The sequence below is a fragment of the Anoplopoma fimbria genome, chromosome 6, assembly GCF_027596085.1.
Source record: "Anoplopoma fimbria isolate UVic2021 breed Golden Eagle Sablefish chromosome 6, Afim_UVic_2022, whole genome shotgun sequence".
In the NCBI taxonomy this organism is placed as follows: Eukaryota; Metazoa; Chordata; class Actinopteri; order Perciformes; family Anoplopomatidae; genus Anoplopoma; species Anoplopoma fimbria.
Genome location: NC_072454.1, coordinates 17,388,252 through 17,964,967, shown reverse-complemented (window position 1 = coordinate 17,964,967; position 576,716 = coordinate 17,388,252). Strand labels below are relative to the sequence as shown.

At 40.7% G+C, this 576,716-nt stretch overlaps 6 protein-coding genes across 9 annotated transcripts; 4 read left to right on the top strand and 2 right to left on the bottom strand.

Moving 5' to 3' along the window:
* The first annotated feature begins 39,017 nt into the window (after positions 1 to 39,017).
* btbd3b (BTB (POZ) domain containing 3b) lies at positions 39,018 to 44,022 on the top strand. The gene is made up of 4 exons (XM_054600539.1): positions 39,018 to 39,328; positions 40,307 to 40,397; positions 42,222 to 42,340; positions 42,990 to 44,022. The coding sequence occupies exons 1-4, from the start codon at positions 39,018 to 39,020 to the stop codon at positions 44,020 to 44,022; spliced, it is 1,554 nt and encodes a 517-aa protein (XP_054456514.1).
* A 52,386-nt stretch (positions 44,023 to 96,408) lies between these two features.
* On the top strand, positions 96,409 to 118,689 carry sptlc3 (serine palmitoyltransferase, long chain base subunit 3). Its single transcript, XM_054599929.1, has 12 exons — positions 96,409 to 96,637; positions 98,204 to 98,395; positions 99,646 to 99,800; positions 100,791 to 100,939; positions 105,468 to 105,592; positions 107,009 to 107,102; positions 109,252 to 109,357; positions 110,683 to 110,902; positions 113,173 to 113,299; positions 115,194 to 115,329; positions 116,773 to 116,902; positions 117,017 to 118,689. The coding sequence occupies exons 1-12, from the start codon at positions 96,539 to 96,541 to the stop codon at positions 117,128 to 117,130; spliced, it is 1,647 nt and encodes a 548-aa protein (XP_054455904.1). The 5' UTR covers positions 96,409 to 96,538; the 3' UTR covers positions 117,131 to 118,689.
* A 2,577-nt stretch (positions 118,690 to 121,266) lies between these two features.
* Positions 121,267 to 132,545, top strand: ism1 (isthmin 1). The gene is made up of 6 exons (XM_054600416.1): positions 121,267 to 122,194; positions 127,537 to 127,749; positions 128,609 to 128,876; positions 130,458 to 130,601; positions 130,700 to 130,789; positions 131,112 to 132,545. The coding sequence occupies exons 1-6, from the start codon at positions 122,057 to 122,059 to the stop codon at positions 131,627 to 131,629; spliced, it is 1,371 nt and encodes a 456-aa protein (XP_054456391.1). The 5' UTR covers positions 121,267 to 122,056; the 3' UTR covers positions 131,630 to 132,545.
* A 3,872-nt stretch (positions 132,546 to 136,417) lies between these two features.
* Positions 136,418 to 160,208, bottom strand: tasp1 (taspase, threonine aspartase, 1). The gene is made up of 14 exons (XM_054599924.1): positions 160,002 to 160,208; positions 158,407 to 158,608; positions 158,107 to 158,174; positions 156,567 to 156,635; positions 156,269 to 156,389; positions 155,538 to 155,622; positions 155,383 to 155,462; positions 155,121 to 155,227; positions 152,334 to 152,453; positions 150,728 to 150,806; positions 146,364 to 146,474; positions 144,579 to 144,686; positions 143,393 to 143,466; positions 136,418 to 137,773 (listed from the first exon to the last, which is right to left on the bottom strand). The coding sequence occupies exons 2-14, from the start codon at positions 158,567 to 158,569 to the stop codon at positions 137,681 to 137,683; spliced, it is 1,278 nt and encodes a 425-aa protein (XP_054455899.1). The 5' UTR covers positions 158,570 to 158,608; positions 160,002 to 160,208; the 3' UTR covers positions 136,418 to 137,680.
* An 8,062-nt stretch (positions 160,209 to 168,270) lies between these two features.
* Positions 168,271 to 557,367, top strand: macrod2 (mono-ADP ribosylhydrolase 2). Of its 4 annotated transcripts, none has more exons than XM_054599881.1 (18): positions 168,271 to 168,484; positions 173,363 to 173,464; positions 175,911 to 176,024; positions 282,165 to 282,194; positions 330,352 to 330,468; positions 438,571 to 438,692; positions 463,383 to 463,413; positions 474,515 to 474,588; positions 526,319 to 526,397; positions 531,943 to 531,981; positions 533,694 to 533,753; positions 538,426 to 538,464; positions 538,845 to 538,889; positions 540,625 to 540,771; positions 541,406 to 541,471; positions 554,356 to 554,394; positions 554,891 to 554,962; positions 556,160 to 557,367. In XM_054599881.1, exons 1-18 carry the CDS (start codon positions 168,448 to 168,450, stop codon positions 556,180 to 556,182), a joined length of 1,236 nt encoding a protein of 411 aa, XP_054455856.1. In that variant the 5' UTR covers positions 168,271 to 168,447; the 3' UTR covers positions 556,183 to 557,367. The 4 variants fall into 4 exon arrangements, with proteins under 4 accessions (XP_054455856.1, XP_054455855.1, XP_054455857.1 ...); XM_054599880.1 differs by having other exon boundaries at positions 541,403 to 541,471; XM_054599882.1 differs by lacking the exon at positions 533,694 to 533,753 and having other exon boundaries at positions 541,403 to 541,471.
* On the bottom strand, positions 235,769 to 240,597 carry flrt3 (fibronectin leucine rich transmembrane 3). The gene is made up of 2 exons (XM_054599879.1): positions 239,936 to 240,597; positions 235,769 to 238,943 (listed from the first exon to the last, which is right to left on the bottom strand). The coding sequence occupies exon 2, from the start codon at positions 238,899 to 238,901 to the stop codon at positions 236,949 to 236,951; it is 1,953 nt and encodes a 650-aa protein (XP_054455854.1). The 5' UTR covers positions 238,902 to 238,943; positions 239,936 to 240,597; the 3' UTR covers positions 235,769 to 236,948.
* Positions 557,368 to 576,716: the final 19,349 nt, after the last annotated feature.

Genomic DNA, 576,716 nt, shown 5'->3' with positions numbered 1-576,716 from the left:
CTCCAACAAGGGGCTGCAGGTATAGAGAGGTGGAGTAATTATTCCCATCACTCCACTGTCACTTCATGGGCGTTAAAAAAAAACACACGGATATCATCTTTGCATACAAGCTCTCAGTGTGGGTGGTGTGGCAAAAGGGTTTAAAGCTGATGCTGGATGACTTATCATGGAGCAGAGAACAGGACCGGGCCTGTGGAATGAAGGATATGTTATCTGATGCCATAGGGGTTGTATGAGCCAAGCTTCCGCCAGCCCATATTCCCACCGGATTTTATACATGCTGTAGGTCCCCAACAGATGACCCACATAGAAACTGAACACTGACTTGAAATAATATAATCACATGCACAATCGTGCATGGACACGAGCACCAATGCAAAGACAGGAACAGTATAATCACACACATGCAATTTACTTTTTTTGTTATTATCTGCATTACATAGAGTTTATGTCAAGATTTTATTTTGGCAGGGTGTTGCTGTCTTATTAGAGCACCTTTGAAACCAGAGCTGTATCCGCAATGATGCTGCTTTACATATCAAAGCCTGCTGATTAAGCCCGGCATTCATTTCAAGTGTTCACCTGACCCGGAGCATGAACTGTTCTATTTATTTCACTCCTCTCCTAAGCAACACATGTTGCAGATGAGTGTTTGTGTTGTGTGCAGATGCTGTGGCTTCTATCACGGGGCAGTATTATATCTCAGAGGTGCGGATGGTTGTTTATCTTCTGCAGTCTGCGGAGGTTTATCTGATCAAATTGCAGAATGGTGTGTTTAGAAGTATAGCCGGTGTATTGTTGGGAAGCCACTGCTATGGAAAGTGCGAATGCGGAAAAACAGCGGCCTCGTAGGCGCCCATGGAGAAAGAGCACTCAACGTCTTCCCCGCGGGCTGCTCTGCTGCTCATGTTTGCGCGGTAAGGAGGGGGATCCTCTGCAGCGGCAGGAAGAGAAGATTAATGGGGACTCTTGGCATCCACACTTGGATCAATGGGGATCAGGTGAGAGGGAGGCTATCCAGATAACGGTAGAGGATCTGGGGATAGTTAACACCGGCTTCAGCCTGTTCGAGGAGGGCCCCCTGACCTCGAGCACTGCCCGCTCAGCCAGCTCTGTGTCGGCCTGCCTGAGGGCCCTGAAAAAGAAACGACTGAGGCCTCTGTCTTCGCTCCCTATAGAGATCCAGGGAAAACTGGCCATCACTTCTACCAGTGGAGAAGATGATGAAGAAGAGGAGGACAACCCGCTGCTGTTTGAGAGTGGCACTGATATCACGCCAGCTCCTGGAAGCCTCTTGAAACCGCCTGTCATTAACCTTATCCCACCCACTCCATCTGACGTAGTTGACGACGATCAGTTTTTTGACATTAATTCAGAAGAAGGTTTGGCACATACATCTGGCAGTGATGGAAGCTTTGCTGCTGGTGACCAGGAGAGCTATGAGGAAAAGGTGGAGAGTGTGGAGGCAAAGGAGTCAATGTTGGAATTAACACTGGCTGAGAATAAGGTCGGTGCTGATGATGCAGCTGAGCCTGAAGAGAGCAAATGTGATAGGTCTGGAGAAGAAAGAGAGGATGTGACAACCAAAGAGGGGGACAAAGAGGAAGCAAAACCCAGGCTCTTACATTGCTCCTACCAGGTGGCTCCTCTCCCTAAGCATCCTCAGAAAAGTGAGTGTAACAGTGATGTCCGGTGCTGTTTCGTGGAAATCCACAAATAAAGGAAAACTTGTTTGCTTTCTTACTGGGAGATAGATTAGGCGATTAATGTGAGATTTAGTTTCTGCATGTTCAAAAGCGAGCGACTCCGTTATGTTTGGCCTAGCTTAGCGAAAAACACTGAAAGGAGCTTAAGCTTTATCATATGTGCCCTCCCACAACTCCATAGCTGCCCCGTTTACCGGTTGTTTTTTTAACGTTTGTGTGGAAATAAAAAACGAGACATTATGGTTAAAGCTGTGCCCAGTGACTGCATACAGTTACTAAAACATCTTAACCTAACTATTTACATTTGAACTAAACTCACTGAACAACATGCAGGGGATTATAATTAGATGACTAATTGATGACATATTATCATATTATTTAGACAAGACTGTTGCATGGTGTGCTTTCTTCTTTTTAAGGAGGCTAAGATAGGCTAAACACTCCTTGAACAAAAGGCTTTTGTTTCACAGAAGCTTTTTTACATTTTGATCTAAGTAGGACAGCTTAGGTGTAAATAATGAAATTAATGATGATCCGGTCCTCGTATAGTACATACTGGCTCACTGTCACACTGACATGGCTTACTGGGAAAAACAAATGAGCCATTGTAAATATTCATAACACCTGCGATTTTCCTATTATAACAAGTCATAATGTCTGCTTTGAAACAAGCCTAATTCTTGATTGAACACATAAAGATAAAGTTGACGCTGTTCTACTTATCTAACTTAAGATAAAAAAAAGAAATATATCAAGTATATTTCCATACTGTTGAAGTGTTTCTTTTAAAGGGAATTGTTTTTTTTTGGTTTTTCTTTCTATTTCATAGGCAGATTCAACACTGGGATAAATCTTTTGTCATTTACTGAGCACAACTTGGGTAAGTTTTTCTTGAAGTCAATTTGCTTGTATTTGTATTCAAACCTTTGTTTACATTCAGGGCAAACTCTAGGTAAGAGGTAAATGTCACCAGATGATGGTTCGCTCCATCCAGCTGTTGAGCTCATGTGTTGCCTCTTCGTTTTGATCTCAGCTCCCCATTCAGGTGAAATGGCAGTCATTATGTGACATGGCTACAGTACCTGGAACGCCTCCTTTGGGAGTTGCAGAAGTTCCCCTTTTGTTGGAATCCCTTTTTAGCCATTGTGTGTGTATTCCCAGTGTGTTGCGGGGCAGGCGGTTCCCAGGTTTTGGGTTCCTGTGACTCAGCATGCTCTCCTCCCTCACTAGTCTCTCAAAGAGCTTAATTTCTTTTCAAACCAGAGGAGGACAATAATACTGGAAACGATAAGCATCGCATTTGCCTATCCATTACATAAATGTGCTGAAAAGTTCTGACTCTAAAGCTTTGCTTTGTCATTAAACCCTGTGCGTGTCTGTGTGTTACTGATTGTCAAACTGTGTCACACACCAAACCTAGATTGCTTAGTGTGTTTATGTGTGTGCATGCAAGGATGCACTGTGTTTGTCTGTACTAACCAGTCAAGGGTGAGATAACGCACTCATGCTTTGACTTGTCCTGAATGAGCCAGTTCAGACTGGGAATGATGTCCATCTCTCTGTTACTGGTGATTTCACCCTTTATGGCAGCATCAGGCTGTGTCCCTAAGCCTGCCCGAAGTTTCCTGTCCTTCATGTTTTGATTGGGCTTTTCTTGGACGCAGTCTGTGTGAAGTCTGAACATGGCTGTGGTAGGGTGGGTGTACTGCTACACTCCATTAGCATTCTCAGACAACTCTGCATCTTGTGTCCTTTCTCCCATGCCTGGTGAAAATAAGTCACGGAGTGAGACTGGAAAGGAAATCTCACAGACACACTACTACATGTCATCACGTTGAGCCAAGACCCATGACTTTTCTCTCTTTGCTGTTCAAGTCAAGACAGTTGTGTTTTGAATGGAGAGTGTGCTGACTTTGCTTAGCAGTAAGGCAGACTCTATGATCCTCTACCGAGTCAGACTCACAAGCCAGCCAGGTGATAAAGAGAGTGCCAGCTCGCTGCCCCCCTCCCTGTACTCCACTGTCTCTCCAGGACCCAGACAAGATTCCACTGCTGACACACATAAACCAATTACACTGTCTTATCTGATTCTGACTCCATCTAAACTCCCGTCCATGTCAAACCAGCCTTTCAGAAACAAGCCCCTGAAATGAAAAACATGTGTTTAAGGAATTAGGCTGAATTTTTTTGTTGGGTAAACTATTTGAAAGGACTACTGTTTTAAACGGTAAAGGGGCTTGTTAGGCTTCAATCTGTGACGATACACAACTTAAAGTAGTTACAACTCAGAACCGCAAACATTCCAATATTTATCACATCACACCGTCGTGTTGCCTGAGAAAGCCAGGGCCTCGCTCGGATGCCATGTTCTCAGCCTCATTCGTCTTGCTTGTTATGATAGCATAAAAAAAGATATCTGCTCGCCGACCAAGTGACATTTGGAAAATGTAAGAATATGGGCTTTCTGTGGGAAAGAACTTGGGTTGTTTTCAGAGAAGTCGTCAACCAGACGGACGTTAGTGTGCATGACAGGTTGCCAAGCTTGTAGCTGTGTCCAGTATCAGGACCAGCTAATGCACTGTTAATAGACCCAGTGACCTGCACGCCATAAAAAGGCTGAGAAGGCCTAAAAACTCCAAGAATGGAGTGGCTTAAAAGTGGGAAAACAAGGACTTTATTAAAGATTTAGTCTCCAATACTGTGAGTCACTATGATAGGACTAACTGTGATTAATTCTTATTCATTTATTGACTTAATTTTAATATTGCTGTGCAGATGAACTGAACAACAGAGATGTGAACTGCTCCGACATGCTGAAAGCTGAACTCTGCCTGCGTCCTCGCGCTGCCAACATGGACTCATTTACTCAGAAAAGGGTATGAAGGCCATGCAATGACCTTTTTTTTTCTCCAAAAGCTTATCATATGATCTCTTCCATGCTATTAGACCCACACACACACCTTTAATGTGCCATAAATTTCGTGGAAGAAAGGTTCTTTATCTGATTGCTGTGTATTCCGACGTACGGACTGTGAATTGATTAGACTGGGCTGGATTATCAGTCTAATGTTAACTGAAACCTGTATTACGTGACAGAGGCCCATAACACGCTCCTGCAGTCTTGAGGACACACTGACCAGGAGCGCCACTTTCCACGCTTTAACCCAGACCACAGACCACCAGGAAGAGGAGGGGTCGCTACGACAACGACGCACAACCGTTGGTGAGTCTGGTTATATTATATAATAGACAAACAAGATTGCTCTAAATAACACGACTGATGTATGATTCAAAAATAACAAAAGTCTGTTTTTTTATGCCTTTCATGCAGCATCATATATGCCTCCGTCTAAGGATCAGAATGGAAACTTCCCTGAGAAGGTACTGTAAACCATAAAAGCAGGGCCTTCAGGGTGGCATCAGCACACAGCCCAGAGCTGCCACAATTACAGAATATGCTCTGTTTATATTTCCCAGCTCCCTTGATCTGTCAAAGCAATGACTCTGCAAATAGTCTTAGGAGATTCATCTTTGTGTCCAGGATTTGCCAAGCAAGATTGCTCGTATCCTTAGCAATCCATGTGTTAGCTGAAACACAAAACGGAACTTTTTTTTTTTTTTTTTTTTAAAGGCAAATTGCTCACGTCCTTCATTTACTATCTCCATACATACATTTTATTTTACTCTGGTACCCCATCAATTAAAATGGAAACATACACATTTAGAGTGATCAATAAAACATGTATCTAAAGCAGCCCTGCCTAAAACTAGAGGGCCCACACTTGGACCCAAAATTAGGAAAGAATGCTGAAAATAGGGATTTTTATGTGGTTTTGGTAAATAAGATAAAAAAAAACAAAAAAACATAAAGGTGAAATCGCTGAGACAAGGCAAACCTCTCACCTTAATGTACCTAATATCACTCAACAGTCACCTTGTAAAGCCTTTACTGGCAGCAGGGAACAATGAACACTAAACAGAAAATCTGTGACAAAGGCAACAATTACATAGAAACATGTGTTTAGGTAAACACTTCTTTGTCCTTTCTAAACATAAACATTTTGTTACAGTGAAAAACACAGAAATGCGTTTATTTGATGTCATATGTCGAAACACGGATATCCAACGCGGTCATAATGACTTTGAGTGAGTCAGCAACAGACAATTACAAAGTGCCTTGGAGTTTAACCATGTTTTGTCTTGCAGTCTTGCCTCCTACTCAATAGATTTTCACATGCAGCAGTTTGAGTCAGAATCATCTGTGTGCGTCATGAGCCTCGCTCTTTGATTTTGCAAACCTTTGATTATCTTTTGGATTGAGAAAATGAAAAAAAATGCACCTATTAACTGTATCGCATCTCAAAACAAAAGCTTAAAGAGTATGTTGTTTGTTTTTTTATAGAATAAAGGACATTATGCACAGGTTTTTATTTGTAGTGTGGTGTTAATAAAAGTAGTTTTCACATGTCACTTACTCGATGTAGGATGTGGAATAAGCAGCAGGAATGTAACCTCTCCTTCTCCTCAGGACGTGGACAGGCAAATGGCCAAATGTCTTGGGGAGCTGAACACCGATGAAGTCTGCCAGTGGTTTACCAGTATTGGAATGAAGAAATGTCTTCCTTTCATCAAAGGTAAAACACATTTTTCTGACAGTCTCCTCTCACAGCCCTTTGGTGACATAACAAAGGCAGACATTGCCAATTTGATTTATCTTTACTGAAGATAAAATCAAACGTTTTCTTTTTAATGAACGTCAATAACTTGAAAGCAAAAGGAGATGAGGTTAATGTAAGATTGAACATGACATCATTATTCCATAAATCATATTTCTGCAAAAATAATGAACTTGTCTTAACATCCTTCATATATCTTGTAGTTTATGCTTTGGGTTAAAATATTAGTTATTTCTTTCCTCAAAAAAAAAAGGTCTCTTACATTTAGGCCTTTCTTTATAGTCAAGTCCTAGGATTATCAATTTCTGATATTTATTTTCTTACATTGCTTTAGTAATGTAGTTAAGTAGCTAATATAAGGCTGTAAAACTTAATATATTTTTGTAAATATTAAGGGTTACATTGAATTTTTAGATTTGAAAGATGTAACTTGTATATCAGTAAATGGCCAATTTCTAAATTTTCCCTTGAAAAAATTAAATAGCATTCAGGTATGCAAAGACTTTTTCTCATGTTTGTCTTTTCCAAATTTTATTGTAAATTACAGTTTAGTGGCTGCATCATCTCTCAGATTTCTTGAAGTATGTAGGTGTATGACTAAAAGTTTCTGTTTCAGAAGTAAAACTGTGTGGAGCAGACATAGCGTCGGTGGATGTGAACACTCTGGACATCCTCCATATCGCCACGCTGGAGGAGAGGGAGCAGCTGCTGTCGGCCATTTATAACGAGCTGCACCCTTCCAGCACCATCACCCAGAGACTCGATTCTCTGCTTGGTACACTTTTATCATTACAACACGACAAATAAACATTCACCTGCACAGCTGGCAAATATAATGTTAACTGATGTTTCTTTTTTCTACAGAATCCTTAGGCCCTAACAACGTTGAGACATTCACTGCAACATTAGTGTCAATGAGCAAATCTAAGTCCTCTCCTCATGTGAGCTGCCTGACCATGAATCGGCGATCCCTCAAGATCAGGTGCAGCCTCTCATATATACAATAAAAACAAAAAAACAAAAAAATATCTTTATTTTAATCTCTTGGCCTTGTTCTCCCTAAAAGAAACAGCAGCCCAAACTACATGGCACAGAGGAATTCTCATCTGATAGAGATTACTATTAACGGTGAGTAACTGATTGTTATAAAGACAACATATGTACATTTACGGCGTATAAGCAGAGGTGAAAACTAAATATTCAATGATGTTGTGTTGCAGCATCAGAGCGGATAGTTCATCTCCGAACCCCGAAGGAAACAACAGTGGGAAAAATCATGGATTCTTGCATCAAAATGTTGGGAGTGACAGAAGATAAGAGCCTCTTCATACTGAGAGAAAAGCAAGGTGCACAGCTCTACACATGGTCTTTGTCTTTAAAAAAAACAAAACCACACGTATTCACTGTACATGTGCTTCGGTTTTAAGGTTCATCAGAGGATCTCCTACCAGATCAGCAGATTGGCAGCCTTCTGACATCGACATCAGACAACAGACAGTTGGAGCTGCACTTGTGTAAAACGGTAACACTGATCATTTATACACAAAGTCCTATGCTTTACCTGAGACATAACATTTAACAAGACATCTTTCTGTATGCTTTTGCATCAAAGGAGAGGTCATCAGGTCCCTTATCAGAAGTAAATCCAGTCGTCAACAGCTCTAATGAAAACAGCAACATCAACAAAAATGTCCAAGTGAACCAGCCAGCTAAAGAAGAGAGGATAAAAGAGCTCAACCAACAGGTGGACTCGCTCCAAAATGTCATCCTTCAGGTCGATATCTCTCTTCAAGTATATCTTTGAAAGTATGTAACAGAAAACTTTTGCTGTGGTGAATATCTTCATGTTGTGATCTTGAACTGGTCTTCTGAACACAAAAGGTCCAGGAGCTCCACCACGGCCTGGTGGCATTTTGCTCAGAGATAAAGAACATGGATGGAGAAGTGGATTTAGACAGGCTGAGCTCCGCTGAGCTGAAGCAGAGGCTGGAGTTGGTTAAAAGCCATCTGAACGACACGAGGGAGAGCCTGCAGACCCTCAGAGACAACATTAACAACTCCACTGCTCACAAGAAGAAGTAGGTGTATTGCCTCTGTTAATTAGTAACTTGTTCAATGTTGCAAAACACTTTTCTCCCATCTTTCTATAAAACATAAACAGCAGTTAGATTAGAGACTACAAAAGGCCCATTGATCTGAATGTACTGTAAAATTGACCATATGACGAAATGTCTTTTTGTTTGTGTTACCTGTTTGTGTTTGACTACCATCCACCAAAATATACTGTTTGTGATGTTACTGGAAACTAAAAAGTAGGAACAGTCATGAACAATTGAATACAAAGTTAATAGTAGCATAGAATCTTTTGAGACTTTCAGGGGACTTCGTTTTACCAAATCACATGACAGAAAAAAAATAGTAGTAGTCATAACTACAGGTCTCCAGAATGTCCATTTGTTATGTTTATTGACCTCTGGTGAAATTCACATAACCTTAACTTTATTTAAACCATGTGTGTATACATATAGCTGACCTTGATTGAAATGTGGTCTTTTGCCATTCAGACAGCTGGACGTTCGTCTCTTGGAAAAGATGAAACTGAACTGCCAAGTGTTTAAGGAGGAAATTTCCATGGTGCATCTCAACCGGCAGGTGGTTCACCTCCAAAATGCTTTGCAAGAAAGCTATGATAAGGTACTACTGAACAAAGATCACCAACACCTTTCATGGATCATTTGCACCACTGCAGAGTTTTAACCAACAAGCTGACAACCTGGAGCTCAGTCAATGGTGTTTAATCAATAGCATGTGAAACACAGTCACACCAATGTGTGGGAAAACTGTATGGTCTGAGTCAAAGTATGTTTTGATTGCTAAAAATAAACAATGAGAAACTGAGATTTGCACCAAAACGACAATATTATTGAATGAAGTATGTGTGGTATGAGATACTAAAATCAAGCTTCTGCTGAAAAAAAACATAAAGTCAAATTCTCCATTTTTGGACAATAATGCCATGGCCAAAGCTCTTTAACCATATCAGAACAACTTGTGCAAAATACACAGTATAACTAGCCTTTTCTTAGTTTAACTTTGAAAGGTGGTAACAGCTTCCTGAGGTGGTGGGTAATTTTATTTGACACTATTATGTCCCTCATCTTGGATCTTCTCTTCACTGTTCTCCTGAGTGACAACACAATGCTCCATTCAGTCTGCTCTGTTTCGTTAAGTTGTGCAGTTGAGAGTGGCTATACAAGGCTGCAGAAATTTCTTTGGATGAACATGCACTTTTTCTGAGAAAATGATGTTTAGCGCTGACATCCGAGAGCCTGTGACCATACCAACAATGGAATGTGTGTGACAAAAGCCACTGGGAGAGTGCAATGGAGAGCTGGGCCAGCATGTGTAAAACTATCTCCATCTATCCCCGGAGGAGCCTACTTCTTTTTTAATGTGGCTCTTTTATCCCGTCGGAGAAGCCCTAACGAGGTGCCATGAAAGGACACACGCGGCTTCGGCTTTGAAAGGTGCCCCGTGTCACGTTGCCGCCCTGGGGCCACGCTTTTTTAAGGTGCTGAGTTTGTGGGAAAAGCAGCAGCGCTAATGTTTATCATATGACCTAATCAGAGTTAACACACAGGTCAGAGCTGAGGAGCAGCCTGGGAACTGATGGAGCTGCTGCTCTAATAAGGAGCAGACCGCCCCGTGTTTGGTCTCGTAGGCTGCCCTGCATTACAGACAATGAGGAAATATTTCATCATTGGCAGTCTAATCTCCAGGATCTATTGCAACTGGAGAGCATCAATAAAGCTGCCGAGAGGAGGGGAGAAAGAGAAACAGAGGGCGAGAGTGAAGGGAGGAGGGGAAGGACAACAAATGGCGGAAATGATTTTAAATAAGCAGTTTAGCTTGGACAACTCAGAAACTTCAGACAGACTATTAAAAAGGGGAAATTGGAAGAATCACTGTTAAACAGACTCTTAAGGCTCACATATCTGTTGAGGATGGATTGAGTTCTGAGAAAAATGTGCCACCTCTTTGTCATGACATGCCCCTGAGTTAAAGAAATGGATATAGGATGCCTCCAGTTTTTCCTGTCATGATACCAGTTGTGGTTGATGAATGGTCAGATTGTCTCCCATTACTCTTTCCTCAATTTTCTACACCAAGGATGGTCGTGTTGAAGATGTCTGCTGTTGGATTGGCCAAGGTGTTCAGAATGACAGCACTGAATTTAGAACTACCAACACCCATCATTATGAATGAAATGCAATCTCTTACACTTAGCTTCTATGTTGTCTGAGCTGTCAGAGGATTCATTCATCATACTGTGTGAAACAAAGTTATTTTACAGATCATGTTGTAGCTTCCTATGATGGAGGCAAATTATTGTATGAAGGAAATTAGCAACTTAAAATATTTTTCTTTAGAGAAAAAATGATCTTAGGTGTGACCTTTGTGATCTCGAATTGTCCTGTTTGATTGCATACTAGCAGTCCATTGGTTGTGTCTGTTGTGTATATGGGATATGTGCGCTGTGTCTGGCCAAGGAAAGGTTAGGATTTGATCTGATGTTGTGGATAAACAAGAAAAATATGAAGTAAAAATTCCTTGGCCTCTTGGCATGTGTCCAACGTTGAGGCAAACGAAAAGGGAAAATGATGCACATTAGAGTGTGCCTCTCAAGGGGCTCCGGCTGCATGTCCGTGGATATATCCTGTCTGGCCCACTCGTCTGAGGAGAGAGAAGCCTTAGCTTTGACCCCTGACCCTGGCAAGGCGGCATCTACTGCTGCAAGGCATTCACATGCCGTTCAGGCGGAGGGGGGAGTATGCCAAGAGGCTGGATAAGGGGACATTGGAATTCAGTGGTCAGACTCACAAGTTATTTCTGATCCCTGCAAGCTACTTGTGCTGGTGTGAACTCTTCCAAAGCTAATCATTACATCTTGGTGGTCTTTTGGCTTTGATGTAGCCTCAGTCTTATCTCTTGGGGACACCCATGTAGTAGTATCTGTAATCTTTTTCCAGGAAATAATGTTACAATTTTATCTCAAGGAAATTATAGTTTTAATGTTTAAGAGGCATAGAAACACACCTTTAAAAGTTTAAAAGATTATATGACTCATTAAGGTCTTGCTTAAGAAAACAGTACAAGAGGTTGCACTGCAACTCTCTCTCTCTTTCTGCCAACTACAGCACTTTAAAGGAAAAGTTTGAAAATTAGAAAAGAATGATAAAGGCTGTAAACACGGGAATCAGAGGACCTGGCTCTGTCCAAAAGCAAAAGATCTGCCTACCTCAACCTTCAAAACTGATGAACATGTTAAATTATTTTGTATAATCCACACCAACATCTAAATCTCAGCAAGAAAATGAATTGATGTATTTCCCCAAATTTCGAACTATTTACTTTACTTAATATACTATTAAAAATACTACTTCTTGTGTCACACACTGCATATTTTGCATGACATTTGCATGACTCCAGCAAAAATGGGCTATGGCTTACAATCGGAACCCTTTGCATTTAAACATTCTGAGTCCTTGCATTTGTTAATGTATCTTTGCTGTTTCTACATTCAGGAGAAAGCTCGACAAAAAAGTTTGGCCATCGGTAGCCTGAGCCAGCTGGTGTCCCCGCAGTCTCCTGCCATGCTGCTGGTTGTACAAGAGAACCACAACCCCGATGGCCGTTATGGCTTTTCATGTCGCTACAGAGAAGACGGCGGACTACTGGTGGTCAAGGTGGACAACTCTCACCTCTGTGTGGATGACAGGTAAGACACAGGCACATACAAAAGAAACCAAGTAATTTATCCAGGCTTAATGACAAATACTTGGTAAGTGTTCACAGAGGCCACCTAGACAGTGAGAGTATTCAGTATGTCACTCATCCCAACCTTTTCTTTCATCGCTCTATTGTTCTGTGCTTGGTAGCTATGGAAACCCATCAGATACTGGCCCCAAAGCAGCAAACACTGTAACGTAATACTTGGATGCAGAAGAGAGTGAAAGAAGCAGATAAAATATCTTCAGAAAATTAAGCAATTACTGCATTACAAGGACATGCACATAAAACAGAGCACTCTCAAACTCGTGAGTATTCTCACACACACACACACACACACACACACACACACACACACACACACACACACACACACACACACACACACACACACACACACACACACACACACACACACACACACACACACACAGTGCAGTTGCCATTCCTATTTGAGACAATCCACCAAAATAAATAGAAATCTGCATGACAGTGCAGGAACCGTACCACCGAAGCTGAAGACAGTCTTTGAGCCTCAGGTCGTTATTGTAGCACCTTTGCCAACTTTACATAGTTTATCAAAAGATACAAAGTGTTGCTATTTCCCTGTCAGTGTGATCCTGTTGGCTATAAATAAAAACTAATGAGGGGAAATTTTGAATGAGCTCTGTGTAAAGGTGGTGTGTTCAATATTTCATGCACAGTGATTTAAGAATTCAGGCATTCACCTGCAGAGACAATACCGCCAAATAATTATTTGATATTTTGAAGTGGTTAAGAGAGCTTTTAACTACCTTCTTTATTTTATCAAACAATCTCATATGATGCTGGACGTTTTTTTTCTCACAATCACAATGTACATCTTTTGTTTGACTTGTTGTCTTTTTGGCATGTGTGTGTGTAATTAAACTTGCAGGCTGGTGGAGGTGAACGGTGTGTCGGTGGTCAACTCTACACAGGAAGAGCTGACTGACATCCTGCTGCAGGGACCCAGCGCTAAAATCGTTGTCCTTCGCCCGCCCACCCCCATCTCCCAGCAGCACCCCCTGGTCCTTCAGCGCATTGGCAACCCCGATCCTGTGCAAACGATCAACCCAGACCAGGGTGTGGTCACCATGGAAACCCTTCCGCAACGGAAGGTGATGGCCATCTGATGATACGACGAAGAGTTAAAAAGGCAACCACACAGACTGAGAGAAAAAGTGGTTATGAGGATGAAGCAAAGTGTTGATGATATCTATCTGTGGAATGACCCATACAGTGAAATGCCATGCCATCTTTTACATATGTGAAAATGTCTATGTGTGGAAATATTCTTTATAGATTTTTTCCAAAGGCCATTTAGTAAGAAACATCAAAAAGTAATATAGCTGTGTTGTCATTGGACATTTTCTGTAATAAGCCTCCCCACATGTACATAACTTTGTTCTTGGTAGATTACAGTTATGTATTATCCATATTGTTTCAATGTATGTGCAGCACATTGCTTATGAAAAAAATACATATCAACACAACAAACACAAAACACAGACCACATTTCTTCTTTCTATTTGGATCGCCTCTTGTTTTAGATGTTATTTGTGGTATGAGGGAAAATAAAAAGTGAAGGAAGAAACACAGAGGCAGATAGAGCTTTTTCTTTTTTTGACATCCAGCAGAGTCATTTCTGAGGGTATAACAATGGAAGCCTGATGAGGACAAGCACGCTTCACATTTTTTTGAAGCACAGATAGGATTGAAAATATGTGACATAGTGTAAAGACACATCCGAGAGCTTTGTATTTTGATTTCTTTTTGAAGATTAGACAATAGGATGGTCTGGAACAGTGTTCAGAGCAGAAGATCTTCTTAAAAAATGAGTCCCGTCTCTTTTTCTTTGTATGCTGTAATGTAATCCGCTGTGCTGTAGGAATAAACCCTTGGGCCCGGAAATGCCTCATTTCTCAGCCTTGTTCTCCCTCGTTAAGTGGCAGTGGATCATGCAAGTCTGACAGAGAGACAGCACAAACACTACCGAACCCTGACCCAGACCCCACGGGGTCCAAAGAGCCTGAGAGGAGAAGTGATGAGACCAGTTTGGCCCGTCAGATGATGAGAAAAGGTCACAGGTCAGACACCAAAACATTTGTGCATTAATGCTTTTGCAATCAAAGGCAAATGAGCTCCATGTAATCCTGATGATGAGAGAGTTGGTATTTTTCTGGTTGCCAAACAGACCCACAGGAAGGGAGGAGTATTATACTGGCAAGCTGGAGATTTGAGAGACTTAGTCGCAGACATGCAACATTGAAGATAACCATGGCACAACATGTTCAATTACTCACTGACACAGATTAATCATAACAACATCCCTCTGTAACAGTAGAGAGAAATTATCCAAAACCACAGAACAATGCAACAGAAAGGTGTAGACACACGTAGAGCTGAAGAGAGAGACAGAGGTAGAGACGGAGAGGGACCAAAAATGATGAGGATGCTGATCAAAATATCCATGCAGCAGGGACTGAGGTCAGTCGGTTCTGTTCTAACATTCAGCACCGAAAGACAAGGAGAGAAATTCATAGCTCTGTAAAGTAAAGCCACACAAGAGACAGAGGGCAGAGGAGAGAATGTGTCATGGCTGCCTCTATGGAAATAAATTAACACTGGAGAAAATGAGACAAAATTCTATAAACACTGCTGCTGGCAAGAGTAGAAAGACACCGTGGTATTCCCAGTGACCAACACACCCCAAAACACACTTGCAGGCTTTGATACTCTGGCTATAAACCACTGCAAGTTGTCAATCTAAGACGCAGAGTGAATCCATCGTGGGTGAGTAATTGAAGTGACACCATGAAACCTTCAAAACGTTTTCAAAGATGCCGTCAAGTCCAGAGGACGGATCGCAGGACCCAACACTCTACTGTACGCTAGTCAGGAACATCTGCAGTGAGTTTGAAGTGTACAGTGGCCTCCTCCTGTATTACCGAGGCGCCTCAGGTTGACCCAGGCTGTACCTGACACGTAGTGGCACAGAGCAGCCTCCACTGCATCTGGTTTGCCTTAGCAGCCCCGGTGAAGCTACATCCAGCACACACTGATAAGCTGTGAGGGTGAGCCCGGTGTGGCTGGATTCCTCTCTTTTGCCCAGCGAGCCTCAGCTTCTCACTCCTCGATCCCCCTTCCCCTCCCACCTCCTTCAACTCTCTAACCACCCCATGACATTTAAGGGTGCCTGGCATCCGTTTGAAGTGGGAGAGGGGGCATTAGCTCTGGTTTCCTGCCCAAATCCCACACAAGCCAATAAAATGCATGCAGGTCTGCAGCGAACCAAAGGAATTCCTGTCCACTAACTGTTAAACCAACAAGACTGGCATTGGCCTTATATTATACTGTACAGTATAAAGGATTGTTGCTTAATGCGGACACAATTGTATCTTCCTGTTTTTATCATAATCCCTTTGTGCGTTTGTGACTGTCTCCCTGCTCCATTAGACTCTTAATTACAGTTAATGAAGCAGTTAGTGAGATGTTAATTAGAAGACACTCATTATTAATAGATGCAAATCACTTTTCCATGTAGCTTTGTGCAGTAAACCCTTTTGCAGTTAGTACAGCCCTACACCTTCTAGCCTCTTATATTTCAGTAATCACTCAGCAGCAGCGAGAGCCAGGAAGGTCAGAGTCAAATCCCAGGGGCTTCTGATTTCATTTTGCTGAGGTGGAAATGGGACTTCTGCCTTTTCCTCTGGCAAATCTCACACTAAGTACTCGAGAAAGTCCCCGGAGATATTTACCCTCTCCTGATCAACATTGCTGTGTTATTTGACCTTTGTCCCTGGTATATTCTCACTGCATTCACTGCGTGTCTGCACAAGCAGGGGAAGTACTGCCATCTATTGGACGTCTCACAAACTTCACACCATTGCCTTGAAGTGGTGTACAGATGAGAATGCATCTCGGGGCTGATTATGAAGGGATTCTGATTAGATCTTATTATTCATACAGAGCAGGAGAGCTAAACAATTATCTTCCATGTCTGAATGAATACCCAAGGTTGGAAAAATCACACGCTACAAACTGTAATCAGTAATGTTAACTCGTGGCAGAATTATCTGATTAATGTGCTAAACACAATATCCAGGTTTCCAAAAACTGTAACTAGGATTTCTGCCTACCAAAGACTGATTTACATCCTTTACATCTTCCACTTTATTACATTAGGAAAAGTACAACGTTTTGGTCTGTACCTCAGGTACAGAGGAATCTGATTACTCTTAGTGAAGTAGATTATTGTGTGTCTAGCGTTCATATAAAACAGTTAAATATATATTTAATTGTAAAATGTGTGTTGGTTATCATTTAGAAACTGTATATATCGCTGTTTAAAAATGAGTAAATAGATTTTAACATATTAAATATTTAAGTGCAACCCCATCCTAGTATACAATGCATCATACAATCCATGAAATCTAACAAGCATTCACCAGTTTTAAAAATGCATTTATTGTATCTGATGTGTTTTATAGTAGTGAAACTCAAGAACAGTCAGACATTTCTTAATGAGATTGTTATTAATGTTATTAATATTATTATATTATATATTATATTAATTTCCCCCCCAACCCTGTAATACACAAGGTGGATATGTTTATTCAGCAGGTTATTTACTACATCACACAGTCGGATTAAAAATAAAGTAGGGAGAATGTACGTGATTGATGACTACACTTGGAGGTTAACGTGGGTTTAACTACCCCAAATGAATGTGTATAGGCTGGAGCTGACGTGGGGCTATACTTTTCAAAAGCGGCTGAGAGACATTTTAACACTCTCCACGCTGCTCAATTATAAGGCTAATGAAAAGGCCATTAGGATTAAGTCTAAGGTGTGCTTCGGATGAGATAAATATGTTGGTGAAATTGCTTTGCATAGCATTGCCAGCAGGCAGCGATTGAGAAAGGTCAGCATAAGGTATTAGTCATTTTCCAATCCATTCTCTGTGAAATATAGAGAACATAATGGCCCATGTCTCTGTCCAATAAAATGTTTAATTAAAGAAAGATGAAAATGGTGATTAGAAAAACCATTGTAGATCACAATAAGTGAAGAGTGGCAGGGATATTTTCAATTATGTGGTGGAAGCAAGGTGCAGACTACAAAGGAAGAAAAATTCATGAGAAGAAGAAGAAATCAAATGAGGAAGTGAGGTGGATAATACATCAAAAGAGTTTTAAGCCTGTGATGATCCCTGGCTTTGTCTTTTTTCATTTTTTGTAGTTGAGTTATTTGTATAGTAAAAAGAAAAATCTTCCCACACTCTGAACAACAAGTACTTCATTTATAAACCTCCGGGCAATTTCTGGCACTGGGAACTATTCTGGCATAACTTCTGTGCTGTGAGGAGTAGGCTTGTTTAGGAAGAAGGAGGCGGAGAGGCAGCGAAAGAGAAAGTCCACAAAGGAAAAAATAAACTGCCAAAATCATATTGTCTGTCGGAGTAAATACTGTATCAACATATTTCAGACTTTGGGCAAATAAATGGAAAAGTAGTTAAATGATGCATGTCTAAATTTTGACCTATTGCATGCACAAATACAGTAGATCTATTTCATTTGATGTATAACATTAATTATTTGGTACAGTATTCCTCTTAAGAAATCCTCTTTAATCCCACAGCTCATTTCCCCATGAACCTCCTGTGATTAAACTCTAGATGGCAGTAAAAGTCTCAGTATTCCAACGCTCCTAAAAGTCCCTCAGTGAAACCCAACACTTGCAGAAAAGGATCCTTCTCAAGCATTCACGTTTGAGAGACTGCCAGGCAAATCCTCAGCTCGGGCTGATTATTTGCTCCTCGATGGTTTGGAAAGTAGGCCAAGGCACCACTAATTCTGATTTGCAGAAAAAAGGTTTGACACAAACAACACAAGAACATGCAAATGCAGGATGTTCCATTTGATGCCATGTTTGTGGGAATCGTGAAAGGATGACTATGGCACATGCACTATAAGGGCTCTACACTGTCTTGCTCAGATTAATATATTTTAGCGACATTGCCATCTAATCGTCCAACATTACGTTACAATAAATGCTGTTTGTCTTCTGATTCAAGAACATATTCAGTTGCAAACATACAAGCCAAAGACTGTGGCTCCTATAACAGCAGTAGATAAGATATATTACATTACATTACAGTCATTTAGCAGACGCTTTTATCCAAAGCGACACACAATCAGTAGTATATTACATATCATTCACCCATTCACACACTGATGACAAGGTGCCACCATCAGACTCTAACTAACATTCATGCAACATCCAGTCCACACCGATGGCAAGCCTTCAGGAGCAACTTGGGGTTAAGTGTCTTGCCCAAGGACACATCGACTGCCGAAGCCGGGTATCGAACCACCGACCCTCTGATTGGAGAACTACCTTGCTCTCCACTACACCACAGCCGCCACATATATAATAAATTATCACGAAAGAAGTCTCTGGAGGGATACTTGTTGCTTCAACACAACATTGACATGAAAATATGACAGTTGTGATTTTATTATCAAGTTGTCTCAGACGTTGTCTCTATTATACACACAATGTGACATGTCCTCCTTATGTGATATTATATGTAGTCACGCTGACACAACACACACTAAAGCAAACAATATGTAGGAGCAGATTACATGTCATAGTAAGCATACCTATATACAATACATGCATGCCTATGCACTACACACTGATGCACAAACACACACACACACACACACACACACACACACACACACACACACACACACACACACACACACACACACACACACACACACACACACACACACACACACAAATAAAAGGGTTTATGGGGAGTGGTTGATGGAGAGTGAACAGGCCAGAGGAGATGGAAGAAGCACACCAGGGGGAATGATGAGAGGAAATGATGCGCATGATGAGTGCTGAATGCTTGGCCAGTGGGACAGACCTTGTCAGACTGTCTGCTAAAGGGGTGGAAGACAGAGAGAGAGATGACAAGAAAGAGAGATAAAGCTTGAGAGAGCAGGAGAAAAATGATGATCAATGTCAAAATACTATTACCCTCTGACAACCAAGGTTTTCCTTGTCTTGTTCGTCACGACCGCTGCACTTCTCTGCAAATGTGCTGCATCTCTGCCACGCGGCTACAGTCGACCAATAGATGATTACTAACTTGGAGGGGTTCACAGATAAAAAAGCGGGCCAAAAGCATGTTTTATTCAGCTCTTATTACATAAAATCTGTGTTGCAGTTCAGATTCCTCCTTCGCAAGAGTATTTCTGTAGCCCAGAAATGTCTAGGGCTCCCGGTGCTGTATTGAGCGTCGTTTGCTCCTCTTGTCTTCAAGCTTTTCATCTGCAGAGCGGGGCCCTCACACAGAAACAATGATGACCCAGTTCTGAGTTTGTCTCTGTCTTACAGCCAGTTCTCTTCTGTCCTAATCATAGTCCCTCAGCTCCAAGAGCTGCCGCGCTACCAAGACAGGGGAGAGAGACAGAGACAGAGAGAGAAAGAGAGAGGGGGGGAGGAGAAGACAAGGAGAGATAAAAAAGGAAAGAGCGAGGCGGAAAGAAAGTCAGCATGAGAGAGCGGAAAGAGACGGAGAGCTAATCTCCGAGGAGGACAAAGAGAAAAGGATGACAAAATATAAGGATGGATGAATAGATCTATTCACAGATAGAAATAAAAAGAGAGTGAGAGACAGAGAAGGTTAAACCACAGCACCTTCACCGATTCATTCCCTACAGAGAGCACATCTAAAGGCAGGATTGATTCCATGACAGGTTGTGGAAGAAGGCCTGATGTACCGCACTCCTTCATCTGCACAGATGTCTCTGGAGATACAGGAAATCAGGTCATCCTGCTCATCATCAGGTGTGACTATACATTTGCTAGCAGGGTTAAGGAGCCTTGTTGTGCTTATGTAATTTCTAACACGGGACCATTCTTTCCCAGTAGCAAACCTGGATATTACAACAAGCATATCCAGCTATGCACTCAGATTGATATTTTCTGATGGGCTGTGAAATTAAAAATAAAGATGTTGGAGTGACATAAAAGGTAAAAAGATTATAACCCAGTAAATCAACTGATTGGCTTTTCTTGGAAGCGTTTGTTACAACAAAAAAAAGCCCATCCGCAGCGATATAATTTTACAGTTTTGTATCTCGATAATTTGCTCAGATGGAACATATACTGTAGTAGGTTGTTGCTAATTTCACTGACATTAATGGGTTTATTTCAAAGACAACCTGTTCGGAGCAGAACAATGACAGAGATACATAGGAACACTGCATGAACATGCTATGATGTAATGTAATGTTTGGCAAGTGAAAAGATAAAATTCCCTCAACATGTATACATACACTACCAATTTCAAATTTGTGTCACAAACCTCTAGTGTCAACAATATCTTTTTGTCAGCAGTTTTAAGCTTAGTTTTTAGGTTTTAGGTTAGACATGTTGCATGTAGAGTGAGGATGGTTAAAGTCAAAGAGTGGATATCATAAATGAAAGGTCCAAACAATAAGATACTGTGTGTGTACAAGGCTGCACTGTACATGCATGCTGGGAAACCATGCAACATCTAGGAGAGGATTTCCAGGCTAACCAAGATAAAAATAAAGCATAACATTCTGTGAGTGCAGCTTCCTGTTGGTGCCACTCAGGTCTACAGTCAGTGATGCAAATGGACAGGAGAGTAAACACTAGACAAGTTTGTGCATCCAGCATGAAAACATCTTCCTCTCCCAGACACCCACATTACTGGGGTTAGTGCCAGCTGGAGACTGTAGGGATGGCTTTGACCTTGCCAGTCTCCCCATATCTGGCACGGTATCAAGTTAAAGGGGGATATAAGATGCTAAAATCTGTGTTTATTGGGGGAAAAAAAAAATATGAGCAACTCAATTTGAGAATGCAAGAAGTCCCCTTTCGCAGCCGTTCTATAGACATTCCATGTTAAGATAACAGACAGAATCGTTAAAGTACATGCGGACCATTGCCACACTGTATCCTGTGCGTCTAGGGGAAGGGATGTGTGAACGAGATGGAGCCGATGGTCAAGGGTGCCAAAGCCGGAGACGCACAGAGTTGGCTTTTTGCTGGCAACAAGCTGGTTTTGGGGGGAGGGGGGACTCCTTAGCTGGCAGTGTCTGCCTATCAGAGTAGAGGGACCCCATCTCAATGGCTCCTAAGCCGTCTGTATTATGCTAAGACATGTATCCTTGAGGGAGCATGGCTCGGAATTGAAAGTCACACAAGGACGGAGAATTAGCAGGGCCAACAAGAAGTTAGCAGCTCCGAGTACTGGATGACATACAGCGCTGCATCTGCAGCGCTGTATGTCATCCAGATCCAAACAGTTTGAATAGCTATGTTTATACGGGTTGATTGTGCTTCACCTTAATAACAAATCAATAATAAATGATACGTTTAGTAGTGATGTAGATAAAAGGGAAATTTACAACAACATATGATTGATAGCAATAAACATAGAATTGACAGTCTTTAGATGCACAGTTTGATAGGCTCATAAATATAGACATCTGTGCTATGTTTGTGTTTGTGTTATCAGGGACTTTAACTGCATGTGTTTCGATTCCCACACTGTGATATATATCTCTGGCATGAAGAGATGAATTACACCCTGAGCTCATTTCCTCCTCCTTCCCAACCTTTACACAAGGTGACCTTGGGTGTAACATGATTTACAACTGAATGACACGTTTGCTGTTCATGGGGCTGCCAAGCCGCATCAACAGTGCTAGAGCAGTGACACAATGCTTAGCCGCTCTGTAGGACTGAATGGTACAATTCAATGTCTTTGCCTCCATATGCCTTCCATCTGCTTTGCTGACACTGATCCTTTCTCTCTGCAATGAGACTGCAGACAGATATGGCATGTACTGGTGGATAAACAAAGCACAGATGTGATTTTGCCGTGATCAACAGCCTCCAACTCATCTTGCTGTAACTTGTGAGCTGTAAAATCACAGAACAGAATGACAGAATAAAGATGCAGTGCTGAAACAGGAACAGAAAGCTCCCTGATGATCCCTGGCTTTTGATTACCTCCACAATACCACAATACTCAGTGGTTGCGTCTTACAAGTGTAAGACGCAACCACTGAGCCCTGACTGGACCTCCTTGTCTTCTTCTGCGGTCTAAATCAATGACAGTATTGGCCGCTCCTCGTCACCCTGTCCCCATTCTCCACCAACCAGTGGCTGATGATGTTAAATATTGATTTGCATGTCCACCCATATCACCACGCCTGGGCTTTGCTGTCAAGTTCATTTAGAGGAAGCCGTTTTAATGGCCCTTTGATGCAAGCTTGTGGCAGTAGCCAGAGCGGAGGTGCAGAAGGAAGGGGGGGAAAGTCCCTCAGGGTAGAAAACCCAATGCACACAAGAGGGCAAAAAGCATAATGCTGAGTAGAGATTCTCATAATCTATCACCAGGTTTAGAGTCAACAATACACTGAATGCAGTGGAGTGAGAAGCTACACAATAACTATATTTAGGGTATAAACCTGCAGTTATTCATGCAAAGGGAATACGTTGCTTGCTGCATAAAATGAGCTTGTACACTATATTTCCCAATTAGTCATTTCAGCATGGATACACTCTTCTGCTTCATATAAGCAGCCAACAGCCTCGCCTGAATTTAGACACACAAACAAACAGAGATACACGCTTAAATGGATGCACAAAGACACATACACACAGAGGGTGAGAAACATTGGTTTATGAGCTGCTTCAGAGACAGGATGGCCTTTGCAGAAAAGATGAGGTTCAAGGTTACTCTCCCGGATCAGAGTGAGGGCCAGTGTTGCGTCCCTGTTTCAGTGGTCTATAGACAGATTTCTGGCTGAAAACTAATGCCACAAGAAACCATGTGAGAGATAACGAGGTGACCTTTTCATGAAAAGGATCTAAATGACAAATTGATGTTAACGCCCTGACTCAAAACCCCTTTTCTCTTCCTCCAAACAGCAAGGGCTTTTCCATTTTCACTTCTCTTAACAAGAATTACTCCTGCAGTCCAGGCTCCACAACTCAGCCTGTGAAAGTTACACACAAATCTGTTGCTGTTGATAGTTGATGGGTTTGTTTTCCACTTTCTCTCTCTCTCTCTCTCTCTGTGAATTTTAGAGGCTGCTTCAGTCAGACAGCGACAGTTCATCATGAAGCGAGAGAAACCAGTGGCCTTTATTCTCACTGCAATGGTCCCTGACATTGACTGAAAGGCAGAGTGAAGAAGGAAACCTACAGAGACAACAGAGGGGTTCAGAGCGGGTGGGGAGAGGAGCATAAAGAGAGGCAGAAGGTAGACAGACGTGGTGTAATGACAGAATGAAAGAGAAAATCCACATCACCGTCAGTAAGACAAAGACTCCGAAAACCACCTTGCGTCAATGTCCCGGCGCTAGAAGAATACACACATCCTCCCTAAACCCCTGCTTATTTATTTATTTGCATGGGAAATATAGGTCAGGCATTCATACAAAGCATACATTTTTAATAGTTTTTGCAGCTTTAATTAAAATGTCTGCAAGCCGCCCCTGTGAGCCAATCCGCCGCAGACGCCAAGTATGAATTAAACACAAACAGCACACACAATGCGCAGTGGTGCGGGGTGTCTTTTCAAAAGCCTGAAGTATTTAGAAATACAGCTGCTAATATGTCTGTGGCACGATTAAAAACGTCCTCTTCTCATAGTGCGTGCTATGATATTCAAGGTGAAGAGAGGACAGAAACCCCTGCTTCTGATTTACCATCCAACGTTGTACATGTTGCTTTTAGCATCAGTCTAAATGTAAAACTGCTATGCAGATAAATACCTACAAACCTTGCCAACAACCCAGCGATCACCTGAACAAAAAGACATAGGTACTTATCTAACAATTTTGGGACACAACCACAGATTGATCAGTCAGGCTCAATTTCTAGGAGGCATACGGGAGCCCAGGGGCTGTAACTGGCCTTTTCCCTCCCACCGCATGCTCTATCATTTACACTCTTCTATCTATGACTGAAGAGAAACGGAGAAAGGGCACTGCAGTACCAGTCATCACAACTGTGATAATATGAGTCGAACATGAATGCTCACTTAAATAGGCACCCTGAAACTGAAAAGCTAAAGATTATATATATACCCATATATATAGAATCCTGAGAGTCATGGGGACTTCTGAAGGCAAGGGGTCCGCTTACATTGTCTAGCTCATCCATAAAATATGCCAAGAAGCAAAATGCACAAACCAATTCATGTTGTAGCTCAGGCATCATATCAGCTAAAGTGCGTGCTGTCAGATCAACATTGCTGGGGTATTTTAGTGGAAAGAAAGGAGCAGGACTGATTTTGTGGTTCCACTGGTTCATTTTACATCCATTTAAATCTGATTAGACTTTGATCTGAACCCCTGTTTGAGAGCAAGGGGAAAATTGCCTTCACTTTTAAGCAAGGTTTCTTCTGGGATGCAACTGAGCAATAACTGTCTCTTAGATGATATAACAGGAGATAAAAACGAAGTGAGAGGGAAGATGTTAAGAACTATTTGATTTTTCATTAATTCATTTTCTCAGCTCAGCAGTTTGCCAAATGACACTGCACTTCAATTACCACCATTTTCCTTTTCCTTTAAATGTCTGCCAAATTAAACAGATTCCTGTTTGTTGCTCTTGATCTCAATGGACATGAATTGCATCTGTTTAAAACTTGTTTACTTCGCCGTCGATTTTCATTGATTATATCTAACTGCTAATAAAGGGATGAAAATGCTGTAATGTACAGTTTAAAGCCCAATATGAGATACAGTTTCAGTATGCATGTTATCAATTCAAAAGGTTCGCAAGCATCTTAATCCAGTGAGAGCAAAAATACTTATTTTAGACGAACTCCATCCGACTGAGGTAAAAATGCTCCAAAAGAAATGTAAGCTGTTAGTTATGCTTGATAAGAGACAGATAGACAGGTGGAGCTTTAGTATTATATCTTGAATGTATTAAATGAGCAAAATCAATAAGTCTGCCGGACCGGAAAAACACATTTTTTATTTCACGCTCTGTCAAAAACTAAAATTGCCAAGAGAACAGAATTTAACCACGGTTAAGTTAAGACATTAGAAATGGTTACTTCCTCTGTGCTCGCTACACAACAATTCTCTGTTTACAGCAGCCAGCTCGAGTCTTTGATGCACATAAAAGGACAAGTATGATTACAAAACATCAGAATTGCAATTGATTACTTAGGCATTGCAATTGTCTACAATAATAGGTTATGTTGCAGAGTCAGGAGGCGTTGACTGTCAATGAAGTGATGAAGACAATATCCATTAAATAGGACTGACCTACAGGAAAGAAAAATCATCCAATCCTCTGTATACGTGATCATTTTTGTTCTTTTTAGCCCCACTGGCTCTGAAATTATGCTGTTGACTAGTTGCTCCATCTTATCACAGCACAAACAGCAGGTCAAATTCCTCTTGTTTAACACTCAAGCTAAAGATATCCATATAACCAAATCCCATATTCCTATTAGCCTCAACTGTACTTCAAGCGTGAAGCTGACACACCATGCTAACGTGCTACTCTAAAGGCCAAGTTACGATGAAAATTCAAGTTCAAGTACAACTTGTAGAAGCTGTTCTGGTTATAGCAGTTCTGAATGGACAAACTCAAAGATGGGGTGAAAAGCTGTTCGTCACTGAGTCGAGGGAGATAACCAAGCACATTTTCAGACAGTCTCCTTGAAGAAATTCATAATGTTGCATGCAATTGTACACTCAAGATGTGACAGAAATAGTTGAAAGAAGAAAGATTAAGGGAGGAATTCAAACTCTTTCTCTGCTACGGACACCTAGACAAATGCTGCCTAAATGTTGGTCTCAGAAAGTTACAGGATTTTTTAGACGCAGGTAACAGTATTTATTTTTTTCAATTTTCTTTTGCCTAAAAGTATAAGAAGAAAAAAAGAAAAAGTTTTCTCCATTTTTCATAAACCCAACATTTTTCTTGTAGTATATTGAGGATTTATTACGGTGTCACTCTAACCCTAACCCTAACCAAGAGACATTAGTGAATGTATCCGTGTTTTAACATAGATGAGTCCACTGGCGACCAAACAACAGCGATGTCTGAATCATGTTCTCTTTAAAAAAATGTCCTCATATAAGAATGTGATAATAAGTAAATAGCATCGAGTTAGTACAAATTACATCTGCGGCTCCGACAGAGCGGCAGCATCTATCAGAGAACCAGGAGTCAGAAATAGCACTGACTGTCCTGGTTGAGCATCTAATTCACTAAAGTAGAATGATATGGTAAGGTAGGTTTTTGTTGTCATGCATTACCCCATCAGCATGGTGGGTGCCCAGTGCACGTAACATCCCAGCTGTTGTAAAGGTAAAATAAGATTTAGCCAGCTGGGTTCACAATTTATCGGGTTAGAGTATAATGTCATTATATCACACGTTAGTGGGAGCAGCTGGAGAGGAAACATCAGGAAAAGTGTAGCAAGAGATTGCACTGATGAGGCTCAACACAGATGTACTGTTGAGTCAAGCCTCTGATTAGGTTTGCTCTCAGTCTTAAAATTAGAACAGAGCGTCATCTCCTCAAAGTCTTTCACTTCTTTCATGTCCATGTGGAACTGGAAAAGTATCAAAAGTGAATGGGAGAAATGGTCTTGTTTCGTTTATCATAATTTTTAACTATAATATTAAATAGTAAATAGTAAGTAAACACATGCAATGTAAAATTTGGGATTCCTATTATGGAATATTGATGTCCATGTAGACTAGATACTGTATGTACAGTAGAAAGAGTCTGAAGAAAGTGTAAGTGCAGGGGATAACTGTAAAGGAGGCAATGGGATGCAAAGAAGAGTTGTAACATTGTAATTATTTTAATTTTTATCTTCGCCTTCAGTTTGTTAAAATACTAATATTAACATAATTTATATGTGTATGTTTATATTGATCATGTCATCGACTGATACACAGTATATCAGACACTCCTTTTGTGAAATAAGTTATTCAGTAATGCCACATGTTGTGGGTTGACCTGTATCTTATAAAGTATTCTTACACCTTAGTATTTCTTAGATTATAACTTTACATTCATAAACCATGATTACAGATCTCATTCTATGACATAACTAGAATAGACAATGATGTACTTTAATTGGTGATTTTGTGTGTGTGGCGGCAAGCGTGTCCCCATGTGTGACTGTGTGGGCATGTATGCCTATGTGTGTATATGTGTATTCGTCTCAGTGAGTGCTGCAGTAAAGCAGCAGAGCTGACAAGTGCACCATTGGCCCTTGGTGGCACATCAGGGACAGCTGGATGTTGTCAGGCAGCCATAACGCTGATGGAAATAGGCTGATTGCAGCTCCCCGGCCCCTCCCTCTTATAAATCAGCTTCACAGCACTCAGGGGTGGAATACAGCAGCGACAGGCTGCGCCACACCTACTGTACAGTACAAGAAACCCTGCAGCAACAGTATGTGCAAATGTTTGTTTTACTCTCCTTGCAGTTGGATGGGTGATACTGAATCAAGGCAGTTTTAGAGGTGTCATACATTTGCATTGAATTTTCTTTAAAGTGCTTTTGTGGTTGATGTGTTAGGCACTTTCTTAATTGTGGTCTTTTAAAAACAACAAACATTCATAACATATTATATAGCATAATATATGCTTATCTTTTTATATTTCATCCTGTGCTGTATGTGTACTGCAGATTAAATCACATCTTTTCTTTCTACGAGATGTACACCCTTTACACTGTGAAGCTTATCCTCAAGGATTTAATCTATGACATGAGAAATACAAATTATTGTTCCATCTTATAGTGTGACAAAGACTGTCTTATAATTATGTGCAGTCTCTTCTCTGGGCATGTCGGATGTGAGCTGCCAGGCATTCACACCACCCACATAGGCTGCACCACTGTCAGACTAATCTGAAATTAGAAAGCAAAACCGCAACACCAAAAGCAGTATCATTCAAATGAGTCAGCTTTGGCTCCTCTTTCAAAATAACATAAGATGTTAAAGGTCTGAATATATTGTTTGGAGCCACAGTTGCATATGATTTGATTGACATTAACACTTTTGAGAATATGAAGGTTTTTCAAACAAATATGATGCAAATCAACAGATATGGGTAAGATTGCACCCATTATGCATACTATATAAACAAGGCAGAAGGGTAATAAGCAATTTAGTTTATTGCAAACACACTACCAACCTATTTTGAAAGTCACATACTTTGAAGATCATAGATCTTAAGACCGTACAAAGCAAGAAATGATTTACCTCCTGGCAACATACAAAAATCTTCCCAGGCAGAGAAGGGGGTTATAATAAAACAAACAAACAAAAAAAATTATATATATATACAGTATACATACATATATGTATGTATATACAGTATACATACATATATATATACATATACAGTATATTCATACATATATACATACATATATACATATATACATACATATATATACATACATACATATATATACATACATACATATATATATATATACAGTATATTCATACATATATACATATATACATACATATATACATACATACATATATATATATATATATATATATATATATATATATACTGTAACACACTGTGGTGGTACTACTATAAAGAGCATGTGTAATTGTATTTGTGGGGTGATATTATAAAAGTACAAACTTAAATTAATTCAAGACAATGTATTAAAAAAAGTTTTTGAGAAGTAGGAGCATGAGATGGGGCCTTATCTCTGGGGACTGTGTCATGTTTTTTTTATTATACCAAGGTGATTATTTAAATGTATATGTGACAAACATTACGTGGTAGGACCATTTACATGTTTACTCCTACCTACTCCTTTTTACTCCTGTCTATTGTATTGTTCCTTGTTTTGTTTTCTTATTATTTGTTATATGTTTCAAATAAATCTATCAATCTAAACCAAAATTGCTTTTTATCTGGTGTACATAAATCTTTTTGCAGTCAGGACAATTAAAGAGTGTTTTAATGTGCATCAGTGCAGCCACACATACCTCAGTGAGATGCATACAACATGAGCAATAATAGATTAAAAAATATTTAACATTCTGTGCAAGGCAAAGAAGATGGGGAAAGATTGTTTGCATTTGTGTTGAACCACTATTTCACTTTCAATCACATCACAGAGAAAAATATCTTAATTAAAACAAGTCATAATCCACCATTCAATGCTGACCTTTAAACAAAGTTTACTCAAATGAACTGTGCTGAGAAATGACCTGATACCTTGGGGCTTGCGTCACTGAACAAAATGCATAGACTATTTCAGTTGGCAATCTAATTGGCACTGTGCATATGTTTGATTTGCATGCACGTAAAGGTTAGTCAATGGGTGTCCATAGTGATATCTCTGGTGGTTGGGCTTCTTGGGTCGGAAAACAATATGTAGATTGGGACAAAATGCCAGGAAATATGAGACACCAGAAAAACTACAAGTATTAGTCCAAATGTTTACATTTATCTGTAAAAGGGCCACTTGTGGCTGAGCAAATTGTTGTCTCTCAGATTTGCTGTTGACCTTAATATTTCCATAACCTTATCAAAAAGTTTTAATGCCTAAACCCAACCCGACTGTTCGACCATAGAGGTGGCATTTCAGAAAACACATGATCTCATATGTGACATTTCATATGAATCCCTTTTATAGCGATGACATGGGTTTTGTTAAAAGTTGTTGTCTGGCCAATAAGGACACCAGCGTAAAAAGCTCACATGCGTCATTTTGGGAGGCGATGACAAATGTTCTATTTCAGCAATTAATCCAAGGACTTGTTAGAAAACGTTCTCCATCTGGACAACTGGCCCTCGGGACTGTTTAAGTGGCTCTTATAACCTCAGTGTCTAATCCTCCTTGCCCTCCTCCAACAACTGTTTTGCTTACAGTAATTACACTTTCTACTCGGCCAAACACTGCCATTATCACTGACACCACAGGTTAACATAGTCTTTTATTATAGTGAATAAATTGGTAATAAAATTCATGAAACCTATTTGAACCAGTGTGGCTTTTCTCTCACCACTTATCCCATGTCATACCATGAAATTGTCACACACTGCATTGTTTTCAGGGGTACATAAGCCTCTTTGTCCCAAATAACTATTATTTTGTCTTTGCCAGGAGCAACAAACCAAAGGCTGGTTTAAAGATAACACCATGGTTGGCTAGATGGAAAGACAACAGCGAAACTTTACAATCTTCCACGGCAATCTCTGCATCAGGTTTAGCGCTTCAGTTGTTCAATCCTTGTGAATATAACACACTGGCCGGCTGCCAGAGAATATGTTTGATGACAAAATAGCCCACCACAAAACAAAACGAAAAGAATGTATTGAAAATATAGCCCAATAAAACAAAAACATTCTACATTAAGGTCAATCTTCATTATCAAAATCTATTGCTTCAAATAGATATGGAATTAAATGAGTTTAAAGGCGCCACCACATTATCCTGATTAGTGTCATTTTGTTTGTATTGCTGATAATAAAATAGGAAAAGGTCATTTATTGCCCCCGTGGGGCTGGGTGCGGCTTTAGAGAAATCATGAGAAATTAGCTGTGAGAAGGTTAAGCCATCCACTCCCATCCCAGCAGTAGGTAATTAGTGTAAATGAATAAATCTAGGTGGTCATGGAATACACTAGAATCAAATTGCTGTGGAAAATTTAAATGGTAATGCAGTGTCAGAGATTAAACTGAGGGAAGGAGAAGGGAGGAGGTCTGGGGTAGAAAAGGATTAAGAATCCGCTTTGAAGGGCTTTTCCCATGTGCTCCACAGAACCATATCTCACGTTTTGCTTTTCCACGGCTTTCTACGGGGACCGTTTTCACTCAGTTCAGAAAACCCAATCTCCTCTCTGACCTTCTCTTGCCCAGTGGTTTCTGTTGATTAACACTCACACACACACACACACACACACACACACACACACACACACACACACACACACACACACACACACACACACACACACACACACACACACACACACACACACACACACACACACACACAATTTCATGTTGCAATATGGAACATTGGGGTCCCCTGACAGCATCCACATGGCAACAACCTACAGCATTTGACCGCAATGCCACAGCGTCTTAATGGCAGCATCTTACTGTAAATCCTGGATCTAAAATACTGTATGTGACAAAGACTTTATAGTAATCTAGCGAACATCAAGCAAAATAACATGTAGATATCTGCCTTCTCTTGTTTATTGTATGTTCATATGTTACTGATTTGTCACTCTCTCTCCGTCTCTCTTTGTATAAATGCCATGGCTATGATCTAGACAGCTGAGCACATCATTACTGTTATCCCACTGCCATTCTCCTCCTATTTTATTAAGACAGTAAGGAGACGCACCCTCCTCCCTCGATGACAAAAGGACCCTCATTACAAAACTATTTCTATATCTCTTTTCCATCTCTCTCTCTCTCTCTCTCTCTCTCTCTCTCTGTTTTCTCCTGACTGTATATGCCTGGTCAGCACTCTGCTCCTCTGGGGCTCCTTTCGCACAGCTTGAACACATAAGGAGTCTGTTTAGATATACATATTCATCACAATCCAAGGCAGTACAAGTCCTATGGTAATATGCGGTTCGTAAATGTGTAAGCTGAAGATACATCAAGGTGTGTACCATGACTGGGATTCCTGTGTTAATGCACCAGTTCTTGCATCTGCATGGGCTGCTGACATGTTGCTGTAAATCACATCACAGGACAAACCATATGGTCAGCCTTTTTCTAGTATCCTTTGGACTCCTGCCAACACTGAAACAGCTTCGTCAACACCTTGCTTTCCATATTTTAGTTGTAGCGGGAGCATCATGCTGTTCTGCAGGAATAGGCAGCCATGAGGCTCTGAGAATATGCAGGCTTTTGCGCCTAAAGATCACCAAACAGACAATTTTATATGAAAAGCACCTTCTGTCTGCTTGATGTTCTGCTTATCAGTGAAATCATCTGCTGTGTTGTTTGGTTGGAAAAGAAACCTGCACCCTTTAAACCCTGTCACCAACTCAAACATTTAACATGTAATATTTTACACGACAACTGAGCTTGTGCTGGAGGTGAGTTTATCTGCATCAGATGATGGACTAGAAGTTTGTAAAACCTGAAGCTGAACCACTTGAGGTCCTGGATATTGGTGGCGGTGGGGAAGAGTATGTGTGCAAGTGTGGGCTTGTTTTACCTGTCTTGTGGGGACAAAAATCTGATTGCACAGTCACATTGCAGGGACTCATTATATTTAAGAGTGAAGACTTGGTTTAAGGTAAGGTTAAGATTAGATAGGTTAAGGTTTGGTTAAGGGTTAGGATTAGGCTGCTGGAGGTTATGGTTAGGGTTTGGGTAAGTCTCCGGGAAACTAATTTATGTCAATGTGATGTAACCAAAAGTGAAAACTCAACTGTGTGTGTGTGATAACAAGCATATGCAGATCTGGCATACAGTATGAGCGGGGAGGTTGTGATTGGTTTTAAGTGTTCCCATAAAAAAGACAAAAGCAAGCAGATTTGTTAAATGGTTTGATAGTAACTATAGAGACAGAGGGATTGCACTTATTGAAATATGATTAAGGAATTACCATAGAGAGAGGGAAGGGAGGTGAGGTGAATAATTTGCTTTAATTACAAGCCTAATGTGGAGTAAACTGCTTGAATCAAAGGCTATGTAGAACTTAAAGTTGTGTAGGAGGAGCATCAGATTGAGGATTGAACCCACTGGTGTCGTCATAATTGATTCACTACCTAATAATAATCTCAATAGCTCTTTTTCCATATTGCATCACAGCCAAATGAGGCTAAAATAGACACTAAACCTGGATTTCTGTCGGTAAAAATCATTCCCTGCTACTGCCACCGACTTTGAATTTGCTTTACTGAAAGCTGAATATTTTAAATCATGTCTCACCCTGAGTTTAAAAAGAACTGTGCGGCTCCCTGTAGCTGCCCCAGCACCCCATACTTCAGTAGCATCATGTCAACAGTACATCAAGCATTTCCACTGCAGAGCTCTGCTCCTGCCTCAGTGATCTATGCAAAGGACATAAACTGTGTCCAGACTGAATTAGTATTGCAGGACAATCAATGTTGGTTACGTTATTTAATGCATTCCAAGTCAGTGATTTTAATGAACAATATGGGCTCGTAAAGTAGTACTTTATTACTCTCATAAATTAGTGAAGAAATCTATCCTTCCAGTCAGATTCCAGTGAAGAGTAAGCCTGCTGCCAAAAGTGTTTGCAATTTATGAATTGAATGTTGATCTGGATGGTTGTAGAAAATTAGCAGAAATTTCAATTTAAGTGTAAACTTCTTAATTAGAGTAACAAATTGGTCATAATTGTTGGTGTTGTTATATTTTGCACTGCCACCCCTCAGAACATACTGCCTGCAAATAGCATTACTATTGTAAGTAGTACACTACTACATGCCAATGTCTGCAGCTTGCATTGGGGAAAACACTTTTTAATCCATTTCTTACACTTCTGATCTGGTGTTTTTCGTTTTATAAAAGGCTAAACATTATATTTGTTGTGAATTATCTACAGAATAGTGCTCTAACATAGCCTGAGTACAGTTCCTCTTAATCTGACCCTTTTAAGTTTCCCAGTCTTCAAAATAAATGTTGCAACCTTTCGGTATAATTGTGCAGTTCATTTCAATCACAAGATCACACAAAAATCCATTTGTACAGGCTTCAAGTAATGCGTTTGTCCGTCACTGGTGGTTTGGACCAATCAGCGTCCTGTGAGGAGCTACTGGCAGCTACAAGCGTGGTTAAGGTGTGTGTTACAGCACAGAAAGGCGGCTAAGTGTAGATGCTGCATAGCGTAGATGTTGCATAGCATCTACGCTAAACCAACGCTAATAGCATCAGTATCAGTTATATCACAACTGGAGAGTATTCTTTCATTGAAAGAAAAGCAAAGAACGGCACTGAAGGCTTATCTTGATGGAAAATATGTTTTAGCTCTTCTCCTGACTGACTTTGGCAAGAGTTTGATTTACCAACTGGCACTCTGGTGTCTTGGTGGAAGTTAGCTCGTGGTAGACAGATGGTTCAGCCAACCAAGTATTTATTGAAAGTGCTTGTCTTTTTCCAAACAGTTTCCAATGACGGCTTCTCAGCTGGTTCTGTGTAACAAACCATCTGGCGCGTCAGGTTAACCAAACCACGCTCAAACAAATAAACCACGGGGCAGAATATGCAATATGTCTGCAAAGACCACCACGTACTAAGCCCAAAACATTTAATCACACTGGAAATTATGGCTATCAATTTTTATATGACAGAAGAGAGAGGGATGATGAGTGAGCATTGGTAGAAAGTGTGTGGGAGTCAGCGTGTGAGTATGTGGTGGGCCGGGGTTATAAAGTCTTCTCTACACTGTCATTATTGTGTCCACGCACTCAGCAGGACACACACACACACACACATACAAAAGCGTGTTCTGCAAGATTAGAAATATCAGAGGGATAGATTGGAGAGTGTGCCTATTTTAAAATGGTTTTCTCTTGTGCATGTGATTCAGAGAAGTTTGTGGTCTTGCAGACCGCCTATAGTCTCTGGCTCCTCTGTGCTCTGTAGACAAGTGAAATTACCCCCATACATCTTGTGACTGTGACATATTGATTGTGAGCTGAAGGGGAGGCTATCATCTCGTCTACGGTGTTGTTGTCGTCTCTGGTCAGTTAGAGTGTGTTGGGCCATATGTTTCACAAGACAATTCAATTTTGAGTATTTAAACTCATTAAAATTCTCACAAAATCTGAGGCGATTGGCTGAATGTATGGTCTTTGTGAACAAGCTGATTAAAAAAATTAGGAAAGTCAGGAAGAGAGTTTTGGATACACTACAAGTTTCCGTTACAAAGACACACAATAACTTGCATATGGACACTTCCCACATACACACTCACATGAATACACACACAAACTTCACACTGTTCTTGTGCATGACTGCCCGGTTCTCTCCCAGACCCCGCTGACTAACAGTTCTCTTTTTCAGGAGTTCTAAGCCCTGTCTCTGGGCAGACGCCATTATTTCCGCCCCTTCCACCTGTCAGGTGCCCTTGCCCGCTTTAATGGTGGCGGCAGCGAGGGCAGCGGCTGTGGGGGTGGGGGGTTAACACTGGACGAGCTGCTGGATCCTGTCCCTACCTCCGTGTGCCAGGCCTGCATCACAGTTCATTTCACAGACTCCTCTCTACTCCGCTGTGCTCAGCCAAGCCTCTCAGCAGGTGTCTCTCTGCAGAAGAGTTCTGCCACCACACGCACTTACTGCCACGTCTCTGTGCTCAAACTCAGAATGGCAAGCAGTCACTTCCACACCACTACTAAAGACCTCAGTATTAAGTGGGCTTTGGAGAAATTTTCCTGATATCTTTCTACCAAATTCCCTTGGAGTTGTACATCTTGGGATCACTAACAGGGCTTTTAAACTGAAAAAGTACTGAGTACTTTCGTTTTTGCTTTAATTACAAATTCATGTCTTACAGGATTGTCAGCACAGGCCAGTCATTATATAGCAATCTGCTGCCTGAAAGCCACTGATGCATATTTTGTATTTTGATGAGAATATTCTATAGGTAATACAATTATAACATATATATCCAGTTATTTATCACTTTGCCATAACGCATCAAGCTTGAAATAAGATGTATAATCATTTTGGACAGGATACTTACTGCAGGGAAGCTTCTTGAGCTGGTTGAAAAATGATAAAATCAAGCATGTGCTGGTTGGAAAAATAGCAGAGATTAATTTAACAGACAGAGCAACTTTATTTACTCAAGTAATCTCATAATATTTGAGGAACCTGACTATTTCTACTGTTTCTACCTTAACTGGCTTGTATGTATTTCACACCGGCTGCAGTTACCTCTCAGAAGATGAAGGTGTGGGTATAACTACTTTGAAGATAAAGGATTGCAGTGAGTCCAGTCATCAAGAAGCAATCAACAAAGGCACAGCTGGACTTCTGCTGCTTTTAACTTTACCTTTTGACGTTAATACACAATGGAGGCTGGAGGACTGCCAGGCGCTGAAATACAAGGGAAAATAAAATGATCTGATATTTTAGCACATGTTCACAGTTTCAGTATTATTATCTCATAATCATAAAAGAATGACAGTTGAGATATGTTGAGCACTATATCAAAATGGTTAATATAAATGTATTTCATTTTTGTGCACACTTATGCCAGTGTTGCTGTCAATTTTTTCTATATTTTTTTAGCGTCAAGGATTAACTAAATAGTAAAGGTCTTTGTCAACCACAATGCTGATTGCCTTGCTACTACAGTCGGGCTAATGTTTTCCTTTTCCGCAAAAATGTGTGATTATGTGATGACAAAGTGCGAGACAAAGGTAATGTTGACGCTGTGACAACACCACCATTACTTCCCCCCCTCACTCATCACTCTGAATGTGTGAATAACACGATTACATTTTCTACTGATGAATGGAGAGAAAATGTAATTAAAGAAAGCAGAAAGCCATTTAGGGCGATATAGAACGACTTCCTATTTATCATATGGGCTGCTAGACAGGAATGATAGATAAATCATGTGTATTCTGTCACCAGTTATCAAGTTTACTTCTCTAACACTACAATTGTGTGGTAATTATGACCCTGGATTACAAGAAAATCACACACAAATCTAAATCTACATTTATTTTTCCTTCCTAGGTCAAAAGACGCAGGATATTATTAGAACTTTTCCTTGTTTTTATGTCTGTATTGTCTTTATACTATATTTGTCCTACTATTGCTTGTGGATATGGTTACCAAGGTAACCTCTCTAGTGGCCTGCAATTTGAGATTATGTTGCCCTGTAATATTGGCTCCATGTTACCATAGCAAATGTCGCTGTTCCCAGCACACACTGTATGAGAGAGCTTAGTGGGCTAACGCTCATCAGCGCGGCAACACTAAGACAGTTAATCAGGGTTTATGGACAATCAATAGTGTGACAGTGGTTCAATGAAGACAATTCATCCTGCTCTTTTTGTCGGATTTATTTTTACTCTAACAAATATAATGTGATCTAAAAAGGTAAAATTAACTACCATTAAAAGTAGTTATGGTGCTAGTGAAGACAAAACTATTAGAATTGTCAAAGCGCCATCAAAATAAAACAAATAAAACATCAAATTATTAAGAAACTGAACATGCCAGCATTTCATAACATTAAAACCACCACCACCAAAAAGCTAAATCATCCCAGCACTTTAAATAGAATACCCACTGTGCACAAGCCCAACTAGACAAGAAGAGCAAAGGAACTTAATGCATTATACATAGAGCAAAGAGTGCATTACATTTATATCCCCATGTACTCTCCTGAAGAGATGACTTAACAAGAAAGTTTAAGCACAAGCACATATCCTGGGTTAGGAATAGAGGCAGCAGGCTTTTCAAAAGAAAGTCGATGGTATTTCACAGCAATTCACATATTTAAAATGCATGAACTGGACATTAATTCAAATCTAAAATATTTAAAGGTACAAGAATATTAGCACACTGCAATATGCTACATGATAAAATTCTAGTGGTATAAGATAAGCTTGTGTATGACGTTTTATTTGACATGAACGTTTTGCCTATAAATCGTATGTGAACTTCTACCTATCTAAAAAGGTTCCTGTTTAGAGGTTATAAGTCCAATTACAACAGCAAAGACTAATGTATTGCAAAGTTGACTGTTTGTAGACATTAATGAAAAAGCTCATTAAAAAAATACGTATGACTGTCAGAGGATGCATGAATTAAGCAAATCCTGCCCTTAAAAAGAGCACATACATTTGCATTGCCCTTTTGAAATATAACATGGACTCTTTATTTACTGTAGCGCAAACTGAATGCTGCGGCTCCAGGTAAAGCGAACACAGGAAGCCAAACTGTAGATAAATATATCATTCTTATGAGGCATGGCTGTCACTTTAATTGAGACGTTCACTATTGCATATCTGAGTCTGTGCTGCACAAGGCTGCACTAGCCAATCATGAATGCTCTGCACTACCATTGGCTGAGCTAAGGAGAGAGCCGTGCACTGTGCTGTGAGGGGGCGGGGAGGGGGGGCTCTCCATCTCCTCTGCGCTCTCCCATTCAACCTCCGTAGTCAGCAGAACGAGTGGCTGAGCGGAGCTACACAGCATCCACGGCTGCAGCATCCTGCAGATGACTCTGCTCCCTGAAGGAGAGAGAGGGGCAAAGAGAGACAAGGGTAGATCCACAGATGGGGAGAGAGTCTGAAAGAAGAAGAGACGCACAGATGGAGTAAGAGTGAGAAATGAAAGGAATTGAGTAAGCGCCGCTGCCTGCCTGAGGACCACTGCAGCTGTACTAAATCTGGGGCTGTCAGGCCAGCCCTCAGCAAAGCAGTGAGTGAGAGAGGCAAGGGAGCCGACGAGAAAAAGAAGTGATTTAAAGAGCTGATCTCATCACTCTGGACAAGCAGGGATGGGAAACCCAAGAGCCTCTCAGTCAGCAGATCAAACTTCACACAGGAAAAGTGCCTTCGGATCACCAGTCTGATTCTCTTCAGATGAGTGAAAAAGAAGTTGACCTGTTAGTTACAGAAAGGTGAAACCTCATACAGGAACTGTGATTACTACTCCGCTGAGTGCGGCTCAAGTCTCTGCTGTCCCCCCCCCCCCCCCCCACACCTGCCCTTGTCCCGGTGAATGTCTTCTCTGCATGCAATCCCACTGCTCGGCAGTTGAACACACTCATGGTCGATGCCAAGGGAAGGAACATGAAATGTCTGACTTTCTTCTTGATGCTTCCCGAGTCAGTGAAAAGCAAGTCAAGTAAGAGCTCCAAGAAAGGGAATGCCAGTGGCAGCTCCAAGCTGCCTCCTGTCTGTTATGAGATAATCACTCTGAGGAGCAAGAAGAAGAAGAAGATGGCAGCGGATATTTTTCCCACCAAAAAGCCGGCGTCCACCACCACAGTGCAACAGTACCAGCAGCAGAACCTCAACAACAACAACACCATACAGAACTGCAATTGGCAAGGACTCTACTCCACTATAAGAGAAAGGTAGGTTGTCTCAATTTTAATTAAACATTTCTGTTTGAATGAAGTACAATAGATAAAACGTTCCACTGCATTTTAGTTTTCTGAACAGAACATGTTTTATTCATTCCAGTCCATTTTTAAATTTATAAAAATGTGTCACACTTGCTCTAAAACACTTGTAAGGTAATTGTTCTTGTTTACTTTATACTACATATTGTGTGTGTGTGTTTGTGTGTGAGTATGGGTGGGTGTTCCCTCTGCCCTGCCCTGACTCTGCTGTGGGGGGTATCTCTGTTTACACCCTCTCCACCTTCTACAGACTTTGCCGCTTTGACATAACAGAGGGCGGACAGGGACCGGGTGCGTTTGATATGCACAACAGGCAAAGGCTGCTCTGTACTAAAAGCAAAATATTTACCTTGGCCTATCAGTAAAAGACTGCAGCTGTCCAGAGCAAAATGTGTGCTTTCCGACCTGGCTTTGTTGTCTCTCCAGAGTTCATGGGGCTGTTTACCCACCCCTGTGACATGTTCCACTATTCAATAATATATGAACGCAGCTTTATTGTTGGTCCCATTCTTTCCCAGTGGGGATTCTCCATTCAGTTCATTGTCTTGTTCGCCTGTTCTGAAGTAGATATAAAGAATTTAAGTGTATTGTAGTGTACTATTTGAGACTTTTGAATCAATGAATTGTCTTAAGTCTTGCCTGAAACAGTTGGTATACTTTATACAATGATACAAATCTTGTTTTAAGGGTAGCAAAATAGAAAAATACACCTGTAATGTTCTTGACCAAACTTCTGCCAAAGACTAACTGGTTTATGTTTTATTACCCACATAAAATATATCTAAATGAGTTTATGTGCATTAATCTCACCCTTATATCCCAGAGTTATTCTTCTTCTCCTCTTATCTTGTCTTCTAAAACAAATGTACAGGGTGGATATGTAAAAATGTTCTCTTGTTTTTGTTGTCATTTCTCCTTTCCCTTTTTTAGAAATTCAGTAATGTTCAACAATGAGCTGATGGCAGATGTCCACTTTTTGGTGGGTCAGCTTGGAAGGACCCAGCGGCTGCCAGGACACAGAGTAAGAATTTCATCAACCAGTAAACTCACGGTAGCAAGGAGGACATTAGCAAACAAGCAATCAGCCCAGTGTTGTTTATATCATATCAGCATAAAAATAATCTTCCTCGTTGGCAGCAGTAATGGAAGTGAAATCCTTTGTGCTCCATGCTCACTTCCGCACCATGTGTCTTTTCTAGACAGTCCTCAATTATTTATGTAAATGAGGCAGACGGGTAGAAGCATGGACTGAGCGAAAGGAGGACGGGATATCCTCTTCAGCAGTCATCTCCCAGAGAATGGATCGCCTTTGTCTCCGCTTTAGCACAGCTTTTCAGACACAGCTCTGCAATTAATCAACTTTTCATCAAACACATCCCACAAGCACACAGTTACAATGATAAGGCATAGAGCAAGATGCATTCAACTCGGCATTTTATTTCTTAGAAACACAGTTGTACTCATTTACTTGATTAGCTTTTGAGTTTTGTATCGGTAGTACAATGAGTATACTATAAATAGCCATTATTATCATAATCAGGCCCATATTCATCCAGTTAATGCTTGTGACATGCTCCTTTGTTTAGTCCACACTCTCCTCATTGCTTTTTACAAGGTGCTCACATACAGTAAATGATTAAGGTTTATAGTTGCCTAGACCATGTGCCCCATCTAAAAGCACATCATTGTGTCTACTCTGTTTGAATATGATTATAACATTCATATTAAATCTAGTAAGTCATTTTGCAGCCATGAATTTGGCTCAGCTGATCGTTCTACATCCACGCTGTCAGATGAGCTCTGCATGGGTCATATTTTTTGTTCTTTATATGAGACCCACATGTATAATCTATGATTGCAAGCTGCAGTGCACTTCCTCAGAGCCTTTATAGAAAGCAGTTATGGAAGGACATTGAGGATGACTTAACTGCACTTTATGCTGAGACATTATACCAATGGGGTATAATGACGTTCACCGCAGCCATCTTTTATTGTGTCCATTTGGCAGGAACTCAGTTATTCATTATGATTTAATTTACAGAGTTATATCCCTACAAGATGGAGGATAACGCTAGCAGCTAAAAGCAGGAATTTATGTGAACATCTGTAAAATACAATGGGTCATGAAGTGGCACTAATCTTATTCTAATATGCAGTATTTATATACTCGTCCTTCAATGAAAAACAACAACAGCATTGTTTGAAAAAAACTTTATTTGCAAGGTTTATTTTAGATTGGGTTCACTGCAATTTTAGGAGAAAGTCTGTGTGCCTTTTTTGAGAAAATTTATACCACCCACAAACACACCTACACATACCAGCACAGACATGCACACACTAAAACATGAATGTACTTGGGTCTAATAAGAATTCATAGTCTTGTATACAGTGCTTTTCACTGGAATTATTAGTAGCATTGTGTTGCATCTGATTTCATCATAAGTTCAGACAAGTCATTAATTTCAGTAAATTGAACTTTTGCTGCACTCGGTTCAATTGTGTTATTCAGATTTCCTGTATTTTCAGGGGCAATCTTGTTCATTAGAAATCTGTCTCCCTGTCCTCAGGGGAAATAGTAACTGGCTGAGCTCTGCTCATTATGTGAGAAACTCAACAGGTTTAGTCTCTCCACTGATTAGAATGAGGCATTGTTCAATATCCATGAAGAGATTTGTGTTTTTATGAGTAACATGTGAACTAATAGGATTCAGTACAATTCACATTTCTCCTCTTACTGAATGTTACTACAGGTCATGTGGTTTTCAGTGTTATAACAGACGAGCTTCGGCATGTTTTCATCTGTCTTTTCACGCTGTCATTTTGTTTTTTCTTCTTCTTCCAACAGTATGTTTTGGCTGTGGGCAGCTCAGTGTTCCACGCCATGTTTTATGGTGAACTGGCTGAGAACAACGATGAAATCCATATTCCAGATGTGGAACCAGCGGCATTTCTGGCAATGCTAAAGTAAGGATTCTCATCTGTCTTAACTCTGAGACATAGAGTACTTCCTTCAACTAGCCCCCGTTCTTGTTTGTGTGTCCTATAATGTCCTTATTGCAAAAATAGCCTTATCTTTATGTGTCACTGCTATTTCAATTTGATGGTGGTGGGAAAAAAATCAAGGTTTGATGAAACTAGTCTATGCTTATCTCTGGCACATCTTGGACAAACCTTTTTTACACTTTCCCTGCTAGACAAATTAAATTAAGTGTTTCTTTCTCTATCTGAGTTATATAATCACTCCATCCTCCTTGCTGTTCCTCCATCATGTTTATGTCTGAGTTTTGTTTGCTGTGTCTTGCATGTGAGCTACAGTAGATAGGTAATGATGAAATAGGAGGAATACTATTTTGTTGGCCCGTTTGATTAGATTGCACAGTGATTTCACTTTATTTAGAATCCTATCTCATTGTTTTCCATTATGGATATGACCAGATAAAGCAATGCCACTGCTTACAATGCTTATATCAGTCTTATTCAACCATACATTTAACAAAATACTTCAAATGAAGTTATTTTTTGTTAAATTAAGTCCTCACAAAAATGTTCACATTTATGTGGTATTTGATCTCTTTTCTATAAAACTAAGAAAGTCCCTTTTTTTTTCCAACAGGTACATCTACTGTGATGAGATTGACCTGAGTGCTGACACAGTGTTGGCCACTCTTTATGCTGCCAAGAAGTACATTGTCCCTCATCTGGCACGTGCATGCGTCAACTTCCTGGAAACTAGCCTGAGTGCCAAGAATGCCTGTGTGTTACTCTCACAGAGCTGCCTGTTCGAGGAGCCAGAGCTGACACAGCGCTGCTGGGAAGTGATTGATGCCCAGGCAGAGCTGGCGTTACGCTCGGAGGGCTTCTGCGACATCGACACCCAGACCCTGGAGAGTATCCTACAGCGAGAGACACTCAATGCTAAAGAGATAGTGGTATTTGAGGCGGCGCTCAACTGGGCTGAGGCTGAGTGCCAGAGACAGGACCTCACCTTGTCGACTGACAATAGGCGTAAGGTTCTGGGCAAGGCCATGTACCTGATACGTATCCCTACAATGGCTCTTGATGATTTTGCCAATGGAGCAGCCCAGTCGGGCGTGTTGACGCTTAACGAGACCAATGACATCTTCCTGTGGTACACAGCAGCCAAGAAGCCTGAGCTGGAGTTTGTCAGCATGCCTAGGAAGGGCCTAACACCCCAGCGCTGCCACAGATTCCAGTCCTGTGCCTACCGGAGCAATCAGTGGCGCTATCGGGGCCGCTGTGACAGCATACAGTTTGCAGTGGATAAAAGAGTTTTCATCGCTGGGTTTGGACTGTATGGATCTAGCTGTGGCTCAGCAGAGTACAGTGCCAAGATTGAGTTGAAACGTCAAGGAGTACTGCTGGGACAAAACCTCAGCAAATACTTCTCTGATGGTTCCAGCAACACTTTCCCAGTATGGTTTGAGTATCCAGTCCAGATCGAGCCTGACACCTTCTACACGGCCAGCGTGGTTCTGGATGGGAATGAGCTCAGTTACTTTGGACAGGAAGGGATGACAGAGGTGCAGTGTGGGAAAGTGACATTTCAGTACCAGTGCTCCTCGGACAGCACTAATGGCACTGGGGTGCAGGGGGGACAGATTCCTGAGCTCATCTTCTACGCTTGACAACCCCTCGTGTCCACATTTGACTGACTTTCAGTGCACTTAAGGAAAATAGAAAAGTATCACTTTGTGCATAGTGTCACTTTCTGGTATTTATTTTTGTCACAATTGTGCAAAAAAATATATACTTTCAGACCTTTAATAGGGTCTTGTGTGGTTTTGGTCTCAGTAAAGGTCCACTTGAGTAGGACCATATAAATGTTTCAAGATGTTGGATCGTCCAAATACTTGGATGAACAAAAGTCCCAAAAGATTCAAAATATCTTGCACTTGATGTGCAAGTAAATATGCATATATGTAAATTCTGAAATGTATATGATGCCACAATTGTGGCCAACGTAGGTCACAAAGATATCTTATATGATGATTATGCTACAGTATGTTTATTATTTCTATGCTTGCATAGAATGCACATACAGTATATAGCAGCAATACTTCACATTCTATATTCTTCGGTGAGCATTTCATGCCATGACTTAGTCTGGAACATCAGCATTACAAAATAAGTGAAAGAAGGCTATTGGACACTCAATAGCAACAGAAAATTCAAATATTCCTTTGTGTTTGAGTGGTTTCAATTGAATCTGCAGCTTTTTGATACTTTCAATCTAGTAACAGGGCACTTAGAGAGGGTTTCAGGGGTCTTAGATTAGGGGGCACTAGATATAATGAAACACACAACCCATGCAACATCTGTCTCTGTAGCATGTTGACCTACACTCATCTCAGTCACTCCAGTGAGGTTTCATTTAGATCAGCTTCATTATGTTTACAGTGAAATTCTACTTAAATTGATCACTATTCACCACTACATTGCAGAGTGAATGATTTATTTGGTTTAATCTGTCTGCATCGCAGTACTTACAGCATTGGCAGAACTGTTCCATTTCAGCTTACACGTGTACTACTAATTGTCGGGGCGACTTGGTTTTGTTTACAGCAAAAAAGATCAATGATTGATTCTGTGTTAGAAACTGTTCACCTTATGGACTTTACTTCTCTTTGGTAAACACTCTGAACTGCTGAGCACTCCCTCGCAATGTGATCCCATACAGTATCAGTATTTGCATACTGTATTTGCTACAGAATTGCACTGATGTTGGTTTATAATCAAATTTTGTTCTTTTGCTTTACTCGTTCTTTTTAATGAGGCAGATTGTTTTGATTTACTGTGCTACGAATATTATTTTCTGGTGTAGGATAAAAATCCACAGGCTTGTCTGCTGACGACAATGGATGGGCAAACTGGTGTTCATGTCCTGTGTTTACGTGCTACAGTTCTGGGAGACCAACGAATGTGTATGACTGTCGATGATGCCAATAAACAAAACGAGTGGTACATATTTGTCGTTCCTCCCATCTGTAAAAAGTGATAACGCTACATACTTTGTCTGAAATTAGGAGATGGAGCCAGATGATGCCCTTCAGCCCTGCAGTGATTTACAACGCCAAGGAGAGCTGTCTGTTGATTGATGATCCCTGTCTTCATGCCACTTGTACACCCTCTTTTTTATCTATCAAACTGCAACTCTATTCTGCATCCCAGTGAACCACAGCATCATACCTCCCCCTTTTAATAAACATTTTAATAGGCTACAACTCTCAAGTATGGTGATTCACTTCTGAAAAACTCTGAAGACATTAACGTGATGGCAAACTCTATCTAAATATTGAATTTTTTACAGACTGCAGTCATAAAGAATGTCTCCTTGACATGGCCGTCATATTTTTCAAGAGATAGTGAGAGAATTATATTCCAATCTTGAATACCTAAAACAACTCAAATTTATATTCCAGCATATCAAACTCTTTGTCACACTCCATGCTCGTGTCTCTGTCTGCTGATAAAAACAAGGCTGGCATTCATGTTTTCTACTCTTCTCATATCTGTCTCATACCAAAGACTTCAGTTGTGTTGGAGATGACACATACATTTGCTCAAGCACTGACAAAACAATGGATTAACCAAAACACTCCATAGATTTTTTTAATTTACTTTTTCTGAGTGCTGATACAGTATGCTGCAAAACTCAAAAATAAAATAAGTCATTTACTGAATCTCGAGACGAATCATAGCTCTTCGTGAACTGGTAATCACTCCGGGGAGCTTACGGCAGGTACTTGATTACCAAGACACTCAATAACACTGAGACCAACTTTGACATCGGCAATGAGCATGAAGCCCTTGATGAATTGAGCTCAATATGTTGGGGGACTTGGTGCTTCAGTGCGATTTTTCATGATTGTGGCGCTAATGTTGTAAGCAAGATCATTAATTGCACGGGAGGCGGCGGGGGAACAGAATGTGCCAAGAGTCTGAAGCAGGACTGCTTTCAACAGGCACAGAGAGACACACATAGTTTCATTTTTAAAACATAACTGGTCTATGGCAACAAAATAACAATTCAGGTACAGTTTAGATACAGTGAGACACCCCAGGCAGGGGTTACTGTGTAATAAATATTTGCCATTTCTGAAACAAAAACAAAAGGCCATTCCTTGTTTCATTCCCCGGAAACCTTACCACTGAAGCCTATAGACCTAAACATTTTTGGTGTTGGTAACAGTCAGCTCAGAAGTCTACCAGCTCACTGGCAGAACTGTGATGGAAACAGCTCTGTTCTGCATGGAGAACAAAACAACAGTTGGATCAATAGCTTAACTTTAATCAATAGTTACATTGGCAGAAAACAAAGTTGTTTTTTGTTTTATGAGAGGTGACAATTATCATGGTAAGTCATTTTGATTTTATGAATGAAATGCAATTAAATCATATGGGGCTAAGAATAAAATGCATGGTTAGGCATCTTATTATAGTTAGTTTGTCAGTTATGGAAAAAATACGATAAATCATGTATAACTGATGAGGAAGTCAGTGTGGTGGTGATACAATATTTTTATCCAAATGCTAAAGTAAATGATAAATATATCCCACATTTTTTTAGAATTGCTCACTCACATTTACAGTGCTGACATCCTGTTGGATTCTACCGCTGAAGTTTTGATATATTTTGTATGAAAAACAAAGACAAGCTTTGGAATAAAGATATGGTTTAGCTGGGGAAGGGAAAAAGGGAAAACAGAGTTGTTGTTGGATATTGGGCACATATTGCCCAGGATAGTCTTATTGAGGGTTTAATTTCTGTTCAATACACATTAAGGATGAAAAGATTCAGTCTGACTTGGGGGAGGAGTGCCGATTACGACTGATCAAGATTCTTAATGCCCTCTAACAACAATTGTTCCAAGTGCAGAAAAGTCTTTGAAAAGGACCAAAAGGTCCTTCAGTATCTTAGGAGGGACTGTGTTTTTTCCTTACTCTGTGGTTATCACTCTGCACAAACAATCACATCACTGACTACCTGGCTTATTTAAGGTGTGGGGTTCAACAGGATAGAAATGTCTCCTTAATCCACCTAACTGAAAATACCCACCACTGAAGGAAAAGAAAACAGCGAGAGGAACCACATTCGGTTGTTTTATCAAACATCACTTTGCTCACTGCAGGCAATCGTATATCCACTCCTCAACATCCTGATAATTTCCATCCTAGTAAAATGTCATTGAATTAATAATGGCCAAAAGGGGAGGGAAACACAGCAGTGGGTTTTAATGAATTCATCAAAGAAAATGATTTAAAAATCTGTTTTTCAATTCAACAAATCTCAAAGGAAATCTCAAAGCCCTCTTCCCTTATCTCCCCTTAAACCACATGTTTCCTCTAAAGGTGTATATGTATCTATACAGTATTGTATAATGGTGCGTTCAAAGAGCAAAAGCTGTCCAGTAAGTGTAATGGGAGCATCTGGCAAGGGCTGCTGAAGGTTACAATGAATTGCTGTAATCCTGGCAGATGTAAGTGTATCTGAGCTTCACAATACCCTTATTGACCTCAGCCTACAGACAGCCAGTCAAGCAGGAACAAGGCAGGAGGTCAGAGGATGATGGAAAGAGGAAGACAGAGGTACTTGTGGTCTGACTAGTATTCAGGTAAAGCACTCAATCCCTTGATAATTATCACATAGATTATTAGTGGACAGTCTTAGTGGCAATTAATCACACGTGAAAATGGCAAAAGGTCACAAAGTTCAGATGCAAGGTGTTGGGGGGGAAGCAGGGAGAAGACAGGAGTTTGACTGATGATAGCCATCTTCACCTCTTTGTCATCCTCATCGAACCTGGCGGAGCTAAATACCTGCAAAATGTAGAGGATACTATACCAAATATCTCCCATCTCAGATTGGTTGCCTCCAGTCAGGTGCGGTTGGGATGCAGTGCAGGATGGAGCCTGTGATTGTGTGTCTCATTTATCTATTTATTTATTCATTGCTACGAGGCACAGCTAAATCGTTTCAACAGGCTGGGGCATTGAAAGGCCAGCTTTTATGTTAGATTAGCCTGTTTATAGCGATGTCGCTCAGCTCCAGATGGATCAATATGGCTGGGATTTTCTGGAGGTAAGAGCTCCGTGTATCAGGTGAATTATGATTGCTGAAAAGAGTGGGAAATGCGCTTTTGGTGGACAATGGGAGCTGCCAAGCCTATTCATAGCCGCCAGAAAAATACAAACAACATCGTGACAGAGTATCGGGCACACGCTGGAAGTAAATAATATTACCTTCCAATGGTGCAGAGGTAAATACCCTGTTTACATAATTGTGTGTTTGTCCTATGAAATACGATCCCAGAAGGTATATGAATGCCACACTCAAGAAAAAAGTAGTTCTTTCACGCGCTCTGAAAGCTGAATTTGTTGGTGATGCATTATGCTAATCAGGCTATTTATTCCCACAACTGTGGTCTCGTATACCTGTCACCCACAGACATTACGGCAAGGCTTGATCAAAACCTTGAGTGTTGGCAGCTTCCCACTGAGAGAGGTGATGAGGACTGAGCATGCTACTTTCTGTATGTACTCTACAGCCTCTATTCATACTGAAGCATGTCCTCTAAGGCAGCTCCGTGGCTTTGATAGTATGGAGTGAGAGGGCCCTTCTCTCCCCAGGGTCTGATATAATGAGGGTGAGCTTACTAAACATGATCTGCGGCTCTCTCAAATAAGATACTTGAAACAGCTCGAGCCTGAAACAGTACAACAAACAGCACTGATTCATTTGTACACATGCTCTCGCTCCCTCTCGCTCTCTCTGTGAGCAGTATGAGCCAGGGCTAATGTGTTTTAATGTGTTGTAGAGAGTGATACGGAGATGGAGAAAGAGTACAGCAGTCCAGCTTTGTGAACATTCACAGAACACAAACATAGAAAATCTGGCTTTTGCGGTTTGATTATTTCCTGTAAGCACAAAGAAAATGTGAAGTGACAGATTTTATGTGATTTGCATTTGTAAATATCAATAGAAATTTACTGTATTTACTGTAAGAATTACTTTAACTGTGCTATTTCTCATATTCAGTCTTTATCTACTATAGGATCTTATCACAGACAAATTTAACAATGCTACCGAGATAAATGCATTTCTTGTCCCTGAATACCCATTCACAAAGGTGAAAGCTGAATTCCCTTTTCTTTTCTCTATTTAACCTTAAAATGACCAAACATTTTCCAACACTGGCTCTTTCTGTCTGAATTATGGCAAGGAGTATAATAACTACAGTAACAACATCTACAGTGGAGTGATATTGCGCCCTGAGTTCTTTGAAATCCAACTGAGCTCTACCAGCCTCCTTTTGTGGCCTAATTTAGGAAGTGGGCCGCTATCTACTCTTCCTCTGCCCGTTTTTCATGTCCTGCTTACCACAGGGAAAAAACAGTCACTGCCTCTAAAAGTCCATGCAATTAGCATCGTTCAGAAAGGCATTACCTTGGCGACTCTATCCTAATGCATGCTTTAAAAGCTGGTGTCGCACAATTCATTATAACTTTAAAGCCGTTATTCTATGTTCAATCAAAGAGGGATTGAGAGTAATACGCCTGCACTCACAGAAGGCCCACATTTCCATAACCCTCTGCATAAACATTACGGCAGCTGTACGATGATGATGAATCTGATGTTGGTGAAGCAAAGAATCTTTTTTGATCCAACCATTAACTGAGATAATTAGCTACAGCTGTCTCAACTGTCAGAGAAGAAAGCTAGTTTCAAAGTTTCTTAGTGTCAGAAGTTATTTCTTTATGTTGTTTCAGATAAAGAAAAAATAACAGGCAAGGTAATGTCAAATGATTGCACTTTAGCCGTAAAATATAAGACAGACATCTTGTCTAATTGGCAGGTCAATGTTCTGAACCTTTACATCATATGGGAGATTTATAGGAGCTGCCATCATTGTTCATCTGACCTAACTAAAACTGTTTCTGCCTATGCTTCTTTGAGTCAGGCCCCAAACTATTCCCTCACTGCCCTCAATAATGGCCTCAATTTAAGCTTCACCGTGCCTTACCTTCCCCTTATTTTCGCTTCCCTTTGAGATACCAAAGCTTTTTCTCGCTCTGAGCTGCTGGAAATAATCGCAGGACATGAGATGAATAAAAGTGTTGTTTTTTTTGTGTGAAAGTTTTCCTAGTTTGACTTGGTGTGTTTTGTATTCGTGTGCAGGCAGTCTAGTTTTAACTTGACGTATTATTCATGTTTTGTGGTGAAGAAAACCAGGTGACAGCTCTGATAAATAAAGCTGCTTATACTGTAGTCCTATGAAAATACAGAAATTATGTATGAACGATAGATAAAGAGAGCATCAGACCTTTATTTGAAGCGCTCGTCCCAAACAGACACACCGTCTGCATGACTGTGAGTAATGTGTGTTTATAATGGCAGGAAATCGTAAATGTACACAGGCATGGGATAACAATTATATATTCATTCAGAGGAGGTGGAATATACGCTTCATGTGTGTTTTCACATGGCTGTAGAGGAGGAAGAACACTATATGTGATTGACCATGTGTGGGCAGATGTCATTTCAGTGTTTTTTCCGCTGATCCTGTGATGCTGTTATGTTTATCTAGTAGATAGTAGTAGTGGGATGAGAGGAAGAAAAATAACACATGTAATTATGTTTGTACACCACTACTTAAACGTGAGGTTTACATTTTGATAAAAGCTGGGATTGACATATTTGCTATGGACATTTAAGCTTTTAACCTTAAAGTGATTCACTTATTTCTGTAATATATTTGATGATCGCTTGAGAGCAGGAAAGGATTTATCCTTTGGATTCTCAGTCTGATAACTTGCAGACGATCTTGGCCACCCCAAGGCAACAAAGAGCAAAAAGAGAAATGTAATATCAACCAGTTGTGCATCTAATTCAGACTTTATTTATTTTGCTATAAATTATTATGTTGTCATCCAGACCAGTGCTAAAGCAAGCAGAGCCAGAACAAAACACTTGCAAGAATCCAATGCTACAATGCTGTGGCAGTTCTTGCAGAATTAGCATTTGTGAATAAAGGTGGAACAATAGAGTAGTTAAATAAAAATGCTCAAAATGTGCAGGGTCAGGAAATGTGCATCGATACCACAAGCAAGATATTATGTGCATAATTATTATGTTTCATCAAGTACCACTGGGTTCACTGAGAGCACATAGTCTGTAGTTTCTGCTCTCACTTACACATCCACAGAAAACAAGCAAACTGAATGAGTTTGAATAGAGGTTTGGCTGCTCTGAACAAGGTCCATTAGCATCTCTCTGCCCATATCTCTATTGCATAGAAGAGACGCATGAAATATCAAAAGGCCATGTACGTCAGCTCAACAAGATTGGAGTGGAGGGGATTTTCCTCCAGTGTGCAGTGCTGCACCTCCAGCAGCACTCATGACCACGGGGAGGAGGAGGGGCAGCTGGAATTCCATTTCTCAATGATGAAATTCTTTTCATCATGCCTCTTTTGCATAACAAAGGTGCATAAAATGCATTATATATGGCAAAGTGTAACAGAGAACCGCCACAAGAAGGCTGTCTTTCCAACGCGGTCTTCTATTTCCAGGAAAAAAATAGCAAAACCGCTTCTGCACAATATGAGCCATTGCCTTTGAGAGGTTAGAAATCTCACCACCCACCACCGCCTCAACATGACAAGTGTGCATGAGTCACTAACCATATGTTTTAATGTGATTAGAGTGCTCATGTAATTTCAAACACTAATTCATCCAATCAGTACAATATGCGAGGATTGCAGACGGTTTGCTTTTTCCTGTTCATACCTATTTGAATACGTTTGTTTAATTTGCGACATAATTTAAGTCTCATGAACCAATGACTTGTTTCTTTCGACCCCACACAGTTCAGTGAAGCACAAACCTATAGGTCTGATATATTTAATCAGAGGTCTATTATGCAGATAAAAGGGATGGGATGAAAAGAAGGCCCATTACAGCTGAGGATCCATGCCAGGTGTCACTCTAATTTAATCGAGCCACTAAAGACAAAGAGGCGGCCTGAGGGAAGCCTCTCAATAACAGGCCTGACTGCAGATGACAAGTGGCACAGCGACCTGTGATTGGAGGGACAGACAGGAGGCTTAAGGGCACCTCACCCAGCACAAATTATATGAATTGTGGATCACAAAGCTTAAAGATACAAAATGAGAAAGCGTTTGATTAAAAGTAAGTGACCTGCACTTGAAAAATGTAGCAAGTAAGACAATGTACATTTGTTATTCCCTCTGATATCAGTTCCTGCCAAGCCACAGCTTCTAAACAAAGAGAAGAGGCAGTTTGTTTTCTTGATAAACATTAGCGACGTGGGAGGTAGAGAATATGTGCTGGCTTCCCTCAGCTCTTGATAAAGGAGATTTTTCACTCACTCTGTGCCATACTGGATTTGGCTGAACGGCTGAACCAACTGTGATCAATAGATCCGATTTTCCTCTTTCTAGCTGTGTATCATGAGTATTTAGATCGAGCCGATGGCTGATAAGGTCTGTACACAGATACTACAGATACCCTGCACACAATAGTCTTGGTTAAAGCGACACACATTTTTTGTACCAAGGCCTAAATTACGAGGTTAGATTAAAGTTACATATCAAATTAGAACTACGTCACATTTGAAACTTTGAATTTACGTTTTGAAAGTACAAAGTAAAGTTTTTAAAATTTAAAAATGAGATTCAAATATTTGGAAATAAGATCTGAATGTCTGAGATAAAGTGACTTTACATTTTTGCGGTGTAATGTTATCGGTGTAACAAATCTGTGTCACCAAAGTTTTGCAGATATTTAACAAACTCCTTTCAGATATTCAACATTAACTTTTCAAAGAATCATATTTGCTCTCTGGGATTTCTGACAATTTTTGGAAGGAAACAATTTGAAACTTAGAAATTGGCAGCGTGGAAAGCCTCGGCAGAAGCTCATGGTTTCTCCACAAATCATGTGGCTTCTAATAGAATGTAAGCCAATCAGCTGACAGGAATCCATCTAAACGATGAACTCCCGGCCAGGCTGGTCTGGCGTTTTTGGCGTAGCCCTTTTTTTACCCCAGTGTCAACTTATTTCCCCTGTTAAACCACGTTCAGATATCCCAGAATGTAAAACTGAAAGAAAAGATTCAAAACAAAGCCTTCAGTTTTAAAACAATATTTTACACTTCCTTTCAACCTTTCAATTCTTATTTCTAAAGTTTGATATGTGACTGTAATCTAACCTCATACTCGATGAACATCGCAGCTAAATTTATTGAAGAAAGGTCGTCTGATCTTGAAAAATCACGGCGCACTAGTGGGAATGAATGTAGACACAGGCAGACGCATTACATAAATTATGCTTAAGCAGTGCTCTCTAGGTCATTCACATATTCAATACAGCACTTCAGGACCTCAAGAAGATTTGCAGGATTAGAAGTTGTAAACCAGGCCGGCTCGATATATTGATCCCCCCCTCACTGAGAGCTGCATTCAATTTCCCAACAATTAGATCCACCTGAAGGTTAATATGGTGCTTGTTAATCTGTTGTGTGTTGTGTTGTCTAAAACTAACTCTCTCTCTCTGTTTTCTTTGTCCCACCACATACGCTGGTGCCACTCTTCCAATCTGTTTGGCTGAAAGGGTCAAATCCCTGGCAGGGCGCTATCCATACTGGTTTCATTCACGTAATAAAGTAATAAGTAATGCTATGAATTTAATGTATTAGGAGCGGCTGTCTCTCACAACACTGCCAGGTAAGTACTCTAGATCATTTCAAGGCAACATTACTGGCTCACGTAAATTAGGTTGGGCTCCACTATGACCTTGTAACCACACTATCTCCTCCCAAGACCGCAGTATGTTTTTAATAGGTCTGCTTATTATACCCCGAAGCAATTTTGTTTCCATCCATCCCCGCTGGCTGATTGCATATTCTGAGGATGTTGCAGGACTTATGGCCATGCGAGAATGAAATTTCTCTCATGGGATCTGGGGGATATTTCTCTGGTGGGGCATACATTGGGTTTGGAGAACTAGAAATGACAGCAACATTACATGGTTGAAATGAAACCCCTATAATGTTATCCATTTTTATTCATAAGGTGCAATGACATGCCTCTCATTGGTTTCTGTGTGTGAATGCAGAGTGGTGGAGGGGATGTTGTAGCAATTCTCAGTTATAAATCATGGACAAATGAGAATTATGGGGTCAACCGAAATACAAAGTGATAGTGTATCCGTGTATGGGTAGCACACGGGGCTAGATACAAGGCTCACATGTGTTCATTTTATACTACAACAGCAACAGCCAGCCCAATGAATTCATACATCCTAATCTCTGCTGAAAGTGAGCGGCAGAGCGAGGAAGAGGCTGATACTGACCAACTAGGAAAGAGGAGATTAGCTTCAGAGGTTTCTGCTGCCGTCTGCTATTTTAGAGGGAAACTAATGGCAACTGTACAGGGAAACAATGACTCCAGATTCAGTAAAATAGCTGAAGCGGACAGAGGGGGGGTAAAAAGTCCTTCATTCAATCCCTTTCCAGGTGAAAATGGAAGATAATGGCTGTAGTTACTGTCACAAACGCTCTTCTCTATATTTCTTGCTCGAGATGCATTATTACCATTAAGTCCAAGCACTCCTAACTTTTCCATCAAAGCGCCCTTTTCCATCAAAGCTGATATTTTAAGCAGTCAGGACTATTAGAGTATAATAATTGGCTGTTTTAAAACTATATTTCTCTCTCCGGGCCCAGTGAAAGGGTTTCACGCGGCAGCTGTGCAGTCATCTAGAGCTTCCATGTTCGGGAAATAATGAAGAAATTAGGCCTGATGGAAAATACATTATAAAAGCTATCAATTGTTTGTTCTTAAAAGCCTCTGTTCTACATTTTCTGTGGTTGGGCTATTTCTACTCTCTCATTCTGCTCAATAATGCATCTTCAGCGGTCAACCATTTTGATCTGCTTACCTCATACAGAAGTGACAGTACTGCTTACTCATAAAGCTAGTATTCATAATGTATTGTATAACAACATTAACCTCTACTCCAATCAGTGTGAAAAGGTGACAGTAAATCCAAATCACCAGTCCACTCTCACTGCCAGATTTCCGTCATTTTCACCTTCACCATCCTCCATTCAGCACCGGCATATTGACACCTCAGCTATAGCTGATTCTGCAAAACTGAGAAATGAGATAAGAGTGTGAGGGTGGTTATATTATGTGTGTGTGTGTATGTGTGTGTGTGTGTGTGTGTGTGTGTGTGTGTGTGTGTGTGTGTGTGTGTGTGTGTGTGTGTGTGTGTGTGTAATCCCCAATGTGTGTATATTGTAGTGGATGTTACAAACTCAGATGTCTCTAATCATATAATATTTCAATAAGATTGAATTACTGCTTTGCCATTTAAAGGCCGCTGTCCTCATTGATGACTGATAATCCATGATGACTTCAATGACTCATACAACCAAGTGTAAATCCTGCATGAATGCATGACATCTATATGTTCTCTCGGGGCCACTGTTTCCCACCATATGCTACTTAAGTTGACGTCATACAGCCATTTTTTTAAGGAGCACAGTGCATGTGAGTGGTCCCCTCACTGTAGCATATACAGCATGTTTGTCCATGCGCATCAGGCCGGCAGTGAGAGTAAGGCTAATTAAAGGTGAGCTCTCCTACTGTCAATGAAATGTGAATACAGAAAGAAAATCCCTCACCTTCACATTTGCTCTACCCTGTAGAACTGCTAATTTAAACCATTGATTCAAACTCACACTGTTTTCAGGATCCTTCCATTTTCTCCTCCTCCTCCCCCTCCTATTTTCCCCCCCGGTGGTGGATGGAGAAGCAGTCGGGGGTACTGCCTCAATAATTGGAGAAACCGTCTGAAACATGCAGATGACGCAGGGTGAGACGGAGAAGAGCGAAAGTGGAAAAGGAAAAGGGACAAGATTCTTAATTATCCTCCCCCTTTTTTTTCCCCTCGTTCCTTCTTGGAGGCTCCTTCTACTTCTCATGCTGGCTTCGTCATAATTAGGCGCAGTGTACAGGGCTGAACAGGGATTGATGCTCACATAAAGGCCTGAGCGAGGAGGGGTTTCGGAGGAAAGCTGGGGCTTTGATGAGAGGGTTAAGAGCACTGTCAGCACACTCCTTCTTACACATGTAACAATGAAACACCCTGTCAGATGACACACAAGCTGACTTACAGGAAACTTGGACACACAATGTGTACGCCAACCTTGCAGCATGTGCAGAATACGGTCTTAAATATCAAATGCATTTTTGCATAAAAGAGACCTTAAGGTAATCAAAGGCCAGTGCAGTTCAGTGCATTTTCAAAATGGGGAAAAAGGAGAGGCAGCCCCAAATAGCATATAGACATCTGAAATATTACATGCAATGGAAGAGAGGCAATCTCAATGATGTGACATTCATTTCCTTTCAGGTGGTGGGATGAGGATGAGATAGGCTGTCTGCTTCTAAATATATCTAACAGTGTCAGAGTCACACAAAGTACATGGGGAGATATACTGTAGTCTATTGAATTTTTTTAATTACTCTATTATTATTATAAAACTGTTGCTATTTGCATAAACATACAGTATGATTTGAATAAATACCACAATGTGTCTCTTTGAGTGTGTTTTGCTGTTTGCGTATTTGTGAATGTTAAATTCAGGATGTACATTTTCAATACGATACTGCGTTGTTTTGTTTCATAAAAAAATAAATAAATGCAGTTCTGTTTTCGCTACAGATGTCACAATACTTTCCTGCCCTATTTGTATCATAAGTCTATTTCAAAGCCTCTCAGGCTACAGATGTTTTGACAGCCATATTATGGTTTATTTCTCTCCAGGCAATTTCATCTTTAACAAACACACACCTCTTTGCAAAAAAAAGCTAATTCTTGCCGAAAATGAGGAGAGCAAAAGCTGTGTGGAGCATTCTTCCCATGGTTAAGCCACCTACCGCAGCTAAAGGAGGCTCAGCGCTACCCCTCTTGCAGGGTGCCGGGCTGCTCTTATCGCCCCACCACGAGGCCTTGGAGGGGTAATAGGATTGTGACTCACAGAGAAAGTGCAATGCTCACCAAGCAGGGGAGGGCTGGGGCGCAAGTGTGAGAGGCTGCTGCTGCTGCTGTCCAGCATCATGAAAGCAGAGGAGCAGGCGGGGAGGATGTGTTCTCCTCGCTCCATAAATAACCCTGCTAAATTGCAGGCTTTGGAGGGTCAGTGGGACACTGGTCTGCCAGTGTATATCTGGAGGCCTGAATATAACCTGTAATCCTGCAGCCCAGAAAAACGAACAGCACAGCAGTTATGGCAAAATGTCTTTTCTGCAAAATGGAGGCCCGATCGGTTATGAGCTTGGAGAGAGAGAAAGAGAGGGACAGAAAAAGAAAGAAGCGTGAGTGAGAGAGTCGATGCAGTCTCTGTGATTTTTATAGTCAGTGTCTGAATAGTAGACTCCTTCCTTGACTGGATCAGTCCCAGCACAGCCTTCACTATGTACTCTATGAAGGAGGAAGATGAAAGCAGTAGTGGGTCAAAAATGGAAGGGGGGGGGGGGCTTTATTTGACTGACAACCGGATCACTTTGGTGTCAGATGCAGGCTGGGTGTGACTGTTAACATTCAGCGAGAACTCTTAGGGTTAAGCAAGCATTCAAAGATTATATTCTGACTTTAGAAGTTTCACTGATCCTCCGTGATGGTTTGAAATCAGAATCCGGGGGGCACTGAAGTGAAATGAAGATTTTTTTCGTTCGCCCCACTATAGTGGGTTCAGAGCTGAAGGCAAAAACGTTCCACTTGTCGGCATTTAGGTGAGTAGGTGTGTATTTTAGTTACATTGGCGCCCCGGTGCTCATGAAAAGGCAGTAAAAGGCACTGCAGGTGGTGGAAGACTGAGATGTCCGTGCTGGTTGTTTTGATAGAATATAAGTGGCCTGAGGCAGTGGGCAGCAGATGGAGGGCTGTAGAGAAGATTTAGGGTTATTATTGAGAGCAAGGCAAGGTGGACCACTCCTAGATGCACAAGGCATGGGCTTGATATCTGTTTCAGACTGGTGAGATAGGAGTCCTCCCCTCCAGAACTGATTACTTTATCTAGAGGACTACAAAGCATACAACAGAAGGCATAGAGCATGCTAAGAAATATACCTTACACTAAGATTAAAGGTGCAACACATTGAATTTGTATTACAATTATTAAAGTCCCAGTGAAGAGGAAGCTAGAGTGTTTTTCGAGGTGAAATTGAATATTTCAGCAGTTTACAGTCACAAGTGGGCGGGAAGTTTTACATGATACAGACTGGTAGAGGACTGTTGGCTCCACACACACCCCCTTGTTAGATCACGAGGAGGAGGACGAAGGAAAAATGAAAGGGAAACTTTGCCAATTTTCAACTGGCTCTGTGTCACTTCAGCACGGGCAGTACATGCAGATGAACGGCGCCAAGCGTCCCACCATCACTAGCGCCCAAACTGCCAACCGGCAAAACACTGCTAGTGGAGTTTGGGTCGGTGTGACTTACTAACGAGACATCTTTTGACTAATGCTAGAGGAGCAGTGAACTTTGTGCAAAAAATGTAATTGATTGCATTGAATTGAATTGAATTGCATTGAATTTGAATTGAATTGAATTGAATTTAATTGAATTTAGTTCAATTTAATTTAATTTAATTGAATTTAATTGAATTGAATTGAATTTAATTGAATTGAATTGAATTGAATTGAATTGAATTGTGATATCACCCATTGGTTTGTGGACTGCTGTTTTGAAGCCTTGAGTTCGGCGATTGCATTTAACAGGATGAGTCATTTAACGCCATCTTGGATTATGGCTGTCGTCGTTTTGTTTTTTGCAAACAATGAAAAGAAGTTACCATATTTGGAATGCAGAGGAGTGACGTAGTGACGCCGTTAACGGCTCCGGTAGGGGCAGCAACCTGTCATTTACAGTCAACCCGTTCTACAGCACACACCTGCTTTATGGTCCATTTGACCCTCTAGGAGAGATAAACAAACAATTAACACGGGGAAACAGGGTTAAAAATGAATTTCATAGTTGACAGTGTGATTGACCAGGTTTGCAGAGCTGCAGAAACAGCTGGAAGCCACAGCACTCTTGCTTTTTGACCACTGTTCTATACCTGCTGTGTTTCAGAGTCTGATTTCAGGAGGCACATCTAGGATTCATTGTTACAAGCAGAGGTCCCACCCATTCTGCTGAGAATGTTTATTTCCATCTTTAATTTCACTAAATCCAGAAGATCATATAACTGATGTTTAGATATGAATAGTTTAAGATATAAAGAATGGCTAAGTCAACAACTACACTCCATAAATATTATTTTGAAAGAGAATTCTCCATCCAAAATCTTTTTTTGTCTTATAATCAAAATTCTACCCCTCTGTAAATTTAAGATTTCATTGGCAATTACATTTGTAATGTGTATCACACCAACATGATGGAATTTCATTTTTCACCATTAGAAAGGCAACAGTATTATATCAACAAACCAGAGCTGTGCATCAAACTGTAATCAATTTAAAAATGCACATGCATGAAATTATGGAAGCATTCGTGATTGTCAGCAAGTGTAACGCGTATCACAACGGACGCGGCTTCTGTTTCCCCAGCGTTGCTGTATTCTAATTTATTTCTTGACAGGCTAGATTAGATAAAAGTTACAATGGTAGGAGATGGCTGTCAGGAATTGACAGGGTCTTTCTTCCAGCTGCCTTTTGGTGGATATCAGGGCATCTGATCTGGCTGAGAGCATGCCTGCCACACTGAGAGGGTCAAACGCCCTCACAATGCAACATAAACACGTTTTTGTTCTGTGGTGACACTGATTCACCACATATATAGTTGCTGTTAAGTGTATAAATGTATTAATGGGGAAAAAGCTTTTCCCTTCTGGGGATGATGGAAAAAATAAATAATACACAAAGAGCAAGCTGAATGGGAAATGTATTAGATATGAGGTAAACTGGGAGATGACAATCAATGTTACAATGGCATATTGGTAATAGTAGGAGAAACACCACTGTGTCTTGGTGACACTGATTCAGATGCAGCCTGAGAGCTCACAATGATACAATGTTATCTACTAACACACATGTAGCTGTGTGACTCGATCTTCAACACAATGCAAGCTGACAGACACGTCTTGTGTTTATTATATGCCATATAAAAAATCTACACTGCTACTGGTGGAATTTATAGATTATATATTTGGACCTTAAAAGCTGTCATGTGGTATCTTAAATAATATAGTTTAACTTCAATGTACCACATTATAAGTTTTACTGTATGAAATTTCCATTTGTAAATTATCTGTTCCAATTTTACCCATCTTGCAGGTGTTGACGGTCACTTGACAAGATATAGAATCTTTTTGTCATATAAGAATTCAGCTTTCTTTGCACAAATATTTAGCTTCTCTATTTTTATATATGGATAAATGAATGCATTCTTTCTTTTGAATGTGTCACACTTGTCACATGAAAGGCCGTTATCTCTTCCTCTTCTGAAGTTACTACTGTCTAATGTCTGAATGATCCACTGGCCTGATCCACGGGGTTACAGTATGACTTTGATCAATTAGATATTTCCTCTTCATGGTGATGTTTCTTTCTATACACTGCATCTTATATTCATTCTCCTCTTCCTCCTCCTGGTTTTCTTTTCCTGTCTGGCCTTCAGTTTCTCTTTTATCTCTTGTGTGCGAGGAGTAGACATACTGTACTTTGTCACTGAGTGAGCTTATGCTTCAAGACACACAATCCTGTTAGGAATTGGCACAGCTACGTGCATTTGATGCCAGTCAAAATATTACAGTCTGTTCACCGATATAATGAGCAATGGACATAATGCAGCCCATAATGAGGCTTGTTTATATGTCTACCTGGTGTAGTATGTATTGGAACAATGCCACATTGGTTAAGCATCCAAATCTGTTCACCCTGTTTTACAATTCATAGTGTCTGTGTGTGTGTGTGCGTGTGTGTGTGTGTGTGTGTGTGTGTGTGTGTGTGTGTGTGTGTGTGTGTGTGTGTGTGTGTGTGTGTGTGTGTGTGTGTGTGTGTGTGCACGCGCATGGTTGTTCCTGTTTGAACCTCAGCAGCAAGAGTGCTATCATGACAAAGTGATGGGCTTCACTAATATAAGCCAACAGTCTGATCAGGATTCAGCATGTGTTCTGCGTAGAGGAGACTGACGTCTGCTTGGGACCATCCATCAGAGCTAAATGGCAGATGGTCCTCTCTGTGGCCAGGCAGGAAGTGCACTAACACAATCGCTGCAGAAACACAGGGAGCACTCTACCTGCTGATAATCCACTTACGAACAGACAAAGCTGCTTTAATCTGCCCGCTCTTTCCGTGTGCAGCCCCTCGCCACACGACAAGGCCAGGCTTCCTGCTGGAGAATCACCATTGATCCAGTGCACACATGTACACAGGCTGAACACTGACAGGCCATGTTATAATGAATCCCTAATCACTCTTATACGTGACAGGATCACGGACAATGGATACAAAAATAAACAGAAAATCTGCTACTCAAGTATACCTTGCTGTTAAATTTAATATTTTTTTTCTGCTAATTCTTTGCATGCATCTGATTCTGATTCAAGCAAGTGAAGAAATTGGGTATGATACATATTGTGAACTAAACCCTGATTTAATTGTGCATGTGCTGAAGACTACTATTAGACCTAAATATTGAGAATCAGTTGAGGATTACATAAACACGCTTCCACCTATCATCAAAAAGGTTGTGAGTGGTGCTAGGAAGCTGGAGTTGCTTGTGCTCAAGTGGCACTGGCTTACATAATAAAAATAAATTTACTATTATTTAATCAGACTCTGATAACGATGTACAGAATGACTTAACATAACTCAAATAACCTTAGTTCAATTTGCTATAAATGTTGGAACTTGTACTGACAAACTGTACTGCATTATTGTTTGTACTATATTTTGGAGTTGTATTTATTAAAAGTTCTGTTTCAGAGAACCTCAGCAGTTGGAGATGAGATTACTGAATGCAAAGATTCACTTAATACAAGCAACCACAAGCCACTGTGTAATAATTTGAAAACACCTTTTATTGCAATAAATTATCTCTATCTCCTTTTGATAAAAATAAATGGGAAAATTCAGCACCAACACACCGCATGTATCAATGCACAAAACACATACACTCCACTGCCATTAAAAAACAGCCTACTGTACTGTGATGTGCAAATAGCAGTATAAACTACTCTTTTTGATGAGAAACTGAAATGAAGAAATACTGCAGCTTTATAGAAAACTTCTAAGCTGTCCTAGAAATATGATACATGTAAAAATGAAAAAGAATTGAGAAAGAGTATTTCTCTTGTGTTCTTCTGATTTAATACACTTTAATGAGTATAGATTCCTATTTGGGTCCAGGATGCTTATTAGATAAGCCGAACGTGGAGCTGGACTCAGAGGTGGATCAGGCCAGGACCTGGAAGTCCCGCAGGGAGTCATTAGATAAGAACATGAAGTTTGATTGAGATCTTTTGCCAGGCTGTTCCCACTGATTGGGCTTCATTAAACAGCACGGACTTATTGAGGCTGAGCAGGGGGATGTTATGTTTATCATTCTGGCATCCGAAAGGTCTGCTGCGCTGAAACTCTGCCCGGATCAAAAAGGATTTATAGGGAGGTTCCAGTGTTTCTCTATCCCGGGGTTCAGAGCCGTTCTTGCTTATGAACTCATCTGTTTAGCAGTTTGAATAACGAGTTGTCCTCTTTTCTCAAGGCGTGAGCACTGGAGCTCTACAGGGAGGAGGTGTCAGAGCGGAATAAGAGGGAGAGAAGGAATGAACAATTAGTGTGGAGTGGTGGAACAGTTCCACGGCGAGGCAGAGGCGAAGGGGGGGAGGGAGGGGAGCCATGAAAGAGGCCAGGTGCAATATCGCATCCTTCCTGTCAGAGAGCTTAAAAGGAGAGCAGAGGAAGAGCGTTTAGCTCCGAGGGACGCATGTGGAATGCTGACCACAGGTTTGAAGAATCGACTATTCAGAGTGCGTCTCTTCCATGTGCCCTATCGAGTCGGGGAGGTATCTGCCAAGTAAAAACTGCTGCCAACGGTTTCTGAGGTGCTTGGAATACCGACAAGGAAAATCAGGTCTGGAGGATGAGAGCTGACCTTGATCACAGTAACTGTGATCAAGCTATGCTGAGACTTCATGCTAGTCAAGAGAAGGATTTGCTAGAGTTTTATTTTACTGCTTGGTATCACATGAATTTTTATATGCTCCTTGTGAACAAGCATTTTTCAATCTTTCACATCTTTGAGGAAATTAATTGACATGACTTATTCACATCATGCATCTTTCTTCCATTCTGATCAGTCTGCAATGTTGCACTGTATTTCATAAAAATCAATACAAAATGAATTTCTTGTATGTCAGCAGAAATGCTACGAATGTTCTTTCATGTCACTAAATTCATCATGAACTGTAAGTGCCGCAATGTTCTACTACTGTACTTGTATTGCTCCCCATTCCTGCAAAGCTAAACATCCAGTTCAGTCTTCTATTCATACATGTGTATCCCCAAAGGGAAATCTTTTTATTTTTGCGTGTGTTTTATTCTCTATAATATGAATTGAATATGTGTGTTAAATATTCAAGTAAAAATTATAAAAAGTATTGCCTGATTAGCTATGAATATCATCTCTAAAACAATTAATAGATTGTGATATTTAAAAAGTGAAACAGAGAAAGATGAAATTGAAGGGTAAGTTAACAGAATACAATAGGTATGGATAAAAGGCTTTATACAGCTTTCCACATCCGGTGAGTCAGAGCGGATATTTTTAAATAGATATTACCTCAAATTGGCTCCAAATTGGGACAACTGTTAGCCTGATTTTCTTTAATTCTTCAGTTAGAGCTGTCCTTTGTTCATATAATGGAAAAGAATGGTGTGTCCTGTTTCTTATTAGAGGGTCCCTATGTTTATGGTTTTATGCATACATCAATTTGTTTGACATCATCTGACATTTTAGTATGGTATATAAATTCTAAATTTCCCATAAAATGTGTACTTCACTGGCAGACATGGTAAATCTCCTTTCCACTCTGCAATGCTGATTAGTCCAAGTAAAGGCTAAAACTTAATGGTCTTTTAATTTCAGATTGCTTGTCACTTTGATTGGCCTTAAGTGCTACCCAGTCTGCCTTCAGTGGTGATTACTATGGGAACTTGTCAGACTGGTTAATTGGTTCCCTTGGTAGACTTTTTCTTGAAAGGGCTTCCTGTTTCTCCCGAGGGCAGCAGGTGTTGAAGGAACAACACTGCAGCCTCTTGATGCTAGGGGAGCCGCTCCAATTACACTCATTAAGGCAATTCAAATATAAGGACACTTACATAATTATGTGCAATTAAAGAACTCAAACAAGTTTTGAGATTGGTTTAAAAAGACCAAGTCAAATTCCCTACCAAACTAGTGTTTTAATTGGTAAATATGGAAAATATTTTAACTTGTCCCTTGAATGACAAACAAGCCTTTTTGCTTTTATATCATCAATGTGCTTTAACATGTCTGTGTTTCTCTTCAGACAGAAACCGAAGGATGTCCTTGCTTGGTCCTCTTTGTGAAGCAGAGCAAAGTCCCTGCTGAGAATCCCTGGTGTTTGTCAATCATTGATTAGGAGGTCTCTTAACAACATGCACTAACATCTCAATTCTCTGGTGAGATGAGTGCCAGGTTCAATAGCCCCCCTCTGCTCTCATAGCTAGAGTGTCTTTTTGCCTGTCACAAGTATGCAAAGCCCTGTCTTTCAGTCTTCATTGACATTTTTGTTCCAAAGTCAATATCAGCCACTTATTCACTCAGTCACAAATAAAGAACAAGTTGAGGGGGTAAAAGGACACAATATTCTTTAAACAAAAAAAGCCTTTCTCTTCCCTTACAATCCAGGGTGAAAAATAGAAAATACTGGTACTTTCTACAAAAGAAATGTCATTTTTTCAAGGAGCTTGACAACTGCAGAAATAACAAAAACAGGCCGATTAGTGGTGCCAAGTGAGAAAGTGTTCTAACTCACATAGCTGCTTATCCAAAGACGAACTCTTTACCTCTATTGATCAGATTGGGGACCTGACAAGGTACAGGGCATGTTCTCTTATCAGACACGGACCCCTTATTGTATCTACTATTTATTTGATTTTGGACAACATATGTAATGTTTGAGCTCCTCTGGGCGGCCCTGGTTGTCCTTGGAGGACTTTCTCCTCACATTGTTTTACAAGCTCAACACACTAAAAAAGAATGGGTGCCAAATATACTCTAATACTCTAAGCAGGCCTTACAGACTAATGACCACATTGACTTGAGGTACCACAAAATCAAAAGCTGGCTTTTTTGACAGTTGGCTTCTGGTTTAGAGAAATCCGCATGGATTTACACCTTTAAGGGCACCTTTGTTTGAGAAAGTAGGACATAGTTTGAACATAATGAGTAGAAGAGCAGATGTGTAAAGCCCAATTATGCAGTTGTAGTGAGTGAGTACAAAGAGAGTGCACTTTGTTTCCTCTGCAGGTAGAGCAAATGCCTTTCAACAGCAAATGAACTGTCGCTCTGGTGTGTGCCTCAAGGGTGTGCAGTAAGTAGTAAGGACTTATGAGAATCGGTGACACATATGGTCCACTACTAAAGGGGAAAATCAATCTGCATTGTCAATCAAAAACAGTTTGTGTTTGTCTATACATTCCACTGTGAATGTCAGTATGTGATACTACTCAAATGCCATTTGCTGCTGGGTTTAAAGAGCAGCATTACATGAAAGGCAATTTTTTCTCAGCAGCAATTGAGGTGTCCGCAGATGTTCTTTAGGGCTCTATAATGGATAAATGACCGGGCAAATGCCGCCTGACTTAGGAACATGCTGCTCCCGGGTTCCAGAGTTAAAAGCCCAAAGTAAGATTAATCACTGCTGCTGAGGGGGATGATATTCTTTGTTTCTGGTAATTTATGGTCTCTTTACAGCCAAGACCCTGAACCAACATCACGCCTCTCACATACTGTATACCACTTATCATCGACAGCTTCTTAGGCACCTCTTTAGCAAATGTTCACAGAAACCAGGTGAATTTTACATAAACAAGATATTAGGGCTAATACAATGTTGCTTTCATGTAGATAAAAGGTGCTTGACACAGGTATTCTGCATCTTTATCTATCCGTCCACAGCATTGTTACTTTCTTCCATTCGGGAGTTAACTAGTGCAAGGTAGTACTGGTAAATGTTGAAGTAAGGAAGAAAGAACTAAAGCAGTGTATATGGAGCCAGCTTGGCATTTGGAGAGACACGTTCCAGTGAGGAGACCCAGCAGAGGATCAAAGTGAACAGCGACTCCTTTTAGCCAGGTCTGATCCTGGAACAGGATAGTCAAGCACAGCTCTCCCTGCAGTCTGAACATGGCTCATGGTATGGTGAATATTTCATGGCAGGCATCTCAGAGCTGACAGTAGTTCTGGCCACAGGGCAGCTCTGATAGACAGAAGAAAGTGTGTATGGAGGGGTGTTGGGGGGGCATTAGTATTCATAGAGATGAGTGTGTATCATGTATCGACACACATACGAACACCATATGAACCAAAGTTGACACATTCAGCTACCTAACATATTATACAGTCTCAGAGAAGTTACTCTCTTTTCTTTATAAGACAGCTGGAATGTTGAGCAGTGACTTACCTTTACACAAAAACTTTAAGAGCTTCCCTTGAAAACATTCCTCCTCTTGTGAGAGCAGAGCATACAGTGCAGTTTAATTGTTGCACAACACAAAGCTATGCCATATTCATCTGGTTAATAAGGTGCTCGGTTATGTACTATGTCATTGTCACCCACACATTTTCCTTTTTTTTTTAACAGAGAGCTTACATAACTGCACCGCATTAGGGCCAAACCATTAAATGCATTGTTGGTCTTCCGATAGTTTTAGAGGGCAGCTTTCAGCATCGGCAGCTCTGTGACAGCCTCTCAGGAGAGGCCGAATCATATAGTCTTATTATAGAGCAGACAAATCAAGTGTACCAAAACCCTCCCCTCCAGCCCTACTTTCTCAAGGTTATTTTTCAAAGATAGCTCATGTCTTGCTACAGTATGTGGGTTGGGCTTTAAGTAAGCCCTGCCACTAGAGACGTAGTGTAACCCTATGCAGTAGAAGTGAGGGGGCTTGAGAGGCCACAGAGAGACAGGGGTGTAACTAATTTAAACCCTTGGGAGGCCTGGATGGGCGCTGGCTTTTGTCCCGGCAGAATAAAGTCAGGCCACTTTAGTTCTGGGTGTGTTGTGCTTCACGCGCAGCTAAGGCGCAGTTGACTTGTGTGTCAGCATTATTGCACTTAAAGGTAATGAGATTCATGCTTTCTGCATCATAAAGTGTGACCGCCTTGAGAAACCCTTGAAACAATGGTGGCCCGTGTTCCCTCTTAGTAGCGCAAAAGAGACTTGCATCATATCAGGATCGCCACATTCCACAGTGAATTATGTTTACGGACTCCAGAGACGCATGTTCCGTCTGTCAGTGATATTGTAGCCGACCCACTGTATATCTCTCAATGGCGCTTACTAGCTCCTCTTCTGCTCGCAGGAAGGAGTACCACTTTTACAGCTCACTGAATTCAAAGAAATTATATTCTGAAAACACCCTGCCTACTCTGATAAGGATGTTCTTATTTACTCAATTCAGGAGCGTGCATCAGCAATATCTCTTAATAAAAACAGTTGCATTCTCTATTTATAGACATATTGCACTGTGGACATGAAAGTGAGCAGACTCCTGCAGCATTGTACAGTATCCCTTTAAGGTGGGAAGCTAGGCATCACTAACATTGATTTATTTTATTTTAAAGAGCAGTATAATGAGCTACCTTCAGTCAAGACCTGTCACCGTGCATTATTGTCTGACCATACCAAATGAAAGCTAAGCTGCCTTTCGGGCACTTTTAAATGCATCGGCTAGATGACTATATGCAGGCCGGCTGGAAAACGGACACATTGTGCAAAAGGCCTGCATTAGTTCATCTCTGCTCCTTCATTTCATGTGATCAACATCTAATGGTAATTCAGTTTTATTCGTTCCATACGTTCATGCATAAGGAGCTATTTTGAGAGAAAAAAGAGATAAAGGGTAAGACCTCAGGGTAAGGCGTATAAGGATGCCCCGTTACTAACAATATATCATCGGTGGGACTTGCCTGACTTTAGTCCTGTTGGAACATCTTTTCTCTGAACATGAAGTATTGCACTGCAGTGGCTTCAAAATGTTGAATGAAATTACTTGAGGCCGACATAAATGTGACCTAGAAAAAGTTGTTCGCATTTGCACTTCATTAAAGCAAGCGACATCGGCATGCCAAATCTGACTTTGTGAAAACAGGACTTGGTGCACCAGAGCTTACTTTTTGCAGGTATGTTTAAGAGAAAGAACTTCTCAGAAAGTTGTGAATACATCAAAACAGAATGTTCCAAAATGCGGAGGCAATAAGCATCCATTATATAACTCTTACATAAAGAAAAAAAACAAAGTATACAGCATCTAGATTACAGCAGGGCAGCCCTTCACATCGGCTGATCTTGCCTCAGGCTGAGATCAGGAGACATCCAGATGGCAAGTCTCTCTCTCTCTCTCTCTCTCTCTCTCCCTCTCCCTCTCCCTCTCCCTGTTTGAGTCATGACTGCTCATACTTAAGTCTCTCCATCAGAGTATATTCTTGTCTGTGCATATAATGCATTGCTTCCACAATCTTACATGTACTATTCTAAAACATAACAATACATACACATGATATGGTATGTTAAAAAGAATATGATACATATGGATCATATTTATATATGTTCCTAAACCGAGTGAATAATACAAAACTGAAAGTAGTAACATTGTAAGAAGACGTGCTTGAGATGCAACGTGTCTAATGGCAGCCTCCTGGTTGATAATGGTGTGTGTAGTACACTGGTGCTAGGCCTCGCAGCAGATGCGCTGGCCTCTTCCCGTGTACGCACTAAGCAGGAGTTAGGAATCGTCATCCAGGCAGGTAATTGGCTGCTGTTTACATTGCCGTTGGCATACCCCTCCTCTCCTGCTCGACACATCTGTAGTGTTCATTAGAGCTGAGGAGCTCTGTGCTACACTGTGTTATCAAATCTGCCCTCTCAGGCTGTTCACCTGGCAAGTTCCAATTTGAGCCACCGGATTGGTGTTCAGTGCTCAATTTCATCTTGGAAAAATCAAACATTTAAGTTAAATATACCTTAAGAGAATGTAGATGCATTTAAGACTTGAGATAGTGTGGGATTCAGACCTTCCTGAATGCACGATTTGTGAAAACGTACAAAAAAATGGAAAATAGGTTTACTGACGGAGATGTTGGATAGGCGGAGAAAAGCAGCTTGTAGAGGAAGGATTACCCCAGGTGCTCAAACGCCAGATGGAGAAACAGCTGAATCTAGACTAGGGAAATAGATTCGTCATCAGCTCCAGCCTCAAATTCTTCATTAAAAGCCTAACCAAAGTGAAACAAAGTAAGACACAATGGTAAATGTAAACGCTGACAACAGCTTGTGAAAGGACACATTCAAATTAAGTGTGGTTTAACGGCAGAGTGATTTGACTCTGAAATCCAAGGCTTAATAGATTAAATCACAGAATTATGTGCATGCCAACCTTTTTATTAATTACTGATTTCGGAACCTATTAATTATACAACCACAGTATATGCGTGTGCGGTAATACGAGGAGAAAGGGATGAGCGCTCTTCATTATCTTCATTATGGAAGTTAGAATAGTATTCAGCAAATGCATCCGTTAATGAATTAGAATATCATAAAACAATATCATAAGAGAAACCGTAACACCACATTCCCTCTCACTTCTATGAGAATGCAGATGACGATGCTTAAGATGTGATAGTAATTTGCTTATGAAGACAATAAGAGAGTTTTGTTTTAATCATATAACATTTGTATTCTAGCCAACTTCCCTGTTTGTAGTAGAAGACTCTGAGTACTATAGGGCTTTATTTGTAATAAGATATCACATGATGTCTTGACATATTTACTTCATACTTAGTATAGTTTATCCGAGCCACCCGTTCTAGTGCTGCTCACTGTGATTATTATTACCACAAAGAGGAAGCGTGAGGTATGTAATGCAAGAACTATTAAATATATTATGGATCATACAAGGTTACCTATGACTAAAGTAGGACACAAGAAAGAAATAAAACATATATGAGACGCAAAACAGATCTGTAACTATAAAGTCGTTACCACAGAGTTGGCAAAAAATTCTTTAACTGCTTTTTGGCTTAAATGGTGCACCATGTCATTTCGTTAAACCACTGATACATAACATATTGTTACAATCTACATATTGATGATCAAGTGATTAAGTGACTGGATGTATTTAGAGTTTATTTTGCACTAGCACTCGCAATCCTTTAACCCAGCCATTAACATGCATCTACATTTGGTCTGATTGATTCCACTGGATTACATTTACATCCAACAACAGAATATAAATATATTTATACATATTAAACTGAAAATTCTTCTTCCTACATCAAAACATTTGGTGCCGCACTCTTTCTTCGCTAATACGCGATCCTTTACAGATGACAATAACCACTTTGTCTTGTTTGCTTCCCCTATATACGAATATATATATACAGTCAGGTCCATAAATATTTGGACATTGACACAATTTTCATCATGTTGGCTCTTTACACAACCACAATGGGTTTGAAATGAAACAATCAAGATGTGCTTTGAGTGCAGACTTCCAGCTTCAATTTGAGGGTATTTACATCCAAATCAGGTAAACGGTGTAGGAATTACAAGACATTTTATATGTGGTCCCTCCATTTTGAAGGGACCAAAAGTAATTGGACAATTGGCTGATCAGCTGTTCCATGGCCAGGTGTGTGTTATTCCCTCATTATTTCATTAACAAGGAGCAGATACAAGGTCTAGAGTTCATTTCAAGTGTGGGATTTGCATTTGGAATCTGTTGCTGTCAATTCTCGATATGAAGTCCAAAGAGCTGTCGCTATCAGTGAAGCAAGCCATCATTAGGCTGAAGAATCAAAACAAACCCATCAGAGAGATAGCAAAAACATTAGGTGTGGCCAAATCCACTGTTTGGTACATTCTTAAAAAGAAAGAAAGCACTGGTGAGCTCAGCAACACCAAAAGACCCGGAAGACCAAGGAAAACATCTGTGGTTGATGACCGAAGAATTCATTACCAGGTGAAGAAAAACCCCTTCACAACAGTTGGCCATATCAAGAACACTCTCCAGGAGGTAGGCGTATGTGTGTCAAAGTCAACAATCAAGAGAAGACTTCACCAGAGTAAATACAGAGGGTTCACCACAAGATGTAAACCATTGGTGAGCCTCAAAAACAGGAAGACCAGATTAGAGTTTGCCAAAAAACATCTTAAAAAGCCTGTACAGTTCTGGAACAACATCCTATGGACAGATGAGACAAAGATCTACTTGTACCAGAATGATGGAAAGAGAAGAGTATGGAGAAGGGAAGGAACTGCTCATGATCCAAAGCACACCACCTCATCAGTGAAGCATGGTGGTGGTAGTGTTATGGCGTGAGCATGTATGGCTGCCAATGGAACTGGTTCCCTCGTATTTATTGATGATGTGACTGCTGACAAAAGCAGCAGGATGAATTCTGAAGTGTTTCGGGCAATATTATCTGCTCATATTCAGCCAAATGCTTCAAAACTCATTGGACGGCGCTTCACAATGCAGATGGACAATGACCCGAAGCATACTGCAAACGCAACCAAAGAGTTTATCAAGGCAAAGAAGTTGAATGTTCTGCAATGACCAAGTCAATCACCTGACCTGAATCCAATTGAGCATGCATTTCACTTGCTGAAGACCAAGCTGAAGGGAAACCGCCCAAGGAACAAGCAGGAACTGAAGACAGTTGCAGTAGAGGCCTGGCAGAGCATCACCAGGGATGAAACCCAGTGTCTGATGATGTCTATGGGTTCCAGACTTCAGGCTGTCATTGACCAAATATTAAAAGTGACAATTTGATTTATGATTATATTACTTTGTCCAACTACTTTTTGTCCCTTCAAAAGTGGGGACCATGTATATAATTTGTTGTAATTGCTACAGTGTTTACCTGATTTGGATGTAAATACCCTTAAATTAAAGCTGAAAGTCTGCAATCAAAGCACATCTTGATTGTGTCATTTCAAATCCATTGTGGTTGTGTACAGAGCCAAAATGATGAAAATTGTGTCAATGTCCAAATATTTATGGACCTGACTGTGTATATATATATATATATATATATATATATATATATATATATATATAGTATATCTAGCAATTTGCTACCTGGTGGGATCTCTGTATGTTTTGTATGTGTGATCTAATTATTAATGCATCTTCAATGCAGTTAAACCTGTAGCTTGAGTTTTGCCATTATTCATTTTACAAACTTACCACTCACTCATTACAAAATGTACACTGTGTAGTTTTACAATGAAAACACGGTTTCACTGTAAATAAATACATAATAAATAAGTACTGATACAGACATTTTAAATAAGACACTACGATGCCAACAAGGAACGTGCAATGGTGACTTGGCCAACAACACGTACACACATCTTTCCGGTCTCCTTTTACCTCTCTCTTATTTAAGTAAAATTATATTCAACAGGCCACTGGGAAATCATTTCACTTGTGGCCGTCAACAATGGACGGTAGTTACACATTACCTGCAAGGTGTGAGGTGGTACAGTCTGAGTGAGTGAGTGAGTGAGTGAGTGAGTGAGTGAGTGAGAGAGGGGGAAAGAGAAAATAACCTTCTGCAGGTACCATGTGGAGTTTTCATTATAAACAGCCACGGGTCTGTTCAAGTTTTTTATTATTTGTTTTACAAAAATGCATTTTGTTCATCTTCAAGGTCTAACACACATGTTGAATGCATTTCCTACCTCATAAAACAAAGCTTTTGTTTTTTAATTGCTCTAAGCCCTGCACTGTTTACATCAGCTTGCAGGCTCTTTTATTGCAGTATTGCTACTTTTAGAGCACATTACTTTCGCCAACCGTTAAAACCATCCATAGCTGGAAGAAATGTGCATTCTTGTAAACACAGACGTAGAAGACGTTTAAGAAACAATAAGTTGTCATACACTGCTCTATAGCCTCGGAACTCGTCCATATTAAATATGCATACAAAAAGGCAATTTAAAGGAAACACCAGAAATAAAAAATGTAGTAACACAATGGGCCTCATTCACAAACAGTGTGTATGCACAGAAATCTTTGCTTAAAACGTGCTTACAAATGTTTTAGGCACATATCCAGGTTCATCAATATTTTCTTACCTGAATGTTTGTACTTTGCATACTAATTAAGATCTGCCACAGACCATGCATATGTAAAAATGATGAAGACCCGGCTGTGTTAAAAAACACACACTTTTTGACTTAAAAAACTAGTTGGGGTGGGTATTAATTAATTAATTTCTTTACTGTAATATTTGGCACACACACTTTTTGACTTAAAGCATTGCAAATTAAAACCACATCCATTAAAAAAATATATTAATAGACAGATTTAAATCCTTTAATTTACCAATACATTGGCCAAAAATGTTAAATAACTAAAACAGGAACAAAGAGAACATCAGGATGCTTTCAACCTGCTTTGAAAATCACTATTCACTCAGCTTTATTTTAGCCCACGTTTAACTGGCATGTTTGGTAATACAGTATGCATGAGGGGAGAAATGATAATAAAAAATATCTGTGTGTTTCTACACTAAGATATTTTAGCACACACATATAGTTTCATTAAATGGTACCGTCAACCCCTACATGAAGTTAGAAATTATGTAATAATTGTTTGGTTATTTATTTCCTTATTCTTCACCTCTAGGCAAACATATCCTTATATAGAGAAATGGGCCGTGGCAGTATGCTGACTTTAGCGAGCAAGTGCCAGTCAATTTAGAATGATTCTGATTCCGTCCGGTGCGCATGTGTCATGAATCCTGCGTTATTTTGCGCACACATATATTTTGGGGCACAAAGTAAAAACATTTCCACGCACATATTAGTAATGAGGCCAAATATATTTTAGTAGAGCTCAAGAAACTTTTAGCATCTATCCCAGGGGGCATTGAAGCCATTTTGCCAACACTTTACTTTAATGTTGTTCTTTTCACCAATCTGTATCCGTTGCATCCAAACATATCCTACCAAAAGTCCACGGCTTCCCATTTCAACACCTTTCGAAGTTGGTCCGGTCAAAAAGATATTTCAGCCAATGTGATTCTTGTTTATCCTCCACCAAGGATAATTTAGCTGCAATTTTAAATCCCCTTCATGCTTAAAAGTAGCTAATTTGTGTTGCCTGACACCCAAACAGAAAACATAATTCTTGGGTTGAAAGAGTATTATTGTTTTCTTACAGATGTCTGTAAACATCTGTAATCCAGATTAGGTATAGCTAGTGAAGGTTCAAGTTTATGCCAACATGCTACAGTCATAACAAGATGCATCTGCCTATTTTCACCACATTACTAGATTTCTGGAACCACATTTCTTGCCATTTTGTAGACATAACAACTTATCCTATAACAAGTGTGCATGGGAGGGTTGCAGAGGAGACATTAAATACTGTCCCTGAAAGTCTGTCCAAGTCTGGCCCCATCACCGCGATGTCAGGGCCCAGACCGCCCCACTCCGGGAACTCTCACTCGTTCTATTGCATTCCTGATTGCCATGGGAGATTAGCTGACCTTAGGACCAGGGGGGAGCTAGTATTACTCACCTTGACCATGCCCTCTCTGCTCTGAAGGTTTCCAATCAGAACTGGCGCCAAGCTCCCATTCCCCAGCAACCACACTTGGAGGTCATTGTTCTCTGAAACATCTGCTTGTGACAAATAGCTGCTGGAGGGTTGGCCCACGGAGACAAGATGAGAGGGTCTGCATAACGGAGAGAGAGAGAGAGAGAGAGAAAAAAGGTACAGCTAGTGAACACAATAGGCCTGGAGAGTGGAGAGCCCCTAGGCAGAGGAACAGTCCTCCAGGCTGCCCTTGTGCAAAGCGCCACAAGAGAGGAAACATTGTCATAATGGTTGAATATCACACTGAGCAGTACTCGCAGAGAGACAAAGAAAAAAGTAAAACACTGGACGCAAATAAAGTTGTTTTCTTTTCAATTTCATAAAATCATTGAATAGCAGTTTTATTTTGGGAGATTTAGGCATTGAAGGTTTTTACTCAAAGCAAACAGGCCAATAATTTAAATAACATCAACTAGCATTGAATATCTTTGCTACCGTCCAACCCCCTGACTGTCTTTGATCATTAACGCATCACATGCTCACTCTCGAGAATTTCTGGACTAGTCCTTTCTGATTACCATCTTAGTGTATACCTTACCTTCAGTTCACCTCAAAACTTTCAGAAAACACGCTTGCAGAAGGAAGCAGAGAGAGAAAGACAGAGGCGGGGGAGAGAGAGAGAGAGAGGGTGATCATGTTTTAAACATGGCGGGTTTTGTTGCCTGTGTTTCGCTCTCAGCCATAATTAAATTCTTAATTAGCGAAATACATGAAGATGGAATTCAATTTAGAGACCTAACTCATTTGTCTATGAGTAAAGGAGAAAAGAGAGAGGAAGGAGGCAAACCCCAGCAGCGACAAATGAGCACACTGTTTTATCTTTTACTCGCTGTGTTAATACTGCTTCGGCAAATATATCTGTATCTACAATATCCCGATGAAGATCTCAGTGAACCATTGCCGCCTGTATCGCCTCCATCTACACTAGACCGGAGAGGGATGGAAGACAGACTGATGGGATGTCATTATTTATTACTTCTTTTACAAACTGAGGATATGACATTACAGTGCTGACTGGATGGACTGCTTAAGATGCACCAGGCCAAACTTCATAGATGGAGGACATAGTTTATAGGAAACTTCTGTATTTTTCAACCTGGACCCTATTTTACCAATGTCTTTGTGTCTAGGTGAGCAATGGAGACAAACATTTTTGAAATAGGTCCAGTAATGACCACGAAACGGGCTTCAATGTAATCCTTTGGTGCAATTGAACAGTCGATGTACGTCTCTTTTTTATAACCAAGTCTCACTCAAGGAGAAGTCTCATTCTGAAATCTGGAGAGCTGACTTGTTGCTGGAAGACAACGGTGGAAGCTTGAGTGAGAGTCGGAGTGAGGAGTGCCGGGAAGAGTTTATTGTGCTGGAGAACAGAAAGCGTAGCTTAGTTTTATCTTAAAGATTTTAACTGTCATGGCTGAATATTAAGCTGATTTTGACAATTTGGATGAGGCCTATCTCTCTTGCGACATTAGGAAAATAGGGCCCAGGTTAAAAAGTTTTACTTTTTAGTTAGCTTCATCAGAAAACTTTAGGCAAAAAAAACAAAATCATCACATCTACGCTGTCAAACACATTTCATGATCCAGATCATCTCCCTCCTTAACCCTCAGACTTAACCATGCCATGCTTGACCAGGAAACCATCAAGCTCTACCCACAGGCTGGCCTGTTCCCTTTAACTCATCGGAGTGGGAAATAGAGAATCCATTTCTGCTAAGGTCTTCAGTCATGCCTGGTCTCTCCCTGTGCCGGTCTAGCTGACCCCAGAACAGCTGTGACATAGCTGTGAGGCTCCGAGGAGGAGTGTGGATTTGGCGCAGCCCTTTGATGTGTCAGCCGTGCGTTGGCGGCACACCTCTGTGCAATATTGAACTGTGATGCAATGCTGATAGGTAAGGGCGAAGAACTGCTGGGGGCTAATTGAATATGCTCTGCCCTGCACGGTATTGCTTGGCTCTAGGTCCTCAATTCCCCCCCTTGAAATTGCAGATGTGTTGTGTGTTTATGTGGGTGGATGTTAGAGTGTGTGTGTGTTTGTGGGTGTTGGTGTGAGTGAGTGGTTTTGTGCGGCCACGTGCGATTCTACTACATTGAAGTGTATGTTTGCACGTTTCAGTTTAAGTGAGTTGAAGTTTAAGTGCATGAGCACATCAATAACTCTTCTTTTGACCTGCTTTTTTCAAAAATATAAACCGATACACACTAAAAACACAACAACAAAAAAAAGCATTTCTTTTTAAACTCCGGTCAGAATATCCGACTCCATGAACTGATGGTGAGCTAGAGGGTCAACTCCCAGGTGATAAAGTGAACAGAGATGCAAGCCGACAAATTTACTCATGGTCCGACCTTAGCGGGCAGCGCAGAGCTCTGCTGATCTGGAAGTAAGCAGCCGGCATCCTGGGAGAACGGAGGCCGACATGGCCGATAAAGTGGAGCTGAGAGTGAGGGGGATGATTGTGCAGTCAGATCAGCTCTGCGGAGGCGAGGGTTTAGAGGCTTTAATGTGTACGCAGCACATGTAATCCCCGAGCCCCAGGGTAGGACTGTGTGCCAGAAGGATTCTCAGCAGCGCTGCCATTCTGAAGAAGACCGAGGAAAGATATTTTATGAAAAACGTTGCTTATTTAATTCTAAGATTCACCAGTCTTCTTCTTAATTTCCCAAAAGTCCAAGAGAATCAGAGTTTTAATTTTTACTTTTAGCTGTATCATAAAATGGAGGCACAGTTTGTCTGCTTGCATCTCAACCAATGTTTGGGTTTGCTTTGGGTTTGCTTTGAAATCAGCAGTTTAAATGAGTGTGTGTGAAGATCCGGGTCTAACCACAGTATGCAGCTCTGCATGACAACCCCATTATCTAATAACTTATTGTATACTATTAAAAAAAACAGGGATAGTGGATTACCAATTCTTAATTTACTCGATAAAAACCGCACACTCCAGATCTCCAGAACAAGAGGATGAGGATATTGTGCTTATTGAAGTTTACTGCGTTCTGTCTCTACCCTTCCCTTCCCTTGGTTCACACCTCCCAGAGGGAGGGTGAGGAAACCACGCATCAGCACTGCCGCATTCTGCAGGAAAGAAGCATACGGAAAAAGGCTCTTTGCAGAATATAGCTGTTTCGTTAGACATGAGCCTGGTAAGAGTTAGTCATTATATTTTGCAGAATCTGAGACAACAAAATCTGTTACTACATGCCTTTGTTAAACTTGGTCTTAAGAAATATCAGCATTAGGATCAAGGTATAGCATCGATACCCATATCACAAATAAACATCACAACTTTGACCTTGAGTCAAACAGCCCACCCGGTCACCATCATTTTAACCTTGTTTTGTAGCATTAACTGGGATGTTTGAGAGAATTGTTTGAAACCGAAGGAATTTGACTTTTGTAAGTATGATTGCTAATTGGTCGAGTTGATCATTTCCCCTCAAAGTAGCATTCATTCTCTGCAGCTAATTTCATATCCTTGAATTAATTTCCTCCCTTTTCTGACTAAGCGGTTACTTCATGACATACTGCGATCATGCGAGCAATAGTCGATGCAACTCGTAATTTATGCAATCAGATACATGCATGAGCTACTAAGAGGATCTTGATCTTCTAAGAGGTCCTCAGAGGAAATCAATCTGGTGAGAATGTGAAAAAAGTGAACACTGAGAACGACTGATCTGATCAGATATAATAGACATGGGTTAATGTTGTCTTTTTATCTTAATAACTTCAGCATCCATAAGTCACCATGCAATGTTGAGGGAAAATTGGTTGAACATGTACTGTATTCCCACGTTGATATGCATGAACAAATGAACATTCAAATTAAATCAGATTATTAGATTAAAGGCAAAGCGTAATCAGGATTTTACGCATTAGTGGAGATTCTTAAAGGCGGCGTGTGATGTGTGTGCTCATTCACCTCAAAAGGAGATGAGGGGGGCTGTTTAGCCAATGGGAAAGAAATTACACCTCATAATGTCTTACAAGTGGCTATCTAAGCAAGGATAAAATTCAATTTCAAGCATCTCAGCGGCAGAAGCAAAACAGCCGTGGTTCAGGGCATTAATTGTCTCTCTGCTATTCAACAAATGATACTCATTTCAACAGAAGCTTTTATTTTCTAGAATGTATGTGTTTCATGTGAAGAACCTGTCATCCAGGAGTCTGCCTTGAGACAATATTATTCATGCCATCAGCTGTCTACTACATTGCTCTGAGCGCTTGCCTTGTGCGCCGCCAGCTTGACATGCTGCAGGGAGTCCACGATATCTCCCTCTGTTCGGAACCCGACTTTAACATGGGGAGCAGCTCCGTGCCGACATGCAGAGCAGATTGATGGCTTGTGTGCTACTTTTAAACACAATTTTCAGCTGGTTTGAGGGGGTTAATTATATCTAGGTCATTGATGAGATCTTAGGATGTGGGAACTGACACAAGCAGGGGGAAAAGCTGCATATAAGCAAGAACACAAACACTTTTTTAAAAATGCATTTGCATGTATGTGTGCCTGAGCTTAAACACACACACACAAACACACACACACACACACACACACACACACACACACACACACACACACACACACACACACACACACACACACACACACACACACACACACAAAAAGAAACAAACACACACTGAATCCACAAATACTACATGGAGAAGCCTCCAGAGCAACTAAGCCACTGGATGCCTGGAAACTGGGTCATCTAAAGCCTTAAATGCAGTCTTTTTTTTTTTTCAATTTCAAGTAATTCTTTTAATCTTCAACATCTTGCATTTGCATCCCTATTTGCGTTAGATACTGGAGAATATGTTGAGCAATGTTACAAGCAAAAACTGTCCCGGTTTACAGTCTGAGCAGAACTGGTGGCCGTGGCCCTAACAGCGTCGTCGTACATGTGTGACAGAACATTCTGACCTTGCAAAAATCTTACAAAATGTTGCCAGTAAAGGGTGCAGCTCAAGATCACAATGTACAGTACATCCAGTGGGGAAATAAAGAACACGTATTATGAGGCATAACACTACATCATCTTCCAATAACTACAAATAATCCTAAAAATAGTAATAATAATAATAGACAGAGGCAAAAAAGGGGAATTGCCGATCTTTTGATATGTTACTTCCTGCCATTTAGATAACCATTAGGACCTCTAAACACCTCAAACCGATCTTTCCACATGGTCGAACAGAACAATCAGAGGTGACTTCATGGTAAAACCCCTCGTGGCCTCTAAAATCTCACCCCCTCCATGGTCAGCTAATTAGGTCATTCCCAGTGGGGGTTGTTAATATCACGCTTGATACAGTCATGTTATGCTGGCTTAATATTCAATAAAAAAAATAATTCTGAACCCTTAAATCTACATGTGATAAGTATTCTTCTGCATTCATAAAAAAAGCTTTACATTGCACTGACTTCCTCCCTGTGGCATGTTGCCCTTTTGAGCAAACTGGATACATGAATGTGCTGTATGGTCTCTGCTGTATGACTAGCACTGTCCTCTTGGGATTCATATGTGGTCCTGTTGTTGCCACAGTACACAATAAAAACACATATTTTACATTTGACTTTGTGAGTTATTGCCATGTTCCTGCACTGATTTCGCTTTGATAAATCCAAGCACATTTCTCAAACCTGCCGCATGAATTCACATTCTGATTAATGAAGTGCTTTTTATGCTTATATGTTCACTTGGGCAATTTTTTAAGAAAGTCTCCTGACTTGCAGGCGAGTAATTTTTAGACATGAGAGTAATGAGTACAAAGATCTGTCCTAAAGGGTAGCAAGACACCACTGTTCTGGACTGTACCTGATCTAAATAGAAACCATTTATAAAACTTGCGCTGATGGGAAATGCTCTCACCCAACAAATTGTGTGAGCGGACCATGTCAAAATACATTCATCTTAGTGTTTCTGATGGTGGTTAAAGAAAGATTAAGTGTTAACTTAAGTACAGATCTTTTATTATGTAATCCTTTAAGCCATGTAATTATCTGATGTTTTAAGAAAAAGGTCAATCTGTGGTGCAGTTTGTCACAAGAACAAACATAATCAGAATTTAGGTCATTATTTTAGGAGATTAGTTAAAGCACAACCTGTTTATTTGTTATTCTGAGACAGCAAACATATAGCGAGGAGCTTCCTGTGCCTGGGGAGCTAATTACTAAAATACTAGAATTAGCCATTAGCCACATTGAGTGTGTTCTCATTATAAAGAACAGGCTCAGTATGCCAAGGAGCAAACTCTGTGAAAGTGCTCAACTGGCATGAACACAGAAGAAGGTTAATTGGGAGTGCAGACAAATCATTGTATTTCCTTTAACCACAGTTTGGTGGTTAAAACAAAACAAACTGTAAGCACGATTCAGCCATTAGAGAGGTACAGTAGTAAGCTCATTCTTCTCTCACAGAAACATTTAAGCGTTTAACTTCACAGCGACAGCGGCCGTTTCCCCATATACTGATCGCCACCTTCATCAGCTGGAACATCATTATGCAGATACTGTTCTGAACTCCTATCTGTGATTTTCAGACGCACCCTGGAGTGTTGCATTATTAGGCTGCGCTGATTTATTCTCATTGATGCTGTAGATCAATCTAAATGGGTTGTTTGGAATGATGCATGTTAGCGCTCTTTAATTGAGATGTTCAGCCCCTCCCTAGTGTCCCCCCCCCCCACGACATTTACTAGGGGGTCCCGATGAAAAGAGAATTTGTATATCAAACACTGGTTAAACCATTCTCCCGGGAAATACTTTTTTTTTCCAAAGAGCATAGTCATTTTCTCTGTTGTTTGTTTATTATTTTTCGCATCATGATTATTTGATTATTTTGAAATGAATGTGTCAGGAATGTTTACAGCACGAGTGTGGGTGACGGGAGGAGTTAGTGAGGGGTTGCTGTTTTGAAATATTCAATGAACAGTGTGATACACATGTTGGGAAGAGAGGTCCCTACTTCTAATGTTTAAGTAAGAATTTAAAATATACATCAGAATATCTAAAAGGACAGAATAAACACAGAAAGCATAAATTCTGCCAAACATCTGATAATGTCAAATAGCAAGCATGAATGTGGTCGGATTAGAGCAACATCAACAACAACGTCAATCTTTTATTTTACAGATGCCCCATCACATCACAACACACCCCTCTCTTCCCCCCATCACCACAACTAGCCTTCATAAATAATTAAAGATTTAATCTATGATATTTCCAAAAGGTCAGAGGCACAACAAAGAAAGATAAATGCCACTCCTTCCTCTGCAGGAGCACATTCAGTAATCACTCCACACTGGGTTTATGTTTTTCGCCAGAAAAGCGCCAACAGATATGATGATGTGTGTGGAGGGAGGTGGAGTGGAGGGCGAAGGGAAGCAGAGGTGGGAAGGCCGCCATAACCAAACAATGTTGAATCTGCCATTGTCGCAGAGACACCTCATGAATGTTTCATGCTTTTTGTCTGGAGCCGGGCAGTAGAGATGTGAAGGGGAGCCGCTGTGGCCCTGACACCTGAGCTGCTGTTCTCGCTGACATCCGGGAGAGGACACCGCCACTTAGCTGGCCACAGGTTTCTGGAGAGCGGGAGGCCACGTGCATTTTCATGCATAAACGTCTGCTTCATGCATTAAATGGATGTGGCCCTGATGGATTTCTTCTCCTGATGCATTATCAATGAGACCTGCTCTCTGCATCACAGCCCCGGCCCAGACAGAGAGGGCTCTATCATTTATTTCCCTCTTCGGCGCTTCTCCCTTCACTAAGAACCAATGGAAATTGAAAGAGATGCCTCAAGGCGCAGCGAGGCGTCATTCAAGTGGTTTAGGGTTTTGTATGTTTTGCACGTTTATAGTGAAAGGTGCAAATAGAAGGTAAAAACTATTTCTGCTTCTTCTAATCACTTGCATAATGTATATCATCAAGTACAACTGATTGAAGTTGCGTCCAACCTTTTCAAATGTCAAATCCTCTTTTTATTGTCTCCCTTTCTTTAGACTTTCTTTGTGCTTAAGTTGTAAAGTTGTCAAACTGAGTGACCATTGTTGGACTCACTGAATACAAAGGAGTTCTGAAGTAGAGAGTTTTAATTGAAATCATATTCATGTGCCGTCCTCTCTGTTAGTGCCACTGACTCATCTGCTTGTTCTCTCCCTCAGATTTCCACTCAGACTTGAAAGGTTTTATCTCGTCATGCCACCCTGAAAGTGAAATGTTAGACTTCACTGGAGCAAAAGTTTCTCAACACTTTGATGGTGCTGAAGGTAGCCTTAGTCTCTCACACTTCATGACACAGTTGACTAGTATTCTCTTTGTGCTGTCTCCTCCATAAAGCTGGAAGAGTGGGATGCTGTCAGACAGATATGAAAAAGCTGATTGTGTTTATCTTGCAAACAGAGAGTACTAAGACTTTGATTGGATTTGATGTTGTTTGTGCCTTTATAGTCAAACATGGCATCAACAAACCGAAGGAGGTTTTGTAACAGGGATATGATGTAGATCTTCTTCATAAATTATTTTTATAATACTCAGCATAACTGTCCGCCTACCAAACCAGCAAACCAACAACTTTTCTCACTATTTCATGTAAAATCTCACTTCACTCTCAAACCTAATTATCTTTCCCATCTTCTTTTAATATTATCCTTTCTGTCAGCAAACTGCTTCTTTCTTTTGTCTTCTTTTGTTCTTATTTTAAGGTGCTTCGTGACTAGAGAGTATATGTTGGTAGGTAAGAATTGCAAGGAGACAAGTGAGAGAAAAGTTGTCGGGTATGCATGCTGTGGGCCAGACTGTAAAGAAAACATTGTTGCAACGACACCTCATCAGCAGCGCATCCTGTTGTTACTGTTCTCTTTACAAAGCCAACCCGTCATTCCCGTCGTAGTCCTCACACACACTTTTTCACTCTGTTCTTGGTATTTGTCATTCTAGCCATCTATCTAGTGTTCTCGGGTGATATCCAATAGCATTAATTAATATAATATGTGTCACAGTGCCTGTTAGCCTCGCCTGCTCTCTGTGGGTCTGAGGGGTGTTTAATTGTCAGAGGTTGTGTCAGGTGTCCTCTGTTTGTAGCACCCACTACACTGTTTTTAACCTCCATTTTGCCTTTGAGTTGGTATGTTTCTGTCAGGCAGCAAACCCAGCTTGGCAGGCCCAAAACAGCCAGCATTTCCATTAAACATTCATGAACTGCAGTGCAGTGGCACCAATGCAGAAAGGTCACTCAAGAATGATCGGTTTAGTTGTGTATAGCCCCGCGCATCAACAGGCCTGTCTATAATGAATAAATACATTCCCTACAGACCTGCACCTGGTAGCCCGGTCATTTCATAATAGAAAAAAGAAAATCCCATTCTGCCCATTTTCTCTACTGCATATGGTATTGAAGCAAATGAAGCGGCACTGCAAAATATAAGCCACAAACTCCCATCCTACACCTGTGTTTTTGAATAAGGGTCATCGATTGTATCATAAAAAGGGGCAGTTCACCCAAAACACAACATAACGTACTTTTTGTGAAAGGGATATGTTTTTTTAGCGGGGCTAAACCTGCACAAATAAGAGAAAAAGAAAAAGTAAATCTCAAAGCCCACACAAAGGCTGAAATGCACCCCTTACTGTAATGCCAAGCAAATAGCGTCTCGGTGCTCCTGTGCTGTTTACAGATATTTAAATAAGGTAATACATACATTTGGTGCAAATTCTGCCCTTTGTATGCAAATAAGCCCCATTGCAAGTGTCAACCTCAGACTTTCCAGTAATCAAGATTTCTCCCGGTCACGTTTAAATTCCTTGCATGAAGTTTTAGAAATGCCTCTGCACCCCCTTAAGACCTTTAGCTCGCAGTCTGATGCGTTTTTGTTTTTTTTATATATTTGTAAATATTATATATTTCCTCTTGCTGTGTTCTTGGCATAAAGGCAAGACTTTGCTACATGGTTATTGCAATCAGACACACAAAAGGGTAAGTTGCACTCAGCTGCAAAACTTGATGGGCGTGTCTGCGCTGTAATATCAATAGCACAAATCTTGTGTGAATGGGAAAATTAGGCAGATGTCTGCTGCAAATGATGCACACTTGATGACGCTATCAGCGGCCCAAATCTGTGTTTTGTGGCAATCAAAGGGCTAAAAATATGCATTTGCAAATTTCAATATTGTTTTTGTCTTTCCAAATGAAATGACACAAACAGCAAAATAAGTTTCAGAACCTTGTGGAGAATAGTTTCTTCTTTCTAGTCAGAGCTTAGCAGCTTGCAGTCATGATTTGGTAAAAAGTCGTTCTCTATAAAAAGATGACAATGAAGTCTGTGGGTTACTTTGAGTAACCATGTCATCGTTTTTGAAAAGAGACATGCATAACGGCTTTTCTAATTTAATTATTTGGTGCTTTGAGCGCCAAAAAGAGCATATCACATTGGGAGGAAGTTCTAGTGATTATACCAGACTCCTCCAAGTCACATTGCTGAAGTGTGGAATTATGTTTAGCTGATGATGGTGAATGATGGTTACAGGCATTTAATGAACTGCCAGGACTTTTTACAGTGGATGGCCTACATGGAAAGGTCTCTGTGTGCACATCTCCCAACTATAGCTCTTTGTTGGTTCCTCCATTGCTCTCACTACCTCACCTGCAAGGCTCAGTGGGTTGAGTAACAATGTAAGCACAAATGTGCACCAGATACAAATGGTATTGTGCCAGAATCAGCCCTTTGGCTTTTGCATCTGCTTGAAAACCATCTGCTTAAGGGCAGTTTTCTTAAGTACACTGCAGTGGTGCTGTAAAGACAGTCTGAAGTTTAAATGGTTGTTCACTTTGCATAGTGTCATTGCAGCATTAACCTTATCATTTTATCTTTGCTAGTGGTTGGGGTGTTTTAAAGCACATAGATGTAACTCGGGCCATTAGAGAGTAATCACAGGGGATCTGATTTAATGGTGTGGGAAGTGCTGCTTGAAGGGCCAGCAAAACAAATCACATTACACCTCAATTAACACCAGGGAGGCCTCTGGAGTCCAGTTTCATTCTCAGCAATAGAACTCTCTGTCTCTTTCCATAACGCATGCAAATAACCTACATACTGTACATCTGATGAAATGAGAGCAAAAGCAAACAGAGTAGTGCTCATATGTGCTTGTATGATCGTGGCTTGAGCAAAGATAGGTGCAGTACAGAACTGCAGTGTCCCTCTCTGACCCCTACTCGTCTCACTTGGTTAATTATGAAATGCTGCATCTGGCTCAGAGTGCAGCGAGCTGATAAGTCCATCCTGTGGAGCAGCCGGTGTCCCCACCACAAGACAAGGACAGTCCCATCGGGTGCCCACTGTACAACTCAAGACCAATTACCCACCTGCTGCATGACTGCAGCTCAGGGTATGTCACTTCATGCTAATACCACTCCCATAATTGCTGTTGTTACTCCAGTTAGAGGGTTATGGAAATGAGATCCTAGCAGGTTTTAAAAGCCCCGCAAATTGGATTGTGTATCTGGTTGTTTTTTTTCGGATAGTTACATTCAAGAGCAGGAATTACTGAAAAGATACACTGCCAACTACTAGTGTTAAAGACGCCTTTAAAGGGACACTGAGATTTTGGCATATTTATCTAATTATTAATTATAAATAAATTGAGCTTAATTATACCTGTTGAAGCTTAGTTTTGCAGCTACAGTATCTGAAAGCAATATTTAATATGTGTGAGGGGAAAAAAGCAGCAAAAATCGTCAACTGTGTAAAATTAAATTGCCTTGTTATCAAATTTAGCCTTTTGATGTGACTGTAATCATCACCTGAAACAGCTACATTGTAATACTCAGGGAATGCTACAAAACAGTAAAGAAAGGACAGTAGGAAGAGCACTCACTATTTCATTACCTGCTTCGTTATCGCTGTCACTATCTGTTTTTCACACTGGTTAAGCAGGGTGTTGGGATTACGTGTCTTTCTGTCTTTTCACAGTCAATTCCAGAGGCTGCATCCCATTCTTTGCATGAAGGGTAATGAAAAAGAAAGGGACAAATCAAGGTCAGAGAGAAATTATAGATTCTAGAAAGCCAAGACCTGGACTCTATTATGACCATAATATAAATACATGATATTGCTATTATTGCTTGGGTGGTTCGCTATTGGACAGGTTGTGCAAAAGAAAAGAAAAAAAAACATTACAAGGCTTGGTCTCACAAGAGTTGCTCTCCGAAATTGCCTTGCAAATTAAATGTACAGATGTTCAATAATTAAAGTAGAAGCTTTGTGTTCAGTGGCACAGAGTAGAATCAATCTTATCAGTACAAGAGCTACGTCCAAAAAAAAGATGTTTTAAGTGGGAATGCATCCTTCATTCGGCTGCCCCCGACTCCAGTGACTAATCACCCAGCTCTATGCTTCAGCTGGCTTTTGCCTCCAAACATATTAGTGAAGATGATGTTGAGTGACAGGGACTTTTGCATCTCGCCCCAATTAGCGAGCCACCCTTGTTCCCTCTCAACATTTGCTATAGGAAGAGGGTTGACACATGAACATCAGTCACTCAACTCTCCTTCTCCCCTCCCTCTGCCTGCATGCAAGCCTTCCACGCTTGCCTCCAGACTCACAGGCCTGTTGCCACCAGTGTCACAGCCAACCTCCATCATTCTCAATGTCCCTTTTCTCCTTTTCAACTGCAGACTGAGACTCAGCACAACAAGTCCAACAACTTCTTTTTAATACTGGAAAATCTTTTTAATCATCGGGTTGTTTGCAGATGTTTTTGCTGGATTGATTAACTTTCTCTTACCATTGAATAGGTCATTTCTATGGTTTCCTGTTCTCCCAAAAACAGATTGAGAAAACCTAATTTTAGTGTGATGAAAATAATTAACATCAATGCATCAGTATTATTGCACAATATTTCAAAGCTTCAACCATAAAATATGTGTGTGGCAGTCTGGTGGATGCCCACGGGGATGATAACATGACCAGACACACTGCCGAAATGAAATTTCTCAGGTCTGAGCACAAGCAGGGTATTACTCAATAAAATGGTTGATTTTAGCACCTCAGCTTTTAGCAGCGAATTAAAGGCAAGATTGTGCAAAAGATCACTTAATGGTGTGAGCATGTTCTACTGTAGCTGTGACGGGAACCATTGTATACCACTGAGGAGTGATGCAGGCCTCCACATTCAGATTTCTCAGCTACTTGCCCAAACTAAATGCGACCTTGGACAACTTGGACAACTGCATGAGGTATTCCACTTGCCCCGGGCAAACAGGCAAGGGGGTCAAGCGGGCAAGCATGGAAGTGACAATGTTGAGCCGTGAGTGATGTGATCAGAGCGAGTTGAACGTTATCTTTTCTATTCATGTTGTAGTTGAAATTTAGAGCTGTACAGAAAACATATCTACCTATTTCAAACTTCAGACTTAATTGATACATTAATATTAACCAGTCCAATTCCTACGCTGTTTCTTTGAAGAACATGCCAGACATTTGAGAAATACTGTGTTAAATGCATCCATTTGTTTTATTGATCTTTCTTTCACAGGTTTAAAGTGAACCATTAACTTCCTTCTTTGCTCTTGGAGTTTCCTGTATTGACCTGCACTTGGCTGGACTTACAAAATGAGAGTACTACAGAGAGTGAAGTGAACTGTAGACATTGGAAAGCCCATAGATTAGCAGAAGCCTCAAAGAACACAGAGGCCTTTTATACATGCCTGTGTTAAATCCCCCCCAAAATCAGAATATACTTCTATAAGACTATGCTGCTTTTAAAGGAAATGAGAGGATGATGATGTGATCTGCATTTATCGAGGCCCATCCTACTGATAATACATTCAAATTAGCATGATGACTTGTTTGTAAGCTTTCACCTGTAGTTTGCACTAGCCATTGCATTTGCCCCCAATTTTAGGAAAATGTGTCAAAGAGTCACCACATGTTGCCTCCCACAGGCCTGGAATCAAACCTGCAGTGCAGTAACAAGGAGTCAAAGCTCTGCATGGCTTGTAAGGCTTATTAACATTCCTCTCCAACTCAAGCTGGAAGAATAACAAATATTGAATGTGACTTTTAGATACAGTAGCTGTGATATTCCCATCTGAGGACTGGCAGCGTGTTGTAAATGAGTGGAGCAGCAGTGTGTCGTAATGTGGATTGATACTCTCATAATAACTGTGCTTCACTAAGCAGGCTTTAGAAAAAAAAGCCCCTTCAGCTATCTGTCTTCCTCTTTTTATTTATTTTTTATTTAGTTTTAATGCAAATTTGATTGCATGGCAGAGCAACTCAAATCGTCAATGGTAGTGAATGACTACACATAATACCATTTACTGTGCATGCTTCATCATTGCTTCAGATGTTTGCATATTGTTTAAAGTGTTACTTTATTTGATATTTTAATCAAGGTTTACTGAACACACAATAACGGTGTGTTATAAAATGAAAAGCCATCTTCCAACCTGTTCCACTAAGAAAGTGTGATTATTTCATCCTTGTTTACTTTCAGAAGTCATGCATTGATTTAAAAAGCGTTTAATCTACTTTTGGACAACAACATCAAAATAAATGAATATTTCAAACAAAAAGGTACTGAGACAACCAGCTCCTTTTATCATCAGCCCCTCTCAGCCTGCAACAAAGCTCAATGAAACATTTTACATTTCAGTCAAATTCATGTCATTCAAGTATACCCTTTCAACATAAAGGAAGCACAATGCCCCAAACATCCTTTTAACAATTAATTGAAACGTATGCCACTTAAATTCAGAGGTGTTCTCCGTCTAATTCATGTCCTTTCAAGACCTTTTCAACATAAAGGAAACAGAAAGCTCAAAACATTCTTTTAACAATAAGTTTAAAACGTATGCATCTAAAATTCAACAATGATCTCAGTCAATGGGCCTTCTACATCAATACCAGTTCAAAAACATTTGTTAATACAAATAATGGGAAACAAATGGAATGTGAAACATCCACATACCCATCAGTGTTAATTTTGTAAGTGAAAACTACGAATTGTTCGTCAATGACCTTTCTTTCCATGTTTTGACTGGGTGATGACGGAAATCTGTGACTATATCAACATGCAATTATGTTGACAAAAAAGATAAGACTAAAATCTAGTTCAAAAAACAAAAACTTTACCACAATCTTTATTTCTGTTGACAAACAAAGAGGAGCAATAATATCATGGACTGTTTATCAATGCACCTGTGCAGCATCAGGAGGACTCAGAGTAAGTTACTTACTTATTTACTTAGGTAAATTAACAATAATACCCATCGATAACGGACATTGTTAATGCTCCAAGCTGTCTAATCTCCTTTGCTCTTGTTGCTTACTTTAAGAAGATGGTCTATGAATTATTCTATATTTGCTAATGAATCATTGATCAAACTCATTGTAATATATGTACAGTACCAAGTACAATGCTGAGTTGTAACTATCACCTTCCTCCACATATCTTTATTTATTTATTTACCATGACAGCCCAGCTCCTACAAAACTCCTTCCTTTTACAGCAGGAAACTGTCTGAGCCGCGTTTCCACAAGACAACATTTTCTCCACCCTATCCTGAACACGGAAAACTCCCATTTATCCTCCAGGACACATTTGCCCAGTGTGACAATGACTTCAGAGCAGCCCAGTGTGGAAGGAGAGACCATCCGTTAAAATCAGCCCATGAGTGTCCATATATCAACCAACCTGGAGAGGAGCTCGCTTCCAGGAGGCCCTGCCTTTTTTCCCGTCTGTCCAGCTTCCTATCTGGATGGCTGACGGACGACATCAAGGAGATTTAGTGCTCGAGTCTCAGTGGGGACAATCCCAGTATATAGTAAACTGTAATTACAGCTAGGTGGGAGGCTCGCTGGGAGTCTGGAGTCTTGCAGAGATTCGATGTGATGGGCCAATAGATTCCTGGGTGCCTGGGACATATGGTTGCCTCAGTTGTCAGAGCAGAAAAAGAACCACAGATTCGGGCAAATTTGACTTCAGAAGAGGCAATTTAGCTGTCTGCTTGGTGACACGTTTGTATTTAGAATGGAATTTTAAGACTTTGAGTTTACATTCTGAATTCTGTATGAGCTATCAACATTAATGACATTTCAGCAATGCCCATTTGACTTAGTAGTAATGTTTATAGACCTAGGAGTGGATGACACGGGGAAACTAAATGCAGGATTTACCCTAAGAAAACATTTCATCTAGCCCCTCAGTGACTCATTCACAATATCTGCAGGACTTAATTCGGGTCAACAAAGACATTTAAGTGCCAACCTGACCTACAGAGATACAGAAATTTACAGCTTGGACCACATGGCCTCTGGGGATGTCTGCAGCATCATCCATTTCCAAGTCGTCTTGCTTTATCTTTTTTTTTCCACCATCTTCCTGTTTCACCCGACAACTCTGTCATTCTCCTTCGCTCTCTTTCTGCTGCTCCCTCTTACGTTAACCTTTCAAGCCTTTCAGTCTCACTTTCTCCCACTCTCTCTATAAATATCTGTCTCTGAGTCTGTCTTTCCCCCACATCCCGCTTGCTTTTGAAGAGAACAGGGGAATCTTCCATCCCCTGTGGATGTCAACACCCACTCAAGGTTTAGGAGTACTGCAGCTGCAGGAGCTAACAGACCTGGGTTTCTCCTGTCATGCAGGACTAAATGAAGACATTTGTACAGTCCACATCAATAATAGCCCATGCTGTCAAAATAAACTAACTTATCTGCTACTAAAACGTAGGCAACGTGGGATGTTCTCTATAAGATTCTATTACATTGCGATGTTTCAGTCTGTCCTTTCTTCGCCAGAAATAATACAGCAAAACACAATTAAAGTTTTAGCTGAGTGAAACAACACATTCTATATTCCTATCCTCAAAAAAAGGGGGAAAAAACAATACAGCAGTTTCATGAATCAACCTTTTATGATTCTCTCATTTCTCTTGGCGATCCAAATGGATTGTGCGCTTTGCAGAACTATACATAGACGCGCTTTCAACTCTCCCTCTTGGCAGCCGACACAAACGAAAACCCAACCATAACACAGTTCATAATATCACGCCCCTCAAAATTTAAGGAATTTCAGCTTATTCTGCTTGTAAGTCTCACAAGATAAGTATGTCTGCAAAGGGCTTAAATATAAAATGTGAATGTAAGATAGCATTGTGGATACAAAATTCAATATTGCTCTTTTTAATGTGTTTTTCTTAATGCTGTCTGATGTGGATATTAAAATGAGGTCAGCCAGGCCTGACGAAGAAATTACATGATTTAATGGCACCCCAGGGGAAGTTTAAATATAGCCCTGCATTACAACTGGCCTCAACAGCACATTCCAACAGCACAGCATGGCATGAGTTCATCCAAAAACACTTGAATCCTGGATAGTGTTACAGAGCTACTACAGTGAGCCAGTACTTTATGTCACTGAAAACCTGTCAATCTGCTTACGTTCACATATTTGCCTTATAATCAAATATTTAATTATAGGGAAAACATGGGTGGGGTGTAGGAAGTGGCAATAGGGCTGTCATGCTGTCCCCTGCATTGCCACTAGGTGGAGGGACAACCCATATGTCTTGTGGGCTACTCATCAAAACCTTTATTGGTGTGAGCTTTCTGGACTCTACAATGTTTTTTATGAATTCACATAACTTTATTTTCAATTCAATAAACATCCAAACACAGAAATAAATTCATGATGCACATGAATTCCAGAGCAAAATTGTGAATTTAAGTCTATTAAAAACATGCAAGCAGATCAAATATGGATAGGTATTCATCATGTATTTAAGGAAAGCCCATTTCCGTGACATTCACATGAAAGCAGTGTAGATGGAGACGTCCCACTGGGCGCCACGGGCAGCTTATTCCCTATATACACCATTTCACCATTCATCTGTATTCAAGGTGGGAAATTTCTTTCATAGAGGCTTCAAAATAATTTCACCCATCACATCTTAAAAAGGAAAACTGCATCTAATGATCTTAAATGCAGAGAAGAGGAGTCAGGGTGAGACATACAAGGATCAGCGCTGTTAGGAAATTAAATCAACATCCAACAGGAAGCAAAGAAATGAAGTCCAATCTTCAGTCACATTGAAAAACATGAAAGTTGCACGCTGAGGTGTAAAATGGAGAATTTCCCTCTGGACGTGAGCCTAATTTTGTGATCACCCTTAAAGACTGATCAACTTTTGTTAAACTCACAATGACAGTATGTTCAGCAGCAAGATAAAGTATGACTAAAAGTTCAATGCTGGAAACTTAAAATCATAATTGTGTGAATGTGAAAAAAATGAATGGAAGAATTAACAATGAAAAACATTTGTTAAGCTAAAAGGAACAGTGCTATCCAGCTTGATATAGCTAATGAAGCCTGACAGATGTTAGTAACATCTGGTACCTCTGTTAGAAAGCAATCCTGTGGTGCAGGCAGGGGGCACCAGCTGATGGGACAGCTCCATTAAAGAAGAGGTGAGACCTGCAGATATCTTTAACCAAGACTGCGGTTTGCTTCCGTCCATGCAATCATTCTCTCTTTAACAGTTGGATGCAAGCTGACTACTCCGAATTCATAATGTGTAATGTTCTCTCTGCTTCACTCAAACTGCAATACCCACAATCTCCCAGCACTCTTCTGTCAGCCTTCCTAGCTTACCCTCATGCAAGTGTCAGCCTGGATTTTCCCCTTCCCTTCCTGACAAGGGTCTTGAGTTATTAGACAACAACCATCAACCCTCATCAGTTGGTATGAAGTATCATCCCACAGTGCCTGAGTGTTTTCAGCCGAAACATCACACAATGCATTCAAAGAAGGCCGGATTCTACTAGCTTTGCAATTCAAATAAAGATTTAAAAACTCTAAACACATGTCAGAGATAGCACATTTTCTGATTGGGGTGGGTGGGGAAAGGAGGAAATGATTCATGTCAAATGGTGAATGGTTGTGAAGAATAGAGCCTCAATCTGTACCTATAGTGATAAACGATTTGTCTTTAAATTACTTGGAGGTGGAGGATATTGGACAGGCTTTAAAATGTTCCATATGGCAGTTCTTCAATCCAATGTACACACACCAGCAGAATGGCACAGTAGAAAGTAAGTAGAGCGTGTGTAGCAGATACTGTCATCTCAAACATGTCCTAATCTCAGTGCATAATGTTCAGACATGCACTTGCATTCCAAACTCCAAGTTCACCTTAACATTATCACTTGGACTATATGCTTCACATATTCTCCTTGTGCACGCCCACCTAGGGAATAGCTCTCCAAAACAGTAACAGGTCAATGTCAATATGTAAGCTCACTGTCACAAAGCTCTGCATATTTCGATTTACTGTGTACCCCACAAACTAAGTGCACCACAAGACCAGTGAGTAGGCGTTGACCTTTAACTAACAGACAATCTCTTTGTGTTTGCCCAGAATCTCAACAATGCAGACGAACAGTAAATTGTCAACAGCCTGCAGGCAGAAGTAAGTTTACCAGGCTGTTTTGATTTGACCCATGCCAATAGCAGTGTGTCTGATTTATTACACTTCAGTAAATCATCATCCAGAGAGACTAACTACAGTGACTGCAAATTGTGGCATACCTTTCTGCTCTTAATGACTCTGTGCTCTGTTAAATTAATACCACAGTAGCTGTATCATTACTCTTAGCTGGATTGTTACACATTACTGCTTAGAGCTGTAACCTCAAACTAATCTACAAAAAGTTATATAAAATGTTCTTATTACTTACCGTACATTGAGGGCAGCAGTCCGGCACTGTGAGCAAGAGTTCAAGCCCCTATGAGAGTAGGCATCAACCTTCCCTGATAGTCCATGAGCCAGACGGAGACACTCTCAGCTCCAGGTGTAGCTGAACTGGCCCTCTGACCTGTGAATGCATAAAGGAAAGTTCTGTGTCAAGAGTGCCTAATTATATTACTATATATTACTACAAAGACAATTTTCAGAAAAAATTACCTCAAATTAGTTAAATAAAGAATTGAATTCATTAGTGTCTCAACTATGTAATCTGAATGCAAGTGCATATGTTTAAACAATACATAATGTGCCTGAGGATTGTTATTATTTTGTAGTCAGATTACTGTGTGCATTATACCATGCACACGGCTGATGATGCATTTTGGTGTGTACTGGTACTGTATCAACACTGGGCTGGCCATTCTCAATGATAAGATAAGTCTACAATATAATACATCTGCAAACAAATCATGAGTGCAACACGTTTTTCGACACTCTCCAACCATGTATTACTTAGTTGCCTGACCTAAAATTAGGGGAACAAATTCAAACTTTTATGCAAGTAAAAGTACACCTTTCTCAGCGTAAATCAGACGACATCAGAATCCAAAGCTAGCATAAAGTACGTTATGCAGGAAAATGGGCACTGCAGGTTCTATATTATAGTAAAGAATAGTATTAGTAGTTTTAACTATATTATATGTTTACTAGTTGTACTTGAACTCATCATATTTCATAAGATTTATACATAAATAAATATGCTGTATATATATATTTATATATAGTTTTAACTATATTAAATGTTTACTAGATGTACTTGAACTCATCATATTTCATAAGATTTTTACATAATTAAATATGCTGTATATATATAGTTTTAACTATATTATATGTTTACTAGTTGTACTTGAACTCATCATATTGCAAATTTCCCCGCTGTGGGACTAATAAAGGATTATCTTATCTTATCTTATATTTCATAAGATTTATACATAAATAAATATGCCGTGTATATATATATATATATATATATATATATATATATATATATATATATATATATATATATATATATATATAAAACTCAATATATATATATATAAAACTCAATATATATATATATATATATATATATATATATAAAAAAAAAAAACTCAATATATATATATATATATAAAACTCAATCTACTTTAAGTTTAGTTTCTTGATAAAAGGAGAAGAGAAAGTGTTGGCACATTTACAGGATATTGAAACAGTGCAATAACTGAAAGTGTGACTTTATTTGGAGAAGCGATCTTCAAACACAGCAACGATTCACATGAGGCTGAACCGAGGCAACAAAAGGAGGAAGTCACCTTTGTAGGTTCAGTGAAGCACACCTGACAGTCACACAGAGGAGACCGCCGCCGCCGCCGCCGCTCTGCATTAAGGAATATGGCAATAACTGCGGCAAACAGCAACGTACCGCAGCTGAGCCTAAATGGGCTGAAATGCGAAGAAATCAAGAGCAATGGCTATCACACCAGGAGAGAGGTACGACTTATTTACAACAATGTTTGTGTGAACCAACTTATTTCGCGCACCTGATTTAAGGTTCCTGCATGGACTTAGGTCTTTTTTTTTTGCCATTTTGTTGCAAATGTTTATTTAATCGTTGCTTTTTTTTTTTTTTTTTTTTTTTTTTTACCTGAAACTACCTCCGTGACGTAAGCACGATTTGTGACCCTAACTCTTATTCACCAATCACACATGCCTCAAGCAACATAACAGCCCCACATCATAACAAGAGTTACGAGGCATCAATGGGCGTGTGGTTATATGAATGCCTACTTATCTGAAGTTGTGCATACAGTTGCATTATAAACTAGCGTTTACTGTGGGATGATTTGCCTGCTGTTGTTCTTTTTTTTTTTTTCACAATGGATGTGTTAGTTTCTAGGCAGCACAGAGTAAACGGCAATAAATTAACCAAAGACCGCGCCCTGAAATTCTTCCCTTTTACAAAAGCAGGTTTTTTTGCTTTCGGCTCGGTGTGTGGGGTGCCGATACTGTTGGTTTCGTTTGAATTGTTGACTGTAACTTACATCATGATCCTTTGCGTGATTTTGGCGGGTTACTGATGTCTTTACAAATAGCTCACTTGGTTTGTAGGCTGCAAAGACAGTCGGTTCTCCTGAATTTCTGCAACGTTGTATTGTCATATTATAGTAACCTTATATTATATATTATAAGTTGTTAATGTTATATTTTATCATGCAGAACTAACTTTGATTAACAACGCAGTAGCTATACCACCACTTGTTATTGGTTCAGTTTGTACATTTTGTTAATACCTTTGACACAGAAGTGATGGATTTATGCAACATCGAGCCTGATGACAGTTGTTGACAGTTAGCGTCATGGCATCATTTAATTAGACGCTAACTAGACTAACCAAAGCAGTTACGTTCAACGACACCTAACCTACCTGTGCTTAAGGGTCTGACGTCAGCACATCCCCGAATGTTTCAGGAAAGTTCGTCCGTTCCACAGAGAACCATTCGATATGTTAAACCAAACAAAAATGGCAGCCGGAAGTTACATTTTTCCTTGGTGGTGGCAAAAAAAAAAAAGTTTTATCAAGACTGAGACTAATATTGTCATTAGTAAAAAGGCCTTCATATTTGCCATTTTGCTTATGTTTGTTATGTTTATATGGTGGTACCTGCTTCCCAAACACCTGCAACACTATAGGTATTTTCCCGATAATGTTTCTGACATTATTGAGTTACTTCCAACGATTTTAGCCAAAATTGGCTCCATCAAGTACAGCGGTATCTCTTATGTGGGTTTATATTGACAAAATTAGCGTGTCTACAAATTTACCCCTTAGTGTGCATGTAAAAATTCTTCCAGTTTGCTTGCTTCAGTGTTGAATAATATGTTACCGAAACTTCTGTGCACCAGTAGGCCAGTATCTGTCTCCTCTTAATTTACGTTAAATGGTGTGTTAATTGAAACCCTTGGTTTTGTAGTCAAGCAACTTCAATTTAAATAGTATTGTTCTCTTTTGTCTCTCCTGCAATGTATGAAAGCTTATGTGGGTCTCTTGTTGTATAGAAAAATGGCCCAGGGACTGGTGTCGCCTCCAGGCAGCACAGGCAGGAGTCCTTTGAACAGGCCCCAATGTATGTGGCTGTCATGACATACCTGGGCTTTGGCATTGTCACGCTGTTCGGCTACTTCAGAGATTTTCTCAGAGCTGTGGGCTTGGAGAAGTGCCACCTTGCCCAGGAAAGAGAGGAACAGAAGGTAGGTAAACCATGCAATCAGCACAAACATAGGCATATTGCAGGCATACACACATACTGCAGAGACACACATGCACCCCGACAGTTGGAATAGAAGAGCGGGCATGCCTTGGGTGTCAACACATTTTGTGTTCCCCTAATTATTTCATTTTTTTGCTCTTAAGCCCCCTCTCTCTGCCTCCTTCCTTCATGTTCCTTTGCACTATAATGTTGCCATGGGTGAGACAGGACACCACAGAGAATATCTGTTGAAGATCCTAATTAAATCTCAGAGGATTCAGGTTCTTTTTTTGTAACTGCTTTAGTTTCAAGATAAGGCCTGAGCCCTGCCACATAAGAGCCATTGTATTACCATAGATTTGATTTTTTTTTAAATCCAAAAATAACAGTTAAGAAAAGTTTGTAGTAGTAAATTATTTATTTTGTGTGACTCCTATTACATTTTTACCATAGGCAGAGACATCTGTATCTAAAAGGAATAAACAGGCATATCACTCCCTGTGTTTTACAACAATCATTTGCACTGTGAAATAAAGGGAAGAAGAGCTTTACTGTATGTTGGCTCTGTGGTTATTGTGGCTTCATTAGATCCGACATACAAAGGGGGATAATGAAAGCAAATGCTCAAATAAGATTGGTAAACATTAGCGGAGATTACTGCGTACAAACACATACTATTCGTGTAAAGGCTACAGCAGTGTAGATCTAACTCTCCTAAAGTAAAACCTGAAAAGATGGTTTGAATGTTTCTAAGGTAATTACAAATGTCAGCTGCTGTGATTTAGTACAAAGCTAAACATAATAAAATGAACACCTGTGTAGTCTTAAAGAGTGAGAGCGTCAAACACAAATCATTTACTGTATAGAAGAGCCTCTACTAACTTGACAAACTGCATTCAGAGGATGTGCAAGAAAATATATGGACACAAAACTAAAGGAAATTAATGATTCCCTGCTCAATTTCTATAACTTCAAGATCAACGTGGCAATGTTTAGTTTTTTCTTGTAGATGCTGAAGCCACTGAGTGAAAAGAAGCCACCTCTATATACTATAAAGAATAGGCAGAATCTTTTTACACGATTTTTAGGAAAAGAAAAAGACGAATTATTTGTTTTGTTTTTGTGCCTTGATAACTTTGAGTGTGTCAGAATTTGAGAAGCTACTTACTGTAACTTATTGTTGAACTGCTCCGTGACATCCTGGTCCTTGCTTACTGTGAAGCTGTTGAAAATGTTTTTCTTTGCTCTCAGGATTTCGTACCACTTTATCAAGATTTTGAGAACTTTTACACTCGAAACCTGTACATGAGGGTACGAGACAACTGGAACCGTCCCGTATGCAGCCTGCCAGGTCCCGTCTTTGACTTGATGGAGAGGGTGTCTGATGACTACAACTGGACATTCAGGTACTTTGATCCAGTCATTTATGATAAAACATACTGCAGATTAGACATACTGTCGTGTCATAATCATATATACATTTACTGCTTATAAACATCTTTCCAGCTTAAGACAGGCCAGCAAGTAGGAACACAACATCCCTGTTTTGTGGCTAAAAACTCAACAACCAAAATTGAATTGGCTTCATCAAGCTCCTGCTCTCTGAGTTAATAGGGAGAGATAGAAACTAAAGCACATGGGTGTATGTCATCAGCAAGGATATGTCAGCCCTGAATTTTTGGATCCAGTTAAGATGCCTCTGTGTTGCGCAGCAGGGTCAGGGAATATATTATGAATAGGAATATGAACAGAGCCGCAGGGAGGGGATATGACATTATGAATCAGGAAAGAGGGGTAGGCGTGGATTACATGTTTTAAGAGGTTTAACGTGACTGGAAAGAGTAGGAATGATGCAGTCAGCGAGTGATCCGGGAAAAGAGACATGAGGATGTTGGATATAGTTGTGTGCAGGTTTACATGGGAGAAGGTAATTTGATGAAATGGAGCAGTTCTCCTAAAATTATTTTAAAACCCAGATGCTGATGTACACTGAGGCTTTGCGCTCTTGACTCTGTGATTTGCCTTAGCTTGCCTAATTACAATAATATAATTATGACACTCGCACCTTCCACCTTTTCCCAGTTCATCCTATGCTGAGGTACAAGTGAACAGCATAATGACTTGTGAATATATGATTATATACTTAAAGATGTCCAAAGAAATATGATTAACAAATGCTGCTTACATACGCAGTCACTGCTGTTTACCTTATATAAGCAGTATTATAATTGCCCCTCAATGAACTGAACTTCAATGACAAGGAAACAAGTTTAGGATTAGCAGTTGTGTTTAATTGAAAGTTGTTTACTTTTCATACTTTGTAATTAATTCTCTGCCTATGTGTGGAAATGAAAGGAGAAAAGGCGAAGTGTTGCCTAATGTTAACATGCTTACAGGTTAACCGGGAGGACGATACACAATGCCATCAACATGGGCTCCTACAACTACCTCGGTTTTGCTGAGAACAACCCTGATTTCCTGAAAACGGTGGCAGACAAAACACGGCAGTATGGGGTTGGGGTTTGCAGCACACGGCAGGAAATGGGTGAGTTTGTGGTCAACGTGCAGTTGAACAGATGAAAACAAAACTTGTGGCACTTGTTCTCTTAAGCTAGTCTCAACAAGGGCATTCATTTTTATCTTATCTTTTATCTATCTAGCCAATTAAGATCCACCTCATAATTCAAGTTAAAAGAGCATATGGCGGTCGGTGTCTCTTTCACCTCACCTCGCAGTGCTTCACATTTCTTACATGTGCTTCTATTTTAAAAGTCTCTGGCAGACCCTAAAGACACTGACTCGGTTAAGTATCAAACTGGAAATGAAACTCCAATCGCCCTCATCACATATGCCATCATTTATTATCTCTCTCATGAGCTATACTGCCCGCATGTTTAATTATCTTTCACTGGCTGCAGTGTAATGTAAATTATTCAACCTTTTGTTGAATTATGTACCATTTGGGCACAAGCTCAGATCATTACATACTGGTCCACACTGAGGAGTGGGGGAAATTATAGCCACGCTGGTATGTAATAATATGAAACACCCTGGGCATTAGGCATGATGCAAAAAGAATATATGTGATGGAAGTGAAAAAAATTCCCCATAGGTGTGAAGGTGAGTGTGAATGGTTGTCAGCCCTGCGATAGTCTGGCGACTGGTCCAGAGTGTACCCTGCCTTTGCCCAATGTCAGCTGGGAGCTGGGATTGGCTCCCCCCCCCCCCCACGACCCTGAGCAGGATAAGCGGTTAAGATGATAGATGGATGGATGGAAGGATGGATGGATGTGGTAGAACAGCAAAGGATCAGAAAATGGCATCTGTGGCTTCAGATGAATCTTGAATGGTGTTTCATCCTCTAAACTTTTAGCCAGCTTCTAATGGTGTTTAAGTGCCTTTGTGCGCCAGGATCTCAGTTTGCGGTATAGCGAGGTTGTGGCAATTTAATCTGATGATCGGCAATCAGCTGTTTATTGTTCAAACTATGGACCATGGGTAAACATAATGGCGCTAACAGAACAGGCCACAAAGTTGACTTGAGAAAAAGTAGTTCCTTTTCTTACTGTCTATGATGTTCAGTTTATGATACTTCTGACATCACCGTGCTGTATATCTACTGAGAGCAGGCTAGCAGCAAGCTGACATACAAGCTGCCTCGTGTTTCATGATATCAGCAGTTTTAAAAGAGCAGAGAAAGCCAGAGGAATTTGAGGGCAAGTGATCGTTAGATATACGTTTTTTTGTCAGACTGCAAGTACCCCCCCACACACACACACACACACACACACACACACACACACACACACACACACACACACACACACACACACACACACACACTCTCCTCCACACCATCCATTATTCATTTATGTGATTTATTTATATGTTTATTTCTCTTTTAAAATGGGAGTGTTTTTCCCTTGGTTTGTAATCCGTGTTTCAGCTGGCTCACTGAGAGGGTTAAGGAACAACTGGAATGTATTTCTCCCATGTGACCTTATTAAGCATCAATTATTAAAGACCCGACTATCTCTATAGTAACAGTAACCCCATCACCAGTGTTTTAGTTCGTGCGCGGCAATTTGTATTATTGATACACAGGTTGTGTTTTTTTTTGTTTTTTTTTAAAGCACCGATTTTCAGAACAAAAATGATGATTTAAGACCAGAAACTAAAGGTTTTTCCTGTATTGGTCAATTTTGAGATTTTGGGCTAGCTTTCTAGCATAACATATCTTCTTTCAGACTAGGGGAAGGAAAATATCCAAAATACACATTTAGCTGTTTATTTCACTACTTTGACCATTTGCATCTAGATTTCTCCTAACTGTACAGCACACATTTACATTACAAGTTGTCTTAATGTAAGTTTTCAACTGGGGAAGTTTCATAATTATCTATATTCTGAAAGACTGTACAGCAGGGTTGGTTCATATATCATTAATAACCTGATTTACATGGCATGTTATTCCAAAAAACATGGCAAAAATTCAGATTTTTTTTTTAAGGCTGTTAACAGTATTTTCTCATTGATGAAGTGATTCAAAGTTAAAAAAATTCTCTCAGTTAAAACCTTTGTCTGTAATATCACAACAAAATGAAACAAGAATGATGGCTTTATCAAAACCTTAAGATTTCTGTTCTAGAAATGTATGCTAATTAGCACACATAAGATAGTGCATAATTTGCATATGTAGCATGGTGATATCTATTAGTAAAAGGGCTGACCCTATTGACCTGTAGTAACTCCCTGTAAATAATTCAATCGTTTCTGTGCTGCTCACATCCTCTTAAGATTTAAGTCCAAATGTGTTGGATTCAAGGTTCTTTTTCAAATGTTTCATCTCATCTCTCCTTATACATTATCTCATATGAAATAATTTTAGAAACTGTAGTTTAATTTTAGAGTTTTAGGTCAACTCCTAGAGGTTTTTTGAACACGATGTCAAGTCAAGTTAAATAATTCTGCCACAAGTACCATATACAGTACGTAAGTGCACAGATTATTGAATAAACATGTAAAAGTAGATACAAAGTGCACTGAAAGCACTCCCTCCCTATAAATAAACTGACATGTCAAACATTCATGGGTTTGTATTAATGGGTAGCTCGCTGGTCCAGCTTCTCTTGCAATCATTAACATACAGTATTTTAGATAATGATGTCAGGCATTTAAATGAATGACAAATTACCAAAACATACTGAATGTGCAGCTACCAACCACATAGTAGTACGTATTTCACCATACTCTGTACACTAAATTAATGTAATGACACTGTTTTATATGTACAAGAGTTGAAAACAAGCCATAAATGCTGTACTTGTCTGCTGAGACTCAAGTCGACCCTGGTGATAGAAATGATTAACCCATCCAGGCTAGTTTTTTTTCTTGTTGTAAAGCCTTTGAAGAGAAACGGTCACATGTTTACAATGAAAGAGAGGGATTTAGTTTTAAGTTTTGTAAGTACAATCTTTATTGTCTCTCCACAATAATGCTTTACAACCTTGGCAATTGTTTCATAGCTTGATGATTGGGATGGCAGAGAGGTGACTCTGGTCATTCAGGGGCAGGAGACCAAGCTTAATGAGATGCATATGACTCAAGCGCTAACTCAAGTCAACAAAGTGAGTGTGATCTAATGAGGACTCTCTCTCACCTGCAGAGTATCCAGACTTCGTGTAAAAATGTTCTATGTAGAGAGCAAATGCCGATGCAGTTTGATAAAAAATTCTGCACATGCCAGCTGGAGATGTGAGCCTGAGTGGTTGAGGAAATGTATGAATCGATTTGACTGGGATAAAGACAGAGCTGCTTCACTGTGTTATGGTTTTATACACATCACTCAATACACATTTTCCAGTCCTCCTGAGACATTGAGTGTATGAACTTTTAAATAATCGCTCCCGGTGGTGATTGTTATTGATTATGACGTCAATGAATAGGTAACCCATGTATATGAAATGAACACACTAGTATTTCCTTAAGAGGAATGCCTTAATGTCACATTATCTCAAAACCAGGCTTCATTTTTATTTACTTTGATGGTACTTTATTTCATCTTGTAGTGTTTTCTTGTACAACTAAATATAAATGTTTAATAGGGATGTTTTTACTGACAGTTTTTATCGTGTTTCTGCTGTGATGTTGGAAGTTTTACCTTTAAAGTACTGTTGCACTGTATCGTTAAACCTCTTGTTAACAGTTTTTAGTAACATTACTAATGAGTTGGTTGTATTATTAATGCAGTAAACATTACTCTATAGTATAACTAGTAACAACTTTAGTAAGTATAGTGTGTTTTGTATGTATGTATGTATGTATGTATGTATATGTATGTATATATATATATATGTATATATGTATATATATATATATATATATATATATGTATATATATATGTGTGTGTGTGTATATATATATATATATATATATATATATATATATATATATTATATATTAGTAGAAATGCCCAGAGCCAGCAGAAATAAAATACAGTGTATATGAACCTTTCACTGCCTACCTCTCTCCATGTAACTCAGAATTATAACAGTAATTCTTTTTTATCAGCAGGTCACAGGGGTGGTACTGAAAGCACTTGAAAATCCCATTTTTATTGCGCAAAATAGAAAAACACCATGTCAGCTGACAGATTACAATGTGATAAATTTTCTAAATGAATTCTGTTCCCCACCTGTCACATTGGGTTATAACCAACTGCCTCAGTCCCAAAATTGTGCTGCAGAACCATTTTAGATTTTGCAGGACTTGCCTTGATATTACCTGGGATGAAAAAAGGGTAGTTGAACTAAATTACAAATTTACCACACCTTGAGTCTTTATAAATCCTTTCAAATGCCCAGAGAGTTGCTTGCTGATGCTGTGTGTGCTGGTGGCCCAGGCTGTTTCATGTGGGTCTCTTGCTATTTATCACGAGGCATTCATCTCTGTCAAGGCTTGTGATTGGATGACAAAAAACAGAAAAGCCAAAGACCAAAGGGCTATGAGATAAACCAACAGGTACAGTGATCTTGTCAGGATGAGTTATTCCTCTGTGATTTGTGTCTTGTAGGTAACCTGAGCATCCACGAAGAACTGGAGCAACTTGTGGCCAAATTCCTCAGAGTGGAGTCCTCCATGACTTTTGGGATGGGTTTCGCCACCAACTCAATGAACATTCCAGCAATCGTTGGCAAGGTTTGTGATTAAACACATTAAATGTGACATACAGTATATAGGAAGTCCTACTATATATGGGTGTCATTTTCACAGCGCAGCAGAAATTAATTTCATTAGCCTAGCTTTTGTTCTTTCCTTGCATATGGCCTAAATTAATGCAGTCAACTAAACTCAGATGCGAACATCTCCTGACCCACCCCCATTAATTAAAATCATAATTAAACATTACAGTAGCCAGGAGGATAAGGCTCTGGGCACACATAGCTGCATTCAGTCACATAGACAAGGAAGGGCAGGCTTTGTTAAGAGCACTACTCAAGGGTTTGATTAACCATACTGTGGCCTGCCGGCACACCAGCCTAGCTCACACACACAGCCGTGGGTTACCAGGGGCAACACACAGCAGGAATGTCTGTGATTGGAACGGACAGGAAGAAGGGGAGGTCGGCTGTTTAAGTGATGAGAACGGGGTCGTTTATGCAGCTCAAGAGGTGCAGCAGCCCCTGAGCCCCTGAGGCTGCAGCCCCCACAGTCACCCTGCAGGGGCTGGGGGTCAACCCACACTGCCAACTCTCTCCTACGGGGACAGGCCGTGCCAGGACAGGCCTCGCTGTGCAGGCAGAGCTACATTAGAGTGACAGCTGCTGGTAGACCAGGGACCAGGCCAGCTGGACCCCAGGCCAAACCGAGGGTATCCGTCACTGAGATGGTGTCAGCATACCCTCTAAAGGAGTTCATTCAAACTAATGCAGTGAAATGCTCAGAGCTTCAGTGTTAAATATGCTAATGTTCTGGAGAGAATTTCGTTGAACAGCTGAATTAATTTGCATACTGATTTTTATGGAATATGAAGCACCATACTCTTCATTAGGAAAACTTTGATGTGTCTGTCGGCCGAAACTTCATCAAACATGAAATGCATTTCTAACATGCGCAGTACTTACAACTATTATCATACAGGACCTAGAGAAAGAGCATTATGATGGAGGTATGAATGGGAGGCGGGGCAAGAATGGGATGATACATGATTGGCCAGATGGATCCTTTTTAGAGCAACAACTATTATACAGCACATTGAACAAGGTCACAGAACAAAGCCACAAAACATATATTAAATACATAATTGAAAATAATTCAGTCTCGCAAAAAAAAACCCAGATAGAATTGTGTATGTTGGTAGCACACACTGGTAGGATTTTCATGTGTATGCGGTTATACTGATGATAGCATCTACAAGCTAATTATATTCTTCTAAGTATAGACCTCTGAAATGACATCTTACACTGTCTATGCAAATGTCATCATCTTGTGATGAGTTTGTAATTTTTTTTGATTTTAATAATAAAAGAACATGTGATTCAGCTGTGACACTGTAATTGAATCGCTTTCCTGGGAAAAATTTGAATGACATTTTTTCTCTGTGCTGATTTCCAGGGTGGTTTGATACTGAGCGATGAGCTCAATCACACATCCCTCATCTTAGGGGCCAGACTGTCAGGAGCAACAATCCGGGTGTACAAACACAACAGTAAGTCCAGGAACTCTTTTGTTTTGCCATGAGTCATAGTGCTCCTGCCTTACAACAACCCGATACACAGCTTTATTCAAGCCATAATGTGTTGTTCCAGTTTGCCAAGATGGTGCTTAACATTCAATGCTCCTGCCAAACAATCATTGTTTAAATAGCGTAATGATGTATCTTGCTGTAGATTATGTGTTGATGAAGTTTGAATTTCTGTTTGTGCAGCCACCACTGATCACATTATTTAGTTTTTCTTCTATTCACTCCAAACTGTTGCTGCTGTGAGAACACGTTACTTTCTGTGTGGTACAGGTTTTGCCTTAGGAAAGACCTACTTAACATTCTGTGTTTAGAGCACCAAATTTGAAAGCTCTGGGTTCAGTTCACAGTCACAACTTTGTTTCGTCAATGAGCAGCAGAGCAGCAAAATCTGTGTCAGAGTTTGTTTTCTATTAAAATGTCACCGTACTTAAACTAAATGCTCTCCATTTTCTGATCGAGCTACATGTTGTCAATAGATAAGATAAGGGAGAACTGTTTCATCAACATTCACCGTGCTTGCATTGGAAACATTCACTGCTCTTTCAGGAGACAGACAAATGAGCTAGTCCTGTGGCAGCAAATGTGTCCTGACAGGTACAAGCAGAGTCAGTTATGAGTCCTCAAAAGAAATCCCAGAGGCCTGTGTAAAGGCAAAGAGCCCTCGGGCACCTGAGTAGTTGACCCCTCCCTTCTTTTATACCGCCAGCACCAGACATTCATTCCCACTTTTATTAGTACAAGGCCGATGTTTACTAAGAGGGCTAGACCAATCAACTCAGCCACATCAACGGATAAGTTTAAAAAACAATAAAGATTCATTGTCGCAACCTCTGTCTTAAATATGAGAGAGCCTTTATTTATGGTATTGGAAGTGTGTCAGCAGTGTATGTTTAACATGGAAGGGTGGAATTGTATATCAGAGGGCACATTAACTGGTTTTTCCAGTCTAGCATTGTGAGGCGTGTGTGTTTGAAATTCTTCAAATACTCACAGATAAAGGACGCTCATTTTGAAGGTCGGCATTCTTATTCTTTCAAATAATCAAATTTTCACTGGAAGTTAGGCTTTGTTTATAACAGTGCAAAGAAAACATAATAACATTTTGAGGACATCCACAACTGTGTGCATGTTCCTCTTTGTCGAAGCAAAGACTCACCGTCTCCCTCAGCACAGTCTTACAGCTTATCTCAAATCAGTGCTTAACTGGGAAATAATCTTTTGCTCATTCTTGTCTGTGCACTCAACAAACCACTGTGGATTTCTCTTTCACTGTTTGGTTTCCTAATGGTTAATAATGGACGCACTGGTTGTGCTCTGTTGTGATTTTTCTCAGAAGAACATCTGCTGCCTCTTCACTAAACCTGTTTTTGTGCCGAGGGAGCTTTATCGATCATCTATGGCAGATAATTTAGCTGTGACAGGTTCACTAGCTGCTCAGCTGGAAATGTTTGGTTTGTGGTCATACTTTGCTGCTATATAAACCACAGCTATTCAACACTGCCATCTGCTGGCTTACAGCATAGGAGCATTAATAGTGTCACCTGTTATAAACTCTAAACACCAAAGGGAAGTTATTTTGCTGAAGCCAAAATTGCAATCCTAATTTTAAGCAACCATGCCGACGGCACCGAGGAGACCTTGGGCCAAACCCATATTTAGCTCAGTCGGTAAACCTGCCTGATGCAGACACCGCAGGTGTTCCTTTGCATCAGAATGCAGAGGTATTTGCTGTGCGTGGTTTGTGGAACGTGTTCCTTGCAGATAAAGCAGTGCTATGTGTACTCTGTGAACTGCCCTGCCCTGTGGGAATTGTTATTCTACGTGCTTTTAATTGTTTTCTTGCAAGCTATGATCTGATTTGTGCTACAATCTATACACTGGATCTGTTTTTTGCTTCGCTTAGTTGCATGTGATTGAATAGGACAAGCCTACACTACACTTACAAACATGATTGCGTGTTAAATAAAATGGTGTGTGTGTGTGTGTGTGTGTGTGTGTGTGTGTGTGTGTGTGTGTGTGTGTGTGTGTGTGTGTGTGTGTGTGTGTGTGTGTGTGTGTGTGTGTGTGTGTGTGTGTGTGTGTGTGTGTGTGTGTGTGTGTGTGTGTGTGTCAGACATGCACAGTCTGGAGAAGATGCTAAGAGAGGCAGTTTGCTCAGGGCAGCCACGGACCCACAGGCCCTGGAAGAAGATCCTCATCATGGTGGAAGGCATCTATAGGTCAGCTGTCATTGAAGAACACACACACACACACACTGGAATAGTCGCTCTCTCACAGATGCATATCGTTGGTTAGTTGAGCTATCGTACCAATCTTTGTAAGTGGAAGCTTTTAGGTGGTCTTAAGCAGAGTTTTGCACAGCCAGACTCGGGTTGAAATCTTAAACTGTAACCTGAGGAGAGCTTTAACTTTCAACCTGTGTTTAGCAGTCCCTGTAATGGTCTCTTTTTCAATTGCCTCCCTCACTACGGTTGAATAATAGAGTGTGTGTGTGTGTTTGTGTGTGTCTCTATGGTTGGGTAGCATTTCATTACTAGAAGAGAAGAGAAAGGTATCGTGTGTCTCTCCCGGCAGCGAGCTACCCTGAGTATTAGTGACCCTCTCCATCTGCTCATTAGCTCCAAATCAAGGCCAAATGGAGCCACAGAGATTGACTTGGCTACACCCCCAGCTCCAACTGTTTATCACGGACATGTTCTTTTTTCCTTTCATCCCTCTTTTTAGCCTCATTTCAGCCCTTCTGAACTAAAACACAGCATATTCATTGTGCTTTTAGTCATCATAGACATGTTTCTATTTCCTCAACACATTTACACGATCAGTCAGCTGTGACGCTTATTTAATTGTTTTATGACAGTACTTTTATCAAATGAAGAGCAATATCTGGAACATGGCCATCAGTTGGTATCAACATAACCAGTAGTTTCACAACAGCCCTGCTAATTTTAGAGACAACTTAATTGCGTGTAATCAGACTGTCTTTATCAGGCAATAATGCCCAATGTCAGGCTGAGACATTAAAGAAACCTTTCGGTACGGCCCTGCAAGAACTAATGCTCCATCTTTTGCCTCCCTGTAACATCAAAAGGCTCAGATAGAGAGTAAACATGCTTAGCTATATCCTGGCCCTGCCTTTGATGTCCACATAGGCCCTGGTGAAACCCTGTCTTGTGTCATTTCTCAGCCATAGCAAGGATAGCAGGTCTGGGATTGCTCTATTTTCTCCAGCCGTACACTCACCGATGCTGTCTGTTTGTAGCCTTAAAAGGCTTGCAGCAGAGGGGAGGAAGAGATGGGAGAGAGGTGGGAGTAAAGTGGGAGTAAAGTGAAAGAGTCCAGCAGAAAGATTCTTGGAACATTGTCAAATTATATAATATAAATTTATGTACAGATGCTCTGCAGGGGATGAAGTGAGGCCGGGGTCAGATTATTTTCCTTTTAAACCCAATCACTTTAAGAGTGTGGTTTATAATTGATGAAATGTGCACATGTTTTTTTCCTTTTGTAACCGTATGCTTTGCTTGTGTGGTTCACATGTCATTAGCATGGAGGGCTCAGTGGTGCGACTTCCTGAGATCGTCGCTCTGAAGAAGAAGTATAAAGCATATCTGTACCTGGACGAGGCCCACAGTATCGGAGCAGTGGGACCATCAGGGAGGGGCGTGACCGAGCTGTTCAATGTCAACCCAGCCGACGTGGACGTGATGATGGGCACCTTCACCAAGAGCTTTGGGGCTGCTGGAGGCTATATCGCAGGGAAAAAGGTAACTGTGAAGTTTTAGATTTTCAGTTTCATTTTTCCTGCTTTCATTTTATTGTTTGTAGTCAATATTCTTTCACTGCTTTGTCATTATGAATGCGATTTCATTTTTTTTTTTTTGTCTTTTAATCATTTAATACATGATGGTCACAGAATTTAATTCTATACTGATTTTCTTCCACACATTTATTATAAATAAAGGCCTACTAACACATTTTCACCTAGAGTTTTCAGGTTTTATTAGATAGCTGGCAGTATAGAGTGAATGAAAACGACATAATACAAAAAGACACACAGCATAGTTATCTATTCATCATATCTGTTTCCAGTCAGGCAGAAACTAGTCGGGTTGCTATGCAAATGTAATCCTCCTGGACCCAAACAGCGTCAAGATACATTTCAAAATATACAGCGTGTAGGTGGGATCAATATCACTGAAACAGCCTTAGGTAAAAATATTCTTATAAAATGAATTAACTGAGATGAATTTCTAATACTTTCCTGACATTGTTTAAACAACCAGGCAACCATTGTCTGTACAAAGTAACAATATTAACCCATTTGGTTCCATAGCAGGTGAAAGCACACCATGTATTTTAATATTATTTTACCCAGGTCTGATTCTAACCATACACACACTCCATCACACCCTCCCTCTCTCTCGTAGCTCTCATGTGTCCAACAAATGTTCCCCAGGCTGTGGCTTCGGGCCTTTGTAATTCCTTTTTACTCCATTAAAAAGTACACTTTAGTACATACTAATCAACATGGCAGTTGATTAGAAAGCAACAGAGGAAACGGCCATGTTGCTTGAATTAGGTATTCTGTCGCCTCATGTTGGCTCGGCCCTGCTCTGCCATAATAAGAAGGTAAAGCTGGCAGAGAGCCAGCCCCTTCTTGTGGCGTCCGTCGGAACTGCGCTCCAGATTTAACAGGATAACTTTTAACAAGCATGATGATGTTTGAAGTACGAACACTCTGGTTTGACAGCTGGCTGTAGTAAAGTCCTGAAAGAAGCGGGCAGGAAAAGAGAGAGAAAGCCTTCAGATTTTACGTATTTGTTGTTGCGGTGAAATCCCCCAAATCCTACATTAAGTGGAACGGGTTGACCGACAAAAGGCTCTGCAGATGTCTTCTGGAAAACAGTCATGTTATAGCTATTTTATGAGAGTCCCAAAAATAAATATCCCAATAAATACGCTCCAAGCTCCTTCTAATTCACTTCAACCTTGCATGGAGGAAGCTATTATTCATTAACCCTTTACACAAAAACTGGATTGCAGTGAGAGTAGGTTATTAAATACGTCCGTTGAAGTGTGTGTGCCCTGTTCTGGCACCACTCCTACTCCGTGACATGTGGACATGTATCACCACATCAGTATTGCGGCCACCTTGTGGCTGAGGAAACACCCTGAGCTGTCAGTCCACGCCGCAGACGTGAGATGGATTTCGGACATGTTCCCTTAACTGGTTTATCTTGGTCGCAGCGAAATCCTGCGGGGGCCCTAAAGCGGTGAAAATCCCCCGCCTTAAACGAAAGCAGATGTCAGGTTGTTTCAAGGTTCTTATCCTACGTTTGTGCATTTCCCCTTAAATCCCCTCCCCTCATGTGTGTGTGAAGCCATAGCCTCAGCCCCAGTGGGGACAGATGGCTGTGAGTGGAAATGGTGGCCAGACAGCATCTCCGGCTACGTGTCATCACCCCGCACCCGCTGGCCACCGCGCAGCCACTGAGCAGCGCCCCGTCAGCGCTCCAGGCTCCGCTCCCAACCTCAGACCACTTACACTCACTCGCTCCTAGGACCCATGACCGAATGGGTTTCCTGAAACCCTGCTCTTCTCTTGACAACCACTCGCAGAATTAATCTCCTGCTGACATTTAGGAGTAATGAGCATGGCGGTCCTCATTCTGGCTCATTTCAGCGACGGTTCCTTCTCAAATTAGTGAGCTGGCTGCCTCAGAGTGGAGAGCAGGAAAGGGTCCAGAGCAACTTTACAGTCAAGGCCAAGATAGTCATAACGTCAGAGAAATGACTTGAGGTATTTTAATTCATTCTCAGGTGTTGACTAAACATTAGCCCGCTCTTGTGGTGCTACAATAACAGTGCAGGGCCACACTTCTGTTTGAAAGAAGATCTGAAATGAACAGTTTATGTCAGTGAACACAAATACACTTAATGTTTTCTTAATGTTTTTCTAAATGTGTAAAACAAAATGTATTGTGAACGTACTGTATAGTATCTCTGCTGACTGTCTGTGTGTCCCGTGTTACAGGAGCTTGTGGACTACCTGCGCAGTCATTCTCACAGTGCAGTATACGCCTCGGCCATGTCCCCTCCTGTCACTGAGCAGATCATACGTGCCATGAAGTGCATCATGGGAAAAGACGGGAGCACAGAAGGTGAGTGTCTGAGCTCATTGTGGCTGCCCCCCCAACAGTGAAACATCACCCTCAATTTCAGTCTTATTATCCACATGCTCGTCAAACCTGATGTTCTTTACACAGACAAATATTATGTCTGGCTTATAAAATGTTTTACACCTTTTAATATAATTTTTTATGGAAACAATAGCAAACCAAAACCAGCAGACTGTACCGACGTTAACATTAGGAGTAAGTCCAGACCTGCAGGGAAAGACAAACAGCTGCTTGGTCAGAAAACGTGGTAGCAATTACGGGGGTCTGTAGTGGTAGAAAGGGGGGGGGGGGCATGCAGTCCCTGAGCACACGTGACCCTGACGTGGAGGAAATCATTTTCATATGTGTGTTGTGAGAAACACTGTACCTCTGAAAAGTTTCTGCTTAAATGGCATTAAACATTAGGGCAGGGGAGTAGTCAATACCAGACCAGTTGCAATACTGCCAGAGCAATGAGATATTGTAGTTGTAGTTCTGGTAGTATTTGTAATTGAAGGAAGTAGTGGGAATAGAGTTAGTACATGTAGTAGTTGAGATAGCAGTGGTAAGTACTAGTACATTCTGGCCAAATTTACAGAACTTTTAGGGTAAAGCCTGATATGGTATGAATGCAGCCTGAAAAAGTGCTCAATAAGACAAAAAATACACAACATGTCTGCCATAGGGTTTTGAAATGGGTTAATCACCCCAAGGACCAAAGCCTGTCTCTTATGCAGAGATGATTAACTTTCTCATCTGGCTCTGAACCAGACATGCTTTGCATCTGACGCAGCCCAGCGAAATACCTGTTGTGGAAAAATGAGTCTTGACCTGTCTTTTAGAGGGCAGGGAACACAGCAAACAGTGCAGTCCTATAAAACATTGGCTCCAACATCCATCACAACACAATAAAAACCCACTGTGACAAGAAACGTCACACACTCTTTATATGCCGGATCATTTTTTTATACCTCTTTCTCTCAGTCCTCCTCTGCCCCCCTCATCTTTCTCGTTGATGTTGAATTTCGCACTTTAAAGCAAACTGGAGCTCTGAAACGTGGAAAAAGCCCTGACAGACAGCTACATCTGCACATTCTCACCTACTCATATGATTTCTGAGTCTGTAAGCAGGTTTCTGACCTCCTTGCCCTCTATCTTAGCAGAGAGGAGCAATTTATAAAATGGGGCCTGTGCTTTTTGGCGGATGCCTGAATGTCATGTTTTTCCCTCCCTCTCTTTCTCTCTCTTTCTCTGCTGAGATAAGGGGGTTTAAAGTGCTCCCCTACATCCCCATGAAAGAACCGCCAATCTGTTCCCAGGTAATCAGAGGGAAACAAAGCTGTGTTCCAAGGCTGAGCTGTGCCAAACTCTGCTTCAGCCACGGAGCACCAGGCTCCCCAGTGATTCACATCATTTGGAAACACAGGGTGTTAGCAGGGCAGGCTGCCTCTGCTGTCTTTGATTTGTTTTCTAATACATTTATGTGAAATACAGGTGATACTTAAGCATTATTTGTATTCCGTTTCAGTCATGGCTGCGCTCCAGTGGCAGTCCACAGTCACTTATTTTGTGCAAAGTCCATCGCGTCCAATTTCCAAACCCTCATTTTGGTAGCGTGCAAGTGCGTACACCACACCGTCAGGCGGACAAAACTGAACCATCTGCTGCCGCAGCTGAGTTGTAATCATGAGCTAGTTCATAGCGTAGGCTGGAATGGCCCAGATGGAGGTGCAGGACTCAGGATGAGATGGCACTGCAGAGATCTCACACTACATTAGCTACTACTGACAAGTGATTCCCTCCCTGCAGGGGACAGGAGAAATATGTATTCAAAAAAAGCAGCGAGTTGGTGTTTTTTACTCATGCTTATCTGGTGGTGTGCTTGTTTTAATTGTAGGCATTAGACGGATCCGCCAACTGGCAGAGAACACCAGATACTTCAGGGCCAGGCTGAAGGAGATGGGCTTCATCATCTACGGCCATGATGACTCACCTGTGGTTCCAATCCTGCTCTACATGCCAGGCAAAGTGGTGTAAGTACATTTAAACTCTCACCAAAAACACCTGCCTCTTTTAAAGAGCAGGACTATCGGGGCGTTCATTGAGCATAGACTCATTTTATTATTTATTCAAGTATCAACTTTACTATCACTTGTCGTCACAATCAATTTCTCTAAGTTGTTTGGATGGCTGCCATGACACACACACACTGTTTGTGTAGACTGGCTTTCTGTAACCACTTTAGAGGAAACATCAGGTATTGATTAGGTACAACCCGCGGTTCTTTGACCCTCTCAGGTATAATCAATTGGGTATAAAGTGTCTTTCAATTCCAGTCACCACTAATATCCATGAAAAGGCCAACCCCACCCAGTAATGTTGCCATAATCAGCAGCTTCTGGTTTTACGTCTCTGAATTTTCATGGGCATTAATGATGATTGGGAAAAAAAAAGTACAATATCACAATTATCTTTTGAAGCAATTGGATAACAATTTCAATGTCATTGTTATTTGTTATTTCATAATTTTTCAGGGTTTTCCAACTTTCTGGAATTTTTCTCCTGTAACAAAACTGAAGTGCATTTCTTAGGTATTTCTTAACTGCATGACCGTAATGTATCTGTAGCTATTTTTCTATGTATCAAATTAACTTTTTTTTGGCTTATAACATATAATTGTTCTGGTGTTAGGTTGAGGTTCTACACAAGCATCCGTACAGAGCGCTGTTTTGCACACACATCATCTAAAATATACAAGACTGTCAACGTTGGCGGCGTCAGATTCACTTAACAATTTTCAAGCACATTGTATGGTTTGAATTCTCCAAACTGTCCACTATGCCACAAAATTAAGAGGTATTCACTGCTTGGACTTATTAAAGTAGAAGTCATCAGAGATATGCTGATTCTAGCCTTTCCAAATTGTTAGTTATGCGTTCTTTTTAATTGAATGATCCCACACATCCCAACTAGATAATTGAGGATTTGGAGAGGCTCGAAGAAGCATTCCTTATAACTTTAATTGTGATGAGATAAAGAGGTAAAAGCTTCCTCATGCTGAGGTGGCGTGTGGGGTCTTCAGAGTTTAAACCTTAAAAATGTTAGAAATGTAGGTCAGTTTTGTGTTGGCTATAGGCAACAATTAATGTCCATTTGTGCTCTGATTTTAGTTCTCTAGTTCTTTAGTTTGAGTAGCGTGTTGTCACAAAGTTTGGTCATTCTGAAAAGGCATAAGAAGAAGAGTCAATCTTAGCGCTATCTGTTTAGCACCGGTTATGAGAAATGTGACATTCAGAAAATTTGAATCCAGCAATTTGAATTAATAGAGATTTACTTGATGCAGAGAAATTCTCACTCAGAACCTTGTAATTGACCAAAAGAAATACTTTGGGTGTGATTTACTCTTTGTCTTTACAGTCATTTGTTAACGAGAATATAAATAAAGTGATATTTTCTCTCTTTTCATTTTTGACCAGGGCTTTTGCTCGAGAAATGCTGGAGAGGAAAATTGGTGTAGTGGTAGTCGGCTTTCCAGCCACGCCGATCACAGAGGCCCGAGCTCGCTTCTGTCTCTCTGCGTCGCACACCAGAGCCATGCTGAACCAGGTAACACACAAATTTACCCACATGGCATTGCTCTCTGAGGCTTTCGAAGCTAATTTTTTCCCCCTGATTCAAACATAACACACACACAACCTGAGACTGTTCCTTTGTCCTCAGGTGCTGCAAAACCTGAACGAGGTGGGAGACTTCCTCTGCCTGAAGTTCTCACGATTGAAATATTCCTCTTGTCCTGACCTCTGTGATGAGACAGACTTCGAGCTGGGCAGCTGAATTGACCCTTGACACCTTCATTTCAAAGTGTCAAAACGAAGTCTAAGTGTCCATGCCACAGCAGACCCATAAACACACAACGCAGAGTAACACCCATGTCTCAGGGCAGAGGAGGGGCCAAATGTTTAGCAGCTGCTTTTTATACGTTTTCTAAAACATTGCGATTCAACAGAACACTTAATTGTGCTTCTGAGAGACTCTATATGAACTATTTAAATGATTTCTTTCTGAATACATTTATATGTGAATACATACATGAAATTATTGCACAAGCATTGCTGGATTGGTCTCAAACTCCAGTACAGTGTAGAATATTTGTTTATATTGAGACAAATCCCTTTTATCAGTTCGGTTTAAAAGCTTGTCTACAGTTATTCTATTTACTTGTGTCTATATTTAGACGTTCAAAATTTTTTATGGAAGCATTTTTTGCTGCTGTGGTGATTATTAGAGAATGGTGCTGGAAGGAGTCCCATTTACTTCCCGAATATGAAGTAGTAGCTATAAGTAATGAAAAGGGCATTCGTAGTAATTTCACCACATGGTGTACTGCTGCATTGCTAAAATGTTGAGTCTGCTGAATTTGTTCTTTGTTTTTCAGTAAAAAAAAACAATACTGCACATGAAAATGTCCTGAATGTGTTTTTGAAATAGAAAGCTAGATTAATTATCCAGATGACAGGGATGTAAAATTCCCAAACCTTCCCCTTTGGATCTGTCTTTTCCTGACACAAGGTTATTTACACTACTCAAGGCTGAACTGATTAAGCGAAAGATGACGAAGATGCCTTTGTTGCGTTCCATAGTGAACTGTTTTGATAAAAACTTTCCTCGGTGTAAGACCACTTTCATCTCCACGGCAAATGATAACCTTCCTGTAAATAAAAGATCCCGCAGCAATTACTCAACTACTGAGTTTAATCTCAACAGCCCCCGCACAGACTAAAAAAGGTGTTATGGCTTGTTTTGTGGCGAGACTGCTCATATTCACTGAGTCCTAACAGCTTAATTGATGATGTTTTAAAGACCTGCTGTTCCCTTTCACACACACACTGCGTAACAGTTGTGAAGGTAAGCATGCAGAGTATGCAGCACCTGAGCCAACAGAAACCTAACCTAGCAATTAGCGCCAAACTCTAAATTCTCGTGGTATGGGGTAATCATTTGATTAACACAGGAAGGATTATGGATGCATGATAAATGTGTTTTTCAGACTGGGTCTAGTCGACACTTGTTTGCCCTCGGGTCGTTACCGTGTTTGTTTTTTTTCTTCCCCATTAACAACATAGTGAGATTTTTGCAAGTGGGAAAAAAAACATGCTGATGAACTGCAAACAAAGACGTAGTAGGAAAAGGAAAATTGAATTTAAAAGAAAACAAAAGGAGAAAACCATTGAAATGGTTATGGTAGATATTTTTGTTCTGTAAGCGTATATCCACATCTGGCTCCTATAGCCAGAAACAATAGAAAACAGTTTCGTTAATCCTCATATCTGTGATGTCATACTGTACCAATGCACTGGTCCATAAAGATCTTGAGGAGATGTGAAAAGGTGGCCTCAAATGCTTCATTGATGTCCTCAGGATGTCTGTTATTAATTTGTGTTTGCTTCCACCTTTAGTCTTAATGGGAACATTCTGAAATGCATTGTGGGTTCACAGCAGAAGGATGTGTGTAAAGAGAAACTCCAAAGCTTGAATTCATTCTCGGACATAAATCGTTTGTGCGTTACAGATGCTCAAATATTAAGCTCCACTGTGATTATGCAGAAAGGCAAACTCTAACTTGCTGACATTCACCAGCAACAGACGCACAGCAGGAATGATGCTTGTTAAAGGATTTTCAGGTTTGAGAATGAAATTATGTTTTTGTTTTTTTAAACTGCCTTTTGCTTTAGTCAGTATTAAGACTTAATATGTTAATGACTTCTGGAGGATACATTTCTTTAGTTCAACTGATGGAGCATTTATATAACCTTACCTGTGTGTGTGTGTGTGTGTGTGTGTGTAAAACTGCTATTTTTTGGGAACAGAAAGCACAAAATGATTGTTTGCAGACAAAAAAAAAGTTGTGGTCAAATATATTTTTATCTCTACAGACCCTTCATTATATAACAATCATGCTGGGAGACAACCCATCATTAACATTAACTGACTTCCTACTTCGGAGGTGTCGCTTTAAAGCTAAGTGACAGAGCATGATAACACACATTCACTGTCAGGGACGGAGGGAGGCACGTGTCACGTGTCACCAGACTTCCCTCCAGTCACTTCCAACTACTCTCCTGGCATTCAAAACATCTGTGCAGCCTGACTACTGGTGGCAAGGCCCCAGAGACCTGGCGGGCTCTTTTGAACTGCAGATCCAAATACACTGCACTTATTGGAATGGCTGCTATTCTGAAGGGGGATCCTCGGCTACGCCTTTGATGTCCACCACTGTGTCCAAAGCGGGCAAGCCATTCTCTCTGCTCTCTGTTTCCCATTTAGACAAGAGATTTTTCTATTCTGGAGAGGGATTTTTGAAGTGAAGCAGACAAAGAACAGATTAACGTGGTTTAGACAGCTACCCTGAGTAAGAAGGACTGTAACTGAAGATTGCAGTAAAGCTGTATACTGAGGACCACTTGTTAGCAGAGAGCATAATGAAGTAGGCCAGTCTGGTGTGTTTCAATAGAACAGACTCGGAGCAATACCATGTGTATTTACAGCTAATTCAGACATTTAATCTCATCGGATATTTGTGATAACAGTTGAGGAAATAGGGGTTTTAATGAAATATGAACTTGGTTATATTATTTATCAGAGGTTTTGAATTACTTCATCCTCATCACTATCTGCTGCCAGTTAGTCTTTTGGCAATCTTTAGAAGAATAAAGTAAGCTGCCACTCCAGATTTACTCACTGTCTTTTCTGGCACACTTGGGCATCAGATGGGCACATTGGAGTTCTATCTCAGCTGAAGTACGTTCAGGACCAGAGTTTACCAAATTCTCATTACTCCATGGACTCCTGACACACAGAGCTTTGAAATGAAACTAATGGTCACCCTTTGTGGGTTTTCTCTGGTTTGAAATCAACACATTTAAAACACTGACCCACTGAATACAGAATCTAGGATTTTTTCTTTTTTTTTTATTAGAAGTGTATTTATTTGGTAGTCTACTTTGGGCAATGCTTTGGCTCTGCCGCTGTTTCACTGTCAGGGAGCCATTTGGCCACAACAAGGATAAAGCATGCGCACAGCCAAATAACCAATATGTGTTAATATGTTTTTGACACCTACAAATACTCCATGACACTAATGAGATAGTGTTAGTCATCGTCAGTAAACATTAATGTTCTACTTGTGCCCAAACTGAATGTATCGACTTCAAAAGGTGACAAACGACATCAGATGCGCGGTCGTCTCCATGCCTCGGGCTCATGAACGGTCACACCACGCCGCCGCCGCAGCAGCCCCGCTCGGCGCATGGTTTGACACAGCGACCCGTCCTTTGAAGCGGACAATAAAACAGTCTCACATAGCTAATCACATTACGACACCGTTTGTCTCGCGTAGGTGGAGTGTTGCGGCACCTTCCGCTGGAGCGTTGTAATCAAAGGACGAGACCAGGCTGCCGCTGCGCTCCTATCAACAGGAGACGCAGACCTCCTGTAACGCGCCTCCGGGCCTCTTCCTCTCCGCGGCGACGCGCCTGTGTGCCCAGCGGCGCGCCCCCGGGGACCACCAGGAGACTTGGAGTGGTTCCAGGGAGTCCTCATTGTGCCTGGAAATGACTTTTTCTCTGTATTTTAAAGTGACTTAGAAAGAGTTCTCTCTGTGTAAATGGGGAGACCTCATGGAATCTGCATTGAGATATGGGGATTTTAAAGATAAATCGTGTCATGTTGGTCGTGTAACGCGCTCTCGAGGACTCACATGGTTATCATTGGCAATGGGAGAAGTAGCACAATACACTTTTGGGGTGTTTCACACCCGAACTTCCACAGTAGACCAGTGTGAGGAGGACTGGTTGAGAGGGACGAAAGAGTTAAGCAGGGGGAGGGCTTCTGCTCGGGGGCGTTTTGGTATAAAAGCCCCTCAAGAGCGCACAGCAAGAGCAGCGCGTGTTTCAGTAAGCCGCGGTCTGACACGGGTTTGACTGGTTTCCTCCAGAAGGACCTCACGCCAGCCCGGGTCTTCATTTCGGTGGTCTTACGATCTGCAGCGTTATGGATGAATACTGTTTTTGAGGGGGGGGACAGAACTCCATCGTGAAGTCTTAACTGGGAAGATACACTTTTTAACTACTACCTGTAATCTTTTTTTTCTTTTTTTCTTCCCCCCTCTAAAAGGTAGTCTCGTCGGAGAGCGCAGAATGTGGACAAAAACAAGCAATGCGTTAAGCGGCTGAAGTGGGAGTGAGGGGAGAGTGAAGTGTGAGGCTGAGGATGTGGCGGGGACACCACGGGGCAACTGGGCTGAGAGTGTCCTGAGAGTGTCCTGAGAGTGTCCTGAGCGGAGGTCTGAGGAGGGCAACGAGAGGAGAGAGCTCGTGCTGCGCTGGACCAGCGTTCAGCGCACCGCATGCGTCCGTAGATCGGCGCATTAACTCCCATCACATTTGGCTCAAAATCAAACTATATATGAAAAATCAGTGTGAGAATCAATCTTAATTTGGGACGCAGTTTCTAAAGAGCCCCCCCAAAAAAAAAAAAATCCAATTTCCATCACTTTTTCCCCCAAAAATTATTCGACTGTCCCACCTCCGATCCTTTTCCCCTTCATTTTTTTTTGCAACTCTGATTCCCGAAGTGGCTCCGAAGTGGTGTTGCGGCTCCTCGTCCCCGGCGGATCCGGAGATCGGAGTCTCTGCACCGGGAGGAGGCGGAGTCGGAGCTCCGGCGACACCGCAGGCTCCCAAGAGCGGCCGCGTCAAAAGGATGGTGCGACTGGCGGCGGAACTGCTGCTGCTCCTCGGACTCCTTCTCCTGACCTTGCACATCACGGTACTGCGGAGCAGCCCGCTGCCCCAGGGAAATGAAACTCTGAGCCTGGATCAGGACACGGCACTTACAGAGGTGAGTCAGGAGATCTGTAAGTGAGTAGGAGCAAGTAGTGCGTTCTTTTGGGGGGGGGCATGTGATGCAAAAGGGAATATCTAAGTTGTCTGGTCACAGATGGGTTTGTAATATAATGCTAATTTGAGCCGACGGCCCAGGTAAAATAAAACCTCAGTATCTAGGGAACCCTGCGCGTCCTCGGGGCTTGTTGACATACACACGGATGTGGTCTCCCTAGTGTCCCCGGGGAATAACAGGGAGCCAGTAGAGGGATGGAAGATGAGGCAGGGTCAGAGGTCAGCCCCCGCTGCACCAGACGCACCTCCCTATTGTCGGGGGTTTAAATGCTAGCTGCAGGCACTCCTCTGTCATCATGGGCTCATCACTGTCACCCAAGCCTTCAGTTGATGAGGTGGAGGGTCAGAGCTGAACCCCTGAAGGTGGAGAAGAGTCTGGCATCAAACTGACTTCTGCCCTCGGTGCCCTGCTCCAGATCAGGCATCAAACCCAACTCGTTCTATACTCACATGTGTGGGAAAGGACACATGGACAGGCAGAAGAAAATAAAACAATATAACGTTTTTTAAATCCTTTGACATTGATGTAGTCTGGTCAGAATGAAAAAAAAAAAATGTATGACACCTTTCTGGGTTGTGCTCCAGTTTAGAACATACCTCAACAAAGTTTCAACGAGGGAGACATTTGTCAACATGACACCACTTAAGACTGGTTTAACTGTTTAACTGCCCATTTTAACATCAGCGTAAAGCATGCAGAGTCTCACATCTCGACTGGAGGGTTAAGACAGGTCTGGGATCAACAGGCTTTTTCCGAGAGTGTTAAGCATCCATCAGCTGCTTTTTGATGTATATTTAGCATGCTACTGAAATACTTTCCTCGTGTCCCAGTGATAAATGGGTATTTATGCACACTGGAATGGTGTCCCTTCATAAATTCTTTATTAGGGCTTGGGGTACTTGAGTGGAAAGAATTTTTACTTGAACAGAGGATGGTGAGGGTAATTTCTCTTATCTCCACTATCACTGCCATCACTGTGGACCGGCCTGCGTACATGCAACAGCAGGCCTGTGTTCGGTTGGATATTAAGGCATGCAAAGCTGAAGAAATATTCCAGGAATTTATCGAATATTTGTCACACAGCCAAATGTTGGTTTGGAGGACCAGGAGAAAGTTTCTCCTGAGGAGTTGCAACAAAAATCCTAAAAACATGCCACCGGTTCCAACCCCAACATCCCTTTTGTCACTAGTCCAAATTTACATAGAGATTCTGGCTTGTGATGAAAGAGGCCAGCATTGCCAATCATGCCCCATGTTGAGAAAAGCACTGAGAATGTTTCTTTTTTTTTTTTTTTTGCTCATGAATGCTCCGGATATGCTTCACTGGTCCGCCACTGAAGACGGTGATGTCATCTTTCAGCCAGGCTTGTCACGGCCCAGGGGGTGTATTGTCAGTTCAAGGTGTCATATTTAAAATGCCATTCACAGAAACACAAATGACAGGATGCGGCTCCATGCACCTGTAGTGGAGAGACAAAATGCTTTGGTCCATGGCACATTATCACCACTGACCAAAGAACACAGAATCAACCACTGTGGCGATGTAAATTAGTGGGATATTATATTAAAAAAACAATATTGGCCAGTTAAGAACATGGTTTTCTACCCTTGAGCTTATTTTTGTGTTTTATTTTCAAGAAGTCATGCCTAAATGATTCATTTTGAGCTCCTTTATAGCAATTCTTCTAGGTTTCATCCTGTAAATAAACCTATAGGTAAGTCCAGTATGAGGACTGTGTGACGGGGGAAGGATAGTGTTCTCTTCCACCTACATAAGTGTGGTGCTGAACAGCATCTGGCACAATGTGCACTGCCTTCATTTCCTGCCAGCCTCCCTGGGGGAAGGACCCCTGAGTTGCTCCTAATTGAAAATAGAGTCATGCCCCTTTAAGCAGCCCTCACAAAGTGAAAAAAGGGGGAAGCGGGAAAAGACGAAGAGATACTGTGAGGAGGGTGGGGAGGGGGGGGTGGCTTGTGTGTGCAAGTGTTCATTCATGGCTTTTGAGAGTGGGGGGGTGACATCCTGGGAGGCCCCAGATGAACCAATGAATGGTGTGTCACTTTTGATCTCCAAATTAAACCACGATCCTCTCAAGGAAGATCTCAGATGAGTGATAGGAACTGTAAAGCAGCCTGCCATCAAAGGGGAACACTGCTAACATTTTTTTACATTTAAATGGGTTACTCCTGTGCACTGCTACAGCCTGGGACGTATTAAGAGAAAAATGGGAAAACAGCATGTTTTTCTCATTATGTTGCGTTAAAAAGCTCCACTGAGAGTCCCTCGGATAAGACAGAGAGAGGTGTTTAGGTCGACATTATCAGGGATTTACACAACTGATACACAACTGCAATTCTTTTCAGATGACTTATTCCCATGTTGTGCAATATTTTTATCTCTACTAATTCTCTTCAATCGCTCTGCTGAAAAATATTTAATAGGGACCGTGTAAAAAAAGAAATCTGTTATTAAGGCGTGTAAAATTTCATGGTTTGTCCTTCACACTGTTGAGCCCCCAGATGGAAATTTAAGATTCAGTGAAATCTCAGTGCTGATGGGGAAAAGCAGCTTAGATGTCCCTGTTTCTGTCCAACTCATGGACTGTTTTCAGCTATACAATCTCAGGATTTTCCTACTCACGATTCAGCTCAAGGATATAATGTTATATTTAAGGCTGCTGTATGTCAATGCTATGTACACATCCCAGTGGCATCTGTTGTCTAAGGTTCAATACTGTGCTAATTAAGTATTTTTTTTCTTCTGGAAAGATAAAGGTGGAAAAGCATTCCAGCATGTTCAAAATGACAGCTGATTGCAAATAATTTAAACATGAAACTAGCTGATAATATTAGTTGGTTACAGTAGTAGTGGTTTGGTAGAAAATGATTGCTACTAGTTTTATTTAAACATGCAGCACTTTTTTCAATATGTAGTATATGTTTTTGCTGAAAAACATCTAGCAGCAATTCTCCCATATTGAGCGTTTTCTAAACTACCAATATTTACCCATAAACCTCCTGACTCACCCCTACTGAGTGAAACATCATCACAAGTGTTGCCCTGGGATTAATCAGAATGCTTTTAAATTTGACGTTAAATAATCTAAATATGTGTCAGGATTAGATAATCTGCCTGCCATGTGTCATACATCATAATGTGATACAACAGAAGATTCAGATAGGATTAGAGCAGATAATGATGGATTAATCTGCATGCAAACACTGTGAGTGGGTTCTACCAGCCAACAGTTTGTGTATTATGAAGCATTTGTGGACGGCATCTGCTTTCTTTCTAGAACAATTCATGGAGAAAGTAGTAAATCATAACTCACTGACAGTTATTAGCTGTGTCTAAATCAGCAGCTAGAGACATTTCTGGATGAATTTCCTTGAATGGTTGTGAATGGAAAAAAACCTCAGTAGTACGATGGGAAAACAAAAGAACTTGTCTGTCTTCAGTGGCTATGAAATGTGTGGTAGTTTGGGATTTTCCGGTTGCAGATTTTTGTTTGTAGTATCAGTATCAGGAACAGAGCAACTTGTGTGGTCTGCAGTTAAATACTAATAACCATAAAAATATAATCTACGATGGAGGAGATTAAACACAGCTGTTTACGTTATTTACCTTTGCGTGTATGTATTAACATTGTCATTGAACCAGTGAGTGTTGTGTTGGGCCTGCTCCCCTCAGTGGAGCTCAATTACAGCCCCTGAGTGACTTCTGAAGGCTGGGAACTTGAAAGACTGGGTTATCACGTGGGCATCTCAAAGCCCAAGTACTTGTAATAGAAGCAAAGAGGGCCCTGTGATGTTCACATGAGGGTCCATGGTTGATGCACAAGCTATGCTGTTGAAGTGAGCTTTTTTCTGTGGTGAGATCTCAGCTATAATTGTTCGGTTATGGAAACTTTGTGGTTTTAATTGGAAACTGCTTTTTCCGAATTGTTTTTCCTCAAATTTTATGATTTTGAACATAAATTCTGATTAAAAACTCATCATCTTATCTCAAACCTCATTCATTTTTTATTTGGTGGCTACAGACAAACGGCACAGCCATCTTCACTCCCCCCTCAAAAATTTGGGCAACAGTATAATTATTATAATTATGGATGTACCTCAAATGTATTTATATGATGTGAAAGTGTTTTAATTCTTTGATATGCATCACATTAACTCAATGTGTGAATCTAGAAATCTCTCCATCTAGTGAATGAAGAAAAAAGAATGCTAAATTGAACGTGGGAGTCTTTGTTTACCCTCAGCAGTTGAATTTAAGTTACATGTACATTTATAATCCTTCCTCCCTTGCTGTGCAGCAGCATTTACAGTGTTTGGAGTGCACCTTGGCTGGACACAAACAGCTCCACTGGGGGCTTTTATGCCCTGCCACAATGTGGCTGAGCTGACACGTTGTCTGTGACTGGCCACCGCAACCGTGCAGCACTGCTGCCATATTCTCAGGTCTTAGCCCGGCCACAAAAACACTAGGGAGTAAGAAATGGGACGAGAAAAAAAGAAAACAAGCGACATGATTCATGGCTTTCTCTGATCTTATTTTCTGCCACCCCAGAATGCTTGATTGCCGACTACTTATGGCTGTCTGTCCAATTGAGATATAATTGTTCCTTCTATGCATACCTGACAGGGGACATATGTCCTCAACTGTCCTTTTGGGATGAATTTACAACCTCCCCCTGTCAGAGGACCAAATGTTTTCTGTCGTCAAGAAGGCAGATGTAATTATTTTGCAATGTTTGCTTAGGTTTCTCAGTATAGCACCACCGCAGGAAACCCATCAGTCTTACATGCTCTTTTCTCCCAGCCAGCATCAGGACATGCTAAAAATGTCCACATCGTATAACTACGATAAAGCAGCAGCGTACTTGGTTAAAAATGGAAAAAAATATACAGTCCTGCTGTGACATTGGCTCTGAATGCGAGCTCTAGACAGATCATATTTTGGTGGACGCAGACAGACGCACAGAACTCAGTGTTATGTTTGTCCCACTGCCCCAGTGGCTCCTTCTCTCTGGGCTCCGAAAAGTCGAGAGTCCACTGTCCATAGGATTTATGACGGAGGTCATGGCCACATGAACCTCTGTCAACATCAATCTAATGTTGCTGAGTGTGCAAACTCTATGGATGCCAAGTGACAGGGCCCTTAGTCTCAACATTCACACGAAATGTAATCAAATATTTTCTGTAAGCATTCTAATTATCTTATAGTGTGAATGCACAAACAGTAATAACTAAAATAATATGTTCCTTTCTCTCCTCTGCAGAACAATATAAATGCAAAAAGCAGCTCTGTCCAACTGGCTTCTGAAGACCGGAGGTCAGGTCCAGAGCACCGGTTGGCCCAGCGGCCTGCCACCCTCCCCTGGGCACAAGGCAGCAACGTCCACAGGGACGGCCCTGGAGCGTTCCTACTAGATCTGCACAACTTCCCCGACCTCTCTAAAGCCGACATCAATGGACAGAATCCCAACATACAGGTGACCAAGTGTGTCTGTGCACCTGCTAGGGCGCTTCGATGCTTTCACTCTCTCGTAAGACATGGCTACTCAACCACAGAGGACAGGAAGAGCAAACAGGAAGAAGGAGGATAGTTTGGTGCACATCACTACCCCCTTTTTTCTCCCGCTTCCTCCTTCCTTCTCCCCCTGTCCCCCTTTTCACACGTCCTGGCTCGTAGTGAGGCTTACGACGGACACTGAGGTCTCGCGTCCATCATAATGACAGCTGAAAGGCCCGACGCTAACCAGCAATGGCTTACTACTAACACGTGCAGGAAAACAGACGGCAGCTTATGTAAATGTGTGGCCAGCCCTTTGCCCTCAGTGGTGCAGATGGCCGAGCAAACCACTGCCATGTTTAAATCATTCTCCTGTCTAATCCAGCGAGGGGGGTCTTTCCATATCTGAGAGCATCACCGCTAAATCCGAGCACGAACAAAGTGTATTAACATCTCAAGATGTGGGAAGAGAGTCGGGCAACCAATTGAGCAAGGGCGTGAGGCTGTGGGGAGGAGGGGGGGAGGAGGAGAAGGGGGTGTCTTTGATCCTGGGATTCATCTGGCTTTCATGGTCTGGAGGAGGCTGAGTAGCCCTTTGAACTTTGTGTTTAGGTGCAGAGAGCCCAAGAGGTGGGAGGGTGACTACGGGGCAGGGGTGGTGGTCGTCCCCCCCCCATCTGGGAGGCACATGTGTTAGGACAGAAAAGGGGGAAGGGGGTAATATCGTGTGTGGGGGTATCAGAAAGTGTCACCCCCGAGGCCTCACGATCGACCCATTCTGTACCAAAATGCTATATACAATTTATCGACTTTAAATTGACTTCTGTTCTTTAATTCAGGTGACTATTGAGGTGGTGGATGGACTGGAGGGCCATGAGCCAGAGAAAGGCCTCCGCAAGGAGAGCAAACCCAACTGGGCCTCTCCCAACTGGAGAAACTGGTGGCCTCGATCGTCTTCACCTTCCTCCTCCTCCACCACTCATCAGACGGAGGAGAAAGAACGCAACTATGGGAGCAACAGCGAGGACAGCAACTTCCTCAGGCCGCCGGCAGACTGGGACAGGAGAGGAGGCACTGGGGGAGGAAGCAAGGCTCAATCTGAATATGGTGAGGAAGACAGGAGGGTGTGTTTGCAAGGAAATGATTGCACAATGCACGTGGCAGAATATTCAGCTGAGGCACATGGGCTCTCATTTGAGCGCTGGTCTCCAGCGTTTCCACAGATGGCCGTAGTCTGATGTGGAATCTGTAATTTGCAGATTGACTGATTTAAGCTGTCACCATAATAAGTGCATCCCAGGCGAGCCTTTTGGGAGCCCCAGATTGAAACCTTTAACACTTTTTTACGAGATGGATTCCTTTGTGGTGCGGCGCTAGCTACGTGACAAAGTTTTAACGCCTCGATACATCAAAGTTCAGCAGCAGGGACGGGGCCACGCCATCCTCGCAGCACTCTGCAAAAGCAAACCCCACTGATAAATCTGCCGTGGAAGATTTAACACTCACTGTCATACAGTGTGCGTCCGGCCCGTGTTGTAGCATGCCCAAACCAACATGGTCTAACAGGAATGCGTACGCTGTGAAAAATGTCATTTCATACACTTGCACTTACACTGCAGTGGTTAAGGAGGTGATTTTCCATTTTTTTGGTCAAATCATAGGCTCATGTTTAATGTTTCTGGCTTATCACTGCGGTCAGCTCTCAATTATCCGCTATTTCATACCACACAGTGGACAAGAAAACATTTTCTCATCATTTCTGTCCTGGTTTTTAACCTAATTATCATAACTGCGGACAGACAATGAGGTTGATCCATCACAGGCCAGTGGAGGATATCAGTCGTCTCATCTGCGGGCTTAAGGACGGTTATCATAAAGAGTTTTGTACGAGCTGCCAGCAGCTCTTGGGCCGTAGCAAGCTATGGCAGGGGGAGGAGAGCAGCGCTAGATTGCTATCCGGCCTGTATTCATACAAAATGCTCATAATGAGGGGCAGATGGCAGCGGGGGGTGTATAGGAAGGTTTGGACCCCGGCCAGAAATACTTCCATCCCAACATGCCCACATTAATTCTCCTCACTGATGGAGGACTGCTTTCAAGATGTGTGTGTGTGTGAGTGTTTGTGTGCGGTAGCGATGGTGGTGGTAGGGCCAAGTGTAACTGTTTCCATGTATACCCATTACACTGATCTGCTCTATGATAATTGGAGTTAAAGAGGATTTCTTGCCATTTCACTTCCTATTTCCAAACCAATGAATCACAGATAGAGCAGCTGAATGGTGTCCGGTGCCGCTAGGCCAGGGATACTCAGGCAGCTCCAAGAATTTCTATTTGCAAAAACCCTGCCGGATCCCCTGTAGCTTTGTTGGAATTAGCAAAACGCTTTCCCCGTTACTTCACTAACTGAACACACGTACTGTGTCCTATGACATGTACAACATAGCGTGTGTGCGTGTGCGTGTGTGTGTGTGTGTGTGTGTGTGTGTGTGTGTGTGTGTGTAGACAGGCCTGCGTGGTATCTGCTTTGAGGGCCGAAGTCAAAGAGAACTTTGAGCTCCCCCTCTTCCCCTTTCATGTCCTCCCCCCACTTATTATTAGTGAGGCATGCTAACAGGCCTGAGTAAGTTCAGCATGTGGCCTGCATCAGAGCTGAAGATCTCTCTCTCTCTCTCTTTCTCTCTGATCCAGACTATATGGACGGAGAAGGGGACTGGAGTAACTGGACAGCGTGCAGCGTCACCTGTGGAAATGGCAACCAGAAGAGAACCAGGTCGTGCGGTTACGCCTGTACAGCCACCGAGTCCAGAACTTGCGATATGCCCAACTGCCCAGGTAAAGTCTTGATTTTTGGATAACAGAGAGAAAACAATTCCACCAGCAGTCTTTTATCTTTGATCCACCTTTCACTGTGCATTCATCTCTCTCTGAAGGTATTGAAGATGCCTTCAAGACGGCAGCTACCGAAGTGAGCCTGTTAGCTGGAACAGATGAGTTCAATGCCACGGAGCTCTTTGGTGTCGGTAAGAATCTACTCTTGTCTTATCCCAGACTATCCCTCATTCAGATGATCATGAACTATCAAAAACAGCTCACCCATCTGGCAGCGCTGTCCCTGCACACACTTAGCATTCCTCATGCTCGGGCTGCGCTCCATTACTGGGCAGAGATGAAAATGTGCAGCAGGGCAGGAAGAGCACAGTGTGCAGCTGACCTGTCTCTCTTTGTCTCTCTGTTTGTAATTAAACACCTTTGAGTATGTTGAGTATTTCACCTACTCACCACTTCATCTTCTAACGTTATGGAAGGAAATGCAGCATTCAATGGTGTTTTCATTTCTTCCAGACACAGACAGCTGCGAGCGATGGATGAACTGCAAGAGCGACTTCTTGAAAAAGTACATGACCAAGGTGGCGAACGACCTTCCCAGCTGCCCTTGCTCTTACCCGACCGAGGTGGCGTACAGCACGGCAGACGTACACGACGCTCTCACGCGCAGGGATTTCCGCTGGAAGGACGCCAGCGGGCCAAAAGAGAAGCTGGAGATCTACAAGCCCACAGCCCGTTACTGCATCCGCTCCATGCTGACACTGGAGTCCACCACGCTGGCGGCGCAGCACTGCTGCTACGACGACAACATGAAGCTCATCACTCGAGGCAAAGGGGCCGGCACGCCCAACCTCATCAGCACGGAGTTCTCAGCCGACCTGCACTATAAGGTGGACATCCTGCCCTGGATCATCTGCAAAGGAGACTGGAGCCGCTACAACCAGGCAAGGCCGCCAAACAACGGGCTGACGTGTCCCGACAACCCTCAGGACGAGGACTACTACAAACAGTTTGAGGAAGCAAGGGAATTCTAGACGGCTGTAGCGTGAAAGGAAGAAAAAATATTCAGCTAAACCTCAAAAATGGTGCTGAAACCATTTTTTAAATTCTGTTTTAGATCAAGTAACACAAGAACTTTTAGGCTCTGAAGAACAAGACTTACTGCTCTTTTGAAGCAAGAGGAGTAGAAATCCAACAGAGTCAGGACATTTACTTGCTCGCAAGAAACTTTTCTTGACTTCACCAAAACAAGGCAAACAACTTTGCTGGGTTTTTTTATAAACATTTTTTTTTTTATAAAATATGCCTCTGTAAAAAATTATAAAAATTTGGCCAGTAATTGCGTCACCATTTATAACTTGTTCAGATCTTGTCACTAAAGGGAGAACTGAGTTAGTATTCTTAAAAAGGGAAATTTGTTATTCCAGGAATGTTCGTTTAGATTGTGTCCTTGTTCGTCTCCATAGATTGTTTATGTTTTGGTGAATCTGAGAGGCCTGTGGTAATAGAATAATGAGATCCTTCAGGAATGTGTTGGGACGGAGAACAGGGTTATCTAATTTTCTCCCGTTTCGTGATTCACAATATCCAGGTTCTCTTGTAAGCTTGTGACTTTATTTAGCATGCACATATTTTTTTGTTGTACCATAAATTTACAGCCGTGTCCCTTGTGTCTCTGTGGCAGATCTTTATCATCAAAAAAAGCCTGCATTATTTTTGTAAAGTATTTATTAAGTTGTAGCTGTGTCTGAGTCGGGTGGCTATGACTGTGGTTTCTGATTCACATGTGGCTGAATGCTAACTTGAGATTCCTCTCTAGCTCAAACTTTGGCATCAATGTGCATAATCGTGTCTCAAGTTAGGATTAAACCGTAATGGAGTGTAAAGAATGTGTGAATTCAACTGTATGGAAAGATTTTTTGAGATATAAATCTATAAATAAATTTAAAAAAAGGCCATGAATGTGTTGCTAGAAAAAAAAACAATCTTCCGTCAGCTGCTATTAGATTTCTCTCCTGCTATCGAGGGAAATTCATCTGCAAGAAAAAATCTGTCCTCCAACGGGCTTAAGCCAGTGCACAAGACTTCCATTAGTTCCATCCAGTGTGGCTGTCAGGCCAGGCCTTTTGATGGGATTGCGATATTTCTTCAGGGGGTGAGCAGGGTAAGGTTCCCTTCAATGCGACTCAAATTCTTTGTCTTTGGCATGCATCCTCACATTCCTGAGTAATTTCTCAGTGTACACACACACACACACCAACTCAATGCTGCCTGTCCGCGGCAAAGACCTCTGACCATTCCCTCTGCGCTGAGAGTGCTGCAGTCATTGTCACACAGAGAAAGCCATTCATGGTGCCCTCATTCCTGCAGTCTTGTGTGCGGCACAGCTGGCCGGGTGCGGGGCTTGTCTGTATAATACGGCAGGCCCCAGCACGTTCCACACCCCCGAGGCGCTACTTGCAAACCGCCTAGCTGCTTCACTATTCATACAAAATTCCTACTCACGCGTCCTTTGACCCATTTCTCCCAAACACAGCCTTTTATCAACAACCCGCCCTCAAGTTCGCTCCATAATCACACAGATACATTCTTTTAAAATGTAGATGAACGTCTCCCTCTGTACTGTCAGACTCATGGGGTGTAAAGCTGTCCTTTTAAGTCTTCTGTCCCTCTCTTCAGTGAAAGCAGGGGTCCAGGCTAAGATTACAGTAACCGGCATGAACGGTTATCTTGATGGACCGTCTGCTGAACAGGCCATGGAGATCAAAGTGAGGTGTCCGTCTGTATTTTTGAGAACATTAGGGCCCAGCTCAAATTGATGACATACCTCCACCACCACCCCCTGTATCTCTTCTTCTCCAGACAGGCTCCACGTGTCTTGAGAGCAGGCAATTACTTGCACAAGCTCCACACTTTTCATCTCTCGTTTCTTCTCCCCTTTCTCTGTAAACTCTTGAACGACTTGCGCTGGGATTCCTGTGCCAAGGCGTAGGTAGGACTACAGATTTAGAGTGCGATTGGTGTGAAAATGTACGAGGGCAGACATACTGCAGACCAGCGAATGCAGAGAAAAACATGCGTTGCCTGTTGGGCGTCAGCGAGGCCTAGCTTTCGTGTTACTATTTCCAGGACTCCACTCTGGCATGTTTCAAAGGATGCAAAGCACCATATTAGTGGTATATTGTCAAGGATCCGAAAGGGCTCATTAAGAATCTGCAAGATATGATTGTTGGTATTTTGCCTCTATTTTTGTTAAGAGAAGAACATTATTTCCCATGCAGCTACGCTGTTTTAAACCGAGTTTGACAGGGCTGGCTCTGGGATTTCTTAGCAGATCTACACACAAGAGCTAACTGTGGGAATAAGAAAAGCAAGAGGATTTAAAAACGAGAAGAAAGCAGCGGAAACTTGGACGGGTTCATGTTGTAATAAATGAAGAGAAAGCTCAGCTGTTTCTGTAGAAATATTTCACATTGAAACAAGTCCAGGTGGTTTTGTTGTCCATGCCGGAGCTCTCTGTAGGGCTTCTTGTAGGTACATAACCGCTGTGCATGGTGGTAATCAGGCATCTCTTTTGTTTTGTGGTGTGGTGCAGATGTGGCAGAGCCATTTTTAGGCTCCCTCCTTCACTTTCTTTCACTCACTCATTGCTACTTTCTTTGGGTGGTGTAGCACAATGCAGGAAGTGTCTAGGCCGCAATACCGCAGGGCCCTAACTGCACGGCAAGCCTAATTAAAAGGCTTGTTTCTTTGGTCTTTTAATCTGGAATAGCTGACCTGGACCGGGAGGTTGCTTATCTTGCGGCTCCATCCCTCCCTCTCCACCTTCTGCCCCCAATGTCCTACCGGGCAAAAAACAGGGGTGGGGTCGCTGGCATTCTGCCTGCCATAGGCTCACATCTTTGGCACAGCAGGTCAGGGGAGGAGTGGGTGGTGGTGGAGGGGAGGGGGGTAAGCTTGGGCCCGGGTGTGCAGCTGAACAAACAGGTCAAGTAGCTGTGGAGCATCTGAGAGGGCAGGGCGCCTTACTTAACCTCTGCTGCCAGGACATCGCCGAGATGCTGCAGGGATCTGCACTCACACCATCCATGGCCAAACGCTGACGGAGCACAGGACTCTAATCCACTTGGACACATAGTATCAACAAGCAAACAGCATCATCTTGTTAAATAGGCGTAGTGGCTTGATTGGCACCTGCTTCCGGCTCATGTCTTCTATGCCAGTTAAAACAAAGGCTAAAATAACAAAATAGCACAAACACAAAGCTGTCGGACAAATGGAGGAAAAATTGAATCTGCCTCGCAATAAAGGGTTATTATATTCAGTCATGCTTTTTATTGAGCCAAATGTATGACTAATGCACCAACGCATGTTTTATATGCTCACTTACAAGCAGGAGTCAGTGACAATCAGTTTCACTTGAATGCAAATGGCTGATCCTGATGTGCATAAAGGTGAGAGCTATCAGACTCCTCAGAGTCAGTTCTGGCTCGGTCCGACAAAGGCAACCCCCGTAACACTGTGTGGTTTTAACCCTGTGTGTGAGTGTTGTTGCTAGACACTGGCACAGTGGGGCTGTAATGTGTCGAGGGGGTTGGTGGCCCTCAGGTGGTGAGGGAGGGAGGGAGGCAGGGAGGGAGGAGGAGGGGGGAGGCATGAGCTTGGAAGCTGCGTGGCCGTGATTCACTGTGACAGCACTGCCTGGCATGTGAGGACAGCAGGCCAGGCGGGCAAGGCTGCTGCCTTTGATCTTTATTTGCTCCACCGTCTGTTTTGCATTTAAGAGCCTTGCTGAGTGCGAGGCATTGGATACACCTTGAATGGCTCGGGACCCCGTCCACTTTTTTTTTTTAAAGACCTGGGATCCTTTTTCAAAGCTAAGGGGATCCAGGACAGAGAGGGATGATGTTTGAAGGGGGAAGGTTTGGTGCCGAAGAGGCCAGAAGGGTCTCCCGGCAACACAGATTAGCCCTGATGAAAAAGAGAGGGCTCTATAATAACACGCGATCAAGCTAATGGAGGACGGTGTGAGTGTGGGTGAGGGGCAAGGTAACATAGATCTCCTGTTTTTAGATGGACCCTCAAGATCAACCCAGGGTCAGGAGGCTGTGGAACAAAAACAAACATGCACAGCCCCCCACCCCCCTCCAACCAACCTTGTGTTGATTCTCCTGACCCGTCAAATACATTTTGCACGTCAGTGATGTCGACGGACTGTGACATCTTACACCTGAGAGGCAAACCGGCTGGATACCATCAGTATGTGGACCTATCCCACAACCAGGCACGGCGCACTGACAGGGAGGCATCTCTCTCTTCAAACGCTGCACATATTTATCCTCTTGAACATCTCTATTGCACATTCCTCTCAGACACTACACTGGCCACGAGCCAGAGCCAACAGCTGGACTAACTCTTGCCCCAGAGACTGACACAATTGATATAAATAACGGCCCCCTCTCTAATAAGAGGCTCTGTGATGATTCAACTCAGGGAAAACGTATTTTGACAAATATGGGAGGATGGGAAATGTGGGTTATGTAATCCACACTGAAAAATAATAGTGGCTTGTGAATTGAACATGTTATGGGTTTGTGTGTGTGCATGTGAAAGGGATGCACAGCACACAAGAATTATTTTTCCACTCCAGTTACTCCAGCATGTAATTCATTCCCCAACTATACATTTTTGGCATGCCACAGTTCATGATCATGATGTTTATGCTGTCTGTTACAAACTGCTCTCCTCTTCGGAAAAAGTTGGAAGAGTGTGTGTCATGTCGTAGAGTTTAAAAAGACTAACGATAGGTCAGAAATGTAGCAACATAGATTTTATTTACTTTTTGAGCACTGTAAGGAGTTGTGCACATATGATCATTTCCATAGCTTATACCAGTTAATATTAGTTGCATTTTCAAGTAAAGAATAAACAAGCTCTATTATGGTTTTGTCGAGACAGGAATTCTTAGCAGTAACTGAGTGAAACAGCAAAACCAGAGGAACTGATTATCAAAACAGAAATGTAGACCCTTACTACTTTCAAGTACAATTCTCAACAGCACAAATTCATTGACTTGATACATAAATTAGCATTTAGCCGTCCTTTTTTTTTTTTTTTTTTTTTTTGCAAGAAAATACATGTCTCTGTCATTGTGACTATACAAATATAAATTGTTATTTTAAAATGATGACTAACAGTCACCCTTGGCGGTAGGGTCAAATGCTGCTACCTGAGCCCGTATGTATCAGCGTAGGTTTCTGCATCTTGATCGACTCTACGCCAGTCAGAGAACACAAAGTGGCTTACCGTAGATTTCTGCACATGCAATATCTATGTATTCACATTTTAAAACAATCAAAGCACACATTCTATGGCTGAAATGGTTATAAAATGCATCATGATCTAAGATGAACGTTATGCTACATTATATGGTATGCTATAGGATTAATAATGACGTGTGTGTACAATCACATTGAAGTTGATCTGTATGTGTTAACATTGTGAATTGCTTTTTATCATTACTGGTCAACTCTCACAGCTATAAATGCTTCACTCGTTAACAATTATCTTGATTAGCAGGCATTCCACAAGGTGCAATCTGACATCGTTTTTAAACTTGAAAAGTACTTTAAGAACAAAATAAGGTCCTGCATTTTAAATTCCTAAATGCTTGAAAAAAGCCACATCTGTTCAGCGATACAAAACAACATGAACATCCACCCTGTTTTCCTAAATCATAGCTTATATACAAAAGGAAAAAAAGAGTAGGAAAGGAAAAGAGTAATAAAGAAAAATTGGTGCATCAAGGCAATGGTGCATCAAGTCTAATCCAGGTGACACTGGAGAGCTTTTTGGGGGGGGGGCTGGGATTTATACAGAGTACATGCTGGAGGCAGACCGTGGCAAAGGGAAGTCCTGTAAGTGCACTAAGTAGAGCCTAACACCCCTCCTTCCTTCCTGGGCACCTGCTAAAACAGCTAAAGCTTATTACTTCACAAAGGTGGCGGGGATGTGAGGGCGGTGTGTTTGTGGGGTTTTGTCAGGGAGTATTGCAGAAGAAGCCCAGAAGGAGTTGCGAATGCGGATCACTCTGCTGCGCTCGTCAGGCGACACACACCTCCTTCGATGGCCAAGCACTGTCCAGGAACCGTCCCAGGTGGTAATCTGGAAATGTGTGTCTGCAGGTAACAAAAGAACACACACACACACACACACACACACACACACACACACACACACACACACACACACACACACACACACACACACACACACACACACACACACACACACACACACACACACACACACACACACACATAATCCAAGGAAATATACACATACAGAGGCAGGGTTACATGGGGAAAAGGAAACGCTAACAGGGTGTTGCTCTCTGGAATTTCTGTAAAATTTCTGATGAGGAGTTATAGCCACAGTGGTGTACAGTAGATTTGTTCCAACAGGTTCCAAAGACAAAATAAAATGCGGCCCAGGAAGTCAGTTTGAGAAAAGCGTCCAGACATGAGGCTTATCAGATGAACTGCACATTTATAAAAGAAGGATTTTAGAACTCTGAAAAGTAATCATGTCCACAATAATGACACAAATGTAATTGAAATACTATTGACACAGATGAGTGTGAAAAATAGTGTGTTCACATAGGAATACTACTGTTCATCATGACCGTGTGTGTCTATAGAGAGACAGAGTAAGTGGATAAAGGGAACAGACTGCTAGTGTTTTGTGTTTGAGCAGAGACGGAGAGGAGTTAGAGGAGGAGGAGAGGGGCAAACACAGCTGTGAAGGCAGGAGTGATACTTCAACTCGGGGGGGGATCAAAGGTGACTGACTCTCCCTCTGCCAATAATGGCTATCGTCCTCCTTCCTCTCTCTCTCTCTCTTTCTACAGAGGGCAACACTGGCCACAGCCTTGGGGGAAGAGTCCATCCACTTACTGACCAGGCCACTGAACTGGCCTGACATCACTCATCTCTACAGGACTTCCTTTTGTGTAGGTTTGGACTACGGCCCCCTGGCACCCCGAGGGCAACTGTCACTACAATGGGACAACAGCCAGACAGGGCCATGCACACATGGCAACACTCTCAGGGGGCTATTAAGCCTCCAGTAGCCCTTTCTGGGTCCGTCCTCTTCCCTTCATCTTCTACAGATGAGGTTAAAGAAAGGCCTTGTTTAAACTGTTTTGACTGAAGGTCCATAGCTGAGACATAATCAACCAACGGTGCCGTGTTTTGCTTTTGATGTTTGCATGTCAGAGGGAAAGAGCTTTGCAATGTTCTTTTAAATTCCAACCACATTGAATGCACAGCTGAAAATACACACTACTGGGCACAATTAGCATCCAGCTGCATGACTTCATATATTTTGCAAGAAAACTGTGTCTGACAATGACAACAATGTGCCCCAACCCTCACCCAAACACACAACCCTGAAGCATGTGCTAAGACCGTCATTTTTTATTTCAATCTGACAGAATGGCCAATTTGACTGTGTAAGCAGGACGAGTTAAAGGCTTATTAAACCAAACCAGCGAGTCATTACACCACCACAGTGCTAAGAGCATCGCCTGCCTTTCACAAGCTGCGGCGCTAATTCAAAAGTCTACGTTACAGGGAAAAGCAGTCGTTAGGATAGTAGTGCTTCACGCAACGGATCAAGTTAGGTCAGCATCAGACATGTAATGCTGTAGCCATATGTTGTGCCAACCGTTACTATCACTCTGATTTTTTATATGAATTATTAGTCTGCAGACATTCACATAAAGGATAGAATATTTTAATCTGTTGGTGATTCATTGACCATCAGCAATACAACACAGTACAGTACCAAAGTACTTAGACTGACCCCTTGTTGTGCTGGTCCAGGCAAACTTTTTGGCTGTTTCAATGGATGATGGTGGCCAAAGAGTTATATTACCGCTTCAATCACAAACATGATTTCAACAATAGAGCACCAATTAATACTGATTTGGGGATTGTCTGTTGGGTGACGTGATGTTTGTCTCTCCTTCACGATATGCCAAATCATAACTTTTCCATGTCCATGTTTACAAAAGCAGCGTAGACTAATTATAAAGTCAGTGCGGTTGAAAGAGGAGCAAAGGAATGAAAGCTGGGCTATGAAAGAAAAGAAAAAACGAAGACACGCAAACCTACAGTGAGCCTGTTGTCACGTTGATACCCAGCGACTGAAGTGACCACATGACAGGACAGCGGCTGGGTCAAAATATAACCCGAAAAACACAGCTCCATTGCATCTGTCGCAGAAAAACAACATTCTTTGGTGATATGAAAGTGTTTAGGAGCTCGAGAAGCAGCACATTAACACCAAAGCGTAGGTCTGAGGACCAATTTAGCTCTATGACTATGTCTGCTGGTTTTGTGTTGTGGTTTTCACATTCTTTTCTCTTGAAATAAAAAAAGGAATTAAAAAACAATCATATGCTATTTATTCTCCATGCGAGATGGACAGTAAAAAGAAAAATGTACCATAATAAAAGACATTTGTCGTGTAATATACAAAGCAGACGATAACCAGGAGGCCTGAATTGCATGCCATTCGATTTCCTCTGGCCTTGCACAATTCGAGCAGCAAAAGCTTTATAGTGGTAATGATGTCCAGGAGGAGGGAACTGAGCCATAGTGGTGCTGCTGTGGATCCTACACTTCTCTTTCATCTGTCCAATCATGACAAACAATAAAACAATAGTCCAACTGTTTTAGGAGTGCCGCCACTGGCCTGTCCATGTAGCTTTGTGTAGCTCTGTAAAAGATGGCTTGATGTTTCTGACGTGCTATCCAGCGCCAACACAGGTGAGCATTTGAATAAAACCAGATGCTCTCACTCTGCAGCACATTGGCTATTTTACAGTGTAATGTGAAAAGGATAAGGATACAGACTCGACTCAACTGTCCCAAAAACAACATCTGAGTGAAAAGTAAGAAAAACCTCAGGGGAACGGTCTGCGCTGTTTCTGAGAAAACCGGTCTGATATCCAACACATTTTGGTCTGAAAAGCAGAATTCTTCACTGCTCTCCTGGATTTATGAAACTGTTGCTTCTCAGAAAGAATACATACGTACACATCTCGGAATTAAAACGTGAAAGAGAAGTAGACTGACAGTCTAAATCCAGTTTGACCTCTGTCCTAAATACTCTACTCTGCTACTGTGTATCAGCTCTTTCATATTCTTATCACAGAAAAGCAGCAGAAGATGGACTCTGGCTGGTTAGAAACACCCAGTGGGATGCGAATAGGAATGGGAGGAATGTCTGTAACATAGCAGCTGAGACTGTGGATGGCTCCGGCTCTATATGCAAACTCTGAAACCCAGTGCAATGATTTTTTGCATGTGCTTGAAACAGGATGAATTATTCAAGCATTATATTAAAAGTGCAATGCCACAATGCAAGATGACAAAAAGGCTTGATGCATTTCAGGAGGGCTGGAGTTAACACTTAAGGTTATCCACACAATGCGCATCAAACGCTCAGTTTTCACGTCTGCCATCAAGGCCACGGACATAAGAGTGCCACCTCCTGGGCCTCCATGTCATACAGACAAACTTCTAGACTAGAGTTCACAGACAGCATACATCATGACTGGAGCCTGGTCGCATTAAGGTTCCCATCTCTGGCTTTTTGAACTTCACCAGTTTGGAGAGAAAACAGATGCTCTCCTATTGAATCCTCTGAAAGGAGGAGGATGTCTTGGCAGCGAGCGGGGGCCAGTTCTGGGTCCAGCTGGGGAAGCAACGGGTAAAATCTTGTTTTGCACCCACTGTGGAGGCGTGAGGAGAGAGACGGAACATCCAGTTTCTCTGGTATGCAGCCGATGAGAGCCGCGGAGGCACATGGGAGCTTCGTAGAGCAGTGTGAGGTCTGGTGGGGCAGCTGTGTTTTTGGGCTGCGCTCTCCAATATCACTGTGTCACCCATGCCCTGTCGATTTGGGAATTGGAGACCGTTTTTTCCCTGGAGATCCAGAAACAACTACTGACAGACAATATTCCTGCATCTGCACCAACTGAACACAATTGTATAAAAGAATACGCTGCATGGGTAACAGTTCTGACCGAGCAGCAACTTGAGCCACTGTGGAGGAGAGAAAATGTGTGGAACAGTGGTACAGGATTGAAATCTCATCCAGTTAGTATACTGGAAACCAAACACCTCTATTATCTAGTTGATATCAAAACATCACTTCTGCTTCACCAGTCCAAGGATGTCAAATTGAATCCCTTGCACCTGCAGTCTATACTTATTAACAGCACATACAGTAGACGCCACTGCACTATTATACTTCTTACTGTCAATCATAAACGAGAGACGTTGTGGAGAAATTGACGAAACCGCCAATAATATCACCCTCAGCTAATGCCTGCTAAACCTCTTTTAACTACACATACATTATGTAACACTGTACGCAAAACAAAAAACGTACAAACAAAAGTCACATTGGGTGTTGGTGAACAGTACACAGTTCACTGTGTTCCGCTCGCCTCTTTACGTTGGCACAGGCGTGAAAGGGGAGCTTGCATGCTTACATTCCACCACAGAGCCCAATACACAGAGGACATCTGACAAATATGCAGATTGATACGGATATGCCCGGTGGTGCATGACTTTCAGTAAACTTTATGGTACTTCAGGACCAGGTAGGGCCAGAGAGGGGGAGTGACGAGAGAGACAGACCAAGAGAGAGAGAGAGAGGGAAGGACGGTTGGGATGGTGGGGGCGTGGAGGCGGCACGGAGGGCAAACACTTTGAAATCTGAACCAGGCTCCAACAACAGTGCCCTCTCTTTATACAGAGTGACAGAGATACATTAGCCAAACAAATCAGTCTGAGCTGAGACTCCATTTAGAGCCAGGAGACCCGGGCATTAAGACCTTGTTGCTTAAAAAGCCACACTGACTGATTCAAGTCACTCAATTTATGTACTAAAGAGTTTTGGTAATGGTTTTTTTGAAAGTTTTGGTCCTGGAGGAGGATCACAGAGCCAACCTCAAACATACACGATGTTGTCATTTATTTTCCACACAATTGTAAATATAACTGAAGAGAGCTCTGTAGAGACTTAAATTCCCATACAAAAGCAAAGGTCACCAGCAGACTATATACCAAACAAACAGGTGCAAATAATCCTGCCTACAACCACGGGGACCAGGGGTTTGGCTCGGTTTGCCTTAAAGAGACATTTAAACCTTCATAGTTGAAGGAGGGAAGGCGGTGAGGGATTATGTAGTTGTTGCTCCATATATCTTTTCTGGAATTTTACTTTTGTGCAACATGCTACATGCTAGGTACATGTCAGTAGTATCTGGTGGTGAAACAAACGATAACGGTCCCGTTTTGTGTGATCTGATTTGCGGCTTTTAATGTTAGCTTAGTGCAGAAGAGTGTGTATATTGATTTTGGGCCCAGCTGTCTCCTTGAGTCCCCAAATTTCATCCCAGTTTAATGTTGTGAAAATACAAAAATGACAACTTAAATGTTTTCTTCATTTAAATATCAAATCAATAGTGTATCAGTCTCAGTGTTGATACTAGATAAGACAGGTGAGCTCATGCTCCTTGATGCAACAAAATGAGTCTCAGGAGGAATTGCAATTGTTAAACAAAAGACAACAATCTGGCTCAAAACACCTTATTTCATGCATTCAGAATGTATTTCTATAACGTTGTTAACGAGGTAAAGATGGTTATATCCTTATATGACCCAGGTGTACTTGGAACTGCAATGCATTTTCATTGTCCAGCTAATTGGGAAGCTCACCTTTGCTTTGCTATCTTGGGCGGACATGTAGCCAACACACATGCTCTCTGTGGTGTGACTCCATAAGAACTCCACTGTGAAAAACACAAAGACAGAAAAGGTTAATTATACACTGAACATGAGAACATTAATTAACATAAATATAAATATATATAGTTGTAACGATGTATATAAAAAAAACATGGGGACAGATCAAGGGTGTCGGGAGAAACAGACTGCTTATCTGCTAAATCCAATTTCACAAATTAAAAAGTTTGGTAGGTGACTCAGCGTGCCAAACTGCAGTCCACTCTGAGCAATGCTCATTATCATGGAACTGTATGACTTGCAGTTGTGACATAACTGCAGAAGAAGGTAGGACTTGGAGGTTGGAGAAGAAATAACAGCCCCCAAAGGATGTGGTTGACGTACCGTTTACTCTTGTAAATCAACACAGAGCCCTTTGCAGTCCAGAGTAATCTGAGGTAGTCCACTCTCTGCACAAGAGACAGGTCCATGAACGGCATCGAACAGCCCTGAACATAACTGAGTAAGTGGCACTTTGGAACATTTTATTATACATTACATAATGTATGATATAAATGACGCATAACTAGTCATTTGCAATCATGTTTAATTTGCCATCATAATGTCCTCCCCTCCTACGTTGGAGAAACATCTGCCTTTCTTTGTCAGTGAACTCGAACTCATCCACTGGTTTCTTTGGAGCTGATGGTACAACATCCATCATTTTGAAATGACCGGAAAGGGCAAAGGGCAACATTAAAACCCAGTAGTAAATCATACTGCCTAAACTTTGACCAGACCGCTCCTTAAATCAAATTAAATGATGATAGCTCTGTGAAAGAAGGATCCTTCTCAGAAGCTCCAGGTAGAGAAACCAGATCCGCCAATACAATCAGCCAAACTGGGCAGTATTTAGAAGGCCTCCACTTGAAGAAGATTAGCTGTTGATTCCATAGTGGGAGGTCTCTGTTTGAATCTGAGATGAAAGGTGTGAAACCAGAGCCTGATTGTGCGGGTTAAAACACAGACCACCCGCCAGGAAAGCCACAGTGCCTCCTCCCCCCTCCTCCCATTCATCTCTTGATGGATTTTTAAATATTAACAGCCAAATCTCTGCCTGCCATAAGCTGCGGCGTGGAGGGTTTGAGTGTGATCATATTTGAAATGATTAATGTCTTACCCAGTATACCCTGAATATTTGGAGATGGCTGAGCTTCCACACATCCGCAGCAGCGCAAGACAATTACTCCGCCCAAAACACGGTCCTCACTGGACAGAAAGGGCGAGCCTGTACACACAAAGAAAATACCAAAATTTAGATTGCCAAAGTTTTCCTCCCAAACACATCGAACCAAGGATAACACGTGAAAAAAGAAGACTAAACACAGCCCTTTTTAATCAAATTAAGGGGATCTTTGAGAACAAAAACAAAAAATTCCATTCATGTTGTTTTCCTTTCTGGCCAAGTTAAACAACTGAAAGCATTTATTTTGGTGTATTTATTATAAGTAGCTGACTGTTCAACAAAATGATTTCACTCTCTTTGTTCCGGGGCAGGTATTAGCACATAATAGGTTAATGACAGGTAGTGTAATTTGCCCCGCACTGTGTACTTCTGTACCATAATATTTAATTTGAAGAAAAACACTCTAGCTACATAACTCTCAAAGACCTTTGAGCTTATTTAAAAAAAATCACTTGTGTGGAATAAGAACCTCTCTTGCTTCCAGGCAAACTTGAATGAGGTGCTGTGTATACAAAACAAAACTTGGATTGGCTGATAAGTGAGGGGCAATAAAAGTTTCGTAAAGAACCAACTGAAAAGAGCTACGGCATGTCTTGAAATGTCTCAACACAGCAACAATATTTTTGTGTCTGCACGTTGTTGTTTCCTTGTTGCATTTCACACCGATTTTGGTCCCACGTCGTAATGTTCCCATCACTCTATAAAACACTTTTGAGTGGAGCTTGGACGGCATTCACACAAACCCCCCGGTATGTGTTGTACATTTTAAAAAGGCTCTTAAATGTATTCTGTTACACATTCCATAATAACTCGGACATCTTTGCACGTTAACATTTAAGCTTTTTTTAACCTTAACAACAAAAGAAGAAATGTAACTATTTTTGAGTGTGGACATTTGTGTGTGTGTGTGTGTGTGTGTGTGTGTGTGTGTGTGTGTGTGTGTGTGTGTGTGTGTGTGTGTGTGTGTGTGTGTGTGCAACGAGAGGTACTGTATAACACAAACAGATCTAAAAATACGGATGGTGTTGTCATTAAAGATAATCTATTTAGGGAACCTGACAAATGTATCATGGAAGTTGAGTGAGAGGCCTCCACATCACAGACACTGTCATCATTGCTCTTGCTAAGGCAGGATTTATGGAGCTTTGTTTGACTTAATGTGCATCTTGAAAGAAAACGGCAGAAGAATTAACTTCAAACTGGCTTCATCCAGCCCATCCAAATGTCTCGGTGTTACAGATGTCCATGACAAAACCCAAACTGAGACGGACTTTTAAAGGAGGCCAAAAACAAGGCAGAAACCACCACATGTTTCCACATGTCCTTTCTTCCTCTGCTCTGTCTTCTCTGAGCTATCCCAGTGGTCATTCACAGGCGCAGCAAACACACTTAACAAGACTTTCTAAGACTGACCACTTCTGAGAATATGGCAAAAAAAATGAAAAAAAATTCAACAAAACAATTATGTCTTCCAAAAATATCTCTGGCTGTCATCTAAGATGCTTGGAACATTTGAAGGCCCACATATCAAAAGCCGTCTCTTCTGTTTCTATTATTTCCAATGTTCCCAGTTGTTAGCTCATTCCTTATGTTATGCCACATCTGTTTGTTAGCTCAATCCTCTCTGTGCATAATTGCGTTTTGCGCAAACACGTTCTCGGCTAACACATCTGTGTGTTTGGAATGGAGCGGCGGTCGGGCTGCATGTGGTTGACTCACTGATGAACTTGTTTTGCATAGCCTCCAGCAGTGCTTGATGGGCATCCTCAGACTGCATGGCAGCAGAGCATTCCCGTGCCAGCATGGTGCGAATCAGATGCTCTCCACAGCCTGGCAAAAGACACAGACACAGACAGAACCTGGATCATTAACTTGCTTTCACTCATTTCCTTGTTGCAAGCATGACTGCCTTCAAGCTCCAGCAAGTTCACTTTGAGAGAGTTGTAGCACATGCAGTACACACCAATTACATCAAAGAATCCAAGGCACATTATAAAATAATTTAACTTTCAAACATTAGCTGTGTATGGTATTAATCATATACTTGATACTTTGCATCTTGAGGGTGAAGTGAATTTTGAGGAGATCAGTGTGTACGAGCATTTCCTGATTACCAATCGTGCTTTGAGTTGATTATGCTTTGATTTTCAATCATGTTAAGAAGATCATATTTTCCCAATAGATCTGGTTAATGTGTGTGTAATGTGGAATATATTGCAAACATTATGGATTCACTTTTCAGCTTGTAGAACAGATTTAGTGCTGCAGCAGTCATTGGGACGCGTCCTCAGCATCATGATCACTTTAATCTTTATTATTTCAGGTAGAGACGACAGCACTGCAAGTACGGCTGCTTTGCTCAAGGGCACACTGACCATAATTGCTGAGAGATTTAATGCAGTTTTTCCCTGCCCAGATCCCCTGCTGGTTTGGGAATTTGAAACGGCAAACACCCAGTATTAATTCCACTTCTGTGAACTCTCCCAGCTCAAGCTGCCTCGCGGCCTAACTGCAGTATGTGCATGCATACTTGCAACATGTATCACTATTAGGCATTTATGCATCAATTTTGTGTTTATAGGTTTTACATTTTACTATTGCTCCATGAGGTTTTCCCAATTAGGTTTTAAAAGCCAAACATCAAAATATCTATTTATTTAAATACGGTTAGTAAACAAGATGATAACACTATCAGACTATGTGGATTAGACCGCTGACTAACAGACGACAGTAAGACACGAAACAGTTGTAGGTAGCAATACGTGACTTCATGCAAACTGTAAAACTAACAATGTTAACTGTGAAGGCTGCGACACTCTTTTCTTAGAGTCCACAGAAACAAAAATGCAATATCAAAATTCTAATAAATCAGCATCACCTGAATCTATCTGATGCTCTTCAGTTATATGGCATTCCATGGACTATATAGAAACATCCAGGGAGAGAAACAAACCGTTTTGTGAAGTATTTCAGTAAACCAGGACCATAAAAAATGTGGTCAGCCTGTACAGATAACTCACCTTACCACTATCACTACCACTTCCAAGTTAAAACATAGCAGGTGAGCTTATTTTAAAATCTAAGATAATACTACTTACTGCTTAAAGGACTAGCTTTGATGCTATTATTTTGGTTTGCTACAGAAAGATATTGAATGCATGATGCATACTTATAGAGAAGACATGAAATCCAAAAGTGGAAACAAAACACATCTGGCAAAAGCTCCTGTGAAACCCCATAAAGACGGAAGAATACAGCCTTGTTGTTTCTGAAAACACAAAGGAAAGCCTCATAAAATATCAGGTAACTACAACAAAACTGAATGCAGGTCGGTAACTGTGGAGACCAGATGCCTGCAGCAATTTGAAGTTATTCTTTAACGAGAGCAGAACGTCAGATTGGCCAGGTACTGTGTCTTTTGTTTACCATAAAGCGCTCTGTCTCAGGGGAGCTGTGTATAATGGCAGCATGAAGACGACTGAACTGGAACTGCAGTAAAATGCCAACCAAAGCAGCCAACAGTTCGGAGACGCAGTGTGTGACAGCCAACAGCAGCGAGAGTAAACAGTGAAGTGCAAGAGCTGTTCTTTCATGGGCCACAGCAAAGCGAGGGCCAGATGAAGCAGTCAACGCATATTAAAACCAAGACCCACATGTGCCGCATGTTACAAAACAGACTGGAGTGGAAGGAGGGTGGGAGGGCAAAGTGGTGGTGAGGTGTAAGGGGAGAAAGAGTGACATATAGGGTGGAGGACTATTGCTCCATGAGTCCGGATGAAAATGACTGTTTTTGTGTTTCGTTTGATGGGAATGCCTTTCATGTTAGGAAATTAAAAACAGGTGTTCTACTGGAACACACATTATGTTCTCCATACCCATAAGGAAAGCTTTTTTTTTTTTTTTTTTTAAGTCACATCAAAGGCAAAGCCACAATATAGGAAGACAGGATGAGGTGGAAACAAACGCAGAGAGCAAACATCTACACTTCATCTACTTGGATAATTGATGAACAGCAGACTGTAACCAAGATAGCATCTCATACTGCTAGTTGAATGTTATAATACAGTATAGAGCCGTTCAAATGGGCCAGACTGTGTTTCACCTTTAAGCTGCATTACAAGTAGGTGACAGAGCTTTAATAGCAATCTCTCATCTTGTGTAAGCATATATACAAATGTATAGCACATAGTTATTAGAGTAGAAAGAGTAATAGAAACCTGAGGATGCAAATCTTTCTATGTTTTTTGTTTCAATGAAATGTCTCAGCGTATCACCAGGCTAATGCATTCATTTTTTTCTGGGCCTTGGCTCAGTATAAACCGTTTTTGGCTGCTAAACTACACTAAATCTCTCACTGATTGCTGGTTATAATATATTCAGACAAGCTTTAGCGGTGCAAAATGCTGGCTATCTCTGCCCTCCGAGTACATATGACTCAAGCTTCAGCCTGTCTGATCGAATCAGCTCGTCTGCACTGAGATGCATTAGGCTACAGATCCACATCAAAAGGTTTTAATGCTCCCCAGAAGCTATGTCGCGGACGTCTACACGCATCTTAAAGAAGTGGGCAAACATATCCTCTCTACCTCACATTCAAAGCCATACCGCTCACAGCCGGCAATGTAGCTTTCAGCTAAAAGAGGCATGCACTCTCAGGTTTGGGAAACACTAAAGCACGGGTGTACACGTTGCGTAAATATGTTCAAGAAGAATGCAACTTCTTTTTGAAATGGCAGATTGGTCCTGCAAGGGAAGGAGGTCTTTGTCCATTTGACTATCTGCATCAGTTTAATCCTTAAAGGGCCGGTTCCTCAGGGACGCCCTTACTACTCCTGTGTGTGCGGTCAGCGGAGGACAGGCCAAAGCAGGAAGGTGGCTGCCATTGTTTCTCGACATGCAGACTTGTAAAGGCTGCAGCACAATTCATAAGGCTCTTACTGCTAAGAAATGTGCATTTTAATTTGACAGGTTGTCTAGTGACACCACAAGGAAACATATTTTTCTCAGTTACCCCTTGTTGCTTTCTAGTCATAGTTCTTTTAAGTTTTTCTTTACCTTTAAAGAGTCTTTTTTCAGAGGTTTTCAGATATCTTATGATGAGATCACAATATAGTGGATGGTGAATGGAATTTCCATGTATGGAGCTCATAGCTTTCAAACTAATCATCCGAATCTAATACATTTAGTTTATGAGTTTTTCATTATTTATTAAAACTTTATTTAAGCAGGTTGTCTTTGTAAATGAGAATCAATTCTCATTTACAAAGACAACCTGCTTAAATTTACAAACATGGAGTTTAAAAAGTACTGTTTCAATTCCAATTTGAATCTAATTAGTAAGGCTCCTCATATTGGTAATATAGATGACCGTGTATAGCTCACATTAAAAATGAAAACCTGATACCATCAGTTTTTGATCCCTTTTGCATGTGATGCACTTAAACCTATTTTTCTAATATACCATCAAACAGAAATAATAGATATAAAACAAAAATGGCCAGCTGATTTTCCCATGAGCACATATGCATAATTATTACATGAAAATATTGACTTGGAAAAGATGAAAACATACTGCATATATTGATTTAACTGCCAGCTATAATACCACTCATTTGGACCAGAAAAGTAATCATCCCAATCTTGATAACTGAACTTGAAGTTTGCAAATGTATCATCTTTCTGCTGCACACTGAGCGATTCTCGCTTTCATATCCAGAACAGGTGTCCCATGTCAAATATCATGCAAATCCAAAGGGCTTTGCAATGCACCTGGCATGCAGCTGACTAACAGAGAGTGGAGAATGATGACTCAATCAGCTAAGGAAGTGACTGATGAGAGTCACTCAGCAGGAATGGTTGGAGGTCATCGGAAAGTATTATCAGAACTTTTGAAGCTTGACTCACCGGGCCTAAATAAGAGGCTCACATTAAATAAATATCTGTTTCTGGTTCCTATCATCTCCAAAACAAACAGTGGGCTGGTGGTAAACGTTAACGGCGGGAGGAAAAGTTACACACACACATGCACACAAACACACACACACAACTGCGAGGTAGGATGTAGAGAGCGAGCTGTGGTTTACCTGAGGTACTCACTGCTGTAGAGTAAGGGTTCATATTACAAGCATTTTCTGCCCAGCAGCCACATCCATAATGAGCGGCCTGAGAAGAGAGAGCAAAGGAGGACATTTTAGTTGCAAAGGAGTTTTGCCATTTCTGTTTTGGAATTACCAAAAAAGATAATTTATTCTCAAGTAATAACTTTCAGAGGCCCGCTCATAGCCAAATACAATATTTTAAAACCTACACTCCAGGCAGTGGAGGTCATTTTAGCCTAACTCACATTTCCACATCATTAACTACACTGGATCAACATGCTCACGACTCTATTGCTCTGAGCTTCAGCTTTTTTTTAACAGTGAGAGTGTTAATAGGTTGAGGTAGTAAATCCCACTGATTCATTCATTCTGTTCTGTTCCAATTGTTAAGTTGTTTATTTTTTTCCTGTGAAGCTGCTGTTCATGCAGACTCATAACTTTCTGTAGCCGCTACAAAGTGTTTAACTAGAATTTGTTGAGATTGCATGAACATAAAAAAAAATGGGGCACAAGACACGAGGATGATCAGAGCGAATTCTTCTGTAGTAAGTTGCCTCATTAATTTAGACTGTCTGCATTAAGAGGCTCTATTCAATACATCAAACAGCAGCGATGTCGGATTAACACAGCAAAGGTAGAAACAAAGGGAGGGGATCAGAAAGCTGCTTTCAGACTTTCAAAGCTGGATTGATTTGAGTTTTTTGGCCACATGGGGGCATAACAACTAATAACAAAACTCAGCCCTGGCTGACACATTATTTAGTTGTGGTGGTAAATGCATTGGCAAGATATTGCCCGTTTGCACATCCAGCAGACACCATCTTTTCATTAGCATTGAGTTTTTTGGCCACTTGAGGAGTCTGAAGGGCGATCTGCATAGGAAGCATTTTCAAACTCGCCCGTCTCACAGAACAGATTGATGCATTTGATTAAATGGATTGATACATTTAAATAAAATCCTGATTCCTCCCAAGGAGCCCTCCCAAAAACTATTTCTCTCTGGTAAATGTTCTGCTGTCAGTCAGCCTGGTGTAGAAAGTTTGGCTGGCTACTGTCCTCTCAGCTCCTCAGGAGCTGCTGCTGACAGACATACAGCTGGTTCTGAAGACGGATGCACACGAATGGAGGCGGAGTCAGAGCGGACTAGACGGACTGAACGTCATCGAAGCTTTTTTGGAGAAAATGACTGCCGAGTTGTAAAACACTGTGAGCTGTAAAAACCAAACAATGAGCTGAAAGTGGTTAAAATCCCTGTGAAGCCGCAGACCATAGTTCACCATGGGTTTCTTAGTCATTTTATTCAGCATTATTTATAAAAAACATTGATTAATGCCGTTTTGTTTTTCAGCAGCAAATCAATTTAAAACACAAACTGTATGTCATTACACATAAATAGAAATTCTACATTATTTGCTTAAATATTTAACAAAAAAAAGACACATTGAAATTATAATATGCCTCCTATAAAAGCTGTCTGAAATAAAAGACTGATTCAACCTTGAAAATTACATTTTATATATTAATTGTACAAGTAGAAGTTGTTAAGTAGGTGAAGACAAAGACAGAGGAAAAAAGAAGAGGGTCTGCGTACCTGGCCAACCCTGCCGGGATGTTTCATGGCCAGACCTCCACTGGACACCGCTGCAGCTACGTTCCCTTCCAGATCTACCACAACGGCCCCCACTGTGTCCAGGCACCCTGAGCCATTTTCCTACATCACAGTAAGGAGAAGAGTCACATGAGCAGAACCCCCCAAAATATATATATATATATATACAAATGCACATTTTCAAATGAGGGTTGTTCTCATATCAGGCAACATGAAGGAGGAGCACTCACATTCTGAAGAAAAGACATCATCTTTGACTAGGGACATTTTTGAAATGTTTTAAATATAATGCATTCATTTGCAAATCATTCTTTCTGGCCCTTCATATTTCATAAAAAATGTGCTGTTGTGATTTCAATCAGCTGTTTCCCTTCCCTGATTGCAGTTTGCTTTGGAAGCGACTTGTTTGTGAACCATCATGACTCAGACTGCATGATAAATAGTCCTACATCCTAAATGTTCAAAATGACATTATGATACATGACCAAGGCTCCATTCCCACCAGAAACTGAAGATCTTCAATGAACCCTGGACTGAAAGGCAGATAAAAAGCATTTCTCATCTGTCTTATGCTCTCGTAACTCAGCCTTGTCTCCGGGTTTTTCAGGCCGAAAAGAACCAGAGCCAAATATTTTTAAATGCTACAAAGACCCTCCTGTCATTCCTTATCAGTGTCTGTAAATGAAAAAAATCCACAGTAAATAACGACTGTAAAGCTTAAGGGCATATTTGAATCATATTGAAATGCGTTAGATCTACCTTAACAAAACTGCAACTATACACCATCATGATACAGGTGGCTGTATTAGCAAGGCATAAACATAATGTAAAGAGTTTATTGCTTGGCAAAAAGACAGAGGCATAAAAAGAACACTGTGTATGAAAATTAAAACCAGACTTGCTTCGATAATTCCTTTTTTGTTGAACCCAAAGGTCTCCAATAGCCATTCTTGATACAAAAAGAGGGTATTTCATGTTAATTAACTTTATATGTCACTTAATGTATATGTTAATATATATGCCAAAATCCTGTAAAATAACCTTAAAGCATGCATGTCACAGTCTGAGTATCAGGTATGCTCAAATAAGTGCAAGCTTAACTGAACCAAATGGTCACATATTAACCTTTAATAGGGTTAAGCAGTTTTGTGTAAACACGGAAGAGACAAATGAGAACAGTTTCAGGCAACACAAACTTTAAGCTCTCATTAGGCCAACCAGCCATTTGACACAAAAATCTATCATTTTCTCAAAGATCAGTTGCCAAAGTCAACAGCTTCCCATCTTAGTTGTTAGTCTTTCTTTTTGTGGATGTACCATTAGTATTAAGGAATCATTTGACACTGTATGAAAACAGGTCTAATGAAGCCTATTGGGTTGTGGCTGTTTACACGTTTTACTCCATTTAACAAAGTTCACTACCGAACCAGGATAATCTCTCCTTTCTTCCTCTCTGCTGCTGCCACTGCCAGTGACTTCAGAGCAGAAGGAGTCTACTTTCAACTGCTTTTTTACTCAGCTCATCATCAAGCCACTCTCCTGTTGTACTGCTCACGGCCCTGAAACCTTGCACCACCTCTTGTCAACACTTTTTATCGTTTCTTGGAACCTTCTGGGCAACCTGGTAATGCAATTTCCTTTAATGATTCAGTGAGAATGTGAGATCATAACTGGCCGAATATATCTTGATGACTTAGTTGTGGAGAGTCTTTAAAATCCTTTCTTGTATAAAATACATTATTCTACTTGATGTTTCCTGCCTTTTTCTAGATTCAGTTTGATGCCATATATTCCCATGCATAACTGCTGATTTGGAATCTTTGGAGTGGGCTGCCAGCATGATTAAACTGACTTAAGGACCAAACCAATTTAATTACTAATAGCATCCTATTAATCAAGTGACCAATTGGAGCCACATTTATATTGACTTTTGAGCGAGGCCTGTGTGATTTTCTACTGGGGAAAATTTGTGCTGTCCCCTCTTAACTTTGAGGGTCTTAAGTTACTTACAATACTAATATTGCAATTAATTTTATTTTATAAAGTTCTATCTAAATTATATATTATCTTATCATTTCATTAACTATTTCTACTGCTTTCTGTTTGTTCTGTTCTTTTTCACAAGCAGTGGCAAGTACGTTCAGTGTTCTCTCAACTGTAAGAGAAAAAATACACTCCTGTCATTTGTATTTTGATTTTTTGTGCAATTGTTCTGAGGAATAAAGTAAGTGTTGTAATCTAAGCAAAACAGCACTGTATAATCAAAGTGAGGTATCTACATTTTTTAACAGCTCATTTCAGAGCCACATACAGGCACAGTATCACTTTTCTGTCCACTTGGTCGTACTGCTTTTTACATGGTCATGGTTACCATGTTGAAATTCGATTTTTTAAAAAGTTCTATACACAAAATATTTCTGAGCCTTCGTTTTTAATGTTGCCCAATTACGGAGAGTTTCCGATTTCATTTGACAGACCAGAATATGTGGTGGCGACCAGATTTGGACCAAAGGCTGGTATTTGCCGACCACTGGTACAGAACATTTTGTTTAGTACATATGATGCCCCTGGTCAGATTGTTGGATCTGAACGCCTTGTAGCACCTGTGGGAAGAAGAATAAACAGGACCTTTTCTGTGCAAAATATTAGCATAAAAATTAGCAAGAAGTGGTGGGCGCATTCTGCCTCAAGTGATGCGGCTGAGAAAGTACAATACATTTCATGCATTTTAAAACAATTTCTTATTTCAACCGATAACACAGTACTCACATTCTCACTTGATTGTCGTCTTTTCTTGGCCTGATTATGTCCTGTGTCCATTTTTTCTGCCAGCTCCATCTTTCGCTTGTTCCTCTTGTACGCAGATAAACTAAACTCTGCGCGTGAAAAAAAATCTCAATCAAATGCATCCGTATGAATGCACCTCTGCTAAAGGTTGTTCTGAGCACTGTGTTTAGGTTCAGTTTTGCACCATCAAAAAAATGCATTTCTTAGGTGAAGCATATTTATAAATCTGTGGAGCAAAACTCACTGGTTGCCATTTTCTCTGAAGGGCACGGTGGTATGCCATGGCCGACTGCCCAATCGTGTGCTCCTCGCCCCACTAAAAAGCTGACAAAAGAATACAAATTAACATGTGGATGTAATCGGGTTAATACAACAGTAATTAATAACCATTATAATCACCAGGGTGGTATTCTGCCAGCTGATAGTTTCCCCTTCTGTGCTTCAATCAGTAGACGGTTTGCAACTAAGACTGGGTTCTTAATACCTGAAGGAAAGTCAGAATCATCACAGAGCTAGCAGTTCATTCTATGTACATTTATTACAGTGTGAACAAATCAAAATACTTTGCCAACACACACAGTAATACTCAAATCTGTGTTGACTTTCTGTGTATTGTTAATAATTGTTTTTTAAATTTTCACATGGAATGTATTAATTGATTTCACTGTTACGTATTGCACATGTTCCTTAATATGGCCATTGTTAAGAAAGCACACCTGTGAATACTGGGTGAATTTTAGCCTATATAAACCTTGTATAAAAACAGGGGTTGGCAGGTATACATTTTTTTTTTTTTTTTTTTTTTTTAAATCTAAGCCAACAAAGTTTCATTCAACATAAATATATTATATGGCTACTTTTTACATGATGCAGACGTAGTAAAGCAATTTTTTGTCTTTTGAACTGAACCTTGGGCTGTTGTTTGGAATAAATCACGAGTTTTAAGCTTTAATTAAAATCCTTCAATGAACTCTCTCTTAAGTATGCGGATGTGTAGATATTAAAATAATTTCTTGGTTATTTTGACAGATATCCCTTGACTCATTGTCATTACTTCCAGGTGACTCAACTTTAGTGCCACAACAACACAGCAATAAGACATGAATATCAATGCATGTGTAATAACTCACCACTAATAGCCCCTACGGCCCCATAATGCAGCGACTTCCCATCCATGATACTCGCATCACATTCAATTTCCCCTGACAAATTAAGGTTGGAGCCCATGCCCGCGTTGGTAAAAGGAGAGTCCTGAAAACAATTAAAAACATGTTGAGTCTAGAATAAAACTTTATTTCTAATGAACCATCCAATCTTGGCCTAAACATACATTTCTGTCACAGTTCGTATAGAGCCAGGTTGTTAATAAATACTGAGTTAATAATGGTTGACTTTTTAATAATCAAACCTGGATTAAAATCAACCAACCTCAAGTTCAACCAGTGCTGCGGCCACTGCTTCCACTGCAAGTGCCCCGGCTTTGAGTCGGTCCACAGCCTGGAAAATACATAGAGACAGCTTGTTGAAAGTGCAACAGCCCTACAGTGAAAACACATTGCTCATTTCAGCCTTCGTATAGTGCTTTTATTGCCTACCTTCATCTAGGTCAGTTAGTCAACACTATGATAAAACATGGACAGAAATTAATCATTTTAACTGTCTCGAATCTCTCAATAGTGCAAATTTTGTTTTTCTAGCCCCTTCATAATCACACTACCATGCATTTACTGGAATCTCTTCATATCCTGCTGACTAACAAACAGAAAAAAACGCTATGGAAAACACATCTCCTTTTGAGTCTCATCAAAGGCTCAAACTTGGAGATAAAACTAGGGAAAACACAAGCATTACAAATGAAATAAGGATCCTGGATTGAATTCAGTTTGTCTCGTGTGTTTGTGTGAAAGAGGACACAGAAAGCATGAAAGCAAAAGAGCACTTTTCGAATTGAACAAATTGACCTCGGTGCAAAGCACAACATCCAGCGGAAACTGGGCACAGCTCATCACCCATCTAACACCATTACTTTTGTAAATCAAGGGTCGAAGGCAGCCCTGCGAGGTTGTATTTCAGATGGAAGGAACAATGAATGAAACTAAATACAAAAACATTCCTGAGAAGAACCTGCTTTAGAGTGCCAAAAAACAAAGACTTCCACTCCAACACAAGATTATCTTAATACAGCCAAATGAAAACTGGAATGACTTCAAACAAGAACATTGAAGTGCTTCAGTGCTTCTGCCAAAACACAGATTGGAATCCCACTGAAAAACTATGGAATCCCAGCTGTTCACAGATGCTCCTCATCCAACCTGAGCAACCCTTTATATCACAATATCTTTCTGATCAAACTGATCAAACAAAGTTACTTAATATATATACGTTCTGAAAACATTAGATCCACTTATAGTACAACAGAACGAATTTTTGTGCAAAAAACATAGTAGAGGGAAATTCAGAGTATTTAGAAACGTATTTAGAAATTAAGTAAATAGTAAACTATTAGACTGACTAAATGGGTTGACTTCATTGTATCGATTACAGCACATGTATTCTATACTCATATCACATAAAGAAAACTAATATTTCAGGTTAATGCATGAGCCTCAGCAGATATATTCCGTACCAACAGGTTATCAGTTCATATTTTTCATATTATCAACTAGAATTACATACAAATATAATGTTGAAACACCATTCTTTTATTCTTTAAGGAAAGCCCTGAAATGCTCCTTTAATAGATGGTCAATGTCAATGTGATCTATTACTCTGCATTCATAAAGTATTTAACAGATTTATTTCTTTGAAGAGTCACATTTTCTAGACCGAAGTCTAGAATCTACATTTACAAACATTCCATTAAGTATAACACAGATTGTGTTACAAACAGTACAAGGTTATGTTTCTTTTTTGCACAAAAATGCATACAGTTTAGTTTGCTACAGTAATAGCTATGAAAAGAACTTACTCGCTGGCAGGCTCTTTTGCACACATGCTTGTATTCCTTGGCCTTAGATTCAGAATGGTATCCAGCTCCTGAAACCAGAAAAAGGAAAAAAATGCATTTGACCATTCATATAGTTCATATAGTGGTGCTAGTTGACCCCGCCAAACAGAAACTACCTTTGGAGATGTAATGTTTGGATGCATGATGGGTTTACCTACAACCATAATAATCATGTTTACTTATTATGAGGTGTAGCTTCATACAGTATTTATTTCTAATAAACTCCGGATTCTACTTGTCAGTTATTATGTACACACTTACCTGCATGCACTAAGACAAATCCACCAACACATTTGGGCTCTTGATTCTTGCTTGGTTCCTGTTTTAAGGACCAAGAGTTGGCCAGGGGAGAGGAGGGTTGCTGCTCCTCAGCAGATTTCATTAGACTTTCCATAACCCCTGCATAACCTGACAAGCCTATCATGGCCTATCAGACAGCGGTAAGAAAATCATTTTCATACACCTGTGACAGGAAAATTAACACAAACATTAGCAATCAGGGTTAGTACAGGACAAGGTGATTTTTTTTACATTTTTGATGGATATTACAGATGTGAAGTGCCTCATGCAAAGCAGCATGTTGTGCTCAGCTAAAGCGGGTAAAATAAGTATTGAACACATCACCATTTTTCTCAGTAAATATATTTCTAAAGGTGCTATTGACATGACATTTTCACCAGATGTCGGTAACAACCCAAGTAATCCATACATACAAAGAAAACCAAACAAATAAGTTCAGAAATTAAGTTATGTGTAATAAAATGGAATGACACAGGGAAAATTGAATGAACTCCCCACTGACGTCAGGACAGCAGAGTCGCTGCCCATCTTTCGGCGCAGGCTGAAAACTCACCTCTTCAAGAAGTACTACCCTGAGCCTTCCTCTTAGCACTTACTGTATTCGTATTAGTTTGTTTCTGCACTGTACTTTTGCTCTGGTTTATGCTTTTAGATGCTTGTTTAAGAAAGGAGATGCACTTATGACTTCTGGTGACTAGTAGTTCTCTTGAATACCTATGTTGAATACACTTATTGTAAGTCGCTTTGGAAAAAAGCGTCTGTTAATGACTAATGTAATGTAATGAAAAAGTATTGAACACGCTTACTGAAATTTATTTAAATTATTTACTGAAACCTATTTGTTTGGTTTTCTTTGTATGTGTGGATTACTTGGGTTGTTACCGACATCTGGTGAAAATGCCATGTCAATAGTACCTTTAGAAATACATTTACTGAGACAAATGGTGACGTGTTTAATACTTATTTTACCCGCTGTATGTACCACTGAGACTACTACTAAGGCACTGGCACACTTAGGGCACTGGACATGTTTTCACTGAGACCAACACTTCAGGTAAAGCTGATATCACTGACAGATGCTTTGTGGGGTTGAAGAAAGGAATCTGCACGCTCAATATTTACAGCACATACATCAATTACTTCAATGGTCTATTTACTCAAATCTTAACTTGGGTACAAACATTATGTGACTAACATCTAAATAAACCAATAGCTATCTAAAAATATGCTATTCACAGTGCAGATCCACAAGACTACAAATCAAAGCTGGCAGATAACGTAAAGCTACCACCCATCTCGTAAACCTATGTTGACGTTATCAACTTTTCAAATAGTTCCTGCTGTTTATCTATCGTTACGCACATCATTTTTAAGTCTGCGTTATTAAAAACAACATTATTCAGTTTATGTGACGTGTGTGTTTAGTGAGTAAAGAATGGCATTGCATTAAAAATGAAGTTAGTTCAACTCAAGGCAAGCTAACGATCCTGCGTTTTCGCTAGCTAGCTAGTTAGCTAGCAGCTCGCTAACACATCAACAAAACAATATCAACTTACGATTTTCGCTCCTCTCCTACCAGCGACAGGACTGCCTGCTAAGCACGACTTTGCCTGACATGTGTTTAAAACACTTGTCAGGCAGATGCTCTCATAAATCTAACTGAGATCAACTTTGCTGCAGCACACTCTCACTCCTCTGTGCTAACCGCAGCTAGCTACCAGCGCTTAGCTACACGAGTCCTTCCTGGTTCAGATACACGTTGCTAAGGAAGTGCGTTGGATGCAAACATTGACACACGTGGATAAAGCGGCACAAAATAACACTTGGATTTCGCTCCGTGCTTGCTTGAATCCAAAACATGAAGCAGACGTCCACAGTTGTGAAGTTAATTTTATGATACAACTGAAAATGATCATCAATGCATATCCTAAATAATTAGATTAAAAATGAAAGGTGTGTTGGCTTGTTTTTTTTTTTATGATTTGAAATGTTTATTATGTTTATTTCTTAATTTGTGAGAGTGAGCTATCATTTTCAGGGCATCTTCTGAGATCTCCACTGAGTTATCATGGGGTTATCATGTGATTCTCACACTTGAATTAGAAAATCATCCAGGATATGTTTTGATATGCTTGAATATTTACTACTTACCCCTCCTAGAATAAAGTCACACAGGTGTTTTGGATTTTATAGGCATATGTGTTAGTGGTGCTCACTGTATTGAAAAATCTATGAAAATCTTTATTTATTTATTTCTTTAAACCAGTTACACCTTTTTATGGCTTATGCACTGACATCGCCTGACAAATAGTCAGGAGCAATAAGTATGTAGTTCCAAAGTGGGGACTAGTCCAGCATGATATCCAGCTGTAATATGTTATAGGGTGGGTTCTGCGAGGTTTATATTAAAATTTGATTGGAAGAGGGGATATATGTAAATCCCTATAACTTCATCATTGTTGACACATTTGACAACACATAAAATACTACCATTATGGTCAATATGATTATACATGTGCAAAATATGTCAGTAACACTAGCTGACTGTACAGTAAATCTGTACACTTACTAATTTGCGGGAGAAGCCTGTGTTTAAAATAAATAACTATTTTAAAAATTGATTTTTATTATACTCACAATCAAGAAAAAAATGAATTTATTACAATTTACCTTATTACTCTGGTTGTCAGCGATTATGCCACATGGCCCAGTTTATGAAATCAAAAGTAGTTGCATTGATTCAATTCTGTGTAAATGTAAATGCACAGTTGGCAGTTATGCTATAACTGAACAAAACAATTCTTATATAGTTTAAAGTGATGCCAGCCGCTCAGCTTTACCTAACACACACACCATAGATCTTTTCCACAGCAGATGTTTTGTCTGGCAGAATATGCAGAGGTACAGTTAATTTCCTTAACAACAGCCAAGTTCCATTTAGATGTCCTGGGAGACGTTCAAGTGAGCCAATATTCATAATGCAAGACTCTGAGACTGACTTACCTAAATCGAATGCAGTTATCATTCATGTAAAAGTGACACTTGTTTTGTCAAAACGTCTGCAAACTATTGGCTATTGACAGTGAGGTAACTGGTACGGCCAGTCGATTTTTCCCTGTGTGACTTTGAATGTCAAGAAAAAATGATGAGAATAGAAACAAGCTCTTTGTCTTTGAGTCGGATGTGGTGGTTCTCTCTCTCTCTCTCTCACTCTCACTCTCACTCTCACTCTCACTCTCTCTCTCTCTCTCTCTCTCTCTCTCTCTCTCTCTCTCTCTCTCACTCTCACTCTCACTCACACACACACACACACACACACACACACACAGTTTCCTGTTATTTAACACTAACACATGGTCAAAGCGTTGTCTCCCACCAACCTCTATTGTAACACTGTTTTAAAAGAGGAAAAGTACACCTCAAAAGCAAAAAAAAAATGCCCTAGAAAGGCGTTGGCATCTGCTTGTCTCTTTTATGAGCCACACTTTCTGTGAGCCACATTCTGTTTAATCACTAAATCTCCCTGCACGAGTTTGTGTTATTACAGTTTCTGATCGGTTTGGCAATGAGAACCTTTAATCAGAGACCATGGTACGCTTAAGAGATATTTTAAGTACAAGTCTAGGTCCCACAACTGCAAATCAAGTGCACAATAATCATTTTGCGTTCTCCAGAACAACAGGGGGGAGGTAGGAAAAAGAAAAGGATGCACTTCTCCCAAGATATGGCCATTTTGAGAATTCTGTGCTGAGCCTGTCAGGCAATTGATAATTAAACCCTGAAGCAAAGCATTCAGTTCTTGGCTCAGTGAGAAGGATGACTCCGTATTGTTTTAGACACAAACGAATACACCGCCTTTGTGAAAACAATTAGCTTTTAAACTTTAGAAAAGTAGACATGCCATTTTTCTCTTTCAGCTTACCTCTGTCGTCGCATGAAATATGTTTATATCATTTTGGCCTGGCAAAAAGAGGTAAACCAAAGATAGTATGAGTATATGGACATATGCTAAGATTATTGCTCCCTCAGGAGGCTTGTTTTATGTTTAAGTCATAAAATCTGTTATCTACTTATTTAATATTCTTTCCTGTTTTTATTACTTTTATTACTTATTTATAATACTTGTTTTTTTACTATGTCTCTTGTTTGCATTATCTCTATGCTGCTGTAATCCTGTAAATTTCCCCGCTGCAGGACTAATAAAGGATTATTTTATTTGATCTTATCTTATAAAAACACTGAATATAGAGTAAACTAATGATCTTTCACTGATATCCTATGCTACACACTCAGGTAATCACATTTCCTATCTCTGAAACTGTAAGAAAAAGGCAGCATATTATTAGTCCCTACTGTACCATATAGTGCTATTCAAACATAATGCAACAAACTAAAACAAAAGTATTTATTCAGCTCATAATCCCATTTTAATTCAATACCAGACTAACAGCATGATCTGAAACAGGCACTTTTGTGTTTTCGGTCCAAGCAGAAGTCGTATGGGTGTAGAGAAACAAGCACATTCTTTGATAATAATGTGCAGCTTAATGTTGTTTTCTTTGGATCAAGTCAATGGAGATGAAAGAGTGCCGTTGAACAATTAATGGGGAGAGAGCTGGGACTAGGGTGCACAGTGCCTTTAGAGGGGTGGCATGCCATCAAACCTCTGTTTAAATTTATCTAGCTGTTGCCGATGGTGTGCAGAGGAAAACAGCCAGTCCAGTTTTAATAAATGTGTCATGACTACACAGACAGGATTTATTTGAGGCCTTTTTAGCTTCTTCATCTTGAGACAGATTCACATGCGCAAAGGCTTATTTGTTAGTAGCTATGAACTGAATCATAACCTTTACTACCAAATGTATCCACATTTTACTTTTTTTTAAGATAGTACAAGAAAAGACCTTCTTAAGACCTTACCTTTACACCTATAAGTTAGCAAGAACATGAAAAATAATTTCAGCTATGATGGGCAGATTGCTGTTGAAGCGTTGGGTTTTTTGTTGTCATGGCAGGGATAGAAGGTCAAAGCAGAAAAACAGAGGTCAGAATCCAATAATGCTGCAGCATTAAGAGTGAGCAATATAGTTTTGAGTTTCACTTCTTCTACGATATTCTGCTCTATCACCCCTAGCAAACATGTTGAAGGCTTAATTGGATGAGTAATGCTGCACTGTGAATATGTGCTCAGTCAGACGGAACACATGATATCTTGATTTGTCCTGAATAAAATATTAAAGAGATTTCTTCCTTTGTGTTTATGCTTTAGTTTTTTTGTTTGAATTAAAAAAGGGAAAAAAGCTAAATTAAAAACACTGCATATTCATATATTAACAGATTACGGTGCTTGGATCAGAGGGAACAGACTAACATTGTGTGAGAAGAATCATCCTGAAAAAATAAAACTGTTCATACATAGAAGCCATAACAGTTTGGATGACTTTAGTGCATATGTGCTTTGAACATCTGAACATGTTGAACATCTATCCACACTAAATCTATTCAACTTGGGTTCAGCCAGCGACCAGGATGGAATTCCTGCTGCTCTGAGCAGGCAGAAAGCAGGCACGCTCTAGTGTGAAAAGACATGCTGGATGGGGGCTTTATCAAATACAGTTAAATAAACAGAGGGAGCCGTAGCAACACATTCTGCCAAAGCTACAACCCACAGGAATCCTGCAAGAAAAGAATACTCACAGTGTGATGCTTTTTTTAATCCAACCCTGAACCCATTCTGAGGATGTAGACTAAACCAAGTACCAATCAGTAAACCACTATATTCACATTAGTGCATCACAATGCATCTCAGGACAAATTGCTCTTGCAGCCTGATTACAGACTAGAGGCGATTGTGACCTAAAAGAAAAAACATGCTAGTAATCATGAATGAAACAGGTGCCAAGGCCATAAATAAGAAGACCTGTAGGAGATAGCAGTATAGGACTATAAGCTCTATTCCTGAGATACAGGGCCGTAGACTATACAGCCTGAACACAGGAGAAGTTTTAGAAAGAAAGAAAGGTTCATACCTGGTCTGAGAGTTTTTCACACATTAAAGGAGCAGCCATGAGCAACGATGAAAGCTTCGTCAATTTAATAGAGTATAATGTGAAAAAAAATAATATAACCAAATGGTCCAACAAATTACTGTTAGAACTGAAAGAATTATTCAAGTCAAGTGTTTTCTTGTGTACTACAGAGTAGATACTGAACACATAAAACAAGTATAATGATGACGAGGTGTGTATCAGATTCATGGTAGACTGTTCACAAATGAGCTCGTAGGTTTTTTGGCTCCTTTCGTCAGAATAGCAAGCCGCTTCTCACATCTGTGGACCAGATGAGCATAATATAAGACAGGACACAATGGATGATAGGGGCAGACAACTGTTTGATTGAGAAGGTTGAAAAGGACCCACACAAACCACCAAACTATAGTGTTTTCATGTTCAAGGTTGGCATTCCGTCAAAGGCAGCACTTACAGGAAAGGTTCTCTGGCAGTGTTGTAGCGCTGCAAAGCGATTCCCATGGCCAATGTCTGTACATGAGAACTATTTTCCAAAGTATTTGGGGCTTTTTATTTTTATTTTGTGTGTGTGCAATTGGCTGAGGAATTGTTTCCTTTCCAGGAAATCACTTTTACAGAACCTATGGGCTTTAACATGCTCTCTATGGATTCACACTGTCAAACTTTATCTGATGCGTTCAGTTAGAGGCCCTTTCATTGTCATTGGCAAGATATGAAAAACAGTAAATAATTTGCCGCTGAAAGCTATATGGGCCAATTGATACATGGAAGTGGTTAGTCTGCAGCTATAGGATTGAGCTATGACTCTACTAAACAAATAATGCTTTTTTTTATCATCTGGCACTGACTGAGAACAGACATGATGATATAACCCAAACCAGATAGTCATAAAAAAAACCATAAAAGGACTTACAGATATTGACACAAGTACACGTATAAACAACAATTGCCATAATTATGATTCCTTTAGCCCCTGGGCTCACTTTAAGGTAATGGCAAATGTTTGCATTTCTCTGTAAATAATTGTCGTGCTTTCTGTAATTACATTGCTGCGATTATAATAAGTGGGATATGAAAAACATACGTATCAAGCCAACAAGGGATTTGACGATGCAATGTTCTTGCCAGTGACTTGTAGGTACAGCCACCGGCTTAATCGCCTTGTGCTGTAACCATGGTGATAACAATTGCCTACGCAGTCTTACACAAATAGATCCTTTGGAGTAAATGTTAGGAATATACAGATTCTGCCCTGCACAAGCAACTAGTCATTTGGAACAGCCAGCCAAGTTTGATCTCTTTGCTGCTCATCAGACATCATGTTGTCTGCATTACACAATGATCAAAAAACTACATATGGTGTCATTTTGAATTTTGTTATTTTAAATCACCCTAAAACAATGAGAAAAACTGTCGGGTCTACAGTTTCATTGTTTGTTGATTTCTGATTGGTGATCAAATTACAAAGAGACAAAAAAAGGCCATTTATCATGATAGATACCATAACACAACATCCAATAACACTTTAAGGCCCTCCACTCACTCACAGGTACTCTGGCTGATTGTACCTCTAGTCAGGTGGATAAAGCTTGAAATAACAGGATGTCACAAAACTCTATGGACCAATAAGAATAATAACAAGATAAGCATTCTCACCCTAACCAGTGCAACATTACAACAAACTTTGCATGTCAACACAAAGAGATTTAATCAGGAAACATAAGTGAAAACACCTGTGTGAGTGGACTATGGATGTCTAGAGGCTTTAGTCTCATAGTCTAGTTGAGCGTCTTTCAGCAAAGCACAATAGTTTAAAAAGCAGTTAGCCTAAACAGAAATGCTTAAGGAGTTCGCTTCCACTCAAGCCTAATATAAATAAATGACACTTTATTGAAAGGTCAAAAGAAAAGGTCAGAGGTCAGGGCCACACACTTTGCATTTAGCATCTTTCACAAAGCCAGCAGGGTCGGAGGCTTGCTGACGTAGTGTCCTTCTATGCTTTCCTCGGATGTCAGAGAGAACATATGAGACTATTTAGAGCAAGATTGTCTAATAGCAGGAATCCCCCATGCCTCAGTGAAATATCTGCCAATCTTTATAAGGTTAGTTTAAATCACAGACCTGTTTCAGTTTATTGTATGCAAGGCCAACTCTGACTTCCTTGACTAACTTAGGGCTTTTCTCTGTTTCCTAACGGCGTCACTTTGTGTGTACTGCTGCTTATAATGTTGCAAGATCGACATCTAGTGGTTTGGTTTGAATAGTACAGACGGAAAACAGCAATGGCCACTTCATTCAAATCTCACCTTTATATTTGAATATAGGGTAAAGGTAGACACTTGTATCTGCTATTCCCAGGGCTGTGGCTAGGGAAGTTCTGTAAATGTCCCAATGTGGTTTTTATATAGAACAGAAACTGACATAGTATTTTATATTTTGTAAATCCATATTAGATAGAGTGGAAACTAATCAAGGTATTACAAGGATAAAATATGAATTTATGTACCAGATATGAGAGCTGATACGTTGTCTTAATTTCCCCAAAATGGCAGCAGCTCAATGAGATAACGATCTTTAATTTGACTGTAATATGAAATGTCAGGTGGTAGAATTGTGAAATGTAATCTTTTGCAGTTTGTAATATCAGATTTAGATATAATTATCCAGAATGGAACAGGAACATAGCTTCTACCTATACTGCCAATTTACTGTTAATGTTATAAATGTATTTATAAAAACAAGAACTGCTGACAGGAAAACGTGATGTATTTCACTAAAATAAGCCTTCCTTTAAAAAATCTGGATCCAGATCAGAGTACAGCTTGGATGAAAGATATTTTCCATCCTCAGATAATGTCAGCGGTCTCAGGAGCAGATGGGTCTGGACCAGAGCAGAGCTAACGCACAACAGATGACAGACGGTGGTCTCTGGAACCAGCCTCTCTCATATGACAGCCTGACTTACTGGTCCGATCTGGTTTATCCTGTGAGATACTGTCCTCTGCTACAATCAAGAGCAGGTTACCATGCATCTGTTTCATTTTGTGTGTTAAGAGACATTTATTAAACCCACATGGTAATAGTTACCTCAGATAATATTGACCCAAATTATCATCAAAACTGTTGCTATGATATTAACAATTACAGAGCAATTATAGTCCAGGGTTACAGCAAGGCAAGTTTCAAGCATATCAGAAAAATCAACCTATCATGAAAATATGGACATATCATGCAAATAAACCCATGGTTCCATTAAAGTTTCTATAAACATTGTTTTTTAAACTATAAAACAAGTTTGAATGATAGGAACAGCCAGAGGTATAATATTCAGTTGGTTATTTGGTAGTTATTATACTATTGGACTACAAAACAAATATAGTCTACTACTATTACATAGCCTATCATGTCACTGTATGCACATGCACAGTTTTTCCTCTGCATTGGGATCAAATGTTAAGTCAAAGTACTGAAAAATACACTGTCGTAAACAAATAAACCTATTAAAAAACATGTATTTATATTTATTTATATTTCCACGAATGTTTTCTTGCTCAGTTTACTTGCAGTGAGTCATAGCAGACTCTACTTATTGCAGTTTGCATCGGAGCAGACCGGCGTTACCAGCCAAACACTTCACTCGGCAGTCTGTTGAGCCACCGGAAACAACCTACCTTGCCTCCCCTGCGCGTGGACCTTCTCTGATTGACTCAGCGGCTGGACCAATCACGGGCCCACTTCCGCGTGTTCCACAGCCAATCATTTAGCCGGCGCTCGTACACATTATTTACGGCGCACTCACGGTAGGTTGAGCCAGCTGAGGTCCATAGAAATTTGACAGCTTCACAGGTGAGACAACCGTCCAGAGGCTGTTTCACTTTACATCTCAGTTTTTTCCCCCGGAGCACCATTCACTGTGAGCCTGGGGTTGCCACAGTCAAAAAACAACCATTCGAAGTCAAACCATTCCGGCAGCATGAGCAAAAAGAAAAAGGACTGGAAGACTGAAAAAGGTAAGGCTTGTTTTTGGGGGGGCTATCATTATCTCTATGGCAGACAGCATGTATTCAACCATGCCAGGAGATTGGCAGACACTCCTCATGTCCTCCCCGTAACGCTGTGACAATAGGCAACTTCCTATCCGGGCTATTCGGTTACCCCATACGGTGACTGCACAGATGTTGGGAATCATGTTGCGCCTCTGTGTAGCTCCCGTAATGCATGTTTGACAATCGCAACAACACTGTTCAAACGGAGCCTCTTGTGTGAACATTAGCTTCCATTGAAGCCTCTCGCGGAAATGTTAGCCGTCTCCCAGTTCACCTGTTCGAGTACCTCTTAACTAAACAAACCCTGCCTTCCACCTGTGTGATACACCAGCAGTGGCTCCCTGAGTTGCAAACAACCTTCTCTGCTGTTGAACGTCCCTTCAGCAGAACAGCAGAGCCACCGGAGTAAAACAACGGAGCGGAGTGTCTAATAGTTCAAAACGGGGTTATTCACCTTTTCTTAGAGGATAAAAAAACCCCAAAACGACTAGTTCTCAAGTTGCGAATGATGCCAGGTATGACACTCGCCTATGAGGCTGCAAGTGCGTTCAGTTTCAGAGACATGCAGGCTACAGGCTAGACCTGTTGTGCTCAAAAAGGGCCGAGGAAGACGTGCTTAGCCAAGCTATATTCATAAGTTATTCATTTCATGTGTTTCCACAGTTTTTTTTATTTTTTATTTTACGATGGTGCACGTTGTCACTTGTAATGGCAGGTGCAGCACAGGTGCAATCAATCACATTAATTAGTGATGGCACCATTCCGTTTATGCCACCTTGTCCATCTATGTTACTGCGTGACTATGTACAACACAAGGTCCTTGCAACTAGTAAACACCAAATGGAATGGAGCCATCATTAGTGATATTCATTCCACATGTGGTCTTCCTGCTATGGCATATCAAGGTGTATACAGTACTGTGTGATCAAACTGTATTTCTCTTTGTATCACATTGACAGACACATTTTCAGCCCTGGTTTCTGTTCAGACCAGATATGACCTATAATTATAATAATAATAACAACAACAACAACAACAACTGACACAAGAATAGTTTGTAATCATTGCTGATATTGTTGGGGAGTTAATGATTTGAATTGTATGGTCTCTACCTTTTTCTTATGAAGTACTGCAGGTCAGTCAGTGTCACGCCATCACGCCTATTGACTCACGCCTCATTTTTTCAGCGTATGGGAAAGTCTTCACAATGGTCATTTAAATTCTCGCAGCACATGTAATAATTAATCTTAGCCAGACATTTCCAGTTTGAGCAGGTGGCAACATGGAGGGAACATCAAAGCAAATCAGATTTTATATTCTGAGCATACAAGCTCCAGCTCGAATTGCGTTAAGAGGAGATCAAGGCAAGTCAAAATGTGAAAGAAATTCAGAAACTTGAGGAATTTATTGTGATTCTTTTCTGAAACCGTGGTTTGACCTGGGGCTAGACTGTCAGCTGTGTGAAATCAAGTAACAATAAAGATAAATGATTGTAAATTGTGTTGGTAAAATCAACCTAACTTTCAAAAATGGCAAAAACGTTCCCGACATGAACTTTCGTAAACAAAAATAACAAAATAAGGAAAACATGAAACAGGAATATTAATGGTACTAAAATACCTCAGAAAATTAGATTTAATGTGACAGGCAGCCTCATCTTTTTGCATTTTGTTGTTAATAGATTCTTTGTTAGAAAAATCATATGCCACATATGCCACCAGTTAAAGTGCAACTCCAGTAACACAATCTTGTTACTCATATTAATAATATGATAAATAAGAATAAGGCACATTTTGAGCCCATCCTGTTTCCATGATATCTAAACTAAGCTTTGGGATTCTTCAAAGAGTATAAGTTCAGCAGAGTCACAAAGCTCTTAAGCGTGGTCCAGAGAGCTTTGCTGTGTTCAACCTCAGAACGGCCTTTTTATTCATTCATGTAGAATAAAAGCAGCCTTGGGAATGACAGGAGTGGGCAAGACAGAGAGAAAAGCATCACTGCAACACAGGGGATAGAATGGATATACCCCACTGCGGAAATACCTTTTAATTGTAGCCTGACGTACGGGAGGTCGTGCCAAAAGATTACCTAAGGATCCTTTATCCTTTTATGTGGTATTCTTATATGCAAAGCATCAAAGCCTAGTCCTCAACATTTTGTTGTAAAGAGCCAATTATTGTAAACTACCAGGATGCTTTTGTGTAGTGTCATATCAAATCCAGTTTTAGCATAAACGGTTTTATAAAGTGGATGTTTTAATTGACCAAAGTCCACACTGTGTGTACTGGAGTATTAATTTGGTGGATATTTCACAGTAAAGCACGTCATTAGGATGAAGCTTGTTTTCCAGAGCAGCCCAGTGTTTTCCGGGGAATACAGTAGCAAGTTGAGGCTCTCTGACAGTCAGTGAGATGAACATGAGGACGCAAGCTGTGAGGACCCAAGAGTGATACAGCAGTGCAAAGGTTAAGCAGCAGCAGCTGTGTGATGTTTCTAATGTCAGCCAGTCATGTTGGAATTTGTTGTAAAACCCACAAACGAATAACAAGAAGTACTCGCACTTCTTGCACACAGTAGCTTGGGTAACTAGTTGTACCTTAGGTTTTTTTTTTTTTGTGAAAAGGTAACACATTTCTCTTTACTGAGTACACTTTTTAAAAACTGTTCACACAGTTCTCTTTACCACCATGCAGCTCAGAATAACCGTTAATCTCACACTCACTAAACCCAAATGCACTAATGCATCCAAAACCCTTTATCTCAGAACCCTTGCACCAGAACAACAGGCAGCATTACAATATGCATCACTACTGTTCTTTGAAGTTCCTTTTTTGTTTGTGTCCCAATTAGAACTTTCTGCTTTCACTTTTATTATTATTATAATTTTTTTTTTTTTTTTTAATGAAGCAGAGTGTAGTTAATTTCAGTCGTTTTACTTGTACTTTATTTTTCACACCAAGTTTTGGTAATGGTTCAGTTTTAGGTAGTAAACAGTTAATGCATTTAAAAGATGAGGTCATTGAATGCTATTTTTGTCAAGATATGAAAAGTCATCCTCGGTTTATTCTACATTGACTGCTGTTGTGTTAACTGTGTGAAGAGATGTATCACTCAGTAGTAGAGAATTGTTGTTAACTGTTAGAAAAAAGACACTGTAAATGAAGTCATGACAGAATACGTTTCTCCATGTACAGCAGGTAACATTTTCTTATTTAAGTTTTATAGCAAACTATATGCCATTTTCACATGTCATAGCAGGGTAAACATATTTTGTTATTGGTAAAATGAATGATGGTCCGACTCTATATAGTGTGCAGCAGCCTCCGGTTCTGCTGAGTGAAGCCAATGCGAAAGTTTTTTTAAATCTTGCATTCTCTCTACTGCCAGGGGGCGACTCCTCTGGTTGCAAAAAGAAGTCTGATTGTATGGAAGTCTATGAGTAAATAATCCAACTACTCACTTGATTTATTACCTCATTCAACATTGTAAACATGTGTTTACGGTCTTAACTGCTAGTTTCAAGTCTTCTTCAATACTGCATGATGTTCATTTAATAAATTATGGCACATTTAGAGTGAAATGGACCATACAGCGGAGTATGCTTTAGGGCGGGCTTACCGTGATTGACAGGTTGCTGCCACCACCAGAGCAGTAGACGACGCCTCTACCTCACTGCTCCGCATTCCAAATATGGTAACGTCCACTCAACGATTGCAAAAAAGCCAAGATGGCCTTGGCCGTATTCCAAGATGGCGACGGCCAAATCCCCGGACTCAAGGCTTAAAAACAGCAGTCCACAAACCAATGAGTGATGTCCAGATGACTACGCCCACTTCTTATATACAGTCTATGGTCACAGCCTTTCCAGTGAGCCAGCATACACAATACCATGACCCTGGTCCACCTAAATGTAATAGTTCTATAAATAATGTTTACCCTGTTATGTTCATGTAAAATGGCTGCTATGAAAAGGGCCCGTAGATGATAAAGTCCCATAAGACTTACTTCAGGGGCAGAGCAGCACAGAGCTTGAGCAAGGTAGGACAAACAGTTCAGAGTGCAATGAAGCTTAGACAACAGGGAGCATAGTGCAGTGGTTCTCATCTGAGATCCATGGAGACACAGGAGTATGCACATTTTCATTCCAGCCAATCCACACAACAGCCAGTGTCACTAATTATCACCCCTGCAACCACAGATGAGGGAACAATGAGTGAAATCAAATGGCGGTGAGGTGTCAGTATTGTTTTGGGTCTCTGTGAACCATGGCTGAGAACCTGTGATGTATTGAGAGGGATAGACTGAGTACCTGTGTTCAAACATCTTGGATGGCAGTAAGACTCAGAATCCCTACCAGCTCCAGTGGTGCTTTTTTGTTGCTGATCATGCACTTTGACCATGCAAGCCAAGAGGGGATTTAATGCATCATGCAGGCTCACATTATTAATTATCCCTTTATTTAAGATCCCCATTTTTCATTGTGTCAGTTTCGAGAGGTTTGGAGTTTGAGCAGTGAGGAGTTGGAGATGACTGATGATGATGATGATGATGATGATGATGGCAGGACCAGGTGAGCAGTTGAGGATGAGTCTGGTCAGAGGCCAACCTCAGTTTGTGCAGGATCAGCAACTGTCTAATATCGTTCTTCAACTATGGGTAGACGCTGGAAAACAGTTTGTTAGGACGTTAAGAAAAGAAAAAACCCAAAGATATAAGTGAGTTTTTGCCTCACTGGAAATTAATGTTGTATTTCTTACCGAGTCTATTCCCCTCTCTAGCTCTTTTATTCTTCACTGGGACCAGCTTTATTCATGTTTAATGTACGGTGTCTTTCCTCCACAGAGAGACTGCTCCGTCTAGATCGGGAGGAGCGACGCAAGGAGTATCGACGTCAAGATTTTATATCTTTGGACAAGATCCCAACCTGGAGAGAGGAAAAGAGACGTAAGAGAGACTCGTCAGCGACACCCAACTCAATACATTCAGCAACTACAAGCTGACACATGATGCCACTGTTTACACAGCCCAGCTGATAAATTATTATTATTTATCCTCTCTTTTTAGTTGATATTCAAACCAAAACTATGATGAGGAACTTTTCTTGCTAGGCAAGATGAAAAACTGTAAGCGTCTTTCACGTGGTTTCTTGGGAAGTGACACTATATCAGGATAAAAGAGACCTAGTCCCCAGCCATCCATGTATCAGCACAAAGGGTTGGCTAACTTTTTAAATAATTGGGATTTGCTAATGTTAGAAAAATCTGAAATGTCTTTTTGTTCACTAAGCCTCTATTGCTTTCTAAATTTTGCAGCAAAAGATACATTTAAGCAAAGTGTCATTATGGGGGCATATAATAAAAAACACAATGACAAAAATCAATAAAGGAAACTTGGAAGAACATGCATCTTAATTGAAACTCTGTTAATGTGCTTGTCAGCCAACAGTAACAGAGCTTTATAACGGTCACAACCCCTGCTATAACAGTAAAGTAGGCTTTAGCATTGTTTCTCAAATGGGGGTATTAGTACCCCTAGGGGTACTTTGGAGTACTGCAGGGGGGTCCTTGAGTTGTTAAATGATGTTAATAAATATAATTAATGCACACCAGTAATTCCTAAAATGATTATACTATAATAAATTCAATAAAAATGTAAATGTAAGATTGTTAAACCAAATCTAATATTCTGTCAACTTCTGCAACAAACACAATCTATTTTTTATAATTGTGTTTGTACAGCGTGACCCCGGGAAGCCAATTTCCATAATGGGAAAAAATAAAATCAAGTAAATGGATTTGTGGGTTAAACCTGAAAACATAGAGAAAGAAGCAAAAAAGCAAGTGACAACAGAGCCAAAAGAGTACTGTCATGAACATTTGAAATGTAGCATTTAAGTGTTTTTCAGTGACAAGGTTCTGCTTTGTAAATCAAGCACTGATGGTGCAGCATATTGTACGCCCAAAGTTACCTCTTTAGGGTTTTTTTTTTTTTTTGTTGTACCGAAATTGTTTTGCGTTAAGGGTTATTTGGCTGAAAAATATTTCAAAGGGGGTGAATTATTGATAAAAAGTTTGAGAATCACTGCGTTAGTTTAGTGCTAAGTTTCAAAAGTAGTTAAATTATTCTTGCACTCTGAATCTAAGTCACATCTAATTATGCTACAAAGTTACTCTTATTAATAGTATGTTTTTAAGTAAAAAATATGTTTGAAATATAATGTTTCAATAAAAATATTGGTATAGCTTAAACAAAGGTAACATTAAAGTTACAAATAAGACTGTTGTATAAACTGAGACAGATGTGTGTGTGTGTATATATATATATATATATATATATATATATATATATATATAAAAAAACTGTTGGCTAGTTATGGATTATAAGTGCTGTGATGTGAATTTAATGCAGCAGAGAGGTCATGTATAGAAAAATGAGGTTGGATGACGATGCATGCAAGAAGCTAACGCAGTAGTTTTTGGTGGTGGCAATTTGTCACTGATGTAAGACCACAATTGATGTTTGGTTAAGTGAGGTACAATCTTAACTTGTTTAGTAGTGATAGAAATAGATAGACTAGATACATGTTATTGACCCAGAGGGGAAACTTGTCTTCAGTGTTACAGTGTGTTGCTTTACAAAAAATAATCACAAAAACAACATGAAACCATCTTAAAACGTAAGAGACAAATGCCATTGACTAATCGGCAGCTTAAAAAAGAACCTGTGCTTGATTATCTGCACACGTATGCTGTTTAATTAAGCGAGCTATAATAACTTTCTATGGCATTTTGGGAGGCTCTTAGCTGATGTATTCTTAAGAACCAGCGTGAAACAGAACTACTGATGCACAGCTCCTTCGTTATTAACATTTCTTTTCTCAACTCTGAAAGGAGGTATTCTCTACAAAATTGTCATTGCTAAACTTGCCTGGCTTTTTATCCTCAGAATATACCAGTTCATAGAAATTATCCCAGATTGCATCACACAATTTGAAAAGTTTTTATAATATGAAAGAAGGAAGGAATACAAATTAGAGTATGCTAATTCTTAAATAAAATTCACAATTTCCATGTCAAACACTATCTGGAGTATTGATATTACAGAACATACTTTATTTTCCCTTTTATTGTGTTTTTAAAATTATTTCTATTAAGTATTGCTCTATGGAAAACTTGGATAATGAATAAATGAAGTCTATTTTCCATCAACATCATCACATTTAACTGAAGATTTTGTCTTTTCAAGTATATTTGAGAACCATTCATGAATCTGCTTTGTGTATATATAAATTAACAAATATTGTGTGTATTCATTGAGAGAAATCTCAATATTTTTATGTTCTGTTACAAATGAGTGCAAGGAGTTGAAGTTGTCTTTTTCATTATTTCAGCCAATGACAAAGAGGAAGGGAATGAGCTGACAGGCGGAGGAGGGCTGAGTGATAAAGTGTCTCTCTACAAAGGAGACATAACCGTCTTGGAGGTGGATGCCATCGTCAATGCCGGTAAGGATCTGCCCTTTGACCTTTGGGAGCTGTTGGATGGTGTTTGCTGCTGGAAGGCACCTTGGCTATTAAATTGTCCTACGCTGCCCTCTACTGTTCAGCCTCAGAAAGTGCTGGTTCTGGAGGCATTGCACAAGTGATGAGTGAACGTTAAGTCTGCTCCCATTGATCTGACCTCCCATGAGCTGCATTACAGTGACTAGATTACATTCTGACCTTTTGTTGCCCAACTTGAAGTTGCAGTTGCAGCTCTTTCTCCTACATTGTGCAAGTGAAACACAAGGTTAATGACTGAATTCATTTTGATTTGGTTGGAAGTTATACTTATCTCATTTGTCATAAATGTGGCATGTGTGTGCTGTAAGGAGTAGCAACCACATATCAATTGTTTCAGGTAAGTAAATATTTGTTATAGTGACTCAAAGATGTAGAATTAGAGAGAGATAGAGCACACACATTTCTTTCTCAGAGATTTGTGCTGCTGTAATGTCATTTTCTGCATTCTGCCCACAACCTACACACAGTGTCAGAGGTGCTGAAAGATTGCTTTACCTGTTGCTGCTGCAGCTGATGCTCACAACCCTTTTGCAGCTATAGACCCATAGCTGTATAACAGCCGTATATCAAATGTGGTCTGCTTTGGCTTTCAGTAGTTGTGTTTCATCACTTTTCCTTCTTCATGCAGTATTTGCAAACGCGCGCATTACAGTCTACCAAGCAGTGTGCATCTCGTGTGAAATTACTACTCGCTAATTTATGCATCTATGCATCATTGTCTTGCTTTATCAACATTTTGACCTTTTACAAATTTGAGCAGGTTGTAGTTTGTACTGTATTTATTTTCATAATAACTGCCACATGTCTGTATGCTATTTCGATATATCTAAGCTCTGAGAAGATGGATATTAAGTCTGGATTTGTATTTCATTTATGTTAGAGTCACTGATACAGGTGTCATAGTATAATCTGACTATTATGATTGCATTTTGCTCCCAGTCTATGTTCTCTATAGTCAGTATCTTTAAACAAACAAAGGTTAAGACCGTTAATGCGGCAAGCAGGGATTGTATTAAGTGACTAGAAAAATAGGGCATATAAGAATGCAAATGAGGTGCAGGAGGGGGCATTGCACCTTTTTTTGTTTTAAACTGTTGAATACTTTTGTAGCAAAGGCAGGCAGTTTATTTCAGCAGTTAATGCTGCCAGACGTCCAGGCTCTGATTGAGCTGCGTGTTGGCCAGGAGGTAATTCATTCTGTTTAGCAGGCTGTCGGAGGCTCTGAAAGGTTGAAGGGATTGCTGAAGCCTTTTATAATTTGCAGAAGTTCTCAGCAGTTGCCCCACCGCTGCTCTATTCATACTGCAGGACCAGTTGTCTTTGTACAGGTGGTTGGACTGATAAGAACATGCAGTATAGTGGTGGATGCTGCCCAGTTTAAATTCACCATCTATTAGAGCTCTGCTCAACAATAGTAGTATGTTGTGAATGTCAATTCTTAATGTGAATAGAGTGTTCCAAACACTATTTTTTGGCTTTTACAGTATAACATTATAAATAATGGTAACAAACTACTTATTAGTTGAATAAGCTGGACATGCTCTGACTATGGTGGCTCTTGTCCAAATTTTAGTGCGTAACAAAGTTCTGAGCTGCATGTGAACAAACGGTGCGGATGTTGAGCAACAGCGTTTGATAAGATCTTTGGAAAGTTCAGCTTTTTGCCTGTCCTCTATTCACAGTTCCCAATCTGTAGCCTGCAGTACTTCCATTTTCTCATGCTGCTTTTCATTCAGGTTGGCACCAGTAGACCGCTGTCTGTGAAGTGTGGGACTTTTTGAGCACTGAGAAAGTATTAGCCTTAAGCTTAATGAACCGTCTCTCAGAATGTCTTTTTCTCTCGAGTTAAACAAGTACAGTGATGTTAGTTATGCAAATTGTAGGTAAATGTGAAGGTTACTGTGTAAATTGTGTGGAAACATTAAAGGAAGGAATACATTTACACTATTCAGATATTTAGACTACCTATTAAAACCCTTGTGTGTTCAGTGGACATGAACTGAAGTACAGCTGCTATAATCCTTTTTTTGTTCTTGCCATCGAACGAGGCAATTCAGCATAAGGATAAAATACTGGTATGCCAGATGAAATAGTCAAATTTTGGTCATTACCTATTATGATTTCTTATCTTTAAGTCTGCGTTAGCATCATGGGTTTCTAAATGAATTGACTGAAGTTATGGAAGCGAACAATGACTCCAAAATGTCAACTGTTCAGGAAGTAAGTAAAGCTGCATTGTTTCTAGCTTGTTTTCTGCTGACCTGTTTTAATTTCATCACATAACATTTTGAATTTATTTTATCAGCCAAAGGCACAACATTTGTGCAACAAGGGTTTCTCATGACAGAAGCAATATGTTGGCTGCAAAGGACAAATGTCTGTAATTTTAAGGGCCACAGGGCCACTTGGTGCTACTGTTATGCTGGCTGCCTATAGCTTTTAGGGGGTGTCAAGTTGCTTTATGTCCTCCATTAAAGTTTAATTATTAGGCTCATTGAGTTTTTAATTCTACCTTAATTCTGTTTGGCTGGAGGTTGAACAGAAGGTGCTTCAACTGTCACCTGGGTGAGAGCCTGGAGAGTGCAGGACAGGAGGGGCTGTACTGACAATCGGTAAACTGCAGGGGTGGAGGGCAGGACGGCCACATCATGACAAGGTGGCTGCAGCATCCAGCCCGAGCAGATGGCCCAACTCGGCCTGCTCCTTAGACTGAGCCTGCATGCTCCCTGTAACCCTCTACCTACTGTTTTTGAAAGTGACAGGGAGGCATGTTTACAGCACATCTTTCTGTGGTGTTTACTCCACACATTGTCTCGATGGCAATGTAGTTCCAGAGTCTTGTACAGGATGCCATTTCGTCTTTTAAATAAAAGCGCCAGTATGTTCAGCATGCAAGTGATGAAACTGTGTTGTTACGTTAATTTGGCAAATACCAAACAATTGCCCTGATTCTCTAGTAGCCCATGTCTTTGTGTTATATCTTTGGATTGCTATCAGACAATGATCGATGGAAAGAGGAGACTATCGCACTTAATCAAGGCATTTTTCCTAGAAAATTCTAGGGTTCACTTAAAGTTGAAGAGGTGCTCAAATTGCGTTTTTAAATTGAATGAATGTCATTACTGTTGCTTTTACATGGCAGAAACAAGTTTGTGTCTTCCGTTTCGCTCCTTGTCTTTATGCATGGAGTTCACATGAGTGTCACCCTCCCTCTCAGATCAGAATGAGGTCGAAAAGATAACGGTGCGAAGTGGAAAGGACTTTTCTTATCATGATGACTGTGGTAATTATGCACAGGGGTTGACTCCTAATCCATTACCCGCTGTAAACCTTTCCCATCTTTCTGTATTAGATCATTTTTTAAAGGAGCCAATTTAGTGTGCGTAGGGAATCTGGTTATGAATGCCATAAAGAACCTGAAGGGGTTGAGATGAGTGCGAGAAAGGCAATTGGTATTCAGTTCTATGGAGCCGCTCGTACTGCAGTCATCACAGGTTTGATGAGAGCAGTGACCCTCATAGGACAGAATACCATAATCCAGTGGAGATGGACTTTTATATGTTTTTTTTGATATGCAGTCCATTCAAACATTGTTTGCCTGTGGGGCTGCTTGGCACACAGGCAGCGTTGTTTGCTCTTCATTGATGCATAATGTACAGTACAGAAGGCTGCCAGGTGCGCTGGCCGGCCTGGTGAACAGAATACAATGTTATTCTGTTGTTTAGAGAAGGGTAACATATAGAGGGGCTACTGTTTTTTTTTTTGCTGTGTGGTTAATGTCAGTCATCATAAAATTCAAAATTAAATCAACCAATTGATGGACTTAGGCTTTCCTATGTTGTTCCAGATGAGAGTTGGAAGAAAACAAAATTGGCTTCTATATCACTTACTTAATTCTATTTAATTTGCACTTGAACTAAATTTTCTTTTCACAGTGTTAAATTATCGGTGTAAATGAAACCCCAACAAGACATGTAATCAGTTATTGGGTTATTTGAGGTAACATTTGAATAAGAATAGCAAATTAAAAATAATAAAGGGGGAAGGAAAAAGGAAAAAAGATAATTGATTTCTCCAATATTTTGTATTGAGTAAAAACAGCAGCTAAATGCAAGCAAAAAACAATAAAAAAACCCCCAAAAAACAGAGCTGCCTATTATTAGTAAAGAGATTCTTATTGAAGGAAGAACATGTTTTGCATCTCTAAGGGCTTACTTTTCTTTTATGAGCGAGTTGTGGTTCATCCTTCCCCACTTATTGGAAACCTCAATAGTCGTGGCAGCATGGCAACAGAGCAGGATAATGGTGTGTAATGTCCAGAGAATATTATATGCTTCTGTGAGACACGAGCCTTAATGGAGAGCACTGCCTTATTTATTAGGGAATGACTCTCTGAGTGCTCTGGTAATATTTTAGCCTATAAAGCACAAGGCTTTCCAGAATGAAAAGTAGCTGTGGCATTTTTATTATCTCCTGGTCTAAAGACGGACTCTAAAAAGACCGACTTTTTCACTGTCACTCTTCCTTACTGTAGGGTTCTTTTCAAAGGTCTAGTTGTAATATATGACATCATATTCTCCTTTTCTACTTTGTGAAAGGCGGCACTCTTATGTAAAAATTTATTTGCTGTCCAGATCCTTTTTTCCTGTCTAAAACGTTGTTGGGCCAATTCATTACTGTTATGGAAGGGGGACATTTTTTAGCAGTTTCAGAGCTGGTCGTCTCAACAATATACCCATTTAGACTAACACCAGACTGGCGTGACAAAGATGATGTCAAATTTTTTATTCACTTTTCAACGTTACTGTTCCTTTAGTGATTGATAAAGCCTATGGCTTTTGTTTTTTTGCTTCCTACTGTTCGGGAGTCTTGTCAGCATAGACTCTTCATTAGATTTTCTGTCAGGCCATGGATGTGCTGCACAACACACTCATCCCCTGGAGAGTCTGGCTCGACGGGTCTATCTGTCTCTCTGCAGACTCACACCCTGTGCCATAACCTCCCTGAGTGATGCGGCCATGCTCCCAGCAATTTGACTGCAATTCAGTGTCCCTCACTCTCTCTGTTCTCCCAACACTGCGGTGCCAGTTGCATATAGAAGTACACACACACATATATATATATATATATATATATATATATATATATATATAATTTACACACATACAGTACATTACAAACCATTGCAGAGGACTGGTTACTTCTTGAGCAAACTTGTGATTGTTGCACTGTTACACCAAGAATGAAAATCAATGCCCCTGGCTGAGGGAGCTTGCTGCTCTGTTGAACGGTGAAATGACTCCGGTGAGTGGGTTGCATTGGGTCCTGCGCTAAAAGGTCCAGTTAATCGTATCAGCACTGGGAGAGATACAGCACAAGGCCGGGTTTTTCCCTTCCATCAGGGTGTAAAAGTGAACTGAGGTGACAAACCGGCCGACGAGCTTCCTCTCCTTCCGACTCCGGCCTGATTTTTCTCCCCTCCTAGTGTCCAGCTTGTGAACAGCCTTGCAGCCTGCCTCAGTGTTTGGTCAACGTCAGTGTTGTTTACCTAATCTCTGTAGCCTACGAGCTGCCAACATGGCCAGGTAGAAACTATTTTTCACGAGGTGTGGCTAATGGAAAGTAATCATCTGTGCTGTCAGTGTGGATCGGGCTGGCACTTAGAGAAATGTCTCCCTTTGCTTAAACTGCTAATGGTCTATGACCATATTGTATTGTTTGGGAGAATGAGCTTCCCCCGTTATTCCCAGTCACACATTTTGTGACCCAACCCGCACCACCTTCTCCATCTCTTTCACAAACACTCATAAACAACTGCAGTGGTGTTCAGGCCATGACACTGACTTTATGTCTTTGGAGACAGTTGCCAGTGCTCATAAAGGGGGACATTCAAGACAGGTCCTCACTTGTCTCCCCTTGTGGAGAGAGAACTTAAGTAATCATTGTCAAGGTCAGAAAGTCTCTGTTTGCATCCCTGTTTTTCTTCCTAGCCTCTTATTATCCCACCTCCCTCTCCCGAAACAAACATTTCAGAACACGCCAGATCTCATCCATCAGGCCTGTGAGTAATTGTGAGGGTTTTCAAACAGGAACACGGGGAAAGAGTCTCTCACCGCCTTCTGTTCCTCTCTTCCTTTCGCCTCACACAAGTTGAGGATTTTGGCAAAGGTAATTACTGTAGAGGGTCATGTATAGGACATGGTGAGGAAAACAAATAAATACAAGCATTGTTTTTATTTAGTGAGGAAAATTTAACCCCATATGTATTTTTGTGTTTGAAGAATTGCCTTAAAAAAAAAAAAAGCCTTCTTAGTTGATACTTTGAGATGGTGGTTTTAAAATGACTCACGTCCTGCCCCTATGCCTACAGTATAAGATGACCTGCCTCTGCATGTCTGTAAGTGTGTGCTACGAGTACGATCCTCTAAAGCAGATGAATATATTTTGTAGCAGTATAAAGCAGGTAAAGCATTGATTTAAGCTCACGTATCTGATGGCCTATAGGGGGCACTGTGGCTCTACCTAAGTATAGCTGACGTTTCTGATGGCAGAGTAAGTTTGAGAAGCGAGATGACGGAGCTTGTGCTGCATTTCAGATGGATAAATCCCCCTTTTTCTTCTTCCCCTTCACATATGTTTCTCTAGAACTGTTTGAGGTGACAACTGAAATTCCAAGGCATCTTTCAGATTTTAATCATCTGCATCTCCAATAACCCAGAAAAATGTCCAATATTGTGCTGTTTTTTTGGATATTGAAACATATATTTGGGACAAAATAAAACAGATGCCGATCTTGGAGCTCAGTCAAGGTTTCAGATGTTACACTACATTAACATAGAGAAAGTGAGAGTGTGGCTGTTCACTTCTTTTTATGCTGTGGTGGAGATGTGAAGATACAACGTAGCTGCTGTGGAGTTGCATGCACTGAAGATGGAATGAGTTATACTAGCTCTTAACTGGCAGAGTGAAGCACGGGTGAAAGGAGAGTGTTGCAGAAATCAACTGCTCACTGTTTCTCTGAACAATCCCCAGGCAGTGTGCTCTGCACGGTCGTCAGCAGGCGATTCACTGGTCCTCACAATACCTCTTTTGGAACACCAGTTCATTCTCCCTGTTTCTGTTCTCCCCATGTTTTCCTCAGTTTTGGATTTAGTAAATCTCTACCTGCAAATGCTGTAAACCTTTGTTGAAACAAACAAATGCAAGACATGTACACTGAGAGCCCAGGAAAGTGTGCACCTTAGCAGAAATACTGATGAGCTACTTGGTTACAGGCCTGCAGTGGCAATGCTTTTTCAGTAATGGTTTCATATGTGTAATGGCCAGGTGATGGTAATGGTGCAGGTAATGAGCAACATAATGTCACAAGTAAGTAAAGGAATATTAAGCACACATTTTGACGAGGGTTTTTTACTTTGAAGAATGTAGGCCTAAAAGCTCCATTTGATAATTTTCTGCTTCAGCTAAGCAGTCCTCATTTCTTCAGAGGGGATGCAGTGGTTAAAAAAACATTCATGCTATCCATGATATGTAGTTGTGTTGAAGCAGAAATAAAATATTCCAATGCAGCGTTACTGTGACTAAGTCTCTGTCTAAATTCTACCCAGAACATCATCGTTTAATGGAGATATAAGAAATTGTGTTCTCCCTACCATTTCCCTGTTAGTTAACAGAAAAAAATCCTCCATATAAGAGAGCCTCCAAGCAACTCAAATGAAATACTGTGATGTTTGCTGAGTAGCTTTGAATGAGAATGCAATTCCTATAACCCAGGGCAGTTCATTCAATATTTGTGAGCATGTCCAAGTTTCTCTCAAAGCTGAGGAACCAGGGGCCGTGTTCATAAAAGTAGCTCTCAACTGGCCATTTTGAATGCATTTTAAAGTAACTGGAAATGTTACAGTCCCAGATTCCTTTTTAACTTTTAATACGAGGAGAGAACCGTCAGACATTTAATCATAAGTCCTACTAAGGGGAAGGTTTACCTCTAACTAAGAAATAAATTAAAGGGAGTAAACACCAAGCAAAGATGCCATTTTACCCCTAAACTACAAAATATTTCTCTTTAAACAAATCTTTAAGAGTTAGCCTGAAGAACTCAAGCATGTACTTAACATTTCAGCAGCGTTTGTATCAACAATCATGATGTTCAGAAACCTGCAGTTGATGTGGTTAATTGGAAAGAATCATGTTAATGTTAGTATTTAATCTCTCAAACAAATGATCTCATCCGTCTCAGAAATCAATAAAATATTTGGTTAGCAATAACGCATCTTTTCTGCTGTTTTTTTTTTAGACTAAATTAAAGAGTTTAGTTCCATGTTTAACCAAAGTATTTCTCTTTTGTGTTTCAGTTTTTGTTTATACTGTAATGCATAATTGTTTAAAGATGCACATAGATAGGGCTGTCACCTGCAGGCTGACTCGTATCAATTCCTACTTTTCCTGCTTGTCATATGCAGATATGCTGCAAATGCTTAGTTGTTAAACAGCTGCAGGTATTAACTAAATTTTCATTTACAGAATCAGAAAAAGGGTAAATAGAACCCTTTTCATAACCAGTACTAGAACTGCTTTCACTGGGACGTTTTTATTGGATTCATTTAAAAAAAAAAAAAAAAAAAAAAAAAAAAAAAAAAAAAAAAGTATTCTTGTGTGTAAAGATATCTCTTTTTATTTTGCAGTAGGTCTTTTTTATGTACTGTTCTAATCTTACATGGTAATCCATGTCATATCCTTTATAAAATATATTGAACATATATATCCAAATGCCTACTGAAATACATTTTATTTGAGTTAGCTATGTATAAAAAAAATAGATAACAATTTAATAACATTAAGTTGGACAAAAAATATAATTATTATTATAAGAGTCATTTTTGTATTTGTATTTTTTGTTAGAAACGAGAGAAAAAGTAAAATGTTGTGTTGTCCTGGAAAAGTGTATCACCATTTACCTTTTTCCCAAATGAGCCACTAGTCTGTTAATCAGAGTTCCCCAAAAATGATATCAATTCCATCTGAAAGGGCTAAGTTATATTCAGGATCATATTAATGTTAAAATGGTGGTTTATGGACTAAATCATTTCAGATAGGCAGCTCTTGGTAATGTTGTGGAAACGCTGTAAAAACACTTTGTACTCGCGTCACATGTTATCACATGCAGGTTGGTTAAGTAGAAATTGTGAATAATGTAAGTTTCATTATACTTCAAATGTAAATATTAGTTACTGCTTACCGATAACTGTATTCTATTATTCTATCATCAATTGGTCATCATTTCTAAGCAAGTAATAGATGTTATCATAGATAAGTTATAGCCATTGAGGTAGACTGCACGTCACGTAATCAGACTGCCACAGATGGGAACATACACTAACATGTTCCATTCACTGAAAAGTGAGGGGGGATCTCTATTACTTTTTTTGACCCTCTTTAAAGATCTACCTTGTAGCAATTTTTTACAGGACCTTAGAATAAATATTTACCTCGTTGTAGGTGTCAGCTTGATATAATACATTGTCAGACAGGCATCAGCGATCTGTTAAAATGTGAAGCCCATTGTGCTGAAGAGGTCTAAAGACTTAGTTTTTAGACTGGTATTACCCAAATTATGTTTGATAGCAGCACTAGCAGTGCGGAACCAGAAGACACACACATTATCCTAAAAAATCACCTTAAGGTACCATCAGAGAGACCTTTTCCATCTGCTATAATTAACCTGGTTGTTATCAGCAGCAGCCGTTCCTAGATCACAAGGAAAACATGCTGCTGTACATGTATATGGAAGCTAAAGGATTCTTAATCTTATGTCATATAAAGTTCCACATAACTGGCAGGGATTAAGAGAATAATCTCTGTGTCAGAGGAATTGCAATAGCATTACCAACTCTAAAACACAAAGTTACGTTTTGTGGTTTAGGAGGACTGGAATAATGCAGTGTGTCATTGTGATGATGTTTTAATTGAACATGTCCTATCTATTGCACAGTAATAATGAAAATACACTGAACTCCAGCAATCAGCAGCAGCTCTCAGGGGCTACGTGACTGCACAGTTGTTGCCTTCGTGAATGGTAATGAAGCCCTGACTGGACATCCCGATGAAATGGATTTCCCTTCTGTTGACACAAGTGATTGTGTGGTTACTGTAGGGCTTAGGGAATGTGGACTCATTATAGCCAAAGTCCTCCGTTCAGCGGAATGGTAATAGAAACGAGGATAGGTTCTCTTTGCTATGATGAACGATGAGCTTTATGTGAAACGCCTGGGAGATATGAGTCTATTAGGCATGATGGAGTTATTATTTTGAAAGTTCTTACAGCTTAAAAGTCAATGTTTGATGTAACTAGCCTTCAAACAAGTACTAATGAACTCTATAATTTTTCCAAAAGCAGAACCCATTCCAGCTCACTTGAGCAGTGTTTGTTGCAGATTTAGTTAGCTGAAGGTACTGTATACTGAGAGATTTTATTCCTTCAGTTGATCACTTAAGACAGTTATTACGGTAATAAGGCTTTGCATACTGAGAATATGCAGTCAGATGCTGGACATTTCATACTGTGTAACAAACTCCCTAGAAGAGCAAAGCAATTTTAGGTTGACCCAAGAAGTTGGATTTTATTTCCACAACAGAGTTCAGCAATTGAAGGAATTTTTGATGAGAGGAGAACCAGAGGAGACCGAGAAGAGAAAGCTCGAGTGGCGGAGAGTGAGGAGGTGTCTTGCAGCCGGGTTCACAGGGTTGCTTATATAGAGTAGTTCTAGACAAGCTGATGATTTGTTGTGATGTACAGGGGGAGAGCAGCGAGACCTGACTTGGAGGTAGTGTGTGACCTCAAACAAACTACATTTGTTTAACCTCGCTCAGCTGTGGAGCTATAATGGGATGATAGCTTCAGCAATTAGCATGATGAAATGGACAAATAAGTGACTTTAATGCAACCCGCTCAAGTAAGGGGCCGCAATTTGGTTGGCCTTTGATGCTTCGGTTGGCTATGGAGACAATTTAATCTCTTTAATAGAATCTCAGCCCTCCCCCATGCACAAACAAAGAAGATTAAGGTTCCCTATTAGGCGAGGACTTCACAGTCTTCGTGTTGGAGAAGAATTCCCAAAACTGTGGGTGGCATTATTTATTTTAGTTTATTTATTTTAGTTTATTTGCACAATTGGAAAAAATATAAAAACATAACCTAGATAAATAATATTACAGTGCAGGAAGAGGCAGAACGCCCGCTGGGCTTATTTGAAGCCTCCACCTATATAATATAAACAATTTCACAATACTATAACGATTATGTTGTTTTTGTCTGTTGTGTGGCAAGAAACTCGCTCAACACAGGACCAAAGCATTATTTCTGTTCAATTGTACTTATCTTGCTTTATTCAATGTATTTAACCAGGGTTAAGAGCTTGGATTTCTTTTAATAAGGGAAAACTAACAGGACAACAATGGCACATCATGTGTTTGTATACAACTTATTGGTATGAAACTGGAGACGGATTTATGGGTAGAATGGAAGCTAGATGGAGTGAAAGATGAAATACATAAAACATACACTATATGTGCACTCTGATAAAATAATGCATAATTACCTTGTTGGCAGTACAGTAAAATCTCCATGTACTAAAAGCCATATCTAGGTTACTGAATCATTGTGTTCAACGTGAAAGTGGAGCTAATTATATCTGAAGTGGCTAAATAGTCCCCTTCTTAGCAGCTTCCACACAGTCCTCTCTTTGATACGAGCACTAAGGAAGCGATCCGTCATCCTCCTGCCATTTGCAGGTGTCGATTAATTTGTAAGAACAACATTTGCTGTGGATGAATATGGAAGAGGAAAAGGTATAGTAAAGGAGACATTCTTGTTTTTGTCATGGGTTGTGCCACTTGGACAAATGTGAAGACAAGGTGCAGAGACACTGTATATTTATAGGTATACTTTGAAAAGCAGCCAGGTGAGGGGAAAAGAATGGGAAGGAAGCGAGATTGGAGGAAGTTATGACAGGCAGGAGGCTCTGGGGAGGATGTTGTGTACTCTCAACAGATTTAATTTCCCACGTTCCCTGGATAATAAGGCACCACATGGCCATCCTCCAGCCGCCACAATCCCCCAGGGGCTGTGCTGCGTTGTTGATGAAACGCATCACATTACAGTTGATATAGGTGCATTTATCAAGACGTAGTGTGTATCTGGACAAGTGGTGGAAAAGACGGAACAAGGTAGCTCCATACTGTACGACCATATATATATTGCTAATTAAAGGAAAATACATTTTGCTCTCATTGCTCAAAAACATTGATTATATGGTGTGTTGATATGATCAGGTTACACGTAAGTATATCTGCAGGTTAATAAAGACAGAAGGGAGTAGTGATCATTCCATCAGATCCGATACTCGTAGCTTTAACAACTCACTTTAAAGCCCACCACAAAAATTAACTGTTGGCATTTTACGACGCTCCCAATCTCCTAATTTTTCCTACTCCACTTGCACTCTCTTTCACAGTTTTCCTTTTCTAGCACAACAGTGGAGGGCAGAGTTATGCCTGTTATCAGAAAACCATTCAGTCACGGCTAAAAAAACATTGTTGTCAACCCTAAAACAAGATGAGGTTATTTTAGCATTAAACGTCACAATATATATATATATATATATATATATATATATATATATATATATATACTGTATATATATTGCCTCTTGAGTTAACAGTGTGGTTGGACATTCGCTCTAATAAGCGTCCTTGTTTGTCTCGGCTGTTTTTAAGTTTGACTTCATTGTTTAGGTCATTATAGACAACTGTAGGGGAGTTGCAGGATTGAGAGGGTGACGAATGGGCTCCTTGATAAGAGGATGGACTTAATTATAGACATTGCATTCAGTGTTTGTATGAACACAGTTTTTGGACAGCGACATTTTTGCATGCAAGACTTTAGTGTGTGTACAGTATACCTAATTCTAATTTTGGATAGATACAACGACATTCAGTTATCACTGGCACTCCTTCCACTCTCATAGCTGTTGGTTAGGGCATAGCCATTTAATTAGTCCTAAAAGTCATCAATGCACCCACAATCCACTCTTCACCAAAATGTAGTTCCTCTAAGACTACAAAAACAACTTATCACACTTTATGCCTGGGAGAATATATCATAACCCTTAGAGCACAATTTGATGTATTTATGGCAAAAAGCAATTACTTCACCTCACTTTTTAAATATGATATTTTAATACTGACTGTAGCCTCCGTTAATCTCACTAATTGTCATCTCAATGTACTTTCTAAATAACTCATGAATTGCAAATTCAAATACAGCAGCTGGGATAACATGGGGCAAAGCATCCTACCTTGTGTTTAGCAAAATCACTTCTTAGAGTTCACCATCTGATGTAAGGCATTACACATAGTTACAGAGCAGGTAAACATATTCAGGAGGGTATATCAAACTTGACTGCCCTCCATGCTTCAATATTTGTCTCTCCTGAGGTGGTTCCTCTCTTGCACAAAGAGAACTACTGAAAGTTTCTTCAACACAGACAGTAATATTAGTGTGTGTGTGTTAGTGAGAACAGCGAAGTGCCAGAATCATCATATGGGTTACTGAAGTTATTGAGTCATCACATTTCTAGAGTGCTGTTTTGCTTCTTGCTGTAGGCAATTGTGTAGCCGAATGCTTAAGCACTAAGTTTTCATTTTACGATCCTGATGCATCCAACAGAATAGCACAGCGAAGGTGCTAATTCGGCTCTATTATTGTTGTATTTGATAGAATTATATTCAATATCATGTCCACTAATGCATGAAAACGGGTGTAGACAAAACGCTACAAATACTTCTCAGTATAATGCAATGCAATACAACAGCACAACTAACTATACGGCTGAAAAAAAACAAGCATAGAGATGATTCAGCACGGCTCTGACACAGAACAAAAATTGACCATTAAAATGTTCACAAACGTTTCATTTTGTGGCTGTTATATTGCCCTGTATTGTGTTGTTTAGATCTATTGAACTACTGCAGTAACTTACTGTATATCCCACAGCTTTGTTGACTTACGCATACATTGTCTAAAATCTAAGTGAACCAATAAATCACTCAATATTTAATTTCCCCTGCAGAATTGGCGGGGTGACATGCACTTAGAAACGTGTGATAATTGTTTCTGTAAGTGTGTTTGACATTACACAGTGACATGAGCTAACAGGGTAAAGTCCTAAAAAATTGCTGCACAGTGATTTCCATTTAGAAGACAACTCAATTAACTGTGGGCCAATTAATGCTGCCTGTGCAGCTGAATTAAATGAAGAGAGATGTCAGCGCAGGCCAGCAGGATGGAAGGCGAAGCAGAAGGTCAGGCCGTATTTTCATTGATGATTTTGTCCTGCGTGATGCTTAATCCATTCATCATTTCTATGTGTTGAAAGGGGAATCCAAAAAGGAGCAAGTTATGACTTTAGAAAGATAAAGTGAGGTCAAAATGTCTCTAATGCGGAAAGATAATTTTAGCTTTGATTAATCCTGTCTCTAAATAGGCCATGCCACAACCAGCCCCTCACTTTTGGGGTGCATTCGGAACAGATGGGCTATGATATGTATAAATCCACATTGACTCTGAAAGGCACACATGTGACTTGTTGCAAGCAAAGGGGCAGACGGTACTTAACTTCCAAATAGAGCTGACTGACAGCAGCAGGAATGGGAATAATACATAACTTATGAACTTTGAGCTTTGTTCTAATAATAAATTGTGACCTATCTTGATACTGAAGCTATGGCTGTGAAGAAGCAAGATTCCAAAGTTTGCCTGAGGAAGCTGCTAGCTTAAAGAAAGAGAAAACACTCTGAGATTTCTTTTGGGATTTGGAAATATGAAGAACCCAAGAAGTTGATTTTATGTCTTAGGAAACCACAACTTTAAGGCATTTTACTGATCTTGTAAATTATTGATCAGAAAAAAAGCTTGATGTAAGAAGCTCGGTTTGACTGACTGGGGGGGGCTATTCCCCAAATGAGAGGACTTAATCTATGTTTACCATGAAAATAGACCTGAAGTGGCCGAAACACAACAGTCAGAGCTAGGAGGCAAGTTGAGTCTGTCAGCTGGCAGAAGATTGATGTGATTCAAAGCAATGAGTAAAATCCACTGTCTCTTTGCTAAAAGTCAATAAAGCCTAGATTCGAAATGTGAAACAAAGATAGGGTTGTGGGATGCTGTCATTCAGGGCAGAGATGAGCAGGGAGCCATTGTTGAACAGATATGGCGCTGCTTGCTGTTAGCCATAATGAGGACAAATTAATTCAAGCTTTTTATTCTAACATTTCTCCTGAAGAAGCAAGCTATAAACAAACAAGCAAACTGTGTCCAACAGAGAGAGGGGCAAAATGATGTTTACCCACACTCAAAACAATTTGGCATCCCAAAATGAAGTTTTTTTGTTGTTGTTGTTTTGTTAGACTCATGCAAGTTGGCATCAAATCGTCAATCATTTGTTTAGAGGAGCTCTCTCAAGCTGTGCAAACACACCCATTGCCACTTTGTTGCAGTGACCAGGGAGATCTTGTGTTTGTCCCAAAAATCCATGCGTGTATGTTTCAGGTTTGGAAGTGTTATGAAGCCAAGTAAAGCAGCATGGCATGAGGAGTGCACCGCCTCCCCCTGAGAGCTTCATTATGGTAAACTAGGTTTAGGCTTTCACTCTAAACACCAGCTGGCGTCTCAATCATAACCGTCTGCTGTGGTATGTCAACATATTTAGATGTTAACACTTTCTTTTTTTTTATGACTAAGACTAAGACTGGCTAAGACTAAAAAATGCCTGGTAGAGGGTATGAAATCCAATCGGCTTTACAGTTGTTGTTTTTTGAATCAGCATCTTGAATGATTGTCGTTTTGTATAGTGCTGTATCATTCCATTATTTAGCTTTCCGACAATCTGTTAGAAGTAGACAATGTACACGCAACACACGCAAGGATGAGTGATTGTTTATTTCTCTACAACTTAGGCTAATGAATTACTATTGAATTTCCAATATGACAATACTGTTGACAATGTTGACAATATTACTGATGTTGTTAATACCTGAGTCTTCTCAATTACTTCTGCATTGTGAAGGCAATTATCTTATGTCATCGAAAGCGAGGCGTAGCACAATCCCATTCCAGTTGATGTCCCTCATTTATTCATGGTGTTTCTGTCAGTTAAGGTCAGACAGACCTCTGCTTGTGCCGCTGTCTAACAGCAGCCTGTTCATCATGAAATAGACAGTGGTGAGAGGAGTCATCTGATCTTGGTGAGATTCTGCTAAATTTCAGTAATGAAAAATGAATAGTACACAAAAGAAGTCTTGTATTTTGGGTGGTTTTTCAACAAATAATGGGTCATTTGTTGAAAAACCACCCAATGACTGACTCCATGTCCAAAAAGACCATGAGCAACGCAGCTCTTTGACTTTTGACAGACAGCCTGTTTCCATTTATTTCTATCGCTTCCTTTTGAAGCGCTGCGAGGCCGAAGAACGACTGATTTGTGAAGTTAAAATGAGGAATTATCTATACGAAACTTTCTCATCTCATAACATAAACCTTAATCAGTAGGCCACTGGCAGGAAGGAGATCGCCCGAAAGTTTACTACATGCGGTTGGCTATATTGTATGTCATTTCCATAAAAAGTATCTCTCTGCGGCCAAGTTCTTCTTAAACAATTGATTTTTGGAAGTGAATAGAGTCAGAAATTTAGAAGAATCTGGCCGCAGAGAGAATACATGAATCGATTTCTTTCCAAAACCCATTTTTGCTACCATTAGAGATAGTTTGATTTTTCTTTTTTTTTTGTTTGCACCAAACAGGACATTTTTTAAGAGTTAAGGCAGTGTTTCATATTTAAGTAGCTTGTTGGAATTTTGTTTTCCCTTTTGATCCCTTCTTCCAAACCTTTCCTCTGTGAAGAATATACATGTACTTCATTCATAGTAGGGTGTGAGGAGGGTGCTGTTACATGTGCACACATCGTTTTTCAGGCTCATTCCCTGATTCCCGCATCCAGAGAATTGATGGAGAGTTCTTGAAAACCTTGGAGCTTCGAGGTTAATCATCATAAAAGACAACAGCCCTGTGCTTTATGCTGCCAAATGGTGCATGGGAGAATGCACCAGTCCTGCCTGCATTCTTTTGCTGCGTGTTTCCTTTAATTCCTTGCCTCTCCCCTGCCAAATCATTTTTGAAAAATCACCTTTGTGGGTTAAAAGTTATGCTAAAATCCAAACGAAGGAATATATTGACATCTCACACCAACAGTCAGAGAGGCCAAGAAGCACACATGCCCATACAATGTTTTGCACGTAGGCAAACATTCGGGTCAGGACTGGGCTTCATTAGGGAAATGCACTCAATTGCAATTAGCGGTAAGCATATTCTTCCGTGCACTTACCCTTTGATTGCATTGTTATTGCACAAAGGCAAGATAGATGGCTGTATATTTGACGCTGGGTACTTTTTCAATTAGCCACAGACCCAGAAAACTTTGCTATGTGTCCCACGGGCACGCTACGTAAAGCAGACAACCTGAATAGAGCAAAGTTAGGTTTGAATTAATTAACAATTAACCTAACTAAGAGCACATTGGATGTTACAAATGAAGATTGGATAGTACAAATGGTGTTGTTTTTTTTTTGTGTGTGATTTCCCCTAGTTTCTTTAGTATCAAATTCAACAACTCACTACATAACCAGCCTTCAGGCCTGAATAATTTAATATACAGGCTGTCCTTCAAGAGACTGCAGCGTGGGGGTAAATCTGACAGTTTTTGAGAAATGTGACATAATTATTTAATCTTCCAGAGCATGGATTGCAAAAAGCCCTCGATATACAGCATTTTCAGCAGTGCCAGTGCTAATAAAACCATTTGTTGGAGTAGTGGTGGAGTGACAGGAGATTTTACTCATTCATTTGTACAATCATGACTGTGAGGCAGTGTCCCAGTCAGGGCCACATCGAGAGAGGCCAGGGGGCGGAAGATGAATACCTGATAGCTGCACTCCCCAGACATTACTAAATGAGCAAACTGGCAGTTTACAGCTACCCCACAACGTAACCTGCATGTTTTATAGATGAGAAGAATCTGACTAACTGTCAGAGAATGAAAGCACCTCTCCGGATGGTACCATAATGGCCTCTCAGTAAAATGAGAGTGGGCTTTATGGGTGTTTATCATTGCACATTTCACCAACTTTCTTTTACAGCCCAAAAGGAGATGGCAACAAAGCTTGAGAGAACGTTGAAGCTTTTATTTCATTAGCCAATATGTTGGATTGATCAGAGGGCATGAGGAATGTTCCGGTGCTTTATTATTCAGGCAGCAATTAAAGCGAGAGCACCACGGTAAAAAGATCTAGTAAATACATACCGGTGTCTACTGAATGCTCTATTCCCCACAGGACTTTTAATGTTATGCTTGTTTCATGTGCTGTTTACGTGTTCATGATGGGGAGCCTTGATGCCCTTCTATTTATATTGTGTTTAGCAACCCTGTCACTCTTCACTTGACTTTACTTTGCATTTATGAGCAGTAATATTCGTGTGCGGTGTGCAGGGAGTTGTGAGTAGAATTGCTTTTTAAATGGTGATATGCAAATAAAAGGGTTTTTAGACTTTATTAAAATATGGCCAGAGTTTTACTGTCGGTAATTGAAATCTTTTAATTTGACTATTTGCATGTCAAATATGCAGATGTTGTCCCTGAGCTGTTTGCTTGTCAGAATGAAAAAAAAAACCCGAACTTGCATCAAACCTTGGGACGTATCTCTGAAAGGCTCTGTCAATCCAAATGAATGGAGTTCTTTTATGGTTAGCTGCTTCTTATGACAGGCTGTTACACAAAGAATTGTGTTACAAAAACATGATATACTAATTAAGTCAATTAATGAAATGTGGGCTCTTAAGGTTTTCAAGATGTAATGGAAATGAAAAAGAACTCTTCATAATCTTTTCATATTAAACCATAGAGCTTTACCTTCACACATTCTCTGGCCCTTTCTGTTTTCGAAACAATGCATGGAGGACACCAGAGGAAACAGTTGACTTGGTCACAAGTTTCTGGTGAAATCACAAGGTTCCACTACATTTTTCTCCTTACCACTGGGAGGTCATCAGGAGCTCATATGCCTGAGAAGTGCTGAATTAGCTCTGAGTGGACAAAGATGGAGACTCGCAAGGAATTAGCAAGCAGGTAGAACAAAAGGGCTTACTTGGAAGCTAACGGGGCTCATCAGTTTTCTCAATGAGTTGGCTGCTAGGAGACAGCGACTGAAACGACTTTGGCAAAGAGGTTTTATTACAGTGACTTGGAATGGATGACCAATAAGGTGGAGTCTTTATATTTCCTATATTATAGGACTCTGGTGCAGTAAAAGCATAAGTAATTAGTTTGATGGTATTATTCCAGCAAAGCAGCAAACCTTTTACAGGTGAAGTCTTCTCATTGCTAATGTCATAAGCAAAAGTGTCTTTTATCTTAGGGCTTCACTCTGGATTGTTTGGCTGCTTTCTTTCTTTCTTTTTTTTCTTGAAACTCACTGTTTTTTATAAATGACCAACCTTGTAGGTAATTCAGTTCAGCATATTCTAATGGCAGTGTTGCGTGTGAAGCCTGAGATTAGGATCAGTCCTTAACTGTTGTGCCAGAGTCAGGTGTGAGAGGGCAGGTGTCACACGCCTGCGATACCGACCAGGCACCGGTGGGAGAAAGACGAGAGCGGCTGGCCCTCTTACTGCCTTACTAATGCCTCAAGCCATCAAGCAAACATGAACCCCCGGCCCTCCCCATCACAGTAACTCAATAGCTCTCTCCACACCACCCCTCAATGTCTCAACACCTTTCCAAGGTTGAAAAATGCCTCACACCAGTTAGCTCCCCAGGATGTTGACCCGGCAGTGCAGGTCATCACTCTGAGACAAAGAGATTCTTATCGGCCCAGTCGCCCTCTCCTCACCCACCTCCATCCCCTGCCCCTCACACGGTGAGCGATGACTTCTCTGAAACTTAATATCAGTGATATCATCAAGGTGCTTCCCTACCCCTCCCTGAGGATTGAGAGGGCTGTTGTGAAAAAATACTACTAGGCACTTGGCTGACGGAGGGCGCCTCCAGGGAGCGTTGGTCAGTTTGGTGCCATTAAGCGATGTGTAATACAAGACTGAGACAGGCAGACCGAGAGGGAGATGGAGAGAGAGAGAGAGAGAAAGATGGATAATTGTGAATGAAGAGGTTAATGCTCCATAACTCATTTTCCTCTTTTCTCCCCCCAGTAATTCAACAGCATAGAAAAATTATAAGCTGCCCTCCTGCTCAATCCATTATGTTTCTCATCGAAACTGTTTTACATTTTAAGTCAAATGCTGGGTTCTCCCATTCTCTTTTTAAAGCAAAAAAAAAAAGTGATAGAGATATGCATGTTTCATATGGAGTTTCCCAAAGTGAACTCCTGCTGTATTTTACAAAAACAAAACGTATATCCCTTATTGGTGGCTATTTTTCTCACTTTATTTGAAATGGGTACTGTAATGAGGATCTGTGCCGTGTTCCTGTACAACAAAGTTGTCTGAATCTAAGCATGAAATATTACCATGGAAATCATATTGTGCTGATCACAAAACCCAGCAGTAATTGGGCTGAAGTGTTTACACGCCTCAGTATACTAGATAATTACCCAGCTTTTATATTCAATGATCTTAACTGGGTTATTATAATCAAGGCATGATGGTTTGCATACGTGAGCATCCTTAATGTTTTAGGAACTCTGCAGTGCATGTGAATGTAGCCACCAAGACTACAAATGAATTGCATATTTACAAGAATTTTGCCCCATTGTTGCCAATCAGACAAAATCATTACAGTTGAATTGTTGCTGTGCATGACCAAGAAGAATATATGTGTAGATATAGAACATCTTTAGATTATGGTAGAGAAAAAACAGAAATGTAGAAATTTTTGCAAATTTATTAAAAAAGAAAAACTGAAATATCACATGGTCATAAGTATTCAGACCCTTGCTCAGTATTGAGTCCGACAAGTAGAGTTTTTTTTTTTTTTTTTGTTCTACTAGAAATGGACTGGTAAAATGGGACAATCCTTAGTCCTTGTGGTACTCTTACTTTCTTATGCATGTGTAGTGAAGCAAAATGCAGTTTGCCATTTAATTGAATAAAAAGATGTGCAGGTTACCTGCTATTGACAGCCACATATTTCTGTATCTGTTTCTTTTAACAGCAAATAAATGTACTTTAATCTTCTTGCAATGAAATTGCAGTTTACTCCTTTAATAATGTATATGATGTAATTGTGTTAATAAAAGGATAATATGCAACAATATTTGTACTCTGAGGCATCCGTCGGCCTCCCACTGTGCAATACATCTACACAATATGCATATTTATACCCCCCCCCCCAGAGTGTATTCATCAAGTTTTCATGAGGGGTGAATTCATTTGATCCCTGAATGCTTCACCATTACAACTTGTATTGTGGCTGTCAACATGCATCCAAAGCCTGGACCGAGGAGATCTAAGACCCAGGCAACCTCAATACAAACCACTGAGACCTCTTCTCAGATATTTAGATTGTATTATTTTGTTTTACTCTATCAGTCGAAGTATGAGATTCCCATTTGTTCTGGTATCATGTACAACATATTTAAGATTTGACAATACAGTCCTGAGATCGTCAACTAGAGTCTCATCTGAACCTCAGAATATTTTTTTTTTTTTTTTTTTTTTTTTTTTTTTTTTAATCTCTGTTCACAACCACTCAATTAATCCACTGTCTTCTATTGAATCAGCCAAACTCACAGATTGTCTGCCCAATACCCACTCTGCTTATCAACTAATCACAACAGAGTGCTGTAATCGAATAATCAATGAGCCATTTGGACAGAGTCAATATTCCACCTTCCAAAGCTGCCTTAGGTTTCCATTTATCAGTCTGATCCGACACTTATGTCAATAGAACATCCTTTCATACAATCCAACCTAATAACATGTTCCCTTTGCTTTAATCTAGCTGTCTGCTAAACAGTTACTTGTCATTATGTGACCAATTTGGGCTTTGCCTGGAAAACGGACTGTGTGTAAAAATTGACAGACCTTCCTGTTTGGCTAGCATTTACCCCTGAGGATCAGTGTAATGCATTGTGGATGAGCAGCAGAATGAGCATTTACATTTTTGGCATTTAGCTGTCACACTTATCTAGAATGACATAAAATGAGGAAACGGCATACGCTCCAACTACCAACAGTGTGTGCAGTGCAGTGGTCTGGAGCGAGCAATGGTCAAAGTCACAGCCCACAAACTATAGATCTAACATAAATATCGGCGTTGCAATATTCATGTAATAGTTCATGGGGGAATACATAAAAGCAGGACAGAAAAGTGATGTTATTTTCATTTATCTGTACGGGTGGAGAGAAAAGCACAGGACATCAAACACACGGCTGTTATTTGTCCCTTGGTTGTAGACAGTTTTGAAATTGAGGGTGAAAATGAAGGCTCCCCGTCTCTTACAGCTAGCCTCAGCTGTCTTTTTTTTGCATGGCAGGTCCTGACACTGGGGTGCTCCCACTCCCTCATAATGAACACGGCTGTCTGCTTTGGTCTCGGGCCAGAGGTGGTGTGGAGTGGATGGGGAGCCGGTTTCATTAGCAGGGGTGAATAGCCAAATTTCAGGTCTCTGATGGACTGTGACATGGTAGGCCATGTTTTCCAGGGGACTGAACTCTGTGGAACTAAGCCGCTGTCAGTCCAGATGGGGTCTGGCCACAGCAGATTACCACTCCTTCACTAGACTATTGGCTCTGAAAAAATATTCAGAAAGTAATACAGTGTAATCCTTCACTTCACCATGGCATTTGCCATTCATGGAACACAATCCCTTTGGCACCTGTCACCAGTTCACAAATAATAGCACCATTGTACAGAATGCTGCTTTACAGATGGATGTGGTTTTTCTGTTGAGGTATAAAATGGCTGAAAAACAGGGAGCGGCAATGACTAATACCATTTTTAATATATTTTATGGCAACAAAAGCCTTTTCAGTTTCAGGACAGGAAAAGTATTAATGGAAGGCGTAAGAGTAGGACACACTCAAACTTCTTTCCTTTACTCATCTTCCCATTGTTGGTAACATATACAGGCATGATAATAATAAAAGATCAGCCTTGGAAATATGACCCAAATGGGCTAATTACAACCAGCACACAGTCCTATTTAAAGAATAGCAAAACATGTAAAATAAAGTTGGGATTTTATCTAAGGGTTGACCCATATGTACAACCTGTACATACGTAGAGTTTTTCTTGGAGGTCACAGAAAACACTTTACATGGGGGTCTAAAGCACTACTTAATCAGCCAATTTCAGTTTGTTGTACAGTTTAAAAGGCATAATAATAATAATAATAATAATAATAATAATAATCCTGCTAATCCTGCCTTACACATGGAGCTAGCTATCTTTGTGACTGTAATCCTGCATTCAAATACCATAATGTTAAAAAAAACATATTCTTTTAAGTTTCTTCACCCACTGGACTGCCCTCAGGTTGAGTAGCTCACCGGAGAAACTCCCACTACTCCAGATGGCCAATCCACCCCTATTCAGTACATAGTGAAACAGGAATTTTGAGACATATGGCTAACCTCTAGTAAATGCACTAAGCAAAGATTTAAGCAAGAGCTGGACATGCCTCATTGTTCCCTGAGTGAACCCTCTTGTTTGGTTTTCTTCCAGTCACCAAACACATCCAGACAGTGGAGGACTGTCTGAGGTTAAGCTCTTCAAAACAGATGGCTGAAATCTGCTCAACTCTTGGGGTTAAATACCTTCTTTATTTCCTCAGGTACCCTAAGTGGTATTTGTGTTTTACAGAAAGCCAGTGACACTGGGGTCAAACTGTAGATTGGTTGTATGTTTGCTTTACTTTGCTGCTTCAAGTTAATCTCTGATTGTACCTCCACGCCTGGTTCCCTGAGCCATATGGTCATGGAAAAGCATCTGAACTAAATCCACTGAAATAAGTGTGAGGATTCCTTTTACCCTGAGTAAATACCACCCATAGTCTTGAGAGTAGAAAGCACTGACCACATCTACAGGGAGTTGTGGGAAATCATCTCTTCTTTACAGAGGAAGGGAGCCATGGAAGGGCGAGCAGCTCAGAGGGCCAGAATGGTAACCCGTTAAAGGGGTTAGAGCACAAGGGAGGAGGGAAGTCACAGAGGGCGTAGATGGACTTTTACACAGCCTGGGCGTAAAGAAAAGAACCTGGAGGATTTCAAAGAAGCTCCTCCACATTGAGCGGTTCAGTGCCTCTCACTGCATCTCCTTGTCATTCACACAGCAGAGCAGCTCGACGGACAGCTGGGCTGCGGCTCAACCAGTAGCCGGGTGATGAGATGGGCTGTGAAAAGCGACGGGCTGAATCCGAGTCATGGTTCAGCACGGAGAAGAAAGGGAAGATGAGTAGAAGAGTCAGAGGATTTGTCAGAGTGACTATTAAGGCCAATTGAACCTTTAGTTTGTCAATAACCATGATTACTGGCTGGACCCTCAAGCGTGTGAAATGACAGGGCCGTGACCTGCTCAGACTCCCTGTCCATCATGAGAGGCATCACAAGGAAAGACACAACAGTGCACATTCAAAAATCCTTTCTTGACTTCCTGTTAGTCAGTGAATTTTACGTTTTAAAGCAATCTATAACCATATTAATTCAATTATTCCCTTTTTTTATTTAACCCGGGTACGTTCTCTGAGCATCAATGCTCTTTTATGCAAAACCCTGCTCCACTCTCAAACAATAGCACACATTGACACCTGGAAGCAGCAAAGTAAAACCACTGTTAGTTGGCCACAGAGGAGTTTGGGAGTCAAGTGAACAATAGTGGTGAGTCTTGCCCAGATTTATCCCTCCAGTCGGGGGTCAAACCAGTTACCATTTGGGCACAAGCCTGCTTTTCTAACCTGTAGGCCAACTGTGGATTTGTATCTCAGTGTCCTGGAAAGACTGTATGCTGTTTGTAGCTGCAATCTTGCTCAACAGAGTCATCATCATATGTTCCTATGATTTGTGTTTTGTGTGTATGCATGCTTGTTGATGCGCATTTTTTTGTTCGTGGTACTCCTCTGTCACAGCTTGTCCATCAATTATGTCAGTTGGGTTCAGTGGGAAGTGTGTGCGATTTGGATGATGCTAATGCTTATCCCCCTGATCAAAGCAGACCCGATGCAGGAGAGCAATCTGTCATGGAGCATACATCATGTTCAATGTGGTCCTGACAAATGTCAGACTAGCAGAGCATGAGTGGGAGAAGTAAAAGGTTGTCAGGAAAGGTCCCAGCCCGGTGAATTAAATAAATGTTTCATGAATTTTAAACAGCTTGCTGTTTGTCCGCCTGCAGTTTTAAAAGACCAAAGGTTTAGGAAAAAAAAGAAGCAGAGTACACACTGATAGAAGGAATCTGCATATATTTGCATTAATTTTGCGACGCGTTAATTTGCCTCCTTCTCTCAGAAGTGCATTTACACTGTCCGTGTCTCTTTTGCTTCTTTCTCCACCGTGCCTTTATGTTAGAATTAAATTGTCTTTCTAGCACGTCATTTTCTTCCCTTAATCTCAGATCTTTTAATGTGTTTAGAAAATGAAATCCCTCTGCTCTGTTTTTTATTTGTCTGTTTTCTCTTTCAGTCTAGCTAAAATCCTAGTTTGGTCACGGAAGAGGTAAACCGTTCTAGTGCTAATTCATTTAGTTTTGTCCTATTCTGTCTGTCTTTTTAATTGCTTCATTTGTTACATTTATAATATCAGATTTAGCTCTTAACGGAAATTCACTGAAATTGGATTCAATTGATAATTGCGAAAGCTTGTTATCGGCTTGAATCTGTAATATGAAACAATGATGATTTAGTTAAAGAGCGAATGTTCAGTGTTACAGCCAAACAAACTGGTGACTCACATGACAAAGAAACAGATGCTAGTGAACATTACGCTTTGTGCTCATACCCATAGCCTCCTCCATCTTGCTTATCCTACCTCTTTAAATGCAGAGAAATAATTTCCCCATTGTGGGACTAATAAAGGATTGATTATTATTATTATTATTACCTTTTTTTTTTTTTTTACTGCAAGTTGCTTCTAAGGAGCTTTCCAGCTCACCTTTAATGAGGAATTCAAGTTCTGTGACCCAGTTTAGTTTGAAGAATTCCCTGTCTTTAGACTGCTGTTTCCCATAATTCCGAGTCTCTCTTTTTGGATATTTAGTTTAACCATTAATTAACTTTATTTATTGTTGGAAGCTTATTTGATCATTTATATTTTTGGTAAAAATACTTTATTAACTTTGACCTGGTGTGTAGGGAGACCAGGGCTTATATCAGCAAGTGTTTGCTTAAGTGTCTCCAAATAAGACATCTTTTACTTTGGGTTCAGTCAGAACCGGAATGAACACTAATAGCTAAACTTAATAAATACATTAAAAGAACAACTAAACATAATCATATATGGAAAGTAGTAAATAGTTTTGATGCTGCCAGTGCCCAGCGCTCCAGGCATCTTTTTTTTTGTTCCCTGGTAGTCAGATGGATGGGCCTGACTGTGATGGCAGCAGGGAGGCGCCGAAATATGTTTTATCCTGTATTCATCCTTTAACTTCAATGGAGGTCGACACAGAGTTTATTCTGATTGCTCCTTGATTATAAGAGCTGCAGCAGGTGCACATGAGAGCGTTCATTTTCTGCCTACATGAGTCTCCCCGTGAACTGTTTTAATCAGTAATAGCTGTATTTACATGCACAGGTAATTCTGATCTTTAGTCGGTCGCATGCTTTCTGGTCTACACTGTTCTGACATCAGCAGGACTATATCTTATGAATTGTTGGATTCTGTTGGGTTTGAAATGTTTTCAAGGGTTTGAAGCCCCAAATATGTAATTGGATGGTAGAAGACAATTTGCTGCTACACCTGGACAAAACATTCAAAATCAATGATGACATTTTTGGACATTGCACACCTAGCACTAATACACATCAGATGGAAAATTTCAGAAATGTTCTTTTTGGAATACACTTTAATCATGAGAAACGGTAGCACTACAAAGTGTGACTGAGTTTCACAAATGACAGAAGTGATGCAGCAAAATGTAATCGTGGCACGAATCTGCAACTAATTTACTGCAGTGGAGGAGAACAGTGAAACATGATAAAGTATGTCCTGGAGTATGGTGTCAGAGGTGCAGCTTTTTTATGTCCCCGGTCGTAGTCTTAATGTGGCAGAAACATTCATGTGCATGGCATCCTTGAATTGACATTTTGCCCTTTGCTAAGTTCGTTCATAAGATAAAATAGAACATTAATTCAGCTTTTATAGTGAAATAAAATTGAAACTAAAATTGCTTTATATGAGCCGAGGTTGGTTTTCATACAGAATCTAATGTCCATCTCTTGCCAACGGACAAAGGATAAGTCTGAGCCGGCCACATTGAACCCTGACACATCTTACTCTTATTGGGTAATGGCTCGAGACAGGCCTTATTGACCTGCCTGACTGAAGTAGCTCCAGTAGGTTTTCATTACAAACCTTCCAGCTTACTAAAAGGTCTTTTATATTAGCTGCGACTCCATCTCTATTTGAGAGACATTCTCGTAATAACTATTTGAGGGGAAATAACATAGTTTTATTGAACCACGGGTTAATTCAATAGCCCAGTGTTGACAGAACCTGTAAATCCTGTGTCTGCTGATGACCTCAGTCTGAATATGTTCTAAAGCCCGTCTGAAGTATTAATGCTGTAGAAGCACATGAAGCACTTTTTGTTGGTCTTTTGACCACATAAATTCTTTTGTACATTACACATTATTAGATCGACTCCGCTTGTGTCTCAGTTCTCAAATGAATACCTGGAAAACTAGTAAGGACTTAATACGTTTCAATTCAGCTACTGCTCAGAGAGATGTGATGAAATATGACGTGATACATTACAACATGATTTAGTTAAAGGCTTCTCTGGCGTCCCAAGAAACATTCACTAACATGCTGTTTCTCAAATGATTCAACTGTTGGACTGGATCGCTCGGGAGCCACTGCATCACACAGAGATCAACATTACTGTCTGGGCCGGCTGAGTTCAATGCCCAGCTGTTACAAAAAAAAAAAAAAAAAACGGCCAAATAGTGAGCAAACTAATTTACTATTACTGTCTGTTCATCTTGTTGTGAATTACTCAGTGGAAAGCCAACAACCTTGGACAACACCACTCGTGCTGTAGTTTGTGATTTGTGTTGCCATTGGGACTTCTGAGAAAAGAACGTATTTGATTCCTTTTTTAAATGAATTCATACAGCAAAGAAATATAACTGCCTGAGTATTTGATTATGTTTACAACAAATTTGCCTCTTCCACATTGAATTTTGTTTAATACCATTTTCTATTTAGTTTGCATCGTTTCTAGTGTTTATTGGTCAATTTGTAATGATCAGACGAATGTAAAAAGTATATTTACACTCCAATGTTTATGTTGATCCTAAAGTAGATTCTAAAATTGTTATTTTGCAGAGCGGTAGACTGTTTCTTCAGTTCAAGGAGATGCCAAATATGAAAGTAAAATAAAGAGGATACACGGATACACGTGGGAGTACATGCATGAGTCTGGCTGTTTGTAAGAGAGACTGCCAAATATAGTGGGGGGGGGGGTTACAACCTAACGCACAGTGCAATAATTTCTTCTAGTGCTGGTAAGGTTATGTGTGATTTCACTTTTAATCATTTCTGACATTACTTTTCCCGTCGAGTGCATTACTCCACGATAATGTGGAATAGTTCAGCAGTGAAGCAGCCACAGTCACATAAAGTACTGAAAGGAGGAAGTCTTGTCATATGAGCAGGCACATTTCTATGACCATCTCAATGAAAATACCGCTTTAAAGGTGCAATGTGTACGATGTGGCCACATGCTCGAAACAAATAGGGTCAGCATTTCACCTCTACTACTAGGTCCGTACAATTTCAATTTAAAGTCATCAGTTAAAAAAGATCAACCTAGTACCAGACCCATCGGTTGGTTCATCAATTTGAACTTGTGTTGTTGTATGCTAATCGTTTAAATCACAATTAAATTGAAATTGGGTAAAAATGAAAGGGTCTCAAGTACCACAATAATATCATTTATTTATTTTCAAATGACCTGTGTAGTGACATTTTTGGTTTAAATTATTTGTATCATGCTGCATGTATCAGTGAATAAGACCATTTAAACATATGCTCAATTTGTAGAACTAAAATAGAATCTTAAGACAATGACCTACTTAAACCAAATGTTTAAAATCTATAAAGCTAGGAAGATTGTAGACATCTGAGAGTACTCTTCGCATGAGTTACAGCAGCACTCGCACCGTTATGGGTCACAACCTTCAGCAGAGTATGAAAAGATTGGAAACGGCAGTCAGTGAGTTTTTCTCTGGAAGACCTGGTACAACAGGAGACAGTGTTTTAAGGCACATTTGGTAATACAGGAGAGACAGCAGGTGTTAATGAGACAGAAATGTGTCTTGTCTCTTGTGTCTCTCGGCACCGTAATTGTAGGAGGCCTTTTGTTGACGATCCCTGGAGAGAAATTTCAGGCACTCTCTGACGCCTGGGCAGTCTGATCCTATTTCCAGACACCATGCTTACATCAGCGGCAATCAGCAGGTAGAACGCTACCACATACCCCCTTCACTCTTCTGCTCTTTTGTCTGAAAGGTTTGATATGCTACGCAGAGCAATGACAATAGCCTGCTGTTAAAATACAACCGTTAACAGAAGGTTTACACCATCCGGCATCATTAGTTTTATTCTTGTGCATATTTGGCACATGTTAAATTCAGAATTCTCAGGTAATAATACGTATGTATCTCCCTGTCCCACTATTGTTCTTTCCTAAAGCTAATATTTACCATATACATGTGTCAATAATGACAGAAACAAAAACATTGTTACAAAACAAATGCCTAGCTTAAGTAAAAAAATGAGAAAACATATAACGAATAACTTTAAGTATACTTGAAGATACAGTCTTTCTGATTTAAATTTGGAGCAGCCAGCCTATGTAGTTGCTAGGTATGGCTTTAATATTAAAAAAGAAACTGTACATTGCCTCAAACATGGAAACATTTTATTTTTTATTTCTGCTTATTTCTGTTTCTGTTTCTGTAATTATATATGTTACTATTGATGATCCTGTTTCCCATGATTATGCCTCTTTGTCTATTTCAGATTGGTTTGATAGGAAAAGTTAGAAATGTTACTCAGTTGCAGGACTGCATGACTGTGAGTTAGATGACAGTTTTTCTCATTTTCTCCCCAAGCTGCCACATTTGATTTGTCAGAATACTCATGAAAAAACCCCAACTCAAAACACTCTTTCGCTCACGTTATGTAAAGCTTATATAATAGAGGAGGCTTTTCTGAGTAGGTGGCTCTGCTCTGGGATAGGGAACAATTTAAATGTCCCTCCTCATGACTCTGCCAAATCCCTCCATTAATCATGAACCCCCCCTTCTATGAAATATTAAAACTGAATGTAGTTGTGAGTGTTGGAGCAGAACTACCCGGCTCTCCCTGGGCCCTCTCCTTTTGTTATCTGGTGCTTACTAGGCAGAGACGTCCGAGATGGTCCAAGACAAATGGACCAAGAGGGAGGCCAAGTAATCAGCCATGAATTCCAGGTTTGAAAGAGTGAGCTCTAATTAAATTTGACTTGGCCTGATAAGAAGTTTAAGTCCAAGGTTAGCATGAAAAATGAATGGAGTAAAAATAAAAACGTAATTTCTTTGCTAAGCCAAAGGCGAATTTGAATAGTGTGAAGGAACATTTTTCTTCTTTTCCTATTACATATTTTCAACAGTGATAATAATATCTGTAATGAACTAGATTATTATACATAGATTGTTAATAAAACGCTTTCTTACGGCCATGTGTACACCTGCATAGTCCTGGTAAGCCAGGAAACGAATGGCTGGGCTCTGTTATTAGCAACACAATGTGCTGTATGTCATGAGAAAATGCATTTCTCAGATGGGCTGTCTTGAAAAAATATATGGCTTCTTTCTTTCCGCGCAGCGATGAGTCAGTTAGAACTGTAATGAAGTTATTTTTCCACAGAGTGAGAAATGGGAGAAAGAAAGGGAAATCAATAGTGATATCTTGAAGCTAGAGTCTGCCATCTAATCTCTCAGTGGTACTGGAAGTGCTTCATTTGGCCTTTTTGATGCTTCCCCACCCACATGCTGCTCACAAAAACACCTACTCCCAAGTGTTTCTTATAAGTAAACATGCATAAATGGACCTCATACAAGCTTGAAATATCAGCAGTAGGAATTCAGGGAAGTGCAGATGAGTTTTAAGTGGAAGTCATGTAAGTACTCAGCACAGGCTGCATGCTGAAATATGAATATATATTTTTTTCTCCTCTGTTAATCATATTTTATTTAGTTGTTACGGTTCCACTTTATCCATTTTGGGTACCCAGCTGCTAATTTACTTATGTTTGTATTATAACTAGACATTCAGGACAAGCATGTATAGAAGTTTGACGACCGTAGTAAATGATCTGGCCCCAAACATGTATAGGTCTTGTGTGCTGTGTGTTGATTAACCCCTTCCCATACTTAACAACTGCACAGCTCTGGTTACAGCGCTGCCTTAGCTGAGGAATGTAAATCAGGAGTAATGGATGAGGGCCCATAAAAGCACCTGCACATGTGATGTTAATGCTCTGCTTCACATGATCCAGCATCTGAAAGGGTGAATCTAAAGGCCATGAATAAATCACACGCTCTCCGGCAAGGAGATCTTTTGCTTTTCATGTTTGCTGGCCTTTTTTTCATTGCAAGAAAGGCCAGAGTTGGCTCTCACACAAACTGTAAAGTGGAACCACAATCTTGGTGTGAGTGTCTGGGTTGAGATGAGGCAGGCAGCCAGCGCCGCTGATTTGAAGTAACATGACGAAAGACTAGCGCTTCTTCTCTAAATCTTTGTGGCAAGGGTGGCTGTGGTGTTGGAAGACATCAACCAGCACATCATAATCAGAAAACTCTCTGATAGGCTCTGGAAAAACACATCCACAATTCTCAGCCCGTTTCCACTCAGGCTCTCTTGACTCCAAACTATGTAGTGCAGCAATGCATCAAGCACAAATAGCACAAATAACAACCATAATACTGCTTATGACAACTATAAGACCACAGAACAAGTCATGTATCGTCTGATAAGAGAAGTAAAGGTATGGTATGGTGTCACAAGGGTTTTGAATCCTAATTTTCTGGTACACTGACATAGGACAGTGGTTTTTACCCCTGTTGTGTGTCATGACCGTCTGTGGAAAGTTGTGCCTTGCACATTAGTGACGTTTGGGTTTAAATAGAAAAAATGTTCATAGGTCATAGGTTCAGTTTTAAGCTCAAGATTCAAGATATTTATTTATATACAGCCTTTAGTACAAGGCTGGTAGGTAAGTGGTAAGGGCCAGAGAAACACCCAAAGGCAACCTAATGTAAGAAATTAAACATATTTCATTGCCTCTACTACTCTTAATCGAACTGTCCTAATATATCTGCAAGCATGGCTTTTACTCCACCTCCTGGCTTTTTCTCGTGGTCATAATTCATCCTCAGTTAAACCCTTCCAACTGCCACAACAGTTTGGGATGTGCTTTCCTCTCAGGAAATACTCCTCCACACAGAAACTGGGAGACACAAACAGGAAATGTCATAGAAAACACAGCTTTTTTTTCAAAAGAGCCAAAAGGCACCACTGATAATAAATAAATATATATATATATATATATATATATATATAGATAGATAGATAGATAGATAGATAGATATATATATATCTATATCGATAGATATATTTAACATTGTATTTTACATCCTATAGTTATGGTATAAAATACAGCTTGACAAAGTAACAGTGGCTGTAAACAAAGGGGCGGGGTGTAGCGAAGGGCCAAATGTAAAATATTAATTTACATTCACACAGTGGCAGTTGGTTACCACTCAATCATCAGAGAGAGAGCAACACAAGTGAATGCTATTAACCGACGCAGGATTACTCAGCTCAGAGAGGTCGTACTCCAATCGCAACAAAGGGAGCCTCCTCATTACTGATCAGGTCCACAAGCTGTCAGCTACATATTGCATTTCGGGGGTTATCAGGCTCGGACTAAAATATTTGCTTTTAATCCAGTGACCATTTATTTTCTTAAACACTCCTAAGGGAAATGTTATAATGTTTAACAGATTATTCAGTGCAATGGGGCTTCTGTTATTCAAACACAGCCCAATTTAATTCTGTTACAATGCAGAAATGAAAAGAAACGGAGTAAAGTGGGTGAAGCAATCTGCTTCAACGCTTTACTCTGGCAGTCACTGTCCATGGCAACTTATTAACTTATTTAGAGGAGGAGAGGCTGTCAGATTTTTTCTGTACCTGTCCCATAGGCTTGTCGTATCCCTCTAATCATCACTGAGCCTGCCCTTTCTCTCAAATTCACAGGCCTTGTTTTCAAATCTAAGAGACGTTTCAGTGGCAGTGAAGCTCTTGCCTTCTCTGTATGTCAAGGTGACGTAGTAATGAACCAAGCAGTAGAAGTGAATGGAGTGTAGAGCTGAACACTGCACATAACTATTTGCTGGTCCTCAGTTAAAACTCTCTGCCCAAGGGGAGCTTTCAGACAGTGAAGTGAAGTTCTCTCTTCTCATCCTCCCTCCCTCCTTCCCTCCTTCTCCCTGGCTCTCTGTCGTCTACTGCTTCATCCACTCTTCCTCCCTGGTCTCTTGCTATCACAAAGTCCATAGATTCAGGTCAGAGTCTGCCTTTAGCAGCTATTAAAGTAAGGTTCAGCAGATAAAGGCCTCCAAGGATCGCCATCCATCAGGGAAGGTAAAAGTGGGAACAGTCAGTTTGGGGCTGTCGTTAGAAAAGACGGTGTTGGCGATCAGGAAAAATAGAATTGTTCATTTTAAATGGTTTGACCCCCAGAGTTTCAATACTTCAAGCTCTAAATCCCACATTCCTCCTACCAACTCCAACCCAGTGGACTATGCGTTTGAATGTCATTATGGTCCAATCCACTGAGCTCCACACCCCTATCTCTCAGGGCCGATGTGCCTTAGCCGGGGTTCTTCAGGACTTTGCTTCTCTACCAATGGGGCCCAGGTGACTCCCTCTTCTTTTCCTTCAGGCCACATGTTAACTCAGCTTCTCTATCTGACTAAACTCAATTTCCTCCTCCACTGCCTCGAATTGCATCATCAGAATAGGGCGCAGGAGAGCCAGAGCGTATTCCCAATGGCCACATTTGCATACACGCCACTGTACAAAATCCCACTCTGAGTTTCAGAGAGAGAGGGGCCTGTACCTCGGCTTCTTTCTTTCTTTCCACTTAGCCGTCCTTTGCCTTTTCTTCTTAATTTCCCACGTCCACACATTTATCTCATGGGTAGCAGATTGTGCTTTAACTTGCCAATACAGGACCACGTTGCAATGCCCACCATAACAGGAAGGAGACCGGCAAGCAAACAGCAAAACAGGATGTAAGCCAATATGAGTAAACAGTTTTTTTGCAGGTGCCGCATTACACTGAGACTGTCTGCTGGCCACTTGCCTGGGAAAGCACCAATTAACAGCTGCTTTGTGTGTGCCTCAAAGTGGCCGAAATCAACAGGCCTTTTATGGGACAAAAGAAGGCCGGGTCATTACCAAAAAGCACCCTCATACACTTACATTGATTCTCTTAACCACAGTGTTTATAAGTCTGATCTGCACACACTCTGGTGCTGATCTGACAGCCAAACCAACGACTCAATTGAAATGGATCATTACAGTTAAGTCTGTTTCGATATGACGAACGGGCATGAGATGACCAACATTTGACTGACAGCTTTTCTGTTGCTAATGCCTTGTAAAGTCATTTGCACTTGATTGTTGTTCTGATCCTCTCACCTTTCCTGCATGTGTCTAATGTAATTTCAAAAGGATGGCTTTCCAAGAGGCAAGGATGCATCCTTTGAGGCAAAATACAATTTGATAGAGCATAAAGGGTGATGTGATTTCCGCTAAGGAGCTATCAATTTTTTTTTTTCATCTCTTTGGATTCCTGGTAGTGCTGAGCTCTCGGTCAATGGGAGAAGCGGAGATCCCCTAATAAATGTGCTTACATTGCATTTGTGACAGAGAAGAGTGTCCGTGGGAAGCGCTGAGTGTCCGGATGAGCACATGAGTGATGTTTGTAGCCCTTGGTGTTAGACCTCACAGAGTGAATGCATATCTGTATGCCGAAGTAGAGAGAAGGGGGTAGTGACAGGATATGGAGATGGTAGCAACGGGATCAGTCTTTCACTAACTCTCAGACACACAAACACACAATGCTTGCTGCATGGGTGGCAGTCCTAGGCGCACTAGTATTTTTACAGCTGGACCCACATCCCTTGGTTTCCATAGATGCTTCAAAGCACTCTTCAAAGCCTCCATTGAGGACGCAATTGCTTGTTTCACTGAAGGGGACTTTAATTTTTTGCCCAAGCCAACCTACGAACACACACACGTACTGCCAAAGCTGAATGTGTGTTAGTTTCACTGTTAATTGCTAAATATGGATTGTGACCATACAAAAAGTCTATTGCCTTTTTAAATGGAAGTGTGCACGAGTCTCATATGCGAAACAAATGCTATATTGATATAGAAACTGGCTATAGGCTATTTTATTAAGTTACATTTCAAATTGCTTGGCAATGCAACTCGCAAAGGACACATTTGAGCTTAAACTTGCTCATTGATTCCCCTGAATAATTATGCTGCATCAGGCTCTCTGTGCTTCCTGATATCTGACTGTGGGTGTATACCTGGATGTGGCCTGTTGTATTTAACAAACTCCCAGGCTTTCTCACTCAATGGGATTTGAGTGCAGGCAGGGGAGACTCAGATATGAGCTCATAAGAGATTAAAGTTTAGTATATTTGATTGTTTTCTCTTGTGTGGTGGGGCTTTTACAATGGCTCCGGCCAGACGAGTTCAGTCTGAATTAGCCTTAGCAGGAGGGAGAGAAGGGGCGCTGAGAGGGGCCGCAGCTAATCCCAGGATATTGAGCAGGATTCCTAGGATGAGGCTGCGCTCCTTTGCTTTCCCAAGTGTGACGATGGGGAGTGTGGTGGGGTGGCGGGGGAGAGATGAAGGGAGGAGGGTGGTTTTGGGGTCTCTTTCTCTCCTCGGTCCCCATTGTGAGGAGAGTTTTCACAGTTTAGGGGCACAGTGTCTTGGATTCTCTGTCCACTGAAGTGAGTCTTTTTTTTGGGGGGGGAAAACGGCCATGCAGGACCGGCCTCAGAGGATTAGGCATACTGGGATAATCAGGATCAGTTCACAGTGTCCTCGAAGGGGGTCTTAGTCTATGTCCAACAGAGTAGGAGAAGGGAAGCCACTGTCCTGTGTAGTTGCTGGCTTCGCCCACATCCCCCTCACACCCTAATGACATCTGCTTCCCGCTTCTCTTCTTCACTGTGTCCAACACAGAATCAGATTTAGCATGAAATCAAATTGGGTTTGGCGTTGCTGTTAATATTAGTCCTGTCTTTCATTGAATCAGATCAAACGATATGGTAAGATATATTAAAGATGGATCATTTTTCATATTTATATGCCACCTGAATTGAAATATAATTTTCCTTAAATAACTAGAGGATTTGTTTCCCTTTTTTGTTTAGAAAATACTATGATTACTATGTTGTGTATTTAGGACAATAAAGCTTTGAAGTTTAGAGTTGGACATCCTGTCCTCTCCTCTGATTGTAATTACATGTGTTATCTCTGGAACTTTTGTGTGACTTCGTTCTTTGGAAACAAAAGAAGTTGCAGGAGTAGAGGATGCCATTTTGTTGGCAGCCACATCTGCTTTTCATATTTATCCGTACCTTTTTTATATCCTCTGTGACAAATTCTACCCAAACAAAAGCCCGGGAAATGGGTGGAACTGAACCAGACAGTCGCTCTGGGTGTACAATAAAGGGGACGCTGACGCAAACGGATACCCAGGTGGTGCAACCATTCTCCCTTCATGTAGCACACGCATCTAGAAATAAAGCAGGAAAATACACCTATTTTAGCACCATGTATAGCACCATTGTTCTTTGTTTTAACCTGAACCTTAGACACACCCTATGCATAAACTTGGCCAAAAAACTCCCAATTTCACCGTCTCTCTGTTACATTCTATTAACAGTTTTGTTTTCTCCGAGATAGGCAGCAGGCTCTGTTCTCCTTTAATCTGACATCCTCAATAACATCTACAGTAAGACCCTCCGCAAACGTTGCTTGCCTTGTTCTGTTACTAAGATACGGGTGCTAACAACCGCAACTATGCGGGCTAGCTGGTGTGCGTCTCCAGCACGCGCACAGAGAGAGCAGTTCGCTGCACAAAGGCCCAACAAATAAGTGCTTTCATATCTGCCCTCCCCCTTCCTCTTTGGGACAGTTGAAGGGGTGAATGGAAAGCAGGGTTGAGGGTGTGGGGGGTCACTGGGTAGTATAGGGAAACCAGTGTAAGGGACATTGTGTTGTTGTCTGTGTTCATCTTCTCTTTTCGGTTTGCATGTCTGTCATGATGAAATCAAGTTGTCTGTTTTGCATATTCATATTCAGTGATAATTGTTCGAAACTCAGGGAATTAATATCTTCCTACTTAATTGTGTTGTTTCCTTGTGAGGGTGACACCACTCACAATATGTGTGTGAATTATTCTGATGGCAGGTTTTTGTTAATGAAAGAAATGAAACAATCCCAAGGAACACTGATGCATTGAGGAATTTTAAACTCTTTCTCTGAGTGCCTCAGTAGCGGCTGCACTACTTGTTGGTAATGTCAGTTTGTGCTGCCTACTGTGCCAAAATGTCGCAACAGCACATCTTGTGGTGTAATTTCATAGCCGTGCAGCTATCCTTCGGGGCAGGTGTAACAATATAAGCAGAAATGGCAGAGTGCTATTAGTCTTATGCTCTTCTGGCAGGCACTTTGTCTCAATAGACCCCACTGCAGTCAGACAGTGTAGTTTATGCAGCATTGAGAAAAGGGTTGGTGCTCCCCTAACACAAAACATCTATTCTATTCCCTCTGCTCACACGACCAGACCCACTTACTGGATGCTGTCAGACTCAGAGCATTGCCTTTCTTAAATGCAGTACTTTTTCATACTTTTGCATAATTTTGTGATAAACAACACTGCCAAGGTCATTAAAGTAAAACATTACATGTAGAATGTATTACTTCTCTCTAACTGTAATAAATTGAATTGCATTTACTATGTATCCTTTTGGAAAAGTGCTTGTTTCCTTACTTTTAGTTACACACTAGAACTCATAAAATGCTGTTGTTCCAGCTTGTAGCACATTCAAAATAATGACACCTTCCTGCACCCTTCAATTGTTATCGCTCCCGTCTCTGCCTTTTCTTGTCCTTTTCATCTGCTTGCCTCTCATGTCTCGTATGCATCCTCTGTGCTCTCTCAGTCGTTTGTTCATGTGTAAACAGGAATAAGGTGAAAGGAAAGCAGGGCTACAACACAATGTTGATAGCAAATAACATGAGTAATGATACAAATTCAAATCTATAGAGCAAGTAATGGGGCCTTGATGTTAGTTGGTCTGTTACTGTAATGTGAAACTGAAATTCTTACAGTAATGCCTTTCATTATTCCACTCCAGAAAAGTAATGCAATTACATGTTCTGCTTTGTGTCATGTTACCTCCCTACACTGATAGTAACTCTCATCACCAACATAAACATAAATCTTATCCCTTCTTCACTCCCCCAGGATGAGATTTCATATTTTTACCACATATTCCCCCCATAAAATATTTAATTTCATTAATCTGTGTGGTGTAGTCCTCCTCCGTTGGTGACTACACACTGTAGGTAGCACCATTATAATGCTACATTTCATCTAATAAAAGCAGTGTTGGTTTGAGATTCCCATTCTTTCTCCCCCAGTGGAAATAACACACAGGTTTAGCTTCAGTGTTGGTTGGTCCGTGATGCCCAGCTGCTGCACTGCCGCTTTATTAATGGGTTTCAGGAGCTCATCTGAGCGTTCCGATAATGGAACAATGGAGGACCTCGCTTTGACAATCCTTCATCTCTGAGATGCTACAATTGATCACCAATTCAATTGCTAACTGTAGAAAATTGAATTTCTAGCCCTAACATTGTTCGTTAACCACGGTGCCGATGAGATGGCCATCCAGATTAATGATAATGGGAGGCTGAGATGGCTTCTGAGACGGCCTGTGAATTTGATTAGCTCCAGACGGCTGTGGAGACAAAGAGCAGCCAGTCAGACTCTTATGTGGAAGTACTTAATGAAAACCCTGCAAAGAAGGTAATTGGGAAATGTTTGTCTGGCTGCACGATTCTCAACTTACAGTACAGTCTTTAAACCTATCTCTCTTCAATCTCGCTCGCATTCCCTGTTGCTTTTACACACACACACACACACACACACACACACACACACACACACACACACACACACACACACACACACACACACACACACACACACACACACACACACACACACACATTCATTACCTCTAATAACGTTATCTTGTGTGTTGGAAGTAAAGATGCCACGTTAAAAACTTTACAACGTAAGCAAAATGCTTTTTTTTTTGGAATCCCTGTTGTAGTTGATAAGTTATGTTTTCATACCCAGTGACCAGATTGATGGATCTTTTAAAAACTCAGCTTGGTCTTTCAAGCTTCTTAAATATGGGCTGTTTATCAATTGTCATGTTTGTTTATATGTGTGATGGTGATATTGTCAGTCAAAGTATTGATATTGAGTAGGGAGGGTCAATTGATTTTTTTGTTTTGTTTTTTTATGGCTGAGAATAATACCGATTTGTTTCTAAACAATATTCATATTCGGAGCTTTCTTGAACTGTGTGTTTTTCTACATTTTCTTCACTCAAGTTTTTTCTCCATAATGTAAGACTAGGGAGAGCAGCAAGTCTTTTTGGAGAAGCTTCAAACGTTTGGAATTTGAAATAATTGATTCAGCATAAAATAATAACAAAACATTTTCTGACATTTGACTAATTGATTAAATTACTTATCGTGTCAGCTCTAATTGTAGAAGAATTGGAGCTGCAGTTAGCTGTGATGTTGATTGAGTGTATTTCTTCATCTTAAATTCTTTGCATGTTTTATTGCACTGGTCACTCATGTAAAACTTAATTATTTCAATTCATAATTCATTTTATTCAACCCTTTTCAGGAGATTGGATTTAGAAACAAAAAGCACTTTAGATTATTTTTTTTCTATAAGGTTTTGTGAAGCTGGACACATCTTTGGTCTTTACTCCTTAGCTGCAGTTTAAAATAAAAAAGTACCATTTAGTGTATTTGTTTAGTTTTAATACAGTCATTGTTTTCTTTGCTGTTAAAGTGTTTTTTAAGGATGCACTAGACTGGTAGAGCAATAGAGGCAGATGATACATGTTTCCTTAATATTCGTTTTTGTTATTCCAACTGTCAGGTCAAAATAATAACTTTACACAGACATATCTAGGATACAAATATACACACAAGCATGCATACACATACACATACACACTGTGGTTAATCCATTACCTTAAACTCTGTATGCTTGATTATACAAATTCAATATAGCCATAATATACCTAAAAGGCTGAACAATTTGTTGTGAAGTCCCACTTAAAAGAAGCCAGGTCTACGTCATTGACTAGTTGCACATTTTAAAATTGTATTAGCATTTTTTGAGATGAGTTAGTCACGTCCACGACAGACTCCCGCTGTCTCCTTGACAGTCCTACTCATGTGTCTCAGCACTCACTGTTCTTCCCTGGTGTCAGCAAGGTTAGTCAAATTCTGCCAATTAGGCAGTGGTAGAAATGTCTCGTATTCCCTTCCCGTCTCATCAAAATGAGACCGACTCATTTAGACTATTGAATAAAAGGATGGTGTTTAATTTGGTCATTTCTTTCACTGTGTTTGACAGGGTAGAACAGATATCCCCAGTGTTTTGATGTGATCTCATTTCATGGTTTTATTTGGGGGTTGAGGCTATGACATGCTTTTTCTTCATCTTCAAGACGCAATCAAACATCTACACTCTTCATTAAGTACATCTATACCGATACCCTGTGCACAGTGATGACATTAACCATACTGCAGTAGAGATAAACAAGTCACAGCTATGGCTGTTACATGCTTCTTTATCCCTTGATTATAACTAGACGGGAGATTCTCCAGATTGGAGATTAATTGTCTTGTTTAATTACACCTTAGTTATGAGAGGGGGGTAGGTAGTGAAATCCCTGTTGCTGAATCTGTATAACGTATGCATGCACCCTCAATGTCACAGCGAGCATTTCCAAGGATGCCGTCCTCCTAAATTTGCACTTAATGGACGGACGAGGCTGCAGTCAGCATCTCTGAGGAACACGCACGTGTTGGAAGCAGCATGCAAGTTTGTGTTTGTTTGCATGACTGCAGTGCTCATTTTGTGTGCTGATGCTGCAAATACACTGCAGAGAGAGATGAAGGGGGTTTGAGGAGGAGGGGTGCAGCTGTTGGAAGGGACCCCCCCATAGGTATGAATGCCTATAAATAAATGGGCTTTTACTGAGTGAGGTTCACTCACCTTGGGCACTGATTGGACACGCTGTACACCATTGCCGTTCTCTTTGTTAAATCTCCTTGCAGTTCCTCTGTCACAGGCTGCACGCCAGCTGTGGTCTGACCATCAACCAGAACCAGGGCATGTGTAACCTTGTAGATTCTGAGAAAAATTGTCTTGGCGATAAGTGTTCAACTACTTTTTTAATAAGGCATAATTCATGTTCATTAGCATCTTTCCTAAGCTTGTGAATAGCATTGTAGCCAGAAATTGATTAGAAACCTGTTACATTTTGGGTGGAAAAGGCAGCCAAGGTTAATTTACTGGATGAGGAGGCCGTTATAACCCTCCCTGTAGCGCATCTCTTCATTGGCCTATTTTAAATCCCTCATGAAAACAGGAGTTAATTAGGAACACCAACAGAAAAGAAATCCAAGGCAAGACAGCAGCTTTTATTTTAGATTGAAAAAGCACAAATGCGTCTGCGTCCACACTCAATTACTTGCCAACACATTTTTGTAAGTGCCTGCCTTGGACAGTGTGTTTCCATGCTAATTCATTTGCAGGGGGCAATATTATCAAAAAGTAAACACAAGCTAGAAGCTCTTTGTGGGGTTAAACCTGCATCGTATTAACAAAGAGCAAATTTGAAACGGCAATTAGTCTATGAAAGGGAGCTTGTTAATGAAGTGTGTGAACATAATGAAAGAAGAGAGCATGCAGCCTTCCCTGCTGGAGAAAGGTTTGTGCCTCTATGGTGCAGACCAGAAGTGTCTTTCCTCTCACTGTGCTCTGGGTCCTGGTCCTCAGGACCTGCCTTCTTGTTAGACCTCTGTGCTGCATTAAAACACCATAGTTTCAAACATGCCACAGTGTCCAATTACTGTCAACTTAATATTGATAATATGGCTTCATTATTAGATGATGTGTTTTTTTGAGCTTCTGGTTTTGAACTGCATTTCAGTTGTATAAAGGCCCATGATAGCCATAGTCATGCTTGCATTGCCAGTTATTTTATTTACACTTCATAAAGGGCATGCACATCTGTGTTTGGATGTGATGGAATAGATGGCATAAGGACAATGCAACTGGTTGGATGGATTGCCATTCATTGCAACTTTCATGCCTTTGTGTCCCTTAACTTTTTGTCTGCATCCAAACTTTAGTTTGTCCATTACTATTTGTACATTACTGTACATTGTGATAAGTGCTAATATTGCAATAATTATAATGCTACACACTAAGTAAGATGGTGGCCATGGTAAACAGTATACCCTCTAAACAGCAGCATCATTGTGACCAAGTCTGCATGCTGACATTAGTAATAGCTCAAGGCTAACAGAACAGCTATAACGGTCCTGTTTAGTATCTAAAATGTGACAGAAACTTTACCCGTGACTGTCTGACTCTGTATAAACTCAAACAGCTGTCGCCTGCTTTTGACATGCTCCTGCACACATCACTACATCGGTCTTCACATATTCACATTCAATGCATGATGCGAAGGACTATTTAACCTCTTTCATTCCCATGAGTTCATTATGCACATTATAGCATACAAAAAATTGTTATTAGGTAAAACTGGAATTTTCAGGACTATGAAAGGGTTTGTAATTACCAAATCTTGTGAATAATACCAGCACCATAAATGAATTACCTAATGGTCCTTGTAAATATGAAAGTGCTGTGCCTGTCGCAATGAAACACTGCATGAGGATAACTGCAGTAACACCGCTGCTCTCTACGTGATGTCTCCTTTCAATACCTGGGCTGCTGATATAAAATTGTAAAGTGTACAAAGCTGTCAGAGGAAAACAAAACAAAATCATTACAACTATTGGTAAGACCCAGGGGATATTCAGATTTAGAGCTGCATATAAATGGTGGCCTTGTGAATAATGTGTCTTTGCTGTCACCTAGAGACACTCATTTAGTGACTAAGAAAGGGAAACAAGACCATTTTAGAGATAAGATTTTTTAGTGTTTTCCTAATGGCATGATAGGTCCTAAAGTAAGCATGTTTACAAAATATTATTTTCTAGTTCATCCGAAAACCTATTCCCCTTCTTCATTATTAAACAGGCCCTATTATGCTAATTTCCAGGTGCATATTTTTATCTCAAGTTACAGTTACAACATGTGTTAATGCTCATAATCCTCCTTGTTTTTCTCATCCTGGCTGTCCTGCAGCACCTCTTCTCCCCCTCTCTCTGAAACACTCTGTTTTAGCACTTGCTCCTCCCTCCAGAAAGCAAAGTCTGCTCTGATTGGTCAGCTAGCCCGCGGTGTTGTGATTGGTAAATGTTTCACATTTCAAAAAACTCTTCCTCCGGAGCTTCGGCCCCGTCTCTCTCTTTTGTTGTTTGAGTGCGGGCAAAACTAGCTGGAGAGTTTTACGTCACTTCCGTTACATTGTGACCTCATAGCGTTACGGAAGTGAAGGAGAGAATTCAATCGAGCCGTTTCAGGCAGCTCAGGAGCAGTGTGTCTGAGGGGGAGGGTATCTCCTTTTAGGCGTGGACTTCAGGTGTTACACTCTACGGACCTTTTATATGTAAAAAAATAAATATATATATATATATATATATATATAAATATATATATATATATATATATATATATATATATATATATATATAACACACTAAAGAAGAGGGGAAAAAGTGGAAAAGCATAATAGGGCCACTTTAAGTTGTTACATTCACTGTTTAAAATGAATGCTCACCGTCAAAACTTTGCACATTTGACTCCACCACACTGTCTGAAGTCGAAGCGATTGATTTTAATTGCCCTTGACTTGGAGAAGAAGCTGAACACTGAAGTATTGAATTATCATCCCTCATTTCAAACAATATAGAGACACTGGGTGTAGTTTTCATTAGTAATGTGGTTGATTAAGGCCAGGTGCCGCAGGCAAAATGGAGGATTATAGTTAAACTTGTCCAAGAGTTTTGCACATTTCATTAATTTGACTTCAAACACAATGGTTCAGGTTATTTCTATGAAATAAGATATAATTATAGTATTGTGACACATAAAAACATCAACTCCTCTCTAAGTGTTGTAATAGAATATATGTACATTATACTTGTGTTACAGAATTATCAAATTAATGCACTATTAGAATGACAATACAATTGTATTGTATTTGCTAAAGTATAACACATTGAACATTTCAAAACTTTTATAAGTTAATTAAAGAAAACGTAGATAACAGAATACCTGTGACTTTGCTGCTCAGGGACTGTAGAGAACTCTTTTCTCTTAGATCTTACTCTGTGTGTAATGATTATAGGATCCGCTTTAGAAATAAAAAAACAACAAAAAATCACAAATTTATAAGAAGCATCCAGGAAAAATAATCTGAAGTGTTGAAAAACTCCTTGACATTTGAGATATTAACTTATGATGTAAAATAGGAAGTGTCTGTAATATACACCTGATAGAAGCCGAGCCACCATCTTTTTTCATGTGCATTTGCCAGCAGGCCCAAATATGTCAAATTAACAGATGTCAGTACAAGCCATTCTTGCCCATTCCCATATTCCCCTGATGATAGAATTGTGCTTTATTGGTATTTTACAAGATGTTCCACATCTCCCTGCCAAAATGTCTTTTGGATTTTATCCATTTTAAAGATTTTTTGTCAAAATTTGGCAACTTATAGCTACGAGCGTAGTTTCTTTGCCAGGGAGAGTTTGATGTGCGTAGCCACGGACTATGGACTTTGCCTTTTTATTGCTGTAGATATGGCATCATACACTGATGTGAAAATAATACTTTTAGACGAGTAATACTCTTGTTTAGTTGAAGAGATGATTAAGGGGGTGTGAGTCCATCAAAGGGCCCTTTTAAGGACGAGGTTTCATCTTGAGAGATTGACAGCGTCTCTACTTATGTATTTGTTAGAACAGCTAAAAATATAGACACGCCATTCCCACACACTGAAATGTAATGCACAGTTTTAGCGGGGAAACCTGTAAAAGCTTGCTCTTGATCCCTTTTTTCCCTACCCTCTCCAGCTGGCCTTGATGCTCTAGCTGAGGCCGGGCACACTCTCACCCTGGTTTTCCGTGCTGGCAGTGACTTTTTGCCTCTTTCAGTAGAACACACTAACAAACTATGGCTTCTCAGGGTCAAGGCTTCTGGGGTTTCACTTGCATCTTGGCCCACCTCCTCGTCAACCCCTTTGCAAACTAAAATAGACTCTATAATTCATCCCAGCCAAATCAGCAAGATTGTAAATACAGAACAAAAGTTGCTTGTTCTACATATATCGGAGGGCCTCTTCAGTAATAGAGCTTTCTTAAAACTGATCCGGCAGCAGGCCTGACCCCGGCTGTTACTCTACACTTCATGTTCTGAAGAAACGGTACAGGGCAGTGCGCCATCGTCTCTGTGCTGGCCTTATCTCACATTGGCAGACTCCGGGTCTCCCCATAGTCTGGTGTCCGTCAGAGCTTGTGTGGCCCGGGCCGCTCCTCTCTCATCTGCACGGCCATCTCCTCCTTCAGTCCGCCTCAAACTAATTGACTTTAATTTGTCTTTTTTGCCCTCCTACAATGAAGTGTACCTTCAGAATTCATTGGTCGTATAAGTGTCAATTAAAAAGGCATCACCCAATAAAATCTGCGAACAACTGATGTTAATTAATATCCAAGGTTTATGGTGTGTGGTACAGGTCCCGGCATGGCTCTTAGCACTTGATAACCATTTGGCCATCCAGTTTTGAGTGCCATTCTGGAGGCTGAGACTAATGAAGCTTGTCGGCTAAAATGAAGCCAGACTGTGAAATGGCCTCATCAGGTACATTATCTTAACACAATCGGAGCATTAGCACCTTCATTTGGACACAGTCTCACTTACATTTTTTTAATGAATTCAAAATCACAGGACACATAATTAATAATGATAATATAAATATCGGCTAATGACATTTGCATAAAACATCACCAGAAAAGGTAATGTGGGCTGATTACCATGTGTAAAATCAAACATGGATTTCCACACAGCCATTTAATTATTTCTCTGTTTGGTTAGTGTCCTACATGTCAGAATGCTGATGTCATATTTCCTGATACTCGTGTTTAGGTGCTGCAAAACCTGGTGCTATAACACTACCAAATGCTACCTCATTGTTGCCTCTGGCTACAGTTTCTGAAATGAAGTCAAAATAATGTTTTTACATTTACATTTTGAACTGATCCAGTATTACAATAACCGTAGCTCTTCAAAATCACAAATTAAAAACTAAACTCTTTATGCAACACTTCAAAAGCAATTCATAATGTTGTAAGAAGCATAATGTACATGTAGAAAAATAGACCTACTGGGAATAAAGTTAAAATTTGTGAATAAAAATATAATGTATAGAATTACCGCCAACACTAATTGTACTCTAAGGTGGAAGGGCTTTACGAAGAAGTAATTTACAGAATTCAATCTCCTGCTCGTATTGAAGAACTTTGAAATTACTTGGCAATGTGATGCATTTGCATCTAACCAAAGTGCAGTATTCATTGCAACAGCCTGTTTTTAAAGTTTACATTGGCAACACAGCCTTGGAATACTATACTAATATTAACCCACTTAAACAATTTTCTTAAAATAAAAAAAACACACTTAATGTTAGTCACACATATACGTCATGCGCTCTTGTACGTTCACAATAAATACCAGTGCACTTTAGGGAGAGGCTGCTCATACAGCAATGCACCTCCAACATTTACACTGAGGACGGCTCATAGACATCAACCTCACCAGCAGTTTTATTAAGATTATACATGAAGAAAATGTCCACAAACACTGTAGCCTTAAGGAAGTTTAGTTGCCAATATCTTGAGTTAGTGTGGTTTGACAGTTTTTTTTTTATTATTATTTTTCCAGTTTTAAAAGGACATTTTTAGTCTATTTGTGATATGAATATATTGCCAATCTGTAAAATGTATGCATGTTGCATTAATAATTGACACAATGTGACTTTGCTGCAGCTTTTGTAAATATTTCTACTTTGATTGGACTACTGAGTTTGCACAAGCAGTATTTATAAGGTTTGAAAATGGCAAACCGTATAGTTTTTAGTGGTACTGAGGTCTTCGTTTCTGAAATCCTAATCCTCCGGTCAGCCTCATGAGGTCACTATTTGGAAGAAAGCTAGCCTGTACCCTCTTCACCAACTAACAGTAGCAGTCAAGTAACACCTGTGATGTTTGCCACCTGGCCTCTGGGAAAAATCCACTATGTAGTGCTGATGAACTGGGGATATCTCCGTTCAGGTGCAGGATTCCATGTGACATCCAACAGTAAATACTAAATACAAAAAGATTTTGCTTCATCGTTGTCACTGAATTACTCTGCACTATAGAAATATCACTTCAACAGTGCATACGGCAGCATTAATTATATGTTTCATTGTACTTGGATTATTATGATGAATTATGAATCGGTCACTGAGTGTATAATGAATAAGTCCATTCATGAAGCACAATGTCATCCACAGAAACCAGGTCAACCATTTCTCTTAGCTCAGAGGTCTCTTCATTTTCTAGTAAAAGTTGATCTCAGCAGCTTCTGGAATAGGTCATAACGTAGAGGAATAATGGAGGGATAAAAGAGGGAAGTCTTGGCTAGGAAGTTGCCATTTAGGAGAACTCCTAGTGGTAAGATAAACCCCAGGAGTTTAATGAATAGTCAGCTTAACATTTTGAAGTGTGCATGCCTGGAGGGTGAAGCTAAAATGACCATCACAAGGTACATGTGGTCTTGTTTCCATTATCCCCTGATTTAATGTATCACACTTTGCTTCTTGAGCACGTCACCACATGTGTTTTTCACACGTTTGTATTGGTGCTTTATTGCCTTTTTGTTTTCCCTCACTGGAGCCTATGTTTGCAATAGTATCCAAAATGTTCTTTCCCGTTTGTGGCGGTTTACGTGTCTGTTCGCCTCCGTTAACATCTTGTCATCCTCTCACCCCAGCTGAGTGTGTGCTCAGATGTGTGTTGTCACACAAACACGCCCACACAAAACACAAACACGCATCCCTCGGTAGGCTGTGCTTAATCTCTTTCCTTTAAAGGCAGAGTCATGCGGGGAGGCTGTGCATGGTTGTAAAGCTAAACTGCCCCCACTGTTATACACAAATTTACTTCTATCAATTGTTGTTGGTTTCCTTTCTTTCTTAGTGTGCAGAGTTTACAGTCCAGTGCAGGGACTGTAAACACACTCCGCTAAAGATGGTTTCCTTAAGAAACACTACTCTGTATGATTTTGATTTGAAAAGATAGAGGGAGTGTGTTAATGATGTTCAACATGACAAACAAAGTGGCAAGTGTTAATGACCAGCTTGCCTGGTAGCTGCAGCATTCTGTCATTATAACCATTAGTGGACAAATGTGTAGCTGTTAGAAATATCAAGTTAACTGATAATGCAATGTCCTAATAACAAAATTGGTAACCTTTTCAAAACCTCTTTGAAAAGCCTGGTATAATTAATTTACTTTCTGCTTATTGGCTGACTGAGTTGCATGTTGTTAAGGTTCTTTTTTTTAAAAATGCAATTGTATTATGTGGCTGTTTCTATGCCAATGAGACAAACTCGTCTTAATTAATTCTATGTGAACCACCAATATAGGCCTGGAGTTTAATTTTTAAGAAATAATCACAATTTAATTTTCAATTACAATTGGACAAATCACAATCAGTTTTCCTCACTTTACATATTTTTGTGCGGTTGATGGTCTGTCATTGTGTTTGCCTTCGTTTCCGTCACTGACAATTATTTGTTTTAATTTTCTGGTCTTCTTTCTATCGATCTTTTGCTCTGTTCTTCCCTAACTTAAAGTACCGCCATGATCGTGTGCTGGTAGTATAAAAGAAGCTCTCTGAATGTATAGTAAACTCAATCACGCACTTGAGCCTCAACAAAAGAGGCCTTGACTACAGACATTCCTCTGTGTCTCTCATTTCACAACAGCTAAGTGAGAAACCTTTGCTTCTTTTCAACAGCCTGTGCGATCTGCTATAAAACCGGCTAATTGCTGTCTCTTAAATGACAGGCAACCAATGAGGCCCATTGTCTTGGTTGAGTATCCAGTCAATACTTCAGCCATTTGTTCTGCAGATTGGCAGTCTCTAGCAATGTTGCCTCGTGCCCTATAATATTGATGTATTTTTCTTTTTTGTTATAATGACTGGCCTTATTGCACATGACCCGTGTATATTTCAATCTACGCCTGAAAGACAGACGGACTGCAGCCTTGGGGGCTGGAGGGACAGATGTTATACATTTGAGTACCCAATGTGCTGAAAAGAAAAAGCGCAATGGCATTGATTCACTCTATTTTAATAATGCTGCTGATGGGCAGAGAATCCACAGGAAAATAATGCATATTATTGTCCATAGTTCCTTATAGTCCATAGTCTTGGGCTGCATGTTGACCTCACGCTGTGAGTTTCTCTGACTAGTGTGATAATTTGCAATTTATCATTTCTTCATGCTGAGATATTTGTCACCAAGACAAATCATTCTGCATTTATTGCATTTATCGATTAAAGCGATTCTCATTTTAACTCTGAAATACAATTCCTACTTTTGGACATGGTCACACTGTTCACCTTCACAGTGTTTAGTATTCTGGCTGGACATGATTAAGAATGGACGAGCCGGCCCACATTGAGTTTCACCGCCAACGTGTGCAGTCACCCAACGCATGGTCCACACACAGGGCACGAAACAATGGCCGGCAAATTAAAGGTTTCAATTAATCACCCTCAAGGAAGATTTACGTTTCTCAAGGATTTCCTTAGTTGATCTAAATGCATGGCCAACTTTATATTCAAATCACACTTTGTCTGAAATGTGAGCTCAAATGGTCATTGAAATGACAAATTTCACAAAGCAAAGAAACCCATGGTGATAATACATCTTCTACGCTCTGTCAAATGCACATTAAAGCCGCTAAAATTAACTGCACCCCAGGAAAAGACCAGGAGTCAGAGAAATGAGAACGCAATCTAAGCAAACCGCCAACCAGTACATTTTTACCCTGTGATAGAAGAGGCTCAAACATAAGTAAATGTTTGGTTCTATTGTACTCATTAAAAATTCATAACATTTACCAGAGTCAACTGAGGCCGTGTGTTGTTACGTTTTTGGCCACTCGCGTCGTATCTGTGGTGACAGACGGTAGCTTTGTGTGGTTAGGGAGTTGACGGGTGACCCCAGAAGGAGCACCTGTCCAAGAGCGGACCTCCTGCTCACTGTGTTATGCCTTTTGGTGGGTTTGGCATTAACCCCACTGTCGCGTTCCTCTCTCCTCACTGCCCTCTCACCCCTGCCCTAAGACATACATAACCTGCCAGATCCACTCTGTCATCACAGGATTAATTAAAAGGCTACACGGCAAAGGCACTGGTTCCCCTTGGGGCTGTGGTATATGCATGAACGACATGCACACGTGTGAGCTCCCGCACCCGACACAGTCACGTCTGACAAAGTGCCAGGTTGTTGTGTTTAGTCACCTCAGGGGACATATAACCAAATGATCACCTCTAGTGATGGATGGACAGTTTCTCACCTCTGCAGCCCCCTTTTTTTTTTTTTTTTTTTTTTTTTTTTGAACGTGCTGTACAATATTTCTCTGGCCATATTTGTAATGTGGGACAATTATTTAGGCCTGACTTAGTGAATTTGCCCAAAACCATGACCATCTGGCTCACGCTGATGATTTGCATTTGCATACTTTTTCTTTTGCAGTGACAAATATGTCGTCAGAAGTTCCAAATGATCTAATGTCATTGTTGTTTGATTCATGCCTCTCTCACAAGGCACGCTATTCATTTGAAGGGATTCATATAAATGGAGAAGAAAAGGGGGTTACTTATTTATCCCTGCCCCCAGTGATGCTCTGGCAAAGAGACAATAGAGGTGAGGGATGCTAAATGAATTCTGTTGTCCTGTGTGCTATCCCTGGCTATCAACATGATTTGATTAGTGACCTGGTAACCATGAATGTGCGGGACCTCTTCATTCAAGTCCATTGGGGATCCTGGGGCGAGAGTCCATGTTACAGGGCTCGGCCCCCTTCCATTGCGACCCTGCCCTTGTGTCACGCATGCACACAACCAGGCGACTGGGTGATTGATGACCAAGCTCGTGGTGCCATTGACAACTTCTGGTGACTCTACACAAAAGCCATCACCCTTGTCACATTAGCACCAATCTGGTAACATTTGGCCGTATGCTGCTGGCCCGAAACAACAGGAATATGTGGTAGACAGATGTATGTATACAGAGTATGTCTGCCTCAAGCTCAGCATTGTCCCTTGTGAAAAAAAATGAAAAAACCCCCTCATTATTTCAGTTTTTCTTGTATTTTTCTTCGCCGCGCTAGGCTGTTGCTTGGCCCCTGCACCACACACAGTAGAATCTCACTATATTACCATCATCGGCTCAGCATGCATTTCCTGGCATCTCCTGATTTCATTAGCGCACTACTTCCATCAAAGTATGTCTTCTCCGTCAGTTGTGTCTCTAGCTAATAATAATCCAGCATAATTAGATAATGAAGAATGGGCCTGCCAGCATTCCCAGCAGTGTTTTCTGAAAATGGAAACTTCCCTCTTCTGCCTAAGTTTTTGTTTAAATGAAATGTCTGCATATTAAAATAGATGAATAATTAGTAGCCTTGAAGCTCCTGGTTGTATTAAATTTCCATCCGACTCCTGAAGAGCTTTAATTTGTGAGGTGCGCACAATCTCTGGTTTATTAGATGGTAAAGGGAACAATCTTACAAGTGGGGGGGAAAAAGTGGATATCATTTATTGAGTGTGATTATTTTGCCCCGATGATACAGATGCCAAACTTAGATCAGGTACATGCACATGTCTATTTTCCGAACTTCCGCGTTGCGTTCACATTTACCTGACCTACAGGAAGAGTGAGGCGTGAATTAATAAGCCCCATCGCTGTCTTCCTCGTCTACAGTATCCTGCTCTCACCATAGCTATCACCTTTAATAAGAATTGTTGTTAATGACATCTGTGGCTGGGGTGTAACCTTTAGCACTCCAACCTACTTGCTGAATGTCTCACTCTCACAACACTGAGAACGTTGGGACATTTTTATTTTACATCTCATCCTTGATATAAACGCATTCAAGTAAAATCCACAAGAAGTGCAGGAATAAGTGCTAGAATCTGACAGCGCTGCATACGGCCGACGCATACAGCCGTCTGCTGTCTGTCTGTAAAGAGAATGTAATTATAAACATAACCAAGACAACCAAGCTCTGGTTGCCAAAGGATCATGTGCTGCTGCAAAGTTTCGTGCACAATAATTGTGTATATTTCAGTACTGTATGATTCCCCTTATATTGCTCATCACCCTGAAGCTACATCTCCACAAACCATTTTGACAGCTTGTTTGTTAGGAGGTGAAAACACGTTTAAATATATTGAACACACTCGTTGAAATAACTTGAGAAAGAAGGAAACTATTAGATCTGTATTTCTATTTTATTTCATGGGCGTTTATATGGGCTTATAATTAAATATTGAATTTCCATGTTTGCATGGCTTCATTGAAGACTTATTTAACATAAAGTTTATGCCATGGATAAATTTAGGGCAGCAACTATTGATTATTGTGATTATTAAAAACTTCCCAGCAACCAAGGCAACATCCTCAAACTGCTTATTTTTGTTTGAGCAACTGTCCAAAACAAGATTTGATAGAAAAGAATGAAAAGCAACAGCAGAGAATATTTGACTTTTTTCATTGATAAATGACTTAAATTATCAATCCTTTCTCAAAAATGTTGACTTCCCATTACAGTACTAGATTAGTCGTGTTCAGTATATTGTTCGCAACAAAGGGATTACCAAGCATCCCAAGAAATAAGTGGAAAGTTAGATATAGTCGAGTTGCCAGATGTTAGTTTAAGCTGCGTGAGTGTCATAGTGTCTATAAACACGCACATCACCATGTTAACTTGAGCAGGTTTTAAGCAGTGGCAAGCTTGGGATTACAGTGGCTTAGATCCTTTGACCTCTCCCTCCCACCAGGCCAGTGTAGCCCTCGATTGAAATAGATTGAGCAGACTTTTATTCAAAAACAAAAGACATTTCTCCTCATCCTTCTTCTTCCTTCACCCACCCATCCCTCCCCCCCTGCCCTTTCCTTCCTTTTTGATTCCCAAATTCCTTTAAATGAAAAATGAGTCTCTCTCTCTCTCTTTCTTGGTATTTTTTCCTCAACAGACGGTCCCATTTTGCCACCCCCTCTATGGGGAGGAAATGAGTTGTGGGAGCAGATTCCTCTCACACAGAGATCTCAGTAATCGTGTGGCTGCGTGTCACCAGCACACCACAGTGACAGCAGCTTTTAATTAATCCCACATCCCACCACCCTGCCCATTGGTGGCTTCTCCCTCAAACTTTTTCCTCTTAACTTTTTTTCTTTTCACTGCATGTGTTTGGATGGTGCGGTGGGAGGGGGGGGGGGTATTTCTCTGACTGCAGTCTCTCAAACCGCTGCAGCGTTGTGTGCATAACTTGTATAGTAACAGGAGGACACTGCTGTCACTTTTCCACACAACTGAAAGCGGGAGACAGCCCACTAACTGCGTTCACGTGTTTAAACGCTGCCATGTCAGCTCCACCAACTCTCTCTCAAAGAGTTGCTGGAGCTGACTGGAACTGTGCGAGTACACTAATTCCACATGAAATGTTAATAACCCTTTTGTGGTGTTTTGGCCTACGCCGGGTCAGGAGATGTTACCCCTTTTGCTGCACTGCAGTGATCTCATGTCAAGGTGCTTGAGGACAGCGAAATAATGACGCCTTGAAGTGTCTGCGTTCTCCTTCTGGTGCCCTGATGAATGATGACAGGTTGTATTTACGATCCTAAAAGATGCTGACACTGCCTAATTCTGCACCTCTTGGAGAAGTACCAAAACAATGCCACCCTTGAGCTGTGTGTTCGCCACGGGCGGAGCTGTGGAGGAGCTCCTGTGTGAGTGAACGCGGGCGCATGACGAACTTCTCTGGAGAGATGGACCGAGCTCTGGCCTACGTCAGACCTGCTGAGGTAGAGTTCTGCCCTGCTTGGTCTTCATCTTTAAACCATCTCGGGAGAAGAAAGTCAGGCGTATGAGCAGGAGAATCGGAGCCTCAGAGTCTAATTGATATCATTTATATTGACCTTCTTGTTCCATCAATGTCATTACTGATTAGCTGTCTTTGCGAGGGTGCTGCATTTTCGGTGTTTCCCCCCCCAGAAAGTGAACAAGACCGCTGCAGACAAACGCTGCAGATACAAACCTCGGCCTGCAGTTCCGTACGACTTGGCTGTAGCAAGCATTGGGTTAGCAAAGTGGACCAAACTTGCATGCGATTAGGCTGTCAACATCTGAAAATAATGAGCTGCAGACCGATGCACATTGGCATGCAAATATAGTACTGACATTTAAAGCTGGCTTAACATAAATGAGATAAGAGAATGGATCGAAGAGGAGCCTTGGCCTCCCTGCTGCAGATCTACTGGGGGTAATGGACAAGTCGGACCCCTCAGAACCTTTAGGAATTAAATAATTATTCCCCTGCATCAGACTTCATGGACAAATGGGACTGAGGGTCGATTAAGTTCTAAGGGGGACGTGGTGTTGATCTCATAAAGGGCATCAGGAGATGTATGGCCTCTTACAAGATCATTTAAACCACTTAATGGAGGACAGGAATTAATGGCTGCCATAGAGCAGAGTCAATTATATGGATATTTTCATAACGTATTGTGTATAATTCATAGTGTAATGACACAGACACCAATCAGCCCCTCTGCTTTTGTTTTGTTATAGCCTGTTTTAAATGAGACTATTGACTCTGTATTTTGGGCTACAGAATAAGTGGCTGTCTTCATACAGCGATATAGATGTGTTGTCACTGTCTGCCATGGTGGGGGGGGCGCAGTCTCGATGGCTGCGGCTCCTGTTAATTTGTATTAATGTCAGATAATTTAGAGTTGCGATGGATGTATGGCCACGCCTTGTGCTCTCAGGCAAAAAATTGGATTCATTAAGAAGACGGAGGAGCCGGTGAGGTTTTTTGGCCCCGTGGTTTCAGGTCACTGAGTAATGTGAGGAGATGGAGAGGGTCTTGGCCCGGAGGATGAGGGGGGAGAGCCAGTCAGAGACAGAGTGGTGGGGACAACACCCCCACACTGGAGCACATCACTCACACTGAAACGTCTCTCCCCGGACTCGGTGCTTTTAGCTGCCCCTCTCTTTTACAGCCGGAACAGACTGCGCTTGTGACTGAAAGCAACGAAGTCACAAGGCAGTCTTGGGACAACTGTGAAAAAAAGGGGGGGGGCTGGAATGCTGGTTATTCTTCTTGTGTGTATATGTATTTGTGTTAATTAGATGTGTGAACAATGTGCACAGGGCAAGTAGTCCTAACCACTATAACATTCATGATTACAGATAGACAGAGCACACTCAGTCAAGCAGACATTTGCAGGGGTTAGCATGAGCCTCTCATTGTCAAATGTAATCACGAATGAGTGATGAAGATGGCTTCAATATCCAAAAACACTCTGTCGCCTCAGGCTGTCAGCTCCCACCTCCTTTTGTTCATTACAAAATGTCCACAATCAGTTGGAAGTCTTTTGAGATTTCTTTGAGACTACCTCTCCAATCTGCCATACCAATCATGGACTCTGATTAGCATGCACCTCTGTGAACACACCTCGACATTCAAAGCATGTTTGCATTCATAACGGCACATTTGAATGAGAAATGGGATTTGATTCAGAAGTATGTGAACGAACCATAAGCACTGTGGCAGAGGATATATGTAAAGAGCGAATGCTTCACATCGGAGCATCAGCAGTCACATATTTTTTTCATCATTTATACACACGAACACACACACAGTATAAGCAAATTTAACTCATTGGCAAGAGTGCAGACTTTGTGGGAGGCCCCGAGCCTTGGTTTGGCTTCTGACCTCAGCACCACTCTGCTCAGCATTTAGAGGCCATTAAATCATAGCTCTGTTTGATGTGCAAGCTGTGTGCAACAGGATTTGAGGGAGAGGGAACAGCAAGCACCCCTTTTATTTTTGTTTTGAGTGTGCAGTTGTTTTTGGCATTTTAGACTATGTGTTGAAGAAGCAGTTTGTTTTCTGTTTTTTGTTCTCATTCAGGGTTCTCATTCTGTGGTAAACTCTTTTTAGAACAAAACGAGTCTACTTTTTCTCCAAATTATGACCATTAAGTAATATTACACAATAATATTGAACTTTAAGCACTCCACAACACATTGCTGGTGATTTGTTTTTCCTTTGTGTCAAATCCGAACAGGCTCTCTAATTTTGTACAGTTTTTTTTAAGGCGCAATTGCTGAGCATGCCTAATCATGTTGATACACCAAATCAAAAGAGCTCAAATTGGTCCTCTTTGTATCAACTCATTGGCTTAACCTTATGCTGTGAGCTTTTGTATGGTTCTGAGGACAATTAAGCCATTACCTAAACAGCTGAGTTTTTCTTCGTAGTGTTTTTGCCCATCATTTCTGGCGTCCCTGTTTAGAATGGCCTGTAATGAATGCCAGGTGGTTTCTCCTGAGCTAAGCATCCTTTTTGCTCGACAGGTTGCCTATCAGAGTCCCTGATGACTGGCTATGTTTTGCGGGCACTGATATGCATCCATTTTTCATCTCTTGTGCTCCTTGAACTGAGTGTGACCTTAACTCACTGACCTCTAATCAGTTATATGGTCAAAAGGCCTGTTCTTTTTTTTGATCATGCTAATGGTGTTGACAGAGAAGAACCATGCTCGGCTATTGGAAACGTTGAGGTCATCCAGGGGCTCTTTGATATATGCATCTATAGGAATGCAAATGTGACTGGCTGACTGACCAGTACATTACAATAGGCTGGGGGCAGACAGTGCAGCTGCCACCATTAGTTTTAATCTCTGGGTTACAAAAAGACAAACATAATTAGGTTCTGAGTGTGTCACACAGGAGACAAATGCATGTGACATCTTGTGTTGTTTAAAGACTTGTCTGACCTCAGTGGGAACATGAGAGTGATTAAAGAATTGTTTAAAGGGACAGATGGGTCAAGGGTCATTAGTGATAAGTGAGGTCACACGGGGTCGTCAGCAGTCTGGTTCATCAATTTTGCCTAATACTTTGGTCAGCCAAACTGCACAAAGCTGCTCTGGTTAATGTATTATTTTTAGTGAAAGTCTCAACAATAGCATTCTTCTTTCACCATTAGGCTAAACTGTCATTTATCACACAGGTGAGTGAAAATGTGAGAGCGGTTTGCTCATTGTCCGAGCCTTAAAGGGGTCTGCGTACTTCAGTCACTACAAAACCATGTGAGTAATTAACTATATCCCAGAAGCTCATCAATAACATAAACAAATGCAGTTTTAGCTGAAGAACTTGCAGTGACCTCATCGGTACAATATGTTTGTAGTCTTTCTGGCTCAAAAATAACACTTTAAACGCTTAAAGAGGTTCTCTCATTCAGCAAGAAGCTGATGCTGTGAAGGTCGTTCATAGCAGTGATAAAACCATACATCTTTTTGTTTAGTAATTTACTTAAAAACCGATCATAGTACATTGTGTTTATTTAATGTGTCTATAGAATACCACCAATAAAAGTGTGATAAATGTTACCTCTGAAGAAGATGAAACTTTCACTTCAGACTAATAAAAGAAAAATTGCCAGCATTCCAAGGTTTTATCATTAAGTTTTCTTTTTACTTTACTCAGATACAATAGGACTAAGGCTGAATTTTCCAAGAACAGAAAAACTATTGACAGCGTTCATATGGAAACAATTACTATTCAGTATTCTAAAAGTAGACTGTCTGTTTACTTTAATTCCAAGTTAATGCGATATATATTTAGTGTAAAGGGCAGGCTTGGTGTATACTTAAGGTTTGGATAGCCTGTGCAGCTTTTAGCGGCTCCTCTTACTGTAATTAAAGTTTTCCCTGTGTTAAGAGCTTGTGGGTGTGTGAATGTGGGTATGCGATATATTTTGTGATACATACTGAATACTTATGCTTTTGTGTGGGAGTGTCAGTGCTAGAGTCTAGTGAGTATAATCTGAAATGCATTAACTTCATGCTTGCTTTCACAAGATGGTCTGTTGGATGCATTTGTAAAATGGGCTAATAAGCTATTTTACTGCTTTTGCATGTGTACCTTTTCATAGGCCCTTGCCGGGGTGAACTGCAACCATGTCATTAAGTGTTCTGCCGGGAGCCCGGAGCAGTGTATATATACTTTGTCCTCTGCAGGGACGGGCATCCCCATCAGGGTCTGCATGTACCACCCTCCATATGGTGCCTCGTCATTAGTTTTCCGTTGCCCCGGTGCCTGGGAGGTTCATCAAACCCTAGAGTCCAATCTCTCCACAGCCTATTTCTACTCTACTGTGACATTTCTCTCTCTGGCCAATCGGATAAGTCACACATGGCTTCACCACATGAAAGAACAACAGCAGCCTCAAGCAGATGTTGCTCTGCAGACTGCCCGTGGAGTGGAAAACTGGGTTTCAAGAACAGTATTTCCGTTATTGTTAACGGGTTCACAATGTCTTGGAAGGAGAGATGTGGTTTGAAGGCTATGAACTGAAGACCTCACAGTTCAGATTATTGAGAAAGATAAAAATAAAGTGAGATTTTTTAGATTGTGCACCTAGACAGTATTTTGAGACATGAATGAATAAAACATGTCTCCTGTAGCCTTCTTTCTTACTCCAGGGCAGTTCACATTAATACAAAGACATAATTCTCTTGAGTAGAAAAAAATAAATTGAGCAATCACAGCAAAGCATGATGGGATAATAGTGATTTAACAGGACAGTTAAAAAAAAACAACAAAGTAGTATTTTGATTGGGGTTTGTTGTACTCAAGGTAAGGAAGAGCAAAGGTGTTTTTGTCCACTTTTATTCTGTAATATGACCAATATTTTCTCATATTCAAGTGTGTATGAAAAAAAGTCACTGGTTTCTTAAAAAGCTAAATACAATAAGCATTGGATCAAGGCACATACAAGACTGGCCAAAGGGCATACAATGCACTTTGGTTTTCAATTGTTAAGAACAGTTAACTTCAAATTGTGGAAACATAACAATGTGTTCATTTGGAAAATAATACAAAATAATACTCATAACAAGGAGCTGCTGACACTGTGGTAATTCTAATGAAAGCTATCGTGTTTTGTCTTTTCGGCCTGGTGACTAGAATGACGTATGGTACATGGTACTAAAGAATGCCGCCATTGTCGTTTGGCCGTTGTTGACTTGTACAAATAGAGATAGTGGGGGGTCCTCTGTGTCAGCCTGTCCAGTCTACTTGTTCTGAGGAGCAGAGAGCTCCTTAAGGTCGGTGTGCTTTATCTGCCCTGTGCTGTGGTCTACAATCCTATCAGAAACACTGGAACCCTGCTTGGGTTGCTTTGCTGTGTTTCCTCTTCTTGCAAAAATAGAAAGAAAAATCACACATAACAAAGCAGAGAAATAAAGCATGGCACCTCATCTTTAGTTACTCGTACTCCAACCAGGTTAATACTAGAGTAAGACTCTTGGTCCGCATTATGTCGAGACAACTACTGACTGCTCATTCTTTTTGAGGGCCACATGCCTGCTTTGCGAATTAGTCGATCAGCTGTGCCTTGGTTTACGTCATGTCATTTTTTTGCCTTTTTGTTTTTCAGACAGCCACAAAGTTAAAAGAATGACCTGTGCTTATACTACAAGGTTTTCTAAGGTCTGATTGTTCAACACAGCAATGAAAACCCACTTTCACAGTTGACAAGTCATCATATCTCAGTAGAACACAGAGTTTCTTTTAGTTGGTCGATAACCTTAAGCAAAGGAAATACAGTACAAATTACTACAAATTCCTAAAATATAGAATTGCAGTTAGTTACAATACCCACTGATGGTTCAGTGATGGCCTGCAACTGGAACGTTCTTCGTCCTCGTAAAATGTCCTTAAATATAAATTATATGGCAAATGTACAGAACATTGCTTCCTTAGTCTTATAGATCCAGTGTTTTGTAAAAGTCTTGCCACTCTGTTTATGTCACACACTCATCACGAATGGCCATGCGCAACATCATGAATGGGAATGGTCTGAATCTGGTATTCCACTGTCTCTGTAGCTCCTGTTGCTGATACTGTTCTCGTTTTGTGGGCTTTTGTATAAAGTCAGGCCATTGGGTGGGAAAATTGTGTGTATCACAAATTCCTCCTTGGACACGGGCAGGTGATTTATAGGTATCATTTGAAAAGAAGTCTCTCGTATTTCGAGGATGGAGGTGTCCTTCTTTGTGCCAGCCTCAGCATAGTCATCCTTTCTCCGACGGCCTTTGTTGTAGGTGCAGTTTCTGGAAAAAAGTGAACCGTTCCTGTGGACATACCAACACACCAGTGCCAACATGATTATTGCCAAAAGAGCCACAGCCCCTCCAATAATAGCAGCCAAAGGCAGACTGGAATTCTTGTAAGGCTCTTTCTCCTGCTCTCTGTTTAAAGTTGTAGTCGGGTTGTATGATTTGTGAGAACCAGTCTCTGTCTCGATGCAAACAGGGGTCTCATCTGACAGGTAAATGTTGCTGGTCTCCATGGGAACCATGCATATCCTATAGGAAGACTCTGGCTCCAGTGCCGTGAGCAGGTACTCCTTCCTCTCCCCCTGCACAATGGTCTCAGTGATGGAGCCAAAGGCAGGGCTGTGTCCCAGCTTCAGCCAGCTGAGCCGCAGGGCAGTCATGGGCTGTGAAACCCTCCATGATATGTGTATTGCATCTGCACTACTTGACTTCACACTGATGGTGATGATCTTTCTGCCCGAAGAGGTGGTAGTGCTGTGGTAATTCTTACCAATGTCAGGCCCTTTTACTACAGGCCTTTTAGTCACAAACGAGGGCCACTGGGGCTGTGTGGGGCGTAAAGGGTTGGAGACTGTGCTTGTCTCGTACGTGGAGATGAGTTCTGAATCCGAGCAGTCAAACATGTCTGTAGTAAGGTCTTTAATTGCCATGCCTTTGACCTTATCAGGACCCTGGCACATGAAGCCACGTACATTCACCTTAGACGGCAACGACCGCAGCCAGTCACGCACCCATTTCATCCCGCACGTGCATTGCCATGGGTTGTTGCGTAGCAGGAGCTGTGTGAGGTTGTCCAGATCTTCAAACACACCCTGTGGGAGGCTGCTCAGATTGTTGCCAGACAGGTCCAGGCGATACAGCTGCCTAAGGAAGGCAAAAGCCCCAGGCGGGACCCGATTAATGTGATTATCTTGTAGCTGCAGCTTCTCCAAACTGTTGCCTGGCAAGTTGGCTGGCGGCGATGTCAAGGAGTTCCTCACTAGCGAGAGCTCAGTCAGGTTGATCAGGTTGATGAGAGCCATCTCTCCAATCCCACGGTTGTTGAGCAGGTTACCATCCAGGATTAGTCGCTTCAGGTTGATGAGATCTTGCAGCGACTGCTCTGAAATGGAGGAGATGCGGTTGTCATCAAAGCGCAGCTCCTCAATGCTCATGGGTAGGCCTGAAGGGATCGTACTCAGGTGGTTTCTGGAGAGAAAAAGCAGTCTGAGGTGGCTGCTGTCCCTAAAGGCCCCCTCCTCTATGCTGACTGCTGATACCGAGTTATCATCCAGGTGAAGTTCCTCAATGTAGGGAATTTGAGCTAAAGAGGAATGGGTAATCATCCGAACGTTGTTCTCCTGAAGGTGGAGCTCTTTCAGCCCGAGAGGAAGGTTAGTGGGGAACTCATCCAGGTTGTTACAGTAAAGGTAGATCTTCTCCACATTTGTCAGCCTGCTGAGCTCTGCAGGAATGCCTGAACTCTTGATGCGATTGTTTTGCAGAAAGAGCACTGTAGCATCCAGTGGCAGACCAGTAGGAATGGAAGTCAGGCCACGGTCATTACAGTAGATGAAGGTCCCATCACAGCGGCAGGCTGAGGGACATGAGGCGGAGGTCACCAGGGGGTTAGCAAGTCCCAACAGCAGCCCAACCCTGATGAGGAAGAGGATAAAGGCCTTGCATTGACGCACCATCTTGAAGCTGTGTTGCCTGGCAGTCTAATCACTCAAGGGCCCCTGGGGAGAAGACACAAGGGTACATTTAATGCACAAGGCCTTTAAAGGGGAGCCAAATTCCTGTTCTCATAATTGCTGGGTTTTTGAAATGCTGCCTGCAGCACTTTCTAGATTAAATAACTGCTGAAAGAATCAGTTTGAAATCCTCCTATTAAATGTATATGAATTGATCATTAGGACTACCAGACAGTAAAAATAAGAGCGAGACAGTTTTTTTTCCCCCTACAATATACTGTTTGCTTCAAAGCTAACTTAACATCATCTGTAGCCTTCAAGGATTAAAAGTTTAAAAAAGTAACCTGCATTAGAAAGAGAACTTCTTTTTAAAAAATGTCCAACTTCTGAGCTTTGTGAATTTAATTGAATTGTGTCTCGGCTCTTTGGCCCTGACTTGTAAAAATATAATAGCATCCCTGAGTTGTTTTACACATGTTCTGTATCTCAAGGCTGCCTTTCATCGCTACAGACAGAGAGTGAACAAAGTAAGGCTTTGTTGATGAACTGTTGTGGAACTGACATACTCTTTAAGTCCTGTTAGATCATTTTCCGCCATCATCCTTTCCGCCATTCGAATTCTGCGGTCTAACTGGGCCTATACAAGGGAGGGAATGAATATCTCTCCTCACAGAAAAGAGGTTTGATAAAAGTCTTTAGCACGTCTAGATCCAAGAGGGTCAGGTTTTCTGAGGTGTCTAGATGAAATTTGTAAGCTTCATTTATCCTTCCACAGAAAATGTGGTAGGTTTCAAAGTATCTAATAAAGATTCAATTTCACAATTCATAAAATTGATATTAACATAAGCAGAATGTGCCAACTGATTGTCTCTCTTTTTTCCCTATTGATGTTTTAGTTCCCTTTTTAATTAGGCTAATACTGATTTATTGGTTTAATTATGCCTTCCTGCCATGACCTCTCTTCTTTCACATCTCATTAAAAATTGTGGTGTGTTCAGTGAAGTGGTAAAAAGCAAAGGCATACGTATTCGTCATACCTGATTTAGACCACGTGGTTAATCCGTTCCAGCCACCAAAAATCCAATCAAGATTTCCTCTTGAAATCGTTCTTATCCTTTCTGAAAGGAAAAAGTTTGTCCGAGGGGGTTTTCCGGTGATGTCCTGACCTGGTCAGTGTTTGCTGAGCTGATCCTTGTTTGGACGATGACCTCCTCTGTGTAGTCAGAGGCTCATGCTTTCAATGCCTTTACCATGGCAGATAAGCCTGTAGAAAAAAGCATCCCCTCTCACTGACAAAACATGCACTCGCAGGTATTGTTAAAAATCCTAATGGGTGTTGAGCTCAACAGCCATAACTGCAAATTAGATTTTTGGGGTGTTGTAGTGTTCCGTGTGTACGACGAAGGCTCCTTTCTGCAATCAAGCCCGGCAGGCATGATGAGTTGACACAAAGCTGGTCTGAGCCATGCCAATCCCCTGTGCCACAGGCTCAATGCTGGGCCTGTTCACTCGTGTACTCCAGGTCTTCAGGTAACCCAGAATCCTCTGCTCCCTTGTCGAGCCTGTATACACATTAATCCAGGGCTTGGGTCCCTTTTCCCGAAGCAGATAGCCAATGTTCTCCTTTCCTTTATGGAGCAAAATGGGGCAAGGTGCTTATCCTTCTGGGCCCAGTCTCCCTCACGCATCTGCAGCTTGACTCATAAATGCCCTCCTCACACCTGTGATGGTATCTGAAAAATAACCAGAGACAAACAGAGTTAGTGCCCACATTCAGTAAGTACAAAAATAATGTTTGGATTATCTCACAAAAAGGCAGTATATCAAAAAAACATTTGTTTTGCATGTTTGTGTTATTCATACCCTGCTTTCTCTTCAATATTTTCCCCATTTAATCTTGTAGAAATTGTAAACTACATCACTCTCTACGCCCCTGTGCACACGCCAGGATTTTAGTACAAAACCTTAAGTGAACTATATGTTGATACTGAGAAAATCTAATTAAGTTTAGGAATGCGTTTGATACTCCAACCTCCCTTACACTGTGAATTGTTATTTAGAAATACCCTTTCTTCCCGCCTATCATTTAGCCTGTTGACCTTTTACAGCCCGTTACTCTAACACACCACATTTCTTTTCTATGGTGATACAAGAAAGAATGCCTATGCATACGAAAGACAGCAGTGATCCAGACCCCAACACAATGGCTGAGGGTTGAGTCCGTGTGCCCTTCTCAGTCCAGTTTACTGCTTGGCTGAGCGTTTGGCGTTTTACAAGAGAACTAGTCCTGTGCGAGTTTAGAAACAAGGCTGCTACGGACAGGAAAAATGGATCCAGTCGGTTCTTAATGAATTTCTTGCATTGTTAAAAAGCACCAATGACAAATGAGGCCGATTGGTATTTTGTATGGAGAAGAGGATGGCTGCTGCATCCATCCCTGTCACTCCCAGATCTCTCTCTCTGTGACCCCGTACCCCCACCCCATCCTCTCTGAATGCTGTTTCTGTGTGTAAAAATAGAATTGCCTTTCCCAAAGAAAATGTTATGTTTCCTCTTACAACACAATAGCTTTGTGCACTTATATGTGACCATTCAAGTGACCTGCTGGCTGCCAGTGTTTGCTGTAAAACATGTGAAGGTAAATTAGGAACAAGGGGCCCAGCCATTTAACAGTTGTAGCCCATGACAAGGAGAAGATTAGGGAACTGAGAGGCTTGAAACTCGATTACAACTCCTGAGATGCTGTCTAATAATAACGCCCCCCCTTCCTTCTGTTCAATCTAAACACGGCCCCCTTGTCCACTATTACATTAGTTGAAGATTAGAGTCTGGGGAAAAAGCACCAGATGTGACCTCCACTAACTTCTGGAATAAAAGAGTCTGATGAGGGGTAAAAAAAAAAAAAAAGATAAAAATCAGTAATAGAGTTTTTAGAAAATGGCGAGATGATGGAGGGATATGTGCTGTCTGTCTGTAGGAATGAACATTTATTGCAGCTCTTAGTCAAGCTATTTCAAGTTGAAATGGCCCTTTTCACCTCATCTTGTAAAGTTCGCTCTGAATAATGTTAAGTATGTAGTCTCGATTTGAATCCTTGAATTCTTAGCATTACAAATTAGAGCATTGCCGTCTCCTCACGAACCCAGCAAGATCTATCTGCATTTGAAATGATCGTCTTTTAGGTTTCCGGTGAGACAGGGTCCTCTGCATATAAAGCCACATATATGATACGGCGCAACATTTCCACTTAGTCTAACTTTCTTTGGCCACTACAACTCTATTACCTGCTGAGATAACAGAATGTCCAGTACAAGGGACAAGTGCATGGTTCTTCTTTTATGACCACTGATGCAAATAGTCATAAAGAACAAAAACATAACGTATCGTAGGCCTCGGTGTGATCTTGAATTGTGGGGGATTTATCAGGCGACTGCTTTGAACTCATCATGCTTGCTTTTTACGAGGAGCATAGTCAGGCCTAGATACTTGACTGTTTTTTTTTTGCTCCCTTTTCTTTTTCCACGCTCATCGGATTTCAGGAGAGTGGCCCCTCTCTATTGTTCGCTGCAAGGCAAGCATGTGGACCTAGTAGCCTCAACAAAAACATTTTATTCAGGCAATTACAAAATGCCTCTACTTCATACACTCCATTTTGCAAACCTTTTCTTTTTCATTTAGTAATAACGTAAACACACAAGTGTACTCAACCGCACACCCACACAAGCTATGTTCATGCTCACACAATAATTTTTAGGGCCATGGAGGCCGGGTTAAACATTTTTAGTGATGGATGTCTTTCTCCATCGCTCTAATAAGCTCCGCCGGCCGACAGGGGATTTCTGTAGCAGTCACAGTGGCTTCTGCTTCATTTAATCTGAACTGGCAAAGTTCAATTGAGCGTCCTGGTAAAATTGTGTGTGTGTACAGCGAGTTACCTTTCAGTGGAGAGCGTGGGAGGCTTGCACAAAGCTGGACACTGATAGCCATTGTGAGCTCAACATGCATAAATGCACTTTAGTCTGCAATAACAGAGCCCAAGACTTTGTGCCCCCTAGTCATACACTGCACAAGAAAGGCTTTGCAAAACCTCAAATAGAAACAATTTCTTGCCTGTCAAAAGCATTGCGGATTATAATGACTTTTAGTAATATACATAAAAAATATGACATAGGCTTCATTTAAGGGGGGGGGAGCTGTAGAAGAAGCATTGGCTGACTGTTTAAATATTCATGAGCCCTGAAATTAATTTTGAACCACAGTAGAACTCTCCATTGGGAAATCAATGTTGTTTGTATCTGCTGTTGATTATTTATTCTAATTCATAATATAGTTTTGAAATATGATTGATGGCACGCAATATTGTTATTGTGGGTTATATTTCAGTTTTTTTTCATATCTTGTCTCGAAAATGTTTTTTTGATTTTCGGCAGTTAGCAAGTTATCACTAGAAAACCATAAATTCCTAATGGTCATATGATCATGAAAATAAATGTACTTATTATGGTTAAGGACAGTCGAAGCTGGCCTGGTACGAAAGCAAAATGTAGTGTTCATTTGTATTTTGTTGTATTTACCTTTTTTTTGTATTTCACGATGTTCTGCTCTTAAACTAGGTGCATTTTTTGACATTTTCCATGTGCCATGTGAAGCCTTGTGTCCTCTATTGATTCCCTTATTAGTAAGTTGTATGTCACAACACCAGGCAGCGGCCTGCTGTGGTACCGACACACAATGGAACATTCATGGTCACATCTGAATTCACAGGGACACAGGATACGTTTCAACCGAAGGGAAAATGGGCCGAAATCTCTTCTGGTTTCACAGATTTGGTATGAGGCCTCCTGGCGCTGCCTTTAGATGGGCTGACCAGATGATATTTTTGCTGGCCCATTAAGAGCATAGAGAGGCCTTGGACAGACGGGGGTCTCTCTTTTGTAACAGCCTGAAAGGAGAGATCTGTAGCAGCTGCAGTGGTTTTTCCCCACATGGGGGTGGTAGGCACTGCAAGATGAAATGTGTGTGTGTCTGGATGTGACAAGCAAACACCACAACATAGAATACTCATGTTAAGCTGCTCAAGGGAGCCCATCTCGGCACAGGCCCGACACCTACCTACAATACAGAGATTTGTTAACCTCCCTACGGGCCAATGTACAGTTTTTCCTGAGAAGCAGCCCTCGCAAAGGTTTTTTTTCCTGCAGCATTTATGCGTTACACATTTACTTTTAGTAACCGATATGAAATGATTTGACTTTTAAAGCTTGGAATAGATGTTCAAAGGAGACTGCCTAGTGGCTAAATAAATGATGAAAAGTACTGAATTAGGCCTCCCTGTAGCACAGTGTCGAATTCGAAAATATGTCTTGATAGTCATGAAAGTCCTGTTATTACTTTTCCTCCCCAACACAGTCATTCATATTTTATGCTTTAACTCTGCTGGCAATCGAAGATTCTGTCTGTAGTGACCTGGTTAGTTGTTAATCTGCTTTGTGAATTCCCTGTGAAAGCAATTGACTGGGGACGTTTGCCCCAGGCAGTCATCAGTGAAGACAATTGGTTCTGTCCTCATGACTGCTATGTTTAACAGGCTATTTATTTATTTTTTGGTCTCTCTAACACACCGGAACAACAAAGAGCCATCATTACATTGCTTGACAATTTGAAGTCAAGTTTGCATCTACAATTTGATTTACTGAAATCAGGCTGCAGCATATGTATAAATTGTTGTTTAAAGCCTGGCTGACCCTTATCGTTGCATGAAGATAAATGGCATCCAGCTTAAATACAGTGCAGTAGAACTGAGGGCGCCCACTTTCTTGCATTAATCCAATGGGATAAATAGCAGGTTTGTATAGAGAGAGAGCAATTTGATTGATTAGCAGCATAGATTGACGTTAGATAGTCAGTCGGCCACATGAGCAGGAGGTGTTATCCGACTTATTAGCAGGCTCCTCCGACAGTCCCATATTTGTTGAGGCACTGCTGATGTAACGTTACAGTATGTGCGTTAAATGAGCCGCTGCTTGTGTGCGAACTGGTGCCTATGCAACTTAAAAAATGCTTTTGTTTTGTGCATTATCAGGGGAGGGGGGGCTTTTTTTTCTCCTTTTTTTTTAATGACTGCGCCCATACATTCTTACAACGTATGATGGTTCGTATTATCTGCAGACAAGCTTGCATTTGGCCACAGTTTAAAAAAATAATATATATATATATATATATGTATTCAATGGACCAGGGGCATGAATAGAGCTGGCCCAGACAGCGACGATGGAGACGCATTTAGCGGAGTTTCTCCAGCTGCCCCTTCATGGAACTCCGCGGGATCCGCACTGCAATTTCGGCTGCACACCGGGGTGTCTCCGACCGGGGCTGCGACGCCGAGGCTGAAATCACACAGACCCCACCACCACCACCACCACCACCTCTAATCCTCAAGTTTGCGTATTCGCCACCGTTTACTTTCCCCACTGGTTGAGGGGGAATCAAAAAGCTGAAATAAAGAAGGGGAAGCTTCTAGACGGCCCTGTTGCTCTCCGGTGCTTCTCTCACACGTTGGGACCAGTGTGTCTACTGAGGCGGACTGCGAATGTGACCGAGAAGCAAATTTAAGCGTGTCGCAACGACAAAATGCGTCTCTACAGTGGAAGGTTGGGGGGAGAAAACACCCCCCCAAAAAACGGAGATGTTGCGTTTGTGGTCTGTTTTAAATTAAAAAAAAAAACAGAAAACCGGACAGGGGTGAAGCAGCAAGTTGCAGGCACGAGAGGGGACTTGAGATGACGAGATGGATGAATAATGCTTTTTAATCTGCCAAGCTGAGCAGAATGACCTGCAGTGCGTTAACTAACAGGGATCAGTTCGGTTGCGATTTATTTTCTGACTATATCTTAAGGCGTTAATACGCCTATAACACAACCCCATCAGAGAAACCATCGATTTATTGCCTTGGAAAGGGGGGGGGGAGAAAAATAGATCAACTAATAAAGATACAAGCAACTCCTGAGGATCCCGCATGACTTTAAATTCCTTTTGCCAGAAAGAAGATCCAAAAAGATGAAAAGGATGCATTCCCAACAGGACTGTACCAGCAAAAAACGCACTTACCTCTATAATCAAACCAAAAAAAAAAAAAAAAAAAGGAAAGTAACAGGTATCCTCTTAAATTGGGGGCTCACAACGGGGGAAAAAATAATCCAATCCAGGCTATGAGGATTTAAAATTCAGATCCCAAAAAGATCTTCTGGCTCACAAGGCTAGAGCTATTTGGAGTTTATCTGTAGCAGCACTGCTATGTTTACTGGTGCCCCTCACACACACATACACACACACACACACACACACACAATCTGTACGCTGTGCAGGGACGAAGGTGCACGGGCAGATCTCAATACAAATGTGGAGTTGTGTTTGCCTCTAGCTTCAATAGAGCACTGATGTCATATGGAGGAGGGGTCTCTCTCTCTTTCTCCCTCTCTCCCTCCCTCCCTCTCTCTCTCTCTCTCTCTCTCTCTCTCTCTCTCTCTCTCTCTCTCTCTCTCTCTCTCTCTGTGCAAAGGAAACATGCAGTGTGTGTTGGATACACTAGGGGGAGTGGAGGAAAGCAGAAGGGCACTCGCATCCTTTTCAGATGTGTGCACTTTAAGAGGAGTGAATAGTCACTGGCTGGAAAGCCATGCTCACTGACAGAGAAAATGTACAGTATGTGTGTCCATGTTAGTGAGAATTAGAGACACACACACACACACACACACACACACACACACACACACACACACACACACACACACACACACACACACACACACACATCCTTTTACTTGTGGTTTGTTTGAAGCTGCATGTGGTTTTGTGAGCTGTAGTTAAATGATAATTTGCATATTTGTTTGAGATGTGTCAGGATAATTCATGATTAGGTTTTGTTTTTTTTGGCACCAGGGGCTTCATTACTGATGTTATGATTTGTCAATTATCTCTGTTGCAGGTGTTCTTTTTTTATCTAGACGGCGTAAATGTCTTCTCAAACGCAATAAAGAGATGTTTCACAATTGTAAACCAAAATGATTTTGTCATTGTGTAAAAAATTCTAATCTACCACACTAATTAGAAACTTTGCCTCTCTATGTGTGAAGAACACACCAGACTTTTTTTTGTTGTGTTGGTTTTTTTTTAAACGTCGACAGGTAATGAATATTTGATGATGTTGTCACAGTGAACCAGAATAATTTATAACAAGAATTTATAATTGTGCTGATTCCTATTATATGTTCCTCTGTGTGTAGCTGCATTTGCGTATGTGTACATGCGGCATGCACATGTGTGTGTCAGTGTTATGGGATGGACATGTGAGTCGTTTACGACATACCTGAACCACACTGACAGTTTACCCTCTTCGGTTTCATGTTTAAATGAGGCCAAACAGTGGGTTTGCTCCCTTCAAGGCCCAAAGCAGCAGTGAGTCACCCTGTTAGTCAAAGGGTTGTACAGCAGAGCTGACCCAGCCAACACTCTCTCCTGCCCTGCGTCATCTCCAGTGTCCCCCCCTCCGGCTACCTGGCAAGGCGGACACCACGGCCCAGTGCATTAAGCTGCAGTGGAGCCGCTCTGTTTATGTTGTTGAATATCAACGTCCTGTCGTACCTTTGGGTCAATGATCACAACTCTGTGCAGCTGTCTAATTAACATGGAGACTCCTCTCTTGCGTGTCATTCACCAAATACTACTTTTTTATTAATGAACTCAAACCTATTATGCTTTTCAGCTGTGTGGAATGCCTGGAGGGTCTGCATTCATTTTCAGTAAACAAGTATATTTCCGACGGAGTTGTTGTTTACTGATTCTGGGGATACTAAAATATCTAGCTGAAATGTATCCGGCTCTCTGTTTGTCAAGAGAGAGCAGCTGCCTTGTTATAATTAATGACAGTTAGACAAGCTAAAGAACAAATGTTGTCAGTGAACAAGCATTAGAGACCCAATAATATTTTACTGACATGTGAATCGGGGGAAAAAGCCTGACTTGGAAACATTCTGCCATGATCCCAGTTCACACAAAGTAATAATTGAACAAAATGACATTCATGGATGTAACTTTCTCACATACAAACAACAGCACAGCTACCGTCCCCATTTAGACTGTTTTAGTACTCTGTTCTCCCATTGTGTGCTCATGAGTTGATGTGGACCTCCACTCCTACCAATAGTTATTGCCTCATTAGGTTGGTGCACACTACACAAGAGTGCAGTCTAAGTGTCTGACCACCGCTGACATCTCATGCCCAGTTATTTGCCAGGAGCGAGCGTGTTCCAACTCCAGCCTCAACACATCGGCACACGGTTAAACCATGATTGCCATCTTAACTGGAGTGCCTAATTGAAAAGACACTTAAGCTTGGAGCATCTGCCAAAACTACTTAGACCTCCAGTGGAGTTTTTTTTCCCCCAGATTTGTTTGCTTTCCAGCTGGAGTGGCTCTCACAGTAGTTGGAAACACAATGGGATTTCTGGACAAATATGACTTGTCTGCCTGTATGCCGTTCATTTGGAGGCAAATCTGTTTCTATTGATCTATCTAACCTGCTAATGTTCCTCAAAGTCTCCACATCGGCTTAATTTTTCTGCTGGCTTGTTAATGAGCTTAACTGTATCATATTAGTCCAGGTGTTGTACGCCAAAGGTGAGAAAAGGTCAGTCTCGGACATCCTGACTTGATCCTTGTCTTCCCTCCAGGGGGGCCGAGCAGAGCAACCTACGCCTGACCTCACCATGCCTTCCTCTCCTAAATCGACTGCAGACACATCTGTCAGCGGCTGCTGATTGACCCTCTCTCAGACGTACAAAGAGCCCCACTGGAGAACGACGGTGTTGGGTTTCTGTTATCTCAAGACCAGGGGAAAATCTGTTGCCCTGTTCATCTTTTGTTTGAGGGGGTTGGGTGCTCTCCTTTCCCAAGGATGAACTCTGGTCTGTCTGGCCAATTTCACTGTGTTTAGACAACACACAGGTTGTTTCCTACTGTGTTGTGTGCATTTGCAAATATAGCCAAATATATCAAGCCACTTGATTTTGCTAAGTGCTGGCTAAAGTGCCTTTTGGCTCTGGTGGCAAGGAAACAACTGTTGAGTGCGCACTAGGTCTTGTTCTATATCAGTCTGTCCTGATCCCAGTGGTTGTCTCTCACGACAGACATTCGGGCGGATAATTGATTTTCTTTTTTACTCTTTCTGTGGTCAATAGATGGGGCTTGCAGTTGGCAAGCTGTGGTGACCTACTTTTTGGACGCAGACCCAGGTCTAAGCCTGGTGTTATGGATATTATTATATTTCCCTCAATTTTCCCTTTATCTGTCACTTTAGCTTAGTGCATGTTCACTGAAAAGCTTGTGTGAAATACAATAGGCCCCAACACTGCTCAGGGGCTCACAGGGGAAAAGTGGAGGCTGATTTCCCCTCATGTCTCCTTCCTTGCTCTGACTGGAATTCATTATTGATATACTTTCCGTGTTCTTAACCAATGCCAAATAAAGGGGAACATTTAAAAGGCTGCTGCCAAAACCCCCGCTTTGTTTTTCATTTACCTTCTGCTTTATTTGCATATTCATCCTCTACAGGCAATCAGCAGAGATCTTTGCTGCGGGCCTTTCATCTACGCTCTGCCATCCTGACAGGCAGCTTTTCAGTATCACAACAGTTTAACTAGAATTTGTGGATGAGAGGTGATGTTGGTTATGCTAGAAAATTCACATTTTTGATTTGCAAAGGGTGTAATGTGTGAGACAGTGATAGAAAGAGGGTTTATGGGGGGGGGGGGAGGTATAATTCAGTGAATGAAGACGGATGTAGGATTTCATTAGTGTGGTTTTGTAGAGATGTAAATGTAGGCATCATGGAATTTTTTCCAAAATGGTTGGCATTGAAAGGTGGAGCTTGTTGGATTTTTATGCATATGAATGCGGATGTCAGTTACATGAAGCATAGAATGGTTGCCATGCAGGAAAGTACTATTCTTTTCTAATGCAGATGCCAGATGTTGAGGGATAGGTCGACCCCTTCATCTCTTGGGACGAGGATGCAGAAAAAGACAAGAGCCAACAACAACTGAGACTAAAGGGGCCGACATCCTGCTGCTTAGGCAAGTCCTGGGGAATCGGCCACTAGCCATTTGGGCCTTGTGTTTGTGGAAGAATGACAAGTCATGCGAATAGCCCCATCGGCTGTTTTTCCCCCTCGTCTTTTGTTTTCTTTGGTTGTTTTTGTGGTTGCTGTTGTGTTGTCTGCTGAGACAGAGGAACTGAGGGATAAGCAAGTTCCATAAAAAAAGGTAGAGGGGGGTAGGAGCTGACTTGTCAACCCTCAGAACCTCCCATAGGTTAATGACCCCAAGCACAATGCTCTGTGATCAGATTAGATAGAGCACCCCTCCTCTCCCGACTGCACTAATCAGCACAATAAAGGAGGTAAAAGATAGAATTACCATACAGTGTTTTCACAGCGCAGCATACATCTCCAATGTAGCTAATTGAAGCCCTTCTTTCTTGCTTTGTAACTGGTTTACTGCTCCTGCACTAAATCTGTAATTAACCAACTTAGCATCTTTTCTCCAGCCTAAAGTGAAATGGTAGCATTTATCCATACAATGGACCCTATATTCTTGTGTAATCGCCGACAGAGCCTTGGAGACAAACATACAGCTTTCGTATCCCTCAAACTCAGCAGCACATTCCTTCAGTATTCTTGTTAGTTTATTGCTTCAGTCTTTTGAGATTACGAGTCCGAATGTCTTATGAAAGGGTCAGTGAGGGTTGAGAGCTGCAAGGAGAGGAAGTCGGGGCTAATGTTATCTAGTGAGACAAACCAAGTTTTGCTCTAGATAAGATAAGATAGATTGTACAAGACTTCAGGGACTTTAGTGGCCCTGTTGATGGGAACACATACAGGAAGTACGGCTCTTAGGCAACAGCATTTTGGGTAAAGAGAAGTGGGATGTCACACGCAGCTGCCATCATCATGATCAAAGTGTTCACTTATCTGTGCCAAACACTAACTCGGTCTTTGTTTTTCTCTGTGATCTGGGTGATTTTGTTTACTCCCAGGAGTCGTATCTAAAAATTACCCTTTTTTAATGATTTTCTCAACTTCTTTTTTTTTTTTTTTTTTTTTTTCCACTGCTGAAGACAAAGACTAACTATTACGAAAATACAAAAGCAACTGTAGATGTTTATATGTTCATGCGGTTCAGAGCCAACTCTGTAACGTCGGTGCTCTCCACTCTGAGCCGATGCTTCAATCACTTGCTTAAAATATATTCTCATTATCCAGTTCCACACTTGCATATGGTTGTCTAGAGTGATATAATTCAGTTTGCATCATTATATTGTGATCTGTCAAAGCTGGGTAAAGTTATGTTGACATTTTGTCATTGTGGTGGAGAGAAGCGTCTTCGGGAACCGAAGTCACTTAATTGGCACTAAACTCCACCAGAAGGTGTTACCAGGTAACACCTCCAACCACCCCAACAACAAGGAGGTGTCTGCGCCTCACCGTCTGACACCAGTTCTTCGGCACTCATCCTGAGCGGTTTGGATATCAGATGTCTTATTCCTCTGCAGCCAGGGGCCACATTCAAAGGAAGCCTATAGAAAGTGATGACGGGGGAATAAAAGCACCGGTTGAGTCAAGGGGACGTTTATGACCCTACTGAAAGAAGCGTTCCTAGACTACCCGCCCACCTATTAGTGCAGGAGTGTATGGTGCTTGCGGTGGAACTGTGAAGGACATGTTTTAGGTTAAACTTGGAGTAACTGGAGTAGACCCTCTTTATCCCACTCTGTTGCTTGGGTGTTTCTGAGGTTAACCTCCAGCTGGAAGAGGTGTATGTGTGTGGCGGTGTGCATTACATTGGCAGTGATGGGGATGAGGCGTGGGAGGATTTCAAGTTTAAGTGTCTTGGACATTGACATGCTCTTTATCTAAATGGGCATCAAATCAGTGAAACTCTGGACATACCGATTTTTTTGTTGTTGTCTATATCTTAAGTACAAAACAATTTCTCTAAGTTACTGCTATGCAAATGGGTTCCTTCAAAAATAATGAATCTTATGATGAGTTATATATTATTTCATTATTGTTCAAAAAGATTTGCTTTAACACCTTAGAGTACAATGTGACACAAACAACATACCAGTCCGTTCTAAAAAGACAAAGAAAAGTTCACCAAAACCCTTTTGACGAGAGAAGTGGAGGGAAACCTTAGGAAAGGATCAGACAAGGGCCTACTCTCCTCCAGGGCTGATAGGAGCTTGTTGCACAGCATGACAAAAAGCAGATTGTCGATATAAGTGAAACATGACAAAAGAGTGTGCTTGTATAGATATGCCTATAATATTTATCTGCCTACCTGTATCAGATGGTGAGTATCACCATAAAGAAAATTGTATTGCGTTTAGAGATCAGGATATTATTGAAATTCTTCGGTCTTTGAAGTACGTCTGTGCTAACAGAGAGGAAAAAGATTGCTGGTGTATTTAAACGTTAGGTTTCCGTGCCAAGGAGCAAAGCTTTTCTTGCAGATCATAGCCTTAAAACATACTTTTCCATGCTCCAATTTTCTCAAATGAACAATAGGGACAAAGCTGTGGCATTTCACAGGCCGGTAAGAACTCCTTTAAGTTGACCCATCAAAGGCAACCAAAGGTAGAGCAAGTCAACCAGCAAATCGCTGACTGAGGAGATGGGTAGATGTGTTGGGTAAATAGAGGTAGTGCCATTATAACCAACATCAATCACACAGGCAATAACGGAGATGTGAATGTATACGCAGCGATAGGGAGAAACACTCTGGGCTGGAGCTGCCAGACTTTGGCAGCTGCTGATGCTCTCTCGGTGAGGGTGTGAAAATGGCTGCGATTTGAAATGGAAATGGTCCCTTTCTGTGGCGGCTGTTATTGGCGAACAGTCCTTCTGTTGATTGAACCGTAGCGGCTCGCATCAACTTTGTGCATAACATTGCAATAGGCTCTCAAAAAAAGCATTCTTCTCTTTGTAAAGGTCACTGTTATGTGGAAAATGCCAGCATTCCCTATTTGGGAGCATTCATCACTGTGACTGTATCATTTGCAAAAGCTATTCGTTTCATACCCTTTTAAGCAGTTTACAATCCACATTTCCACATTTTATGATCATGTGTACAGCTTATAATGCATTTCTTCACAGGCTAGGGTTCTGCACACAATCTTTTATATTCTTGTATATACTGTACAGCTGCAAACCTAAGTACATTCTTTGAATCACAGCTTCTAACCTGCAACACAGATGCAGATTTGTTTGTATCCACTGTAGTGCTCCAACTATGTCCCTTTATTGTTCTTGTGTATTGTTTTGCATTTAATTATCTGTCCTTTTTATCTTAAACTTTCTCTTTGCTGCTCCAGCTACCCAGTTTCCCACTGTGATCATTAGTTTCCTCAGCATGATCATCATCGGCGTCGTTTATCTTATTCATGCCTATCACCTGAGTATCTGCCATGGGGAAGACCTTGAATATAAGCAGATATGTTCTCCACATGGATTGCTTTTTACACTGTTTTATGTGTTGCATTACCAAGTTTTGAGCAGGAATTTCCTTTGCATAGTTTGTAAAAGTTTAGCCAAAATTCTGCCAAACACATTAAAGTTCTGTGTGCGCTGCAGCAGCAACCGCCCACGGCTCTCTCAGGATAGGGAAACCCCAATAGAGACTCCATTTAACCCCTAAGGATTAGTGCTCATGCCTACTTTAGCACTAGTAAAAGGGAAAACATCTCAGCACATTGAGTCAATAGGGATTCAGTCCCACTCTACTGACTTCCCACACAAAAATGGACCAAGGAAAAAAAATAAAAGTGAAGCTGTAGCTCTGACTTTAATAGGGCTAGATGTTTGCCTACTTTACCATTTGCCCTTCTGCTGCCTTCACACTACATTACCAGACCGAAAATACAAGGCTGTAATCTCAACAATATATTCAAAGCAGGTACCTCTAGCTTCCCTTGTATATTTTGTTATCAGTTTGTCCTTTCAAAACGGAAGGAAGATTTCTAATTGTGTCTTTTGGTGGTGTTTTCTTTATGAGCTTGTCTTTTGTCTCCTCTCTCTGTGTCTCATAATTCACATTCTCCTGGCATGTCTTTTACACATTTTACTCCATGTTGAGTATATTTCTGTCTTGCCGGTGGAGGTCGGTTGGAGAGGAGCGAGTCCTGTACGATGTCATAGGGGTTGCCTCTCTCACAGGGGTCCCTGGCAGAGTCAAGGCTCTGTCTGTTGACTTTAGTCCTTGGTTGACATTCCCTTGTGTTTGTCTAGGCTTTCATCACGGCTCCGTTCAAACAAGCGCCAGCAACTGATAAAACACATGCTCTCACTAACTCACAGTCAAGCACACACACACACACACACACACACACACACACACACACACACACACACACACACACACACACACACACACATAGTGACACATGGTCAGACTTCGATTTGACTTCATAGCAACAGGTGATGCCCCAAAATGGAGTCGTAGCTATAGAAGCTGTATTGTGTATTTCTTGTAAAAATGTCTTTTAAGTTTGAGTGCATCAACAGCTGTGCTTGATGTGGTATGATATCTATCTCCAGCAATGTCCCCTCCTGTCAGAATACAGTAGCTATATGTTTCTGCTTGTGAGGTTGATACTGTGAAATACTGGAGTTAAATATCAGAAGACTGGTTATGTCTTTCATTCTCAAGGAGGAGAAAAAAAACAGCTGTGTTTTTACAAACGGCCAGGTTACTGTGCCTTGTACATTTCTTTCTGTCTGAGCTGAGGAGCTGGAGCCAGCCAACAGGAATGTATCTGCCAGTCAAGCAGGACGACCTGTCTTCTCCTGGTGTGGATTGCCGTCTGCTCTCTTGTGTGGATGGCTTCCCAGCCAGCCAAATTTCACGCTTGCACCGGCGCCTCAGAAGTGCTCTAGGAGGAGCAGAGGAACGCGGGGTGTCGGGGGCCGGCAGCGGAAGTGGTGTGTGCTGAGAGTGTCGTCACAGGCGCAGAGAGGCAGAGTGTTATCGTCCCAATGTGGAAAAGCAACGGTTTTGAAAACCAGGTGCGACCAACACCTGCGTGTGTTTATTCCACCTTGCTTAATTGCAGTTCAGTATCCTCCAAATGAATATTCTCTGTCTTGTGTCTTCCGTTTCTGTGCGGGTGTGTCTGTGTGTATGTGTGGGTGGCAGCCGATGGGCTCAATTGGGAATTATTCAGCATTCCCTGGAGAAAGACTCTTTTCCCTGCTCTCTGTTTATCAACAAACTCACTTCCCAGTTAGCTGTACCGACTCAGCAGCCCATGACTAAACTCCTGATCTATTGTAGGAATAGACTCTGTGTGAATATGACTGCATGTTTTTCTCTTTGCTCTCTTGTTAAAACACCAGTGTTATCTCAGACTGTATTGAGTAAGTAATTAATGCCTGGCATAAGCGAGTTACGGGTGCATAGTCAAAAGGCTTTCACTGGTGTTTGCTGTGCCAGCAGGAGACTCTTATTCCAGAAGAATATTATTTCATACGCAGCGGCGCATGTGCATACAGAAACAGTTATTTTCTGTCACCAGATCTGTCAGCGGGGGTTGGCGTGGATCACTCATCATTCATCAGATCTGAAGCTGAATGTGTCAGTAGTGATAGAGTATTCATTTCCCTTTTTCTGTTGTGTAACAGGGCTCTGCGTGATATGCAGTCATCTACTGTTTTATAATTGGGGCTAAGGCTGCTGAACTCCTGCCTGGTTCTTCTGAACGCAGTGACATGGAAGCCTCTACAGAGGCTCAGTGTGTGATTTTTCACATAGTCTGACAGGCATTTGAGGCTTCTCACATATCCAGCCGGCAGTTTACCTGAGCCACGCTTTGTGTCTGTTTTTGTCAGTGTGAGACGTGTGTATGACTGTGGGGACACAAGTGTCAAGCATCAGTTTACGCCGAATAAGGTCTGCTAGGTGTTTTGCTCACGATGCCAGTTAAGTACAACAAATGAAAAGTTTTTCTGCAAAGGCTCCCCAGCGACATAGGGTTATCAAGTCACAGAAGTTCTTCGATTCTTTTCATGCGACCGGTCTTCCCCTCCACCCTCCACCTCTGACTGCTGCCGCAACCACCCACATCACATGGCCAGCTGACCCCCACCTTGTTTAACAAACTATCTGCCTTTGTTCCTTCAGTCGTGTTTCCATAGCGACCGTGCTGAGTCACCCCAGAGAGCATGGACATGAGGGCCTCAGAAGGCCTGGCCTCGTCCATGGTTTCACAATATTCTTGAAACATGGCATTAAGATGCTGAGGATGGAACGCATCAAAGCCTTGTAGCACAGTGTACCAGTACCAATCACTCTGAGATATCCTTGTGCTTTTGATTGCTGCCTGGAGACCAATATGATGGTCAGCTCTGTTGTGAGAGAAAGAATAGCCAAAGTTAGTTGTCTTTATGTTTCACCCAGTGAGCAATTGCCAAGCTGTCTGCTTAGAAATTAGGCTACTGTTTTTTCAAAGTCAGGATTTCTTTGGTCATTTGAATGGTTCCTAATGGAATATAAAGACATCACAGTATAAATTTAGAGCCCCACTGGCTCATCTATTTACCCATTACCAGTGGGTTCTTTCAGTCACATTGAAACACACAGCAGTCTGGGTTTCTCCTGAGTGGGAGCTCCCACTGCAAAAAGAGTGTTAGCTGAGACAGAGGACCTGTCAGGGGAGCACAGCGTTGCTGTTAAGGCCCGGGATACACCCCCAAAACGGACATGAACACGGACAGCAGATGCACACTCTGTTCTGGTTATACCACTTCGGGATTCTGCATAGGGGGACGTGCAAACCCGTGTTCAGTCGGTGAGTACGGATTTGTGCAGATTTTTGCAGGCACAGGCAAGTGACAAACTGTATATCATGCCAACCCTCTCGACTATGTGGATAGAGTACAATTTGAGCTTAATGCCCTTTTTGAGCCGTGCGCTTCTCTCTGTAAAAAGGCTGGTCATTTTGCAGTACATGCCTGCTTCGTGTTTGAAAAAGACCTTGAACGTTTTTTGTAAAAGTCATGCCAGCAGTGCGACTTGCAAGGACCTTCCACTTCAACACAGTTCAATCCAGAATTGTATGCAGTCACATTAATGAAAAGGCTGCAGCATGTCACACAGTTAAATGCACATAGTAAGAGTTATATTAAAAAGGCCATTTTGCCTTGCTCTGTGAAAAAGTTCTCATTTGTTCTCATTTAGAAATAAAATCAGTTTAATAAACCATGAAATTCACTATATGAGCTGTGGATGAGAAGTTCTTCTCGCATCAGGGGAATGTTTAAAAATGTTTTTTTCCCTTTGTGGTGCACTGTAAAACATCTCACATTAATCATTATCCAAGTCCCCCTACATTTCCAACTCCTGTTCATGCCAGCTAGGCCTTGAGGTCCTTTCTTACAGTATGTTAGCAAATTTAGAAATCTGCCCAGAGCATAAACTATGCTTAGATATCAAAACTAATAAATGATGGGTGAGATCAGAAAAGGCGAGTTCACTCTCACGTGGTAGATGCCAAACATAATGTAAGCACTGCGGCACTTTAACACCAAGCTATGTTGCAAATTCCATGTCTGAAAACTGCTAAGTGGGCTAAAGTTAGCCTGGATTTGGATCCTTTCCGTGGCCAGTTAATCATCATTCATCCTACACTGTTCCGGTTGAATTATAAATTAGGCTACCATTTCTTTTATGTGTAAGGCAACATCAGGCTTGGCTTTAACAATGCTTTCCTAACTTTGTAAAACAAGTGTAACAAATAAAAACATAGATATAGACCAATATATCCGTATCGTTGCATATCCACATATCAGTTATATCATATCTCAGTTTAAGAGTTTTCTGTAAGTTATTTATAACTTTGTTAATTATTGATGTGAAAGACAAACCCCAAGCCGAATATGTCCTCCACTGCTTTCAAATGCACTAAATCAGTTGGCAGTTTGAAGACTTTTGCAATAGGAAACTGGTTTTGGATAAAAAAAAAAAATCTGAGACATACAGCCTAACTATTCTGACAGACCATTTAGTGTTCAACAGTGTTCACAATTTTACACATTTGATTGTGTTGGTTGTCTGCTTTAATTCCACCGGGTTTCACATGAAAATTGCAAGAGACAGTTTTCTCATTAGCTTTGTTGGAGTTTGTGCACCACTAAACTGTTTGTTTGTGGCGCTCCTGCAGGTGTGTCTTTGGCTTTGCGGTGGCCATGGTGAGATTGGCTGTGTGACTGTAATTACTAATTTAGCTAAAGTGCGGGGAAAACAAACAGAGCAGGAAAAGCTGGAATGATCAGACGGGAGCTCTCTCCAGCTGCCTCCAGCTCTAATCTGCTCAGGTAATTCTCCTCAAACCCATTGATTCCATGCAAGCGATTGAGTTTCAATGCATCTCTGATGAGATGGGGGGAGAAAAAGACAACCTACCTGAGCACTCAGAAGGATTGGCAAGCAGATGCTCGGTCAAAGTGACAGGTGATAAGTGCTTTGGCAAGCTTTAAGTGAAATCTTTATGCATTTCTTGGTGTTATGTAGCCGTGCTGTCACTGCCCGTCTCTCACACGGACCCTCTCGTTTGCAAGGGCCTCTCACAGCATTTTCCCAGCTACAGAGGAAGCAGCCTTTACAGACTGATAAAGCACCTGTGACCTTTCAAATGAAGTGTTCTGTTCTTTTAAGTGACACTTCACATGGTGGTGTATAGAGACATGAAATAAGCAACTCCACTACCCCTGCTACAGCATCTACCCTACTGGCCCTACATGCTTATTTCTTGTTGAAATGGATTCGAATTTCTACTTCTTGGGCAAAGATAGTAATTCCAATCAGCCGAGTAGCATGTCAGTGCAGTCGGATTCAAAGTCCCTGTGTTGGTGTTAAAGTTGAATATAAGGGGCAATGTGCTGTTGATACTATTCAGCTAATAATAGCTTCATGTGACTTGTCCTTATGTACAGTAGCAACTACTTTTCTACCCTTAGTTCACACACTATTCCTCAGAAAGCAACAATCTTAATTTGCAGGTGCCCTGGCTTGTATTGAGCAGTATAAGGGGCAAATGCAGTACTTTATCATTGCAGCGGAACAGCTTTACTGCTTGTGCATACACTATACAGCATCTTTCACACTCTACTTCGGGATTATGTGAAGAACCGACTGCCTTCTATTGTAACTGCTGTCTCCTGTTTTTTATTAGAATGCAGAGCACCTGCCAAATGTTACACCTCGTGTGGAAAAGTGGTCAGTTAAGATAACACTCTCTCTGGAAACCCTCGCCCAACAACACACATTCACTTATTGGCACCCCAGCTTTAATCTTTGAAGATGAATGCGCTGTAGTTGGTGCACTCCAACAGCCACACATCTAATAAACAACACTCTGCCTTTCTTCTATGACCGTTACTATTCCTTTTATCTGTGCTTTCTGTGGTTGTGGTAATAGTGAAGTGTTTCAAATAACACCACTTTCAGAAGGCTCATTTTGCCATACTTAATCACCTCTCTCGATGTATTTGCCGTGGCACCAGCAGGCTCTGCAGCACATGCAGAGCAGCTTAAGATGCTTTGGCCCCGTATTTAGCCTGTTATGTATAGTAATGTGAAGCCCCCTTAATTGGAGTCCAGGGGAGGATCTCTGGGAGCGCTCTCTAAGTACTGCCCCACAATTGTCTTCAGGTCAGAGGTCAGCTTGGAGATTTGCATGAGGTTCCATGCAAGAAAGAGCGTCTAAGCCGAGCATTTCATTTAAATCGGCAGCCGAAGCAGTTGGAATGTGGTGCAATATCTCTTCATTCCCCACACGAAATGGCCTCAGCCACCTTCATTTATTTCCCTCCTCACTTTATCTCACTGCTCGCATTTTGTTTCATCTGTGTGGATCAGGAGCAGTCCCCCCTTTCAAGTGGAGAAACCCCATCACCGATCACATCACAACAAATATCTGCAAAATGTACAACTCGAGGCGCTGTCTCAGCAACTGAAATAAATGGCAATCAGTAAACTGCGGTCTTACGTGCAATGGTAGTGCATTAGTGATGGGGCGTGATCAGAACCAGAGAGCTGTTGCCCGCAGCAGTAGCTAAGCCTATTGTCTCTAAAGACAAAGCAGGGTTGGAGCAGGCGACTGGGTGACTATTCTAACTCCTTTCACCTCAGCCCACAAAGTTTAATTTTCTTGAATCAACGGTCTAATCCCCCTTTTCCCAGTCCACCTCTCGCTAAGTCAGCCATCAGGCCTTCTCTTTATTCCCGGAGACACTTGCGCTTGCTTAGCATCATTAGCTGAGGCTCAGTCCTACCCCGTCTTTAGCCCCCTATGAAGTCCCTGTTGCTCTTTTTAGGAACGGTCACCATTTCCAATAGCATTAAGTCCTTGGCCGTTGGACTGTAAAACTCTAATACCAGCGTCTTAAGGGGTTTTTAATCCTCTAGAGCAAAGACCCATAAAACATGGTGATGAGGCAGCCCATGCATGCATCCCACACAATTGCTTACATCTACAGTAGCAGCAGCATTATTAAGAAGGAATAAAAACCTGTCTTTTACGTGTTGCAAATAAGAATTCCATTGGCCACGCAGTTTCTTTTTGTTGGTTAAGTTTCTTTTAGGTTAAAAAACACACTCAGGTCTATTTAGAGTTAATACATGAGCCAGGATACATGAACATTATCGTTAAATTGCTTTTTTTTTTTTTAAATAAAAGGCAGTGGGAAATTGTATTTTTTCTTATTGTTATACGTTCTTTGTAGCTTTGAGCAAATTAAGTTATGATAACGTGAATGCAGAAGGAGAACTTCAATGTTGAGCAGTGGTCATGATTTTTGAGGAAATGTTATCACATGAGTCTCCATTCATCCAGGGTATTTGTTTTAAGAGTTCTTTTGGGGAAAATAAAATCACTGGCAGTGTATCAGGTTGCATGGAAATTATGATTACCATGAAATTTAGTCTGAAGGAAAATTCAAATGCAATGTTTGAATAGAAAAAGCCAACACTCTTTCACACGGTCGTGGTCTGTTCTCGATTTGTCTATGTGGCTGTAATGTTCTTCACAGCAGAAAGGCAGGAGCTCTCAGAGGGCATTAATGCTAAACAGAAATTGGATTTAACAGGACCACATAGATGTTCTTTCAGGACGATTAGAGCTGCAGCCAGGCATGCTGTCCTTCTACACTGTTTAGTGTGAGAATAAGCCACCCAGAACCTTCACATTCACGCTCACTTCCTCCACCAGTGTTTTTAGAATACCTTTTCTTCCTTTATTAAGGATGCGGGGTCATTAGGGAGCATGTTGCTATCAGAATGAAAGTGGAAATGAAAAGTGCAGCATGGAAGACACAATAGCTCCTCAGAGTTTAGAGCTGCTTCTCTTGAATTCAGTGATCAGATTTAGGCACTTTGCTAAGTGATACCCAGAATAGTTCAGCTGAGAGTGGTTAAGAGACATGTTTTAGTTTTTGATGTAACAAAGTAGCTACTCTTTTGTTAATGGTTACCATTATGTCTTTTGGTTTATTCTTCATATTTTGCATTGTTCTGGGAGCTTTTTTCAGTGAAATCTGTATAGAGGCTAGTTTATGCATTTACAGTATCAGTCTTTACTGGTGCAAGTAGCTTTGATTTCAGTACTGTGGTTAGGAACGCCAGTATTATACAGTGAAGGTGGTGCGCTTACAGGGAGCTGAGCTGTAAATAGCCCGCTCATATCGGAGGTGGAACAAACGTCCTGCTGTACTAATTCACAATCTGGCCTAAAGCATTATTTATGTAATGTAATCATTTGATAAACAAGGACACGAAGTATGTGTTCGGGTGACTACAAAGCTACCCAAATAATTAAAATAATACAGCAGAAGTTATTTAGTAGTTAGCTGGTCATTCTGAAAAGTCATAGGAATTTTTTTTAAATGTGTGTGAGATCTTGCAAGGGATTTATCAAAAGACAGGAAATTATCCAGCATGTAGCCCAGTTTTGATTGAAGGACATTTTTAATATTCCATTCCTTTTAATCATGAGAGGAAGCTAGTGAGTCAGTAATATGTCTGATGTGTTATCATTGCGTACATGAGTTGTGAAAAAGCTTATGTACAGTACTTTATGACATTTAAGCTTTTAAATTCATGTACATCTTTTGCACAAGCACAACTCACATGTGCACTGTTTAGTATCATATTGTACTGTTTTGCCACATCATATCCTATATCCATCCAAGCCATTCATCTGGAAGCAATAGGAAACGCAATGCGACTGCAACTGTTTACCAAAGAGCTGATATGTTTATCTCCGGCTCCATGTTATCACTGCCATCTAAATGGAACCATCTGCATATAGAAATACTGCTTACAACAGCACTATTGCTGGCACAACAAAGTTCATAGATTGTACATTACTACAATTTGCCATAACAAATATGTCATTAAGCATACACAAAGCTGCTGCAGACTGCTTGTTCAAAATTGTGTAGATGTTTCTTACTGCCAGCATAACCACCTTTCTACAACAAAGACATGGCATGAAATAAACAATCACACTTCAATCAATGTGCATTTAGGAGGTGAGGTGAGGTCCAATTTCAAAAATGTCTAGAACAGTAAAGTGACAATGATATGATTCAGTAGTTAAGTTTTTTTTAGTTTTTTTTTAAAAGCACCTCTAAGGTCCATCTTACTTTGTGCTTGCGATGGAAAACCATTTATGTGCTTGATTTTACCCTGCATTTCAAGCACAAAATCAGCTCTGTCTCCAAATAGACCTTGAGCAAGCATTTTAAATATTCACCCTGATGTAGCCAGAAAAGGGGAACATGAAGCAGAGTGAAAATACCTCCAATGTTGCCCCACTTTGTCAAAAATCAGAGGCAATTAATCCCAGAGGAAATAAATGAGTTTATTCTGCCAAATATACTCAAGTGGGACTTGAAAGATGACACATGGAGATGATGAGTAGGGTAAACAGGGAAGCTGGTGGCTTGTACACAGTTCTTAATTAGAAAAGGCATTTTGAGCAGAAGGCATCTCACAAGTTGAACTCACGATGTAACAACATATCAAACAAGTGTCATGACTCCTTTTGTTTTTGATCTCATAATGACCACCTTATAGGTGCACAACCAAAAAGGAAATATACATGAACACAACATCTGATTTTAGCTTGAAGACGAAGCAGCATTCCAGCCATTTTCAGTTCCAATCCAGAACTCATTGAACTACTAGAGTGGTAGCATTTCAACTGCTATATTGACGTTGTAGTACCGAGATCAGGGAACATCATACATTTGTGTTGGTACAAAAAGACTGGATTTTCTCAAGAAAAGTGAAATAGCTTCTGTTGTAATGAACCTTACAGACTGGGATCCGAAATGTGAAAAAAATGTTTCTGTCCTGGCCCCTCAGTGGTGGAATGAACTCCCCACTGACGTCAGGACAGCAGAGTCGCTGCCCATCTTTCGGCGCAGGCTGAAAACTCACCTCTTCAAGAAGTACTACCCGGAGCCTTCCTCGTAGCACTTATTGCATTCGTATTAGTTGTTGCACTTACTGTATTCGTATCAGTTCGCTGCACTTATTGTATTCGTATTAGTTTATTGCACTTATCCTATTCGTAGTAGTTTGTAGCACCTATTGTATTCGTATTAGTTTGTTGCAATTATTGTTTTAGTAGTAATTTGCCTCTGCACTATACTTTTGCTCTGGTTTATGCTTTAAGATGCTTGTTTAAGAAAGGAGATGCACTTATGACTTCTGGTGACTAGTAGTTCTCTTGAATACCTATGTTGAATACACTTCCTGTAAGTCGCTTTGGATAAAAGCGTCTGCTAAATGACTGTAATGTAATGTAAATGAATGAACACACAATTTACTTACTCAAATAAGTGGATTTAGTTACTTTAAAAAAAAAATTCTGACACAACCTTATCCATACTTAAATGCTTTACAATAATGTGATAACACTGCATCACATGGTTGTTTCAGTGCTGTTTTCTCTGCGTTCGCTAGGAAACTAATGCATACTGTTAACCTGTGCCCTGCTGAGGGCACAACAGAGATTATGAAAAACTGTAAAATACTTTGCTGTAATCTTACAATGTAAACCATATAGCTCTGACCCTTAGTTCTCTGCCAAATGTGTTGGCGTCATATTGTATGCTTGTAAACCATGACACGTCTGTGATCATACCAACTCTACAGGGCCCTTGTTTACACGTAAATTGTCATTCAATTACTACCCGTGTTAATGAGCACAATTTACCAATCCGAGGAAATGTTTAGCAGAGAGATAATGATCTGCTGGTATTCAGGATTCTTGTGTTTCTACACACTGTAATTATTGACTTAGTGTCAGTTGCAGCCATTCCTACAAGATGAGCAAATGTATTTACCTTCTCATAAATACGGCATGCCATACATTGCCTACATATTTGAAAGCTATGAGATGTTGTGAGTATTGATTCGTACGAGTGCAGTCCATAAAAAATGGCACATATTGGTAACACTACATTTTAAGCACTACATTTTAGACATTACATAACTGTATATAAGTGTGTATACATTTTTCAACTCCTTCCACCTCCAAAATGATTAACTTGGTTTTATTGGTTTTATTTCTTCCAAAGTTTATTATAAATGCTACATTTTGGTTAACTTTTTTTTTGTTATATAGGCCATGAATTGGACCCAAACATGGAAATTGCAGCTTTGTGTACATGATAAACTTGATTACCAATACTTCCTCCCTAATCTGGGCTACCTGAGAACAGCTGAGTATGCACGCTGGCCAGCTGCTTTCTGCTATTGTTTTTTGATGAGTCGGTGCATGTGTGCAACCAAGATAAATCAGGCCCATACATTTGATAATCATCTCTACCCTTGAATTACAGGCACCTGTGAAGAAAATAATTTATAGTTATGTTTAGCATGTATAGCAAACTCGAACTGCACAGTGTGAACAGAAGAGCCTTGGTAGTTCTTGCACACACAAGGAGCTGATAAAGGAGGGATTTATTTTCAGGTCAACTGAAACTTGTTTTAATGATTCTCGGTATTGCAGCTGTTTCATCTACCCAAGGAAATCTTATAAAATCAATTAAATGGAAAGAATGCAGCCCAAACCCAGACGTTGTAAACATTCCGGGCTCAGCAACTATACGCACAAGTTTTCAAGCCATTTCATAGTAGAATGCACAAAAGTCTGAACATCATTCGAGAAAAACATGATAGCTGCCAAGAAAAACCTTTTTTTGAATCTAAATGTTCTTCAGTTGTCTTCATCATTCTGAAGCCATAACACAACAAATGTTGAGGATGACATCTTTTTATTCCTGCCACTTAAAAGTAGGCAAAAAGGGACATTACTAATCTTGAAAGCTATTTTTGTTGTACTTTTTTGTCTATTTTTCCCAGTAATGGAACTTTTGCTCCATTAATTTCATTAACTCCTACATAAAGCCTTCTATATTAGCAGATTTCTAATATATTAACATCAGATAAAAAAGACTCACAAAGGCAACATTGCAGGATACTTGATTATAAAATGACCTCATCGAGACATGACATAATCAGTGTTTAGACGGGAGTGATGGACATGCATGGGCGTACTTCCTGTTGCAGGCCACTGAACTATGGAATTATCTGATCAGATTTGCTGAAGTGAACATCCTTCTGCTGTCGTCCTAAACAAATAACTGTCATTTTGTTTTTTACTGGACCTCCTGTTCTCTCACTTGGCAGCCCATTTCCTGGCTGCATGCACTGCTGTTTCCTGTTCCTTGAATCACAGCGAACAGAGGAGTGTTTCTGTTGGACCGACAGAAGAGAGATCTGAAGGAAGCTACAGGCTACCGGTTTTGAGAACTTAACAATGAAAGTCAATCCATAGCTGAGTCATTTCAATAGCTTTGGGAATTGCACACACACACACACACACACACACACACACACACACACACACACACACACACACACACACACACACACACTAGTAAGTTGGGCTTCCTGAGTCATTTCAATAGCTTTGGGAATTGCACACACACACACACACACACACACACACACACACACACACACACACACACACACACACACACACACACACACACACACACACACACACTAGTAAGTTGGGCTTCCTGTTTGGTCCACAAAGTGTGTCTACCCTACCTGGCTTCAGCATTTTAATAACGTCAGCACCTATTATTTACATGTAATAATAAATTCTTATTAATCACCATACTGTATGTTATTACCAACCAAAGCTATCAAAACATTCTGTAATATTCAAATTCAACCAGCCTTCACTGTGATTCAAACAATGAAACTTTTCAATCCAGATATGTTTATTATTGCTGCTGAATAACTGCACTTTGATTTAATGTTTTGATGTTGGACAGATATTGATCTTTTCTGATCCTTTTGCCCCTCCTGTGGTTTAAGAGATACGCTTTCACAATTTTAGTTTGATACCTAGTTTATCACATACATTTCAATGAGGACCTATTAACGGGAAAATCAATCAAATGTAACCTAAGAAATAGTCTTGTTGACCTCAAACGAAGTTGAATAAACATTTAAAGTCAAAGTTGTCCTCCTTGACTTGAGCGAAAACAATACGAGTGTCTGTCGGTTGCGTGAGTCGGGGACAGAGTGCTACAACGCTCCAGATGGGCAGGGTTGTGTCTGCTGTTAGCCGGCTCCGAGGCATGAGGCCTCGCGTGGAGCCCAAACAGATGCTGCTCTTTAAATGAGACTTCTGACATTAACAGCGGTTAGTGCACTCCTGTGAGGCCTCCCTTTACAGCTGTTCTGAGGCCATTTCGTCTTTTAATTGGGATGGGAGAGATCATAGATTACATTAGTGAAGCAGGACACACTTTTTTTTTAAGGTTCTCTGGGCTGCTAGCTTGAATGTAGCCACCTGCTTAATAAGCCTCCCATACGGAGCACTGGCCCTCACAGAGCAGCCCAACTATTAGCGCGGAGCAACGACTGTACGAGAGGGTTTTGCAGGGAGGGCCTGTCTATTAGCTCCTTATGTGCCTGCATGTCCCAAAGAGCAGAATGTGTGTTTGTTTTAAATACTCATTGAAATCAATTCCCCTCAATCAATCAATTTCCTCCATATTTCTGTTTCAAAATATCAACCTAAAGAGAAAATACATAAATGCGTATCATTTTTCTCAAAGGTAGTACGCCGCCTGTCTAGACTGTGTGGCTGTAACCAATACCTGCTGTCTGGCCAGCAGTGACACATTATATATTTGCAGGAGACAATCCCAGTATTTATGTATGAGTTAAATATGCCCAGGAGACATCGCTGGAGATTACATATCTGCAACCGGAGTTCTCGAAAAGATTGACATACAGCTGTTAACTCGATTTAAACCTGATTAGGGGCCAAATTGAAGAATGAATGCTCCCTCTCTTTGAGCAAGGGGGGGGAGGAGAGGCAAAGAGGGGTATTGACAGGGTATCGGTGCTCCCCGAGCAGGCCACACCAGTCTGTTTTTATTCCTCGCAGTCTTCGGAGAGAGGGGTCAGACTTTGTAACTATAACATACCATACTGTGGCGCGAATGTTTCTTCTCTCTTTTAGATTAGAATAAATAAATAAAAAAACATGCCTGGATATCCAATCCTGTCAATCAAGACGGTCTCTTCTCCCTGTCCTCTTTCACATGGCTCCAGTCCACACACGTGCTTGCCCCCACCTAATAGACATGCTAACACAACAGAGCACGCTGACCAGAGGGCAGTGAATCTGACCCGGTCCTTTCATTTAAGCACAGAGTTCCTGGAGAGGTTAATCCTGCACTACTTGCATTGCTCTTGAGTTTCCACCTGTCCTGTCTTTGGTCTGGTTCTACTTGAGTTAGTGCTCTGTCTCTCCCCCTCTCTCTCTCTCTCTCTTTCTCAGCTCTGTCTGAGGCACTGACACAGCTAACCACAAAACAATAATTTGTTACAGCCCTAATGGTGGATGTATAACACTTTATCACACGGCATCGATTGAGCTACTATGTGCAGCTCGGTGGGCCTGCGTTGTGTTTTAGCAATGCTTCCTCATCCTGCATCAGATCTCATTAAAGATGGAAGTGAAGATTAAACCACATCCTCTTTTGCACAGTGCAGCACTGGGCAGGAGGCATCCACTTCCCTTGTATTACTCATGAATAAGTTTAAACAAGCAGTTCCTGCAGTGGCAAACATAAAGCTTGTTTGCCACACCAATGAAGGGTTTATTTCATCAAACAAGCTGAGAGATGCTCTGAACACCAATACTAGGAATTTACTGGTGCAGCATAGGAACATAGTGGATTTTGAAGAGAGACATAGTATGAATTGTAGTGTGATATACGGTTGTGGTGGGAATTATATAAATAATGCTTTCGAAAGCTTTTTCTCCTACATTTTGCGACACATCTCTCAATCATCTGGGACTAATTAAGATTCTCTGATGCCTGTTTTTATAAAAATAAAAAAAACGCATTCAATGTCAAATGAGTCTGGAGTTGTGGTTTTTTTTTTTTGCTTTCTGTGAAGCCAATTAAATGCTTTGGAGGCTTGAAACTGAAGTCCAGCTTCATAAATGATGAACACTCCGAGAGCTAGCGCTGGTCCTTTACTGGTGGTTTCTCAGTAATTAGAACTTCCATTAATGATCACAAAGTCCCTCTGCTTTGAAGTAGTGCTTTAAAACAGAGAGTGTCATATTCTTTCAGCGTATTCAGGGAGAAGGCTCAAAGACGCTAATCTAATGCCAAATCTGAATTTAACAGTGTGACGGTTATTATGCTGTAAAGAGATGACTCCGTCTTGGCATTTAATTAAAAAAGATTGAAAGCATTCGGCTCTGCTTTGAGTAATCTTATCGTGCTTTGTCCATATTCTGTGGTTTCCGTTTGTAACCAAAATTCTTCATGTACAATGTGAAATCCATGCTTAGTAATTGCATCCTTGATCGAACCTTCATCTTAACTCTTTTCCAGATGTTTAACTGGTGGCAACGAGGCTGTGAGACAAATCGAAACCCACTGATGTACACCAGTTTAGTCAGTCAGTCTACCTGTGCAGCTGCCGATTCCACTTAGGTCATTCATCCATCTCACCTCCCTCACTGAATTGAATTTTAATCATGTATGCTTTTAGCCATCTGTGGCTTCAGTTCTCTCTCTCTTCTCAACAATGCACTCACATTTACTATTTGGAGACAGGAGCCCTTTTTGCTCGCCGACTGGACTGCCTCATGGTTGAAGTAACCTTGGAATACAGATCGATCTCTGCTTCTAATAGAGGTCACAGAGACATTTCCATTCTTTACCTTTCCCAAAAAGTTTTTTTTTTTCCCGCAACTAAATTAGATTGTATTTGCCAAGCATGTGGCTGACTGACCTGTGAGATCTTTCAAGCAATTTGTCATGTTTTGTCTCAAGGCCCCCTGAGCTGGTAAACATACAAAAGGCGGAGTGAGAAGTGCTCTGCTGTTTGTTTGTCGGGACTCGGGACCTGTCCCCACTCATAGTCCCTGATTGGTCGGTGACAGGACAGACTGGCTGAGGTTAATTCTGGGAAAAAGGACAGCGCTGTGGCAACCAATGCATTTCAAATGATGTGTCCTTGGGATGCAAGGTTACTGCGGAGTCTGTCTCCTCTTGCTAGAAACAGCCTAACTATAGGTATTATTGAATGGGCCTGCCAACGAAAAAGGTCTTGTTGACTTGTGCAGAGTGTGTGGTTACACAGAAGGTCTGCCTGCCCTCTGACATTATTGTTTGGATGAATTTTCCAAAGCTCATTTCTTTGTAGGGACTGAACTTATTAAGTAGCCTCTGCAACAGCTTTCATGTTCCCTAAAACAGCTTTCGTGGCCCCTAGTTTTAGGGACAGCTGGATGACTTGGTGATCTAAAAACACTGAGGATCAAACTGCTTCTTCAGCCACATTGGATATTGGGAAATGGTGGGAAGAGAGGTGCAGTAACTGCTAGCATGACCGATTTTGGATATTATGATTGTGGCCATATTACCTATATAGTATCACAAAAGATGGTGGGTGGTGAGTCCTCGCTTTACCTTGTAAGTTGTGTGAGAGAGAAAGACTTTGCACAGTGTATTTTGTTCTCGGAGAGTTCTTCTCAGCAAAACACATGAATGTATCCAGTTTCTCTCCTTTCTTTTTTTGGCTTCCAAATCTCAATTGCAAACAAATCCTGTTCAGCTCTTTCAGCTGTTATTTTATCACGTCTTGTTTGATTTTATGCAATATTCCTTTGCAGGCTGTCTGGAGCTTTTTATTTCATCCTTCTTTGTATCTGCTGCTTTTTTAGGCAAGATTCTGTTTTTTATTTCTTCATTCCCAGGCTCCTGCCTGCTGGAGAGTTTTGTTAGCCTAATGTGAGGGTGGATTTGTATTCTACATTGAGATCTTGCGTTTTTAGGGAAATCAAGGCCATTCAAATTGAGTGTTAATGTGGGGTCATTCGTGTGTTAGGAATAGGAAATACAAAAAGAGAAGTGAGTTAAATGAATCTTCCCGTCCTCCCCGTGTTTTTCTTCTCCTTTTAACATTCAGCTCTTCAGTCAGCCTCACAGTCTTGTTTTTTTGCCCCTCAAAAACCCCTTCATTTTCTTCAGCATGTGTAAAAGACACAGATGAATTGGCTCTCTAGACTTGACAGGCCCCTCACAATGTAACTACTGTGCTGGCGTGACTTAGTGTTTGATTGGTGTTTTGGAGCTGCCAGAGTGAAGCAGCTATCTGTTCAGCGCCCCACCTCCTATTGTAGAGGCTCTAACACAGGAACACTAAAGCCGACGGTGTTGTGTAAAACTGGCCTGGGTTGGCTAGAAAGACCGCAGGGCTGGCCTCTCGTTGTTACCCACATTCTCAGGCATTAGTGCTATTTGAGAAGAACACTTTGGAGGCTTGTACTGCACCTTACTGAGAAAAAAAAAGCTCCTGTCATCTGATGGTGCTGGCAGCCACACCTAAACCTTCCTGGTGGGAAAGCCGGTAGCTGTCAGGTTTTTTTTTTTTTTTTTTTTTATAAACCAGCAGGAAACCCTAAAGTCAAACTAATGCTGGTTCTTTTATTTTCCAAACAATGGTTAATATCCATCCTTTGTCATCTGTACAGTCGGTGGGAGAAAATCTTATGTAAATCTCGGCTTTAGCACAGAACCCAACATCAAGATGGCTACAGTGCGTGTGTGTTGGGGTTCAGCAATGAAATAAAGAGCTTGGAGGCAAGCCAATTAACCGCTGCAATTAAGCAGTACTGCAAAGTTCAGCAGGAGGAGGGCAATATCATTTAGAGAGATATAACCATTGTCAATCTATTCTCCTCGATAAGTATCCCCAAGATAACTATTTCAGTCTCTTAGCCTGCAACATGTCTGTCAATTATTGAGTTTGATTTGGCTGATGGGACCCATTCTGCTGTGCATGTTAGATGAACACTTTCTGATACAAAAACTGATGCAAGCCTTATATGTTCTTAGGCAAAATGCTACCTATTTATTGTAGACATACTTAATTTTTCCAATGAAAATGTCCCTGTCATGCTTAGTTTTTCAACCGTAGAGGATTCTGATGAGTACTGGATTATTTCGGTTGTTCTTGCAAATGTGAATAAAGGGAGACTTTACATTATTCTGCGGCAAATAATATTCTGATGAGTTAGAGTGGTGCTATTAAGCAAAACGGTGTGTCCTCTGGTTAAATATCAATATAAGTTATACAGAGGAAGGGATTATGTAGCTGAGGGAGATTCTAAAGCAGGAGTAGTGTCTGCGAGGCAGGGTGTTTTCAGACAAGAGGGGGGGTGCAGTGCTGGGAACCTGATTTGAGAGGAGCGATGGATCGTATCAATGAAGTTGACATAAAGAAATGAGTATCAAAGCAGAACACTAAGAAACACTGTGCTCAATACTGGGCAACGGAATGGAAAAAAACAAACCAAAAAAGACAGAGGATTTAACTCTTCTCTGCTCTTCTTCTTCTTCCCAATTCACACTTTTATTCAAGCTCAGATTTAGTTGGTGACACTGCCAAGAGAAAAAAACTCTCTGAATTTATCTGATTGTACAATTCTCAGTGTCAGCACTGTGTTTTACTGTTTCATAGACTGCCTTTTTAAAAGCTCCTTGAATAAGCAATTGAAACTTGTGGTCTTTTAGTTTAGTTATATACAAAAGGCTGCAGACGCCAGTGAGCAAGAAATTATCTGTTGGGATTCTATTTGAATGTGTTTGTTGAGGGGGAAAAAACCCAGATGCTTGTTTTGAAGATGCACTGAGGAGAACATTGTGTGATCCATAGGCGCTTCAAAGAAAGAATCTCAGAGCAATATAACGTTATTATTGTTGTAGGCCGTGACATTTCTGTATCTAAACTAATTCCACCGTTTTTCAAAAGGCAGGAACTGTGAGGTATTTATGTGTGTGAAAAACCCTTGTTAGCTGTTAGCGCCATAGTATTTACAATATCTAACAGGGAGACAGCAGAGTGGGATATCAAGACACAGTTGTCAGTCCAGTCTCTTCTTTTTTGAACTATGATTATAGGGTGGGAAAATAATAGCACTATCAGCTCCTACTTGCATTCAAGAAAAAGTTTGTAGAACTGCAGTTTCTGTTGCAGTGTTCTTCTCTTAAAATCGTGGCCTGTGATCGGGTGTGTCGAGCTGCCACAGTGGAAGACATTGTCTTTGAGGTGCAAAGCGTTTTTTTTTTTTTAAATTTACATTACAAAGCATGGGAAATAAATAACCGTCTCAAAGAAAATACCTCCCATTATGATCAAACCTTTACAACTCGCTATTAATGTTAATACACGTATGATTATTTATGAGATCATCTCTCATCCAAAAAGGATTGTCTTATCTTAGTAGGCGTTTTCATCACTTACTTCAGTAGACTGAGCTGATGTGTCTTCATTTAGACTCTGTTACACTTGATTTAGGAGCGTACGTTGCTACAATTGCTGTGTATTTAGGCAAAAGGAAGATCTGTCTGATAGATGTGCAGTAAAACCTTACCATATCCACCACTATATCATTTTATTATTTAGTATATATTCAGTTCTCTGTCGCATACTTTAGAATTGCCATGTGTAATAGTAGGTCACAGAGTCTGTTTGTCTCCCATTAATGTTCTACAAAAATAAATGTACAAACGAGCTTTCAAAGTACAACCATTTTGATAAACTGCCTCTTTTACTGAACACACAGCCCATCTTGGCCTCAATGCTCAACGAGCAGAGCGCAAGATGCCGTTTTCTTTCTTCTTCTTTTCACCATGGTAACACGAATGATATGGCCTATCTCTTCTGGACTTATGATTGAGTTGCTCCAGCCTGATTGCAGTTGGGGCTCGAGGGAGATGATTCTCTGTGACAGAAACAGAGTACTTCAGGAGCCATGGCTCACTTCACACATCACCTCAACACTTACACCGCTGTGATCAAATAGACGCTGGTAGGAATGGATCCTCTTAAGTGCTGGTTAAGTGCATTTTGCTAAGGAAGTAAGAGAAGTTAAAATACATTTAGTATTAAAAAAAGACAATGCACTCTTCCTTAATGCAATGTCCTGCACTTAAGCTATATGGAGTCTAATTCTGATTCTATATACCCTGACCTGGCTGCCAAGGGCAAGGCCCTCATTTTCTATTTTTCTGCAAAGAGAAAGCAGTGATATGTAAGTAAGTTGATTCAGAAACCACACTTCAGTAGCCGAGAATCTCCAATTTAATGCTGTCCTGGCTCTTCCGTGTGGAGGAATCTCAGCCATGTTATTTTGGATATAGTGAGGGGAACTGTCTGGCTGCCTGGCGGGTACCTAGCTGTGGGTAGTGGACTGTGAAGGCCCTGAGGGGGTCTTTACCATACCAACAGGCCTGATTGCCAGTAAGGAAGAGGCTGCTTTAACGCAAGGCCAATAAATCCAGAAATGGGACTGGATAAATCCATAATATGCAGCTTCTGGCCCAAATCCTGCCAGAGCTCCGCTGTGACACCGGGCCCGGTGAAGTTTGCAGATAAACTATTTCATCTCAACCAGAAAATGATGGTGCCTCTTCAGAGTTTGCACACGTGCACAGGGTTTGTGAATATCAGTTGAAATATCTTGCTGTGTTAACTGCATATTAAAACTACATCTTGTCCAGTAAATCTTTTCAGCATGCATTAGTCATCTGCACTTGCATATACTGTACATGTCTCATGTGCTAATAGTGTTTCGTAGGATTGCCTCAGGCTTGTGAGCAATGAGGTGTTCTACGATGTCAAGACATAAATTAATATATGTCAGAATATTCCCACTATAACCATTTATATGTGTCATTAACTAGTTTAATTTGAGTATATATGAGGATAATTGTGTGACATTGCCATATCCACTAAACTTTAATTAATATTATGTTTAATTAGTCATTGCTCTCAACAGCCAGGCTGCAAAATGTTTGCAAAATAGCATAGAAATGCATAATTGAATGTGTTGTTTCTCTGAGACTGTGCTTGTGGTTTCTCACAAACCACAGACATGTTTTTGATGTTTTGCCTACCACATTGCATTTGTGATTAAAATAGCAGGAACGGATCGAAACAACTTCATCTAATCAACCCTGCTCCCTCCGCTGCCCTCCTTGCATTGTGGCTTCAGAGCCCTTGCAGTGAGTCTTTCTCGTTCATGTTAATTGGCTGTGTCTTTGGTGTTGAAAACAATTATTAAGTAACACTTCAATCGTTAGAAAGTTGTTTTCTGTGTCTGACTTTGGTGGCATTGACTTTCCCTTGGTGTCAACTTCAGAAGAAATACAAACTTGCACTTTGCAGAGCCCACCTACAGCTTTATTTTCTTGTAATTTCTCCAAGCTCCCTTCTTAGGATTGGGGGTTGAGCAGATGCAGGTAGATGTATATTTATGAGGGAGGATGTGTATTTCAGGGAGAAGCAGTGTTGTGAAAGGTGACCTTGTTAGATAAAAGGAGGGCTCGGAAGCCAAATGATGAAAGAGAATGGGATCATCCTGGGCTCATTAATGTGGATTTGAAGGTCAGGTAATTATAACAATAGACGTGTGGGCTGGCTTTGGCATCTGGTATTGTTGCTTTGTTATGAAGGTGACAAGTCTGCGGAGGAAAGGGATTAATCACTGTGACACCACCCTGTTGTCACATTGATGCATTCAGACATCATAACACTACTGCTATGGTTCTAAGAAGATGCTGCAAAAACAACATCATTTCAGCCATCAACAGCATATGACAAGTGCTGTTAAGAATATGAATAGGTTTAAGGAGCAACCTACGGTCGCCTGATACAGTAATGAGTATTTCAAAATAAATCCAACCTAAAATGCTATTCACATCATTGTTGTTGCAGTTAAGCCTTCTTTGTGTGTTTGACACACAAACAAGTCTCTTCCAAAGCTAGTGACGCTGTCACGAGTCAAACGCTGCTTCACACATGGCTGAGGTTAGTATGGTGTCACAAGGTTACCAAGGAATCCCACAGCAAAAGACTGCATATTTGAGCCAGATGAGCTTTTAATAGCTTGACTGAAAATACTGCAGAGAAGCCAAAAGTTCAACTCATCATCTGACTTAATGGGAATTTTGTTTGTGCTGAACGCTGAGTATCAGTACACATGAGAAATGAGACCTGCTTGATGATGTTACCGACACGTAATCAACTTAACATAACAACCCAATGAATGGCAAACAAGGTCTGCAACTCTGCAACAAGGTCCTCTTAAAATTTTACAACGCAGGATAACCTTGTAACTTACTGTAAGCTGGTGTGGAAGACTGGGGATATAAAGCTGGCAGTAAACTCTAAATTCAATTTAATTTGGTGTTGTGTTTCACAGCAGATGCTGGCCACATTTCTTTTTAAAACAAGAGGCTAACGCAGATTCAAACTAGCACAATTCTATGCAATTAAACTATAATATGCAAACATCAGAGTTGAACAGCGGCAGGTTTTTGCTGCAAACCTACCTTTCACCTTGGCAGCTAAATTATGTTCGGAGTAGACTATAAGATTTATGCTTTCACACTTTGTCGAAATTAATTTGAATCAATGTTTCACTTATTGCTTGTAACATTTAAGTAAAATACTTTGTGATGTAATTCTCTGACACATTGCACAGTAGAACCTTGTGTACTGTACTTGTTTCAGCCACAGTTGCATCATTTTAACTGTGTGTGTGTGTGTGTGTGTGTGTGTGTGTGTGTGTGTGTGTGTGTGTGTGTGTGTGTGTGTGTGTGTGTGTGTGTGTGTGTGTGTGTGTGTGTGTGTGTGTGTGTGTGTGTGTGTGTGTGTGTGTGTGTGTGTGTGTGTGTGTGTGATCATGCCACCTCTACCACATGTTTGTCTGGCTCACTCAGGCTCCTCAGGGACCACTAGAAGCTATAAAGAACAAAAAAATGCCAACCAGTATCATCAGAGCAGGCAGCGTGTGTGGTGAAGCATGCATTTCTGATGTTGCCACAAATAGGAAATGCCACTGTTGCCTCTCTCTCATCCCACAACTTGTGGCTCGTTTGAGATTTATTTCTATTTTTGAGAACTTCAGCAGCTACTAAAAGGAAAAAAGGGCCCCATCATTAAAGGTTAGAAATGCTTCAGTGTAACACAGAGCGCCACAGATATGACATGAGTTGCTCGAGATATTAAATCCTAGCCTGAATATTTGAGTTGGGTTGTAGTACGTAGTGCATGCACGTGTGTGTGTGTGTGTGTGTGTGTGTGTGTGTGTGTGTGTGTGTGTGTGTGTGTGTGTGTGTGTGTGTGTGTGTGTGTGTGTGTGTGTGTGTGTGTGTGTGTGTGTGTGTGTGTGTGTGTGTGTGTGTGTGTGTGTGTGTGTGTGTATACACAGGCTCAGTAGCTCGGCTTGTTAGGAACGCTGGCGAAGTGGAAAAGTGTCTGTGTGTGCAGCAGCACATTATTCCACTCAAAAGAATTCACTCCACTGACTCTGTGAACATCGCCATTCATAGCTGACATGTTGAGCATCAGAACACTGTGAAGAGGAATGTCTAATGACCATCTAAGTGTCAACCAAGTCTACAAATGATCATCTCTTTGTGTCTCCCATTTGCAGTGCATTGTGTTGTGGATGCTAATTTGTGCCCGTCAAATTAGCTGTGTATATGATTTCTAATTAAAGCAGGAGAATAGAGAACAAAAATATGTGACTCCCCTTTGATGAGAGTAGCTCTATGGACCTAGTTTGCGGCAGTTTGTGTGTTTGGGTTTTCTAAAATGAGAAATCTTTCTTTGTGGACCGGTAAGACACTCTTCAAAAGGCAGTGAGTGATACTGAAATCTGCAGATATGAAGCAGCATGCTGTTGCTATAGAGCATAGCAAAGATCGGCCCTAACACGGTTAATTTGACTTTTGTATTTACTGAAAGTCCTGCTATGTGCAGGCACAGATATGCTGGTAGCATTATATTGCAGTGGCTGCCCTGGTTGCTTTGAAAAATTGCACCAAGATTTTTTGGACCCATCTATCTGCAACAGAGCAGGCAACCTGAACCATAAAGATTTTTTATTAGTTTCTGTACCCCACCTTTTATTCCAGAGTCACAGCAGAGTACACTATTAACCTCTGAGCTTATTGAGAAGCGTGCGAGAGGATAAGGAGAGTGTGTATGATGGAGAATATTTAAAGGGTTCAGTTAAGGTGGCAGAGACCAGAAGGTAAACAGTGAATCTTTTTACTGCCCTGAGGTTTTGTGGCTAAGCACTAGCACTTCCCATTTAACTGCATGATCTAGGGCTCTGCTGACGACACCAAACACACAACCCAGATCCATGCCCCACTGCCCTCTGCACACACAGGACTCGCGCACTGAAGTGCACATGATCCGTTTTTATGAACGCTCTGCAAATATATGGACACACTGAGACAAGAGGGTGGTTTCACAACCCCTTTTCACTTTGTTTGTGTCTGTGCTGGCTTCCTGACGCAGTGCCACAATCCATAAACTGTGCCTGTGCTCTCTGGATAGAATACCGTTATCAATATTTTTCTTGCTGTCAAAATTCACAGCAGCGCCTCCACTGCATTGCCAGTGGCTGAGGGATAAATGAGGTTGCAGTGTGGGGTTAGGAGTTCAAAGGGCAGACAGGAAGTGGGTCCTCCCACAGTGACAGTTCAGGAATATGTTTGATGGGAGAGCCTAATGCCGTGGACCAGCAGTTCCTAATGACCTGCCATCTCCAGGCAGTCTGGGGAGCCCTTCCACTGAGATTTATGGCCCATGTTGTGGTTACTACTGGGACGACTCCCAGCAGCACTCCTGACAAACAGAAAGTCACAGCCTACCACTCTGGCTTCACTCTTTCTTCTCATTAACTGGGACTTCACAAATCTTCAAGGCTTTTCTTAACTACTACAATAAATATTCAGGTCCTCTGAAATATTAAAGCTCAAAGATTACTACAGTATTTTGTCCAACTTGATTGGATCCTTCAAGTTGTTTGAAGTCCCTGACGCAATGTCGCCCAATATCCGGCCATCGATGATCGTCTGGGGCTCTAATTCTTTCGATGTTTCCCGCACCACTGGCATAAGTTTGCACTTATCTTTGGCTTTTTGGCCAAGTGAGCATGTTGACTACATTTCCAATATACAAGTATTTTTCAGAATGGAATGCCATGGCCACCTGGATTGAAGTTAAGCGATGCGAAAATGGTAGGCACATGCTGCTTTGTGACAGGTATTTATTATAACAACTTGTATATCTGCAGTCCTTTCTCTTTCAGTTTCTGTTTTTGAACAGCATCTGACATTCAATTACACAGACCACCACCACCTATTGGTATGAAGAGTGATTTCCTCTCACGCAGGCGCAGAAGTTATGTGCTAGGTGGCCGTTGGCTAAAGTATTTGCGGTGCGTTCAAGTGCATCCCTTCGCCAAGACCCAGGCTTGAGGCGTCGCAGGGGATGTGGTCTGTTCTGTCCTTGAAGGAAAAATTGATGAATTGATTCATGGAATTCCCAAGGGGGTAGGCACTGGCAGACATGGAAGAGAGGATGGCAAAGTCAAAAACCCATTAAACATACATTCAAAGAGACAACTCCACGTGTATGCACTCAGCCACTGTAGAAGGAACCGATAATGGTCTTCTGATAATACTAATTGTTGGCTCTCTTACTGCTTCCCTAAAGGCAGAAATGTGTTGATCCACCACAAGATATCCAGACTGAGCCAAGGGCAGGCTCAAACAGCAAGGAGAGCTAGTTTATAATTAATACACACTCTATAAAATATGCATTATGGGGTGGATGTGGCCAAATATGGATTTCTGTTTTGATTTTCGCTCAGGGTAATTGAAGCACTTCTCAGGCAAGTCGCACTGAACAAGGTACAAGCTAATAGCCTTTGCTGCCGAGAGTGTTAGGGCTGCTCGGTGTGCTGCTGCAGGTTAGCTTCTCTACCAGCTGCTTCTTATTTGTCTCCTGCTTGAAGACGGATTGTCAAAGCAAGTCCCCAACCATTTGGGGATTTTAATGTCTCCCTTGATATGCATCGCTGTGGGCTGAGCTCGCCGCCTCTGTAGGTTACAGGTATTTTGTGTGCTTAAGCAGCACAGTGTGCTTTAAGATAAACTGCCAAAACACGTTTTGTGACATTCTGATCGTAAAAAGAGAGGATGCAGGGAGAGGGGAAATGAAAAGTCATAAAGCAGCGTTTTTACCCCTCCCTACTTCCATATTTATCAAACCCACCGCAGAGATGAGATGCCTGTCGAACGCTCTTCATCTCCCAGTGGGCTATTGCCGTGATCACACCAAGTCACATGCGGTTAGAAGGCATCTAACACCTCAAGCCCCAGACTGCCCCGTTCACCACTTCCACTACCCCACTTCACACACACACACACACACACACACACACACACACACACACACACACACACACACACACACACACACACACACACACACACACACACACACACACACACACACACAGAGAGTTGTGTCAGACTGATTAGCAACCACATCTCCAATCTCTGATTAGGTGTGGAGTAAATGAAGCGCCCCCCTCAGGTATGCATTTCCATAATGTCAGGTAATTAAACCCCAGTGTTTTAATAGCCCAGAAATAGGAAGACTCCCCAGGAGACTAGACAATGATGATAGACTTTGCTGAAGACCAAGCATACTATGAGCTTGCCTTGAACCAGCTCTGGAACTATTCTTTCCATTGTACTGATTATAAATAAATAAGCAACAACAAGCTTAAAACTGCTACGAACATACTTCATACTGCACGTTTTCGAACCATTTACCTTTTATAATTACGGTGATTAAGCCTTTCCTTTTTTTCTTTTACTACATTTGTCCATGTCTTTAAAATATGACCAGAAGCTGTGCTGTTTATGGAAATGCTTTTTGAGTTGCGTGCTTGTTGTTGTTGATAGCTGATAGATTTCAGAGCTAAACAAAAGCTGGCAGAGCACAAGTGTCTTTTTCATCACAGAAAAACCTGGAGAGGTGCTATTGTAAACATGACAGTGGATTGTTAGTACATCCCTGTCTGAGTTGCTGTTTCTTGTGTGTGTATGTTATGCTCATACTGTGCACGCACACAAACACACAACAAAAAGCCCTTTGATGGAACAAATTCTGCAGTGGGAGAGCTTTCTTTGTCCCTGTGCCCACTCATATGTGTGGTGCTCAAATGAGAACAATGCCAAGCCATGATGGTGCCACAGAAAGGTGTGGAAACTGAGTGAACTCCAGAAGTCCCCTTCATATTCGTAATCAGGCAACAAAAAAAAACAGCGTTAGGACTGTGCCGCTGTCACTGGAGAGCACTCCCTTCTCACGCTTGTTCATTATCTGTTGCTTGTGCGCCAAAATGTTTTCTAGAAAATAATAAGCTTTTAATGGGGTAGTGTTCACTGCTAATGATAGCCAATGCTGAAGCTGGAACTGAAGATCATTAAAGGCATGTTGCAGTGTATGCTTCTTCCAATGCCCGCTGGATGAACTACACTTCAAACACATAGGCTACCTACTTTCAGTAACACCAAAATTAACAGATGTACTTTAAATCCCCTCTAATCTTTCTCCTCTCATGTGCAAGGGATGTCTCAAACTGACAGATTTTAATGATGCTATCTCCACGAATATAGCTGACGTTACCTTCTTTTGAACCAGTAAGCTACGGTTAATGTCGGAGATACGCATTGACAACACAGGGCTAAGTAATACTATGAGTGAGTGTAAACTAAACTGTCTTAAAGCTGACAACAGAATAACAGTGAGCGAGGCTTTACTCTGAAAGATGTTCTACATAGCTATGTTGCAAATTAGATGAAAGCTTCAATCTTTAAGACCTCAAGTCTTGCACTGAAGCGCTACTCTCAGCTTATGTCCAACGTTTTGTGTGACAAGTTCCAATAAAGACACGACCCCTAAAAGCCATATGAAATCTGGATTTTTCTGTTGAGCAGCAGTAGAATCAACTGTCTCAAACATCAGGCCACTGTAAATTGCTTTTAATGAACAAAATTGTTTAATTCATCGAAACTTCTGTCATGTTTCCAACGAAGAAATCTGCCAAGTCGAGTGTATTGGAATTAGCTGCGGACTGAATCGCACGTTTGTTGCCAAATTTAGTATTCAAAGAAAAACACTGCCACACACACAATGATCACTTCTCTCTGTTGGAGATGTGATAAACAAACTATTGGATTAGATCCGTGTTACCTTTGGGTGTCTGTTGTTGGAAGCAACTGTAAAAATGATAACTCTTGTATTGCCGGGTACAGCTATTCAAAAGTGTGATTGCAGGTTTATCTGAGAATGCGCTATAAAAAATATGTATCATTATCATTCACGGCTCCTTCAGGCTCCTCTTGACACTTTATACCAACCAATTTTCTTTTGAGTGCTGTGAAAATATACGGAAGATTTCAAGATCATTCTATTCTGTTGTCAATCTCAAGAAATCTGTCAGTCGTATGTCTGTTTATTAGATATGTGCATGACACATTTGATAATTGAACAAGAGTTTCAGATCAAAAAGTTTTATATTTGAAAAATCTAATAGATGCAGTTAAACAATCCAAACGTTCCTGTCCAAATGTTGCTGACTGTGTAGAATGATCCATATTTGCTTGCTCTCTGAAGTTAACTGAGTCATTTTTTTCTCTCTTTTCAGCAAACTCCAGTCTTCTGGGAGGAGGGGGCGGTGAGTGAACACCTTTTGTTTTTTCTTTTTTATCATATCATTACTTGTTCCCAAGGTATTAAAGCCATTAAAGTTGCTCTCATCGGATCTCATATGGCACATCTGTATTCTTCTGCGGGTTCATGGCATACTTAAGTGTCTGTTTCCCTTCAAGTGTCCTTGTTAAATGTGGCTGAATGTGAGATCCAAAACATTAGAGCGCAGTGCAGCCTTGCACTGAGGGATGGTCATTACTTTAGCGGCCTGCCGAAGAACATTATCATCAAAGCAATGGAGGAAATCTGAGGCAGTCGACCGTGGTCTGGGAATAATGGGTTGGGAACTCCAGTAGGATGCGACTGCCCAATCCAACTGTTCTTCTTTTCTCAAATTTGTCTATTACGGTGACATGATTGAAATAATCATTCTTCACCGCAGTAAGATGAGATTCGGCTAAAATGCACCCAGTTAGACGTGGAATGTTAATTTTTCCTCTGAAGGGGAATTCTTGATGAAATGCTGGAATACGTGTGACAATGAAATAAGGTCACTGCTTCAACTCTGTCTGTTTATCCATTTGTGTTGGGTGTCACTTTGAATCTGTCACAGTTTCCTGACCAGCTGTACAAGGCCATCCCAACCGGGAAATTAGACATTAGTACATATAATGTAGTTTGTAAACTATCTGATCTAGCTATATATATGACATGTTCTTATGTAGTGTGTGTCGTGGGTCTCTATCACAATTACAATTACTTTCAGTAATGCAAATATTAAAACAAACAAATAAGACTTTCACTCATTTTTTTTTTTACTCTTGGGCCAAATATTCCATGTTTTCCACAATGCCTATGCATTCGTCCTGTATATTAGGACTTTCTGCTATCATGGAACTCAAACATATATTATGATATGGATGACATTCACATGTCTTACCGTACATCATATTAACTGTCAAAATTTTCCTCCAAATACCATAGTCCTACTACAGAAATGTGTTTTACTAAAAAACAGCTCAAAATCATTCACTTCTTTCTCTTTTTTAATAATAACAATTTCAACACCTGGCATGAAATATGAGTCATCAGAAGCGAGGGATGTGCATAAAGCAACACCAAACACGCAGCTTAGTTAACTGCTCAGTTCCCATGCCATCCCCTAGAGAGTACACAGAGCCTGAAATCTTACTCACATCTAATCGTGCAGCCTGGAGTGGCCCTCATCTCGTCTGTTCCACGGTTAAGATCGCAAACTTTCCAGTCGTTGTTGCATAACATTGCGGCATGCCAATCTGTATCAGCGACATGGAGAGACCCTCAGCGAGCAGCCTTCGAAAAAAACGTCTGTGATTGAGATCAGAGGTCACAAACTCGCGTCTCCATAACTAATCCAAGCCCTCGGGAGGACGGCATACTGTCCTCCTGATTGGTGTCTGTCTCTGCTGCAGTCGACTCTCACTATTCATTTGCCACGCACAGAGAAATGCAAGAAGCAATTTACTCTGCTATTATGTTTTCGTTATTGTTATTTGGTGGCAAATCGCCTTTCCATAGTTCTGAAAATCTCAGCCTGGTTGATTGATCCAGGTCATTCTTCAACTAGTAATGGGCATTAGGGTGTTACAAATTGCTCCGCTACAACACAACAGCAGCAAAATGAAGTCGATTTTTGGGGCTGTCAACACTGGAACGTGAGATCGTACGTGTCATTTAATTTCGTACTTTGCGAGAAAACATTTCGGTTGATTGTGACCTGCAGCTGTGCTTATTAACTCCAGAGGAATTCTAATTGTAGCTAGTGCCATTTTTTGAGAGCAAAGCCTCCTTTCATTGTTAATTGACTTCCAGCGATGCTATTCCTGCCAAGTTACTGGCACAAGATACAAGGTCAATTCACTGTTAAATGATAACACTTACTTTTTCTAGTGCTTATAATGACCACGACAAGTCCATGTTGCTTCATTATTTGTGCATTCTTTAAGCTTGGTTTTGTTATTTTGGCCATGCTAAAAAAAGAGAGGAAGCGATTATAACCAGTGAGAGATTACCGTTATCTATCTATCTAGCTGAAAATGATACTTTTCCTCCCAAAACAAAGCTCTACACTTTTTGTCTTTTATCTGCACAGGGCCAAAAGGGGGCTTTATCTTCCAGTGTCCTTATCACTAGACGATGGCTGCTAAACCTGCAAAACTGTTCTCTCTCTTCTAACCCTGGCCCTCCCACTACCCCTATCTGTGGTTTGGCATGTGAAGACCTCCTGCCTTGGTGGCGGTGAGGATAGATGTGAAGAGGAGATGTGCTCTCATATAGGGCTTGCCTTATCTCCCAGCTGTCCTCTCAGGGCTCTGCAGAGGGGCAGCTTCACAACAGGATGATCCATCATGTTGGCCTCACACACCTGAGCCATGTTTAGTTTGCGCCGTTCTGGAGGCGGGCCTCCTGCCAGTATGTGAAAGCTGGACTTACTCTTTACTTTATGAAAGAAAAGTTATTTTACAACCAACCAAACTCTTTTTAAGTTCCTGGCTTAACACGTTTTTGAGGAATTTCAGTTTTTCCTCCTATATGTGTAGTTATCTTTTGGGAGAAAAGTTTCACCTCTCTATATATCTTATCATTAATTCAAGTGTGATGGTTACAGTAGAGCAGACAATGTAGTTATTTTTAATGGTGATAGTGTTGTTTGCGTGCAGCCTGAGCATGGTGGAAATAAGGGAACATAAACCTGCGTGAGATCTGTACCCAAAAACGGATTATTATATTCCTTCCAATAGTTAAAGAGACAGAAAAAAGTCTAGAGAATATTCTCATGCCCTGATGCTCCATTAAATCCTTAGAAATCACTGATGGGAATTCTCTCTGGGTTGTATGTCTTCAGCATTATGTACACAATGGGGTTAACCAAAATAGCGCCGTTATCTACGTGAGACACATTGGTCTCACTGGGATTCCATACGTACATAGAGGGAAATAACAATGATCTCTGATAATAGCGCGGTAAATGAGGCCTCTGTGAATAGAGGCTAATTATGAATAGTACCAGGTTGCTCGTGTGATGTGTGTCACAGCATGGCTGGAAGCTGGCACAGTCCCAAGAGAATAGACCTAATGTAAACATCATGTTGTCTATCTCTCCAGCCCCCACCCCCCCAACCCAATTTGTCGCCTTCTCACACATCCCACTGACACACGCACAAACACACACACACACACACACACACACACACACACACACACACACACACACACACACACACACACACACACACACACACACACACAAACACAAGGATGCAGGCGCTAACTGAGCCGGGTAATGATACCATGAAGCCCCGTGTAGCCAGAGAGAGGGAGCTCCACTTGCCTTTGATGTCTCCATCCAGCAGGGGAATGGGCTGATTAGCATTCTAACCAGAATCGTTGGCCATTTAGCAAAACGCTTTAACTAGACCACCCAAACAAATTGTTCTTCTCAGGTTGGGCCCTCTCTTTCTGCTCAAGTCAAGCAGCGGGGCACATGCACGGCTGTTTAGTGCGCCCTGACTCTGGCTAATTTGGCCACGGGGTGCTAACGCTTACTGAACTCACCAGCCTCTGTCATTGGTTGCATAACATAGGCTGAAGTGCCGTGTGCCCACAGCTCTTCGCCCTCATACGTTTGCTAAACATGTGGTGTGAGTCATAGCAAGTGCCCAACACATTCTAATGTATGAGATTAATTATGCTCGCTGTGATTGTGTCTGGCCACGGCGGTGCTCATACGGTTCTTCGCACTCCTCTGCAACTAAAGACGGCCTCGTATGCAGAGTCGCAATGACCTGACGAGGCAATGCTAAGTGGCTCTGCTGAGAAAAGGATGTGAATACAAAGGCCTGTAAACTACTAATGGAATTAACAGAAGGAGTGTAATGTCCAAGCTCTGGCCTCCTGAGTGAAATGTGAGAACTATTCGCTTTTAGTACAGTTTTCTGACCACAGAAGCAAAGTACCAATATAATAATAAACCAGCAATGCGATTTCAGCAGGACAAAAAATGCAGTACTGGCTCCTCCAAAAGTGTGCTCCAGCATGCTTTAAAAAAGAAAAGAAAAAGAGAAGAAAATGTAGCCAGTTTGGGACATGTTTGGATAATCCTTTATCAAGATTCCTAAGTGCTTCGGCGTGCTTATCTCTATCTGCATTCGTTATGCAAAGAGCTCTGTTTTCTTTTCCTGTCACCTCCAGGTGAACCATTATCCTCAGTCTGGGTCCTGCCCCAAGCTTGTTTACTGAGCAGATTGGAGAGGACAGGGGCTTGGTGTTCTGTGCCGGGGGAGGGGTACAGGTCGAGATATAGGATGGTGTTGTGTGATGGCTCGGGTTAGATAGCCTTATGTCCCCATCACAACCAGGTCGGCTCCCTGGAAGCCCTAGAACGCCCCTTTATGATTAATCACTCAAAGATGACATATTATTCTCATTCCTCATAGATTGCACACTATGCCTGACTGATGGTCCCCAGTTCACAGATGGTAGTACCAACCATTAGCATAACTTATGACAGAGATATGGTATTTCCCCATGGAGTAGCCTAAATAATGTAAAATGATAAATGGAATGCAGAGACTCCTCAGTCAGCGCGGCACCCTTGGGATTCACTTATCTCCTCATATTTAGCGGGCAGTTAGTTACACCCTGATCTAGGTCCACCTTCTGTTTGTGCTGTAATGATCCATGTGCTTTTTAAAGTGTGTTAGAGACGGCGCTGATATAAATGTGGGTCTTTCCTTCTCTGCGGGATTGGTCCTGCCTTATAGGAACTATTTAAGAGGTAAACTCGGAGCATAAAGAAGTTTGTATTCTCTTCCTCTGTCTGTGTGATTTTAGCAGCAGTCTATTTACCTCTCATTTCTGTAGGACAGGCCTGCATTTGTACTCTTCATGCTTTCTTTATTTCATAGGGCTATCTAAACATGTGAGTGCCCTCTTGCATTAGCTTGGGCCACTGACATTTAAATCATGAACATAAAAAAGACACTTAATTTGAATGGGCCTCGCTCTTCATAAGCAGAGAAGACATTTTGTAAATTGCACGTACTTATTAAAATGATAAAACAACTTTACGCTATACACATCCCAAGGGTGATGCACTTCTAGTTATGCTTTAACACTGCACTGAATGCTACCACGAAAGTGTTGCCTTGCCTTTATTCAGTTCTAACCCATTATATTGTCTGTATAATATGCCGGAAAAACTCAGTGTAACTCCTATCTATCGATTGTGTCAACAAAGTTTTTTCAATGTTTTATCTGTGGAGGAGTCTTTTGCCTTGTTGGCAGTTGATGAGCTACATATTACTATATATTACTATAATACTATATACAGTTATGTCAAGTACAATGACATCTCAGGGGTTATAATAAAAAAAATGATCATGATGTACGAGATGTACTGTGGCCCCATGCTGTCAGATCATTTCACCCAATTATTACAGATATGACGTAATTTAGAGGGCATTCCACTTACATCATCAGGACAAGGTCATCGCGTGGACTGCAGCTTGCGCACCCAAATAGTAATATAAATTGCATTTCAGCGTGATCGCTCTCTCTAATGCCATCTCTGTCTCCCTCCTGCCATCACAGAGAACAGACCAGAGACACCCCCTCCTCCTCCGTCCAATCAGCAATGATGGATGGACTAATTGATGCAGAATGATTGGGCCATTCATTTGAGCCTACAACAGTGGGTTCCATATTTAGGATTAGCATTGCATTATAATTGGAAGGGAAGAGGAAATGGTCAGGGGTTCAAGGGAGCTAAAGGGGACAGTGTTACAGCGTGATGTATAAAATGTAGAAACAAAAGAAGGGAGAGAAAAAGACGCGGAGGCATTACGAGCGATGGTAGCAGGACTGGCCAGTTATGTAACGTTAAGCTTATGAGACATAAAGTGTTCCTAGGCATTTATGGAGAGGTGTGTGTCTGTGAATAAGAGAAGGCGAGAGGGGTATTTAGCTGCCACGTGTCCTGGTATCCCTCTCTTAGCCTATGAATCATTCATCTCTGTCCCCACGTATAAATCAAGCTGCGGCCGTCGGCGGCGGCGGTCATGTCATTAGCTGGTTGACGGCATCACTTGATCTCTGGCGCTGCAGTGCGGTCGAGGAAAAGGGCCTGACTTTAAACAGCACACATATCAGCATATCAAACTGTACGGAGCATTCTGTGTCTAGCTGTGGTGTAGCAAGCTTTGTTGGTCTAACCAGGACCATTCAGCACTGCACTGCTCTGCACTGCTCAAAGAGACGTCTCTCCTCTGACACTCTCAGTTTGCTTTTAAAGTAAACGTTTATTTCAAACCGGCTTTTTTATCGTTTCAATGTGGGTGGGACGTGCACATGAACAATTATCCGCCTCCCTCCGTGTTACCATCGTTAAAAATGTGCAAAGTATCCCTTTGAATTGATAGGGTTCCTGGTAGCCACTCAAGAGAGTGTATATGTGCAATGCAGAACTTTCAGAGAGTATAATTCATTGTACTTAAGCTTGTAGTTTATTGTTGTTGACAGCTGTGTTTTCCTCATGTTTAAAACCGTTCTTTTTTTAACGCTATAATTTGAATGAATTTGTGATGATGCACATTCCATGTGCGTTTGGTTTTTGAAAATATAAACTGATTACAAGGTCTTTGTTTACAAGATAAATGCACTTTTTTATTATTATTCTTTAGCCTTAAAGAGTATTAAACAATGCAGTGTTTAGCCTGTCTTAGCTTGCAGTCGATTTAAAGGCTTAGGGGAATATAGGCTTTTTTCTTTGTGATTGAGAATTGCACCAGAGATTTTCAGTACACCTACCTATTTTCAATACAATTTCACACTGGCACAGTCCCACTGCCTTCTGCCACTGTGGGGTCATGTGAGGTGGAAGACTTCACCCCTCTAGAATCTCTCCTGTTGTCTATTGAACGAGAGGACTGAGAAAGTTTGGGGACTTATCAGTTTGAAATGCGAGTCCTGCCAGCTGCAGCTCTAAACCTCGGGGCAGTAGCCAAGCCTCGAGGCAAGGGAATCTCATTTTGACTTGGTAAAGCACAGTGTTAGAAATTATCATAAAACTATTGTATAAGCAATTCTTTTGAAAAACATGATATGTACGTTTTTGCATGCATTATTCTCTTTTTTGCTTCTGTGTTTTCGAGTTTGTAAGGGAACAACACAAGCATATGATAAGCAATCTTGAATCATTTAGTTAAAAATAAATACATGCAATCCTGTTGTTGAGTCCTCCCTTCCCCTCAGGGTTGCTACTGTAAACATATTGCAGTTGCTGGATTTCCTTTGTGTTTGACCTCTGCAGCCTCTCTCTCGCTCTCTCAATCTCTCGCTCTTTCGCCCTCTCTATCTTTCTCTCGCTCTCAGAGGAAACGAATGTGGCCTTTGACTTCACTTATTGTATGTAAATTTCAGCGTAATTCAAATGCTTTTGTTAAAACAATGACTATACACCCCAATTTAAGGAGCCGCCCTATTCTGTCTCCCCTCGTTGTACGTAAAGTGAGAATACCACCACAGGGCTCGAGAAGGGGGAAAGGAAGTGTCAATTTAGTTCTCTTCCACACTGCATCACACATGACCAACCCCACCGCACCCCAACCCCTCCTCTGCTCACCAGCATTTCTGGGTCAGTTGTTGAGATTTTAGACAACTCAAAGCATTACCAACCTCAATGTCAGAGCGCATTTGTGTCCTGCTCAGGCTTTGTTGTGGCGGTTTTGGGGTTATATCCTGCACTCAGTCTGCCAGTGTTCTTTTGCGTGCGTGCGTGCGTGCGTGCGTGTGTGTGTGAACGTGACTGTGCACACACAATTGCTTGCGTGTTGGCATGTCCGTGCGTTGGTCTGAATGTGCTTGTGTTTGAGTGTGCTTGTGTTTGAGTGTGATATTCTTATTCTGGGATAACTGAATGCTGAGCTGTCTTGTCAGTTGACTCAGTGGTCAGTTTTGGTCCCGTTGCCCCCAGCGATGCAGGATGGATTGATGAGATCTGACAGACGGGGGACAGTTCTTAGCAGGGCACTACCCCATCCCAAAGTCTCACCAATCACGGCAAGGCTACTACAAGGACATCACAAGAGGCTCAGAGAGCTTAGCCACATGCTCACGAATGATTCAGAGACGGTTGACATGCAAATATACCAATCATATGAAACCCTGTTATTTTCAAAACGTTTGCTCCAATTGCTTGCTGGAAGAAACTCTTGCAAAGTATATATTAGGAAGACAGGACTCTGCCAATAGCAGACAGGTGGGACAAAAGGTGGACCGCAATTGAGAAATACACATTCCAACATTTAACAAACGATTTCTTTGGTGTACAGCCTGAACTGAGTACGGAGGCAATGTGAAATAGGAAGGAGCTTAGTTTCAAAGAGTTTATTGTTATAGTTCAATATCAAAATGAATGCTTCTGTTTGCATTGTTCTGCGTTTTATAGAAATGAATTCCTTAACATATGGGTTCCTTCCATGCCATCTACCTTCAGGAGTGAAGGTATTTGAGGAACCAGTGAAGATCAATTAGGAAATTAGTAGAACCATTAAATCAATGAACAGCCCAGGTAGAATATCTGCGCATACTAACAGCCCTTTAGTTTGGATAGACTAATAGTTTGTCTGTTTTAATCTGCATACTGTATGCAGGACATATAGACACTAAGTACTTGTGCTGAGCCTGGGTATGTATTGGTTCAGCATGGCACGGGATTGTTCTCCTTTATTGTTTTTTATTGTATGAGACCAGAAAACAATGGGCTGTAGCTACACTGAATACTGACACCAAATAGGTGTTTTAGCACATGTTTTGTTTAATCTCAGCAGTTACTAAATTACTCACCATTTTTAGAGGTAAATGCTTTTTATGTAATTCTGGTATGTTAACTATAGCTGCCTAATGGACCTTTACTTAGTGCCTGCCTCGTACAGCAGAGGAGCACATACACGCTGAGGGCTTTAACAGTACATTCCACAGTTTCACTAACCGCTGTGCGTCACAAAAGCACAACACACAGAGCGCTGATTGCTCTCGAGTACCTAATGTTTACGGTAGCGCTGGGGTGGTGTTTAGATCTGAGGCTTGAGTGCGTGGCAGTTCACGGATAATAACGAGTCTTTGAACGTGCTGTGGGACTTGAGGAAGGATAATATTCACGTGAGCACCTTTTTAAGAGCTGGTCGGTAGCTGATTAGTGGCACTTCTTTAATACTTTCTGTGCAGAGACTGACCTGCTACGGTGGCCTTTTGCCAACTAGTAACAAACTGTCAGGCTTTCTGCATCTCTCATGGGGCAGCCTAGTTAGCTGTGTCTGACAGGCCGCTCGCCTACAAGTGAGGTTTCTGCCCAGGGAGGGCAGAGCGAGCTCCAGAGGAAAGCTGTCATCTTTTTTGTCAGACCACAGGGAAGAGGAGGAGTTTGTCTCTCCCTTCTCTGCCTCTGTCTCTCTCTCTCTCTCTCTCTCTCACCCACTGTTTGTCTTTCTCTCTGTGTCAGCCTGTTCCCCTGGTGAAGATCTTCACTTTCCCACTGCCAGTGTTATGCTTCTCTCAGCCTGGCTGTGCAGAATAAACAGGCGAGTGTCAGAGGATGAAACGCCAAGCGTCCCCTAGGTGCTGGGCCCGTCGCTGCGTTAACCCCCCCCTCACTGTTGCCTCCTGAGGGCCGCAGCAGCCATCCTAGTGTGCGAGCTGAGAGTGACACTGAGACAGCCAGTTGGACCGAAGTGAAAGACGCTCCATGTGTCCTTCCTTAGGGAGAGATGAGCATTTATACCGCAGGGATGATGCCCACCACTCCACCTAATCCTCTTTTCTCAGACACTTCATTATCACCCTCACACTGCCGACACAGTGTGTGTGTGTGCAGACAGATCTCTGAGGATAGCCACAGAGAGAGAGTGAGAGAGAGAGAGAGAGAGGAAGGAGTATTGAGGAAGAGGGGAAAAAAAGGTGAGAAAAAAATAAGGGAAGTGGTATGAAGAATGACAGAGGGATATGCAGAGTAAAAAGAGTGGTGGAGGTGGAGAACAGATGTCAGACGTAGTGGGCGGTAGTGAGAGGAAAACAGCTCTCATTTTCCTTTGCATAATCGTGCCACAGAAGCAATTAGCTGGCAAAACTGCAAAGGAGTCAGGGGGAAAGCGCTCCTCTCTTCATCAAACACCGCACTTTAGGTATAAAATGTATATTTGACTACCTTAGTTAAACAATAAGCATGTTGCGTAGGGTTAAAAATAATATCAAAACATTACAACTAAACATGCCATTTAATTCTGCATATTTGAAAGGTATCGAAAATAAATTGAGCTTTCTGTATCCACAAAATAATTAATATTGTTATGTGTTCCTTTCTGTGTCGGGCATGTGCAGAAGATTAATTTCTGAGTGGGAGAGTGCAGCAAAGCTATTTGAGCCCACTGAAACATGTTGGCTCTCTACTGTGAGACTCACATTAGCACATGCCATACTTGATGGAGGAGCATACTTAGCAGTAATAATGGGCATTATAGGGGGTGGTATAAAGACGTTATTTTCAGAAAGCTCTAATTAAGCTTTTTGCTGTGGCTTCGGCGCGGCACTGACTGTCCAGAGTCATTGGGAAATGCTTTCTAAGCCTCAGATAAACGCGCTGCTTGCCAATCAGTTTGTTCTGGGCCTCCCATGTGCAGGAAAAATAAACAAGTTCATCAAACAGTGTGAGACGGAGCTCCTCTCCGCTGACTCTAGTCCTGGCCCTGATGAAACAGCAATCAGCTCAGTACCATAGGGAGCCATTGTGTATACAGTCGGTGGGTGGATGGACTGCTGCTCACTAGGGGAGATTAGACCTTTGAGACCAGCTGGGACATTCCTACCACCAGCCAGCTCCACCTGTGAAATTACAAACAAGACCCTGTCGCTTCCCCTCCACCTCCACGGCCGATCAACACCACACTGACAAATTCCCAAGCCAGAGTATTTGTCTATGTTGGTGGTGGAGCTACGACGAGGCGCACACAGCTGTAGTGTCGATGTATGACTGTATCTAAAGTGTGTGTTGACCCCCCCCCCCCCCCCCCCCCAAAAGGGTCAAGATGTGGGAGGGTTAGTGGGAAAGCAGTGGAAGCAGTGTCCCTTCCATTTCTCCAGCAACTTTTCCTTCTCCTCCAAAGTTCCTTGTTGATTGTTAGCCTCTTCAAAATTAGCTGGAAATGCCCCAAAGATTAGGATCACATGCTATTGCGACAGTAGCTGTTTTTTCCCAACACAGTGTTCTGCGCGCTACATGAAAAAGTGAGCCTGAAGGAAATACTGCAGGATGCAGTGTGAATGTGAGCCTCAGCTGACAGCCCCTGGAACGTGTCTCTCTCCCCTCGGTGGGCAGCGCAGAAAACCTCACCAAGCGTGACAAACAGAATGCCAAAACAAGGATTGGGCCAAATGAGCTGTGAACGCAAACAAAGTAGCGAATTTGTTCTGTGGCGTTTTCGGGGTGGACATGTGTCCCCTCAGCATGTTAAATACTGCACACAGTCCTACTGACAGACTGGCAGAAGGTGAAGAAAGGAAGAATAATTATGGAGAGACAGACAGACAGACAGACAGACAGACAGACAGACAGACAGACAGACAGACAGACAGACAGACAGACAGGTAAAAAGAGCAAAACAACACGGTAATGACGATGCAAGCCCAAGGATGTGAATGGTAATCTTTGTAGTGCTTTGAAAGCGTTTGTGTGGGAATGCTATTTGTCTGGAGCCCACCTGAGATTTGTTATGCCTTATGGTACATTTTTGAAGCATGAGCTCTGCCAGTGGAATGGTTGTTCTGTTTCATCGTCCCCCTGAGAATCTGCCTTTTTTTTTTTTTTTTTTTTTTTTTTTTTTTTTTTTTTTTTTTAAGGTCTTTTTTATAACTTAATTTTAACTCATGAGTGTCTAACTTATCTTTGGGTGGCTCTGTTTCTTTGTGCTCTCCGTGTTGTTCTGGATGCCCACGCTGTCTCTGCAATCCTGAGTCCGGCGCAGCTGTTAAATGTTTTAGTTACTGAGCCTTGATGAGATAAGAGCCGAGTGTTTTGGAATATCAGTCTGAGGACATCAGCATGCCTCTCGCTCACTATCTGTGTGCGTGTGTGCGTGTGCACTCTTTTAAGTGCTGATTGGTCATTTGGCATCCGTCCCCCAACACCTAAATGGACTCTTAGAGAAACTCAGGAAGGTCATAAACATCCGCAGCCGATGGCAGGGCTAGTCTGAAAGAAAAAATCCTAATAATACACAACTCTCTTGAATCGTTCCACTGGGCTATTCTACAAATGGATTCCAAAACTTTTAAGTGCGTTGCTGTTTAGCTAGGAGCTACACATTTTGTGTGTGTGTGTGTGTGTGTGTGTGTGTGTGTGTGTGTGTGTGTGTGTGTGTGTGTGTGTGTGTGTGTGTGTGTGTGTGTGTGTGTGTGTGTGTGTGTGTGTGTGTGTGTGTGTGTGTGTGTGTGTTGTGTTGTTTTACTCCCTCACTTTCACCATGTGAGAATGAAGCAGACCAGTTAAGGAATCAAAAGGGCCAAACTGCATGGAAAATGAATCTGCGCTGGGTGGCTTGTTAATTCTCCGGCGTGCCTCCTGAGGTGAATCGCTCTCGATGCGGATGCTGCCTTTGATCATTCACAAAGCATGTCGCAACAAGGTCTGCACCGGCACCCAACAGATGGCCATTAAATCATGCGTTTTATTTTACTGCCGCTTTTACATTCCTGCAAGATCTGTGTGCTTTTATTGCTGCCATTTAGGTCGGCTACCATGCTGATTAGAAACGCGCAGAGGCTTTTTTGTGAAAACACCAATAGACATGATGGAAAAACAATGTGCATACCAACATTGCATAATTCTAACTCGACACTCTTTCCCCTTTTGCAAGCTTTCTTTCACTCCCAGAGCATGCAGAGGCGTAGGTGTTGGACAGGATTAGCCTGTGAATTTTTATTGATCACCGGAGGTGCTCCAAGTACTTAACTATGAGTTCTTAACATTTTTTTCCTTCAGCATGGGTAGAAATGTGGTTAAGGTGTACACTAAATTGAGTAGTGAGCAGCAGTGTAGTGTGGTCCCCTCTGAGGAGTGCCCCAGTTTCAATACCATCGACCCCTACAGAAACTTAGTTCATCATCAGGGCGATAGTGGCAGATTTCTCACCTCCAGTCAACTGTGCTCCTTAAGCTAGTTAATCTTAGTGTCAGTCAGCTTCATTGAGACAGAAATGCCTAATTACCTTTGCATGACTGGCTACTGAGCAGAATAGGAAATCCACCTTAAAGATATATCTGGTAAGCGTTTAAATCACTGACCTCCGGCTACCTCAGTAAGGCAAGAAACAAATGATCAAATCTCCTCAAGTCGATTATGGTTTGGGTCTTTAGGCATGGAAGTGGAAAGCTGGAGAGTACGACTAGGACATTTATAGGAAATAATGAAGAAAATGTTGATACAGAAGGTGTAACAATTCGTGTACTATCAGCAAGCTGAGCCAGTGGGTTTAAAGATTTTGTAGGATCAAACTTCCAATGGTTTTCTTCAACACAGCTGTTTATCTCAGAATATATCCAGGACTTGTTTTCATCTGTTCCTGAGGTTCACAGCAAAGCAGAATTCTATTCACTTTATTGGGGGGAAGAATATAAGCTGTTTAAAATATTTTGCATTGCTGTTTGTATTCACAGTTTGTAACCATCTGTTTATATTCTTTTCATCTAAAGGCAGATATATGCGTGCCTCCCTCCGTCAACCAGTGTCTGTTTGAATATGCATACATTTGCATCAAATGTAAATCTTTTATTGCAGTTCAAACTGCTGCAAATGAAATGTTCTGAAGAAAACACCCACACAAACTCCTACATCAAATCATTTTGTTGTTATTTTGTAGCAAGTGCTGAGCGGCAACATATACCCTTTGCTGCTCCTTTCATATTAACAGGCTAGATGAGGGACAAAGGCTGTGTATTATATTGGCACGGGGGCCAAAGTTCCTGACATGGCAATTTGCTGTCTTTTCTTTTGGGTGAGTGGCGACAATAGCCTGCTGTAGACTCAAGCGGGTCCCCGTGTACTGCAGTGTGAAAGCAGCTTGGCTTCTTGCCCCCAGGGTCAGTGCTCGGATCTCCAACACCACGACTGATGAGCACTAATCTGGCCTCCTCGGCAAACACAAGCCTTTCTCTGTAACCTTCAAGCCGTGAAACACAATTTACAGAGGTGGCGGGGGGTCAAAGGCACCATGATGTCAACAAGAGTACGGGGGAGGGGTCTCACAGTGTACACAGCACACAGTCAGAGCATTTACATACACTATGGCAATCTGATGATTCCCTGCTTTCAATGGTTACCTGGTGTTACATTTTTTTTAACAGGAATGATGAATTGCGTTTACCATGAATAGATCAGTGTTGCAGAAACTTGCACATTTGACCATAAATTAATTTACATTTTCATGATAGGGAACACACTGTGGTTGTTGGAAACTTACTTTGTTGACACGTAGAGTGTCTTGTTTGGCAATTAGAATTCATCAATCATCAGTTATTTGCTGATATGGAGACCTAAATAGAATTGTAACAGAGGATAGATTGTAACAGGGAATTATAAACAATCTCATGCAGTCCAATATAACAGCTCTGCAATTAATACCAATTTGTAAATCTGATCTTATTTTCTTTGTTTGTTGTTTACAACCATCATGAAGATGTTCCTAGTATTTCATTTATGTTGTAGCTTGTGCTGGCACTGTTTTATTACATTATATCCTAAGACATTTTATATATTTTCTCCCTCCGCATAGGCAAATTAGGGTGGACCAAGCTTAGCAGAGAAACAAATTCCATACAGCCCCAAGCACCATAAGTTTCACAATTGCTGTATTTATTGCAGGTCTTTTTGTAAATATAATATTCTCATATCCATTGTGAGTGGATCTAGTTTTACCGGTGTCACAACAAATGCATGCAGAATCAGAAAGAGACGGACCAAATAGTTCCACTTAGGATACGAGTAAGTAATGCATCTGAAAACGGTGCAGATGTTTCGTAATGAAACAACATAGTTGGTGTTTTTCTTTTTTTCCCTTTTTTTTCAATCTATCTGTTAATTAGAATAGATATGCCCTTCATAAATATGTATCATTTAAATGCAAACTATTACGTGTTTGGGGAAGCACTAATTAAAGATAAAAAGTTGTTCATGTTCCAGGTTTTACAACTGGCGCCAGCAGATAATCTCCAACGTGTCTTTTTTGTCTTTTTCATACTTACCACTTTGGTGAGGGATTTGTGTTAACTCCTTATTTGATATTCATGGAAAAGCCTGCACCTGCATATATCTGTTAGGAGCGGCACTCCCCTCATGCAGCTAATACTGAAGTTGATTAAAGAATTTAAATGGTCCATTTAACCCCTAACGCAGGCGAGGCCTACCTGGGTGATAGTCCCATTACTTTGAACTAATTCCTGCAGGCAGCAGATCGAATTGATCCCCTCTCAGCCATCAAGAAGTTTTAGTGCTGCTATGTGTGTGCTCAAAGCCCAGTTTAATAAAGCCAGCCGGTCACGAGCCGTTAAAGCAGAGGAGAACAATAAATAAACAGGCCCGCTCTGTCCTGCTCGCCTCATTCCTCCCATTTCCTTTTCTACCACACCTCCATCCAACCACACGGTGGATGTGGTCCATGCATGTGACTGGCTCACAGCCCAAGGCACGCACTGAACCCTCATTTCGGATAACACAGCAGGGTGCTCACCCTTTAAGGGGGCTTGACTGTCTTCTTTGTGAAACAGATGCACATAATATTACAATAAAAGAGAAATGTTTGTATCTAAAATTACATGTTGCTTCTATAGAACACTGACATTTTTATTGTTATGCATAAGCAGGGTGTTAGGAATGTTTTATGAGACCGCCGCCCCAACACAAGCCATCGGCGAGGCAGATTGATGTTGAGGGTCCTGGCCGATGGAGATAGAGTTTATCTGCTGCAGCCTGGGATGTGAAATCTAATCACATGAGTGCCAGGTGAGGAAGTGCAGCCACAGATGAGCCACTAACGCACACCATCACACTTGTATTCAACAAATGGCGAGGAATTTCTCTCTGCGGGGTTGAGACAGGCGATAAGACAGCCGCAGACAAGAACCCCTCTCGCTCCACAGATCTGCCTTTCAGGGAGAGCAATGAGAAATGGAATGAAGAGAAAGCATTAGAGAGAGGAGGACTGACAGAAGGTTAGCTTTAGAAATTGTGAAAGAATTATCTGAAATAAGTGCACCTAAAAAACTCTCAGCAACCCGAAATAATGAATGTTCTTGATCTATTTTTTTTTTTTTTTGGTGCATTGTTGATTCTCCACTCTGTGATTGGAATTGTGACCTGATGATCGGTTTTCCGCTCTACGCTCGTCCCGTGGTCAGTGACTGACAAAATCACAACACTTTGTAAGATAAGTCAGAGTTACAGAGCACTTTTCATTGTTGTATAATGGATTTTTATTTTGCATAGTGAATCCTCCCAACACACACAAAGCCCCCTATACATATGCGTTAACCAAAGGTTCACCCACAGCAAAGCACCACTGCAGCTGTCAGGGCTTCAGTCCTGAGCACTTCATGAGATTTTAGTGCTCTTCAGTCGCTCAAGTACTAGTCTAGCCTACTCTTATACTATTTGAATCAAACAATGGGAAAGATCACAGTTTTTCCCATCATCTGCATGCTGCGCTACATTCCTATTTGAAATACACGTCTTAACTTAGATACTTTTTTAAGGTAAAGCACATAGTTCTGCATATGGCACAAACCCAGTAGCCAGAAAAACTAAACAAAAGTTGGGATTGTACATTTCTGCAAACCTCAGGATACATGGGATATCGACATTTCTGAACCAAAAAATATGTTTCAGAAATACGTTTCATATCAGCCTTGTGTTACGCTTGCAGAAAAGCACAATGACACGTGGTTTATGTTGTGAAAGATTGTTAAGGCTAAGGCAACAAAACTATTTGGTTAAGGTAAGAAAAAACATCATGGATGTGTTAAGATAATGTAACAATGTAAGAACCCTAACAATGTCACTATTGTAAATAAACCTTAAGATTATTATTATTATTATTATGACTGTCCTTACTTGTTATACTCCTTAATATACCACGTAACTTTTAGTAATGGTCACTGACTGAAGTTACTGACCGAATGTTTTAAAAAAAAAAAAAAAAAAAAAAAAAAGTTGATATTCAATGTGTCCATGGTTTGCAGAAACATAGAATGCCGACATTTCTTTCCTGGCGTTTGGGCTGAGTTTATTCTTCTGAGGCTAAATTAATTGTGTGGATTTTTGATGTAAGGTGATGGATGACTGACCGGTAGATGAATGAATGCATTAACATGAGCTCATGCAGGTTATTATGTGGTTGATGATCTTTTTAAGATAGAAATGTGCAGCAGCACACTGGACAAGTGACAAAACCAGTAATATGAACCGCAACATACAGAAACACATACATTTTTGTCGGGTTGGGGCTTTTACCTTCCAAATTAGAAATGGATGACTTGTCCCTTGTTGCTGTTGTTACTCCCAACGTTGACCTGTGCAGTATGTGTAGACCACCCCTTGCTTCCTCTGGTACACATGGAGCTGCCAGTTGCCTCAGCTTCACCAAGAGGGCGTATTGTGTACAGAGGTTCACAATATCCCCCTCAAGATTCAAGCGCTCCTCTGCACAGGAGCACTGACCAGCCAATGGGGAGACACAGTGCAGTGCCAAGGACATCCTCACAAATACTACCAACTGTGTTTGGTAAGCCAGAGGCAACAAACACAACGTTTTAACCCCTGATCCTTAAGTCCCCTCTCAAACGTTAGTGTTTCTCGAAACTTTGTTATTTTGGAGCATACCAGTTTTTTACCACATACTGCAGCCCCTCGCTTAAAGCTTGATAGTGAGCCCTGACAGGAAAATAAAGCATTGAAAACACAACAGTGACTTTCTTTTCTCTCGTCAATGACGAAAAACTGTTTAAAATCTGTTCCTTGTGTGATGTTGCTCATTTGTGAATGACAAGTTTATTTGGGGATTACTTAACATAGGTAATAATAACGTTATAAATGGTCAGTAGCCCATACATCCTTGAAGTTGAAAAAATCTGAATCTGAATCAGCCCTATAGTTTCAAGTATGTGAAAACACGCATGGAATATATTTTTCTTGCTTTTAATGTAGAAACAGATAAATTGACATACAGCTAAATAAAAGGACAACAAAGCTGAACAAGGTAAAGAAAGATTTGAATACTATGTATGGATATAAATATTTATTTCAAAGTATTCTGTATCTAAAAATCCCAACACGAGGACATTTGTACAATATTCAATCCAGAGGTTGCTGGATTGAAAATAGGATGATAAATGGAAAAGGTTGCTTAATGAACATGAGGTAGGTGGGTATGACATAATAAAGAGTATATACAGTGTTCACTTTGTGCTTAGATTTGTATTTCAAAATCTTTACCTTGAACTATCCTTTACCCATTTATATAATTTACAGTAATCTTTGGTTGTTAACATGTTCTTACTGAATATGTGGTTTTTAATGTGCAGACTCTCAGTTAGCATCGCCATTGTATCTCCCGCCACAACAGAAAAACACATTCTCGTCCATTGGTGCAGTAAATCACTGTCAAATTACCCTCCGCAATTTGATTGTAAAAAGGCAACAGTACATTATTCTGAATTGTAACTGTGGGTTGAGATGATAAGAGTACAAATAACACGACACACAGTTAAAAACAGAATCTCCTTATGTATTGGACACATATTGTCTGCTGTATTTTAAAATATCCTCTGTATTGTGATATTACAACACCAAAAGCTCAGCTTCAACGTTATTGAACATACTGCCATTCAATAAGTGAATTTTTTACTGAGGTTACTCTTTCTGTATAACACGTTTGAAATCTGATCATATGAATATCATAGTAAGACTATTCATACACCAAGGCTATTAAAATGCTGGAAAGCACTTATTTAGCATGGAACTCCAAAAAATGAATGGCCAAGGACAGTTTTAAAAAAAAAAAATCCTAACTTTGTTCCAGTTGTTGAACAGCTGGCTACAGGGCTGCAAAGATGTTATGTAACAAATTCAGACTACTCAGTTAATGACGGGGTAATCATTGTGACAGGAGAGAGAGAGAGAGAGAGAGAGAGGTGGGTTTTTTTAGATGCAATGCAATGCAATTTTTTTTTGAAGAAAAATAAGCTTTTTCTAAATAAAGGATGCATCTCAGAGGAATTCTTTCAAGTTTGGTGTCGTTGAAAAAGCTTACCTCAAGCTAAAATGGGAATTAGGGTTTTTCCATCGTTTACCGATCATTAACTAATGCGCGACAATCTACATGTTCCTCAATACTATTTTCATTCAAGTGACACGCCGCTCCTAGTTTTGCTTAACCTTCTTATCTTTCATATTTCTTTTAACTGTTTAACCAATAGCATTAATCGGTCTGTTAACATTTTAACAGTTGATTATTAACATCCCTGATGGGAATGTCAGTGCAGTAACTGCTGTGGCTTGCTCCGAGTTGTGATGTTTGATGTTCTATGTGCAGTCCTCTTCCCCCTCCCTCACTTTCTGTTCAGCAGAGTGTATTGAACACAATTGTAATTTCCTAGCGCCAAAAAGGTTCAGGGCCCTTAGTCTTGTATATTTGTCATAACATGTTGGTATGCTATGCTGTATATTAGCGCACCATACTGACGTAACAATCCCACTTGCCATATGTTACTGTATATAGAGTGCACAAAGTGAGTGAGTGTTAGAGGTCGTGAGAGTGACGATGACCTCTTCACCTGGTCAGAGACGGAGCCATCAGATGTGTCTAGGGAAGGCCTGCTGGACACGTCTCTATCTCCTCTGCCTGTCCAGCATTCCTGCCCTTCACCAACCGTCCACACATCCTCCGGGCTCCCGCTGAACTGACGACCCCAGAGCGCGGCTGCTATGCCATCCATTTGCCAACAGGGAGATTGTTTTTCAGCCCCTTGAAATTTTAGCCCAGGGAGATCAATGTTGCAGCTGGTCTGAAAGATCTCGGTTCAGGACACTGAGGGACAGAAAGGGGTAAGGTCAGGGTCCTCTTCCAGGCTCCCTGTGGTGTGTTTAGGGAAAGATAGGACACTCTGGAATCACTCATTTCACTGACAAGGTTTAGTCTTTAACCAGGGCCTGATAAGGCCAACTACCCTGCTTGATATTTTTAGAGCGTCCCAGCTACCAACTGTTAGCTATACAGTGGATGTTTTGACAGGTGATCTAAAGATAGATTTGTTTTACTGCGATAAAGCTAGATTGTCCCCCCCTGCTGCCTGCCCTGCCCCGCCCCCCTTCTCATTAACTAATCTTTGTCAGAGGAGATGAAATTGAAGAATCTGTTTTCACTTGGCCATCTAACATGGCCAACCCACACCCATCCCCCATACAAGCTCCTACACACACACTCCCACACATTTTCCCCTGCCTTTTTAAAACTGGAATAAAGCAGAGCGATTTTATGCTTTCAGCTTAGTAATGGCATTATGAAAAATACCATTACCGTGGAAAGGACACTTCAATGTGTGGAAGCAGGTCAAGTGCTCATTTTAAAAGGGGGCTTCTGTGGAGCCGTACAAAACAACACAAACAGCCATGCCTTCCTTACTCTCGGCTTTAAGAGCCATTTAGGACGCAGATTTTTCAGTTGGAATGATGGTGAGCAAAGGTTTCTTTAAAGTTATGGCCATTGTTACTTTTGTTTCAGAAGCCCACTAGACTGAAACATCTAGAGCTCCCATACAAAATTTCCCTTTCTCTTTTCCCTCTCTTCCCTTCTCTCAGTCTCACACTCAGCGTTTAAAGGTGCTGGTGAGATTTTGGTGAATATGGCATAATGGGAGCTCTTTGTTTGCTCAGGTGCAGGTCCTTTACAATGGGTGGATAATAGAGGAACACTTTAGAGACAGATGCTTCCTCTTCATCTCACTCCTAAGTGTGACCCTCTTAGGAGGCAAAGAGAGGGAAACGGAGCACAAGATCACTTTAACCAGCTCGGCTGTGCTCAATCCTTTTGCACTAAAATTGGCTGTTTACAACGCAGAACTTTAATTCTGACTTTTTCTTTACATTTTCTGAAGGAACAGAGGACCTCTAAAATGGTATAACACTGCCTGTTGCTCATGTCGACCACACATATTTACATAAATCAATCAACCTTTGTTTGGCACAGTTAATGAAAGGTATCCCCACAGCTCAATGAATGTTCAATAAAATAAGCAGAAGCATAAACATAAACAGCCATAGACATGGACGGCAGCAAGTGGAGTTATATTTGTAGGTTGCTGCATGGCACACTTTTCCAGGAGTGTTTATTAGTTATGGGTCACCTTGAAGATAGAAGAAAGGATGGAGGGCAATCAATAACTAAGCCAATAAGGAAGCAAGAGGCTAAGGTTAAGAGGGTAATCCGTGATGGTAAAGCAGGAAATCTATAAAATAAATGATTTTTCTCCACTCCTGGATGGGGAGGAAGCTATTTTATTGGAACACGATTCAGCACACACACACACTGGGTTACACCAAAGTGAAAAAGAAATAAACAAAAACTATGCAATTCAACTTGAACCCATGGCAATTTGCAGGAAGCAATACAAAAGAACAGAACACCATGTCTTTCTAAATCCTGCACAAAAGTTTCAATAATAACAATGAATCAAATGACAATGTAATAACAATGTGACAATGTGAAAAACGTTGGTGTAGTGGTGAACCTACAGAGAATTATCACCTGAATCCGCAGCCCCACTGAGCTTTATAACGAGTTCCACACTATTGTTAAGCTGTTGGTTCTGCGACTTTACCATTTTCGTTCACTCCCATCGCTCTCATAGTGTCGTTTCCAGCCGCAGCAGTTAGCTGTTTTCAGAGAAAAAGAACAGACGGAGGCAGTTAGCGACTAGCTCGGGAACATAGTGGCACATTTAGCAGCTTCAGAGTTGGTAGAGACCAAAAACAGAGCTAAAAGAGAGTTTTACATTCATCAGGTGCCCAGAGACATGACTCCAGATGACTGTTCATGTTGGTGCTTAACTGCTGGATGTGTGAATAAGCTTTTGTTCAAGTTTTTGGTAATACTTTCTACGACGCCCATGTCTGTGATGCAAAATAACCATGCATTTAATGATTATAATCTGTTTCCAGCACTGATTAATTAAAGTTATGAGCACTCATAAATATTCATAATCCTTTATAACTATAATCACATTATATAGGATTTTATAATGGTTAACAAGGTCAAGTATTATGTTACTTCATAATTGCTGGACACTCACTGACTTTGTTTTGCAAGGATCATAGCTTATTATAATTAGAAAAATAATATATTGTGTTACAACTTTGAGAATTATGATTCACTATGATCCTACAAAAAAGGTTCAATGAGTGACCATCAATTATGAAGTATTATGATACGTTATATATCATTTTAAAGTGCTCAATAATCTATTATGATTATTGTTATTGTGATGGAAATCTTAGAGCTCGTTCCTTCGAGACAGAAGAAGTTTCGGCAGACCCGGATGTCTTAAGCAGTTACATTTATTGTTTCTCGATCGAGGAGAACAGGGAAACGCCACGTGTGAATCACAGCGTACTGCTACCCAATTCTGAAGATGGTGTCCTTGAGCACAGTATTTAACCTTCCCCAGACCAGCTAAGTTCCGCTATATCCAAATAGGGTTAGTTCTACATCAGCCTGGCATGTGTGAGGATTCTATTGGATATAAGATCTAAACAAGGAAATACATGTACCGTTGCTGTGCTAGCACCAACATAGCCTCTGTACAGTCTCTCTTATCCAGCGTCTCCAACCAGGCGCCAGCCTGTTGAGTCTTAACCGAATACACAAGGTTTCTAGCTAACCTTGGCCTACCAGCTGTCCTAGCCAGCTCGGCCCTATCAGGCACATACAGTGAGACTGGCTAAGAGAGACAGACAGTTGACCTGACCTAACATACAGAAATGAAAATTCTGAAGCATTATGAATGCATATAACTATAACTATGCAGTGATATAAGCAGATAATAAATTGTGATTATAAGGCATAATAGTCTGGCTTCATAGAAAGTATTAGTTTGTTGCACTTATTGTATTCATATTAGTTGTTGCACTTATTGTATTCGTATCAGTTCGCTGCACTTATTGTATTCGTATTCGTTTACTGCACTTATCCTATTCGTAGTAGTTTGTAGCACTTATTGTATTTGTATTAGTCTGTTGCACTTATTGTTTTCGTAGTAATTTGCCTCTGCACTATACTTTTGCTCTGGTTTATGCTTTAAGATGCTTGTTTAAGAAAGGAGATGCACTTATGACTTCTGGTGACTAGTAGTTCTCTTGAATACCTATGTTGAATACACTTATTGTAAGTCGCTTTGGATAAAAGCGTCTGCTAAATGACTGTAATGTAATGTAATGTAATATTATCCAAGAATCCGCTTAAAACCAGTATCCACTCTGAAACATAAATGTAGCAAACCAATACAAGACTATTCCTCTGCTGCTGGCCCTTGATAGGCCTACAAATCCATTTCTGGTAAAAGCCTTGCTCAGAGGCAACCTGATTGTAATTGTTGACAGAGGGCCAACCATTACTCATTAATGTCGCCATATTTTCCCAGTCAGTCTGGGAATGTGAATTGGTGACCTCCCAGACACAAAGCTGTTCTTCTAACCTTGAGACTGCTGCCTTCCATGCTACAAAATGTGCTTTGAAGCCCTTATGAATACTAGCTTTTATGAGCTTCCTTTTTATGCCAGTGAACAAGTTTTACTGAAAATTAGCAGCACCTGTTTAGCTAAAACATGATGTGTGTAAAAAAATTTTTTTTTAATTTATTTTTCTTCAAAGTATGCACGTTGTTATACTGAGTTTTTAATTGAGCAGCAGGGATGAGGCACTAATGTTTTTTTCAGCAGCATACGTTAAGTGTCTTAGCATTTTTGAAGTCTGACCTGTCAGTGAACGCAACAGGGCAACATTTTCCTCAGTAAATAATTAACACCGCCATTCTCCCTTTCGCTGTGCTTGATGCATATTGATACAGACAATTTGTTCCCTCATCTAAGCACTCAGGTTTCTTATGTTAGAGGGACACATGGCATACTCTATGCATAATGGCCCCAGCAACAGCTTGTTAGACGCTACAGAATCCATTTTTCCCCTTGTTTTCTTATAAGATAAATGGTGTGTGGCAAGTGGATATTACAGTCATCGTCACTCTACAGTCTGGAAATAACAATTTTTTTGCTGCATCCAGACTAGATTTTTACTAACAGCATTGAAGTGGATTGACTGCAGGATGACTAAATAATGTGTTTTCAAGTTCACACAGAGACATTATGAGTCACAGTAGCTTGTGGCTGGTTGAATAATCAAAACACTACAAAGAATGCCAAATCTGGACATATCAACACAGGCACATTGGAAACCAGGTGGATGTTCTGGACGTCAGAAATGATTCATTTCCTTTTGATAGGCATGTGCACAGTTTGATCTTTTTTTTTTCTTTCTCCATCTTATCCCGTCAAAATGATGACAATGGCACTCTGAGAATAACTTGAGCTTTCAACATATCCGGTAACTGAAAGAAATCACCAGATAGTTAGTACCAGCATGCTGGCATCGATTTCAGTTCTCTGAATAGTAATTAACAACTTTGAAAATTACAACTGTAACACAAAAGAACTGCAGCTTTCTTCTGTCTCTTTCAGAGCGGGATGACACATGCTAGACGAGCCTTGTCTCGCTGTCGTTTAAAGAAGGCTGCTGTCTTTCTGGCCGGTCGCATGTGTTTTCCATTTTTCTTCCAGGGAAGCGTTTTGTTCTGCGGGCTGAGTGACCGGTCTGTAGCTGACTGTCAGCTCGTGTCAGTCACAGCATCAGTGAGTTGCTGGGTGTCTTTTCGCGCTCCAGTCAGCTCGCTGCCTGAGATGGTTGCTTCCACTCCAAAAAGCCTAAGCTCTCAAACATCCCATTAGAACCTGCTAAGTCAACCCGAAACTTTTTGAGGCCAGTCTGACTTTGTGCATGTAATTATTCTCTCTCTAGCTGTTTAAACCCAAAGACCTTTTATTCCCTGTAAAGGCAATTGGCTAGGTCATAGAAGATTACTGACTTAACTTTGTTTCTCCGCTATTAGCAAAGTCATTCAAATGAAACAATGACTTAGACTTAAAGCCTGCTACTTCCGATTTTGTTTTCCTGGTCACTACATATCTAAAAATTGAATTCACTGTTTAATTTATTCCAACATATTCTTAATGGTAGAGTATCTACTGCGTTTACAGCGTGTATCTGTTTGAATATAAGCACTGTGAGGTATTGAACAGGGTGCCTAAGATGTTGTTTATACTTGTTCACTGTTGTGTTTGAGTTACACAACATAGCTCCTTTGCAATACTGTGGTGAAACATCTTTCACTCTGCAACCCTTAGGGATTTGCACCTGTCAAATCAGCCTCTCGATCAGTTGAAACATAAAATATCATTTTTTATTTTTTTTTGCACCTTGCTATGCTGTGATAGTAGACATTAATACTACATAAGCTATGCAGGATCTGATGAAAACTGAATTTGTGAGGTATCCTGCCTGGGAGATAATATTGAGACACTGGGATACACAATTAAGATGCTTACATTGATAATATTAAGAACATACCAACTTTTAAGAAAATCTAAATTGATAAGAATTCTGTTTATGGGAATACCCCAGTGTAGTTGAATCGAACTGTTGTCTTAATCTGATTATTCTGTGTTCATGCATCTAAATGTTTAGCTGGAAATATATACTATTTGTCTCTGTTCATTTTGCACTAAAGTTCTTAATACAATCGGAAAAGCATACAAAAGGCTTTACCATGAGGTCAGACTATTTATTTATTGAATTACAAGAACACTTAAATTTCATTACAATATTGAGATAGAAGATTTGGCCAGATTTCCCAGCCTTACTGCCTTCATTGCATAATAGGCAAGTGTTATCAAAAAAAATGCATTTTAAAGTTGCTGAAGAAATCATAAAAACAAATTTCAGAGTTAGATTTAAATGTTTTTTGGTGGATTTAGATGCATTCTTTTTATAACGCAGTTAGACTGCTCCTTTTTATGTGAATGAAGCTTCCTGTTTGCATGGGGCAGAACCTTTTATTTTCCAAGTTTTAGGCTACCAGGCTTTGGGTTTTACAGAATACCCTTGTGTGTGAGGGAACCAACAATCTACTTGTCACGACTAATTTTTCTCTAATTTTAATCTTATTGAAAAAAGAAATGCTTGCCAGATGCTAACAGCCGTTTGACACATGATTTCAAATGCTGCTAAATGACCTCATGGGCTGATGTGTCCAGGGGTTAAGCAGGGTTGTCCTGATCAACCTCTGACACCAGGGTCATTCATAAGGTTGTGCTCCAGGCACGGCTCCATTGATAAGGGTCATTGAAGGGGTCATCCTCTCTCCCACTTTACTTCTATCCAATTAAAGCATCAGCTGCTGAATCAGTGCCCGGTGTTCATTGGAACATTAATTGTGCTCATTGATTGGCAACTAAGTGTCCACTGAGCTCCACACAATGACAGGGTTGTTTACTCATCTCCACCGACAGACATTCTGTTGTCAGCTCTGATGTAAAAGCTTGTAACATTGGTACTTGAAAAAAAAAAAAATTGTGCTGGTGGGCGTCACCAACTGCAAAATATGAGGACGCACTCAGCTTTTCTGTGTGCTTTTAACCTACTATTAGATCCCCTCTCCTGGCTGTGGTACTTTCTTCAGTGCAGGTGAGGGGTTGTCTGGCATCACTTTGGTGTGATTTCCAATCATCCACTCGATTTACAGACCATGGGGGAGGCACAACCTGTTATTTTTACCCTTCACTACAGCACATATTGTCACAAAAAAGAAGTGTGTAATTTTGTCAGCATTTGGCTCAATCATTTGTGAAAGCAACAATGCAAAAATACTGACTGATTTATGGATTTCTATTAATTATGTTTTAAGCCACTGAAGTTGGAACCTGAGTGTGCCTCTACCAACCACTCAGGTTGAAATGCTGAAAGCCATTTTATCATGAACTACCAAGTCATGAAGAATAGTCCCCAAAAATCTGAGCAGCAAACCTTTTACATGTTTTTACATGCCAACTATAACACTATTTGGTTAAACAACTTGGGTTTAGTGGTAACAGCAGGACATTACAAAGGATGTGACTGCTGTATCTCATTGTTCATGCAGATGGGATTCGGCTTGTTTGCCTCACACTTCTCAAGCTTATTAAAATGCACAATTATCATGTATTTTAGAGTAGCCTGCGCCCAGGCTTTTAAATGCAACTTCACAAAGACTGTTCTGTCTCAGAACTGGGACAACAGCCCCACCCGTTAGAAAATCTAATTAAACTAAACTAGTTTTTATCTGTTCTAAATGACTTCAGAGAACCTATTCATTAAGCCTGCCCTCCAGTCCTGTCACAAATATACTCCAATATTACTTTTATTTAATAAATGCTTTTTCCCCCTCTTTCTTCTTTTTTGTTGTCTGCTCTTTTGTTTGCTTTATTGCACTGAATAATATATTTCAGCCCTTACAAGCACATGGGAAGAGGAGACTTTCACCCTTTATCTCACCATTTATATTGAACCTTTTAATCTAGCTTGTTGTGAGGCCACCAATCCAATAACACATTTCACTTTAACCACCAGATATGATGAAAGTATAACCAAGTGATCAATGAAGGGATTTGCACTTTGCCTCCAATTTTTCCCCCGCTGCACTGCAACCATAGCAACAGGACCAGGATAAATCTACTATTTAGTGAAACGACACAGGAATCATCCTAGGATTTGAACATCTGCTTTGCTCCATTCCTCCATTTCCACTCTGCCAAGCTTCAGCAGAGATGATCTTCGAGACAGATAGGAGGAAAAGAGAAATGAATCGCTTGCTTCATACCTGGTTTTAGTAAATGCAATGTGAGTGGAAATAGGAAAGGCTGTCTGACGCCTGGCTCGCCTTTTGCTCTGCTGAGATGGAGGAAGGATATGCACGTTATTTCTCAGGATGAAATCACTACATTGGGGAGCAGTGACAGGTTATTCAACTTTGATGGGATTTTATGCATATTACTTTAGTGGCAGACACACATAACCTGATTGCAATGTTAATGAGGGGCCAGATTTTCCACAGAACATAAAACTTACAATTAAGCATTTATAGTAATGTATTTTTCTGAGGAGTTGAAGAGCCAAAAGCCGGACTGCACAGTGAAATCAAGCATGTAAACGTTGTATCATAATGACAAACATCAAAATGATAATGTCTTAATCAATGATTTGTGAGATATCTTAGGAGAATACCTCTTTTACGTTGACTGCAGCAGTACAGGAAAAGGTTTTGCTAAATTGTAACTTGTATCTCCTTAAGATGTAAGGATGATACTCTATTTGACAAGCTATATAGCTGACAAGTTACATACTGACTTCACCACATAAGCTGAATAGCCTAATCTGTGTACTGCATGTTGACAATCGTTAAACACTTTATTAGTTATGGAGCTAGCATCAACTTCAAATAAAGTACACATTAACTGGGGTAATATGGCATTGTTTAAAATGTGGGTCAGTCCATAATTAGCACTTGTTAATTCACATAAAGAAAATTCTCATGTTTGCTGCAAATTGTCATGTTACCTAGATCAACTGTAGACGGCTCTGAATTTTATAGACATAAGCATGTTTTTACCTGTTTGTAGGAAAGCAGTGGTCATTAAAATGATGGTAATGGAACTCCCTTCAGGGATATTGCTGCTGTGCAGTCTACCCCATGTTCAACAAAAAAACCCCTCAAACTTCAAGTTAACATTTTCTGTGATTGAGAAGAACTGGTATATATTGGCGTTCTTGTCTTCCATCACGCTGCTTGCTCCGGGGATCCCCGCCTAATTAGAGAGATGGCGATGACACGGTCATGGCACCTGACAGAGAAGGATGGCTACTCAGGAAAAAAAAAAAGAGATCATTTCAACACTGACTCACTGCTCTCAGTCAGGCTGTTCTGCGGCGCTGCTGCACTGGCCACACACTGTTGATTAATTTGCATTGCAGATTGGATAGACTTGGAGAGGACTTGGCTAGCTTTTAGAGCTGTCACTGTCTTTTACCCAGCATAACTGCTGGCTAGAGGTCCAGTATGTTGCTGACATCCTTCATTAATATGGTTCTTCCAGAACACCTGACCACCAGACAAACATTTGAGGCTGACTCAAATGAAGTACATCAGTCATGGCATCTCACTGGTAAATGGACTGCTGACCAGCCACTGACATTTGTTGAAGTGGCTTTTTATCTCCACAGTAACCACTTTGCTGTGCTTGCCTAGAGTTTTCCTCGCAAATACAAAGTCATATTGAGGATGCCATTATTTTTGGCTTTAGCCTCAAATTACAAGCCTGTTGTTGTTGACAGACTACTGCTCCCATTACTGTATTACTATTTATAAAGTAATATTCATAGAAATTAGGATAGTTCTTCAGTGAGTTCCGTCAGTCTCTCTGGGTACCAAAGCTCTGCTTGGATGAAAAGCAGTAGCACAAGAACCACATAATACAAAACAACACACTGAGTTGCACAGTTTAGAAGAGGAAAATATGGTAGGTTGTGATGAACAGATGTATTTTAGGCAGACTTTTTTAGTTTTTTTCTTGTGTGGCGTGACTGGGGATAGAGCAGAAAGTTCATGCACTCATTGCACTGAGGGGGGGTCATGGTGATGGAAGAGGGCAGCTGAGGAGGAGTGTAGAGGGAAGGTAGGAATGTATCCATAGAGATCGCAAGTTTGGATCTAGTCAGTGTACAGTAGAAGAATAACAACAGGAATTGTGTAATCCTTTTTTTCCCTTTTTTTTAACTGATACTGACACAATATACAGTATATTACAGTAATTAACTCCTCATCTCCTGTGTTCTGATATTGAAGCGCTGTGGAGTGGCTATACGCTTAATTCAAATCAATGTAATTACACAATTTATATGTTACTTTTGACTCGCATACTTGCTCTGAAAACACTGGTTTGTTCTCTACACAAGTTCAATTCTGGATAACAGAAATCGGCCCTACTTTTTAAACATTAAAATATTTTTATTATTTGTTTTATTTCTAATAGTATGTATAATAAGTACTGCCAGTGCCTCATTGTGCTTTTGAGTGAAAAAAAAGAAGTTATTCAAATACAAAAAAAATATATCTAAAAAAATAAATATATATATATATTATATGTATGAATTTACTTCGAACATGTATCAAACAAAAAATAAAATAAAATCAACAGTAAATATAGCCGACTGTCGATTAAACAATTTTCATTCTCAATAACAAGAAGCATCTATTTAACCAAACAGTATAATCTACATTATTGCACAAAGGAAATATTAATATTGAAGAGTTTTGTTGATATTGCACATGAGTAAATTGTCAGTTTCTGAAGAAGCAGTGTTGCAGCATTTTCTATAACCTGCATGCTTCAAAATAATGGATGTCATAGGTGTTGTGTTTTGTTTGTGCTTTTTGTAGTCCTCCTCCATTGTAGATTCGCCATGGCAGACTTACATCAGTTACATCCACCGCCACATCATAATTACGTAGCTTTGTAAAAGTGTAGGTGGATTCTTTAAGCACCACGGTTCTTCTCCTCATGAATTGTCCTTATTCTCCTCCTCACATCTTTCCTTGACCCCATGACGTTTTCCATCAAGGTCAAAGAACAGTGGTTAGGAATAGACGTTAGGAGTTTTTTTTTTTTTCACAGCAGCCACATCATTTTTTGGTAGTACTGTAGCAATTATTTTTTTTTTTTTATTATTTTCCTAACGGGAAAACAAAGCAGATTACAAACAATGATAGTAGAACCTCAGACTTTTCTGATGGACACAACACTAAAAGAAATAGGCTAATGATTGGAGATCCTTATTGAAAATGGCACATTTTACATTTCTAGATGTCCCTGAAGCGCTTTAAAGAATGATTAAAAGCTGTTTTCACATTATGGGTAGCTATCGGTCTACTCGTTTCATATAGGTCATAGAGTAGGCAGGATGAGATATGATCTCCATTTATGTACAGTATCGGTGAGTTGAGTTGTCTGGTGGGTTAAATGCTCGTATCTCAAATATATATGTATGCAAATGTGGCAGTGCTGGTCTTCAGCAGCTGTTAGTTATACAGTATACATTTAATTAAGCATACAATATGCATACTTTACTGTGCTGACTTTAACATCAGACTTATTGTCAAAAAGACAACCCACTCATTTGTCACTCACATGAGCTCAACTGCTGTTCAGGTCTATCTGTTCTAACTGATCTTACTGCATGACTCCGTACACTGTTTACCTGTGGTAAAGTGCTTATAAAAAGAACAATATGGAAAGCAGTTGCTTATAATGACCCCCGGTGGGTGTCTTTTTGTGAGCCAAGATTTTATTATGCTATATTTTCAGCAGCCCATACTGTATATCGGGCAGTGATGCATAACTTAATGTATACAGATAGGTTAGGTTAGAAAACAAAGCAGGTATTGATAAATCCAACTGCTGCAGTGGTTTACTTCAGAGATATTGAAGCTCTGTTTGGGCATATTTATATTTCAGTATTATTTTTATAAGGCACTGCCAGTTTTGCTTCCTAAGTTCCTTTAGTTTTTTACTTGTTAGTGATTACTGCAGTTTCTCTTGCTTTTTGTTAAGATACCATTTGTACTCTATTTTTTTTTTTTTAAAGTAAATATTTTGAAATGTCATTATTTGAACATAAGATATTTCTCCATTAATGAAAACAGAACAAATTTATAGCCATTACTGTGTACAATTGAGGTTTATTTTCTGTCTGATTTCATGGACTTAAGCGGCCAAACTGTCTTTCTTTGCTATGCCTGTTGACTTGAATGGGTTGTGATTACCAGAAGGCAAGTCCTAACATACCAGCAGAGAAGCTTAATATCAGCATTCTGTTGCTCCCGCAAAGTCCTATTGTTGGGCTCTTGTTCACACTGACTAATTAACTTTACAGCTGACATCTCTCAAATGCAAGCAGTTCCACCTTTAATGTCCTTGCAGGCTTTCAAAGTTGATCTAAATTGGTTCCCATCCAGGAATTATTTGTTAAGGAACTATTGTTTTTCTGCTAGAGTCAGACTTGACTTGGACGTCAACCCTAATGACTCATGCCTTCATTTGAGTCTTTCGACTTGAAAATACTTGATACCCTTGCCCAAGCCCAAAGATGATTTTGTTTGCATAGAAAAACTACGTGGTAGTCAACAAAAAAAAATAATTGCGGTATGCAAACCTTGTGGGTCAAAAATTATAGATGGAGAGACAAATGGTATCACAATTGGTCAAGAGCACATTATGACTTGTTTAAAACCCCAAGCATAAAGTTTAGGATTTAGGACTTTAAAAACAATGACTTGGTCCCACCTCTGGACCTTCATATTATGAGATATCTCAAAGATGCGTTGCGATAACATTAGTACCGTTAGTGTGAAGTTGGCCAACAGCTCATTGTGTTTGATCCACACAGCTAAATGTTTGTGTATCCAAATGCAAATGCAGGTGGTGGCATAATCCCATAGTGAAAGATACTTTGGCCCAAAAAAGTGGATGGATATAAAAGACAAAAAAAACAATGGCCAACTATATTACAGTACTTTCCCTCATCTGGGACATTGTAAGGAAGGAGCCAAAACATCAATAGTACCTGACCTTTCAGCCCAAGTGTCTGAACAACAGTCTCCTTGTATACTACACTTTTTAATGGAATAACTCATACTCAGGCTACGCCTCCCCAGAGAGAGAAAGAAAAGAGACGAACCTCCGGTCTCTGTCTGTGAGCTGAACTGGCACTTCCTGTCTGATTGGTGTGTTTACCAAGGCTGTGCCAGGTCTTATTAAGAAGCACATGCATGGATTTCACTCCAGTGTAACTGTTAAGAATGTGTTGACATCCTACAGTAGTCCTGCTGTATGCCCGTTGTCTGTTTGGAATTGGATGTGTAGAGCTGCATTAGAAACTAAACACTGTCTTGAGAATGGTACTAAAACATAACTTGTAGGTTAATAATAAATATGTGGAAGGAGAGGTTAGTGTTAATGCAAGGTGTAAAGTTGGTGCGATCTGAATATTATTCAGTCTGCTAGGTTGCTTCCTGAGGTTGTCTGGTTTGCTTCACTCTAGGATCCCTGCCAGGTGTAAATTCAGTCTTGTGCAGTGAGTTTGTCTTTTTGCAGAAAACCTCATGCAAGAGATACCATGACTCATTATGAAGTTTTGCCATCCATTCAGCTACGGTTTACAGATGAAATCCTACACTATTTTTCTCCTACAAGCTATTGTTGTTATTGTGTGTATGTTCCCTACAGGGGAACAAGAAAGTTTTGTTTTCTTATGTTTTCAAAGCAAGTACCACCTACTTGCCTGAGTTTTTGTTTAGCATGACGAAGCCCAATTTTGGCATCAGGTCACATTGTCACAGCAAAATATCACATAGTAATGCAAAGCAATGATCATGAGTTGATAATTGGCCAAATCATGCATTGGATACAGATTTTATTTCGATGCCAAATCTAGATAACAAACCCATCTTTTACCTATCAGACATACATTAATTAAATACATAGTCGGTCCTGTCTTTGGCAGAATTCTGGCTTCTGGTTGGATTACACCAATCACTGACCAAAACTTTCAAACCTAGCAAATGGATTATATAATTATATAGTTTACTTTAAAAGAAAAGTCTGTGAAACAACACTTCTATATATAGTCGCTCATCTTCATTTTCCCTTTCCCTTTCTTTTCTCCCGTGTGTGTCTTATTTTTTAAGTACAGTCAGCCTTGATATGAGAAATAATCTGATTTTAATAATATCTTAATCTCTTCTTTAATGGCATTAGCAATTATACCATAAATGGATTTAATATATCCTGTCTTGGTATAAGACATGAGAAATGGATCATAACCTGCTCAAGAGGCGGTAAAGAAATCATCAGATAAGCTCCAAAACAAAGAATGTAGCCCGCTATTCTTTTAACATCCATCACCACTGCTTCAGTGCTTAGATGACATATATGCTGACCTGAGAGATTTAACATCAGAATTGATAACTAATATTCTCAGAGGTGACAGTGCACTGTATTGTAAGTCCACATATCATCTCTGGAAGGTCAATGGCTTCCATCATAGCCTCAATAACTGATATCTGGCTCTGCCGGGTTGTGATACACAGTGTTGAACTATTTGATGGTACTTTTTCAGTAAAGTGGGTGATGTTTAAACGCAGCAATAACTCATGTGTAATCCCCAAACCGTAAAATTTTGGCACATGCATTTTATTATTTTAGCTTTTACTCTAGATTGATGGTAAGTAGTTGAAAATCTGTCAACTGATCATGCTATATATATATATATATATATATATTTGTTTATTTACAAAATATTTGGCTAGGAGAATATCTTTTGTCTCTCCACTGCTGTTTCTGTTCTTCCTTCTGTACATCATAAAAACATTGGGTTGCTTTTGTGAGGGAGGGTTAAAATGAATGGGCAGTAAGCCAAGCTGTGAACAAGCAGCTATCTGAATGCTGTCACTGTGGAGGCCATTATAGCGTTCCATTTCAATTGAAAAAACTCCCCAGAGGGAAGTGGGTGCTGCATGGGTGCCTGCCTGCCTACCGGATGGCAGAGATAGGTCCCTTCAGTGAAATGGTTGGATGGTAGAGTGATCAGGCATCTCCCTTGTAATTTGACTCGCCACAAAAAGGTATGAGTGACAGAAGACCCTATTACCCTCCAAGACTCTCCTCCATCCTTCAGCAAGGGGCAGCTTCACCCGTCATCACTGAGGTGGGTGGTTGGGTGTAGGGGGGAGACAGAGAAAACGCTTCAAGGGTTACATTATCACACTCCCACCAATGAATGTGTGTTCCTCTCACGTGCAGTGCTGGCTTGCCCACAAATGTTATTTAATGTTTTAATTCATAACAAAATAATAATTTTGATTAACAAGATCTTTGCCCACAGTTCTGAGAAAAGTCCGCTTTTGAAATAGCCGGTAAGTATGTTAAAGCCGGTCTTCCCCTGAGAAAAATGATCTACTTAATTAAAAGGACCAGCAGGAAAGGCCTGGAATCATGACGGTATAATTATAAAAGACCCATTTCTGTTAATCCTTGGCTCTGCAGCAAGGAGCCCCGCATGGTGGAGCCAGGCCATGGCCACTAGTTAAGCACTGAGACCACACAGGGCTTTTACAAGTAGAGGCAGTGGGAGGACGAGGGGCCTTTAACTGAGGACGTGGGGAGCCGAGAGCCAGCCCAAAGGTCTACTAGAGGCTTGTTTTACTGCAACAGAGCCTGGGGAGAAAAGCCCAGCAAGATCACTTGAGTCAAGAGGCAAATCTTAGGCACGTTAATAAGTCCAGTCTATGAATAGTGTGCTAGGCGTTGATGCATTGTTTGACCCATAGGGGAACAGAGCCGCACTACTTTACCCATGGTTGTTGTAGATCCTTAAAGCAAAGCAGATATCCTCTAACATCACCTACCTCATTAGAATTTATCTGAATCATTAGTTCACTGTCAAAATGTATCAGATTTGGTTCCCCATCACGATCAGACATTATGCTGGAGATATTTGCCAAACAATTTATCACGGCACGGACATTAGTGCTGAGCTTTGTGTTTGAACGGTGGTGGGCTCTGTTTTGTGCCGGTTCGTCTCTGTGCCGGGGGCCTTTGATTTGTGTCTCACAGCTGGGCCTGGGGAAGACATTTCAGAGGGCAGCTGCGGACGCTTAATCTCCCCTGCGCTGACACAGGCTCAATTAGTGGAGAGCACACTTTGGGATTCTGCAAGAAAGTTGTCAGGGCCCCATCAGATAAATCACTGGAGAGGATTCCACGCAGGCTATTGCAAGTTTTGCCCCTGTGGCCTGTTTCTCTTTGTTTGCTTACTTTGAGTTACAGAAGGGTAATGATTTTCTAGCTGCGTGGCATGCTGTGGCTTTTTCGATGTGTTTTGATTACCCTGAATTATATGTAACAGTTAAGGGAACCTCCATAATTATATATTTGTTTTTGGTACAAAAGCAATCAGTATAATTGTTATGTAACACTTGAGAACTTTGAATTAAAACTTTAATACAGTCGACTTTTATACTCCAGAAGTCAACATATTAATCTGTAAAAATCATAAAATCCACTAACCCTGAAATAGATTTTCCTGAGGAACATAAAAGACAAATAATCATGTTGTGCCCACCAGCAGTTTTAACTGATTTTATTCAATTCTCACTCCTTTTAATCATCTTGTTTACAGTTCCACCATAATGGAAAATGGATAATCATCTTTAGAAAACTCTTTGGTAATCTCTTTTGAAAGAAAGAAAAACACTTGCCTATCATTGTATTGATTTTGAGGCTTAACCTTAATTCTTTCTGGCTTCTTCCTTTTTCAAGCAGACATCACAGAGATGTTTATGATGAAAAACATTATTTTAACTTTAGCTTTTCAAATCCAGCTCTGTTCCCCAATGGCTGCACAGATAAGACGTATTTAGTAGAGCAACATGAAACAGCTAAGTACATGTAAAAAGTCATGCAGAGAACCCAGTAGTCAGCAGATAAGTGTATCTTTCATATTCTAATGTTTAATTGCCATTGATGAACCCACTGCATGTCTTATTTTGTGCTTTTTAACATTTGTTGTCAGTCAATGAAGAGATATATCGTCTGCTACAAATTGGGACAGAAAGCACTTATATTTCTTTTAATATAGAGTCTATAATAATCTATGTATGGGTCTTTCTTTTATCTTAAAATGTATAATATTGATATGCTGAGTTGTTTAACTTTGCAGAAACAAGATACCAAATTGCACTCTCTTCCAAATAAGATAGCTGTGGCATTAGCTCTTATCACAGAAGGCTATATCTGCAAGACTTTGCTGTGTCTTGTTACAATAAACTCATCAATTTAGAAATCCAATAAAGGCAGCCAACTGACCTATTGTCCAGAGGCGCAGCGGCAGAAGATTTCTACAAAATTGGACTGAAGCAGCAGCATGAAGTAAAAGGATACATTGAAGGAAAACCGGATGTAAACACAAATAAAGCAAATATGCATAACTAAAGTGTATTACACAAATTATTCACTGCTTTGAAAAATGACCTTCACTGTAGCAGCAATTAATGGTAGCTCACCATACAATGGCTACCACAAGCTTTTCAAACATTCACAGTTCACCAAGAGCCTTATGAATATTACCCCAATCCTTTAACATCATCAGCTCTGTTAAATCTGATAATATATGTATAGTAATCTATATGTTTATCATGTGTTATCAGTTTGTACTATATCATGTATTCTACTTCTTGGCTTATTCTGCCCAACAATGTATGAGATGTCCATATGTTAGACAATGTATACAGTATGTATTACACACGCTTATGATAAGGGAGCAAGTTGTTGGTAGACAGCAGTGAGGGGAGTTTAGGTAGAGTAGAGTATAAACTAGGATAGTAACGCGGTAGGCTTCTCTGTGCCGTAGTGCCAACAAGTCCAGAGCAGATAACATTTTTATTAAAAAAAAAAATCTGCTTGGTTTTACGGTTGGCCAAATTGGTCTCGCTCCTGGCTTAACAGTAATGAAAATATCACAAAAAGATGTCTTGGACTTCAGTACTTGATATAAACCTTGATGTTCCCGGTCCTGTAGCTTATCACACTGTCATAGTCCTTTTTTTTGCAGGATTCAAACATTCACAGCCTCTATTTTCACAGGTAAAATAAGGTTAATGATCAAGAAATAATAATAAATAAATGCTGATGACCTTATAATTCCATAGCTCTCTGTGGTTTTGACATGCTTCGTTTGCTACTTCGCAAATGTTAATGTATTGTACAGGGCTGTAGGCTTTGCTTAAGAAGCGCCTTGCACCAGCAAACCCAAAGAACCATCTATAATAGCAACAGCTGTTCATGCATTTTAATCCAAAGCAGTAGCCTTTCATTGAATTGATCCATCTTTCTTCATTTCTGCAATTACAGACTTGCCAGAGAGTTTGGCCTGAAGATCCGAGAGTCTGAAGCAGCAGCCATGCATGCTTTCACTCCTCACTAGCCTTAGAGTTTGCTATGCAGATTGCTCCATAATTACATGCATTTGTCTAGTCCTGTCTGCTGTTGCTGCTTCTTAGGGCCATGTATGCATGAAACAAAGTGCTTCTGTTCCAGATTCTTACCTCTAGCCAGTTTGTTCTTAGAAACAGCATCTTTTACCATCATGCAGCAGGCTCTCTTGGGCGACTCAAAGATGAACTTTGTGCAGGGAAGTAATTTATGATGAAATTGGCCAGGTTTGCTCTGGGGGTTGTGTTTTCTCACCATGTTTTCTCAACATTAGTGTGTCCCTTATTAGCCCTAACTTTTCAAAGAGGGCAATTTCTTCAGGAGGCGACATTTAATTATATCTGGATGGAAGTGTGTGTGTGTGTGTGTGTGTGTGTGTGTGTGTGTGTGTGTGTGTGTGTGTGTGTGTGTGTGTGTGTGTGTGTGTGTGTGTGTGTGTGTGTGTGTGTGTGTGTGTGTGTGTGTGTGTGTGTGTGTGTGTGTGTGTGTGTGTGTGTGTGTGTGTGTGTGTGTGTTCTATTGATTCCAAATAGAGCTGGCCGTTATGTTAAGTAAGAAAATGTGTCCGGCTTATACAGCTTTCTATCATTAACATATACTGCTAATTCACACTCCAAACATGAAAGTCTCCATGAGACAGTAGTGATAGAAGAGGTAGGTCTCCAGTAATGTTAAGTCAAAGCATGATGTATCCAATCAATAATTCACATCTGGTTCTGACTCTTGATGTAGTCCAACCGGGGAGCCCTTACTGGTCAGCAGCGGGGTCCTACTTTATAATTAGGAAAAAGCATATTTTAAGTTATCTTCTCTTGCAGCCGATTTGCTCCTCACCCACTGAGATAGGTGGCACGCTTGTTGATAGGAGAAGCTTCCTGGTGGTTGCGGGTTATATGTTGACTACCTTTTTACACAGAGATGTACGGCTCTGTTAAACCCCCGTTATCAGAGCCCTTTGATGTCAGACTGCCTTACAGGAAGGATTTAACCACATGCCATGTTGTTTTTGTTAATAAGTTTTCATGTTGTACAGAAATGCTTTGATTCCTTCCAGGAACCCAAAGAACCAATGGAAATGTGTCTAATTTCACAAACAACTTGTAGACAATTATGACATGAAAGACATGAGTGAGAAATGTTTTTTTTTTTTAATGCAATAAAGTGTGAAGTCGCATTTACAGGAGCGTAAATGAGTAGTTTATACTCTGCAACTGAAAATAAAATGTTCACACACACACACACACACACACACACACACACACACACACACACACACACACACACACACACACACACACACACACACACACACACACACACACGTTGCACTTCGGATTGGTTTTTCTGGAAGAGAGAGATCTGACGGTCTCTCATACCATGCAGTCTACTGACACTTTCCTTCACTCCCTCTCTTTCCTGTGGCAGTAATAGTGAAGCCAGGGTGCCAAAGGTAATCTAACCTGGGTGACGAGGCGATAATAGCAACATTGACAGAGTACTTGTTCGTAATAAGAGACTGGATGAGGAGTCAAAGGTGAAAAATGAGTGTGATATTGAGGCAGGGAGAGGGAGCTGTAAGAGAAGGTTTGTGTTTATCTGCGCTTATTAGGGCACCACACACACACACAGAAATGAGAGTCGGTTATTAGAGACCTAGATACAGTAGACTAGTAGAAGACGCAAATGATGGATCTCCATCGGGTGGGATACAATTAAGTGAACGGCTGTGATCACGGTGAGCGATAAAGGTCGATGCCAACTGTGTTTCCATAGGGCAGAATGTTATCCTGAAAGACATTGCTTACAGTGCTACCTTGATGATATGCCGGCGCCCTTTTTCTGGACACCTGCATGTCCACAGGAATTGAGCCAGTCAATTCAAAACAAGACCAACACAGTTTAACACAGACCACATCATGCATGCATGTCCATTCCTCGTGCTGTGGGGAGATACAAATCATTATATCTACGGCATGCAAACTAGTAAAGAGACCTGGAAATCACACAGGGCAGTTTGTCACACCTAATTTGGATAATCCTTTGTTGATACTCCATGTCCTATCAACTTAGTACAATTTGTTGCTAAGTCATCTGTGGAGTTTAAAGTGAAACTAGTGCCAGTAAATAGTCAATGTCTGGGCTCATTTTAGGGTTGAGTTTAGGATTAAAAACAGGGTTGAGTTTACTAGTTACACTATAAATAAATGTAAGCATTTATTAGATATCTCCAGAACAGGAGACTAGAGTGTCTGTTGACCAGAAAAAGAAGTACCCATGTACTTTAAAGAATGCAGACAGTGTACTTCAGGTTGTTCAGACAGAGAATCCTGCAACAACAAGACCTAGCAGTTAAAACAACAGCTTTAAAAGTGAGGGCCGGGGCCGTCACTATTGTCTAAAGGAGTTCAACACGGTTGGGGTTTGGCACCGAGTTGTCCACAGCTGTCAGACTCCAAGTTTCCAACGACAGTGTCACATGAGCTGGGGTAACTTAACCTGGCGTTCCTTTACAGCCCTGGGAACGACAATATAAAGAGTCTTCAGCCCCTGTGCCACAAATCCAACTCTAGTTTATAACTGCAGTCGTATGCATACCAGGGTAGGGTGGTCTGTAGAGGCAGAGGAGCAACTGCTTCTCCTCTTATTTTTAGAGGCAAGAGAGAGATCAAAATAAAAAAAACTGAGTAATTGTTTGAAATAAACCATTACCAATTCTCAGTATCATTCATGAAATATTTTCCTGCCCTTTCTTTGAAATAAATCCATGATTGAAACTCTGATTAAATGTTTTAACAGCGACAACTGCATGGACTCCTGCTGTCCACCCTTAGGACTTCTTCTACGGCGACGAGGCGGTGCCCCTTTCATTCCTATGAAAGTTGCTCGGTAGAGCATGGATCACAAAACATTTGACCTCCAAGTATAACATTCTGATAAAAATACCCATTATGGGGCCAATAGAAATTGTGCACTAGCGTTTCTTTCAGCCCTGCCTTCCAGTGTTCTGTCCAGTCTCAATCCGGGGCTCAGTCACATGAAGGGATGATGGAATAACTCTGTATTCGGCTATTAGTGCATTTTACAACCTCTAGAGCCTGATGATTTAAAAAGGACTATTCATGTGCTCTTACTGGGAAGTTAACTCATCTAAAGGGAAAAGTCTTGTTGGTCCCAATGGAATCACGTGCCTGGTTAGTTGCCACTATGTAAAATTTGTCTCAAAGCCTGGTGCCCTTCCTGGGGGCTTGGAGCAGCTTCGTATGCCTCGGGCCTCACTGTCAGCTGTCTGGACCGGACCCACCGCTGTACTGCGGGGGCCTTCAAAGGACTGCTGCATGGGGCGCAGTTTTCAGGCTTCTAGTTGCACATTAGGCCTCACACTGGAAGTTCATTCCATAGAGAGATTTTGTAACCTTTGGTAGTTGTTGTAATTATTATTTTATTCGTTCAAGATAAGAAAGTAGAGATAAGTAGCAAATTCGTGTAGTACTGATAATAGTTGTGTTTATAAAGCAGTTTTTTCATCATGACATCCACAAATTAGGAACATGAGAGCTGTATATATATATATCAAGAAGCACTGAGGCCATACATAAATGGAGGACTAAGAGCAAAATAAAAGGAATATCTAAATACAACAAAATTATGCCCAGGGTTGGTTTTACTCCCGTCGTCCCGAATTTTAGCCCAATTATATTTGTAATTGTTAGCACACAGATCAATAATTAGAGTGTAAGCAGGAGATTTAAAGGTGCTGTGAATGTTGTCAGAAGTTTTGTTTGTATGCAGCAGGAATATTCCTGCCTAATACATTTATAGTCATAGTATAAAAGAGAATAAAAGGAACGGTGGAAAAATAGCACTGTTATGTCATGGAATCAAAGCCATGAATTGTAATGTTATGTCTACACACTATCTAACAAGGCTCCCTGTTTCTCAGCCGTTTGGATCTGTTCAGTGAACAACATGTTGTTTTAGTTGCTATTGAGCAACTAAGTGCCTTGCTTGAGGACACCTAAGCAAAGGTTTCCCCTTGGTTCCTTAAGATTGCTTAATGCTTGTCTGTGTATTCAAACTATCATCTATCCGCACGTCCGGATATCTTAATAAGCCTCAAACTGCTCTGTAACTGATGCGACCCACAGCATGGTATAAAAGCTATGGCTCAAAGTGCAGCCCTTTTTCTTAATGCCTTTTCAGAGAAAGCGCCTCCAATCTTTACTGACGTGTTTGTCAACTTGGGTTGAACTGTAGCAATAATAACAACAGGGTTTCCACTGCGTTGTAGTGGAGCCTGTGATTGTTGTGTCATTTATGCTTGTTCCTGCTTACATCGCGGCGTCAAGGGAATTGTGAGTCATCCAAGCCTGAGGTATTTTATGTCACTTTGGAGAGTAACATCTGTGACTGTCTGTCTAGCATTCTATTAGCCCAAATCCCCTGTTTACCTGGGTATTATAGGTAAAATGGAGATTATTATCCCTTCCCTGGGAACTTGGTTACAGTGGAGAGCGAGCTCTGGCTCCTGTTGCATCCAAAATTGCTGTGATTAGGACACATAATCCAGTATCACAAGGGAGTAACCCCAACGGCTTGAACATTTCCACCTGACATTTAGTTCAGCCAGATCTCTGATTGGCACTTGATTAGCAACTAATCCATGTCATTATCTCCTTCTGTAAAATTAGTTGAGTAGAAAATGGTGTCGTAAATCACAGAGGTGGAATTGTGGAGGGGCATTGATCAGTGTACAGCTCTGAAAGAAAAAAAAAAGTGCTGCGAGGAGAGAGGAAATATCTTGTTACCATGGATACTACAAAAGAAAAGAAAATAGGTGAGAGAGGGAGTTATAGTTTTCAGGTATATGTTTTGGTTTTGTGTGGAAACTGCAACTCCCAGTGTGAGAGAGCATTGATAAAAGATTTAGTTCCGATCGCCCCGACCCGTCCACAAGAAGTGTTGGCGTATGAGAGATCTCAGTGGATCAGCTAGATAATGGCCACATAGGCACACCTCCATCTATTCCCCCTCTGTTAGATTATGGACAGATATTCAGACTTCTCCATATCCTGCCAGGTAACATCCAGCTCACCCACCTCCCCTCCCCCTCCCCCCCTCCCTCCTGCTCAGCCTGTGCTGCCTCCTCTGGCTCCAGTCCTGAACCGAACCCTCAGAGGAGCGGAAAATAATTAGGAGAGAAAATTGCAGCTGACACTATTTCTGAAAAGCAGGGTATTGTAATGAGAGCAGAGCAGGTATTCATTGTGTCTGAGGGAGCGATTGAAAGCCCTTGGTTTTTCGGGCTGCCTGGGAGAAGCCCCGGGAGAGTAAGCAGAGCTTTGCTGAGTCCCTTAATGCATGTGGGAACGGAGCCTTGAGAGGACGAGGCAGAGGTGTCGCCAACAATGGCAGGAGCCAAGGTTACAGCTGAGTAACTAATTCATACTGCTCTAGACTGACACACACTCTGACATGCACACACACTCGTCTCCTTTGTCTCTCTCAATATGGCTCTCCCGTTGTCTCTTGCTCTCCTTGTTCCCATTATGAGTTCAGAGGGATGCCGTCCAGCCACCGCGAAAAGTTATCTTCATTAGCCGTGCGGACTTGGTGGAGTGGCTGCTCGGGGAAGCTTTCTCGGAGCAAGGCACTCAGAGAAAATGAATAAATGTTTTGTCCCACATAGGCCCAGCCTAAAGCAGTGGCAGGCTGCAAGGAGAGAGATAGATGAGGTATTAACTGTTGTATTTTTCAACGGGGGCCGAGGAAGCCCAGGAGTGGGGTGGACAGAAGCAGATGCTGCCGCCTGAATATTAAGCCTGTTAAATGAAATGTCCTCCATAAAGAAGTCCTAACAGGAGTTGAAATATAGCACTGGGCACCGCTGGTTGTGCATCACATAGCCGAGCACATTAGGGCTCCTGCTTGCCATGTGATTCAGACTGAAAGCTGGGAGATGAGAGCGAGAGAGGTCACTTTGATCACCTTTCAATGCTGTGATGCAGGTGCATCATCAGGATGGGAGCACTGTGATTTCTTTATTTATTCAATTTTTTTAGCATTTGAATACAATTATTGCATCTAAGTAAAATGGAATAGGGACGCAGACATAATGGCGTTCTATTTATAGATAGAGTGATTCAGGACTATTGAATATGAACAAGACGTGTTACCGATAACAAGACACATTGAAGTTACTTGCTGTAAGGTTTTGCAGCAAAATTTCCGATGAATATGATTTACCTGATAATTAAATTAGCAGTTAACCAGAATTGGCAGACAATGTGCAAAATACAGATTTTTGTTTAGCATTTGTCGAATCCTTGGTGTTTCTTTGTGAGAGACAGGAGAGAGATCTGACCTGTCCTCCTTTCTGAACTGAATGTAAATGCCAGTCTTGCTTAATGAGAATCTGAGGCTGCCTTTGTTATGTTGCAGGTATCCATAGTGTAGAAATCTTCAGGGAATAATGCTGAAATTCCACTTAAATGAGAAAATAAATGGATGGCCAAATTGCATGTGGGTCATACCTCCACTTACGGATCCTCAGGTTTGGTTGGCTAAATAACAGACATGGAAAACAGTATTCACAATCAAGTTTTGATTGCCTCTCAACCTTCTGTGAAATTGAAATTACAAAGTACACTTTTGAAACCTGTCTCTGTCTCTCTATGCTTCCATCACCCCTCTCTCTCTAAATGTATCTTTCTCAAACTCGCATATTACCCACTATGCAGCTGTGGCACTCCACCCATTCCGTGAAGCAGGTAAATCAAATCTATAGCAGTAGCATCCAAGACTCTGGCAATAAGCCAGATCAGTTCAGCATCTTGTTCTCTATTTACTGGCACTGTGAGCAGATTTCCAGGCTTGTAGGGACTCGCTGACACTAGATGCACAGTGACACACTCAGTGGCATCAGAAAAAGAGTTTCACTCTCACCGTAGCTTATGCAACCATGATCAGGAGGAGCCACGGAATGGTAGCTAAAAGTATTATCTGCAATCTTACTCTTCAGCTACTGAGATGAAACACAGAAGCCCGAATGCTTTTTCTGGCTTGGTTCCCAAGGTGCTCATAGGTAAGAGATCAGCCATGCCTGGTAGTGATGAGAGGAAGTGTCTGGGGAGAATGGACTTTAAATGGCCATGAAAAAATAATAGCTTCTAGCTCTTGAACCGTCTCTTGACTGATTTCAGGTTGTGCCAAGGTGTTTTCCTAATGAAGAGTTATTACTTTGCATTTTAATGAATAAATACCAACAAATTTGTTCATTCATTGCATCTGTTGCCGCTCTGCTTGACCAATATAGTGCAGCACATTTACTTTTTATATATATTCTTGCTTTAGTGCAACTGAATGATTGCCTGAGAAGAATCTGAAAGCTCATGTTTTATTCGCTTTGGCTGAGACGTCTGGACCATAGAAATAGAATAAGAGTTGATCAGACATTGAAAACAACATGCAGCAGGATGGGCGGAGTGGAGGCCATTTTTATGTGTACCATAGCTAGTGCAGCCTTTGTAGCCGGCCAATATTTGTATAAACTGACTTGCATCATTTTTAATCAGCAGTACTTTGCCATGCATACATGGATATCCAAATGAGTCGGCAAGAATACAATTGCTGAGGATCTCTGAGCAATTAGCTTCTTATATTGAAAGTTTTCCTCTGTTGTGTAGAAGTCATGTGATGTGCAACCTTCAAAGTCCCTTTCTCTAAAATGTCTTTCTGACCTTGTTTGTGTCCATTTAGAGGCCTAAATATCATAGAACAAATACAAGATGTTCAATTGACTCATATAATGAAGCTGCTGCAAGAATGTTAAAAAAACTGCCACAACCCACAAAATCCGATGTGGCTTTATCATAGCCCTCATGTGAACTTTCGGTTAGCGCCTTGGGACTCTTTTTTAATGTTCCATATCGCATTGCAAAAGGAAAAACTGTATTTAAAGGATTTATCCAGAAGCACAAAAACTAAACTTGAAATGCTTTGCAATGTATAGATTACATTATAACAAATATATTATGTAGAGACTAAAAGAGGATAGCAAGAAAAGGAAGTATTAATGAAGTATTAGAACTCCATGTGAAGGATCATAAAACTTTAATAACACTGAGGCCTGGGGACAACTTGATCAATTCAACATAGACTAACACTTAATATGAAGCCTGTCAGGAGGAATGGAGGCATTAGAAAATACTGACAGGTGATGCAGATCAAGGCCAACAAGGCAAAGTGTTCTTATATGGCCGGAGTATGTTTGTGTTTATAAATGAGAAGCATGCTTACAGTCCCAGAGCTTTCAGCTCAACCATTTAGCAATTCATGTTTGCTAGATGTTAAGAAGCAATTATGATGCAAATAAGCGTGGCTGATGATCATGGACAATCTTGTTTGCACAGTGAATATTCTAAAAATGCCAAGCCTACAGCCAGCACTACATCTGCTCTGTGTTGTGTTAAGTAGCTTTCATTGTCATCAGAGCGATACCTCCTCATATCCACATCACTGTCATACTCGTGTTACTTTTTGGAAAAGCCATCAGGATCCGTCTCTGTCAGCTGCCTGTCTCTCAGTCCATTAAAGATGATTGATAGAGCTGGAAAATCTTCCACCCAGCTGTTGTCGTTGACTCATCCCTGAGAAATTGAAAGGAGCTCAGAAAGGGACCATCCCTCATCTAAAGACCTTTTGTCTGTGTTGACGATGTGAAGCAAAGTACATTTTTTAAGATAGTGTATAACTAATGTTCATCCTTTTTCCCCCATTTTTTTTCTTCTCACTGCTGCTGTACGTGAATAATTATTACATTAGAGATGGAGATAGTGATTAGAGTCACATTTTTCTTTTATCAGGAATATAAATCCTTTTTTTCTTTATTGTTATCTTTTCCTCAGTTCTTTTCTCTTCATCAGTTCAGAATATGTAAACAGTGGTTATCCTGCAGGCGATCTAAACTCTCGACCGTTCAAGCTTTGATGGATAAAGCTAGAGACTTGTTCTCTCCATTGGCCACGTCTTTACAAAGAGAAATTTAAGAAAAGACACATCTGTTTTCCAACTGCTACTGTTCCTCCTCCTGGCTCGGCTATCCTCTTAATGGCTTGTGAGGATTTTTACAGGACAACTTGAGGAGGATTTTATGATGTTTCAGTGTGATTGATAACATGCTCTTGTAGGGATGTCAGGCTTTCAGAGACGGATAATGTGGATTTCTATCTATCTGCCTCCTTGTGTAAGACATGCCATCAATCAAGTGTATCCCGGCCTTAACCCGGTAAAATTAAAACCTTAGGGGGGGCGGGGGACCCCGGGTCTCCGTGGAACCAGGACACACACATCAACAGGGAGCTCGACAGAATCAGAACACAGATCCACATCATAACAGGCTCACCACAGAGAACAGGACAGATATAAGATTCCTATCCCGGGGCAGAAAAATACAGTTAATGATCTGACTCTATATCGCTGTTGACAGTGGAGAAGGATTACAGGAACAACAGTCTCATTTTCACCGTGTGTGGAGGCGTTATTAGATCCCAGCCCAGCTAATTTCATTCCTAAGCTCGTCAATATTTACCAGCAACAGGGGCAGCTCACTACAGCAGACCCAGCGTCCCTACAGAGAGCAGATGCAGAGCTAGCGCAATCATTTGAGAACATAGAGATGCAGGAATTAGGAACATAACTTTAACCATGTGCTCGGTCCTGTTCCTGTAAATGCTTGTTTGTTTTGACATGATTAAGCACGCAAACTGCTAATTAGCCCGGTTAGCTCGAGATCTGTTGTGTGCCTGCTTTTGTTTTTCGCTCATAGGCCTAACCTCTCTTTGTATGTCTGTTTGTGTTTCAGTGGATGGCTGCATACACAAAGCAGCGGGGTCCTGTCTGTATGATGAGTGCCACTCACTAAATGGCTGTGAAACCGGCAAGGCCAAAATCACCTGCGGCTATGATCTCCCTGCAAAATGTGAGTATCAGTTAATTAATGTTTTTTTATTTTATTATTTGTTGTGTGCTTTGGTGCCTTGCAGTAGTATTCTCTAATCAAAGCTGCTGCCATTGAGGGCTACATCACCTGGCAGTTAGTGAACATTACGATTAAGTGGTTAACATTAGAGCAATGAAACATTGTTCAACCCACCATTAATCTATATTGTTTTTTTTATAAAATAGCCTCATTTATTCAAACCCAAGGCTCCCGAACCAGCTGGTGGAGTGCACTGGCACTTCACTGAAGCACAAAATCACTGAAAGAATTGTGTTTCCGAATAGCTGTTTGAGGACTTTGCGATTCATGTGTGCACATGCATCATATTTTGCATTGAGGTCGTAGTTTCTATGAACTAGTGCAAATTGAACTGCACACACACACACACACACACGCACACACATGCACACAAATGCACACACATGCACACACATGCACACTTTCATACCTGCACATAATGACTGGGGTCATTAGCGCCCATGTGGAGTGAGATGCTTTTAATGTCCAAAATAGAAACATTTTAATCATAATTTATTAGTTTTGAAAACTTATTTGTATTAAATAGGGGGGCTTGTAATTTGGAGGATAATTAATATGATTGGTGCTTGTTGTATGGCTGGGTGGGAGTGTCATCTGCACACAAACAAAGACATTAAGGGACCTATTAGTTTCTTAATTTGATTGATTTTTCATCCCTGATTTATTCTGTTAACGGATCACATAACTCTTACTGTCACGCCTTAAATGATCAGAAAAGGGACTGCATTCTTTGTTTTTCTCTTTCATTATATTAATGTTGTTATGACGACTACTGAAGTTTGCGTTGCATTTTGTATGTACCTCTCAGAATTGAACTGCTTTTATAATAAACACTTCTGAGCTCATTTCTTTTGATAATTGTCAGTATAACGTGAGTCACGACTTTAAAAGTTCGTCACAAGCTTCTTCCCTGGCAAACTTGAGATGGAAAACACGATAGGATGGAAGAAATGTCACTGGGTGTAATTCGGTCGAGACAGACGTCCCAGCAGTCCTAACCTAACCCCTGAAGGATTTCCATGAGACAGCCAAGAGAAGACATTGAGGCCCAGATGAAATTAGGCTGTGTTAATACGGTATGTCGTAAAGATGTCAAACAAATGGAGCAGATAAACTGTGAGTCAGTCTTGTGGGCAGCCAGTTCAAGCGTCTGCAGTGCCAAAACAGGGTGCACCATGACAATTTAATAACCTGCAATGTCACCTGGGAGCAATCACACTGCCACTGGGTACTGTTAGTGTAATTATCTCTGGGCAAAACACCTTCTCTGTGCTGATAAATTGTAATAGATTGTGTAGTTCTTTACCGGGAAGAGTCAGTTGTTTTTTTGAACGTGATGTTATTTCATATTAGAGCCATCTTTACTCCGAGCCTGTATCATCTTCTTATCTTCCAACTCTGATCACTGTCATCATCAGCGTTGTCGCTCTCTCGTCTGCTCTTGGAAACTGACAACCGCTTTACTTTTCTTTGTGAGCGCTCAGCTCTGACAAGAGATCTCACTCGTTCCCAAAATCTGTCCACAGTTAGGATTTTGTTCTTCTTCCATTCATTTCCATTTCTGACTTATTTGTTCCACCTACACAAACATTGTTACACTGTCGTGACTGCAAACAACCTATTCGGTTTATGAAATCTCAAATAATGGTCTGTCCACCCCCTCAGCACAAAACAAACATGTCAACACACGATTTTCACATTTCTAAATTACCCCAAATTTATGGATGCTACATGTAGGCGTAGCAAGAAAGGATAAAAGCCTGTGGTGAAACATGAAAGCTAATTTCATGTTAATTGCCAGCCGCTGTGTCTAAAGCTAAATGCATCAAATGATAAAAATTGACATGAAATTAATTGTTGTAATATTTGTTAAATTAAATGATTCATTTCAGCCTCTTGAGATTACTCTGAGTAGATGGATCATCAGGATAATTGACAGAGGGGGCTATTGTTACGACACAGAGTGTCATTTATAAGCTATTAAAAAGCTACATTCTACTCATAAACAGAAATAGGAAAAATCTGCCTGATTGAGAAATACATTTGGTTTTAACTTCTCATTGTCTTGTCTGTCAAAATAGTTGAATTTTTATGGTCATAGTGGGTGTTTGGCCTGTTAGCGCTTTCATGGACTGATTTTGTAGGCTATCAGTTTTCAAATGAAAAAAGACATTTAAATTATTAGGGATACTGAAGTGACAAATAGCACATGTGTATCAATAAGGTCTTGTCCAAGAAATGCTATCTCTTGATTTCCACCATCCACAAGTTAACATTTTATTCTAAGTATTTTTATGTATCTACAAAATGTACTGAAAGCGTGCCTGCAGGCTTTCATGTGTACACATGTGGACTCACACTGTCATTCCACCAAAATTGCTTCTGCTGACACATATCTGCAGATGGTGGCACGTCTACTCCTCCAAGACTGAGAAGAGCACAGACAGATGGACCATTTACCGTTTACATCTTGGCAATGCCCACTATTTCCTATTTGGGCCTTCTCTTCACAGTTTTGCATGAAAATTAGGCTGCTTTTCACAATTGTCCATAAACACATAAATCACACAAGAGGATTGCATTCTTCTTTGGGGGCCGCCACTCTCAAATCAAGTCCACTGCATGTAATTTGAAATACGGAAACTTAAACCATGAATAATGCAGAACAAACTGTAAATCGCTTTGCTTTTAATTACATTTTTAGGGATTTGGGCTTGGCTTTGTGCTTAACCCCCAGCAGTCATATCATGACTTTGCCAACAATGCATGGAAATAAATGATCCATCGCAGCCATTTCTGTTGATCGCACAGCATTTATGGAGTCTTAAGCGTTATTTGAAGATATTACCCACAACGTATTGTATTTCATTCAACAAAGGCTTATACTGGTCAATTTTATTATTTTTTAAGAAATCGAGAAATTGCAGTTTAAACATAATACTCAAATAAACGGTAGAGCAATAAAATGCTTCCTTGTGTTCTGGAAAACTACTTATTGCCCGCAGGGAGAAGAGCAGTTGATCTGAAATCAGAGTTGTCCTTGTTTGGAGATTTGATGTGCTGAAGCAATGGAAAATGACCGGGCTTACCGGCCCCATCTCGTTTCTTTCTTTTTTTCGCAAGACAAGAAAATTGCTCTCCATTACATCCAACTAAGCAGTTTTGACTGTGAATCCCAGTGGCAAATGAGCCTTTCCTTTAAGAGGGCCAAGCACATGTGGGACTGATTATTATGGGGCTGGCCAAGGATTATTAATCAATGACAGTAATTACCCACCTACCATAGCGGAAAGACTCCAAAAAAGAGCGGTTTATTGCATCAGTATGACAAGGATATTGTCTATTTGCCCTTATGTTGGACAAGTTACTCATCTGTTCATAGATTAATGATCAAATGAAAATATGATGTCAAGTGTAACAAGCCAAGTCACATATTTATGACTATACTACCAGAGCATGTGTTGCAAAATTGCCCAGAGTTGTTCCATTGATAGTATTTAATCTAAGTATGCTCTATGCCTAAAGTTATGAGTTTAGATGGCGTTTGCTCACTAAATATATACAGTGAGTGGAAATCACACCAAATAGTAAAGGAGGCTATAGACTGGGTCGCAAAGATGAATAATATATATGCTTGGTCCACTTCAGCTGTCACAATAAGATCATTTGAAAGGTTGAAATGAATAGAAACTGTGTGGATTGTACTCCTTTTGGTATTCAGAATGGCAACCATTGTTGAATTTTGTGTCTTTTCCACCTGCAGTTGTTTTGTGCCACTTCAACAGCTGAAATCTTTGTAATGGTGTTCATTATTCCGTGTGCCTGTATCCTTGTCCTTTTGCAGATACAGACATCATTAAGTCTCCTCAGAACATTTGAGTTCTAACGCGCTTTGGCAGTGCTGTGTCTGGTAAAAAAAGCCGTCTTTGTACCTGGCACCTGATGCGATGATGAATGAGTTTAGAACTGTCCAGTATGGTTTTCTGGCTCTGGTATTTAAGATGAGAGCACACAACATGTTATATGTTGTTTTTATGTGTGGCATAATTTTTAGTTTTTTGTTTTCAAGGTATTAGAGAACATTTAACAAACGGGGGAAGTGTTGGTGATAGTGTGATAACACTGCATCCATTATTTTGTCTGAACAGTAGAAAGTAGATTCTTAACTTTTTTTCCCTATAGTCCTCCTGAATATCAACATGGATTTGGTGGATTTGAAACTTTTGTATTTGGACCATACTTAACACAGCTCTGATGTATCAAATTGTATTTGTTCTTATTGCATCTCCTAATCAAAAAATAAATACCACATGATTTATGAATATTGAATTCAGATTGAATCTGCTGCAAAAATGGTAGTTTAAGCATTGGCGGCAGAAACCAAAAGGGTATATATCTATGAAAATACGGTTTTCATTCTCTACTATAAATAAAATACAAATGACTGACAGCAATGATCTGCATATGTATCATGTTGACTGTAGTTTAACAAATCATTATCTGTGTGTGGAAAGGTGTTATTGTAATTTTAAGAGTGTGACACATTTTCAGGGTGATCCGCAGTGACTGCTCTCTAAAACAGACTGAATCTTTTCATTATTATGCTGGTCCTCAGGTCCACACTAATAACGTTTAGCAAAGACCTCGCAGGTTAATCTGCACTTGCACATTTTAGCTCTACCTGTCGCAGTAGACCTAGTAGATATTTGGAGTTCAAAGTAGAGGTCTGCTTGAGAAAGTCAATGTCCCAGAGGAATCTTTCGATAGACTACGGGTGTTTTCACTCTCCGGTTTCATCTAAATTCTTTTACCCAGTTTTGTTTTCCTCCCTAGGGCTACTTTAGATTGACAGTTCAAAACGTTTTACTGTTTATTGTTTTGCTTCTCTCCCCCTCCCCATTATTCTCTGAGCTCTGAGTATGCTTTAAATAATAAATCATATTTGGATACAAGAAAGAAGGGCCAACGTTTTATTTTCTCGTGTTGCTGTCATAACAGTGGACTCTTTCTATTTTAGTCTTTGTTAATTATAAGTGGACAATTTGTTTTGAGTTTCAACTGTACAATGATGTAGAAGAATCAGTTTCACTCTGACATTTATGCAACAATTTCTACAGCATGTGCTCAATGAATACTGTATTCATTTGTATCTCTTAAATGTGTCTAATCTCATTGAGCAGAGAAATAGGTTGGTCTACAATTTTGCTAACTGGTCCCTCCAGAGAAATAGTGCTCATTGGGATTCATATGGAAGTGTTTTTCCTCTGACTTATCAGTTGTAAGTTTATATATTTCAGCCTCTGGAGTATTGCCTGCACCCAGCCCACTGTGATAGTGTGGAAACCCAACCTTATCCATGCAGCATCGAGACGCTGGCAGACCTTTGATTACTCTCTAATCTAAAACTGGATGCTGACTCTTTTGAGCACACTCAGCCGGCTCTCTGTCTCCACAATAACCGGGTACTTCTCCGCACTTCTTCAACGTGCACTCCAGCTTCACTAGAACATAGCTCTGCCATTTCCTAATTTTTTTTTTTTTTGCTTGCTGCTTCGCCACACAGGCCTGCTGGCCTCTTGTATCGAGTGAATCCATACGCTGTCACTACTGTTGGATGTGTTTCCTTTAATAACATCAGGACTCTCTGCTTAACCTTGTCCACACTGTGAATTTTTAACATTGTATTTTGCAGCAATGCAGTTTCAATGAGAGGTTCCTAAACTCAGGTTGTGTCCCAAGATAGACAGACAGACAGACAGACATACTAGATTTATAGATTGATATTATTATTTTTTTTTGCCATCTCTAATACCTTTCCTGTTAATGTCAATGGTTTGCGCTCTAATAAAGGAGAAACAGATTTAGATTGTATTTTTATCACATTTGTAACAACAACATATATTATATATATTCTAAGAGACAGTATTTGTGCTTTTGTTTCAGACTAAAGCCTTATTTTTCTTGACATGTTGCTGAAACAGTCATCCGCTTATGACTACAACATTTGTAGGTCGTACGAAGCTAAAATGAACTTTATCAATGTAATCAATCAAGGTCATGCAAATCCATTCAGAGGCAAGTGATGTATTAAGGACTCTTGAGGCTTTATTTCATTACATTTTTCTGGTTTGTCATAATTTTATTGAGCAGCAGGCGGTTTAACATTTCCAAGGATGTGATTCTTGAGACATCATCACATCATAACTCTTTAACCTATAACTCTTTAACTAAATGAACAGCTACGGGACACGTCTCTTTTCTTTTTTTATTCCTCTCACTGATTTTCCTTTTTATGAATTATTACTACAATAACAGATAAGTAGCTAATCAACCGGAGCACAAAGTTGAATAAATTGATGACAGAGTAGTACTCATTTTAAAAACATGACAGCTTCACACATGCACCAAACCACCTAAGACTCAGAGCCGTTGTTGCTACAAACTTTGTGGTAGTGGCTTCAAATGTTTGTATCAGCATTAGATTTACTGTATTTTTTTAGCCAGCGTTAGTGGATCTTACAGGACCATAGTTAGACAAAACACCTTTGGGAGACGCACCCCAGTTCAGTTCCCCTCCTTCTTTATCTGCTGTTCCCTTTCAGGACAAAATGGAAGTCTCTGGTGTTTACTGTAACTGCACCTGTGCTAATAATACTAATCATCAGACTGTGATACATTTTTCTCCCTGATAGCGTGAGGAATCATTTCCATGCATGCCCTATTTAATCTGGTAGACCAGGCCGTCTGTTCCGTCTCTCTTTTCACTCAGCAAACACATATAAATCACAGTAAAGTGCCCACTATTAGTAGGTGACATATAGCCCATTCTGATTAAATTACCCCCTAGAACATTATCATTCTGCTGAGCATGTTTATCAAAGCAGTGTCTGCCCCATAACATACAGCGGGGCTGACACTTTCAGAGGGCCATCCGACAACACATAATCTGTTAATTTGGGTGTTACTTGTTTTTTTTCCAAGAAAGGATTTAGTGTTTTTGAGGAGCAGCTTTGACAAATATGTTTCACTGTATTTCTTCATATTTGGACCTCATTGTGTAAATGCATTGAAAGTGTGCTGCAGCATTAGCAATATAAATGTAATTAAAGAGTTGCAAAGTAATGCATGTGAAGGTCAACTGAACTTCTTTTGCCTGTCACTGTTTATTCTCATACTTTCAATCTTCACTATTTTCGGAACTATCAGAACACCTTGCTTTTAGACTGACCAGCAATTTATTTTTCTATTTTATCTACTGAGATTTTAAAGGGTTCCAGAATTCCAGGGTTTCGTTGTATTTTGTCAGGCCACAGACACAGTATGCCTTAAAAGCTGAAATATAAAAATAACCCATTTTATGAGATTTTCATGCAACAGCAGTTAAACATTGTTAGCCTTGTCTTTCACAAATGAAATGGCTAAAATGGCAGACGGCTGAACAGACTGTACTTTATCTCCACATAATGGATCAAATAGACGCAGTGTGACTGTTTCAAGGTGGTTTTCTTTTGCTCATTTTGGATTCAAGGCTAGGGTGAAAGAAATCCTTTGTTGCAGCAGATAAATTAGTGGGGCTTACCTCCACCCTGGTGGCCATCACTGCTCCAACCAGACAGAGCTAAGTCAACATCTTCTCCACTGCTCACTGTTAGCACTCACATCGTAAATGTCACTTCATCACTTCGTGCACACTCCATTTCCCGTGGACAAGGTCTACCTCGGACTTTCTCAGACACTTTTGGTTATTTTGTCTGGTATCTCATTCACTCAGTCTGTCTGTCAGTTATTAAGGTATTAAGTAGTAATAGTTTTAAATGTAAAAGTACTTTCTTCTAATAGTAGAAATACTATGTTTAATGATAATCGTGCATCTTTAGTATTACAATTGCAAATCAAATCAAACAAAGAGTTAAATCGAGGATAGATGAGCAAAATTCTTCAGATAAACTCTTTTAAACCTTTGATGCATGAAAAAATTGGTCAGACCTTGCTGTTAGGATGAACTTTTAAGCTGTTTGCGATTTTAATCTCCAAAATGTCAAGATGAATTAATGATAGAATAAATTGAGTATGAAAAGGAAGATCGGATATCAAGGAGAGGCCAGATGTTGTTGGTTTTTTTTGCATGATCTATGAGAGAAAAAGTGCCTCTGCTTCTCCAGACTAATCAACTCGCTCTCTGGCTTCGCATTGGTTGTAATGAGTGCACTCTGAAGGAACAGAACAAACCTAATTTCACTGCTTGTCTGTAAAGGCCCAAAGTAGGCCCCCACGTTCCTCTCTTTTCAGATATTTGTGTTTCCTTTGTTGGCTGGCCTGTCAGTCTTCCAGGCCTCTTGAGGACTGGAGTAATTTGGTAATTTTGCCTAAATGGTGATACTGTAATTATGTGGCATCAGCTGCCTAGCTGTCAGTGAGACGGCCAACGGTCATTCATCATCAGGAAACTAGAAGGGGGTGGGGGGGCATCTTGACTGATCGGGTAAACACTTGCAGGAAGAAAAAGGTGGTGGTGTCACCCAAAAAAATGTCTGAAAATAGGAGGTGAGAGGCCTTTGGAGTAATGGGGTGCAGAGTGGCGGGGTTGGTTGTTTAGCTGAGATAGGGCGTCAGCAAAGGCACGCCCGAACACCAACATGACAGTGATGCATCAGGAGGGGGCATGTTGGGTGGCAGATGAAGTGGGACCACTGGAAGGTCAGGTTTGAAGTGGAATGTGGCAGCAGCTCCAATGCGGCCCTGCCTTCCCATCTGTCCATGGGTAAGCCTGGTCTGATGAAGGCTGTCGTTATAAAGTGGTGGCACATTTACTTACACACACACACACACACACACACACACACACACACACACACACACACACACACACACACACACACACACACACACACACACACACACACACACACACACACAATAAACCGTCACTACTGAAGTGTTGTAGCTGCCAAAGTCTATTGCATTTTTATTTTTTTTCCATTTAATGTTTAATGTGGTCATTTTTCATTGTACAGTAACATGAAGCCTTCTAACCACACCATGTTTGAGGATCACAAAATCTCCAAAATCCGGCTATTTTACATAAATGTATGTATGTGTAATGTCTTTTTATACTTGGCTGGAGTGTCTAATTATGGATCTTATTTTGAGATAATCTTCCTTAGAATTAGAATTAGAACTTAAGTCTTCCACATTTCAAAGTCTCTCAAAGTCTTTTTTAATTTTTTTAAAGAAAAAACGACCAAAATGAGGTTTTCTTCCTGTTGGCCATGCTTGCATCATCAGGTGAGGGATTTTGAGGATTTAAGGGGTTCTGAAAAGAGTCTTCCCAGAAAAGCAGAGTATTAACAAGTGCAATGCTTTAGGCAGTTGAATATATAACAACTACAGAGAAAAAACAAGGTTTCATATAAAACATGTTTATATTTAGGAAGTATAAATTTCATACAGGTACCAAAAGTTTTCTTTTCTTTCTTTTAATCTAATTCTACTAATTTGCTATTCTAAGCAGATACAAACAGCTGAGCTCCCCAAAATCCAAAAACATTTTCTTGGGTCTAATATGTGTGCAGTGTATTCCAGCCTTGATTCATCATGTCAAATTATAAAAAATATAATAGTTTGTGCCCTTTTGACCTCAAAGAGATATTTCAAATTTATTTGACATTTTTTCCACTATTTATAGCCTCACAAGAGCAATTCGATCTTAAATCAATCAACAGTTCTTCACAAACGGCTGCTGAGTAAGGAAGCATGAAGTCAACATTCAAACCAATGTGATGGCAAAGTATAATCAGTAAAACCTGATACAGAGTGAGGCTGCACAGTGCCTAAACAATATATTAGAGCCAACATTTTTCTTCTTAGGTAAGGGGCTTTTTTTTCTGGAACACTTACACAGATCCCTTTCAACATCTAGCTGTCTTTAATCAAATTTAATTATATGCTCTATTTTAGAGATTGACTGCCGTGCTACAACAACAGCGTAGTGGTGTTAATCAGGGCTGCAGGCTTCCGGATACTGTGACGAAGACCGATACAGAACACTGCCACTCACTCCTTAGGGACAATAGTGCACCGTTTATTGGGTAGCACTAGCATGTCTCCAATGTTGACAGTGTTGTTGTCTTAAGAAGAAAAGCAAAGTTTTCATCTGATGGCTTTGTTTACCTCTCATCCAGGACAAGGATAAAAACTAATTAAGAACGGGGAGTAACAGACTCCTGTAGTGCCATTTTCACAGCTAATTATGCATGAACACTGCCTGCCTAAATAGTTGCTCCCTAGTCTTTGATGTTCTTTTCACTAAATTGCTATGGTTACTTCCGCTCATTAGGCCTTTAAGATTGTAAGCGTTGACAGGTTTTGTCTTCTTTTTTTTTCTCCTCACATCCCAGAAGCCCCTCTGCACAGGGGGTAGAGACATTGGTAGACTGTTAGCTAAGTCAATTCTGCTTCATTCTTAAATATAGTCATGTGACCTGTGTGTATTTCCCAGGTTGCCATTCTTGGGTTTAATGTTGTGGATTTAGACCTGCGCTGGGGCCCTTAACCATTAACCTTCCCATAAAATAGCATATGGCTCTCTATAAACCCTAATGGGGAATGGGACCAATACACAGGAGCCTATTTGTGCTTTCAGAGGCACCGCTTTTGAGAAATACGGAGTCTCCATAAAAAGGTGAATAAACTTAGTTTTGATAACATAATGGGTTGGGGTGGGGCTGGGTTCCAAGATTTGTGTGCACCTTGGTTTATGTGTTGTCTCGATCAGTGTGTTTCCACGAAATTAAAGTTTGTATGCTTGTGTGTAGATTGTATGGCTCCTGGCTGTTTGAATTTCTAACCTTTTAATTCATTCCTATTTTTGTTCACAACACACTGAATAAAACCATACTTGAAATATCTGTGTAGCTTTATGTCTTGAAGCAGTTTGATTTTCAGAGTAATTAAGTATTTCTGCTCTATGATAATTTAGTGCTGCACCTTCACAACAAAACACAGCGTGGGGAAACTAATTAAACATGATGAGAAGGTTTTACTGTAGGACTCTATAAAGTAAATGTGTAATACCATACTTTATTGTAACTATTTAAAATACATTTGAATTGATACTCGGCAATATAACCTGATCTTCAGGGAGACAACATGTAGGCTGTTTAATCACACTCAACAGCAATCAAGGGAAAATGGAGGAAATAGTTTTAAAATTGCTTCCATGCCTACAGCAATTTAATATGTAATTGTTTCTTTATGTAATCTCTTACATCATAGATTTATTTAGCAATGGCTTTAAACTGACTATTGGCTGCAGTAAACCAGGACATGTTTGCTCATACGTTTTTATGACATTTCTTGGCCCGGGGTGCTCATGTTATTGCCATCATGCTGCCTCTGTTTCCCAGGTTGTTTTAAAGGCATTGCAAGGTGAGAAACGTCTGTAGTAGTTTTATGGTGATCACCTTGAGTCGTTGCTCTGGCCAGGAGACCAGTGAGTGTAATGGATCTGCTGGGAGCCCTCGGTATGGATTTATGAAAGTGCTGGGCTGGAGAGGAGGATCAGTCACCTGCCTCTGTTTTCCGCAGACCAAGAGACACCAATGAATAACGTCAGAAAGCTAATTCAAGGCGACGAGGTTTTGACAAACGGTACACAGCGACTCTTTCTGGCAGTTGTTACTGATCCACAAAGTTTACTTATCCAGCACTTCTAGGAACTTTTACAAGTCTTAACAATAGAATGTTTAATTGGAAACAAGCCACTGCTTCTGCAACCTCGCCTGAGATTTGATATCTCTATGAAAGTTTGCAATCTCCTTTTCTGAATAATACACACATACACACTCAATTCAGCATGTTATGCAGCACGTGGCAGTGAACTGTAGGGGACCAGGACGTGTCTGCAAAGGTCCCCTCCATGTGCGCAGTGGTTAGGCTGGCAGGGCTAGCAGGGGAGAGTCCGGATCAAGTTTCCCCCTCCTGCTGTCTAATTATTGACCCATCTGGTATTGTCTTTTCAATTGTTTCAATTATGATGGCACTGGTGTTGCTCAGCGCCCTGGCGTCAAGACATGCATTATTCATGTGCAACACCCTGGACTCCACTCAGAGCTGTGGATTTGAGCTGAATGTCAATACCGCCTCATCCCCCCAGTGGAGCAGAGGGTTGTCTGTATTGACAGCGAGGCAGATGAGGAGAGCAAAAGCAAGTGCTGCCGAAGACAGTGGATAGTGATGCTATCATGGAGCGAATAGGTGATAAGGGTGTCTTTGTGCGCGTGTGTGTGCGTGCGTGTGTGTGTGTGTGTGTGTGTGTGTGTGTGTGTGTGTGTGTGTGTGTGTGTGTGTGTGTGTGTGTGTGTCATCGCAGCCTGTGTTTGCTGTCACCTGATATGTGACCTCATTATTGTCACCCGCAGACCTTCGAATCAATAGTGTTAAATTACTCATGAACCACGACACAGCACTGTATACCAGGAAATCAAAGCCAACCGAGGGTTAACTCTCATCAGGGATTTGACTTCACTGACCAGACAAATATTTCCATCAGCGGCCGAAGGAAAGGTAAAAGTCAATCAAGAGTAAAAAAATTCAACGAGTGTTCATTAGGAGGTGTGAAGATGAAAGGGGTCACATTTGTCACCCCGTTTTAATGGGGGTGCCTCTGGGAAGGCTGTACATGACATCTGTAAAATGTGTCATTACTAGATGCTACTGGCAATTGTTTACCCACAGATTGGAGCTCAGCAGCATGATCAAAAAGCTCATATTGTTCACAGTAGCTGGCTTATCCACCACTGTCTTCTGCTCTGACAACATTTTGTCATGACACGTGGGAAGAATACATGTTTATCCAGCCTGCTTGTGCGCTCAAGTGCACCAACACCATCTGCATTGCTTTTAAAACATTTAGAATTTAAAAGTTATATATATATTTTTTTCCCCAGATGAATTTGAGGTTTCTTTGCATATCCATTTTTCATTTTCATCAGCGTAGTCGTGAAGGACTCATCGATTCAGTGCTTCAGGATCCACGTGACTCATTCAGTATTCATACAGTGACCTCTCACAACAACTCACCTTCAATTGCTGAGGTGCTCTCGTTCGCACTGGCCTACTGGCCTTCAGCTCTGTCTCTGGTCTCCGTGCAGTCACACCGGATGTGCACAGAATAAGCTGTCAGAGCAGAGATTTCACTCTGCTAAACGCATCTCTGAAGACCTCAGCCTGCAAGAGCTAAATGATGCTTATGCCTTTAGGGGAAAACTTCACACCGGGAATATTAACCCTGACGCACCTTATTCAAGGACATTTGTTTAAGTGAAAAATTCAATTTTCAAGTGTGCTGACGGCAACTGACACCAGTATCAGTGATAATGGAAATGAGGAATGCAAATGAACGTATTCAAGCTTATATGAAAGGGTTACAAAATATGCCACAATTGTTGTGAGCTTTTAGCCCGTTATTATTTTCTGTAACAGCAGAACCTAGTTAACACTAATTATATCATTAATAAGGCTGATTAATTAATGTGCAATTTTTGTTTATCTCATCAGTTGTTTCGCTGCCCATCTAGTACCTTGGCATGTCAGGGACCTTCTTACCCTTAAACAAATCTCTACTGCCGTGAGAGGACCCAGACAGCAACAGTGCCATGATGGGATGGGCAGGTAACATTTGCAATTTGGGAAAACGTTGCTCTTGCAAATTATGAAAGAAATGCAGTGCAACCATCTTGGATTTGGATAATCTTCACTAGTTACACTAAAAAGCTTAAAAAAGTGACTTTGATGTTGCAATTTTCCACATTTAACTCAATAGTTGAACATCTTTTTCTCCTCTTTTGACATTGTGCTGTGTGATCTTAGGATCAGAGCTTTGTATTTGTATTTGTGCTCATAGACTGATGTGGCCTTATGAGGTGATAGGTGTGGATTTTTTTTCCAAATTAAACTGACTGTCAGTCTGTTCAATCTCTGTCTCAAAAGGTTTGTGCTGTTTGAATTTGAGGCACATTTTGTATGAAGGGAGGCATTTTCTTCCTCTTGTCTGACATTTTCTCTGTGATATTTAAAATGTCTCTAGCCAGGTTTTTTTCATAGATATGTGAAAGACAGATACTTTTGTCAGTGTGAAATTTACTGCATGGATTTTGTGTACATGGAAGAAATGGCAGGAAAAAACATTCTGCCCGTGACAGAGGCTTGTGAGTACATCTACCAGTGAAGACTCTAATAAGCTTTACCTCAGTAGTTACTCATGACAGCCAGGCTCAGACACGCCACAGGAAGGCAGGAATAGTTAAAATATGGAGACAAGACATCCATTCCTCAAACCATTGTGCTCACTCCTGTGGAAACATTATTTTTTTTCGGTTGATGTAGGACACAAAGCCAGGCTGTTGTCACCCTCTCCTGGCATGGCGACACACGCACAGCTGCACACCCCACCCCTCCGCTCATCTGCCTCCTGCTCCGGGGCCATCGATCGGGAGCTGCCATGCTCTCGGGGGAGTTGTACGGGCCTCTCCCCTGGCACAGCGCTGCCCTTCCTAGGTAGAGTCGCCGAGCTGCAGGGGGGCCAGTGGGAATGGAGGTTGCCGTGGGTTGTTGAGGTGGGAAGGGTAGTGTGTGTGTGTGTGTGGGGGGGGGGGGTGAGTAGTGAGCAGCTGCTTTCCTATGGATCAGTTCATTAATATCCCAGGGCAGAAATTTGAGGGGCCGCCGCAGTCTAATTAGCCCTGTCTGACCCTCGCATCTCAAAGTAGTCTCTCCTTCCCAGTTCCTGCAGAAGCAATCCAAAGCCAAGTAACCCCCCCACTGCCTACCAAACACGCACTCACCATCACTGTCAGTCCTTTTTTTTTTTAATTTTTTTAAGAATAAGGTGCAGCAACATAAAAATCCACCTCTTCAAATTTTATTTTTTTTGAAGCCTCTTGTTTCACGATAAAGCATCCAAAACTCTGATCGTGCTGTTAAACGGTCCCATGTCACTGCCTTACCTGTCTTTGTCCATCACCGTGTGTATGTTTGCGCAATGAGCAGTGTCTGTGACTCCCAGGGGGCAGCAGGGACAGTGTAGCACAATGAGAGCAGTGTGTGTGCGTCTGGTGCCATGAGACAAGGAGCCATCCCTCATTAGTATCATCTGCTTTCCCAGATGGCAGGGTCAGAGTGAGAGGGGAAGCTTGATGAAAGGACTCGTCCTGCAGGGTGACACTCATTCTGCCGCGCAACACTCTCTACGCCTCCCGAAGCCAAGTTCCCAGCTCTCACAGGTGATACCAGAGCTTTAGTGGGATTCACAGAGAAAGAGAGCTTCGTGTTGTCAGTCCTGCTGTACAGCCGTGTGTACCCATGACGCAACCTGATGAGTTTAACAGAGATACAGAGAAGAAGTGAAAAGTCAACTCAGGAAGGTGACATTTCAAGTTGTTATTTGAAAAGCGAAAAGGAAAAAAAATGGAATAAATGGATGCAATTAAGTTGACGCCTGCTATTCTCAAAAGCTCATTAGAGTGTAGCTTGGGTCCAACAAAGAGCCAGGAAGCCTTGTGTCATGGTTCGACACTGTGAACGAAGGCAGAAGCTATCTCTGCTGTGGCCTGCGAGGCAGCAGCAGCTTCTGCAAGATGGAAAGGATAATGAGTGTCACATTTTACCTTAAAAAAACTCACCAATCGGCTCTTATACCAATTAATAGCTTGTTTTTCACTGGAGAGGCCATTATCAAATCTGACCTTCCAATTATTTTTGTCATTTTCTTCCTGATTCAGTCACCCAGGTGTGCCTCGAAGATGGACAAGGAATGGGTAAAGGTTCTCCAAGCTGAGCTCCAAAGACCCACGACACTGCCACCGTAGAGCTACTATCTCCCCGTTTTATAATCTTTACTTCTCACTATTGTCAATTGAGAAAAATAAAAACCACTACACATATCTTTTTACGCACTACATGCATGAACATGTAGTGCGGAGTACTCCGCATGAAATGCAGACTACTCATTTGACTTTTAGAACCCTTTTAAATGGCTTCATTATGTGCATAATGAAGGACTAGTGGAGAGTTTAGGATGCACAGTGAAATGTACAGCCTACCTAATGGTGACGGTTGTTGAACAGCTGCAGTAAGGTCACAAACCCTCCTATATTTCAATGGGTACTCCTTCTCAACCCCTATAGCTCACCAGAAAAAAAGAAAAGAAAAAAAACCCACACATGTTGGCGGTGATGGAGAGTAGGCATTGGGGGAGATAAAACAGTAAAAACATTGTTAAAAACTTTGTATTATAATATTCATTTTGATTCAGGACCACACTGATCATAGCAGGATGTCATGCTGAGGATTTGATGCCACCTTTTCGTCTCTAGTTAACACTTCTGCCAATCTTATAATCCGTTATTTCTTTATTTATTCTAGAATTTGACAAACAGAATATGCGAGAGCAATGGTTTCAGAATCATCGAAATGTCCAGAGGCTTTGACCTGTAAATAGTGAAACCACAGATGTAATTGAGAGGAATGATGATTAAATGCCATCCTGAAATGAGATCAAGTGGAAATGAATGATATTCAAAGATCAACTGAATACAGAAAAGCCCTTGAAACAAAACTGTGACAATTCTATATGCAATTACTGCAAGCATAATGAGCAGGTTGCCTTTCAAAAGGTGCAATTAAAAACCGCCACAAAGCCTTTTACAAAGCTAAACTAACCATCCCCTGTTTCATTCAGATTGAGACACACGACTACTCAAAGTTTATTCTCACCCTGCTCGGTGAAATAAAACGGTAAATTTGAACTTAGATGAGCATTTGACCCCCGGCTGTGTTTTTAATGCCTCACAGGTGATTTCAAGTCCCGCTACAAGAAAGGACATTGTTTAATTCATCATCACTGGAACATTGGTTCTGTCAGACTGCAAGTAATGACTCCATTAGCATTTTCAGCAGAGCTACGAGTACAACTTGGGACCAAATGCATAAATCTGAGATTCCACAAAAATGATATTTAGTTATTATTTTTAAGTCTACAAAACAGCATGAAAGAAGATGAAAACAGTCATTAAAAACAACAGCAAACAAGTGAACATGGGGATTGGAAGAAATTGGATAAACAGATTTAATACAAAGACATTATTTTGAACCGTTTGGGTAAAGTTTCACATGAACATAGTTAAGTATCACTGAGCATTAATATCCATAGAACAAAATGACAAAAGACCTCAAATATGATACATTGTTACCTAGGATGTAATTAGCCTTGCTGAAATACCCATTCACATCATGACTGGAAAGCAAACCACAAAGCCATAAGCATCATTTTCCAATCATTCCCCATTTTCTGCTGTATATAGTTCAGTGAATACAGATTATGCACCTCAGAAGTCCATATATGAAAGAGACCATATAGATGTAAAATGTTTAATTCTGCAAGGAATTTATTTTTATTTTCATGAAAGTCCCTTTTCATGTAGTCTTACATCATAATTGGTGCTTGTCATAGATATGCTTTACAGATTTTCTCATGCTGTTCCACATTCATTTTTTCTCATATTTTCTCATCCCCAAGATGAAGATGGTTTCTTCATTTTGTATTTATAGCCTTTAAAAAATCAGTTGGCTGTTCAATCCCCGGCTCCTCCCGTCCGCATGTTGAAGTGTCCTTGAGCAAGACACTGGGCCATAAGTTGCTCCCGAGTAGCCGCAGCATGGCAGATCATTTGTGTGTGAAGGGATGAATGAGAGGCAAATTGTAAAGTGATTTGTCTGGTAAGGTAGAAAGGCTCTATTTAAATGCAATCCTTTTTCATCACCTCTAAGGGACCCGTCATGGCGAATCTGAAAGTCAAAGCAGGTATTGAAATTACGGGTACAGTCAAGATACTGTATTTCAATACTCTTGAATATGAAATTACTAAATGTGCATTGGGGAGACTGGTGGGAGGAGCACCTGGGGTTGTGCTTGGGATGTGTGGGAAGATGCAGAGATTAAATGAGAAGATCTGAGGGTATTCTCAGGCATGTATGCTTGAAGAAATTCCTGGAAATTTTCAATAGATTTTGTTCAAAGTAAACGGAGCTGGCTCATTGTGCATGGCTGCTTGGGCTGATTGCGAGACAGAGAAAATTTAGAATTGGCCATTTTTCTGTGTTTTTTTTTGATCGAGAGGCAAATTGTAATAACAGGGCTCTGTCTGTTTATTTGTTTATCTTCCCATTTCTGCCATGCGCACACATGATTATTACAGTAAAAAAAAAAGACACTTCACTCACCACAGTCATGTCATCACTTTAACAGGACATTTGTTCGCACTTTTCCTAAGAAGAAAATGCAGAAGTTGGTCTTAACCGTATGATTGCATAGTTGTACGATGCACTTCTTTATACTAGGTATAGTTGAACACGTGCAAAATATAGTAAAAGAAAATGTGCATCAGAGAGACGAACAACAGCAGCCAACCTTGTTCTGTTCTATTTAAAATGAAGTAGTGCACTAGCTCCTCTCTGTGAACCGCTGCATGCGAGTCATCTGCTCCAGGAAAACACCAGACAAGAAATAGGCATTGGTGCTACACGTGTTAGGATGACAAAATAATCATCCTGCTTGGAAGGAGGCTCATCGCAGCCACAATCTATTTGCTTATTTTTGTTTCATTTTTGCATTTTACAAAACCCCAGTGCATTATTTTTGATTAACACTTGAAATATTTAAAGCTGAGGGCCCAGAATTCGGGCAGCCTTATAATCCTGTTGCATATGCAACAGAATTCCAATTCAGTGGAGTACATTATGAAACAGATGGTCCTTTAGCAACCAGACACTTTGATGTTTGATTATGTCTGGTATGGTGGATTTTCCTCATTCAGACGGCTCGTAACTTCTTTTTGACTGAGAGAGGAAGTAACTCGTAGTCAGAGAGTAGCTGTGTACACTGCACATACTTAATCTTACAGTATTTGTCTGTATTTAAGGTCAACATTGCTCATGTTCATGCACCTCAGGATAAAATGAATATAACATATGAGGTCGTAATGTTACAGTTGTAGTTCTATGGCGACTCAGTGATGCATTATGAGGATCCTGGTTTTACACGAAAAGCAATTGAAACAACAAAGAAGTGAAATGAAATGCCATTCTTTGCAGGTTAGAGACTGTTAAAACTAGAAATGCTCAAATAAAAAGGTCATGATGTACAGTATGAAGAATAACAGTTATTTTGGTGTATACATTTCCCAGTATGGTGCCAGGATAGTGCCGATTGACATTATTTTAATATTTTATCATTTAAGAGTCACTTCATTCAGGTTTTCAATGAAAGCTTTATATCTAGGTGTCTTATTTGAAAGAAAGATAATAAAATAGCAAAGTGATACTCAGTATGGATTTTTACAATCCTGTGAGATCACCCAAGTGGATCATTTGTGCCATTGAAATTACCAGCAGCCACAGAAGATGAATGGTTCCAAGGTGAAATACCCCTGGTGGCTCTCAGCTTGTCACGTAGTTAGCAGTGACCATATTGTCCCCTGTAGTAAATGGTCTGGATGAAGATCAACATCTTTGCTGGTCAAAGCACTTCTCAAGAACTTTTATTTCATTTCCACTCACTTTTATTGTGTTATCGATGGAATTATATGAAAGCAATATCTCTCTCCGACTCTGTGTGCGGTTTTTGTGAAAGATGAGATTCTGGCATTAAACCCACCTGTTTCGCTTCAAGTCGGTGGGTGTGTGCTTTGGGTGTGTGCTTTTCTCCGTGCACACACATGCATTTGTATAGATTTGTATGTGTTAGTAGACATTAGAGCGGGCAAGAGCGTGAAATTGACCTCAGCCACGGGGAGCTCAGCGTGGATTATTTGCCCCGAGAGAGATGGAGTGGCCACCCACATGTCAACCGACGTCAGCGAGTGAGACAATCGTAAGCTGCTAAAATTACATAAAAGAATAGCGGAAGAGGAGAGTTTTGATGTGCGAATAATAATTAATATGGCCTTTCACTCCCACGGCATATGCTTATTAATAAAGAGAACCAGAAGTAGAAATGCCATTGTGCAAAATAGCTGTTTTTTTCCCTCACCACACATGCAAGAGAAACAGATGCTTGTTGGCCCTTTCCCTGTCTGCCTTTGTTTTCATACCGTTTTGTTGCACCGGCTCAAGGTAGAACTGCTTTCGTCTGTCGCAGACAAAACTGACATCAAATGGATTTCTTTCATGTATTACCAGACAGCTTCAATATGTGTGGACAGATGGTGGATGGCTTGATTACACGTTTGAAGCTCTTTCTAAGTGGAATTAGAGGAATACTGTCTCATCTGCGACTTCTCCTCTCAACTCAAAAGGTCTTCAGTTTAGAGGCCTTTGAAGCTGGTCTGAAGGATCAATGCACTGCAGTCAAATATCCCCTGTTGTTGCTCATCATTGTTGTTGACGTGCACTGCTATCTATCTTTTATATGATACTAGTAGCTATTTAGATGTAAGTATCAGCGTGACTCTGTGAGAGCACCGTTGGCATGTGTGAATATATGTGAGATGTGTGCGGTAAAGTCAGTGTGTTCAGTCACCGGAGAGCAGCAGAGGGGTGTCTCTGTTTCTTCTGTGTTGATTGCATGTGATATTTATCAACGCTTAATGAGATGGCGTTGACCTTTCATTAATCCCTGGAATTAAACTTTTTACCTCAAGTGGTTGGTGGGGCCTTAACCAAATCACTGCAGTTTTGAAATGAATTTAAAGTGAAGCTGCTGTTATAGAATAGCAAAACACAACTTCACAACTTTGTTTCATGAGGAAGAGTTTTCCCCACTGTTTTAAGAGTGAGTGGTCCAATATTGAATTGTATGTAATGTGCCTAAAGCAGAGTTATATTCTCTTTTCATTCATGTTCACTTTATAGTTATATAGTGTGTATCTGCATACATACTTGTGTGTGTGGGTGTGTGTACAGTTGTAGTGCCTGTGTGCTTTTTAAAATACTATTGCATTTCCATGTAGTTGCATGTGATTTATGTATTAATTTATTTATGCATAAGTATTTCAGATGTGGGGGTACTCTCAGTTCCATATTGAACATTTTTCACTCAGTTCAATTTGGTGGCTACACAGAGTTAACAAGCTTTTTTTTACAATATTGATTGAATTCATTGCAGTGTGAACAAAGAATCTAAGCAATCCATTTGGCTTTGTATTTATCAATATAGTGAGTTTTAAACCTTACTTCTCGACATGTTAGCTTCCACCTTCTTAATATTTTTTGGTTCATGTCTGGCCCTGGTCATTTATCAAATCCTCCAACTCTGCATCACATTTTTCACATCACATAATTGTTCATCTTTGTGAGGCACAGTGTATCACTCATCAACAACAGGAGGAGGCATTCAGCTAGCTTTATTTTGGGTATATTGCCGTAAAGATTAGGTAGTTTTCATCAGCAGCTCTCATGGAGCACATTAAGACACTGTCCCAAAGGGGTGGAATCGCTTATTTTTCTGATGCTATTTTGAACACAGTAGGAATGGACGCATGGCATGTTTCTGCTTAAAGAGGCGGATTACCTGTGAAGGTATTTCTGTGATGATTTCTCCTCCATGAGAAGCCATTAGCCTCCGGGGGCAGCGACTAGGTCTGCCCATTATTCAGGGACAAGGTGGTGGAAATGGAGAGGGATAAGACACAATGTGCTCAGGGCCAAGCCGCTCACTTCCCTGACCTGCTTCTCAGATGGCTTTTCCGCACTCCCATAAAAGCCATTGCGCTGCATTTTCAAAGAATAATAGAATCGCTGCCTCCTGCCGGAGAAACTATTTTAGCTTTGTAATTCCCTGGCACCGGGGCATTTCTTTGAAGGTGACTTCACAGCAAGTTTTCTTTTACGCCTCACAAATGCCTATAAGAAAATCAAATGCTCCCTTAAACAAGGGCAGCGTGAGCATTGCTGGTTTGTCGCTATATCAAGCTATGAGTATGAGGTTGTGCAGGAAAGGAATTGCGTCAGTGTCTTTGAAACACAGAGGTCTGCGAGGGGCACGTAGAGGAGTTCTGCATCTCTGTGATGCTTTCATCATTATTAAGCTTGATCTTTGTCTCCCAATATCCCGTGCGCTTCAACACCTTGATACATGCTATCTTAACCAATGTTCACACGACTGCAAGGTGCAGGAAATACATGTGCTTTGTGATTTTTGTCAGGTTATCTATGAATCTTTTTTTTTTTTTTTTTTAGTCTGGAACAAGATGGCACTTAAAGTTAAGCAAGGCTTCAGTGCAACAGGTTACATTTAGCAAAACAATTTAACAAAACAATTAGAAAATATATATATACATGTTACAACAGTAGGAGTCATTGCTGTAAATCCTACTCACTTCCAATTTGTGTATAACGTATATATTGCATATTGATTATAATCTAACAGGGTGCTTCGAGTGTTCAAAGTTTGGTCAAATCAGAAAACCACCTTTCTCACATCGACCACATTTGGAGCAGCTAAAGCCCACAGTCACATAAACTTGTGGGCTATTCCTGTTGGGAAGATTAACGTTTGGTCTTTGCCTTTTTTCAAGTCATCGTCTGCTGCTGTACTCTGACCCCCAACTGGCTCGCTTATCAGAATTTTGGCAGAGCTTCGCCACAGGAGAGTTGTTTTTTGTGAGAGAGCAGACAGTTGGTTTTATTGTCACCACAGGACTATGTGAGGGAGAGAGTGTTGGAGAGCGCTGACCATCAGTGGTAACAGGTAGAAGGCTGTCTGCACAGTAGGTTGCTGTTATGTTGTGATACAGTAGCTCTGCAGTCTTACTGTCTTTCTCACAAAACAGGAAAGCTGGTTCCTTCCACTCTGGTAATTAATAATTGAGAAAGTAAAAAGATACATCAAAACAGGAACATATTTGAGAGTCACACTGGTACGCCTATGCACCATCTCCCGAAATAGTCTCACGTTGTGAATAAATTGTTACACTCAGCGGTGGTGTGAAGGAATGAGTGAAAGATCAGATACCTGGTTGGGTTTGTATTGTAAATACAGGTTGGTCTTGACCAGTTCTTCACCACCGAGATATGTTTGCCTATTTATTGAGAAATTGTTGTGAAATCCTCGCCCCCTTAAGCTGCAGGCACTCAGATAAGGAGCTTAGGCAAATATCACCTGCTGCTTTCCCTCCTTCTTTCTATTCTAAGTAGCACACTCACTGTGTTTATAACAGAAAACACACCACTCCTTTTTTTCCGCTCTAATACCAGGGGACCCTGAAATTGCTCTTATTAATCAGAGCAGTGATAATGAGCGGTGAATAATAACCATGGGTGGAGGCCTATTGAATGCAATGAGATGGAAAAAAATGAAAGAAAAAAAATACCCCCACTCCCCTAGGGAGGTGTTTATTTGAGTTTTGAGGATTTGAATGTTTCTGCGGTTGCCCCTCGAGACTCAGTGTGGGTATTTCAGCCACTGACCTTATCCCTCACAAGTGCAGTACCAGCTGCCATTTCCCTCCTCCCCCGATCCCCCTCTTCTTTCTTCAGTAATGCAATTTCTTTATTCCTGTTCAGAGAAAGTAAGTTAAAAGGTGTTTACAGTAAGACGTTCATGCTTTTAACCTTTCAGCTTTAATAGCACAAGCCTGCATTATACAAGCCCCGAAAAGGCAAGGTGGTGAAAAACAATTCACATGCATGTTAACAGTCCTGTGCATGAGTATATATTGCAAGTAGAACCGTTTCTAGTTCAATGCAGGAAAAGGGCTGGAGATCATTGTACAAAGTGAGATAATGAGAAAATGAGACATCTGATCAAAGAATAAGTAATAAGTTGATATGTAATATACTACTGATTGTAAGTCGCTTTGGATAAAAGCGTCTGCTAAATGACTGTAATGTAATGTAATGTAATAAGTTAAAAAGACAAAGAAAGCATTTGGTGCCAAAAGCAATACATGCCACTTAATAATAATCCAATCAATGGTCCAAATGAATACATTTCCTAAAAAGTACTGACATTCAATTCCCAGCGTTATGCTATAGCCTATATATAAATTGTATACTGTATGTGCACTATTGTGAAACATTTTTTCCCCCAATAACTATTAATGCATTTTTAATATTTTCTAAAGGAATGTGGACCTGTGAAAATATTTAAAACAATAATATTATGATACATTTGAATGTTGATACCTTTCCTATTGCTATGCACGGTATGTTTATCTTATCAGCACACTATTGTTCTTCATCACTGCTTTTCTTCTGTGATTGCATTGTCATCAAACAAGCAGTCTTAAATACATTTTTCACCTTGAAATGGATAAGCTATTCCTCCTGTTTCACTATTATGATTTTCAATTAGGTCTGACCGACCGGTCCAACACTGCCATTGGTGTATTAGACACATTTAGGCTCTTACCATCACAGGTTGTTCTTCTGAATTCTCCACCAAGACATTTGTCAGTGCAGCGTTTACTTGACTTCAGAGATTTGAGCCACAGTGTGGAATGTGTTACTTATGGATGATATTTGTCTCCAACTCCTGAGGTTTCAAAGCAAAATGCATTATTCTTTCTCTGCCGCCCAACGTGAGTGCGTGAGTGGACTTTTCTATTCCTTTTTCACTGTTCCCAATGTTTTTTAGATTGTAAAAGAACAGAAGCTCAAATAGAGTAAGTGCTGCCCACAATATCTTTTTTCACATGTTGGGACTAAGGGCTCCACATGTACACAATGCTATGGAGGTCACTGCTACACAACTCTTTCATGACACACATCTCTCTGCCGGTGTGTGTGTGTGTGTGTGTGTGTGTGTGTGTGTGTGTGTGTGTGTGTGTGTGTGTGTGTGTGTGTGTGTGTGTGTGTGTGTGTGTGTGTGTGTGTGTGTGTGTGTGTGTGTGTGTGTGTGTGTGTGTGTGTGGGGCACCTGCCCACTGGCTTTGACAGCACTTCAATTGTGTTTTTGCGTTTTCGTCTGGACTGAGATTTTTTGGTAACTATGTTTGCCTAGACGTTTTTTTTTTATTTAACATAAATACCAGCGTATGTGTGGTCTAGGCATAAGAGGGGCAGAAAAGCAGTTAAACAGTGCTCTTGTCTAAACCATTATTGCAGACCTTTGCCTGGGCTCGCCTCCAATCTCCTTCAGATTGGAGCTTCAGAGAAGGTAATTGTTATAATAGCCACTTTGAGCAACAGCAGAGCTGAAGTACTTTCTCATCAACTAAATATTCAGAGTTCTTTTACATAAATGTAAATCGTACATGCAATCATCAAATATCCTTTTGTTGAATTAGCCTTTGACTGAATTCACCATTCATGCTCTTCCATAATCCATTTTTAACTCGTCAGATACATGTACATTCTTGTTCATTATATGTTCACTATTGATGAACACTAAGTGTTAACTGGACTGCTTCACATAGGAGGTGTTTCTAACATCTGTCATGTATATAAATAGGGAGGACCAAAATTTTAAAACACCTCTTAATGTAATGCAGTCCAGTACAACACAGCCAGTGACATGACCAAATTCTAAAATATAATTTAAATAGCACTTCTTTTACAGTGTCAACAAGAAAACTATAAACTACACATGGCGGACCAGTTGCATTGGATTGCATTAGACTGTACAGGTGCATCTAATAAAGTGGTCCCTGGGTGTTTTAGAAAACCAACTTACATGGTTTTAATGATAAAATACTAAATATATACTATACTCTGCAAATGCTGCACATACGCTATTTGAAATAAATAAAATAAATTAAATAAAATAAATAAAATAAATAAAATAAATAAAATAAATAAAATAAATAAAATAAATAAAATAAATAAAATAAATGTTTGAGAGTGTCCTAGTCAGCTTCTGTGACACTTACTTGTTGCACAGGCTTGTAATTCATCTAATTGTTGCTTTTATGAACAGACTTAACACATAAAATCACATCATGTCTGTAAACATTTTTAAATGCATGCAATTGAAATAAAAGAGGACATGTTAAAGGACATTTTTGCACAATACCCTGACTGTGTTACCACTGGCTTCTAATTAAAACTGTCACATACTGTAACTGGTTGTGTTGTCTTACACAGAAGCTTCTCCTATTATATTCTGGTGCACTGCTTTATTTGTAAAACCCGTAAAGTTGCTTCTAAATCCTGAATTGCCGTCTGCTATTTCTGTTTCTTATTCATTATAGCCAGTGTTGTTGTTTGCTTTAGTCAACGCCATTTCTAGTTGGTTACGGCTGCCTCCTTGGAGATGCACCCCCACTGGTGTGAAGTATGAAGAAATAAACAAAACAAAGCTGCTGTCAAAGTTATATGTAGCAGCATATGTGCTTCAGTTGAAAGTGTGACTAGCAACACACAGACACAATATATATACCCTGATTTTATTTCCTACCTTTAATTGGGCTATTTTAATATATCTTATGGGTTTTAACATTTTTGTTAAATTTAGTATTTTCTTCCATACTGTTTCTATGTTCTAAATTTATTCTGCAGTTGTGTCTTAGCTTGTGATTTTTGATGTAGGTAATCTTTGTTTATATTGGCGTGACCTTCTTGTGATTTTTCTCACCTACTTTATTGTTCTTAATATATGCATTTTATTAGTCTGTGCACTTTTTTATCTCTTTGCTTCAGCGCTTCATCACTGCAAATAAACTAGAACTAAAAGTCTGTTAGAAATGTGCGATTCATATGCTCACTTGCTTTATGTTCTCCTCAATAGTCTTCCTTGATGTGCTATCAGCTAAACAGCCTCCTTCCAACGACTTCAATGATGAGGTTAAGTAGACTGTAGTTTTGCTGTGGAGCTCTGTCTTTTTTCCTGGCAGCCTGTTTGTTTTTGATAGCACATGATTACATTTAGCTCAGGTTCGCACCAAGGCAACCTCCTTTCACCAGTTTCCACCAAGAGCGGGGAGTGCGTGAGGCCTTTTTAGATGCAAGTTGTGATTGATGAGCTTTTGATTGGAATCGCGAATGAGACACTTTCATTACTGTGTGTCGAAGTGCATCCTGTTAGGGGCAGTAAAGTCTATGGGTGTCTGTGAGTGTGCATTTGTGTGTGTATGTGTGCCAAGCTTGTGTAAGAGCGTAAGAGAGAAAAGCAGAATGGCATCACTTGATGATGAGACCCACTTAATGACATTTCTGATTCGGTTTCTACCAAAGCCACTGCCGCTCAGAGCCTGGGGATCTGGAGGCCCAGATAGCTTCCCGTAAATGAGGAGCATGATGACTGAGTTCTGACTAGCTTATCCTCACACTTATATAGACAGAAATCTGGCAAATAATGCCCCCTTCACTCATAATCAATAAAACTATTTGTCAAAATTGTATACACAGCAGTTGGATGGATGGTGACTGTGTGCTGGATATGCTGAAAAAAAAAAAGAACAGCAGATTGCATGAAGGGTAATCTGAAGTATCAACAGTGTGAGCAGATAGAGCTGTCTGTGCATGGTGTTGCCTTCGCTGTGTTAGCAACTTAAGTCAACTTGCTTTTCTGATGAATCAAGTTATTTTGACCCTCAGGGACACAGCAGCCAAGGTGCATGACCAAAAGTAAGAGAGTAGAGATTGTAATAAGACGAATTACCCTTTCAGATGTATAGTAATTTGATTATACTTTATAATTAAATTAAGCTATATCGAAAGGTCCCTTGATATACTTCTCTGTTTGTGTAAAGCCTTTATTATGCCTCCTGCTGTGATCAATTAGGTTGTCAAGACAAGTTTTATGAGATGTGCTCACCTCATAATCACCACAACGGGAAACAGTTTGCATCTGCTCCCTCATCTTTTCAGAGAGCAGTTGCTAATTAGCAGTGACACAACTGCATTGTGTGAAAGCTATTGATTGTTTTCCACCTTTTTAATAGTAGTGGTACCAGATTTATTTGCAGAATAGCACTCATCATTTCCTCATATTGAGGAAGCGTGACAGGCCATTTTGCTCCTGGCAGCGTCCCTATTTCATGTCACATTATTTCCTGTTTTGTTCGGGTCACCTTGGCACTAAACAGGGAAGCAGTGCCTGCAGCAGCTGTGATTAGAAAAAATGTTTATCAGCAAATGATGTTTCTTCAACGGAAACAAACGGCACATCGCGATTACTGCTCAATTAGTGGGAGCCAACTCATTTATTTTCAGGTTTAGCCTGAGGTTCTCTTCTTTGTCTAAGTCGCTTATTAAAAAAAAAGAGAACAAAAGCATACAACTCTAGCTAGAGAGTGTGTCCCAACACCATGTTATAAACTAAGACTATAAAGTTAAAATGATACACTCTGCTAATCTCCATATTGGCAGTTAAAATCCAGTAAATTAACCTATAACCTATCTATTTTTACCAACAGGAAATTATGCAATAATGTGCTGTCGAACTTAGCACCAAACAAAACAGATTTTATTGAAACATCACCACAACATATTTATCTGTCCTGCTACAATTGGTGGATTAAACTAAGTAATTAAGTTATTTTTGCTACAAGCTAAGTTAGCTGACCAAATGAAATTGGCACTATTTATTTTGACTTTTTCTTCCTTTTGTGTCCATGAACACTTCCATCAAACATCCTGCAATTTAGGTTGTTTGCGCTTTGGCATCTACTTATTTTTCTGGTGTCTAATACATTCTCAACAAATGGTGAATATTAGTATTTGGCATTAAACTGGGTTACAATGAAAACCATTTGCTACAAATCCAACACAGCTGCCAGTTTCTGTGCAGTGCATGACGTGCTAACATGGAGTAAAAAAAAAAAAAGACTCAATTGTAGTGTGAAAAATGACTGATAGAGGCTGTCTCTCACTTAATTGTCACTCAGTTAATAATCGTCAGTCTGATGTGACTCATCTTTCAATCTTTTTGTTCAGAAGTGTGTATCTGTGTTTTTTCAGTTTAGGCGGCATTGGGAGCTGGTTTGAAGCTTATGCGAGCAACTCTGCGCCCACTTTTCATAACGCGCCAATCAGCAGAAGATTGCACATCGCAAAGGCAAAATGCCCTCATTGCTAAAATGATACCTGCAGCGTGATTGGATCTGTTGATTTAGATTAGGAAAAAACTCTGGGTCAGATTACACACATGTGCAGTCAAACGCATACACCTAGCTCCACCCTGTGAAATCCAGAGTAATTTGTGTGAAAATTAAACGTGCAATATGACAGACACTCACCCTGTATCATTGATTTGTTTTTCTCGAAGCTTCCTTTTTCTTTGTGTTTTTTATTTTTTTTTGGCACTTTGCATTTGTGTGTGTGAATGTTTGAAACAACATTCATTATTTACACTGGATTTGTGAACCTGGCATCCAGCCATGTTTCTCTGTATTGGATACAGGTGCTTTTGGAGAAGTTTTCGGTGATTCATTTTGTCAAACGGTGCAGTGTGCGACCTGTATCTGTGTGTGCAAAACACAAGCGCCATCCCAGTGCTCATCTCATCCCTGCACTGAAAAATGAATGCACATCTCTCCCGGTATCACTGCACAATGACAGAGCATAAGGTATTCCCTGTTTATGAATTCTACATCCCCTTGCGTCATGTGCATAAAGAAATTATTTCGTTCTCCATTTTTCCTCTATCTTTCTCCTCTGATGAATTGTATGACTGCAGGCTTCTCTATCTGCCTCTTGTCATGTTGGAGTGATGCAATTAGGTTCGTATTCTCTGCGGTCTGGGTTATTTTGCAGGAGAGGATTGCCTATAAAATACCTGTCTGTGCAAGCCGCTCGCTCCGTCTAATGAGCTGACACCAGTGTTGATCGGAGATAGGTGACGTTTTTAGCAAAGCAGACATCTCAGTAACAGATTCTTTTATTTGAAAATATAGTGTTCAACAGTGTGTGAATGGTTGGTTTGGGTTGGATGGATAACAGATAATAACAAGACCACAAATACCTTTGCTTTATGCAGCTGCTCCTATAAAACGCACATTCTCTAAAGTCTCAATATAGCTGTTGTTTTCCTCCCCTTCCTGTTCTCTGCCTGAACAATGTGTGGAATGGCTCCTAAACTAGCCTTATCAGAAGCATCCAGCCAGTGGAGGTCAGGGCTGAGGGGCAGAGTGTCAGAGTTTAACTAGCTCATGTCCTAATGGGTCTTCTCTGTGCCTTGACCTCAGAGTTTTGGTGTGTTTAGCATTCCCTGCATGTTGGGGAACAAATCCACCTCCAGAGCCAAAAAGGTGGTGGCAGTTAAAAAGACGGAGTGCTCTGTCGGAGCGCCGCAGGGTCACCAACTACATCAGTGTGCAGAGACTAGACGCTTGCAGATCACTCTGTCAATGGCTGATGACATTGCTCACAACAAGTAATGATATGAAGACTGAAAGACAACTGTTTTTATGTGTCTTCAGAGGTCTTGAGTTCACATGCGCAGTTGCTTTGTGAAAAGCCAGCTTTGGCTCTTGGAGTAAAGCGTAGTTTCTTTACTGATCTGTAGCACAACATGACTTGAGTTGTCACACTCCACCTGAACTGGCAAGAAAAAAACCCATCCTGTTCTATTTTTCTTTTACCAAGTGGTGATATATTGTATAACAAGACCAGCATTTGTGCCCCTGCTGAGTTTTCCCTATGACTCTAATTCTTCAGATCTACAGGAGGTTGGTACCCACTGTGAACTCTCTCATGCATGTGAACTTTCTTTCGCATGTGTCCTCTGCCTCCCTCTCCCCTCTTTCCTCTCTATGTCCATCTCTCTAGATGTAACCTTTATCCTTTACCTGGATGTGGCACCATCTTTCTCTTACTCTAATACATTTATCTATAGATTTGTTGCATAAGTGATCAGATGAATCGAGACCTGTGTCATCAATTTCTTGCCTGTATACCTATGAATATGTCAAATTGCTTGAAGTGATCTAACTCTAATATCTGTGCCCTTTTAATCCTCTACTATCATCGTTGCTGAGCCACAATCTGATAATCTCTGTTATAGTTCAATGTTAGTATAGTTCACTCCCCAGATAAGAAATAAACCCATGACTTCTTTCTCCTAAGCTGTCTTCTTCTTTCTATCTGCCAACACAGGGTCCTGCTCCAAAACCCTCTCTTTGATAGTGTTGATTCCCCCAAATCCTCTAAACTATATCGTCCTGACCAGCCCTTTTACAACCTTTACCTCCTGGTCAGCACATTGCACTTTGCCCAGAGAGGAAGAAGCCATTCTGCTGGCTGTCACATCACAGACAGATTCTGTGCCGCTCTTGTCTGGATGATGGATCTGGAAAAGTCAAAAGAGTGCTGACTCCTCACTGACCACCTCTCCCTCACCACCACTTGTCGGCTCCTTAGCCCACCAGCAAGGGCCGCCATGATGGATAGGGGCATCCATCGCTCAGCCTATCCCACCCCAAACACCCCCTTCCTCCACCCTGCAGGGCCTTTGTCAGTCAGGCCTCCAGTGGCAGCTCACGGCAGGAAAAGACAGGCAGGTAAACACAGCAGCCATATTGTTCTCGGCTTACATGCTGTCATCTTTGTGAGGTCATTTACAGTTTACCGGCAGGTTCCGAGAGGATTGCAGATGCCTGGTGATGGATGCAGTTTTTCCCCTGTCTTTTCTCATGCGTATATCTTTCATTAACTTTTTAAAGATAAGACTCTTAAAAGGATTTCTATTCGTTTTTATAATATGGCTCTGATTAATGCCATTTTTAGATAGCAGAAGGCTTAATGAATTTCATAGTGCATCTGAGGTCTTCTGCCCTTGTGGTGCCCTTAATTATTTAAACTGAGCTCAGTCCTTCCATCAGTTCTATTAGGACCAAGCTTTTTTTCCTTAATGTTTCTTTCTAACCCTAACACGCCCAGAAACGCATCAAACACTCTGGAATTGTTTTATTTTGTCCACTAACTTGAAACCATGCTAGGTGGTAAATTGATTCAGGTTGTTTCAGTTCCCATCAGGAAAGTCGGAAAAGGCAAAAAAAAACAAAGCGGGGCTTATAGGAAACAGCCCTAGAGCAAACAAGTGCTGCCAGGAAACCTGATAAGCTTGTTCAAGTGTCTGATTTCCGTTGGAATTGGAAAAGACCAACAACTATCACCGTGTTTGTGACAACAGAGTGGATAATTTGTGTTTTTTTGCTCACAGGCTGATGCTAAGAGGAACTGTGATACAATAGCTCATTAACATTAGAGGCATAGTTTATTGTTCTTTTACAGAGGATCTGCTATGAATCTCAGTCCTGGTCCTCTCTCTGTGGAGTTTGCATGTTTTTAAACTAAACCAGACCATAGTACTTCATTGTTTTCACATTATGATTGCTGGCAGTGTCTCTTTCAGCCCCTTAGGTTACATTTATGTTACATTTAAAATGTGCTCATGTATTTTTCCCCGGCATGGCTTCACAGAGCATTAGTTTTACTTGATATGTGTTGCAGCTGTTCATGTGGACAGATGAGGCTGCACGCGTTACCTGCCTTTACATGAGTGTTTCCGAGCCACAGCCAGACTGTGGACCTGCCAGAATTTGATGGAAACCTGCAACAGGATTTGAATTAATCATGTTGCTGATCCTAAACGCTATAACAGAAAACAGACGAGCAGAATTTGGTCAAATCTCTTTCCATCCTATGGAAATCTTTCCATGCATTATGTTGCAGTGTGGCCAGTAAAATGCAACCACTTAAGATGTGAGAGAAAACCAGAAATCATTATGCACATGTATGTGTGGGTGTGTGCCTATTGTGTACGGCATGTTTGTCTGTCCAGACATGCATGTTTGTCTGTCTGCTTTGTCTAGGTCGTACCATGTTACCTTGGAAAAGAATGGGCTGGTTTGTAGTCCTCTGGCCATCAAGGTCAACTTGGCCCTGTAATGACCACTGGAAGTTTAGGTGATGGTATACTACGACAATTAAAAGGATGAGGCTCAATCTTCTGCAGGATTAGACATTATAGTCTCTAAAAACATCTTGTTCGCACATGAGTTGTGTCCCATTTATAGAGATAAGATTGTAGCATTAAGCAGAAGGTCCTTTTCACTTTTGCTGGAGCCCCCATGGTGTCTCCCCAGGAGATGTTATTTTGCAGAGGCGAGGTAATTCTAACTTGTTGCGCACCCAGCCTCGTCCCTTTAATGCAGGCAGCCCATCACATTGGCTGTTGATCACTCAGGATTGAAACAATTAATGTGGATGTTAAGGGGGCACTTAATTGGTCTGTTACCAATTTATGGCAGTCAGTGTCAATTACCAGGCAAGAATCAAGACCGACTGGTGCTGTCTTTGATTATTCTCAAAACCAGGCATACAAGTGAAACAGCCAATGATGGCTACATTTGTCTTTTTCTGAGAAATCAGTCAAGTAGACATCCAAGCAAAACATGTGCAAAATGTTCAAGAATTCCACATATAGCAGATATTTAGGAATAAGAAATAACAAATGAAACTTGAGTAGCTGTCACAAGGAAGAAAAACAGGCCCGCAATTTTGTAGTTAATAAAGAATACTTCCAATCTGGGCTTCATTGTCCTAGATTTTGTAGTGATGCTAATAGTGTTCAAAATACAGTATAGCCAGTTAACATTAAGTCTTCTTAGCATTGTAACTGAGTCCATCTCAGCAGTCAGCTGTGCAGTGAAGTCAGTGACAAACCTCTGAATGCATTAAATATGATGAAGGCAAAATCAAGGAAAATCACAGCAGAATTAGAAATTACATGTTTCATCATAAGGATTAGGAAACCTCTGTAATTTTTAAGTCACTGGTGACAAAGTAAACTGCAAATCTATCAATCTTTTCACATTAAGAATAGTCTTTTCTGGGTTACCAGGCCACTGTTAAACTAGCCTGAAGCTCTGCAAGGAGGAGGGAGAGAGGGTGAGGGAGGGAGAGAGAGAAAGAGGGAGAGTTTGCAAACTCATCAGTTCATACATTTTAAATATAACAATTTAACCAGTGTGTATTTGAGTAGAACAATTCCATCCAATTCCAGCCCAGCTGTGTAGCGTTTTAAGAAAATATGAAACTTACCCTATTCATAGGCTCCAGTTGTCCATGAAATGTCAGTTGGGAATCTCACTTTTCTCTCAAAATAAAATGACTCCCTTTCTATTCCATCTTTACTGACAGCAAGAGGCAATGCTAAACACTGAATATATTTCGTCTCGCGGACACCCAGGTCACGTCTTTATATCAACAAAGTCACACGTGACCTCGGATGACCCCCGATGGATATAAGTACCGGTGTCATCCCTGAGATCAGTCCTTTAATGGTAGCATTAGCTTTAGCTAAATTTGTCTACGATTAAGATTTCTTGGAGCTTACCCTATGCATGTGACCACTGGTCAGAGCCTCCAAAGGCTGAGACAAACTTTCCCTCTAAGGAGCCATGGACCAGTGGATGCTCCTCTCTTCGGTCATCACCAGTGTTATACTGACCATCTTCATTTGTGAATAACAATCGGTGAAATCAAATAACATTGTTTTATATAACATTACAGTTACTGTTTGTTTGTTTTCCACTGTTGGCAGAGCGCTCTCGCTCAAGCTAATTGAGCGGCATGTTAAAGAGACATCGTACCCTGTGAGTGAAGAGTGTTCCGCTCCTCTCTCACTGTAGAGTTATACACTGCTGCATCCGCCTTTTCAGAGTGAGCACAGTGAGTTTCCCCGCTCAGGCTAACTTGGTGGGACCTTAGTTAAACTAAGGTGATATTGATTTTGTGTACCTTGACTTTTGTAACATTACTGCTTTCACACTTAGCAGAGTGCTCTAGCTCAGGCTAACTTGATGAGGCGCTAATTTTGCCAGCTACTGTTCCAGTGAAACGTGTACTTGCTCCCCTCTCACTGACGGACTGTTTTCTGGCCTGTTTCCACAGTATCTCTCGCGCTGTCTTGCTCCTCTTAAGCCTGAAGACGGCCATGACATTTTCCGCAGTTTGACCCACCCTTAGTAGAGGGAGAGGAGAGGTCAAGGCTGCTTTGCCGATGCGTGCCCTCAGAGCTTATGTAGAGGCCACCGCGTGCATACAGCGGTCGGAGCGGCTCTTTGTCTGTTATGACAGTCCAAAGAGGGGCAGTGCTCTTTGGAAACAGCGCCTGTCCCGCTGGAAAGTGGAGGCCATTGCCTATGCATATGGGGTGACTTGCCGTTCTCTACCATCCAAAGTGAAGTGCCATTCTACCAGGTGTGGCTCCGCGTCATGGGCGGTCCTGAGAGGTGTGCCCATGGTGGATATATGTGCTGCAGCCTCATGGGCATCACCAAGTACATTGACCAGATGCTACAGAGTGAATGTTGCCATTACCCATCCACTGGGTGTGGTTCTTCTTCTAAGTTCCTCCGCTTCAGCTCTATGATGGTATGTATTTGGGATTCCTCTCGATTCTGTTGATACAAATCATCCAGTGTTAAGCACTGCCTCTGGGTTCAGTAAGGATGAAATAGAAACAGAAGTTACTGATAAATTTCCATGAAGCCTGGATGACCGCCAGTGTTCTAAGTCACTCGGAATCTCGTGAAGATTTAATAGGACTGATCTCAGGGAAGACACCAAAACTAATACCCATCTGGGGCCATCCAAGGTCACATGTGACTTTGTTGATATTAGTACTCGACCTGAGTGTGCGCGAGAAGGGAAATATCCAGTTGCCTCTGGCGGTCATCCAGGATTCATAGAACCAAAGTTACATCCATAACTTTCGTTTTAAACTAGACAAAAACCAAGTGTTTTTTTAAAAAAGGCAACCGGTTTAATGGCAAATAAAGCATGGCCGCTTCAAAACCGATTATGCATTCACTGTAGCTCTGTGAGCTTTGCTGATGATATCAAACAAGATAAATAAATAAACTCCATATTTACATTTTTTAAGTCAGACTATAATAATATCCATACTTGCTACTGCCTCAGCAGGAAATTCAAATCAAAAGCTTTGTGATGAAATTGGCATTGTACAAAAGCAATGCTTTAAGGTTGTTTTAGAGTGGCTTCAGTTATCCCAATCAGAAGGGGTAACATTGGACTCCGAAAAAGTCTATGAAGTGTGTAATGAGGTGACACCTGATATTCTCTTGGGTCTATGTTGCATAGGCTGTAAGGTCTCCATCTGTCAGGGGCCACCAGTGGCTAATCTCCCCCTGCATAGTAGGAACTGATCCCACTCACCTCCACCCTGAATTATTCATCATTCACACACAGACTTTAGCCCACACTGAACTCTGTTTAGTCAGAGGGAAATGTCCTGTTCTGCAAGACAAACAGGAAGGCTTATTTAATGGTGCAATGTGTAATACCTTGCCACATGCTCCAAAGAATTGGGAGGTAGCATTTCAACTCCTCCTCTACGCTGTCTGAATTTATTTTGTCATCAGTTTTTTTTTAAAAGACAACCACAAACTTAGGGGAAAGAATACGCAAAATTTGACTAAACTGCTGAAACTATGAGAGCTGGTCAATATAATGCTGATATCTTATAATCTTCATGTATGGCGTTGGCCCATAGTTTATGTTCTAGCTTCCTTAGTTCAGCTTCATCATTAGTTGCACTAAAGATACTTTTCACTAAATGGCAAACGATAGATTTGAATCACCAGTCAAAAAAAATCGTTTCAGGTTTAGCTTCAAACCTCACCTCTGTGCTCGCAAAGAAATGTCTCCAGCAACACATTCTCACTCCAAACTCTTCATAAGCTGACGCTTGGTCTGTGGCCCTACGCTTCACACTATGGCGCTCTGCTATGGGTACTCGTCTAGCATCAGTTTTAGATGTGTCAGGGACAGCCTGTCAGTTTCCGATGCAGTATCTTTATTATATAAATGTCCATTTTAACATGAAAAGCACAGTTTCTGCTTCTTACATGCATACAGCTTGTGTTCGAAATTTCCACCGTAGGAGTACTTCGTTTTTAGAAACAAAACTACCAGGTTAGGTATAAGGCAACAAAATACTTGGTAAGGTATAGGAAAGGATTGTGGTTTAGGTTAAAATAAATACATTTGTTACGTGTTACTGAAGAAGCACTGTGTTTATTTGACTCATCCAAACTCTTTATACGAAAAAATTTGCTCTGACAATTATCTAATAATACTAATAGGGTTTACATTAGAGTTAGTCAAAACCCTGTAAATGCCACGGAAACACAAAAGGACACTACAGTGACTCAGTACTGCCTCTTGAGGTAAAATGGGTATTATAAGAGAGGACGATAACAGTGTTACTTCTTCACACTTTGCTAATAATGTTAGTTCTTTTTTTTTTTTTTATGTCTTAAAGTCTGACCAGATGTTAATCATTGCCCCTTTATGTGTGAGGTTGCGGTTTGGCCGTCCCTGTCTCACTGCCCTTCTTTACTTCTCTTTGATAATCTGCACCTTCTGCTGCTCCATTGTGCTATTCAGATGACTAAGTGGGGAAATGGGCTGTGGAAAATGATCATCAATGCAGCTGGCCCGCTGACAAGAAAAGAGCATTTTCTCTTCTGCTCTCGAGAAAAGGAACATCCATTCAAACCCTGCACGATTCATTGCGCTCTTTATTCATGACTTCCCTCTCTCTACAATTGTTTATATTTCTAAAGATTTTATGTTTTTGGTCACTTATGCATGTTCTTTTTATTCACTCTCCCGGCTTGAAGGAAATTAACAATTAATTAATAGTTTCAGGAATCATCACAAAAATACTAGTTGTTTAGTTCCTCATATAAATCATGAATTCTGTTGCTCTGCTGGATTTTCCCCTCAATTGCTTCGTGAGAAATTCCACATGAATTTACATTCCCTCCGTCATATTTAGAGCCAGATCCCATAGCTGGGGATTGGACATCGGTGTTGAGGGCATTATGGAATCTCAGTTTACTTTTCAGCGTGCTGCTGCTGTTCGTTTACAGAAACAAAAGGAGCAATTTAAAATGATAATTAAGCATTCATTGTCTTATGGGGATGGGAAATGTGGCGTGTGGCACGTGCTGGCTCGTAAATCTTTGGATGTCACCCGCGGCGTCTAGATGGATCTCCTCTCCTGTGGTTGTCTCCAGCCCCATAGAGCGCAGCTTCGGCAGACTAATGAACACGGAGAGCCTTGAGAATGGTAAACAAGTGTCTGATTAATTGGCCCTCTGCTTCCATTATTTCCGCAGTGGAATACAAAATGTCCTGCAATGAAACGTTCTGATCAGTTTCCATAATTTGTTATATACTGTATCTGCTGTACTCCCATGGAAATGAGGGTGGCCTGTCTGTGAAGAATAGCGTGTCCTGGTACGCGCAGTCCAACTCAAAGAATGGATAATACGTGCAAACTATTGCCACTCAATTACATTACAAGAATAGTGGCATTTTAAAACGGTATGGAAATCAAACCATTTAGAAAAACAGAAAACACCCAATTGATTGTAGTTCATTAATCAGGAGTCATTTAACCAGTGCTAGACTTTTTTTTTTATTTCCAAAGGCAGCACTTATGACTAAAGTAAGGAACGAAGACATATTTGAACCCTGAAATGTCTAATGCAATTATTTAGTATATCAGTCATTTGAAGCGTTTGACAGAGTGATTAAAAGATGAACCACATTGGATGTCTTTGGCTGTCAAAAAGCTCTCATTCATCATTTATTAAATTATCTTTTGATTTTTGTCTAATGAAAAAAAGTAATGTAACCAGCTTTTTGCCAAAGAATCCTGACTTTTCCTTGCAGTGCCTGCGTGCCTGGCCATGAACTCAGGCACATACTAAGCAGTTGGTAAACTCTTATATTCCTCCGAGACATTCATGTCTTGCTCCCTTATCAGTAATTGAAATGACTTTGGATCCACCGACGTGTTTCAGCAGATCAGGTTGGAGAGGTGAAGATAGCGATTGTCTGCAAAGGCCGTGCTGCTCCAAATCCTGCTTGAGTTTACTGAAATTTTAAAAAGGCCCAAAGAGCTGGAGCTCTTGGCTGCCTCTCCCCACACTGCTTACTGAATCATTGAAGGGACATCGGATTATCAATGCATGAGAAAGTCCTCAGTACCAGCACTTTAGAGAAAGCCTCTAAAATAAAAACCATTCAACATCCAAGCAAGTGCAACTCCACTGAATGTGTCTCCAAGATTACGAGTGTACTTCTGTGAGCTTTAAGGGGGGTTGTGTGTCACAGTGATCTGACAGCTCCTGTCAATGCGAGGCCTGCAGCACGCAGACATTATTCCATTGTCATTTCTTGGGAGTACCTCTGTATTGTATTTGTCCATGGGTAATCTTTAAATGTTGACTTTTTTTTTTACATCACATCTCAATTTCCAACAATCATTGAAATGTTTAACTAATTCTCTTTGATTATAATGTGAATGCTTTTGCAGACAGATGAGGTGAATTGGCTTGAACTTTCATTAACTGCCGGCTGTGCTGCAACAGGTGGTCAGTATTGACCTTTCTGCACTACCTAAATGTTATGTCTTCATCTGTGATTGAAAGGGAATGTGAGCCCCTCCAGATAGATCATTTTTCAGCTTTATGGCTTGACACTCTAGAAAGTGAGTTATACTCTTTCATATGGACATGGCAACTCTAAATCTTTTTTTTAGTTTTTCTCCATTCAACAAAAGCAGCTGGACCATTGTGAATATAGCTACCAGACTGTCTGTGGTACAAAGGATTGATGTAGAAAGAGAGAATGATCAAAATGCAGGCTTGCGTTCAAACCTCTCGTATCCATTTTGCCAAGAATATTCTGGCACAGAGGAGACATTGGATTTCACATGTGCTGCTCCCCCTTAACATTATTACCAACTGTTACAAAAATCCACAAAAGGTTACCTAAAATCACACAGGTTCTCTAATTGTTCATGTCCATTATCTGTTTGCGTAGACACTGATCTGCAAAGGCCACGCTACATCATGCTTTATGTTGTTTTAATCTTATAGTGCATTTGCATGGATTCTATGCTATTCTTTTTCTGTTTTCTCACATGCGTGCCATTTATTTAAGATGGTATTATAGTATATATTTAAATCTTTGATCGAAAGTCAGCAAAGCACGAGTGCATCTTCAAGTCTTGTCAGTTTGTTTGCAAAGAGTGTTCGACTTCTTTTGTTTATCAAGCGTCTCGTCCATTCTGAGGAGAAAAGAACAAACGTGTATTTAGGTTCAACATGATTTTTTTCACTACAGCGATCCATTGTGACATGAAGCCTGCATTTTTATCTCTCACTGCAAAAGCACTGCTACTTCAAAATCACAGCGTACAGGCTAAATATATCAAATGTATTCAGCAAAGCCTAATGATAAAATCATATATCTCCTCAGGCTTTTTCATAGCCTAGTTCAGTAGGCAGCAGTTGGAATCCATCTCGTCTTGGGACACATCCCTCTTCAAGCTACCTTGCTGTGTCTCTATGATTCTGAACACTTCCTTGTTCACAGTGAGTTAAACATATTGTAAAACAGTGATTATTTTGTGAATTCCTGGTGGTTCTGTGAGGTTGAGAGATCTTCTGGGTATACTACACCGCCCAACAAAGCCAACAGAACAAGGACATCTTGAATATTTATGGTTGTTCTGATGGGATTACTCTTATCTTTTGTAGAACCACAGAATTGTGTTCCTCAGGGATCTATCGTTTCATGATCAGAACCAACATCTGAACGTGACACTGAATAGAAAGGTGAAGACTGGCTGACTGTAATGCAGCGTTTTTGCAGCAGGTATCTTATCTTGCAGTTCTTTGCAAACACTATGTCGACTGCTGAATATATCTGATGGATGGGAAACAGAAGGTTGGGTTTCTCTCCTTGCTTCCTCACACTTTTTTTTCTTTTTTTGGGAGCAATGTTTGTAATACAAATAGGGACATTTCAAAGAATAGCTTATTAGCATTTTCAATGGGAGAAATGTTCCATTGTGTGGGAAATTTGATGATTTGATTGTTTTTTTTTCATTGAATGTTCGGATAAACCATATGTAGTATTGTGTTTTCAGTTGTTTGTGAATCTGCCAGAGACATGCAGTATGTGACTTTATTAAATGTTGAATATATGACCTTGTTAACTCTTATCTCTTTATTTTGCTCATGCACAAGCATTAATGCAGGAGGGATAATCGACCACGTCTGATTTGGAAGCACAGAGATTGATTGGTGCTTGTGTTTCTTATTCAGTGTTTTTGCACCTTGGGCCAAGTCTCTCCCTTTATGCCGTCGGATTCAGCTGCCCAGGCTTAGTATCATCATTTAGTTCTATATTAAGACTATTGATTACACTGTACCTTAGGCAGAGAGGCCGATGGTGTTATTATTTTTTTGTCCAGGCGTAGTTGGTATACAAGTCTGGTGGTTGAGCAAAGGACAACCCTCCGTGGTACTCCAGTTTTCTACAAGTGTGACATTTATATGAGAATATTGTATACAAGTATACAGTTATTTTCACCCTCTCAAACTGAATGAGACAAATAACTCAAACATTTGATGTAATTGCTGTAACCAGTATGCAATATTGTGCATTGACAGAGCTGCCTTGTCCGCCTGTGCTGAACAGATGCCGATATTCCCTGCAGCCCTGTTGATTATGGCTGGTATCATACTGATTTAGTTGCTGTCACACTGTTGTGTCTGTGCTGAACTTCCAGGCCTGCATGGAGCCCGCCTCTATCAGAGAGCCTTTGGCGTGGGGGGGTGACAGCTGACAGAAAGGACAGAGTAGCCACGGTTCATATCAAAAAGCACCAATTAGGCTCTTTTGAAACGTTTATGGTTCCCAAGTTTTTCTGGGAAAGCCAAAAAACTCTTAAGAAACTTGTTTAATTTCCTCTCCACTGCAATTTTTAATTCCCCAAGTTTAACCTGGCTGCTGCTTCCAGGAGATCCGGCCAAAGACGTTATGCTGCTCCTCTATCTTGTCCCTCGAACAGGTGCCTGTGAGTGAGTCACGCCTCTTGTGTGCTAGAACAAATTTTGAGTGGGGAATAATGGCGGTTAAGAGCTTCACAAACATATGCAATGCAATTACGCTCAATTATGGGTGATCAACATTTGCATAATCTTTATCCCAGCTACCCCTTAAGAACCAATCAGATGTTGTTTTTCAGAATGAAAGTCAGAATGAATAATTTATGCCAGTAAAATACATCTATTCTGTGGGTCTCAGCGATCTCAGTGGCTATTCAGCCTCCTCAGTCATCTATCATTTATGATGGAGAGAGTTAGGAAGGCTCCCTGATTGAGCTAATGAATGCAAATGCAGTGCGAGACTAGCATGGGTCAGTGGCTACACTCCCTCCTCCCAATACCTGTTTTCTTCACTATCAATTCACTCCAAGCCCATAAACAAATGTGGCATATCATTTACTGTGGCTGTGAAACGATTAATTTTCATAAAGTATGGAAGAAATGGCCATCTCTTAGGTTTTCTGGGCACCTGGTTGTGTTTTGACAGTGATGATAAGCGTACATGGCAGCTCAATTACATTCTCAACACTCGTTTTCTGTTTTATTTAGGTGATGTGAATCCTTTCTGTGAGCCACTCTTGTGGTTAAATACATGGAAAGCTGCAATTATGGTAGCACCTGTGCTATTGCTTTTTTTCTTCCATGTGGCACCCTAGCGTGTCACATGATACTGTGGTTTCTTTGCCCACATAAAGAACATCTAAATGGAAGGTGCATGCACACCATTCACGGCAGGGTGCTTCATGCATATATGCTGTCATGTGTCTGTTTATGTGGTTCATAGAGGAGCAGACAGAATCAATCCACTAAATCTAAATATCAGCATAAAACAAGAAACGGAAATATTTGTGCTTTAAAGTAGTATATAGCAAGTTGCATGTCATTGAGTTATGCTGTTTCGAACTATGTACAAAGTCTTTATAGAGCATAAAACTTGTTCAGAAGTGAAGTTCATTTCTTATTTTAATGTCATGTCAAAGACTCATTTAATTGTTATTAGAGTTTATTTAATAAATTTAAGCTAGGGTTGGTGATTTTCCAAACCACGTTTTGACATATTTGTTGAAATTCTCATTACATCCCATCCAGACAATAAATCAACTGCTTTGAAAAAAAATAAATATGGTATCTGTGGCTGTTGCAGGACTGTAATAAGCCTGTCAAATCATTTTATTTTGCTTTAATGTAATGAATGGATGGGCTACCTGGCCTGTCTACCTATCTACCTGCCTGCACTTATTCTGTCTGTGCACTCGTTGTTTCTTCCAGCTGCTCTTCTGAAAGATTATGTTTTTGTGTTGTCTGTATTGACGAGAATTTCAACCAAGAAATGCTGTGTTTCTTGTTTGTTTGTCTAAAACCTTCTGGACATCTGTTTTCTGTGTCTTGTGTTATCTGCATCTTATTAATTGATGGTGTGGTAATGCACTGACTCTTATGTATAATTGTAATTCCATTCAGTCATTGTTTCAGCTTGTTGTGGTTTCGTTCCCAGGAAGTAAACTACTTTAAATTACTTTTCATTTAATGTATCGTTGTTCTTTATTCTTTGGCACATTGTTTGGTATTGTATTTCCCTCTGTGTTAAATAGCATAGAGGCTGAATCAAAGCTTGGAAACATGGATTGATCCAGGCCTTGTTGTGAAAGTGCATCTAAGATTGTAGATCCTCAGTGGTATAAGACTCGGTCCTGACCATTACCTCTCCTGATGCTGTCATCCCAGTAAAATGCCTCATCTCTGTGTAACTTGGGAATGGTCATCATGGATTTTGAAGTATTGTCTACTGTTATTCATCTAGATTTTTTATTTGGATCAAAGGAATGATCAGAGAATCAAAAGCTTTGTGTGCTTCAGAAAACCCATGTAAAGGCTTCTAATGGACAGTGTCTTTTCAGTGCACAGCAGTGACTGGTTGTATTGTTCCTGCTTATTATGGATAGGACACATAATGGACAACTCGTGGACATCATTCCTTCAGTCTCCACTGCAGAGCTTTTATGCACCATATTCATATGCTGTATTTTAGGAAAGACTGAATGACATTATCTGCCTGCAGTGGTTATGGTTTTGTTTTTTTCATCCCATGCTTCCACAGTTTTGACAGCACAAAGCATCCCCACTCCACATAAAAACACACATACACACTCCTATTTCACACGTCCAAATGTGAAGCTCTACTAGGGTTGTCAACTATTGCCAACATGGCACTACTTTTTTTTTCTACCCCGCTGCAGGCAGCCATCAGAGCCTGTTCGGACAGCTCCGCTTTTGATATTTATATTTCAATAGAATTTTAATTACTTTGTGCTTCATCTGTTATTCATCCTTCATTGTTAGCGCACCCGTGGCCACGTGCAGTTATGTTGTTTGACAATGTGGCTCTCAGATATTGGCTTCTTCATTCGACACAGCGTCCCTTTCTAAGTGTGTCCCTCAGGGCATTAGCATGTTGTGTTCACCTGGCTAACAAAACGTGGTATGGTTGATTATAGACATAACATGCACAGCTTGCTCTCTGACATTTCGCTCATTTCCTGTCCCTCCGACTGGCCTATAGAGTATAGACACTGTTTGGAGCAACAAAGATGTACATCTGATTTTTCATCTATTTCTTTTTTTTATTTGTACAAATTTTTTGAATGTTTTCCAGGGTCTGATTTAGAATTTTGGATATGCCTTACTGTTTTAAGGAAGGAATAATGCACAATTCAAAGAGGCAACCCAGTGTCAAGCAGAATGTGTTTTTTTTGTGTGTTATACAGTATTGCATCTTTGAGTGAATTATTTAATCCTTTAACACAGGTTTATCCTGCGTACACTGTGAACACTTGGCAAAAAAAATAAATAAACACCCTTACTTATTTTTGTGGAACATTTTAGTTTCAGGAGGTTATGAAACAAAAGCTCTTGTTTCCAAAGCTTTAAATATTTACTAATGTTCTTTTCCTTTTTCTTATTCAAAAAATATTTTATTGCATCACAACAGCGCACATATTATCACAATGTGGATCATAGGCCTAAGCTGAAGGAAAATAAAATAAACATAAATAACATATTATTGAAAAACATGTTTTATATATAGACATATACATAAACAATTATGAAATATCAATATTACTCAGTTATTGTGTATAGGTATATTACTGAAATGTGTTACAGTGAAACTACATGGACCCTCCAATCTGTATGCCACAATTTTATCATGTTGCTATGGTAACGCATGATGATTTGTGGACGATTTACACATTTAAAAGTGATTAAACCTGAGCCTATCACAGCCAGTCAAAAACAGGTATAAATCATGCTCACCATATGAGAGGGATTGCCTTTTTCCTTATGTTTCGTTGGATAAATGTTAAAAAAATGTAAAAAGTCAGCATTTCAATTTAGGTTTGCTGAAATCTCTACAGTTTTAACCCTCAACGAACAAAGAATGCATTGTTGTAACACGCACACATTGTATACGTTCAAATAATAGTCATAAAACAAACAAGTTCATTATAACCATAGAAACACAATGACTACAACTAAACATTTGCAAGATATAAAAAGGAGGCTTTAGTTGAAGGTTTTGCTTGTGATTGCTTCGCTAAACTGTTGACACGTGGTTTATCATTTGTTGAATGCAGTTCTGTGTTTTCAATAATTGCAGCAAACTGTAATCACAACAAGCCAATTCATCTTTTTTTGTCAGCTGCATGTGTACTGATGTGATCAATCTTTACACTTTACTAATGAGAGACAAACAAACATAATTGTACCAACACATCAGCTATGCACCACTTTAGAGCAATCCTATGAGAAACCACTTCATAATTCCAGTAAATCCCCTAAAATTGTCACTTTTCATCGACCAGCTTTGATTCCTTCTAACTTCCAGTTGGTTCAAATTTAGTCAGTAGCTTTCTTGCATCATATCGTCGTCATTGCCATATCCATAGTCTTCAGTGACAATTGGTTTCAAAATATGAGTTGCATAGATAACATACAATACAATATTGTGAATACAATTTTCACTTTAGAACAGACACTGTCTACCACGAGACAGAATAATGCTCCTCTTAACTGAATGCTAAACTGCTCTGTGTAGTGTACAGTGAGCATTAAGTAATTATTAGTGGAAATGATGACTGACATTTTCATTTGGCTTCCAAAATGCCGATTATTTAGCTTAAAATAGAATTATGTTTTCTTTTTATGGGTCTACTTGATATGTGTGTTTATTAATCTAATCATATGTGTAGTTTAGAAATATAATATGTTTTTTTAGTCAGTTGTGGTGTGATGGTTTGTTTTTAGATACTACATTTCCTGAAAACCCTTTGGGTGGACATAATGGGCACTCAAGTTAGGCGTGCATCGTATCAGGTCTGTCATATCACAGTACATCGGTTGTGGCAGTTCAGAGACGGACTCAAGCTACACTTCCCCTCGTGACCAAACTCGATCCTTTCCAAACTCCCTGGTGAAGTGTTCCTCCTGCAAGCGCAGGCTGCCTCCCATGGGAAAACTATCAGGTTTTCCATGGAGTTGCATTTTGGTCCTGATTGTGTTACTATACTTGCTTCTCTCTGCTTGTTTATTTTGCATGTGACCTGTGAAATTATGCGAATGCTAATATGGGTTTTCCCAAGAAAGTGATTTTTTTAATTTATTTTTTAACTTAGTGCTATTTAAACTGTAATTCTATCCAGCAAACTTTGATTTTCTGTCATTGGATCTTGATTATTATGGACTCCAGCAGCAGATGATACCAGTTAAACCAGCAGGCGTGTTGGTCCTGGGCAGGCCCCTGTTTGGTAGCTTGGCTCAAGGTGAAGAGTTCCAAACGGATACCCGGGTCATCATTTCTGGCACTCCTGGCACGGCTTCTTGTGGAGTGGAACACTCTGTATTACTGCTTTAGTATCAGGAGTATAAGAAAAGCCATTTTCTCATTCCCCGACAACTTAAGAAGAAACATTAAAGATTCATCAACTACTGTCAACTTGCAGCTTATTTTAGAGTGGCACTCTGATGTCCCTCAATACAGCTTCATCCTAAAATTAATTCATATTCTCTTTTATTCGTCAGCCTCATGGATTGAAATATATACTCTACAGCAGTATCATGCAGAGAACCACATCCTCTGCAGTTGGCAATTTGATAAAACGCAAATGAACCAAAATGTATTCTATACATGAAGTCCATTTACACAGAACATACAGATGGTGCGCAATTTAATATAGCATATAAATGTTTAAATCAATAATTATTCAGTGGTTTTTTTTTCATTCATCCTTTTGATAGTTTAATCTTACTGGGTAGCTGCACTCAAGCAGCCAAATGCCTGTTCATTTTGATAAAAGGATCTTTTTTGAGCTTTTGAGGAGTTTTGTTCAGAAACGAAACACCTCTGTTTTTACGTCTCAATAATCTTATGTCCTTCAAAAGTTATTTAGAAATTCAAAGCATGACTAAGCCGCTGTTTTTTTTAATCACAAATGAGTACTTTCTTTTTGATTCATGCAACCAGCTACAATCAGGATCCTCTCATTATTCAGACAAATGAGGATTTGGATACAGAGCTGTTTTATTTTACTGTCAGTGTTACCAATCTCCAGCCTGTTTACCTTCTGTGTAGATGTGGCTTTTTGATCCTCTTTTCCAAAGCCATAGCTTCTCTTTTCTTCTGCTTTTGTCCCTCACATGGGAAATGAATGAGACTTTTTATTTCTTATAGTTGTGTTTTAAATCAGATTTTTTTTTTCTTTCGTATCAGGCGATTAATTAAAATGTACTTGAAATGGATGCGGGATCCAGTGGTTTGAGCTTTTTAATCCCTGATGAAAAAGTTAAATGAATATACGAATATAGAAGAGCTGACTAATAGCTGCACATTATACAGTTTTGTGTCATTTTATAAAATGTTTTGTTTTACGTTCAGTAAGCGGCTCTGTGCTGCTGTGTTTCTTTGGAGAGCCCAGACCTCCCCGACACCTCTCTGAGAGACCACGGTGACGCAACGTGGAAAAGGAAACATGGAAAGACTTTTGTGGCAAAATATCTCATCAGCTGTTCCCTGTCATCCAAGTCATTGTGCATCTGGGGCCTCTCGGGTATGAAGGAGTACGCACTTTGCATTATTTAGATGGGCAATCACTCAGAAATCCCTGTGTGTTTTGGCCCAGGAGAGGAGCACGGGTCTAAAAATATCACCTAAGCAATGTGTGATTTTCTGTGTCATATCAATGGGACCTCCAGGTATGTACATTTGTCTCTGAAGCCATATTTCAATGTGAAGGTGGCAAAGGGATAAATGTCTTTGTGCTGTGTGCAAGAGGATTCATGCTGTAGGTTTCCTCAGGAGGTGCCCCAGATTCCCCACGCTATTGCATTCATTTGTTTGATGGACAGAAAGACAATTATCCGTGAAAGAATTGTCAAAATCGTTGATGCTGATAGAGGGAATCCTTTGTACTGGGTCAGCATTGCCGCGTGATCGTCAGCCCTGTTCACTGTGACTCTCTTGTGATGTAGAATGAAGCTAAAAAAATAACGTCCTAAATATGTAAGCATAAGAAAATTTGGGGAAAAAAACGTATGCACCGCAGCTTAATGTCAGGGGCTTGTGTGTTTACTCAAGAATTTATTACCCTCATCAGCATCATCATCACAAAACCATTTTCCTGACATATTTGAATGCACTTGTGTCGCAAATGCTAATAACTTGGCAGGGTAAGTGGCACAAGTCGACCAAAATGCATGTTTCCCAGTGTCATCTGTAATTCATTAACGCAGAAACACTCTAATCTAAACCCCTTCTGAATTAAAGCCGTTCTATCTGGATGAGTTCAAATGAATAGCTGATAATGTTGTGTATCAACAAAAACAAAATCACACAAAATGAAAAAAAAAAGCTTTTTTATCATCATTCTAGTTATTGATATTTTCTGACTAATTTGAACCATTTTCCTCCCATGTTTCCAGTGAAAGTGACATGGTAGTATAAGTATAGGCAATTCAAGCAGAAGTGTGCGTGGGTTTAGAAAGAGGCATGAAGCCCCATCTGAGTTGTGGTTTTTTTCCTTGGATAACAAGCTTCACAACCGAGAGGACCACATCTCCAGACACTGTGGAGGCTTTCAGAGAGCAACCATCTCCTTTAGCCCCCTGAGCCCAATCTGGCCTCAGTCGTCAAGACATGTTTCAGCAACGTACCCTCCGGCATGTCCCCTGCTGCTTCAGCCCCCCTGCTATCCCGATGGAGCCGCTCTCCTCCATTCGGATGTCTGAAATAAAGGGAGGAAAACGCAAAGGGAAGTCTGTGTATGCAAAAAGGAGTGGAGAAGAAACATAAAAATGAGCAACAGTCAGAGAGAGAGCTGAAGTAAACAACATCATTATGCCTCCCTTGGCTCTGGACTTGTGAACTGGTCCAAAGCATTTTTGCACATGCTTGTTATGGTTGCCGCTGTAGTCTTTAGACAAGGTAATTATGGTGCACAGCTACAAACTTAGTCAAGCAGTCTCCTGCCGAGGGTGAGGTCTTGATGAGGGCAGAAGTAGTAGGAGACTCCAGCATTCCCCGGCGTTGTAGTTTACAATCATGTTCAATGCCTGAGCAGCATGAAGGTACAAATTAGCATGTTTCAGCACGCAGCCATCATCAGTGATGTCGGTGATGGCTGTGCGCCGAGACACGTTGATTTAATCTTCTTCTTCGTCTCCTGATGCTCCAGTTTTTACAGTATCTTTATCCGTTATTTATCATCAGCACAAGTCTGTAGACACATATACATTGACTCACAAACGAATAGTAAAAGATGTGTCTACATAACTTTCAGACTCAGAGAAACACATGCTTTAAAATGATTCAACTTTACACAAAAACGACAATCCTCAGAGTGGTTTGAGTGCAGAGGCAGTAATGAGCAATGCCGTTAGAGTCAGAAGGGGTTTGGTGTCTTTGTAAAGACTTACTCCACAATCTCTCTAGCCACAAATAAATTAAAATAAACTAAATAATTAAATTAATATGAATATGAATAGAGAAGAGGACAGGATGTTGATTTTTGTTTTGTTTTGTTTTTGTTTTTAGAATTAATATTTGTCTCTATACTATATTGCAACGTGATCTCTTGGGGAGTCATATAAATAGCATGCCACCTTTTAAGGACGTTTTGCGTTTAATGTCTACACGTTTAAAGCTTTTCACATGTAATGTAACGCCCTTTTCTGTTTACCAACTCGTCACATACGCACACATGGTTGCAGTTTTAAACGTGTGGTAAATGTTATCAATTCAAAAGACTTTCTCGCTATCTATACCACATCACCTGACTTGCAGAGCACATGCTTTGAGCCTATAATATAGATGTGGCGTGACATGACAAGCCAAAAGCAAAAAATGCATAGTGATAACACGCAAGATGACTTGAGAAATTGTCTTGTTATTCATGAGCCATTTGGTGATACCAGGCTGGATATTGTCTACAAGAAAGTCATTAACATTTTACAGCGGTGATAATGTAGCTAACTTTTTCACCAGGGAAAGAGGAGGTACATGCAACAGATCCCCAACATATCACTTGGGGGCCCGACTAAGATATTCTTCTGTCCATGGGTCACAATTACCATTCTAACACTGCTCTAGCCCCTTGGCATGGGTGGGCCAGTTTAATGAGACTTTTTAATTAACAAGGCATTTCATGGCCCTGTGCAACATTTAGGGTGCACTGTTCAGGGTGCTTCTTAGTGCCTCTTTCTTACCCCTCAGTTGCCAGGCAGATGGTCAGTTATTAGCAGTAATTAAAACTCCATCATTGATCATGGTTTGTAATTGTGTTTAATTTGAAATGTATTAATGATTAAAAGCCGCAGCTGCATGGTATGCATGTTAATGGCGATGGGGACCAACACAGGGAGTCAAAGTGTCAGTAAAAACATCTCAAAGGGCTCACCCTCTCTGTTACCAGCAAACTCTACCAATTACATGTGCCGGCAGTCCTGCACATAGCATTACCTCTGTTTCAGGGAAGGCAATACTCATTAGCCGAAGCTCGTTTCATCACTCCTCATTTGTTTATTTCTGTCGCTGATTTGGAATTAAGGTGGTAAACACATTGTAAACAAAGCTAATATCATTTGGAGGCAAACTGCATGCAATGACATTTTCTGGATCTAATGAAGACAAAATGGTTCCTTTGTTGTGGAGGGGTTCTTGAGGGAGCTTCGAGACCTTACAGAGTATAAAGTAGGTCAGCCGGCTGACATAGGGTGCCTGTGGACATGTTCTTTATGCTGCTACTGCTTTGCACACAGCAGCCTTGCGCAGAGAGGAAGCAACCAAAGTTAACATTAGTAACAGCTTGTCATTAGAGGAAAACAGCCTGGAGGTATTTATTTGATCATCTGAGTGGTTCTTGTCCATCATATTGTGGAGTAAAACGGATGAAGACAATGTGCTGAATTTGACAGTGCAGTGTGTGAGGTTGTCCATGTATTTTCTTGCTTCTTGGCATCCAACCTGATGCAATGCTATGCGGAAGATGGACGTCATTTTACAACTTATTTTAGATCATGTACACTAGTGAAAACATACTCCAATAGTGCAAGTACAAGTGATCACCGAATCTTTACTGAAGTTTTGTTTATGATTGTTCCTGAATAACAGGCTGTTGTTTATTTCCATCTATACTAGTGCAAGACATCAGCAATGCAGTGGCTTAAATTAGTCAAGGAGGTCCTGTTGTGTCTGTCAAAAAGAAAACAACGTATCATACATGTAAGATTTGGGCTTGAGCTGGTTATTTTATACATTGACTTAAAAAATGTATTAAGCAGAATAAGAAATGTCTGAAACTGAAAGCAAAGTCATTCTAACTACCTTACATAGTCTTAGACCTCATCACTATCTTTTAAGTTTAAGGATTAAGTGAAAAGACGGAAAATTTCACAGCATAATGTGTCTCGTTGCCACCGCCAGCAGGAGGAATCATGACCAGATTGACAGCTGCAGTTGATGACAGGAAATCTCTCCTACTACTCAAGCACTTGTTTATTGATTTGTTGTCAAGAATGTAAAAAAGGAATCTGCAAAATCCTAGTGTTACTGTTGACCGCATGCTATGAGTGACAGTCAATTAAAATTGGAATGGGATCCTTGGAGCAACACTATCCAGATGAAGGCTCTGTGTGCCAGGAGCATCAGTCTCCAGAGTTAACAGCAAAACGGATACTTGGACTCTCTTAATTCCTCAGCTGGAGGAATAAGGGAGGTTTATGTATTTGTTCTTTTAATTTTGTGTTACAAGAGAAGCCTATTCAAGGTCTAATTTTCCACTAGAGGATTGTTTCATGATATTTTCTCTTATTGATTCTTCCATGGAAAACATTCATTAGTTTCCCTCAGTGTAATATTGCTCTGTATTTTTTTTTTCTTCAGTTTTCTAGAAGGACGCAGAGCTGTGTCTACAGCAGGTTGTTTATATGCTAACACCAAGTGTCAGCATGCACTTTAAAGAGCTCTGCAGTTGAGTTTGGCGGAGGAAGCAAAGTATCCTTTCACCCTTGTGGATTTCGGAGGAGAGGGAAGCCGAACGTAATGCAAGCCTTTTCTTGTCCTCTGATATCTCTAACAGCCACATGTTTGTATTGAAAATTATTCGGAAATGGGTTTTTTTTCTCCTCCTTCTCAAAACACTTGCTTCTGAAAAAGCAGCAATCCCCTTTACAGCCTAGTTCTTCAGCGTGCAGCACTAGTGCTTTTGTGTGTCGATAAGAGTTTGTGAGTGCATGCGTCTTTGATCTGTCCTACCGGAGAAGATGTTGACGGTTTAGGGGGGGAGATGCCGGTGTTTACTGTTGAGCTTAGATATGCCCCCCCCCCTTTCTCTCTTCTGAGTACTCCACATGGAGCGACTCTGTGTGCTGCTGTACTCTGGTTAGCCCTTTTCAAGCACGCCTCCAAAATCTGTCGACTAGCTTGTTCTCTTTAAAGAGGAGGCTTTAAACACAGGCATGCACATCATGAGAAATGAAATGATTCAATGCAAAGTAATACCCCTTGGTAATTGAAAAGTGATGAGCCTTTACCAGGGGGGGCTCTGCAAGGATGCCGGTCAGTGAGCTCTGAAAGCAGACACATACACGCACAAATCCTCATTCTGCGCAAGTATATTAATTAATATCTATTTATACATTGTTTTCCATAATCGTTTAGAAAAAAAATGCATTTGTTGTTCTATTTAGCTTCACGTGCAAGATTAGAAGTAATTGACAAATTGTGAAACTAAAGAGCAAATTAATGGTTCTGAGTCAAAATAATTTGATATGCCAGTGAATGTGCACGAATGCCTCTAAGAGAGCATGCAGAGACACATTTACAAGAACAACAGGAGCTCACGAAGACCAATGTGGAGGCTCTAGGGGATAGATATACTGGCTGTTTGATTTGATTGCAGTCTACAGCTTTTTGAATATGACCATTTCACCCAGTAACTCACAGGGATTATACTGTATTGATCTCCATTGATGATTTCCCTCTGCTTTGCACCATGTGACCGTTGGAGGACTCAGGCCCACACAAAGACAAAGCGCACGTCACAGCAAATGAGATATAGATTCTTTGCAAATGTTCGGAGGGTTGCATGGATTATTGTGGTAGATCATGTTGTTATAGTTCTGGCATCCATTTTTGTGGGAAGATTACTGACCACCAGTTAATGTGACCTTCACGAAGATTACAGAAGGAGGGGATCAATTCCACCAGTTTGACAAGTCAGTTGGCCTGATCTTGATTAATATAGCCTTTACCGACAGCCAGATATGTGGGGTCTGAAAAAGCTCTCATTACAGCCATGCCAAGGCCTCTTTGAAATTACCAACAGGTAAATAATGTTTGATACCTGACCCTTTCGCTACTATTTTCCTTCCTTTTGAGTTTAACCGATAAGGAGAGATAGAGGATGTAGCAAACTTCCTTCGCGCCTATTTTTTGCTGTGCCCATGATAATCATTGCAAAGACGCCTCAGTAGTTAAAAAGTGTGCCCATCTGGTGAGGAAACTGGGACAAAGTGTACTTTAGAGGGAACAGAGGATAACTCTCCTGGCCTTTAGGGCTGGAGCTTGGGAGAGCCAAGTGCTCTGAAATAGTTAGGTAAAGATGCTTATTTTTTTCATTCTTTTTTATTTTTAGATATTCCTTGGGGGAGTTACGTTTGTGTGGTTGCAAAGGCCATCAATTTTAGTTTCCTTTTCTCTTGTTAATGAATGATTGCACTGTAAAGAGAGCTGTAGCTTTACATATCTCTGGTCAAGACGCGACTTGAGAGGCTCCACAGGGTCTCGGTGGATGTCACCAAAGCTCAATACTAATGACGTACTTGCATCAGGAGAGGAGTCCACAAATTGGCTTTTCAACGTCTAGCCCGGCCCCTCTTGCAATGCCGTCCCTGCCCAATCTCCCAGGGTTTGGGCCATCCCAGCTCAAGCGTTCAGAACATCATTATTCTCGCAACTCCTTTCTAGAAATGGGATCAATAAATCTATGGATCCAGCCTTGACTGGACTCTGGTGTCCACCAGCCTCCTATCCACCCCTTGTCAATCCACGAGAACACTTATCTGCTGGAACACGCTGATGCATTGAGCGACGCCTTGGCGAATGTTCATTAAGTTGTTTTTCAATGAGAGGCAGGGATCAATAGCAGACCATGGTGATTCATGCATGCCCACCACTATGCATCTGTGCTGATCTCTCCTAAGGATTAGCATGCCGGAAGACACAGATAATATTAAGGAGTCAATTAGTAGCTCATGAAATATAAATGATTATGCAGGTAAAAGCTAAAATTGCACTCAGAATTTGCAATTAAAAGTTTCTCATTCAAAAGCCTGAATAGCACTATTGTAATAATCTTGCACTTACAATGTTAAAAGTGTTGGTATCAATGAATAATGTATAGGCATACTCACTCATTATAAATGGGATAAGCCTTTGGAACTGACATCTCTTCTTTGTTGTGACTGGCTTTTGATAAGCTCATAAACAATATGCAGCTTTTGCTGCTATCAACAGAAACGTAGTGGACAGCTAATTCACAGTCTTGGCATCCTTAACAGGGTTGTCTGCTCTTAACATAGCACACATCCATGGGGCTTTGAACCGGGAAAAAAACCCACATCCTGCATTGTTTCCTTCTCTTTTTTTTCAGAATTACATTTGAAACGTTACCAAGGTGAACCAATCAATACTTTGACAACTCTGCCTTACAGAACTAAGTTCAAGGTTGTTGATTTGATTATATAACCTTCTGAGAATAGTTTTTTCTTGTCAAATAATAAAACGTAGGCTTGTGTACTGTACATGTACTCTATTCACACTGAATCACCTGTATCATGCATACGTTGCCAGGAGGAATATCACTCCATCACTAAAGCAAACGCCATTTCAGCCCCATTACATCAGCCTCAAGATTAATTTCCTTTAACCTCCCACAGGCTTCTTTTCACCCTGAAGAAACACTAAACACCCTGATAGAAATGTTTTTGTCCCCTAGCTATGACCAAAAGGTAGAATAAGCTCTCTTTCAGATGTTGCACATGTGCCATAGGCAGACCAAACAGCATGTATAGCATTTTCAATGTAGCTTCGTTCAAACACACACATTTACAGTAATACGAACCAATTTTAAATCCTAAGTGTATTCAGTAAGCAGCAAGCTGGATACATTTTTTCCATATCTATGGGCATAATTGTGATTTTTAACTGAAGGTGAGTAATAAAGTTTTTAGAAATGCATTGTGAATCTGCTTAATTGTCGCATTCAAGACAGATCACTATAATTATTACACTAATAAGCTGCGATTTTATATTGTTTTTATGGCAGCTCACGGTAGGTAATTTGATAGGTACAGTACTGTATGTCTGTTTTATTGTTGCTGAGTGAATGTTGGTAAAAAAACAAACAAAAAAACGAGTACTAAAATGTTTCATGCTGTGATTTTATAGGGAATTTTCTTAGAAAAATAACAGTTACATGGAGCTGATTTGCGGTGTTATTCGACTTTTGGCGGATATAATTCCACACTCACGTACTCACATGGTGTAGATGGTTGGAAATACCGTCATTATGGAGCCATGCCAGTTGCAATATGTGTATCCTTCAGAGAGGATGGTTTACTCCATCTGTCAAATGGTATGAATCCGGGACATACTGCTTGCCTCGCTGTCTGAGGTGCTTTCGATGTCACTGTGAGGTTTAGAGTTTGAATCAGGCCATGAACCTTTGGCATATGTCATCCCACTCTCTCTTTCTCCATATTTCCTGTCCCTCGCCACTGTCAGCTAGCCAAGGCAAAATGTCGTTAAAATAATCTTCAAAGGTTACAATGAATAGGGGTTTAAGGATAATTATTAGAAAACAGTTACTTTTACAATATAACATAATTTTGCTGTCATTGTATGTATTGTTGAATTGTTTGTAAAGTCATCAGGAAAAACGTGTGAATAATATATATATATATATATATATATATATATATATATATATATAGATTAAATGTTCTTCTATTCATACTGTAGTTACATCTAGCTACATTGATATTTTAATTATGTTGTAGTTGTTTCTGCACAGGTTTGCCAGTACACCCACATCTCCTAGAAAATGTTATGACCAAGATGTTATGACTCTTTGATATATACGTTTATTTAATGGCTACAATCCCTTATTTCTGAGAGGGTAAATATTTAAAGTGTGCTCAAAATGCAAAAATGCTGGACTTTGCACCTCACTTAACCCTGGTGCTGGATCCTGGTGTGATGGGCCACAGATTGCTCTTTGTTGCTACATTGGTGTGGCACTTCCTAATCTAGTGTATCTGATGACAGAGGACGTCTTCCTCAGCTGCTCTCTCCCAGGGGCTTATCATTCTCTCTCTTGAATCAATCACCTCAGAGTCAGGCCATTTGGTCATGCTACATAGCCTTAGCTATACCTCCCATGGTGTCTCAAACTGTACTACATTATGCTGTATGTGGTCTTCATCGATCCCATATCCCCCCTCCACATGGTGAAGTTAAATCTATGGGGATTCATGCTGAATAGGACACATGACAGAATAACAAAATGGAAGAGAGAGAGAACAGCAGGTGGATGTTTAAAAAAAGTTCCCAGTTCATATTGGTTTCACTTGTAACCCTTCTAATCAATGACGATGTAGGACAATCCATTGTCTGACCAGCTCTGCTGTGGTCGTGTTTCCTATTCATGCGCTAATTCGTACATCCCACTTTCCTCTGGCTCAGTTTAGCAGGAACAGGAAATGATCGACCTCCCATTGCTCACCCTGTGGGACACTGCTGACCACAGCACTCAGCTCTAACCAGCATTACAAAGACATCATTACAAACAACATATGTGTGACGGATGGAGACCAACTGCCTTTGCTCAAAAGAAACATCGACAACAGAGAGTGCCTTTGGAGCAACATTGGAGTCATGTGATAGTTGCATGGGCCCACGGGGCAAGCTCAAAATGCTCTTAAGTGAAAGGGATGAATGGGTGAGGGGTGATTGAATGCTGTCACCGAAAGGGGGATTGACTGGCAGTATGATCTAATGCTCGGCCAATTTATGGATCTGGCTTTAATGGAAAAGCTTGATTATTTTTTTTTCATCTCACGGTCAGGGTAACAGCACAGATAGATGTTTTTAACTGTGATTACACCATGACATTTTGTGTTGCAGAGCAATGGGAGGGACTGCAAGAAAACTGCAGTGTGGAGTGTTACCTTTGGATGAGAACCTTTTTGCATTTTGCAGGTGGCTGATTTATGAGGTTGCTCACGAATCTTGTTCATCATGAGTAGATATTGACTTTCAGAGTGCCAGCAGAGCGAGTGGGGCTTTTGGACTGCAGAGACCTGTCATTTTCTAAATAATTTGTAGTGGCTGACGTCTGATGAAATGTATTATTAGGCCTGTCTCCAGTGACAAATAATAAGGTGTTCATTTTCAGTGTTTGTTTTTATCAACCATAGGATCTTTATACTAGCAAATGAAAACACTGATTACAATTCTTTGTATTGAATAACTGAAACAAATGTTTATGTTTCATTTATAAATGTGGGCTTTTTCATTTCGATAGCTGCTGCTTGCACCTGCACTTGCAAAAGCACAGTGCTATTAGAAAAATGAATGTTTTGTCTCAGTGCAGTGTCCTGGCCTCAATCAATGAGGTCTTTTTCTGGAATCACTCAGTGTATTGGAAATGTCAAATCCATCTTCGGGGCCTATGTAGAAAGTGGAGGGGTGCTGGCTTAAAGTCATTCATTTTGTTTTATTGACCATTGGATTCCATAAGGAAAATCACACGCTGAGGTTTCAGTCACATGTTAATGAAAACACAGTGGACCTTGAATATACTGCCAGAGGTCCTTCCAGAGTCATTGCCATATTTGGACATGGCTGAGCTAAATCACATCAAAAGCGATGTCATGCACCGGCCGTGTAATGCTGGTTTTGCACAGAAATGATTTGAATGTGTCTTCCCTGCCAATTTCCTCCTGGATTTCTGGTGTAACCATTGCTGTGGCTGAACGTCAGCTGGGACCTGAATCCTTACTCCCTCATGTTACGTTTAAGTCAGAGAGCCCAAATGTTAAATGTGAGGAAACTGAGAATGATTGAGTGGCACTGCAGTATCTCTGCTATATTTCCTAAAGGGATTCTGTAAGAAAACAAAGACAAACTTAATAAAAGTAGCTATGACCTGGTGAAAACGCTGTTGTTTTCTAGATATTGACGCAACTTCTTTGATGTCCCTAATGCACTTGTGAAGTCTACTACTTATTTAATAGAGAAACTGGATTATCAGCAATTCACATGTGGGCCTTCTCTCCACAGAGGCATGATTAAAGGTAAATATAATTAAGTGCTCCCGGGGCCAAGGACTTCATTGGACCAATGGGTACACTTTTATAGCTCGCTGTTGGTCCAGCATATGGTTTGGGCATGTGGAGAAACGAAAAGCTGTGCACACAATGAAAGAGTCTGGTAATTCCATTTGCAATTGGATGTAACACTTTGCAACAAGATACATGGGCAGAGTAGGGATTAAGTGTGTATTCAGCAATAATCGTGGAGAGGGGGAGGGCAAGAGGACTCAAGCTGTGCAATTACCAGAAGAAAGGAGCAACACAGGGCTCACATCTACACGGAACAGCACAGCTATTTCTTAATTTCCTAATTCAGCACAACAAGCAGACTCAATGTGGTCTCTCCTTCTGGATGAATCCCTGCCGTATGTGCTCGTCACTCTGTGATGCTTCCAGCTGCAAGCTAGAGAGATGATGTGATAGGCTGTATGTACTGTGCAGCATGTTGACTGAGCGCAGCTTCATTTAGTGCAAATCACACTTTTGTTTGAGGGAAGTTTTTGGATCTTTTACTGCTCGGCTAGCTATTTGTCAGATATACAACCATGTTGTCGTTTGTCTCTTCCACTGACCCTGTTTTCTGTAGCCTGAAGCGATACCCAGGCTGTCCCTTAGATTAGATTTTGCCACAAAGGAGTCCAGTCAGGAACCTGGGTCCTGGAGGGGAAGCAGGCAGCGAGGCCTAATGATGAGAGGACATTTGGTAACACACACCTCTGTGTAGCAGCACGTTGACAGTGGGATGGCCCTGGAGTGTCAACCTAGTTGTCTCTGAAGTCTGTCTACAGAGCCACAGATACTGTATACAGGTCAACATGGCGGCTCCAGTCTCACTCATGATGCACGCTCCTCATCAAGCAAAACTGAATCTGATTATTATAGAAGACAGGAGCTGCATTCAAAAGCATGTCATGCAGTCATCAGGTTAATATGAAACTTACTGAACATGTGTTGGTATTTGCTATCATGCATTGTCTATAGCAACAAAACATATATTTTTTTATAAATTCAATTGGGGATGCAACCAATAATTATTTCCATTGTAAATTAATCTGTCCATTATTTTCTAGATTACTTAGTTAGTTATTTGATCTATAAAATGTGAGGATATGGTGGTAAATATTGATTGTCCCAAGAGGACCTCCTTGAATGTCTTGTTTTGTCTACAATTTAAAGGTATTCAGTTTACTGTTATAGTGGAGCGAAACAACAACGAAAGGTATTCAAATTTAAAAAGTTGGAATCAGATTACTTTCTTCATAAAAAATGACTCAAACCCATTAATGGATTATCGAAATAGTTGCCAAGTAGTTTAATAGTTAATTGATGGATTAGTAGCATCAGCCTAGCAAACATTTTAATGAACAATATCCAAATATCTGCCAAATGAAACAGTTTCAATTATCTACAAAAGATCTGATGGATCCATCCATAAAGTATACTATATAATTAAGTCTATTTCTTAAAACCTTAAACATTACACATTTTATAATACAATACCTCAAAATGAGGCTAATCACACTACAACAATGTTTTATTGTTCCAAGCAAGATATGGAGGGGATATTCCTTCCAGCATGTCTTAACCAAATCCTAAAAAAAGAAAAACACAAACAAACATATCTCTTTGTTTATTTTGCATAAAGAGGAGTGTGATTTTAATGCTTTTGGCTTTGCTTGCCTTAGATTTAGTGTAGCAATAAACAGAGAAAACGGTCATGATTTATTTAGTCAGGTGATTTTAAAGCTTACATTGGAGATGGCTTCCTATGGAATACTGTAATAATAAAAACAGAGCAACATGAGGAATGTGTATGTTAATCTTGTGTTGCCAAGAGGCAGAGTCTATTCATACTGTATATAATGTTATTTGGCATTTCACAAACCCTCTTTGGGTTTAGATATTACCTATGTGGCATATGTTGGCCGGATGTGTAGGCTTTTCTTTTTCTTTTTGACTGAGCTCTTATGTTCAAAAATGAAAATGGCATCATCCATGTTGAGTAAATAACTAATCCCAAGTAGTTCACATGTTCAGTAATTATTCAAATTTTCCAATGATTGAATGAAGCACTGCTTCTCCTCTGCAGTGGGTTTGTACTAGTTAACAGGCAAGAACAGGCGAGGATTCTTTGTTTCACGTCGCTGTCACTCTTATTTCTCGGGCAGCTTGACAGCATCTTAGTGTCAGGATTTCAAGAGTCCCTGGCTTTTAACCATCTTAGCTGACAATACCACTATTTCTTGACAGCTTAAATTCATCCATTCCAATGTCATGTGACAACAGGCATTTTCTCCTGCCTACCCCGTCAGTCTTCACTTTCCTTTTCTTCTCGTACATGGTTATGCTTTTCTGTATCCCACAATCAATTATTTTTAATTCTAATTGATGGGCAAAATGAGGTATGTCAGAAAATTTTGAGTCACTTCCAGTTTATAGTGTCATTTCATCTAATTCCAACTGCAAACTGGAAAGAGTTCAAGTTTCTACTGTCACCAAGAAGGGACAAGGCTGGATTTAGAGGATGGCAGGCGTGGAAGCATTTTAAAGATTAGGGTCTTTACATAAGCTGTCCTGCCTTTCTGTGGACTAGAGCCTTAATATAGGCTCGGGCTGTTCGTATTGTGTTTGCACAAAAGGTCTTGCTTGGTACCAAAAACAAATGGCCGCCGCTGGTTATGTGTAATGGCGAGAAAATATTCTGCTAGTCCCTCTTTTCACCTCAGCTTAGTTCAGCCGTGACCCTTTCCCGTCCATCATTAAAAGCTCAGAGCTTGGCTTTCCTTCCATGGCTCTGCAGGTGTGTAATTGTCATTGATGGTACAGGAATAGTGTTTTGAATATAGCCTACAAAATGGAATGTCGTGTGGTTTCAATAATGCTTTTCCGGGTGCAGAGTAGAGAGTGCGAGCTTCCCTGCAGATCCACGTCTAATTGGCTCGCTCCATAGTTTGTCGGATCCTGTCCTGTGGCTGTTCTTCAGTGCCCGTTCACACCTTTCCCCAGCATCCCTGCAGGTGGAGTGTGAAATCCATTCGTTTCAAGGAAGGAAACCCAAGCGCTCTCTGCTCCGTGACAGACCATTTTGTCTGCAGCCCCAGACAGTTCCTATTAGGCTAAACAGGTATAACTCAACAGTATAAGTGAAGCGGCTAATAGTGAGTCATTAGAGAAACCTCAACCCGAACCCAAAGCGAGTATTTCTGCCTTGGTGCAACGGCCACCCATTGTTCTAGTGATAAGCAGACAATTAGTAGTTCGACCAAGCATCAGCAGGGGTCATGAATCATGAAGTTGCATCATGTCACCCTGGTTCAACCTGGGCAGTACAAAATTAACCCCTTAAGAAGCCAGTTTAATAGCAGCACTTCCATTGTGTGCTTTAGCTCTCTCTGAGCTTCACCTGGAAGTGACATAAATAGGTCTTTACCCAACAGTGAAGAAGGGGCACTTAAGAGATGTTCTGTTCTTATGGCATGGTTAATGACTGACCTTTTGAAACAGTGCACGGGGATAGCCCTGAGAAATGAATCTGCCATCCAGAACCACTGATAACCTGCAAGCTGACCTTGACTGCAGGTAAACACGTGGTTTGTTTGTGACTCTCTGTAACAGCCACGACCATTAGCATGTTCTGAAGGCAATTGGGACCTGCCATTCCTCAGATCTGTGAAGATATAGTGCCGAGTGCCACAAAGTTTACTTCCTGACTGAGGAATAGTACAGGCCCTAATGAGCGCGAGGAATTTGAAATGCTAAATCACCACAGTTAGGGCACCACCTGTCTCTGGTGTGCCCTGGTAATTATCTTGCATCACTACATTCTCATTTCTGCCCACCGAGATGACATTAGCATAGAACAGGAATGGCTCTGCATAAGCTAGATGAGGCACTTGGCTGATTGCATGCCTGTCCTGACCCCCATGTCCAACACACAACTAGCGGAAGCTCTCCAGATCATAATGAACCCATAGGATGTTTTCTGGCTCCTCGCAAATAAACAAAGAGCTCAAATGTTAGACTTTGTATAAATTAGCATTAATGACTTCATTATGTTTCTGGACACTGTTCTGTTCTCACAATCGGCACTTCATTAAATGGTGTTGGACACTTAATTGAAGTTCCTGTTCTGTTTAAAAGGTAGTATGACAAGTTGCACAAGTGAACACCTGGCCCCGTTTAGAGCGGATATAACGTGTGAATGTTTATGAGCACCATATGTCAACTTAATCTGCTGCTACCAAGCCTTTTAGCTGAGTTTTGTAATCTTATAATATATTTTTTGATGTTGACTTAAGCGTTTTGTATGTAAGTGTATGCAGTCAATGTGTTGTTCCATCCCACAAATTTTAAGTATCCTAAGGCACAATGTGTTGCTTAGACTGACTGACTCTGATTGCACATTAGATCTTTGAAATACAGGATATTTGAACTTGCAAGTTATGTAACATACATCTGGGTGCTGTATTCACTGCTTAGAACCACCATGTATGTATTGTGTTTGTCTTGACTATCTGAATGTCTTTTCTCTGCTTTGTGATTGAAAAATGGATGCATAAAAAATACCATGAAGTAGATAGGCTTGGGGATTATCATTGAATATATTTCTCTGCTGACTGCCTTGTTTCACAGCCTGCCAATGCTGTTGGCATTAGCTGTCAACATTGGGAAGTTGTCAATCTCAAACCACTGTGAAACAAATCACCTTGTGACGGTGAGACAGCGGAGGAGTGAGGTGCAGATGAGACGGCTGATTATAGGAGCACCTGTGATCAGAATACATTATTTGACAGTATTTATAAATAGTGTAGTAGATGGGTAGCGGTGCAGTAGAGCACACCATCATGTGTCTAAAATGAAATGATGGAAAAGAGGGTTAGTAAAGTAAAGAAGCATTTAAGGCCTTAGTATAAAAATGTGCGGGGATGGGGGAATAAAGTGTAACAATTCTATCTCTATTTGCACACAATGACATGTTTGTCTGCTGTCAGCAGATTGCTCAGTAGTAAAAAAAAAAAAAAAAAGAACAAAGAGAAACAGACACTGTTGCTATGGTATTGGTTGCACCAAGACAGTACCAAGACGATTAATATTTGTCTATTATTATTTATCCATTGTCGACCCCGAATGAATTACCTGGACAGTTTTTCGGCCTCTTTAGTCTTCCCTGGGCCTGAGTTCTGTCAGATGTGCCTTGGGGACTTGGACCTAATAGCCTTTATCGATTCAGGCAATAGCCGTATGAAAACCTACTTTTCCCAGGTCTCATTTTAATGTGGCTTTTGCGCCTATGCCGAAGAAAACTATTGGTTTTTACATCTTTATGGAGCTATAGTGGTGAGTTAGTTAATGATATCACTACAAAGTGAAGATTAGAACTCAATTATCTGCCTGTGCCATGGACCTGGTTTCTGGCCCAACATGTTAATCACATTTCTTGACAGAGTTGCAGGAAGGTGGAAAAGAAGCTCACATCCACATGAAAAAGGAACTACTGTGCAGGGAGGAATATGAGGAGAAAAACTTTTTTTTCTTTTTGCAGTTTTTTCTTTTACTTTGTCTTTCTACAGAACTATATTTAGAATACTTTCCTCTATGAAAAAAAAAACTTGCTTGCAATGTTGCATACATACTGTCATTCATTAGTTCTTCAGCCCTGTCCTTTGCGGTTTTAGCTCTAGGATGAAAAGCTTTCAATTATTGTAAGTCTTCTCAAAAACCTGCGTGAACTAATTGAGCCCTGTGGTCCAGATTCCATTTTAATATTCAAATCACTATACTGTCCCGAGGATCCCCATATTGTTCAGTTACGTTAAAACAGTGCTTTGAAAAGAGTCTGAGATAAAAGAAAATGCACTAGTTTTCAAAGCAAGCTTAAAAAGCTCTTCCTCAGACAGACTAAATGGTAACATTTATGCTGTGCTGAATACCAGGGGATTCAGTCATTGTAGACGTTTTCTGGCAACACAGCTTAAAAGAATGTTTAAAACATTTTTTTTCAGTTGGACCACTTTTGGCTCTCAAAAGAATATATTTACTTCATCCAAGATACATCTCTGCTTTTGGGGGAAAATAATAATTGTATCTGTTTTGGATGGAAATCAAGCCGTGTTGAGAATTCCCCAGAACTAAAATGTAATTTTCGTGATGTGAGTGCAGCAACGTGCCTTATCCGTTTGCCTTCAATATATTGGCTCTCACTTGTTTAAAAGAAAAAAACACTGCAAAACTGGGAACTAGGGGAATTAACTCACCCCACTGAAACATGTTCTCTTATCTTATCAAAGGCTATTTCATTTCTGCAGAACTTTGCACAATAATTAAGAGCTTTTTTATCGGGAAGTAAACAGAATCAGAAAAGCACAAAACTTCATTCGATTAAAAAAATTGATTTCTAATCTAACTCCATTTCAACTCTTCAGATGTCTTTGTCTACCAATCCCCTTGTTCTTTCTTTAACTGTGAAAGATCATGTAGAAAGCCTTTACATTTTCTGGAGGTCAGTATCTGTAGCTTTCCACGGTCAGAGTCTGCCTGTTACTGTGTTTTTCATCAGAAGACTCCTGTGCTTCCTGCGAGGCACATACAAGATGCACTTTTGATGTGGTTTTCTTTTGAGAAAAATACAAGACTGGTGATAGTAATTACATCGCCTGCAGTCCGCTGAAGACACTGATTGAAGAGTCTTTTCTGGCTTCAGGAGTTCTGTCAGTGGAAAGCATGCTACTGGAGCAGGTCACTGTGATCCCCCCCTTCACTCCACCACATGTCCTGGTAGAGGGATGTGAGTCCCCAAGGGAGGCTTCTTCCCAGCCAGATGCCAGCCAACGCTGCCTCCTACTGCTGCAGCACCTTCATTAACATACTGACAGACATGACAAGGATAAGAGAGCTTTATAAAGCAATCGTCATATTCTAGAGTTTAACAGAATTGCCTCAGTTGAGCCCTAACACTTCCTGTATTACATTTATTTTCCTGATGTTTCCTTTATTTTTCTGTCCACCCAGCCTCCCGTCCTCTCTGGCTGTGATGAGATCAGACCGGAAAATCAATAAAGAAAACATTGTGGTTTGACAGTGACATGAAACACCCAAACTCATGCACGTCCGTAAACATGCCAGTTGTCAGAAGAGCTTTGGTTGATAAAGTAGCTGTTTTTATTTGCTTTTCTGGAAGAACGAGTTTTGTCTGGTCAATCACAGCGGCTGGATCAGTCACAGATCATCAATGGCATTTATGTCAAATAGGGATTGATTATATGTCAGATGTAATACAAAAAATACACCGCTTTAAAAAACACTACAACACTACATTGCATGACAAGATGACAATGACAATTACGTACTGTAATGCTGTATATACATGCTTCTGTCAATATCCAGAGCATGTCCTATCATCCATACCATTCATGCCTACACTGTTTAAATGTGTTTACAGATGAATGTGCCCCTGTCAGTTTGTTAAATTACACACCGAGGACCAAAATGCTCTCACTGATTAGCATTTTTTGTCTTGTTCTAAGGTGTGCAGTGTGCTGCAGTGTTGCCATCAAAGGAAGTAAAAGCTTCCCACCCACACAACAGGGTGACTTTCAGCCCCACATTGCTTTGAAGTCAGATACAAAGCATAAAACACAGAGGTTGGGAGAAAATAAGGGAGTGATTCCCCCTTTTTTTCAGCGATCCTTTTTCTGTTTGAGCGAGTTCAAGTTCAGTCTCTTTGTGGTCAGCTCAAGTTCACTTTTCATCACAAAGCCAGTCTTGCCTCTCTCATCTGCCAGTGTAAGAAAATATGGATTTGTAGCTGCTGCAAGGTGTGCGTTTTGATTCAGGATTTGCCAACTGTTAATACATTTGTGCTTATTTCAATAGAACTCCACAGATACCTCACCTTTTCTGAAACAAGTGGTATAGATGTGAGTGCTACACACTTGCTTCAACACATTGTCCAGCTTGAGTTGTGTGTGAACATCGAGCACTCGTCTGGCATGGTGGTGGTTTATATTCAGCTGAGTGGCTGAGTGCCTCTGTGTCAGGAGGTGAGGACAGTAAGAGGTTTGTCAGGAGGAGCACCTGTAAATAATTTAACTAGTCAGGGAGTAAAGGGTCAGGGCTCCTGCCTACATTGGAAGATTCTGGCGGCACTGTTGGGGCTGAAGGCAGGCTGCATACTTCTATACTTGTCTGAGCAAATTATTTCTCAACAGCACAAACCCACACATCGATTTGTGTTATTACTTACTCTAAGTCCAAACACAATCTCTAGACCAGATTCATGACCGAATGGATCCGTCATGTTGGCACAACTGTCAGGCTGAAGTTTTAAATCTTCACATTTTCACATATGAGTTTGTATCTTGAGGCACACTGTTGTGATACAGAAGTACCATTATGAGAGAAAAGCTCTTACAAACTAAATGATGTTCAACATTTTATATGCTGCATCCTAATAATGCAATAGTACTGATGTCTCCATTATCCAAGTAATTACTTTAGATGTACAGATTTAATAAACACACTGCTGGAGTGCTACAGAAAGCCTTTTGAAGGCTATTATTAGAGCGCTATGGTCTACATTAGTGGCATCTGTTATTCCCATGCTCTCTTGCTACTATCTGTGCAGGCTAATAAATCACAAAGCAGTCTTGCCACAGGCGGGGGTATAACAACACCAGTGTTGATGCAGACACACCTATAGGTAGCTTCAGCTCCCTGTGATCTCTTTCATATCACTCCAAACCTCTACCCTGCAGCACTCAGGCTTACACAGAGGACACTATCAAAGCATCAGCCACAGAAAAAAAAGGAAGACGAGCATGAGCAAATATATTTAGGAAATGCTGCAGTGTTCAGAGCTGTGGCAAATTGGTATTGTTACTGTTCCTCATTTTAGTCTGCTCTGCTTCACGGTGCCGTTGCATTACCCTGTAGGACTTTGATGGTGGAAAAGAAAGGATGAGGCTAGGATTAGTTTAATGCTACTAATTAACAAAAGACAGAGGAGAGGAACACACTATCTGGTGCTGGATGTCATGCAGCCCTTCAGCACCTCCGCTGCTGTTAATTACCTCTGGCGTTTCACTATCTCTCCCAGGAATGGACGGGGCTTGCATCTCTTGAGCTGCTGCCTGCATGGTCATTAGAACGAATAGATTTAGCCAGACCAACTGGTAGCATGTGCTGTTTTTCCAGCTGGCTGCCAGGATTAAGGCAAGTGTCAGTCCAATGGTGACCTGTTTGAAAGTGGGGGGAAAAAGATCTGTCGTGGTTATTATAAAAAAATATATTAGACTTTTCTTTGATATTTCAGCTTTTCATTTTTTAAATACTGTGAATTACTCGGGACGTTGTCATTATTCCCAAGTTCACAGTTTTCGTGCCAGGCATGACAATTAGCCCGTCTCTTATCAACGTCCCTCACATTTATTAAACGGATGATCTTTCTGACGCTTGATATCCAATTAAGATAGTAATTGTATGGGACTTACCAGATGAATAGTGTCAAGAATTCAGCTTTTCAACTGTACAATAAATGGAAACAGCCACTGCAGACTTTTCTATTGTTGTAAGGACCTGCTATGCAGTTGTCCTTCTATGCTGGAGGCTCTTATGCTCCTTCTCCCCCCTGCTGTCGATCAAATGGAACTATTCACCAATAAACATTCCCTCCATGTATCGTAAAAACAATGCTTCTATACCCGAAGGCGAAAGACAACTGCTTACATAGTTTAGCTAGAGACTATATCATAATTCTCCATGTGTATGTATCTCTCCATATTGAATAAACCTGAAATGAAGAAGTGGACATAGTCATTGTGATGTCACCCATTGGTATGTTAACTGCCGTTTTGAAGCTTTGAGTTTGTCATTTGGCCATTTCCATCTTGGCTTTTGGCCGTCACCATACCCTGCCTTATTGTCTATTTTACTCTGAACAGGGACATAATATACCAAATGAACATTATGCTGTATTGAACAAGACCTGAAACTAGCAATTGAGACGTTAAAGTTGTGTTTACAATGTTTACTGAGGTATTAAATCAAGTGAGAAGTAGAGTCATTTTCTCAAACTTCACTTTCAAACCCATCATGTCTATTAAAAAGAAAGCAACTTAAAGGCACTTCAGCATTGGCTTCGCTTTTCAGACCTGCAGTAAGTTTCTATGACAATGCTTTCGGGCACAGGTATGCTTTGTCTTCAAGACTTAGCTTAGAATAGAGTGCCTGTGTTAATTGGTGGCAAGGCATTTGCAACTGTTTCTTAGCCTCATCTGTTGTGTCATCAACAGGAGCATCTGACTTAATAATGACTCAATAATTAATGCAAAACTTTCTATTCGCCTCCTTCGGAAGTTTTCTTTGAAGGTGTAAAAACATCCTTGGCAGTTGCACAGCTTTGAATCATATTTCTGTGGCAATGAATTCTGTGCATGCTGACCTCCAGAGAATACCGTGTGGCCCGAAGCCCTAATCCAGTTACAATGTGTGCACCAACCGTACTTTATCACAGGCAACAGTATCTACCTCTCCTCAGGCTGTGAGACCACACTCTTGAGAAAAAATACCTCTGAGCTTTACTGTAGTCTTGAATCACGTTGTCCTAATCCATTCCAAAGCGTAACCACTACATCCTAGGAAAACAAAACATGCCCTTGGCCACGGCTGAGGGGTAGCTCACACCTGTCTTCTTGGTATGGTCTCAGTTCTTGCATGTTTCCAGAGAGAAGAACTAAATAAACAAAAAGACACATAGTTCCTCCTTGAGTTTCCCGGTCTGCCTGCAGAATGGATTCAACACTAGATTCATCTCCTTGTGAGAACCACAGGAACAAGTTGATGAAGGGTTTTATAAACTAAATATGTGATCTGCCACTCACTGAGCCTTTCACAATCCTCTGCTGCTACAATATAAGCAAAGCATGCATATTATTTTATATATAAATATTAATGAAATATTTCAATAAGTTTTAATTGAATAGAATTTAATAAAATGTAATATAACTAAATATATATATAATAATTAGAATACCATTGGTCCTGTATTTCTGAAGTAATCTTTACATTTTCTTTCATCACACTTCGGCAAATTGATTTGTGCTATTGGATTTTCTTGCCACACAGAAATCTAAGTTCATGGATATCCCCGTCACTGTTTAAAACCAAGGCTGGTTTCAGGTGACAGGAAACGATTGTAAATGAATGGCAAAATAGTCTGATTAGTCCTCCATCTGTGTTGAATTTAACGCTTATCATGGTGGACGTTGATCTCAGTGTCTGTGCAGGCCAGACATTGTGGGGTAGATGGTACTCAATCACGCAGGCTCATTTTGGGATTTACTTTTCCCTCCCTCGGGCATCTGGTGCCAATTTTCAGAAGGGGTTTGAACCAAATTGTGGCTGGAATGTGGATCATCATTCAGTGCACTTATCTGGCCTGTCGTGTCCTAAAAAAGCAACCTGCAAAGTAAAAAGTGAAATATTTTCCTCCTGAGCTTGTTAATAACATTGCTCTACTGTTCAGTGTGGTTTCCACATTCTCCTGATAATCACTCACTGCTTACCTTTCCTTGATGTAAACACATTTCAGACAACAAATTGGGAAAACATTCCTTTCCACATTCTTCTTCAGTGTCACTAATATCTGTCCTCCTTTTTTTTCCCCATGCTGCCCATTTGACCCCAATCAACTGCCTCTGGAAACACCATACAGGTAAGTCATACACTCACTAGCTGCAGTAGTTCTGTCTGTGATTTTGATTTCACATGAAAATTATCTGAGGAACGGCACACATCCTCTAGCTGTCTTTCGTAGGTTGAAGCAATCACTTCTGTTGCCTCCTTGTGGCTCCTTTTTATCGATTGAGTGTCTGTATGATTCTCTGCTCTGCACTCAGAAATTACCTGTGCTAGAAGATACAGATAAATTAAAGGCCAGGCTTTTTAAAGTAATGCAATTGCAGGGGAAAAGAGCTGCTCGGAATCTGAAAGAGTCATCTTCTCTCCTCTTCTCCTCTCCTCTTTTCTGCTCCACTGAAGTTTTGTAATTAGATTGTCATAGCACATACTGCTCTTGGGCTCGCTGCTGCTTTATATTCAGATGACTCGAATGATTTGTCTCCTGATTTCATTGTCACTGTTTACTTGACTTCGACTATGTTGATATGACAGTGTTGTGGCTCAGGAGGTAAGAAAGGCTGAGGGGGAGTGCAAATCAGAAAAAAAATAACACGAGATTGCTCCTGATGAATAATTAGTCTTTTTTCTTGGAAGATAATCCAACTAAAGTATCCAATAATGATTAGGTCTCTGTATATTAATCAGTTGCTGACACAATAATGGCATTCCATTTCTTAAATTGATTGCCAAAGGGAAACACACATATCACTGTAATATGAAGCAGTGTGCAAGACCACAAACTCTCTTTTCTAGAAGTATGAGTCAACTTTTGTTTTTTTGTCTAAATGCCCTTACTTGTACATCCATGCTCGTGTCATATTATTTTCAGAAGATAATCAGAAGAACACAGTTCCTAAGGGGAAGGTCGTAAATAGAATTTATGGGATTTGAATATCGTGGGAATGATCTCAATGTTTTAACCATCCCACTGCATCCAGTTCCATTCCCACATTTAATTGCTGCCGACAGTACTTACAGAAAAGTCCTGCGTAAAGTAGTCTGGCTGCTGTACAGGCTTGTTTGCTAGAGCTTGGCCAGATCTGTGCTGTGCTCCAGATGAGTGGGCCAAAACCAACAGATGGGTAGAGCAGAGGAAACGCTGCTGCAGTGTTTGTCCCGAGCACCATGCCGAGCGGGTGTCCCTCCTCAGAGACTGACCACTTGGCCCTACATCCGCTGGGCTGATGCCAGGATAGAAAAGGGCAAATAACGGGGAAAAAAGATGAGAGGGCACCTCAGCTCTCAGATATGTCATATGACATCGTGGGTACTCTCCACACCTGCAACAATATGCAGAGGAATGCTCACACAGACACTCAGCCAAACATGCGTCAGACTTTGCATGGCAGCATTTGCTCGCTGATGTCATGAGGCAGCCTCTGAGATACAGCCGTCTCAGTATGCACCATTCTTGCTGCACCTAACAAAGCCTACTGTTAGCCAAAGTCTGCCAGTTGAGCCAGTGTCATGCTTCCCTCTCAGCGTGTGGGTGGAAGTAGTGCAAGGGGAGCGCTAATGCTTAATATGAGCTGCCTCCCTTCTCCCTGTAAACAGGATATAATATCTGCTCTTCATTAATGATGCAGGGCCCAGCCCCACGCAGCAGAATGCATTAGAGCTTTAATCAGCAGATATGATTGCTTTGTACTCCGTCTGACTGCACTTGGGGGCCTCGTGGGGGTTTGGTGGCGGTTTATGACAACTAGCTGTCGACAGAAGAAAAGAGAAACGAAAAGAAATAAAAAGGTTTAATGATATTCAATCCGACAGCGCCTTAGAATGCTTTTAAAGGGATGAAGTGAATATAATCTAGTTTTTTTTCCTCCCCATAACTTTAGGATTTGGAGGTAAGGGTGTGAAGAATTGCTTAGTCAGGACTAGCATCTGTTTATTGCCTTCACTGGTAGGTGTTCTACTAGTGTGGGCATGGGAAACCGGGATTCATTCAAAAAGCAATAAAAACATGACAGAAAGAGTAAGAGGACCCATAGTGATGCCCTCAAAACTTCTTCCCAACTTGTCCAAGTGGCTCTGCTTATTTTTCAAACCATATTTGATTCTTCTTCTTTTCTTTTTTCATGCCAGAATAATCAAATGCAAATATTTCTCATCAGCTCCCTAGGAGAGGCCTAGTCACTAATTAGAGATGTTGAGAATCCAACAAGGGACTGGATTTCTTTTCCCTTTTGGGACTCATCTGGTTCCCACTGTTATTCTTGTATGGCATGCACACTGGAGGATGACTTTGATGTGGGGGGTTTTTTATGGCCAAAATGTTCTCCAGCTGTCTTCTCTCTCCATATATTATGCAATATCTATATCATGTTTTTTTCTCCAGCATTTTTTGAACCATCACTATCCCTTGTCATAAGGTTTGACATCAGTTTCCAGATCTCCTTATATGGGAAAAAGTGATAAAATGCAATATATAAAGAAACTACTTCGGCACCAGTATAAACACATCACCACATAACCAGCACCTCATATGGTTGATTTTATTGTCTGCTTGGTAACTGCAGAGGTAACCGTCACATGCTAACTAAAGTGTTCTTTGAAACAAGGAAATCAACATAACACTAGGTTTAAGTAGGTCTATTTTGAAACAGCAATTTATTCAGATACCAGAACGGAGATTTTTATTCTGTGACTGTAACACTCATCTTGCATATAATTGCAGACGAAGTGCCAACAATGGCATAAATTGCTCTCACTATGCCTCTTTATTTAACTTGACATATATGCTTTTATTTGCATGATAATAGTTTTTCGAGAATTAAAATGTTAAATTCCAAACAAAGCCGGACTTATTTGTATGATGTGTCCGTCCTCAAACTGCTCAAGTAATAAGTTGACAATGTGTTACTATCACAGTAAACATAAACACATGACTCTTGCTCTGCTCAAGTGGTCAACACTGTTATGCCAGTGTTTTTATAAATCTGTGGTTACACAAGCTTCCGTTGTTTACCATACCTTTTTGGACTCGCATTTGAGTTTTGGCTCGTACGAATGAACCTGCCATCTGCTGAATGTGCGGGGATACTCTCACTGTCGTCATTCTTGAATCCCGGTCTGGTTATCCAGGCGGTTAGGCACACTTGGGTCCTTGAGTGAACCCCCCCCAACACCTGCTGAAACAGTGAACTGAGTCAGAATCGATGTGGCCAGACTTTTAAAGCTTTGATCAGAGATGCCAAGTGTGGAGCTTATGCACCTCATGTCTGTCTGTCTGTCTGTCTCAGCAGGAATCAACCTCGCCTTAACGCTGCCAGTACAGCCCCCCTTCATTCACACCGTCTATTACACCTACATCTTCTTTTAAACCCATTGAGTGGAAACCCATTTCTATGAATTCAAAGGATTAGTGTATTATAAAATTCTGAGCCAATATGATGCAACCATTTCATGTCTATTGATTCTCAGTCACGGATGGAATAACAGTTAATACAATTGCAAATTGTTTGTGTTTTGAATGCATTGTAATTCACAAGGCTTTTATCATGACTGTGGCTATTGATGAAGTATCATACTGTATATTTAAATAACAATGTAAGGTCATTGCTAGATTGCACAAAAAAGGTTCTAAAGGAAAATTAATGTTGAAACACCTTTAGTTATTTAAATCAGAAGAGGATATGTACAATTACTTCTAATGGAGACAATTTTCAATCAAAAATTCAGCACAAAAGGAACCTTCAAATGAAGAAAAAAAAATTGCATTTTTATTAAAGATTAAGTTTTGTCAAAATGCGAATTTACTGTTACATACTTCCTTTTCCTGGGAAAAATATAAAATGTCATATTTTAAAATCAATTTTACGACAAATAATAATAATAATAATCTGTAAAGGGACTTAGTATCAGCTGGAGATACAATTGTGTCCAGAGAGTGTGATTGTGTATTGTTTAAACATGGAGGTATTAGATGGCTCAAAGTGTATCATTTCAATCTGCTCTGTAAACTGAGACGATGTGTTAAAAATATTTGCCATTACCATCCTTCAGTGCTGACAGCCCCTGCTGTGGCTGAAGGTGTTGCAGGTGCTTTACAAGGTGGTTATAAAACTTGTTAAGACCCTGTTACATCACATATCATTTTCTTACCTTACTGCCACTATATCATTAGAATTGAAGGCATTCACAAAAAAAGAAGCCTTTAGTACCCGCAAAATGGCTCATACTTTGTATTCAGCCCACCTCTATCTGGGACATTTGGGATCAGGTGCAGGATGTCCTTCCCTTGATCTCTTTTAGGATGAGTAGCATCCGTACTGGCTGTTTTGATTCACTGCACAGGATTTAATCCATGTCAGGAGGCTGTATAGGTCAAGACACTGATGTACCTTTCTCTATTGTGTATATGACATGCTTCTTATTGAGATATCACAGGTGAGGTAATAGCCCCTCAAGGCTCCCCTCTTAAACCTCCCTGCTCCCTAGTCTGTGGCTTTGACAGCAGTCCTCCACAACATTCATAAAACACCTATGAAGTTTTTTTCATTGGAGCCATTATTTTGTACTGTCTTGACCTCCCTGTGGTTGTCCTTTTTACACCTTTGACACTGCAGGTATGAGTTGCAGGGTAAAAGTTAAGTGCATTAATGTCTGACTCCTACTGTACCCATCAGGGCTGAATTCATTTCAGTCACACACTTAGTGCATTGACTAAGCTCAGTGACGTCAGTTAGCCCTTTGCAGAGGTGGCAATTTGCCTGGCAACATAAAACTGTGTTTGTTTAAGAGCTCATCAGAGATTACCGGCTGTTATTATGTCAGTGGAAATCATCAGACCGGTATGGAAATTGCCTAAATGGATTTTGTGTATTAGCTATGATGAGGGATTTATGTAGTTGATATTTGATAGGTATGTTCAACGTAATTCTAACCGAAGGGTTACTCTGTCTTATTAGAGTGCTGCCTGCAAGAGTTCAGATAAGAGGCAACATGGAAATCCCTCATTTGTCCATGCTCCCCTATCTCTCTTGTTTTCTTTGTGTCTATGCAGTCTTGTTGCCATTTTGCAGGCAGGGATTGGCTGATACTGTTTGTTGTCACGAAAGGCTCTTATTAGTTGTGACAGCTTGGGTCTGTCTATGTATGTGATGGTTGTTTGGCCCGCAGAGGTAACATTGTCTGCCTTTCATCATTGTTGCACCACCGGCCTCTTTATTAGATGTCCGTCCATCCTGAATGTGATGTGACACTTGCTTTCTCCTGAGGAACCTAATATGAAGGCTTGTTTGTGAGCTCCCTGTTCTCAGGGTGGGAAAAAAAACTAATGGAGGAGCTCCATAAACCCCCAAAAGGCGTGACACCTGCCTCCCACGCATTTTTCCAGAATGGTGCAAGCGTGGCTCAAACTGTTTTTCAGCCACAAGTAGCAGTCAGATGCTGTTGAAGGCTGCAACACTGAAATATAGTTCATTGTATAGGCCTGTGGCATCTTCTCTCACCCTGTCAATCAAACTGAAGCAAACGTGGTCCTAAATAGTGCTTGGTGCTTCAACGGCATGGGTCACTAATAACAGGCTTTTATGAGTGGGTGTAGGGCCGGGTAGCACCCTGCCTTCCCTGTAATTCACCAGCAGAAGCCCAGCAGAGAGCTGACTCCCTCTGTCATGGCATCAGAACTTTGACTGACAGGGAGATGTACTGATGTGGAAGTAGAGCCGGAATAAACAGGTGCAGTTTACTGAACACTTGAAACCGTACAGGGCTGTCTTGCCCTCGGGACATGTCTGTTTCCACATACAGAGGAATAAATGTCAATCATACAATTTAAAAACCCCTGCCACAAAAAATGCCTTTGGAGACCCCTTCCTGTTTACTGCAATGCAAGCACACAAGATCTTGCTATCTGTGTCTCTCTATGATGCACAGACGCGTATATACACGCACGCAGAGTATTGTACAGTGTAGTATTTTATTTATTTGTGTTTGTGAGACTCCTCTGTCTTCCTGAATGCTAAATGTAGATAAGCTAATTTCCCTGAGCCGATTATCAGCTTCAGAAATAAGTGGGCAGACAACAGCAAACATTCAAACTGAGAATAAATTGAAAGAGCAGAAGAGAGAGGGGAAGAGGACTGTTTAGTTCTCCTCCTACGTAGCTGGAAATGGATCTCAGCGGTGGCATTTCTCTCCGGCTCAGTCCCGAGATCCCCCCGGCTTTAAGAGACGCTGCTGTTTGCCACACTAAATGCCCAGTAATTCATTTGTCCTGTAACTCAATAGGGACACAGCAGATATGATGGCTTTTCAGAGAGTTTCATTGTAAACAAAAGGAAAGTCCTCGCTGTGGGGATCTGGGAGGTAACCTCAGCTGCTCGGATCAACAGTCGGTTCTTCTTTTGCATGCTTTGTGCTACTGGTTAAGACATTTTGTTTATGAATGTTAACCATTAGAATGTTGTTGTTGAGCTAATGTTTGTGTAGCTTGTGTATACACTACAATTTCCAGTGTGTGGTGTCTGAGACTTGTAAGGCAGTGCAAGAATATTTCCCCTAACTCGCCTTATTAGATTAGGCATGACTGAAATGTTAGACTTTACATTGACTGTTTTCATAGTCTGTAAAGAGGCTTCAGAGCTCCTGGACTAGTGTCAATTTACCATTAAGCCTATCTTTGCGCTGCTCCTCCTGAACTTTGTGATGGAGTTTTTTCTCATGAAGTAAGGCGAGCATTGTAATATATATTGTCTGGCGGTCAACACGACCTTCAACTACTTTTACAGAGTATTCAAATCTATGCAGCGTGGACACAAATATGACTTTAATGGCTTTGCCCGCCTGTTTTCCTGTCATAGCAAGGGTATGCCTGACGATGACTTAATTCGAGGGACATTTACATTAATAAATAGCACAAAACTGACAGGTTTTACTATAAATGAGCGAGTACGCTGTCCTATCGAGCAGCGGGACGGCTACTGGTTGGGAAATGGGACGTGTTAGGGGCATATGAACTGTATATGCCTGCTGACAATGATGAATGTTGGCTCCAAATACAGTACAAGTGATTTCCTCCGCTTTATTTATTTATATATTCGCTGCAATTGGGGCCGTTTTTTTTATCTTTTTTTTACCAATCTGATTAGGAGGCTACCATATGGGGAAAGGAGAGGAAGAAAGAATGCTGCAATGAAGGACACTCACCCCATGTGATAGGTCTTTTACAAATGGATATTGGCTTCCATCGGAGTGCTTCTAACGGCACTGGCGAAGTGTAAACAGTGACCCTCTGCACCATCTGGCAAACTCCTCCAGAGTTATTACCCCGAGAATGTAGAGTGAGGAGACACCGTGTTAAACTGCTCCGGCTCACAGTGAACAGAATGATAACTAAATGCAGTGAGGCTCTTTTTGTTGCAAGGATTTAAGTATACAGCCTTGAACATCAGACAGTATCACACATATCTATGATTTTATACCATCATAGAAATGTGATAATTTAGTAGTGTGATTTCTTTGCTATATTTAAACAGTGACTAAAGGGTGTCCCAGGTTGGGTTTTTTTCTCCAGTTGTTGTCATGCAGGCAGCAGCATTAGGAACAGCATACATTTTAGGAGCCGTTGTACAAAACCTGTAAAGGTGCCTCTTTACTTCATAAAAGTGTTTTATAGGCCCTGATGTTTTAATGGTGTTTACCAGGCTTGGATTAACGCTAGCTTTCTGTCAGAGACATGTGACCGGTGCTTCTGAGCCTTTCTCATTCTGGCACTCAACTTTCTTCAAGCCTGTTTTATGCCTTGATAAAACATGCCAATTATTCACATATTGCACAGTTTGAGAGAGTTTGCAGCCAAGACGGAGCACTTCGGAAGCTGCGTTATGGTAAGGTGGGGGTGTGATGAATTCAAATATGTTCTTCTTCACATTTGTGTTCCATGGAGGCGTGTTATTTTCTTGTTAAACTGACGGCAAAAAGGTTTCAGTCTCCCCTTAGAATATCACAATGTGTAATGTGTGTGGGGCGATTATTAGCAATTATGCTTTTGTGTGTTTGTTTGTTTTGTCTAACATGCTTAGCTTTCAGTTAATAAAAAAAAACAGCTTAACTTTGCATGTAAAATATTTTGGGAAAATGCAGACCTTCATTGATACAATTTTGGGCCAAACTAATTGCTTATTACCCTTGCATTTTCTCATGCTAACTAGCAACGGAGCACATTGCATGATTTGCATTGAAAAAGAACCCTTGAAAAACACTGCTCAAATGGTAAAGAGCTCTGCAATTTGCAGCACAAACTAAATATTATGATAAAACTGACCACAGACGGGCAAAATGTATTCTCTGAAGTCCTCCTGATTTAGTCAAGCAACACAATACTGCTTTAAAATCAGGTCAGGCACTTCTTATTGCCTTCAGGCTTTGTTTAATGTTACTTCTGCGGTGTCTAGGTACTCATATTGTTCTTGTCAGTGTCTGTTTCACCTTAATGAAACCTACAGGCAAGCATTTTTATGTCAACAGACTGTCCAGGTCATATTGTTTGTTTCTGATGCGATTAGCCTTTTCAGGATATTAATTCCTCCCTTTTGTGTTGCTATATTCTAGCCAGGGCTGGTTAGAGGCTAGTCAATACATAAGAATCTTAATTATATTGTTGTTTATAAAGCCTGGACACAGAGTTGCTGTGTCTGTTTTTTGGAACAAAAGGGTAAAAATATACACCTGCTGTTCTTAACCTTTCCCACCTGTCTTGATCCCTGTTCCCCTGCGATGCTGTATAAATGTGTCTGTTTGTGACACCAGTGGCCTATTCATCCTTTAACAGAAGCCGACACTGGGCGCTGCGTTTATAGACCTCCAAAACGCTGTCAGTCACTGTGATGATGTGTTGTGCTGCTCTGAGAGGCTGCCGTGGAGCATATCCATCCTAGGTGTGGGGCTCCATACCTGGGATGGATATGCTCCATCGGCCCAGTCCATTAACACATCCACCGCTGACCCATAAATCACTGTCCAAGGCCTCCTCAGACGGCCCGAGCCTGTTGGAACATTCTGGCCTCCTCCACTATTCGCATATGAACCACTGCAGATAAATCAGATCCCTCTCTCCAACAACTTTCATTACTTTTCATCTCCTCCTAGTTATCCCCTCTCCTCATATCTTCTGCCAGATTAGAATTTTTTTTTAATAAAGTCTACTACTTAAAATATTTATTTCTTTGTTTTTGCTTTAGATACTTTTACATGGTTTGCTAAAAGTGATAAGACCACCCTGTCAATGAGGTCAGAAATGAGATTGTGAAGTGACTCTGCTTTGGCCTGTGCAAGGAAAGCAGGATGCAATTAATTACTGCACAAGGTTCACTGTGGTGTCAGCACGTCTCCTGAAGTGCTACACATGCTGTTCTCAGACAAAGCTGAAGCTGCCGAGCCTTCTCACACTCATGAAGAGGCAGTCAGCCAGCCGAGCCCAGAAGACTGCTCTCCCTGTCAAAGAAATGGAGTCGTTGTGGTCTGCGTGATGAAGCATTATCCGATCCCCTCGACAAATTAACTCATTAATGATTGATTTAGATTGAACATGTATGAAGTAACCATTCATCTATTCATGGAATCTCATTTGTCCTGTTTTATGAAGTGATGCTTTTGACAAGTACTACCAAAATGGAAAAACCCAATCGTCCAGGAAAGATAGGCTTTTTTATTAATGCCTTTCTCACCATCTGCCTCCCAATTCTCAAACACAAAGAATTCATTTGAGCTTCTCGACTGCACAAAATGATGATGTGTACTGATTAAAACTATTCTTGTACTGAAATTGAAATGCACGATACGCCATTTTATGTGATTATCATTTTAACATGTGCACAGGTCTGTGAACCCCAACCTCGGCGAAGTTCTAAAGCTTCAATTCAACCCATTGTTACTCCCACTAAAATGTAATTTTTTGTCTTTCACACCTCATACCCTTGGCATGGAACAGTGAATGTCAGCACCAAGAATGTGAAGTACTTCATAGCAAAGGATGGTACTTTTTCTCAGCCCCTTCTGGAGCATTGTGAATGCCAGCAGGAAGAACATTGGATGAAGAAGAAAAAGGAGACAAGAAAAAGCGAGTGCAGGCATGGAGGGAAAGATGGAGTGGAGGAGTGAGGGGGGGCGGGGGGGATGATATAAAAACTGAAAGAAAAGATGCCAGCTCATTAAACATGTACAGTTGAGAGACAGGGAGTGAAGAAAGGGGTAAGAAAAATGGAATTCTGGGCTTAGAAGCAGCCAGCTTGGGCATGGCCATAGCCTGTTGGCCTCCTGCAGAGCAACAACCCTCTGTTCTGTCAACACGAGTATGTCATCGTTGATAAACCCTCTGTGAAAAGGAATACAATCTAGTTCACAGGAAAAACGGATAATGTGGCAGGGGCAAGATCAGAGAGGGAAACAGCTCGGCTTTAGAGCATTTTCATGCGGTGGCGCTGATTACTTTTCTCCTCTCATGTGTTTCTAAAACATACATTAGCAAGAAATGCTGTAGCATGTGGATGTGGTTCTTTAATAGAGAGGACCCCATTATTTCTCCCTACAGAGGCAATGTGAGATAATATCAGCTATTACATTTTCTCAGAAGTCATAGAGGCCTCTGCACAAAGAAAAGAGTTTCCTTTTTTGCAGGCTGTGAGTGTGTCTGTAAGGGCGCTATTGTGCAGTTTTGGTCTTCACAGCAGTGGTAACAGCAGATGAGGAAAGTTACATGAAAAGATTTGATTTATAAATGGAAGTAAAATAGTTGAGTAATTCTTTTAGTTTTTTCATAGTAATTTTCTATGTCTTTCATTTATCCTCCTTCACTCTGAATATATCAGTGTAGTATTAGTGTTATGCCTTCTCTGATAGTTCGCAAGGACAAGTTAATCATTATAATTTTGAGGATTTAGGCTTGATGGGTCTGACAGTCCTAAGCCTGTTTAATAGCTTATTCAGAGAATGGAACAGGAATCTTTAGAAGCAAAATGTGTTCTCATAATTCTGTGAAATAACTGCCCTGATAGGACTGTGATTACATTACGGAGTCATTATCATTTGGCAGGTTTCCTAAGCAACTGTCCAATGATATGATCCACCACGTCGCCCTGTATTCCAGCAAACACCGTGCTTAGTGAGGCAAACATGACATCATTGAACTGCTCGGATGGGTGTTGCATTCTTGTCAGACAAGTGTTGCAAGGATCAAATCAGCAGCAATTAATGGCATTGATTGATTTAGTGTCCTTAGTTAACACCGAGGCCCCTTTCCCTTCACTGTGCAGCAACTAGATCAGTGAATGCATCTTCATACAGGAAGGGGCGACATCATAAAGAGAAAAACTTGCCTTGTGTTAATCAGGGTGTGTTTGTATATTGAAGATCAGGGAGTTTTCTCTCTTTTTACATCTGGGTCAGTTGGAATTTATACTCCGACGTATCCAGAGTTGAGTGTACACCACATTTGACTTTGTCTCTCTGCTATGCTGACCGCCTGCTTTCATCTATATCTGAGTTTCTGGCATCGGTGTCTCCCTCCTCTCGGTGCTGTTTCTGTGGTTAGCGTAATGAAGGAATGAACAGAAGATAGGATTCCCTGTTTCCTTGTTCAAGCATGATATGCTGCTGCATGGGCTGAAGAATGTGTGTTTGAATGGGTTTTGACATTCACTTTGCTGCATGTCCAAACTGGTAGCACGGTGCATTATTCACTTACAATGCACTCTTTTTGTAATTCTAATGCCTTCCCCCTTGTTCCAAATGCCAATGACATTTTAGCACACTTGTCACTGCATAATAACCAAATTTAATGCCATTCTCCTTGCCCCACACTAAATGGCAGTCCAAATGTTGTTGCTCTCTCACACAAGACACTGCTGTTCGTAACATTACTGTATGTGTGTGCATTCTTTCTTGTTTATCTGGGAGAGAAAAACTCGAACAAATATCCGTAAACACTCTTAAGTAAACTCTCCAAAAGAAGTACACATCCTTAACTAAACACCATCTTCACGTGAACTTCTAAGACGCATCTTTTGTTAATTTATCTTTACGCATTCCTTCATACCGGCTTCACTGCTTTTCATCCCACCTGGGGTGGTTTCCCAAAAATAAATGGTAACGACGGGCCATAAAGTTTCACTCCTCACTGATCTCTGGGTCAGTGACAGCGATATAGGGGGCAGCAAACAGATACTTGGTCCAGAAAAGTAGCTATTAATGTAGTGGCCAGAAAACGCTAGGATCTCACGTTGCAGAGATAAGACTTGTTCCTCTTATTATCAGCATTCACATTACAGGCTCATTAACAAGAATAATGGAGCTCAATAAAAGCAATCAGGCTCTGAAATAAACTACAATTAAACAACCTTATTTTTCCCCATTAGAGGAAGAGCACCCCTCAGGGCTAAAGAAGTAGAAAGACGTTACTCTAGTCTTTTCCCCATCTGCTGCAGACACATTGTTACCGTGCACTCGTGACAGTCGCATACTGTAAACATCAGAGGAAGACAAACAGGACAAAGAGGATTTTTGATTGTTCCTGTTGTTTGAAGGCTTCGTAATGCTTCTGCCATGCTAAACAAACACATCCCAAAGCTTTTAATGTCTAGTTACACTGCACAAACACGTTGTGTACTGTTGTCTTTCCCTCCATAAATCCATCCAAAGCCCCAGCATGAAGTGCGGACTGTAGCGAGCAAACATGTCGCAGGGCTGTGCTTTCGGAGCTGCAGCGCCAGGACAGGCCTGTCTGCTTAGGGGCTATAATTTAATTGAGGGATTAGCATTGCTGTGCAGGGTATAATATACTTCTTTCAGCACCTGCCATTTAACCTTGCTGGTGGTGAGCAGGACTTGCAGGAACAGAGAGAGGGGTTAGCTTTAATCGTCAACATGCTGCATGGAGCCCTGAACGGCGGCTGGGGGTTTTCTAGCCCCCCTTATTGATTCCAACAGATGGCAGAACCAGAGAGAGAGTTTTTCCGCTGACTCTATGCCCAGATGAACAGCAGTGGAGAGCTTGCCATGGCTTCATTAAATATTCACTCACAGCGACAACACACCAAACATTAAGCACACACAGACAAGACACAAAAGAACCACAGTAAAAGTGCCACTATGTGTGCAGATATCTGAACAGAACATTGAGCCATATCGAAGGAGAAAAAAAGACATTTACCTCATTCCCAAGCCTTTTGAAATATTGAACGGACAGTAACAATGGCTTCCATAGCTCAGTAAGCCTGATAATACAAGTCTGAATTATATTAAATATTCATTCTGAACTTATTGGTTCATTTTTTTCTTTCAACATTCTTTCTAAGCTTCAACTTGGGAAGGATACATTCACCACCATATCTCCAACAATTATCATTATCAATCAGTCTTTTCAACGTGCTGCTTCAGAGAAACTGTAATTTAGCACTTCATAAAGCAGCAATGGAACGGGTTGTGCAGGAGAATTTGCCGTTGTGTCGTCTTGGAGGCTGCCGTTATGCATGCAAAACTCTCCGTATGAACTTGAACCACCTGAGGATTTGTTTATGTTGGCAATTAACTGGAGGAAAGATGATTGTTGGGCAGGTCAGGGAAATAATTACCGAGCTTAGGCAATGTCAGGCGTCACATTAAGCCACATCAAGACCTGTCTCTGCTGTCCAGAATTACATATGAAAACATGCAAATGAGATTTTAGTGCTTTGTTGGGATGCACTTTCTGTAGCATTGCAATAACAAGCTCATTGAAATGCAGTGCCACGGGTATGCGATAGTTGTTTATTCTTGCAAAATGGCCATTTTAATATGTACTTGGATTTCCAGACCTGCACGTCAAAATGGCGTTAAAGCATAAAAAGGTTCAGATTGCAGTCATTATTTGAAATTGCATGAGATAAAAAAACTTTTGGTTAGCGGTTGGATTCCTGCTGTGTCCATGCATGTTACATTTTTATGCTCTTACAGTGTAACAAAGCACATAAGGTGAGGCCATCCATCAAACTGCATATTAGATTATGTTAGTATTCACAGTGAAGGCTTTGCAACAGATGAGTACCTAATATGAACAGTTAAATAGTACTATTCGTAACCAGGCAGCAACCTCTGATTCTGAAAATTTAAGGAAATACAGAAATGCCCTGCATAAATGGCCTTACTTCTCACCTGATTTATTATCTCACTAAACATTGTTAAGAGTTTTTGTCCTCAATCGCTAGTTTCAAGTTTTCTTCAATACAGCATGATGTTCTTTTAGTTAATTATTCTTCCATTTAGGGTAAAATAGACCGTTCAACAGGGAATGCTTTAGACTGTGGTTACTCTTTGATTGAGAAGTTTCTACCAAGGCGTTTCCAGACTAGAAGTTTTTGTCTTACCTGTTAAATAATTTCACAGAGTGTTTTCTGTTCATGAAAGTTAATTGTAACCATATCAGTCGTCTAAAAATGATTCAGCATTCGGTTGTACGTAGTTCTACCAAAAACAACACGGCGACGGCCAAGATGCCGACCTCGAGGCCTCAAAACCGTTGTCCCCAGAGCAATGGGTGACGTCATGATGACTGTCCATTTCTTTTATACAGTCTATGGTCTGAACATTAAAGCACAGCATGTCCTTGAACCTAATTTTCTATTCAGTGATCTTGCCGGGACAGGAAGATGAAAAGGTTTTTTTTATTTTTTGGGGTTGTGTTTAGTAATGTCTTTTATTTGGCAGATGCAGTTAAACAGAGCTCGGAGCTAATTTAATTGTGCATATCTGTTCATGCTTGATTTTCAATGTGTGCTTGAGAGAAGGAGGGAGGGAGTGAGTGGGAGAAAGAGCTGTAGGAGTCACAAGCTTTGTAAACACATACAGCTGTATCCTCTTGAAGCAGGCCCTGTGGCTGCCCCCTCTTCTTCTCAGTGTATAAGCTATCATGTACATCTTTCATGATAGGGGGCAATGAAACTCAGGGCTCACACGGCAGTTATTAGTTATGTTCAACTGTTTCCCCTTCTCTCTCTTTCTGTGTCTCTTTCCCTCCCTCTTCCCTATTTACTCTACTCTGGTTGAGGGAGGACATATCTTTCATACACCATCATTAACGCCGTTGCTGAATATGATCAGTTTCTGTTTTGGTGACTGTTTTTCTTGAGTATGTTTTCTTTCTCCTTAAATTGATTGTGCTGAGGGAGCAAAGAAAAGACCAGGACCCACAAATCAATGTCTTATGTTGAAATGCCCAGTCAGTGCTTATTGTTTGATGCTCATTATTTTGAGTTGTGTCTGTCTGTGTTTATTCAAAGCCAGGACTTTGTCATGCTGTACTGGATTCTGTACAAGCGGGTCTTAGGATAGAGCTCTGTCTTTGTTTGGATGTCTCCCTCTCCAGGATCACCAGACTGTGCAGCATAAATCTGATTGGCAATGCATCACTGCGGCAATGTGTTTTTCTTTCACGCAGAGATACTGACTGTAAACTGCTAACAGAGACGCATTGAAATTGCAAATGTGAGGAAAGAGATGTTAGAATTAGTAGGAAAATGTTGCTCTGTTCACTGTAGGCAAATATTGGACCTTAACTTTTTTCTAAGCCTTTTCCATGGTGTGAGACTAGACAACACAAGATTTACTCAGGAAATCAGCTCAAAGACCTCAACGGTCAAAAATGTGAGCACTGTTTCCACTGTGCCACAGTTGAACACATTTTACAAGCCTCTAGCTAGTCATTTTTAAAACTGTGTTAAGCAAGCTAGTGAAAGACTCCAAAACAAAAACCTGGCAACACAGCTTGAATTATACAATGAATTTATCAAGTTGTTATCACCAACATGTCAGCAAAAACTGCATATTTCCACATCCAACAGGATAGAGAGCAATGGGATACAATGGTCTAACTACTCTTTTTACTCTGGTTTAAAGGGAGGGATGGTGTCCTCTTTTTCAACGCTTCATTTGTCCTAATATTCTTTTAAATGGTCTCCGGCTATAGAAATGGACAAGTATTCTTGTGGAACTGCTATGTGCGATAAGTAGCCTCTCATTTGACCGCCCTTGCAGGCCAATTATAAAGCTGTAACAGGGCAACACCTCCTCAGCCTTTCTGTTATTAAACCTCTCCCTCTGTTTCTCTTTTTTGTCTCTGTCATTTTGCCTTCTGTCCTTTCCCTCTCTGTCTTTCTCTCTCTCTCTCCCCCTGCGGCACAGCGTAGAGAGGGCAGGCGTGGTGATGGCCAGCCCCGGTGTCCTTTAGTGTCCGATAACAGAGCCTTCCCATCAGCTCCCTGCCTCAGCCAAGCAAGGCCTGGCTAATGGATTTGGCTGGCAGGCATACATCCCTTCATCCCAATTCAGCCACCCTGCTCTCTCCCACACCTCTCAATTATTCAGTCTCTACTTCTATGCAAATGGTTTCCTATTGAGGAAAAAAACCTGCCATCACTTTCATCTGGTTGTTATGTGTGCTGATGCGTGGGACTCCGGAGACTTGTCGGCTGTGACATATGGTACAGCCGGTGAGATGGAGCATGCTGCCTGCTTGCCGATCCCTCATCTCCTTCTAGGTGAAACTCCATCAGACCTGAACCATTAGAGGCTGATCTATCGAAGTGCCGTTCACAAGTGGTAACACTCTCTAGCAGTTCCCTAGCAACCGCCGCAAGCGCTGGTCCCTTTCACTGTAATGCTCAGTTGCTTAGCTACAGAGACTGACAAAACTACACATGGCTGGTCTCCCCATGGAGTCAAGGGCCAAAAACCATCATTCAGAAACTGGATCAATGAATTGAAGCACACAACACACCATTCTTTGGCTATCTGTGAAGTTCCAGTGTGGATATTTCAGCCGTTATGTTGGATTTTCTCTGTAGTTGATATCCCACCAACTCTCTCGCATCTGCACATTACAGTGTGTCAATCCAACACCTGACATTCAAATTGAAACGTAAAATTGTAGAAAGCTAGCATGCGCTTGATAGCGTTTGTGTACGTGTGTTGCTCCTTGGAGTCAGAGGGTGTATCAAGGGCAGCCGCTGCAGGAGAGGATGGGGGTGAAGGTTTTGGAGGACTGTGTAATTAAGGCACATAAAACAGCCAGCCTCACCGGCAGCAGGAAGGTGTGCTGCTGATTTAGCCCTTCCCCTCCATGCTGGCCACCTGTTAAAGGATTTATTTCCCAGGTCAGTGGTGGGCGCCTGCCATCATCAGGCAACCTGCCTCTTCCCTTGGCACAGTGGGAGGCCTGCAGAGAAGAGAAGGAGGAAAGGGGGTTACTTACTGTATGGCAAGTAAACCTAAAGCAATAACCTTTTTCCCCCCCCTTTTCTCATTTGGGGGCTGCGACTTGCAGTAAGGACAGGGGAAGCAAAGGAAAACAAACAACTTTTGTCTGGAGATACATTTTCAGAGGCGTTGAAAGTTCTGGGCAATATATCGTTTCCCACCGGTCCTTTCCGAGTGTGTGGAGACCAATGTGCAAGTGAGAGAAACTTCCTCCTTAAGTCATCTGGGAGACATTGTGCCCTTCCAGTAGCCTACCTCAGCAATGTCACACCCCACCTTAGCAGATGCTTAAAGAAAACACCAGCAAGCGCATTTACCCCCATTTCACACTCTCATATTTCATTTTCACGTCCACTGAGGTTACCTTTCCATTTTCTTCTCCACTGCAGATACTGCAAGGTGAAAATGGTATGTTATGTGTTTATTTATGAGAACTGCAGTGAGGGCGATGTATTTACAAAAGCTACAGATCTGTGTGTGTTTTTAAGACGTCTCAGAGGTAATTTCATGAATCTGTAGTTAGGTTTATGCTAACAAGGACTGGGTAGACACACCCCCAGATGCCAGCATGTGTCTGCCCCCCTGAGAGGCAGGCACTGCTGGGCACCACCAGGCAGTGGCAGGGCCTGCTACAGCCAAAAATAATTAAGCACGCTGTCACAGGCTTTTTGCTGTATTCGCACAAAATTTTCATCCAAGTCTCAACATGGGAGAAGGCCCCTGCCTCCAGTCTTTTCTTTTTACAGAGACTCACTCACGCACATTCCCAAACGCCAACACACACCCACTGCAGCACTCACTGTTTGCACATGATGTCACTGCCAGAGCAGAAGAAGAAGTCTTTGATCAAGTGACTCAGAGGAACAGTATTTTGGAAACAACCAATAAGATAAGATCCTCATAGGGCTGTAATTTCTCATCTGATTGTATACTTTATCAGGCACTAAACATATAATTCATAATAATGTACAATATATGCATTAACATGTTTACATTTGCATCTTTACAGCACAATGCAATTCTATATGAATGATTATGCTGTATTGTGCTGCAATCCACATGAGGTATGAATCCCATTATTAGCTGTATGTTGGCAGACTATGATTTCTGTGGCCACTGTTACTGGGACAACATGGTAATCAGTGTGAGGTGGTCCTAGCAGTTTAATGCTAAGCAGGTATACATTGACATGTACTATTTGTCTTGATGCACATATCTGCAGTATTAACTGTGATTAGGAAGGTGGCTGAAACAAGGAAACAGCCTCTGCATCTGCTTCTATGCTGAACAATGAAGGTTGCCGCAAGCATGCGGTTTTATCTTTATTGTTTATGTTTTTTTAAGACAATAGAGTGTCACACATACTCTGTATTGCTATCAAAGTGCCTTAGGCCAACTTCCACAGTATTCAAAGCGTGTGGAATAGGCTCGTTTTAACACCATCTGCATGTCTCTTTGGAGGTCTGCTTTATTTACAGATCGACCAAAGGTCATCCATGCTTTTACTCCTCCGGATTTTACTATTGCAACACACTTTACTCTGGTCTAAGCAGGCAAAACATCCAAAGGCCGCAACTTATACAAAATGCTGCTGCCAGGCTTTTAACATGTTTAAAAGGAAGGAACCACATCACACCAATCTGTCACTGGAAACCTTAAAGTTTTCAAATTGATTTTATGATTTTACAACTCGTTTTTAAGGCATTGTGTGGTCTGCCTGCTGACTACATCGGTGATCTGCTAAATCCCAATGAGCCTGAATGCTGCCTAGGATCCTCTGGCAGGCCCCAACTTTAATCTTATGCCCTTCTCTTAACATATGGTATTGGTTGTACTTGTTTTAAATGATTTTAACTTGTTTATTTTATTTTTTGATTTGATCTACATTTAGTCTTTATTTTTCCTTTCAATCACAGAAAGGTTCTGTATAGATAGAGCTGTTATTATTACAAGTGTTTTTGTTATTATGCAAACATTGAGCTAGCCCTTAAAAACATAGTTGACACCAAATACAAAAATGCAGCTTACCTTGCTATTTATTAATCTAGATTAGTGGGAGTTGCCGACTGTTGGAGATATCAGCCGTAGAGAGGTCTGCCTTCTCTCAACTGTTATGGCACTTTGAATGTCGTTCTTAAAGCTCCATTGAAAAATCGTTTGAAAAATGAATCAGTATTGTCTCTAGAAATAATGAGGTTGTGAGCAGTTTCATGTAGGAACTTTTTTCTCTCTTCTGGTCTGCAACTGCCAACTATATCACTGCACAGAAAGACGCCTGCATCTGTACTCAATACTGCTAGCTCACCAAGCACCATGGAGCGACCTAAGGTTACAGCTAAGCCGAGGAGGGCGCCATTAATATTTACAAGAGATACATCAATTGCTGTTTTCTTTACCGATTCCGAATTCAGTTTTTTTAAAAGTCTGACCTGCCCATTCTGATTTTCTTTCTATCAACCTCTAAAGAGAGAAAGGCTCCAAACTTTCACCACCATCCCGAAAACTAAGTTCAGCTGTCCTGAAGTCAGTGTAAACTGTTGAAATGGCTTTTGTTATTTTCATCTTTGGTGGTTATTTGCATAAAACACACAACTCAAATGATTAGGAAATACATGTTGCATTCCTGTGGAGGTTGGGGGCATTGAGCCGGAGTGGGCGGTGTTCAAAGCCTCCATTGCTGAAGCTGCGGTGGCTAGCTGTGGCCTCAGGGTCTTAGGCTCCTCAAGGGGCGGTAACCCTCGGACACCGTGGTGGACACCGGTGGTCAGGGAAGCCGTCCGATTGAAGAAGGAGGCCTTCCGGGATATGATATCCTGGAGGACTCCTGACTCGGTTGCAGGGTACCGACAGGCCCGAAGGGCTGCAGCTGCTGCCGTGTCGGAGGCGAAGCAGCGGGTGTGGGAGAAGTTCGGAGAGGCCATGGAGAAGGACTTTCGGTCGGCACCAAAGTGTTTCTGGAAGACTATCCGGCACCTCAGGAGGGGGAAACGGGGAACCATCCAAGCTGTGTACAGTAAGGATGGGACTCTGTTGACCTCAACTGAGGAGGTCGTCGGACGTTGGAAGGAACACTTTGAGGAACTCCTGAATCCGAATAACACGCCCTCTATGTTGGAGGCAGAGCTCGAGGTTGATGGTGTTTCGTCGTCAATTTCCCTGGTGGAGGTCACTGAGGTAGTCAAACATCTCCGCAGTGGCAAAGCCCCAGGGATTGATGAGATCCAGCCAGAAATGCTAAAGGCTCTGGGTGTTGAGGGGCTGTCATGGTTGACACGCCTATTCAACATCGCGTGGGACTCGGGTACAGTGCCAAAGGAGTGGCAAACCGGGGTGGTGGTTCCCCTGTTCAAAAAGGGGACCAGAGAGTGTGTGCCAATTATCGGGGTATCACACTTCTCAGCCTCCCTGGTAAAGTCTACTCCAAGGTGCTGGAAAGGAGGGTTCGGCCGATCGTCGAACCTCAGATTGAAGAGGAACAATGCGGTTTTCGCCCCGGACGTGGAACTACGGACCAGCTCTTCACTCTCGCAAGGATCCTGGAGGGGGCCTGGGAGTATGCCCATCCGGTCTACATGTGTTTTGTGGATCTGGAGAAGGCGTATGACCGGGTCCCCGGGAGAAACTGTGGGAGGTGCTGCGGGAGTATGGGGTAAGGGGGTCTATCCTCAGGGCCATCCAATCCCTGTACTCCCAAAGCGAGAGCTGTGTTCGCGTCCTCGGCAGCCAGTCAGTTTCGTTCTCAGTGGGTGCTGGTCTCCGCCAGGGCTGCGCCTTGTCACCAATCCTGTTTGTGATATACATGGACAGGATATCGAGGCGTAGTCGTGGTGGGGAGGGGTTGCAGTTCGGTGGTCTGAGGATCTCGTCACTGCTTTTTGCAGATGATGTGGTCCTCATTGGATCATCGGCCTGTGACCTTCAGCACTCACTGGATCGGCTGGCGGCCGAGTGTGAAGCGGCTGGGATGAGGATCAGCACCGCTAAATCTGAGGCCATGACTCTTAGCAGGAAACCGATGGATTGCTTACTCCGGGTAGGAAATGAGTCCTTAGCCCAAGTGAAGGAGTTCAAGTACCTCGGGGTCTTGTTCGCGAGTGAGGGTACTATGGAGCGTGAGATTGGCCGGAGAATCGGAGCAGCGGGGGCGGTATTGCGTTCGCTTTACCGCACCGTTGTAACGAAAAGAGAGCTGAGCCGCAAGGCAAAGCTCTCGATCTACCGGTCGATCTTCGTTCCTATCCTCACCTATGGTCATGAGGGCTGGGTGATGACCGAAAGGACGAGATCGCGGGTACAAGCGGCCGAGATGAGTTTTCTCAGAAGGGTGGCTGGCGTCTCCCTTAGGGATAGGGTGAGAAGCTCAGCCATCCGTGAGGAACTCGGATTAGAGCCGCTGCTCCTTTACTTAGAAAGGAGTCAGCTGAGGTGGTTCGGGCATCTGGCAAGGATGCCCACTGGGCGCCTTCCTTGGGAGGTGTTTCAGGCACGTCCAGTGGGGAGGAGACCTCGGGGAAGACCCAGGACTAGGTGGAGAGATTATATCTCAACACTGGCCTGGGAACGCCTCGGGATCCCCCCGTCAGAGTTGGTCAATGTGGCCCGGGAAAGGGAAGTCTGGGGCCCCCTGCTTGAGCTGCTCCCCCCGCGACCCGACCCCGGATAAGCGGACGAAAATGAGATGAGATGAGATGAGATGTTGTATTTTTATTTAAATACTTGTTATGATGAAAAATTTGATTATGTATTATAAGCTGCTTAGAGCTAACATTAGTGTTAGGAAAAAATCCCTCTCTAGTATTTATTTTATATTTCTCTCAAAATATCTCCTTCAAACAAATGTATTTATTGAAGTTTCGCGCTGAAAATGTAATTTTTACGGGATACCATTCGAATACATTATGATAGCCTTTTAATTTTCCTTTGCCAAATATAAAAGACTGAATAGCTTGCAAGTTGATGCAACCACATTAAAATAAACAGCCAGTTTGGATAGGCAGTAGATGGATTGGTGCATCTTGAATTTTTACATCTCTTGCTGTCATGTCTGGTTGATGAGTAGATGCACGCTTCCTTCTGGGTGGCGATACTGTTGGTGGTGTTCGTTAGAAAGAAACATTTTGTCTAATCAAACTGCTCACAATAAGGTCTGTAGATTATTATGAGTAACCTTGTCAGGAGAGAGACATTGCTGTCGAGTGTTTTGAATGTATATTTTAGGCGCTTTGAGCACCACAAGCCAAGTGCCATTATTATTTATATCGGAGAGAAGGCCGACATCTCTATGGCTGATATCTTCAAAACTAGGCACTCACACCAAAACTATCTACATTGATAAATATCACTACAGGTAAGAGGAAATATATGTATCTTTGATATTGGTGTGAAATGTCCCTTTAAAATACTAGCAGCCGTGGATTCTCATCACTAAATACAACGTGCTGTTCCATAATAAAACCTGATGAAGCCAAGATAGTGAGTAAACACTGCTATAGAAGGTACTGCAGGTACAGATGCTTTGACAGCGTGAGGGATATGCTTCAAATACCCCACTGACAATTTACACTGGCAGTAACTCTTAGAGTTTAATGAAGTTATAAACACATCCATATCTTACTTGCATCATCTTTTACTGAGTTACATAATGTTCTGCTCTGGGGCTTTGGAGTGTAAAACTCATCTGTTTCTATTATTTATCCTGAAGTGTACAGGCAGACCGACAGCTGCCTAGAATTGCTGTCCATCCCTTAGATTTGTTCTGTCTCTCCAGTCAGGTGAGGAGAACTATTTTCAGCTCCGTCTGAGCGGCAGCACTGATGTGTGCAATGTTTTTCACCTGCTCTTCATCAGTTCATTTCATATCCAGAGCGGGTTTACTTTGAAGAAGTGCTATCTGGCTGATGTGTCTGTGTGTTTTTTGGCTGCTTTGGGGGTGGATTTAAGAGGTTGTTTTTATTTGTTGCCTCTGTGCTAAAAGAGAATCCTCTTGACTTTTACAGGCCTTCTGTTCCGCACGGTCTGAACGCCCAGACATACCTGAATGGCAAAACAGTGTTTGTTCGACTGTTCTCTGATACATGAAAAGCAAATGTTTATAAACTTCTATGGTACCGTTTGGAGGCAAAGTTTTTGATAACATCAATCTCAATTGATTTTTCCCTGGATGAGAAAAGCGTTACTTCTATGTATAACTGTATACTTTTGTGAGTGTACAGGATCCCTCTTTTCTCTTTTCTTTTTTTCTGGACATCTTTCTATTGGCAGCTCCTTATGTCAGGCTAAAAACTGAAATCAGATGGTGAGGCATATTTTAAAAGTCAGTGTGGTAGTAGTAGGCATCTGTGGGATCTGGCAGAAAGGGAGACCTGCCTGTGTGCTCCAGGCTCCAGGCTTAAATTATTTCTTAAACTGGGGTCTAGCTGATGGCTGATTGCTCAGCTCACCTTGTGCAACTTGGAAGTAAAAAAACATTTCCCCATAGTCCCACTGTGTCTTCCATACAGCACAAAAGGTCCCAGGGTAATTTCTCTTGCTCTTCAGTGAGTGCATCAGCTGGAAGAGCCAGCCTGGGCCATTTATCGCACACAACTAAGAAGTTCTCATACCCCTGACCCACACTCTGCTTGTGTAGAGACCACACATTGAAGCTCTTCTGCCATGTCAATCTAGCATTGTACCCCAAATTATCTCATTAGGCCCACATTTTTGTGAAAGTAAGATAAATGTGCACGCAGCATGTGGCTCTGATTGCCAAAATACTCTGAAGAACAAGAGACTGTTGTGCAAAAGGCTGGACTGCTATGAATTATGGGGGCTTTGGGGAGGGAGCAGGGATAGCCTCCCGTCCATCATGCTGCTGCACTCGGGGCCAACACTGCTCACGGTACTTGTGTTTGAACTAGCTAAATGGGGCCTCCCGTGGTTGTTGAACATATGAAAACATCAGCCTGTGTCATCGAAAGCTCACCCTAAAGTGCACTGTGCCATTAGTAGCATTAATGCAGACCTGCTGAGAGACGTAGCGTCACTCTGTTATCTCGTGTTTGCTTTCAGTATCTGATGGCTGTAGTGGAGCTGGAAGGGTGCTGCTCCGCTTCTCTTCACCAAAGATGAGACCACTCCAGCAAATGTTTCCTTTTAACATCTAAACTGCCCACCCAAACTCCCTTTTTGTATTATGTAATAGTCATTTTTTTGCATTTGTTAATGTACCCTGTCTGATGACATGACCAGATATCTAAACCACTCCTAGGAACAAGGAAAAAGAACATTAATTATCCATTGTTTGAAACGGTTACCTCAGCATTTTTGAAAAGCCTGTGTAAAGCAGTGGCAAGGTCAAACTCTTGAGTTTAGTATAGCGCTCAGAAACAGACCCAATAAATGCATGTGTTCCAGCATTTCCCATGCTACTAAAAGGCAAGAGTTTATATGTGCTCCACTAAAGGCTTTTCCCTGGTGAGGCATTTCTGTCGGGGGTAACAAAGTGAGCGTATGCACAGCGTGGCACAGCCTTCAGTGCAGAAATGGCTGCATGTATGATAAATGCACATGAATTGCGCTAGAGCAGGTGGGGAGCCGACCGACGCTACGAATGACTTTCTAGACATAAACCTTTGCTAAATTCAGCAGTTCAACAGATTTCATTTACAACACCGCTGTGAGACAGATACAGGGATTTACAGCAAGAATTGGACTGAAAGAGAGTAGGAGAGATTGACAGAGGCAAAGACTAAAAGGAAGGAGAATTGCTCCAACACAGCCCCTAATGAGATTTACTATACCATCAATCCAAAGCATCAGCACCCAGTACACGTGTACTCACCGTGTGGTAACTTCAACTGTATTCCAACGTGTTTGATCTGTTCTGCGCCATGTGGCCATGTGTTGTACTTTGAGTAATGTATTCCCATAGGAGTATGTTTCTTATAGCTTTTGGTCGTGTCGCACAAGCTGCACACTGTGTATGTGTGTTCCCTGTCCTTTGAAGGATTATGTGGCAGGTGTACCACTGCTAGGTAGGTGCATTCTTTTTGTCGAGTCTCCCTCCCTGGAGGAGTCTGGTCACAGTTCGTCTTCATCCACATGGGGCCCTGAAACTGTCTCCCTGGGCGTTTGGAGGGAAGGGCTGAGAGAAAGAGGAGTGTGAGATTGACCTCTATTTATTTCGATGGGGCCATCTCACAGAAGTGCTTCCTCACACTGATGGGCAAGTTTTAAAGCTGTAGTAGAGTATCTCATACGACTCTGGCCCTGGGAGACTGCACTGGCTGGATGGGTCCCTGTCACAGCTTTTTTTCCTGTGGAGGTACCTGAAACAGGCACAGATAAGAGCCTGCTCCCGTGGCCCTCACACATAGAACAGTAATGGGGCCATACCCCAGTTCCACTGGCTGAAGTCCCCTAGAAAAATAGGACTGCTGTAGTCATTCTGCTGTCATTTCAGGGAGGTCAGACTGTGTACTAGCAAAGTGCCCACAGGTGATGCAGAAAAAGATATAACATTTTTTCTGAATGCTGCTATTTTGGCAGGCTGGCATTGTGGCTTGATGGTTTGCCTCGTTGCTTTCCTGCAAGAAGAGCCCAAGCTTTAAACCCAGCCCCATTTGCAATGTTTTCATACCTATGTTAGCATTGTTTTCTTCTGGTTTTTGCTGGTCCCTGTAAATGCACCAATTCTGTGAAAATGTATTAATAAACCAGGGATAGACAACATATCACCTCTCTGAAAATGCTTGAATGGTTTTGCTTCTCCTAAAGTGTTGTGGAATTGTTTGTCAAAATGAGATAATATGTACAAAGTACTATGTAGCTGCAGTGGTAATCTGAAAGAGAACAGCTAACGTCGAACAGATTAGCCGCATTGAATCCCTCAGGCCCACATTACCCAGGCAGCTGGTTCAGTATTGAAGGAGATAGTTTGTTGTGATTAGTCTTGTAATTAAACTGCACAGGCTATGAATACATGAGTAATGAGTGGCACCCTGGATGTGGAAGGAGTTGATAAGTGGGCTGTCTACTTGGTGGAGCTTTGGGCTGAGAGGAAGCTAAAGCCTCAGATATTCTCCCAAACGGAGGCGTACTCGGATCGCTGCGGACTGCACAGAGGTATAGTTGTTTTGTCTATACTATCTGCTTTATGGAAACATTCAACACAGGTGCACTTAATTGCTAGGCTATCCCGTATTGAAGCATAGTAGCAATACAGACATGTCTGCAAGGTCACAACAGATTGGCAGTACGCAGATGTCCACACGGAGCATTCACGTACACGCTTTGATGACTAAGTTCATGGCACGCAGACCTTCGCAGACCTTCGCAAACTCATGGATCAGGAAAGTTTAACTTTAGCTTAAAGGTCACCCATGCCAGACAAAATGCAGAGAGTAGGTAAAGGGCACAAAAGTTGCTTCAGAGGGTCACTTCCCACTACTTCCATTTTATCCACACTTTGGAGTATTTTTAGTGTAAAAAGAACACTTTTTCCACAATACAAGGAGTTGAATTGAGGGTAATGATTCTCAGATTTTTATGGTTCCAAAATCTATGAATAAATGAATCGACCAATAAATGAATTACACAAGAGAGCAAACATAACTGTAATGTTTCATTCTCCTGTCTCTGTTGATTCACACAAAACCAATAAGTATAAAAAGCATTGTTATTTATACAAAGAACATGCACAAGTACTTTCCGGAGCATGGCAAGATTAAATATCCATTTCACATTCACATAAGACAGGGCTCAGTCCAGCCCCAGGGAGTGAGCAGCTCTTTCAGCATGAAATGATGCAGCCCCCTGCAGTTTTTTCTTATTGCAGTCTCGTGAATGTCAGCATGTTAGCAACTGTCTGACAATTTTTTTGATATGTAGTAACAAGATTTCAAAGGCCTTGTGGCATTATCATATTACTTTGAACTCCCAAAATAAGAGAGAGAGAGAGAGAGAGAAAAACGTGTCCTCCTTCTCAGTGCTGCAGGGCCACACTTAGGTCTACACATGCCAAGATTGTGGAGTTTTTCATTTATTTGAAAGAGCAGAAGGTCAAAAGTTATTATCTGATTAACAAAAATATTTATTTGCTTCAGGCTATAATATAAAGCGACCCACTTTATCAAGTGTTTTAGAAGAAAACGGGATCATAGCAGCTGACAAAGTTGAAAGCACAAAGACAAAGCTAATGGATCATTTTGGTAATTTTTAGCTCCATTTTACATTTATGAACAAACAAACGTAGTTTTAGTGCAAACACTTGGTTTTGAAAAGCAAATATGGTGAAAATGCTGAGTGTATTAATTAGCACAACGTTGAGAAGATTATGTATATATGTATATATGTTTATGTGACTTCATGGCTTTGCAGGAGAAGAATTTAGTTCGATGGTACGCTGGTCCCATGTCAGCTGGTGAGGGTGAATACTATAGTGCCACACCATACTATTTATTCCCATTTCCTCACCCTTACTTACACAAAAACAGACTTGAATGCGCCTTTGTAATTAATGTCATTAGGATAATTTGGGGAGCGTGTGGCACATGTTGCCGAAATGAGAGCGTGCTTAATCTCTCCACCCGCAGTGTCTTTCTCCATCAAATCCACTTCGGGTGCATATGTCTTAATTGAAATGACGGGTAATAGCATCTGTGAAGACCACATCATTTTCAGTCTCCCTGCAGCTGTGCCTCCACAACTGTGTGTGTGTGTGTGTGTGTGTGTGTGTGTGTGTGTGTGTGTGTGTGTGTGTGTGTGTGTGTGTGTGTGTGTGTGTGTGTGTGTGTGTGTGTGTGTGTGTGTGTGTGTGTGTGTGTGTGTGTGTGTGTGTGTGTTAAACCTTGTTGACATTTGAAAGATTCATGAAGCCCAACTCACCAGCTCAAGGACCGTGCTGCTTGCACAGACTCCCGTAGAATTAGGATGTACTTCCCCGGCCGTTCAAGCCCGAATCAAAGAAATGATGAGATGCAGTTGGAGGCAGGTAACAACATCACAGCCTAATGTTCAGTGGCAGAGATGAAAGGCTATACTCACGCTGTATGTGGTTTGTTTTGTACATTTAATACAAAGCAAGCAGAGCCAGGTTGCTTTTAAAGCTCCGCCATAACAGGGCTCCTTTCTGCTGGGGAACCGGCAAGTGAACAATACATGTTGTTGATCCCTACCGTATGTGATTGTGTATGATTATGTCCGCCTGTTGAATTTCAAATTTACTACGACTTGCCTGCAGTTTTCCAACCACATCTGAATCTTAAACAGCATCTCTCAAAGGTGTTTCTAAGGGGTTCCATGTTTCAAAATTTTCCTCACAACATGAATGTGGTTGACCCAGCAGGGTCTGCTACCTCTAACACACAACAGTGTCACTGCATGCTGGTTCTGAGCTGCATCACCACACAGCCATGCCATGCCTGCGGAGACGCTACAAACAAATTGATACCTGTGGGTGCAGAGTGAGTGAGACACCATGGATGTTGTTGCTGTGACAGTATAGGTAAAATTGACTACATATCCAATTGCGCACTGACAATTGATTGAAGCTATGATTGTATGTCAGTTATCATCCTTTCATTCTCTTCTAATATTACAATTTTAGATCATGTGCTTTGGGTGTTGTGTGTGTCTTTCGTGTGGATCTTTCCCGCATGCACCCCAATTTTACACATGCAATTTCACTTGATACCTTGCGCCATTGCTGCACTTCAAACAGTGTTGTGTCGGTGTGCTCTTGACGTCTACAAATTGCTGGTGTGTGAGATTCGTTTTTGTACAGCGCCAGTCTTGCTACCTGCATGGCAAGAGCAACCTTCATATTCCCATTTTATTCAAAACATTCAGGGGATGCTTTGAAAACCTGGAAAAAGAGCAAGCAGCAGAGCTAGCGAACACTGTTGAGAGCAGTGTCACCTGGCAGCTCATTCAAGCTGAGAGGAATGTTATAGAAAGCCCGGCACAGTGGAAACAGCTGGCGGTGCTGCTCAGTGACTTGCTCCCTCTGTCTGTACTCTGGGCCTGTCGTCCCAGTAGACTCTACCAGGGACACTTTTACAGCATGAGTAAAGCAAAACAATTGTCACAATGCTCTTGTCCTTCAGTATGAGGCCACTGCATACTTTTTCACGCACACACACATACACCCACCTCATCTTCGGTCCAGTACAGTAAAGTAGTAAAAAAAAATTTAAAAAGGGTGCCAGCAAGCTGAGGGATGATTTTTCAATTAAGTGGTCTTTTCTTTCACTCGGAGAGCTTCTTGACATTTGAAGGCGGCCCGGGATTGTATTGTACTGTACTTTATGCGCATGTGCTGTATGTGCATGTCTGTAGTGTGACACTGGAAGATTGAAAAATCCCACCGGCATAATGATTGACAGTGTGGAGAAGTGCTGAACAGTGCTTCATGAAAATGCCATGCTTCTTGAGTCGCTCAAAGGGTGACCTACTATTACAATGGAAAAAAATGTCACTTAAGGGGCCTCAGCATCCTGCATATCAAAAGTAACTATTTACATAACATACAGTAGATTCCATGCATGAAACACATCAGCGTAATTATATCTATCTTGTTCTGTATGAACTCCTATTAAATAATTATGGGTCATAATCAGCAGAAACAGCTCTGTGATATTGCACGTATGCACGATGCTCCTTTGTTGCTCTATGCCCCTCTGTTTAAGTGTGACAGCATCTCAGTGACACTCACAACGGACAACCTCTTTGAAAGCCAAGAGTATGAATAATCACTAAGACACCCCTAATCCATTTTTAAAGAAGGGAATATTAATGCACTTACAACTGTATCTGTTTGGCATGCGGTAGATGATTCTAGGTCTGCAAATAGCCCCCTCTCTCAGACTGGAGCTTCAGCAAGCGTTAGGGGATCACTCTGCACTCTCTGTCACCATGACAACGCCAGTTCCGTGTCCGAGTGGGTGTACACACTTAATTTAGTAATCCTCAGCGACCAACATGGGAACAGCTGTGTGCGTGCCGAGAGGGTCCAGGCTAGCAATCACACCAAAATACACGTAATTACTGGAAACATGGTCACTCTGGTGGGTATTATGGAATTAGAATTTGAGTGGCAGTGGCTGGCATCTACTGTATACTGTACTGTTTGACCTGAACTGGCACAGTGGTACCTGTTGTTGTTTGCCTTTTACAGGGAGCTATACATTCACTGAGGTACACTGGAGATGAGGAATACAAATACACTCACCCTATTAATGTTGACATCTATTAACAGGTAGCCACCATGGAACAATCAGGGAGTTGTGTTAACCAGCTTTAAGTGCCAAGACTTCAACTCTGTCACCAACAAAACCCCCGACTCACACTCTCACAAACACACAACACACACACACACACACACACACACACACACACACACACACACACACACACACACACACACACACACACACACACACACACACACACACTGTCCACATACACACTCTTAAAGGCAAAGAACCAACATTCTTCCCCAATCGTCAAATTGAATTGTAATGTTTAACTCCCAACTTAAGCAGTTCTCTCAGTTTTTTTATTTTCAGAAATTATTTTTAAACCTCCCTCAACCATTTCACTGGTTAAAATCTAAGTTACGTAATATAGTAGAAGAAAATGTTACCAACCCCGCCCAACTCTTTCTCACTGACTGATAATACTAACTTGTATTTTTCAGTTTTTCTCATGGAAGAAAACCCTTCACTGTGTGCAGAATTGCTCTGTAAATCTATACCACCGTTGTAGCCCCTGTGTTTATACAGGTGGATCCTCACCTTCCAAATCTCTCAACATACAGTGTACCACTCTGACACACTGACAGTTAGTTACATGCACAGATGAAGGCATGGGAAACGATGTAGAGCCCTTTTAAGCAAGATGCCATCTCTCAATTTTTTTCCCTTCATGGGCCGTTGAAGAGCTTTGAAGAGATGGCTTCATGACTGACAAAAGACAGACGTTGCCTCTCAGCTCACAATGACTGGCACTTATTTGCTGTCATGTTTAGATGTGTGGAAGCAGTCATTAATGAAAACAAGCATGTATAGAAAGGTTTAAGGATTGATGCTTTATTTTGACGGGTTGGAACTGCTCAACAATGTTTAACAAGAGTATGAAATGAACTGTAGTATATGGGATTATCACATAATCATGATGATGAAAATAATAACATATTAGTAGATATGTCTTCAAGTCGTACCTTCATGTAGCTAACAGTTAAAAGAAATGTACTGTACTGAGTGCAAATTCTACAATTAATTCTGCAGTATGGATATTTACGCCGATCATTCTATAATTCCCAATGAAATTAAATTGATTTGCAAAGGGAATTTCTTTTATACTTTGAATGTAAGGTGCCAGAGAGCAAAAAAAAAAGCATCAAATCAAAAACGTGCCATGGAAGGATTGAGGCAACAGAGGTTGGGGCTAAGAGCATCGAATGGCAACTTAAGGCTGTCTTTAAAAGCGAATTAATCCCCATAGACCCCCCCATATTAAAAATGCACAACTTTAGAGCAGAAATAAACATGTTTATGGCCTGGTACAAAAACGCTCACTATAGCTGATATCTCTGTTCATAACAACTGTACGGACACTTTGAGCTTCACAACAGCTGTCTAGAAACCTATGGGTGATACACAGAGGCTACGTCCATATCTTATGCGTTCTATGCTGGCCTCCTGTCATTTCAACCCATAGAGAGCTGTATATCTTAGCTTTCTTCCCTGTGTGCTTCACCGTTGAATTGCCCTTTAAATGAATCCTCCTCTTCTGCACTCCTGTGTCTTGTTTTCCTTTTTGTTTTGTTTACGTTATTTTGGGGGGGAAAAACAACAAAAGAAATCCAATATATAATGCCACACAGACGAGAGATTTCAGCAAGTGTTGTGTTACTTTATTGATCTTCTCTCTTCAATTTACTCTGATGCATTACACTGTAAAGTCTGTCCAAATCAAGTCTTATAACACAAGACGGGCAGTTGTTGCACATCACCGACCGTCTTCTCCTTGATATAAGAAGTCCCATGTTATTGCCAGCTTTGTTTCACTTTCCTCAGGAACAATTTTCATAATAGACCCAGCATTCTGGGAGATCCTGCTTTTAATGATATTATTATGCAAATCACTTTTTTCTTAATTAAGAAACTCTATTTGACAGTTCATTTATATTACTTCATCATTTTCATTGTGCTGATCCGCCGTCGACAATGAGAGTTAGACGGTCTCTGAGCTACTGTACCTCTTGACTTTTAGATGATCTGACTGATTTTCAGCATCAGTCATATAAATTTACAGAGACACTTAATAATACTTGCGAGGCCTACAGTCCACTCTCCATACAAAATAGTGTCTGTCGTTAAATTCAATTTTAGCTGAATTTCTTAATGGACTCAAAGTCATTATGTGCTTTGTTGATTCCTAAGTGTTGAGGATAATTGCCATGGGCTGCACGAAAGTGGTCTGATTATTGTCTGCTGGCTCTTGTGAATCATGATAGATATAAATGTGGCTCCCATATCCACATATCTCTTTGGTACTAACAGTTGTTGGCAAGAATGGGACCATTCAGGAGCAGTCCCACTACAGTAAACTTGTTCCAGCCTTTTCAGAGTTGTTATTATGAGGAATGGTAAAGCAGCCTCAAAGTCAGTGCAGGCAAGTAAAAATGAAAGATTGATTAGGCTGTGAAGTGCTGGTCCCTCTCTGAAATAGTACCGCACTTCTCTTCTAAATGAAGTCTGGATATTTCAAAAGATTTTTTTAGTTGCTAAGAAAGTGGCGTCTTTGAAGCGAGCATGTCCCTTTGGTAGTTATTCAGCTGAAGAATATTTTAGTAGGCTTGTCTCAGATCTTCACACACTTGCTTCAAAGTTGGTGTGGTGGGGGTCATTCCGTGTCCTGTCCCTCCACGAGTAGGCCAGGCTTACCGAAAATCACCTGCCACTAGGTCTCCATCAGGATTCATCCATTTATTTTGTATTATTCTGCTCCTTATATAAGCCTTTTAATATCAATAATGTGCTGGTATAGAGCCCCATTTGATATGTATGTTTGCAATGCAGCTGCACAGTACACAGTAAAGCATATGCAATTTAGAGGAATATGTCAAGATATGTCTGTCATCTGAATAGGTCTGCATGAAAAAAAATTCCGCGTCACAACTGTTTATCCTATAGTGTCCTTTAGTATTTTCTATAACATCAGTGTCAGTCTGGATGCTGGTTTGAACAGGAATTGTACATGTCCAGCAGAGAAAATAGCTAAATGTCACTGATCATTCAAAATGTATTCGGCTTCATACAAGCCAATGAAAAGCTGTTTTATCAATCCTGATAAAATGTATAAATACAGGCATTGTCATGTTAAATTGTGAAGTGATGTGAAATAGCACTTTTTAAATAGTCCTGGTTTCTAGCTTCTCCACAGTAGTGGGGTTTGGAGAACAACAATGTCACTTCCTGAATTCAAATTATTTAAGGTTTTAAAAAAGATAATGCTCAGTCTGATTTAAGAAGCACATTATGTTTTGCACTTGCACTTCTGCAGTTATTATTGTACTCTGCACCTGATGGGTAAACATTTAAGTCCAATTTTCCCCTAATACTTTTTCCATTAATCTCCAAGATCCCTGCTGTCACAGGAACATGACACTCTCCCCAACAAACTAAAGGACAAGATAAGTCACACACTGAGGGTGCTGAGAGTATTCAGACAAAGGCATTCTAAATTCTCCTCAGTATAATTGTATCCTATAATGCATATCTGCTGTGATTTCTTAACAACACGATAGCACTAAACAAAAAAGATAAATAGATTAAATTGGCTGTGGACTCTACAGCTTGCGACATGTTTCCCCATTTCAGTGCTTTTTTGTTGACTTTCAAGAATTGATGGGAGAAATGTGTGCTAATCATGTCACATTAGAAGTCTAGAACTGGCAAGCTTAATGCATGCCCTGTGACACATTTGCTCCATTTAGAATGGAAACGACCGAGCAACAATTTCACAGACTCCTCTGCATCCCTGTTAGGACAGTTTGTAGTCAGTAGAGAACCTGCCCATGCTGACAGAAACAGAGGATGCACGTCCAGACATATGCAGAGGATAATAAATTGTTACTGTTTCACTCATGGTGGTTGTAGAATGCAGAATACAATACAAAGTGATAGAGTATCATCACAGCACAATAGACAATATCAGTCAATATGAGTGTCTTTATTGTATTCAACTTGGTCCTTACACCAAACATCTAATTATCCTTTGACTCTTATAAACAGAAAAACAAAAACTACAGGGTTGTTTGTGTGTTGTTGTTTTTCTTTGCAGCGCCTATGGGCTCATGGGGAAAGAAAGTAAGGTTTGAATGGCAATCATCAGTCTTTGCTGGTTGAATTGTGTTACTGACCTTGTAGCCCCAGGCAAGAGACCACAATGAACAAATGCAGTTGAGATATTGGGTGGAAAAAAACTGCTTAAAAAAACATTGGTGGGAATGGAAGCTCATTAACTACTGGTGGAATTGGCATGCTGAGGGTCTAGAAGGAGATGTGTGCACCGGGGATTTTGTTGTGTAATAAAGAAGTGTTCCGTTGAATTCCTTAATGACTTATTTTATATGCTCAGAGCGAACCACGTCCGGCTGTCCATTGTAACCCTGTTGTTATGGTCTGTTTCTTAACAGGTTCATTTTGAAATGACTATCTTTTTATTTCCCTGTAATTGGCATGTTTATTTATTTATTCTTTAAAAGTGAATCCATATTTTTCTTTGAACAGGTCAGGGCAACAGAGCATGACTTTTGATGTGAAGATCTGAAAATGTCTCATATTGAATTATTAATTTGCCTTTAAAATACTAAACTAAAGCATCATTTTAATGTGTTTCATCAGGACATGTCTATTGATGTTTTTCTGCACCCATTATCATCCCCGCATTCAAGCCTAACCTGCTGAAGTGCAGATGGGCTGTTTGTAATCTTTTCAACCCTGCTAAGATAAAGATTTATGTGCCTCTTGTTCAAAGGTTGCACAAAGATAATGGTATATTTGTCAGTATGTGCTCCTGAGCAACGCAGGAACACTGATACATCCAAATGTGTCTGTCAGCTAATGGATGCAAATCATGATAAAAGCTGAGGGTTCTTCCAGGAGAAAAAGAACAAAAATGATCCCATGTTGGATGGATTATCTGTCAAAGCAGTTCAAACTCTTATTGCAAAGAGCATATTTGTATGATTTATGTATTGAAAAACATCACGGCCGAGTCTTCAAACACATTGGAAAATTAAAGTATTTTTACGTGCACGGAGGCAGTCCTGACCTTTACTATCTTAAAGGTTAAATTGCCCACAGCTGATGTGCTAATTACATGCCTCTATTAATTAATATTACTTAAATGATTGAATGAATTACTGTTCATTTTCAAGTATCCATGCAGAAGGACTATTTAAAATACAAGCTCTGAAGTCTTTAGACAATTATGATTCAATAAGGTTCCTACAATTAACAGCAGATTAATGGCCAGTAGAACATTATTGCAAATAATCATTGGATTTAGAGTGGGGGAATTTAGAGATTTACTGTGCCTTTTCCCTAACCCAACAAAAAAACCTCCATATTCTTCAAAAACCAAGTGGCAGAGAGTTCATTTGTTTACAGAGATACTGAAGCAGCTGTCAGAGTGTTTTGGAGCTCTCTAACTAACTGTCCTACGTGTAATATCCCTCCATAGCTACAAAGTGAAATATATCTTTCAACTTACAGAAACACAGCTGTATAAATATTTATTTGACAAAGTGTTGAGGACACAAGTGGAGACGTTAGTATTGGTGAGATAAGAACTGTTTAAATTTTCATGAGTTCACCAGTAGTCTGGTTTTTGGCGTTTGCCCACACTCTAATTGGCATGTTGCCGTTCTTGTAGTGAAGAACTTCATGAATTATGCACGAAAAACAACTTGCCACGTGTCCCATTATAACCACATTGTGCTGTGCAATTTTCAGCCTGCTATTCTGGAAAAAGACAATCCGTCCGCAGACAGCTCCATTCTCATTACAGCCCAACCTCAGCATAGCTGGGGATCGCCTTGTGTCTTACCTCTCCCAAACACAAAGTCTCACCTCTTAAGAAACACCAGTAAAAGCCACTTGATAATAGTGGTTCCCCATGCATTTTTATCATCCTGACCTATTAAGCAACCAGACATACAACTGAGAACTAAATTTAATTTATACATGATTTATGATCAAGTAGAGTGGTAAAATTGCTTACATTTATTCAAAGGGAAAGTGAGGCTAAGTGCTTAATATTATGAGTAAACGGTGAGGTTAGGTGTAAGAAAACACATGGGGCTGCTGTGTTTTCCTCTCATGCCCTCACCTGAACCATGTCTGATTACTCAGTATTCAAACTTTAACAGGGTTTAGTATTTTAGTACACTGAAGACTCGATGTGTTACATTTCAGATGTATGAGTCATAGTTTAATTATATTTAATGGGCCATGATTTGAGATTCACCAGCCAATACTGCTGAATGAAATAAAAGACAGATACTGTACATTCTGATACTACTTTTGAAGAAAATAGAAAAACATCCATAAATCACGGCCTCGTGAATTGTGGTTTACAAGGCATGGTATTTCATCCAAACCTTGAAGACCTTTTTTTAAAGTTTTTATAAAATGACGTTCTACTTTGCTGTTCGTCTGCGTAAATGCAACCCCTGTGATGAACCTTTCTGGAATGCTCCGTGGCTGATGCAGAGTTACTTCTCTATTTATTGCTGTTGACCTGTCCTGCCCAATGCCGAGAGGGCCAAGGGTAGTCAGGCAGAATGCGGAAGATTATGTTTCTGTCAAGTCACTGCTTAGATTCTCCTATTTTCCTGTCATCACTCCTATGATTCAATTAAGAGGCTGCATTCCTCAGTCTGGCCAGGCCAGACAAGGAGACCCATGATTGACAGGTAAAGACATCACTGTGCGAAGGGAAGGAGAGTACAGGGAGAGATATGAATATTTGAGGAGATGGCATAAAATAATCTTGTAATTGATTTTCTATCTAAGCTGCCGTTTCATTTACTGAATAAATGCATTCATTTCAGGCTGCAGGTTGTTCATGCCGTCCCCATTGTCTCATTGAATACAAACTTAATCGTATTTTGTGATGATGTTGATGATGATTTAGCAGATTCTCAAAACTTTGGTTTGGCTGCATGGCAGCATTGTACTTATCCGTACACTACACAGTCCTACTAGAAATGCCACCGACCATGCAACCTTGCTACATGTAGGCTGTGCTGAAAGGAGCTTTTTGTGTCTTCCCCTTCTGATAGATGTGATCCACACCGTGGGCCCGGTGGCCAGAGGTCATGTGAGCGAAACCGAGGAAAACGACCTCACCTCCTGCTACCAGAACTCCCTCAGGCTGATGAAGGAGCATGACTTGAGCACTGTGGTGAGTACAGTACGCCACCACCCTTACACACATCTGACGAGAAATGTGTCTCCGTTCTGTGCAGCTTAAAACAAGTAAATTATGTCCTTCTGTGTGTTTGTTTGACAGTGAATAAGCCTTCAGTGAGAAAGGCTGTATTTGAATTTTTTTGTTAATTTGGAAAAGGTACAAGAACAAAAGGATTTAACATCTTTCATTTCAGATACAGTTCTGAGAAGCCTTAATCTTCTTTATTTAAACAAAAGCAACAGAGAACACAACAAAATGGTAGTGTTTCATGTTTTTCAAATGAAGGTTTTTCATGCCGACTACTTTGGCTTGTGATTAAATGAAAGGCAGGCCTTTGCTTCCACCACTCCACAATGCCACTGCACACAACTACACAGTTTTGCCTTTATCGTCTTTTGAGAGGCTAGAAAACTGTGACCTTTCTTAAATTCTCTAATGGTCTTGACGCAGATCTCTGATTTACTATCTTTTATTTCCAAGAAATGAAATGTTTGGCACCATGGAGTTATTTCAGATGTTTTGATTCTTGTGTATGACTGTGCCACCTCTGCAAGACACGTTTTCTGCTTTAAAACATCAGAAAAACACAATGTTTCCTGAATGTGGCTGATTCATAAGGGCTTTGGATGAGACAATGCCCATGCAATCCACAGCTGGCAGCCACTGATCATGCACACGCTACCCCGGCTTCCTGCCTGCTCTGAACCGTATTTTCCAGTCTGGTCCACGTGATATATGGATTTGCCCTGCCCACATAGGGTAAACAAATCAGTATCGCACCATTTTCTGCACCAGCCTACTGCCCCGCAGCCTCATCAGAGGCCAATCAATAGAAGTACTCACCAACAGAGAGAGGAAGATGAGTGCCAGTTTCATTAAAGATGATTGTGACAAAATTCCTGCTCTGTTGATGACCTATGAGTGTGACAGACTCTTCTAGGTAGCAATTAAATAGATTGTGACTGTTGTTGTGGTAGGTGTTTTTGAAATTTTATAAAAAATTGGAAGCCTGCCTTCTGAACAGCCACATCCACCAAGATATGATGAGCCACAAGTAAGACATTACATGAGAATGTCATTTAAACAATAGAATAATTTAGTCTAGTTGGCTGGAGGCTTCACGGGCAGAGACGAGGTCTACTCTGCAGCACCGGGCCCTTCAGGCCTCTGTGCAGCAACACAACACCAGCCTGTCTGCCTTCATTCACAAATGTTCCAATCCTCGCTTTGTTTCTGGCATATTCCAAAAGATTTATTTAGTTTAGGCCTATCTCTTGATTTATTTATCCAGTTATCCATATATTTATAGGAAACAGTTTCTGTTTTTACTGGGAGCTGCCTGGATCCTGTCTAATGTATTTATACAGCTGCTCTCTGTTGAGCAGGCCTTCAAGGAAAACAGTGGTGTTGTGTGATTGACTGGCCTTGTAGGATGAGTCTCGTCATTACATTATCTTAGCCACAGTCTATTTCGTCTCTCTTTGCTTCAAGGACAACAGAAAGTCTTTTCACCAAAAGAAGGAAACAAATGTCTGTAACTTTGAGCAAGGATGAGGCCTTGATCCAGCCTTTCTTGATATGCAAGACTTACTTGAAGAGAGGCTCTAAGGGTTCTCTAGTCCAAATTGTTGTTAACAGACAGTCTTGCAGTCCCTTGGTGCAGAGCACAATGAGTCCAAGTTTTTGGTTAGCTGATCAGCACTAAGCCCATTTTGACTCATCTGAAAGGGTCTCACTGTGAGTTTTGCTGTGTGAGAGAAATAAGAGATCCCACCGAAGACGGGCACCCTGCCAAGTGGGTCTACAAAGTGGGCGAAAGAGGGGGGCTACGTTTGGGAATCCTAGACGGCTGGCTCCCTAATGGGGATTCCAGGGCATTACAAAGGAATAGGAGTCAAAACAAAGCCTAACACAAAATAAACTTGGGTATGAAAGATTAAAAAGAAGCAGAGCTCGGTAGTTAATCCCTGTTTCTTAGAGCTCAAAGCCACCCTTTAGGCTATGCAACAGTATGGCTATCACAGCCAGCCGTCTCATCAAACTCTTCTTGCGACTGTAGCATGTCAAGACAGAGACATCACTGGGAATACCATTGAATTTCAAGGTTGAAAATGCATTTCCTTTACCCTAGGACAGCTCAGTGTGTATGACTGAACATTTACTAGTATCCCCAGAAGTCCGAAATTAGATAGAAGAGCTCTTCCTGTACCTATGTGATCAGTTTGGCACTGATTCAAGGCTCTACTGGGACAGAACTTGGGAAGATGGAAAATGTGACTTTAAGACCTCCTAAGGCAATTCCTGGCTGAGTATAGGGATTTTGTCTGAGTTTCTATGTTATAATCCTGCCATTACATAAAATCTAACTAATTTGAATGTAACAGCTTTAGTGAACATCCTGAAGTCCATGAAGGGTTTCTTGTGGGCCAGCTCAAACAGTGGACCGTGAGGTCATTAAAATTAGCCCCCTGTTTCATTGTTTTACTTTTGAGAGATAATTGGCAAGATTTGTGAGTAATGTTAGTGCCAGGTCCTTTTTTTTTATTTTTTATTATAACACTGAAGGCTTTCAGCATTAAGTGTTGCATGCGAAATCTAAAATCAAAATTGTTGTAGCTTATTTTTTATCTAAAGGCTTAAAACTCATTCTCATTGATACTTTGCAGAGCACACTGTAAGTACAGGATGCGGCTCCAAGCCTCACTGAGGGATGGCCCTCAGATGAAAAATGATCAACCTGAGCCAAGAAACCTGCCGTTTAACCCTCACACTGATGATGAGAGCCTTCTGGAACAGTCCAGGCTTTCAAACCCCCGCTCTGTCTTTCTCTCTGGATAGATATCCAATGGCTGGATGGCCTATTGAGTTCTGTTTTCCAAATCATTTGGCTGCAGTGCATGCTGGAAAGTGATAGCGTGTATTTGTGCCCATGTGCATGCATCCACTAAGGCTTTTACGTACATCTTCCGGGGGGCATCTGAATGTGCTGGTGTGGTGGCAACGTTCTTTTATTTCTTCCCTGCCTAGAGGACTCTTATGCTTCAGTGCTTTTTTTTCTTTTTTGCTGCGGCTGAGAGAGCAGCAGGCTGTCACAGCTCCCTGGGCTCTGACTGACCACAGCCAGGATGCCAGCGTTGCCGGCTGGGTTCTGCAACATCACACAGGGGAGCCCTGGGAGCTCTGCAGCCTGTGAGCAGAGTTGCAGCTCTGGGCTGATGAGCAGTGCGTTGTCAAACAGCCCCCTCCTCTGCTCAATGCCTGTTACACTACAGTATGTTGTTCGCTTCCAAAGGAGGCTCAGGTGAGGAGTCAAAGAGGAAGCAAAGCTAGGAATATGGATTTTTGGTGGATTCATTCTAGATGTGAATTGTGATAATAACACTCCCTCAACGGTTGAAGGAGTGAAGATGCTCTAGCAGGCTATCAATATTTGCTCGAGCCAGGACATTTTAAATAGGTCTAATCATGGTTTCTCTGATATATACAGAGCATGCCATTATTATGCTCCATTTGGAAACAGCTGATATTGTTGGGGAAACTCGCCACTCAGCAGTACCAAACTATTCCATTGCCATAAATTTCAGAAGACAATGGGTGGAGGGAAAAAAAAGGATTATCTGTAATTTGTTTGTGTCAAGGTGCCATGCGGTGTGCACGACATGCAGATGTTTAACCTCTGACTGTGACCTGCCAATCACATTGCCTTCTACTGTAACTGAAAGAATAATTCCTTGCAATCAAGATTAAGCTTTTATTATCTAGTGAAATTCAAATTATTTAAATCTGCGTATGTGCATTTTAACAATGCACTCATGGGTATGTGTGTACTGTATCCGTGTATAGTCAGACCATGGGGGGGCCTCCTCCCCTAAGAGTTGGAAAGCCATACAGCCATACATGGAACTGAGGAGATGGTTAATGCAAGTCCCCTGTCTTGGTTAGTCATGGAAGGCTGCTCAGATTCTTCCCTGGAAGCAAGCGTAGCATCTGTCAGGCAGGAACAGACAGACTGTGTAGAGGGGGACGCCACCATCTGGAAGCGATTCAGCCTTAAACTCTGTTTTGTTTTAGAGACCGTATTAAACACCCCTTAGACTGTGACCTTTAGAATAAGAGAATAACCATGTTTACCCAAAACATCATGATTGTTTCATTTAATTTAGCCTTCCTTTTGAGGCTTTTGGGAGTGTTCTGTTGAGACAAAATAACTAGGATTTTAATCCTGAGGGTAGTTGGCATGAAGATACAGCGAGCATTTTCGTTGTTGACTAATGATTTTGTGGCCAACTGAGCCCCCTTTTTGTTCATCAATTGACTTTGACAGGCCACAATTTGATGCTTTTAGAAAGTATCTGTCATTAAGCTATTTCTTGCAGCGTGCAGTGGGCTGTCAGCTGTCAGCGTGGACAGTGACAGGGTCCCAGACTGCATTTAGTGGCCTCCTCTCTGACTCCCAGGCGGCCCTGGAAGTGTTTTGCAGTCATAACACGCTGGCTTCGAGGAGATCCAGCAGGGAAGCCACAAATTGCCCGTTGAGAAAAATGTTGAAAGCCAAGTGGATTGGAGATGAATGGTGTAGAATGATAGGATTATCCACCCTTCTCTGTGGGCTCTTTCCAAGGCTACTAGAAGCATTAGCATTTTTCCCGACTGGGTTCCCAAAATGCATTCCTGCAAACAATATCTCATATTGACACAGAATGCACGTGCTGCTTGAAGATGACAGGGACATCAAGTGAAGAACAAACACTGCATCACTGGGATAAGTGACCATGCCCCCAAGCTGTCTTTGAGATCGACACCACACCGGAGTTTGTGAGGGAAGGTTGACTTTTTGGCCGACCAGTTTTAAAAGCCCTCTTCTGTTCTCAGGAATTTTATGAAACACGCCCAAGGCAACTTTTACTGTTCAACCTTTATTAATGTAGGTCACCGGTGATATTTGAAAATGTGTTTTTTATTGCAGCATTTAAGTGCACTGGAGGGTTTTTGTCATTATTTATGTTTCCAAATACTACCATATCAAACTTAACGACTTTGTACTCCACCCTATTCCATTTTGGTTTGCCGACTCCCCAAGTGATTAATTAATTTTCATTTATGCACTGAACATATCATGCACAAACTTTTCCTCTATCCGCTTCTCTACCCTTCCTCGTAAATTACTGTCCGCAAGTGCAAGCGACTCCAGATTTCATTATATAATGGCTGAGAGAAGTATGGAGGCCTGGTTGCACACATACTTGGCTTCTGATCACAGCAAAGTAAACTATGCCATTAATTGGGAGAGAAGAATGAGAGGTTTACTGCTGATCTGCTTACACAACGCAGTTGGTCTTTGTGTCTTTATCGCCCAGAATTCCCTGTAGCTCATACTTTGGACTCTATTCAAACTCATTTTCTTCATGACAATATTTGGAGAACTAATTTAATGCTTTTATACAAAAAGGCAATAATAACACTATTTGCTGCTTAGGTCAAGTGAATTTGTTTTTCTTCTACCTATTTTTTTGTATCACATCTAAATGTAAGCATATTGGTAATAACTTTTGATTATGATCTTCTCGAAACAATCTTTTTTAAAAAAGTATTTTTTTACTATGTTCTACCTTGATATTATTCCTTACTCCAAAATGCAAGCTTTCTACGATTGTTTATCCCCCTGTTAATCTACTTGAAGGTCTAGAGCAGGAACAGACACCTAGCTAGTACAGTATGCTGCTCCAATCAGCGCTATGCTGCAATATGCAACGACTGGCTAACTGGCCTTTGTGGCCAGTCAGCCAGTTGTTGCTCGTAGCCCACTTCCACATAGAGTACCTGCATGCAACGCAAAGGTTAATTAGACTGAAGCTTTCAAAAGGTCACGTCCCCATTTAAATTAGCCAGTGCTATTTGTCTGATCCGAATCATTGGCAACACTGGGCCAATTAGATACAATTACACTGATAGTGGTTGTGGTGGTCTGCCACCTAGTCTTAGTTAATGGCCATTGGAACCCCAATTACCCCGGTGCCCTGATTCATGAGGAGGCAACCACCACTGAAGGTCTGGGTATAGGGGACAGCCCTGCCATACCACCTTCTTTTGACAATACCGTCAGGGAAGAACTATGTGAGGTGAAATATTAGGATATGTAAAATGTGACATTTCCACACACCTCGAGAGGGGTAATCACAGTTGATAGGGATTGAAGAGGTAATCTCCTGAGTGTGTATGAGGAGTGGGCTGATGTGATCATGCTAGCGTCTTGATTACAAGCACAGGAAGCCCACAGCAATCACCAGAGAGACTAAACCCTGTCTCCTACAAAGGCTACTCTACCTAGATGTTCTGTGAGGGAAATGGCAGCAGTTCTGTTCTAGATTAATGTGCTCTGACAATAATAAAGGCTCTTCAAATAATTTAAGTACTAAAGCACAGTCAAGTTGTATAAGACTCAGGCTCCGCACTCGGGCTGGTTTCACTTCATGTTTTTCTCTGCTGCTGTACCTTGCTGTGAGGAGCTCCTGGAGACAGGCTCCTGAATTTCTATGAGGCTCACATCCCTCTGCGGTACTATCTGAGAATAGAAGCGTCAGCTCGCACCCAACTGAGGGACTATCGGAGGAAGTTGTTGATGAAACAGATGTCTGTCCTGCCATGTGCCATGAGACAAGTAAACCACAATAAGCATGCAGTAATTAAACATACCTGAGGAATGTAGACAATACAGGAGAAACAAAAGGCATTTCTGTCTATCTTTGTCCTTGCTTCACAACAAACCTCTGGTTTGACGTACAGAGAATACAAACAAGAGAAAAGCTCAGAGATCTACCCAAGGAAAGAATAGTTGAGTGACAATTAGCAACATCTCATACAGAGCCATTTGCAACAACGCTGATTTTCAAAGAAAGTCTCAAGCCATTTGCCTGTGGTAGGCTGTTTTTGGATTGCATTCTTTTCAACAAAAGAAAAACTGGAGGAGAGACAGTTCATGGACAGCGTCATCTTGTTTGCTTTGAAGCCTCCTCAACTTTACACAGTCTCAACAAAAATAACCTAGTCCTTGCTGTTCACCTAAAAGCCTGGTTTTCCTCTAGTGGGCTCACATCTGTTTAGAGTTGTGCTTGAGTCTGAATGTCATCAAACATTACCTCCACCAACTGATAAATGCTTCTCCTTTCATCAAGGAAGGAAAGGAAAGGAGGATGTTACATACATTACATGCAAAGCAGGCCTCTCTCAAAGCCTGACAGTTGCTCCTCAATTGAGTCAATCCGAGCAATCTCTCAGATACTGTAACAGATTGCTGTTCATCGGCAGCAGACCTTGGTAGAATGAGTTCTTGTTTACATCATTATGGTTAATTACCATGCAGACTCAGTCCAGCCAACAGGGCCTGTACTGTGTGTTTGTGTGTCAGTGAAGCCGGACAGAGTTGACACACTCTCAGTCGTCTCATTACTAATGCATCACTATCCCCAAGGTAACCCCTCGTGCTGGTCCGGTGTGTTTGGTCATCCTTGATCCTATGCCAGTGGGTGGGACTATCCAACCATCGTGTGTAAATGAATAACGGGGGGAACACCTTTGTATCTACTCATGTAAAAATCATCCAGTCATCTTCTACCTCCAACTGGCCCACATATCCCGGTGCTACATTATGCTGCTACTGTGATACGCATGGCAACGTTTCCAATTTAAAACTCACAGATGGATATTTTAATTATTATTGAGTGAATAGTAATGAGAACGCTGAATCTGGGCGTTCCTCTTAATGCACCTAATTTAAGTTACAAAGGAGACATTTAACATGCCTCTGTAGCAGAAAGATAAGCTCATTGTATGGTTATGCCTTGAAAAAGATACAACATGGTGAAGCAAGCAGTCATTGTGAACATGAAATGATTCCCACTAATCAGGTTAGTAGCTTTACCACAGATGTCCAACTTTTACTCCAGTTTATGAATCTAGTTCACCAAAACTCTCGATTTCTCACACTCTTTCATTTGTGGCTTTTATGAAGCCAGGTGTTGAACCTAGTGTCGACCTTGCCAGGGCCATGTCCATGAAACTGGAATTTCCTGCTCTATCACAGGGTTCCATTTCAACAAGCTTGCACCCAATTATCCTTCAATCACAGTCGCCGTTCATACAGATGTGTTTGCTTCGGAGTACAAGGTCGCTCTATCGGGGTTTGACACACGAGGGACATTTTCTCTCGCTCTGGCTGTACACATGAAATGTTTTCAGAGGTAGAAATCAGTTGGCATCTCAGATAAAGATGAATGTCACCCATTGAATTATTTATTTGGGTATTTGCAGCTTTTACACTAAGTAGCAATTATGAGCAGGCGTCAAAAATGAAGGTCCAGCAGAGAGTTTTACATTGACACTTCAGACATACAAATTAGTAGTCTGTCATGCTGCTATAGGTTTCTCTTGCTGAAATGTTTAGTTTATACACGATGATATACAAGGGGAAATAAACTGTAAGCTGTTTATTAGACTGCACTTATAATAAATGCTACCCCTATTCTAATTAATGCAAGATAATTATTGCTTTTATGAAAAAAATAAAAAGTCATTGTAGAAGACAAATGGTTAAAGATATACAGACTGAGATATTTAATAGTTTATAATATTTTGTTAGTGTTGAGGGATGAGAGAATGTTTAAAAAGAAGTGAGTGGACAAAGAAACAGCTTTGTTCCCTTTTGGAGAAAAAGAGAAGGTAACATTTTGTTTAATCCCAATAAATTAAACTTTATCTTGTTGTCGACATTTTGCTATTTTAAATTTATTTTGGCTCAATGTTTTTTATCTCCTTTTTTTTTTACTTATTTCTCTTGAGGACAAACTGGGACCTGAATCCTAATGCCACAAGTCTCTGCTCTGAGATTATTTACAGTTATTCACAGTAGGTTTTCTTCAGAGCATTCATACCAAGCCTTTTCCTAACCTTAACACAACCTTAAAGCACAACTCTTTCCTGTGTTTTGTTAATGCATTGGTTCCTGTTTGTTTTATCAAAGAGAATGCATAAAGCAGATGGCTGACAGGTTTTGGGAGCCTTGGGAATGTTTGTAGTTCTTTGTGTGCTTCAGAAGAATGTGCTTGGCACATATTTATGATCAGCGTTGTTTGGTTTGATGACAGTAAAATAGAAAAGATGCATATTGTGTTTACCAATTGGCCAGACCATATTTATGCATATTAATGAGAATGTCAGGACTAAATCCAGACTCAACACAAAATCCTTAACACTCAAGTTGTATCCACAAAGTAACCCAGGTTACAAGTCCTGCCCTCTCAACATTCTGTTATCGAAACCACAGCAGTCTTTCCTGCAGGCTCAGGTGAATGAATGGCTGTGTGCATTGGCAGACACGCCAATGTTTATGCTCTCCTACATAATTCTTTAATCACGGAGCTATTACCCCACACATACACCCAGTTTAGTGCCATTATTATCTCCCAAGGTCAGAGCTAACGAGGGCTGACGCACTGTGCCTGGCCTGTGCTGATTGACTCACCATTTTAAACTGGCTCAATCTAGGCCTACTCAGCAATTCAGGAGGCAATGCAGCACAGGTTTATAGGGGAGATATATTAGCTCCAACAGTGCAGGATTGTCTTGCTTTGATGCTAGCGATTGCCACAGGGGTGTACTATACTTATTTCTGCCCAAGCAACTGTTTTTCCCTACACCTGATTTTGAATGTGTAGTCCTTGAGTTAAGCCCCCACCTTCCACATTTTCTCCTGTTCCAAGTTAATTAAAAATTATACGACATGTTAGCATTAAATCATTATGAGGTAGGCCTACTGAAGTCATCATTTCATGGGGTAATTTAGCAGATTAAACATTTCTTTCTTTGTCAACCAGTGACCTTGATATTGTAAATGTCACACTCACCTTTTATGAATGATGCCGCAACTGTCAGTACCATAGAACAGATTTCAATTTAAATCATTACTGTACCTGTATCCACCCTTTTCATTTCACATACTCATGAATCTAGAAAGCCCAAAGGTTTAGTCACCATGTCATATGGTGAATGAAGTGCCTGCCGGAGCGAACACAGGGGTGATCTTGTTTCATGGTTTGACTTTTTGGGCACTGCTTGGAATGCCAGATAACCTCCAAATCTCTCTCAGCCTAATATCTAATGTAACATCCGTAAACCCCTGGTGATTACAGTATGCATGCATGCGGGGCACTTTATCGTTAAGGTCTCAGCCCCCTGACAGGAGAGCAAAGAGCGTGAGATGGAGTCCATGGAACAAAGTAAGTGTGTATGAGATGCCTTTTTAGATGCATCGAGTAGAATACTACTTGGCTGCACGGTGGTGTAGTGGTTAGCACTGTCGCCTCACAGCAAGAGGGGGGTTCTCCGGCTTCCTCCCACAGTCCAAAGACATGCAGCTTAGGTGCATTGGAGACTCTAAATTGCCCGTAGGTGTGGATGTGAGTGTGAATGGTTGTTTGTCTCTATATGTCAGCCCTGCGACAGAGGGTGTACCCTGCCTTCGCCCATTGACAGCTGAGATCGGCTCCAGCACCCCTGCGACCCTTAACTGGATAAGCAGGTTACGGAAAATGGATGGAATGGAGTAGCAGGTATTATTTTGAATGGCATTGGATTTTCATTACATCCGAACTCACACAGCGAGGCATTGAGCAATTAGAAGAACAACCGTGCTACAGTATTTCCCATTCAGCGTTTCAGTGAAGAGGCTCCATTATGACACTGGACGGAAGTTATTTGAGATAAGTTAACACATAAGATTGCTTTGGCTTTATGATGGCTCCAGATTCCTAACGTGCAGTATTATTGGCTCCTCAACTGAGCAGAGTCCTGCAGAGTCCTTGGCTTTTCCAGAGGAAGGCTGAGTCATGAGGAAATGTGTATGTGTTTGGCATAGAGCTCCGTCAGGCATAATGATGACCACCTACATAATGGTAACTCTTACCTGAGCATGATTATGATCCACTCTAAATACTAATCAGACCTCTTAGTATTGATAAATGTTTTTTGTTTTTTTCCAAAGGAAAGACATTGTATTTGAATGCAAAAGAATATGAATCCTCACCCCTATAAAGTGATGCAGTACATTTTTGCTCCAAAAACATGTGATGTATTGAGTGCAGAGAAAATGGTTTTCCAGTTTTAGTAACTAATTAATGCTTTATCAATATTCATAATGAACTCCACATTTAGAAAGCTGTAATTAGCTGTATTATCCTCTGGCCATTTGTGGGGGGGGGAGCGGGGAGCATTCCATATAGTTCAAATCAAAGCACAGCAACAACTCTAGTTTCTGATCAAACGCTACACTCTACAGTTAGATATTACCTAGCATGGAAATCAGAAAGCATTCCAGAGGAAAGCAGCACACCACAGGACCACTTGAAACCAGCACTTAGTCTGCATGGGAGATAGAACGAACTGGACGTACAGTTTCATAATTCACAGGAGCCACCTGGTGATTCCCTCAGTCGCCTTCATGTTTCCTCTCAGCCAGCTGCTCCCTGTGCTCCCAATCAATCTGCAGTGCCCATGCTCCTGCAATTCACCGTGACCTTGAGTGGCGTGTCCCCTCTCTTTCGTTTTGGGATGTTGGTGGGTTTTGGGTCCCTCCTCATCCCTCCTCATTTAGAGATGCACCTGTGCTCAGACCAAGATAGCACCGCTTTGCGGGTCTGGGATCTTGTACACACAGAAATTAGCAAACTGCCTCTGAATGCTCTTCTTGTTACTTCTGCCTTCTGTTGCATATGTTTATGGTGCTTCTTCTATGTTTCATTTGGTTGTTCTAATTGATGAGTACAAGTAAAGATTAAAAAGACAGCACCTCCATGTTTTGACAGTATCCACAGTTGTTTTTCTGCAGTCGATGGTTTTACATATATTTTTATAGTAGGAATAAGCCTTCATATTCCTAATATGATTTTTTTTTTTGCAGCTAGATAAGCAAGTATACAGTTACCTCGCAGAGGAAGTACTACTTTTATCTAGTGCCTAAAGTCTCTAAGACTCTGTTTCCTTTTTTTTTGTTGAAGTCTGGAGGAGGTGGGGGATTTGTTGTTCTGCTTGGTTGGCCATAGACATGTATTGTCTGGGCCAGGCTCGGGTGGCAGAGTGGATCCCTTCATGGCCCCAGTGTGACAGAGCTGTCTCTACATGAAGGTGACCCTCTCTCTCTCTGGATCCTCCACTCTGCCCAGCTTGCCTGTCAGGTCCTACAGCCGACATGGTCTATTAAGCACCTTAATGATGACCACAGCCTCATGCACTCAAACAATAGACCCCAGACTCCTTCAAACCGCTGTGTATAGCTTAAATGCTGAATGTATGTGAGTGAATGTATGAGTATATGTTTCCTCTGTACTGTCATCCTTGTGTAAGAGAGTCAAACTTGTACCCAGCTAGTGTCTGAGGGGAGATTTTGATTAGGCCTGGATGCTTGGTGAAATAAATCTCCTGTGGGATTTAAAGGTGGATGCTTTGAACAGGCAATCCTTCAGAAGACTTTAGACTCAATAAATCCACTAACGCCCCCGATGTTTCAAAACACTGCTTTACACCTTCATACTCTATATCCATATCCTGCACCGTAGTGTAAAAGTGACAGGACTACTTGAAGATGGCAACAAGCCTTGGGGAGCACTCGTACCAACACTTTCACAGCTGTTGATCCCCCATATCCCTGTACCTGCCATGAAGTTTCCGACGTTAAAAGGCAGGTGTATTATGTGCTCTCCCCTTGAGGTTGCCAAGAAAAGGCCGTGAGGTTTAGATGGCAGCTGCTGGGCTTGGTGTGTGTGTATGTTTTCAGATGAGGGAGAATGTGGTGACAAGAGAAGAGATCAGGCGTCCTCGCAGCAGTTCATCTCATCACCTTCATGCAGTGTTCACATCCGGTGTTCACCAGGAGTCTGTGTCCTCCTGATTCTCAAACAGCGTGGATTAGGAGCAGGGCAACAGTGCCACCATGGTGATGTTGTAGGGCCAGAAATTTGAATGTGCATACCAATACCAGTGAAAGTCAGTGATTTTTGATACATAATTCAACCCTACAATAACGGGGAATTAATTTGTGCTGCAGCCTAAACAAACACTTTGATTTCTAAGACATCCAGCGTGCATGTTATATAATTTTAGGAATATTGGAGTGTCTTGGTAATGTAAAATATTACTAGCTTTATATCTTACACGTCTTAAAGATATACTCATATAGATATGAAGTTGGTTAGTCAGTAAAACAATAAAAAGTAGTTATTTAATAATATATTGACGATCAACACCCTGAGAAAAAACGTAAGGTTGGAATGTCGCTTTTTTCCATTACGGGTGATCAGATGGAGTGCAGACAGCTGTGTTCTATCTCTATTGCTGAGGTAACTCTGTTGTTTCAGCAATAACTGTCTGGATAGTGTTACGATCATGTGTACAGGGGTACATTTACTGTAATAAAGTCTTCTCATGTTCATAACTTCAAAGTTGCTCAGGAGCAGCAAGCCATTGCGACTAAGACAAAAAAGCACCGAAATAAGCATCCTTTTTTGCCAAGTATTTGTTCTTCCAACATTCCTTGTCACCTTACATAAAACATGTCTGCATTACTGAATTCATATTCAGTCTGCATTAATTGTAATTTCTGAGATGCAGCTTCATATTGTTCCAGACAAGCAAGGCTAATAGCTCATCAAAGAAAGGCGCACAAACCTGAAATGTGCTTTCACATTGTCACCTTTCAAGAGCCTTTTCATATGGAGACAAAGAGATACAAGGCCCTTTGTTTTTTGCCGTAGGTGTGAATATCATTAGACCTACTGTGAGTGCAATACATGCGAGGAGGAGCAGTAGCCTTTGCCCATGAGACAATAAAACACATATGGAAATGAGCCGACAGCATGACTAATAGCTTGCAGTTTGAACCATGCGCCCATCCCAGCAAAATGCCTGTTCTCCTTAAGTGAGCCATTATACAGTTATCAATGAGCCTGCTTCGCCTTTGATCTCTCTTTTGAAGAGTTGAGGATTTTGCACCCAAAAAAAGAAGCACCTTAGAGAAGCCGTTGGTTTGCGTGTTGTCTGCCGCTATGCCCGAAATAAGAATGAAACGAGTACAAAGAAGCTGTCAGTCCCTATGTCCCTCCTGTCCCTAATCCTTCCACTCCTGAGTGTGCCTGCCACACCGTCATCAGAGCTCGGATCAAAGTGTGAGAGAATGGCCCACAGGTCTGCACAGAGGGGGAGCTGACCTACTCAGCGCTCACTATGTCCTTGGACCAAAGTCCTTTTAAGGGCTAGACATATTCATTGAAAACCAATTCTGTGCAGTACGCCTAAATTGAGCTTTACTTTGCGTCAGCACTCCTGCTTTGTGGACATTCCCTGAGGCAGTCATCATATCTAAAGTGTCAGTTGTTTAAAGACAATTGAATCATCTCATTTGAAAGCTCTCGTCACAGCTGGAATAAACAGAGGTAAAAAACATGCATGATTGTGTTTACAGTAAATATATTTGTATTTCCGCCCACGGTACTGCAAGCTTTATTACTTAAAGTGCACCAGACCGGTATGTACTGTAAATTGAAAAATAGTGTTTTCTCACGTTAATACGACACAAGCCTTGACCTCTCATCCGGCTACCGTTAATTAGTGTTGGTTGCTCTTACCTCTGGGCAAGCTCAGATTTATGGCTCTATGTTGTGGAGAGCTTTAAAGCGAAAGTGCACTGCTGGGGCCTAGTCTGCCCCCGGACTACATGGATAATCAGGCTTTCATACTCTAAACAAAAGCTCTGGTATACATGTAGATTCCTTACCTGCATATGCGGCTACTGTGTGATACTGAAATCTACCTAAAGTTCAGCAAGTAGATCTCAAGTAGTCTAAGTAATTTTTACATTTATTAGACAACGCAGTACTATTTCTTATGTCTAACTTTTTTGCACCTTACTTTGCAATCCAAGACCCTATACAGTGTAATCCATACAATGATGCATTCAGACTCTAAAGGGATACTTGGATATTTTGGGATTATTTACCAATTTACTGAGCATTACATAAAGTAAGAAAATCAATATCAATTTCATCCGTGCACATTCATTACATGGATCAGTCACGTGTTTAGCTTAACCAAGCATAAACACTGGCAGCAAAGGAAATAGCCAGCCTCCAACAATAGTTTAAAAACAGCCTTAAAGTTATCCAGGGTTTCTCTGTCTGCCCACAGTGCGCTATTTTTTTCCCATGCCCGTTCATCTCAACTCAGTCTTTCTTGGCTCATAAACATGCTGCAGCCCCACAGCATTGCATTGCAGGAGTTCACACAGGCGTACAGTATCTATCACTGGAGTTGTGCAACTGGGATCAGCCATCTTAAGTGTTGCAGAACTGAGTGCGATGAAGGCAAACATAGAGCAGCCTGAGCTCCCATATTAAAGAGTTCATTACGTCCATTAAATTCCCAGTCGACGAAACATCCCAGGCTTCAAATTTTGAGAAATGATTCCTATAGCACAAGGCCAATGAAGAAATCAGAAGAATAAACTGTATGTTTTGGTGTACGAATAATTGGTATATGTGTTCCTATGGTTCAATAATAATTATGTACTTACCATGTCTCCAAGAGGTCACTGCTACGCCAGTACAGAGAGCTCAATTCGATTTTGCAGTTAATGAGGTTGGGTCTCTCAACGAATGTTAGTTTTTATTTTGTATGTAGTGCTTTGGGAAATGTGGTTATGGCCTTTTTTTATCATCTGTTATGATTCTGTGCAAATCTCCTCTCTACATTCATCAGGGTAATATATTTCCTTACTTTTTAATTCTATACAATTATACACTAAATAAAAAAAGTCCAACAACAATAAGTTATTGGCTCTCTTAACTAGCTTTAATGTTAAATTAAAGACCTAGATAATTCCTGGAGATCATTTTTATAAAACAATCGAATCTTATTATCTGCAGGAAATCTATGTAGCCATCTTGTATATGGTTGTGACACTTTGTCACTGTGCAGTCAACCTTCAAACGCTGGGAACAGATGAGACAGTTGGAATGGCTCGGAGGCTGTAGGGAGTAAATATCTATTGGGATTTGTGCATTCATATCCGAACTCCTGATGTCAGTGAACAATCCTATCCTTCAATGACAGCCTCTCCTGTGTTCTTGGGGACCATTGAGCTGCAGCTCAGAATAATCTCTACTTTTAACATCAACCATATTCATTTGAGCAACCCTGCTGACCACATGCCCCTTCTCTGTTTTTACCTTGTTACACTGACTCCTCTATAACCCCTTCACAAAAGTGCTAAGTCCACTACATGTAATGCCAAAATACTAGCACACCCCTAACCACACAGTAGCTCATCAAGCCTTTAATACTATAAATAATGCAGGGAAATGAATGAAGGTCGGTTTAAATCATCAGTCATCCATGTTCCCTTTAGATGTCAGTGGTTGCTTAGAAGCTCTGTTCAAACAACATTGGTCAGTATTCGGGACGCTAGCAAGGCTTTTGTATCTGAATACAGGCTGCATATAGCCACACTTTTATTTTCTAGGTTTACTGGTCAGTCATTAGTATGCAATTTGCAGCAGACGGGATTTTTGTCTCACATCGGCCCTGACACAAAGACAGGGGCCATGCAGCAAGTCTTCATATGTATGCCGTTCTGTCACCTCAAAGTCAGAGTGAGGTTTTATGGCTTTGAAGCCCCTTTTGATATGGTGCTTTGGAAAAATGTTGAAGGACGCCTTGAAATGAAAAAATGTCTAATTACTAGCCTTGCATTTGAAGGGTACTGTAGGCTGGCTTTCACGTTGCAAGACCGGAAAACCCTTTTTTTTCTCTGATTAAATGTGCTTTTGAAGTTGATTTACGAGCGGAAATGTAAGTTATGTAAGTAAAATTCTCCCTGGTTTTTATTTTACCATTTATTTATATCAACCACATGTAACTCACCTGCTCTTGCGGTACAAATTGTGAGCTATATTTTAGGATTACCGATAATTCTAACCTCCCAGCTCCATATGCCGCTAATCTCTACTGAGACAGTTTGACATGGGGTATGCATATTTGAGAATCCACATACGCCCTGGTTTTACCTTCCATAGAGGGATACATAGCTTGGTTTGTCTCTCTTGCTCCATTTTATCTTCAGCATTTCAGAGGCTTTCTCACTTTGTTATACCTTATAAAACAGCCGTTTGATAGATTCAGACAGAATCCTCCTATTCCTGCTTTGATCATTTCTTTATGCCCACCTGTAATTTAGGCCTCCAAAATGCAAATGACTGCTAATGCTACACACCATGCTCTACATTCCTGAAGCTGCTCATTGGAATAATCACAGGCTTTGGATGCCCTGAAGAATATTGAAGGATGTGTCTCCTACACTGCTGAGTGTTGAGGTTCAAATATTTAAATCAAACATTTTGCTCAAAATTACCAAAGATACATTTTTTTCCCCTTCATCTACTGCTTTCTTTGCTTCCATCTCAGAATTCAATCAAAACGCTGCCTACACTTTATAATGTCACCGCTCTTGTGATAAATACAATAAAAACCTTCATAAGACCATTATAATCATGTCGAGGCGACGACGTTAATCAAAGTAAAGTTCAAGGCTTTAAAGGAAGCGGATGTTAGATACCATAAATTGAGAAATAATGCTGATATTCAAATAAAGGTTGAGGCGGTGGTCTCAAATAAAAAAAATGACCAGTACTATAATGGCTCATGGGTAAATTCGGGATAATTACTATTTTGCATCATTATTTCCACCATGCAGAGGGACAATGTAATCATGCTCCCCCTTTTCTTTCCTTGCAGGAATATTATTCTTGATTGATAGGTAAAATTGTGAGTTTCCATTAACAATAAATTACCACAGCAAGCAAGAGTCAGATCAAAAACAGTCAGGCTTCTCACAAAAATATGATAATAGCAACCTGTCTCAAATAAAGTCCTGGTTCCCCCTTCAGTTGAGGTAAATAAAGGTACGTTGATTCCTGATCAGACGACAAAGACACAGATCTATTACCACAACAGTCCGTCTGAGGCTCTCTCTCTCTACTCCACAGTTTTACAGATCAGCCCTCAGAGAAGTCTTGATTTCACCCACCACTAGTATGCTAATCTAATCAATAAGTTCCACTTAAGGAAACAGAAAGCAGCCCCGCAGCTTTTCAGGGCAGCGGTACAGTGGGTTGAGTTTACCTGACATGTTCGCTGCCTACTCATTTCAATTCTGTCAATCATGTGTGGGTTACGCAGAGGTCAGTCAGTTTGTCTCACCAATATAAATTCCTTTTTAAGACTTCGCCTCACTGTTGTTCAGTGGTCAGTGAAATAATTAAAACTGATACTGAGCAGTAGAACGCCTATATTAATATGAGCAGGCATCTGGTTGCATGTGCCCTCAGTTCAGAGTAGTATCATCTTTATGCCGTTTTAAATGCTCCGTCTTTAACACTGAGGAAATCGGTGTCAGTAATATGAATAATAAAAGAACAGTTTCTGACCCAAACTGGACATTCAATGTACTGGTTTCCAAGATATGTTTGTTAAAGTTTTGCAGGGACTTGCAGGGAGTTTCTTCTAGGTTTAAATGAAATGACCATATTGCGTCAAAAAAAAAAGCCTCTTAGTGTACCTGTGCTCTGTAGCTTTGGGCTTCAGGGTGAAATGTGCTTGATCAACCATACAGCTGGTCATGGACCAATGAATCAAGCAGCCATCAGTTCAGGAGCTGCTTGTATTGATGCTCCACTGCTCTGCCCTATCCACAGGCTTTAGCATTTACACCTATTTTTCTGCCCTTCCTCTCAACTATGTCATACGTTTGACTGACGGACATCTTGCAGAGTCTTTCTCCCCCCATTGCATGTGCAGATGTGTGATAAACACAATCACAGAACACCTCATTAAGGCAAAATAGAGTTCATTATGTTCAACTACTGTATCTGCCTTTAGTCCATTCCCAATGCCCCACTTGTCCCACTGTGGAAGTGGCAAGTGCTTTAACCCTTGTCACACCTTTATCACGTCTGGAGACCCACAGATTGCTTGACCAATTAACCTGTAGTTCTCCACTACATACTAATATATCGTAACACATCCATCAGGCTATTATTATCAAGATCGTCTCTTATCATTAATCAAATCATGCACATTACCAATATATCGCAAAGTTTGTTTACATTACATTACATTACAGTCGTTTAGCAGACGCTTTTATCCAAAGCGACTTACAATCAGTAGTATATTACATATCATTCACCCATTCACACACTGATGACAGGCTACCATGCAAGGTGCCACCATCAGACTCTAACTAACATTCATGCAACATCCAGTCCACACCGATGGCAAGCCTTCGGGAGCAACTTGGGGTTAAGTGTCTTGCCCAAGGACACATCGACTGCCGAAGCCGGGTATCGAACCACCGACCCTCTGATTGGAGAACTACCTTGCTCTCCACTACACCACAGCCGCCCCAGCCGTTTACATGCACAACGGACTCTGATATTCCTTATTTAAGTGATTTTTCTTCGAAATGATTCAAATTCAACCTAATGTTTGGATTAGAATAACCCAATAAACCTCATACTGGGACTACAAAAGAACAGGTTTAGTTGGCTGGCATGTTTCAATAATAATTTGCCAGCTGTGAAGTGGGAACATCTTACCCCTTTCACTGTTTCTTTTCCTTGCTCCTGCAGACTTACACTTGCACACCACAATAGATACATATGAAGTCAACCAAAACATTGTGGTAAGGGTTATTTACAATTCCCATTGTCTGGGTTGTAATTTATTTCCTCTGTATGCGAAGATACCTACTGCTGCTTAAAGACAGGATTTACTTGCAGGTTGCACATTGCACAAGGACGTTCTGTTGTGGTGTATTCATAACGACACATATTCTCCATCAGCAGAGCTGCATATAAACAGCTTATCCTTAATAAGCTGTTTTTCCAGAGTATTATGGCCAGTAAGTGAGACCCTGCATGTAAACACAGCCAGTGATGCTGAGTCCTTAATGGATACTCAGATCTTATTGTGATAATAGTTATACTTGATCATGGCAGATATAAAAAACGGATGGTGGAACTCGGGCCATTAGGTTCCAGGTTTCTCGCCCTCTGCATTTCTCCATCCTCCATTTAGCATAATGACACTCAAACAATCAGCTCTCACATTAGAATATGGAGTGTGTTATTATGCAGAATAAAAGGGTGTTAATGTGTCATATTTGAACATCCTGATCTGTAACCGTGACGTGCTCTTCCCAGTAGCAGCAGCAGCAGCAGGTAGCGCAGTCAGACAGAGACACCAGGCATGACCTACATGCTTAAAGAATTACAGCAGTCAACAAAGAGGATTCTCTTGGTTTCATGTTCTGATACTGATACGATGTAAGCCCACACTATACTGGCAACAGTGGTGAATAATAACATACTTGTGGTCGCATTTGCACAAGATCTCCCCTCGCTGCCGTGATTTATAAGCAGAGTTTCGTCTGCAAACAGGCTTGGAGGCTTCAAGCTACGGGGGCAGCACCCTTTGTCCAGTGCTATTTACTCAGCCAGCCGAGACGAGGTGCTCCCCCGGCAGTCCTGCAGTCACTGTGCCCATGCATGGGTTTCTTACCATTACCTGTCTGCTCATGGGAAGGTGACAGCTACAGCAGAGCAGCCACTATTTGCCACAGGTTGAGCCATCTTTACTGTGTCATTTCCTGCTGCTTAACAAATGACTGAAAGCTGCAGGCTATCATGTCCTCAATGGAATAACAGTGACTTAGTTTTATGAGCACTGTCTTTGCAAAACTCTAGTCACACTTTGAAGTGAATAAATCATTGTAATAATAAGCAATGGTGGTTGTGTCACTTAATTAAGAGGATGCATGAATGTAACAGAAGTTTCGATTTTTTTTCCAACAGTGTTCACTTTAGCAACTCCGTGCTGGACTTAATATACAGTGAGCTGAATAAGTGTGCAGACGTGCTGAGAGGAAAGGTGCTCCACTTTAAAGCGATGTGATAGATTAGGGAGGAGCCCTAGCAACAGAATAATTTCCCTGGTGACCAATTTCTGAACACTCCCTAAGCAAAGAAAATCAGCAACAAGCCAACATGTCAGACACAGCCTCATGCCAGGGCGCAGCCGAACATGCTGACTCACTCCTAATGAGCAGCCAGAGATAGAAATAATAACCTAAACCACGAATCATAGGTCACATATACCATTGACTGTCCTAATTAACACTGGATCTTATACAAAGTAAGCAGGTGTACAGGTATGTACGCTAACAACTATCAAAATAGCTTCTATGGTGGCCCAGAGTTGACAGGAAAGAAATAAGAGAATTAGGCTTAGCTATTCTTACAGTGTTGCACACTGTGTCTGATTCAGAAATCTGCTGTAGGTCTTTACTGCCTTCACTTGTAGAATTCTTGGCTTTTATCAGGCTTAAAAAAATCAAAAGACTTATCGTTTATCGTCCATTGAGGACTGACTGTCAACACTCATCTACTCTGAATGGGAGTAAATGCGATACTTAAGCAGGTCCTCCTGCAGTAAACATTCTCCCCCCGCTCACCTTGACATTAGGACATTTTTAGTTAATCAACAGCCGAGGCTTTTAATCATTTTAACCAACACTTATAGTAGCTTATAAATAATAACGAGCATGTTGATATTTACAGATATTGATCTTTGGTAAGATTAATAATGTTTGCGTGTCTTAGTGTAATTTATTGTGGTGTGTGGCTTATGTATAGATGAAAAAGACGCTTGTCTGCCAAAATGTTCTCCAGGCTTTATAGTTTTATTGGATATATACGTCTCTTCACTTTTTGCAACACCCATTTAAACAAGAAAGATGCGTGTGTGTGTGTGTGTGTGTGTGTGTGTGTGTGTGTGTGTGTGTGTGTGTGTGTGTGTGTGTGTGTGTGTGTGTGTGTGTGTGTGTGTGTGTGTGTGTGTGTGTGTGTGTGTGTGTGTGTGTGTGTGTGTGTGCCACAAAGGTGTCAGGTCTTTACAGCATCTCGTTTAGTGATCACACAATGTATTTTCACACCAGAAAGATCAATACCCCTTTAGTGGATCAGCCAGGGAACTTATAAAAAAAGATTTTAATTGATTATGCTGATGGCATGTCGTTGCCACTGATGTGTTAAGGTGTCGTTGCCATCCGAGCAGAAGTTCAAGTTGAGGAGACCGACATCACGGCCTTTCAGCTGAGAGAAGATAATGAGGCTTCTGGCTCTGGATCAGTTTGGCAGCTGACACTGACTCGAGGCATTGACAGGAAATAATGCTCTTCTTGTCTGAAGATTAAAATCAGTTGACTTCCTCCTTATTATTCATGGCTTCAATAGATTCCCCCCTGCTGAAGTAAATCTTGATTTCTGCGTATTGACTGTTGCCAAATGTAGAATTGGCATAATTTAGCTATTGAGATTTTCACTGGTCTAAGGTGCCAATGAGTATACAAAGCACTGAATTTCATTGAACAGTTCTTCATTTCGAGATTCTTTGGGGTTTTGAAACAAAAATTTGTTAAAATACTATAATATCTCTCTGAAACCATTGGTATATTTGACCATTTAGTGTACTCAGTCTCAATATGTGCCATGGACGGCACTTGGCACTGGACTAAAAATGTCCATGCTTCTCCACGCTTCATCATCTGTGGTTTGTGTCAGACCCAGACAGTCATCTGGAAAGGTCAAAGCTTCGGTAAAAGATTTAAATCATCCTAGAGAAGAAGAATTCACCTTGACAGGCGGAACCTGAAAACGGGTAAATAAGAGCACAAACAGAGACTCATCCCTCGACGCAAAAGGCAAGGACAAACATACCATTGCATTTCAAGGCCGGTGTCATAGGTTGTGCTGCTTTAGAGAAAAAGGTCTACATATTTCATCCGTTTTTTAATGAATTATTTACTTTCAACATATGTGAATTGCATTTATTTCTTCTCTCAGTTGAAAAGACTCCCCTGAATAGAGCCTTGACTTGTTTGTATAATCATCTTACGAGCAGACATGTATTTGTTATCTTTCAGATCTATTAATTGTTTATTCAGTTCTAAAATGAAATGATCTTGGCACTTCTGCTAGCAACAGCCTGTTTCTAAATACAACTTGACAGGGTCAGTGTGGCAAAACAAACTGTTGTGCTTAGTTTTGGCATGGGGAGAATTTGACATATGCGTGTTATTCTTTGATGAATCTCTGTAGTGTGTTGTTGTGCTATATTCATCCAGTTGTGAGCTGCTAGCGAAAATGTTTCCCCTTTTTTTCCATTTGTCATCTTTTTTTATTAATGTTGTGGCCACGCCTTTTGATGAATGCATGAACTAAAGCACGTATTCAGCGGCTTTTGAGGACAAATGGGACCTTTGGAAAAAATCCTTTCTCTTTACTGTTTATTAATATACTTAAAAAGATGAATGTGAAATAGGGAAGCTTACAGCGAGGCCTATGCATCATAATATATTTGCTCACAGAAGTAAAGAATAATGAAACTATTTTCAGCTATAAAGCCACGCTTGAATAATATGTCTGCTGCAAAGTGCTACAAAGCAAGAACTATTACAAGGTGGTTATTTTTTATAATCTTTTTGGAAAAGACATCCATAAATACATGTAGGTTTTTGCTCTTAAGCTTTTGAAAATATTCACAACATCTATTCTGATTCTCAGAATGTCTGTTTTGTTTTGTGTATATTTCCCTAGCTGCTTTCAGTGCTTGGTGGGATATTATTGATTTCTGCTATTGATCCCAATGTGGCAGCTACGGCTTTGTGATTTTGTCTTTAGTTTTCTCATCATTTGCATGAAATTAGCTGAAAAGCCTCCAGCTGTGATGTCCTTGTTGTCATTGAGAAGCAGCTTTGCATCAACTTCACATCGAATGAAAGCTGTCTATTTAATTTATAAATTCATTAAATGAAATACATACATCAAAAGGCTGAAACTATATCCTGTGTTAGAAGCAGCCTCAGTCCTTGGTTGATACATCAGTGGAAGAGAAGGCTGCAGGCGACACACAGGATCAATCGGCCTCATTGTGATATTCATGTGCTGGAGATTATTAAGCAGCAAACTCTATGCGTACCTTTGAATTCACATGAGTCTGATCCACCGGTCCTTCCAGCAACATATGCAAATATCACTGTTATGGACATCAAGTATGGTCATTAAGAACTAATGGGCCATCGTGACCATTGGTGCAACAGGGCATGATAAGATTTCCAACAGTCCAAAAGCCTCTTTAATGCAGCGGTGTGATAATGTATCTAATGTGTGTAATGTGTGAGTGTGTTCAAGTCCAGGATGAATTTAATGTGCCTGTTTATGGAAGTGAAGAGAAAAGTACATTCTGTGTGTGTGTGTTTGAAGCTGGTTTACAATACATTTCTGCATAAGCATTGCAGGGATTTGTGCAAATGATACTGTAAATTGCGCCTCTTGGGAATGAACAAGTGAAGCAGTAGAGCTAAACAACAAACATACAAAGGTAAACAGTAGGTTTGCTTCAATGGCTACAGTTTAATGCAGATGTAGTGTTAGTGCTCAGTGAGATGGATAAAGACACTGCTGTCCTATTTTTTCAATCTATGTGAATATGTTTTAACTTTTTCTTTCTCTGTCTTTTTCTGCACAGGCCTTCCCATGTATATCCACAGGCATCTATGGTAAGCTTAATTCCTCTTATTTTGTTTGCTTTTGTTTTACATACATATGTTATCATAAAAAGTCTGCACACACAAGCTTAGTCCTAGGGACATGGCTTAGGAACCTGAGGGTAGTGAGTTCAAGTCCCTGAACGGACTAAATAGTGTGGACTGGTAGCTGGAGAGGTGCTAGTTCACCTCCTGGGCATTTGAGCAAGGCACTGAATCCCCAGTGCTATATTGTGGCCCATCATTCTGACATATCTCCATATCTGTTTCATGTGTGTCTGTTGAAATCAAGAAAAGTGAAAAAACGGGTTTACCCAATGAGACAAATAATTATACTATATTATATTCAAAATTCTACATCAAGGGGACGGGGGTACAGGCTTTGTCTTTGAAGAAGAACAAAGTTTGTTGGAACATACCAACGAGTTCACCTTACTAAATGTTGCACAAAGACACAAGCTAGTATGAGGTGAACACATTGTAGACCCCCAACAATGCTTGTGCTCCCTCATGGGACCAGGCCTGATATGCAGCAAGGCATCGCTGGCAAGGAGCTGGTGTGCTAATTAGACTTCAACAAAGTCACATTGAAAACATGCCAAACTTCGCGTTATGAACAGGCTTTGAAGTAATGACGGCAACCGAGGCTGGATGCGGAGAAACAACTGGAGTTTATATAATATAGTAAACTGCCTCTGCTGAGAAGAAATAATTATTTTCGTACTCTTCTCACTAGAGTAGACGCCATTCATTGAATTTGCACTCAGCTCTAATAATCACAGTGGGTGCCAAATATGAAAGGATTAATAAACATGCTAATTTTCCTTTGCTGTCACTAACAACAAATCAGTAGCAATACGGTTCTATAAAAGCCGTCTCAACTCTATTTGTATAAGATATATTTACTTGGAATAATTTCAAATGACCAAGATGAGTATTTAGTGAACCACAGTGCTTTTGCCATTGTTTTAAAAAAGGCCAATGTGAGCCAGTAACTTTTAAACCTGACCAGGGATCTGTAATTGTTGCTCCGATCACTCTCAATGATCATATTACATCCACGGTAAGTAAGACCATTTTACAAGCCCAGGTGCTCCCTACGGTTCAAACACTGTTCCCATAACATGTTTCAATGTACAGTGAATGTACAAGGATGATAATCCAACTGGGCCCGATGTAAAACAAATTCAGTCTCCAGTCACCAAAGATAAATCCTTTATGGGTTTACATATTCATCACTGAAAGAGCTGGAGGCTTTTTTTCAGAGAGAATGATGTAATCTATCTCTTGAACACTTAAAAAACAAGACGGCTGCTCTGTGGCCCTAATTTTGTTAACTTGCTAAAAAAATTTAACAACAACAATTATAATGTTATGTGTTGCTTTTTTGTCCACCCTGCGTATGTTTCTGAGATATGTATTTGGGCTGTGATTAGTCCCCATAGGGTTTACATCAGACATTATATTATTGTGATATCACACAATTTTGTTGAGGTTTTGTTCAGAACAAAGTTGCCATCCTTTAAAACAATTCACAATACCTAGGTGTTAATTAACTGTTTTCGATTTAGTGGTGTACTTTCTAGCACTGCTGGTGTAAATGAGCACAGCCACAGTGGAGTTATTTCAATGTTCTGATGCTAATGAGGACCTGATGCTGGGCTGTTCATCTGTACACACAGACTTTTGCAGCTGAGTTGCAAGATGAGAGTAAAGCGTCAGTCATCACTGATTTCCGTTTGATCGACAAATGTCACGCATGGCACGCGGCTTTTCCTCTGTGAGTTGCATTGTCGTACCATGTCTTATTTCTGTGGTGCAACTAGCCAATCGGAGCCCAACGTAAAATCGAAACTGCAATCATCTTACGAGCAGACATGTATTTGTTATCTTTCAGATCTATTAATTGTTTATTCAGTTCTAAAAATGAAATGATCTTGGCACTTCTGCTAGCAACAGCCTGTTTCTAAATACAACTTTACAGGGTCAGTGTGGCAAAACAAACTGTTGTGCTTAGTTTTGGCATGGGGAGAATTTGACACAAGAAGGAAGTTAAACAAGGATTTCAACTTAAAAAGAGGCTGAAACTAATGACAGCATCCCAACACATGACTAGGAGCATCGTTAGGATTATGGAAGCCCCTAAACCTCAGTTCAGTTAGGATTTACTCATTTGTAGAAAGTAGTTCACTGTGTTTTAAAAGTACAATAATTTATCAGCATCAAAAAAGCTTCTTTGCACACATATGAAATACTGACTACCTTAAATCTGTTTTCTTCTGAAATATCAGAACAAAGTGATGCACTCTCCATTCATCACTCCTCCTCCTTTATCAACACACAACATACACTTACTGATTAGCAAATCACTGATTATAGAACTCAACAAAATGCTTATTCAACCAGACATAAAAACAGTGATAGAGTAACTTCCCTTAAACTATATTTTTTTTTTCTCCCAATTTTTGGGCCAAAAGCATCTACTACATTATTATCATCCAGGAAGCGGAAAAAAGAAATAGCTAATTATTGTGCACTTCAGTTCAAGAAGCTGTCCATCTATTCAACACAGATTAAACCAACCTACAGCTGTAGGTCTTTACATAAATACCCAGTCGACACAGTTAAACTTCCATGCACGTTGCCATGCATTGTAAAATAGCACACACTTGTTAGCTAGGCCCAGTGTGTGTACTAAAGAGAGCCCTCAGGCTTATGAATCACTAGATTGTATAACTATACTCTGTGCTGCATAGAAGAACTCTTTCCTCTTGGGATATTGAAAATGTTTTCAGCCATCACTTTTGCAATTCACAAAGTTACTGTTTATATGCAACTCACCATCTTTCCTCTCAGCATCTCTCTCTGCAATATTGTCTGTTTTCTGCCACCTATCTATGCTCACATCTCAAAATGGCTATTACTGAAGTGTTAATGAGAAGAAGGGCAGAAATTTTCATTTCTTTCACACTCCGTTTCTCTCAGTCTCCCTTACTTCCTTCCTTCCTTATTTCACTGCAATGTTTACATTCATTTCTGCAACATGCATTCCCTCTTCTCATATATTCCTGTCTTGCAAAATAAATTCTAGCAGCAAGTTTACCTCAAGGGGCTTTACAATTTGGAAAGCAGCATAGAGTACCCGAAAGTCCCTTACCAGCCTCCCCATAGTAATATTGAGAACTTCTAAGTTGCCCTTTAGTGCTATAAAAACGGCTGACTTGTTAAAGAGTAAAACTCATTTGTGTGTGAACTCTTACGATTGACTCGTTATGTCTGAATTGTTAGTGCCTGAATGGTTAGTGTCAGACTTGTTTGTGATGGACTCGTGTGATGGAGTGTCAGAATTATTTGGACTGACTTCTTATTGTATGAATTGTTGTTGATTTACCCTTTAGTGTCTAACTCGTAAGTGTCTGATTTGTTAGGGATTGACTTGTTAGTGTCTGACTCTCTAGTATCTTAAAAACTATCTCAAATCCTCAGTAAATTTACTCAAATGATGGACAGAAAGACATTCCAAAGTGTTGCTTTTAAAGTTAACGTTTATATGTGTTGATAGTGATAACACTTTTGCAGATTGAAGACTGTCAGGTGATTGATACATATAGGTCTTTTATGAGAATTTTATGAGGATGGATATGTGGCATTTTGGAGTAAAACAGCTCTATTGCAGTGACACAAAGGCAGGCTAAATTCATGCAGGGGGGAGAGGGTCACTGTTTGTACTCTACGTTGTTGACGAGGGCACTGCTTACTGCCGTTCACTCCGGTGCCCTGTGCTGCATAGCCAGTAGGAGTCCGTCATAGCGCTCCACCAGACGCCCCTCACATCAAAGGGTTGTGCAGAGCCAAGCATGCAGCAGAGGGGGATTAAACAGCCTGTTCAATAAATGGCTTAGCGCTTAGCGCTTCCCATAACTGCATCTCCACTGAACAATGCAGCTGATTAAGACTGAAGATCTTCACACAGCAGAGGGCAAATAGAGGAGGGACTTTCAAAGGAACTACAGTGTAGTACAGTGCTGTGGTGTTATTCTGTATGACTCCTCCCTGTGGCCCCTTGAGTACTGCCATGTTCTGAAAGGGGCCCTGCTCTCTTGTCAGGCGTTTTGACATTTTCTGTACATTTCAGATAACCTTTAAGGTCAACTTCCATTTTAGCAATGTAAACAAAAGCTTTTTAGTGTGGGAGGCACATCCCCCCGATCTCTCTATCTGTCTTTCTTCCTGTGTCTCTTTCAATCTCTCTGTCTATGTAGAATACACAGAGATATAGCCATAGTTTAATATGTGCACATGGTCATGCACCCAGGTACTATACTTCCGAACATGTGCTTGACCCATTTTCACATTTGAATTGTTGTAGAAAAACAAATCCTGTGCCTCAAACATTTTGACGGGGAGGAATCAGGAACGAGTTATCCTAGGCCCTTGTGGCGAGAAAAATAGATTTGTCAGAAAAGCTAATGCTAATTGACACCCTCTCTCACGCCTCCATATTCCAGGAGACTCAGTCAGCATTGACAGATGATGGCAGAACAGGGAGGTTGGGTGTAGCAGGGGTGTGCAGGGGGTACCTTAGACGCCTGGAAAGAAAAATGAGGGCTCACACTGCGCTGACAGTCCAATCCCTCAGTCCGGCCCATTAGCCACAACAGAATTTTTGCACGGATAGTGTGTCGGAGGTACCACCCATAAACAAACTGGTGCCCACCATGGGCCACAGGGTCACCCAGCATGGTAGAGGTTATTAAGTGCTGCTCCTGTTTGCACATCAATCACAGCCATGAGACCCCAGTTTAAATGGATTATTCCTTCCAAAGAGGAGACACCTCTCAATGTCTCACAAGATCAGTGCCAAGAGTCCAACTACCAAGATCCAAGGTCATATGCTCTTTTTGTATCCCTTCCTCTCCCCTGTTACCTCCCGTATATTCTCTCATCCCTTGTAGTGTTTTTTTGTCTCCCCCACAAGTCATTCTCACACACATACACATGCTCTCACACAGGTTGAGATACTTGCTCAAGCAAAGCCACGTACATAAAAATCCCATTTCAAGATGCATTGTGGACAATTTAGCCTTGTGGAGATCACATCTACGCTGGGGATGAAAGAGCACTTTCCAAAAACCTTGTAATGAGCTGTACAGTTTAGGAGGCGTCTGCTGAGATCCATCTTAGCACAGAGCGGAGAGCTCACTGGCACAAGGCAAAAGCAAGGACAGGCACATTAAGGGTACTACTTACCTGACAGATGCCGCGGCGCACATGCATTTATAACCCTATCAAAACAATCAGAGGCCCACAACACGGCAATGCCACTTTTCAGGACAAATATCTCCCTGCTCACTGCTCAGCCTCCACCTTTGGCTCATCTGTCTCTGTGACAGATCTGAGGATTGTTGACGGAGGAATTTTTGGTGGTTGTGGGAGATATGGGGATGTAATATGTAATCCACCGAAGCTCTACTGGTATGTCCACACTGCCATTCTACTGTACTGTTGAGATCAAAGGTGTCAAGCAGCTAAGAATTTTTCCTCCAGCCTGCATCATACTCCGGCTCTCGTCATCCCTGTTCAGGATTAGGAAGGCTGGAGACATTCATGGCACCTTATCTCTCAACAGTGACTGCTCGCTGCTGGCTTGCCAGAGTTGGCCTGGGCAGGTCCCCCCCTTCTCTTAAAACCTAGGGTTTACTACAGGGAGCTTAGCCCAGCTGGGTTGGGAATTTCAAGGTACATAGGAGCAACGTGCTGTATCAGTGGGTAGCAGAGTGTGTGCTCGGAGGGAGCAGGAGCGTCGTAGCCCATTTAACCGAGTCACACACTGTGCATTGTACTCAACAATAGCCTTCCTCTACCATTTTCATGGATGATAAGCCAAATGTAAAAATACTTCCAACCCACAGGACAATAGATTTAGGCTTTTGAGAAACTTGGTTGAGCATTAAACTTTTGCATATGAAACACTCTTCAGGATGTTTTTAAAAAAAAAAAAGTGAAATGTCAGGTGCTAATTTTAGCATGTAGGACAAAGCATGGCATCACCTATATGGAATGTTTCCAAGGAAGGTCATCATCTGTTGTGCCACGGAGGCTGCTCTCTTTCTTCCCACCTCTTTTTCTGCCTGTCTTCCTCACACAGCACCCTTCCCATCGCTCTTTGTCTCTGTCTCCTTCTGCGGGCTGCAAAGTCGGTCATGGTCACAGCCCTGCCGTGTCCCACTGTTGGTGTAGAGGGGAGCTCTGGGCCATTTGACACCCACGCTTTGGCGTCTAGAGTCCTGGGGCACTACTCTGTCCTCCACCCTGGGTCACCTCACCTCTCCTCTGGGCCCTGATGGGGTGACAGCCCTCTTTCCCACCTCCCTTTCCAGATGAACACACAGGACTGCTGCCCTCAACTAGAGCAGCCCTCAACTGTGCTGCACTTAATGATTTCCTCCTGCTGCCAAAACCACAATCATCTAATCTACTTTGTATTATATTGTGCTTAAATTATTCCATAATGCTTGTCTGTTATAATAATCTGCGTCCTATCAATGTTTTATTAAAAAGAAGATTCCTTTATAAAAAACATGTTTCTAGGCAACAATTAGAAAAAATAAATTAGATGCTAAATCTTTCTTAAAGACCTTTCAAAATCAGATAAACACTTTATGTTTCTGTTGCCAGTTTTTATTTTCTGTAGCAGATTTCCTATATTTATGCTTGCAACACCTGTGGTATATTTAGGAGTGCCAGATACCTCCGCCTCGGGCTATATGCTGCTTCAAGGTAGACAGCTCATCAAAATGAATGACGAGTGTTAAGACGTGAACTTGACCAACCGCAACTGAGGGGTAGCAAAGGGGGACCAATGATACGATTCTTTCCTCAAGGGGAGAAAAGCTGTACTTTGTATTTTTCTAGGATTCTGTCAGCATATGTTTATCAAACCTAGGCAAGATACTCTTGCAAAAAACTGCTCAAAGCAAAACAAAAAAACACAACACTATAATGATAAAGCCGAAAATAACAGCAGGTCGTGGTATCCTCTTCACAATATAAGCTCACTCAGGAAAACAAAACTGGTGTGGTCTGCACTATATGCCTACAGCCTACCCATATATTTGCAAACACAGAATGCAAATATATCATAGCATAGACGTGTATTCAACTTACCAGCAGACTTACCTCTACTCGCTTTATCGGGGGCTGCAGCTACTTCTCACTCCTTCTTGCTAGAGAAAAACACCTTAGCTACACAGGTTTGTTGTGAAAGTTAACTCTTAGGATATGAAAGAGTTGCCATGCTGGCAAAAGGGAGAGCAATGGGCTTGTTCTTAAAGCAACAATTCTCCCTCAAGCAGAGTGCACATTTATATTGTTTTTCCTACGTCCCAGTTCATGTGCATATTTTTGAACATGAACTTTTCTTGCCAACTTTCAAAGAGTCAACACAGAGTTGTCTGTGATGGTAAATCAAAGCGGTTTCATTATGAATTTATTTACTATGTGTATTTTAACTGTAACATTTAAAGTAGTGGCTTTCCTTTGGTTACTATTCATAAAACCATATTCCTTGAAAGTCACCCACGGTCCAGCAAAAGTGTTCATAAAGGCGTTTTACATATGCCTCTCGCGCTAGAGACTCTGTCTCTTGGTTGCATCAGAGATTAGAGTCTGGCCTCTTTTTTCTTCGTATTAATAAAGGTCCTACATGCCCAAGATCATAGAAATAAAATATCTGAATTCTGTTTTAAGATGAATCTTCCCTTTGGCTTAACTCACTGGGCTGAGATGGAGACATGAATGAAAATGTACCTTTTAATTTAAAAGCACATGAAACAAAGTCATTTTTCTCAGATAATTTTAACCTGCTTTTTAGTTCTGCCACCAAATGAATCAAAGGGATGAAATGATTGGAAGAACACAAACTGAGAAGACCTGCAGTCTTTTCAGGTTTCATTAACTTAATTCTCCCTGGTCACAAATGCAAATTAGTTGTGGTCACTAAACCACTAACTACTGTCAACATTGGTAGATGTATATATGCAAATGGTATGTAAACGCACTGTTTCACCGTAACCCTTTGTCTCCTCATGGCACGTGCCATAATCCCTTTACCCCCTCTCTGTCTGGATGCTGCGCTCTGCCTGGTGATGAAGTAGAGGAGCCTTCAGCAGAAATAACACTGCACCACCTGAGTCCTCATCAGCGGCGCTGCGCTGCACATATCCCATCAGTGCGCCTCACTAAGACAAATCTCCCTGAGCCGGCCGTATTCCCAGTATAGGAGAGAGCCGAGCCAAGCAGAGCAGGGACCCTGGAGGGCCCACCATCACTGCGCCTGACGGCAGCTCTCCACCTCCTGACAGATTAGCTTTCACCGAACCTTCCACACAGCAAATGGAGCAAAAGAGAATGAGGTGTTGAGGGGAGAAGATGTAGAAGTGAAACACTGGACATTTCATTTTGTGTGAACTTGAGCATATAAAAGAGTCAGCCCACTCAATCCTTCTCCGAACATCAGTGTTTTAACTTCCTGTAAGTGGATTTTGCACAAACAGGGCTGTGACTCCTGTGGCCAAGAGAGTTGTCGTAAGTGATGATTCAGGGTATTTTATTGTAGCTGTTTTTTAAGCATATAAACATGTTTGGTCAAGCTGACCAGGACAAAGAGATGAGAGGTACAGGTAGTGGATGCTGTGAAGGAGACCATTGATGGGAGAGAGCGGCTGATGCACTCAAACCACTGCTGTTGACCTTCGGTCGTTGATGTTCCTGTCGAGCAGAGTTCTTCTGGCAGGCTGCCCCGAGCTGCACTGACCCCCTTTTTGCAGCTTTCCATCTTCCTCTCTTTATGTCATCTCTTTTCCAATGTTTGTTTACATCTATCATTCCACTTTCCTGTTATCTTCTTCACTGGTTGTACAGCTTACCTCTTTCTGCCTCTCTCTCTCTGTTCAGCCCTGCTATGATTAATTGGTATAGCTCTCAAATCAATAGAGCATTTGTAGAAACTCCACACTGAATAGATTAAATACTCAGCGCCCTCCACCCACTGCCGGTGACCACAATGACCTAATATTATGACTAAGACCTGTTTTTAGCTTTTGTAAGGTGGCATTGTAAGAGCACAAAGACGGGTCCTGACTTTTTATTATAATTTGCTAATTTATTTAACTTGTTTTTATGCTTACTTCTCTGACACCTCTCCCGCTGCGTGTGCTCTTCCTTAACAGCTGGTCCTATCTCCGTGGATCTATTTTTTCGTTTTCCGCACATCTGTTGGCCTACGTTACTCGACGTGTGAGTTGGAGTGTCGGTACACCTGCATACGTGTGGAAACGGATTTTAAAAAAGGAAACATCACCAGACAAAGTGATATTCCTGAAAAGGTTAAGTGTGTTTTGGAGACAAGAGGAGTCAGGCGACCTGCAAACTGATTTGGCATGCTGGATTAGGTTCTGAGCACAGAGCTCTGGGGGCAGCTTTTTGAAGGGCAGGAGCCGTGAACGGGCCATGCACTGTCTGCACACACTGCCTAACAGAGCCATAGGAGCAGACTGGCTGTCACTTCTGGCTGGTATGCAGCTCACATCTCGCTCCACCCAGGGCTTGAACAGGGGCTCAGCCAGGGCTCCGCAGCACTTCATCCCCTCTCCTCCTCAGTGTATCTCAACCACTCCTGTCAGGCTGGGGAAGGGGTGGGTAAAGAAAAACAGAAAGAGAGAGACATAAACGTCAGTCAGATAGGTGAGAGTTGTCAAGGCAGTTGATTTAAAGCATTTACTGGATAGTTATTGAGTGGCTTTGACAGCAGGTGAGAGATGAAAGAATTCAGGAAATGTTAGGCTACATCATTTGGGCTTTTCATTTCTCATTACATCCACCTTAAAGGGTAGGGGTCGTTACAGTTCTTGTAAGCCTGTTTTATAGGTCAAATCATGCTATAGTGGTGGCAATGACCCCAGGAAAAGAAAAATATTTGAGAATACAACCCATGCAATAACCAACAGGCAGCAACCGTGGCCTTTGTATCAGTTGATGTGGGATGAAATTGAGGTCTTGACCTCTGTCGTTATAGGAAGAAGGTGCCAGCTGAAACCTGTGGTCCCTTATGGAGGTCAGAGGTTATAATATAAGAGAGCTCTAAGTTTAAAAACGTGAGCTCAGTGATTCAGGACTGACAAAATGGGCCATGTTTGTTTGTCGGCTTCTGGGCCTAGCTTTACAATGTTGAGGTTGTACCTGCATAGCAACTTCATACTAGCTCTGCAGATTTGCTCAGAGGCTTTAGAATAAAATCTTTTTATGTTTTTTAAAGGGCTCAGAAGATCAAACTCAACTACAATTACTTCGATATGAAGACAACTGAAACACTTCTCTGTGACAGAGCAGAAGATTGTCAGCGCTTTTAGTAATGGCTTATATACTCTCCAGCTGTAGCAAGGCTGGCTCAAGGGCTTTTACAGTCAATAGCTCACTCTAAGTGTTGGGTCTTGGGAAGTTCTCTACAGTGGCAGCAAATGATCTTGAGATCAGCATCCAGCAGAGTCCTCCCTCAGCTGGTCTTATAAAAAATTAATCAAACTGCAATCTGTGTGTGTTAGATCGATACGTTGTGTTAACACTGTGTAAGGGCTCCTTAGCAGGCACAATGGTTGAGATTAATACACTAGTTAGCCACATTGCTTCTTAGCCGCACTAACTTACTGTTCGTTCTGTCAAACTGATAAATTAAGGTAGTGTGAGTGATCACACATCCATGTGTAGTTTTCACCCCTTAAGACAAAACATTGATCAGTTGTACCTGATGTGGTAGCTAGTGAGGGTGTGTTGTATAAATATGTAGCTTGTATCCACACTTTGTGCCCCCTGAATATGTCTGTATGTGTTTTCCCAACACTGTGCATCTGGCAACACACGTCTTCAGCAGTTTATCAGACAGCTGGTCTCATCTACCAGAGACGAACAGCTTGTGCTGCTTTCCATTGATTTAAGAGATATGCTGTAACCTGTGGAGATATCGGTTTGTCTGTCTGTTCGCCTGTCTGTATTTGTTTCCCTCTAGTATGTGCATGTTGGATATAGTATTGACACTGTTTTTTTTTTCTATTTCTAGGCTTTCCAAACGAGCCTGCAGCTCAAATTGCTCTGGACACAGTGAAGAAATGGATTGAAGAGAATCCGGATAAGGTAGGACATGGCAGGATTATGCATGTTCAAAAAAAATAGCTGTCAATCTGAAGCCTCCTATCCTTTAGTGCAGGCACTGTCTTTTTTATGATTTTGCTGCGAGAGGTGTTGATTGGACCACAGCAGAAACACAGAACACTAATTATCATGCATCTCCGTATCAGACAGACATCTCATCCACCTGCCTCGCTTGATCAGCCATTTAGTTTGCGGTTTGGATGCATATCAAATTAAAAGCCAGTCTGAGACTAATCGGGCCGTAAATGGTCTGTTGAACGTTTAATTGGTCTATACTGGGGAAAGCTATTAAACTCAGAAAAACATAACACCTCAGATGAAATAATCTGAAATTGGTTTTGTATTAGATGAATTATAATGATGCCTTCCAAGGACTGAAAGCTTGAGTAGTCTTGAAATACCAATTCAAGTTTCAATATTCAGTTCCTCTATGTCATATGCACAACAATTATAGAGAATCAGTCGTTGGCAATGCAAATCTTAGAGCTCAGGCTCCCTCCAACCATGCTCCTATAAATATGTATCAAAAGAGAAACATGCAAGTAAAAAAGGGTATCTAAGACAGAAATTATATACATATTATAAATGATCTATAAATATATATATATATATATATATATATATATATATATATATATATATATATATATATATATATATATATATATATATATATATATATATATATATATATATATATATATATACAGAGACTTAAACAGGTGATTAAACAGTAATTAAAAGTATATAAAGGCTTAGTGACATGACCATATCAATTGTACTGCACCACTACAAATTATTTGGTCATTTTAAAGCGAAAAGCGAAAGGAATGGTATAATCTCAAAAATAGATAATTATCCTCATTTTGTGAGTCTTAAGGTGGCTAGAAAAATAGTCTTCATTTGAAATGACATAACAAAGAGATAATGGATGACAGAAATGGATGTGGACAATTCTATTCTTAAAGCTGCTTTTGCTGATGATTGAGTTGCAGGCTGCTCCAAGGATCTTTACAACAGACAAGCCAACATTGCTGTCTAATTATCTAATTAGCCACTCAGTGAGAAAAGCAAATACTGTGTGTACTAGTTTCTAAAGTTAAATCACTATGTGGCTTTGATGTCACACTAGAACTGTAAATCAAGTAATGTTAATATTTTGTGCATGTTAAAACCTGTACATGTGACTTGTAATGTATCGGCAATAATCAACCAGGTCAAACTCCATGTGAAACTTTTGTAATGACCAAAATAAAGCTAGGACTTATTTCAACACAAGCAGCAATGAGTAAGTTACATACACAAGGCTTTGACAGCAGCATTATTATATGTCGCATAAGTCTTGAAAGGGCTTATCAGCCTCATATATTTTCATTAACAGTTTGGGATGAAAACATTTTGACCAGTTGTCAGGAGGCTGTTTGTACAAGACATGCATCAGTTTGTGAGCCAGTGAGTAATGGTAACCTTCGGGGGTCATCTCTGTTAACTGTAGCACTGTTTATATCTGTCACTGTGGATTGAGGTGTTTTATAAAGATCACAGCTTGATGTGCTACAACATCCCTCAGCTGGTGTTATGGATGTTGTGAAAAGGCAGCCAAATGATTCCGGGCTGCTGGATTACTTTGCAGTTGATGTGCTATGTTCGCACCGTTCCCTCTCCGCCTGATGATTGCTGTAACATGTACTTGGGGAGTCCATCAACACTCTGGCGTAAAGAAGGTTTTCTATAGCTTATTGCTGACTGTAAATAACAAGCTAATGTGCAAAGCTGACTTTTGTGGTTGTGTTGTTCCACATCCAAGGATTGCTTCTTGCCATATGGAGGCTGCTCTGCCGCACATGAGAGACAATTTTGTGATGCCTTGACCGATAGCTATCTCGGATGTCGGTAGATCAATTGAAAATATTGCAATTCATGGAGACGGGAAGACGTCTACGGAGGCTTCCCTGAACACTGTTTGGCAAAGCTCCGCAAGCACAAGCTGTGGATCTTCAACTCTTAACTAGACCCGGAGTGAGTAAGCTTTTAATAAGATCAGAGAGTATGAAGTGATACATTTTACCCAGAAGCACAGCAGTATTACACTGGAAAGTCTTACAATCAAACCACAGAACAACATGCACTAAAGCAGGAGGTCTTCCCTTTCAATTATCAATTCATACAACGTTGCTTGGTTGTTAGTTGCTCTTGGTGCATCCCGAAACAGCTTTCTTAAAAGCAGTTGTGATGCTTAAAAAAAACATACATTTTAAGTAATTATATCAGTTTGTTTTTACCAGGCAGAAATATAGGATATAAGTAGAATTCAAATAAATGTCTAATAGCGCCTAAAGGAACAGCACGATGTCTTTCCTGTTAGCTGCTTTAGCGTTATATTGCACACTAAATGTTGAGATGAATGAGGCCTACTTTGTGTTATATGTTTAGAAAAGCAATTAATCACTGCAGCATTTACTCGATAGACACACCCAGTGTCCACCTTATTGATAACTGATATGATTCTGTTTCAGGCTTTGTGTCAACTCATAAGGAAGTTATAAGCCGACTGCATGTCTTTTGGGAGTAAAAGCTTTGAATGTTCTGCTAATTATTGTGTGGGCAATGTTGCACAAATTGTTGTTTCATTCATTTTCTCTCTTCAAAGGCTGAGAAAGAGATTAGATATTGTGCGCTATACGATCAAAATGCTTGCAAAAGTCCTGCATTGCTACAGTACCTCATTTCACAGATTGCCATGAGCTCTCCAAAGATAGAGCAAGAATGAGAGGTTTGAAGCCCAGTTTATCATACATGGAACAATAGGACTAGATTGCACCGCTCTATGTGCACTCGACCCAGAGGAGCGTGTGTTGTGGGCGTCCACTGAGACGAGTCATTTCAGGGCCATGATAAGTGCTCTGCTTTGGGGAAGACATTGCGCTATTGTGGCTGAATTTCAGTACAATGGGCTGGCTGAGGATCTATCACACTGGCGTGGCAGAGTGCAGGCCACAGGCCCCCACCGTAACCCACTACACAGACACACACTCTCACTTTATAGCATTATCTGTGCATGTCCAGCAATTTATCTGTGTGCATGTTATCCACAGTGGTGGACAGGAACTAATTATATGTATTACACTGTACTCAAAGTAGGGTAGGTAATTTTCTGGAAAGCCATGAAATCCAAAACAAAAAACGACAGAATTTGACAATGCAGCCCTCATCCTGCAGCTGTCCCCTCTCTGTCCTAAGCCCCTCCCACCAGACGAGCATAGTCATTATTCACATGCTTTATGCAGTTACCTGTACGAGTACTAGCTATTCATTCTAAACATCATCCTTAAAACAGTAACCTGTACGAGTACAAGTCGTTAATTTTTTACATCATCTGTCATGAGTATTTCGACACTGTGGCATTGCTACCCTCTCCACCTCTGAGCTAGCGATGATGTTGCAGATTGCAACCAAACCAATACCCCTCCATTCATCCCTCCCTTTCCAAGTGTGTCAGAGAGCTCCGTTGGACTTTAGGTAACGTAAAAAAAAACCCATTAAAAGGCCTTATCAAGAGCCAAAGTTTCTCCGTTCTCCTAATCCCGTAAAGTTTACACACTGGTCCTTTTAGGTAAAAAAATGATATACTTCTTCTATTGATGGTTATCCAGTTGAGATACTGTACATGTGTGTTTGACAGGTTGTAGTCACACACTACGCAATTGGACACTAGTAATAGTCTACTGATAGAAATGTGCACACAAGTGGGTCTGAGGTCTCAGGGCACTGTTTTATCAAATGGCAGAGGACTTTGTGTACATACGGTGTGTTTGCAAGACAGGGCGAGAGCGAGAAAAAGAGGACAGTTGCATGATTGATTAGCAGTGAGTTTATCTCTCAGGCCAGCACTCTGTAGCACTGATGCACTCACCAGCACACAAAGGGCTCCAATGCCAGCGTGAAATTCAGCATAGACTTCCATTGTGGAAGAATAAACAGCTTCGTTGTGGTCAAGGAGAGCGGATCCTTTCATCTAGGGAGACCTGAGTGCAGGAATGATCTTTCAGATCACAATAGATGAAAGAATAAGGGAGGTCTGCCTCTACCTCCCTGTATCCTTTGCACAGATAAATGAAATAGAATATGTGGGTATGTATAAACAGCAGACCAGAAGGCGCATATTTTTTCAAAAATACATAAGAGACTGTAGACACAGAGGCAGTGACAACCCGCCAGGTGTCCATATGGTATTGGTGCCGTTTCCTCCTGCTCACAGGACACACGCCCTTCCACTCATCTGGCTTTGGTTTATTTCTCATTTTCAGATCTAATTTGGTTTAATTCAGGATTACACAGGTCTAATCTGCAGATGAAAAACGTGGTCTGCCGCAAATGTGCTATGGATGGCCAGGTTTTTAATGAAGCTTTTCAAGGTCCCAGCAGTCCAGCGTTACTGACACAGTCTGAACACTTGAGACAGATTGGGAGTCTGTAATAAGCTCTGCTGCGCTGTGCTGCTCAGGACAAAATTGATGTGTAGAGATTTCACCTTTCAACATCACTCTGGTTTGGGGTTTGGTATTAAGCACTGTACTGTGCCGATGATGCTCCCAAAACAGGTGTTTACATCCCTTTTTCCTGTTCTGTGAATGATCTGTTTACCATAGTAGCATTTGTCATTTAGGACACCTGATAATAAATCCCATCTCAAGCCAGGGCCGGAGAGTTATTTGTGACAAATGTCAAGTGACTATTGGGAATAATTTTGATTGTGTTTTTCTATGTGAATGGATATCAGTTAAGGAGGCTGTCTGGGTTTTGGCAGATGGAGCTATAACATGAGGCATTCATTCAGCTGAATAAGATGGATGGCTTCCGTTATCAGGGCAATATAGTGCGGTTCACCTTTAGAAAATGTGAATTACACATTTGAGTATTGTGACAAGCTTTATCAAACACGCATGGTAAGCAGACAGTAAACCACATGCCTATGTGCTCCTTGCGCTTGTGTATCACCTACATGGTGCTTACAATGATAATGAGTTGCCTCAAACACAAAAAGAATACAGATCTGTTCCATTAGCCTCGTCCAGACAATGGGTTTACAATACAAGCTTTCTATCATCAGTCTTTCTAAAAGGCTGAAGCATAATAATGCATGTTATACTGATATCCTCTACTGCAAGGGGCAGTACAACCTGTGCACCTCTATTACTATCAAAATAAAAAGGATTTATTTTCTTAGAATTCAGCAGAATCTCTCATTCGAGGTTTTGATAGAAACACAAGTAGATATAGCAGACCGGAAATATGTATGCTAACAGCCCACTCCTGTTTCTGATGGATCTAGTCAGAGGATTTTACAAACTCTTTAAATGCCCTTATCAGTGAGTGAGTGCTCTGCATCAATGATGAGTTGCCACAGACGTTTTGAGAGGCACATTTACTGCATATTTTTTTACTCTGCGACCCATAATGTACAGTATATTGAGTCTCTGGACTACAGATAAAAACCTTCCTTGAATCAATGGCTGAAAACTGTAACAAATACTATTCCACTTGACGCTATATATTCAGCCATGAAAGACAAACCTTTATTATTTTTACAAACTCTGGGACCAGTAATGAGCATTGAGACTGATTTAAAAGGATGCAAACTTAAAGGTTGAATCTATTATCACAGTATTTGTTGATTGATTAACTAATTATTTCCCCTCAAGGGACTTACAGTAAATACTGTGTATATAAACTGGTCATATGACTGTTACTCAATCTATAGATGGCAAAAAGCTTTTTCCCCCTTAATTTATTGTGTTGTTATGTTTTATGCATTTCCTCTTGCTTTCCCAAATAATGTCAGAAAAACCTTCACTAAAAATAGTAATGAATAAAAGCTAACAAAAACACCATTGCTTTCTCTTAGTTAAAATAACATCTGTTTTAATTTCGCTATCCAGTACAGCGGTAGATGCACATTTATATTAGAGTCTGGACTGAAAACCCCAGTATATTCAACTTCAAGTGATGAAAAACACTTTGAGAGTAGAAGGCTTTTGGAACACTAAATGGGGCTGTACTTTAGCTCTCTGTTGCTGCATTGCCTCTTCATTGTGTTTTTGTTGTCTAGTATCCAGTGAAAAGACTTTGCCAAGTGTCACATCTGCAGCCGAGAGAGGCACAAATTTGCTCCGCGCATGCCTGGAGGATGCCGATGTGCCGCTGATGGTTTGTGCAACTGGCATAGTGTTCAAAGGCAATACTGGTCTTTTGAAGTCAGTGTCTAGCCCCTTTGAATCGTTTGCTGTGACTGAGAGCATCAGGGAGATACGACCAGATCAGGAGCTGAGAGCATGACTAAACACTCGACTCTGCATCCGCATACTGTACTGTCTCATGTGGATGGAGACGCACAGTTTTCAACTGATATAACTGTATTCTCTCTTCAGCCTCCCCGTCAAACACCTGCAGATTTGGCCATATAAATGCTTTAGAGAGAGAGTGTGTGAATGCCTTATTAGTTTTCTCTGTCAGATAATTACTTTTCTGGCACCAGTGCTAATGCATGCCATGTAGTCTAATACATTAGTGGCAACCATTTGGCCCAAGGCAGCAGAAGGGGGATTTTATGGCTTTTATGATCTGAGGATTTTATTATCTGGCTCACTCTGGATAATATGATGTGTGCTCTTTGATTCCCCTGACCTCAGGTTGGTGTAGTTAAATACTACTAGTTTCAGTGTTTAAATAGATTTAAGATGATATGGGTCCAATTTCTGAATTACCACAAAGTTTTTCCTGAATGCTTAACTTTTAGCACTTTATGTTATCTGCAGAGGGGAAAGCAGTTTTGATTAAACGCTGCTGCTGTCAAAGATAAAGAAGAGTTTATCACGAGCAGCAAACGCTACAGTATTTTCAGTGTTTATCCGAATGGTTTGATTGAGCTCTTGCATTCAGAGAGAAATCCTTTTATCACAAATGGGGATTAAGCCTATCATCGCTCTATTTTGACCAAAGACCAAGGTGTGGCTTTACTCCAGGTAATTGCAGAAAGATCATGATGTAAGGTGGCTTTGAGTTTTCTGTTTTGAGGAGGATGAATATCAAATGTTCTGTTAATGCTCTGTCCCTAAAAGAATAAACTCTACTCATAGGTTGGATTACATCTCTCTCTCCCTCTCTCTCATTCAATCTCTTTCTCTCAGAAATAAGTAAATGACAGACTAGTAGCTAGTTGTGGTAACAGTGCTAAAATTAAGTTTTTATGTAATTGCTATGGCTGTTATTGAAGATTACAGAGCTAATTAACCAGTAACAAACCATAACCATACGAAATATCAGGTATATATAACTTATCATTTATGTATAATATAGATCACTGAGACATGTTTGGTACTATGTATTTTTCTGTCGTTAGAAAGACCTCAATGTTTAATTGTTGGGGACTGATATCTCCTCTTTGTCCTGGTGCTCTTGTACACATGCACCGAGTCCACCAAAAAATACAGCCCACTGCACTTTTAACACCTGGACGCAGAGATATGGTGCCCTCTGAGTCCAGCTCTCTCCGTTCATGCAGATACTGTAGTCCCACCTCCATGCTTGCTGTGTTGGAACAAGCTATCTTAATGACATGCTAATTGATTTAGTGTAGCACAGATAGCGGTTGGCTGGCACACCGTGATAAAGCAAGAGTGGGTCGAGCTATTGGTACAGAAGAGGACAGGAGTCTCATCAAATTCCAACTAGCTCATTCACTCTAGAACCCAATTTTACACTGCGGTACCCCACGCTGAAGCATGGAGACCTTTACTAGGGAGGTGTTTTGTGTCTGTGTGTGCGTTCAGACTGTTTAGTGTATGCTCTTGTAAGTACAGTACATGACCCAGTGAGCTCGTTTTAAGACTGCCGCAAGTTCAGACAAAACAAACAAAAAAATCTGTCTGCTGCTCATCAGAGCCATTAATTATGTCGTCTATCTATGGCCTGCAGAAACAGATAGTGGATGAAAAACACTCCACTGTCCTCTCACTCACTTCTGCTGATATTAAGCCATAAAGTCTGGGACACACAAATAACCTTGGTAAGCACTGCAAGTGTAAAGAAGTGCCTATTAACCCGTAACAGCAAAACAAAAATGAACACGGTTGTTTGGGAAGGGAATATGTACAATTTAACATATCCTCATAAAGCAGCATGTGTCAATTTCAGCTTGTTACATGCATACTTCCATCTTCATAGGAAACTCATTTAGAAAACAAAATAACTTAGTTAGGTTTAAGAAAGATGGTGAAATACTTATTAAGGTTTAGGCAACAAAACTAATTTGTTAGGTTTAGAAAAAGATTGGCGCTTGGGTCAAAATAACCACGTAAGTGCTGATAGTGAAAAATGAAAGTAACGTGTCAAAAATATCAACAGCTGGCTAGTGGCCAAAAGATTGCTGTTTTGGACCCAATAACTCCCCTCCTTCTCGCCCGGTGTGTGATTTAGCAGTCTTTATACTTCAAGATTACCTGGATAACACAAAAAAACCTTTTCTTTTACCTATGAATTATGGGGCAATATTTTTGTAGATATAGCTACAAATGCTGGATGAGACCAGCCTGTACAGTTAAGTATAGGCTAAGAATATAAAGGTGGCTTTCAATAGCATTTTATTACATATTACATACATCTGGAACCAAGTCACAGGTTATCTGAATCCGTAGAATCCCTTGCAGAAAGTATTTAAGTTTAGGTTTTCACAATTCAAAGTGACAAATTGAAAAGGGCAAAAATTCCAAATTCAGAGCATCTCTTTAGTTGAAGGTTTCCCTCTAAAAGGCTCTCATCATGATGACAGCTGAGCAGGTGGCTAGCAGCCAACAGTGCTAACAGCCCTAAGAGTGCGAACAAACGCAACAGTGCTGACAGAGCTAACAGTGTTTACATGGGGGGAACCAGAGGGTGGGTGTTATGCCTCCATGACAACTACCTTTCCCACACTGTCACATATCAGTGGTAACAGCAGTATGAGCGCAATACCGCGCACAGTGCAGAGCTGCGGCCAAGAGCCAGCCAGTGGGGCAGACACGCTGGGTCTCACTGGCAATACATTGTAATTGAGCAGCATATTTTGCTTTCACATAGCAAGTAATGTGATTCTCAAATCACAAGACCATTTAATGTGCAGATTAGTGACCATAAAAGGATGGTTGATGTATAGTCAACGAGCCTGTATGCTGCAGGTTAACGTTTTACAATCATCAGATTCCCATCCTTTCTTGTTTACCAACCAGTGTACCATTTCCACAAACAGAAGCTCCGCCTAGCACCTGAAAAATAAACGAGCAACATATGTGGCAGTGTTTGCAATGTAATGAAAGACAATACTTAAGCAACATCTGTTTCTGCATGAGGTCACTACTCATGCAGCGGTGGCCTCTTTCACCATTCACAGTTGGTCATTATCTGCCACCTCATCAACAAACATTGTGAATATTAGGCTACAGTGCTGCGGGCTACAGTGTGTCTGTTTCTGTATAGGGAGCACATATGCTGGACTTCCCAGTTCTATAGACGTTTGAGGGTTGAGTCTCTGTTCAGGGAGGAGGGGTGGAGACCACCACAGTGATTACTTTAGCTGTTGCTGTGTGATTGCACAGTCTCTGGCATGTGATTAGGGGGAATGGGCCGTATCTCTCACCATCTCAAAGGGGGATCAAATCAGCCTCAAAGCCTGGCTTCAGGCGGTGGTGCATTTGAAAGTCAATGTTTTATTTCTAAGCATAAATTACTTGATCAGGGCACTTTTTTTCCCCAAGGTTGTATTCAGATGTAAGGGTTGTCACTTGCAACAGTTATAGGGCTCTAGTGTTTGCATATGTCATGTCAAACATGCAACCATCAAGTAGTTTTTTTTTTTATTTCTGCATGAATTTTGAAAATTGGCCGGATTTAAAGCAAAACAAACATTTTGCCCATACAAATAGTCACTTGCCTTTGCCTAGATACTCCATTCATACATTACACCTTGTAATAACTTCTACAACTCAGCAGTTTACTGAAAGAAATTCAACTGGAGATGGGGATGCCCATATGCCTAGTGATGCCCAATTGATTCAGTGAACCATAAATGGGTGTGAATGCTCTTCAAAGTTGTGCTAAAGGTTGAAGCTGTGGTTCAGTTATAGTCACGCTGAGTACTGAAGAGCTAACCCCCCATGCAGTTTGCCTTTTACTAAGAGAGTTTTCCATTGAGCTGCAGGAAGAGAGACGTTTAAAGCTTTGAGTCAGTCTACGACATTACCAGGTTTGACTATTGCCAAATGTCTCTAACAGACTTTGCCTTACCACCCCTATATCTAGCAGGCTTTTAAATTATGTCATTGTTTGACTATTGCCTTCGCTGATGAACGATCTTCACAGTGCTGATTGACAAGGGTGTCTCGCTCTGTGGGACGCAGCCAGCAAGGCAGGTCCGCTGCATGGTATAGGAGGGTTGCTGTGCTAATACTGTGGGGCTGGAGTTCAGCTAGTAAATGCTTTAATGCAGGGTAGGCAACATTATGCACAACAAGCATAAGTGTCCATGACAGTTTTTCTGAGTGCCATCCCATCCAATACCAGATTACCTCTCTCATAGCCATTGGCAGTTGCGGCCTGTTATTTACGGTAGTTTGATTGTTTTCTTCACCCACATTCTGCTAAAACCCACCCTTTTGAATGGCTCGTACTCTGTTGCCTTCTTCGCAGTATTTGTTAAGTCTATTGCTGATGAATATGATTGGTAGTAGGTTAGTAGGGTCAATGATTTCAACTAAAATATAAACGTTCTTCCCTCAGGATATCTGTGCAGCTCTGTCTCACTGGATTAACCTCATCTTTGAGCAATTATTCAGGCTTTAAGTGTGTAAATGTGAGGTTGACAAAACAGAATAATATGGATCGAATGAAATGATCTGTTAGAGCTTCTGATGTCATATTTAAACTTAATGTTAACCTCAATATTGAAATGGCACACTGATAAATAAGAACATTTTAAAATGGTACTTCTTATTAAAAAGGTTGCCAGCCCTTGCTGTAGTTTATACCAACTCTATTCTCTTAGTGTTACAAGTGAAACTTAATTGAGAAAAAAAAGAAGAAAAAAACATTGTCACCTGCTGTATAAAAAGTTCTTAGACCCTTTTCATCTCTGTGAGTTGTAATATTAACTGTACAGGTTGGTAAAGCTGTAGGCAGGAGTGACAAGGCCTAGAGACAACCAAGTGTGTTTACGCCGCATTACTATGCAAATGCAGAAATCATTGAGCAAAGCGGCTTACTTTTTCTGATGTTTATAACGGCTGTGTATGTTAACAATGTGACCCAAGCTTGAACTTTCGTCAGAGCTGTCTCCTCTGCCTTGTGCAACGTTCCCGGACCAGACACTATCTGCTGGCCTGCTGTATCCCCAGGCTGTCTGAAGTAATCAAAAGAGGGCAGCATTAATTGCTTGACCCTGGCAGGAAGCCAGGTGGTCTGGTGCAGGTCATCACCGGCCCGGGGAAAGGTCGCGACTCATCCTCTCATCCTCTCATCCTCCCATCGACCATCCTCCCTCTCCTTTCTTCGCTTTCACCTTCTGCCACAACCAAGCACCAGGAAGTTACGGCCCATATTCTCGAGGGGTTCTGCAAAGTCACCCCAGCCAAATGCACGTCTTATTTTCCAAGCAGCAATGCATCTAAACTCAAAGAGTAATAACATTCCATTTGAAATAATAGCTGGAATTGGAATGGGGCCTGCCCGCTTTCCATAAACCTATTTCAGACAATGGTCCCATTCCTATTACACAAAGTCTGTCTTTATACCCTGGCATAAACATCTTAAAAGGTACTGTTCCAGGAAGGGCATGGGTTTGTCTGACTTATGGCTGATACATTCATCAAGCTCTTGCCAGGCCAATATCGCACTGTCAGAAGGGAGCATGTGGCATTCTATCACCATGAGAGGCTGTGACAGAACAAGTCCTTTTCCATTACACTCTCTCAGGGCAATCTCTGATATTGCCTCTCTGCTTACCTATAATGCTGTTTATTCCACTTGTTTTGCGGTGGTGGATTCCATATTTCTGGGTTTTCCCTCTCTGGATCAAGTGTGAACCAAACCAAATTTAAACATTACTATGTCTGTAATGTATTGAAAAGTGTGGAGCTGCTGGCTGTGAGCTGTACCTATGTTGCGTATTTATTGTTGAATGGGGCAATAAACTTCATTTAAATTTCAAATCGATAAACAGGCATGCATAAATCCTTTACCCTCACCTGCTTTCTTGTTACAGGCAGACTGCAGCGCAGGGCTCAAGGTTCTTCGATCTGTAACAGCCTAAATTCCTCTTTCTCATTTAATAGCCTGACAAAAGTTTCCTTCTCCTTATCCCAGACATATTAAAGTGAGCCGTTGATGCGCCCAGCATGTCCTATGTCTTTGTATTCTCTTTGGTTCCTGTTTTTTATTCAGTCGAGGCCGTTAAGAAGCTGTCGTCCTGTAGAGTGATCTCTAGGACGCTCCTGTGTTCTCCTTGCCTGGACCACTGAATTACCATTTACGTGCTGAACTTTGACAGTACACCAAAGTCTGTCCCTGCTACACCAGCATAGCTAAAGCAGTGTTCCTATGGATTATTCCTTGTCCTGCTTATGCTTTTATGATTTCTTCTTGGCTGAGAGAAAATGTGGACTGAGAGTAAAGTGTTAGAAACTTGTATGCTTATCAGAAGCTGTGGCCTGCACAATAAAGACAAACTATATCTATTTTGATACATCTTCAATAATTCCTTTTCTAGGCTTAGACAATCTCTAAATCTGATGTTCAGTGCCAGCTTGTTTCTTCAACTGAAACAAATCAATGGGATTTGTTCTTATTTTTTTTAATCACTGTTAACAGTCTCTCCTGAGTGCTGAAATGAAAATGCAACCCCCTTCATGAAGTCATCGGATTAGATTTGTTCACAGTTATGGGATAAAAAGCACTCCCACTCTGTAATGTGAACACCACAGATAGAGTTTTTCATAAAAGCTTTGATGGACATCAAATCTAATCTGAAGGATACAGAGCCAAAGTATTCTGGCAAATCTGGTACGATTTACTGCCTTTGATGCACAGTAATTCAGCTTTCTCATCTGAAGAGGGCAAACCTCAAACTGAGCAGACAAGATTTTGCTCGAAGAATGAGTTTATAATGCAGACATTTGCTCTCCAATGGGAACTATTGATTATTTCACATGTCTGTCTGGCTTTGGGATTTTTCAGCTCCTTCATGCCAGAGTTTTCCGTCAGATATTTGTCCTTGCTCATAAAACCCAGAAAGTTCATCTTGTAAGTTGAATGTTGATCGCCTTTTCATTGCTTGGAGCAATTAATGAAATATGGCCATATTTCTATCCAGCTGTCTCATAAAGTTTGGAAATGTCAGAAAAATAAAAAGTAAATGAGATTAATTCCCTTTAGCTGCGTTAAAGAGAATAAAAAGACCATTTTAAATATGAAAAAAAGAACAACCTTTGTGAAAATGAAAGCCTTTGAAGAAAATATATTCTATTAATTGCATTGGGGAAGCTTTAATGATGTTTGAGTGCATATTCATTCACATATGTCCCATCAGAATTCTTAAAGACCCTTAGCATCTATTGTGCCTTGTGATTTTATTTTAAATTGAGACCATAACTATTAATATTACTTTCTAAAATAGTTTTTTGAAAAATCTGAAGCTTCGTTCCACACTTTTTAGTAGTCAAAGGAAGAAAATTACACATTTTGTGATCCTTGTTGTATTGTAAGTTGTTGGCTTGCTCACGATTGAAATGATTGTGCAGCATTGCAGGGATTGAATAACAAGCTTTAGATAAAGCATGTTCATCATGACGAACAAAGGCATTTGAAATAGATGGACTCCACTGTGCCAAATGGGATAATGAGTTATCTTGGATATACTGATAATCATACTGATAATGAGAACTGAAATTATTCATTCACTGGAAGTGCCTGTAGTACACGCAATCAACGGTTTAAAACGTCACGCTGGTATGCTAATACAATAATACAAGTTGTTATCGATGCTGCATTATAATGTGACTGATATCAAGGTAGGGAAGTGGAATCAGCCGTTTAATATTGTTATTGAAGACCCCTCTCAACACCTGTGCTGCTGTTTGTGAGCAGCCCGGTCTAATGGCTTTGTAATGCAAACTTATGAAATACTCTACGAGGTTTTGCTTAGGTTGGCTTCTGGCGAGGAGGCTGAATGCAGCCTGTGCTGTATTTCAATGCGTAACAGCTATTAAATATGCTGTCAGACTGGCTCGCACACTCACAGCCGAGCTCTTGGTCTGAGATGTTGTCCTGTATATCATAAAACAAGACGGGATGTAATGAAGATAGACAGGCTGTCTGAGCGGTGACCTTCATAACACACAGAGTACTCTTGAGCCTGCTTCACTCTCCAAACACTGTGTTTAGAAGAGTTCTCCTCTCCATCTCTGACACATCCTCTTTCCGTCTAACATCCGCAGAAGTTTTCATAGCTGTTTATGTAACACTGGCTCCAGACTGCAGAGGAACAATTTACACAAACTACAATGCAACATAATTACCCATTTTGTGTCTGCAGCTGTCAAGACAAACTGAATGACATTATTAAGTATGAGCACTGGGTAGTTTCAGCTTAGGCACTTTTCATCCTCTCCTGACAGATTGGGAGAGATCTCTGGAAGGCTTTGAGCTTTTCACCGTTTGAGTCCTCTCTGTACAACCCAATTCATCCTCTCTCCTTTCATCAGCCAGCCATGGGTTGAGCAATAACCAAATTCCGCCTGTCACATCATCACTGAAACTTCAGACATGCAATTTTCTATGTGCTGCTGACAGTGTGCTCAGTGGCAGCTCGTGGTCTGGCTTTAGCAAAGAGATGATTTCTTAATGGAGCTAACAAAGACATCTTTCAACGTTAGGCTTAAGCATTGCCTGTGCTTGCATGTACAGTGTCCAACTGAGTGTGTGCATGTCTGTGCAGCTATTGTTTACGTGCAGTACAGCAGGATACAGCATTAGATCTCGGCATTTATCGATCTCCATTTGTAATAGGAGTCGATTCTAAATTGGTTCAAGATGGCTCTGCGTCAATTTGAGTCATACAAACAAATACTTTTTTTCTGAGTGCATGCTGGGCCTTGGATTGGTGGCCTGAGAGGGCCGCCTCATCTGACAGCTTTGTGGTTTCTTCTGACAGAGCAGACTTATTTATGTCTCTCATCCTGTTTGCAGCTTCTCTGAAGGCCCATGCTACAAACCACAGAGACTGCACCGCTCTTGACAGGGTATCACACTACAAAGCCCTCACACTCATTTTTGACTGGCAGCAGCTAACCTCCAATTTCCGTATTTCTGCCGCCATGAAATCTGTCCGCTAGCAGGTTCTTGACATGTTTAATGCAGAGATTTGTATGGTTTATTATGAGTCTGCAAATAGCGGGGACTTATGTTTCAGTCTGTGTCCTTGAATTTAGTAATGACTCTTTAGATCAACAACAGTGGATATTTCTCTCTAATTTGACTTTGAAAATGTGCTTTTAATAGTTTTTGTAATGTTGACTTTAGAAGGGAAACGGTAACATTGTATATTTTATGTTTTATTCATTGGCTGATAAGGGTATCAAAATCTTATATTTCATTTAAAACATTTACTTAATTAAAACAGTTTCATAGTCCACCAATAATGGTCTCATAAAAGGGCTCTAAGATGACACACTAAATCACTTAAGAATAATACAATTCCTATCACAGTCATGCTTCAGTCGACCATTCATCCTGGAGTTGCAATTCCAGGAGGGGTTTGAGGAGAAAATTAAAAAGAAAATTAAAAGACTTTCAATTAAGTGATTTGCTGAATTGGAGGGAAAATGGCAGTGGTGTGGAAAAGGCTTTTAATCTTGGTGAGCCACCTCTTGTTCCATTAAGCTCATATCCCCTGCTTATCTCACTAATCATACCTCCCAATGCCAGCAGTCTTGGCCATTTTTAATGAACCCATTATGTCCGGATTCAGTCCACCAGGACTAGCAGGCACACCATACGCTCATGAAGCGGGCTGGAAACAATCAAAGTACAATCAGGCCCTGTTCAGGATGCTACAGCCCAGTTAGAGACAGAGAAAAATTGCTCTAAAAATGCCTGTTGTGGCTTTTGGGAGGTCAAAAAGCCTGCAGCCAGGGCAGAAACATAAATACTGTGTTAAGAAAGTCTACTGAGTTTCAGAGTCGTCTATGTAAAGCTATTTGCATCAATATGGAGTTGTTACTGGAGACACATTGGTGTTTGGGCTGAATAAAAATAAAGACACTACTGTAAGACAGAAGCTCAGAGGCACAAACAAAAACTCCAGCTGAATCTTTTTGGTAACCCTGCCCTTAAATATAAAACAATATAAAAAACATAGATATGAACAGAACAAAGGTGAATGATAGTACTGAAGGACTGACATGGAAAGGAGTAGCTGCTGTTACTGGTGGACAGTCACAGGAACGTGTTTATAATCCTTTATGAACAGAAAAAAGGAGTGCTCTACTGTTAATGTTGATGATGTAAGCAATTTGTTTAGGGGATTAAAACATACTGAAATTCAGAGATGTGTTTAATGATGACATCAAACACTCTCACCCTCTGTCAGACTGTACTAGACATTTTCAGCATCCCCACCTCTGTGCACAGCCTCATCTGCTTTTCTGATGTGGAGCTCTGTCTAGCACACTTCAGCCTTATCGCCTGCAGTAAAAAGCTAAATTCATTCTTTATTTCATTCATGCAGCTCTTGTCTCAGCAGACGTTCTGTTTGTGAATTTTCTTTGTGGTTTTGAATGCGCATTCAACTTGTTTGATTCCCTCCTATGATTTCAATAGATAAGTATGGCAAACTTCAAAAGGCTTTAGATGACACACACTGTCTTGCCAGCACGAGCTAGGACACACATCCGCTCCTTTTTGGTTTTAGGGCTCAATAATTAAGGAGGTGCTTTATGAAAATAAAGACTGTGTTTTATTCAGGTCACACAGGGAAAGATAAAGCAGTCTGTTTGATGACTCAAAAAAGTTGGTCTCACCTCGTGAACGTTCAACAGCTATTTCTAATAACTGGTTGTGTATGTGCATGCATGCACAATATGTAGCCCTGATAAGATATTCATTTATTGAAGCTCCTCCATTAAAGATGCCTTTAATTATTATTATTATTATCTCTGCTAGGAGAATCATGTGAACGCTTGCGTGTGTGCATGAGTGAGTGAGTATATGTGCACCTATGTGTCTGTCCACAGCTAATTTTGCATTCTGCTGCAGCAAACTGCATAATATTTTGGGTGGCCAGTTATTGCTGCATGCTCAAGGACCTCTCTTTTTGCGGTGACTCACACTTTTCAACACCTTTTTTTGCCTGTCTTAGAAATACATGCTTAAAGTCAGGGTCACGCCCATGAGACAGAGCTGAGACGTGTGCCTGCACAGAGCTGGTGCAGACATCCTTGTAGATTAAGATGAGAGTGTATCTGTTGTGTGAGACAAGCAAGGGAAAAACACGTCTGATAGACTGGCCTTTGGATGGGGGTTGAACAATTGTGGGTTGCTTTCATTCGATCACGTGGTTGTTGAGATTTGCTAGTTGTATTTTTGCTCACTATTAGTATGACCATGAACTAAAGTAAACCTTAAGGAAGCAGTCTGACCTTTGTTCTGTTAATTATTAAATAATAAGTATTAGCTAAAAAAGAGCAGTCAAAAATGACCTTAATTAATAGATTCTGGTCAAGGCTGTCGAGACAAAATGTAATTTGCTTTCATTTAACTTTGGCCTGTCAACTGTGTTAAAGTCTCTGGACTCCAATATTTAGTAGGGATGAGTAAATATGTTCTAAAGAGCCTCTTATGCTTTATCACTCTTATGAGGATTTTCAGATGAATTTCAATTCAATGAAATTAACTCTTTTTAATTTTTATAGCCCAAAATCACAAATCACAAATTTACATCAGAGGGCCTTACAATGTGTACAGCATCTTCTCCAATTGCAATATTAACTTAAACCGCTAATTTGCTAATTGTATAACAGTAAAAAAAAATAGTGTAATATCCAGATGAAGTACCACTCCTTTTATGATACAAATACATACTTTGCATTTGCCTACACTGAGCTAAAGGAGTCAGTAAATGGACATAAAGGTCAACTTTAATTTTGTTGACCTTCTGGAAAACATTTATCCACAAAAAGTGATCTTTGAGGCAAAACATGCTGTAAAAATGAATTTAAAGTCAAAGCTGAGTAACCCTTTATTTTACCCTACCAGTTCATTCACTTTTTGAGGTGTGTTGCCAACTAACTATTGTTCGATATGAACACCTCTTTTCCTTATGAGTGAAACCACATAACATACGTAGGAAAATGTATTTGTAGATTCAAAAATGATCTCTGATATTCTGCATTTGACAAGGCCAATAAATTGCTACAAATGTTCCCAGCATGCAATGCACCAAAGTGCTTATTTGCTGTGCCATATATTGAAATTGATATGGTCTTCGAGCTGTGATAAGATGTGGTGCTGTGCCTTTTGTCATTATTCACGCCTCCCAATCGATTCTCCACTATCCCATCCAATCGGGTTACTTGACTTTTATTCATAATTAAAGCTATCTAGATGCAAATCAGGGAACGTCAGAGGGCATATTGTGCTATATGCATATTAAGTCTTACTTTCAAAGGTTGCATCTTTTGTAAAAATAAAAAAAATGTGCAAACACAAGGTAGTAGTATAACATTCACACGTCTGCATACACACACATGCACTCACAGCCCTTTATGTTATTTTCAAGAGATCGAACAATGATAGCGTTAATTAAGACTTAATGTAAATTGGAAATGTTAATGTTCTATTTTTTTTCCTATTTCCATGTTAAGTAGTGTTCATTTAAACATTCTATTAGTAACATTTTTGGTGTCTCTAGGGTTCCTCGGTTTGATCAACCCTCAACTCCATAATGGTTATTATTATCAGTGTTAAGTATGTTTTGGTCTCTCTCATGTGTCTGGTAATGAAAATGAATGAAGCTCAACAAATTCATCTGCACAACGTCCTACCCACACTATACTGGCATGCTGCTTTCCTTCAAAATAAGGTAATCTCAACACAGGATTTAATAACTAGTGGCTCCAAAGTTGCCATTTTTGTTTAGTTAAGTGTATGCATATGTTCTGTATAGTGGGAGGACTTTCAGTCATTGTATAACATGCAAGGGGAGCTGCAATATCAACTCTCGCTGTCTTTTAAATATATATCTACATATATATATATATATATATATATATATATATATATATATATATATATATATATATATATATATATATATATATGTATATATACACACACATATATACACATGTAACAAAATGATATGACATAAAATGTCTTCTTGCTGGCACTAGAACACCTATCATTGGTTTAAAGACGCAAGATTGTTCAGTGCACTGAAGAATGAACCAACCCCACCAATCAGCCAAGTGTGATTGGCAAGTAATAACCACACGCGTCAAATCATGCGGTTGTGTCAATCCCATGTGTGATTGATTATTTTGACATTGCATCTTTTCCCCACTGTTGCACACCAAGAACTTTCTGCCTGCCTAATGGATAACAAGACACTTACCATGCTACATGTTCCAGCTTTGAAACACCGGCTCCATTTCAGCATATTTATCTCACATGAAAAACATGCTGTGCGCCTTTTCAGATACGTTCCACCTCGTAAAGCGACAGCAGCGCTCTCGCCTTTCACATCAGTGAAAAACAATGTACGCCGCTGACCAACATGTTGATGGGAGACTGTTGTGACAGCACTTACATCAGAGAAATGTTAGGAGACCACTTACGATATTTTAAAACTCTAATTTGATACTTTCATATTTTTATGAGAAAGCTAATCTTGTAACGAGGAGAAAAGTAATTGATTTTCCTGCTCATGATCTAATAATACAGTCTGGGGAACAGAAACCTGGAACCTTTGAAACCTCTCCAGTGTTCACAGTCCAATATAATCACTGTGTTACCTGAATATGTGAGTTCTTTTTTTTATCTTTTTTGGTGTGTGTGTGTGTGTGCGTGTGCGTGTGCGTGTGTGTGTGTGTGTGTGTGTGTGTGTGTGTGTGTGTGTGTGTGTGTGTGTGTGTGTGTGTGTGTGTGTGTGTGTGTGTGTGTGTGCATCTTTTATATTTTATATTTGTGTGTCTTGCCATATCAAGTGTTTACTGTGTGCTTTATCCATATACATTTTTGGAAGCTGTTATTGCAGCTCATTCAAGCTTGAGTGTGTGGCAGGAGAGAAGGTGAAGGAGGCGGTGTGTGTGGGTGCATGTGTGTGTGTGTGTATGTGTGTGTGTGTGTGTGCGAGTTCTGTCTGCTCACAACACACACATCATTATAAACATCCAAGTAGCACAACATGAGTGCAGAAAATACAGTCATTAAGTGCGAGACATGAATGGATTAATGAGCCATTTTTTTCTTGCCATTGTGGTACTTTAATTATAGTGTCGACTTGAAACCTGTCCTTGCTTCAAAACTAGTTTCACATGTGTGACGGCCCCTTGCCTAGTCTGTGTGTGTGTGTGTGTAGGTGAGCGCGGCATCTGTTACTCTATTTACCAGCGTTGTCTTTAAGGTGCCAGAGGATCCCTGATATCAGTGTCCAAACACATCTGAAGCGCCATAGGATAATTAAGTCCTTGCTCCCAGTGCAACTCTCTCTCTCTCTCTCTCTCTCTCTCTCTCTCTCTCTCTCTCTCTCTCTCTCTCTCTCTCTCTCTCTCTTTCTCTCTCTCTTCCATGCCAACGCCTGCAACCTCTTTTTCTTGTTCTTGGCTTTTGTTTAATAGTTTTACTTTACAACATTATACACATGGCAACACATTTACACTACTGGCGACACCGACTAACACCTCACATCGACATTTATATTCAGATTCATTTTCTTTACTACAGTAAATTAGTTAAATTGGTTGACATTTGCGTATCTGTTTTTCATTTTTGTCACAGCACTGGTAACATGCACATGCACATACACTAAGTTGACAGTATGATAAGAAAATGTGCTCCAGCATACAGCAGATACTGCTCTCCTAATTTATTCATTTTAAAGAAACAGTGTGTGCTTGTTACAGCTTTATTTCTGTCCACACCGCATCATATTTCCACCACCCTGCAAAGATGGTGTGAAGGAATGTTTTAAGAGGTCTCCGACCTGAGATGAATTGCTATGAGGGTCTGAATTAACAAGGCAAAGGTTAATGTTATTGTAATTATCAGTGTGGAGTCTTACGGGGGATTATTTCCTTATCACTGAAGAGTGTGATCACATCAAATGCATTACATTAATAATAAGATTCAAATGCTGCCATTTTCATACTTTATTAATACTAGTGCCATCCAGTTTGTTATTGCTATGCCTATTTCAGGGGTCAAAGATGTCAGTGGCCAGCTTAATGGGAATTGAGTAATGATGGACACAGACCTCAGCGGCGTGCTTACATCACAGTGTCCCGGAGGCTTGTTGAGTCACACGTAATTATCATGCATGGTTTGTCTCATCAGGCCAAAGTGTCGAGGTGTAAAAATGGCCTTTGGTAAGTCACAGGAGTGAGGCTGAGACTTTCCATTTGCCCCAGGGGATATAGTGGGAACTAGAATTACTGTCCACCACATTACATCATCTTGTTATGTTTACCTATCACCCAAAACCAGTTCATATGGTTTTGGAACAAGCCAGGCAATGAGTATAATGGGATATTCTTGGACATATCTGCCACTGCAAGGAATGTATTGCTAGGAGTTCTTTTAAAGGTAGCTGTACGAGATGGAATTACACCTCGATATTTATTCGGCCAAGCCAATCTTTTCTGGAACAATACCAGTGGTACACATATATCAGTCACATGATGGGAGTGTGACTGGCCCCTCTGGCGCTGCTTTCTCTGCCTCTGACTACTGCCAGATGGGCACTATGTGTTGGTCAGAGTTTGTGTGTCAGAGTGATGCTGTCAGAGAGACTTACCCATGACTGCATGGCTAGCAGTGTGTATGCCGCAGATGCTGTGACTGGTGCGTCCATCATTGCCTCCCCTCCTCTTAGGGCAACTTATAATGCAGAGTCTGCAGAAACAAAGCCCTGCTGTGATCCAGAGAACCAGACAGAAGCAGCTGTGATGAATGAGGCCTGGGGGCCTAGACCTCAGTAGTGACCAGGACTGGAGACATTGCTCTGGACCTGCTTCTGGGATTCTGGGACCGTGCTAAAAATGTATTTTGTGTGTGTGTGTGTGTGTGTGTGTGTGTGTGTGTGTGTGTGTGTGTGTGTGTGTGTGTGTGTGTGTGTGTGTGTGTGTGTGTGTGTGTGTGTGTGTGTGTGTGTGTGTGTGTGTGTGTGAGAGAGAGAATGAGTGAGAGAGAGGAAGAGTTTGTGTCTGTGTACGTCATTTCAAATTATGGATATGGAATGTAAGAAAATGTGTAGTACAGCTAAAATCTTCTATCCCAATCCGGTCAAACTCCCAACTCGTCAGATACAAACGCTCGGTCAGTGCCCTGCAGTGTACCGTACTTTCAACTAACTCCAATGTAAACCCACCCAGGAAATTATTACATATTTTAGAAAGCAGGATAGTTCATACAGGGTAGAGAGAAGGGGTTGTCAATAGGTCAAACTACCACAGAAAGATCGTTTAAGAGGCCGCTGTTCCTGTCCTATGCAAATCTAAAAGCAAACTTTGACAATTTGATGACGGAAATTTATTTTGGAAGACATATAGAAGGAGTGTTAGCTGGCCTATTAAGGACTTTGGTGTAAAATATGATTTTCTAGGTATTTGATTTGATTACAATATGATTGAATTTTGAATTATCGCCCAGCCCTACCATTAGACCAACAATCCTATTAAAAGGTGTCTCATTAGACAACTATGAGTACAAGTCGATGACGTTTTTATTAAGAAAAATATATTAAAACACAATTCAGCGGAGGTGGTACGCTTTAGAGAAAATAATCACATACAGTGTTTTAATTTGTATCACGCTGAGATTTGTCACTGTTATAGATGATGCTATGTGAAACCGCCAGAGTCTTGTTAGGTAGAGTTGTGTGAGGGTTGACATGATTTGCATTATTCAGAGCATGCCGCATAAGTGTGTGTTAGCTCCTGTCACTCCACGAGGGCCCTAGGTGATCTCCCACAGTGCACAAGGGGCTCCCCATGCAGAGCCTCCACCAAGGCTTACTCCGCTCTGGTAGACAATTAAGGAACAGATCAATTCCCCTACTTCTCACTGTGTCACTGAAATGCTGGATGGATGTTCTCATCATGGATGCCCTCAGAGCTGTTTTCATTTCTGTATTCCTTCTGTACTCCATCATAAGAAGTGATTTCCACCTGCTCATTTAGGGTCACTTTTATATTAGAATTGAAGCTACTGTAACCGCAGAGGGCAATTGTTTCTCACAATTAAATCTTTCTTCATAAAGAAAAAAAGTCTAGGTGAAGGCACTGCATTTCAAATTGAATCAATGCATTAGCATGACAGCTGTGTGATTAACCAATCCCAGCTTCTCATCAGTATCACCCAGAACTCAGCAGTGTGCCATGGGGCTGATCAGATCCGAGTTAATCTCAAGATTTTGACAGAAGGTGCTGCCTCTACCTTGCTGTGTATTTAGCCGTTCACACCCTCTTCTGCTCCACCTGTTCACACGCCTGGCCATCACAGGAGCATATGCCAAATCACATCCCTGCAAATTTGGTGAGAAACTGAAACAATCAGGGTGTGTGTGTATGTATGTATTTATGTGTGTGTATGTGACAGAGATATTTTGTTGGTCCTTTTCCCACTATGATGCTTACCCACTTGGCGTGACTAATTTAAAACTGGAGCCTATGCGGACTGCCCTCCTTGATGTGACTCACAATTGATAGTCATAATTACAACAACTAGAAATCAATTAATGCAAATGAAAGTGATTTGTTGCTACCTTTGCCTTCCCTAATTGCATTGTTAAAGGGCAGCCAACATTAGCATTAACCCCTCTTTGAAGAAAATCTATACAACTATCAGAGGAAGTAGGTTAAGGCAAACATGCCTTTCATCAATGGTGTGGCATCAGCTTTTTTTCTCTTTGTTTTAGCAGACGCATCCGTGTATAGACTCTCCGAGGACTTAACAACAGCTGCTAATGACTAATTTACCACAGATTCTTCTGAACTTGTGTTTGGTGTGAAACATCCCATGATGTCTCTTCTTGTCTAAGTAGACGGAACATTACATTTAATCCCATCGGTCACAATAGTGACAAAAAAAAAAGGTTTTAGTTATAAGGCTCTAAAAATGCTGCTGAATGATGTATCGATGCATTTCAAGCAAATACCCTCTAAATGAGTCTAAATAAAGTATGTGCATTGTCAAATTTAGTGAAAATTGTAACATAACCAGAGCTGTTTACTTCCTGCCAAGGAGACATTTCTTAATTCAGTCTTTAAATGTCTACACATTCAACAATTAAGACCAAACATAAAACACACATTTTCACCTACTTTGTCGTGAGAATTTCCAAAAATAATGATTGTTTTTTTCAAAGGGTTACTGATAACACACCATTTGGATATTTTCATGTATGGGAAAAATTTGAGATTAAATAGCTGAAAAGCTGACTAAGTCATTATAGAGTAATTTTGAGTGCATCAATGCGTAGAATTAACTTTATCAACCAGGCATTGGCATCGTGGTTACTTGTTTCCTTTTCACTAGCCTTGAACTAACCTCAGCCGACATCTTAGTCTCTCATCCTGACACAAGGGGGGGGGAGTCCTTGAAGCAATGCTGTTTCTAATTGGGCCACTAATCGAATGTCACTCTGGCAAGCCACAAGGAGCTGGATGGATTAAATTGTCCAGGACACAGGTGAGACTGAGATAAAGAGAGGACGGCTACCATGACAGCAGGACCTGCAGGCCTGTGTTGTCTTGTCCTTTACTGTTCCTGCTACTGTCTCCAGCCCAGGGTACAGAATACTGCTACCTGAAAGCTGTTAGTGTACACAGTGTGTAGAATACACCTGGGACAGCAAGCTGAAACTACACAGGCTACACAAATCTTTCACTAAACCAACCGTTTGCCATAGGCTCTCCCCACTTCTTGCACTCCAATGAACCCTCCTCACCTCATCTGCCCTCTCGGCTTTATCCAAAACAGCTTCATAACTGTGTTGGTGCTTTTAAAATAGTAAACATTGTTTCCAAAATACCTGGTCTATTGAGTTTTACTAAATTATTGTTTTCATCCAAACTAAAACAGAATAAGGTGCAGTTAAGAGTGAATAAAAAAGAAAAACACACACAATTAGATTCAGTACTTTGAATGCAACGTCACAGAATACAACATAAACTAATGAGTAATGCTGGCAGTATTAGTTTTTTTAATCTACTTAACTAATCAAAGTTCTTAAATGTACAAAAGTGTTTGTCGTTACACAGTTATGTTTATGCATATACTTGTTAGCGATAGGGTTGCCAAAATCTGTGAATATTCAAAACATTTCTTTACAAATTTCATGAGCTTTACTTCTCTTGAAAATGTTTGGATATATAATAATAGATATTTACTATCCCTTTGCAACTCTAGTTTGTACCTATAATGTTTGCTTCCAATGCAGCATTTTTAAAGTGACATGGGATTTAAAAATTACAAATACAAAATTTTGGGGGTTGTATGTGACCAGGTATTGTTTGATTAATTGATTTGCAGTCCTATTTGCTTGCTGAGCATGGTGTATGTTAAGTCCCATTTCAAAAATAGCACACACTCGATTACTTAATTTGTTGCACATGGATTCATGAGATTATGCACAGGTTTATCAGTAACTTGTCCTGCAGACATGTTCTGTTTCAGTCAGAAAGCCCCGATCCTCATTCCTCCATCACTTTATTTAATGGGCAAATTGGGAGGAAGGGAATGCAAATAAAAGTCAGTCATTGAGTTGAATGTCAAGAGTGACGAATGTGATTTTAAATATCATCTTCTGCCTTTATCACAGTAAATGCTTTTCACCCTTAAATGTCATTCTTATTCCCAAAGTTTGCCTTTCACTCAGAGGGACTTGACCAAAGTGATATATTTTGCACTGCTGTTGTTTTCCTCTCTGCCACTCTCTGTGTCGTGGCACGGTGTTAATGTAATGTCAGTTCTACTGCCCTGGGAGCTGAACCACTCCATCAGACAGTACATTCCTCACTGAGCTGGAGAGTCTGTTCAGCCAGCTTCCAGCATTACTGCTGATAACTGTATCAGCACCACAACAATGCTTAATCACAGCAATATCAGAGATAGAGTGACAGTGGACATATTTCATTGCCCCCTTTTTCTCACTATAGAAAGTCAGATATACATTATGTGATTCTCCTCTGCTGTAGTTGACAGGATTCGGCTGTTTTTACCTTTCCATCAAAATAGACATGAAGTCATACAAACTAAACAACCTAAAACGCTTTGGATCTTGATGACATTTTAGAAAACAATTTATTTTCAGGGCAACCAAGGCAAAGCCAAAGCAGGTTGCACTCACTGAAGAGGTCCCACTCTAATATACATATAAATCAGTCATCCTGAAGTAACGAAAAAACACAACTATTCTTATTTTCAGATGATGAAACACTATTGAAAATATACTTATTATTATATTCTGTGTATGCCAATAGATTCTCCTAAATCCTAAACACTGGACCTTTATGATTTTTGTTTTCTGGATCAAATGGTCATGGTCAAATTTAGGGGTTTGCTGAATTAAACTTGACCAAATAACGTTATTGGTTGAGAAATCTGAGAAATAAAATGTGTTGCCTTTTCAGTTGTTATGTGTTATGTGAGTTTCACTAACAGCAAAAAAAGTTGGAAATCTCCAGAGACCGTAAATCTGCAATGTAAATGTTTGAGTGAGGCCAATGAAATTGTTTTCGGTAATCCCTACGGATACTGTTTCAAGCAGACCCAGTGCAAACACATCATATACAACATTTGTTTAGAGTGCTTGTTATATAAAGCATAGAATTATCAGCAACAATGAAAAGAATAAGCATTTAACTAGTTTAGACCTGAACCAGAGCAGTCATTTCCCAAACCTCCACAGCTACAAGGCATTAACAAGCAAACAATGTATCCAGTTCTTACCTGGTATTCTCAGGAGCACAGAGCATAGATATGTGCATGTTTTCAAGAGTTTCAGTTCTAATAGAAGGATTTTTGATTTTAGTTTCGTTCACCTAATGAGCAGATCTTCGTAACATGTTTTCTGTCCTAACTGATTAGAGTATTATATACCAGTAGACACTGTAAGCTGACAACAAGCCATGCTGGTATATAGTAAGTAATATACTGTGAAAAGCTAAGTGATACAGTCAGGGTGTCTGCCACAGATGTTAAAATATTATTTTTCTTTCTACTGGCTAATGTCCGAGTTCTTCACTGGCCTGCTTCCATGTGAGGGGTTAGTCATGGGTAGTCTCTTTGGCCCTAGCAAAGTTACAGATGAGCTTTTACTCACAGCGATCAAGGGACCAGCAACTCTGTCCTGCTGTGGTGCCCAGGGCGACATGTCAGTGATGACAGCCCTTCAGCAGCAGCAGCCCAGCTGGGAACCGGTCTGCCCAACATCCCCCAGACAACCCAAGCAAGTGACTGGCACTGCTCTCACCCTCAGAAGAGCAAGAGAGAAGAGGAAAAGGGCTCCTCAGGCAGGATAAGCTCTGGAGCATGTGGTAGGAAAGTGGGGCAACTTGGTCACATCTGCAAGACTCACTCTGCCTTCTTATGTCTCACATTCATTCTCTCCTGCAGTGCTGAGTATTGGGACAATAAATCAGACAGAATGAATAAAAACGGCTGGTATACAACACCAATTTGTGAAGACAATTCAGAGGCTGATTTCCTATACCTCCGGCTCTGTGAAATCACAATGCTTTCATCACCACTTTGCGATTCAAAGGTGAGGATGAAAAGGTAGTTGTGATTCACCCCTCTTGACCCGCGTTGTTGTCGTCCTTTTTGCGGGCAGTTCTGTCAGAAGGTTGTAAATCTGCGACAGCAGGGAAGGTAATTTGTTTGGATTTGGTTCAAGCTGACCAGCCAGGCCGGTGTGGACTGTCCTTGGGTGTTGATGTGTTCCTACATGTTGGACGCTGTATTGACAAAGTGCTGTGACCGGGGCAAAAAGCAGTAAATCAGGGGGTCACCCTCACTGTGAGGGGACACAATTGCCTCGTGGGGAAAAACACACTCTGAGGAGCCTTTTTTGGCATGTTCAATTCAACAATAATTTTTGTGATATAGTCAATTTATTTTTAGTGGCTGTTGTATTTGGCCCCTTGTGCAATGTGAAGTAAAGATCATCTACAATGAAATATCATTCATCTACCATATTGTTGGGAAGTGTGTACACTCAGAGCCTCACATAAAACTGTGTTGATCCTTTGTCTTTCATACACACACACACACACGCACACGCACACGCACACACACACACACACATATATAGACAACCATCCTACAGAGAGGGAATTGCTCGCTGTCACAGTCACAGCACCATGAAGGTCAGGGAAAAAGGCACAGATGGCCTTTTACACTAAATCAGCAGCTTTTCCAAAGTGTGGTCAAACATGGAGTTGATTCACAAACTAACCCATTTACTTTGTTCCCCTACTGTCACGTACAACCATACACACACATCCAGTACCTCTGAACAGCACACACACGCACAGCACAGCATTTCAGCAGCTATCTGAATCTCACCACCGTTTCATAATCACAACAAAGTGGTAGTTTTGTGGAGAGCATTTGAAGAGTTTCATTTCAAAATAAGATTTAAGAATAAGAACTTCCATTTAAGAAAAAACTGAGAGAAAAGTTACTTATTGAGGATAAATGTTGACGTTACAAATCACATTTGCTTTTAGTTGGAAATTTTCATTTCTTTTCAGATTATACAGGAATTTGAACAAAAATTCTATATTTCTTTAAAGGTACAGTATGGTCACATTGGCAAGTGTCAATGACAGCCCCAAGGATTGATATTATATTAAAATCAGAACACCCCAAACATAGTTTTTGCATGTCAGCCCCACCTGCATGATTGCACACAATGCACTATAGTGAAATCCGTAAGAATATTCTATCTACTTCTGTAATGCTATCTCTCTGTCACATACTCATATTTTCAGTATGTTAAGTGAAATGTGGAAGTGGCATACTCAATTGGATGTGCCAAAAGACTAATGTACAAGAAAAAAATAACATATTCTATAATTGAAATGTTGAAGTGGGTATATTCATTATAGGAAAAAGGTCAGCGTTTGCAGTCATTTATACGTATTTGTGCTCCATATTGTGATGACATACATTATCCTTTTATAAGTAGAAACAAATGTTACATTGCGTTGTATCATATATTGTAATGGGTTCAGCTTTACCACAGGTTGTTGGTACCGGTGCGCAGATAATTATAGATAATGTGTGAGTCGCAAAGAAACACACAAACTTATCTTTTGAACACACATGTGAATTATGGGTCAAAAGTTTCTAAAAGCTCTCTGTACTGTCGTGCTGTGTATCCAGCCTCGCCCATCTGGCACATACTTGGGATTAAACAAACCGAAAAATAGTGAGTGCCATATTACCTGAGCCTCACCGTCCCTCCATCGATCAAAAAAATGAAGTAGGTGTTAATAATCAGCCTGCTTTGATTTAAGCACATGGAGGTCCTGTGTGGCCTGCAGGTGAGGAGCTCCTTTGGTTGAGTGCTGGTGTCAGGGGAGGACGCGCCACGGCATCATGTTGGTGAAGTGAGGTGAAGAAATGAAGTGTGACTGGGCGGATATGACAGAAAGACTAACTGTCACCTTGGGGTCTCTGAGGCCCAGCTGCTCCACAGCCGGAGTTTAGATGAGAGAAACAGTCATTAACCCTGTCACATTGATTCAGCTCCGTAAGCTTTGTTTTTTCTGACCCATGCTGTAGAATAAAGCGACCGAACTGCTGTAATGATATCCTTTCTGCTATTGTTGCAGCGTCTACATTCTCTTTTGCTCGGTGCGCTTGTTTATCGTGTCGTCAAAAGCCCAATATACGGTGTTTTGCTATTACTGTGACATATTTGATTTTCTCCTCCCTGCATGGCTGCTCAACTGCCTTTTGATTTTCTGACACCTGGGATTGTTAGGAAAGACTGATAGAAACCAGTGTTGTGTGATAATGAACGAATCTCCTGTCAGTCAACGTTAGATCTTTCAACTTTTGTCGTATCGTATGTCAGTCAGGGTGCGCGCAAACATACAGACGCACACACCTAAACACACATTTGTTCTCCCTCTCTCTCTTTCCTATATATTGAGGACGCTCTAGATTATTTCTATCTCTCCGTCGCTGTCCTCTTGCTGTTTGTTCATCAGAAAAACCATCTGCTGAAGTTGTGTGTTTTTCTCTGCATGCCGTCCCCTTGGCACACCGCTTCACATGGCGGTGCTCTACCAATTATCGGATGCGTGCGGGACGCCCAGCACGAGCCGCTGCCCACTGCACAGGCATGAAGTCTGTGTGTGTTCACACCAGGTAGCCTCTCTGCATGTCGCTGGATAATGGGCAGAGCTGGAGGGAGTCCTCTCATCATCATTCATTTGGCGAGCTGATTAGCTCCTCTCAGTGACGGGCAATGATCTAGTGTCCTATGCATTTCATGGCCCATTTCAGAATTAGTGCAGAATCGTAATAAGTTCAAGCCAATCTACACTGTGTTTGTACTGCGTAATAAACGTTGCCTCTCTGTTTTTGTGCAGTATAGCATGTAAAACAATAAGGCTGGAGCTGTGAGCAGTTGTAATTACACTCATTCCTCGTCATTTTATTGTGTAACATTCGGGTTGCCTCTGTAATATTCTATGAGAGCAAGTGTGGCTGATTTTAATGAGAATAAAGTATGAATTAGCAAAACGATTTTTTTTTCTCAGTAAGAATATGACAACAAAATTTAACTCAGATTATGATTTATAGTGAATAATAATAACAAACATTAACCATGAAAGTGTGGAAATCTAGCACAGCGAGGCAAAAACAATTAATATCTTCATAAAGAATTTATATGCAGATTTCATATGCTGCTTTCAATCTGGCAGTCACATGGCACAGCAGACCTAGATATAGATTCCTTTGTCTCCGAAGATTAAAAAACTCTCCTTCATCATGTACTGCGATACTTGCTTATGCCCTCTGTATATCTGTCAGCTCTTTTTTTCCCCTTGTCCCAATCCTTATCAATACTTCATCTAAATTGATTTTGATTTTACTTTAAAGTCGTGTGAGTGTGTTATGCCAAGCCTTTCATAAAGTATGTCAGTAATACTTTTTGGATTGATCTTTTATTTAGTAATAATTGGGAGACTTGAATGGGGAGATAAGCGTGGCTGTGTTTTTCCAGCAGTGCCTCCCCAGTCAGTGCACATGTGGGAAGAGTTATAAGGAGTGAACCCGTGCAGCCTACTGAACACTGGTTGAAACATACAAGTGTTCCTGCAGGGGATGGGGGGATATTAGAAACAGCCTGAAAATGAGAAATGTGATATGGGGGGGCTCTGTGGAAGAAAAATAAAGCTATTTAAGCCGCAAGCCTTTCCTCTTATTAAAATAGTATCAAGCTTTTATTGAATTTAACATGTTTATAGTAGGGGCAACGTTGACGGCCTGTGTGAGTGTGGATTTTGCTGAGCCACCGAGATAGTCATCTTTGTTCACATTTTCATGTAAATCGTGACATACCTTGTGTGCGTGTGCATTTATGACTTTATCTTTGTCTGAATGAGTGTGAACATGTTAGTGTAGTTAGTTTTTTCCCCTCATGCAGAAGGCTATCCAGTGCAGAGTTCCTGGTATTTGTTGCCTTTTTAGAAGGTGTTATCAGCGAGGCCTCTCTTTGGCACTCCGTCACATTTACCGCTCTATATCTAATAATCTTGTCATTTTCCACCACATTTCCTCTACTAAGCAGTCAATTAGTGATGCAATACTGGGCCGCCTTCAAAATCCCCTGAAAAAATTGTGTCTGAAAAGGTTAATGTAATTTCAAAAGCTTGAAGTGGATGGAATAGCTCAGATGCGAGTGTGTCTTACTCATTAGAATTCATCACCAGTACAACTTTATCCCAGACTGGAATCTGATGGAAAACAGAAACTAAAGGAGTCAAACTTGTGTGAACTAGATTTGCCCTATGCATAATTTATATTCAGTGAAACAGTGATGTGCTAATTAAAAATATATGGATTTAAACTGTGGTTTGTAAAAAAGCATGTAGCAATGCTTCAGTTAAAGTGTGCTCTGGCACCATCTCATCTTGTCTGCTGTTTCAGCAGAGCCTGAGTCACTGCAGCCATTATGTTCTTTGCAGTTTACGTGACATTTATCAACATCATATCTGACAATAAACGTCCAGATGTTATCAGGATATATAATTGAAAGGTTATGAGGTAACACACGAGAGACCCCGTTTCTCATATCTTATTTGGAAGTATCTATCAAGTGTGTGATAACCCTGCTAGGGCTGTTACAGTTTTCAGTAAAAGCTTTGGGTCCCTGTAGGCTTTCTGTCTGTATTTGTTATTTTAAATTGGCACAGTTGCTTCAACCTGGAGAGACCACAGACTCAGCCTCCATGAAGGAAGGCGTTTATTGTTTTCTTTTGAAGCAGCCCTATTTTGTACTTATTTTGGCAGATTCAGTGTGATGTCAAGGATGTCAATCAGTCCTAAAGTAATCTATATTCTCAAATATATTGCAGCCTGTCACACAGGATTAATTGCAACATTAAGAAACTAAACATAGGTAGTAATTATTCAAGTCTTATGTGGTGACACAGTGCCCAATTTCAGTCACATCATTTTGTCGAAGAGCACTTATGAGAGTTCATACAGAGAGCGCTTTAAATGTTTTTCAGATGAAGAATGCACTTTTCAAGAGGTTAACTTTCAAACTGAGTTTAAAAAGACTCTAAGGCATGGTTATTTTCATAGAAATCTATACTGTACCTCTCAGTAGAAGACTTTCTAGCCAAAACTGCATGAACAAAACCACATGAGCTGCCAGCTGCACATATTTACATCAGGTTTCGCCCACAATCCACTTCTAAGGACTGTGCTTGCGGCCATCTCTCAAGGAACTGGTTTGTGATTCGTGGCATACGGGAGGGATCTAAAGGACAACTAAAACATTTCAGTTGCGGGCCGAGAACAGAGGCAGAGCCAGAATCTCTCCTTAATCTTTAGAGTCACTGCTTTATGTCTGAATGTGACAGGTCACAAAGCCCAGACTCAGGCTGATTCACTGCATCCAGCTCACGTTATCATCAGTATTGATTCATCTCCAACGTGTGTCTTTGTACTCCTCCTGAAACCCCATTGGCTCAAGGGTACAACCTATTATCCATTGCTAGCTAAGGCATAAATATTTTCTTCCTCTGGGCCCACATGTATACCCAAACAGTAGAGATAAAGGCAAAACATTTGTGATAGGTTTATATAGCTGCGACGAAAACTGATAATAAAACAATTTGGCATGTTCTTAAAGCATCTTGAACCTTTGACTCATTGCGGCACTGGAAAATAGCGATAAGATGTCTCATTTCGATTCACCATTCAGCATTATTCATGTTATAGAGGTGTTTTGTAGTTTTTCTCCCGATGAATCCTCAATATGTCTGTGCTCAAGACCTTAGCGGCGCATGCCTAGATCTAATAAAATAATAATTTACTGGTAAATACTTCTTTTGGGCTATTATCCTTTGAATTAGACAGATAGACGTTTGATTTATAGCTGCTAGCTTTAATATTACTAACAGCAGGAAAAACACACCACTTAAGCCATTGTTTAGATGCAAATTCATTAGTAACCTGGGTTGCTGGGTGAGACATTGGGGGTGCTGGACGGATTGGTGTCCTGCAAATGTTTCCCAGACAGGATAAAAGGGAAGCAAAGTTTTTGGTTTGAAAGACTTGCATCCTAATGAGGTCCCTGATGTACTGGTGTCCAAGCAGATGAAAGTGGTGTGACCTCAGGTTGTCCTGCAGTAGCACATACCCAAATCCAGACTGGCACTGACAGTATGGGTTTTATTTTTCAGTGCTCTGCATGTTGAGGGATGTTCAGCTTATTAGTGTTTTTTTCTTTCTCAGATTGTAGAGAAACATCAAAGAGCATACCCATTTTGATCTCATGCCTACTGCAGCGAGTCTGTGGGTTAGTTTCTCCTCAACAGAGCAATAAAGACCTGTGTTACATCCATGAGGCATATAAGCTGAGATGAGGCAGGAGCCCATCTCAGATAAATTTGTTACCAAATTAACCCATATAGTGCTTACAGTAGATGTGTGATTGATGTGATCCCAGGTCTGACCTCTGGGCCCCTAAGCCTGAGGCTGTTGTGCCGGCTGTGGCTGGAGATAGGATGTCTACCTCTCATCAGCAGACAGCCAATCAGAGGGATAGAGCCGGCATCAACCCTAGCCTGGCTTACCTCCACTGAAACAGCATGATGGTGCTTTTATTAGCTTTTAACGGATTATAATTGTCTGCTAAGTACTCCTATGTCCGTCACACAGATGGAAGTTGAACCTTAATCCTCATTCTGGAAGATTTCCTGTAGTTTTAGGTGAAGAGGTTTTCATGCACGTTTTCATGTCTTTTCATGAAATTTCCAAAGCCTTTTTCCCTCACAAAGCCTTTGGGAGTCCAGTAAATGTCTCTTGACACCTGGATAGCTGGGCATTTTTATAACCGTCCATAACCTGGGATGGTTAAATGACACTGTCCAAACCACATCAACCATCGACTTTGGAAATGTCTCACAGATGTGTGATTTCTTTCTTTTTTTCTTGGGAATGTTGGCAAGCAAATCCACTAAGCGCCAAGGCTGAACTACTCTGAAGTGTAAAACATGTGAGACAATTTATTATTCCTACAAAACACACACAGTCTCACATATGGGCTCGTAGCCTTGTGCCGATGGGACATCCACAGCTCTTTACTCTTAATCTGAGTCTCTCATATAAACTAGCTAATTAGAATTAGTTTGACTACACTTAAGCTCAAGAAAAGCATATCATGGACGTTTATCCAATGCTTAATTGACACCATAAAAGGAATACATATTCATAAACACACACCACCGACTGCTCAAAGCTGCCTCATACAGAATGTCAAATTTAATTGGGGCGTGCTGAAAGATATGCCTACTGATTTGAAATATAGTATATAATACTATGGAAGCTTCATTCATTCATATTCATACAGTTGCCACGGATTCTTAAAATGTGCCAATTTTAGCATACCATGGATGACAGATGAATTTCAATAAGCAAAAACATGTAAATCAGTGTTATCATACTAGGTAGTGACAATTTAAACTTCTTCAGCTCTAATGCAATTTCATGTCAGTGACATAGTCAAGTTTCTTGATCCCTGAATGCTCAGAATACACACATAAAACATGGCAGAGGTTGCTTTTATCCTTTTCCTTTTGGTTTTAAAAATACCACCCACTTCTTTGTCAACTTTGTGTGTTTCATAGGTGTTTTACTTCTACAAAGCGAATATTGCAAGGAAAACAAGGAGTTTTCAATCTCCACTGAGCAGCACAGAGGAAGATGTGTTTGTAGTTTCAAAGATCAATGAGAAACTAAATTCCTTCCTGATGGTTACCCTCCTGTTCACAGAGCTCAGTTTCATTTTGCAATGGACTGCTACAAAAACAAGAGGACGTCAACGTGTCATACCAATTCTCATTAGAAAAAATACACTGAAAAACAAAGGGATGTTATCCACAAATACCGTCAATCAAATGAAATATGCAAGTGGCAAAAAATGAAAGGGCTGTCAGGCTCAGGGCCGAACCGGAGGGATGCAAGAGAGAAGCACCTCTCTCCGTATGCACTCCATTTGTGCTGCTGTGAACTTTCTCAGCTGCTTTTTTAATATGTCTTAGTGATAAAAGAGTGACCCACTCTCTTTCTGTGTGCGCAGCATGGGCTGTGACGGGAAAGCTGGCTGTTGACCCAGTTGACCTACGGGCACTGCAAAGCAGGAAGTGAAGTTTCTATTAGAGTTTCTCACATCCTGCCATGTGCCTCGATTTTTTTAAATGCACCTAACCTCACTTGACCACCTTACAATTCCATATCAACACCCTACTCCCCACCCCTCTTCCCCTACATCAGACAGGCAGCCATCAGCCAAAACAAGGAAAGGACACGGTACAGGCACTGCACATGAATTAAAGATTCAGTCGCAGTTAAGGATACACACAAGACAGCATGTTAGCGCTGTGTGTGCCCTATTGTCAACATGTGCCTCTGTATGTTTAGGTCACAAAGACAGTAGGACACTATCAAAACAGAGATACAGCAACATCCCTGTTGAGAGAGACATATCACAGATAAAATACCAGTGCTGCCCTCATTTTATGCCCGTCGGAGTTCCACTGTTTATTTAAACTACTTACGTCTTCTAGAAACCTCTATTTTTAATCATTAAATTGGAATTGCATTGTTTCCCTGTCTTGGAAGAATTAACAATAAGATTGGAGCAGAGATGAGCAGATGAGATAGGGCTGACGAAACAAAACCATTCCAGGAGAGAAAGGATATCAGACTTGAAATGCATTTGTGGAAATAATTCCATTTCCCCAGCACACAAAGATAAAGCACGAGTGTTTAGAGTACAAATGTGTCATAGCCCTCTCATTAGCTTGCCATAGTTCCAGTAAGTATCCTAATTAGATTATTTGAGGAATTATGGGGAACTTTCCTTGGTCTTTTTTGGGGTTACAGAGTGTTTCCAGCTGATTGTTTTGTTTTTATGCTAAATCACAGCTGCCAGATATGATATAGACTCTTCCATGGTAAGCTGTAGCTTGAATTCTTTTTTGAATTTAATTTTCACAGTTTTATTTGTATATATGAAAGTGCTACTAATTTTGATGGAACCATATTTGTTCACAACACACCAGAATAATTGACTGGGACCTGAGAGTGCTACCTGTGATGATTACATGTAAGAATAGATGAGTTTAAGTTTATATGATTAACATTCTATTGTTACTACTACTTGACAACCTTTTCTGTAGCACCTGTTATTCCAAAGGGCCTCATCATCTGCCATCCTGACAGCTTCCCTCGTAATCTGAAAAGATGAAAAAGCTCCTAGTGTAGACCCTCGGGTTAACCCGTCATCCTCAGGCCGTCCTCATGGCTTGAGTAACAACCTTGTTGTCAGCACTCTGTTTTTATGTATGTAGCTCTGCGCTACGGAGCCATATCTTTTCCAGATTACAACGTTTTTGATTGTGCACTGAAGAATTTCAGTCTTAGTGCAATAAATCATTCAAAAGTAGATTCACATTTATGTTCATACATTTTATAGATAAATAATTACTGTTTGTAATTAGTGAACAGTATTGTTCTGTACTTGCTCAGCCTAGTGATTCTAGCAGACAGATACGTCACAGACTGATTAAACTTTCAGTGGTGAATACCATTTTCACCTCTCAAAGCAGCCAAGCGATAGGCTTCCTTTTCAGAGATCCCTCTAACCAATTGTGCCTAAAAAGCTTTTCAAAGTGCTGAGTGGAGGAGCACTTGAGTTTGAGGGAGGGTTATGTTCTTCCGTGCAGCAGGTAGAACAGAGTGGTGTGGAGATCGGTAATAAATACGCTTTCTTTTAATACAATAGCTTTGTAGGTCACTCTGTGGAGAGGCGAGGTGCGCTCACTCAGCCGGCTGCTCCTGCAGAGCCTGCGCAGCCCACAGACACAGGAAAACGCAACCTTTAAAGAGGGATTTGAAAAGGTCAAAGCAAAGGCTTGCAGAATGGTAATATTGGAGTGTGCTTCCAGAGGTCACAGGGTCAACATGGGCTTTATTCCTCCATGTTTCCGGGGGAGATGGTTTCATGGAGTAGGCTAAGAATTTAAAGATCCACTTTTGCACCATTTACCATTGCTGCATTAGACGGTCACTAGCATAACTGCATCTTTGCCTAATGCATTCAATCCTGTATCTCCTCTTTTCCTCTCTGGTGCGTGCTGGGTTGACCCACTTATGGGAGTGAAGAGGGAGTGAAAGTGTCCACCTGAACCTGGATAGAGGTGTTTTTGAGACAGGCTCACTGGGGGCTGGTCTGTCCCGAAACACCACCCTGATGTTCTCCTTCACTAACTCAAAGCTCCTGTCCCTGCTCCTCTTTGCAGCTCAGATGCTGTTTTAAGCGTCTGTTTGCCACCTAAAGACTCATTACGTTTCATTATTTTGCCACTGGTTTTTCATTGGTTGTTACTTATGGAGCTCAGGGTATTGTATGAACCTGTGGTTTCCTCTTAAGGGAGCAATGGTGGATTTAGCCGGCTGGGTCTGCGCCACATGACAGAGTGGGTGCTCTTCCTCTTTACTTCTCAGTCCCGTGTGATACGACTCCATGCTTAGTGACTCTTCTTCCGCTGATCTAATTAGTCCCTCGACGCACCTTTAACGGCCGGTATTTATCAGGAACATTAATTAGTACCTAGACTAGATATATTACTTTGAAAAAAGTGGATGTCCTTGTTTATTAAAGTATTAACAACAGGGGGGAAATACTCTCTCTTATTCCCAGGTATTAGTCACTTAGAAGGCCTGCTCATTCATCATACCCTTTCTGCAGTGTTTTTTCTGCTCCTACTTATCCTTGTTTGTCTTTTTCTAAGTGCACATATAAAGTGATGTTGGATTAGCATTATTAATTAGAGCAGCCCTCTGTGCCCCATGTTACACCGTTGTCACATTAACAAAGTGTCACCCACCTCTTAGTCACTGAGCTACAGTACTGAGGCTGCGAGATAACTGGCCCTGGCCGTGGTTCCAGTCAGGTTTAAGGACGCTTACAAGAGACAGTGTGGAAAACAGTGCTGGAAATGGGGAGGTCATTGATTTATCTAAGCGATAGCAAGACCAGAACAGATACTGTATTGATTGGAGACTTCCTTGGCATAGCTGTAGAAAGCTGGAAGAGAGGTCGGAGGCTGGGAAACATTAGTGTGCGGAGATGTGTGCTACGACCGTCCATCATGCGCGACACAGACTACCTCAGCATCCTGAGCTAATGTGGTTGCTGCATAGAAATAAACTATCTTCTGCTCTACAGCTCTTATCCTTCCAATAAAAAATACCTTGCCATACTGTAGTTATTTTCCAAAAGGCCAGTTTGTCTCTTAAGCATGACCTCCTGAAACTCCCGACATGACAAGAAGCATGCAGAGTCTAACTAATACTGTTGTCTACTCTCTCTCTCAGCAAACATCTTCAATGGCTCACCACTTCTGGTTTATTTGTTTAATATTACAGCCAGCAGTTATCCCACTAAAGTCAACAAGTAATTTGATATTATTTATTTTTTTACATATTTGATGTTTTTATTTGACCTGCCAGCAAGCGAAACTGTTTGATTCATATTCAAGAGTTGAACACAGAGCTTTATTTCACTAACCATGCTAATTAGACCCACTTTGGGAAGGGGGTCTTTTGTAATTAAAAAAAAAAAGTTGTTGTAGATTGGTGTTTTATAAGCACAGTGATTCCTATTTCAGTAACTCTCCACCATCTGATCAGTCAGGCTGGATTGTGTCTCTTGTGTCAATGGCCTGGAAGGCCCTCATGGGGAGTCCTCCTTATTACAGAGTGGCCTATGAGCTAGCTGCATGTGGCTCTACCCTGAGGTGCAGTATAGCAAACACACATATAGTCACTGACACTAATATAGATATATTGCAGTCTCTCTGAGAGAAATCATGCAAATCAGGGAGACTGTGGAGAATTACCTTTCTCCCCCTTCCCCAGCTGCACTGATATGACTGTGCTACACTATAGGTGATGAATGATAGATTAGTGAGACTTTCTTAACATTCAAGTTAATGTTAAACTCTTCCAAATTTTGGTTCATGTAGATCGGTGAGGTTTTTTCACAACAGCTCTCTGAGTTCATTGGTCTTCCATTATAACCAGTTGGAAATTCAGCTTGACAGCTCTCTGGTCTTCTCTCAGCATGTAACCAATTTGCTCATAGCAGGGCTGGGCTAATTAGAAGTCTTCTTCCTCCCACTACAAGCCCCAATCCTGATCTCGATGATCTTCCCGATACATGATTTTTTGATCCTCGTTTCACCTCGCATCAACACCACAAAGGGTTATCAGATTCTTTTTTGAATAGCAAATCCGATTGTTAATGAGATGAAGGTTAATCTAGAGGCCGCCAGTGACACATGTGGATGCATGAACACCCGACTGAAAACAACAAGAATCTCCCAATGACATTAATAGCACATATGTACAGTAAATACAATGATGCGTTCACATGGAAATGAAGAAGGAAATAGGTAGTGTGGACGTTCATGTTGTCATAGAAAAATCATAGACAGATAGGAAAGAAGAAAAAAAGGTAAAAGAAGAAATATTATCAGAGGAAATTTGCTGTGAGCAATTTATATTTTGTTAAGGGAATATCAGGTTGTGGTGTTTATGCTGCAGTACAGTCTTTATTCCAGATTTATTATAAATGGAGTCCAGATTTCCAGATGTGAGATGTGCGTGTGAAGACCAGCTGTAAAGGTAACCATTGTGTCATGATAGTATAACAGCCCCTAACTGGGCCCACGAGTGACTAGATCTACTATTACACAGCTGTTTCACGTCAACAAAAAGTGAAGACTATAGTCAGTGACACTCATTTACACAAATCTCCATGGTTTAGCTCTCTTTTAGTTGATGAACCTGCTATAAACCATGTGAGCCACTTACATGCACAATATCCAATCAGCCTCCCATCTCCAGAGCAAACACCTTCAGGCACCTCCTATCAGTCTGCTGCCAGTTACATCAACACAGAGGAAACCAAAACCAGACAATTTTATCTTAATCACTGCTTTCAAAGACTCTGATCTGGGCACTCTCTGTGAGAACTGTACTTTATTTACAAGTCAGTAACAACATCAAGATCTGTGCCTTTCTACTCTTGCTTTTTGGCATTGTTTTTTTTTTATTGTTTTCCTGTCCTAAAATCATAACTGATACTGTAACATGCATTCATTTTCAGCAAATATTCTGCTGCCTTGTCTCTATTTATTCATGATTTATGTGTCTTGTGATGTTTAACTGTTTCCTCCACTTTCATGGTAATCCTAATCCACTGGCCCCTCTGAAAACACTTTACCTTCTGTCAGTCTGTTACTATTAATAAATAGCCCTGACACTTTCTACATTTCACATCGAACGAGAGGTTGTAAATTTGCTTGACGCATCTGACAAAGTCCAGATCAGATCTTCATTCCACTTTGTAAGTTATGTCAAACAGCACCTCTGCTTTGAGGCTTGCTTCCCTGTTTGATGTCGCCCACACAGCCATATGGTATTGCTCTCAGCATCAGTTTTTCTGTTTTTTATTTCCTGCCCTTACACTCATCCTGTGTTTTATTCAGCAGTGTGTAAATCTCATAACCTCACAGGGGCTCGTGGCATTTTAATGTGAAAAGGATCACCTTTTTGCTGTAACACATAACACAAAACATCATTTTTACTTACGCGTTGATTTTTTCTGGTTTTTGCCTTATCCTTTTTTATTGCAGTTGTAAGACACTTAAAACCTCCAGTATCTATTCATGTTATCACAGGATTATTTTTGTAGCATAATGAGAAGTTTTAGAATGAGTGTGTCTCTATATGGGCGGCAAATGGTAGACAGAAAAAATAACTGCGTTTCTAAACTCAAGGTGAAATAATGAGTGCTGCTCAGCTGATTGTGGTGCTGTATGGATTTGAGAGCTAAAAGGGCTTTAATGAACCTTTTCTTCAAAGGTTTGGTGCCAGCTTGGATGCAGACGGAGGATAAGCGGGAGGAAAAGGAAAAATTATTTAGATTTCTGCTTGAACATTGTGTTGCCGTCTTCTATGGGCTTTGTTATAAAAGTAACAAAGGGGTAATAGCTTTAGCTGGAAGAAAGTGTATGTGAAGCAGAGTACGTTCTAATGAGTGTTAGAAATCTGACCTTTTGACATTAACCTCCGCAGGAAAAAAAAAAAATCACAGCATGTGCGTTAAATCTCAGAGAACTAACAAAGTTATTAGCATTTCCGTGTAGCGAGGCATAGCACAGCTCACGCTCTCTCTCACTTATATGCATTATCATGGTCAAGTACAGACAGGGTTACAAGGGTAGAGAGTGTTATTAATAAGAATGCACAGGATGAAAAAACGGTTTTGCGGTAGAAACAAGGACATGTTTGGTAGATGGATTACAGGTCACTGGTGCCTCTCCAGCTCCCAGCTTGTAAGCAGTTCAGGCAATTTTGCCATGGGGAACTGTGATTGGATTCCCATTCGTCTGGCAGCTTTTGTGTAACATTCAAACCAGAGACGACCTGGCTGGATCACACCACATACTTCCTCCGAGGAAACCCCCTCAGACCAGTCAGGCCCAGACAGAGCAAACATACAGCTGAAAAGGAGACGCAGGACGTGCCAAACAAGCAGACAGAAGCACACATTGAATACTCCAAGTTCCGCATACACTAGAGGGAAACATCAAAAATGATTAATCTGAGAAATAGAAAAGAGACATTTGTATTGTTTTATTTTCCTTGCGCATATGGGTGATTTTTGTTTGTCTGAGACGGTGTTCTCCTTATAAAGTCTGCTGGACACAAAAGGGTTTGCCCTTGTGAAAACTGCTTCCTTCTGACAAGAAAATCACATGGTGTAATGACTTCATCAACCTGAGCTGGGCGTAACAGGTTCAGCTTAGAGGATGTCTATACCTGGCTGCACACAAGCCTCCCTGAGACTTGGCTCTTACTGGCCTCCTCCCAGAGACTGAGCAGGTATTGACTAAATAGGAACAGGAAAAATGAAAATATGAGTGGATCTGACAACCAAGCAGGATAACCCCTGCGTGATCCTGGAGAGCAGAGGAGCAGACACAGAGCCTGACACATCGACAAAAAGCACCAATCCTTCAACTTGACATGTAATACTGTCTATTGGTGGTCAATATGGGAATTGGGAGCACAGAGAAGGTGTCGGAGGCCAGTCATTGCTTTAAAAAGAGCTCGGCAGGATGGATGAACTCATGTAGAGGAAGATTGCAAGCAGAAAACACTGCTGAGCAATTGGAATATAGCACTTCTGCTATAATTAGAAGTGATATACACAATAGTTATAACTTTTAAGACTTTGTTCAGTTCCTTAGAAATTTGTTTCGTATTAACAGTATATGTGCCATTTAAGTTTTTGACCACCAGTGGCACTGTGGAGCAATTTTTAAACGAGAGGGTCCCCATATTGCCTGTGTCTCAAATTGTAGTGCAGGAGGACACGCATGCACACCATGAGCACAGGGAGACATGCTAACGTTCCTGCCAAATGCAGAGGGACATAATGTTTATTAACAGTTGGTGGGCCGTAAAAGCTAGCAGTGAACCAATAAAAGAGCAGAAGCTGAACACTCAAACCAAGGTTTTTATGAGGTTGTAAATGCATTCAACATGTTTATCTCCTTAGGGAGACAAGCAGTGCATTTTAGTGGGAAATGTAGAAAGAAAAATTGCGTTAGTTGGATACATTTAACCAGGGGCAAACTCAGTAACTTACTTTTTCATGTGTTTGCTTGCAGTTTGAAGATAGGTACAACCTGACAATGGCATAGCTCAGGTACAGGTCAATCTATTTGATCATGAAGCAGGTTGTCCTAAAGGTAAGGAAACACCATTAGATCCATCTTGTCTGCGCAAGAGGGAAAATAATATATTTCTATTTTTAAGTTATCAGAGAAACCTTCCCTACATCATCACATAGACACACATACTATGCCTCATCAGCAGAGGTTGTTATAGGCCAGCGGCCGTCCAGAGGTCAGATCATTACCAATGAAGCCATGGATCAAAGATACCCCTCTGACCTCGTCCGCAGCTGCACTACCTCTCATCTTCATGATTAGAAAATGGCTCAATCCTTCTCTTTCACACCAACACTGATCCCTATAGACTCAACACAAGTATTCCATCATTATAATTATTTGACCATCCATGTCAGTGGAGTCTATTGGCCACATGCCAAAAAGATGCTTTATTATGGTGGATCTCAAATCTCGGGAGGCACTCGTGGTACTGACATTTCCCTAAGAGCTCCTCCATTGTACTTACAGGTCCTCTTGTTGATGGGGAAGGATTTTTTATTACTGTCATTGGTTATGTACTACTAAACATTTAGATGCAGTCAGGAAAAGCCAGTAACTGTTCCTGTAGGGGGTTATTGACATTTTACTTTCCTCTGCTGGAACAAGCTCAGAGAGGTAAAACATCCCCTTTAGAATAAATCCAGCCACTGTGTTTGGTGTTCTTATTCAATTCAAATTAAATTGATTTGCATAGCACTACCATACAAAAGCAGTTTATATACATGAAAACAAATAAACAGAGACATCCATAAATACACATAAAATACATAAACATACTCACATTCAATAAGTATTTGTGTATGTGTTCATTTAAAAAAATGCTCTAAATAAAAGGAAGGTGTTTAGTTTAGATTTATTAGAAAACAGTATCACACCAAGTCTAAGATAAGCAGGCAAACTGTACTGCACATTGATGATATTTTCATCTTGACGGAAAAGATCTGCTTGGGTAATAAAGTGACAGCAGGTCTGAGATTACTGTGAAGCCAGACCAGCCAGTGCTTTGTTAACCAAAATTATCATTTTGAATTGTTCTCTGAAAGCAATGGGTAACTAATGAAGGTTTCTCTGTTTGTCCTGGTTAAATTTGTGCAGCTGAGTTGTAATCTATGGATTGTTTTCTTTGGAAGACTCATAAACAGAGAATTGCAGTAATCAAGCCAGCTCGTAACAAAGGCATGCATGAGGTTTTTTGAGTCAGTTTGTAACAGAAAGCCTCTGATTCAGCAAATGTTCTGAGTTAAAAAAACTATACTCCAAGATTTTTAATCTGGTTACATGTTTTTAGTGATCTGGATTCCATGTACTCACAGACAAGCTCTTCTTATTGGCAAAATTTACTGGAGAATTTAAAATCCATAAAGCCTGCCCTCCTCTTTCAAACAGATTAAATATGAAAATAATATGAAATGAAATACAAGGAATGGATTTTTCCTGCTCAAATTGCGTCTGGCTTTATTTTTTTAAATCAGATAGCACAGTGCTTCTGCTGCTGGCAGCGGGAGCTGGCAGGAACAGCTCAAAGCCTGTGAAAGTCAAATGCTGTCTCTTTCACTTTGAGAGAACAATTTTTGAAAATGTGAGCTAAAATGCCAGATGCCTCAAGCATGCTGTACTTCAATTTTTGTCTACAGTACCATGCAGCTATGAAGCCTGAATAATACAGTAGTCGGAACTATTTGTTCAGCTCTAATGTGTAAAAATTGTGAAGCACATGCTGCATTTGTTGAATTAACATACAAATTGCTGATATATTATCTTACAGATTTTTTCCAAATCTAGCAAGGCAGCATTTTCAGTCAAAATGTTTTATATTCTGCACGGCATATACGGCCTTAGAACCAGCATTGCGATGTTTTACACTGATGAAATAACCAGGCAGCTTACCAGAATGTTATCACTTCTACTTAGTCACACTGTGCTGAGCCCTCATGCATAATTGTATACATAAGCATTTACAAAAGTCTGTCGTCTGTTTAGCAATATTAGGCTGACTCCATTGACTGTCCTATAGTCCTTATCGTGATATAGTAAGAATCTAATGTCGACTGGCTTTAGAAAGTAAAAATTTGAGCTCAGCACTTTCTTCCAGGCTTTGGTCGTAACCATGCCTTCTGATAGTCCAATGTCAGGCCTCTCCTTTGATGTATGGATGGAGGCGTTTTGTTCAAAGGGATAACCTTTTCTGGGCACTTCTTTGAAATGATAATTCAGCAGCTTGCTGCAGGTGGAGCTGCAGCTCTCCCGGCAGACGGGGTCAATCAAAGTCAAATGGAAGAGCTGCTCACAGCTTCACCCGAGAAGCCGGTGCCAGTACCCGACTGCAGCTGTCAGCCCTGCCACCTACATAATCCCTACCACTGGTAAAGGCAGTGGACACGAGGGATGTCACTGTGAGGATTCAGATTTTAAGCAGCAGAACGTGGACTGGGTAGTTATGCTGTCGTGGTCACGAAGGATCTAGGAATGTTTATGTCTGTTTTGTGGTTTAAGTGTTTGCACATAGCTGACTATAGATGCCTGTCCGAACCAGGCAGAGTTTTTCCAAGATGCAGTCTGTGTATACCAGTGGGTCAGGGGGACGCAGGTGTGTGTAATTACATCCATAATAGGGCCTGGAAATGGTCCACCTGCCTCAAAGTGAGCCCTCTATCCAATCCAGCGCTCCTGACAACAAAGCGGACTATCGCTCTCTGATTATGGCTTTGATGATGCAGCTGGAAGGCTGTGTTTTATGGGGGGATATTTCTGGCTCAGGAATAATTCACTGGAATTATTCAATCCGTCTCAAACAATGACATGTACTATCAGTGTATGATCAAACACACAGCACTCGTTTGTCATATATGTCATGTCAGACATGAATAAATCCCAAACAAAACACACATGTATTGACAGTGTGTATGTGTGAGTGTATGATACATACAGTTCATTATGACCAGCCACTGTGATGGATGGGTGAGCTACCCGGGATCCATTGCACAAAGTGCATGCTGGTGTTTACTCACTGCGACCTTGGTCATGAGCAAATAAAGCAAATTAATGAAATATTTCAGCCAGTGTTCATTTTACACATCAGTCTCCTGTCTCTGTTGTCCATCTGGATGCAACCATTCAGGTTTGTGAATAAGCCAGTGCCTCGGTAACGAGGCAGCACAGGACACATAGACACAGATCTCCCTCGGGTTAGGGCTCCAGCTGGAGCAGACATGCTAGGGCAACCTGTCCCTATTATTGTTTGTGACAGAATCAAGAAGGAAATACAAGTAGCAAAAGTGCGTGCGCTGTGCCTGCACGTCAGATTCTGCTGGCAGTACCCCCAATGTAATTATGGGCATGGGTGGCCAGCTATGACAGCTCATCTGTCAGCCAGCCAATAGGAGTCTAGGGCACCTGGTGAGCTCTGCGCCAGAAGGATGAGCCACAGATACACACAAATTAAAAATCACATACAGTATTTTATGAAACAGGAAATGTGTGTAAAAGACACTTTGATATTGTTTCATGCTACTCATTACGACTGTAGCACATGCATCAGCTACAAACTGACAAAGCTAGCCACTCCCAAATGTTGTTTCTCTGCATTTCATGTGCCGTGCAAATTATATCCAAATGCTAAGGTTGCACCCCTGGGATTTTATTTTATTTTAATTAGTCTCATCTTATATTCAGAACCCTATCCTACCTAAGAGACATTGGTTTTGAATTGGTTATTAAGCTAAATGAACAACATTTTGCAGAGAGTTCAAATTGAATCTTTAACCTGCATCAGTAAATATTCTACAGTACAGCATTAGTGTTGACAAATATTTCAAAATTGTCTGTACATTTTAATAGGAAAGAGAGGAAACAACTTCTCAAGTTTTCACATATTTTCTAGGATTCATCAGAAATGAAATAATTAAATGGAAATATTTCAAGATATTACTTTGATTTGTTTGATATTCAGTTTATACATTTGGTCATGCTTTTTTGAGGAAACACAAAAACCATAGAGTCCATTGAACATGCTTTTTCCCTATTTGGCTGCGTCTCAAAGTGCGACAGGTAAAGCCAACTACACAGCCTCATACCTTATTGTGCAGAACACATTTCTGTCAAGGCGACCATCCCTCCCATATGTAACAAGGGGACCCAATCATATTGCGCTCACCCTTTGGCAAAGGCCCTCCAATCAGGGATGAGTAATGACTAGGCAGGCTTGCATGCGGTGATCCCAGCTTTCTAATTAGTCTTCCATTAACTTTTTCAACCTTGGCAGCTGCGGGGTGCACGCTTAACAGACACAGATATACCCACACCTAGGAGCCTCAGACCAAAGTCTAGGGCCTCCTCTCCAAATCTAAAATCTAAAATCAAGTATTTAGTAGCATTTAGTAGCATTTTCTACTCTGCAGTGTAATTTAAATCATGCTCACTGCTACTTTAATTGGCCAAAAAGAGAATGTGTTGTTTTTATTTTCCAATTGAAATATGATTACACTTATACAGTTTCATGACATTTTGTTTATCATATTTTCTCTTATTTTGTAAGTGTTTTCATTAATACAAAGCAGGCATGAGCAGAATAATTTTAAAAGGTTATGCTACCCTGCCCACTTTTTCATTTCCATTTCGAACGCAGTCGTTTGTTGGCTGGTCCTTGCGGTTTAGTGCTAGTAGGGTTGTAAACAGTTAAAGATATTACAGAACATTCAGTAGCTTCACTGCGGTGGTCAGATGATTTAACAGCACCACATCTATCAGCCATCAGTGACTGGGATGCTAGCAGTTCCTCACATCTACATAAACATTGGCGTTTTTTGGGATAAACTGATCACATAGTTGGATCTAAATAGTTACTTTCTGGCTTGTAAAAAAACAAAAAAAAAAAAAAAACTTAATAGCAGCTATTTTTAAAGTTTAAAAAAATATACATGAGAATGAACTTTGTATAAAGCAGCATCATAAATTCAGTTAAAATGCTCTCGAAGATTCTTCATCTATGACTATACTGTACTGTAGGTGTGCGTGCAGGAGATAAGCTGACTTTTAAAGTACAAGATGTTTTTCAGACTGATGGAATTTACTTTCAAAGAAAAAGTCACAGATCACCTTCTCGATTAATTTCATACTGTTAAGAAGTCTTGGCCAGCAGTGTTTGTTTGGATACAGACAGAATGTCAGTGCTCTATTCTGGCATTTCTGGTTTTTATTTAGCATCCTGGTCTGGCTGATATCTGTCAAAGACCATATGATGTGTTTCTGATCTGTGGTATAAAAGAACTTGCCCAAGCCTTCTGCAGAATGTGGACATGCTGTTACAGAAACTACACAAAGAGAATGGCAGAGAGAAAGAATGAGCCAGAAAGAAGAGTGTACATGACGTGGATACTAAGATTTTCTGTTTGGTTTTAAGCACAAGTTGTTTACTCTGAAATAATTTCTCCTTTCTTTTATTACATTTAACACAACATAGGAGGAATGTAATCAACATTGTGTGTGTGTGTGTGTGTGTGTGTGTGTGTGTGTGTGTGTGTGTGTGTGTGTGTGTGTGTGTGTGTGTGTGTGTGTGTGTGTGTGTGTGTGTGTGTGTGTGTGTGTGTGCGTGTTTCAATGCAAGGCATGAATTTATGATTCATCCTGTTTCACAGTGGGCAGTCAGTTTTAGAATGGAGCTCCATAAAAGAGTAATGGAAATTCCTGGGGAGTTGTTGTCCTGTGGCCTTCCAACACCCAGTGCTATGCGCTATCTTGGCGTATTATCACATTTCTTACAATCCGTTTGTCAGCGAGCCCACGACTTCAAAGCGGACTTCAAGCTTTCTTTCATTTGTTGTTGTTGTTGAGAGAGTGAGTCTACATTTTATGAACAAAGCCCCCCAAAGACATCTAGCAGAATAAAATGTTACCATCCTGGATGCAGCCACTAACATTTCTCCAAAGCTTGGATCATAAACTATTAATAGATATATGTCTGTATGAGCACCAGAAGGGTGCCTCTTTGAATCAGATCCTTGTATTAGGCAGGGTCAGGAATGGGGCTAAATCTGGTGAGCTCCCTTTATTCCCCCATAACATTACTATTTTGCATGGAGAAGGATGAGGGCCGGATAGCCCCCATTATGACTGTTGTGTAAAATTGCCATTATTCAGTCAAGCGATTATCTGCTGTCGCATGTGCACAGATTGTAAAGCCCTCTGAGGCAAATTTGTAATTTGTGATTCTGGGCTATACAAAATAAACTGAATTGAATTGAATTGAATTGTAATGCATCTATGTGACTGTGACTGATGTTTGCACATCTAAGACTCCACTGGAGAGAAGAGTGAAAGTGAAAGAGGTGACCTCTTTCTCTGCAATCTTTCAAAAGCTCTGTGTTTATTTTAGACGCATTATCACAGAAAGGAGAGTTTACATGGCCATTGGATAGCTTTATATCTGTGTTAATAAACCGACAGTAGTCCCACTGTTTACAGTACAAAGTATAACACACAGAGTTGTTTATATATTATTTTTACTTGTAATTATGTGGCGAATCACATAATACTAAAAAAATAATGTCTGGAATACTGAAAGCAACAGGGACCATAATGCTCTCCAACTTTATCATCGTTGTGCATTTGGGAAAAATAAATCCTTCTCATACTACACCGAATACTTCAATGATTTTGGCCATGAAGGGTGAAAACAAAATTGTTACCCAATTTCTACTGAGTCAACAAATAGATGTTAAATAACTCAAATATGCTTGAAGTTAACTCCAGCAATAATTTGTCACTTGAAACTCAAAGAGCCAGTGAGCTTGTTCAGAGTTTTGTTTTAGTGTTTGTTCCGTTAATCAAACTTTCTAACCAAAGGTTGGTTGTCAGTGCCAAAAATATAATGCCATGTCGGAGTCATTAGAAAGTTTGATGGTCTCATTAAGGACAGTAAGGAAAAAGAGGAGTGACTGGCATTGATAATTAACACCCACTGGGCTATTCACATTATGTTAGAGCCTGATTCACCTAAACCTTTTCTCACAAACATTCTGCAGCAGTAGGTCTTGTCTTTGCAGCCATTGCATGTATCATATACAAAGATTTCCTTTCAAAACTGTTAAGAACCTGTCACCTCTGCACATGTAACATGAAACATAATATATATAACATATAAGAGTTACTGTTGTTAGTGTTGACCACTTAACTGTTCCAAAGTTGTCATTGAAACAACTTACTGTGCCACAAAAATGAAATGATTGGCTGATGGTCATATCTGGGTTGTTCATATTTTTTTTTATTATTTGACTTGAAGAAACTGTCTGTGTTGTTTTTAACGTTGTTGAACCTGAAATAATTTCTTTTTTTCCAACTTAAGTTTTTCAATTTCAGAAATTGTTTTTTCATGACATTTGTTGAGGTTTCAATATCAAATGTATTTATTATGTCATTATTGTTTTCAACATTTTTTTCATTATGATCCTGAGTAGTTGAGTAAAATACTTTATTTATAATTTCCTCGTGTAATTTTCAACTTGGGTGAAAGCATTCCTCGTTGTTCATCTTTAATGTTGCAATTTCACATCGTTGCACTGTATTTGATACTGAGGCGTATCGCTCTTCTCAAACAATAAACCCATTCAATAATGCTTACACTGATGTGATGTGCTGCAATATTCTCTAAAAACTGTCTCAGAGGGTCTATGGTTGGTCTTGAAATGGAGGGTAACTAATTAGATTTCTGAATGGCTATGATTGTGGCCTGCTGGTTCAGACGATCATCAGATCTAAACTTGTCCAGTTAGTTTCTCTGTCATGTAATTCACCAGATGGACTTTTTTGCAATAACACTTTTTGCTCTTCTATCCCTTTTTCTTCCTGTGCAGATTACACGGGTCATTTTCTGTGTCTTCCTCGAGACCGACTTTGCCATCTACAAGACGAAAATGTCTGACATGTTTCCAGGTATGTGTCTTATCTTCCAATTCTCTGTACTACCAAATCAATACTTTTCCTTCCTTACCATTTAGCTATTTTGAGTTATACTCACTTATGGATGGTTGAATGATGTATATGTTGTGTTTTTCCATGGTCTCCTTTTGAAGGTACTTGTGTGATATGTGATTTCACCATGTACCTAATTGTCCGTCTGTATAAACCAGGCAGCTTTTCTACCTTGATTATCCTAGAAAACATCTACAGCAAAAGATATGTTGTTCCTGGAAGCAGTGGTATAGGGACCTGTCAGGCTCCGGTGACACCTTTAAATGCAAACAAAGTCAACACACCCGCACGGCCATTTGAGAGATTAAGTGAGAATTTATGCCACAGTTGCTAAAACAAGCATCAGGTTCTCTATGGACTGCCTTAATATGATTAGAGTAGTTAGACTTTTTGTCAGCAAACCAGCAAGCTGATATTTTACATAAATTGATATTTTGATGAAACTTTAATGTCAGATTTGATTGACTGTAATAATAGTCTTCAGCAGTGAATGTCTCCTGCAAAAGCTAAAAAAATCAGGGATGCATAGCAACCACTGATCATCCTTGGTTACTGCTCCTCAATTCTATGTGTGAAATAAACAAACATCCATTATCTTCTACTCCCACTCTAGTTTCTCTCTAAATTCCCTCCCCCCTTTCACAGCATCTTTTTTTGGGGGGGCCAGGAGCAGTCACCAGCTCTGATGGGGGCTCCATGGAGGATTGAGTTTAATAGCTGGGGAGCTGAAAGAGGCTGGCTGGCTTCACCAGCCTTGCATTACCTCCCATTTTCCTCACTTTTCCCCCCACCACCACCCCAACGGAATACCTGCTCTCAGGCCTTCATCTCGCTGCTCCCAGATGGAGAGTGTTTTGTTCCCCCTGCGCTCCCATCATCTGTCCTGCTCTCTGCCTAGGCTCTACCCTGAAAGATTACATTCTGGGGAGAGACCTTAATTATAATGTCTGCCCCCATGCACCCAGCACCCGTCTCATCATATTAGTGCTCTGAGATGAGAATCTGGAGCTGTTGTTCTCTAGTTATCACTCTCGCCATTTACAAGTGCTGTCAGTGGATAAATGCCCTGTATCTCTCCACGACTGGGAACAGAGGGGACACAAAACAACAGGCTCTTTGCTTGCCATTAAAGGAAATCAGAAAAGTTCTGAGAGCTAAGTTATTAGAAGATAACTCTTTAATAAATGTTGTCCACCATTATGCAATGAGTTGCTAATGAGGGAGGCAGAGGTCAGTCTTTGATTATATGTGGGGTTTAACCACAGGCACCACTTTTCCTCATCAAAGCGCCTCGCCTGTCACGTGCCCTTTGACCTCTGGAGTCAAAGCCACCTTTATCACTGCTCTGTGTATGTGTGGGCTAGGGAGGATATTAATTCCATTATATACCAAGTGGCTAAATAAGTGACATTCCCACTCGGGGTCATTGTCTGGAGTGAGGCACCATACACGCCTACACCTGCTCCAGTCTTTCACCTTGTGCTTGTTCAAAGCTTTTACAATCCTCTCCTTATGAAAACAACATCTCTTTTAAGATGTTCCATGAAGAGGAGGCAAAGATAACACAGTCACTGCTGTGATTGTAGACTAGACACTCACACACTGTGAGGGAGTGAATTCTTTATCCAGCTAGGCTGCATCACGTCGATGAGTTCAACCAATGTTGATAGGTGTGCTTTAAAGAAAGAAATGCTGATTGGTTTGATTGCACCATGTAGGGAAAGCATAACCACGTAGTGTGAAAAGACTTTCATTTAGCCTGCGCAGAGTGGCAGTAGTGAATAAGAGGCTGTGAATTAGCTCTGCAGGTCTGCTCATATGCTTTCTGAACATCCTATCATCCTCACTGCTAGAGACAGACAGTCAGGTAGATCTTCCGGCAACCCTGAATGCGTCACACAGAGGCCTGAGACCATTCTGTCTCCTGCACCATGTTCTCGCTTTTAATAACCCTCTGTCACATCGACCCCCCCCATATTCTCTCTCCCTCTCTCCCTCACTCATCCTCACTTTCATCTCTCCTTGTACCCATGCCGCCAGCCCATAACCTCATCCCTCCCCTTTCTATCATTCTTCCTCATTATATCAAGGAGGAGCGCCTCCACGGTCGCCACTATCAGCAAGTTGTTGTTGAGGCTGTTGTGAATAGTGGCCTTGATCTTTCTGTAATTTGCATGCGTGCTTGTGTGAAACTCAGGAACTTCCCTGTGATATCAGTTTCAAGCATGTCTACAGCTGAACGTTGGTGCAACAGATTTTTTTATTTTTTATTGAAGTCTTACTACTCTCATTTTTCATCGTATGGCTGCTTTCCTCATATTCAAGCAATCTGTCAAGTGACAATGACTGAAGCCGGAACGTGTATACAGGACATTTGCATACAGGAAATTGCTTTATTACAATGTGCATTCCCACAAGCTGTCACTATGAGAGAGCCAAAATATGGTTACAGCTCTGCAGAAGGAGGAAACTGAAAAATGGCCTGTGCTGACAAGAATACTCATCCACATCTGCATACAGAGACATCAGCCACAACACACAAACACATACATATAAAACAGGAGTTGTGACTATTCAAGTATTGGATATTTGAACACTGGCATCACAATGAAACATTTAAACAAATGACTCCAGATTTTTTTTGCAGTGGTTTGTGCCCTTTGTTGAAACAGCTTCACCAGAGGAGCTGCTGTTTAATGAGCAATGATGGAGCTCTCACAGAGGAAAAGGTCTTTTTAATTTGTGTGCCAGCTCAAGGAGTACTCCAGTTGTTTAGAGTATATGTCGTACCCTCTCAAACACAAATACTGAAATATGCATATACACAAAACAAGCTAATACACACAGCAACTATATGTAAAGCGTTTGCCTCTGTAGTGCCATTCACCATCCATTACCCAACTTGCCTACTGCGCTCATAACCAGTGATATAATGACCTATTCATTACTTTGAAAAGCCATAAACTTTACACATCTCCAAGGTGCTATGACAGTCTTGCTTACTGGTTAAGAGGACCATCAGTGTTTTAATAATTTAAATTAAAATACACACCTAGAAACTGCAGCCCAAACATTTCAAGTAATAAGAATGGTTGCGTTTTTAGAAAAAAATACAACCATTAATCGACAGAGCTTAATCAATGCAATTAATCATACAACATGATTCTATTAAGTATTCAGATTGGTTCATAGATCGTGATTTACCACATGCTTGCCTTGGCACGTATTATTTGCGAGCATGGAAGCAGTCAGCCAGCTGTGGTTGTAGAGAGTAAAACCATGTTGAAATTGATTCTGGGTACAATCCCTCACTAATATGATCCGGGTGGCTGCCCACAAGCTGGGCTCCGTCTCTTCTTCTCCTCAATCAGCCACAGTGCTGACAATATTAACACAGCCCACAGATCAGGAGGGGGTGCTGCATTCTCCCGAAATGTTTCACTGACTCTCCAATTGACATTTGTTTACATGGCTCTTAATACACTCCATACTCCCAACCCCACACCCTGACACAAACCCTCGTATGTCCATAATAATAGCTTCCCCTCAACCCCCCACTGCTGTGGATGAAGCAAAGCTGATATGCACATGCTTCTATCACACACATGTAATGTGTGGACATAGGAGATGAAGGGCTCTGTGAGCGGTGAAAATTAAGTCTGGGTTGCTTTCACGAGGCCATCCCTCGGGGCAGGGAAAAAAACATGGTGGGTTAGCGATGTGATAGTCAAAAAGCACAGGGGCTCAGAGTCTCTTAGTCAGCTTTGGCAGATATGAGTATTCACTTTTCCCCATCATAATTGAAAATGTTCACATGTTTGTGCATACGTCTTAGACATGTGGAAAATGCATAAATTACATACACATATCATCTAAGCTTCTTATTAACGTGGTGAGTATATGCCGGACACAGTTACTTTTTGATATTATAGTTGTTTGGAACATTCTTGGCTGTAGTGCAGTTTAAAACTTTAAATACATAATGGCATGCTATACCAACATGTGAGTGAAAATGTTACTTACAGGAATAGCTCTTTCCCTTTGAGGATCGATACTTTTTGATGATCATATTTCATATTTCCCAAAATGTCAAACTATTGAACAGTTGATAGCTCCTCATGTGTTTCATATCATAATAGATTTTGTTGATCCAAAAATCAAGCAGGCCATCTAGCAAGAATCCCTTTTGTGAATCTAACCGTGCAATTGAATTGTCTTCGCCCCTAGATGGAAAAAACTGTGTCATATATTGTTGTTCTAGACCAAGTCAAATGCATTTATTGTGTTGACAGCAGTGTTGAGCAGTGTTAATAAGGTTATAGCATGTGGCAGTAGCTGCTTCACTCCGTGTTTCCATCTTTGAACTATTGTTATACTGTATCAACGGGCCGTCCTTTGTTTCCCCAAGCAGGGTTAGATTAATGCACTGTACCCTTTTATTCAGTGTTATACAAAAGAAAAGTCTGTCGCTGGATCCACTGGGAGCTCTGATGGTTACACTTCCACAGAACAGATGACAACAGCCTTTCATCACAGCTAATGCTTGCTTTTGCTTGTTAACCACAGCGCATTCATTGCTCAGACTCATGCAAAGCCATACTCACACACACACACACACACACACACACACACACACACACACACACACACACACACACACACACACACACACACACACACACACACAAACACACAGAGTCATAAATGTGCCCATTCATATTAACTGTGCATATTAAAATGCAAGCAAGAGTGTGTATGAGTGTGTATGAGTGTGTGGTTGTAGGATGGAAGCGGGGATCCGTGAGCAGGCATCCACAGCTCCTCTCTCTCTATACCCGTCTCTCACTCTGCATTTCCTCCTGAAGCAGAATCCTTCTCATCTCCCACTGTGCAACTCAACTCATCCCCCCAGAAAACACCTTCAGTTCACTCAGTCTGTGTCACACAATAGAAGTATAGAGAAAAGAAGAAAATCAAAGTTTTTTGTTTTTTTTTAAGAGGCCTGCAGTCCTTGTAATTTGAGGAAATGGGACTTTTTGTGTAATTTATGCTGAGCCTACCAGTATAGGTTTAATTGAAAAAGAATGTCTCATGAAAGGGGACCCCCTTCCCCCAAACACACACTCACATACACAGTCATTTGGTGTAATAACTCCCTAGATACAAGATCGTCTGATGGGGAAGTTGAGGGAGGCCGTGAAGGGTTGTTGGTAAGATGCGGAGCATGGCAGCTGGTGTGGAAGGAGGAGGTGAAAACGTATCTGCAGCTGGCTTGGATATGTGAATGTGATGGTTTTTTTCTTTTCATGCCAAAAGAAAAATCATATATCAGTCACAATCTACTTAAGGTATATGTTTCTCTGGTTGCCTGGTTTAAGCAGACAGAGCACACATCCAAATACTGTGCTCTAATATTATAATCATGGAGACAAGCTGTGATGACTCGTTGTATCGTACATTATAAAATAGGATGGTTTGACATGCTGTCTTCCTCCCCCTCTGCCAGACAATGACATGGAGGTTACAGAGGAGCCGCTGAAGGGAGGTGAGTGACAGTATATTTCATGGTTGCCTTTTCACCTAAACACCTCCATTTAAGCACACAGAGGCTGAGTGAGTGGCGTAGCTTCAACTGGTGACAGTGATTTGCAAGGTTTTATGCAGCAGATGAAATTGAATGTTTATTCATTTGGTGACAAGTTCAATCCCGGCCCTGACACATCGCAGTTAAAAATACTTCATGTCAGGTGCATTACATTACAAGAGCTTATATCTACAGCTAATTCTCAACACCATTCTGTTCATCCGGCTTACGGGCACAATGCCTTTAGACCACCTAAAGCGAGTGACAAAAAAACAGCAGAGCAACATCCCTCCGCAGCATGCACCAGGTGATGGAACAAACACCACCGTCAGCGCATTATGTTTTTATCACTGCGCCATCTTGGCAAACGGCCTGAAACTCCCAGATACTGCTTATCAGGATAAACTATTGACATTTGTCTGTGCAATGATGTCCTGAATAAGAGATGGCTTGAACAGAAAGCCCCATGGAAGTGTTTATATTTTTTGAATAACGGGCACAATAGATCCAATTGAGTTTAGAAGTTGCTACTTATTTTTCTCATTAGTAGGCAAAAGAATTTCATTCTTATGAAAAGTTTGATGAAATATACTGCCTCTAGCAGTTTTCTCCGAGGTACAGTGGGTCTGAGAAAGCACTTGATGGCAAGTTTTCTTTATGAGTAAGAAGGGATTCAGAGCAGGCGCTTGCCAGGTCTAATGGCAATGTCACCCGAAGACGTCATAGTACACGTGCAACCAACTAAGCAGAGAGCAATGTTAGTTTTACTGTCTGTTGAAGGAAGTGTTCAGATTACTGTAGACGCAGAGCCCAGGGTGCTATCAAAATGTTTTTTCTCCTAAAGTTACCCCCGGTGATTTGCCAATTACATGCATCTGTGTTTTCAATGAGATTCCATTTTGGGTGAACATAAAAGGGCTGTTTTATAAGTGCACTGTAAAATGTGATATACTAGAGTAAAACAATGTGCACGTAATGGCAAAATCATAAAGACTTGGCTGAGAGGAAGTGGATTTGTGTTTGTCGTATTGGTGCCTGAGCAACTACGTAGTTTTCTGTTAGGTTCCTTTTTACACCCCATACTCTATAATAACATAGCACCAGACCGTATCAAGCCAACTGAAATAAACCCTGATGATTTCTAGCTCTGTTGTATCATCATGCCAGCCCTGCCCCGGTCCAGTTTGGACTTGTTTGATGGGCCTTTGCGCCGGTGCCAAGGACTGGCCTTTTATTGTGCTCCATCAGCCAGAGCTTGAATCGGTGCAGGCTGGAGCCTATTCAAAGGTTCGAATGACTGCCATTCTCACAGGGAATGGTGCTTTTGTCTCACATTGCAATCTGGAGTTAGTCTCAAAGCCTCACATTCCTTCTTCTCTTCGGTCCCACAGGAGTATTTTTTTTTGTCTGGCAGGTGTAAAACAAAACAGTGTAAAAGGCAGTGAGTTCTCCCACAGGGTCTTGTAGCGTTGTCAGCCGAATGAGGATGGCCAAGTTTGAATAATCAGTGCTCCAATGAGTTTGACTTGCCAAAAGTCTTTAACTCACACCATCTCTCATCTAACAGTTACAATTGACAAGATGTTACGCCCTTCACATCCTGATGGTGTTGGGGGATAACGACATGTCACTCCCTCGTCTGTAAATCACCATTTATTCTTGTATATTTATAGATAACACACCTCTATCTACGAAATCCACAACCAAGGAAGAAAGTGAAGACAGTAACAGACGTAAGCTTATTTAATGTGTGTGTGTGTGTGTGTGTGTGTGTGTGTGTGTGTGTGTGTGTGTGTGTGTGTGTGTGTGTGTGTGTGTGTGTGTGTGTGTGTGTGTGTGTGTGTGTGTGTGTGTGTGTGTGTGTGTGTGCGTGCATTTGTGTTTGTTTTGTCTAATAATAATAATGATGACTCTGTGATTTGGACATGCAAAGTGTCATGACTGGTAAAGGAAACAATGATATGATAATCATTTGTTTTGTGTGTATGAAGTAATGGAGTGTGTTCCTTGTCGGTTATCTCTTGCTCTCTGGTGCCAAGTTCCTCTTTGGGGAAATGAAAACAAGATGAAGCTTGGTCTTTTTTTAAAGAATGTTTTCTTAGAGGCAAACTTGTTTAAGAAGCCATTATCTGGCTATTCTGCCGTTTCAGCCCCTTTGGATGTGTAATATTGAAACAGTTATAGGCTTCTCCGATACGATGGACCAAAGATAATTAGATTCTAACACTGGAGGGTGTTAGTAGGCAATTAAAATCGTACACCATCCATTTGTCTTCAAGCCTTAAGGTTGCAGGGAATTTTTGAAGATAGCAGTCATGGTTGTTTTCTTTGGGGAAACGGGTTTTCGGCTGATGGTGAGGGGCTGGACTAGATAACGCAGACACTTCAAGGGCGTCAATACATTCTGTGTTATTAAACAATTCACAATAAGTAATTTCCCCCTGCCTATTCAACATACCTTTCCATAATCCACAGCAGTAATTCAATATGATTCACAAATTCAATCAACAGCATTAGGAGGGCATAAGTATTTTGTAATAATCTTTATAAATCCTAATTTATCAGGCCCGCCAGCTTAATAGTAAGTAATCCATTCACAAAAGGCCTTGGCACAGCTTTCTAGCATGGGAACACTCAGTCCTTGACACAACCTCTCTCACAGGAAAGGAATGAAAGGATTTTTTGCTGCCTGCACTGCAAAGGTTAGGTCTGGTTCGATGTAGCACATAGAAAGGATTAATCATAGAAAACACTCAGATGTCAAGATAGCAAAGAGCAGAGGAAATGCGAGCCGCAAAAACAGACTGTCAGCTGCGTGAGACAGACATTATAAGGTGCTTGAGAGTCCTCTGTTCTCCTGTGTTTTAAGAAAAATACACTGTAGTTCACCAGCTTGTCTATAGAGCCAGCAAAGCAGGTCACCTATTTGGTGTATAGTCGATATGTGGAGCACTTTTTAGAATAAATTACATTGCAGCACACAGTTGGTGGAGTGTGTCTGTCAATACGGTTCAGTGCGATCCATCACATCCATCACGCTCCTCAATGGATTCACTATTCTCAGTCCACGGGTCAGACATGAGGGGTTTTTAGCCACGGCACTGATGAAGAGAAAGCATTAAGGCTTTCTGTTGTTCCATGATAAATAGTGGACTGAAGGTAATTATAGGGCTGCTCTGTCTCACACACTGCTACAACTGCTACAATGAAAAATGCATCTTCAGCCTTCAGTGGACTGAAGAAATAAAACTGTACAAAGCACACAATTAACATAAATAACCAACTGTAAAATCGTGTTATGAACATCAAACAAAATCGAAACACATCTCCCATTATTTTTTATATTACTGTGTATTATATGTTTTTTTCAGATACATTTTCTGTTGTTCTATTCTCTAAGTGTTGATTTACTATTCATTGCTTTTATCAAATTGTTTTTTGTGATCTTTTCTAAGCACTTATGTCTTATAAATCTCTGAATTGTTCTACTTTCATGAACATTTTAAATTTAAACTGCCTTTTAAATTAAGTTCTAATTATATTTACCCTTTTTCAGAAGCACCCAACACACGATCCCTTGTCATCTACAAATAACACCCTGAGGTGTATTTGCAAAAAGGGATCACAGATTAACTGTGTGTGTATGTGAAGAGCTGTGTTGTGATGTAATCCACATGAAACATAGGCACAGCATGCAGATGCTGCGAGCTATAGAAGGAAAAAAGACAAAGTGGGGGAGGACGGGTGAGACACAGAGGGGAACGCTGGATCAGAGGTCCAGGGCGGAGTTGTACCTCTTCAGAGCACACCTGAGTTGGCAAGCAGCCCCACAGTGTCTATTATTTGATATCAGATTGGTATTAGTGAGATTAGTGCATGTCAAAGTGCAGAGTAAAATGTGAACATTGAGCCAGAAATCAATGCCTGGCTTGGTCTGTTTGCCTGGCATGAGTATGCCTTCTGGGAAATACCTGAGGAAGAGAGGGGGAGATGGTGAGAGATGGCACCAAGCGTGGACAGACATGCAGATTAATAACACTGTGTGTGGACAGACAGTGAGCCTCTCTGTGGGATGCCATCTTTTACACCGTGGCACCCCGTGGAGCATCGCTCACACATACACTTGCACTTTGCTCACACACACACGCACGTTTACGTGCAAGAGGTCTTTGAATAAAATCTGTTGGTCATTTCAAAGCCCTTTTTCCTTTACACATAATATACTATACACAGTAATATACTATACACAGTAATATACTATACACAGTTTCTTTTTTCTTTTTTCTTTTTTTTGCTCCAGTTGGCTTACTGGAATCAATAGGATACCAGGCTGGGGGAAGAGATAGGGCATAGCTAGGATGTGAAAATGTGTTCACATTTTGTAATAATTTCTGAATGGGAGATACAGTACTGCGTTTACTTCTTTGGAAGTGTCGTTCTTTAGTTGAAGTTTACTCAACGGTCATGCAAGTAGAACACGCAGGGAAGGTTGCATGTCAGCATCTAAATAGTTAATGCTCTTGTGATACTGTACTCCTGAATCTGTTGTTGACATAAATAAATCAGTGAAGTGTGTGACACTAACATTTTTATTCAAGAAAGCACTGCAGCTTTGTCGGTCATTCAACAACAAGTGCAGGCGGGTGCCTAAAATTGCCTTTTACTTGCTATATTTCTGAAAGTGGAATTCATGGGAGTATTGACACTGGAATTTTAAGGTGTGGACTTTGGCTGGAGCTCTTCTGTGTGAAGTATGTTTGACCCTGGCTCACAGGAAAGACACTCAGTGAGTATTGGGGAGGAAAGCTGTGGCAATGCTGCCACCTGCTGTTAGGAGCACATGAGTGAGCAGCCTGGTGGAGGTGCTGCTTGGGTTTTTTATACTTTGTGAGAGAGACAGTGTTCTAATTGAACTAATCTTGGAGCCATTATAAATCACATCTGCCCTACATAGACTGTTTTTGTTGTCTCGTTTGTGTGTGTATGTTGTGTGTTTATCCACAATCTGTCCCTTGGCTTCCTTTATCACAAATTGAATGCTGTTCCATTCAATACGCCAAATACAAATGATCAAATAACAGGGAGGAAATTACATTCAGCCTTTTGTCGTATCTGATATGTTGTTGCTTGGGATCACTTTAGAGGGATACAACAGAAGAAAGGTTTAGGATGACCTCATGGTCAGAGAGGCATTCATCTTAACTTGCTTTTCCCAGTGAAGTATTCTTTTCAGACCCCTGTCTGTGGCTGCATCTCAAAATGCCAGTCATGATTAATAGAAAGGATTGCCATCTACTGTGTGTCACCAGCATTCTGTGTGATTGACAGAAGCACTTGAGTAAAACATGCAGCACTGGTAGAACTGGCCTTTTCCCCATTTAATAGAGGCTGGCATTTTTATTGTTCTGAGTGCAGGGCAAAATTGCATAGATATGAAAAAATGGTTTCTCTCTACAGCTTGTTAAAAAAGCAATTATAGAAGCTGCACAATAGCCATTGTAGAGCATGTTCCCTTATTGGTGTCATGGCTTTCATTTACTCAATTTGTCCCAAATGTCATTGGTTTATATATGCATCTGTGTGTGCGTATAAGAATGTGTGAGAGCAAGAAAAAAGGGGTGAGGAGGGTGTGGGGTAACAAATATGATGCAGGGATTCTTTTTTTATGTACCTACTGAAATCTGCCTTTTGTGCATACATTGGACACATTTTGCCATGTTTTACAGAAGGGAGATAGACAACTTGAGGTTGATTAGCGGGTATGATGTCTGTATGCAGCCTACAGTATGTGTCATGTGTCAGTATGTGTCATGTGTTCTCCATTGAAGTGTAGAAAATCTGTATAGAGATCTCCAAATCCAATACAGTCTTTCATAGACCTTGCTAAAACAATGAAACATGATACTTTTTAATATCATGTTCCAAAGTGTGATACTATTCACTTTTCTTTAGTATTATAGTGTTAGTTATATAGTTCTATCTTTTAGTCATGGTGGCTTAAGTTTCATTTGTCCAATACTTTAAAAAAAAAACTGCCAAACAACAACTAAAGTTTAAAGCTGGCTATGTTAAAGACAAGCAAAAAAAAATGTATTAACTATTATATTTTAGAATAATTAGTTGTAATTAGGAAGTGCATCAGTAGGTTCCCTTACCATAACCTAGAGCATGAAGAGAACACCCATTTAAACTCCTCTATGTTAAAACACAGTGTGAAAGTAGAGAAACAGGAGCTAAATGGGAGGTAACTTTAAAATGCGATGCCAGCTCTTACAAGATCAATCCTTAGCCTAAAGATGAGCCGTTTGTGATCATTAGTGTTATGGGTTTTTTTTCTAAATTTGAACGGCATTATTTCAATGCATGCTTGTGTTTGGCTGATGATTCCTTTCCCTCTCTTTTCAGGTGAAGAGGAAATAGGTGATGAAGACAAGAGTGAAGATGGTAATGTTGCTCTACGGACCATTAACAAATGCTCTGAGCCCCTCGGCTCCACCAGTGCTTCTTGATGTCATTTGTCATCAAAAATTGAATTTTCTATTCGTTCTAGTTCAGTCTTTCCATCCCGTGTGCCACCACTCCAACTTCTCTTATCACAGAAGTCTGGAACAAAGAAATCCCTCAATTATGCATGGTTTTAGAAGTGACATTCTTTTTTTGCACTTAATTTATGCATGTCTTTGTGGTTCCGTTGCTCTCATACTACAGTACAAAGACAAAGCTACACAAAGAGATGGAATGAAAAGGCTGTTTGAGGTGATATTGAAAGCCAAGACAATTCAACTGCGGGCCCTAGCACTAAACTCAAATGTTTTTTGTTCTAGCTGCTGCGGGAAATGAAGACGTGGACATGGCGAGTCAAAACCCAGGTATAGTACAGTAACAAGCCAAGGCTCCAGCATGGACAGGGGTGTGATAATGTGTTATTGTCGGTTTGCAGAAGGACAATACACATCACTGGCTGAGAGGGGAAGGAGTGCACATTGATTTAACTCTTATCTTTAGGAGGAGATGGGAATTGTACGAACTGACCGATGTTCAACTCTTGGTTTTCACTTCAGCTAAGGGTTTGATTAAAAATCTAACCTGATCAGACTTGTTAGCAGCAGAAGAAAAACTACTATACAAAGCTCTAAATGCATCTCTACAGGCTAGATGAACAGACCCAGAGACTCTGATGTGTTTTGTTGTGCTGACAGGCGAGAGAGCCTTAAGTGAATTGAGGGTGTGTGTGTGTGTGTGTGTTGGTGAGCAAATGTGTGTGTTACACAGAGGCAACCATTAACTTTGAGCTAGAACCATTTCTCTTTCTCCGAATATCCTCTGTGATGCTGGTATATAATTAAGATTCTGCATTTGCATATTGGCAGTGAGCAGCGCCTCGCCTCTCTTCTGTTTTTGTTTTATTCAAATCCCATCCCATTGACAAAGATTTGACAGATAGAGCCTCTCTGAACATGAATTTTGTAGATATTCTGTGAGAGAGTTATAGCAAACGCAGCCCTGGGATGCTATTCAAAATCTGCGATATGTAATTACTTTCTCGTGAGACACAAACATAGAGGAAGGAGCAAGGAGGAGCAAAGATATACAGTTTTAAACAACACCTGCAAATTAATTCTGCCAAAAATACAGCAATGGTATTATTGTGTGTGTGTGTGTGTGTGTGTGTGTGTGTGTGTGTGTGTGTGTGTGTGTGTGTGTGTGTGTGTGTGTGTGTGTGTGTGTGTGTGTGTGTGTGTGTGTGTGTGTGTGTGTGTGTGTGTGTGTGTGTGTGTGTGTATTTTAAGTGAAATCCAGAGACCGCAGATCAATATGTTATTCAATAATGTGCTCTCGGCTAGTTTGTAAAATATATCCTTTGCACTCAGACCTTTATTAGCACATTTATTTACCTTAAGTACCCTGTTCCTTCACATTTTGTTTTGTATTATTCCTTTACATGCAAATTTAGTTCTTTATCTTTTAATACGATACATTTTTTATTCATTATACCTTAATTAATTCAGGTAATCTCATTGAGACACAGGATTTCATTCTCAAGAGAGACCTGATTAAGACACCATGAGCTACGAGTGATATGAGTGCAAAATAAGTAGTCTAAAACTATTATAAAGAACAAAAGCAGACCCTGACAGAAGTTCTTTCCACAGTTCTTACAAGTAGTTTAAAATCACATATTTTAACAGTTGGACTTTTCCTTCAAACATTAGAAACCACACCCTAGCAAACACTAGCAAACAAGCACATAGTGACACCCTTATAACACGAACCATCACATGCTTTATATCCTGGAGTACTGTTAGTTGGCTGTCTTAGAAATCTACATTTCAACTAGTTTATACAGCCCAAAGCACGCTCTTTCTCTTGAGAAAATGCTTGTTTTTTTACTTCTTTCCTTTCAACCCTGTGCTCTTCAAACTGGAAATGAGCAACCTCTGGGTGTGAAAATGTTTCTGAGAGATTTCCAGCAGCAGACATGACGTATGGGCTTGTTTTCTGCCATGTGTTACAGGATTTATTGTGAAGGCTTTGATTCCCTTTGCATGAATTCATCTTTCAGAATGTACTTCCTTTCACATTTCAATGTTTGTGCACCTCCAGATGAAAATTTAGGAAACGAGGAGCCGAATCAAGAAAAGGATAAAGATGAAAATGAACACCAAGACAAAGATGAAGATAAAGGAATTGACAATGAGGAAGAGAAAGATGAAGACAAAGGCATCGACAACGAGAAAGATGAAGACAAAGGTATATAGTTAAGAGTGCATGTGTTACATCAAAAACTTTGTGGTACATGAGTTGTCAGTCGTATTCATACCAATTTGAAAAACAAGCAGTTGATGGTCTGTTTCCCTGATAGCAAATGTTTTTATCACTACATGCAGCAAAATGTCCGGGGGGCACTGAGGCAAACAGATATGAATAAGTCTGTTCAATGCATGAAACCATGATGGCTGACATAATGACATAGCCAAATGGAAACATAGATTTTTACATGTTTGGTTTACCAGCAGTCTTAAATTTCACCATTGGGAGATGGGACACTACAAATGCACAATAAGTGTGTCTTTTTATTTATTGCTGTCAGTGTGTGAATCTACGCAAATTCATCTCTCAGCACAGAATGAGCAGAACCAGGTGTGGAGGAAATGGCTCAAATTGCGTGCAGTATTGCTCATTGGACTAACAATATTCTGTCACTGGAGCCTCCTACTGTAGTACTCACACTAATCATAGTAACAAATACACACATAAACAAAGCTGGCACGTCAAGCTTCTTTTCTGCAGACACGTAGGTGCAATCTCCTGCAAAAACACTGACATTGTGTGAATGTGTAGCGTTACAAACAAACAAACAAGCTTTGCTTCCTTTTACCAGCAGGAGAAGAGCAGCCTGCCGTGAAGGCAGAAGATGACGACACAGCAAAGTCCACTGTCGAGATGGAAGGTAAGATCTGATTTGCCTGGATTTGATTTAATATGATTTGATTTGACCTGATGGAGAGTCTGACTGACTGACTTTCAATCAATGTGATTTTACAGTCCAGTCTGTTTGTATTTGTATACTTGTGTATTGAATTAGCATGGCCAGCGTTGTTTTTGTTTTGTGCTGTTTGTCAAACTAGTTTTCCCCTGGAATCAATCTCAGCCGGTCTAAGATCTACTTCACCCATATAATATCACTTTGTACAAGGATTGCAGGGGGCCTCAGGTGGTTTAACACATATCTGGCAGCAATAATGGAGGTGCTGAGATCAGTCAATCACAGCAGATATAAAAATATAAATATTAAAAAATATATATATATATATAAATAAGACTTTCATAGCTGTATGGATTCAGCATTGTTCTCTCGTGGGCAGAATTAGGCTTGCAATGTTCAATATTTTCCTATCGTTAACAAATCACTAGGAAAGTGTTTTGTGTGTATCGAACGCCTAAATGGCTTATTAATCTATGCTATAGACTTCCATTGTTCAATATTAAATACCCATCATTGAGCCAAACCATTGCACTGGGTGACTTGCTCCTTCATGAACATGAGTACTAGTTTATTCAGAATACATTCTACATAAACCAACAATGCTCTTGTAATACTCAATAGACCTCCTAATGTGTGTTAATCAACAACTGAAAATAATCCCAACAAATACACTATTTTCTCCTGTTTGAGTGACATTTGTTGAAAAGTAAAGTGCTCACTAAGAGCTAAGTGCTCAGCTGTTTTAGGAATTTACTTAAAAAAAAAAAGGTAGAGAAGTCAGAAAGTATTGAGAGATTGTCTTACTTTGTTGGTTTTGGTCTTATTGACAATAACAAAAATATAGTAAACATTAAATTGTACTGTACAGCTTTGGAATTATTTTGGACGTGACACCATGTCAACGTTTTGTTTAGTTTAGTATGAGACACTAACAGCTGTCTCCTGGGTGAAAGTCCTGTTTATTTTTGACTCGCCAACCCTGTGTGAACCATCTTTCCCTTTATACCACATCAGTAGATCTGAGCAATAAAGACAGGGCTGTGTTTACATTGGAGTTAGTTGCAAGCTCGTTTCGTCTCTACACTCGCTAAAGAGTGCCTCCGTGGGTCGGTATCACACGCTGAGGAACACCGACCACGCTGCGTTATTTGAAGCATTCGGAGTGAAACGGTTTAGCCACTCCAGTTGAGCTCCATGATAAGGCCAGCCATTCTGTTCGGATGAAACAACTCTTTCTTCTCATTTGTGTTAGTTAGTTGACCACATGGGATAATCTGTCTTTATTTATCCTCATCTTTCTCTGGCCCATATTGTCACTGATTAAGGGTATTGTCTGGAGAAGTTGAGGATAAGATTGTTGAGCCCCGGCCACCCCTCTCCCACCCCTGCACTAACACAAAGGTCTGAGTGACTCCCTCACCTCCATTTCACTTTCTCTTTGACTGACATTCAATTAATTTAGGTTGAGAGTGAACATTCCAGATAGATCTATCCGAGATAGCCTTCTCCATCCTCTCTGAAAAGCCATTGGAATACGTCCCACAAACACTACAGGCTTTCCATCACTGGAAAGCTTCACTTCAGCCTGTTGATTGTGTCTTGCCTGAGCCCGCCAGTGTCTGTCACTGTCTAGGGTTGCCATGGGCTGTGTACTGTGTGGTGGCACTGTCAAGCAGTAAACAGTGGTGTCATTCTTGATTGCAGGCAGATTGCATTTTGTATAGAGGAGCAGGGCCTTGGACAAAGTGCAGACTCACACTGTCTCACAGCCTGGCTTAGCCACGCATAACCAGCTATTCACAGGATGAGACCAAATGATTCCCGAGCCAATACCCTTTATTAAAAATAATAACTGTAATCAGGCTGCCTGCTCATGGCCATAGAGGTTAAATCTGCTTCACTGAAAGGAGTAATAAAATGCCTCATAATAGTGGGAGGAACGACTAATGAATCAAACAATTTGAGTCATCAGTGTCTGTCTTTTACATTAAGTCTTACCTATTCTATCCTTAACTATCTTATCTTATGTTTTTTGATATTATCTTATATTCACAATAACTAAGTTGTTGTGCAAGCACAAATAACTCAGATAATGTTGTGATGTTGTGTTTAGACAGAAACAAAAGAGGAGCTTAACTTGATTGCAGGCAAAGTATAAAATTGTTAAAGGAATGCTTTACCCACAAACTTTAGGGAAGATGCAAGTGTTTGGGAAGCAGTGAGCATTGATGGCTAAATGAGGATTTCTGTTTGTTGATTATCTGTTCACCGTGGAGGCATGCTAGTTAATAACTCAAGATAACAAGGGATGAATTATTGATATACAAATAGTCATTTTGTGGCTGAAGTATTTGTTTAAGCCTTGTACATTTCTGAAACTAGTTCATACAGTTCAGCCAAATCTTGCCAATCAAATGGACAAATATTGTAGAGACCTTATTTCCATTTGCTGCACTTAATTTATTCACGTGTATACAAATGTATTATTTTGTTATACGTGTATGATATGAGGATACACTGAATTAATTATTTATCCATTTCCCTTGCCAACTCCCCTAGAACACTAAGTGCTTTATAATATGTTGTTAGGTTATTTGTTCAGTTGAGGACATTGATTCATGATATCTACAAAACTGTAGCTGACATCAAACCAGCTATACTGCACCTGTGACTGTGGATGCATTTGATTTCAAAATTACCAGCTTGATACTTTCTAGTCATTTAACCTTTTCATCATAGCGTTGTTAGTGAAGCCTCATGTACGACAATGTTCACATTCTACATGTTAGTGATCCCTCTGCGAAGGATGGAGGATGTGCTACAGCGTTCTCAGATACCATCATTTACATCCACACATTTATATCCGCGTGCTCCCTGTCGTCGGCAGTGTCTGTTGACAGCCTGCTGTTCGCACATAGCTCGATATTTCACATATGGAAGTGTTTATCACAGCTCAGCTTCTCGGTCCCAGCTCAGTCACACTAAATTGTACAAAGCTTTTTGTTTTATTCATTTTCACTCTTGTCATCATTAAACCTTGTTAATGTAAGAATCTATTCAGTCCTCACACATTCCCTTGTATTAGATAAAGTTGTAGGATACTGCACAGGTAATTTGCTTATGTCTTAAGAGTTCATATTACCAAACTATGCCATCTGTTGTTTACATTGCAGGTCTTTTTGTATGAATATTCAGTTGTTTTTAAGCATTTAGTCTTGTAGTTCTTTCTCTCTACAAATCGTATAGTTTAATGCGATATTATAAGCAATCAAGAGCCATAACATCCAAACAGTATGCAACAAATAATTTATTCTGGGGGTTTTAGTTCTCTATAATATCTGTGAGAAGTGGAGATATAAGGAGGCAGAGCAGAGATTTTGTGATTTTTAAATCAGCCTCCATACGATATCTCCCTGCACAAGCAATAAGATTCTCAGTCTGATATCTGGGATTCTATAAAGGCTCCCCAAATTGAATCAGAATCCAAGCAGCCTTTATTTATGAATATTCATAACATACTTTAAAATGGAAATGGTGGCTATATTGTTATTGTGTTTGAAATATCTATCCAGCAAGCGTTGTTCTGGTGACTTGTGAGAGTGGGAAACCGCTTCAGTAAGCTCATGAAACATCCATAAATTAAAATAAGACTGTCTTTGCCTAAAGCTAGGAATAAATAAATCTGAGTTGTGAACAGAAAACAGTTTTTCCTTCACGCATGTATAATTCTCATGCAGGAGTCGATAGATATTGTATCAGCCACAACGGTTAGATTTAATGGCTGAGCAGATTCAATGCCACCGAGTGAACAGCAGCTCATCCTCCTTTCAAATCAAACTTTGAGTTTGACCAAGTTTTGTGCATCCCTCAGAAACCCGAGTAATATGACCAAAAGACAGTGCTGTCCCTATAATTCTGCTCTTCATTATGTGCCAGAATATGAGGCACAGACAACCTTGCATTGGAGTCTGAATGGTTCTCATATTTTTCAGCCTTTGATAAAGGTGGCCTCTGCTGGAGGCCGAGTGTTGGATGAAACGTGACTCTGGAAGAACGCTACAGAGAATATTTTAGGGGGCTGGTCTCTACCCAAGAATGGCTGGGAGAAGACCAGAAGGGCTAATATGTGGACAAACTGTAATGGCACACTAAAGCCAGGCAGGAGGGGACCCTGCAGGGGAGATGGCAAGAAAGAGTATGGAGAGACAGACAGACACAGCAGGCCATCACAACAATCTCAACACAGCAGAGAGAGACAAGGCACCGTTACATCAGCCCAGAGGCTGTCGGAGATTCCCACTGCTCATCTCTCCCTTGATTTTCTTTTGTTCCCTTTTCTCTCCTTAGACCTGTTGTGGTGTTAAAAAAAATCATCACAGCAACACAAGTAAACTCCATTCACACTCATTATACAAGTTTTCACTTGTTTATGGTTACTTTATTGTCTTGATTTCATGACTTTCTAACTCCAAGTGTTCTTTTTTCCCTATGGTGGACAGGATGTTTTAAGTATAGATGGCTATGAGTGCTTTATTTAGCGCTGACTTTGCCACAACCGCCCGCAGCTAGCTCGATCTGCGGCTCTGAGCAGAAAGCCCAGCTGCATCCACAAGTGCCATATGGTGCCCAAAAACTACATGCACATCATGTATCCACCTCTCTCTCTAGTAAGATCCACAAACAATAAAAAAAAACTGCATCCAAATGGAGGTATAACAAATCCCCTTAACAACTGTTATGCGAATTGGTTTTATTCTCTTGTTTGCGAATGTTGTTTCAGGGATGTTATTGATTTCTATGTATTTCACTCCCTCAATGGTTCAGCTTGACTGTAACAACAACAAGCCGACCTAAATGGCTCTTCTGAAATCCAGCAGACTTGCAATTGGCAATGTGGCGGTACACAAAAAACTCTCCCAGCCCAGTGACCCTGTGTGGTCGCTCTTTCCTGTTAAAGCATCAAGTACAAGTTGTGGAATTTCTTAGTCATCCACTGCAAATCAAAAGAGATATTTTTCTTCTTTCTTTTAGCAGCTTGAATAATTTATCCCCAAATTCATTGGTTTTTATTCCACTCAGAATTCATTGATGCTGAAGTGTGCTTTGCATGTATGCTCCTTTGTCTTAGCAAAAAGGATTTGAAGCTTTGCTTAATTGGTTGTTTTGTGCCCTTTTGTCTTTGCCTTTTGTGAACAATGGAATACTGGGGATGTAAATCTAATTCCGGAGAGCAAAACGGTCTTTCCTGTGGCAAAGAGTTGTCAGCACACAATTAACTTTTGGCATAACATTGTATACTGTAACACTGAGTGGCTCCTCAGGGAGAAAGCTGCCACTGGTTGAAGACATTAGGGTATGCTTGGGTTTTATAGCTTTTTACACTGACTGTGAAAGTCCAGGAACAGCAGTTACACCAATCACCGCCCTGCTGAGGCATTGTGTGTGAGAGCCGTGAGGAGACTAGCACAGTCTTATCTTTATCCGTATTAATGCAGCTTTTATCACTCAATTCCATTTGGCTTTGCTCCTCCTCCATAAACTCCATTGGACGCCTTGTTTTGACTAGCTTTGTTAATATTAGGTCACTGGATATCAAATTGAGCCTGTTGCCTGGTGATTTCAATATGAAAAAGTTTCAATTTTAAAAGTCCCTTGGTGTCTGCATAAATTTGATTGTTTTCCATCATTCATCGACCCTGGACATTTAGCAGGAGTTGGGGAATAGACCAACAATGTTCACAATGTCCATTACGTTGGTCAGCTCTGGCCCAGAAACCTGCCTCATAGAGCAGGTCTCAGGCTACAAGCGACACACTTTTTCTGTCGTCCTTTGAAGCTCATCTTTTGAGCAGTTGTCTTGTCTTGTCCCCAACCCTCTGTTTGCTTCACAAAGATGGCATATGAATCAACTCTGAGCAGAGTGAGAATTTGACAGCCAGCAGAGATGCAACAAATGTGTGTTGGAAAGTCTGCAACACATTTTATTCTCCATCACACATACACAAACACACATCTTTAAAAATACACACAGACCCAGTGATGAGTGATCTCTGTATGGGTTGCCTGTATCCTGGAGGCAATGAGGAAGATTTGACGGTATCGCTACTTTTGTTAGAAACAGGAGTAAACCAAAGGAAGATATTCAGAATTGTCTTTGAGACTCAAACATGACGGGATTTTACATTTTTAACCCTTTGGATTACAAATGTTCCTCGCTAGTATCTTTCAGATAGTGAGCCCTTTCTCTAATCTCTAATAGTATGATGCCATACATACAATATGACATTATTAGAGCTACAACATTTAATCTGTCATTTTATTGATAAAAATGTAAACAATTTTTATTTTTTACTATTTTTTATCGACATTATTATTACATCTTTTGAAACAAACCATGTCAAATATTTTATGGTTCTGCCTTCTGAAGTGTGAGGATAGGCTTCCCTGACAATATTCCAAAGGCTATTTTGGGGATTTTGGACTGTTGTTGGAACGAATAATAAAAAAATAAAAATAATACTTAATAACAGAAATAATTGTTGTATCAGCCCTAAATATGTCAAACAGTTCACTATATTATGTCATGCTATGATTACGCTATGTTTAGGAGGTGATACATTAGAATAAGTCATCACAGAAAAACTTATTTGGACAACATTGGGCAAAAAAAGCGGCAACCAGCAGTGAAGTAAAATCATGTAAACAAAATTGTCAATAGTAAAAGTAAATAGTAATACATGATGCAATGTATTACTATTTAGGCTATCATTGCATCTCACTATGCTGCTGGCCTGTACTGAGGTTTACCAAGCAAGCTGCTCTCTTGCCGACCTTTCAGTGATAGACAGCTGCTCTACCAGGGGTCCTGGTTTTCACTGCACTCTAGACGACCACTTTGATTATTTTGACCAGTCCCATCCATGATCTCCTACTGAAAACTTTAAGCTGCCCAGAGGAGGTATCACTTCATAACTGCAAATCAGTCAGCTGGCCCGAGCCATGTCCTCTGTGTCACATAGACATCCAGACCTGCTTCTACACCTCCCTCAGCTCTGGCGTGTGCCATTTTGTTGTATCTCCGATCACCTTGTGTGAGATTTACCCGTCCCCTGCATGACCGTCTGTGCCTTCATGTAGTTAAACCACAAAAGGTACTGAGGACAGGCGTGGGCAGCGTCCTGCAGCAGGCCCGCTAGTATTGCATGGAGAATCTAAAGATTATGTAAAGTAATTCAGCGAGTGATGAGAGAGTTGCTGGCCACCACTGTCAGCGGGTTTAGCAGGTATGTAGGTCACACAGGGGGAGGCCTCTTTTGCATTTTTTCCCTTCCATGTCTATTTTTGTTTTGTCTCCCTTTCTCACTTCTTCACTTAATCAGTTATTCACTTACTCCTTTCATCTCAGGGTATGTCTCAGTGATCTCCTTTTTTTGTCTTCTGACAGACCACTGTGACTGTTTCACATTAACTTGGACAAAGTTGGGAACAGAAATAGACTGAAAAGAGAGATCAAGAGTGAGAGACATTGCCAGGGAAGACAACCTTTTACTGGTTATCCTTTTTCTTTCATCTCATGTTCTGTCTTATCAGTGGGTTGCCAGTGGTCATTTTCCCTTTGTTTTTTGCAACATATGTTGTCAAATGTTGCCCCGTCTTTTCTCTTGCCATCTTTCTCTGTCCTCTCATCATCTTAACTTTATCTGAGTTGTAGCTTAACCCCAAAGCAGATGGTGGCCTGTACTCTTTTCAGTAATTCAGTGTACTTTGTGTTTTCTCATCTTGTTAAGCATGGCCCAGGCCTGTGTAATGAGCTTGGGCCTTTCAGTCTGTTTAGGGGACCCTGACCCAACTTGGAGCCGCCCCAACACAGCCACCATTGCAAGGTTACCCAAACCCCTCAGGGGAACACAATGTTACTTGGTGTCCACAACCCCTCGGCCTTTTCTTAGGGAGAAGAAAGGCGGAATATAAATGAAGACTCTTGGCTTTTCAGGAGGACAGCAGTATAGAGGGGCGGTCACTGTGTTTATTGAGCAGGCTTGTTTTCGTCTCCCTAGCCTGCAGGTCACAGTTTGGTGCTCTTTAATTGGCTCAGATTGTCAGACAGTGTTCCATCTCATTGCAAAGAAAACTCTCAGCTATCAAACGCTCCTCAAAATAATCCCTTTTTTTCCCCCTCCGTTTTAAGAGTGGCAGCTCATACAGCTAAGTTATTTCCACAGGCCTGCACTACAAACTTAACATTAACATATGAAAATGGGCTGCTTCCCACATTTACCAGCTCGTTAGTTCTTTTGGTTGGGCACTTGTTGAGTTCCACCCGCTCTTGTTTTGCTAGAGCAGGGAGATCTCTTTAATTATCATTGCAGTAGGCATATCAGCCCCAAAGCTATTAGTCCATGCAAAGTTCAACGAGGGGCTCTTTGATACTTGTTTAATAAACATGGCCCAATGCAGAGCAGGTTCAAGTCCCTCACAGACCACCCAGTTTAGATGCTGAAATGAATTCTGCTCTCATCTCCTGAAAGGAATGGAGCTTCAGATACTAGCATTGACCTTGACATTTTCCTATCTTACTCTCTGAAGAGGAAATGCTATTGAGGTAGCAGCAGCCCTCCGCCTGCTTCATAAACGCCACAGAAACCAAAGACCTTTACCAGAGATTTCATCAACTAATGCAAAATAGAAATACTTAATGCAATCAGAGAAACAAATAGCAGGACATTCAGTCAGTAAATGTTTTTCAATAGTGCATTTCATTTGGGCATTCTTAAGTGGGAGTTAAGGAAAAGATACTGAGCAGCTACTGGGAAGTTAAAGAACAGCTTTAATGGTTTTCAGCAGCTCCCAGACTGAGATTGTGATCGGTCATATCCATTGTTTGAGTGGGAGCAGCTGGACACCTGTGTGAGCCGGCTGGGATCAGAGCAGGACCTGTTGAGACACAGCAGACTAGCCCACCTCGCCACAGTTCGGGGATCAAAAGAACAGCAGAAATTCTCCTGGGGAACTGACACTGTAGGGCACAGACACTTCTACACCTCCATCGATTTTAAGTCTTTCACTGCCCCAGAGGAGAGGATTTGAATTAGAGACAGTGAGGTGTCCTGTGGCTGAGAGACAAAAGGAACCTCCTGTTCTGCCCAAGGCTCCTGTCTGGAACATTAGGCAGAGGCGGTTTCCCATGATGCCATGTGGGTGACCCACAGGAACTGCCTCCCCTGTGGGATGACTGAGACAGAATGACATGAACATTAAAAGTGGTGGAGGCAGAACTGCGCTTTGAGGATGATGCAAATATAATGAGAAAATTTGTCATACAAAAGCTACAGCAAATCAAATCAATAAATGTTTTAATATGATGCTTTAAAATCTTACCTTGCCGTTGCTGTTCAGTTCAAATTCATTTTCTATAGTGGTTCAATACTGTGGTTCAGTACACTAATGCTGACCAACAAAACACTAACTACCTCTTGTCTTATAAATTAATGGAAGGTGGGGGGGGGGGGGGGGGGTGTAATTTTCTGCTTGTCTGCATACAAGGGTGACTTATGCCCAAGTCTCTTCCTTCCTCTCCCCTCTCTTATGTGTGCAGATTTAAACACACACACGCATATCCTCATCCTTCCTCTTGAGCTTTTGAGGGGTTTTCTCTCTGGGATTTTTTCATTGAACTTCTGAAAGGCTGAAGTGGCATGAAAATAAAATAAATAAAGTTAAGAATTGTTAAAAGTTGTAAAGAATGACAAGTTTGGCAATTGTTTTAAATATTTTTGATTTCCTGTGTGTCTGTTAACTTGTAAAGTAAAATGTCGTGAAATCATTGAATCATTGGGATAATTGACAGATAACAAAAAGATATACAGATTATGGTTCTTATATGTAAAAAAAATAAATAAAAATAAATAAATAAATCAAGATCAGATACCCTTTTAAACCGAGTCACCCTTTCTTCATGGAGCAATGTTTTGCACGTTTTTGTGTAATTCATGAAATACAGAAACTGTTATGAATGAGATGCCCTCCTCTAAACACCCGTTATAACCCATGCAGTATACAAATTGTGTTACCTTGGGTACTGATTATTATTATATTCCTTTATTGATCCCCATGGGGGAAATTCAAGTGTTGCAGCAGCTCAACTACACAGAAACAGATAATAAATACACATATTATACAATAAAATAAAAATAAAAATAAAAATAGAATAAAAAATAAAAAATAAGAATACAAATAAAAAATGTACAGTATATCCACATGGGGGGGGGCTGGTCAGCATGATGACAGACTGTGGTCTCCGCTGTTGTTGTACAGTCTGATGGCAGTGGGCACAAATGAGCGCCTGAAGCGCTCCGTCCTGCTCTTTGGTAGAAAGAGCTGCCCAGCTGCCACAGTTCCTCATGGAGAGGGTGAGAGGGATTGTCCAGGATGGCTCTGAGTTTGGCCTTCATCCTCCTCTCACCCACTGACTCCAGACTGTCCAGCTCCAGACCCACCACAGAGCTGGCTTTCCTCACCAGCTTGTTGAGCTTGTTGGCATCTCCAGTCCTGATGCCACCACCCCAGCACACCACAGCAAAGAAGATAATCTACATAATGAAATGAAAGACAGGAGACACAGACAAAGACCCCTCAGGGTCCCAGCTTTAAGAACCACTGGTGTAAGCTGTCTGGTTTCCTGCTGAGGGAGTCAATTCGGTCTACTGTTTTTCTCTTTTCCTTATCAGCTCTCTGTGGACTGTGCCTCTCCTTCACCAGAACCTTGACAGAGGCCCATTTTTCTCTCTCTCCCCCATCTTGTTTATGTGTTTACCACAGCACACTCACATCCTCCCCTTAAATGATAGCCCCTCTACTGTCAGCACACTGGAGTCAAATTAGAGAGCAAGACATACCCGCTGTTGCTGTTCCCTCCGAGCCTCTGGCAGGCAGGGGAGGCTGGAGCCACAATCAATTGAAATTCTGAGCTTTTTGCTTCGTCTTGATCAGTGCTGGATATTAGAGGAAGAGGATGCTACCCTAGCACCCAGACTGTTTTGTTATTACCTGAGAGAGGGGAAGGAATGGGTGTCTGGAATGAGGCCATGTTTCATTGAGCTCCTGCTGCTGCACAACAGCATGCTATGCTTGCAAGTATAAAAAGGCAGACATGATGGAGGCTCATTTGTGACACAAGTCGCAACATCAGGCACATTCCACATGTTCCGCCATCAGCTTTAATATCCGTAACGTGATCGTGTGGAAAAGTGTTAATGCATGGCATATCATTTCATGTGTATGCATAATTTATTGACGCCATACGGCTGACTCTCAGACGTGTGGAACATTGTGTGTCTACATGTTCCTGTCAATTTATTCCATTACAGTTATAATCTCAGTCTGGTGGTAAATATGTTTTTTTGCTTCTTTGTAGTGAAGCAGACAACTTTAAAGGATACTTCAGCATTCTACAACTTGGTCTCATGGTTTTGTCCGTTTCTGTCAGTTATGATAACATTGTACTCAAAGTAATTGCTCACACCAAGACACGCTATATTTTACAGGTTGCAAGCCATGGTGAATCAGATTATCTAAACAAATTATTAATTAGAGTTATAATCAAAGTGGGCATACTGACAATAATAATCTGATATTGCATATAAAACTTGTTTGCACTTTTGGGCCAAGTATGGTAGATCTCTAAATTATGATCGATGCTGTCGGTTCTTGCCCCATTGGAAACTTTTGAAGCCATGATGTTGCTATGTTCCAATATTCCAGCAATTAGCTTGTTAAGAATAATGTTATTATTACTGATCAGAACTTATTCTATTAAAGATCCAAATTGTAAATAACTGGAATTAGCTTTTTAATAGTTTTGCATAAAAAAGAATAATGTTATTTTGCCCCTTGGAGAGTTCTATGTATCAGATCAAAAAGAGATTGTTGTTACTTCATCCTTCCTGCCTTTCAACAGTCCCTAAATCCCAATTGAGTCTCAGGGAGAAGAAATTTCATTCCAAAATGTTGCAAATGATTAAATCAGTTGTATGTTGAAAAAGCAGTGAAATGTATTTTCTCCATAGCTGGCAGCCTTAAAGACCAAATAAACATCAAAGCAAAGGGAGAATCCTTAAGCTTTCTTCATGCTTTAAGAACCTATTAATTCATACACATGCATACAAACCTACAATTACAACCAGGAAACCCGCGTTTCTGTAACAAATTAAATTACCCTGACCACAGACTTGTAAGTGTAGAGATACAGAACTCTTTTCTACTTGTTTTTCCATCGCGCCTAAGCAGTTGTATTTGTTTACATCATTGCTGGACTGCCTGGGGAGAGCAGTTATTTTTATGTTGTGCTTTGTTTGGATGGTTGTTTTTGCAAAGAGGGAAGTGACAAGGTTTGCTCAGGGAGTGACGAAGAAAGAGTTGTGTGACTACAGAGGGAGGAAAGAGGGGGAGAAGGATGTGTGTGTGTGTGTGTGTGGGGTGTGTGGCGGGGGGTCTCAGGCTGCCTTAAAGGGATGGCAGTCTGCAATTAATTTTGCATGCGTCGCTCTCCCTTTCCGCGTTTGTTTTGTTCTTTTTTGAAGAATAACTTTATAAAGGCGCTGAATTTCCAGACACGACAAATGTAAATGTGAGGCCATGTGTACAAAGTTGCTCCTGAATTCCTGGACTGGTTTTGGGATGATCTACTTTTTTGGTGGAGAGTAATTTGATTAAAAAAAAGCAGAATAATCGTGCACCAATTGATTACATTTACCTTTTTCACCCACACATTTAATCAACTACATCTGCATGCATGAATTGACATTTGAAATGAGTAACATGTCTGTATCTATATGTGCTCCACATTGCAGATTTCTCTGAGATGAACAACACTGGCACCAGCAATGGAGGTGAGTAGGGATCATGTTTTCTGGGCTCTGTGACGCATCACTGCCACTTAACAGACACATCCGTTCCGTCTGCTGTCCACATCCCTTCCTCCATTTCTTGCTTTCCTGCCTCTTCTACTTAAGTATGGATATTTCTGTCAACTTACCTGCCCACATTCATAAAATATCACAGTGCATATTAGGGTTTCTAATTATATGTTGGATGCACTTACATTTTAGTGGTAGAAACTCCAGCCAGCATCAGAAGGACCTGTTAAGGTTTAAAAAACATGTCAATTCACTTCTATTCAAAAAGTTCTTATTAGCTACATCGTAGCTGTAAACCCACTCAGCTTGAATCACAAGCTCAGCAGGGCAGAGAGATTGTTAGGTAAATGGATGCTTACTGCACATGAAGAGGGGCAACACAGATTGCTTAATTATCATAGCCTCTTCTCACATTTTTTTCTTCTGCCCCTCTCTATTCTTTTCATTTATTTCCCCTACTCTTATCTAGAGGAGATGAAAGATCCTGTCGAGAGCTCAGAAGAACCTGATTCCATTCTAACTGACAGCATTCAGTCCAAAGGTAAGGGCGTGGGGGAAGCACTCATACTCCCTCTTGTCTCGCACACAATCTCTATTTATAAGCGGATTCTTATTAGTGGCCACAGCTGCTGAATTATAATTCACTTCATCCGGAGAATCCTCAGCACTGTGCAGCTGAGTGTTACCCAGTTTCACCCTCCTTGTTTCCATTTTCCCCCATCTGGCTCCATCTTTTTTCTCTTTAGGGGCTACATTGTAGGATATTTTGGTAGAAACGTGTCAGCACGTCTTTGGAGATTGAGTGTGATGAATTGCCTTTAAACTCAACTATCAGACATTTAATAAATCAAGTGTGCAATGCATGTTATTCTAACATTCAGCCAACGCAGACTGAAGGAGCAATAATCATGCCAATAAATCATATTTGATAAGGATACCGCACTGTTGTTATTCCAGGTCTCTGTTGAGATTTAGGTTAATAAGACTGCATGTACTTTGAATGTGGGCATATGTAGAGAGTGCTATGAATTTCTATGTCAGCCTTCGTTCCGTGTGTGGCTCTGTAGAGTTGGTGAGCCAAAGAATGGGATTCGGATTTGGGCATCGTAGTTTCCAGGTACAAAAAAAAATCATTAAGCAACTGTTGTGAACAGATTGTCAGGGTTGAATAAATAGGACAGACTAGCAGCATATGAAATAACTTGGCAAAGGCAAACAGGTTGGTGTATAAAGGAGAGAGCTTAAACAATGCCAGACAAAGCACCAGAGAAGAAAAAGCTTGTTGTCGAACAAGTGTGTGGATCAGGTGGGATGGTGCATGATGGAGCTGGGTAGAGCATAGTTTGCAGTTAAAATTAGCCATAGTACATTATTCCAAACACATGACACTGGGCAATCACAACAGACTGCCCTGTTTTCTGAATAAAGATGGCAGGTGGTTTTATCTTTACTACAATTGAGAAAACTAGAATTTGGGAATATTTGGCAGTTTTGCTTAAAAAATGGCTTAAATATTTTTTTTATAATTGCTTAATTATTTCTGTTGATTGTGATGTTGATCATTTCAGCTCAATTTCCATTCCCCCCGTCATTTTGTTGTGTGCTATCATCATTTCAGCCTAGCAGAGATTGTTAATAGAAGTTGTTTCCTATGCTGAAATCAGAGAAAAATCTTGCAATGGCCAGAAAGCCATGCAAAATCTGAATTCAGACAATATTTCTTTTTTTTCCCATCCAGACACTGTTGAGAAGAAAGAATGACCAGCTGAGGGAAGGACAATCAACCTTATCTCACAGCCATCAAAACTGTGCGAAGGCCAACCACACTGGTGTCAGACTGGCCCATGTCAGTATGGGCTCTGACACTGGCCCAGGACAACCAGTTACTCCTAAGATGCTCACATCCCAACCTTTATTTAGCCTGTCCCCTCTTTGTTAAGAAACCACTCATCCCTGAAGTATGTAATGTATGTATATGTATGTATGTATGTATGTGCAAAACCTTACTATATGACTTGAACATATCAACCAGAAGATGAGCCATACCTCACTGTCTGTTACAGCCATATATTTTGCCAGCAGGGTGCGATGAGATAAACCGGGTTCAAGTCTCTTTATTTGATCTATGCCCACCCTGAGAGCATGGTGAAGCTGTCAGTCGATCAACCACCCTTCTTTTCTGACAAGAACAGTAATGACGACACTTAACAGTGGAATTACCTGCCATGTCTCCTCACACACTACTGCAACTCCAGCTCCATTGTTTAGTCAAATCAGTGAATATATCCTTGATTCGGACCACAGTCTGTAAGACGTAGTGTCACTCCCCGGCCTTTTATCTATGAACATCACTGATCTCTGCCACTGCTTTAACTGCAGCTTAACTTGTTTTACCAAGAAACTGTTCATCAAGGCCCAAGTACAATAAAAATGATATGAGTGTCTTTTAACAAACCAATTAGTTCTTGTCCCCCATTTTTTCTTTGCTGTTTTAACTGCATGCCAGATAATTGCTTTGAACTTCATCAACAAAAACAGGAATAACAGTCCTCTTCGCTTTCGCTTGTCTCCTTACCAGATTGTCTATAACTATATTGAAGGAATCTGCCTTATTTCATATCAAACTACAAATTCAAAATCACAAGGTGGTGGTCCAAGTATGAATTCTTGGTTTTGATTGCTTGCAGATGATTTGTTATTTTGGGTAATTCATGTAATGGCAAATGCCTGTTGTTAATGGTTTCTTGTTTTTTTCCTCTGTTGACTTTAAAACATGGTTTTGGTTTCTTTGGTTTCTGTTAAATGTTGTGATTCATGAATTATTTCTCATTGGTGCCATACTAAAGATCGGATTGATTACAGTTCTATGAAATGATGCCTTCATACTTTGATGTTTGCTTTGCTAAACTATAACAGAAACAGCTAATAAAATTTAAAGGTGGAAGCCATGTCTCAGCTTTTATTGTATGTTTTCACGTGTCTTGTTTTTACCTCTGTCATTATAGTAGCTAATATTTTATTTATTTCTACTCACAGCTGGCATAGTTATTTTTCCCTTCAGTTGCGTGTGAAATTGATGAACTGTAACAGAGCGATCAGTCAAGTGTCTCTGGTGGACAAAAACAATTAGTCTGTCCTTTGATCTCCAGCATGCTGCCTTTCTGGCCCTCAGGCTCTCTCCATTATCAAGTGAGAAGAGGCAGACCTCCTCACCCGAGAGCCCTCCCCCTTGTCTGGGAAACTCACGAATGGCCGGAGACCTCACAGGGAGTTTGTTATCAATAACTTATCAGCTCTCCTGAGCAGAACCTTCATCAAGCACCTGACTTATCTGGACATATCATGTTAGCTTAATCTTTTTTTAGCTTAAACTGTACATAATTTAACAAGTATTAAGACATTATAGCCAAGTATTAAGACATTATAGCCAATGTGTAGAAAGTGGCACATTTTGCCCTAGTTTCCATTAGGTTTGTCTTATCATTTAACAAACAAAATTCTAACTATCAGAATAAAGCTGAAAAGACACCTGAGGACAAGCCAAATTAAGACTGGACAATACTGGCTGTAAACTCCACAGATAGCTGAAGGTGAGATAACTTCATCACGTTGAGGTAAACTTGAGGTGAGCTGCTGCTCGGCACAAAAATGTATATAGCAGCAAGAAACTATTTTCTATGTAAAGATATACAAATGAACAAAATTGTAACACGGATTCCAATCAGTCTTCACTCAAACAACATATTTATTATTGGTTCAACAATCAAGTAATGTGTGTCCCCACATTTACTTCTGAGCGTGCTGTAGGACAAGGTAAGGAGTAAAGTTTGCAGTTAACCATTTATAATTAAAAGGGCACACCAGCAATTTAGCCTTGCACTCCTTTAACATTGTCAGAATCTCATTGGACAGTTAAAAAAATATAAAGAATCTTAGCAGCAGAAACATCGTGTTAATATATCATGCACGCTTCTTCTTTAACAAAGCCTGGTGCCTACATTACCCAGTACCCACCATGCAGCTCAAGTGCCGACAGCTCGGACAGAGATTCAGGTGTGTTGAGCTGGTAGTGGCTAATGTAGCCTTGAGCTGCTAGCCTTGCGTAGATATGAGGATGAGGAGTGGGCAACAGAGGCCTGGTAAGCTCAGGTCAAGAACTTGTAGTCTTTTGCACTTTTGCTTTTTGTGATAGCTTACAGTTTAAAGATGGACATGAAACAAAGATCCCCAACTGTTAACAAGATTGGGAAGTTGTGGTGATATGGTTAACATCTCAACCAAGAGACTACCAGAAGGACAGCCCAAGACTTCTAATTCATGACATCCAGTTTAACACAGACAAGAAAAAGAAAACAAAAATCTCAAATTTCCTGTTCATCCCAGTACCGGTAAAATAGCAACAAGTGGGCCCAATCCTGCTTTTTCTCCAGAATAGGTCCCGCAATCAAATAGGGGAACACGGTGTTCTTAACATTATCCAGAAAAAACAATATTCATCATTGTTATCATTTTTTGATAACATAATGGCAAGAAAGCATCAACAACAGGTTACTGATCTGTTGATGTGAAAAGCCAATAAAAAACTAGTTTTGCATCAATTTAGCAGCTACCATGTTGACGTTCCATTAACTTGTTGCATGCCAAGCGGATGACAGGCGTGATTGTCCTTGGAACGGAGACGGTTTAAATTTTAATGACTTCATTTAAATGTTGCATGTCAGAGCGGAGGTTTCCCTGAACTTGAGCAGTAGGTAGTGTCAAGGGAAACTGCTTAATCGCACAGGCTTTCTGCCACGCACAGGCTCCCTAGCATACAAAACAGGTGCTGAAATAACAAACCACCTATTCCACAAAACAGCCTGCCATCCTAGTTTACGCCTAACATTATTGGATTTTCAGGCTTATAGCAGAGTTGTGAGACAGAAATTGTTCACTCACACTGCAAAAACCTCTCACAGGCTCTGTATATGTATCTACACATTAAGCCATAAACACATGATAGAGTATTTATGCATGTGTAGAGCGACCTATGTAGTTGCCATATGTTTGTCAGTTATTATCTGACAGGTCTTATCAGGCTGCTGTGAGCTTATATGATATGATGTGCTCCGTTTATTCTATTTTCCAGATGAAAGCTCCGTAGACCTCTTCGTATATAAACATGCATTACCATGTTCTTTCAACCGTTCTCTTTCCCTCTACTCTCCTTGCTGCTAACTCCTCCCACTGTCTACCACCCTCCCGCCACACTACCGTGACCCGGCGCCACACTGGCTGTTAACACAGCACAAACAAATTGGAGAAAAATAATTCAAGCTCTAAAGCTTTAAATCCCACTGCTAGATAAGCTGTTTTTATCTGAAATACAGTGTTTGTCCTTCATGAAAATTCATAGCCCCCACAAGAGGCAAAGGCAACACTAAAGGTGAACTAAGCCGAGATAAACACTCTAATTGGGATGAAAATTGACGCTATTCATTATGGATGTCTGTCTTCAAAGGCAGCAAGAGCCACTGAAATGTTGAAAGGAAATTGACTTGCAACGTTGCTAGTTTGCTTTGAACAAGTGAGAATACGTCGATTAAACTCCACCAGCACAAGACGATTATGCAGATTACATTTGTTGTCTGACTCAAAAAGCACACTTGTCTCATGCTGATGGCCCCTCATGACAAGAAAACAGAAGAGAACGAGGATTAATAAACTAATTCTATCTCTCTCGCTCTCTGTTGTTGCTCAAATTATCAACTTGATAATGTGCTTACTCAGGTGATATGGCGAATTCTCCCCATTATTGTAGCTACAGTACAGATAAGACCACTGTCTCTAACTTATAGAATAAAGTCAAGTCAAACTTTGCTTTTTCTAATCTCTGAGCAGTAAATCAGGGTTGAGGAGATAACAATTTAGTGATAATTAACAATTTACAATTCACATGCATCCACACTTGGATTCATTTCACTGCTTGGTTCAGTGCAAAAAAAGACATTTCAGTGGGTTATGAAGCTAATGTGTGTGCATTGGCTATGTGGCAATCAACTTATTTGGCTGCTTTATGGGTTGAACTGCTTACCACAAAGACTGATAAAGAGCAGCCGAGACCAATATAAGGTCCTCTGTTCATTTTATTAGAGCTCCTAGAACAATTGCTGGTGATAAGCCTCACTTAAATTGGCATCATTAGTTCTGATTTGTCCTCATTATTCAATAGGTCGACGGTATGTTAGTGAAAAACCTTCGATCTTCAATACATGTTATAAAATCCATGCAATGTGTCTGTGTGCAATATGCTCTTTTTTTTGAGGGGGGGTAACTAGAGATTTAATTTAAAGCATATTGGTATAGAGACCAATAAACTGTGCAGTTATGAAAGGAATCAAGACTCAACATGCTGCTTCCCTTGTTAACAACAGAAAAAACACCCAGAAATCCTAATGAAAGAAAATGAAAAGCAACAGCTTTTAAAATGCTCAGTAATTAAATTGGACATTAATAAATGCATTAGACTTATTTAGCTGTAACTTTGTTAGCAGTTTGGTTATGCTGATGTTCTCTAACTCATTAAAGCTAAATGTCACCTGGAGCTTACTTTTCAGAGATTCTCGGAAAGAATCAGCAGTGCATTTAAAGATCAAGGACTTAAAGTCAAGCTGAGGAGAGTGCAGGGGTTCTCCTGGAGGCCTGCTGCTTTTCACTTCAGCCTTCTAACGTGAATGTACTTAAATAAACCGGATAGAGCAGTAGAGAAGCTGGGGTCAAATGTAACAATGTTTTAAGATTTTATAAAATCAGCAGGAGACTATTTTCAATAAATTACAGTTCTCTTTTATACATGCAAATTAGAGATACAAAATGGAATTATTATTTCAAAATCAGTGGTTTCAACACAGTGCAAATAGCAAACCTTTCTTAACACATATAAACAAGTACTAGTTTAGATACATATTAGCTGTCAAATTATGCTAAATTTGGTGTTACAGACATGCAGTTTAAGCCTTAACAGTTTACTTTCCCACTTAGAGCCGCAGTGGTATTAGCTTTTCTCACAGTGATGATATATTGTTGAAAGACATGCCAACTGTTTGGGTAAGTCACTTGAGAAAAGTTCAATTAACAAGTTTATTAATTACGCACTGAAGAGTGATGCTCTTCTTTAATGCCTTATTTTGAAGCTTCATACCGATTTCTACTCAAAACGTGTTTTACAGTGTCAGCCACAAATAGCTCATCAAACCATATGGTTCAAGCAAAGGTTAGCAGTAACACCACTCAGTCATCACCAAATGTCTCTAATGTCACAACTACAATAACTACTGTTTGCATGTCTTATCATTATTTGTATTTATGTGACCTGATAAAGAACAAATGAAAGTGTCTAATATATTTTGCCAATCAATTGTTGTTTTTGCTCTTAACATCTAAATCTGAGTTTGATGAATGCAGGCATTTTCCATCACTGTTACTGTACCAACTGTAGTAACATAATGCACAATGACATTTGGGCTATAAAATCTATGCTGGCTGTCAGACTCCCATGAATAGTCAACAACAAGACCTCACACCTAATTCAAATGGAATAATATAATGTTGTGTGCTGCTGGAGAAAAACAGTGTGAACAGACATGTACAAACGAGTCATCCAGATCAATCTACAAGTTGCAGCACATATGTGTTGTGGTGCCCTTGATTTCATTTTTTTTTTTTTTTGGGTGAGTCTATACCAGAAGTACCACAGGCATCATGAGAATTTTATGTCGGAGTTCACAACACTTTTTTCTGTGTTGTGTCAACTGTCACAAGTTTTAAAATAAAAAGGTTTTAATGGATCACATATATCTGCCAAAGCTCCAGGATCTGCATGGAACCTTTTGGGAATGGCTCATATTTTCCTGAGATCCTGAGATCCTGGACTATTTTCTTATTCTTATTTGTTAAATTACAATTAGTTATTGCAAAAATCATCAGCACATTTTGTATACTATGTTAACTGTCGTAACGATTCTTATTAAATCATGTTGTGCGCATCCTCAGGAGGGTAGCTACGTTGAATTAGTTTGTCCAAAAGAGTGAAAGTGGCATCTTCAGTTTGACTGTACATGTGGTACCTGTATTAATCGTATATGTTTTGTTGCAGACAGGCTAACTCACCGCACTAATCCACAGAATGAATCACTGCATTAATAGATATTCTAATTAATCCTGGCTGCAGCCTCTGCCTAATTAACCTAACCTCTCTGGGCAACTTCTTGGCCAATGTCACTAATAGCTGTTGCCAAAAAAGTTGCTATAAAGTAACAGAGACAAATGTGTAGAATTAAAATTCCTGCATAAATAAAATCTACTGGTAGGTTTGCTATTGCTGTGGTTGTGGATTGTCAACAATGCTATGAAGAATTACATTTAGGGTACATGACTATTTTCCCAAACAAGATCACATCTTCACGAGAAAACAGATAAGCTTGATTGGTTTTGCATTTAGGCATCTTGCCTGTCAGGGCTGATGGAGAAGTGTTGCCTAGCAACAGGCTGTAGAACGTGAGGCTCTGTGCATTCAGAATCAATAGAGTTTAGTCATTGAACAGAGGAAAGGGAATGGCCCATCCCAACAACTGTGTCCAATTCAGCTTGTCCCATTTTCCAAGACAATGTAGCCTATGATAAGGTGAGGTAGATTTAATTACAAAATATTTAACCGTATAAGCAAAGGGAGGACACAGAGGACATGTTACCCCCACGCCTTTCAGAAGGCAGTATTGGACCCCTCCATTTTTTACATACTAAAATTTTACCTATTAAACAAAAAAATTAGATACTGCATGCACTTGGACCACACAAAAAACAACTTTATTTAATGGATCTCCAAAAGCAGGACTTAAATATAGGACATATGGGGCAGGACTCTTAGCCTTACATGGTTTTATTGGAGGTTGAATTATGCTAATTTACAATTCACATGAACGCACGCTCATCTACACACAGGTGGCATTCATTATGTCTACGATGGTCCCATAGCAGTGTTTTCTGAATCTGATGATGCACACTCATACAAGCCCATCATACGAAAAAAAAGTTAAGAAAGTTAAGATGAGAATACGAAAATGTATTGTGTAAGGCCCAACTTAAACAATTAAATTACATGATTTTTATATTTGAAGGATTGTGTGTCTGTAATTGTTTTTTTGTGTCTCGGTCTCCCAGAAATCTCCAGAGGAGCAGCTGGAGAACTGTAGGGAGGCTCACCAGAAGCATCTCAGTTAACTCTGAGAAGAGATCGATGTTGAAATCACAAAAAAGGCGTTTCAAGCTAAATATTTTGAACAAAAACTTGCTAACTATCAAATATACGAGTAAAAGTAGTTGTTGTAATTATAGTCATCAACCTTGCATAGTTACATTTTTCAGTTAGTTACATTTTTCAAATGAGATAGCATAGAATGCAATAAAAAATATTAATAAATTATATTGTAAAATGTAATTAAATTGTATGTCCTAAAAGAGTCATAAAAATGTATTAACGTATGCGATTAAAAATTGCCAGATAAAATGTCATAGTGAAGTATGCAATAAAATGCTATAAAAATATGTATATATAATGCAATGAAAAAATATTATATAGTATGTCATGAAAAAGTCAGGTATATTATGTAATAAAAACAATTATAAAGTACGTCATTACATTTTCATAAAATAAACAATAATTTATATAAAATATGTGTCATAAAAAGAGTCATAAAATGTCATAGAAAAATACCGTAAAATATCTCATAAATTAGAACAAGTTATGTCATAATACATTTCATAAAAAATACCATAGTATAGTATGCCATGAAAAATGCATGTCGTTAAAAGTCTTTTAAAAAAGTCATGAAAAAGTTATAGTGTATTATGTTGATAATGATTATAGTATAGCATGGTGAATGTATCCAGAGTATTGTATGTTGAAAAAAGTCATATAAAAAATTCATAGTCTAGCATGTCATAAAAAAATCTATAAAAATGTTTTGTCAATAAATATCATAGTATAGCATGAAAAAAAAAAATTATATAAAAACAGTCATGTAATAGCATGGTGCATTTAGTCATAGTATTGTATGTCGAAAAATAATAATTAAATGATTCCATAGTCTAGCATACCAAAAAAAGTAATGAAAAAGTCAAAGTATAGCATGGTGAATGTAGGCAGAGTATTGTATGTTGAAGAATGTCACTAAAAATGTTCATAGTCTAGCATGTCAAAAAAAGTCAGATTAAAGTCATACTATAGTTCAAAAGAAATCATAAAAAAGTCATAGTTTAATATGTCAAAAAAAGTCATCGTAAAGAATATCAAAAAAATCCTAAAAATGTCTATTTTAGTGTGTTGAAAAAAATCATGAAATAACTTATAGTATAGCATTAAAGATAAAAAAGACATTAAAAAAGTAATAGTATAGTGTGTCGCAATAATTCATTGTTTAGTATGTCGAAAGAAATCATGAAAAAACTCATAGTCTAGCAGGGTGTAGTGTATGTTGAAAAAAGTAATTCATATTCTAGCAAACCATAAAAAAGTCATTAAAAAGTCATAGTATAGTATGTCGAACAAAACCCTAGTATTGTATGTCGAAAAAAGTCATGGTATAGTATGTCAAAATAAGTCATAGTATAATATTTTGAAAAAAAGTCATAGTATAGTATGTCGAAAATAAGTCATAGTATAGTATGTCAAAAAAAGTTATAGTATAATATTTTGAAAAAAAGTCATAGTATAGTATGTCGAAAATAAGTCATAGTATAGTATGTCAAAAAAAAGTCATAGTTATAGTATAATATTTTGAAAAAAAGTCATAGTATAGTATGTCGAAGAAAAGTCATAGTATAGTAAGTAGAAAAAAAGTAGAAAAAAAGTCACAGTATAGTTTTTTGAAAAAAAGTAATAGTTAAGTATGTTGAAAAAGAAAAGAAAATATTTTAAGGATTCAATGATTCATTAGAAAAAAGTCATAGTATGTCGAAAATAGTAGAAAAGTCGAAATACTATACATATTGCATTGACTTTTTCTGACAGTTTGAATTAAATGGGAAACTTTTCCAAATATGGCAGCAGCACGTGGGATTTGATCTAGGATGAGCTCAGTTTTGGTCGATGAGGCAGGTTCTCTAGCCATTGAGCTATTACTTTTTTCCAGATAGTATGTTAAAAAAAGTAGAAAAAAGTCACAGTATAGTATGTCGAAAAAAGTAGAAAAAGACATAGTATGCTATGTCGATAAAATTCTCCTAGTATAGTATGAGCAAAAAACCATAGTAGAGTATGTCGAAAAAAATTTAATTATACAGTATGACAAAAAAGTCAAAAAAAGTCATAGTATAGTATGTCAATAAAAAAGTCAAAAAAAAGTCATAGTATAGTATGTTAATAAAAAAGTCAGAAAAAAGTCATTGTATAGTATGTAAAAAAAAAAGTCATAGTATAGTATGTCAAAGAAAAGTCATAGTATAGTAAGTAGAAAAAAAAGTCATAGTATAGTATGTCAAAGAAAAGTCATAGTATAGTATGTCAAAGAAAAGTCATAGTATAGTAAGTAGAAAAAAAGTAGAAAAAAAGTCACAGTATATTTTTTTTTTAAAAAGTAATAGTTAAGTATGTTGAAAAAGAAAAAAACGTTTATTTTAAGGATTCAATGATTCATTAGGCAAAACAAGGATGGACAACAAAATGCATTTGCAAAACAAGTGAAACAACATGACAAACAAAACAAAATGAAAACAGTAGTGCATTCCTGAAGTGCACATTTTTTTATTTGCATCAAGAGGAATGTAAACAGCAGCTAAAAACAATTCTTTCCGGCACATTTTCGAACTTCGACTATGTTTGAGACCCAATCATCATGAAGTGAACACAGAGTGCAACTACACTTGTCCATTTGACCGGAGTCCAGCATCATGCCACAGGGTCCAACCGTGAAGTGCAGCTTGATCCAGGATACAACAATGGAGCCAGGTCTCTGTAAAGATGTGGGCTCAACGGTCACCAGTCTCCAGTTGCTGGTTACGCCTTTAGTATTATTTCTTCCATCTTCTTTTTGACAACCGGACATCAGACAGCCAGGCATAGGCTGTGTAGGGGGAGTAGCCTTAGGTCCTTGCTGGGTTGGCGTAGCATCCATCTCGGCTCTCCGCCCTCTCCTCCCTGGGGCAGTCAGGTGATGTTTGGTCTGGCATAGATGTTGAAGAAGTCATAAAAAAGTTTAACATGTCAAAAAAGTCATAGTAAAGCTATACATTTGTAATACAAAAATCAAAGTAATACAAAAAAGTCATAGTAAAGCTATACATTTGTAATACAAAAATCAAAGTAATACAAAAATCAAAGTATAGCATGTCGAGAAAGCTATAAAAAAAGACATAGTATAGCATGTCCAAATTTAACGTACAGACTTTTTTATGTCCAGACTATACGTGTTGAAAAATAATAATGTTGCATGTCATGAAAAATAAAGTATAAAACTATTGCATTAAAGATTTCCTTGTTTATTGGGTCAAAAACCAAAAAAATCATGAAAAGTTAATAGTATAGTATGTAAAAAAGAAAGAAAAGTAGCTGGATAAAATACCGACATCCAACTGATTTTTATAACTTTTATTAAATCAACACTGCATCACAACAGGAACATAGGGAATTAAATCACAGGAACCTGTACACTCTTCACTTTAAAGTGGCCTTTTCCACTTTTTCTTTAGTGTGTTATATATATATTTTTTTTACATGTAAAAGGTCCATAGAGTGTAAAACCTGAAGTCCACGCCTAAAAGGAGTTACCCTCCCCCTCAGACACACTGCTCCTGAGCTGCCTGAAACGGCTCGATTGAATTCTCTCCTTCATTTCCGTAACGTTATGAGGTCACAATGTTACGGAAGTCACGTAAAACTCTCCAGCTAGTTTGGTCCGCACTCAAACATAAAATAAAAAGATAGAGCTGTTTCTACCATGGTGTAGTGGTTAAGCTAACAGTCTATCACCTAGGAGACCTGTGTTCTAACCCCGCTGTGAGCTATTGTTCATTTATCATTCTCTGGAGGTAGAAAGGATATATCAGTTCAGTAGTAAAAGCCAATGCAAATTGTTAATCTAGGGATACATTACACGTTTTCATAGTTTTGTACTAAATCAAACCTTGCAGTGAATTTGAAAACGTTCAATACAGGAATAGAATAGTTTTAAGTGCGCATGGCATTGTTAAGTGTGGTTGGTTAGTTATCGGTTACACGCCCACATTCTACCATAAATGGTCAATGAAAAGCCCCTCATGAATATTGATGTAGGAAATGAGCTGCTGATCTATGGGTCACAGCAACTACAGGAAGTAAGACCGAGAAAAGGAGATTTTTTTTGCCACAGAAATGGAAGTGCTTGTGGATGAAGGGATGAAGGGAACACATAACGAGTGTCACTGCAGAATTCATACGTTTACAGGAATCAGACTGATTGCTGCCAAAATTAGCACGAATATCAGCGGTATCCACCACCCTGGATATCATTTTATAAAAAGGAAGTTTGATAGTTGAATACAATATATTTATTTATATACTTGTGTTATATTATGGCATTTGGGTTTGGAATGATATGAGGATATTGAGTGATTGTGTGAGAGCTGTCACTGGCTTTATTTCCACACTTTGTTAATTTACACAATCCTTGCAGGTGGTGATGATTTGCCAGGTGAGATGACTTGAGAAGGTGTGTAACCGCGGTGACTCTTCTGCTGCAGTGAACTCTGATTCTTGCATCGGATAGCTGTTTACAGTTGGTGTGTGTACAGTGTGCCGTGTCCGTCCCTATAGAATAAACCATTAATGAATAAAGTCGTGTTCACTGCAGCAATTTTAATCACAAACACTAAATGGCAACTTTGAGTTTTAGACATATTTTTGGTGATATATGCACAGTATATGAAGACGATTGAAAACTACTGACACTCTGTTCTGCAATTCTGTACCGCTTTTTGATGTTAACTTACAGTTGATGATAATTTCATCAATGTCATTTTTATGTCACTTTACTATGACATTTCGTTATGGCATACTATGACTACTTTCTGACAATTTTCATGAATTACCAAGACATTTTTATGGCATTCTATACTATGACAATGACAATTTAATAAGGACATACTATGACTTTTTTTCTGAAAGTTTTATGGCATAAGACTTTTTGAATTTATACTTTATTATGAATTTATTTATGACATTTTAATGGCTTTATATACTATGACATTTACTATGAAAATGTTATTAGGGCATACTTTGACTTTTTTCTGATGTTATTTCTGACATTACTTACTTGTTACTTACATCAAAACTTTCAGAAAACCTGTCCAGCGTACTCTGTCTGTCTTATATCTCGTCACTGAAGCAACTGAGTCAGCCTGTGGTTCTCCAGCTGCTCCTTCAGCATTTTCTAGAGGACAGAGATGCAAAACAAAAACACATGTTGCATACAATCATTTAAATAAAGATGTTGTTTCAGTTGTTCTGTATAATGTTCATCTTCTTCCCAGATGTCATCCACTGACTGCACATATCTAAAAGTGTTTGACAAACAAAAGCACCTGTCTTGCATGCAACACAACTGACAGAAATAACTGACTTATAGAATGTATAGTTATATAGTTAGCATTAACACTGGAAAGTGGAGAATTGCAAAATGCTCATGAATACAATAAAAAGATATGCAAGATATAGACAAAACTGAAGAATCTTCCATAGGTCTCACGGACCGCGTAAACACCGGTTCACCTGCAACCGTCTAAACAATGAAACACCAAAAAAATAAAGACATCCGAATTTTGAGATTCAGTGATTTCAAGTTAAACCATGTTTAACTTGAAAATGCTGCAAACATTCAATCCACCCTTGGTGTATGGAATTAAAAGTGGATATTTGCAAAGATTTTACATTTCATTTCATTTGAATAGTATTGTAAGGCGTACAACCAAGGCATACTGACAAATCCATGGATATATATAGTTGTTATTCCGTTTTTACACATTTTAGTTGGCTCATGTAACGTGGTCCTGAATGGTTTTAATCTGTGTTGTCCACAAAGTTAATTATTTTCACCTGATCACCAAGGCCTAAAAGAACAAATTTGAAAAGTAAAAAATGTCACTATCTTGTTATATGTGATTTGAATAAATAACTGAGATTGAATTTATAACTATTTATACAATTATGTTGCATCACTGTAGAGTACATATTCTGATGCAACATAAGGAGTAAAATGCAAGTAATGTGTTAAGAATTACATTTCCAGAGTAGTTTTTATGTGCACTTTTTCGTCAATGGGGTCAGTCAGTATATTGATCAATCTCATCACTTTTTGCTGTATTTCATTATATACATGTTTTAGTTACAAAATTCAACAAAATTATATAAAACTAAAGTTGCATTTTGTTCTTCCTTGGGTAGGGGCATCTTAAGCCCTTAACAGGATTTGTGCCACAAATCACTGTGCCCCATCACCGTCCCCTGAAGATAAAATAATAAAATCAAGAACAGCTGTGATGGTGGACTACAAACATTTCACAGATGAGCTACACCTGTAGTGTAGTTGTGATCTTGATCCTGACAATGGGAGCTGCTGGTTAGTGGTCTCATTACCATCATCTCTTCTATGCTGATTTGCCTATTGAGAAGGGCAGAATATGGATATCAGACCATGAGGTGTTTAAGGTGACATACTCCTTTCAGAATCCTCTGCCTGAAACCCACCTTTTTCTATTACATGGGTACAATTACAATCCTTTCTCACTAAAGGAAGCCTTCAGTTAACAATGAGGAACAGCCATCACATGTGGTAAGCATTTGTTGGAGTGTGCATGGTGTGACCCTTGAGTGCCTACTGTATGTGTATTAATTCACAGATAAGGGTGGAGAGCGCTGCTCCTTCCCACAAGGATTCATTATTTTCTGTTCCGAATTCATGCTGGTTATGTTAATGTGTTATGAATTTCCATAACAAAATAGGCATCAAGGTTGGAAGGAAAATCACTTCAACACAGCACGCAATTTACATGTGCCATTTCGCAACCAATCACTCAGTCATGAAGACACGCTAGTCATCTTTGCAAGCTACTGCAGGGCAGGTGGAGGGTAAAGGACAAAATTGTAGTAATATTTTCAATGTCCCTGTCTTTGTTAGACCATTATCGGTCCCTATGCTTTGTCCTCATTATGCCCTTTGTTCTCATTAAGGTGAATAACTTAAAATATCATTACAACTCATTAAAACAGAGTCAGATCACTTATTGTTTACTGGAAAAACTGTTCAGAATGCATGACATTGGATGATTTATCTTCATGATACCTGTATAATATTCATTAATAAATATGATAAATAAACTCCATTGATAAATATGGTAATATATTCCTAATAACTCATTAAAAGAGGATTTTCAGTTATTGTTTATTGGAAAATAAGTTCAGAATGCATGACATCGGATGATTTATCTTCATGATACCTGTATGAACTTCATTATTTAATATTATTCATGAACTCCATTGATAAATATGATTCATTTAGCATCATCGTCAAATTGCCTGGCAGAGAGCTGCTAGCAATTCAAACAAGCTGAAAGAGATGATTAAATTGACACCAAACACCACTTTTTTTAGGCTCTCCTGTCACAGAACGCCACAGCTTTTCTGCGACATGCAACTCACAAAACACCTCATACTGCATTATACAGGCAGGTTTTCTCATTCACTGTTAATTGGCTCATGTATTCCTACATGCAGTGAAAAAAAAAGACAGCAGAGATTAAGCAAACTTGCCAAACAAAGTTTGGGAGCATGTCTGAGGCTTGCTGTCTGGATCCGAACAGACACCGACATTAATGGAGAGAGGCTAGAGCGTCTGTAGACAGTCAATGCAACCCGTCCCTCTTGTCTCCAGGCTAAACGCCTCTTGTCACGGCTGACAACTTCTGCAATTGATTAAGTCAGTCTTGCTGACAGGAAGAAACAAGGACACAATTATGATGAATGCTCTGTTGATTCTTTTGATATTATGAGGAAAAATTAGAAAAAAAGACAAATTTTCTTTGGTTGAGCTTATAATGATTAGGTTGGTCAATCAGCAAGTGATTATACTGTTGTTCACAGTAAATTCCGATATTAATTTCTTCGAGATTCACTTGGATGAAACACTCAAACATTCAAACACGTTACTTATCATTGCAGCAACTTTTCCCACTGGCTGTAGCAAAAATGAATGAAAATTCAATTTCTGGGGCTGAATCCGTTTATTCATCGCACCATTCCACTGTGCATCTATCAGTTCACCGATCCATTAATGTAGCCTGTCAGATCTGAGCCTAGGTCCTTCTCACCTTCAGCGTCTGCAGGCCTCAATATCTCGCATCTCTCCAGCTCTTCACGGCTCAATACTCTCTGCTCTAATATATATGACCGATCCTTTCAGAAGCCAATTCAGAAGCTAACCACCACATTCCGGACTTCTATCGGGCCCTGATAACGTGAGGTTTGACCATCTGTCAGGGCTGTGACTGTCGGCTATAAACTTCACGCTCTGTCTTTTTATTCATCTGTTTCTCAGAGGAGAGATGCAGCCAGCGCCTGAGAGCCACAGGCGGCATCAGAGAGGAGAGAAAAATCAATTACTGCTTTTGCCTCTGCCTAAAACAAGCCGTGTCGGAGACCATCCACAAAAGGAGGACAAAAGGGGCCGATGGCCCCTCAAACTCTCAAACCTCAGGAGACGGGGCGGAGAGCATCCTGTCACGAGCTCTGACACGCAGCCATCACTGCCACCATCGCAAAATAGGCCCCTGTCACACCTCAAAATGGGATCCAGCCACTTCATGTGCAATCAGGCCTACATCAGTGATTGATGGAATATGAGGGAAGACAGCAGAGAAGTAGCAAAGGCAGAAAAGAGAAACCATTTTGAGAGGTAACCTTTCCAAAAGCCCATGCAATTTAGAATCCATAATAGTACGATGGGGAATCAAAACTTTTTGTGATTGAAACAAGTGAGTTAAACAATGAAATGTTCGAGGAGCTATAAAAGTAACATGCACAAGAGAAATTAATATGGTTGTGTTTGTCTATGACCTTTCTTTCTGACACGATCAGACAGACAGACAGACATTTATCTATCTATCCAACCAAATCTAATCATTTAAGCTTCTATACATTTACCTTGAGGAAGATTATGTCACAACCCTAGTCCATTTCTCTTTCTGATGGCCGTAATGTTTGTTTCGTCTCAGAAAATATTAGAGCAAGGTTTGACATTTATCAGCAAATAAATGCTTAACGATATGTAAATTCTCATAAGTGATTCTCGGTTTTGCGTTATATAAAACCTTGTAGAGACATAATACATAATAAATATATATATATATATATATATAATATATATATAAAATATACAAGTCCCTGAACTGCAGGTGAGGCCGTTGAAATTAACCAAAAGTCATAAGAGAGAGAAAATAACTTCAAAACAAAAATCTTCCACACTGAAAAGTATCTTTTAAACTAATGAAATGATTTTGGCCTGTCACTATTTATTGAAAAACTTTTCCATATCGTATTCCTATGACTGCTAAGAAAGCGAATATAATGCCAGAATGCATAACTATTTCAATAATACATACTGAAAAAAGTGAATACCCTTTCTCACAGTAAGCAGCTAGCCAGGATTGCTCCAGGCATTTTGAATGATACCTTTTTCCTCCAGACACCTTCAACCTTTATAAAGCCAGAATGTGCTTTGAGGGGGCGAGAGTTAAGCCGAGCCATCATCACTATAGTGCAGCCACTGAGATATAAACTCAATAACACACTCCTGTATTTTCTCCAGCCATTTGGTCCAAACCAGCTGGTGAAGCCAGAGATAAAACACAGCATCTGGCAGGGGAGAGACTTTGGACCCTGCGTCACAGCACGCGTGTGTGCGTCTGTCTGTCTTGGTATGTGTAGATGCAATAGCGAGGCTGTGCATGCATGGTGTCTGCAGAGAGGAGACGTGTCACAAATGCTGCTTCCATCCACGCGCCGGGGACAGTGTGCCCATCAGCTTGGCATGATTACGGCCGTGAGAGAGGCTCTGATTGTGGGATGCTGGAGCGTGGAGCCACTGGAGAGGAACAGAGAGGGACATGGCTGGGCCAGAGAGGAGGGATGGAAGAATGGATGGGAAGCCCAGCTGGCGGCTGCTTCTAATTGGGCTGCGCAGGTTTCCATGGCTGACCAGACCCATATGCAGTGCGGATCTAAAGAGAGTGAGGGCCATAAGCAAAGTAGCGGGGCAGGCCAGGCTGTAAGGGTGGAGGAGGGGCCGGAAGGCGGACGAGAGGCTGGTCACACTCCAGCAGTCACAGTCTCTTTGTGACAGGGGGGCAGAGAGAGCCAGCTGTCATCCCCTGACAGGAACACACACACTCCTCCATGTGTACTGTTAACACAGGCTCGGCGAACACACAAAAACAGAATAACAAAAAAGCCACTTATGAACAACGACTTTAATCAAGGCATTCGGCACTCACTGAGGGGGGGAATGAATCAGCCCCCCAAAAAAACAATCAAAAAAAAAAACACACACACACACACACACACACACACACACAGCATGACAGACAGAAAAGGACCTGATGAGAAGAACCAGGGGGTAAGGGTGTATTGAATTATTCCTGCCGGATATTTATTGCATGCCATTGGAAACAATTAGAAGTGATTAAATTGGAGGTGAACTGACAAGGGGAGTGTGGATTCCACCACCTCAGCTACCCCCCCACCCCTCATCGTGCCCTGTTAGATGGGGGTGTTAGTGCGTGTCGTGCTCAGGGGGCGAATCGATTCACTTCACACTCTCGGCAGCATTAATTAATGATCTGTTCTCTGTATTGTACAGTGACTTGCTGTCACGCTATACTCCCTCCCCCCCCAACTTCGTCTCCATCCTTACTTGCATAACTCTCCTGAGGCCTCTCCTTTCCTTGTACATTCCCCTTTCATTTTACAAAAACATAACAAAACAACACGGATGCACTTAAACATAAACGCTGACACAAGCAATAAATGTACCAATAAGGATTATAATATTGAAAAAGAATATATGTTTGCATGGAACATAAATTCTTTGAACGTCATTCATAGGCCTTTGTTTTTATTTATTCATTCCCTTTACAACCTAGCAGATGTCTGGAGGGCAGACCACAATCCTGTTTATGAGAAAAGAGAGAGGGAGAAGAGAAAGGTAGGAAGACAAACCTGACGTACAACTCATGGCTCACTGCTGCCCCCTACTGCATGAACAATAGTACTCTACACACAATGCCCTACACAGATTTATCCTTGAAGAAGCTCTAATACTGTGGGTAAGACAAAAAGTGTTGTATTGTAAATATTGTGTCGAAGTTTGATTTTTCTGTGCCCATATGTGTTGCCATTTTTGTATTTGTGTGTGTATGTGTCTAATATGATCTTTGAATATGAAACAGTAGTCCAATTACTTCCGTACTTAATGCTGTCATGTTTGTTCTGTTAGTTGGCATTTTCATTTATTTATTTTTTTACATTTTAAAAATGTTTTTTGACATTTAAAATGAAAATAAAAAATGTAAGCTGTCACTCAAGAGACTGGATTAATTCAAACACCTGTATTACATCATGTTCTTGCCCACTCACACTGGCATGTCTGTGAAGGTAGGTAGCTGGAGCGATTGGACTGACTGCGGGAGTCTCCAGGGGGCTGAGAGAGAGACAGTAAACTAAGCCATGAGAAAAATCAGATCACCTTGAATTTGCATAAACAGCCTTCAAATGGCTGCGCAGAGGGTATAAGTTTTAGCCATCCAAGCCTGAATAACTCCCAGCCGCGGATTAGTATTGGGTTCACCCAGGTCATTTAACACTTAAGACAGTCTCCAGGGAGCCTATTCATGTTGGACAAATTGTTTTGCCTTAACAGCAGCTCTGCGCTGCACAGGGGTGTTAGAGGCGTTCTGAGGAGTAATTTGACGCCTGCAGTGAGGGACACTTTGCACCCTGCTCCTTCCGTTCAGAAAGCGGGTCCGTATCAAAAATACTAAATGGCAACCGGAGCAACACCAGCGCCAATTACATGGAAATAGTCTCCATCTGGGTTAAGGTTGTTTCCTTCTTTAGCTTAAGGCAGAACAGGCATCGCAGAGCACTCAGAAGAAATATGGAACACAGAACTTTGTGAACCAGCATTAAAATACAAGAAAACTTTGCAATGGTGGACACTGATTGTCAAGTTATGAGAGAATCAGAAGGTTATCAAGATACTCACAGTTTGTATGTGCGTGACCTAGAGAAAAATTGCTTTTGTTGGCGAGTAAGTCGAGTCTGGCTTTGTGACACAGAAGAAGCGAGCATCCTACAGAATCCTGCAAAGTGGGATTCACTGGGTGTAAATGTCCGTCCTGTTCTACATTATACAGCTATTTAAACAAATGAAGATATCTGAAAGGGCAACGAGAAGTTGGCGATCAGAAGTGTGTTATTCTACTTCTCTACTTTTCAGTGTCTCCCACTTGCATCGGTAAGCCAGCACTACTTCTGGTCCAAAGCAGTGATTATTATCACTGCAGAAAAGCAATTGGAACAAAATGCATCTTCAACTGAATACGCTACGACTGTAAAATAGATTTGTTGCTAACTAATTATGCATTTCCCATGCAGTTTATAACACAGCAATGCCTCCAGTAACACTTAACTTCTGGAGCTTGATTAATGGCACCATGCTGGAAGCCTAGAAATAGGAGGTGTGGAGAAGGAGCTCAACATCGGCAGCATCAGCAGTCTGGACCCACTCCTTCTGTCACCGCTCTCACCCACTTCCCATAAAAGTAAAATGCAGCAGGTTTGGAAAACAGCCTTGTCCTGTTTGTCAGAGGGCTTGTCGTAAATGTCGCGTTTGTCAAGCCCCAGAGGAGAAAGCTTTGGTAATAGCACTCATCACCACCACGGCACTTCATCTGCTGGTGCCGGCCAAATGTAGTACAGAGGATTGTTTCAGAGAGCTCTACTTTGTTGCACTGCAAGTTAATAAGCTTCAGTGAGTTTGATTATCTTTCAGTCCTACTGGTCAAATGACTGTGCTATATCAGCAATGCATTGGAAGGGATGTTGATCAATAGCAATTATGAATGATTACCTGGGTTGTGGAATACCAGCCTTTCATAAGTCACTTAGTAATTCTATTTTGTGTTCCTCTTTGGCAACAAAATTTCCAACTGATTCCCCTGCTCAGCGATGGAGG

What these genes read in the sequence shown, in the direction of transcription:
- btbd3b (XM_054600539.1), top strand. Translation starts at nt 39,018, where the DNA reads ATGGTCGATGCCAAGGGAAGGAACATGAAATGTCTGACTTTCTTCTTG. An exon ending in TACTCCACTATAAGAGAAAG is followed by an intron (nt 39,329 to 40,306) that starts GTAGGTTGTCTC and finishes TCCCTTTTTTAG; the next exon opens with AAATTCAGTAATGTTCAACA. An exon ending in GCATTTCTGGCAATGCTAAA is followed by an intron (nt 42,341 to 42,989) that starts GTAAGGATTCTC and finishes TTTTTCCAACAG; the next exon opens with GTACATCTACTGTGATGAGA.
- sptlc3 (XM_054599929.1), top strand. Translation starts at nt 96,539, where the DNA reads ATGGCAATAACTGCGGCAAACAGCAACGTACCGCAGCTGAGCCTAAAT. An exon ending in GACTACAACTGGACATTCAG is followed by an intron (nt 99,801 to 100,790) that starts GTACTTTGATCC and finishes ACATGCTTACAG; the next exon opens with GTTAACCGGGAGGACGATAC. An exon ending in CCAGAGCCATGCTGAACCAG is followed by an intron (nt 116,903 to 117,016) that starts GTAACACACAAA and finishes CTTTGTCCTCAG; the next exon opens with GTGCTGCAAAACCTGAACGA.
- ism1 (XM_054600416.1), top strand. Translation starts at nt 122,057, where the DNA reads ATGGTGCGACTGGCGGCGGAACTGCTGCTGCTCCTCGGACTCCTTCTC. An exon ending in AGGACACGGCACTTACAGAG is followed by an intron (nt 122,195 to 127,536) that starts GTGAGTCAGGAG and finishes TCTCCTCTGCAG; the next exon opens with AACAATATAAATGCAAAAAG. An exon ending in CACGGAGCTCTTTGGTGTCG is followed by an intron (nt 130,790 to 131,111) that starts GTAAGAATCTAC and finishes CATTTCTTCCAG; the next exon opens with ACACAGACAGCTGCGAGCGA.
- tasp1 (XM_054599924.1), bottom strand. Translation starts at nt 158,569, where the DNA reads ATGATAGGCTTGTCAGGTTATGCAGGGGTTATGGAAAGTCTAATGAAA. An exon ending in TTCAGAGAAAATGGCAACCA is followed by an intron (nt 155,228 to 155,382) that starts GTGAGTTTTGCT and finishes TTTCACGCGCAG; the next exon opens with AGTTTAGTTTATCTGCGTAC. An exon ending in TATGCAAAACAAGTTCATCA is followed by an intron (nt 144,687 to 146,363) that starts GTGAGTCAACCA and finishes TTGTGTGTACAG; the next exon opens with GCTCGCCCTTTCTGTCCAGT.
- macrod2 (XM_054599880.1), top strand. Translation starts at nt 168,448, where the DNA reads ATGAGCAAAAAGAAAAAGGACTGGAAGACTGAAAAAG. An exon ending in TATATCCACAGGCATCTATG is followed by an intron (nt 463,414 to 474,514) that starts GTAAGCTTAATT and finishes TTCTATTTCTAG; the next exon opens with GCTTTCCAAACGAGCCTGCA. An exon ending in AAGTGAAGACAGTAACAGAC is followed by an intron (nt 533,754 to 538,425) that starts GTAAGCTTATTT and finishes CTCTCTTTTCAG; the next exon opens with GTGAAGAGGAAATAGGTGAT.
- flrt3 (XM_054599879.1), bottom strand. Translation starts at nt 238,901, where the DNA reads ATGGTGCGTCAATGCAAGGCCTTTATCCTCTTCCTCATCAGGGTTGGG.